This window comes from Aulonocara stuartgranti (genome assembly GCF_965226115.1).
Source record: "Aulonocara stuartgranti genome assembly, chromosome: 22".
Classification (NCBI taxonomy): Eukaryota; Metazoa; Chordata; class Actinopteri; order Cichliformes; family Cichlidae; genus Aulonocara; species Aulonocara stuartgranti.
Genome location: NC_138957.1, coordinates 20,603,805 through 21,126,443, shown reverse-complemented (window position 1 = coordinate 21,126,443; position 522,639 = coordinate 20,603,805). Strand labels below are relative to the sequence as shown.

The 522,639-nt window shown below is 42.3% G+C and overlaps 11 protein-coding genes and 1 long non-coding RNA gene across 24 annotated transcripts; 4 read left to right on the top strand and 8 right to left on the bottom strand.

Moving 5' to 3' along the window:
• Positions 1-3,775: 3,775 nt before the first annotated feature.
• Positions 3,776-12,248, bottom strand: mtdha (metadherin a). 2 transcript variants are annotated; one of them, XM_082522713.1, is made up of 12 exons: positions 11,660-12,248; positions 10,841-10,939; positions 10,476-10,587; positions 10,088-10,249; positions 9,767-9,829; positions 9,368-9,541; positions 8,397-8,474; positions 7,940-8,011; positions 7,718-7,845; positions 7,510-7,620; positions 7,326-7,425; positions 3,776-6,434 (listed from the first exon to the last, which is right to left on the bottom strand). In XM_082522713.1, the coding sequence occupies exons 1-12, from the start codon at positions 12,032-12,034 to the stop codon at positions 6,367-6,369; spliced, it is 1,542 nt and encodes a 513-aa protein (XP_082378839.1). In that variant the 5' UTR covers positions 12,035-12,248; the 3' UTR covers positions 3,776-6,366. The 2 variants fall into 2 exon arrangements, with proteins under 2 accessions (XP_082378839.1, XP_082378838.1); XM_082522712.1 differs by having other exon boundaries at positions 8,397-8,480; positions 11,660-12,246.
• Positions 12,249-12,654: 406 nt separating this feature from the next.
• On the bottom strand, positions 12,655-18,861 carry rrm2b (ribonucleotide reductase M2 b). The gene is made up of 9 exons (XM_082522470.1): positions 18,714-18,861; positions 17,995-18,159; positions 17,690-17,806; positions 17,257-17,390; positions 16,079-16,173; positions 15,823-15,956; positions 14,757-14,861; positions 14,215-14,328; positions 12,655-14,116 (listed from the first exon to the last, which is right to left on the bottom strand). Exons 1-9 carry the CDS (start codon positions 18,744-18,746, stop codon positions 13,964-13,966), a joined length of 1,050 nt encoding a protein of 349 aa, XP_082378596.1. The 5' UTR covers positions 18,747-18,861; the 3' UTR covers positions 12,655-13,963.
• A 206-nt stretch (positions 18,862-19,067) lies between these two features.
• LOC309699374 (nuclear transport factor 2-like) lies at positions 19,068-22,126 on the bottom strand. Its single transcript, XM_082522376.1, has 5 exons — positions 22,000-22,126; positions 20,553-20,673; positions 20,390-20,461; positions 20,122-20,220; positions 19,068-19,343 (listed from the first exon to the last, which is right to left on the bottom strand). The coding sequence occupies exons 2-5, from the start codon at positions 20,655-20,657 to the stop codon at positions 19,227-19,229; spliced, it is 393 nt and encodes a 130-aa protein (XP_082378502.1). The 5' UTR covers positions 20,658-20,673; positions 22,000-22,126; the 3' UTR covers positions 19,068-19,226.
• A 116-nt stretch (positions 22,127-22,242) lies between these two features.
• bloc1s4 (biogenesis of lysosomal organelles complex-1, subunit 4, cappuccino) lies at positions 22,243-28,181 on the bottom strand. Its single transcript, XM_082522375.1, has 5 exons — positions 27,791-28,181; positions 26,062-26,133; positions 25,864-25,965; positions 24,216-24,350; positions 22,243-23,273 (listed from the first exon to the last, which is right to left on the bottom strand). Exons 1-5 carry the CDS (start codon positions 28,121-28,123, stop codon positions 23,175-23,177), a joined length of 741 nt encoding a protein of 246 aa, XP_082378501.1. The 5' UTR covers positions 28,124-28,181; the 3' UTR covers positions 22,243-23,174.
• A 3,984-nt stretch (positions 28,182-32,165) lies between these two features.
• Positions 32,166-71,303, bottom strand: pard6gb (par-6 family cell polarity regulator gamma b). Of its 2 annotated transcripts, none has more exons than XM_082521986.1 (3): positions 71,149-71,303; positions 61,449-61,671; positions 32,166-33,749 (listed from the first exon to the last, which is right to left on the bottom strand). In XM_082521986.1, the coding sequence occupies exons 1-3, from the start codon at positions 71,287-71,289 to the stop codon at positions 32,686-32,688; spliced, it is 1,428 nt and encodes a 475-aa protein (XP_082378112.1). In that variant the 5' UTR covers positions 71,290-71,303; the 3' UTR covers positions 32,166-32,685. The 2 variants fall into 2 exon arrangements, with proteins under 2 accessions (XP_082378112.1, XP_082378113.1); XM_082521987.1 differs by lacking the exon at positions 71,149-71,303 and adding an exon at positions 68,136-68,527.
• A 105,222-nt stretch (positions 71,304-176,525) lies between these two features.
• jarid2b (jumonji and AT-rich interaction domain containing 2b) lies at positions 176,526-286,118 on the top strand. Of its 7 annotated transcripts, none has more exons than XM_082522711.1 (18): positions 176,526-176,664; positions 227,704-227,830; positions 235,651-235,777; positions 250,186-250,409; positions 262,014-262,226; positions 265,147-265,391; positions 270,371-271,823; positions 273,930-274,534; positions 276,556-276,648; positions 276,942-277,060; positions 277,221-277,291; positions 277,444-277,558; positions 277,719-277,824; positions 277,940-278,122; positions 278,756-278,886; positions 279,252-279,438; positions 283,096-283,203; positions 283,466-286,118. In XM_082522711.1, exons 2-18 carry the CDS (start codon positions 227,743-227,745, stop codon positions 283,697-283,699), a joined length of 4,302 nt encoding a protein of 1,433 aa, XP_082378837.1. In that variant the 5' UTR covers positions 176,526-176,664; positions 227,704-227,742; the 3' UTR covers positions 283,700-286,118. The 7 variants fall into 7 exon arrangements, with proteins under 7 accessions (XP_082378837.1, XP_082378834.1, XP_082378836.1 ...); XM_082522708.1 differs by having other exon boundaries at positions 176,526-177,278; XM_082522710.1 differs by having other exon boundaries at positions 176,528-177,278; positions 273,930-274,471.
• Positions 286,119-287,261: 1,143 nt separating this feature from the next.
• On the bottom strand, positions 287,262-350,762 carry dtnbp1b (dystrobrevin binding protein 1b). 4 transcript variants are annotated; one of them, XM_082521410.1, is made up of 4 exons: positions 350,616-350,762; positions 293,508-293,675; positions 290,876-291,019; positions 287,262-289,402 (listed from the first exon to the last, which is right to left on the bottom strand). In XM_082521410.1, the coding sequence occupies exons 1-4, from the start codon at positions 350,677-350,679 to the stop codon at positions 289,062-289,064; spliced, it is 717 nt and encodes a 238-aa protein (XP_082377536.1). In that variant the 5' UTR covers positions 350,680-350,762; the 3' UTR covers positions 287,262-289,061. The 4 variants fall into 4 exon arrangements, with proteins under 4 accessions (XP_082377536.1, XP_082377535.1, XP_082377534.1 ...); XM_082521409.1 differs by lacking the exon at positions 350,616-350,762 and adding an exon at positions 313,567-314,014 and having other exon boundaries at positions 290,876-291,010; XM_082521408.1 differs by lacking the exon at positions 350,616-350,762 and adding an exon at positions 313,567-314,010.
• A 90-nt stretch (positions 350,763-350,852) lies between these two features.
• On the top strand, positions 350,853-365,051 carry mylipa (myosin regulatory light chain interacting protein a). Its single transcript, XM_082521403.1, has 7 exons — positions 350,853-351,083; positions 352,236-352,426; positions 360,235-360,420; positions 361,246-361,443; positions 361,550-361,714; positions 362,503-362,926; positions 363,510-365,051. Exons 1-7 carry the CDS (start codon positions 350,997-350,999, stop codon positions 363,702-363,704), a joined length of 1,446 nt encoding a protein of 481 aa, XP_082377529.1. The 5' UTR covers positions 350,853-350,996; the 3' UTR covers positions 363,705-365,051.
• An 8,935-nt stretch (positions 365,052-373,986) lies between these two features.
• Positions 373,987-383,025, top strand: gmpr (guanosine monophosphate reductase). Its single transcript, XM_082521065.1, has 9 exons — positions 373,987-375,537; positions 378,270-378,389; positions 378,606-378,689; positions 378,895-379,068; positions 379,154-379,235; positions 380,341-380,447; positions 380,946-380,988; positions 381,381-381,540; positions 381,903-383,025. The coding sequence occupies exons 1-9, from the start codon at positions 375,451-375,453 to the stop codon at positions 382,081-382,083; spliced, it is 1,038 nt and encodes a 345-aa protein (XP_082377191.1). The 5' UTR covers positions 373,987-375,450; the 3' UTR covers positions 382,084-383,025.
• A 1,158-nt stretch (positions 383,026-384,183) lies between these two features.
• Positions 384,184-499,002, bottom strand: atxn1a (ataxin 1a). 2 transcript variants are annotated; one of them, XM_082520936.1, is made up of 5 exons: positions 498,800-499,002; positions 463,509-463,695; positions 417,152-417,267; positions 396,041-398,388; positions 384,184-391,276 (listed from the first exon to the last, which is right to left on the bottom strand). In XM_082520936.1, exons 4-5 carry the CDS (start codon positions 397,877-397,879, stop codon positions 390,680-390,682), a joined length of 2,436 nt encoding a protein of 811 aa, XP_082377062.1. In that variant the 5' UTR covers positions 397,880-398,388; positions 417,152-417,267; positions 463,509-463,695; positions 498,800-499,002; the 3' UTR covers positions 384,184-390,679. The 2 variants fall into 2 exon arrangements, with proteins under 2 accessions (XP_082377062.1, XP_082377063.1); XM_082520937.1 differs by lacking the exons at positions 417,152-417,267; positions 463,509-463,695; positions 498,800-499,002 and adding an exon at positions 406,222-406,567.
• LOC309699399 lies at positions 441,868-443,788 on the bottom strand. The gene is made up of 3 exons (XR_014274321.1): positions 443,478-443,788; positions 443,188-443,275; positions 441,868-442,488 (listed from the first exon to the last, which is right to left on the bottom strand). It is a non-coding gene; the product is annotated as an uncharacterized lncRNA (long non-coding RNA).
• On the top strand, positions 472,534-474,958 carry LOC309698312 (E3 SUMO-protein ligase ZBED1-like; the record flags this gene model as incomplete). The annotated part of the gene is made up of 2 exons (XM_082520641.1): positions 472,534-473,377; positions 473,928-474,958. The coding sequence occupies 2 exons, from the start codon at positions 472,534-472,536 to the stop codon at positions 474,956-474,958; spliced, it is 1,875 nt and encodes a 624-aa protein (XP_082376767.1).
• Positions 499,003-522,639: the final 23,637 nt, after the last annotated feature.

Sequence of the window (522,639 nt, the reverse complement as noted above, 5' to 3'; positions counted from 1 at the left end):
CAAAACAATTCAACAGTTCAACGACCTTAAAAGTCAATATTTAGAACAGCCACCTATATTCTTCAACACAGCCATGAACTCTCTTAGGTAAACCTTCTTTTCATGTCTTTAAGTAGTCTTTAGTAATAGTTCTCCAGGCTTCCTGAAGGCCTTTTAAAGCTCTTCTACCTTTTCTTACCTTTTGTTACCTTTTTTTGTCCCACACTGCTTCAATAATGTTGAGCTTTGGGAAGGCCAATCCATGACTGATTTAAATCAGATATTTCAAATATGGATTCACCACAGGATCTGTGATTGCAGATTTTTTTTTTTTTGGCATACCTCAGCCATTTGTCCCCGTTTCCCTTCACTATTAAATGTCAAACTGAGTTGTTTTTTTATTGATGATAAATGATGTTTTTTACGAAAGACTGCTAGTATTACAGTAATACTGCTAGTATGCTAGTAAGAGAGTACAATCAACAGATACAATTCAAATTTATTTCTTTGGTAAGATGTTATGTGTAGACAGCTCAGGTTCATCCCTTGAGTTATGCGCCTTTTTGTGTTTAAATGATTCATAGGTCAGTGTTAAGTAAATTAACAAACAAAGAACATTCCTCTGAACATGGTCAGGTACAAGGAATGGACTTAAAGAGAAAATGCACCCAATGTCCAAATAAAAACTTTGAAAAACCATCAGAAAGCCTATTGCTCACGACCATTTTAAAAAAAAAGTTAAAAAAAAAAAAGTGTGGCTATGCCAAAAACATTACTGATTCATCACTGATTTGTTTTTTTTTGTTGTTTTTTTTAATATTTTTTCATTATTTCAGTTTTCAATATATAAATTTCTAACTAACTCTGTTTAATCAAAAAAGCATTGTGTTCAGAAAAAGGAACAACAGGTCAAGAGAGACCGTCACGGCCCTCTTTTTTGACACCATATGCTTAACACTGAAACCAAAAGAGATAATTTCATTGCACCATTTTTTTCTTGCTTAAACAAAAGCCTCAAAAACCTATAGATTGATGTGCTTTTTGTAATGTTAAGAGCATGAAACTCCAGTTAATCTTGTGCCATTTTGTCTCTGTCTGTGCAAACATCACAGACCAAGCCTGACAGATGGGCCAGTGACCACAGCTCTGCTAAGCTCCAGTGGGTGGACAGCATCATCGGCACATTAGGGGATTTTCCTCTTCTGCTGCCATGACTTAACACCGATCAGACATGCTGGAATAAGACAAAATCTCAAAGTCATGGTCCCATTTTCCAGGCTGAATAGATTTTCCATATTAATTGTGAGTGTGTCGGAAGTTTTATTATACAAAGGAACGGTCCAACTGTCTATTCTTTTTTAGAATAGATGAGCAAGTTGCTATGTTCTTGTTTCAGTTTGTAGCTGAATCAGACCTCTGCATTTCAGACACAGGGATAGATTTTTTTTAAAGCAGCATTAGCAAATGCTTTTCATAGCAAGGCTTTTAGCAACCACAGTACCATCCATTACAGAGTGACCTTCTCTATTAATACATCTGCCTCTCATACACACACACAAAAAAGAAGAAAAAACCCCACAACAATCCCCCCAAAAAAGGGAAGAATGGGGAAAAACCATGATGGTCCACTGAAGTGAATGCGAATGGACAGTGAGCCAGAGATTGTGAGAGATTAAAAGCCAGCAAATCCTAAATGAACTGAGAGATAAAGGATGGAGAGAGATGAAGCGAAGGAGGTCAGGCTCTGTGAGCGTGCCACGCGACTGCCTAACCACATTGACGGATGCAGTGTTTTGGCCGCAAGAAGGTCACTGTAGCCAGGGTCTGACAGAGTCCTGACTAGTGACACAGATTTGTACTGTAGCAAGCAGTGAGTCCTCACTTTAATCATGCCAGAATTGGGATTACTTTGACAGCAAACAAACTACATTAGAAAGAAAATACGAACAACAGGGAACTGTTAACAACTGTTAACAACAGTAAACAGAGTAATGGTACCATTGAACATTAATTATTGATTTAGCCATTCCATACTTGATGGTTAACATGGCACTATTAGTAATACTATTTCTATGTTTCAGTGTCACTGACTACCGTCTGTATAGGCTACATATAGCAGTATATAAACTATTAACTGCTAATATGAAATATGACATTTCTCAAAGTCTGCACTTGGATAAAAGTTTAGCTCTCTGGCAGAGTGAGTGCTTTTTAAAGGCAGTTTTTATAAAAGAAAGCTTGCGGTGTTCCACAAGGCAGTAGTTAAGGGCTACTTTTATTTTCAATTTTTTGAAAAGTATTTTGAAGATAATGTCAAAAAAGTATGCATGTTGATGATGCAACATATGCATCACCTAAATTAGTAGTAAGGAAAATTTATGTGTTGGACTTGCAAGGCATTACTAAAAGGCTGCAAATTAATAATACTATATAGTTCATATATATATATCAGATCTGGAGCATGCTACTGGCTGATCATCTGGTCAAGTGCTTTTTAAAAAACATCTTAAAACCCCCTCCAAAATAAAACCCTGAAATTGCATTGAACAGAGCAGCCAGCTCTTCATTATTCTTGCTGTACAAATGTTTACAAGAAGCATAAACAGCTATCCTGGCTAAATGTGGAAGATAAATTTAAGGCAAGCCTCCTGGTAACCATGCAAACTGTTTTATGGAATCATACAATAGACTTCTTTCATGATGCCATACACTCACTGGTCACTTCAATAGGTGCACCTTGGTAGTCCTGGGTGCGACCCTCTTTTGTCTCCTGTACAGTCTTAATTCTTTATTGCATAGATTCAACAAGGTGCTGGAAACATTGCACAGATATTTTGCTCCCTATTGACATGATAGCAGTGGCTGCAGATTTTGTGGCTGCACATCCATGATGTGACTCCATCTTTCCACTATGCCTCAAAGGTGCTCTCTATATGTTTGAGATAAGGACTCAACATGGTCAGCAACAATACTCAGGTAATTGTGGCATTTAAATTATGCTCAGTTGGTACTAAAGCGCCCAAAGTATACCAAGAAAACATATCCCACACCACTACACCATCACCAGCTCAACAATTGATACAAGGCAGGATGGATCCATTATTTCATGTTGTTTACATGAAATTCTGACACCACTATCTGAAAGCCGTAGCAGAAATTGAGACTTATTAAATCAGGCAGTGTTTTTTGGTTCAATTTTGGTGACCCTGGTTATTTTGGTTAGCTGACTGGAGTGGCACCTCGCATGGTCTTCTGCTGCTGTAGCTCATCTGCTGTGAGATTTGAGGCGAAGCTCTTCTGCATACCTTGGTCATAATGTGGTTATTTGAGCCTGTCTTTCTCTGGCCTGCTAACTGAATATTTTCTCTTTTTTTGAACCATCTTCTGTAAACCCTAGAATAGTTGGTTGGCACCACCAACCATGTCACGTTCAAAGTCACCTTTCTTCCCCATTCTGATACTCATTTTGAACTTTGACATCTCATCTTGACCATTCCAACATGTGTAAATGAGTTACCGCCATGTGACTAGTTGATCAGATAGTGTTAATGAGGAGTTAAACAGGTGTACCTAATAAAGTGGCCAGGGATGGTATGTTTTCGCATTTGGTTAATTTTTACATATTAAAGAAAAGTGGCAAAGCAGCTGTTTAAGGCACAGGTAATCGATCAAATCAACAATACACTTCACATGAGAATCTCATGTTAGGAGAATCTTTTTAAAAGAGTTAATAACACCAAAAACCTTCTTCACGATATGAAGGGAAGGGAAAAAAAACATTTCCATGACAATGTGATACAAGCACTTCTCATTTAATTTTCATCTTTACCAAACAAACATAGAAATTTCATTTTTATCTCCTCATTAAACAAAACCCTTCACAAAAAAACATTTCCTAGAGACAAGTATATAAATACGTTGATTGAGTCATCATCATATTCATCAGTAAAAATTTAACAAAAGGGCACCTGAAACCACAGTGACATATCACTTTATCCTCTGCAATCTACCAGGTCTACCAACAACTACCACCATCAGCTGATCGACGCCTTGATGCACTACATCTCACAAAAACGTGGTAATGTCCCCTTAAACTGGATGCCCACATGAAAGCTGCAATTTGTCTCCATACAGAAAGCTATTACAGTATAGATACTGAGTGGTACTATGAGTGGACCAAGTACTAACATTTAAAGCAAAAGTTTGATCACTTTATCTCATTCTATTATCAAAGTCATGCAAAATTAAATCAATTCTGACACCAAAACTTGCAACTGGATGGAAACTATAAAAAGGACTCCAACGCACTTTCTATACAACTACAAGTTAAGGCAATGGAATTAAATTCCTTTTATATATGTCTGTAATTCTGTGAGTGTATGTATGTGTGTGTGTGTCTTGTTTAAAATCAAATAGATGTGGAGTTAAAGCTGCTCCACGTCATATCTCTAAGTATATCCTCATTCTCAGTTTAGGTCAAAAACATTTAGCCCATCACACATCTTGGAACAAAGGTCCAAACTAAAAAGATTAAAATAGTTCACAATATGCAAAAGATGATAAAAACATTTCTTCAAAATCAAAAGGAACCAAATACAGCCTTTTGCACAGTGCAATTACAGAACTGGAAAAAGCCCTTACAATCTGTACATATGGCATGGCTTTTTCTAGCACAAAAGTGGAAGAAATGTTTAAAAAAAAATCACAAGAGTTCAGAAGTGATCATTAGGTATGGAAAAAAATCTAAATACAATCCAGTCAGATAAAAGACAGACATACTCAGGGCGATATTGTTTATAAAAGTACAGGGATTACACATTTGTAGTCCTACTGCAGTATAGTTTAATCCCACTAGTAACTTCACAATACAGTGCCTCCCGGTGGTTCATATCAGTTACTGCAGCCTAGATGTACAGTTAAGTCTCCAATGGGGATCCAGAATCAGTTGTTTAATATCAAAAATCCAATCTGTCATTCAAAAAGACTATATATCATATCATTTACTAACTTTCAGCCTCCCAACATTTCCCTTCTGACACCCTGAAGCTCAGACAGAAGTGTTTTCATTTATTTGTAGCAAAGCTGGGTTTTGTGCATACAGTTAGACAGGTGTACAGTTAGGAGTTGGACAGTAATGGCTGTGCTTCTATGGCTAAGATGCCTTTCACACCAGTGTAACTGACATTGACCACAGCTGCCACTCATTCAGTCATTAAAAGCACAAACTACACACCCTACAGCAGAGTGTTTTCACTCAAATGACAGAAATATTAGACAAAAGAATACACAAACCTATCTCAAAACAATACTCACATGCCATATGTATGCTGACAGAGCCGTGAGTTGTGGTTCAGTCACGCAAGAGTAAAAAAACAGGACAGCAGCCTCTTTTTAGGGTTGCCTGGTGATTGGATTTATTTAATATTTATGTTGGTAACGACTGCAAGTAGTTGTGGTGACCAACTGGTCGCCCAGAAGTTGAGCATGGAACACCCTCAGCCTCTGGGCGACCACTTTCATTCGCAAATGTGTCTTCAAACAAACATCATTATTCTCAGACAGATTGCTGAAGGTTTTAGAATGATGTTGCAATTAATCCAAGTCAGTCTGCACTGATGGCGATGACACAACTCTTTCCAGTATAGGACTTGACTAGGCTGGTTTTCACCTGGTTGTATTCCTATATAAAAGCAAAGTTGCCAAGTGCCTATATCATTTTGCAGCTACATCACTGTCCTGTAGCACCCATCAGTACCAATCAATGTGTCTAATGGTAGTAGTCACCTGAACACCCTTACAGCTCTTAATGACGGATGTCACATCAAACCCAGTATAAAGAGCAGGAGTATCTTAATCTGTCAGTGTACATATGGGCATGTGAGTGAGATAGGTATATTTCTCTGCTCCATAACCTTTCAATAACTCATAGGGGGCTGCTGCACAGAAATCAAAACAAAGTGCAACACTGTGTGGAACCAAAAAGTGTGGTGTTCTGGTAAAAAACAGAAAAAAAAAAAAATCACAAAAGAAATAAAAATTTAAAACCCGTTTTATTTTTTGGGGTTAACAATTACATACACTCTCAGAGGGGGCAAATAAAGTCTCAAAACAAAACACCTTTGCTGTCATTAAATATGTACCTCCACTAAAAGCCCACCTCACCCCAAACTCCACTCTGTTTGCAGTATAGCAAATAGTGCAAATTAGTTAAGTTTTCAGTCCATAGGACTACATTTCATCTCTGAATTTCGCCAAGCAGGTGATACCTTCCACCTGTTTACTTTTTTGTTTGTGAAACTGATCTCTGAACTGTGTACCTGGTAATTATTGCATGTGACACGTTTAACAATCATTTGCATATGCTTTGTCTGGACCTGTGAGGTGAATTCATGTCTCCCTTCGGACCTTTTTCTTCTGGGAGAACTTCGGAGGCTCCGCAATCTGCTCTGACCTCTCTGCACAGAGATGAAAGAAAAAAAAAAAGTTTTTCAATTGAAATTTAAGGGCATCCAGTTACAGAACATTTCCTCAAACAAAAGTAAATTCAACAGTGTTTCAACAATGTGTATTATTCGGTTTTCACACGTGCTCTGAATAAATGATCTGATTGACTGAACAGCATCATGTGGGATGACTAACAATACACTCAGCTGGTCTGCATGTTTCCTGTGTGAGTACATTCATTAATGTAGAGACAAAGGAAAAGGCTGCACAGGCTGCTAAAATAACCCTACCGTAATTACAAGAAGAGCTGGACAGAGTAAAACAGAAACGGTCTTAGATTTTTTTCTTCAAAAAAAGTCAACCAAAGTTAAATCTTACATTTTCTTAACTTGGGACTTTTACAGTGTTGGGCCAGAAAAATTTCAGTATTATTAATTTGTCACATTAACGACGTGTCATTATAGTAAAGTTGACCAAGTGTCTTTCCAATGTAAGCTAAATCTCTCCTAAAGTTTAAATGAGCTGCCACTGTCAGTCTGGGTTGCTGTGGGAAAGCAGGGTTGGCCTGTAAGGCAGGGTTAGGAGAGGTGTGTTGACAAGTTGGTGCCGCCCTTCTGGCAGCTGTAAAGAAGTACTGATTAGTGCATCCGATAGAACAGCAACTCTCTGGGATTTTAGCTAAGTGAAACTGAAAGATGTTCAATGGATGGCTGGAAGGCAAAGGACCGCAGTACTGCTTTTGCCCGCCAGGTGGGCGTGTCACGTGATAACTATGAAATAATGACCTTGGGTATATACCCACAGATAGTGACTTGTGTTTAAATGAAACCTAAACAAGCTGCTCTTAGAAATGATTACAACACAGTGAACACAGATTTGGAGTCAGAGATGTTGAAACCTACTCTGAGTGGAGGTTATGCTGGCATTCTGCCTTTTGGAGGGCAGTGCAGGAAGCTCTTGGGGTTTGGGTATTGTGTTGACTACGTGCGCCGTGCTCACCGTCTACAACCCAAGAAATGATTATATTACAACAGGTTAAATATTCACTTGAAGACCTGATTTTATCAGCTTGGTTTGGTTTATTACCTGAGCGTCAGATGCAGCCTCCTCTTCTGTTTTCTTCTTCTTTTTCCTCTTCTTTTTCGATTTGGCTTCTCCGCCGGACGGATCCTCTGTGTCCCTCTCATCCTCCAACACCTGACGCAACAATAAGACATACAGATCAATTTATGTGAAGCCTATAATAGAAACAATACAGTAAGAAGCCAGAATTAAAACAAAACAAAACAAAAACCTTATTGGGGACAGGCTGTTCTTTCTGCACAGGAGCTGGTGTCACCAACACGGGGGGCTCTTCATAGTTTCCCCAATGCTCCACTGGGGCATTCCAGTCAGAGCTGGGATCTGCTGCTGCCATCCCATCTAAAAAAACAAATCACACAATACAGATGGAAGATAGTTAGATGGTAAAAACCTGAAGAATCTTTTTAGGAGGATTTGATGCATAGCTACTTACTGAATCCTGACCATTCATCATTAACCTTAGGGCGGCTTGCCCACTGCAGATCCACTGAATTTGAAATTGGATCTGTATGAGACAGAAGGTTATTTGTTAATTTATTTATTTTAATGAGGGACGTAGACTCATTAATCTAGCCATGACAATTATCAATCAATCAATAAGCATCCACACTGGAAGCGATTAATCGCCTTGAAGCTGATGGCTGGTTGCTTGCAGACATTTCTGTATCTAGTTGCCTTGGTAACCCTGTAATGTATTTACTGCCAGGTCACATGCCAATCAACGGCATCACGAGCTTTCATTGTTAGTCACTTCAGTTCCGTCATTTGCAAGCCTTATCCTGGGTCCCGCCCACTCTGTGCTGGCAGCAGCACTTATTTTCCCGAGTGTCACCGACTCGCTTCCAGTGTGGACACAGCTGAAAGGTCTGGTGTGTGACTGGGTGACAAACCTGTGGTGTTTAGTCCCAGCATGGAGAAGGACACTGGGCTGAGGTCAGGCTTTATCCGGCCATCAATGCCACTCCACGCTGTTGCTGACAGCACACAGAAAGACAGGTTATGCTGGTGGAATGCAAACAAACTGCAGCGGAGATTAAACGTTAACAGCATGGTTTCTAATATGAGGCTGGAGTAACACCTCACAGCATGAAATCCAGTCTCCTGGAGATAAAATAACTAAATAAATCAAAATCACATTATACACAAAGAAAGGTCTACTCTAGTTTTACCAAACATCCTGCTCAGTTTCATGATAAATGCACTGTGTTTACCTTGGCAGGCTTACAGTGAGCTTGACATCCACAAGGTTTGTCTGACAATAATCCATCAGGACAAGCCGGGTTATTACTTGGGCTGCCCTTGTTGAGGCAGCAGTTAACTCAAGTTTAAATTTTCAAAGATTTAACCTGCTGTCATAGCTGCTTACTAAATGTTAGCTCAGGTTATAATTTCATTAACAGACTGTCTTTATTTTCACTACACCCTGACCTTATGTCAGTGGTGCCAGTGCTGTGACAAAGCCAGTTCTGTCTCAGTGTCTTCTGAGAACTAGCCCACACTTGGAAAGCATTAAGAAATGATCTTTACATAGAATTTAGAGGATTTGTGGGCTACATCTGCCAATTATTGATGAGTTTCTTGCAGTAGGGTCTCTCACAGCCACTGAGTTTAAACTGCTATGCCTGCGCCAGCTTTTCGACCTGGTTTTATTCTCTCTTCTGCTGAAACTGATGCTAGATTGACCACCAGAATCTGCACTAGTGGAAAAGGGGCAAAGGTCATTTCATTTCATTATCAGCTCTAATGTTTCGTGTAGAGAGAAATCTCCTCCAGTATGTTCAGTCTAGAATCTCTTATGTCATACAAACTATTAATATCTACATTTGTGGTGTAAAAAGGTTTACTCAGATCTAGATGGTACCTTGTGACTCCTGAGCCCACGGCTGGGGTTCTGGCTGGCCCCTGTAATGTGTAGCTGCTGAGATAGCACTCCACTTGTTTCCCTCCATAGTGCTCATCTGACCTGGGATCTTCAAGGACATATCATTCCAGCCTCCACCATTGACCGAAGGTTCCTTCCTCCAGCTGGAGGAAACTGAGGGAACATGCAAACAGGAAAGACCATCAGAGTCCCTCAGTAACAGTTTTGTTCAAAATATGTCACAGGAGGGGAGTTCAGACCAGTTCACTGACAAGAAAACAACACTTACGAGCAATATTGAAATTTCACTGGACTGAGCAGCTTGAAAATCACCTCTGTGATACCTTAAAACTCTGAATAAGTTCACGTTTAAGAGAGCCTCATAAAAAAATGGTTTACCTTTGTCTTTAACGGCTTCACTGGCTGTATCTCCCTTTCCAGTGGTTCTTGAATGAAAAGACTCTGAAACAGGGTTGGAAACAGGGTTATTACCACATAATACTGTGTGATAATGTGGGTAGACTATATATCAAAATTGCATACTGAATATGCTACCTTCTTCTGTCATTTTAGAATAAAATACATTTGCCTTAATGCACTTAGTTGCTGCAATGTGACTGGCTCATTAGATACTTGTGTTAATGAGCACCTCAACAGGTGTAGCTAAAAGAGTGGGTGGTGACTATATTTAAACATAGTGAATTCCTTCTACATGAATACCATGGTTTCCTCTGTTCCTCTTGTTAACTGCTGCTGGTACAGTTGCCTCCACGTGCGTTTTTGATGCTTCCACACTTCCTGAACCGCCAGAGTCCTCAGGACCCTTTTCCTTCCTGCGCTGCTGCCTCTTTTCTCGGTTACTGACTTTTGTCTCCCACACACCTGGATGACACACACATACATGCACCCCAAAAATAACACGACATTCTAAGGGAATGTGGTATATATCGGACTATGAAGGATATTTGCTCATTACTATATTTTAAAGAGTCTGGCTGCAATCAGAATGACAGGACATGCATGGGAAGCACATTCTGCATAATATTAAAATGTCCTTTTGAAAATGAGAAGCTATTGTGACATTTCCGCCTCAACGGTTGAGCTGTACCGTCATCAGGTTCCTTCCCATCGTTTGAAGACAAAAGCTGAACTGGTTTCACATCTGTCTTGTTCTTCTTCTTGTTCTTCTTCACCTGCACCGGGGCTTGCACCTCCGGTTTCTGTGGACAGAAATAAAAGAACAATCAAGTTACCTCATAATAACAACTTTACTGCACTTAATGTCTTTTATTATTTATCATCCCAACAGTAGTCTCCAAATGTATTTTTTCACTGCACAGAAGTGGAGTTTTAGCAGTATGTCACCAGTAATAAAACTATCTTGCAAAACATCAACAAAACTGAGCAATTCAGGGAAATGCTGCGCCTACTCTGCCCACCACTGGTTTCACATTTCCTTAATTTTGATCATACCTTCTCAGTTTTGATCTGTGCTGGCAGCTTAGAAACTGCCTCAGCCACTTTAACTTCCTCTTGAGCCACAGTCACTGGCTGCCCATTGGACTGAGACTTCTGGAGGGGTGAAAAGACACAGATAAGAAACATACAGCATGACAACCCAGAAAAACAGGGAGTGCTAAAGAAAATATCAACTTACTTAAAATAAAAACGACAGTTTTTGCGTCAACACTAAATTATTAAGCCTTATATGACTGGTTAATAACACACTTATTGTCTGTTAGCTTGTCTTAAAAGTTATATTTAACAGGTTAAACAGATTATCGCTTTCTAAATACGAGCTTCAAAGAAGCGCGCCTGGGTTGCGGACGTCTTTAAAACCATTTTCACTCATCAAAGCGAAAGTTGAAGCTTCAGGTGGCTAACGATGACGTATAAACTAGCTAGCTAAACAGGAGTATCAGGTGGTTGCAAACACCGATAACACCTTCCCTTTCTTAATAAAATACCCTACCTTCATCCATATGCAGTTAGATTACGGGTTTATTTTTGTCACTTGTAAGTGGGTCGTGGAATTGTCCCTAGATGGCCTAATTTGTGCTGTGTAAACAAAGTATACGACGAGCTATACGACCGTCAATTCATACATGCCAGGTAGCTAGCTGGCTAGCTAACGCCAAACTTAACCGCTTTTGTTAATAAAATAATAAAATAAGTGTCTAACTGAACTGTTTTGCAGAGGGAGCACTTAGGTTAAGGAGTTAAATGAACACCCGCGCGTGTTGTGACTGACTCGCTGTGATTAGACGGCTCGGTAAAGGCTGCCTGCGGTACCTTTTCTACCGTTTTCTTTTTGTTCTTCTTCTTCTGCTCTTCTGGTTTGGCAGTTTTAGCGAAACCGGCCTTGAGGGGCTCACCGCCGCCGCCGCCGCTGCTGCTCCTGCTGCTGCCGTGTGTGACCGGGGATCCTCGCTTTTTCCCGGCGAGCAGCCCGCCGCAAACAGCGGCCCACGACAGACTGATCAGCAGCAGAAGACCCGCCGCGGCCGTGGACAGGATGACCCACGTCGGGTACAGCTCGGGCTTCAGACCCAAGTCAACCCCGAATCGAGCCCGAACATATCCCTGTCCCGAAGACAGCAGCTCCTTCAAGTGGCTGGAAAGCAGCTCGGCTTTCTCCAGCGCAAGACCTCGCAAGTCTCCAGCCATCTTTCAAAATTGCGCATACACTAGCTGTAGCTATCATTTCCAGCGCCCGTGCTAACGGAGGAGTGGCTAATCTAATCTGACTGTTAACATCAAGGCTACAAACAGCAGCATATCAATACTACATCTGCTCAGTATTAAAAAGCTCACACTCACAGGTTTGTCCAGGACAGCATCATGCACTTACACGAGCCGCTCTGTAAGAACAGGAGCTTTTCTGTCTTACCCATGAATTTGAAAATTACCCATGCACAAAATAGTAAAACACATATGCTATATAAATGACACCTGTCCTGAGGTTAAATGTACACGTAGTTGTTGAAAAAGTGGTTCCAAACAATTATTTAAAAATACAAAATAACAACTTAAAAATATAACAACTAAAATCAGTTACAACCCACTTTTTCTGCTTTGTGTTGATAGACTCTTGTAATTGTTAAGCCTTAAAAGAAAGAGATAAAACAGTGAGACGAAAAAGAAGTGACACAATCCAGTCAGGTGTTAACTCCAAAAACACTAAATCTTTGACAAATTTTGTGTTTATCCGATCTTTATGTCTAGATTGTGTCACTCTAACCAGTTTAACCCACATTACAAAAAGACAACAAATTAATTTTTTGAAATTTCTTTCTTTTATTTCATTTAACTGCATTTACCCTTCACTTTCATGCGTTATTACATTACACAGCTCACGTTTTATTTCTGAGAGAACACTAATATTAGCACTGATTTGCAACCCAGCTGCTCGAAATCCCGTGAGTGCACATATAAAACATTACTGTACAAACATGTTAACAACATACCGAATATTATTAAACAATACACCCGTGGTCCTGAGTATTTTGTTTGAGTTAGATTTATGTCATAATCTGTGAATTAAAAAAAAATCCATTCATCCATGTTATCTTGTGCAACACTGTTACTCTAATATTAACCCTGGTGCTTTATAATTTGAATAAAATAACCATAAATGTTTTTCTTAGCTCACAAGGGAGTAATCTATTGCCTTTGTAGCATAGTTTCAATTATTTTCTGAAAAGTGTACAAAAAAATGTATTCAACAAACACTCAAAGATAAATACTAAAATTACAAAAAAAGGTAGGTTCTGAAAGTTGTTTAAATGAATGAAACTGTATGAATATTTAGTATGACGGTGATTATCTTTAATTTAAAGGTTAATAATTTCTAAAACAATATTTATAAAGTCCACTTTTTCATGTCACAGCATACAGCAACCAAAGTATTGCATAAAAAGTGTAGCTTTGATGCCTGAGCTGAAATAATTTTTTTGGATGGTTTATTATTTGTTCTTCTTACATGCATAAAAGAAATTTAGAAAATAGAGTCCTTTTTGAATTTTTGAAGCCCACATTGTCCACCAATCATAAAATGACCCACATCACATTTATTTCTTGTCACCTACATTTGAGAATAAGGCTGTTGTTGGTTCTCAGCTGTACAAACATTTACCTCTTGCATTCATTTACAACACCTACACATATTTGGCAAAACATTTTTTATTGTATTTTAAAAGTTAGAAAATATTAAAGCAATTTGCCATAGAAACAAGCAACACGAAGCAGAAAAGTAAAAATATATTCTGTGTTTTTATTATCCACAATGCTCAGTGAGGAAAGAAATACTATTTATGTCACCTCCCTCATTATTTTATCATGATGGCAAAATGTTGATGCTCACCCATTCTACTTATAAACTGTACTGGTTGCTAAATAATTCTCCATCTCTAATACAAAACAAAAAAAACATCCCAAAAAACAATAACAACAAAAAAAGAGTACAGCCTTCACTTCGTAGCACTGTATCAGTATTACAGTAAGACTTGAAAACCTCTGTTGTATAATAACTGTATGAAAATAAATAAATAGGTTGACCGAATGTAACAAATTTACAGTAACATGCCATGTCAGTTTTTAGAAGTCTGCGTCTAGTGTGAATTCACCGTCCATCATGCTCGACATGACTCCGAATCTTTGATACTCTGCCACCCGTTTCTCAAAGAAGTTGGTTTTCCCCTCGAGTGAGATAGACTCCATGAAGTCAAATGGATTTTCAGCTTGGTAAACCTTGGATTAAAAAAAAATGAGGAAAAAAGACAAAAATAGGTTTAATTTCACCCATTCCGGTGTGCAGAGGGTTTTGAACGAATGATTATTAGCATTACCTTGGTCAGTCCGAGATCAGTGAGAAGCCGGTCAGCCACAAACTCGATGTACTGCTTCATGAGGCAACTGTTGATTCCTATGAGATCTACTGGCAGGGCCTCTGTGAGAAACTCCTGTATATGAATAATAACGATTAGTGACTTATAGCACTGGTACGACCTATTAAGATTTTATTGCTTCAGAATGTCATGCTGTAAAGCAGCGGTGGGAAACTCCAGGCCTCAAGGGCCGGTGTCCTGCAGGTTTTAGATATCACCCTGGATCAACACACCTGAATCAAATGATTAGCTCATTACCAGGCCTCCTGAGAACTGCAAGACATGCTAAGAAGGTAATTTAGCCATTTAAATCAGCTGTGTTGGACACATTTAAAACCTACAGGACACCGGCCCTTGAGGCCTGGAGTTCCCCCACCCCTGCTGTAAAGCTACAACTGATCCACTGCAATGTGAGTTAGTGCAGACAAAATGAACAGGAATATGAAGTGAATAGCATTTAATAAGCAAGCATATAATGTATGTAATGTGTAGCATTAGCTGACCTGTTCGATGCTAACAGCTTTGGTGATGATGTCTCTGACTCTCTCCTCTGATGGCTTTTTCACCAGGTAGCTATACAGCAGGCAGGCAAAGTTGCAATGCAGACCCTAGCAAAGAACAAAAAAACATGTCAGAACAGCTGATCTGAAAAAATGTGTATTCATGGTGTACTTAGTCCCAGGTTTATTTTAGGAGACTTGTGTTTACACAACAGCATTTATTACATCAGCTTGATCTCAAGGAAGAACAATGATGGTCATGGTTGATACAGCACCCCCTGGTGAATTGTAAGAGAACTGCATGTCCAACAACTACTATTTTGTAATTGTTAATTAATAGGGTGATGATTAGTTTCAACACAGTGAATGCTGAGTGAAAGAAAACCGGGTGTCAGCAAGATGTAAAAGCAGTGTTTTCAGAGTCTGCCACCATACAGTCAGCATAAATGACCAAAAACTTGTTATATTAACTAGTTAGTTGATATGAGGCTCTTGATTTTTTATAACAATAAGATATTTTGAAAATCTGACTCTCAAAACAGCCAGTGCAGAGCTGCTGTTGTACAGTGTTTGCTATAACAGGGAAATATCTGTCTGAGGGCATTTTCCAAAGAGCGAGGTGAATGTGCAGTCATGACTCTGCTGCCAGCTTTGACAGTATATTGGTGTTTATGATTGCTGTTTAATCTTTCATGTTTATTCTTATCATTTGACTTATTTTTAAAGACCAATGTTGTCTTTACAGCATATATGAATTATACAGCTCTTATGAATTTGGCCGCTGAGGCTGCTGCACAAAGTTAAGGAGTCATACCAGTTATAAGCATGACAATGCAGGTAAGGGCAGACATACTGTTTCTATTTCTGAAGGTTTTCCACAGCAGACAAAGCTAGATGGAAAACACTCTGTGCTACGCTGTCATTTGGAAAGGAATAATTACATAGATGCCACACCTCCATTTTAAATATGAGCTGCTTCTCTTACCCACAAGTATGTCTGATTCGCTCACAACTCAGGGATACTTTCAACACATCAGAACACATATTTTTGTGCGTGAATTAGTCTCACCTCGTCCCTGCTAATGAGCTCGTTGGAGTAGCTAAGGCCAGGCATTAACCCCCTCTTCTTCAGCCAGTAGATAGCAGCAAATGAACCAGAGAAGAAGATGCCTTCCACAGCTGCAAAAGCCACAATCCGCTCCCCTGGGGCACAAACGTCAAAAATGACTGTTAAGTGATCAAACACGAGGTTCCTTCTAGGACAGTTTGATGTTATATTTAGTTTTCAGTTGTCGTGTTTTTGTCAAGTTTTGTTTCTCCCTTACCAAATGTGGATTTGCTGTCGTTTATCCACTGGAGGGCCCAGTCTGCCTTCCGTTTCACACAAGGCATGGTCTGAATGGCATTAAACAAATAGTCCCTAAAACACACAAACATGAAAACACATGAACTAAAGACTTTTTAATGTGTAATTATACTGTAGTAACAATATGTAGGGAATAGTTTATTTTGTTTGTCTTTAATCAAAGACACTCAGGAACAGGGTAAAAATAATGCAACAAGACTCATGGAGTTTGCTGAGTGTTTAGACTTAAAAGCATCTGTAAACAGTCTGTTGATGAGTGACGTTTGTTGTTGGAAGGCACATCAAAGTTGCTGCAGCTGGGAAAACAACGGCAGTTACCGCAGAACGGTCTCGACTTAACCTGTGACAAACAGGTGCAGGAGTCTGTTCCAGAAACCAGGCTCAGTGAAAACTCTGAACACCTAATAAAGGTAACTTAAACAGTGGATCAGTCACCAGGTAGTTGCCTTTCTCTGACCCTTTCCCTCCTGCTGGGCCTGACACAGCTGTCTGACAAACTATTTAGTTTCCTCATTCAAAGCACAAACTGGAGAGCACTCATTTGCTTACGTTTACGTCTTTAGACTCTCTGAACATGCAGTGAACTATTTATCAGCTTTTAATCTGTCAGTGAGACAAGGCTGCAGTCTGAATATATTCTGGAAGCATTTCCTGTTGAACTGCTTACATGTCTTGAAATATAATAAATAAATGCTGCCAAACAAGACTTTTTAAAACAGATGTAAAACATTCTTACTAGGTGAGACTGACTTTACAATCAAAGATTAATTACAAGGCATCTTTAATGCATGCTTTCATGGTGCTTCAAGTTTTATCATCCATTATGAAAAAATAAAGCTGGGTAAATGATGATTTGCTGGACTTTGCTGAATAAAATCTGACAGGCTGTGTATTAACTTCCTCAACTTCCTCTTTTTGTTCTGTAAACAACACACTCTGCGTTGAAATTTTAGGTCTACTGTATTTAAACCCCAGGTGCTACAGTTTGTTGTAAATCTCCAGAAAGTTTACAAAAGCAACTCATACAGAAGCGGGTTAAGGATTCATACTTTCATTACAACATAAACACGACACAAAAACTATTTTCCGACTTGCTAAAATAAAAAATAAATAAAACAGCCACCACGAGTAACTGACCTCTCCTTCAGGTCCCTAATGTAAGTGTTGATGAGCATACTGTACATCTCTGAGTGGACAGTCTCTATGAGGATCTGAAAGCTGTAGAAGGATCGCGCTTCAGGGACCTGCACCTCCTGGCTGAACCTCTGCACCTGTTGTGTAGATTAAAAACATTTGCGATGAAGCGTGCAAGTCCCACAAAACACTTGAACCACACCAAGTAAAAAAAAAAAAAATTTAGAGTGCCATCTGCATTTATGTTAACGCATCAAGTACGGTTATCTTTTGATAGCCATTCTTGATGTGTGACTTCATTTTTGAGGGCTTCTAGTAATATCAGTTTCATTAATTTTGCAGTTCAGCTGCCAATGCATCAAATGAGCTTGTTCTCAATCTACATGCAAAATATATATTCTTGAAATTTCTTTAGAGGCCTGCAAACTAGTCTCACCAGGTTCTCATTGACGATACCGTCGCTGGCAGCAAAGAAGGCTAAGATGTGGGAGATGAAGTGTTTTTCCTCTGCCTTCAAACGGTCCCAGTGTGCCAAGTCTTTGGATAGATCGACCTAAAAAGAAAAAAAACCCATCAAAAGCACACCTGTTTCAGTTCCTTCATTTCATGTGTGGATATCAATATGTGCACAGTGGAAAGTAGCAGCAGCAGCAACTGTCAAAACCTGATGGTTAGACATTGTTGCATTCAATATTTTCTTCCTAAGATCACTCAGTAAACCACTCAAAGTACAGTACCCACCTCCTCCACGGTCCAGAAAGAGGCCTGGGCCTGTTTGTACATCTTCCAGATGTCTCGGTACTGGATGGGAAAAATGACAAACCGCCTGGGGTTCTCTCGGAGCAGAGGTTCTTCCTCCGTCTCCAAGCCATTCTGGCAGGCTGTATCATCTTCTCTGAAGCCGTTCTGCAAACAATCCTTTACATTTAGTTTGGTGTCTGTCTCGTTTTTGTTGCATTTTTGACTCCTAGTCGCTGTTTCTCTCGCTCCACACAACTCGTTTTACGGATTGTCCCTTTACTTACAACACGGAGCACTGCGCTTGCGCGTTAACTCATTACAAAACAAAGGACATAACATTAACGTGTCCACTTGAAAAACATAAATGAATAAAGCAAGATATTTTTGGTCGCCTTCCATACACATTTTAAACGCTTTAGTTGATTTATTTATTTATAGTCGTTATTTCCTTAACCTCAAACACCGTGACTGACAGCTAACACGAGCAGGAAAGCACTTTCACAGCTAAAACTTGCCGTAAACCCTATTATTTGTCACATTTAGCTAAAAATATGCTTTTCCGAAGCTACAAAGGCTTTAGCTCCCCATGTTTCAATAAAGGGTAAGGTTACTACACAGCTACAAACCTACAGTTACACAACCGACGTCCTCGATACACACAGTAACAATAAACGTTTAAGCTAGCTGTGCTTCAGGCCGATAGTAATGAGCTCCAGTACCTGAGAAGATGACTTTCTCACCGTCGGAGTCATTCTGAGGACTGGATTTGGGTTTTTTATTTAGCTAGCTTGTACTCGGTGCCATAACCCTGCGGACGTAGTTGTAGCTCTGTTGATTTGACACTTTAAATCCCCACATACGGGTGTATAGCGCCCCTAGCGGAAATACTAAGACGTTCACCTTTAAAACAACACGTGGTACGGGTAGCACGATAAAACTTCCGAAAATGACTAATACCGTGATTTTTACCTACTCATCTCACTTGCACTATTAGACATCAAGCAACACCTATGAGTAAAGAGATTAAACTAAAAAAAAGCTATTTGTTACAGGAAGGCAAGACAAAACTGTAGTTTAGAGTAATAAATTCTTTATTTGAATAGAAATGTTATTAATACATGCATTGTAAACACCAAAAAAATGTGGAATATCTTTCTAGAAGTGGCAGCATGACACCGCAGTGTGAATTCAGAACTGGATACAAGTGAATGTGAACCTACTAATCCAAATCACTACACTGGTATGTTGTGTATCCCCAGTCGAAACACATCATTCGTGCATGCCCACGCACAGTTTTGGGATTTCAGCATAAACACTTGATGGAAGGCCATCGGTGGATCATCATCTACCTGTTGGAAATAATTAACAGCAAAATCGTGAAAAACTAAAACTGTAATGTTGGCAGGAATATAAACTTAAATCACATCAGCATAACTCATTAGGACTCTAAAAACACTGCAGTAATGATAATAAAGCACATTGTATTGTAATGTAGAAGCCATACATGTTGTTCAGAGTTAACATACAGAGTAAAAACAGCAGACCCACACACACTGGTAAGAAGTTCTCTATCAAACACTTAATGAACTGCAACACATCATTTATCTACATGCTCTTCAGAAAGTGAAACAGTCATTTGTACTGGGAAAGTGCAGCCTGCCACAGCCAGACTATCATGAAAATAAACATAAAACTTCCCTGCCACCCTGCATTTCAGTGGATTTAAAAATGTAACTCTTCCAACCACAAGGGGGCAATCTACAAAAGCTGCTTTCTCAGAGAGAGTAGTATTGGATCCCAACACTCAAAACAATGACTCCTGCAGGTCTGAATGATGATTTTAGAATAAAATGTAAATGTTATTTTTTTTTTTGTTTTTTGGGGTGAACAAGGTCACATGATATACACAATGCCACTGATATTTGTTCCTCCTCATCATTTCTGACTGAGCACAAATTGGGTAAAAAGACCCATTAGTGAGAACATTTTGTGTACATTTGAATAAATTCTGACCAAAACTGTAGTCGGAGAAGTGATTTTACTGCAGATGCCTTGACATGGTGTAAGCTCATCAGTAAGCCAGATGAATAAAAAACATAAAATAAAATGTGAAGAATCATAGAATACCTGTAGCTGTCCAAACACCATGATGAGGATACAGCTGTCTACTGTGGGCTGGAAGTCCTGTTCTGTGATGATGTGCTTAATGCGCTTGAAAGGCAAGTTCTGTGAATTGTGAACAATATTATTGTTTAGACTGATGTGCTGATGAAAGGAGAGGCGTAAAAATATTATTAATAAATTCACAGACACAACATAACCTGGATTAGAAGCAGCATTTATGGAGTTTCTTTGTGCATGCCGGACCAACAACCTGCTAAAACAAGATACTTACTACTAGTTTGCCAGTTATAGCTTCTCTCCCCTGAAAAGGTGATCCTTCCCACGTCAGACAGGCATCAGGAGACTGCAGAAACATTTTTTCTTTCATAACTATAGGCTCAAAATATTTTTAACATCCAGCGTGATGGAACTGAATAGACATCTGGAAAGCTTACATAAAGGTTACCCAGTCCCATCCTATTGGTATTGTCAAACTGGTTGTAATACTCCTGGACAAAGCCCTCTCCAATCTTTTGCCAAATTTCTTTCTCACAGGCCATGTTTGCAGCTTTGGATCTGTAAAAGAAGACAAGCTAAGTAAAATAAGTCAAGAAATGAGAAGAAACTTGTGTTTATTATTTACACTTAAATAAGACTTTTCTGGTGTCTAATGTGCCTTAAACAAAATATGTATGTAAAAATGAAGGGCCAGTTAAATGACTATCTTAATGGACAGCCTTTTGAAATTGCCAATAAAGGTACTGTCTAATTTAACCCTGCATTTAATGTATTTATATTATTACAGACAGGATTACTTCAGATGTTTGTCACTGTATTTTACAACCTCAATCGCAAAAAACTTATACATAAAAGGAACACAATAAAACATATTTAATGTTTAAACTCAGAAAAAAAGTGCCATTGTTAAGAAAAGGGTACATAAAATTGCAATTGTGAATAAAATACAGCCTTATGCGGTTTGGAAATCACTGTTTGCATTTTGTTTGTGTTCACATTTTACACAGTGTCCCAACATTTCCAGAATAGGACTCATATTTTATTGATTTACACACAATTTCTTATGCCATTTTGTTACGTGTGTTGTGTTTAACCTAAGTTTAAGCTGCTGTAACAAAGCAACTTCCCGACTTTGGAGATTTAAAAAAAGAAAGAAAATATTATCATCTTAAATAAACTTTATTTTCAACCACTGCGAAGGACTGCAGGCAGGATGTAGATGAGTGTCAGGGGTGACTTGTGACATAAACATAGAAGAAAAAGTGAAAGGGAAGGTTTACAAGATGATAGTGAGACCTGCTGACAGAAAGACAGGAGTCTGAGCGGAAGATGTTAAGATTTTCAGTGGGAGTGAGCAGGATTACAGATGAGTACATCAGAAGGACAGCTTAAAAGAGGCATGCTTTTACAAAAAAGAAAAAAGAAAAGAGCCCCACTCATATTTTAAATGAAAAAACAATGGGTTGCCTCTCGTGCTGAAGGATACAGATGTGACTGCACAGCTGGGGGGAAAATGAGGCCTGCTTCTTTAAGTGGTGTGGTTTCTTCGTGCTAAAGTTTCAACCAGCTGCAGCGACTATAGCAAGAGAAGCAGATTCAAGTCTATTGGGAGTTAACCAAGTTGCTGTCCAGGTATTTTCAGACTAGTTGAGATTAGTTAACGCAGTCGGGATTAAGCAGAATATAAATCGGAGCTGTCGCAATCCTGCCGTTTGTTAACCAGAAACCCAAGCTGCGGTCTCAAAGTTTTGGCTAGCCTCTGCTGCCTTTACCGAGAACTGTTTTTAAAACCTTTGTCTCCACATTAACCTCATTAAACTCGTGTCAACAAATCCTCAGTAACCCGTCATCTTCATTAGACACTTGACTCAAAAAGTACTTTACCTTGTCCGCTATTTTTGCTTGCTTTTTTTTTCTCCAGCAGCAGACGTTTCGGCGTGGGGAAACGAGTCAAAACGAGGCGACCGGAGTTCCCGCTTCCTCCGACTTGTGACTAACGCGTGACGTCAGCACAAGCCGCCCAATGAGAGAGCCTCGCAGTTCTCCGTCAGGAGCTTTTCCTGCTCACCGAGTCCCACCCTCTAAAACACTAAAACTCAGGATCGCATACATGAAACAGAAACGAGCTTGTCTCAAATATTTTTTAATGATTATCTCAAAATCGTAAACCAAATACATACATGTAAAATTAAACATTTTTAATATCTAATTTGGCAAGTAATCAAAGAACCAGAGCTGAAGCTGTGACCATTATTGGCTAAACTTTGCAAGAAAGGGGCCGCACTGCATTAATCTGTTAGGTACTGTTGCTCCCCTCTCCATGATGAGGTCCAAAGTTCCTCTTCTTCCTATTTAGACTGCAGCTTCATCACTGGCACAAAACATAATCAGCAAGTGACAACTAATCTATAATGTGCTTTTTTTCCTAAAAGGTGCAATCAAAGACGTAGCCTCGTGTCAGAGAGAGGCAGTAAGATAAGGCTCGAAATAAAGTGAATACTTTGAAATGGAAGACGTTAAATGCTTAACAGGATAAGATCAGTATTGCTCGGCGGGTGGGGGTGTAGAAGAGACAAAGAAATACAGCTCAGTTCATAACAGCGTGCAGGTCTTTACAAACACTATCAACAGGAATGTAAGTCATAAAAACAAAGCTGGGTTATTTCTCTGTGTATTATTTGAAGATCTTATTGTACCTTCTATACAGTGCTCTACAGGCGAGTGGGACGACTTTGTCCTCCTGACTTGCCACAAATTTAACATCTTACATTTTCTTCACCATTAGTGAAAACAAAACCAAAGACCCATTCAGGCACTTTAAAAATAATTTTGCTACAGTTCAGTGTTTGTTGCTGCCAGGGAAAGGACTTTCAGGAGCACAGATTGTCTGCACCCACTTGACTTCCAGTGACTTGTTCAGAAAGGCTGCTATTGCTTTGTTGAAGCCACTGCACCAATAGATCCTCCTTGCAATAGGTGGCAGTAAAAGTCATCTGTGCAGTTTGGCCCAACAGGCCTCTGAGGTTAGAACCGAGTTATGTTTTGAACGTTCAAGCGCGTCACTGTTCCGGCTGTGACGTGAAATAATCATCTGTCCGAAACACGCTGGGGACTTCTTGACGCTGATGTGGTGCTGGTCGTCTTGGACTGGCTGGTTTCTGAAAGCAAAGAGACAAAAGTTAAAAACCTAATAAATGAAGTGTGGTTACAACTGCTGGGGGAAACCTTAAAAAGAACACTGACTCCGCAGGCATGATGCTGTTCTTGAACACCATCAATCTTAATCAGACATATAAATAAAAACACTGTGGGTGTTTTTGTTTTTATGAAATCTGAACCTTTACTCATAATGATCTCAATGAAGTCTGGATAGTGACTACAAATGACCTGGGTGGCCTTGATCCCAATCTCTGGACAAACAACAAACGTTGAGCAAATCAAATTCTGTGTGGATGCAACTGAGGTCACTAACGGCAGATCGCCAGTTTCCTCCATGATCGTGGTGGAGGCAGTCAATTTTTTTCTTTTTCAGAGGCAATAAATGGCTCAGCAGATATTTCACTGTCTAAAAGGAGAGCACCTAATATTTCCCCAAATCTATTTCATTCTATCCCATTTAGACCCAATGTGGAGAAAGTGGGCAGGGCATGTGGTTTTAGCCATCAGCAGCATTTGGGATCCTGGCTAAATGCATCAAATGCATCTCGGGATAGATGCATTTGATGCACAGCTATGGGTCTTTTGGGAGATTTTTTTTTTTAATCCATAAGCATTTTTCGACTTCTCCTTCTTCTTTGTAACAGAAAAGCTATGAAGACAAACCTCACTCCCTTTGCTTCATTCCAGTGGAAAAGTACAACCAAATAAAGTATGATATTAATTTAAACATTGTGAAAAGTGCTGGTTGTTACAAGTAGCAGCAAAAGCTCTGGACTGCAACCGATTATTACAGTACATTGCTACAGTAAGAGTGGGCAGCCCACAGCTGAACTAGTTTGGGAACCTTCTAAATAATACGTTTTTGTTTAATCCTGCAAACACCAAACTCAGTGGATAGTGGAGAAAATTTATAATTCACAAGTGCAGAAATTGGCTCTTACGTTTAAGAAGCCTGGGACAGTCATTGTGCGGAGGATCTTCTTGAAAGCACCCGGTAGTGTTCCTAGCTCTCCCTCTGCCTGTGTGACCTGCTCCTCCATTGCGCTGACATTGGCTCCCACCATCTTTACAAAGGCCTGCAGACACAACAGCATATTTAAGATTCACTACAAAAGTTACAATATTCAATTTACCTGTGGTTGGCAGACAGAAAAGACAGCTGACACAGCTACGCTTTGTCCCCAGTCAAAAATGACTGTGCTGTTACACCAATGATGGACTGTTACGTTATGAAGCAGACATGCAGATGCCGACCTTGGCTCCACAAATAATTGTAGTCCAGTCTGACTCTTTATTACAAATCAGGAAATATTAATCATATTTTGCAATGAAAAACAAAAACAAATGTGTCTTTAATTTTAACTATAGATTGTGATAGATAATTTTTTAATATAAAAAGGTTTATGCAGTTAATATACAGTCATGTGAAAAAGGAAGTTTACACAGCACTCTATCCACTTCTATGAAAAACTTACAAACTTAAACTTGGCGTGCACCACCTGAGATAAGGGCTGAACAATGAGCATAAGAACACCGTTATCGCTTCAATAGGAATTATGAGCCCAAGTAGCTGTCAGGTGATAAAATGCACTTGATTAACTGATCATCAGCAAGTGTGAGCACCTCTGTAAAAGCAGTTTGGCAGTTTGCTGGACTGTAACACCGAAGTGTGAGTCAACACAACCTTCTCAGGAGTGGACGTCCCTGAAAGTTCACCTTAGGTTTGCAAAGTTGGATATTCGAAAGTACTCTAGAGTCAAATGTGAGGCCACCTGTTTGACAGCTAAAGCTTGGCTGAAACTGGGTCATGCAACAATGATCAATGATCCCAAGCACAGCAGCAAATCTACAACAGAAAGGCTGAAAAAGAAAAGAATTAAGGTGCTGCAATGGCCCAAACAAAGTCTAGACATCAAACCGATTGAAATGCTGTGACGGGACCTTAGAGAGCTGTGCATAAATGAATGGCTGCAAACTGATAAAGTCATACAGAAAATTATTACTTCAAGTTATTTCTGCTAAAGGTGGTTCTACAAGTTGCTGAATTATGGGATGCACCTAGTTTTTCACAGAACTGCATAAGTTCCTCTGAAAAATTTCACATGACTGTTTATCATGAAGTAAATTTTATTTTTGTCTCATCACAAGTTACCTGATGAAGACATTTAATGACATTCAGCTGAAGAAATCGTGAGTATGAACTCAAATAAACATAGTTTTTTCAAATAAGGTCCCCTTTGCTGGTAGATTACCAGACATTTGAATGCATGGTAAGCTTTTACATGAGGAACAGGAACTAATACTTCTACCTTTTCGGTACACGAATGAATAAATAGAGGAAATAGAAAAACAAACAAGTGGCTCAGGGTCTCCATTTGTGAGGATGATACTTTCTGTATTTAATTATGAATAAAAACACTGCACACAAATCAATATACATCAACTCACAATCACGCATTTCATATTAGAGTTGTTAATGTTGCTTGCAGTTTGGCAGGATGCCTCTCTGAGGAATCCGTGTGCATTATAAAAGCGGCAAATGAATATTTTATACAAAATAAAATGAACCGTATGAAACAGTCGCTTTACCTCCAGCTTATCAATTCTTCTGTATATCTGTCTCATTTCATCAGACTTCTGCTGGATTTGAGGTAGGTTTTCATTCACTATCTGCGAGGTATCGTTACGGATCTGTAGACAAAACAAGACAGAATATCAGAAGCAAATTATCCGCGTAATCTAAAACATGAGATGTAAGACACACTTTTATATTCTGACTGAGCTTACCATATCCAGCATTCCAACAAACTCATCCACTCTTGTCAGCATCTCTTCCAAGCTTTTCTCCAAGCACAGGATCTATATAAGACAATGATTTTAAAGTAAGGGTCCCAGAGTGTGTGAAATATGTCATAGGTATGCTGCCCACACACAAGCTTCAATACGTTTAGACTGCATGGCCAAAACACAGCAGCCTTTGTGCTCCTTCTTCAGCTTCTCTGTAACATGCCTTGTATCACGCATATCCACTTAAGACTCAAGTCACATGGCTTGGGCTTGAATCAGTTCTCAGGCCATTCTTCTAATGACTTTTGAAGTGACATGAAAAATCCCACAACCCAGTTTTGACCTTAACAGCAGTTACTCGCACCTTCACCCAGATTCAAGCCCCTCGAGTTAGAATTAAAAGCTTGTAAATATATGACTTTTCAGAAACTTTTCCTGCCATCAGATGCTCTAGCAATCATTCTGGCAGCAGCGAATCATCTTTGTGGTTTTCCTCCTGCCTGGCACCTCCATATTCAGCATCCTTTGTCCAATATATCCTCTATCCCATCTCTACACATCTCAAACTCTAGCCCTTCAAACTTTACTACTAAATTCCTCAACCTGCGCTGTCCCTCTGAAACACTTGTCCATTCTGCTCAATCCCAGTGAAAATCTGAACATCTTCAACTCTGTCATCTGTCTTTTTTTTGGGGTCAGAGGCAAACTGAACAAACCATAAATCATAGCAGCACCTCGCAAATCTTCTTTTACTTTTGCTGCTATCCTCTTGACACTTGTCTCTATCTACTTCCCCCATACTCTCTTCCTCACCTCACTTGTGCCCTGTCCATCGCTTTGGATGGTTGACTCCAGATATTTAAACTCATCCACCTTCACTATCTCTGCTCCTTGCAGCTTCACATTTACACTTTCTCTCTCATTCACACACATGTATTCTGTCTTGATTTCATTGACTTTCATCCCCTTTCTCCCCAGAGCATACTTCCTGTTGGTTAATGGTGAGGCATAAGTCATGTGAAGGCCAGATTCGACGTTAATGCAATTTAAAAAGTAAGCTTCAATGTTTGCGAAGGTCTACTTATACTGGTGTTTCCCCTTTTTCTATCAAAGTTCATCAGGGGCTAAATTGTTACTCCAGCTGCTGTTCTGACAGCCTATAATTTTTTGGTTTGAGTAGAGTCCGTGCAGGTACATGTCTTTTTGGGGCTGCATATTTCTTGTGAGACTCATTAAACCCAGTAAAATGTGGGCCACTGTCTTAGTATGTGGTGCTGGTGGACCGCACTACGCCAGTGCACTCGTAGAGCATTTAAAACACAATTCTTTCTACTTTGTACCTGTTTTTGAAATTAGTTGGCCTAATTTGGGACTTCCGACATAAACCTCTGCAATACATCTTTACAGGCCAGCTGATGTAAGAGGAAAGCCAATCCTATCACTACTTTCGTGTCGCCTAGCAACTGTCATTGCCAACACCGTCCTAGTTACTGACAAAAGCAACGTGAAACTTTCTTGTACCGTAACGTTCTTGTTGTATAAGAAAATGCTAGGTAGAATAAGACATATAGTCCTTAATGGAGACGATGTAAACCAATTTATTTGGTACTCATAATGAAAGTGGAACACTTCGTTTACAGGAAGACTGTGTAGGGCTGCTGCGGTACTGACAGTCAAATCATAAACAAAGAGCTAAACATAGCTTAGCTGCTGATATAACAGCACGCACCTCGTCTCCTGCTGTCGCCCTGATGTAGGAGGAGTAGCTGAGCGCGGTGTGCCTCAGCACCTCGTCGTCCTGCTCTGGGTCGTGCTTGTCGGTTGTCCCGGGCTCTGCAGCTTCATCGAGGCTCGGGCTTTGAGAAATAACGTTAGCTGCTCCTGCTACTCCTGCCCCCGCCGCTGCTCCAAAGCTGGGGCTCTGCGACACCGTCCCGCTGCTGAGGATTTCGCTCACCATCGACAAACTGCTCGCACTCTGAGAGACGATTCCGCTGTCTGTGCTGATCTCAGCGCTGGACTCCTCCAGGGGAGACAGCAGGCCCACCCGTTGATGGTCCATGTCGCTTGTCTTTCTGATCTACTGCCGTGTTTTGCCTTGTCAAATGACTAGATCACGTGTGTCGCACAATGGACGGAAGCTCGTAAGGGACAAAGGTGTTTTTAGTGCAGCAGAAAACGGAAAATGTAAATAAAGAAAAGTACAGTATAAATAAATAGAATATAATGGAATACATTCTCAATGCTGGATACAAGCGCCATTTATTTGCATGTCTGCCCCCTTTGGATTCATGCATCAAAATGAATAAATTCCATTAGCCACTTGAGTTTTAAAAATGTCAAAGTTTTTCAGTTTATTTCCCATCATTTTCATCTTAGGACACGGCAGTTTTACAACAGAATTCCAACCACTGGATCAATTTTAGAGGTTTTACTCTTAAATTTTAGTGCTTTTAACTATAAGGCAAACTTACAACTTGAACACTTCAAGTAAAAAGAGATAACTGCAATGAGATTTGTTATAGTGCAATGAAAAAGTATTTGCCCCTTTCCTGATTTCTTAGTTGTTGTTGTTGGGTTTTTTGTTATTGCATATTTGTCACCCTTAAACATTTCAGATTATCAAATAAATGTTAATATTAGAAAAAGATATCCAAAGTGAATAAAATAAGGGAGTTTTAAAATTATGATTACATTTATTAAGGAAAAAAAGCTACCTGACCCTGTGTGAAAAAGGAATCTCCCCTAAACCTAATAACTGGTTGTGCTATTCTTGGCAGCAAGAACTGCAATCAAGCCTTAGTGCTAAGTGGCAGCGAGTCTTACACATCTCTGTGAAAGTATTTTGGCCCACTCTTATTAAGGTCATACCATAGCATCAAAATCTGATTTAAGTCCAGACTTTGATTTGGCCACTCCAAAAGCTTAATTTTGTTTTGTTTTTTTGGTTTTCTTTGTAAGCCATTCAGAGGGGGGCTTGCTGGTGTGTTTTGGATCATTGTCCTGCTGCCAGATTTGAGATGAGGGCATTAAGCTTTTTCACCTTTTTCTGGTAGAGTGCAAAATTCATACTTTTACTCTTAGAGTATTTTCTGTAGGTCGCCAAGTTGGTTTGGGTAGCCTAATCTAAACTGCCTAAACTGGACATAACATTAAAATTGGGTGAAAAGCTGGGTACAGGCTAACACAGAAAGGCAGATAACCATTTATCATCACACCAACAGCCAATTAGAATCCCCAATTAACCTGACGGGGTCTTTGGACAGGTTTAAACCTGTGTGCTGATGCACCACTGTGGTGCTCCGCTATCAAGTTAGTAAGATTAATCACACAATACTGAACCCTAAGTTGAATTTCACAGCAGTGATCACAACTATCTACTAATCCACTGTGAGAACTTATAATTTTGTCTTACCATCCAAGTCTTCTCCCCTCTACATAAACATACACTGGAAGCTGCACATCCACAGACACATCTTTAACTCTTTCATACACATGCAAACTCATATGGTATGTATGTATTTATCTTTCCCAAGGACACTTTAACATACGGATGCAGGAGCTGGGGATCGGACCACCGACCTCCTGTATGTGCCACCATTTTTGGGAGGGGCATCGGTGGCAGTTGGGTAGCCAGTGAGAAGCATAAGCATAATCAGATGTGGCACCCCTGTTAGCAAATAATTTCTAAAATCGATTTCTACATGGATGAACTTGTATGATTTGACACCGAGAGCATTGAAAAGAGGCAAGTGTAGTTTACTTTTGGGAAAAGATTAAATATTTATGTTGTGGAAAGTGCTGTAGGTTTTTTTTCCAACAAGCACTAAGGACTCTTGCAATAGAAAAAAAAAAAAAGATTGTCTGGTCTGATAAAATACAACAGTAACTTTTAACATTTCAGTACGTGTTATTCCAGTGTCGACCAGCATGTGGCAGAGTGAAATACGGCATGGGGACTTGGGGGAGTTCAGATGTCTGACGCAGGTCAACATGTTTTGTATGCAGAAAAAAAAACCTGCCTATGATCAAAGGGGTTTAACACGTTTTAGCATACAAAGTATCCAATGAAAAGGATTACCTGTCAAATCCGTCAGGCTTGTGCAGACGTTTCCAATAATTCCCTCTGAACCTCAGATCTTCAGTTGGACGTGTTCATGTCCAAGAAAGCATTAAGGCGGCCACGTCTGTTTATTTTGAGTTTGTCGGCTTTAATCTGTGTGCGCTTGAATCCTATATTCTATCAGCTGAACATCTGTATCACATGTGGGGAACATAACATAACTGTTTCTAACTGTAACTGCCCTTCCTCGGCTGACTCTGATAAAAGGACACAGATAGTGAAGACTGATTGCGTGACAGTTAGGATTTCAGGTCTCCGGCTAAACCCACAGTCTGCTGACTGACAGTGCTGACTAGTTGGGTGTGAAGGATCTATTAGATGTATGAGCAGTGTGGCACCCTGAACAAACACAGGAGGAAAATATTCATTAGCAGAGAAGTGAAAGATGTTTGCTGCCGGAGGGCCTCTGACATGCATTCCAGTTGCATATCTAGGTTGGAAGCAGAGGCTGTAGCCAAAAGCAAAATGATGATAAAGCTGTACCCGACTCAAGGAATTCAACCTTCAGATAGTCTACATCTTGACTTTGTGATGTCTAAAGTGAATTATTTTGTGAAACAAGACCTTAATTTCTTATCTTCTCCTTCAGCCTGACTACTGCTTTCTAAAAGCCTAGGATTTGTGGCTTTCACTGTAGCTTTTAATGACTTGAATGAGGTGCAGATGACATCACTACAGACTCATCACCTTTAAATAGCCACAAGTCTTTGTGGTTTTACACGAGTCAAGATTACTTTTACTTAAGCTTCAGAAATGGTGCTCCAGAAATTCACACCACTTACGCCACACTGTGTGGTTATGAGTTCCTAGTTACTCTGAACTGGAATGTCAGCCTCTTTGCTTCACCATCAGCTTTGAGTTGAATGAAAATCTTCTGGCCTTTAGTTTGAAACCAAAACTTATTTTTCCATTTTGTTTAGTACAATTCATGCAGTCATCTGTGCTTAACAGCATCTTGTGTCTGTTCAGTACAAAAATACATTTTAAAGTAAATACACTCACTGGCCACTTCATTAGGTACACCTGTACTATTGCTCATTAGCGCAAATATCTATATAAATTGTATATAACATAACTCATATCCATTTTTGCATGTAGATGTGGTCAGTAAACCAGCTGAAGTTCATGCAGAGCATCAGGATGTAGAAGAAAGTTGATTTAAGTAACTTTTAAGTGGCATAGCTGAAATACTTAGATGGGCTGGTCTAAGTATTTCAGAAACTGCTGATATGTTGGGATTTTCCCCAGACAGCCATCTCTAGAGTTTACAGAGAAAACACCCCCCAAAAATAAATAAAACAATCCAGTGAGTGGCAGTTCTCTGGGTGAAAATGAGTTGTTGTCAGAGGTCAGAGGAGAATGGTCACACTGCTCTAAGTTGCAGTAACAAATCACTTGTTAGAACCACGGTGTGTAGATGATGTTGTTTTCAGAGATGCTCAAGCTGGTGATGTAGCTGTGTGGGGTATATTTTCCTGGCATGCTCTGGGGTCTTTAGTGCAGAGCGACACACAGCCAAAGTGTTGTTGCCAACCATCTCCATCCCTTTATGACCACACTGTACCCACGGCTGCTTCCTGCAGGATAACACACCATGTCAGAATTCAAATCAAACCTCAAACTGGTTTCTTGACCATGACAGTGAGTTCACTGTACTCAAATGGCCTCTATTGTCATCAGCTCTCAATTCTTAAGAATGTGGTGGAATGGGATAATGACATTAGTCGAGAAATCTGTAGCTATGATGTGATGCTATCGGGTCATATTGACCAAAATATCAGAGGAATGAGCACCTCTGTGAATCAGTGCCATGAATAAGGAGTTAAAACAACAATAAGGTGTGCCTAATGAAGTGACCAGTTGTAGTTTGAAAGCTCTAACAAGCTAAAAAGATAATTATATAAATGCAGAAATGATTGTCTCAATTTAGAAGCCATTAAGTGCATAAGTAGTGGAGCAAACATCACATTTATAGTTTGCATAATTGTGAGACAGAATAATTTATTGAAACAGATACACGGATTTGATCATAAAGCATAAAAGACCTATTAAAAAACAAAAACACTCTACACAGCATTCATCAGAATATAAGAAATATAGATTTACTCTTTAAAACATCCACATAAACAAACCCCAGTTGGTCCCAGTAAGAAGAATGAAAAGGGTCTTAATAAAAAGTGGTCACTAAGTAAAGACACGAGGCTGTAGGTACATTCAGAACTACGATAGTGGACTCGCCTAAAAACAGTTATTTGTTCTGATGCTTATTACAAAACATACAAATTTTCTCATGTATGATAAAGATGACTTTAAAAAAAACAAACACAAGAAATATGTACACAATGCTCTTTCCTGTTTGCAACTTCCTAACATCAAAGGTTTTGTAAAACCAGACAGAAGTTACAGTTAGTATCTGACAAAACACGCACATGCTCATTATTTAGCTGTTCCAGTTTAGTCTCTGAGCAGTCGGGATGTTTGTGTGTCTGTGTTTGTAAGTATTATAGGGTAATGACAGTGCCGTCCTCCTCCACCCCTCCTCTGGGAAGTGCGAGACTGTTTCGTGGGTCAGTTTTCAGTGAGCTGAGGATTTTGTGCAGGCTGCCGTTGCTGTGGCGGAGGGCTGGGTTGCTGGTATGATGAAGCTGCGCGTGGGGTTGATGGCTGTGAAGGGACTGCTGGTGTGGGTTATGCTGAAGGTTAAGGTCTTTGTGGAACTGGTAGCTAAGACTGCTGTGTTGGTGGTGGTGGGACCCTCCATTTAGACTCTGCTGGGAGTGGAATGAAGCAGTGGAGACCACCGATAGTGGTCGTGTGGGAGGGCTCGGAGGGGCCGCCGAGCCTGAGGTGGTGGTCGGATTCTGGTGTTGTGTGCGGGACGCACTGGATGCCAGCGAAGCATTGGACCTCTGAGATGGCCTCTTGATGTTTTTCTCTATGACGACGTCATTATCCTCGTCACTCTCCAGGTCATCCTGATAACCATGCGCCCCAGAAGGTGGCATCCCCCCTATGTTTACATACATGTGACCGGTTGAGCCGTTGCTATCGGACGACTGGCCCGAGCTGCCGGAGATCCTGCTGCTGCGGACAACGTTGTTGCGCTGATTCACTGGTTTGACGGTAACAATCAGGTTGTGGCTGTTGGCGATCATCATATCTGTTACCTGATCCAAGGATTTCCCCGTCACTTCAATGCCGTTCACTTCCAGCACCTCGTCATTAACCGCCAGCAGCCCGGTGCTCTCCGCCAAACCTCCAGGCACCAGCCGAGATATGAAGATGCCAGGTACTTTCTCCAGTCCGTGAGAAGTCACGCGCACGCTGACTCCATCTCGAATGTAAAAGCCCAAAGGTTTGTCTGAACCGTGGCGATACAGGCGGACACGGCGGTGAGATTCAGGCAAGATGTCCACATCAATGATTGAGGAAACGGGTCGGAAGTCCTGTGGCATGCCGATGCGGATGTGAGGACGCTTGCGGTTGACGTCGTTGCGCAGCGCGACCACAGGCTTCTTCTTACGTGTTATGGTGTTGGAGGCAAAGTTGGTATAGTCTATCTCTTCTGCAAAGAAAGAGACGAGACAGAGAAAGAAAAAGATTTAGTGACAAGAAAACCATTTCAAAATGTTTATCTTCCATGTGTTAAACCAAGGCCCCATAGAAAAATAACTATTTCCAAGTATGAATCATGGAAAACTAGTCAAAGAACAAAAATATAAATCTGGAACGGAACAAGATAAAAAGGACTATCAAAACCTCTGTTACAAACCTTTGTGCAAATGATGCACAGATGTAGCTGACCCGAACTGTCCTGGGAAACACCTGCTAATCATTTACACAACTTTTATTCCAGATTTGACACAATATTTTAATTAGAGGAAAGTTATAAACAACACCGGAGTGCTCAGAGGTTTACTCACAAGGTTTCTATGCAAAAGTGCAACTTGAACAGGTCAACTAGATTCAGATGCTGAGAAGCTGTGTGTGTGTGTGTGTGTGTGTGTGTGTGTGTGTGTGTGTGTGTGTGTGTGTGTGTGTGTGTGTGTGTGTGTGTGTGTGTGTGTGTGTGTGTGTGTGTGTGTAAACTGCTGAGTTTGCTGAGCATTCCAGTGCAGAAAGCTGTGACCCACCCCTCTGCTACCAGGCTGCAGCTACATGGATAACAGGGTTGCATTTCTGCACGCAGATACAAAGTCACATGAGGTACATGTACCATAACCCATACAACTCAGTATCAAATGTTAAAAAAACAAAAACAAAACCCCTCATTGTGCTCTTTATAGCTAATTAGAAAGTGAACCATCTTCCACGACCTCAGTTCACAAGTGACCTCAAAGGACAATGAGACAACACGATGTGGAAAGAATGAGCTGAGGGAAGATTTGTTTGCTAATCTCAGTTAATGCTCGATGTTTCCAACCACAGATTCAGAGCCATCGATGAAACAATGGAGGCCTTCATGGTGGACTTGATTAGTGCTCCCTAGCCTTTTTATAATCTGACAAACCCCACAGGAACAACATCATCCCCCCAACTCTGAAGCAATTCCAATCAACTGTTATTTAACTCTTAATTGTTTATAATGTTAATCATTTGTCATCATGTCAAACTGTCAGAGAGTTTATCAGATATGTTAAAGCTTTGAGCAGTTACAGTTTTAACTACACAAAGTCTCTAGGAATTACTTTTAGCCATTTCAGTCATTATTGAACTTTGATCAATTTTCATTTGTAATTTAATAACTGCTCTGAACATCATTTTAAATAGCAATTTTACCCAGTCACCCCTTACCTTTTGTTCTGTCTGCATTTATTAATTACTTTTAATTAACTTCTCAGGCCAAATTTGTTCAGGTTCACTCATCTTTTCAATTAAAATTGTGCTACAGAAAAAACACCTCCTCTGGTACTTTTTCCCTGGTTGGAAATCAGTGGCTTGGATCACCCTGTCAGTGAATGACTGACATTTAAAAAAAAAGAAAAAAAAAAAAAGTAATCACTGCTGAGCATTAAACAAACAACAGCAACAAACCTTTTTTTTTTTTTTTTTTTTTTTTTTTAAAAAAGGGATGAATGTGTATTTACAGTTTCACATTGACTCACATATGATTACACATATGTTCACTGAGTTGTATTTCTGACAAAGATGCAAATAAGAGGAGGAGAGGAAAAAAAAATAGCTCTCTAATCTTCTCTTCTCAGGCAGGCAGGAAATCTGGACACAGTAAACCGTGATGTGACAGGAAGCGAAGGTCCCCAGACAGGAGAATCAGCTCCAGCACTTCCATTACTATGACTCATGTTTGCCCGACTGTTAGGGACACTTTAAGAAGAAAAAAAAAAAATGAAATTGTGTGTTTGACTGTGCACTGATGGTTCAGCACACAGTATTTGTTGGGCCTTTATTCAAACACTGAAATAAATTTCAATTCTGAGCCAGCTCCAGCCTCAGGACCTTTGCCATACACCTCCATATGGAGTGCCGACTCATCATCATTGTATGTTCTCCCTCTACAACTTCTGTGTGCAGACTGATGACTAAGCAATATATTCAATTTTTTCCAAAATCCATCCTCTTGGCATGCATCTTGGCAACGAATCTGGGAAGTTTTCCAGGCGGGTTAAGTCATGTTTTGAATACACTTACCTACAGCCCAACCTTAACAACAAAATACCTGCCAGCTCTGTGGTGGCAGCTAAGTCGCGAACCTCGACTGTGTGCATGCATCAGTTTTGATTGGCTCTGTGGGGTCAGAGGGTGGGACAACTGCAATTTTTTGTTTTTAGAGAATTAATTTTTTTGGGAGAATTAACTTTAAAGTTAAACATCGGCAGGTTAACATAGCTCTACAATTTCTATTCAGAATACTTTGAGTGTCATATCTCTTTCTGATAATGTCTGTATGATGGACATGAAAAGTAGAGAAAAGAATATAATTGTTGTGAAACGCAACGTGTGCTCAGGGTCTTAATGCTGTCAGGTGAACAGAAGCAGCTCCCATGAAATCGGCAGTGCTGTCGACCGTAGAAATCATGGGGAAACACAATGAAAACAAGGCAAAAATAGAAATGATAAATGTGCAAACTATAAGACTGACATCTCCTGGCTCAGCATGAAATAATGTTGTCAAGTCCTCAAAGACTCAAGCCAAGCTGCTGTGCCAGAAGTGCCCGATAAGGAAGAATAAATTGCTTTGTAAAAATGCATTTTTTAGCAGAGACAGTCTGAACATAATCAAACTTGGTGCTTGGTATTCTAAAATGTATTGTGCATGTTGCAGCAGAAGCTGATTTGATTGAAACCAGACGAGGCATTCGCTGTAGCGCGGGAATTTCTACCACAAGTGAAAGTCTGTCTGATGGGAACCATGTTGGGTGGGATTGCAGCTAGAATGTCATTACAGGTTTTCGGAGCAACACCCTCCTTCCACACCCTCACCTCAGTCTGAAGCAATGCCGCGCCACATCATCGCGGTATATGGGGCAACAGATGATTTCCCCCCCCCCCCCCAACTGAAAAGTCTGTAGTTTGTATGCAATGGCTCACAGCTGTTCTGCAAAACCCCAAAGAAGCATATATTTCTGTAATTTGCTTTAAGGGACTTGCATATTTACAACAGACTACAGTGGTGTGCTGATATACCCAAAGGGGAAGAGCTGAAGAGGAAAGACTAGTTAAGCTGTTTGGGGTTGTGTTTGCATTTAAGGGGGAAAAAAAAAAAAAAAAAAAAGGGGTCACTGTATAAAATCTGCCCCAAATTATCTTCTTTATTTCCAATACTATGATTTCCCTCCATCTTATTTATAAAAACAAAACCAAGACAACAACGATGACAACAACAAAAACGACTTGTGACACAATCAAAATGTATGCAGACGGCTGTATACCTCTCTAAAAAGAAAGCCTCAAACTCCATACACCTCAGCAGGCAAGTACCAAACACTAAGTAATACCACATAGTTTGATGAAAGAATGAGAGCCAAGAGAGCCACGACAAAAGGTATTAAATAACAATGACAAACAGCCAGAGGCAACGCTGTGAGTTGCAACACACTTCACGGGAAAGCCTGAAGTCATATTATATTTAGGAAAACAAAAAAAAAGTCCTTATAAAAACCTGTTTCTCAAGAAAATAATCAGTAGATAAACTGATGATGGATCATATCTAGCTAGTTAGGTGATATGTAGCCAATCAAATTGAGATGTTGAGTAGAAGAAGAAAACAACAGTGGCCACAAAACTTAGTTCATGTCTGTCTGCTGGACTGGGGTAATATATTAATCAAATTAAAAAGCACCTTTCCACTGCAAAAGCTCAACACCTAGTGTCTGCTGCCTGTTGAAAACCCCTCTACATAAGCACAGACACTGTATGCCTTCTTGGTAAACTCACATGTGTTTCTTTAGGGTTTAATAAAGCAGGAAAACTCTCTCTTACTTGAACGTTTGCATGAAAAAGAAGATGTTTCTAAACTACATCTTATTAAAAAGGTCAACTACTTGGAAAAGAACCGAGTAAGGATGAACCATCAGTGTCATAGCCCTGCCAAGTGTGGGAGACGCAGACAAACCCAAAGTGAGCATGTTCCAGCTGATAACACGATGGTTAACATAACAACTCCTGACAAACCTAATCCCTGCAGCACGATGAAGCATGATGGGTAAGCTGATGTGAACCCGCTGATCAAAGAATGCCGGGTCAATGCTGAGTGTTTGCAGGTTCGCCCTAATAATTAAAAGCCCGTGAGAAGACTAAATGTTGATCACAGTATGGAATAGAAAATGAGTCAAATTTAGGAACACTTATATGCATGCACACTCGCTAGTAACAGCTGTTTGTACTGTTACTTTGCCCAGAAATACTAGAGAACTCAAGCCAAGCCAAACCAGAGGAGTGAGGTTGAATGCTGACAGATGGAAAAAAAACAAATGAAAACAAAAACAAAAATAACGTTTAACAGTTGAGGTGTGAAGTATCAGCAAAGGTAATACGGGAGCTCTGATTCCTTTGAGAGGAATTCAGTGTTGCAATGCTTAAATCAACATGTGAAAGGGAGTTTTATTTAGCAATACTGGCTCCAAATGCACCACGATGCCAGAACACCACCTTATGTGGCTCCGACTGCTTTGAGGTCAGAGGTGAAAAGGAGTCTACATTCTGCTCTCTGTTGATGTGTGTGCCTGCCACTCCAAGAATGTGGTGGTTAGTCGGCGATATCTCCGATCAGGTTGAACTCCTGCATTACGTCAAGACAAGACACAGCAAGTGCCTATTTTAAACCTGACTATCATTTTTTTTGGCTAATGAGCGCCTTTGCTGACATATATATTTTTCTGTTTGTTTTACCCACAGTTTTTAATGAATCCTTGAAAGGCTGGTTAGCAAATGAGTTTCTGCCTGGTTCTCAGCTGCTATTAAATGCCCCATACTGTTCACACCTTACAAAGCCAAAGGGGGAAAAACTGGAAAAATAGCCTCTGATCCACTCAAGCCCACCTCTAGTTAACCAAAACTGTGAAAAGAAGGCGTTTTCAAGTCCTACTGCTTTTCCAGCCTTTCCCATAAAAAGCAGGAATCTAAAAAGTTTTACGACCCAGCCATTAGGACCTCACTGCACACTTGTTCCTGGCAGGTCTTCTGACATTCCCACTGACTCAAAACAACTTCAGAGGGGCAAAGTAGATGGAAATGAAACACAGCAAGAGTGCACTTCCATTTTGAGGCTGTGCTTTAAGCCCTCTCTGTCAGCTTTGGTAATTTCATGTTTGATACAACATGGCTAACACGCATGATTTAACGGAGGGAAATAAAATCGCAGGGAATTGGACCTGGGTGTGTTTGCTTGTATAAGCTACTCTGTCTAACATCATCAGTCCAGCACACTGTCACATACAAAGTGTTAGGGGTCACCTTCAAGATGTGTGAGCAGTATGTTAAAAGCTTTGCTTGCACCTGTGCAGGAAAAGAGTGCAACCACAGAGAAAAACAAAGTACCTGCTGGAACCAGAGCCTGAACTGATAAGGTCAGTTATTAGTGCGTCTTGTACCATCATGTGAGTGTACATAGGAGTTAAACACTGCTGCAAATACGGTGTAAGACACTAATCAAACAGTGTTAGTTCAGGTATGCCAAAGGGCAACCCCAGAAGATAAGCTAATGTCAATGCCAGATGATACCAGGCATTTGACTGGCTAATCTCACGTGCATGCTAGTCTTGATTGAGCTTCATTTCCTCACCATTTAAAAGCTGTTTTTTGGAAGAATTAAATGCAATCAGTGATATTAAGCTTTATGGTTTTATCACTGCAAAAAGAGTTGTCATAATGTGGGAGTGGGTCGAGGCATCTGCACACACAGCTGGTTAACAGCTTTAGCAGTGGTCTCCACAGTGGTGTGAGCCCAGATACAACCAAGACACAAACAGCCAAGCTGAGGAACTTCAAAAACAACCACGAGGCCAATCTAAACAAAAAGCACTAGTTTGCAGTTTTGGTACTTAAGTAAAGCACTCGTTTTCTCTTCGCCATCATATCCAACACCTCCCAGGCTACTGCTATTGGTAAATAAATAAATAAAAATTTTAAAAATGTCAACCTAAAAGGGTAATTAATAGTTGAACTTTGTGTTTCTGCAGTTATTGCAGGTATAAACGGACCACGCCAAAACGTCCTTGCGTCCAAAACGTAAAACTTTATCTCATAATTTCAGCATTATCTCATAATGCTGAAAAGTTCCGACTTCCCAGCTCATTTAAAAAAAAAAAGAAAAAAAAGTGTTGGATATGGAGAATTTTCACAGGACATGGCATTTTATCAGCTCACTGCAGCAGCAGCCTATAAGCATCAGTCTGCTGGTCTATCCGGCTACAGTACAGCTATGCATGTGACATTCCTGTGCCCCAACAACCCTTCCAGGCCCCACCAGGGTCTTCGTCCAAGCGTGACAAAGTGCTTAGTGACAGCAGAGACTAATCACTGGAGAGGGAGAGACGAGGCATATAGAGAGAACAGTGAATAGGGCTTGACCCTGCTGCCTTTTGCATTAGGTCACTGGATGCTGTGGCAGTGGGCTCCATTCCTGAGCCCCACAGACAGACACACACAGACATACAGCTGGGAGCTCCTCACTTTCACAACCACCAGGAACATGGCATGATGCAGGAAAGGATGAAACCTCACATGACAGAGCAGAGCCTCGCAGGACAAAACCAGACAGCTCAGTACAATGCAGGACAGTGAAGCCTATGCGTCCTACTGAAAACATTTCCCCACTTTACCCGCATTTACATTTTTTTTGTCCCGTTTGCATTAGAAAAGACGAGATTTAATGAAATGCAGAGCATTCTGTGTTGCTTTCTCCTTGTGCGTGGGATTGCAAATAGCTGGTTTTCATGACTATCCGTTGTGGTTTCACACAACGCTTCCAAATACAGCAGAATGAGCTGAGCAGCAAATTTCTACGTCTCTTTCCCATGTCAAAAAAAGGAAAAAAAAAAAAAAAAAGGCAAGAAAAACTCAGAATGCAGCGTGCAGTATCTTTTAAATGAGAGGTTAGGTTTTCATCTTTGTCTCAGTATCAAATGGAGGAACCAAAACAATCCGTCTTCTTGGACGTGTCCGGGCCTCCCTTTTGGAGATGGCTGAGAAGTCCCTCTTTGTGTTTAGGAGCAGACTACTGCCAAGATTTTTCCAACTAACACTAACATGGAAAAGGAATCCAGACTGAATAAAGACATTTTTAAACATGCAAACATATTTCACATTCTTGCAGGGGTGGATGAGGCAGAGCCCGAGTGGAAATTTGGAGAAGCTCGATAAATGTGCGTGGTTATAACAGACAGCTGCACTGAGGGTTAGGGTAGGAGCTAACTGGAAGTTTCAGTGATTTTGTGAATGCACAGACCATATTAAGGTTTACCGTATTTCCATGACATTCAGTGTTTCCAACAGAATGTGATTATATTTACGGCAGTAAAGGGGAGGAGATCTATAAGTGGACTCACACTGTAACATTTGTATATTAGAGCAATAAGCAGCTAAATCAGAGTTATCACTGAGCCTTGAGGTTCGACCAGCTCCACCGTCTTGGATGGCAGTTAGCAACAGTGGTACTACATTCTCCCACATGAACCAGTTCTTCACCTGCTGCAGATTCTGGTTTAATGACACCTTCAGATGTCCACAGCAGAATGAAGACTACAGTCACCAAATGCAATCCAAGACAGTGGCATCAAAGTCGGTCATGGCAAGTGGTAAAGAAACATGAGACAGGAAGGCCAAAAAAGGTAGCTGGTTGTCAGCTAGGGAAACTTTCAAAATAAGAGTGTGGAGATAGAAAACAAATGGCATTGTTGCAACTGATAAAAGGCGGGGGAAAGAAGCTAGAGCATGAATGGGTGTCTTTATGTTGTCCCTGTGACAGAAGTGACGTGTCCAAGGTGTCTCTTGCCCTATGACATCTGGGAAAAGCTCCAGCCCCACTGTGACTAGGGATGGGTACCGGTTCTGACATAAACAGTAGTAACCAGACCGAAAAGCAGCGCAGATTTCAGTGCTTTATTTCGGTGCTTTTTTTTTTCTTCTTGAGCTGTCATACAGTTTGGATTGTAGCCAATCATTTTACCTTTCCAAGGATAGTAGGCAGGCCCAGGTACATACGTTCTTTTAGAGCAGAGCTACAGATTAAAAACGCACACGGCGAAGCGGTCAAAAGTCTGGCTGTACTTCACAGAAAAAGATGCAAACTCAGCAGCCTGCAACAAGTGCTTTAAGGTGATACTGTGCAAAGGAGGTAACACCTCGAATCTGATGAAACACCTGGCGACGCATAGCGTTTTTTTCAAAAGCCGAGAAATGCACCGTATTTGATAGCTTGCTGCAAGACCTCACACCGAGCACATCTACTGCGGGTGTGTTATCGAACCCGGAGTTAGCAACATCCCCCCCCAAAGAACCCGAAGAGTAGAGTCCTGGCCCCTAGCCCTGCCAGTGTAGCAGAAATGATGACGGATGATGATGATGATGATGGCAGCAGCAGCCATTCTTCTCTGAGTGAGTAGCTTAATGTTGTTCGTGTGTAATTTACGTTGAGTAGGCTAACCACATTATTAAATTAATGCACATAAGGAGGTGAACTAGCAAACACCATCGTAGTTACATGCGGCTGTCTTCTTGTTTGATAGAGTGATACCATATATGCCCTATAGCTGCAAAAAAAAACAAAAAACAAAAAACAAAAAAAAAAAAAAAAACACAACAGCAGCTAAACATGAGAGGTTGTAGGACAAAGTTTGTGTTTTCCATTGTTTAAGCACTGGTTCCAACCAAAGGAGGTATGTTGTATCAACAGAAAAGGCTAACTTTGTTATCATTTTGCAGAAAAAAAAAGACTTCTAAAAATAAAAACGTAAGAGGTTTTTGGACAAAGTGTTCTCCATTCTTTAAGCACCGGCACCATTTCAAAAGTACCGGTTTGGCACTTGTATTGCATAAAACCTAAACGATATCCATCCCTAACTGTGACCCCAAAATGGATCAGCAGAAGAAAATGGATTACAGGATCGGTGGAATTTAATACATCAAAGCTAACTGCAGTTGCAACTAGTCACTTAATTATTAGTTAAACTGTTTAACATTGTAAAATCTCACTGTGCTTTTTATGCACATACAGGCAATTCGACAGTGAAGCATTTCTTAATTTTTGCAGTCCTACTTTCACTCAAACAAGTTCATCCACAAGTGACAGAGAGGATACGGATATATCCAAACATAAATACACTTCAATGTGAACTCCTTCAACCTGCTAATTCCACAAAGATGGTAGCAAACCACAGCTTAGAGCCACGACTATCATGGAGATTGCTTAACACTTCAAAGACCTACAATCCTTTGTTTAGTCTGCATTCATATTCTCTGCATGCTTCAGGTAGATAATAAAAAAAATAAAAATAAAAATTATGGGATAACATAAAAACAAGGGACAGTCAGTTTAGAAATATAAACCGTTAGCTTCAGGGAAACAGCAGTCTTAGCTTGTGCCAAATACAGATTTTGGGTGCACACTCTGCACGCACCGCGTTCACACCGGCTTCACTCATTCAGCTAACAGTTTCTGCAGCACACAGAGGCCGGGCTGCACATCTGGGACAAGTTAAATGGAGCTGCTTTGTCTGCTCCACTCTGGCTTGGCTCGTCTGCGTGGTGGGGTGTGGAGAGAGTCACAGGTTTGAGATTCGCTGCAGGTATCGCCCACCCCCATCACGCCCCCTCTGACCTCACAAACCACCAGAAACTTTACGTATGTGGGTGTCGGGCCAAGTCAGAAGGGAAGATGCAAGTTAAGGGAAAATAGGAGTGCATTTAATGGAAAAGGGAGTGTGTGCACGCGTACTTTAAGAGATTAATCTGTGTTTATGTGTAGGAGGGGGGGGTGGTGGCTGACAAGGCACAGAGGAGGGGAGAGTGAAACATCAAAGAGGGAGGAGTGTGGCGAAGTAGACAGGTCCTGCATTCCTTCAACTTTTCAAAAAGGAACAATGTACACTCCATCAAGTGTTCCCACTTACAAAATGCCTTCGGGGGTGGGTGGTGGGGTGGGGGTGGGATTCATCAAGTTTCCTTCCCTTCATCTTTCTCTTGAACATAACCAACTACTGCTTCTGCTTTTAATCCTGCTGCCTCTCTGCTGACCATATGCATGCTTCCAACCCCAAAAAACACATGCTGTTGATTTAAGCTCCCAAAAGCCTCCGCTGCCATATGGCCGCAGGTAAACGCTCTACTTTCACTGCTTACTGACCACATGAAGATATAAACACCCTTATACATCACCAAAGTTCATGTACATCTTACACTCTTTACATCACAGAGATGCACTGAGACAAAATCCAGGTACAGACTGCTTTTATTTAAAAAGACAACGAGACGACACTCAGCGCCGGCGCATGATCGCTCGCACGTCTCATAACCATACAACAAGTAATATATTTTACAGGCATTCTGGCAAAGAACGGATGCGGGGAAATAGATTCTGGCAGCGTCCGGGTCACAGCAGCAGACCTGGACTTGAGTACATGCCATCTGTCTGGACTTCTGTTAGTATGAGACATGCGAGTGATTAAGTGGGTGTGTTTGGAAGGACGGGAAAGACTTAAGAGGAATGCCTCCAAAAGCTTTCAAATATGAGGAAACAGAAGATATTGTTTCTTAATAGAGCCATCTTTGTGCGTCTCTTCAAGACAATACAAAAAGACATTCTTAAGGAATACTCGGAAGACATAGGGCGAAGAAAATAGCTGCAGTCTAACCTTTTGATTCCACTCCCACCCTCGAACACGAGCTTATCGGCCTCTTCAACCATCAAATAATATTTAATGAGCCCCAGGCTGAAAAGATTGGGACTCTGGATTAGCTTCACATTGTTTAATGGAGAGAACAATGTTTACGAGTCCTGTGCGCATATTATTCACGTGCGCTCATTTCAGGAGTGAGAAAAAGGGAACACGGTCCATTTGCAGCAGCTTGTTGAGATGGTTTTATGCTTTATGCTGAAAGCATTGATCATGAAGTTTAATAGGAGCAAACAAGTCGAATGAATTGCCAGAGGGGGGGGGGAAAAAAAAAAAAAAAAAAAAAAAAAAGGTTTTAGATTAATAAAAACTAAAAACGCGTAAACGGAAAACAGTGGCTGCTGTTCAGTTGGATGCATCATTCTCTATACTGAACAAACACGGGAACATTACACTGTGCCCTTCAACCATGTATCAGTACTACTGATCAGAGATCATCCCTGGTCCAAAATGGTAGGCCTGATCTAAAGATGGAATTGGAATCCAAATAAGTAAATCCATGATAGCAGAAATGTAGCACTTGGTAGCAGTAGTACTGACATAAGCAGATATTGATGATGGCAGAATGTTTATTCAAATGTTAACATTAGTATGGCTTCAAGTAGCCTACCAATCACCCCACAAGCTATAATGCTAGTTGCATTATATTAGCTCAAGCATTTATTCTTGTTTACCAGCTGCAAACATTTTAGCCTATGGAAAAAAAAAATGTGGCTTTTCCAGCAATTTCAAACAAAATCATATTATTTTGGAATAACATGAGGATGAAAACAGTTTGGATGGTGATAGAATGAATGATCTGGATGATGGTCTTTTATGTGGTTTGCAAAAACTGGAGGTATTTACTCCCTTGGTCTGAAAAGTATGATGGCACCTTTTGTAATTGAGGACGTTGAATTAATCGTCATTGTGATTAGAGGTCATACTGCCCTACGCCGCACTAGTTGCTTGTAGTTTTTCCCTGTGCTTTTTCCATGAACAGAGGCTGCTTAGCGCTTTGTGCATGGCTTCTTTAGCCACAGCAGTGACAGCACAGATTAGAAGTTTCACTATTTTTTTTACCCATTACACTCACTGCTGCCATCTTGGATGTTAATTCTGAGTTGGTAAGACTGCTCAGATTCTCCGAGTTGGAAATCTGAGTTGAAGGAGCATTTCAGTTTCAAAATCTGACTTAATCTCCAACGTACCAGTACACTGGCTAATGTACCAAAACAGAACAAGTACTACTGCGCTGTCAGAATTTTGGCATCAAGTATCAACACACATAGACTTCCTGTCCCTTTAACTGTATTCTTATTTCCCCTCAACTTGCACCGCTGCTTGCGACTTAGCACGATACCAACATGGTTTGTTTAATTGTATCCAAATAATCAACCTATAAGCAAAATAATAAACATAAATTCCAAGCTATAACCCTTTCAGTTTAACAGAACTCTTTTACAGAGGCTACTTCATGATACAATCTGTGTGATCTCAAACACCACGAATGAACTCTTGAAGACCTCTTCTGCCGTTTTCATGACCTTCTGCTTCATCCTTCCCAACCTTTTAAACCTAATCTTTTATCAGCTGCAGGTGACAGACGACAGGCAGACTAGGAGGATTATGGTCTCTCTGGAGCTCACATGCAGATACACAAACATTCTGCAGACAGGCCAGGACACACCGGAGGTTGTGACAATCAAGGCGGGCAGGTAAGGAAGTAAGTGCACAAACAGGCATGTGAAAAATTTAGAACAGCTCTTGTGTAAACAGCTGAGGACAAGTCGTCGTATTGCCTGCGCACCAGTTTTGTTTCTGTAAACGGACGGCTCAGGGGAAACACACAAAGAGAAACCGAGGAAGGGCGATTCTGCCTCTCTTCAAATAAGACTTCGTGCTGAGAGGGTCTTACATCAACTCACAGGAAAAGGGAGCCTTTGTTTTGAAGTTGCCTCTGGAGACGTTCATCTCCCGTACTTCATGGTAGAAAAAAAAAAATTTTTTTTAAAAAGGGAAAGAAAGAAAGAAGGCCAAAGAAAATATTGCGTTGGACAGCAAATGAGATCTTTTCATTCTTATCCAAGCAGACGAGTATGCAGCAATCACGTTCAGTCAACTGTGCTTATTTTGTCTAAAATTAAGCGATAGCTGAAGCAGAACTTTGACTACTTGTCCACATTCGATGTAGCCGGACGGCTTCAGTCTTAAGCCTCAGCGTGAGATTTGCACTGCTACGTACTCAACCATTCCCTTAATGTGAGCAAACACATTGAGCTCTAGTGAGTCATGAAAAAGGGGTCAGTCAGCCTCCAAGTGAGTGCCCCACCACCACCACAATTGCTATGGAGTGCGATTGGGAAAATGCTCTGCAAGCTTGGACAGGCCCCCTTCTTCCATCTTCTTGAAAGATAGCACCTGAAACATCAACTCTTACACAACCACACAGCATAACAGAAAACTTCCTGTGCACAGTGACACATATCCTTGGTTTTTCCTGCCCCTGCTTTGCTCCACTGATTTCATTTGCAGTTTACTTCATCTCGCAGCTAGCTACAGCTAAAACAGTCAGTACTCTCCTCTGCTCTCTTCCCTCTCTCTCACACACCATGTCAAAACTGTCTGTGGGAGTATTTCCACATGAGCTGTCAGTAACCATTGTTTCAGGGAGTCTCTAGGACACAACTCGTACCAGGACAAGAGTCAGGGCTCATTCCTCCCCTCCTCCATTCTTTTCCTTCCTCTCCCGTCCTGAACTGCTGAGTTGGCCTGATTCAACCACCGACTCGTGGCCCACATGTTTAGAGAACGGGGGATGGTGGTTGGGAGAAGTGGGCAGCGTCTTCTCACGGTGTGTGTTTTTGTTCTGCTCATAAGATCAAATGAAGAGGAGGGCTTTTTCCTAAAACCTTTGTGGGAATTTATTGGTGTTTGGGTGCTGACTGCATCCCCAAATGGGCTCAAAAAGTAAACCACGTTTATGAGACTTCAAGTTTGTCCTTTGTAAGATTATATTAAAAGATGCACAAGTGCCATTTGAGAACCTCTCACATCCTGTGTGACAAATACACAGCTGCTAAAAAAAAAAAAGTGTTGCATCCACTATAACTTAAATATTGCTAAAGCTCCCTCTGTTAAATCATGGACAGGCCTTAGCTAAGACACCTTGATTAGAGGTTAATTGGGGTTTACTTTGATGCACGTTGCAGGGGCCACTGTCAGGCTCTGGTGATTTGTGATGGCCAATCATAAAAGGCTTCAAGCACAATTGTAGCCAATCAAATCGTGACTTTGAATGTTATGGCTGAATAACAGCCAGAGTCGCATGGGCATGACAGCTTGTCTCGTTGTTATAGCCTCATGACCTATATAAGACAATGTACTGTATTTTAACTACCTAAAAATCGCACACACGCTCACATACCCCTTTAACAACCAGATGTGAGTAAAATATAAGTAATATATGATATAAGATAGAAATAAATTATACAAAAAAAAATATCAATTATAGAATCTGTTGGGGCTAAACAACAAACAAGAGTGTTTTCCCTCACCAGGGACAACAAAAAAGGTTCAAACTCAGAAATCCAGCCCCCCCTTTTCCACTTAAAGCAAACAACGAAATGGCCTCTTAATTCATCAGTGTGGCGTGGCCACATGGGAATACAAGAAAAGTACACAACCCTAAAGAAACACTGCACTCCCTCTCAGCGGAACCAGCTCCAACCACTGTAAGCGTAGAGAGGAAAAACAAAACTACACAACACATGAAATGTGCTGTGACACAAAAATGACTACAGGCGTGATCTTTACAGTGTGCATAAGACACACTGGTGACTGTGTGCATGTTAAGTAGGGTTGCCAACTCCCTGAAAAATAAATAAGGGACACCTCGTGGCCAGGGCCGGGCAACCCAGTTGTCTTCACCCTTCCCAGTGTGGTAGCTCTTTTTTTGTGTGTGAAATTATTTAACCATTTGACTTGAACTTGATTTAAGCAGATGCATATTCTTTGTGATATGACCATATGGGAAACAAATGATCATTTAGCCATTTATTTTTAGCTCACAATGACAACATTAACACAGTAAAACAGGTCTCTTTCTTAAACAGAAGCCTGTCATGCTTAACTTTTGAGAATATAAGTAAATCTTTCTTTAAAAGAACTCTGTCCTACTTAACTTAAAATTATATAAATTAATAGAAAGCAATAGAACGAAAAATATTCTTGTAACAGTGCACATTTAGTGCATTTAGTACAGTTGGCTTCAGTTGAGGTATTATTTCAGCTTTTCTAAAGCTAATCAGCTGCTCCTGTTTGTAAACCCACTTGTTCCCATGATTACGCATCTTAACTCATCATCATTATTCATCTATGTATTACTTTTATGTATTAGTCATCTATTTGTTGTAATCATCTATCCTTGCATTTGTTTATTACACAAAATAAGTTATATTATCACACTTCTGGCCACATAGCCCTGATATTCACTGCACATGCCCATATTAACCTTAACCAGAGGGTTTAAAAAAAACAAACCAGTGTTTACATACCATATCTGCTTCTGCCGTGGCCTGGCGGACAAAAAATTGGTAAAGGGTTCCCCGAGCTTTCACGCCCCTCATGTTCTTCATGTGCCCACCAATAGAAGCATGCCTATGGAAAAAGTGCGCCGGCACACAGTGCAGTGCGCTTTATAGTGCACTTTTCCAGCCAGGTGTTTTCCTTTTCCCATTCCTCCCTGTACTTTTGCAGCCTTTTTTTTTTTTCTTTCTCTGGGCGAACAAACATTGCTGCTCTAATGCTGGGCTCACACTGTGCGATTTTTGGCCCATTTTGAGCCGATTTTTGAGTCGTGCGACCGATTTGGTGATCAGCCCGATTTTGGCCTTCATCGTGCATCGTGTAGTATACGTGGGGTAACGAGAAGCGATTAACACCTCACGACCAGCTCCCGATCATCAATCGCTCGTGAGGGTGTCACCGCAGCTGCTCACGCGCAAACACGTAAACGTCGGTGAAAAAGACGGAGCAGCACAGCTGTGCAGCGTGTGATCTGGACACAAGCGATGGAGGCACAACTTGTAGAACTTTGGAAAGCTCATCCGAGCCTTTTCGATGTGGCATCACAAAATTATCACGACCACAACAACCGTGAAAATAGTTGGATTTACACTGTTGCTCAATCACAGCTGCCTGATCAATGTTTTTCATTAGCAATTTAGCAAAGTTGATGTGGTGGTGTGTCTGTGTGAGTGAAAGACAGAGAGAGCGAGCGACAGATTTTCTGTTATAACCTTCATTTTATGGACGCACAGTGTGCCGTCCGAGACTTGCACCGCAGTGTCGGCGTTTGTTTCCCTGTTGGCCATGCTTGTTGTTGTGGTCATCGGTTGTCTTCCGGTATTTTCTCCGTAAGCGACCTTTCCTCAACCAATGAGATGAGCGGTAATCTGACTTGTCATACTCGAATTGTCATAAGTGTGCTGTCAGCTCATTGGTCACAAAGCAGGAGAGGGGCTGGGAATTGTGTTTTCAAACAAAGTGTTAATTCCATTAAAAGTTATAGACTACTTTTGATTCTCACTGTATTACGGGACAAAGTGCGTCCCTTATTAGCTCAATACGGGACGTGTACTTTTGTTTCTAAATACGGGACGATTCCGTTTTTTAAGGGACGGTTGGCAACCCTAATGTTAAGTGTGTGCATGCTCTGTTAGCTTCACATTTACTGACACCACTGTTAGTGAGGTTCAATAACCAAACACCAGAAACTTACAAAAATAATAAACAGGGACCCCTCAGTCCTCCCATATGTTTGGTGGTTTTAGCGCTGTATGATTTTGGCCTCGGGGACCTCACCAGGGTCATCAAATTAGGAAAATAAAGTTACTTTGCTCCACAGTTGGATCTGAAAGACGAGTCTACATGTTTAGTGCATCTGCAAGATACCTATAAATTTTATAGCGAGGTGTTAAGTGCAGTCTACTTGTTTATCACATTCATGTTAGCCATGCTACTACTGGTCACCACAGAACCGTTTCTGTAGCCAGGACACAGCTAACTTGGAGTTAGCTGAGCGACTCTGCCCGTGGGGAGTGTGTTTCTGTGGCTGAGCTCTCGAGAAGCATAGTCAGTCCCTCCCTTTGTAATTATGGACTCCCAAAATAACTCTTTGCAGAGGCTAAACTAGGTTGATGTTGTGCTAGCTAGCAAACACTTCTTATAGCTCAAGATGTCACGAAGCCTTGAAATGCGCAGTAGCTTTAACTTTAATGTTCAAATTTGAAATGAATCCAAAAGCTTTTCACCAGGTGCAGAAAACAGAACAAATATAAACTACACTGAAGCCACGTCCAGGGTTTTGAGCTGATAATTGCACCGCAGACTGCCGCATACACTTAGAGCCATCTTGCACGCTTTGATGATGGGATTTCCTCAAAAAGGACAAATCCTTTGCTCAAGCTTGCAGCTGTGTTCATAACATTCACATGTGTGAATGAGTGTGCGTTTTCCACTGCTGCACACATACACAGCAGCACTCTCAGAGCATGCCTGGCCTTGTCCTTCAGTAGAGCTGTAATTAAGGAGGAACTGCAGCGAGCTGTCTCTGCACCAAACCAGCGACTCCTCCCTTGAAAACCCACTAACACCCACCCAGCGGCCATATTCCCCGCTCTCTCTAACCCCAAATCTTCACCCTCTTCCCTCACGGTTCGGTCCAAACTTTGCCTGGGAATTTTCCACTGCATTCTTGTACTTGACCACTCTCGGTCTGTCTCTGTCCTGGCTGAAGGAACTCATCATCATCATCATCATCCATCATTTAGGTCTGATCCACTGCTGGAGATAAGGCTGATGGATGTAACTGTTATAGAGGGACTAGTTTGACATTTTGGAGACTACAGATGTTTGCCATCCTGCTCAGAGATCAAACTCAAACCCACATATACTATCTGTCTGTATGGCACACCTGAACCTCCCTTCAACCAGGTGTAGCCGTCAGGAATGGAGGGGAAAAAAGGAAACAAACGAGTATGTGCATGTGTAGGGAAACACAAGTTAAAGCTACTTTGCCAACTGTGACAGACATGTTGACAACTGTAAACCGGTCATGAATGTTTCCCAAACACACACTTCCTTTGCTCCTAATTTGTTGGTATTAAATGTGAAATTTGCCATCACTCACCTCTGTCCGCTTCGTCAACGCCAAACACATCATTAGGTTGGGTACTGAAAGCAGCACGTTTAGGGTACCGACTGAATTACGTTGGCATTTCTGAATACAGAGTCCCACAAAAATCAATCTGTGCTAAATTTAGGTATCAGAGCCAAACCATGCATAGTCACTTCTGTAAGGTGTTGAATGAAAACAAATGCACAGGGCAACTGGCAGCAGCGGGGAGCAGAAAATAAAATAAAATGTAGTACTTTTACTCATTCGAGTGTAGTATCATAGTGTATTTTTCCATATGCTCCCCTCCCCCCCCCCAAAAAAGACCAAGATACTATCTGTTCGGTTGGCATGAGTCACAATTGCCTGAAAGAATTTGTATAAGAGTCAGGCTGAAAGCACAAAAACAAAGCTGTTGAAATGATTCTTAAAACAGCTCCCAAACAAACACAAACGGAGAACAGAAACCCACATACAGTTGGGATATTCAAAGTCACACATGTGACAGGATCTCATTCCACTTCCCGGCCATAAACCAGGGGAAAGGACAAGCTCGTTTATGCTCTTTGAAGGTTCATGCTGCTGGTAGTGACTTGGGAAGTTGTTTGTTTGTCTCCGAAGGACCGGCTATGTTCATGACATTCATCACATTTCCAGAGCCCGGCTCTCTAGAGCTTTAAGTGCATGCAGGATGAATTCAATTTCAGAGGCCCTGAGTTTTTCTTAAAAAACAAAAAAAACTGAGTAGACATAACAGACACTCTGTTGAGGTGTGATGGGATTTTTAAATTGAGACCAGCTGTGTATGGAGTTCATTTTCACCCATATGAAGAACTGCAAATCAGCTGTGTCCTCGAGGAAATGTGCCTGTCAGAGAGAGTAAAACATCTGATCGATTTTCCTTTTCAGACAAGTTGACAAAAAGAGCAATGCTGACTGCAGACTTTTCAAAGGCAAAATAAAAAAATCAATTAAAATGCCCGTCGTAAGTGGCAAGCAGATGTTCGGGATGGGTGCCCTGACACAGACGCTCTCCCACAATGTCTGGAAACTTCATCGCGGGAGAGCGGAGGTGCAGTTCAAAGTGAGGTCGTAAACCAAAATGAAAACAGAGACTTAGCAAACACAAACACGAATACAGCTTTGACAAATGCAACAACCCTTGAACGTTTCATTAAAAAAACCAGGACTTTCCCTCCCAGGTCTTGAGAACACAGCGAAGCGCTGCGTGGTGACTGTCGATCACGTAGGAAAGTATGCATTCGACAATAAGAAGTGCTTTTGTTACAGGTCAAGCGCAAGCCCGGCCTCTGGTGCAGTCATCATAAAATGATGCACTTCCTGACTGGCTGCATGGTTAACATTGTTGTGCTGTCGCTTTAGTGCATTCTCACATGCACATCCATCTCTTTTTTCCTGCCAGCTGAGACGATTTACAGCCTCATGCAAGCTGGTTTGCCGTGGCTCTGTTGTCCACCCATCAGTAATGGCTATTGCCGCTCTGTCCTGATCCTGGCAGGAAGCGGGGATCTTAATCACACTTTAACTATAGCTAGCATTGTCTGAAGACACAGAAAAAGGCCACACACAGGTTTTCTTGTGACGCCCACACATACACAAGAACTACACACGGTTTTATGGCACAGACACCCCCCCCCAGTAGAGGCAAGGCTTCATATTTCTGACAGTGACTGATCCATGAAACCTTTTCCCATACTGCTGCCCTCTGAATGTCACACAGATGTGACATCAAAGTATCTGTTTAAAGCTTTCAAAAAGCACTAATAAAAAGTCTTTTTGTCCAGTACCGTTGTTAAAATTAAAGCTAAAAAGCTTTTAATCTTTTTCACATTTTCCTAAAAATTGCTAATTTCTGTTGGTTCAGATTGGAAGAAGAGGACAAGTGCCAGACCACAGGATAGAGGTGGACTCGACCTGCCCGGCTGTCTCTCCTTCCTTCCCCCTTTCCTGCATGTTTGTCTGTCTTACTGTCAGGGCGACTCCCCACTGTCTGCTGTGGTTTTCTCCCCTCTTTGCCCTTGACGACTGAGTCATGTTTAAGCGCCAACATGAAAAGAATGAGGACTGGCTGGAGCTACCTTAAGTAAAATACTTGAACACATACCAAGATGATCAGATACTATAGTTTTGCTGCCATACGTGCAGAAACTGCACTTTTACATCTGTTCTGAGGACAAGAGCAAGCAAAAGAGAGGAGAATTGTAACAAAGAACAAGACAAGGGCAGAAAGAAAAAAACAGATTAAATGACAACCACTCTTTCCTCTTTAGAGCCATATGCAGTGTGTCGGGTTGTTATTTCACAGCAGCCCCTTTCACTGAACCTTCATCGCAGAGCCAGAGGCTGCTCTGTGGTGCCAAACACAAAGGGACGAGGTACTTAAGGTTCCAGCACAATAGACGATACTGAAAGTCATTCTTAATGACACCACAAATGGAGTCACAAAAGCACACTAAAGGCCGAGCAATGAGGCAGTGCCTTTGCATGACCAAAATAGATGTGCTGGAATGAGGAAAAAGATGGTTTCGGGCCATCGAGGGAGTTCACTGGAATGAGAGTTATTAATCCACCGAGCGGCATCTGAACTGCAACTGAGCACAGAAGATGAAACTGAAAAAAAGAAAAGAAAGAAAAGCTGCACTGGCAGGAATAAATGCTGAATTATCTACACTAATCAAAACATCCACTCTAATCTGGTGTCTTTAGGGCTAAATCAGCTTAAAGAGGCATCCTGGAAAACACAGCCAACGCCAATTACTGAGGGGACTCTCTCCCTCTCTTGCCCACATGGATCAAAGGCTGTGAACGGGGACATGTGGACAAAAGTACACACGTGCATGCACGTGTTCTCAGAAGCCCTTTGGCCATGGTGTGAGAGTGGCCAGATGTGCTGACAGGATCTCTGCAGTTGACCAAAACAGCAGCACAGAGCCTGTAAGGATCACTGCACAGGCAGTGGCTCTAAAAATGTAGAAAAGCTACTATAAAGACCCGCATTGAGGAATCTTTACAGTAACTGGTTTGGAACAAGTTTACTTTTGGGATGCAATTGAGAACCTCATTTCAGAAAATATACGCAGATGAGGCCCAACATATAGACCTTTTTTTTTTTTTTTAAATGCAATGTTCTGCTGGGAAAATGTACCAAACTGGTGCTACAGACCAAGCACGCCATGCTACAGAAAGACTAGCCTTCCCAGAAGGACAATGCCTCATGCAAACTGCAAAAACGTCTCAACAAATACAAGAACGAGACCAAAGTGATGACTCAATGGCCAAACTCCACCAATTGCAGCGAAATAAGCGCACTCCACAGTTCCATCATGTCCCTGGCACCACACAGGACCAGGATAATCCCAGTGCCAGACACCACAGCAGGACCCGCAATGACCTGCGTCTATGCCTCAATGAGGTAGAGCAGTTTTGGCTCAATGAGGGGATCCCACACAAGACTAGGCAGGTGGTTTACGAAAGAAGAAAAGGCTATCAAGGTGATTACTGTATTTACTTTGTTCTTCTATTGTCGTAATCCTGTACTGCTGTACTTGTGTGAAGCACTTTGATGTACCTTGGTCTTTTTAAATGTGCTACAGAAATAAAATTGAAACTGATGTAATGTTCGGTAATAATAAATGAGACTTGAGACAAAAATCACGATAAGAAATTCGTCTCCATGGTAATATTTAAGCATTTATGTCATCAACACGAAGGCATAAACCACCTTTTAGCACAACAACATTTTTTCCTTCTTACGGTAAATTCTGCCTAATATCTTCTCTTTGATAAGTGTTTCTGTAATTTCACAACGGAAATTTAATAATTTTCTATCACATGAAAAACTGAGGCAGGGTAAGTGAGGAGGGGACGTGTATGCGGGTTGCTGAGTGTGGTTTTAGTTTGAGCAGAGCTCCTGCTCTTTGTCACAGTGACTCCAGAGTGGGAAAGGTCAGGGCTTGTTTGGTTAAGGTCAAACCTGTGGGCCTCACCCATATCACCAACATCCCCATGATTCCCACACTCAGGCTTACTTTGGCTGCAAGTATATGTAGAGGCAATAACAAAATCATCCCTGATTTACTAGGGGGGAATCCCTTCAGTCTTGTTTGGAAAGATCATTTCCTTCTAACTAACTCACCCTGGACCTTTCCATCACATGTTTTCCACTGCTTGGCTTGGCTGGCCTGGTTGCCGTTGTGATGGTCCTCAATATCATTTAGCCACTCCTCCAAAGACGATCTCATCCTGGTGGACGCTCACCCAAACTGTCGTGACAGGTGGACTCGAATGTAGTCTGTTTGTTCTGCAGACTGAAAAAGCAGCCGAATAGCTCGCCCAGTTATTCATTAAGTACTTCACAATTAAAATATCTGCAGAACATGTGTGCCTCTTTTACGTGTGCAACCCTATCTGCCTCAAATAGAAGTGAAATTAGTAGCAAACACTGCATGGTGTGTGCACCAGATACCACAAAACACATTGTTGTGACAAAGACTCCTCCTTTGATTCATTTCAAAAGTCTTATTCTGGGATGAAAGAAAGTCGATTTTTCAACCTCCCATATGTTCCTCCCCCATCCTCACAATTTGGATGTCAACAGTTTGCAATGAACAGAAGCACCTGATTAAAGTGACTCTTATGCTAAAACAATTAATAACCCTTCCACTCAAGCAATTTCAGCAGGCGGCATTGGTTCTTCCTGTTACTATGTAACTTTACTGCATGACAGCTCTGTAGTTGTGTTAGGAGAAAAAAGTAAATAAAAGGTCATCTGCGGGAAATCTGCAAAGTGGAGACATTCAGAAATATATATTTTCCTTTTTTCTTTGATCTCCAAGCAACTGTGCAGTCCAAGCTGTTGTGTAACAGCCTCGGTCTGGATGTCTGCACAGCTCAGCTGAAACTGGCACAGCTGCTGATACAGTCCACCGCTTTTTCTATTTGTGCTGTGGTGCCACATCTTTCTTTAGTTTGGCCGATATTGGTATCTGATCGCAGTTTTCACAGGTGGGGAGAGCAGCTGGGTTGCCGGAGCTGTAAACGCCCAGCACGCTCAGACACAACCTTGGATCTATTTATTTAAACTTTCAGCCCTTTGCCAAAAAGGGGTCTCTTGTCACTGTTGAAAGTTTAGTCTGTGTGCAGGCCACTGGCATAGTCTACAAAAACAACTGCAGCCCCCCCCCGCCACCACCACCCTCCCCAAAAAACAGCCCTTTAAAAACAGGAATGTGCTTTGCTTGGATAGACGCAGATTGTGTCTGCCATGGTGTAAGTGCAGGTACAGTTTCAATATAATTCAACATGCATGTCCTCGTTTGAGCCCCGCTTGTAATCCAGTGTACACAAATCATTAAAGACCTTCATCACGATTATTAGAGTCATTACTGTAGTGTGGGAAATTAGTAGCTGTGCACCACTACCTGCAAGACGGCGCTGAAGCCTGTCAGCTCTCAAAGCTTTTCAGCACATTAAAAGCCTTCATGTGCAGTTCCTGTTATACTCCAGAGACAGCTTGGATAGATTCAGTCCAATGTTGTGTCGACCAACAGGGGTCAGTTAATATTTCTGTTAATTTATGGGGAACTTATTACACTCATTTTCAACTCCACATTTTACATTCTTAGACTCTGTTAGAGTAATTTTGTGTGATTCATAGCGCACTGCTCTTCGGCGCAGCCCAGGCGGTTTTAGCTCCTTTGTCTTCTTTTAGAGCAGAGGTGTCAAACTTGAGGCCCAGGGGCCAGAATTGGCCCAACAAAGACCCCAAAGCTTTGGAAAATGTGAAGGAGGGCATAACTTTTGAACGATTACTTGCATTTTCAGGAGTTTTACATCATTTCCTACTGATAAGGACTTCTCACGTTGCCTTTCATACATGACCAAATAAACCGTTAAATGACAGAAAAGTTCCAGTTTTTTTTCCCCCCACCATCTACTAAAGATTTCTTAAAAACATAAAAAAAGGTCATTTTCTGCTAACTAACAAAAATTGCCCAATCTGGGCAAAGAGTTGTGCTTCTAGATTTCTTTCATTTACTACCAGCAACAGATGGTTACAACACACTGTTGTAAAAGCAGTTCTTTTTCTTATATAAGATGTGTCTGGGATTAAATGTGCAGTTAAACTTCTAAACAGTGACAGAACAGGGAGGTTTCACTGGCTCACTTAAGAATAAAGTGGGCTGTATGTAGCCCACAATGTAAAACGAGTTTGGCTGACCACAAATGGAACACTGAAGGAAGACAGAGCTGTGTGCTGAGATGATCATAGCAGGACGACCTCCTTTCTTTTGCATTTGGAGCAGTCTGAAGCCTGAGCTTGGGAACTATATGCCAAGATTATTTGAAACTTTTGCTATATTGCAACCATACAACTAATGACAAAGAATAGTGAAAAGCATATGAATAGATCCACTTTAATAGAAGAAAAATAAATAGAAGCTGGTGAAATGCTGACATCAGTGTAAGGAGTGTTCCCCTCTTAGGCTTATCTATATCTTAATTTGCATTGTTTTGAGACAGAATATGAATGGGCAGTTAGTACTTCTGCAGTTTCCCTAGATAAGCGCACCATAAACATCTGACAATACGTCAGACGTGCTGGAACACTGTAGGAGTTACTGACGTATTAAACTGGAAAGCAAAAGCTGAGAAAACAAGAGGGTACAGGAGTCACTGTATGCATTGCCCCCAAAATGAGATCCCAATTTAGAGTCATTAGTTGGCAACACAACAAACTGCTCACACACTGGAGAGAAGCAGAACAACTCCACATACAGAACTCCTCCAACTCTTATCTTCTCATGTGTCCTATTCTCTCCCCCCCCCCCCCCCCCCACTTGTTTGCCTCTATTCTTTGCGCATGGCAAGTATTTAAGAGTCTACCCTGCCAGACAACGACAGCAATCAAAATCACCTTCTGTAAACTCAAAAACGGACATCAAAGATATCTCAGTTCACTCCACAATGTTAACAATTATCTTCTCTTTGCTATGATTAAGCACCCTGTAATGAGAGGCTACTTGGACAAAAACCACAAAGTGTAACCCTGTACTCTGCAGGTGAAGTTTTACCACTTTAAAAAAAAAAAAATAAATTAAAAAAAAAGCTGCCATCAGCACCTACGGGCGGTAACTGGTACCATCAGCATCACCACAAAACTGTGGCACGTGCTGAAGCAGTTTTACCAACAATGGAAATGTAAGCCTGGCAGGGGAGTATCAGGTAGATGAAAGAGACATGGGCACATTCAAAATACCCACTGTTAAATGGAGCAACACTGAAAAGGTACATGCCCATACACAAGCACAGACAGATGACCAGTCACGTGTTGGAAGGGAGGGTCTGTCTGAGCAATGAAGTACAAAGATTGAGTTATTAATCATAAACCCTTTAGACCAAAACAACATTGGTATGTCAGGGCACCATTTAATGTTTTTCCCCTCCCTAAAGCTTTCAAAGTTTTTCATTATAAACTGCATCTATGAAACAGCTACACATACCATCCAGTGCTGTAACTTTTTTAATTCTATAATTAAGATTTTATTTTCATGTCTAGATCAATATGAAAGCCACGGCTGGTTGAGGTTAAACACAATCCCCCTGCTGTGACTGGATGGTGAGTCACACTGTTTTAATGAGTGTGTGAAGCCTTTCCTTTCATCTGAGCAGACAGAGAAGTAATGTGGCGACACCACTGATGACCCGCACTAACAGGCTGGTACTGACTGATACAGTCCACACACACTTTCCCATGCCACTACACTGGTCACAGGGGCATCTTCTCTCAGGCACAAGGTACTCACACTATCATAAACACACAACTCTTTGTCCAGCACTTAACAATAGACTATACAAAGACCAGTGTTACAATTTCATTTGTGAAAAGTCGAGTGATGTAAATTTCAACATCAGACACTGAATGCGGGGAAGGCTCTGTGCAAAGGTAGAGGTATGTTCTAGTCTGGTATGAGCACAAATGCACTTCTTCATAGGAGACTCCAGGTAGTTTAGAAAGTAGAACAACTACATGGTCATGACATCCACATCGCCAAGAGAATCCCAGCGACGGGGCCCATTTACACTTTCCATTCTCCTGCGTGTGAACGGCAACGGATGACAAAAGTGACATCATACCCGTTGGCACGAGTTGCTCTTTGCCGTTTTTTCGCCCAGTTGTGCATCTCTAAATTTTTCCAACAGATGAGCTTAAGCCAAGACTGTCAGCATGTCCACCTGTGCAGGTATTTCTATTACACAGGCACTCCCAGATTCCCCATGGAGGGAGATTTCTGCAACTTTGAGACAAAAGCGCCTTAAAAGCAAGTATAAATGGATGAAGCGTCATCACTGGTGTCCAAAGCAACCACTGCAGCGAGCATAAATGAGCCATAAGGATGCTCTGACTGTTTCAACATCAGTCACAACAATGCAAATTCCTCTAAACCACATCAGCAGTTCACCACCACAATAGCACTAAATACGCCCCCTCCCACAATAAGAGCAGCCAAATCTCTATCAGCAAAGACTCCTCTGTCCTTCTGGTGTTTGAGGGAATTTCCCCTTTGTATTAAATGCTCTGGAAGAAGCCAGCAAGGGGGAATATTCATGAGAATCAAATGCATCACCAGAGGAATATAGACACTGAGATAAGCAGCAGGACAGTGAGAAGTAATGCACGACGTGTCAGCTAAACCACAAGGACAAGTTATGGCTTTCAGGTGTTACACTTACGCGACCTGACTGGTCGAATCAGCCTTTATTTTTAAGTCAAACATTACTGCAGGATGACTTATGAGCCAACTTACAGTTAGTTGGTTTTGGTCTGGCCATTTAATCTCTCGAGGCGGTGACTCACACTCCGATTGGGCCTCTCAAATATCTCAACCTGGTTTCTTGCTGGAAATCTGTGGATATCTTTTTGTTTTTTGAACCACTGGTTGACAATTAAAACAAAACCCTGGAGTGAACCCGTTCATTACACAACCGAGCGAGGGACATTCCAAGGAGGATTGTGGGTATGAATAGTGAATGGTAATAGATTCATTTGTATGCTCGATGACTGGCTGGCAGCAGTCGAGACCCTCTCCAAAGTTGGGATCAGCGAGAGAGTGCGCGAGAGAGACTAGGAGTTGGTTCCCATTCAGAGTGCCGTGGTGTTGTGTTTGAACAAATACATCAGCACATGCACACACACAAACTGAGAGAGCCCGGTAAGGAGTCTCTCTTTTCATGCAGATCTTTTGTCTCTCAGTAATGTCTGGTATGCCGGGATACAGGCCTTTGCTCAATGACCTGATTTCTATGGGACTGCCGAGACACTGGTCTGTGTGCGTGTGTGTATTTTTCGTGTGCGCGCGAGTGTGTTTTCATATGCCTGCGAGGGCTTCCTCTGGATCAGGCACAGGACTTACCAAGGCAGACAGAGGCAGACTGAAACTTATCCAGCCAATAAGAGAGCCGGAAACACAAAAGCACATATACAGACACACACAGAAGGCCTGGCATGAAGTAAACAAAAAGCCCTCATAATTGGACCAGGAAATATTCAGGGGGGGAAACTTGATTCTAGTCAGCACCATAATTGCAGCCCAAGACACAGTTAATGCAACAGTTGATAGTTTGGTAGGTTTACCAGTTGGAAGACATTTGGAAAGAAATATTTAAACTAGTATTAAAGACGTAATCTGCGGGGGATAAAGAGGCGAAGGAAATCGCACCGTGTAGATCAGCTTACCTTGTCTCTGTATGAAGATCCTGAGGAGCGGGTGAGCGGTTGACACCGCCTTGACGAAGTTGTCGTCGTTGTTGATCGGGAGCAGGTCGCCGTGAACGTCGGCGTAACCAATCATCACCTCCATGTTGGCGATGCGGTGGATATGCAGGATGAGTTTGTAGAACTCCTCAAACTTGCCGGGCTTGACCCGATCCACCGAGAACCGGCGAAACTCTGCCCCATACTGAAAAGAAAAAAAAAAAAAAAAAAAAGGAATAATCAAAAGAGGAGCTGTGAGAGGGACAACCAAACAGGATGAGGAAACTGGGATTCTGACTGTTCCACATAAAAGTCACAGGGTGGAAGTTCACCGAGCATGTGGTTGTGACCTTAAGTAACATAAAGCACCAAGAAAGGAAGGTTTTTTTTTCCTGAAGCAGTAAACAAACTGAACAGCTGTGATTCTCTGCAACTTTAAATACCGCAAGAGGAGCGTAACTTTCCAAACAACTGGATTACACAACATGAAACCTTCAGGAAATATAGAACAAAAATACTTTCAGTAGGAGTTAGCTGACGACTGATATCTCTGTGCTAAAGCTACAACTAAAACTGCTTACATCAGCAATCTGAAGGTGTGAAAATCCCTCTACAGTCACCTGTAAATCTCAGCCCGAGTCTTGTTTATATAACATGTACAAAAAGCTAATAAAGCTCTCCCTGTTCCCCTTTTCTCCGGGTTTTATGCTAAGCTATGGTGTCTGCAGCTTTGTATGAAACTGACAAATCTCAAAGTTTTGTTATCAAGCTTCTGGCAAAGAAATGAATGAGTGCATTTGCCAGAATGCATAAACAATCCAGTGATTAATAACTCAGATACTTAAAACTTCTTAATCATGAGAATAAGGTTACTTTCAGCTTCTCTCTTATTAACCAGGGGTCACCATAGCAGGCAGCTGTGCAACTTTGATTTATCTTTTTAATATCAGAGGCCTGTCTTGTAAATAGTAGATTAACTGGTTCCTGTCTTTTCTATGCTTTTTCTACCCAAGTGCTTTCTAACATACATAAGTGCCTTGAGGGAATGTATAAATAACACCAAATTGAATTAACACACATTGACACTCCGCTGCATGTGTTGGGGTTCGGTATCTTGCCCAATGATATTTTGTTATGGATTGAACCCTCACAGTGATGATTCATTGGTCGGTGAATTACTCTTTGAAAGAATATCAAAACTTAACAACTGTTTTCTTCAAAGATCCAATGTTGATGGGTTTATTGTAACTTTTTTCATTGGTGCAGATGCTTTTAAACTGTTGTCATTTGTGTTGCCTTTTGTAATTGATTTCACTCTTTAGGCTTAAACAACTACACTTCAAGGATAATGTCCTAGGAATCACTCCTAAGACCTCTGAATAAAGCAATATTCATTCTGTGTCTCTAAATTTGCAGTACTTTGAGCGCATTACAACATGAAGACTCCAGATAATCTCAAAGGACTCAGATGATGTAGCCAACAGAAAAATAAATACAAAAGCTGCAAACTTCTAACTCTCAGTGGTCCCCATCTTGCATACATAGTGGATTGGAAGAGAAGAACCAATTTTTGTCACTAAGAGAAAGTTCCAGGGGAAAGATGCACTCCTCAGAAGGAATTATGCATAATTTCCAAAACAAACTAGGAAAAAAGGAGAAAAGTCAGCACCAGACTTCACACTGAATTTGGATGAAATGAATTTGATTAAAATAAATCACCAAACAGCAGCATTGGTATAAAAAAATAAAAAAAATAAAAAAAATCCATCCCATTCACCTTATTTGTACCGTTTTAATGACTATTCTATGCCTTGTATATAAAACTAAACTACACTCCGGAGAGTCAACATTCACAGAGGTCTAGATACTTACCCTAAAACATTTGCAGGACCTAGCTCAAGTAGCTTTTCAGATTTGAAAACAAGACAAAAGTAAACCCACCTCAACTTCATCAAAATACTTGGAGGGAAAAAAAAAGAGAAGAAGAAGAAGAAGAAGAAACTAACAACATTAGGGTCATGAAAGTTTGCACAATTGCTATAAGAGGTCTTTCTTTTCCCCAGAATATTTTCAGCCACATCTGAGATGGTCAGCTGTGAAGCATCTGAAGCGCCAACATGGAAGGACCCACAAGTACATTTGCAGCCCCTCACTTCACGCGTGTTGATGTTCACAATTCTGAGACATCATCTCAGTCTTTATACAAAGCCAGGCTGACATTTACTAGATGGCCTTCATATACTGAGCACACCAGTCTTCTAGTTTACTTATCTGCAAGAAGCTGAATGAGCACATTCCCTAAAACCCAGTCCCTTTACATCTGTGCCTGCTGTTGGGATCTTCCTACACTGGCTAAAATTATAACCGGATAAGATGCATCGGGGTCTGGGTGGTTCTCCATCTCAGCTAAATCATTTCCTGGGGGAAACGCTGTAGCTTTACGTGCGACTCTGCACATCAAGATCGTATCACCGAGAAAACAAATTTCAGCCGCGCACTGCCTGAAAACACCAGGAAATGGAAAGCAGGTCCCTATACAATAGCAGAATTCAGGTAGCTATGCATGACAGTAGCAGGCAGCCACTCCTCCCACCCACTATTTATACACAAAAGCACAGACTTGAACAACTGGGCTTCAGCTTTTCCTGGGTAGGCCACTGTATCGCCAACGAGAGCGTGCCTGAGGGTCACGACAAGGTCATCATGTGACTGAGACAAGCACACAAAGGCGCGACTGAGGCGCTGAAGCACGGTACAATAATCTACAACAACAGACAGCAGCAGTGGCAGCACCGGGGTCTGAATCAGAGTACCGGTAGTAATTTGTAGACTAAGGCGCTGTTTGTTACTGTAATCATCAGCTCACAGCTGAGGGAAGCTGACAGCAGAGGAGAAGAGTGGGGAGATGATCAGGGAGCAGGAGGAGGAGGGAGAAGAGGAAAACTGCTGACATAGGAGAGCAGCAGAATACTGACTGGAAAGAAGAAGAGGAGCTGGGGGGATACATTAACCAGCTCTGTAATTAGAAGATGACACATAAATTTAAGCGGCGGTGTGTGAGGAGACTTAGGGGGATACCGGGTGTAATTTGTTGCCAGGCTGACTCAAGGCAGCGGGAAAGGCAAATGTGTGAGGCTGCATTTTGAAAACCTGCCACCCACCTTCAGCTCATAAACCTCAGCCCGTATTACAATGACACAACAAGCAGACAAGCAGGTTCGTCAGAGTGAAGTAGGTGCTGTTAGCGTCGAGGAAAGTGAATCCGAGGCGCGCATATACTGTAATCAACTCTGAAAGACATCATACGCTACGCTCCACATCATAATTATACTTGTGCGTATCACTATCCTCTGAACGCGACTGCTCTCTTAGTGCAGCACGTGATCAGTCTGAAAAAAGAAATCTGTTTGAACCAGCAGAACCCGGCCCTCAGGTATGAGCAAGTCTGAACATGGCGCGATTAATCACGGGCCTCAGTGCTAAACCTCGACTCTTAGAGCACACCACTACAAACATGACATCACTTGCTCCGCTGGCCTACTGCTGCAGAGTGACGTCCGACAGGCTGAAACATGTCTGGAGCGTTTTAACTGACACACTGAAGAAAATGGAAGATAACCGACTTCTTGTCTCTGGCCAACGCTGGCTCTTTTCTTACCTAATATTCGGTAAGTCGGGGAAACTCACCTCAGAAACTGCCTACAGGCTCCCAGGATTTTAAAAGACGACTAAGTATTTAATAAAGGAGAACCACAGGACCCCACTCCACTCAACCCCCTACATCTCCTAAAACACTCTGATAAGAGCTTGATGTGAGTGAAACCAGCAAATCCTGGCTGAGGCCTCAGTGACAGGCAGCCAGACACCTCCAGTGTTAGCCCTGATAAGCTTATCACAGAAACAGATTCCTCTCGAAGGAAAAAACAAAACAAAACAAAACAAAAAAAAACACATGAAACAGTAAGAACCAGTCACACAACAGCAATCAATCACATATGTAACACTCTTGACACTTCTGGAAATCTGAATGTACCTCAGCATTTCTGCAGCGTCTTCATAACAGACATTTTTCTCTAGAGCCTTATTTGGCATACGATTATTAAAAAGGGAGTGCACCTAAAGGCCATGTTTGCTTCTGCTTAACAAATTAATTATTTAGACTTTTTTTGGTTTAAAGAAAGTAATCGCATAACAAAAATGAATGCGCAAATGTTCAACTGCACCCAAAGACACTCAAAAGCTACTTTTGGGGGCTTCCTTATTCACAAAAAGGTCACCACAGCGACCAGTTGCACGTGTTTGACTTGGGAGATTTTGTGTCCCTCGGTTGCAACCAAAGAAGCGTCTCCTTCTGCAATCGAAGCGGCATCTTTCTCCTATCAGAGTTTGTTTCAAGTCACACAAAAACCACGTTCTGAGAGAGAACTCCATGTTTAATAAAGCGGCTGTAGGAACCAACAGTAACTGTTACAACTTTACATTAACTACGCAGAAGGAATGAAAACCTGTTTGTCACGGCACAAGTTTGCACAACTATATAAAAACAAAACAAAAGTGAATACGAGGATGATTCGAGTCGGTAAATAAGCCGTTTGGCTTTGGATATTACTATGAACCATAGTTGTTGTTATGGAAACATCTGTATCTAATGAGAAGGTAGGAAGTCCGTATACATTTTATTGTGTATTTTTTTGTTTTGTTCGCGTATACATAAGAAGGTAAGTCTTGATGAGTGTTACACAATTTATGAGTCCCAAACCTCATCGATGGGTCTTGTTTATTTCTGTGTATTTCTTAAAAATGTAACAATTTTTACTCATTAAAGTAAAGTATTAGGTTACATTTACAGCACGCTTTTAGTGCCAGTGTTGGCAGTCTGGAAAATCTCATTTTACAGGAAAAAAAACAAAAACAAGATAAAATGGTAAATGGGCTGCATTTACGATAACTTTATCTTATTGGATAAAACAAACACTGACAAAGTTTAACTTTGAGGACATAATCTGCAGTTTGAAAATGGTGATAGATTGCATTACATATTACTGCAAAACTTTAAAACTGTAATAATATTGTAATGTGCCCTTAGTATTGTGAGGATATCATATTATTTACTACTAAATGATGAACTGAATTACGTGTAGCTGATCCTGCTCCTCTGTGCCTTCAGAGGCCCAGACTGTGGCAGAGCTATGTAACAGATAAGATTTCCCTTTACAGGTATTCAAATGTCCTCAACTGTCAGTGTGCTATTTCTCTCCAAATAATCAGCTTTTGTTTCATTAACACGCTTGATTTCTTCACTGAGGGAGATGAGGGAACATGAGGGACGGGGGTTAGAGCTCCCAACACACCCCAAACGGATCAAAACAAAACAAAACCTGACGAAGTAGAACAAAATGTGAAACCACTTAAAGTGACGTGACGGAGAGGGATGAGTCACATCTGATCCAAAAGTGGAAACGTGTGACGTGGTGGCATGACGGTGTGCCGTGGTGACGCCGGTGGACCTGTCTGTTCTAGCCACAGAGCTCCTGGCGTGCCAGTCCCACCCACAAACAATCTGCGGCAGCCACGGAGTGACCACTCCTGTCTCTGTGGAACAAACCCTGCAGCAAAAGAAATGGCAAAACAACAAAAAGAACAAAAAACCCACCTACACACACAAACACTACTCGCCTTTTTGGCCGTTTTTGTGTGAGTACATGCGCACCCACCTGTCACCATCAGAGCATCTGTGCTCCATCTGTCCACCACCCCACTGAAACTGGGCGGCCAAAAGGTGGAAACAACTCAGGAGTGAATGAGTCACCTTCTGCACCACTTGCCCATCTCTCAATCTAACCCTCAGGTGTGAACACATGCGAATACTGCATTATCTCACAAATAAATCAGAAACACTGGATTAGAATGCAGGTCACCAGCAATCATTGTGGGGTTCACAAGTGATGAGTGTCAGCTGGTAGTTCTTCACAGAGCCCACACAAACAGTCACTTGTGTATCGAAAAAACAAAACAAAAATAAAACTCTTCCTCTGCAGTATAAACTAAAATAAGAGCCGCATAACTCATGTGGATGTATTGTGTACGTGTTGAGATGAAAAGCTTCATAAATCAGGGCACTCCATTGAGACATAACACTTGAAATCTTGGCAATCCACTTGATGTTTGTGTGTCCATTAGTCTGTCAGCGTTTAAAAAAATGATCCAAAACAAAGAGCTAGGCTGATACTGTGTAGCAAGAACACAAAAACTCAGTGCAACTAATGCAACGTCTGACTTTAACAGGTGGAAACTTTGTTGCTGTAGGAAATCTGGAGAGCTAGGTGCTTCAAAAACAACCCCATTACCCACCTACCCAGCCCCCCTCCATCAACCACCCACAGCAGCATCGGGAAAGAAAGAGTCAAATAAGCAAAATCTGGATAGGAAGTAAGAAGCAAACAATCACTGCAAATGAGAGAAACATCCAGAACCTGCAACTTTCCCCGCACAACTCACGGGGGAAAAGCGGAAATAGTTATGTGGCGTAGGCTGCACACCGTCCGACCAGCTCCGGCTCCGTGACGGGACAGCCATGTGAACATTTATCATGATTATTATTATTTTAATCCCCCCAAAATCCTATCCACCCACACCACCACCAAGCAGGGCTTTCAAGTTTCCACTCACCTTGCTTTTCACTTCCACAGCGTTGCAGTTAGGATTTCGCAGAGGTTGCGACTTATTAAAGCTCCGATTCATTTTTTTCCCGTTTGAAGGAAAAAAAAAAAGAAAAAAAAGTTCAGTCGCCTTTGCCCACAGAGAGAGGGGCTCTGGTCCCGGGCTTTCTGCTCTAAAAAATTCTCCCTGTTCGCTTCTTCCACAGAACTTCGTGTTTCTTTCACCTCCCCGACTTCTTTTTTCTTTTCTCAGTGCGCTCCGACAGACATGAGGGAGGACTTCACGAGAGAGCAGGAGGTGTGCGACTCGCCGCGTTGACTTGAGGAGTGTGAGTTAAGTTTTGAAAATGACATCAGCCCTCTTTAAAAAAAACGGGATTCTGGGATGCATTCACGTACCGCACGAAATCCCCAACTCCCTCAGTCGGGATCTATTTGTATCCTTGCTGTAGTCAGTAAAGGCTGAGTAAATAACAGCTACTACTGATAATGGATTAAGGTTTAAAAATGTATGCTATCGCAAAACAAACAAACAAAACACACACACAAATATTTATAACAATAACAACTTGATATGTATTATGTCCTGTTAATAAAAATATCATATTAAATCAGCCGTGTTTAGTCGTCTTTTGATGCATATGAAGAAAAAAAATAATGAAACCAAAATATATATATATTTAAAAGTAAGCATTTAAAAATATAGATGTAAAAAGTAACCCCGCCTTCTCCAATTTATAGCCTAATATATTCAGGGTAAAAAAAAGTGGTCTTTCCGGTTAGTTCGTGCATTTCCAGAATCTGTGAAGGCAGCACTGAGCACGCTGGACCTCCGAGACACCAGAGGACGCGATTTTCTAAACATTTTTTTAAAAGGTCTGTAGCTAAATGATTGAATTCATTGATCCAAACAAGGTGGTGTAAGCCCACAAACCCTGTGGTGTGGAACAAGTATCTTTTAATATAACCCCCCCAGTTCAGTTTGCAATCATTACCTCTGTAAGTGAAGGTGAAGTGTGAGCCACTGGGAACTCAAACACATAAAAACACCATAGTGTGAAGAAAACAGCCACATATCTTTATATTTAACCATCTGCTGTAGCCTGCTCAACTTTTCAGATACATAACAGGTGAAGATTTACTTGCATTTTTACATTGTCCTCATAATATGGAGTTAAATATGGCCTATGATGCCTTTAAGTCTTATTTTTGTGATCTTTTACAGACCACAAAACCATCTTTTTATCCAGGTTACACGGGATTTGTAATAAAACCTGCCACCCAACTTGGGTGGTCAAGAGGAAGCTATTCTTCTGTCAGCAGAGAGCTTCAAAGTGCACCAGGTAAACATCTCTAATTGCCCCTGGAACGTGATAATCTCACACCCCCTCCTTTGTGAGGTATAGGCATCCTGAGCCATTCAACCTGAACAAAAAACCTCACAGCGTAAGAACCAGCTGATCGGGAATATTCATTTTCAGCTGGGTTAATTAGCATCCATGACCGCAATCCTGCTTGACAGCATTCCTGGGCCCCTGAAGCTGGCTGTGCACAACAGCTGCAGGCTGCTACCCTCTCAGTAGCTCAAAGTGCTGCTGGTTTACTCTCTTCAGGAATGTGTTGACTGCTTACAAACAGAGCCCAAACCCAGGTTTCACTGCGATCCTGCAGCACAGACTCTGCAATGCTCCCTATGTGACTGCATGCAGGGATAGTTACGCTGTAGTAGATTTAGTGAGTAAATGTTTATCAACTGTAGTCAGAACTACATCTGATGGGTGCCCACAATCAAGTTAGGACTATGGTTACATTGACATTTGGTTATTAGCAGAAGAGACAGTGATTTTTGATGTGTTTCTACAACATCTGATGCTGTCATATTTGCTGTTAGTTAATAATTAATGAAATATTGTGAGGTAAATGTGGTGGTGCTCTATATAACTAGCTTTATGAAAACGAGTAGTCAAGCGTATTGCGCCCACTAACGGCCGATGTGTGGTATTGTTTTAATGACTTTAACAGTGCAACAGTTACAGGGTCTGCATATGTTTTAACTGAATTATGGTGGAAAAATACAGACCTTCCTCTACATAAAGTTAAATCTTTTGCAGTTGTAACCATCTGGGCCTGAATCATCACAGGTGATTGTCATAAACCTACCATAAGGAAAGATGGATATATGTTTTTGTTGTGTGTCAATCAGAAGAATTAATTTCCCTGTTCCCTGGTTGCCAAAACTTGGAAGAACATCCATTCATTTCCTTAATTAGCATCTGAATCAGAATACTTTAATAATCTCAGAGGAAATTATGTGGTCACAGTTGATCCAATAAGAACTAACTAACTAAACTAAATAGAATACAATATATTACAAAGTTACAAAATATAACAAAATCGCTGTAATAAATACAAATAGCTCTAATCATAAATATCCCTGTATATTACACTAAATTACATATATATGGGTGACACTGAGGTGCCCCCTTTGTTATATTACAGTTTTTTCTGATTGCTTAAGCACATTTTTTGTAACTATTGGCTAATTTTGCAAAACTCTTCACACAAATAAGAAAACCTGTCACCCAATCATCAAAACATTTTAGTTCTCTTGCAAAAGCGAACACAGCTAGATTAACTCTTCACACCTTTGTAAAAATGGTGTTTCCGTATCAAACAGTACACACAAGCCATCATCTACTAAGCACACAATTCACCAACTACACACTGATGGTATGAATGAAAAACACATCTGGCTTTTGCTTTCTCTGTGCACAAGGTAGGCCATGTCAGTTTGAGCTCATACTTCTGTTATAGATCCATCCAGTGCTACAAATCTTAGTGCAAAGTGACTGTACTTACCGATTCTCATTTCGAAATGTCCTAATGATGCTTGCCACAGTGTAGCGGCTCAGTTTAGGCTGAACACGTTGGCCAGCTTCCCTCAGGGTCATCCCATGGTTGATGACATGGTCCACTATTGTAGCTCTGGTGTCATCAGTTATTCTGTTTCTTACTCTTCTTACCCTTCCTCTTTCCTCTCCTCGTCCTCTTCTTGCTCCTCCACGTCCTCTTCCTCCAACTTCTTCACCTCCACGTCCTCTCCCTCGGCCTCCTCTGATTCTCACTCTTCTCACTCTTACTGCTCCTTCCATTGTACTCCACATAGACAGCTTACCTGTGGCCTGTTCATAGTGCTTAGGCTGATTGCAAAGTGGACTAATTATCTAAAACAGTTTTGACATGTGAAAGTGTGCCAGACAGTTGGCAAATTAGTGTTAATGATAGCCATACATGTGTATACTTTTGCTAGGAGTGTGTTGGAAATTTGGTAATTGAGTGTTGTGCAGTGAATTGTGCCTACAGTTTTGCAAAGTGTGTGTTACAAAATTGCAAACTGAGTGCAAAGCAGTTTTTGTGCTTTTAGTTTTGCAAACTCAGTGAGTGGTTTTGCTATAAGTCTGAATAGTTTTAGAAATTGTGCTACAGGAATCACAGTTAGGGTTTAAGCATTCAGAAAAAACTGTAATTGGAACTTTTCTTTGTAGACGATGTGATTTTAAGTGCGTGCAACTATTGCAGTGTGTACTTGTGTAGATGGAGGAGTTATACATAGTGATGGCCATAGGAAGAAATGACTTCCTGTGTCATTCAGTGGTGCATTTGGGCAACGCGCTCCTGTCTGACCAACAAACCATGGACTCGATGAGAGTTTATTGTCCAGTATTGTCTCTATCTTGGACAACAACCACCTTGAGTCCAGCTCCATCCCTACAACGCTACTGGTCTTGTCTGTTGTCATCCACGACACTCAACCTGCTGCTCCAGCATGCAACCACTGGTGTCCTAGGGAAAAAAGCAGAGCACATCTTGGTCAGGTTGCTGATCTGCTGCAGGCCGCTTGGAAGAACAATCTAACACAAGTAAAAATGACACGGTCTGAAGGTTTAGGGATGTTGTCTTGCCACGAACTATTGTGGATGCTGTCAGTGAAGGTATGCTTTCAATCTTTCTGTTTGTCATCAACATTACACAAAAAGTAAATGTCATGAAACTTCATTGAGCAGTAGTGGAGCATGTGCAAAGGAAGATCTCACTAAATTTTAGTGTTGGCCCACATTGCCTCTTTAAAACTGCAGTATAGTGTATTGACGTTGGCAGGGGGAAACCGTTTTAGTTTTCTGTGCAACTAAAGTATCTTGGCTTAAAGATATTTATTTTCTTCTTGTCTCAAAAGCCAGGCAATCAATTAGGAGAGAAAGAGACAAAGGGGGATGTACATTTACTTTAATCAGCTATCTTGCAGCAAAGCCATTTACATGATTTTGCTTTTTCTGCAAATGGTGGGACAACATCCAGACTTTCTTTTAAATATAAAACTTTATGCAACATCAAACAGAATGAGTTTTTTTTAAAACATAGATTTTCATCTCACATATTTGATGATTTAAAAAGAATTCTGTATGTGTCATCAAGGAAACAAAACAAAGCCATAACTCATAAAGAAGCTTCAATCACTAGTATGTTCTTTGAAATGGAAGTTACAAGGCTTTCATGATCAATGAGGATTGCAAGGCAAACATATAAATTTACTCTGGACGTGAATAAAAATACAATGAAACCACATCAAAGGTGCTGACTACACACAAGTAATCGATCAGCTCGATACAGACAAAACCAACTAGGATGTTGGCTAGTTGCCATCCAATACTCTATTCAGAATGAGTCTAAATCTATTAAAGTTATCTCAAAACACGACAAAGGGGTCTGCTACTGCTTTGGGGCTGATCGGCAGTGAGATGAGTCTATATACCAACAAACAGCAGTGTGCAGAGGCCCCAAGCCATCCCTTATTTCTTTATATTTTGATGGGAAAATAGGAAATGTGTGCAGTGATTTATTTAAACTCGTGTAAATGGAAATATAGTGTATAAGTGGAAAACCGAGTTTGCATTCTAACAAGCTTGAAAGTCAGCCTGAACTTTTTTTGACAGGCTTTCTAGTAATTTCTTTAATAAAGCTCCAGGAATAGTTATCCAGGCTTCTTGAAGGACATTCAAAGTTCTTCTTTGGATTTTGGGTGTCATCTGTTATGTTTCTTGTCAAGATGATCCCACACTGCTTCAATAATGTTGAGCTCTGGGGAGGCCAATTCATGGTTGGTAGTGTTATATTGTGTGCTTGTCTGTCCAGTTGTGCTTTTATGGCATTGGCAGTGTGTTTTGGATCATTGTCATGCTGAAAAATGAAGCCCTTACCAACCAGACACTTGCCAGATGGGTTGCATCGCAGATTAAAATCTCACTGGACTTTTCTGTGTTCATAATCCCCCCCCCAAAAAAGATCTCCAACACCACTGGCTGAAATGCAGCACCAAATGATGACAGAGCCTCCACCATGTTTTAGAGATGGTTGCAGACCTCTCTCCTGACATCCTTAATATATAATGACAATGATTTGAACCAAAAATATAAAATTTGGATTAATTAGTCCATAAAACCTGTTGCCACTGATGAACACAACGCAGTTCATCCCACTGATTCATGTCAGTGATAAGTGGCTTGGAATATTTTGGAAGAAAAATGGCTCAAGGCTTTTGTAAGGTCCTGTATGTTAACCAGATTTTTGATACAATAAGCAAGTGGCTGTAATGGTGACAGTGAAATATTGAATCTTCATTGTGTTTATGGTTGATTTAATTGCATATTCTTCTTTTTAGTGAACAGAACAACATGGATTACTATATATGACAGCACGTGGATTTCCAATGGAATGTTGGGATATTGATTTTTTTTACTCTGAGATAGTTCCCCATATGGCCACCAGAGGGCAGACCACACCCACATAAGATACATACAGCAAGCACTTGGGGGATGGGATCAGTTACATAGAGAGCTGACACAACAGTTACAACGCATGTTATTCGCCCCCCAAACAAATTATATGGTTGTTTGATATAGGCAAAATGCGGTTTTACTTCAGATACTTGCTGTAAGAGTGACCAAAGCCAAATATTATAATCTTAAGAGTGGCTTACGATTTACAACCTTTCTTACCGTATGTATTAATGGTTCTGCTGCTTATTTGCTTTGAACTGTCAGGGGATATATATGAGGAAATCAATAAAGGGAAAAAAATAACAAAAGATAATATAGAAAGAAAGAAGGTGTGGAAAGGTGTGCAAGTAATACATAAACAAATTACAGGTACTAAAGAATAAAAGATTGAGGAACAAGAAGAAAACAGTAGAAGAGGAATAACAGGTAAAGATGAAGAAGGCTGGATGCATCATTGCTTGTCTCCATAATGAGGAGACAGTCATTTTACACTCAGAGCTCATAGCAGTTTGTGGTTTTTATCCAGCTAACTATGTCTGAATTTAGGTGGTCCTTTGTTGGTAATGTGAGATGAGATGATTACAGTGAGATGAAGAGATACACACATTAATCCATCCTTTGTTTAGAGACAGGAAAACATCCGGAGCTGGTTATAGTAGGGTAGGAATGCCAGCCAGACCAACAGAAAGGCTCCTCAACTCAGCCCACCACGCTGTTCTGCTTCACTCACTCTCTGATTAAAGAGAAAAGAGGACCCACACACGCACGTACGCACACGCACACGCACACACACACACACACACACACACACACACACACACACACACACACACACACACACACACACACACACACAGAGCCAGATCTAAAGATTCAGGTCATACTGAACAGACATCGTGGTTGAGTTTTCTCATAAGCAGAGCTGTCTCTGGAATCACACTGCGTCATGACACACCACCAGCCTCTCCAGCCATATCCTTTGACTTAAATGGCAAAATTAAATGCGGTCCAAGTTGACAAATGGAAAATTAATCTCTCCGTCTCTGCCTCTTTTTTTCCTGCAGCGTGATTCTCTTGGAGTATATGTCTGTGCATAAGACAGAAAAGAAGGAGGAGAAGCAAAAAGTATCAAGAGAGTGAAGTAACACATGCAGCGATGCTGGGAGAAGCTCTTTGGAAGGTTTTCACTGTTACAGAGGCGACTTGGTAAGTAGTGCTGATTACACATCTGCTGCCATTTGATTAAAAACACATATTTGTACACTTCAGGCTGGTGAGATTTCCACTCAGGTACTATCACTAACCCATAGCTTAGTGCTGAGCTGTTTTCAGGACTTCATCTTGGGATTTCATCCATAGAATTACACATTTTCATTAATTTTTTTTGTTTATCTACCAGTTCTGAGATTATCTGCCATTGACTTTTCTCTACTAATAAAAAATATTTTTACTACATCATCCTATGTCCTTTTTCTTTTTTGCACCAGTAACCATGTGACTGTTATGGTGTCCCTCAAGGCCCTGTTGCGGATCCTCTAGTTTTTCTACTAGTACTCCCCCCGTCCCTTCAACCTTTGTTGAATAATATATACTTTTTTTTATACAGATGGCTTAAACTGGTCTTGATTAAATAAATACTTAAAGTAGAAGAATTTGGGTCTCCCAGCTATTTCCATTGTAATATCCATTGTATGATGTCATCTAAACCTTTAGGTCCTATTTCACTAATTCGCTTTGATGCTGAAATAAGAATGGTGCTCTTTGCATATAAAAATATTTAAAATGAGATATCCTTATAATCTTATGTTAGTACGGAGGAATATTATTTCCAATGTAAAACCATCTTTTTCTTAGTTTTCTGAACTGTGTAGATCAGCAGCAATGGGTATCTTTGTTTATCATTCTATCTTAGCCAATTCTACAAAATGCTTCCTTTAAAATACTGCCAAATTTTAGTATTTACTGATTTGTGAAGTAATAATATGTTATATTTGAGAGAGAGCTGGATATTTTGAAGCTTAAATAGACCAATAAATTAGCACTGAATGTTTTGGTACATGCCGTAAGGGGAATGAGGCATGTTACATTTTTAGCATGCGATGCAGCTCTGGTTGACTGCCTGTAGTTGCTGCTTGCAAGCTTCATTCCATTTGTGAACTTCTGACCAGTTCTAAGGCCCTTTTACAAAGTTCCCCTGAGTGCTTCTATAAATCCTGGAGCCTTTACGCTCAGCACGTCACTGCTTGGACAACCCCTCAACATTTTCTCCAAGCAGGTCTTTCAATATAGTCTCTAAAGTGTGGTGGTTGGTCTCTTTTTTGGGATGCAGTTTATTTGTCTTCAACTGAAATATTTGCTCTGATTAAGTCTCCAAATATCTCATATCATATCCCCAATAAACCATGGGACTGTCATGTGTGTTTACACACACACGTAAACACACAAGACAGAGGATTAAGGCAGAGAGCATGAGGTGGAAAGAAAGGCAGGAACTGACAGGTCAGTATGGCTACAACAGGGGGGCCATGCCATCCTCCTCACCTCAAGCCTCACCTCCTGAACTGAAATCAGGCCTATAATTCACAAAAATGTGCAAAATTATGAAAATGTATTCCCGATATTGTAACAATTACTTATTGTCAGCAGATTAGACATGTAACCCTCCCACCTCCAGACAGCTGACAATGAGTCAACTAAACAACAACAGCTGGTTATAAACTAATGTTGTGCCAACTAAGTTATTGGGCTTGAGCGTCCTAAAAATCTCACTTTCCATCTGATAAATAGTTTGATTGGATTCCCACTCTTCTATTAGAGTTCCTTGGAGTTTATTCAAGTTTATTCAAGTGTCCAAGTCCGACTTCAAAGAAAGTTTCACTTATACTGATTAACAGTAGCTAACAGAGACTAAGTTGTAAAGTCATTCTATTGACCTGGACACTTCTCACCCGGCATTGACAACTGAGGTGAAACGTGGACTGACAGCCTACCCATATATTGAAACACTCTGGAGCGAATCCAGTCTGGTAAACATCCATCAAAGCAAAACTTTGACTCACATACACACACATTCTGGAAAACTATCTAGGACCACTCACTATTGTTTAACAAAAAATAAAATATTTAATTGGTACCTGCTATTTAATTCAATATTTTTGCCAAGTATTTAAATATAAATACATAAATAAATAAAGCGTATGCATGTTCTGTCTACTTTACTGACACCTATTGGTGAGATTTTATGTACTGTACCTTTAAGGGTCAATAAAATGTTCACAAACTTTACACCCTAACAACTTGTCGCTGTACACTAATGACGGGTAATTATTTTTCGTTAAACATGTTTGTTTGTTTTTATTTGAATTTTATGAAGTTTGGTTCATGATTATCTTTGTTTCTGTCACTATTCTCGTATGAGAGAAGGATTTTTTGTCGGTTTCTATTTAATGGGAGTCATAACTACTTGGTCACAGGATGCTTGTCGAAACATTGTACATGTTGAATGACTTCTATAAATAAAGTTTATCAATCGTGAGCACGCAAACATGGAGATAACTCCATCACGGTCCTGCCACCACCTGAGGGTGCCATTGCCTTACCATTAACCATGCATGAACATGCGCTCAGGCACGTACACAGGCCTGCTTTCAGTCATTGTCTCGGTCGCTTTTTAACACCACATACGCACACACGTGTGCACACGCAGACACACACACACACACACACACACACACACACACACACACACACTTTCTTTTCTTTTAAACAATGAAACCTCTCACTCATTGACGCCTGCTTACTCTCAGCCTTGTGCAAATGCTGCCTCTTGTCCAAACCGAGTGATTTGTGGAGTCTTTTGATGTGTAAAGTGGCAAAGACCTGGAGCTGGATCTGGACTTCGTCACAGTGCTGGGAGTCAGAGACACTTTACTCCAAACTCAGGCCTGTTTCACACCAAACTTTGAACAGTTGAACCATAAAAGGAAGAGAATATTTTGAACACTTTTATCTCACAGGTATAATTTGATGTTATAAAGTGTGGCCTTAGAAAAATCTTCCCAAACGATATGCAACTAGAGGAGCAGTCTCAGCAGCAGCTCTCTCTGATTCCTCCTGGTGACAAACCAACACCTCCATCATTCTTGTGACGCTGTAAAATGTGGAGCCACTCCTGGTTCATTTCTTCTCCCTCCAGAATGAAAACATCAGCCATCTGGTCTAGAGGTGAAAGGTCAAATCTCAGGCTGTTAATGAGGATGGCGTTGCTAGGTGGATGTAGGATGTGTGAGTGTGTGTACGCGTACATACGTGTGTGCCAGGGAGCCTCTCTCATGAGCGTGTCTGCTTCCTGAGTGAGCATTAAACATTAACGACTCAGCTCTATGAGTCTAGAGGGAGGACAGGAGACGTGAGTAGAGAAAGAGAGAGAGACAGTGTGGACGAAGTCACTTCAGAGAGGGAGAGAGAGGAAAGAAATGTGCAGGTGACACATGAATGCATGCACTCAACACACACCCACCCACGCACGCATGCGTACAAATGCATCCTGGATCCTCTCTTCCTTTCAGGCACTCTCGCTTCAAAAAGCTTTTCCTCTTGTTTATTGACTCAGCCTTCCAACATTCAGTACGTCAATAGCTGTGGTCGATGAGAAAGAAAAAGGCGCAGGGGATACTGCTGCGACGAAGGCGTGTGCGCATCTCTATATGCGTGTGTGTTTGTGTGCGCGTTCACCAACCTTTTCTTTCACCTGAGCCATTTCATCCAACACGTCCCACAATCCGTTCCAGTTATTTTCCACCATGACTGTAATAATTTCCCCTGCATTTCAGCTGGCAGTATCTATAACATGCAGGTCTATAAAAAGGTAAGCTGTTAGATAATAGTAACAGGTCTCATTTGGCCTTTGCAGCGGTGCTGCCTAATTGGCTGGAAAAAACAATGGCGAGACTCAGCAGTGCAGTCAAGTACAGAGAGCTCACAAGTAAACTGAGTTATACCCCCCTTTTATACTCTTTAGAGACTATTATGTGTGTCTGTGCATGTGCCCATGTGTGTGTGTGTTAGTTGCCATGGAGATCCAAAAGATGTTGGGAATAATGGAATATTTAGAGTCCTTAGGAGTAGACTACCACCTCTTTGACTAACCGGTAACCTTTAAAGGTGTTGTAGTCTGTCCCCAACCTGCAGAGCAGCAGGCTATTCCTATAATCATCACATGTGAATGCAAATAGTCCATTTGTCCATCCTCTTGCTTCTGCTTCAGGGGCCCAGAGCCCATCCTAGCTGTCAATGGGCGAAAGGCAGGGTACATGTTGAAGAGAAGCAGACAACCATTCACGCTCACATTGACGCATTAGGACACTATAATCACTAGTGGACCTGACATGCATGTGTTTGGACTGTGGGAGGAAGCTTAAGTACATCGGGAGGACTTGAAAACCACACATAGAAAGGCCTCAGCCAGCTTGTGGTTCAAACCTAGGACCTTCTTGCTTTGATGCAACAGTATAAAAATGAACTGCAGCTATTTGTTGATGTGCATGGATATTTAACGGTCAAATGTGGTCTTGTCTTCAACTAAAAGAACGTGGCTTTGGTAGATGAATTAGAATAATCTGTGCAGAATCATTCTTCATCTCATGAATAGAGACTACACAGTGAAATCCATATCAGAGACACAAACTGCCCTCAAAAAATCCACTAACTCTGCTCATGAAAAGCAAAGATCACACTCGATTTAAGTTTACCTGAGGTCGTCTCCTGCAGCACCTCTGAAAACTTTTGCACATGCCCATCTTCAACTTCTTAATCGTCCTGAAAGCAGACCTCAGCTTCTGTGTAACACAACGAGATCTCGGTGTGGCTTCTTTGTCGACCAGACGGCAGTGTGACCGGGAGCTTGCTCACATTTGCTCTTATGCTCTCCCTTTATTACCACTTTTCCATCAATTCCCAGCAGATTATGGCAGATTGCTTCTCCTTCCTGAGCTTGGTTCTCCCTGGTTTCTTCCTGTTAAGAGGGAGTTTTTCTTCCCCACTGTTGCTTAGCTGACCCCCCGTTGACCCTACTTTAGGGTCTCTACCTTACAGCATAAATGCCATCAGTCAACAGTTGTAATCCGGCGCTATAAAAAATGAATTGAAGTGAATCGTCTCGAAGTGATGACTAGTTTAGAGAAACAGTGAGGAGCAATATTAAAATCATAGATTATGTATTTACACAGAGAGGTTTTCTCGAAGCCAGAATCTATTTGTCACAACAGGAACACTCAGATTTACTCGCACTTTCAGCTGTGATTGCTGCCTGATAGAAAACAACTACTGGCTTCTCATTTACACAGTCAAATGTGTCGCACATAACATTGTGTGATTTTTTTTTTTGTCTTTCTCTATTAAGATTCTCTGAGAAAATATCTCCTGTTGAAATTCAGGTCATAGATTTATAGAAGCTCTCTGCCCACAGGAGTTGAAACAGTTTGTCTCCTGAACAGCGGCGTGTCAGCGCACCATACAGAGAGAGCTCAACTAACAAATGTTTAATATTTTTCCCCTCTTTGGTATTTTCTGGAATAAAATATCTGAAGGGAGAGTTGCTTGGCCGAGTCATTAGTGTGTGTGTGTGCGTGTGTGTGGTGTATGACGCATCGATTACTTATATTTTAAAAATGTGAGCATGAATCTTTTGCTTGTGGGGAAAAGCTGAGGACAGTTTTGAGATTCTCCCTTGCCTTGACAGCTGGATAGGTGTAGTTTGTCTTAGATTGCAAATACTTGGGGCAGCAGGGGAAATTGAAGACGTAATTCAGAATCCATTCAACATCTGCAGGTGAAGTCTGCAGTGGGTAAATAAAACATACTTTTCTGATAGGCCTTTGGGCATTTTATAACCTCACTTTTTATTTCTTACTCTGTATAAGCCTTAAGGCAGAGACGTCAAACTCATTTTATGTCGTGGACCGCATGCAGGCCACTTTGATCTTAAATTGGCTGGACCAGTAAAAACTACATGATAAAGGTGTAAAATTACAGAAACAGTTCGGGAACTTCATTTTTCAGACTGTAATTATAAAATATATAATCATTAATTCACAGAAAATATCCTTTTTTCCTGTGAACCAACTATAAAACAAAAGACATCTTGTCTTAAATCTCAATTAATGGAGTGGTGGTGGGTGGTGTGTGTGTGTGTTTGTGTGTGTGTGTGTGTATGGGGGTGAGGGGTTATCAATAGGAAAATACACTTAAAACATCAGAATTTATGCACTCCTCTACATTTTCCAAAGCTGCCTAGTCGCCGAGACTGGAGTCATTGCCGGGTTGATTATGCCCCCTGGGCCTTATGTTTCATACTTGTGCCTTAAGGAGATAGACCGGCCATTAGAGAAACTTCTAGTCCTTTCTAGTTGTGAGTACATTACAACTAGAAAGGTGTGGCTGAGAGTGTGTATACTGCTCTAAATCTATTTGCAAAGTCACATAAGGACACATCTTCCTTATCTGTAAACATAAACCTCACGATCTAAGAGCTGATTAAAGTTTAAGTAAGCATTCAGGAAATGAATCTGAGTCAGTGTCCGTGTGTGCATGTGTGTGTGTCTGCGTGTGTGTAGTATATTATTCAAAAAAACAATCAGAGATCCAAAAAAAAAGTGTTTTTCTGTAACAAATGAAAGGATAAACCTTGCTAACACATGTGCACTTTTGTAATAGGTCACCAGAGATGAGTGTTAATAGGTGAACTCAGTGTAAGAGGATATCAATCAGACATGAGGCTGTGATACAGATGACTACAGGATGAGTAATGAAGGCTTATTAGGGTGAAAAATAGTCATTGTGTAGGACTTTAACCTCGAAACGCTATTTCCTTTACACAGAACAGAAGAAAAAACCCCAAAACAACATGCTAATGACGTGTTAGCAAGAAGCAAAAACTGTGAGAGCACAAGAATAACGTTGGTACAACTGAGAAATCGGGATGGGGTGAAAAAACGTTTAGTCAATGTGCACATGGATGCATTTTAAGGAAAAAACCTGCCAATATGGCATCCCGCGTCAGCATCAGGACCCCCTGAGAAATATGTCGGTTGTCCTAAAGCTGTGTTGGGTTTATGAAAAGTTCCCATCAATCTGTGAGACCGACGGAGACACACGGGGACAGAGACAGGCGGATGCAGAGACAGGCGGATGCAGACACAGCGTCTCGGCCTGTCCTCCTCCCTACAAGAGCAGTAAAGAGTGTTTATGCGTGCAGTCTGCAGCATGAGAGCGTCCCACACGGCTCCTTGATTGAAAGAAAACAACATCAATCTAGCACAGGCCCCGAGGCCTTTAAATAACCAGCAGGCTGTTTAGAGCAAAGATCCCATTCCTTCCCTGCTGCTGCTGCTGCTGACTTAGGACACACACAGTGACACTCGCGCGCACACACACACACACACACACAAAAACAACACTCACACACTTTTTGCCCTCTATATCTATGTCCATAGATAGATAGATCTTTGCTCCTTCACCATTTGAGCCTCTCTGCTCTCTTATGATCGTCTCCCTCGTCTCCCTCCTCCCTTTCGACGTTTATTGTGGTCATTTTCATTCATCGCCCCCATGATGCTAAAATGTCAAGGTTAGAGAGTGCCAGTTTCTCTCTCTGTCTCTCTCTGTCTCATACACACACACACACACACACTCCCTCATGGTCAGAGGAGAGGGAGGGGAAGGCACTACCGACTCTGAATACAAGGATTAGTCAAGCGTGTATTTTCCTTTTTCTCTATTTCTTTGCCTCTCGCGCTCCTCTGCTGCTTTGTTGGGAAGAGGCCTTTGGTGTGTGTGTGTGTGTGTGTGTGTGTGTGTGTGTGTGTGTGTGTGTGTGTGTGTGTGTGTGTGTGTGTGAGAGAAAGAGTTTAAGGGGTGAGGAGGCTTGTCGAAGGTGTTTGCCAGAGTTAAACTGATTTTGTCTGTGTGGAGCTAAATAACAAACAGGCAGCTCATTTTGGCACTGTCTAGTCACGTATCGTTCCCTTAACCGTGAGATTGTTTGAAATCCACGCTGTTTTGAGAACACGATTTATCAAAATGATAAAAAGTCAGGCCATGAAAAAACACTTTGTAGAGCTGAATTCTTAATTACTCATTTACCTCTCCCTTCTTTGAATGTAAGAGAAATACCCTGAATGTAAAGCTGCGAGGAGAGGAGGCAGCTCGTGCTCAAATCTTCATTTCTGCTCGGCTGCCACGAATGACTTGTAGTTTCTTGGGTCCACATGTGTGGCAGTAACACCGCGTGAACTGTGTCTAGGTGCGAATGTCGTGTGAAGAGTTTAACAGTTTACAAAAAGGGAGTCGAACGTGCGATAATCTGAGTGTTCGAGGGTGAGCGTTTGTTCCTCATATTTTACTGGACCTTCTGACAAATGAAAACAAGTCTCGCTGAAAAGAAGGGAAGGAGGTCTACAGCACCTTGGCCTCCCCCAAGTATAAATCTTTATATCCCCCCTCTCCCTTTCTCCTAAAGTACTCCCCACAGCACTCCACCCCCCATTCCCTTTTAGAAAGAACCACCCTTTCCCCCTGGTGAAGCCAGCCCCCTCCTCCGACCCTAAAGCAGTGCCCCAAGAGAAGTGAGGTAAACATGGCCCCCCTCCGTTCTCCTCACCCCCACTCCTCGCCCTCCTCCTCCTCCTCTTCCCTTTCTCAGTTTGTTTGCCGACGGGCTGCTTTTTGGACTTTTTTGTTTGCCGTTACGGCCTTAAACTCAGGCCACACTTTGAAGATGCTGTAGAAAAAAGAAAAAGAGGTGGCAATGATACAGATCAATTTCTGAGACTATGAGGGAGCATCTGCACATGCTTCTTATGTATTTACAACCCGAAATCATTTAGTTGATGAAAAAAACCCCTGTGCAGACAAAGCTGTGTAATCAGTTGCTATACCATTCACAATGTATACATTTAATGCAAAAATGCGGTTAACCCTTAATGCCTGATGCATTATATTTTATACATACAGCTTTTATGAGTTTTTGAGCATTATCAGTGTGATTTCCCCCCTCTCTGAAAAATCTAAATACATTGTGCAATACATTTTAAGCAATAAATTGCAAAAAAGTAAATAAAAATCAGAACGTTCATAAACAAGGTTCATAAACACTTTATTTTTCAAAAAACTGTCTGGCAATTATTTCACGGCTTTAAGGCTTTAAGGGTTTTTTTTTTTTAAAACATCACCCTAATCTAATTTTTTTGAAACAATATCTGGCATTAGATCATTTTTGTTTTTCTCACTGCTGTTGTCAGAATATGTCAGCGATTTAAAAAAAAAGAAAGGAAGAAAAAGAAAAAGAGCCTGACAGGTTTACTGTACAGTCACGGGGTGTTAGAGTAGAGACTGTGTAGGAGTGAAAGATAAGCGTGGGAGAGACCAGCAAAGAGGAAGGAAAACTGCTGTTGGGGGGGGGGGTAAAGAGTATGTGCTGTTTTTATCCTTCAGTGAAATTAATCCTCAGTTCAAGAAAGGAGACAAATAAAAGAGCTCGTTTAATGAGTTGTACTACAATATAAGAAAAAAAGATAAAGCGGGGAACTTTCGTCTATGAGCGGCACATTTACATATTCGGTAGCTTTGCGAGGTGCCACATATGGAGAAACAGGGAGCTGCTGTAGTCACGTGTGCTGCTACTTCTGTGAGAGAAAAGAAAAATACTCTGTGCACGAGCTTCACACCAATTTGCATCCAATCCATCTACGATGCCCCCCACTCCATCCTCTCTGCAGATGTGGAGATGGATGAGCCTTTGCCATGCATCTCTGTCACCCAGTAATGCAGTCCACTGGGTCACCTGGTAAAACAGCCCATATGGTGGGAGGTTTTGACAACATGTGCCCCCCCCCCACCACACACACACACACACACACACACACACACACACACACACACACACACACACACACACAGACTCTGCAGGAAAGTCTATCCACTTTTTTTCTAAACTGGAACATGATGCAGACCAGTCCCCACCTCCTCCTACACACACTTCTCCATTACAAGGTGTTGCTGGTTGAAGACAGACGAGGCAGTGCTGGTTAGGATTAGCTCACTACAACCCTATAGCCCTGCCCCTGCAGTCTAGACTTGGCTTTCTTTGCTTTAGTATCTTTCTTCCCCACCTGTTCCTGCCCTGATTTGTGCAGTAGCCCTCTCAATACTCAGCTAATACATTTCCTTTGAAAGCTAATTTTTATTTCATGTGTGGACCTTTTTGTAGCCGCAGACACACACAGTGGGGGGACTCGGGAACATTAGAATTTAAAACTTATCTACTGCTGAGAAGTTACAGCTACTACCATGCGCCCTCCAAAGGTCCCCACAGGCTGGATTTATTTGCTTCAGAGCCTTCAGGAAACAGTCTTCATTGTTCTAAAGGTGTGACCCCCCCCTCAACCCCACCCCTGAATGCCTCTGGGGGTACGCTACCTCATAAAAGAGACTGTTAATGTACTCTGACCTGGGGTGGGATTATTATTTTGGCGGTCTCTTGGCACGAGGGGAGGGTTCGGCTCAGTCTGCCTGGCTGGATCATTCAGAGCAGGCTGGACAAGGTGCCATCGAAACACAGATGTGGGAACAGCTATCAGAAACAAAAAGCTAACTAGGTGTTTTGGCTCGACTTGTGACACACACCACATGGGCGAGATGTAGCAGAGGAAATATGTACAAAGACAGCCTTATGCCTTTGCAGATGCAAAGCTATATACAGAATGTATACATGCTCACAACCACGAAGACAAGCAGCTCTCAGGTCTTCTGCGACTGATATCACTTTTGTTTTGAACGTGCTTGTAGGAGGCAGTGGCTGAAGTTCAGGGAGGGTGGGGGGGTCTTAGCACACACATAATGTAAGCTTTGGAGGTTTTGCCAATGCACCAAAGCCTAATGTGAAGTGTGAAACTGATTCTAGTGATGAGCCTAGAGAAAATTAAACACCCTCTACAAATAATCACATAGTGTAAGTATCTGGCCTGCAGCTTTACTGCAGTACTTCACCATTATCAAACACAGCATTGCTCTGTTTTCAGCAGATATGCAAAAAGCCACAGTTTTGCACTAAATGCATGACAGACAGAGTGAGGAAATAACTGGTGGATTTCCAGGAGCAGCTAAAAACCGAGATATTTCCCCAAGGACTGTGTAGAAACCAAAACGGGCTAAAAATGAGCAGATACAAAACTTTGATCCATCATGCGGACGGAAACATGACTCCAAATAAAAAAAAAAAGTCTCTGTTTAACTGCTGGGTGTGTTAATAAGCAACTGTCTACAAGCAAGTTTGCCGATGTCATTTGAGTTTAACCAGTCAATAGTGTATGTGTGTGTGGGTGTCATGGGAGCTGTGGCAGATTTAAAGTTACAAAAGGGATTGAAATAGAAAAAAAAGTGTTAATCTCGATAAAACTGAGTTGGGGGGAGGGGGGGGGGGGGGTGTTGCATTAAAGAAGACATGCCTCTTTAAACAAAGTTAGGTCATTTTTTCTGCTGTTTCATGTGCTCCTATTGGGGTGGCTGTGGCTCAGGAGGTCACGCAGAACCAGCTCATTTACTATTAAAATTAACAACATAGCTTAAAAGGATGTGTTGCATTTCAGTATAAATAAATATCACATATTTTGCTCTACATACGAGTATTTGAGCATTTTAAAGCTTCCATATGAGTCTTCTTGTCAGTTGTAACATTCTTTAAAAGGGACATCTAAGAAAAGCCTCCCTCTCTAAAAGCCCACAAAGTCTATGTATAATAATAATCATAATTCTAAAATATACAGATCCGTCAACAGACTATATTTAGACTCTTTCATTTATGCTATATGCACGCTTGTGCGCTTCTTTGTGTCTTTGAGCCTGAAAGTCTGCAGCACCTTCTCACATGTACCTGACCTCACACAGTTCTGTGTAGCTTCTGTTGCACCTCGCCGCATATACATTTATACGCGCATATGTGCGAGCTGCCCCTCGAGGAAGTGGTTACCTTTTAGGCTTTCTGGTTTCACATATCTTGTTTCGTCCGGTGCTGCGAGAGTGTGTGCATGATGGGGATTAAGAGAGGCCCAGCTCAAGGCAAAGACAGACGTGGCCACTCTTTCCTTTGTCTTTTGGTCGTTCCGTCTCTCTCTCTCTTCCCTTTCCAGTCTTTTCCTCTCTCCTTTCTCCCTCTCTTCCCCAGTGGCACGGTGATGGATGGCAGACTGCAGGGGTGAAGGTGGCGGAGTGTGTGATCAACAGCCAGGCCTTTGTGTGTTTCTGTGTGTGTGTACTTGTATATGTGTGTGTGTGTGTGAAGTTCTCTCTAGGAACGGTTGTGTTGAGAATAAGCAGTGTGTGGTATGAAACCTGTAATGATGAAATGAGTCACTAATCACAGTGATTAGCAGGTTGATGAGGGGGAGGCAGCGACTGGCACTGGGATGGTGCTGCTTTCAAACTAAAGCAGACTCGCACAAAAAGAAGAAGAAGAAGAAGAAAAAGAGGCACCTACATGAACAAAAGCACACGGGCAAAAGCACACGTGTAGCAAGGCAGCGCTTTTTGCACACATATGCACAGACAAACACTCAAAAGAGTCAACCATTTAGAAACACACACATCTGCTAACACACACACACACACACACACACACACACACACACACACACACACACACACACACACACACACACACGTGTTGGCATTAAAATTAATTCATTGAGCTCATTTAATGGTCTGTGCGTTTATGCTCTCACGTGTCACTATCGCTTATAATGGAAATAAAATCTGGGCACATTACACTTCAATTAGCCGTTTAAATACGTCCCATTAAAAGACTCCTATTTCACCCGCTGTATGATAACAGTTTGAAAAGTGATATAGAATTTTATAGGCTGTCTTCAGTAAATCTATACGGTAAGCGGGGGGCTGTGGTGGCTGCACTGCATGCGGTAAAAATGAGCAATGGCGCAGCTCTTGTGAAGCGCCACAGATTGCATGTTGAACAAGTAAAGTGTTTTTGGAACTCGCCTCATGAAAACTGTGAGGCACCTCAACAGACTGGTGAAAGAGTTTCAGTTTAAGGTCAGGTTTTACCGCAATATCCCAAGGACATCTTTTGAAAAAATTAAAAGCTGGGGGAAAGAACAAGGATAAGCACTACTTGTCTTTTGCTGGTCTTAAATGTGTAAGAATTTCTCAAGAGGACAAAGGTTGACTGTCTGCAACACACACACACACACACACACACACACACACACACACACACACACACACACACACACACACACACACACACAAACAAACATGCCTTATTTAATAGTTTCCACTTCCTGCTTTTTACTCAGTGATGCCATAGGTTACTTTTTAGTTAACCTGTAGAGTCGTGCTAAAAACAAAGCGTGCCCTCTGTCACTTCTAAAGGTTAAAGGTCATTTTCTGTATGACTTTATCACTCTCTCACAATGGCTCGCTCTTCTTTACAGTGTTGCTTCAGTTCATTGACGTTTGCAGGTATTCGTTTATTCACAGCATTTCGTTCACGTTGAGGTCTGGACCTTGACTTTTTCACTCATTCTGTTGTAGATTTGCTGCTGTTGCTTTGACCCTGTTTGTGCTTTCAGACAGCTGTCCTCACATTTGACTCTATAATATTTTGGTATACAGAGGAGTTCATGGTCGACTCAATGAGCGCAAGGTGCCCAAATCATCCCCCTTCCGCCACCATGCTTGACTGTAAGTATGAGTTATTATATGTTGATATTAGAGGTGGGAATCACCATACACCCCACGATACGATATTATCACAATACTTAACTCACAATACTGTGGTGGACCACTAGAGGGCTCCACTCACACCCAGTGTATAGGAAGTGTGTTCCTGTGTTTTGTGGCGCGATATGCGCAGTTGATGTTGGAGACGAATAAAGAAGGAGTGAGAACTGAGAGCTCTGTGTCGTTGATGCTTACATCCACATTGGTGACCCCTGACTCGAGCATGTAACGGGCCGCAGATAACGCAGACTTCGCTATGGATGCATCAGCGGCCGCTGGACCTCCGCCTCCTGTTGCAGCTACGTTCACTGTGGCGATGAAACTGCCGGACTTTTGGCTCCATGACCCCCCGTCATGGTTTGTACACGTGGAGGCTCAGTTTGCCCTTCGCGGCATCTCGGCTGACGACACGAAGTATCACCATGTGGTGGCCTCGCTCGACCCGCTGGCCACCCGTCGCGCGATGGCGCTCCTCTGTGACCCACCCGCCCAAGGGAAATACGCCGCACTCAAAGAGCTGCTTCTATGCCCTCTCCGACGCTGAACGAGCTGAAAAGCTCCTCAATCTGTCAGGCTTGGGTGGCGGTACCGCCCTCGAGCTCATGGAGAACATGCTATCGTTGCTCGGGCCGGATGACGGTGGTTTCCTCTTCGCCCACCTCTTCCTCCGCCAACTACCGGCCGCCGTGAGAGCTGTCCTCGCAAACTCTCCGCTTCTGCCTGCGAAGGATTATCGCTCCCTGGCTGAAGAAGCGGATCGCATTCTCCTGGCTAGCCGCACTTTCGACGTTCACGCCCTGGCTACAGAATCATTGGCGGCACCTTCCACGCCTCCACCTGCCTCCCCCGGAGCATCCGCCCCCTTGCTGACGGCAGGGATTGCTACACGCCGGCACCGCGGAAAGAGCATCTGTTTCTACCATCAGCGTTTTGGCGACAGAGCGCGTCGCTGCCTGCCGTCTTGCGCTTTCACGGCCCGGGGAAACGGACCCGCCAGCGCGCCGTAGCAGCCGCGACCACTGGTAATACAGAAAGGCTGCTCTTCATAGAGAACTCGCGCTCCGGGAGACGTTTTCTCGTGGACTCCGGCTCCCAGAAGAGCCTCCTTCCCTCTACCGCTGCCGACGGACTAGCAGCGAACTGTGGGCCGCAGCTCATTGCAGCTAACGGCTCTCCCATCAAAACGTTTGGGGAAAGGTTGGTGACTGTTTGTTTTCATGGCCGGGATTTCCAGTGGAACTTTGTTGTTGCCGCTAGCTCTGTACCTATTTTGGGTGCTGATTTCCTGTGTGCTCATGGACTGCTTGTCGATGTTGCTAACAGACGTTTAATCGAAGCTCTCTCGTTTTCTTCGCTATCCTGTTTTACTCGGGCCGCCGAGCCCCTGATTCGGGCTAATGTAGTGACCTCCGGGGATGCTTTTCAGCGTTTGCTTTTAGAATTTCCATCGCTGTCTGTCCCTAATTTCTCTAGCATGGTAACGAAGCATGGGGTTGAGCATTATATTCCCACAGTCGGGCCCCCGGTGTTCGCGCGCGCGCCGCCTCGACCCCGCGAAACTGTCCGTCGCTCGGGAAGAGTTTGCAGCCATGGAGCGCCTTGGCATTGTACAGCGTTCGAACAGTGCATGGGCCTCTCCGCTTCACATGGTGCCCAAATCGGACGGTCGGTGGCGGCCATGCGGAGATTTCCGCCGTTTGAATAATGCCACGGAGAATGACCGTTACCCCATCCCCCACATTCAGGATTTTTCTGCCAATCTCGCCGGAACGTCGATTTTTTCTAAAATTGACTTGGTGCGGGGGTATCACCAGGTTCCTGTACGCGCCGAAGAAAACCGCTGTCATTACCCCCTTCGGCTTGTTCGAGTTTTTGCGCATGCCGTTTGGCCTGAAAGGTGCCGCCCAGACCTTTCAGCGGCTGATGGACTCCGTTTTGCATGGGCTGCCGTTCGTTTTTGTTTATCTGGATGATTTATTGGTGGCCAGCTGCTCAGCGAGCCAGCACGAGTCCCATCTGCGCCAGGTTTTCCAGCGTTTGGCAGCGCACGGCCTGATCATCAACCCTTCCAAGTGCCAGTTTGGATTTCCTCGGGCACCGCATTTCCGCTGAAGGTGTGGTTCCATTGCCCGACAGAGTCCAGGCCGTTTCGGCTTTTCCGCGTCCCACGTCGGTTAAAGCGTTGCAGGAGTTCTTGGGGATGATACATTTTTACAACCGCTTTCTCCCCAGAGCTGCCCACCTGCTACAGCTCTATGCTGCCTTAAAAGGTAAAACAGCCAAAGATCCGGTTGACTGGCTGCCGGAACGCGCCCGTGCATTTTCCGCAGCCAAGTCTGCGCTGGCTGACGCCGCCCTGCTGGCCCGCCCATCGGTGGAGATCGCGTTGACCACCGACGCGTCTGACGTGGCGGGGGGGGGGTGTTGGAACAGCGGGTTTCAGGTCTCTGGCAACCGCTCGCCTTTTTCAGTCGTACGCTCCAGGATGCTGAACGCAAGTACAGTGTTTTTGACAGGGAGTTGCTGGCCCTGCACTTCGCGACGCGACATTTTCGTTTTTTCCTCGAGGGTCGCAACTTTACTGCGTACGTTGACCACAAACCTTTGACGTTTGCGATGTCCAAGGTCTCTGACCCATGGAGCGCACGTCAGCAACGCCAGTTGCCGGCCATTTCAGAGTTTACCACAGACATTCAGCATGTGGCTGGTAAGTCCAATCACGTCGCTGACTGTCTCTCACGTGTGTTGGTTTCTCCGGTGTATGTCGGCATCGACTACGCTGCCATGGCCGCCGAGCAACGTGCTGACCCGGACGTCCTTGCCCTTCAGTCAACAAAAACGGGCCTCGTGCTGGAGGACACCCCGGTGTGGGACGGCGGTCCGCACCTTCTTTGCGACGTTTCCACCGGCCGTGTTTTTGACTCAGTGCATGCCCTCTCTCATCCCGGCGTCCGGGCCTCGGTCAAGCTGGTCAGCGCCAGATTTGTTTGGCCGGGCTTTCGCAAGACGGTGGAAGAATGGGCGGCGGTTTGTATCCCATGCCAAGGCTTGAAAATCCACCGGCGCACACACAGGCACCCCTCGAACCTTTCCGTGTCCCGGGTAGGCGTTTCGATCACGTTCATGTGGACCTGGTTGGTCCCTTGCCGCAGTCACAGGGTTTCACGCACCTTTTGACTGTGGTGGACCGCACAACCAGGTGGCCGGAGGCGGTACCCCTGGCGTCCACGACAGCGGCGACGGTGGCCAGGGCGTTTTTGTCAACGTGGGTTTCGGCCCCCCTGCTGACATTACCTCGGACAGGGGCCCCCAGTTTGTTTCTGAGCTTTGGTCTGCTATGGCTGACGGCCTGGGAGTCAAGGTCCACCGCACCACAGCATACCACCCGCAAGCTAATGGGATGTGCGAACGGTTTCACCGGTCACTTAAGGCCGCGCTCCGGGCTTCCTTAACAAGTGGCGACTGGGTCGACCGTCTTACGTGGGTTTTTCCTGGGATTGCGTAGCGCAGTTAAAGAAGACCTCGGGGTTTCCCCGGCTGAACTGGTCCTCGGCCAGCCTCTCCGGGTCCCCGGGGAATTCTTACCTGAGAGCCCTCCCCCATGTTTCGATACCTTTTTGTTGCCTTTTCGCCCCCCAAGAGACTCATTTCCTGTTCTTGGTCCTGTGCACCACTGCCTGCCTGACACTTTTGTTCCGAGTTCGTTGGACTTTGGCGGTCGGCAGGAAGTTGTCTCTGTTGACAGACTTAAGCCTGTACATGTTATGCAAGAGGATCAGGTGGTCCTGGCCCAGGCCCCTCGCCGCGGCCGCCCACCTGCCACCAGGCTGATGGATTCTGTTTTTTCCCCCAGGAGCGACCCAAAATCAACGGAGTCCGAGTCGTCTGCAGCTTTTTCTGACCGCCAGTGCCAGCCTCGCTCCCAGGCTGGGTTGCCTTCTGTTAGTTCCCCACCCCCCCAGTTCAGCCGTTCCAGCTGTTTGCTTAAGCCCCGGGTCCTGGACTAGTTCTGCTGGGTGTTCGGGGGGGGGGGCATGTGTGGTGGACCACTAGAGGGCTCCACTCACACCCAGTGTATAGGAAGTGTGTTCCTGTGTTTTGTGGCGCGATATGCGCAGTTGATGTTGGAGACGAATAAAGAAGGAGTGAGAACTGAGAGCTCTGTGTCGTTGATGCTTACCTCCACAATACGATATTATTGCGATTTTTTTTTTATATATTTTTGCAATATTCTGGGTATTTTAATACGATATTTTGTGACTTATCACATATTTTTTCTACTGCAGATTTTGTCCTTAAAGGTAAACTTTATCAATATTCATTTTATCTAATAATAAAGTCTCACACTCAGTCTTTCTCTCATGTCAGTCAGTTTTATTGCTGACAAAGTGAACGGTTTGTATAACAGTCTAGTAACCAACTTAACTGAACGTAACTATCTGGTACAATTATAGCTTAAAACAAAATATAATTTTACGTTAAATAAAAAAGTTTTAAATTTAAATAAAATAAAACATTTCTTAAATTAAAATAGCATAGCATAGCATAGCATCTTTATTTATAACGCACTTTACATCCAACAATGTTGACCAAAGTGCTACAAATATAAAACAGAGAGGAAACAGTTTAAATTACATATAAAATATCTTAAAATTAAAAATAATATAATTAATAAGAAACGTATTAAGAGACATAAACAAGTCCTGCTGTGCTAAAAGCCAAGGTAAATAAATATAAATAAGTAAACTGTCCTGTTTGTTGCTGCCCTAAAAAGTTAAACACATTTGGACAGTGAAGCAATGTCAGCATTCTTGCTCAGAAAAAGGAGCTGATCAACATGCTCTGAAGTCAGAGTGCTCCGTTTTGCTGTGACGATGTCTCCAGCGGTTGAGAAGACTCTTTCAGCCGAGACACTAGTACCTGAGATACAAAGGTATCTTTTTGCCAGCGTGGCCAGGAAAGGATAGACTTCCTCATGGGATTTCCACCAGCTTAGTGGGTCTTCTGTGAGTGCCAGTGTCGTGACCTCCTGGTATCTTTTCACCTCCTCCTCAGCTGTGGCAGATAATGATTTTGGTGGGGCTCCAACATCACCATAAGTCTGACCAAGCAAGTCTGTTAACCCACAAGACTTCCTCATCTTGGCTGGTATGAGAGGGGGTCTGGGATTTTGTTCAGTCTCGTCAGGTTTCTCATGATGTTCATGGGCTTCTGGCTCACAGATGGGCTGCTGCCTCTTTTCTTCCTGTAGAAAACCCACACACATACAGAGAGAGGGAGAAAATAAATATTTCATATCTTTTAGTATGCAGTAATATGTTAGCAAATTATAATTAATGTATTTAATTGTTAAATAGAATATTACCAATATGACAAAAATATCACCGATCGACTAATATTGTAAGTAAGTTATTTAAATTATAACACCAGAATGTTTGCTTACCTGAAGGGTTATAGCCTCAGCAACCACTCTGGCATAGGTTTCCTGTCTTTCCTCCAGTGACAGGAACGGCAGGGTTTTAAAGCGTGGGTCGAGAGCTGATGCTGTGTAGAGGGTGTTCCTCTCAACTGTGCTGGCATATCTCTTCTTAAGATCTTGACTGATACTTTGCTTGATGTTTCTGACCAGCGCTGTGTCACCAATGTTGTCTTGGGTGTCGTGCAACAGCTGTGCTAGCAGCGGTGCTACGAGGGACAGAGTAGGATTCTTTTCCTCAGACATCACAGTAGTCGCGACTTGCATTGACTTCAAGGCCCGGACAATTTCTTCAGTGTTCCCAATATTCGTCTCGTTTAGAGTAAAGATATCTGTGCTACTCTTTCTGACTTCGGGAGACAGCAGCGCTGCACAAATCGCAGGTTGTTGTTCAAGGAAACGCTGGAGCATGTCATAAGCACTGTTCCATCTCGTGCAGACGTCCGCGTTGAGCTTGTGAGTCGGGAGCTGTAACATTTTTTGTTTTTGCTCCAGAGCGTGGTTTGCCACTGTGCTTCTATTGAAAAACCCAGTTATGCGCCGCACTCTCCCCAAGACCCTGGCTACTGCAGGCAGGTTTAAGGCTCGTTGTGATGCCAGATTGAACGTATGGGCGAAACACTTCACATGCAGGTATCCCGCTAGCTGAGTGGCAATTGTCATATTAGAAGCATTGTCGGTGACAACCACCAGATTTTTGTCGGCAATCCCCCATTCCTGTGCTGCATTTTGCAGGAGATTTGCAATGTTCGCTCCGGTGTGACTTTCATGTAATGTTCGAGTTTGGAGAACGTAAGACAGCAGTTGCCAGTCCGCTGTGAGATAATGAGCTGTTATAGTCACATATGAATCCACAGCCCGCGAGGTCCATGCGTCGCAAGTTAATGCAACCCTTTCTGCTGTGCTCAAACTTTCCTCAACTTTACGCTTCACATCTATGTAGAGATTGGGTACGGCTGTTTGATCAATTTTCCCATGTGCTGACCTAACCTCTGCTGACCTCACTAGAGAAAAAGCTCAACCACACCATCTGGTGGACTGGAAGTTTTTGGAACAAAATATCGATGTCTGCTGTCCCTGTATCGATACATTATTAGCAAACAAAATATCGCAATACTACGCAGTATCGATTTTTTCCCCCACCCCTAGTTGATATACTGTTTGGTTTTCTCTAGATGTGGTGCCAGACTTCTCCACTTTGGCCTCCTCTGTCCAAAGGATATCGCTCCAGAAGTCTTGTACTTTGTCCAGATGCAATTTTGCAAACCTAAACTGTGCTGCCATATCCATTAGAGAGGAGAGGCTTTCTCCTGGCAATCCTTCCACGCAAGTCATACTTGTTCAGCCTTTTAATAATTGTACAGTCACGAACTTTAACATGTCACATTCTGCGAGGCCTGTAGAGTCTGAGATGAAGCTCTCGGATTTTTTGCATTCTGTCTTGAGTAGTGCATGGTCTGACTTCAGGCTGAATTTGCTGGGATGTCCCCTCCTGGGATGACTGTCTGAAATCTTTTGTGCATCTGTGCAAAATGTTTCTCACTGTAGAACTGTAGAGCGTTAAAGTGCTTTGGAAAATGGCCATATAACCCTTAATAGGCTGAAGAGCAGGAACAATTGCTTCTCTAAGATCCTGCTGATCTTTCCTCCTTGGCATTGTGTTAACACACCTGAACACTCCAGACTAGCAAACTGCCAAAACTTCAGCTTTTACAGAGGTGCTGATTATCGGTTAAGTGTATTTGATTAGCAACACCCAGCAGCTACTTACCCGCTTAATTCCTATAGAAGCAGTAAGAGTGTACTTAACTTTTCACACGCTGACTTAATTTTTGTTACATAAAGAATGACACAATGTAACTTGTAATGTTTTATTCTTCATCTAAGGTTGCGTTTTCCTAGGGTGTAGTGTCTTTTTCCCATGGCTGCATGTAAAGACACACTATGCCCGTGTGATAACTATGACAAAACATGATCCTCACTTCCCACGCTTATATAGAAATTACATAATGTCAGCTCACAGGATATTTTGACTCTGTTGCTTGAAAACTGGTGCAAAGCCTTTTGCAGAATTACCTAATTTCCACACTGTAGACTATCTGAACTGTATATGCAAATCGTGTCACGTTGAATTTCTCTTCTGTGTTTCTGTTTCTGTTTTATCTCTATGTTTAATGCATACATGTTATTCTTGAACACGGTTTCCTTTTGAAAAAGAGATCTTAATCTCGAATGTGAGAGTCTGTGTCAGCCAGAGTACCTCTGGATCTTCGTTAATAGCAACTGTAAAACTGCAGCTGCGTGAAAAAAAAGAAAAAAAAGAGTGTATTTATCGCCTTTGCACACCCACTCCACAGTGACCTGGGTGCAAGTATGGAAGTTTCGCTTTGTTCACACAATGTATACCTCTCTGAACTGTGTGACAGTGATGTGTTACAAATGCTGGGAACGTCTCAGACATGTTTTTAAGCCAGCTTTATAATATGCATGTAAACACCTTCATCTCACACAGGCTGCACCTTGCTTCCTGTGTATGTGTGTTTGTGTGTGCGATCACCCAGGAGAATATATGTCAAACCGCTGCGGTGTCTCACCCACAACTTAAACACACACAGTGATCGTGCAGCCATGTAAGCAGCATGCAAAACAAGCCTCACTACCAGCAGCACCACGATGAGGCCTCAGCGTTCAGCGACGTGCAAACACAGAAAATGAGTGGCTCTCCTTTAAGCCAAAACACCGACTCTGGTTTGTTCCCCGCTCGCTGTGCTGATCTTAGAAGCCAAAACAAACGAGAACCATGTTTAGGAAAAGAGAAGGGAAAAAAAACTGCATTACTAAAACGATGATCAGTGTAATTCTTCATGCCTATCTGTCTGAAAACCAGAATCCACTGCAATTCATCATTCTCAGGGTGAGTGAAGATGTGGGCTTGTGTGCTGGCGCTTTATTGTACATTTGTGCATGTCTGTGCTGGTGATTATTCATGCACATACAAGCCTTCATGTAGATCTGTGCGCACTCTGTGTGTATCTGTGACACACCAGGCAAAACAGCAGTAAGGAAATTGTGATCAATCGATGCTTGCCCGCAGGCTGTGTTTATTAACATCTCCATCGTAGGTTAATGAAATGCTCTAACGCATATTCTGAAGCACATGCACGGAGGAGAGCGGGACTTGGAGTACAAGTGTCGGGCTGCGAGAGAGGAAAGAAAATAGGCTGATTATTCCACCAGGTCAAACTGCTGCATAATCACTGCATATTCTGTGGAGTGTGTAAATCAGCTCGGTGGTTTGGGCTACTGATCGTCTCAGCACTTTACACACACTGTGTCACTCTTGCTCCTTCCACTAAATTATGTTCCTATCAGTACATTAATTTAGATTAGTGTGACAATAGTACACTTTGGTGCTTTAGCTCTTCAAAATATTTAATGTAAATGAGCCAGGGTGGTTGTTTTCAGAGTAAAAAGGAGATCTAAACACACAATTATCAAAGCGTCTAATCTGAGCATCTTGTTTTCCTCTATATTACCGCTTTACTCACGCAGGCAGCATACAAATCTTTCCTTCTCTCACACTCGCAGAAGGAATTCACCACCAGAGGCAAACCTGCCCGCTGTCCCATGCTTGAACAGCATCAGATGGATTATAAGTGTTCCCCAGACATACCTGCAGGTAGCAAAAGGAATCCACTTTGGAGCAAACTGTCAAGCGTAAAAGTTTTATTTTCGCTCATCAACAAATCGCTAACGCATCCATCTTGGCTTCCCTCGCAGGGGCTACAAGCAAATAGCTTCAGAAGTGATAGCTATCTGCAGAGGCTGAACTAAGCAATTCGGCACTCGTACAACCCCCACCCCGTAGAAAACGAGATAAAAACAAGGCCTCGTGGAAGCCGATGCAGGGAGCAGCACGGGGATGGCGTGGACCTGACGTTTTGTTCGTTGCAGTTGGGCGGAAATACCACGGTGGATGCATGGAAAACAGGCTCAGGTCATAATAACAAACATAAGTGAGGTGTCACAAATTTGCCGAAAACAAGGGAATTGTGAGTCACGCAAAACCACCTGCTAGCACCCCGGGGAACAGTTTTCAAGTTAGAAACATGTCTTTTCCACCACAGGAGAAAAAGCACATCCTCCTTACTAATACTAATAGTACTCTGACCTTTGTGTAGTCCCCCCACCTCCACCCCTCTCTACTTACCTTAAAATGATGCAGTTTCATACCATCTGCTCTTTGAAATATTTCCAAAGAGCAGAGCTTGCTGGGACATTGCGTAATATGAAATAGTACGTCTTTGTTTCTACATCAGTCCTTTTACATGTAGTTTGTTTAGGCAAGCATCAAATTTATTTGCAAATCATATCAGCCTAATCAAAACAAAGACTTTCTCTTTGTTTTTCCTGGATTGTGATATTAAAAGTTAATTATTACAAAGCTGAAAAACTTTAATACTTTTATAAAAATGATAGTAGAGACATATGAGAAGATAAAATATTTAAACAGTGAAGTTCTAGCACACAGATGCAACTTATCATCGCTGTGCTAGAACCATATGCTTCTAGTGAATTAAGAGAGTAGAAGCATACGTATACAGAGCTAGGATGCTGGCGTGCGTTATTGACTATGTGGAGCAGCGACTGACAAAGATAAAGCCCCGTCAACATAGGGGGGAAAAAAGTGTTTCATTGAAAAATCCACGAAGGGTTTTTTTTTTAAGAATCTGCTCCGTAAACGTTCAGAGAAGAAAAGAGATGAATTAGCAGGAAGAGTTTCTGGTGAGTAAGTACTGAGTTCAGTCAGAAGCCGAACAGAAACGCAAAGGCAGACTCCCACTCTCAGTTTCAACAGCTAGCTTCATGGCTGTAAGAGCTGCGTAGTCTTTTTTGGGGGGGTGAAACAAGTGATGATCCAGCTGTGAAATTCATACAAACAAAGAGAAGTGAAAACTCACTTAGCTTTCTGTCTGAAAAAAAAAAAAGGAGTATAAAGCGGACACCAGAAATCCACTTCTTACCAATGCACTGTGAGCTGATTTTGAATTGATTTCTCGGGCACCACTTGGCCTTCACTGACCGTCAGGCAGCTCTCAGCTCACTGACATCCTTCTAACAATAAATATTTGCCTCCAGATTTACGCCCCGTCAATGCCGGACATAAAAAAGTTTAAAATGATGGGTCCGGACACAGATTACCTATGCTGCACTTGTCAAATATGATCTCACTGTCCTGTATGTGTTGATGAAAGGCCAAAGCTGGCAGAGGGAAGTAAATCTAATTCCCGCTCAAATTGAGGAGACTGTCAGAGCAAAGCAGAGCTGACACAGTTGCAGGAAAAACCCATCAGATTCACTTCCAGGCGCAGAGAGAGAGAGCACAGCGGATATGTCCGTCCATTTAACAGAGCTGACAGAGACACACGGAGCAACAAGCAAACAGAAAGCTGCGTGACCTTGTATGTATTAGGAAATGTATAAAAGCACATTTAAAGCTACAACATCAGCCTTCAGCATTACACACTTTGATGGATGTATACAGGATTTTTTTTGTGCGTCGTTATAGATATCTCAATAAAGTTGTTTTAAATTTAATGATGCACAGAAGGTGGCATTGAAGGCACTCACGCACAAACGCACGCACATACACACACTGTCAATTACATGAAAATATTACATGCCCTGATGGCACATGCTCCGTGCAATTATTCAATTTGCCTGGTCTGCAGATGACTGGAGAGCACAGCTGAATCTGAATCTGCCACTTCTCTGTCCTTGAGAGAGAGAGCGATGGAAATAAAGAGAAGGAGAGAGGAGCGAGCGAGTGGAGGGTGGTGTTTGAAGGAGGGTGAAGGATGGAGACACCAGTGACATCAACACTGTGATTTGTGTGTGTGCAGCCAGTATAAAATATATCAATCAATCTGTTATTGAAGGGTCTTTACCTTACCTTTACCTGTGAGGCGACTGTTGTTGTGATTTGGCGCTATATAAATAAAATTGAATTGAATGCATTCATACAAAAATCTATTCCATGCTATTGTTGTATATCTGGACTAGATAGCAGTTAATCTTGTTCTATTGCACAATGGCTTTAATAATAAAGGGGAAAAAATAGATCCACTCATCTTCTCAGTCCCTGTGGTTTTATTTTTTATATATATTAATATCTGTAGTCTTAAAACACTGCAAGTCCTGCACATCCTCAGCAGTGAATACATTTAAGTGTTACTTCTCTTTAAACTGGTGAGTTCCCTTTTTCCAGAGGGTAAAATTAGCAAAAGAGACTAAAACTATTTTTGCAGCAGGATGTAACAGTGGATATTTCTGCTTTAAATTTAGTCATTTTAACATATGAGTGTGTGGAGAATGAATATAAAGTCACCTATTGGTTTCTGAAGTCTCATTTTGAAGCTTCCAATTAACATTTTCATTTTGGCTTCTTGGTTTTAAACAAACAGATGCGGTGAGGAGGTGCAGGTCTGACTGTGTCACTGCTTGCTCATTGAGCCATCTGCTAATCAGCAAACTAATAATAATGCTCTCTCCCTCTCAATCTCTCCCTCTCTCTGGCTGTATATATATATATATATATATATATATATATATATATATATACACACACACATATATACACACATATATACACACATATATACATATACTGCAGTGAAAGACAGTGTAAACTAACAAAACGTTCCACTGTATCGCTGCACCAGCTTACGATGGTTAAGAAATCACATGTATTTACAGAGTGCATGATGAAAACAAAGGCGTGAGCGTGCTCTGAAATGAAAGGCGTGTGGTAGAAGGAGTGACTTTTTGGCTGAGCGGTATAATCTAGCGGTACAATATGAAAAATTGCCTGACATTTTTTTTTTTACATTTCCAAACCTCAACTCAACAGAGCACATTCATGGTTTCAGTGTTGTATCAAGTTGCTTCTTTTTTCCGCTCTAGTTTTTCTTTGGCTTTTGAGTTTCATATTCCCAGTCAACCAGTAAAACATATGTCATTTGTAAAGTCATGTGACACTGTAAGTGAGCTCACAAGCACTGATGTGGTCCAGTCACACTAAACCAAAATGACACTACTGTAATTTAGCCAGCGATCACGAATAATAAAGGGAAAAATTCGACCAAAATGATCTTTGATCATATCTACGAGTCATTAGTCTGCTTTTCTTTAGGCCAGTCTTCTCCAATCAAACAAATCCCTTAATGTTTTTGCTGAAAATGTGCATTATGATATTAACTGCACATAAAGAATTACAGAAACAAACCGGTTCATTATGCGACTGATGATATTCTTTGCTCTCTGGTCATTGCTGCAGTGCTTTTGCATGCTGTGGCTGCACCGGGGCGGAGCAGTTAGCACTGTCGCCTCACAGCAAGACGGTTTGTGGTTCGAGCCCCGGCTGAGGCCTTTCTCTGCGGAGTTTGCATGTGTCCCTGTGCCTGTGTGGGTTTCCTCCCGCAGTCCATAGACGTGCATGTTTGTGTAACTGCACATCTAAATTGGCCATGGTTGTGAGGCAGCTAAAGTCCTGTATGGTTAAAATGTGACTTGTAGTCTGAAGTGGCAAGTAAACTAGAAAAGCCCTGTATAAATGTGAGTACTTAAAAGAGTTTTTTTTAACAGTCTTTATTTATAGTGTGTTCTAAAATTTTCCAAATGACCAAAATAAAGCCAGAGTTCTATTTTCCAGACAGCTAATCTAAGAATAAAGAGCAGCCACATTTATAACAATGTAACTTTTAATAACTTAATTTTTCCTCATGCATGTCTCTCATCTGCCTCATTGTAACCTCACCTGTGAGCACCTTGCAAATCACATTTGTGCCATCTGCGCACCTTTCCGGTGTCATTTCTTTAACACGGTGTCACCTTTGTCACCCAGGTGCATCGTCCGACTGTCACCCAAGTGCTCCCTCAAAAGACACCTTTGTAGCACCTGTTAGTCTGACACGTCTGAGGCACAGCTTGGTGTCTTGTGTTATGGTGGAAGGAGGGAAGACGAGATAGAAAACTCCAACCTGCTTCTCTTTGTTTTCGCTGTGCCTCGCTAGACTCCGTCCTCCCCCCCAACTGTGTCCATCTGTTCATCTCTCAGCAGAGCAGGGTGAGGAGGAGGTGAGACATAGATACACAGGCACACAAACACTTACATGGGCTGTAAACATGTACTCTCCACTGACACACACACACACACACACACACACACACACACACACACACACACACACACACACACACACACACACACACACACAAGGAGGACGCAATCAGCATTCCCCTCCTGCTATTAAATGACAATCTAGCCTCCTCCCCCTAAAACTCAACAGGTCTTTAATCCAATTGTTTCCTTCAACAAAGACTGACAGGAAGGGATTGCTTTTTGTACTTTCTGGAGCCCAACAAATATGTTTACCTAGCGGATATTTCTGCCTATATTGGCTCTTTACTGATATATTGCCTGATATTGGCTATTTGCCGAAATAGCCCCCAATATTGACTATTTGTCAGTTTATCGGCCGATATTGCGTCTTTGCCAATATATGTTAGTCGATACTGGATCTTTGCAGATATGTTGGCTGATATTAGCTCTTTACTGATATGTCAGCCGATACTGGCTCTTTACTGATATATTGGTTGATATTGGCAAATTGCTAAAATAGAGCCCAATATTGGCTATTTGTCAATATATCTGTGTAGAGATTTATGATGGTCGATAAATGAAATTTTTAAAAGTAAAGAAGACACAGGAGTGTTAATGTTGTGTTAATGTTGTTAATGTTGTATAGTTTATACAACATTAACCAGGGTGGTTACCTTCTGGTGGATATAGTTTATCCACCAGAAGGTAACCACCCTGGTTGCAACACAAGTGTTTGGAATGCAACTACCAGCTGATACGAGCAGAGTTGGACAGAGGATAAATGAGTCATTCTTGTTGTGACAATAAAATGAAATTATTTTTAACTCGCATTGTCATGTTGTCATAATAAGAACTCATAAATAACGACATGTAGGAAATGATAAGGAAATCGGTTTATGTTTTGTGTGTCTGAAAGAAAAAAATGTCAGCTGATATATTAAATTGGTAAATATTAGTATCGGTATTAAGAAATCCTGTATCAGTTGGTCTCTAGTACTTTTATTCATAACCGATAATGCCATGAGATGATTGCAGGATCTGTTTCCCATTTTTTTATTCGCTTACATAATCGAAACTCAGTGACAGTTGGTACTCGCAAATATCTGAACTCACTAAACTCCTGTTGGATTCAGATCAAAGTCTTTCTCATTTAAGCTTCTCAGTCTGTTTACACACAAGTTAAATATTACTTGGCTGTTTGATCAATAATTAACAACCACGAAATGCCGCTTGTAAACGCTTCATTCAGTTTTTTAGAATCACACAGCAAAAAAGATCAAACAACCAGTTAAACATCAACAAGAAACAACCTGTTATTACAAAAAAGTGAGATAGGCAGTTGAAAGATGAAGGGCAGAAATTCAGCAGTCTAAATGCATTTAGCTCGGCCCGTCTAACTTTACAAGTGATTTCGTAACCTCACACTGGTGAGAATGTTCCCCCTGAGAACGACACTAGCACCGTGATAGGGCCATGCCCTTTGCACTCCGACCCCTGCCCTTTGCGACTCTTTAGGGGGCATGTGCCATCAGTGCTGAAAAAAGGACCCCCTCCCACCCCGACTTCATGAAAATGGATGCTACAGAATGCACATGTTTATGTTTCGAATGCATGTGTCTGCATGTGCACTCTCTCCAGCGTTAGAATGAACACACATGAAACACAAATGTAGGAAATAAAAAGGGAGAAAGAGAAAGGAGGGGGAAAAGGGAAGGAAAATGTAAATATTTGATCAATTGACAGCTGCTTTAATCTAAGCCAGCAGCCTGGCAGCAGAGGAACACTCCCTTTGTACAATCGCATTCACATTTCCTTTGCACGCAGTTGGTTTTCCTCCTGGTGTGCTCTCGGGCTCGGTGTCACACAAACTCTGTTGCTCCACTTATAGCACTGTTCCTAAAAAGCCGCATGTTGAGGATTAATCTTAAACTCTGGCTTATAAGTGATTTGACAGAGTTAATAAGGATGCTGTCATCTGTCATAGATTCAGCAATAAATAGAAAGTTGGGAGTTCGTCCTTTTATTCCTTCAATATTAAATCACGGAGTATCATTAAACAATTTCAGCCTGTGTAAGTTTTTATTAAGCCTAAGAATCAAACTACATAAATGATGCATAATTACAAAGTAAAAAAACCCAAATATATACAAGAAAGACTTTCTGAGCCTCCATTAAACCTTTCAGAATAGAAATCCTTTTAATCTGACTACGCTATAGAGAAACAACAGATTATATACGAGATGGTTCATCTTATTTAAATTTGATTTTAATCCTAATGCTGTGCCCATTTGTTTTCTAAGGATTATCGTGCAGACAAGGAGCCTTTTTAATACTGCAGGGTCTTTACTTTATAAAATAAATCGCCTTGGGGTGACTGTTGTGCTGAATTAGTGCCATATAAATAAAACTGAACTGAATTTAAAATGAAAGTGTCACTTCAAATTTAGACATGTTTATACTGAACCTGTGCTGTCCCTATTTCACTTAGTGCATGTCAATATTTTTATTATTATTTTTATCTCACAATTTTCACCAGAATTCATGAAAGTTCACACACTGCTTTAGTATTTGATTAACCCGGAACGACTTGATAAAATTACACATCAAAAGCAAACACAAGCAATAACAAACAGCCAGAAGGGAAAACAAAGGCTTTGTTACATTTTCCTCACTGGGAAACTAATTGATGCTTTTCTCTCACACTCTCTCTTTTTTTTTGTTCTTGTTTGATTTAGTTTTTAGTCATTAGGCCGTTTTGTTTTTCACTTCCAGTTTGTATTTACAGTCCCCCGGTGTCTCCTCCGTCTCATCCTTGTATGTCTCCTCGTTTGTCAGGTTCATTCATGTTTGCGCGGTTCCCTGTTTCAGTTATGGTTTGTTACTTTCTGTTTTATTTTGGTAGTAATTTATCTTCTGTGTCTTGCATTTCATTTTAACCCCCACCAACCCTATTAGTATTGTACTAGAATAAATAAACCTGTGATTTTACACATTTCAGTTGGATTTTTACTTCAAATCACTGCTCAAAGTTTATTTAGGGAGTTTTTTTTTTTCGAGTGTACCCTCCTGCATTGTTGTTTCGGTCATACGTGTATAAATAGTCCTGCCCTAACCCCTTTCCTCTGTCTGTTTGGCTTCAGGTTGCTGTTTTTTTGTGTATCTTTAAATTTTTGAACAAAATAAACACCTCACCTTTTATTTATCACCGTAGCTCCTACACGATCCTCACACTCCACATTATACGACTTATCTTCCTGTTTCTTTCGAATCACTGATTAGCTCCTAACCCGGATTGTTATCCTGGGCCAAATATGTTTTGGAGGTCAGATTGTAGGGCTTCAAAATATAGCTGAACACGGATCTGCTCCGGTATTCAAACAAAAGAGAGATGGTTGCAGCTGCTGAACCATTGTTCCCACACGTTTCCTTTTCTAGCACCTAACTCGAGGAGATGAAGAGTAAGACAGGGCTGCTCTCTCGTGCAGCTTTACCACGGAGATAAAGCAACACTGCATGTTACGGGAGCAAAATATTTTTCGTAACAACAGCCTGGACTCCAGCTGTATAATTTAGCCTTCTTTTGTTTGTTTACCTTTTTTGGTAGTTTGTGTAAGGATAACAGACTTTGAACACTGATTTACAGGAGAAAAAAAACACTGATTATGCGTGTTTGTATACGTTTCTTTGTGCATCTAATTGTAAACAATCGCAAGCTGCTCCTAATTTTGTTGTCAAACACACACGCTCGGAGAAATAGGGCCTGCCTGGGTGCACAATGAGCACTCATCACTGGGCCGCTCCGGCTCTGGCACTAGCTGGGAGTGTGTGTATATAATAAGTGTGAAAAATCTCATTAATGCAGCGCGGCTGCTGGGCTGCGGCTGCTGCTAAGTCCCTTGTATTGTCACTTTTCTCCAGGGCCCCTGAGTGCTACCTAGCTAACTAGCATCATCGCCATGGAGACCCCAGCAGCTATGCCTCCCCACTCATCCTCAGCACTCTCACCCTTACACTGAGCACACACACACACACACAGTGGCACGGTAGGGAGGGAGGTACACACTCCTTCACTCTCTTCCTCTGTCGCTGCCTCGCTCTCCCTTTTTGTCCTCTGACAAAGCTTGACAAACCACATGTGACTTGGAGGGCTTAGCACCGGGGAGTTGTCCCCCTCTCTCACCAATTCACACGCAGTTCAAACTCTAAATAAGCAGCCATATTGATTTTTAATGATCCAAGCCAGTGGTAGACCCTCTCTCTGCTGAGGAGGATGAAGGGTGAGCTGGATGGAAAGAAAAAGAGATCGGGGTGGATGAGCTGAGTCACTTTTCTTTCACTGGTGCTTGTTGAAATTATTTTTTTAATAACTGCTTTTAAATAGGTTTAGTTTTCAGAGGGGTGTAGTTATTCTCTTGAACTTTGTCCTTTATGAAGGGCCGATATTACCTGACATATTCATGTTATCTGGGGAAGCGTGGCAGCAGCTGGGAGTTCAGTCTATTCTGTCTTAAATGCAAAGCTTAGAGACCGGCTCCTGTGATGCTTTTGGACAAATACTCAAAAATAAAGTGACCTGAACGTTTTTTGCTTTGAAGAGTCATCGACTCCTTTTAAATTTATCTTGTTAAAAACTGCCTGGTCAAAAAAACAAAGGAATACTCTAATATTTCCTTGGCAGTACACCTTCACCTTGGCACATTTTCACAGTGATTAAGTAATGTCACAGCATTTTTTTCCATCCTGAGTTGTATTAATTTTTGGACCACTGCATGAAGTCACATCCCAAAGATTCTAACTGGAGTTAAAGTTAACTGGACTCTGTAGTGCTTAATCCTTGCTCCCTGAACCACTCGTTCACAGTTTGAACCCACTGAATCCTGACACTGTCAACTTAAAAATGCCAGTGAAAAAAAATCTGACAGAGCGAAGCAACACAAGACCACTTAGACGTGAAGTGGGCCGGACCAGTGAAATTAAACGATAAAGCGTTAAATAAAAGGTTCTGGTAGATCATACAAATGAAATAAACTTTTCATTAATTTATAGAAAATGTCCAAATTATTTGGTGTAGTGTGGATGGCAATGGGCTGTGTGGGTCTTTATCAATAGAAAGGGCTGTAAAATTTAAAAAAAAAAGGACAGCTGGATATCTTAAAAGCTAGAAAAAGCTTCTAAAGCCATCAAGCGGGCCAGATTGGAGTCTTTGTTGGGCCGATTCTGGCCCCCTGGGCCTTATGTTTGACATCCCTGGTTTAAACGATTATCTTTTCAGTTTACTTGATTTTGCACGGCTAAAGCACTTTGAAACTAAAGTTTTAAAAAGATCTCTGTGAAATCTATAAAATCAGGATTAGTATCACAAGTAGCAAGTCTCTTTTATTTTGCCAAAGTTAGTTTACTCAGAAAGAAATCTCTTAAAAATCACTGTCAGCTGAATCCACTTAAATACACATTAGAGTGGTGTAACGGTATGCAAAATATCTTTAGATTTATTGTTTACCATCTGTCATTATGCTGGGTCATGACAGTTTGGGAGACTCATAATGAACCGCATACAACCTCCTGCCTACATATGCGGGCCACCTCGGTGCTAAATACATAGCTGGCTACACATATGGAGGTGATTTCATAGATCAAAGTGTCGCCACAGCTAATTAATCTATATCAGTTTTAATTAATCAACTTAACCTCAGGCTTTACAGACCACCCTCTAATCACTGTGCTTATATGTGTGTGTGTGTGTGAGACAGAGAGAGAGAGAAAGAGCGAAAGAGAGAAATGGCTCTTAATGTGTGTGTGTGTGTGTGTGTGTGTGTGTGTGTGTGTGCGTGTGTGTGTGCATGCAATAGTGTAAGAAATCAAACAAGGTCACCTGGTTTGACTTTTAAACGCAAATAGATGTAATTTAAGCGAGAGAGGACGTGAGAGGGGATTAAATAAAAGGAACAATGAAAATTAAAACAGGAGCTGAATCATGATGTATAGAAATGTGCTGAGACAAAAGCCTATAAGCACAGGAAAGAGAGAGAAAACACTTTCCTGGGGAAAAAAAAAGAAGAGAGCGAAGTGAGGAAATGATTAACCTCTGAGACATTTACCTAATTAATTCTATCCATGCTTTAAATGAAGTGAGCAACCTTGGAGCAGTAGCCGGTCAGTGGAACTCATGTAAAATGTATGTCACCCTATATTACTGTGCACAGAACAAGGGCTGCCGCTGCTTAATATAATGACACATGTAATCTTTATTCAACTTGCACCCTTGAGGCGTACCGACAAGGAAACAGCTAACCCTTTAGCCCACAGCTAAAGCTAAATAAACTGACACGCTATTGACACAGGTGGGAGCCCATAAAAACATGTTTGCATGTCATTATGAGCGCGTATGTTGGTATTAATGATGCACTAACATGGAAGTTGGGGGTAAATCGTGTTTCCTGCTTTTCATGTATGTGTGTGTGAACTGTGTAAAGTGATTTCAAACTGCACAAGGTTTTCCTGCATGACATATCATTTGCTGCTGCAGCTACATTTATCTTTATTAGTAGGCAAATAAACTACACAGTGCCAAACACAGTATAGTTTTTCTGTAAGCGTGAAAGAGTTATTGACAGCAGAAGATGATTTTTAAAGCAAATCTCAGGGTTGCCCTTACAGTATGAGAGAAGAAATATAGGCAGCGCTTCACAGGGAATAAAGATTTTATTAAAGGTTTTATTAATCAGTTTGTTGGTAAAATTAGTTGCTGAATCTCTGAATGGTTACTGAAGTTGTCACTGCTTCATTAATGATAAATGGATTTTGGACCATTTCTTGGAGGAAAAAAAAACACACAAAAGAGAAATGAATAACAAAAAGAAACACAAGATAGTATAAAAAAAACAATAAAGTACGATTAAAGACGTACAGAGTCCGATGAAAAGTACACAGTGAGACTACTCCCTCACTGCTTTCATAGGCAGCCAGGTGCTGCAAATCAAATGGACTTGAATAATTGATCAAGTGTAAGTGTGAGCAAATCTACAGAAGCAGAAGTTTTGTAAGTCAGGTGTGTATTAACACAATGCTAAAATGTTCCCAGGAGTAGAAGAGCAAATAAGGGGCACATTGTGCAATGCTCAGATAAACTGAAAAAATCCCAAGAACTACACGCCAGACTCAGATTAGCATGTCAAATGTTGAAGTTCATAACAGTATAACTGGAAAAAGACTGCCTGGCAGGAGAATTCCTTCTGTCGTTCTAAAAATGTGCAAAGATACATTTGAACGAGTTACAAAACTTGAAAACAGCGTTTATTGGACAGAAAAAGAGACCAAAGTAAAAATATTTAGTGAAAACCAAACACAGGACATCAGCACAAACACCTCATACCAACTGTCAAGAGTGGTGGTGGAAGGGTGATAATTTGGGCTTGCCCTGCACCCACAGGATCTGAGGTCCTCTGTATGCCAAAGTATAACTGAGTCAGATGTGAAGCTTGGCACACATTGGGTTATACAGCTGCACCAAATCTCCAACAGAATGGCGGAAAAATAAAAATAAATGAAGGTGTTGCAAGATCTCAGTCAAAGTTCAGACCTCAAACTGTGCAATGAGGAAGCTGTGTTTAAACAAATGCCGGCAAACCTCAATGAACTGAAGCAACAGTGTAAAGAAGAGTGTGCTGCAGCAATCTGAGAGACTGATAAGGTCTTACAGAAAATGATTACTTCAGGGTATTTCTGCTAAAGGTGGTTCTAAAAGCTAGTTAATCATGGGGTGTACTTAGTTTTTCAACTTCAGTTTCGAATAATAAACTGCCCTAAAATAGATAAAGTGCAGGAAGGTGCAAAGCAGACACTAAAATTACTTAGCAAGAGGGAAAAAAGTGAAGAGAAAATCTCCAGCGTCAAAATAGAGAGCATTTTCCACTGTTTTCTGTTCATGCACACGCATGCACTCATACACAGACAGTAGTTCAGGGATGAAGAGCTGCCACAGAATGCAGATGAGAGCTTCCTCCGCAGAGACGAGCGCCTGGTGAAACTGTCAAGTGCAGCAAAGCATCTGCCTGAGCATTCCTGCGGTTTAACACGACGCTTTGAAAATAAGGAGCCAGGCCAAGTCCCCAGAAACATCCCCCCGCCCTGATCCATCCTACACCACACCACACCCCTGTATGCAAAGCAAACATCATAGGCAAAACCACAGAAAGGACTAAGCCCCATCATGCACAATCCCGTGTGGAGAGGAAGCGCACAGCATACACTGAAATGTGTACACCAAAGATTGTTTTTTTAGGTACAAGCATTCACGTCCTGGACTGAACGATTTTCACGTTTCATGTTGAGCTGTACCGCCGTAGTAGTTTCAGCGGGGTGTGTATTCTCATTAACAGAACAATGTCACAAAGTCAAACATGCATTAAAAGTAATTTACAGCATCTCACTCTCTCACACGCGAGTACACACGAGGACACTGTAGTGACACCTCAGCTGACTGCCAGCTGTGTGACCAGCCGGCATAGACGAAAGATCTGACAGCTGCGGAGCAATGAAGCCCACACAATAGTAAATAAATCAAATGCAGCCTTAAAATGAGTTTTTCACTGGTGCGGTAAAATAAAATCCATGTGCTCAATCGTAAGATGATCAGAAAATAAACTGTGTGATGGAGAACTGGAATTATTCACAGGGCTGACAAATGAAGAAAACTTTTTTTGCTTTCACATCACAATAGCAGGCGTTATTCTAACTGAAACTGGCGGCCGCTGTCCACCAGATTAGGAGGGCAGTTCAGATCCATGTTTGTGTTTCTGATGCATCTGTTGAAACTGAGAGCAACATTTGTCCCAGCTGCACGTTGGCGGTTTCTAAAGATGCTTTGATGTGAATTTTTTAATCTGTCAAATTTCTCTCAATGATATTCAACTTGGCAGCACCATTAACGCCCATCTGCTCTACACAGGGGAAAAAAATCAGCACCGAAAAAAGATGCACAAGACACGAGTATTTGTGAATGTGCCTCTTTGCGCGCGCAGAAGTGTGTGCTGCGTGCGGCTTTATGAGCATACGTGTGTGTGTCAGCGTGTGAGGGCCTTGCTTGTGTGTGAATGGGCATTTGGGGTCAGGCGACCATTTAACCACAAAAGGCCTCCAGTGGAACGGAGAGCGCGAGCACATGACCGGCCCTGAAGAATTTTATGAGTTTATATGTGCACGGTGTGTGTGTGTGTTTGTGTGCGTGCGTGCGTGTGTAACTCGTGCAAAACTTTTCTGTGACACTATTCAGTCTTTGAAACCAACCAACAAAGAAGAAACATGTTTGTGATGTTCAAATCACGAGGCAAATTCAGTTGATTTGAATTGACTCAACACATGTGGCTGCAAGATGTGTAAGACCAAATCAGTGGAAGCTCAAATAAAGAACACTTGTGAATTATTTCAGTAGCTGACAGGATGTGACATTTTTTGCAAAGTATTTGTTATTAATAAGATCCATAATTGCAGACGATAGACTTCTTTACTGCAAACTGTGCTACACTGTGTGTGCTATTTCGGTATCAGCACACACAGTGCTGTGCAAAAAGCTTTGAATTTTGTTACATTTCTTTATATTTTGCTAGAAAAATAATGGATAATAGGTTTATTAGAAATGTGCAAAGATACATAGAAATACAGCATATAAGACAAAAACAGAGTTTGTACAATTCACACTAGCTTGACCACTATTATTATTTTCATGCTGAAAAATGAAGCTGTTGCCAATCAGATGCTTTCCAGATTGTATTGCATGGTGGATCAAAATATGATGTGCTTGTCTGTGTCCATAATTCCCAAAATTTTGGCAAGATTCCCAACAACACAGGTTGAAAATCAAATACAAACCATAAACCAAGTTTTCAGCTAATAGCTAGTTGTGGCAACAAATTATGTGTTTCTGTGACAAGCTGCTTGTAACAAAGTGCCTAAAAAAAGAATGTCCAAAGAAAATTTTTTAAAGACCTTTGAAAGAAAGCCTGAAAATCTAATGCTCAAACACACTTAATCAAAACAAATCTGGCTCCTTGGAAACAACCGATAATGAAATGAGGGGTGGCTCAAGACTTTTGCACAGTGCTATATAGCATGAAAAGCATTCATTTATTGAGAAGCAAGAATTAATTGTGCACTCATTTCCACCTCCATATTTTCATCCTTGAAGCTCATCTCCTTTAAGGCCGCGCTTTAAGACAGGTTTCTTATTATTGGCTGTCCCAGCCAACAGAACAGCAGGTGGATGTGGCTTCTACACTCACAGCCTGACCAGTTATAAAGATCCAAGAGTAGAAAGAAAGCATTTTTAACTTGGCAAATTTAGTAGCACATATGTGCTTCTTTCTGCTGACCTCAGCCACGGTCTCATGGAAAAAACACGCTGAGAGATATAACGTCTAAAGCTGATCACAGTTTAGTCTGGAAGAAACCTGAGTGATGTGCCGCTTCTGTCACTGAATGCAGTGATTTCTCTGTGTAAATCCTTTTCTCTCCTCTATGTCTACGACACAATCTCAAAAACACACACATAAAAGCTGATGCCGGGTATTAAAACCCAATCCGGGCCAACTGTGCCACTCAGAACCAGACAGCCTCCATCAAAGGCAGCATGCCCACGCCGCTGAGAAGCCACTGTATTGCCTGCCGCAGGGGTTGGCATGGAGGTTGAAATGTCACATACAAGTCCTTCTCTGCCAAAGCCAGTGACAAAAATGGGTTTAGCCTGACAAAAGAGGTGTGATATCCTCTGTGCTGCTCTGCTGCCAATCTAACAGTAAGAGAATAATTGACTGAAAAATGGAAATGTTCGCTGGAACAATCTGCTGGATAAATTTGGTGCAAATTAATCTGCTTTCCTCTCAGCGCGCTTGTTGAATTATCTTCCAATGTTAGGTGCACGCCGGCTTCTGTTCTGGTCAGACACTGGTATTCTAATTTGATTTAACGGTATTACATATTTAGGAGCTGCTGCATGCCTGCTTTAGGAGATTTCAAGCTTGCTTGCACCTTTGGATTAGCGGCATTATATTTACATTACAGAGACGTTAGATTTCCTTATATGACTTTCAGGAGCAGCGATAAAAAGCCGTTTCAGAAAATGCACGCTGCTATCCTGAAATCAATCGGCTGATTTCCATTTTTGGGTCGGGTACGCAGCCTGTCCAATATTTATTCAGGTCAGGCCATTGTCTTTTCTTGCGTGCCGCAAAATCATTTGAAGTTGAAATGTGCTTTCACAGTATAGCCAACAAAGCTCAGGTGTGTTGTGTTTTCTCTCCGTCTGCTCAGCCGTTACACAAACACGCCGTCATGGCATTGTTTAAAAGTTTTAGGCTGGCTAATTGTTGTGTTTGGCCAGCTTCTGCGGTTACGAACAGGCAGTTGACAGGTTCTGTTTTAATTTTCTGCAAAATCTAAACAACATAAAGTGTCGGAGACAAATAACTTCCCCCTGAGCCGGCAAAGCACAAAAGCTGCATTGGAGAAAAGAGGAGAGGAGGGGGAGAATAGCCAGCACTTGTGTGTGCGTACGTTTGGGTCCTGAGTCTAATCCTCTGCCCGATCCTGGGCTACATAATGGAGGTGTTTGGTCTCCCAAGGCCAGAGGCAACGTCCACCTTAATCAGAGGTTGTTGAGTGCAGAGCTGAGGTCAAAGGTCGTCATCTGGATAGTTTTAGTTTTTGGGAATGTCCCCTACAGCGCTGATTGAGGTCATGAAGTGTGGCCTCAAAAACCTGTGACCCCTAATCCCGTCTGCAGCTTTCTGACGGATGGCGTAGAGTTTCCACGCACAGACGAAAAGACTTGACAAGCGGCCAGCTCACAATGAAAACCTGTGTGCATGACCTGCTTTTCTTTTGCGTTAATGAATAAAGATGCTCCGCGGCATTTGTTTTAGCTGTCCTAATTAAGAAAAGATCTCCGAGTGTTTGCGAACGCACTCTGAATGACAAAGTTTGACAATACGTGTTTCCTACACAGGAGTTTAAAACAATAACTGACCATTGCTGGCCTGAATCCTCTGTTTGCACGAGTCAGTGACTGATTGAGCCTCGGTGTCCCTTTATCCAATATAATTTTATGTGCTCCCACTGTGTTAATAACATGAAGTTTATGGACTGTGCTCTGTAATTAAATAATACAGGATGACTTTGAGGGGAACACAGTGGATTTTCTTTTTTCATGCGCTCTGCACCGCAGCCCTCTCGTGGCTCTAATGGGATACAGATGGCGGCCAGAGGTTGGCCGACAGGCGGTCGGCACCACAGACTGAGACCAGCGGGGAGTGTCTTGAAACTTGTTCACCACATTGCTGTGCCCCACATGTCATGGCTGTGGCCATTGAGCGTGTGTGTTCGGGACAAAGAGACAAGAAAAGGGACCTCTCTGTTAAACACCTGAATAAAAAACACGTGTTTCATTACCCACCTGATCTCTTAGCTTTCTTTGGTTTTGCAGATTTGTAATGGGTTAAACTCTGTTTTTCTATCCATATAATGACTGTTTTCTCTTAATAAATGTAACTCTAGTCTTCACCAGGCTCTCCAATTTCACTCAACCTCCGTGGCCTGAGGCAAGGCTAGACCATTAAAATTTATTGCCACAGAGGAATCTGTTGGGTGGAAGGCATTAAATACAAAACAACTTGACAGTAAAAGAGCCAATTTATCTTGAATCCAGACTGTCTTCAGCAGCAGAACATTCCCTAATTGTTAACCTATAACTCAGACGTTATTCTGAGATTAGCCAGACTGTGAACACTGCGGTAACATTTTGGCGAATGCCAAATAAGCAACACATGCCAGAATGTGCCACACTGAGCCTGCTCACAAGTTTTACATTTTTAACATAATTTTTGTTAGTACGATTTATCCAGATTTTGGGTGATTTCAGGAAAGCAGCAGGATCGCTATCAGCTTGAAATGCTGAAGCACTCTGTGGTACAGTGAAAGGCATAAACAGGACATAAAATAATATGGTTTGCTGTAATATGACACCCAGGGGTTAAAGTGGGTGAGGTAACCTTGGATCAGGTGTAGTAGTGCAGTGTGGGGAAATGAATAATTTCTATTGTGAGCTCTAGCACATTTTTCTTTGTGTGCAGGCTGTGATCAGCTGACATGTGGTTCTGTTACTTCAATATGCGCTGCTCTTTGTGGATGCAGCCAGCTGTATTCAAAAAGATATAAGCAGATGTTGCATGAGCTGTATGATTTCCAACCCCTATGCACTATGAAACTAGCTTAAAAGATGATGAAGAGTCAAACAAGCATCATCACCTGAAATATAAATTTATGTTTTCTGGCCTTGATGTAACCTAACGCTGACCACAAACACCGCAGCCCACTCTGCATAATACATCACTAGAAACGTCACCCTGATGCTGCAAACGGACGAGTGAAGCCTTCACTAAATCTTGACTGAACTGCCTGATGTTTTCACTGAGACTTCGAATAACACAAAACTAGTATTGTTCAGTTTGTTTAGCTTTTTTCTTTGCCCATCTCTCAGAAACAGTTTGTGTTTTTCTTCATATTCACTGGCCTGTTCGTAAAGTGTCACCCGGAAAAGCTTTACTCCTCTTCTGTAGTGCTGACTAGACGCCGAAGCAGCGCAGCCGTAACGTTATTGACATTTGCAACATGAACGCGTTACAGGGATGAGATGAAAAACGGGATATGTTGAAGGTGTAAGCAGGTTCATGAGACGCCATTATTTTCTTATTACCGAGCAAGTACCTCCATGCTGTTACCGGGAGCAACGCCAGGCTGCAACACACGTAAAATTAACTCATTCGACAGTAATTTGGATTAGATTGAATTGCTCATTAATTAAAGGTGCCGGAACGCCGTTCCAGATCGTTCCAGCCCAATCTAACCTCTGATTGGATCATTTAAAACAAGGGTTTGTGTGGAACCGACATTATTGGCTGTCTTTCCTCTAATTTGATCTCTTTCTTTTCAAAATCAGGAATATCAAATTAGTGCCCAGATAAGCCAATAAGTGTTATGTCGTAAAGTTAATTCCCCTTGCTGACTTGACTGTGTGTTGTGAAGGGCTCACGGTAGGATAGCAATGAGTTTGGATCAGTGGGAGGGGGGAAAAGCCTTTTGATTTATCATACAAATCCTCCTCCGAATGCTCCAGAGAACTGATGGGATGTGACGTTTCAAAAGATCTGTGGGTCACAGAGCCTTTGAACTTTGACCCTTGAACTGTGGTTCTTCACAAAGGCTGAAAGACAAAGGGAGCGAGTGAAAGTTGCATGTTTTCCACAGCAGAGTGTGAAAATAACGACATGCAAGAAATCTGATATTTTGGGAACGAAGGAAAAAAGCTTCAAGTCGGACTCACACTTTGACGACATTAAAGTGTCACACAAAATATATGCATTAAAAGAAAGGATCCCATTAAGAAAATGGCACGCACGTCAATTATGCTGGTTCGGTCTTCTGAATATATAAACAGGAGAAAATGAGAGCGTGCAGGACAACTTGAGAAATCCATTGAGAGTTGTCAGCCCTCCTGTTTGATTAGCCATTAGCCTGTGGTGATGGAAGTCACAGTCAGAGAGTCACTCCCTTTGATTACAGCAGAGAACATGGGGAAAAATACATCTCCCGAGCCAATACATGTCACTTCAGGGGGCTGATTTGGCTTGTTCCTTTACTCGCTCCCGTCCATGATGTAATCAGCGATGCAGACATTGTCTAAAACAAATAAAACAAAAAGAAAAAACCCAAACAAAACAGCGCCACATAATTATGACAGAGTCAAAACTTTCGAGGAAAAGGGGTTGGGAAGTGTTGGCCACCACAGCTGCTTTTCAAAGATTATCTGGGGAGCTGAAACTGACTGATAGGTTTACACACCGCGAGTAATTTCCATGCACAGAACACAACCAACATAAATCAAAAGCCACGAGCGTGAGAAAGGCGGACACGACCAAACAATGAAGTAGATGAGTTTTTTAAGACCCACCTCTTCTAAAAGCAGAATGGCGATAACATTTTTATGACACCAAGCACTTTGTGTTGGCTCCATAAACTGTCCTGTCAAGTAAGCGCAACCCTTGCCAGCATAATGCTGCGTGCTTTCGATGTATTACTTGAGGCGACTTTTGAGGAACACAATACTTGCTCCAAAGGCTCCAGCTTCAGTCGGCAGCGACAGCGTGCCCCTAGCCTGCTCGCGTGTCCTTGAACATGACAACAACTCCCAGCAAGCTCCGGGGTTGCTTCTCCGGGCTCTCTGCTTCCTGGATTCGAGCTCAGATCTCCAATTTTTCTGCGGGGCATTAGTATCAATGAAGTGAATGTCACAGAAAAACACCTTGTAGGGGAATTTGTGTTAATTTGATCAACGCATGCAAATAAGAAAATAGTCAGAGGCCTGTTAATGACGCATCAGATCTGACTTCACCTGAAGCCAGAACTGGGCTTCTCCTGTCCGAGATGGATGTTTTGAGATTTTTTTACTCCATGAATTCAGCGCTGAACACAACAGCTGTCGGTTCATGCCCCCTGCTATTTTCTCTCCCACACACCCTTAATTTCTTTTTGGCGCCCCCTCCCCTTCTTTCATGCTTGACTTGCAGCAGCTTTTGTCCAGTGGCAGAGGAGCTCATCAGTGAAGGGGGAGTTGGTGTTGTTGGGGCCCTGTGGCTGGTCTGTGTCGGGGCATTTCTGTGCTGGAAGAGGTTTCCTGCAGCCTACACCTCCTTCAGATGTTCACTCAACACTTGAGCAACATGTCCTTTTCATTAAAAAAAAAAAGAAAAGAAAAGAAAAAACGGGGGCTGCCAGTTGCAACATCTGTTAATGAACCAATGTGGCATTTTCCTTCCTCCCTTGGGCTTTACTTGCTCCTCATCTAACTCCCTCTCTCTCTTGTTTATGTACGAGTATTCACTTCCTGAGCGGCTCTCGCGCACAGTTAGAGACCAACAATGGATGCTGAACCATTGGTTTGATTCTGGCCCATTCACCTTTAATGGTTCCTAAAAGTAACCTGGTTTTGGATGCCACTAAGTTCACTTCTTCCAGGTTTAATTCTGCAAAAACTGCTACACTTCACTCTGAAGGCTTTTAAATATCTGAAAACTTTTGTTTCCAGAAACAAAATATCATTGTAAAAGAAATCCACCCGTTCTGGATTTATTTTTTAAAATAGAAAGTATCATTACATTAAGAAATAAATAACAGCATCCTAAATGGACATCGGGTGACTTAGAGATAAATTTAAACCATTTATACAGTTTGTCACTTTATGCATTTACAGCAGATCTGATAGAGATCTCAACAAAGCAAAGGGAACGCAATCAAGAAGCGTTTCAGATGGACTGAAATCTAAATGCAGATCTCACTGCCAGTGTTGCTTTGAGACAGACACAACTAATTTGTTTTTTAAAGGCACAAGGTCTCGTGCCTTTTACACACATACACTGCAGCCCTTATCTGTTCTCAGCATCATCTAACTAATGTGCATGCGAGAGCACAAACTTCCAGACAAATTAGCTATTATTGAACCTCACAGCTCCTGAATATTAAGCCCATGTGATGTGTGACTGGCTGAGCTCACTGGTCCCTTGCTTAAATCACACACAGAGACCACTTTGGAGCTGAGATATTGCTCGATGGACGCTACACGTCAGACAGAATAGCTGTGGAAAATGTGCCAACCTGGATCTCCTGTAACGGATCCAAAGCTGATGTGCGAAAATGACCTTATTCTCCAGAATGGGTCAAGTTTTAGAAACTTTAGAAAGCACAACTCAGCTGTTTCTTTCATCAGACTCTCCATGGTCCCCATGTAATTCTAGCTTTCGCATAAAGCCACTCCTAAAATTCGTAAAGGAGTAAAAGCCTTAAAAATCACTGGCCGAGAAGAATTCCCTGTAACTGAGTAAAGTGAAATAGAAAAACATCTAAAAGAAAAAAAAGAATAGATGTCTTTGAATACATTTGAATAGAGAAGCTGTTGAAAGGAAATAAATAGAAAGAAATTGTTAAGTGCAAATTGGATAGAGGGAGGGCCCAGACAAAGGAAATAGCTGGGGGGCGGGTTGCGTTTGTTGGCCTGCTTGTATTGGGGAGTGTAAGAGTCAAATGAGATTGTAAAAATGCCAGTCTTAACAGGCAGCAGCAGGATGTGCTATTAAATGAGAGCAGCCAGGTACACACATGCAAAGCAGCGCGTGCACAGATGTATTAGTGCGCACTGGAAACGCAGATTGCATGCAAATGGGTCGAGATATCATCCTTGCTAATCAGACTTCTCTCTCCCCAAATCCCACAACAGGCCGGCCACGTGCTTCGGCCCCACAGCATTGTGGCTAATTCTGCCATTGACAGCCGGTGCTGCGCATTAATCCATTACTAGATGCTGGAAATTGATTAGTGTGCAGAAGACTCTCCCATTGGTAATGAAGTCAAAGCCTAATCAGCTAATTTTAAAGCATATGACATACTGTCTGGGAGTGTAAGTATATCGGTATTGGCTTTCACAAATAAACAGGAGGATAGCTGTTTATTTGTGTGTGACATGGAGGCGGTTAAAAAAAATCAGTTTTTTCTTTCCTCTCTTCTTTTATTTCCCTCCAACACAGACCTGTCTGTCCATCTCCAGCATTTTAAGCCAATCAGCCATTCGCTCCACACATGCTTAATGAGCTCACGGGGGACGTGACATGACTGCGGCGACAAGCGCCCACCGCTCTCACCCCCCCCCAAAAATCAGCATCCAGCTGCTAGCGTCTAATTGTCAAGTAAGTGGCAAATCATTGTAATATGGCAGACAGTGGGGAATCTGGAATTTTACAGGGAAACACACACACACACACACACACACACACACAAACACACAAACAGTCACAGTCTCTATAAATGAAATCAGCTCTTAAAAAAAAAAGTAGCGGCAGAAAAAACATTAGCCTCTGTTACCTTGATGGGTTTCGTCTTTTCCCCTTCAAATAAAGGTATGAGATGATTTTTTGTTAACAAAAACCCCAAAACAAACTCTGAACGCCGTCCCGCTTCCACATAAAAAAACACACAATAAAAATAGTTTATTCATTTTTTTGACCCAACTCGAGAGCTTAGCTGACTTTACACCACTGCACTAGTTTCATTGGCCGCCTTTTATTAAAGCACTATCGTTTGGCTGAATGCAGGCTACTGGTTGCCATAGCGACACAGTCATAATTTATCATAACCAAGTGGCTAATATGCCTATAAGCACCCTGTGATCTTTGACCCCACACTCACTGGCTGAAATGCTTAATATTCCTATTTCATTGTCTGGTAATTCTTCTCCCCCCCCCCCCCCCCCCCCCCCCCCCCCCCCCACCCCTTCACTCACTCTCACTCACCAGCTCTCGTTAAACGCATGTAATTGCCTAATTCAACATGCATTAGAAATGTAGTGTTTAAGTAATCATCGCAGATAAGATTGGGATAACATTTCAATTACCTTGCCGGTGCGTTATCTTTCCAGCAGTGTACATAACAATTAAATAATCAGAGCAGCTTGACAGCCACAGCTGGTATGTATACAATGAATGTAATTGCTTTTAATAAAACTTATATGGTGTGCAGTGGCTTTTTTGTAAAGTGAGTGGAGCTTGAACTGTGCATGAGAATCCTGCTGCAATCAGAGGTGCAAATGCAAGGAAGGGGAAAAAGCACGCTGATAGGTGGTTTGCATGCTTGTGTGAAATTGCTGACAAGTACCAGACACTCAAAAGTTAAAACAGAGGAAAGAAAAAACAAAAAAATCGTACTTAAACAAAGCAAGTCAATCCGTTTGGCTGACATTTATAGAAAGAAACACTTTGCGCTGCTGGAGATGACTTTTCCAAAACTTCACAGAACTGAACGGAACTTCGCACGCAGCCGAAGCTGCACAGATGATGTGCAGAAACGGCTCCAGATGTTTTCTGTTAGAGAATGGGGAGCCCTTAAATAAGCTCGGATAGCCACTTCAACACTTTCCCTTCCCCAGCTACATGGTTTTATCAAAATACATGTGAGGAATGTTGGTTAATAACTTCCTTACCAGCTCTTGTGGCTTTTTAGGTGAACGGCATCATGTATGTGCGTGCTGCTATAATAACCCCACATCTAATGGACCAGGTGCAAGTTTCTTCGTGCACAGAAAGGCGAGCCGTCGACAGCTGCGCTGAAACTGTATTGCTACAAGGCAACGATTGCCCCTTTAACCCTTATGTTCATACGCAGAGTGAGATTTTGAATGTTTTCTCCCTATGTGACTTAGGTAGAAAGGTCACACAAGACAGAAGAACTATTACGGGAAGATTTAAAAAAAAAAAAGGGGGGGGGGGGGTGATCAAATGATAAACCCCATGTTCATGCCAATATGATAAAGCCTGCACATGGTCTAAAATACTTATGTTTGTCTGGCATGTGGGCTCCGACAGTTAAAGCCGGATATCCACTTTTACTTCAAAACTTGTTTTTCTGTGCCTGAGGCAGATAGCAATCTGAAACTGTTCAGATGCAACTTTGAAGTCGCGGGGTTTGTGTGAGATTTGCGACGTTTCTGAAAAGTTCAGTCAAGTTGTCCTGTAGCGCGGCAGGCTCCATCATCGTGGTCTGAAGAGAGAGAGAGAGAGAAAAAAGAAGAAATCTTCAAGAAAACAATGCTGAAAATAGACGCGCACACAAACTGAAATGGCAGGGGTGCAGACGAGGGGAAACACTAGTTTTACTGTTGCAGAATGTTGCAGGCCGATGAGGCCTTTCTACAAACGGGTAAAAAGCCAGCAAGCAGGGAAGTTGTGCTTCTTCCCTGTTCTATTTTTGGCTGTTGGAGAGAAAGCAAAACACACACACAAACACATATACATGCACATGACCACATATTCACAATTATACTCCAACACTTGTTCAGCATCTTATTTCCATGTTTATGGAAAAATACTAGGATTTCTCCCAAGTGGCAAGAGCACTGACAGAACATCAGCCAAAAACTTCATTAGCTGTTGTTTACAGGGAACAACAACAACAACAAAAGTCTTCATGAGGAGGGGGATCATTTAATGAACAAAACATACAAATGATGTTAAATAAGCCCATACAGAAAAGAAATAGTAAAAACTTATATGTGATTACTCATGAAAGTGGCCACTTTCATGAGTAAATCATATAAGGCTTACATGATTTACTCATGAAAGTGGCCACTTTCTCATTACTTTCATACATTGTTTTAGTAAGTATCCAAAACATACAAGTTTCATTATATAATTTTTCAAGGGATCTTATATCTGTTTTCACACTTATATGCTTTTCATACAAGTTTCACACAAGACAGATACAAACTTTATAAGATTTATATATATCTTTTCCATATGGGAGGAATCAGAGAAATGTAATGTAAATGTCTCTGGCCTCACTAGGAGTCATCTCAGTCCTGTTTTGCTACATTTTAATTTTAATGTTGTTGCATGGCTACATATAACTTTTACAAACAAGTCTTTACTTATACATTGATTATTATAGTGCAGCATAAATTTGCCAGAGTTACTTCATCATAAGTGAAAATAGACAGAGAGGCAGGTAGGAAAAACAGCCTGACTAAATTTTATTGGTTTATAATTAAATGCAGTGTTTTCGATAGTTTGTGTGTGGTCCAAAAACAAAAACCAAAAAAAAAAAAAACTTTATAGAGGCACACAGCAGTTAGTGGGTTCGACCACATGCTTATATTTAGATCAGGGAAACCACAATACCTTGTTTCTCAACCGTCTTCTTTTCTTACATGCAGCATGGAAAAAAGTGCTCTCCGATCCACCTCACAGCTCTTCATCGTTCTCTGCCTCAGTCCCCACGTCTCTCTTTTTCCTTCTCACATATTCCATCTCTTTTATTCGCTCACCTTAATGCACTCTCACCTGAGTTTCTTTGTTCTGCGTCTTACATCTGTCTTATTTTTGCCTCTAACTCACTTGGTTTTCAATTGTTTCTCTCATCTGTTTTTTCTTACTTCCTTCACAAGCTGTCTTCACCCCCCCCAGGTCCTCATACTCGCTCCATCTTGCTGGGCTTTGCCCGACCAATATTGCTCCTCTTCATCTGCAGCTGTGTCTGAATTGAACTGAGCACATCTGCCTCCGGAGAAGCTTTAAAAAAGGAGAGAAAAAAAAGAAAAAGGACAAAGTACAATACTCAGGAGTCCCTGCCCCTGAGGGTCCATCACAAACTAGACAGCAAGCACGAAGGGCCTTCGCCTTGCAACCCATTGTTCTCGATCCTGTTGGGGGGGAAGTGTGTGAGGAGAGCAGGGCAGCCATGCAACCTAAAGCTGAGGGTGACTGAACACAAAGCCTTATAAAGGAATGCCTTTAAAAAAAGACGGGCAAATTTGGCTTGTTTTACATGTGTGAGGGTGACCAAACCGTGTTAGCCTGAAAAAAGCTCCACAAACAACTTTTCGTTCTTCTCGCTAACTTGTTTTTAGCAGTCAATTTGTCCTTGGCAATCTACGCCCACAGTGTATGCCTGAATGCAAATGAGCAATAAATACACCGCTCTTCTACACGATGACTTGGAAAAAAAAAAAAAAAGGAGACGAGAGATGGAGCGAGGGAGGCCGGGATGGGGGAGGGAGGGAGGAATGCACATCCAGTGATCCCATGATTTGCTCGCAGACAAGCCTTCTATAGCTCTTTTCAATGCGGGCACAATGAGCACTCTATCGAGGAGCTAACCAGCCATGTCAAGCCATTGCTCGTTTGATTAAAGGGCAAGAAAGAGGGGCTTTATCTGTTAATGACTAGGGGGAGAACAAAACTTATTCTGTTTTCGATTGGTATGGCTGGGAAGAGGACTTTGTTGTGCAGATTTTTCTAGTCATGCATAGGAAGAAAATATCAATGTTTGACCCAGTGTTTGGACGGATGGAGACTTTGGCTTATCCAGGCAAAGGTCAGTGAGCCTCACAAACAGTCAATATCAGATAGCAAGATGCATACAGGCATTCAGGCTTAAAGAAACAAGCTAGGCCAGACACAATACTATAAACATATACACAAATATGCATACACAGCCACCCACTCCCTCTTTAAGATATTTAACCATCAGTAATAAAAATGTGGACACCCTTGATGATGCTATCAAATGGTACTCCAGACATGATTCTGATCACCATTCCTCCTCATCTCCTGTTTACGTGGCAGTGCTTTGCCCATGTCCAAGTCTGTGGCCATTTAAAAAACCCCATCTGCTCTAAAAGTAGACTACACCGCCACCACCTCTGGATGGCAACAGATCAGCTAGATGTTACCAAATCCTTCAAATTAGTTCAGCCAAATCGTTTAGCTGCAGTCATTTCATTTTGGACACTTTATCAAGAGGAGACCAAGTAAGTGTAATAGTCATATTTCCTTTAATTTGCTTAATTTGCATCAACAGTGAGTTGAAGGTAAGAAAACAAACAAACAATCCTTAAAGACATTTTGAATCTTGACCTTGGTGCACATTAACATAACCTGCTTTCCTTAACAAATAGCTTATTCCTGTTGGGAAGAACTGAGAAGGATAAGACTGCTGGGACAAAAAGCCCAGCATACATGGATTCTAAATGTGAGGAAAAGAGAAGTCAAATTGAATGATTGTCCACATTAAATGATTAACTAATATATTTGTGCTGCTGAATCAGTTGTTCCTCTATCTGACCATTATATAATCTCTTTGCTGTTCTTAAAGCGATGTGCAGGTGAAGAAGCCCAGAAGAAGTTCAGTGAGCACACGAACAGAAAAGTTAGGACTGCATTTTCTCCCCAAGAAAAAAAGTGTGTTCTCCCAGCCTGAAATTCATGCTTGACTACAGACCTGATGTTAAATAAACTGCAGTCATCTTTCTCATGTTTGCACGCGCTGTCAGGACAAGCTGGGACTGGGCGAAACAGCAAGATATACAATCCTGCACTGTCATGCTGCATAATGAATTCATGCATGATATACAGAGACTGAGAGGCCAGCAGCTGTAAGAGTCATGTTGCACTTAACCACATGTAAAATGCAACATGTAAGAGATGTTTTGATGTACATAAATTTACGTGACTTAAATAAAAAAAACAGACTTCAGTAAAACTAGGGTGTGTACGTGGAGAAGACGTTGTGTGACAGTGGTCACAACATTTGGTAATCAAATAAGATACCAGTGAAGTGTGGGTTAAAAAACAAAGACGTGTCTTTAATTCTTTCACTGCAGTGATGTGTTTGAAATAGTCTGACCACACTTCTATTCCACGTGGAAACAGCATCACTATCCATCATCTCAGGTTCAGTGTTGCTCGGATGTTACAGGTAGCTGGCTGTTGGTACATCTTTGTTTGGACTCTTACATGATGTGTCAACATTGAACATGTCTCATGTTAGCCCAATCATTCTGTTGTCCATCTTCTGAAAGCCAACCACTCTCTCTCTCTCTCTCTCTGTGCTTTAAATCTCATAGCTGTTATTGTGCCTTTTAGAATCTCATTTGTCCAGCCCATCTCCATCCCATCTCTGCCTCATCCTGGCCAGATAGAGATCCTCATCCACATCTCCACCTGCTTCGTCCCTGCCACCATTGACATCTAGGTTCCAGGGGTCCTGTAATACTTCCTACCACTGTTGGACTCATAGCTCTGCTATGCAGCCTCATCAGTCTAATCGCCTTTTTTAACTAATAAATCATGTTCAATTCCTTTAAATGAACTCTCTTTATTGAAACAACCTTTCCACTAAGATATGATTAGGCAGGAAAGCACAGGTTAGGTAGGTAAGTTAGCCAACCAGATGTAACTACACTGCATGAGTTTCTATCCAACCACTTTCTTATAAGCAGTTAAGAAACTGGTTGGATGGACATTCATGCAGGATGTCCGGAATTCCCAGGGCAGCCTATCCCTGCTGACATGGCTTAATCAAGCATGAAACTGCTGATGTTTATTTCCTAGCACTAAAGAAAATACTTCTAAATGTTGTTTAGCGGACTCTTTTGGTCAAGCCTCAACTACACAGACCTAGAGGCAGGTTGGCGACCATCTGGTAACAGCCACAAGAGAAAATGTGTAGTCGCCAAAAAGTGAGTGGCTGATGGAGGTTGCTGTCAGGCGGTGAAAATGGTCACGAAGGGGTATACGACCCAGTGGCAAAAAACCTCCTTATGATTGCCTTAGTTGCTTGTAGATTACTAGCTAGTAGCACACACTATTGACCCTTAAAGTACAAGCTGGACCTCACCGCTACAATGTGTTTTAAAATCACAACTTTTGCTTTGAAGGTGAAAGATTTCCATCTATGGTTTGCGTTGCACTTTTCACTGTTTTGCTATCACTCGGAGAGTACTTAGCAAATGTTTGCGTACAAGTCAGCACCTTCCATGCAAACTGTGTGTGAGTGTGGCAATCTGTAATCAATCAAAACAATTATCAGCTCAGTACAATATACTTGTTTGCAATCAATTTAACCTGGTGACTTCAGTTTGTGAATACATATTTTTCCTTAACAACATGCTTGACTGGGGCTTTAGCAATTGATTTCACAGTGACTGCAATCAACCTTCATTTATTTGGCAACCAATCAGACAATACACATTTTTACCTCGCAGCTGGTTGTCTCCAGATGGTCTTTGACTGGTCTCTAGGCCTGTGTGACAGGGTACTAGCAAGCTAACTTTAGCTAATCTTGCTAACTGCTATCACTGTAGAGCCAAAGAGAGGCAGTGATGTGGGGTACTCAGAAAAGACCGTAAATGTAACATCCTATGGATTTTGCTGCCAAATTTCATATGTGTCCTTATAAATCAGTCCACATGCTGGTGAAGGGAGACTAGTAAGTATGGTACTCTTTTTTTTTGTTAGTTATGGTATGATCAGTTAACACATTGTCAATTAAAAAAGAAGGGTTACATAGCACTTTTAAAGAAGTAGCATTTAACTTAAATACCTGTGTTTAAGCATTTACGCATTCGATTAACCTCGAGGAGTGGTTTACATATTAATCACAATCCCCATGGCAGATAAAAAAAGTCGGGTCATTTCAGCCATTTTTTATGTTTTTTTTTTTAATGATTTCTCCAGCAGTGACAGTTCATGTAAGACCTAGTTTCTAAATTGCTCACATGGTTCTGCTTCTGTTTTATATAATTGTTAGATGACATTTTGCCTCCCACTTTCCGTGCGGAGTGCCTCCATTTTCCACCAGAGACCTGAATCGTTATCTGTATTTGTATCTGTATTTAAGGAGTTATTAATTGCAAGCTCTCTGATCCTAACGGGAGTCTTAATTAGAGGCTCATTAAAGACAGGTGCACTTTAAAGGTCAAACACTTAGATGGTTGACATGAGTTGTTAGACAAATACCCACTATGTAGCCTGCTGCAGGTATCTAATTGGAGGGATCAAGCTCTTGGCCATTGCTAATTAAATCCATGTCAGTTTGATTAAAATAATGTTTCACAAACATTTGTTCTTTATACCTTTCCCTCCTTTCTTCTACTATGCGTGGGTAAGGTGTTTACAGTAAGCAGACTGCATGCCTGGATCCAGACATATGAATCCAGGTAATCAGAGTAAGCGGGCTGCATTGTTTGGACAACTTACAGTGTGAACAAACTCCTGACAAAGATGGTTTTAATATTGATTACATACACATAGATTTTTCAAAAACAAACCTGAAGAGCTCTGAGATTTAAGTGTGTTGCTGACTTATCTGTATGCTGCATTTTAAAAAAAGCACTCATAAAACGCAGAGCCCTTTGCTCTGCAGTAAGATGGCAGAGCCAGTCCCCTTCTTCATTTGTCATTTAATAAAATGCCATCTCCTCAGTGCACAACTCACCAGTCGCTGACCTTCAGCCCTCAGACTACTCTTCCAGACAATTCACTGTGCCTCTGCATAAATCTCCCCAAATAGTAAAAACATTTCTTTAATCTGTGTATGGCATATCAGACTTTTATATTTATATATCAGTGCACCAGGATGATGGCAGCAGATCCTTTGGGTCTTGCGGGTTCCTTGATGGGACCTCCTCAGTGATGCTCGATGAATGATTTGGAGGCAGGTCATCGCATTGAACTCTTGGTTCTGTAAGTTGAGCTGTTTTTGTGCAGTTTATGCATACTACTGAGGAGCACTGACCTGAGGGTATTTAAAAGTAGAATGGGAGGCAGAACCTTCAGCTTTTGAGCCTCTCTTCTGTGAAACAAATTCCCATTTTGGATTTACAAGACAGACACCTTGTTTACTTTTAAAATTGGGCTTAAAACTTTCTTTTTTGATAAAGCTTATAGTTGTGGCTGGATCAGGTGACCCTGAGTATACCTTTAGTTATGCTGGAATAGATTTAGGCTTCCGATGATGCACTGGGTGTTTCTTCTTCACTCACCTCTTTTCACTCTCTATGTGTTTATACACCACTCTGGATTTAATCATTAGTTATTATTAATCTCTGGCCCTCTTCCACAGTGTGTCTTTTTTTTCCTGTCTCCCTCTCCTCAGCCCCAACCAATCAGGGCAGGTTGCTGCTCTCTCTTCTTGTTAAAAGGGAGTTTTTCCTTCCCACTGTTGCCAAGTGCTTGCTCGTAGGGAGTCATCTAAAAGATGGGGTTTTCTCTGTATTATTGTAGGGTCTTTACCTAAAGCACCTTGAGGCAACTGTTATTGTGATTTGACATTAAATGAATATAATTTGACTGAACTAAGTGTTTAGGCTGCTGCTGGCATAAAATGTGTATCCTTGAATGGGTCCATGCACACCCATACAAAGAGATTATTGCATTGCAATAAGATGTTCTTTATTATTTATTTTTTAAGGTTAACAGTGTAGAAAGTTTGAGGGCAGCAAAAAATTTGCTCATAGGGCTGAACACACAGTCCATTTTCTGTAAGGCTAATGCAAAGGCCAGAATTTGAATCTGCCTTGAGGCAATTTACTAAATGTCTCCCCACTGGTCTTTTCCCCAGCTTTCCTGTCTTCTCTCCACTTTGATATCAAAATAAAGGTCCATAAGATAAATATATTTTTAAAAAGTAAAAGTTCTCGTTAGATTATCACATGATATCATGCCATGATATCACTGACAGGATGCATCAAACAAAAGGTATTTGTTCAGTGCATGCTCACAAAGCCATCTTTGTGCATGTTAACGGCATCAAAGTCACGCTTAGGATAACAGTTTCCTTTAGTTTATGTATCGGTGAGTGGCATGTCGAGGGAGTCTTAAAAACAAAAGCAGTTTCCAAAAAAGGCTGCTGGCAATCAGGCTGCTGTGATAGCCATAGCAGATGTATAAACACTCCTCGGGCGTCCTACTGAGTGCTAAATGTTACGAAGAAGTTGCACTGGTGGGTGAGTAACGATACAAGATCTGAACATACAAAGCATGCAGTTAAAGTCATGTTTGCAAGCTTGGGAAGTGAGGAATATATTAGATGATCATTAGGGAAACTGCGATTTTTCTCTGAACGGTAATTAAAACACGGTCCTGATTTCAATGCAAGCAACCAAAACAAGTTTGAATGGAAATGCTTTAAATCACACAATGAAAAATAGCACATTAGCTAAGGGAGAAGTACTGCAACTGAGATTATGTATCTTCTTGAATTGCTAATTATTTTTCATGATTATGTAGTTTGTTGCCCACTTATTATGAAAATAAAGTGCTGTTGCTTAAATCCGTAATGATCTCCAATCTCTCATTATTAATCAAACATGTGCTGCAGTCAACATCTCCTAAATTATCAGGAGGTGTTTAAAATCCTGCCAGCACTTACTCTTTGCCAGGAGATGATACATTATAGCTATTTGCATTGCACTGACTCCCATTAGGTATTAAACGATTAGTTACTTTTTTCACTCATCACTTTACTACTTTTTGTTTTTTAACTACTTCATTTCACCCACTTCAGTTTTTGTTCATAGTTGTTTCGACTTTTATCCCCCCAGATACCAACGCTTACAGGTGTTCAAAAAAAATCATTTTTTAAAAATTCCCAGCAAAGAGAGTTTAATTTTTTGTCTTTAAAAACATTTCATGAATCTCAATTGCTCACCTAATAGGCTTCAGTGTATTCACTCTTGGTATAGCTGAAAAAGAGCTTACTTTTCTCTATGTTATGGCTGAGTGGTTTCAGAGGGCCATGTGGTTCTGCAGCCCCTGGTTAGTGGGTGTATCTCTTTGAATGAAGCCACAGGGTGCTATATTTTACAAGCTGTGCCACTGGAGAAAGTTTTTTGTGAGGAACAGGGCAAGCCATTTGCATCTGAAACAGCCTTGCCCTGCCCCTTTCTCTGCCTCTCTCCCTGCCTCCATAGCCTTGGGCTAATGCTCTCTTTTCCGTCAGGAGGAGGCCTCTGCACCTGTGGATTATACACACGCACATATGCGCACACATGCACACACAGTCGTGCACACGCACAGTCGTGCACACACTCCTGGGTCCAGCTGTGGGCTGGAGTGGACTGCACTGATTTAGCTAAGCTAGCAGCCGAGGCTTCATAGGCCTAATGATGCGCGACAGGCCATCTGTGAGCCTCTGCCTCTGTAGAGAGGACATAGAGGAAAGCAACTTCTATCCCACCTCATGTAAGGTAGCCTTGCTAATGAGGGCATCAAAATGTAGTGGTTACAGACCTATCTTTGCTAAATTAATTTTATTGCTATCTTGTCAGAATTTTGACCCAGCGTAGACTGGCTTATATTTACACTACTCTGCAAAAGTCTTAAACTAATCTTCTTTATATTTTGCTTCCAAGGTGCCAGGCTTTCTTGTGGGTTTTTCTAATATAATATAAGCAATAGTTCTTCAGGCTTTCTGAAGATCTTTCAAGGTTTTCCTTTGGACATTGGTGGCTTTTTCATTCCTTGTACCCGACCATTTTTAGAGGAATGTTTTGTTGTCTGTGTTAACAGGAGCTAACATTGACCTATGAATGATTTAAGCATAAAAAAGGCACCTCATTCAAGGGATGAACCAGTCTACACATAACAGACAACTTGGCAAAGAACCAATAATAAATTGTATATTTGGTCTAAATTGTCATCAGCATGTATTGAGGAGGTCAAAAAGGCTTTAAGTTAGTGGTGTTGGCTATCTTGTCAAAATTGATGGAATTATGAAGACAGAAAAGTGACATCAGATTTTGATCCACCATCTGGAAAGCATCTGATTGTAAACAACCTCATTTTTCAGCATGACAGTGATCCCAAACACTCAGTGCCGTAATAGCAGACTTGAACAGAAAAACAGACAGTGGAACACCAGTCATGTATTGTCCTCCCCAGAGCCCAGACCTCAACATTATTGAAACAGTGTGGGATCATCAACATAAGGCAGAACAAAAGGTAGCAAACATCTAAAGAAGAGCTTTAGATATTGGTTCTGTTTTTGCCTTATACACTGTATTCATATCTGTGTAAATATATATGTCAATAAATGATGTACCTGTTTCTCATTTTCTTAAGGAAATACAAAGAAATGAGGCCTTGCTCAAGACTTTTGCATGGTACCTTTTCCTGTCATTGTTAGCTCCCATTGTTGGCATGTAGAGAATTTAAATAGACACCTGTCTCCTCTGCTACACATGGAGTTGTCACTACCTTCCCTCCACCTGTCAGTGAGTAACTTCACATGCGAGGTAAAAAGCCTGAAGGACGCTCAGTTTCCAGTCTGCCTGGTATGGATGTCTGAACAACTCTGTAAGTCGGTCGCTCAGGAGCTCTACTTTCCTCTTTACTGCATTTGCTGTACTGAAAATGTATTTCCTACATCTAAATGTGTCTATATGACACTATAGTGAATAAATTTAATACACTGGTGACTCAAACTGAAGCTGTTGTTATTAGTTTTTGTGTTTGCCACTGTCACTGTGCTGTGGCATAAACTCAGAAAGACAATAATAATGTACAAACTGAGAAGACATTTATTAAACTACCTCAGACTGTATTTTCCCACCATTTTTCAGCCTTTTCTTCCCCCTTCTGACATTTCCTCCTCTAAGGGTTATTCTATACTGACTGAAGAAATAAGAGAGTATAATAAAAAGAACCACAGTTTGTTAATTTTAAATCACATCAAAGTAGGTTTCAAAACAGCTGCAACACAATTTGATATAATTTTCTCATTAGACTCTTCCTTTCACTACCATTACCTCATAAACTGGTGATAAAACAGTGATATGAATATAAATTTCAGAGCTATATTTGATTAGTAGTTAAAAAAAACATATATTCTCCCTTTTTGTTGACATTTTGGGAAACCTAACTCTGGCACAGTAGGCCCTGCCCAGATTTATGAGGATCACTATAACACAAGCTCTCCCGTGTATTCTGTCAAAAAGAAAGCATTAATTTAAATGAAAAGCGTTCGTCCTATTTCTCACTGACAGTAATGTAATTCGGGGAGGGGGGGGGGGGCACCTCAGTGAGCCAGTTGTCCCAGTGCCAGGCAGCATGGCACTTGGGGCACTTAACCATTTAGGGCATTGGCATGGCACTTGGACAAGGCCTCTCATCTATACATCTTGGCATTTGCTACAGATGGTTGAAGCCAAAACATAGAAGCAGGCTTCTGAAGATGGTGCTTCTACTCCAAACCATTTAAGGAGATTTTTCAGAGCTTTCCTCCACAAAAGTGGCAACAGAAACTCCATCTTTGGTCTCCAAATGAAACCCTGAAGTTTTGGGTTTTTATTTTTTTTGCTTATATGCAAATTAAATTAAAGTCATTAAAAATGTACTCTTTCATTTGTTTCCCCCTAAGAATTGGTGCCTTTTATTCTGGTCTATTAAATTTCATATGAAGTCAGTTCTTTTTTAACAAATCTGTCTCTCTTTTACTCTGTCTCCCTTTATCCACTGCTGACTGTTGAAAATCGATGTCTTTATAGCTGGCTGTTGAAGGAAAGCTCGGCCAGATGTGAAATAATTTACAAGAGTCAATGTAGCCTTTGATGTAGAGTCAAAGAAGGTCAATTGGCTTCCATGTATGGCATGATCATTGACTCGTGTTTTCCTGTGACGTGCCTCCATGAAACATGCACCATTCACAGGCTGATAAAAAATACAGTCCATGCTGTGTCAGGATAATGACTGTGGGCTGGGGAATATCTCATGAGCTTTGACACACACACACACACCGCATCTACTTCATCTTTGCTCTGTCATTCTGCTGGCAGAACCAAGTGTTTCTACATTTCAGTCGGTCGATATTTGAGTGCTTACACATTCTATAGCAACAGACCAGGCCTGGATTGATGAATGCTGTTTAAGTGAAAGAGGTCCACCCATATAGGGAGAATACCTTCTAAGCACAAGTAGTGTCCACCGTAGGGGGTAAGTAAGAAAACTGCTGAGGGGGAGTTTGTGTGTCTGCGTGTGTCCGATTCTCTCTCAATGAGAGGGCTAGAGCCAGGCTGATACTTACACCCTAGACAGGTCCGTCACAGGGGCTAACACAGACAGACACCACACACACTCACATCCACACCTAGAATCACCTAAGTTGTATGTTTTACAGTGGGGAAAAAAAGTATTTAGTCAGCCACTGATTGTGCAAGTTCCCCCACTTAAAATGATGACAGAGGTCAGTAATTTGCACCAGAGGTACACTTCAACTGTGAGAGACAGAATGTGAAAAAAAATATCCATGAATCCACATGGTAGGATTTGTAAAGAATTTATTCGTAAATTAGGGTGGAAAATAAGTATTTGGTCACCTCAAACAAGGAAAATCTCTGGCTCTCACAGACCTGTAACGTCTTCTGTAAGAAGCTTTTCTGTCCCCCACTCGTTACCTGTATGAATGGCACCTGTTTGAACTCATCATCTGTATAAAAGACACCTGTCCACAGCCTCAAACAGTCAGACTCCAAACTCCGCCATGGCCAAGACCAAAGAGCTTTCGAAGGACACCAGGAAAAGTATTGTAGACCTGCACCAGACTGGGAAGAGTGAATCTACAATAGGCAAGCAGCTTGGTGTGAAAAAATCAACTGTGGGAGCAATCATCAGAAAATGGAAGACATACAAGACCACTGATAATCTCCCTCGATCTGGGGCTCCACGCAAGATCTCATCCCGTGGGGTCAAAATGATCATGAGAACGGTGAGCAAAGATCCCAGAACCACACGGGGGGACCTGGTGAATGACCTGCAGAGAGCTGGGACCAAAGTAACAAAGGTCACCATCAGTAACACACTACAACGGCAGGGAATCAAATCCCGCAGTGCCAGACGTGTTCCGCTGCTGAAGCCAGTGCATGTCCAGGCCCGTCTGAAGTTTGCCAGAGAGCACATGGATGATACAGCAGAGGATTGGGAGAAAGTCATGTGGTCAGATGAAACCAAAGTAGAACTTTTTGGTATAAACTCAACTCGTCGTGTTTGGAGGAAGAAGAATACTGAGTTGCATCCCAAGAACACCAAACCTACTGTGAAGCATGGGGGTGGAAACATCATGCTATGGGGCTGTTTTTCTGCCAAGGGGACAGGACGACTGATCCGTGTTAAGGACAGAATGAATGGGGCCATGTATCGTGAGATTTTGAGCCAAAACCTCCTTCCATCAGTGAGAACTTTGAAGATGAAACGAGGCTGGGTCTTCCAACATGACAATGATCCAAAACACACCGCCCGGGCAACAAAGGAGTGGCTCCGTAAGAAGCATTTGAAAGTCCTGGAGTGGCCTAGCCAGTCTCCAGACCTCAACCCCATAGAAAATCTGTGGCGGGAGTTGAAAGTCCGTGTTGCTCGGCGACAGCCCCAAAACATCACTGCTCTCGAGAAGATCTGCATGGAGGAATGGGCCAAAATACCAGCTACTGTGTGTGCAAACCTGGTAAAGACCTATAGTAAACGTTTGACCTCTGTTATTGCCAACAAAGGTTATGTTACAAAGTATTGAGTTGTATTTTTGTTATTGACCAAATACTTATTTTCCACCCTAATTTACGAATAAATTCTTTACAAATCCTACCATGTGGATTCATGGATTTTTTTTTATTTTTTTTTTTCACATTCTGTCTCTCACAGTTGAAGTGTACCTCTGGTGCAAATTACTGACCTCTGTCATCATTTTAGGTGGGGGAACTTGCACAATCGGTGGCTGACTAAATACTTTTTTGCCCCACTGTAGGTCTGTGGAAACCAGGGCGCCTGGAGGCAACCTACACAGGCGAGAAGCCCCAGCACACCAGGAGCTACTGTCTCTTGCTGTGAAGCAATAGTGTTAACCACTGGATCGCTGTGCCACTCTCTACTAAGCTAACCCTATACGTATTGTCCTCATTTAGTCCAAGTATGAATAAATTGCATCTTTTGATAATAGGATGTGGGGATAAGGAAGTGGATTGCTTTCTACAGCGCTTTTCAAAGCCAGAGCTGCATATCTGGATAATCCTCTGGGTAGTTCTTGGAAGCTGCTTTTATCCATATACCGTATATACGAGATGGATGAAGGATGGTTGGATGTTCTTTGAATTCTCAGTTTGAGGTCTCAGAATCACGTTTATTGGCCAAGTATATGCGATTCTGATTCTGAGAATGAGTTCAGCTAAAACTTAGTTCTGTTTAGTTTAGAAGTGACTGTACTTGGATGAGAGAGTGAGGTATTGAGTTAGGCCCCAGTCACACAGACCTAGAGACTGGTCAGAGACTATCTGACCAACAGTCCAAAGCAAAAATGTTTATTCTGGACAGTTTGTGGATGGTTGCTTGAGACTAGGTGTGGTAGGTATATGGTGCTGTGCTGAAAACCCCCTTGTGAATGCTTTGGTTGTTAGCAGATTGCCATGGTTACCCTTAGTTGCATGGAAAATGCCAACTAGGCTGTAAATACTCGTCAACTACTTTCCAAGCAGCAGTGAGACTGTGAAAAGAAACTTCAAAGTAAAGGTTATACCTTTCGAAGCATGTTATTGCCTCAATAAGCGATAACTTTTACTTTTAAGACAAACGTTTGCTTCCAGACGACATCACACTTTTCAAATTTTCCCACCGCTCTGGTAGTAGTTGGTGAGTGTTTGCAGACAAGTCACTATCTCCCATACAAACTACAAGCAACCGCGGCAATCTGCTAGCAACTAAAGCAGTCACAAAGGGGGAATTTGTGCAGCTCCCTCTTTGCAACTAATATTTCCCCCTGTGAAAACCAGCAACCTCCAGCACCCACTTGCCAACTGGTCTAATAACATGCATGTTTCCCTAGCAACCGCACAATTAGGTGAGGTGAACCAGTGCAGATGTAGCTGCTTGTTTTGGCATCTACCTGTTTGTGAACGTGGCCAAGCACCTAAAAGAAAAAAAAAAAAGCCTTAATACAATGTAAAAAGTAAGATAGGTTAAAATTTTGACTCTAAAAGAGATAAAACTCAACGACAAAAGTCAAGTTGTCAAGCCCACTGCTACAACTGCTTCCTTCATCTTTTTTCTTGCTTCATTTCACTGGTATCATTATGGGGCGCTTATTCTGAGGAGCTGGGGGTGTAATGGCTCTATAGTTTAAGCTGCCATCCATCAACAGGTCTTAATCTGTTGAGTCCCGCTCAATACTCCTCCGGGAGAGAGAAACTATTAGATTTCACTGATTTGAGCTCTTGTTGTAACAAAAATACCAGCCGGCCAACTGGGATTTCCAAGAGAAAAAAAAACAAAACTACACTCTCTCCTAATAACACATTAGAGCTGAGAAGTCTTTTACATTGCCAGACACAGGCACATGCAGTTACACACCTGTACTTGTTCACACATTCGTGCGTTGGTGCAAAGTTGGCGTGAACGCAGACCAAAGAGCAAATGTACGCCTGAACAGCTGTACTGAAGTGATGGATTTTTACAAGTGTTTTTCAGGATCAAGTCTCACACTCGAGGATTACTCCCGCTTTAATGATCTAGCCGGCGTGGCCTTACCAAGTGTATATGAAGTGTAGAGTTCTTATTGCCGTCATGCATGAGAAATTGCTGCTTCAGATCTAAATGAGGGCCTGATGTGTATCGGCTTACATTTCCTGCCTTCAGCCTAGCGGTCATCCAACCCCACCCCATCCCTCCACCCCGACCCCAACCTAATCCCAAACCCAAGAAAAGCTCTCCCACTCCCTTCTCAAGGGAAGGTCGCAGGTCAGAAATCATTCATGCAAGACACAAACACGAACAGTTTGCTTCACTCAAATTTTTGCTTAAAAACACCTTCAGGACATAAGGGAATATTTTTGTGAACAGCAAACAGGAACTTGCAAACAGCAGCTACAAAGTATGGCAGAGCAAAGGCGATGAATAATCAAAATGGAAATAAGCAGAGCCCCCCTCTTCTGAATGCTCTGTCTCATTTGCATCTCCCCACCATTGGGCCTGTCACGAAGACCAATGAAACTGAATGCGAGCGCGTCAGCAGGACAATGCAAGCTGGAGTCCATTTATCTCCATACGTCAACGGGGCTGGTAGAAGGGAGGCTTTCAGCCGGCTACGCACTGGTCAGTTTAAAGAGTCTGCTTCCCCCAGACATGAGTTAATGGACCACTGATGGACATTCAAAGGCAGGTGCTGTTTTTGTTGGCCAGAGCTGTGGACAATAAAGCTAAAGGCTTCTCCGTGACTTAAAGTACAAAGCAGCATGTAGAAGTGTCAAGTAACACAGTTTACTAAGAAAAAAATCAGTTTCAGGCTTTTTGAACTAACAAAAACTGTCATCACAGCTGTCTATAACATCTCCATATGTCTCTAATACATTTATAATTTCCTATAAAGAAAAAACCTGCTGCTCAAATGACTTTGCATGCCATGGGAGCAAATCCCCAAATTCTCTGATTGCACATCACAATCACCGCAGTCAATCACACAGTCGAGGCTGTAACACTCGATCCGAGATGAAACGAGGAAACCGCCAAGACAATTTGCTAACAAAGACCTGGGGAGACTAAGAGACACTGATTTACAACAGAGAGAACAATTAGCGTTGAAAAGCCTCCAATTAAAATGACTCCTTTTGATCTGCAGAGGGAACAGAGTTTCACCGCGCACGCCATCTGCGATAGCACAGTCAGATCAATCTGAAATGAAATAATTATGGCAAATTAATGGGTGTAAAAGTCACCAATTGATACGCCAAGGATGATTTCATATGTCTAATTGGGAGAGGGAGGAGGATATGCCAGAAGAGAGACGAGGGAAAGATGTTTTACAGGATTAAGGATATAGAGAGGGATAGACTTGGGGACAGAGTGAGAGGAGACAAAAGAAATGAAAGAGAAATCTGATGTGAAATATAATCGAGAAAGGCATCTGTGTCACTCTTCTCGGCAGCATATGACTGTAGACAGATTATTAAAGCAACCAAATTCTTTCCGTAAAAGGTGCAATAAATTCATTATGGATTCAGGAGAAGCTGAAATGCTTTCAAATCATTCCCAATATGGGCGCGATCAAAACCAACACCGGCAAATCCAATTTGGACCAAATAACTGTCAGGTGGGTTAGATTAATGAACACAATACAAGTCCTTTGACGGGAAACGATACAGTGCGAGAGTTAACGGTGCAAAATATGCATTCGTATCCAGTTTGGAGGGGAAAAAAAGAAAACAAAAGAAAAAATACGGCAGCTGCCAAGGACTGTTATTGGGTTGTATATTTCTGCTTCTGCGCTCACCTGAAAGCTGTGTGACAGCCCTGGTCGATATTCAAATGTAGACACTCAAGCATTCTGCGATGGGAGAAAAAACAGAATAACTGAATAGCTAATGTACCTGACAACAGCGCTGACTTGTTTTGTTGCCTCATTTAGACGAAGAGGAAAAAAATATATAAATAGAAGTTAAAAATAATAATAGCGAGAGGCTGAATTTAAGGCCCAAATCAAAGTGATCAGAGTGTGCGAAACCCAGCAAATTAAGCCACACTTGTGCATGTGTGTGTATTTGCATTTAACGCATTCCCAACATTTCTGCTCAAATCACTCCAGTCTCACATTCCAGCGGGTCCTGTTTCTGGAATTTTCTCCCCTCCCCCCCTTTTTAATTTTTTTTTTCCATCTCAGCAGAGATGACTTGAACACCTGCCGACTGAACAGGTGTGACGATCTTCCAGGAGAGAGTGAGAGAAAAAAAGAAGCAGACTCCCTCTGAGGACAACCCGAGTAACTGAGGTGTTAATTAATAAGAAAAGGGAGAAGGCAAACACCGTGAGCAAACGCGCGCTCCCCCTCAAGTTCAAGCTCGGCTTGGCAGACGGCTGAGCTGGGACGGGGAGGTTCATGATAATTGTTGTGGCCTTTCATTTTCGGGTAAGGCACGTCAGAATCCTCAGCGGAGGCTAATTTGTAAGTTTTCCTCTGAGTACCTTCAGTCTGTTAAGGTTTACTTTTTTCCTCCCTGACATGTCAAATATGCCCCCCGCCTCGCTTCCTCCTCGGTTCCCAGCAAATAGCCAAAAGCTAGCCTTGATCTATGATGTTTACTAAAGAAAACGGAAGCTCTTATGAGATGCAACCTTTAAAAGTAATGTTTTTGAGTGAAGTTTTTAAGTAATAAAACCCGCATTTCCCCCATAGGTATATCATCTTGATGAATCACCTCAGCGCATGCTTTTCAAGCCAAAGAAAGAACAAAAATGCAGCGTATGCATACGCAGCTGTGGCTAGAATGAGTTGTTTGGATCAAGAAAGTGCTCCAGTATATGCAGCTGTCACATAATTTATCATGTTAAAAGGAAAAAAAGCTTTTTTTTTCTTCCTTTTTTTTTCTTGGCAAGGTGTGAAATGAGGCATGAGAGCATGTGGAGGGGTGTTTTTTAAGGACCAGTCTGCCCACGATCACATTTTTCCTACTGACATTGCCAACGTTGCCTGAATCAGAAGGAGTCATGAGGGCAGAGAGGCCACCACGTTTCTCACCTACTGTCATCACTTCCTATTTCCCACTCTCTTTTCCTGAATTTCATTGATTCTGAGACTCGCTGACTGGATTACCACACAACAGTCACACACGCGCGCACGCATTTTCTCTAATAAAAGAGCTCTAATCACTAACGTGGGACGGTGATGCAGAGGTTGTAACCACGAGCTGAATCATCATCACACACAGTCACATGTAGGCAGCCTACACACACACACACACACACACACACAGACAAAAGAACAAAGAGCACACAATTACTGTGAAGTTGGTAATTGTTAAATTGTAGCCATCCCCACCCCTTGTCTGTCTCCTGTTTACTTTGAGCTTATGTTTCCCTTTGCAGCCGGTCCTGACTCGTTTTGATCCCAGGGAGGTCCGCTGCAGTCACAGCATCACTATTCTGCCCCAGGAGCAAGTCTGTGTTGTGGCCTACCATTCACATATATGTTTGCATGGAAGAACACAGTGTTTTAAACACTGTCTCAAATGATTATTTTTTCAGTGCTCTGAAGTATGTTAATTTCACTGTTACTTGGACGGAGAGTCACTGGGCAAGAATGTCATTCGATCTTCATGTTTATTCTTAATGGACGTGACTGTATTGGACAAGCGAGGCTGAACTAAACACATTTGGTCAGTCATTGTTTTTTTCAAAGCGTTTCACTTTGCAAGCAGTCAAAACGCGTCCAACTTGCATGCTTGAAGCACAAGCAGATTTGTATTTTTCCCGTCCACCAACACCTGACCTCTGCTTGATAAATTACACAGCTTTTGGTGGTTTTCAAATATGTGTTAAACTGTGACTAATTGGAGAATTTTTCAAGATGTGTGTCAATTTACTTCTTAGTTCAGATTTCCTCTATGACAAAAATGCCAAAAAGTATGCATTACTTTCCTGAATCTGGTCATTACATATAAATCTGTTTCGGCAGAGCAAAAGTTGAGCATAGCATTAGTTTTGGCAGACCATGAAGTCAAGGTTCATTCCTGATGGTTGATTTGCAACCCACTGTTCACCATTGTTTATGCGATGAGTGCCATGTCTATTGTCATGGATTCTTACTCTGTTAAGTACTGGCTTTCCATGTACTGTGAAAAAACTTTTTACTGAAAATCTTTAAAAATCACTCATTTCTTGATATTTTCTCAGAACATGGGAAACTGGTGTAGCAATTCTTTTTGAAACATGACCAAATATGAAATAAAGTATTTAAGGAAAATAGAGTGTACAATTCAAACAAGCTTGAAAGTTAATATTTGGTATGGTCACCTTTATTCTTTAACACAGCCTGAACTCTCTTAGGCAAGCTTTCATGTAATTTCTTTAAGTAGTCTTCAGGAATAGTTCTCCAGGCTTCTTGAAGGACATTCAAAGATGTTGGCTGTCTTTCTGTTCTTGGTTATCTCACACTGCTTCAGTATTGTTGAGGTACAGTTCTGGCAAGGCCAATTTCTATCCAGAAAACCTTCTACCATACTGGCATCGGTTTTGCATCCTGGCTCAAAACCCAATGGCACTTTTCTGTGTTCATCAGTTTTGATAGATAAACGCCAAGGCACCACTGTGTTTTATAGATGGCTGCAGACACTCACTGTTGTAGCTCTCTCCTGACCTCATGTATTATATTGACAATAATATGAACCAAACATTTCAAATTTGGATTCATCACTCCGCATGAGTTATTGCAGCTGATTTTCAGTCCAGTTCTTGTGTAATTTGGCAAACCTCAGCCTTTTCCTCTTGTTTCCTTTCCAGTAGATGGATCAAATTAAGGTGCATCTCTGGGGTCCTGTGTAAGGCCTTTGCTCCTAGTCCTTAAGAACATTATTTTCAGATACTGTTCGTTTGCTGTAGATATTTTATTTCAGAAAGTCTTGAGCACTAGTGCTCAAGACAACTTTCAAAAAAATTACAGGAAAGTCTGGCTTCTTGGAAGCAAAATATAAAGTCATGAAGGTCAAAGAAATAATCAATAAAGACGAATATAAATGATTTCAGATGGAATAATCATTTTCTTTTGATGACTGAAAAGAGTTTTTCTTCACTGAGCATTAAGCATGTGCATGTCCTGGTCTTCTAAAGCCTTTCAGGATAAACAACATGTCTCGTTTGGCTTTTGCGAGTGCTCTACCCATGCGGAATAGAAACAGGTGTTACGTGTTGTCAATAATTACTGTGTATATATCTTCTTCTCCCGTTTGTGTGTATGTGTGTGTGTGGTCCCATATGGTTTTGATGGGTATTTGGACAGGTGACAACATGTCAAAAACCTGAAAAGAAAACAACAGGCTTGTCAAATTCCCTCACAGGCTGCTTTTGTGAGAAGATCTTCCATCTAGGCCACAATGTGCAAGGACAAACTCATGCATTTGTATTTTCAATGCTGTTATACCTTTACATATAGTAAAATAAGTTGTAAAGAAGTTCCCACTTCCTAGTAGCCTGGAAGCAAATTACAGTTTTTGTCACCACATCAAAACTTAAACGCTGGTTTCCATGCAAGGAATACAGCATCACATCAAAGGTAGTACAGTGTAGCCAGGCCTTTGAAAATTTCCTTTAACAACTTAACATCTGAATAAAAGCCAGTAATTCAGCCCGAAGGTTTAAAAAAAGCTACTTTCTCTTTAGCCACACTACTCCACAAGCACCTCAAAATGACACCGAGCTCTGAATGCTGAGCTTTGAACTGACCAACCTTTTTTCTTTTTTTATGCTTTGCATTGCATTGTGCCTCAGTGTTCAGACATCCTGTAGTAGTCTTTCCAAAACAAAGGCAACAATGCTTTGCCGGTACAGTCCCACCTCCGCCTTCAACGTGTAACAAATACTTCCCCAGCGGTCTCTCCCCCTGGTGAACACAATCAAATAAACAATATGGCTTCTTTTACTGAAAACCAGAGTGCCTATTAGAGAGAGCAAACGACCTGATTGTTGATTGTGTTAGCATGTCTGAGTGCCTCACTAAATTGCCCACAAGGGTTGAGCGCAGGAGAGAGGAGGGGAGGGAGGAAAGAAGGAGAGGAAGGGGGGAAGGAGGAAAAAAAAACTAAACTCTTGACTTCTAGATGAGAGGGAATAAAATGAGAGCTCGTTTCGAGACACGGGAATAGATTAGCAGGAGTTCTGGGGTAGGAGTGTGATTACAGAGCTATTGTTGTTGGAGTATATCATATCGCAGCGTCTCCTGCAGCCTTGGCTAAATAAATCTGTCGTAATCCCCCTGGTGAGCCCCGGCGGCTTCGTGAGCCCCTACTTAACCGGGCTAATTAAAACTCTTCCATGTCTTGCTTTCCCCAAATTTACATGCCGGCTTCTGTGTCTGAGGTTGCAGAGGCGCCATTGTTCGAGATGTATTTTTTCAAGTAAAAGTCCGCACTTCCCGTCGCTCTTCTTCTAGAGCACATAGAGAGTAAACGGTGTAGGGCAGGACAGAAACAGCAATGTGAAAACTTGCCAAGATCTATGCATAGAAATGTATGCATGTGCAATGTGGGGTGTTTTACTGATGACCCACTTTATCAGGAGGCATAAGGGAAAGAATGTGGAAGAGCTGGGTTACGTGATTTTACCAAGCATGCACACACACACACAGAGCACTCGGTTTTATCAGTTCAACAATTATTGTCACCAGCCTAATTATGAAAGGCAATTAGTACTGCTTACATGGCAGGGGAAAGGAAGATGGTGAGAGGGAGACAGCATGTTTTTTTCCTTGTCTTTTCTTTTTCATAGCGCAACATTTCAAGATTTGCATCCTGAAAATTGGATGGGAGGGGAAGTGCTGGGGTTTCCTGGGAAATAAAACGGGCTCACGTGGGAGTGCTTGTCACTTAATCATCTGGATTTGTTCAAGGTGACATGGTGATGCACTTGGGAACCCACGGTCCAATTCCTCCTTTGGAGTGTGGGGACTTAATGAATGGATGTGTCCTCGGGCAACCTGCAAATTCCGCACTTCGTGGCACAAAAGATGGATGAGGAATTTTCTGGCATTTTTTTTTTACTCATTACATCGCGAACAGTGAAGAGAGGGACGAGGATGTTGGGAGATAAAGAGGAAGACGCGTGGTCAAGGTTTGAATGTGGAACACTGGGAGAAAACATTTTTTTCTTTCTGGGCAATTATTAACTTTATGACAAGAGTAAGTGTCATCAAAACAGCTGACAGCTGTTTGATCAATCATTTTAATGTCAACTGATAGGGATTTGCTGTCATGTTTCAAGGATCCCAAAGAAAGGTGGATGTTTTGGAATTAACAGATTTTGACACGTCCAAAGACTCAAATTTCTATGAAAACAAAAAAGTTTTTTAAAAAAGTTTAAAAAACAAAAACGTTTTCACTGTTTTGTTTTTTAAAACAGTTGAATAAGGTATGTTAACCTTAACTGCAAGCTGCTGTACAGTCTCATGGTAAAAGACAGGAATGTCAAACTCATTTACATCATGAGCCACATGCAGCCAACTTTGATCTTAAGTGAGCCGGGCCCCTGACACTTCCCTTTCTATCATTTTAAGGTTTAAGTAACTGTACTAATACTATATGTATTTATTATTCATTTTACTTATTTTTGATACCCCCAGTAAAAAATATCAGATCTTACAGACCTCATATTATCCCAATAGAGCACATCGCTTTTAGCCTGCAGGCTTACTTTTGCCTCCAAAAATAGAACTGAAGGCCGAGCCTCGAGCTATCAGAAGTCCTCTGCTGTGGACCCAGCTCCCAGATTGGGTTCAGGAGACAGACATTCATGTGTTAACAGACCTCTCTGCATTGAATCATCACTTGTTATCAATCTCTGGCTCTCTTCCATAGCATGTCTTTTGTCCTGTCACGGCAGATGGCCGTCCCTCCCTGAGCCTGGTTCTGCTGGAGGTTTCTTCCTGTTAAAAGGGAGTTTTTCCTTCCCACTGTCACCACATGCAAAGTGGATTATCTGATTGTTGGGGTTTTCCCTCTTACACTGCTGGGTCTTGTAATATGAAGCTCCTTCACGTGATCATGGCTGTGATTTGGTTCTATACAAATAAAACTGAATGAAATTATTACAGTATTTTTGGTTAAGTCTGTTGCTTAAATTGAAAAATGATACCGCATCAAGTCCCAGTACCTCATCTGGCACCCAGCCAGTGTAAAGAAATTAAAAGGTAAGTGCAGGAGAGGACATGGCTAATGGGAATGTTAATGTTTAAGTGCGATGGTTACTTTAGTCGCTTGCTGTGCGATTAGATATAGATCTTCTGTATTTTAAAACATTTTAAAATCAACCAAGCAGCACAGAAAGCACTATAATCTGCAATGTAGATTACATTGGTACACTGTCAGTTTGGTGTTGACTGCTACTAATGCTTTACTGCAACATAACAGAGATTTTTTATAGTTTATATAAGCACGATTTAATCAAAGATCCATATGATTTTTTAAAAGCCCAGATCTCGAGTCGTCTGAGTAAGAAAAGAGATAATAGAAAGTCCTTACATGACGCTGCTACGATGATTCATGCTGACAATGCTACCCACTGACAACAAAATTAAAGCAAGATATCACTGAAAACAGCTTTAAATGTGTGTTCAGCTTCCAAAGAAAACAAAATAATTATGATTACAGACTGTCTCTAGCAGCAGACTGAAGCTTTAACCTGCTGTGGAGTATCAAGCTACGACAGTCACAATAATAATATAACCATTCGAGCGAATATGCATGTTGTCAGTGTGCGCTAATCATTTGTTTGCCAACTGAAGAAGGAACGACAACTGAGATTTTACAGCTTCGCAACCATTTTGGAAAATGTGAAAACGCTCGCTTACATGAAGCGTAACATCGGTCTACATCTATTACTAAAGTAGCTGCGCACAGACACACGTTTAAAGCTGTGTAAACGGAGTTATTGGAAAAAACTGATAATTCCCTCAGATTTCCTGTTACAGCCACAGACGTGCTGCGCATATGTCAATGATTGCTCTGTGTGTCAAGTATTAGGTCTGAGCAGTGGTGCAGCTTTTATTCCTCTCTTGCTGTGTTGAGTTGAGGCAATCTCAGCTGTTAATCTCTGACTATCTTCTATAGGACTGTGCATTTCCAGAACAGTAGCAGACAGCCTTCCTGCAGTGAATGACAAGCACGGTCTAAACATAGCACTGCTGACTAATAGATCATGACGATGTGTGGAGATGGAGCTTAGTTGTTTTTTTTGCAAGGATTTCAGCAAGTGCAACTTAAAAGACGAAGAGTTAGGCAACGAGATGTTGCCTGGAATGTGTGTTGACTTTGGAGCCGTAGCTGTCGAGTGGGAAAGTGGGATTTTCCTCAGGTAAAACCAGAGGCAGCTGAACCACAGGCTGCAGACTCAGCAGGGTTTGTGCCGATGGTGGGACGGGGGCCCTCCAACTCATCATCTGCTATAGAGGAATGCGAGGCTGTGTTGCTGGGACAGGGTATTCCCTTTCACACGCGGGCAAAGAGAAGGCCATGAGAGTAGGGAAGGGATGGGTGGAGTTGGAACGCGCGAGGACTGGATGTCGTGTTCCAGTGACCTATTTTCAGCTCTTACAAACCCCAGACACACTCAGCATTCTCAAGGTAAAAAATCGCTAATAAACAAGCTCCCGGCTAATGCCACGACAGCCCGATGCACTTGTATACCAGATATAGTGCTCAGTGCACACCCTTGTCAGAGTCATACCTGATTGATCATATCTCATCCGAACACTCAAACCCAGACAGCTAAAATGTAGTCAGCTACGATCAAATCAAAACTCTCGCAATCGATCTTGAATAAGATTGAGAATTGAACTGCACTTATATGTAGAGTAAAGATAACCAAATAATACATTACTTTCATTCAACCATATGAAACCCCGGTTTGGTTAAGTCTTCAGACAAAGTTTAACTATCAGTAACACATAACATTCAGCACCTCGGTGGCTTCGGTTTCTCTAAAACATACTCGCTGTTTTCACAGCCACAGCTGCTGCTGCTGCTGTGGGACAGTGAAAGTGGAGCTGAAGATTCAGAAAGATGTCCCGCAGATGGAAGCACGTGTGTTTTTTGAGGGATGTGTAAGTATTGACAGCGAAGGACGAGCTCCAAATGTGGAATGCCATTAAGAAGACCAATGGCTTCCTCTCTGAAAATGCTGTGTTTTTATGTTTTATGGTTAGAAGTTGGAAGATGGACGGGGTGTTCTCAACTTGAATGCTAGGTTGGGGTTGGGTTCATCTGCGGCTCATTTAACTCGAGGCTTCCTCCTGTGCGAGCAGCTTGGCGTGACTCTTGCAGGTGTGAGTGTGTAAGTCTGTATAGGTTTGGCTCATAAGCCTCCATTTCTCAATATGCCCGCTGTTTTTATATCCTTCATGTCACTCACGCATTTCTATTTTTTTAATTTGCTCTTCGACTCCTTTCCGATCCAATCTCCTTATTCCATTGTATTTCTTCAGTTACATCGTTTTGGGAAGAATTTGGAAAAAAGAAAAAACTAAACAAAACAGATCCACTCTGATTGGAAGCTCGCTCTTACCACCTTTGCCCCCAGCATCTGTCACCAGCATCAAATAGAAAGCTTAAGAAAAAAAAAAGTAGACCCGAGTTGTATTTATTTTGGTGTAATCATTAGGATTAAGCCAGTGCAGAAACACATTAATTCCTAATCCTTCCCATGTCCCCTCTCCCTATCCCATCCTCTGCCTTGTCTCCCTCCACCTCTCTTTTCTCCTCCTCTTTCTTCCCTCCCTCTCACCCCCGTGCTTTACAGCACCAAACGCTTTTAATTTGTTAGGGAAGGGTGGGGGAGTGCAGGCGGGGGGTTAGTTAGAGGCACTCGTACGGAGCAGCTTTGAGCCTCTGCCAAGCCCTCGTTCGCATTGTGCTGCTTACAGCTGGCCTTGTCCTCCTTCCCTGCTCTCTTTCTCCACTCGGTTCTTCATCTCCTGTTCTTTTTTCTCCTTTTTTTGTGTGTGTGCAGCACTGTCTGCTTTTCTTGATGGTTTCTGCCACGGGGAGTTTAGGAGGAGAAGGGGGTCACTTGTCAGGGGGCCAACTTTCAGGGTTTTCCCTTGTGCATGGATTCGCATGCTCACACACACACACACACACACACACACAAAGGAACTATAGTGCACGTGCACAGGCACACAAATACACACCAGTGGCAATAAACACCAGGGAAGCAAAAAAAAAAAGTGGGAGGAGGGATAAGGCTCGAAGGGAGAGACAGAAGGGGAGAAGAGGGAGGTGAAGGGGGCAACATGGCACACTCTTTCGAGGCAACCTCACAGTTCTGCTTTCACTTTGTCTCCCCTTTTTTCTCTTTTCCCTTTCTGTTCTCTTTCTCATTTCTGTTTTGGAGAAGTAGAAATTAGAGTAGAGCCCACAAAACATGACTGAGAAATTGCAGATCCCAAAAGTCAGAAACAAACTAAGACACAGTCCACAAAAGACAAATGGATCAAACGGATCAAATAGAGTGAGAGAAGAAATAAAAGAAGCTGTTTCAGAGATAGTAAGCACAAGCCCTGCAGAAGAAAAGACAGAGATAGAGAGAAAAGAGGGAGGCAGATGAAATGACAGAGATAAAGAGGAGCAAAACGAGGCAGGGAGGTAGCAGAGAAACTCCAATAAAGGCACAGATCAGATAAGGGAGTCTCTGAGGACTTCCAAATGTCCTTTTATCTAGGCAAGAAATGCTGATATTAAAACCCAGACAGAGATAGCGTACCATCATTTGCTGCCTTTACCAAGTGGTGAGTTATTACTGTAAATTGGATCAGAAAATACTCATCGAGGCTCATCTCCGATAGACACGGTGACTAAAGTTTCCTCTTCCGACGTCCCATTATGTCGTCCTGACAGCATATTGTAGCTGCTGAAAAGCCTCAGAGAGGAGAAGAGTGACACATTCGTCGGGTTAAAACAACTAGAAAAGAACTGTACGATTTAGTCAGAGGTGACTCATCTTGTGGGTTGGTTTGCTTGCGATCCCACAGTATCAGGTGTGAGCCTATTCTGGATGCCAGATGTCGCCTACAGACGTGGAAGATGAATTTAGTTCTGTGTGAATGGAGAAGAAAAGGGGAAAATTCATTATGTCAGAATGGCAATTATGTCTGGTTCAGAGCTCGGTTTATTGTCAAGTCCCTTTGTTTTCTTGTAGTAAAAGGTGAGTAATGTCTCATTCAGCGCTTTTGGTTTATTGAAACTTTCTCGTAGCATATTAGAGTCAATAAATTAACCTGTTGACATGTACTTTTTCTCTTTAATTAAAGATAAATGCTGAGCTAAATGCAGTTGCTCAAATACTTAGTGCTTTTATAGCTACACTATCCCATTATATTCTAGCTGTCTAATGCAAACCCCTTCATTTAGATTATTATTGGTCATTTTGGAGCCACTTGAATCAGACATAAAATTGAAATCAAGCCTCTGTGAGACTGGGAGTTTGTGCTGACTTGGTCCACTGGCAGGTCACCTTTCTTAAAGGTTATCATTTGCACTGAGTGGTCCCTATCAGTTGTTATCACTGCCGCATACATCAAGAGTCCTCCTGCAACTACTAGTAGTCTCAGTAAGCAGTTATCATCATTTCTTATCAGAGTTGATCAGAAAGTCACACATATTGTAGAGCAGGCTTCTAGCGGCTGTTGGAAGCTGTGTTTCTTCACCTCAACTAAGAAAAGTGAACTTCAAAACATTCGGTTAGCTTTGTTTTTAAAGTAGTGAAAGACAAAGAGTGTTTTTAACACTCAAACTATTAGTTTTTCCTAACCCTCGCCAAGTAGTTCATGCCCAAGCCTGAGAGCATAAACGGAAACTGTGATTAAAGACAAAAGTAAACAGAAGAAAATGAACCCCTAAAAGATGGATCTCAAACTCACATCTCATAGCCCAAAGCTATTTAAAAAATTCTTTTAGTGCATTTTTTAAAGTGGAAACACTCTTCAATAACTTCTGTTCAGCACGCTGTATGACTGGGGGTTAAAGTGGTGGTGATTGGGGGCTTGAGCCATTTCCAACTCACAGAAAGTATAATGTAAGTAGCAATTTTAATGCAAGCGCTCGGCGACAGTGGGAAGGAAAAACTCCCCTTTAACAGGAAGAAACCTCCAGCAGAACCAGGCTCATGGAAGGGCAGCCATCTACCGTAACCAGTTAGGGGTGAGACACATGTTTTGCATTTGAAATTACCTGGCACGTTTTAATCTGCCCATGTGCTATGGCACCAGCTAGATGCTTTATTTACATTTGCACCATGAACGCATCACTTATTCAACAGTAATGTGCATAAATCTCCCAATCAGATTTAGATGTTCGTTAACTGAAGGTGCCAGAATGCCAGTCTGGCCCACTTTAAGCCCTGTGTAGGCACAATAGTCGTTGGAGGCTACCTACTGGCAATATTTATGAGAGCAACAGCACTGAAATGAGTGAGTGTATGAAGCTGAGTTTATAATCACTGGATTGGTCATGGTGCCCACCAGCTGTGTAGTCATCATATTCCTGTAACCACTGGTGCTTAAGGGGCACCAGACTTACTGCAGTCTTCTCGTGGACAAGCTTTAGTGCCAGGATATGAATAGACAAGGTCTAAAAAGGAGATTTTTTTCTCAATTTTCTCCAGAAAGCCGTATCTTTTCAAGATGTTGTTGTACCTCCCTGCTTGTAATCTGAACTAAAAAGAACAAACACTTTGTGTTTGTGTTTATGTTTTCAACCTGGCTGAAAAGAGTGCAGAGCATTTACTTTTGGCATGAGGCGCCATTTGCAAGGGCGACAGCAACAAGCACAAACTAAATGACACAGAGAAGACTTATTTCCTTTATGCCACACCACAGTTTCATTTCCATACTACTAAATCCCTCTGCCCGGAGTGTTTGGGTGCAGTATGTCTGGCTGCGTAATGCTCAAAGATATGTTCATAATTCTGAATAAATGAGGCATCGCATTTATGAACTGCATCCTTCTTCCCAGGAGATGGTTGAGGTGAAGGCTGGGTGCATGACTATTGTGACACCTCTGCCACTGTTATGTAGGTGGTCTTGACCTGCTCTCACTGACAATTGGCTGACATGAAAGGGTCATTAGCGAGGGTCATCACCTGGGTCTTCCAGCTTATATAAACTGGCCTACATGTCACAGGCTCTCTTGACATTTGCTTTCTTTGTCTTTTTTTTAGTAAATATTTGGCATGGACTCCTTCTTTAAGCCTGTGTGTGTGACTGGATTTCAATCCAGTGGTTGGATATCTGCAACAAATGTGCTAAATAGAGAAGAAATATGGTTTCAGTTAAATGAACATATTGTTTTTCGACTTGCAGTGGACATTTGCTAGATTAAACCAAATCTAATCTTTACCCTAACTCAATAATGTGACTTGAGCACCTCAGTGCTACAGGATCAGTTTTATTTCTGTTGGAACAATATAAATTCCTGCAAGGAAAAGTCACACCGATACATTCAATATCAACATTTTTGGTATTTGCTAAATATATGTCAGCAGTGATTTGAGTTGGTTCAGTAAAGGTTACATCACCATGACAACATGATGAGATGCAAAAGCATGTATAATCCTCCATCCTCAGTAAAGCTGGACATTTACTCCTGCAGGTCATCCCCATTATTTCCAAGCAGGTATAACACATTTGCTGCTATAGATTCTTTAATGATGCATACAGGAAATAACTCATGTGACATGATGCCAACTTGCACACAACAGCTATGCAACACACTCACACACTGAGAAACCCACGGAGGGAGATAAGTGAAACAATGTGGCCCTGATGATTTCATCAGCACAGACATATTTAAGTTTTGGCTCAGCACAGCTCAGAGCAGTTTGGCCTTCATCAGCTTATTTCTTTCAGCCCCTTTAAAGAGCAGGAGGAAACACGACCGTGGCCTGACTCCCTCAGGCTTACACTTCACTCTAATCGCCTGGGAAAACAGGAAATTGTGGTCTTGGAAAATTAAATGTTTATAGTAAGGTCAAATTTACACAAGAACCCCTCCACTACCTCGACCTTCCTTTTGTTAATTGGTTTTCATCTCCTTTCTAATATTCTCTTTTGATTCTTTTAGTGTTTTTTTCTTTTTTTTTACAAAACCCACTTTAGAAAAAATCAACTTTTGATGCAAGGGGAAAAGTCAAAATCCAATTATCTCCACTATCTGTGTCTCTAAATAGACTACAAGTTGGTTATCTACACTTTGAGATGTAAAAATATCAAACTTTCATGCAAACGTCAGCAAAAGATAAAACCAGTGCTCAGCTTTGCCGTCCTGTTTAGCATCCGTTCAAGTTTTATGCCTCCGTGAGAAGCTTCAGTTACCACGGCCACAGATGGGTCTCATCCAGTCATGTGCTTCCTCTGTTTCTGTCACTCCACCCTTCACTCTTCACTTCAGTTCTCACCAGCGTCTGCCTGCAAACTCCATAAACTGCTTGATATTCTACTCTCATTTCCCCTTTCTCCACCGCGTGAGCGTCTCTTTTTGTTTCCCTCTGTGTCATTTAATAAACTCATTGTACGCCGCAGCCGTATCTCCGCCCACATCCCCGCGGTTACCTGTAACACTAACTGCATAACTTCCTGATCTCTCTCATCAATCATGCCACTCCCTTCCTCTCCACAGCCATCACTCTGGCCTCAAGCCCTTACTCCTCATTTCATGGATCATGGACCTCCTGCACGCTCTGTTATGTGTGTGCTGTGTTTTTGCGTGAGTGATGAGGAACAGAGAGAGAGAAGTGTAACTTGATCTTTGGACATGTTGACTGCCTTCACTCTGCTCTGTTCTACCTGAAGGGATGTAAATGGCAGATGGGTGAGCACACCTGGAGCCCTGGGGCATTGTGTGCAAACAAACACACGTATTCTTCATTCCCAAACATGGACTAATGCCTCTTTTTTAGAAAGCCCAGAGTTAAGGGCAAGCCTCTCTGGTGTCTTTTTCAGAGGGCTGTGAAGCGTTGACAGCCATACATTATGAAGACAAATCGAGACGCTGAGTTTGGAGCTTTTTCAGAACACGTAACTATAGTAAATGTTTTAAAACACTCTCCGGATAATCCAGCTGGAATCTCCTCTCTGTGTAGTTTTGGTTCACAGCACACTCCAATGACAGACGAGCAGGCCCTCGTTCACACGGTCCTAGAGCCTGGTCAATAACTCCCTGGTAACCACATGTCGCTAGGGAAAAGTATGTATTCCCACAATGAAGTTGCTGGGTGAAATCAGCTGCATAGAGGCGTGCGGTGCTGAAACACTCCTTGGGATTGCTTTGCTCGCTAGCAGCAGTGTTAATTTTAGAATAGAGTAGAACAGACGTTTATTGTCATTGTACATGTACGAGGAAATTGCAGATTTTTGACTTAGTTGGATTTAGTTTTAGTCTCTTAACTAAAATTATCTTTAGTTTCAGTTTGTCTTAGTTTGGGCATCTGAATTCTTAGTTATAGGCTTTAGTTGACTAAATATTACAAGCTTCTGATTTTCCTTGACATCAAATGTCTGCTCTTCTCTTCCAAGGACATTTTGTTGTGTTTTCATTTCTTCTAATTGGATCTCAATTAGAATATTTCCATCTCATTTTTATTTGTTGACAAAAGTGTCAGTATATTTCATCCTAATTTTTGTCCTAGTGCATTAGCATTTATCTAGTTATTGTCTTCTTCTCATCAGGGGAAAAAAGGAAACTATGATGAAAATTGTTGGTCAGTGAAATTAACTTGCCGTCACGCTAAAGGATCTGCAAACATGAACTACTCCCCAGTTGTAGCGAAACAGTAAAACGTTTGATACAACTGAAAACAGAGAATACTTGCCTTCAAGCATGGCGGCTGCAGCAGTAAGCCACAGCTTTTACTTTGGAAGCAAACGATCTCTGTTTCCTGTTAGACTTACAGCTTAGACTGACAGCAGTCCCTCTGAGAGAGATTGGCACATCGTTGCTGAGTATTTTAGTCTAGTAAGTGCAACTCGTCTATGTCACTGTGCAAAAGGACTTGACTCACTTGGCAACTGGTTGTATTCTGACTATATTTCCTATATAAACCCAAGGTTGGCTATTTTAGCACAGAAGATGGAATCTTAGAAGTTAATTTCAGTGAAGGCTGCTGCTTGCACGAGTGTTTTGGATACACGATAATCTGGTGGTCCTTAGATTTGCATTCAAATACAGAGAAACTTTTGTCGCTGGTTGCGGGGAGGTCAGATGAAGGTTAAGCGGTGGCATCGAGTTAGGTTACCCACCAAGTCTCGATTTAGTCTGCGGTGAAGAGAAACACTGTAATTAGCAACTCCTTAGGCTCACCGCTGCTGTGCAGTGTTAATATACCAGGCCTGTTTCAGTCTGCTGGAGAAGAGCGACTCAGAAAGAGTTTGTTTGAACTTCTTATAATTCCCACTAGTAAACTCTGTGTGGGGTCTTTGACATGTTACACCATTTATCTGCATTTTGGATTTCTCGAGCAACTATGAAGATGTAATTATGTGTCTTAATCTTTCACTTTCTGTTATTGATACTTTTCTCTTAGAGAGTCATGAAAGAAATTACCTGCTTACTGCAAACGCAGAGCAATCATATTACCACATCTTTATTAAACTAAAGCAAACTAACTCTGGAGTGGAAGGGTGATTTGTATTTTTACATTTATGTTGGGCTTCTGTGTTCCTTTGAAGAGCTTTGAGCTTTGTATTAATATGATGTCGAGTTGGTTGCAGTTATGATGTATTTTAAAATTGAATTTTCCTTTTAATCTTAAAATGGAAGCATAATGAATAAATATGTAGGGCTAGTGGTATCTCAACAGTATAAAAATCAAACGTTTTTAATTGTGTTGTTGGTATTTACATTTTTAACACTCTTTTTAAAAGTTTTATCACTACTTAAAGATGTAAGGAACATTACTATCTTTTATTTTTGTACTCTGAAACTGTGATTTTATTATTTGTGAATGTGAGGCATGTTTCTTTAATGATCCTTAACATAGTATGGATTTTTATGATATTTATTTAGCTTAAGAATAAGGAATGATGGCCTGTTTCCCATAAATATAACTTAAATTTTTTCATACAAAACAAAGTAAAGGCAGATTTCCTGTCCACATTTCTTAAAAGGGTGAAAACGAATAAAAAGGTGCTGATAAAATAGCTAAATACTTTCGACAAATAGAGAGCTAATCATGATTAAATTCACAGATTTGATGCATAGTGACATTTAAAATCTAGCTTAACAAAAGTATTTTCAAAAGTCTTTCATTTATATTTATCATTTTGTTATTTTATTGCTCAGAAATGCAGGATTGAAACATTGTATTTAGGCCTCTAATCCTGTGACGTGATTCTATAATCCAGTAACTATCTTCAAACTTTATCAGTCACAGTATTAATCTTTAACATGCATCCCGATCCCGTGATCTTGGATTGAGAAATTTTACACTGCTACATTACTCAGAAGGCCGATCTGAGCCACGTAACAAAACACATTGCTTGTTTTCACAAACACTGAATTCACGCTCACGTGACTTTAAAGAATAAAGAGGAAAGGTAGACTTCCTCTATTACGAATACATTTTAAACAGTGCAGCAGTGTATTACTTCATAAAAAGTGAAGCTATTTACAAGCCAATTAAAGCACTGCATTTATAGTATCAACACACACATAAACATCACTGTGTGAGTGTGTGTGTGAGTGTGTGTGTGCGCGTGTGTGTGTGTGTGTGTGTGTGTGTGTGTGTGTGTGTGTGTGTGTGTGTGTGTGCGATGCTGAAGGAAATGGAAGTGAAGTAGTGAGCTGTTTCCTGCCCTTTAGCACCTCTCCGCTTTTGTCTTGTATTTTAAGAGGGGTTCAACCTCATTGTCGACAATAAACACTACAAAGTGCCTCACCACGGCCCTCCCATGTAACGCGCACACACTTTCACAATCACACACAGACACACACACACCAACACACACACCCTCGTGCTGAACCTCAAATGGCGTAATTTGAATTTAAATGGAAGTGTACAGTATTGTGCTCTGGTGAGTAAAGAGCATCATCCATTAGTGAGGACATCCTTAGGTCTCCTTTAAATAACCCTTTGCTCTGCCTTCCCCGTTCTCTCTCCCTTTCAGGCTTTGTAAGTAGATGACAGATCAACAATAAGAAAATGATGAAAGTGCCTATGAGGGTTTTTTTTCCTCCTCTTTTCTCACTTAATATTAGATTGTATAAAAATAATTAACCTGCACTGGCAGAATAATCTCTTTGGGAACCAGCGAGGTTTTGAACACAAGGCTCAAGCTTTGACAATTAAAGAGCCATACTAATGATTTTAAATGGCTCGGTCCATTATGACGAGGGGGCGAAAAAATAATAATAGTTCGTGAGTGATAATGTCCGAGCATCACAGTCAGAAGACGAGCAAAGAAACAAACAGGAAGATTCTGGAAAGCACACTCGAGATTTAATCAGTTTCTTGTGTTTTTCTAGCACGCACCTGTGAGTCTTTGTATGCTGGAGCTTGAATAGAGGCTGAAACCACACAGTGATAAAGTACAGTACAGGATTCAGCAGCTAACTTCACAAACATCCTTTTTCAACCTAAATGACAATGCTGCTATTAAATAAGCAAAGTAAATATGAAGCTATAAACAACAATTGTGCATTTTTTCAGTGTTGGGGGGGCAGTTACTTTGATGCTTCTGTCTAAAGAGTTGAATGAGAGCTACAGTGTTAAGTTGTACTACATTACAACCTCATTCATGGCTCAGACAAATGCCATGCTTATTTAGGGTTACAGACACAGCCTGAAAAAAACAGTAATTATGCACTATGTAGTAGCATTACTACTTTACTACTACTTTATTACTACTTTACTACTTTACATTATGTACTATGTATGCATAGTAAAAACTGAAATGAAACATAACAGCTTAATCTGTTTCGCCTTTTGGTTTTGATTGGCTGTTGGAGGCAGACGTGAGATAACGACTGTCTTTCCTATAGATTTACATTCAAGATTCTTTTGGCACCACATTTTTATTACAATAAAACCAGCAGAGTTAGATTAGCTTAGGCCTCAGATCAGTATGTTCACCAGCTGGTTGGTGAGTGGTTGTCAGCTCTCGCTAGATAAAATCCGTCTCAGAGAGGATGCTTCACCAAAAACCTCCTTGTAATTGCTTTGATCGTTAACAGATTGCATAGAAGACATCAACTTGTCTGTTAACACCCTCCAACTATCCGCCAAACGTTAGTGAATGTGGAAAAGTTGAACACTAACCAGAAATTGAGACAGTTTGACTTTAGAGTAAAGGTTGCGCCTTACTGCTCTACTACAGCACATTTCAAAAGGTGTAACTTTTACTTTGAAGCCAACTTCAAAGTAAAACTCTTTGCAGCAGCAACCAGTTGGTGGATATTTGCAGACAAGTCAGCATCTTCTGTGCAAACTACGTGCAACCACATTCATTTTTGCTAGCAACCAAAGCAATCACAGGGAGGTTTTCAGAAACCTCCAACAACCACTCACATATACATATACTAATTTTTCCCAAGCAACTGGTGGTTGTCAGGCCTTAGCAAAATAGATGGAACCAAGGTAAAACAGTCAGGCTGGCTTCTGTTTAAAGTAACAAACTACATCTACTTCTAATGCTCTCTGAATAATCATAACATATTTAATCCATATAAACCTTCATCTCTCTACGATAGAGAGAAGTTAACGTAGAGATATCGAGGTCACAGATCCAAAAACACCAGTTTAATGCTTTGTGTGGGTAAAAATCTCAGGGTTTTCTTAGAAAATCAGACGCTTTAAGCATTATAATCCCACTGAGTTATTTTCTTGAAGAGATGTTTCCTCTCTTTTCTGTTCACACATGCAGCGGATCAAGGGCAAACGTTCATCACAACAGAGCGCACCGCAGCCTTTGACTACAAATGAAATAGACCAGCTTCAGTTTTTATCCTCTGGCCAACAACCTGAAACAGATTTACTGTACATGGCTCTTTTGTTTGAAGCGAACAGTTGCAGTGAATCACACCAACACTCGGAGAATGCGCTCCAGATCCCGATCATTTGTCCAAAAAAGCGTGGAACATATGTTGAGACGTCTACCTAATTCTCCTCTGTACCAGTAACCCGTCTCTTCTACACGCTGATGTCCTGTGGCTAAAACAATGTCAGCGACAGGAAAAAGCTGTTGGGTTATCTTGTCGTAGCACAGGGGCCACGCAACAATGGCAAAACGCGTCCGCTGCCAGAGGAAGCGCTTTATACGTAAACTGGGAATTGATGACATATATTTGATGGCCGGCAACGGTTTTGAACTACGAGCCTGACACTTCAAAGAGATCAGGTTTCCTCATGAGCCTATTTCCTCCCTGCATCGAGTTTTTAGGGGTGTGAGCTTGACAAAGGAAAGGGAGAGAGAGAAGGAGGACTTCGTACACACAAACACACTGTGCTCGTGCACAGGGACGGACAGATGTATGCAGGCTTGCTCATGCACACACATAAACACACACACACATACGTGCACACAAGTATTAGAGCTCAGGCAGAGTGCTTGCACTTCAAACAAATGGGACTTCATCAGTGTACATCAGTAATGGTTCCAGGCTGCCCCAACAGCCTTAATCATTTCCAGACGTGGGGAGACAGTGCATGCTAGACGGATAGTTCTTTTGCTCAAGCCTTGCTTGCAGGAGTTCCTGAGTAAATTAAACATTTAAATACATATAATAATATGTCCAGCTTGCTAACCGAGATATATATATATTTATATATATTTTTTTTTTTTAAAGAAGAGCTTTAACTGATGGCATAGCCTTACTCATTCAGTAAATCTTAAAAAATTAACACTGCATTTTCTCCCTTTTGCATAATTTTGCATTGTCAACCTGCACAGGAAGGAAAGTATAAGCATAATCCTCCCAATAATCACAGGTTAACCACATAGTAAGTCCGGTAAGTCCTGCAAACAGAGATCAAGAGAGGTTAGATTCAAGAAACCGCAGAAGGACCCCACTGTTGCGAATAGCTGGCTGTGTTTGATTTGGAACAAAGCGTTGCCTTGAATGGTGATATTTTATCTGGAGTGATCGTTGAAGGTCAAGATGGCCTTTACTTTATGTCCAAAACAAACAGCGCATTTGTCGTTCCTTGGAAAGTTAATGTAGTGTGACTATCCAGAGCAGAATTGCTGTATTTAGAATCAAGTGAAGCTGAAAATGGCTAGGTGCTCCAGATACAAATAAGAAGTCATCAGTCAGGTCACTGTGGGCTACAACAAAGAATGTGATGATGTTTGTGCACCTGTGGAAAATCTTTTGTACAAAGTGCAGTGTGTGTTTTTAATTCCAAGCAAAAGGAAAGAGGGGAGTCCTTTCACTTTTATCTTCTTAAAAAAAAGCACCCTTTGACTCTTGGAAAGCAGAGAAGAAGGCGCAGGAGAGTTCTGCAGGATTTAACGCCATCAGGGGAGTGAAAGCAGTGGTCTGAATCACTTAAATGTCCAAGCACAGAGTGTGTTCTTAGCATTGTGCACAAACAAAACATGAACGTACAAGAGGGAGAAAATAAGCTGGTTCCTATTTAAGTCTTCATTCCAGCTGGGGGAAAGGCAAATCAAAAAGCAGAGGTTTTGTTTTCCCTGTTTTTAAAATAATAATAATAATAATAATAAAAGGATAAATGGCAGGATTGTTACTCAGACTAAAATGGACAGATTTGAGAGTGAGAGAGACCATGTGTGGTGACAGTTGGTCCCATCATGTGACGTCCCCTTGGCAGACCAGTTGGATCTGGAAGTGGTGGTTGGCTGGTTGTCATTTCCAGGTCACGCCTGATTGGACAGTGGTCAACACCACAGCCACACCCCTCTGTGGGGAAGCTAATCTCTAGGTAGCAGGTCCATAAGAGTGAAGACGTATGTGTTTCTGTGTGTGTGTGTGTGTGTGTGTGTGTGTGTGTTATAGAGTGACAGAGATGAGATGATTGTCCTGGACTAACAACAGCAGTAGTTTGTAGTGGAAACTTCCCTATCTGTATACACAGAGGCACAAAAACAAAATCTTCCACAACTTTCGTGTTGTCTCACACAATGTCTTCCTCCTCTCTCACTTGGCTGTTTGTGCACGTATGCACACACACACATAGTGAGCAGCAAAGCAGCACCAAAACCAAAGGGAAAAAGCCTGAGATTCCTAATCATCATTTGGGTTCTTTTCCAGTGATCTTACACCACAAATATCCGACAAACGACACGCTTCCTTAATTTAATAAGAATACAGTTTACGAGCCATTACCGGGCCTGACATCTGCACGATGTTCCAGCTGACGCACAATTTGTGGTTACAGCTTCATCTCCTCAACAGTTAAAGCATATAACTATGTTTGACAGTAAATTATTGCTTACCTCGGCGTGTGGAAATGTTGGATTTAGAACAGACGAACACTTCATCACGCTCTGTGACTGACGAGGGCAAGCGATGGCTCTATCTAAAGCACCTTTCTATTAGGAAATACACACAGAGCATCCGATGTCTGAACCTCAGTCGAGCTCATCCATCACTCTCTGACGCCTTTCTTTAATTCCTTTAATTGCAGTTTGGTCTTCTGTGCAGAAAAAAATTGCCTCCTTCTTATGATTTTCATTTGCTTTTCTCCACATAAATGACAAATTTAGTTATGTTACAGCTGTTTGCTGTGAGTATGAGGTTTAATTAAGAATTCAGAGATGCGGCTCATGAAAAGCAAAACCTCATTTTAATTTATTTTTCAGATTAGGACGGTCCCGCTTTTAGAGCTTGAATGTTTACATTACAATGTGTACACTGGCCACAATCAGGACTTCTACTGAAATGTTCAGAGGCATCTAGGGGGAAATAATTACCCTAAAAAGTTACCAGTGCCACTCGCAGCGCATTGAAAGCACAGGAGTACAAGGAAACTGTTGCACCACATGCCCTGCTCTCCAAATTTGGCTTCGGGGGACTTTAGTCCTCTTCTCCAGAATGAAATTCAAGTTGAAGGATCGCTGTTTGGATGTGATGCACACCAGTGTGCACATACAGGGGGTCAGAATGGGACTTCCAGGGAGGAATCCAAACACTGGAAAACCAGAGGTACGTCAACCTGAAGGGACATGGGAGCTGCACATGTGCAGTTGCACATAATGGACTCCTTGAACTGAAGGTTCAGCATAAAGTACATCACAATTAAAATAAATCATCATCTCTGTGTGCAAGTAATGTTTTATAACCCTAGGATAAAAGATTTTAGATAGTGCTATATAAGTAACACCAAAAACCATGACCAGCAGGCACATCACTGAAGAACTATACTATACCAACAGACATTATTAAGCTGATCTTTTACAGTGAACAACACCCACATGTAGTCACGGTTTATGCTGCAGGGAGTAATGACAGCTCATTAACATGGAAAAACAAGCCAGCGCTAATGTAAATTGGCTTGAGAAGAGAATGTAACTAACCTCTAATACGATAAAGTGGCTGGTTGTGTTTCTTAGGTTTGTTACTCTGAATGTCTTGGTTGAATATTAGGAAAGTGTTAATTCCATAAACTCGCATCCACAAAGCTTTGAGAAGCTTTGGTGACAACAGCATACAGAGGTATCACTCGCTGCCTTTCAAAATCGAATGTGGTTTCGTTAGACAGCCGTCACTACCCAACTTCGAAACGACTTCCTCGTGACATTGAGAAACTGTCCACTCTTCCTCTTTCTCGCCACTTTCTTTATCTCTCTTACTGTCTTTGCCTCCCACCCATTGCATGAGAACTGCGTGTCAGGCTTGTCACACACTAACGCTGACATGCTCAGAATGGCTTCTTATCTGGCTTACTTGTGAAATTGGCCTACGACGCTCCTATGATATGGTCAGACAAGCTAGCTATACAAAAGACAGGCAGAGGCAGGAGGAGACACCCAAAGAGTCAGACAGTCGAAGCCCATTTCCTGAGAGCAATATTGATCTGATCATCTCCTCTTTCCCTCTTCCAGCTCCAGCTCCTTCCCTCAGACAGCCTTCGGAGAAAGAGGTTGAGTGACAAAGACAGGGGAGAGGATAGAGGCTGAAAGAGACAGATAAGGGGATGACGGCACTGCATCTGTATTCTTTCTACCGGGCACCACAGTTCAGTACTGTACAGAAATTGTGAAGGGAACAGATTAATAATATAGCCACACAACCTCTCAAGTGGTGTGGCTCCCAAGCACTCCATTAAAACCACAAGTGCACAAGCTGCAGTAAAGCACTTTAGTCAGCAAGCCCTCAAAATGCTCTATCTGTCCATCTGAAATGCACACCCCTCGCGCTCAAGTTCATTGCTATCAATCAGAAGCTATTAGGCCCGAGGAAAAAAAGCCACAACTGATAAAACCTTCACCGAAGTACATCTTAATTGATGCTTCCATATTCATCCTCCGTATCCCTGTGGTGCAACGCTGACGTGATCTACAAGCTCATCAGAAGGATATTAACCAACTCAGTTTCGTCCAGTGAGACCAACCAAATAAATCTGGACCATCTGAGCACTCACATTACAGCACCCAGCCCATTTCCTCATATTCTCTTCTTCAGTCCTTTGGGCATTCGGAAGGTGAACATTTTAGTGCTGCAGCAATAGAAAGTAGTCATAAGTCTCCTTACGCTAGTAGCCATTCCTTAGGTTTTACTAAGTTTTTCACAATGAAATGAATGGTTTTTTTTAAAGAGTGTGCTTCATTATTCATTATTAAGAATTATATATCCACTGGCATATTATCTGGGACTGACTTGAGTCATGAAACATAAATGTCTAATGTTATGCAAATCTCCAACTTTTGTATAATTGAAGAAAAGCATTGCAGTGAGTACGCAGAAGCTACCAATATGTGGCTGATTGTTTAAATATCACCCAAAAATGAAGCTCTGGTCATCATCATCATCATCATGTTCAACACGTGCACACAATCGGGGGAAACTCAAGGTTCGGTGTCTTGCCCGTATGCAGGCTACAGGAGCTCGGGATCGAATCATTGACCTGTAGACCACCCGCTCTACCTCCTAAGCCACAGCCGCCAAACTTTCTGCTTCTCTTACACATAAATTATACTTCTGCGTCAGATCTACACCATAACCGAAACCCCATTTTTAACCCCTAGCATCGGTGGCAGGGTTCATTATTCACACTGTCACTGAAGATAGGTTCTAATAATTGGGGCTTCCCAGCTCAAAGTCCACATGAAACCGGATCGTGCTGACGTGGTAACGGCATAGCTAATATCTCAGTGCATTTTAGTGAGTGTCGCATGTGTGGCTTTTGCACATTCTCTCCAAGCAGGGTCCTCGAGTGTAACAGCATGGAGTCTTTTCAAAAGCGACAGCACGTCTGAAGCAGACGATCTGTTGCTGTGTTGCTACAGATGAGGAAAGGAGAACTGTGAAAAGTATCCCAGCCAGATTCCCCTGAAACTGTCGGAAGTTCATGTGTGAAAACTGTGTGAATGTTTTCTCTGCATCTTCCTTTCTTTATGTGAAGATTTCATATCTCTCCTTGTAGAGATGTTATTTTAAAGTTCCCTGCCTTCTTTGTCTCCTGTGTTTGTTGACCTCCTCATTTTTGAATGTTTCTACCTGTGCCTCCGATTTAGTCCTTATATGTCTAATCCTGCATCTTTGCATGTTTCTTCTAAGTTTATCCACTTGATCTCTTTTCTCTCTGTGTATTTCTCGGTGTGATTCTGCGTGGTTTCATCTTCCACTATGTGGTTGACCTGTTGGATTTTTATCTGGCTTGCTTCACTGGACCTTATGTTGTTGGACTTAACCTTTGTTGGAGTGTGTCGGAGAGTTGCTATCAACGTTTGTTTTTCTACAATTTACCTGTTTTCATCCAGCATTCTTTTCTACTATGCTGCTTTTGGGTCTTTATCCCACTTTTAATTTTAATTTTTATGTTTATTTAAGCGTTATCTGACAGTATGTTTGCACTAAGTACCGCAGCAATTTCCTAAGCGTCGTAAACCTGCTCAACATTTGGCAATAAAACCCTTTCTGATTCTGATTCTAAACTATGGGCTTAAACTTACCATTGCACCTGATAACAATATGACAGTTTGCCTCTCGTTTTCAGCTTTTAGTTATCTGCCCCAGGCAAACAAGTTGGTTAAACTGAAGCTTGGCTTAAAACACCTAAAGCTCGGGCTTGTGTGTCAGATAAACACACCATGCTTATTTGTGCATCTATTGAAAAATTATTTGCCACAATAAAAAAAAAAGTGGCAAACCAAACTAATCAGTCCCTAGCAGATTATGAGCATATCTGTGAGGGCCAGTCCTCTCACCCACTGCAGCCTTCCTGCAAACCTGAGCCTGTCCCCCTGCTGCTACTGGCATGCGTGCTGCTAACCTGTAAACAATTCATGAGGGCTCTCTCCATATTTCATGGGGCGAAAATGGATGCTTCATGTCAGGAGTGAGCAAGAGTGGAAAGGGAGAGCGACAAAGCAAACAGACTGAGCGAGAGACCGATGACAAGAAGTATGACAAAGAAATGAGATGGGAGAGAAGAATAAAATAGGATGAGGGAGGGGAAAGGACAGAGAGAAAGGGAATTGAATCTGCACAATCTGTGCAGCGGATTCCCTCAGAGCTCATCTCATATCTCTCTACAATTAACATCCATTTCACCTCATTCATTCACCGGGCTACTCTTGACTGTACGTGCGGCTTCCTTTGCTCGCCGACGCTAGCCAAGCGCAGGTGATAGGGCAGGGGATAACAGGATGAAACAAAGGCCAAGAAAGGAGGAAGAAAGAGAAGAAGAAAGGCAGATGGAGAAGGAGAGAGACAAACGCACATTCACTCGGCTCGGCTAATGAATGCGGCGGGTGGCGGCTCCTCCGCAGGGAGCTGCCCTCATAACTGACAGGGCCTGGCTGGGTGTAGTAATTGAAAGTAATGATAATTAATATCATCGGCATAATCACCATTCGTTATTACAGGGAGGATGTTTATGACTTCCTCTGAACGGGAGAAATAAAGCATAGTGTGTTCAAAAGAAGGGAATCTCATTAACCTTTTAGCAATCCTAATCTTGTTTAATATCAAAACGGGAAAAGTGATAACTGTTTTGCAGGAGAGGCACGGTTATTAAAGATTTTTTTTAAAATGAAGAGAAGCAATAAAACATATTCATATTCTGCTACTTTTCCTCTCCATCGAACTGGGAATTGATGTTAAATCTGGATAAATTGGATTTGATGTCATGGATAACAAGCTGGGATTAACAAACACACACACACATACAAGACTGCTCCTGCATCAATGGGATCAGCATTTTCAGTTATAGGCACCCACAACAATCAAAGAGAAGTGCAGTTGAGAGGGAAATTATGGTAGTCAAATGTAGGAGATAAGCAGAGGACTATGACCAGGAACAAAGTCGGTCTTTAGTTTATGGCGGTTTCAAGTTGGTGACGTATCAGGAGGTGAAAGGAGAATGTCATAATAAACGAATGCGAATCACGAACATTACTCTACTTGTTTGAGTACGACGTGCGATGTATCACCAAGTGAAACATACTGGAAGATTAGTAATATCATGAGTGAAATATGATTGTGCTCAAATTGAGCAATCAGGCCAGCTCCACTCCGACGCGCTGCATTTTTCACAGAACACGAGGAAAGAAACTGAATTATGAAGGAGAAGATGTCACTCAGAGGGGACAAGCTTCAACCAAGCATGCAAGGGGAAAAAATCCTTTTCTCCCTCATGCACCCTATTAAAAAACAACACCCTATAGTTATTCAGTTAGTTCAAGTACAATTACATGCCTTTCAATTGCAAATCAGAGCAGAGCTGTGAATCCAAATAGACAATCAAGTAAGGTCGCTTCCAAAAACACAGGCCGACGTTAAGCCAACTGCAGCCTATTAGGGAAGGGACATATGTAGGTAAATTACAGCGTGCACCCAGGGGATATGCAAATCTGCAGGACCTCCCGCATGACTTACCTTCTTTCTTTCTTTTTTTTATCATGCAAGCCATGTCGGTGTGATAAGCCTCGTAAGAGAAAGCACAGGGAGTGTGGGCCAGTGAATGCCTCCCTTTTGTGATGAGGTTATCAAATGCTTTCCTAATAGCCAACAGCCCAACTTTGCCCGTGTGAAAGGATTAAGGAGAATTGTTCTGATAACAGCAGCTGAATTTTTACAACTTTAACACAGCCGCTGTGAACGTTAGGAAGAAGGCGAAGAGCCGTTTCACTGTGTGTCTTTTTTAGAGACCAGACCTCTCGACGTTTTCCATCTTTGCCCGTTAACAGTTTGGTAGCTTTTTCTGCACTCCTCTCTTGCACTTTTGAGTGAAACCTCTGCCTCTAATAGCAGCCGCTGGTGCAAAGGGTGCTTTGAGTAATTAGATATGGATTCGTATTGATTTGCCATGATTGGTGGGATAAAGGGAAAACTCACAAGTAGCAGCTTTCCACACTCCTGTTTTCTTTTTGTTTGGTCTTCTTTGTGTTTTTCCTGCACTACCTCTCCTTAATGGCCTCGATTTTCAACATCTCTGTCCTCGCCCAAACCCCTCTCCGTCTCTTTCTATCTCTCTGTCTTTCATTCTCACCCAAGCTCTCACAATCTCTTTCTCGCTCCCTCCTGGACCACCCAGAAAGCTGTCTATGTGTGCTCCAGCTGTTCCCCTGCTGTGGCTTGAGTTTGTGTTACTTTGTTTCCGCGTGGTTACGATTGAGGAACCCCCCCCCCACTCACGCACGCACACCCTGCTCCCTCCACACCTCAACCCATCTAACCCCCCCTGTACTGTTCTGCCCCACATCTTTTCCCCTTTCCCTGCTCATGCCCTAAAAGAATCGGAGAAGGATGGCTTTTGTATCAAGTGCAGGTGTCCTGGGTGGGTGAAAAGGGCCGCCGAGGCTATGGCTGCCTACCGTCAGGGGGTGAGTTTATTCAGCCTGGGATCCCCCACCTGTGGCAGGTCTTGACCCACATGAGTCAGCCAGTTATTCACTGCAAAAAAAAAACCTTTGTGGCTGAATGCTATTATTAAAGCCATTATTCTCTGTGTCGCCACATACACACAAGAGACCTGGCAATGCTGCAGAGCTGCTTGTTCCTCATGAGCGATTCATGGTTAGCTACTCATCCACGCTGCACACCAGTCTAGACTGGTTTGAGGTGAGAAAAAGGGAACAAAACTGTTGAATGATCGTAAAGAGAATGAGGAAACTGGACTGACAGTAGACTACACCATTTACAATTGTGTGAAAAAGAGGTTTTTGTTATTTTTAAACAGGACTCTGTGCAAGTGCTCTCTATGATTCTTTCATGATTCGTTCAAAATAATTTGAAGCAATCGTTTTCTGTTTAAGTTTTTCAGTTTCTTACATCATCATTTACAGTGTTGCTTCATTTCAATGAGGTTTTGCATTCATTTATGCACTGCTCTCTAAAGTTCTTGCCACAGCATGAGGCCTGGCCTATTCCTGTTGCATTGCAGCACCTTGATTTTTCTCTTTTCTGGCCATTTGTTGCAGATTTGATGCTGTGCCCAGAATCATTGCCCTGTTGCATGACCCCATTTTAGCCAGGCTTTGGCTGTTAGACAGATGGCCTCATACCTGACTCTAGAATACTTTGGAATACAGCGGAGCTCATGGTCGACTCAACAACTGCAAGTTGTCCAGGTCCTGGGGCTGCAAACCAAGAACTATCAAGCTGGGTGGGTTAACTGCTTTAATCTGGATGAATATCATAAAGTTCCAAATGATTCTTATGAAACTGGTTTGAAATGAGCAAAATCTAGCAGGTTCTGTGATGTTGGAGTAAATCACAAGAATCTTGTCCATGTCCTGTTGGACTCTTCCTTTATTTTCAGGTTTGGTCAGGTTTAGAAAAAGATTGAGGCAAGTTATTTACATTTCATGAATAAATACCAAGGTAAAATAAATGATAAGACTCCTGATGATTAGTAGGCACTATTATTTTGTCAGTTAATAATTTGACAGTTACATAACTCTTTGCGTAGTTTTGTTAATAATGTAATATTTGATCTAACCACCATAGGAAATTTCCAGGCAAAAAGGTTTTTAAAAAAGACCCCGTTGACATCTATTTTTTCTTAATGCCTGCAGTTTAAACAGTGAGACTTATCTTGGATTGCAGTTGCCAGGTGAGCTTGGGAAGATTTGCCTCATTAGTAAAACACAACAGCAGCCTTGGGGGCAGAAATAGGGGCAGGTCATCCCTTGGCTCTGATCTTCACACAGTTTTGCATTTAGCTTCCAGATGGGTCAATGCAGGGCACAGTGAAGAGCGTGCTGATTTTAGTTACATGCCCCCAGGACAACTCCACCATGGAGCCTGAGGGCGTGGATCTTCGTCCTGTTGATCCTGCCATATACCACACTAAAGCTCAGGAAGTGAGATGTTCAGTGTGTGCATCGCATCAGAAAGAACCACTGCCAAAGGGGGTTTTGTGTACCTTTCACATCTAGATTGTAGCTAAAGTTCAGTCAAGTCTGTGTCTTCCTCTGTCTCATCCTCACCATTGTGCTCATATTTGACAAACCTGATATGAGTCTACACAATTTGTCAGTGCATGTTTTGTTCCAGCAAGGGATTTCTCATGCTGAAGGTGTCCAATTATCCACGGTAGTAGAGTGGGGACTGTCAAGTCCCTTCAGAAGGGGCGATGTGTGTTGGAGGGGTGGTTGAAAAAAAATAGTTTGTGATCCCAAGGAGTCCCTTAACAGCGGAGAGGGAGTGGTAAGAGGTGGCTATGGAGAAGGTTAACCTCAATTTAATGAGTGTGCTTGTAAGATTCAAATTTCGGCACGAGTAATTTGAAGATTGCACAACCCTCCTCTCTGTCTGTTGTATCACTGGACCTTGAAAAAGAAGAAAACTTAAAAAATAAATAAATAAATCTGCCATTAAGCACAAACAAATTTTCCTGAATACTGAACAATAATCTAAGAAAATACTGAATTTAACACTGACTTTTAAAGATTGACGTCTTTAGCCATATCCGGGTCCAAATTCTCCTTGGATTCCCAAACATCAAGAAAACACCAAGGCACCATCGAGAGCTGAAATTATTTCAGCTCCAATCAAACAATCAGTCTGTCTGTTCTCACGTTTTACTATCAAGTTTATCATTGAAAAAGAGGACTTAGAAGGGTTAGCAGCAACAGATGTTAGCAGGAAGTTAGCAAGCTAGTTTCCACCTAAAGATCATGAACCATGTTCTGACTGCAGTGTTTCTAAAACGCATACAGCTCTGCTATAACTTTGGACTTAAACAAAGACATAAAACTAAATAGCACTGATGTTTGGAGGGCTAGAGAAGTGGAGTTATTTGGGAATATAGTCTGGTGGCTAGCTATAGAGCAAAAGTTAAGCTACATTAGCATAGGAAAGATGCAGGACAAGGGTTAAATTGTTCTCAGTATAAGTTTGTGTTGAGAGTAACTGATTTGGCAGAGACAAATGTATGGAAGCTTGTTTCTGCGACTGAAAAGAAGTCAAAATTTCAAGTTAATATCTGAAATCAACACGTTATACATCTCAAAACTTTTAAGTATCTTTAAATTTTGAGTTATAGCTGAATAATTCAAAATTTTGACATCGTTTACACAAAATGATGAATTAGTACGTTAAAATTCTGAGACACTAACCTGAAATTTTGACTTACAGATGGAAAAATAAGTTTTCTTCAGTGGCAGAAACAAGTTTCAATACAAACGTCATCACCTGGCAAAAGGAAGACTTTGAAAATGGACCAAACTTCAGCTGAGAGAACGTCTGAGATGATATTTCCATAACACGAGGTTAGTCATTAATATGTGGTTTCATGGTTTCGATTATTTGCTATGAAAAAGCTTAATGTTCACAGAGAAATATTAGCTGCCCTGAGAGTCGTTCTTTTCTGAAGCATTCGAATATCTTATTTAAATAAAACAAAACACAAAACATTACAACTCATCAAAAAAGCAACAGCCTCAGCACGGTAGACGCCTGGACTGGAAACGGGGCCAATAATGTCATCACTTAACAAGCACTTGTTCAGCTTCACATTTCCAATGAAATGCAAGTTTAATTCAAGGTCAAGGTCTCAAAGATTTTATTTTGAGCTTAAATTAAAGATCTAAATTAAGGAAAAAGTTCTCACGTTTATTCCTGACTAGAAACACGAATACTGGGTTGAGAACATGTAGTTCCTGTGTTTTTCTAATAAAAATTAGCCTTTCTCTACCAGCACAACAGCCATTCACATCATCCTTTGTTAACTCAGAAAAACTCTAGAAACCAATTTTGTATTGGAAACAGGCTTCAATAAACTTACAGCGCCGGCAGAATTTGTTCCACTTGTTAAGATCTTATTGACTCCTGCTCCTGTTTATGATTATCAGACACACTGACAAACAGGCCTCCTGTATCCTGTTTAAAAAATATTACCGGTAACAAAAAGAATTCAGATGTCTTGCCATTAGTCGTAAATACTTATATATTATCATATGAAATCTTTTTGTTGTCTCCTTTCTCCTTATTCCTTATTCTTCTCTTCCTCTTTTTCTTTTACATGCGCTATTCAATATCCCCGGTGCTCGTATTACTTAGAGATTCAATACCCTGTGTGAAAAGCAGAGGACCGTATAAGCCATCCATGAGTTTACTGCTTCCTCAGACACCCTGCCAGCCCTGACACTTGCTTGTAGCTGCCCCACGCTATCACACACAGCTAGATAACTCCGGCCCTCCTTACATACATATCTCCTCCTTTTCAACTTCCAGGAACTTTTGACCATAAGATTAAAATCTAGCTCCATTTGAGATGTTTTAGCCATTCTGGCAAGCCCACTAATATCTACTTAAAGACAGAGATAGATTAACGAGGATTTGAGCCGCTTGATCCGGCGCCAGAACGAAACTATTGCTTTTAAAGATTAAGCAAGTTCAGAGGAACCGAGGAGAGATGAAAACATCAAGATGTCGTCAAACTGATCCCAAAGGGATCTTCGAGCTATTTTAGCGCTGAACAAAACAAAAGGTGACATGGCTCTTTCTTTTTTTCCCATTTCAGTACATCTCCCTTTATTTTTCAGCAGATGTGATTACAAGGATTTTTTTTTCCTCTCTTTTATTTGAAAGGAAACTCCTTTGGGTTTATTTCCATAGTGTGCGATATTTAACCATTCAATCTTTCAACATTCATTTGGGATTTGTTGCCCCCACGCCACCCTCCCTCCCTGCATCTCACACACACACGCACACACACAAACACACCCAGACTCCCCCTCTTCTTGGCTATCGGACATCAATCTAGCCAGCACCGTCTGCTAAGCCTCACTGGGCAATTAACCACATTGAGAGTGAAAGCTCTAATCAATCCCTGGCCTTCTCTATCACACACGTATACACAAGTAAACACACACAAAACATATACAAATGTCTTTGCCATATATATTTTTGGGGGTGTTTTTTTTAAATAGTTTTTACACATTTGATTTTGTTCTGCTTTGTTTTGTGATGTGATTCAGGATTTTTTTTTTATTGGCTGCAAAACAGGAACTTGGTGTAAACCTGTTTTTAACTGACTCATGTGAGTTTAAATCTTTAAAGTCTCTGTGCAATTAAGAGAACACGCAAACTGATAATGCTATCCCTGGTACCTTTTTTGCATTTAGTTTTAAAAACAGATTCTTCAGCTAAGTCTGGCTAGAAGAAGCTTCACAGATGAGTTATTTATAACATACCATGATAACATATCATCTCACAAAGCTGGGGGTAAGGGATAGGATAAGTATAAGCCATAAGGCTTCAGCCTATTCCTTTTTCGGTTTCTGTTTTAGTACTTTTATGTAAAATTATAATCTGTTGTTGTTGTTGTTGACTGAAATAAATTTCAATTCAATTCAATTCAAAGCTCAGACTGGTCTCTTGAACATAGATTACAGAGCACCTCTTGGTGTATGACGTTACCACATCAATATAGACCAAAATCTCTGAGCATTGTTTCTGGCACCTTGATGAATCTGTGCCATTAGGAATTAAAGCAGTTCTGAAGGCAAAAGAGCGAAAGTGTCCATATAGTTCAGTTAGTTTTTATTTTGTCTTAATTTCTATGAAATAGTTCAAATGTTTTACATCTAGTTTTAGTTTTAAAGTTTCATTTTTGTTAACTATAGCAACAATTGTGCTGCAGATGCTTTCATGCACTCAGACCACTAGTGTTTAACATATCTGTGCTATGAGCACACCCACGACACATTTTACCGAACTTCCCAGTTATGATATATAAATATATACATTTGAAATATTGTGCAAACAAGAAGATTTGAAAACCGCATATTACAGGTCTGCACATAGGGGAAAAAAAGCAGGCTAAAAATGTCTAGAGAAGAGCCTGCAACCCTTCTGCCCGTGGGCTAAATGTGAACTGTGAGGTCGACCGCTGCGAAATTCAGGCATCCTTCCTCAGCTTGTCTTATTGATTCATGTGGGCCTAAATGTCAGCACCAGCAGGGCAGAAGACCCCGATAACCCCCCCTCCGGAGAGTGCAGGTGACGGGGGGGGGGGGCTAAAGGCAGCTTACATAGTCTTGTCTCAAAATAGCATTCATGTCCATGACGCTGTAGACATGATTGATTAGACAAAACGTGATTTTAAACGCATATAAAATAAAAGTGCACATGATCAGCAGCTACTATTATCCCTTCTATCCACATATTCCTATCAGCAGAACTGGAATAGGGGTCGAGACTGAAAGGTGGGGGGAATACATAAATATCATGTCATCTACAAACCATGCTTAGAATTATTGATCCGTGGACTATTGATTTGGCGTCTTTGTTCGTGCATTTGAGGGTAAGTTCGGCGCTTTGATCATTTGGTGCGTTACGCTGAATCTACATCAAACAGAGGACAGGAATCAATAGCTCCTCCCCATTACATGAATGATAATGAAATCAGCATGATCATTTGGATGCTGGTGATTGTTTATACTTCAGCTTTTACGTGATTTGGGGACATGCTGAATCTTCTTTTAGGATTTCTTACTTGTACGCGTACGTGCAAACACCAGGGCAAAGAGTTGGAAAGTAAAAACATGCCTGTAGTTGTGAATGTAAGTCTAAATGTGTGTGCCACTGTTAACTCTTTGAGTTGTTGTATATCTAACCAACCAAACCCAGTAACGCATACAGTATGTGTACTGGGATGGACCTGGGTCTAATTCTGGAGGCGAGCTTGAGGAGAACAGGCATTCAAAGACTAATAAATAATCACCCGCAGATGAAAGGGCTCACATCTCAATACATTAACTTGCATGTGCTGTCTGCTTTGATAATGCTGAACTATGAGGTTAATTGCTAGGTTTAACTAAAGCAACACTTTCTGCTGACATTTGCCTGCATGTTCAAACCCCACCCAGTTTACTATCTGACTTGTGCCAGAGAGCCCACGCAGATATGTCCTAATACGTAATTTGGGTGCAGGCAAATAAGATAGATATCACCAACTGTAACTTTCACAAGTGGTAGAGGTGGCTCCCATACTAGTAGCTCAGTTAGAGAATCAGACTCAATTGTACTTTGAGTCAGTGCCAACTTGTTACTCAAGCTGCAGCAGTGGCTTATGGGAAACACTAAAGACTGTATATAAAAGATGGACATAGCCACCGGGACTTTGCCATACCTCTTTTTGACGCTTCAGTGGTGTAGCTGTTGCCATGTGGTTCTCTGAAGCCAGAAGTTACCATATTTGGATCAGAAGTGTTAGCGCATGGTTGCTAACTTGCAACAAACCTGGATCTGTAAAATGGATCAGTAAAACATACAAGCATGGCGTGCATAGACTCACCAGCCACTTCATTAACAAGTGCTTGTTAATGCAAATATCTAATGAGGCAATCACATGGCAGCAACTCAGTGCATCTGAGCATGTAGACATGGTCAACATGACTTGTTGATTTAAGTGATTTTGAACGTGGCATGGCTGTTGAAGCCAGATGGGGTGGTCTGACTAACTCAGAAAACGCTGATCTGCTCGGATTTTCCCATGCAACCATCTCTAGGGTTTAAAGAGAATGGTCCCAAGAAGAGAAAAAAAGCAGACGGAGTACAGCAGCAAAGGACCACAGTGGGTGCCATTCCTCTGAGCTAAGAATAGGAAACTGAGGCAAAAATTCACACAGGGCACGAAAACTGAGTCTCGATTTCTGCCTCAACATTTGAGGTAGGGTCAAGAATGCTGTATACAACATGAAAGCATGGATCCACCGCCTCATATTTCAGGATTTTGTTAGTGGTGGTGTAATAATGGTATAATGGAGACTACTTAGCACCAACTGAGTATCATTTAAACCCACTGATGATGTCCATCCCTTTATGACCACAGTGTACCCATCTTCAGTTGGCTGCTACCAGCAGGTTACCGCATTGTGAGACAAAACTTAAATGATTTCAAACAGGTTTCTTGAACAGGACAATGATTCGCTTTACTCAAGTGGCTGCCACAGTCCCCTTATTGCAGTCCAATAGAGTATCTTTGGAATGTGGTGAACTGGGAGATTCCCATCATGAATGTGCACCTGTGTGATCCTCTCATCTCAGTATGGACCACAATCTCAGAGGAATGTTTCCAGCACCTTATTGAATCTGTGGCACGAAGAGTTAAGGTACTTCTGAAGGTAAAAGGGGCTCCACCAATGTACTAGCAAGGTGTACCTAATGAAGTGGCCAGTGAGAATCTATCAGCATTCAGCTGATAGATTGGTCTTAACTTTAACATGATTTTTTAAGAAAATGCAACATTTTCTTTGTGCCAGGCTGTAACTATGTTTTTTTCTGCTTTAAAACTGACCAATCTAGCATGGTTGTTTATTGGGACCAGCTCTTTTTGTAGTTTTTACCCAAGGTTTCTGCTTGGGTAAAAACAAATTTATTGCAGTTCTTCCACAGAGAGAAATGAATATATGTAGCAAATCTGATTGTAATCCACCCAGTACTTCTTAAGCAGATCACCCCTATGTGCACTTTGAAATACCACCAGCTCATTGTTTATATGTTGACATATTTCAGAGAAAATGTTCATCTGCTGGTTATATAAAAAGGCAAATATGAATTAAAAAAGTCTGAAGGATTCATCCTCCAGACCCGGTGGAGCTCTGTAGCAAATTTCAAGGCCATCTATCAATAAGCTTTATGGACAATGCAGTGAATCTCTTGGAGAAAATAAAAAACTGTAGTGGAAATATTTCTTCCATTCTGGTGGCCTAAACACACTTTTCAGTGAACCAGCACTGCTCAGTAACAACTAGTTTAAAAAAGCAGCATCATTATACAGTTAGAGTTCTCTTCGGGTATACCATGGAGACAAAGCTGCATATTCATCTTAATATCCCCTCCCCCTCTACACACACACACACACACACACTACTTTTAACTACCTCTACCTCTGTGGTTCAAACGGAGCAACCATCCCACTCAGTACATTAGAGTAATACCACAGCAAGCCCACTGATACTGAGGGGGATGAGGACATCCAGTCAGCTAACAGTCACTACACAGTGCTTTAAAAAGAATCCAAGAAAGCATATCTGAAAATATATACACATGCATGCATGTGTATATGTAGTTTTAAAAATATGAAGCTGCTTAATGCATTCAGATCACATCATGCTTTTATTCTTGCTGGTCTGCAAAGTCGCTCTGTGGAACTGCACCAGTGACATCATTACACTGGGCGTGAAACTCTCTTCTCTATAACAATAAGTTTTTCTCAGTTGAAAAGTTCCTAAAAGTATAGCATCTCCCACCATTCAGGTCGAGCTTTAATGTTTAACCACGTGCTCTGAGGTTGTGTGGTTGTGGTGTGGGAGTGGAGGGGGGCAGTCATTCGCATTCAAATTCGCGTTAGGGAACCCTCACTTTTTCTTTTTGTCCCCTAACAACTTCTTAGTGGAAATGTTAAATCCCATTAAAACTGCAGCATAAAACTAACTGTCTTAACATCAAAACCAAGACACAAGAGTAATTTTTTTTTTTAAAAAGAAGAAGATAAACTTTATTGTGACCACTGGTGTTTCCTCGAAATGACCTTAGCAAGCTATTGCTGCATAGGACTTTAAACGCGCCATGTAGTGCAGGATTACTAGAAAAAAAATGCTTGTTACGATTACCACAAACACACCATAAATCCGTAAAAGAACACGGTATAGGCTTATCTAGCAGGGCTACGTGCTCGGGGTTGTCTCTCGAGAATTTTTTAAAGTTGCCGCTGATGGTGGCGGTGTTGTGCGAGGAGGCGGAGGCAGTGAAAGAAAGGAGCTGCTCTCGGTAAGCACAGCAGTGCCGCTGGATCTGTCGACGACCTCAGGCTCCAGCCCCCCTCCAAAAGAAAGGGAAAAAAAGGAAAGCGACGTGACACCTAACGTTTTATTTTGTAATTTTATTTATTTCTCGATGTCTCGTCGCCTCAAACAAGATGTAACTTTTCTGACATCACCGCAGCTACATTCATGCATTTGAAAGGAGCCGGGAGCGAGTGCGCAGAGACGAGAAGCCGAGCTGTCGGAGCGAATGGAACTTATTGTTGTGCATTTGTTTTGACTATGTTATCCCCAAGTGAGTTTGGCTTCAGTCCGTCTCTGTTCGTCGTCGACTCTTGAATATATATATTTATATATATACATCTGTATATATAGATATATATATTTCCGGGGGATTTAATCCGAATTCTTCAAACGGGGAAACACCGAAGGAGGATTCTGCAAAGCCAGCAAGCTTTTCCTTACAGAGCCGGGGATTTAAATCGTCCTTTGGAGCTCCGGGAGAAGCGATAGTCAAAGAAAGAAATTCATGTGGCCATTCTCTCTATAGCCAAACATTTTTTGGGGGATTGCATAATGAGCAAGGAACGACCTAAGAGGAATATCATCCAAAAGAAATATGTAAGTGAACGCTGGTATTTTTATTATTATTATTATTATTGCCAGAAATGCTCACTGATATCGGCTCTATTCAAGTTTGCCTTTGCTCGCCTTGATGAAAACGCATAAACTTTCCATCACGGGCTGGTGAAGGTTACCATCATGCAGCCTGGGCTCCATTTGGGTCAAATATCCTCCAAAATGTAACGCCTTTAAGTTGCCTCGACGTGTTAACAATAACATGTCTTCTTCTTTCCTTTTTTAATTTAAAGAGACAGCAATGTTTATTCAACGTCTGCTGCAGCGTTTCTTCGACACCGACCATGTTTTAGGCTATTTGAACATCGGGTGCTTTAGTGGTGCTGGTTGTAGCAGTGAAGGGGGATTGCTTCGCTTATTTTGGCCGGTTTAAACCCGTGATTTTGTGCATAGCATGCTTCGGCTGTGCTACAAGGCCCCTAAAAGGTTTTAAATTAAAAGACTTGGCAAACAGTTTCCCAGAATACGCTTTTGTTCGCTAGCCGTTTCTTGCTACTCAGAGTCGTGAAGACGAGCCTGTCGGCCATGGCTCGGCTATTGCGACTTCATTTCGTCCCATGCTGAGCATTTCGGAATATATGGCTTACTATAACCCGTCCTCATGCTCGAGTCTATGGGTGGCTAAGTGTTACAGTCCTGGCGCAGGGTGTATATATATATCTCTGTGTGTGTGTGTGTGTTTTTGGCGTGGGGCTGACAAACCGACATGTTTCGCGGACTGTTGTGGCTCTTTAATTTTCTCCGTGCAGCAGGAAAAAGGGGGTCATGCGATTAGGCATTTTCATTCAATTTCCACCTCTCGAAACGCTGCGGGCACACTCCTGGGTTTGTTTGTTTGCTACACGCCTGCCCTCGGCTTTTACCGCCGTTGTACAAGTCAAGTCCAGCGCCGGTGTCGACGATTTTGGCAGGTCTTCGTGTGACCTCTGAGAAGGAGCAGATATTGCAGCAGCTCGCTGAGGGGATAACTCCATTTCTCTCTCTCTCTCTCTCTCTCTCTCTCTCTCTCTCTCTCTCTCTCTCTCTCTCTCTCTCTCTCCTTTGCTATACTACGGGAGGTGTTGGGAGAGGCGATAGCTAACTAGCCTTTAGGTCCTCCTCGGCTGCTTAATTCGGTTTAACGCTACACTACTTGGTGGACATGTTTGAGACAAGTGTTTCTAAGCGGTTCCATCTTTTTAAAGAGACTGTGTTCAGTCGCATTGCAGAGGTTCATGTATGAAGCGACCATTTTCTCCCTCTCTCTCTCTGTGTGTGTCCCTGCAAGTAACACTGGTGAATTTTGTAGAGGAGGAAGGGGCTGTGAAACCAGGAGCTAGTCCAGCTCGGCCCTGGCTTTAATTACAGTCTCGCTATAGCGGTCCATCTGCGTGACCTAAACAAAGACTTTAATCTCGCAGTGTGCTTGTACTTTAGCCACCATCATTTGTTTATTTATAAATTATGACTGCCCCCCCCCAAAAAAAATATATATACTTTATTTTTTTGCACTTCGTTGATGTATAGATTGTTGCTGTGCGCCCACCGGACACATTGTTGCCTTTATTTGCACGAGGCACGAGGCATCTCACGTGCGCTAATGCTCGACTGACTGAAGTCAGCAGAGCTAAACACACCCCCCTCCCTCCAAAACCCATCCTCACTTAAACGCCATGTGGACTACACCTATAAAAGTGTGCACTTCTTCTATAATTTATTGTTATTTATTTATTTTTTGGAGCAGGGTGCGTTCAAAATCATAGTCTCAAAAAGTGTTGCAAAGGGCCAAACCGAGCAACAGGTCTGTGTGAACAATTGGGGGGTCTGCGTCCGTGCATTTGCTCGTGAGCTTTTTGTTTGCCCCGCAACAAGTGCAGAGAATTATTAAGGACACTTTGGTTGCTTGGTTTTTGTTTATTTTTTATTTTTTTAGGGTATCCCCTTGTGTCCTATGAATAAGTGTTGGAAAAGTAGGGCATTACGTCACTGACCCATCACTGATAAATTATTGTTGCTGGCATCAACATTGCTGGAAAGCAACATAAAGGAGAGTCATCTTTAGCAAAGACTCAATAAGTGTCGGTTATTCATTGCAGCTCAGGCTTTTTTTTTCTTTTTTTTTTGGAACTTCACTACTACGTGAATATTACAGAAATAAAGTGCTCTTTGTCCCCATGGTGAAAATATTATTATTATTATATCAATTATGTTCAGCCACGATGGTGATCTTTCTGACACAATCTTCCTCTGAGCGTGACCGGATAGTTTCAGTTACATTGATGTTAACTGACCATAAATTCTGCTGTGCGCGTGTGTGCACGTTTGTGCTGTAATAGTGGGATGAGTGTTGCAAAGATGACACGTTTTTGATCGGATCCGCTTATGTGTAAGCTTCTCCCTGAACTGAGGAAACAGGATGTGCTGTAGAAATTATGACTAACTGATATAAAAGTCCCCGTCTAAAATTGAGGCATTGCATTGTGGCCAGCCAGTTTCAGGCTTTCTAAAACTGGAAGGGTTTTAAAATAAATAAATAAATAAATTTAGCCTTTTAATAACTCGTTGTAGTATTAGCTCTGGTGACAAAGCATCTGGACTTTGGGATGGGGGCTGCTTGACTGCAGGATGCACATCCCAGTGCTATGTGTGTTTTTGTGTGCATGTGTCTCACATCTGTCATGTGTTTTCTGCAGCTGCAGTCAATGCATAATGTTTGGCCCGAACCAAACTAGGCCCCCAAACGCATTTACAAAAACCTGGAGGAGTCCAGCTCGTCAAGGCCCAGCTCCCCCCCCAATGCTTTGAGACAGGACTCTTGGCCCCTTAGTGAGCCACCCCTCCCCCGGTAATTAGCGTAAGACAATTATACATGCTTGGCTTAACCATTTCCCCCTGAAACATGAGTGCGGGTTGCCACCCTTGCCTTCTGCACCCGATGAACGCCCGCTGTCTGCGAATGACACTGAAGATTCAACGGTCACAAACGATTTCAAAATAGTGAAGTGAGCGAGTTCTTTTGGGAAAAAAAGCAAAACGAAACAATGCAGGGCGATCATCATTTCCCACAGGGATTGCAAACGCCAGTGTGGAGAGAACAAATCCAGAGGACAAGCTCACCTGTCTCCTGCTTTCATGTCAGCGAAGAAAAATCTATTTTTGTAGGTTTATTTTCTTATTTGTTGGCGCCTTCTTGAGCCAGGGGTCAGCTCTGTGTAATGGCTGAGGTATCACTAATGTGTGGCAGACTTGTCCTGTCTAACGAAACATGACACACTGTGTTGGTGTGTGTGTGAGTGTTGTAAGCGAGAGTAGCTGCTCAGTGCAGTCAGGCCATTTTGTGCAGAGTCTGCTCTTCCTGTAGGCCCCAGCAGGGGCTAGGCCTCTGATTCAAAGTGTGTGTGTGTGTGTGTGTGTGTGTGTGTGTGTGTGTGTGGGACAAGCACAGCTGCTGCAGGGGCCTTTACAAATGTAAAGAGGCTGTCAGTGTTTGTTTCATCAGGCGCACAACTGATGAGGGCCAAGTTGAAAATCCATTGCACTGTGAGTGTGTGCGTCGAGCACGCACAAAAAGAGGAAACAAAAATAGAGAGCATGGCAAGAATGGGGGAGTGCAAAGGCACAGACTCTCCCTCCTCCTTCCTCTCTTTATCCCCCCCCAGTCTTTCGGCCTCGCTCTCTCTCTCTCTCTCGTTCTTGAGCTGTCCAAATGAAATGTGGGCCTCATGTAGGACCATGAAGAGAGGGTCACAGGGTTGTTTTTTCACCGTGCCTGAGCCTCAGTGCGGTTCATTTAACCTTATGTTTCAATGCAAATTCTCCTTTCATGAGCTCTCTTCTCCTCACGTGTGCAACATGGCAGGGTTCACTTTCCAACCTCTCTGTCACTATGACTACGGGGGCAAAAGCAAAGTGTACCGTGGCAAGAGCGACATTTTACTGCCTGTTTATTTTACTGTTTACTACAGTAGAGTTCCACGCAACCGCTTCTGTGAAGGTGCTTCCCATATATTTTCCACGAACGTGAGGACGGGGGGGTAAGGTGAGGATTGAAATGGCAGCATTTTGGGTGGGATCGAATGAAAAGCAATGGAGGGGGGTTCTTTTAATCTGAAACTATCATTACTCTCCTTTATTGTATTGTTTTGTTTTTACATTCACCGATAGGGGGGCAAAATAAAACCTGGACCTGCTTTTATTGCATTGCCAGGTTGTAACAGCATGGCATAAAAGCAACTGCCAGCAAAATATAAAAGTCCTCATGGAGATTACTGGCAGTTTGCACACAGTGCAAAATGAAGGAAACAAAATCGCGATTTTATGTGCTGCTTGCACTGCGCAGAGAAATCAAAGCCTAAAAAAAAAACAAACATACAAAACACAGCCATATGTATCAAGAGCTGAAGTTGGCAGGTATGTGAACATCACCAGGCGTTAGTTAATGTGTCCCCATGCGAACAGTTGTGTGTTGAAGCAGAAGAGAAGAAGCAGCCTTCCCACACTGCAGGCCCAGCCTCACATCCCTTTGGCCTCAGCAGGCCCTGTGAGAGGAAGGATAACTTGACAAGCGCTGCCAGAAAGATCTCTGGGAGTGAAGTTGGCTAGCCCAGCCTAATTTTAATCCAATCTTCTTCGTTCCTTTTAGATTTTTTTTTTTTTTTTTTAAATGTACGTATTTATTAGGTTTGCACTTTAAATGAGAAGGCAGTGTGGCTTTTATGCTTAAATGAAGTCTGCCAGTGGAGAGTTTACGGCATCATTATAAAGCGTTCTGTGAGTTGCCGGCTTCAATTTGGATCGGCGAAAGGTGTTCAGCGGCCTTCTAATGCCAAGGTAGCTCGGCTACTTCCTCTAACATAAACCCCTTCGTACCCATTACCTCCCTCTGCCTTCGCTCCCCTTCTTCCCTGCATCCCTTTCCTACTCCATTATGTCACAGGCGCGCAAAGCACAAACTCCTGTTATGCAACACGACCTTTTCTCTTATCAGCTGTTGGCACCGAGCACAATCTCCGGCTCTTTGCTGGCACTGATGCACGCACTCACAGACACGCACAGGCAAAGGTCTTTAGGTGTACACCTGCAGTCAGTAGGTGAGATAAACTGGTTTTAAAACCAACCTCGACGCGTTTCGTGGGTATCAGCGGCTCGAGCTATTTGCAAGAGCAGTGAAATAAAACTGGGTGTGACGCTCCTTGTTATACGTGTGTGTGTGTGTGTATTTTGGTCAGGTGTAGTGCGCATAAGCCTGCGTAGGTGTGTCTTTTAGGAGGAAACAGTCCAGTAGTTGGACACACTGCAGTAGTGGAGAGCTCATACAGATAGAGGTGTGTGTGTGTGTGACGTACACTACTTGCGTTCCCTCTGTGTGCATCTTCATTTGAGTGATTTATTTCCTCCTGCCCCTCTAGGTTTGGATGGAGATTTTGGGGAGGGGAGTGTGAGACAGCTGGTCAGCCCCCGAGTGGGGGGTGGGTGTGTGTGTGTGTGTGTGTGTGTGTTTGCCACAGCTTATCTGTTCAGGATCCCCGTGAAGCTGAATCAACACTTTAGCTTTGTCTTTGGTTTGGCCTTGGCCATAAGAAGGCCAGCGAAGGACATTCATCCACAGGAGGATGTAAATTATTATCGGTCATGATATCATCATCCGAGCTCTGTCAGGTGCCTTCTTTTCACATTACCTACGGTTGCTTTTGTTTCCAGCGCAGCCTTTTTAATCTATGCTCTCTGGAATCACCGAGCCGCTGTCGCTCGCACCGGCATTAGCTTTTAATGACCATCGTGCGCGCCTCTTGACCGATCTGCGCTCACCTTCTCCCCGCTTTTCATCTCGACCGCATCAGTTTAATAAACACTCCTCACATTTTCATCCCGTGGTCAATCCCATCTGATCCCCTATTGTGACTCCCGTCGCCTTTTTAAACATCCAGTGAATTACGCCTCAGGGGAGGATGAAGCAACAAGAGCAGAGGCTCAGTCACTATCGATCCTCCGTTCCTCCCCTTAGCTTTCTGCCTGGAATATCACCGTTTCTCTCGTCGCCCGCACGGCCGCGCGCACGACTTCACGAAATATCTCGGCCGAGCCGGTTCAGATGAGGAAATCCCTGGGCTTCCTTTTTGAATGCAGACGTATCGTGTTTTCTGTAAAGATAGCTGGTTGCACAGTGTCATCAGATACCGCTCCGGGAATCCTGTTCACGCTTACCATGAAGTGTACATTCATAGCTGTTCTTGTTATGCGTTTACAGTCTCGCAAGCTTTCTGCTAAGCACAGTAATCTATGAATCACTCTTTTATGATAGATAGAGCAGCTTGTCTCTTTCTGCTAACAAGCCACTGGTCACACTATTTAGACCCCTCTTTGGCACGGTGCTCACTTGGCTTACACATTGCTCTCTCATTAAATCTTTTTTCCCCTCACTCCAGTGTTTTGTTTTTTGTTTTGTTTTTTGTTTTTAATTTTATTTTTTTTTTAAAGTTACATTTATCCCTTTTATTCCCATTGTAGCCATTTGTAGCTCTCAAACGTGCATGGGTCGGTGACCTTCCCTCAGTTAAAGAGCACTCAAATATAACCCATTTATTTATTTATTTTAAATAACCAAGCATTTGGCCTCTCATGAGGGGGAGGCCTTAATTCAGGATGGCAGATCCCTCCCCTCCTAGTCATGTGGCGTAATGAGCCATTGGAGCAGAGTGGCTGGGTGGCCAGTGTTGCTGCTTAATCTCTATTTTTAAGCTCTTGCAGAATTTTTTTTTTTAACGGGGGTTTACTGGGGTGTGGGGGGGAAATATGTAGAGACAGAACAGCGAGTCTAAATCTTGACTTGATCTTTAGAGCAAAATGTCTGCTCACAGAAGAGGTGTTAACTGCATCTGGCCCTCTTCTTGCAACAGTTCAAACAGTATGTAGAGGAGTGGAGCCGAACATGTTTCTGTGCTGAAACGCAGTCTTTGGGGAGGGGAGGGGTCCGTGTTGTGGCTCCTGCTCCTGAGCTGTCGGATGTGCCCGGTTCCCTTGTCAGCGCGGATGTGCGAGAACAGGAGGGATGAGGAAGGTAGCGGCAGGATAAACTTGATTTGCAGGTGAAATGCTCATTCCTCCTCAGTGCGTCCTTCCTGCACCCACATTCTCTTACAAAAAAACATCACATTATCCCGGCTCCCATCATGTCTTATAATGGAATACAGAGTGGAATTTTTGAATCTGTTCCACTTCGATCTCTCACCCTCCTCCCTCTCAGCTCATTTGCTCGATTACTCAGCACAGCTTTGGAGATAGAGAGGCATCGGGGAGTTTTCTGTTAAGACACCGAGGACAAGGAGAATAAGGAAGGGGACCCTTTCTTTTTTTTTTTCTTTTCTCCACGCCTAGCTGTGAAATTGCAGAGGAGCTGCAGAGGAGGAGCCCGTGCATTGTTGGAATCTGTTTCCTTGTCTTCTGTGTGTGTGTGTGTGTGTGTGTTGCATATGAGAATAATTTGTTAGAAAGGCCAGACTGCTCAGCGACACGTTTAGGTTGTTGGTAGTTTCGGAGCTCTTCCTCTTACATCTTGCATTCCTCCATCTGCTTTGTTTTGATTTGCACTGCCAAAGAAAACTTCGCAGTCTTCTTACAGTTTGATACGACACATCTGTGTGAGCGCCCAGCCCCACACAAACGCAGCGCTCAAACATACACGCACGAGGGCATGTAGTCCGAGTCTCCGGGGGTTGTGATGCCACAGTTGGTAAATCTTTCACATTTTTTTTTATTAAATAGTCACATGAATCTTTTTTTTTTTCTTTCTATTCCCACAAATGGAAAACATGTTTAAGAAGGGTATGAATAGATAAGTTGGTGAAGTAATATCGACTTTCCTTTCCTTTCTTTTGCCCATTGATTTTTTTTTTTTTTTTTCTTCTCTCTAAGGTGCTTTTTAAGGCTTTCCACAGAGGGAAGCAGAATGTGAGTCAAAGGCATTGTTCCCCCTGTTTTAACCTCTGCTCAATAGATGAGGGCTTTTACAATTCTCGTAGCTGCATGATTTCCTCCAGGCCGCGCAGCAGGGAGCTATAGTGCATGGTACACTGAGGAGAGGGCGCCAGACTCTGGGCTGAATGTCTGGCCGGCCTCCCCCTGGCCCCGGATCAAACGTTACAAGGCCCGGGGGAGGGAGGGAGGGAGGGAGGGAGAGAAGTGAGAGAAGTGGGCTCTGGAATGTGCAACCTGTGATCGTCAGAGAGAAGAAATCCAGGAGGATAACAATAATCAAATTAGGCACCATTTCAAGTAGAATATCCATGGTGATCTTGGTTAAAGGCAAGGCCTGCTCCTTCAGACTGAAGCTCTTTGCTGATGTAAACCTCTATGTTTGTTCTGTGTGTGTGTGTGTGTGTGTGTGTGTGTGTGTGTGTGTGTGTGTCTATTTAAAAGATGTAATTGTTTGAGGATGTGGAAAGGAAATGAGGTAACTGAGCCAGATTGTCACAGATGCAGAATGACGACTTTCACACACTGTAATGAGTAATGTAGAAACAAATTCTGGATAAACATTAATGACAAGCCAAAGAGCAAGAGGTTACCCCCCCCTCCCCCTTGGCTATGCGTGTGATGTGTAGCTTTACGTGCACGAAAGGTGGGGACTTGAACCTCCCACCCCCGGCTTATAGAAAGTGACACGCAGACACTATTTCTGAGCAAACGACTTCTTGTTTTTTTTTTCTCTTTAGGTTGTTGTTAAAGCATCAGGATCGCGGCTGCATTCTGGGGAAGTTACTCTTGCAGTGATATGAGTAATCAATTTTTTGTGAAACTGAGAACATGTAGTTGAGAAGGGAAAACTTTTTTTAAAATTTTTGTTTCAACACAAGTCAGTAGAATAGTTTTAAAAATAGAAATTTTAAAATTGAGACTAAAGACTCTGCTGCAGATGAAATTGTGAGACTATGGAGGAAAACAGAGAAAGTAGCGCAGCACTAACCAACTCTTTCTTTAGAATAGAAAATGTACTTTTCGCTGTTCTGTTGTTTACTCATCCTTTTTCTTGTATTACACAGATCTTATGATTATATTCCGTAAGCTGCGATAGTCATAGGAAACGGTTAGGCTTTCGCAATTTCTGACAATGCCTTATTTCTTGACCGTAAGCCCTTTCTTTGCTTTAAACATTATTGACAGACACTTTCACTTTGAGCAAGCACCCCGTCATTCAGTCACAGAAATCAAGAGTGGAATTTCATGTTAGTCATAGCGCTCGGTCACTTATGATGATTGTTATTTCGTTTGCTTTAAAAAATTCCTGTCTGGAGACCCAAGTGGTGGAGAACTGCTGCCTTATTACATAATTTCACCGTTAATCAATAGAGTAGATCTACTCTCTGCAGAATAGTTTCATTTTCCAGGAGATGGTTTCATTCTTCTTCTTTTTTTTTCCTTGCTTTTCTCACTTCTTGAGATTTGTATGTGTGCAGTGTTGTAGCTGTATTTAAATTTGCAGCTGTCACTCCTGTCTTTATGTGTCAAAGTTGAGTCAGATTTCATGCATGGGCACCAAAACCCAACTGTATGCCACCAAAAATAATATTGTGAGTTGTGTGTGAAATTTAAGATTAGCCCATGTTTGCTATTAGTTTGATCACCTGTAACCTGTATTTTTGATTGATTTATATTTTTGATGTTTTGGTTGATTGGAGCCCATTCATGCCATTTATAAAGCCACAGTTTGAGCCTGTATGTTAGAGAGAAATTGTTGACTTTTGTCTTTAAGATGATCTAATAATAAACGTATAGGCTGGAAAAATTCGCTCACAAACAAAATGGAAATCTTGGAGGAAAAAAGATGCAACCGGCACCATTAAGCATCGCCCACAAGTGATGACACGTCTGATGGTGATCTACATTTTGAGGTTCAATGCGCTGCGCGATCAACCGCTGATAACAGATTTTACAGCACTGCTGTAATGTACGTGAGAAGCTAGCTCTTGATCTGGATCCGTTTGGGTTTTTCTTTTTTAAATACTGAGAAATTCAGTGATGGATTTATTTGAAAGGCTGACTCAGACAAGTGCAGCCAGTAACGCAGTTACCTAATTTATACACAAGTACCACCCTGCCGGGTGACTCGGGATCAAACCAGCAGCTGGTTGGAGAGCAAAATATCAAAAACATCGATAATAAGTGTCTCTCTTTTTAATTTCTTTTACTGGTTTACCTTTACGCTCCCTCCTCTCTGCTCAGCCTTAGATTAATTTTTCACTTCCTATTCTGACTGCAGTTTGAGATCAACTGCTCGATGGAGTGTGATGTAAGCATGTGAGCGCGTCGCTCTCCTGTAGGGCGCTAGCTCAGCTGACGCCATCTAATAGCCCCTCATGCATCACCTTCGCTCTTCGTTCCCATTGTACCGATGCCATTATTCACCTCTTTCTGAAACCCCTTCTCCCTCCACGCGGTTTGTCCCCTACGCCGTCTGTTCTTTCACGTTAACACACATCTTTCTAACCTCCTCTCAGCATTTATACTGCAGTGTCCCTCACCTCCCCACCCCTCGCTACCACATCCCTTTCTCTGGGCCCCTTAGGCCCCCGAATTTGCCTTTGTGTTCGACAGTGTAGCTAGTTGAGCAAGACTGTGTGTGTGTGCGTTTGAGGGAGGTGAGTTGCAAGGGTTTTGTCCCAAACTGAGTTGAAAATCATTCCTTAATTGCCTCTTGTTGTTTTCTTTCCCCCCTCTCCCCTGTACTCCTGAAGCCTACGCCGCAGGTCCGAAAGCAGCGGGACTCCCTCGCCTAAGCCCTGATTTTGTTTCGTAACGTTCTCTGGCTACGCTGTAATCTGCAGTCATACAACTGCAGCAACAACAACAGACACACACACACACACACAGCGGCTTTAAAAGGGCTTAAGATGTTGGACACCGCAGAATACAAAGAAAATGGGCTTTGATTTCGCACTTTGAGGTGTAGGTGAGATGTAAATGAGCTGTTGTTTTCAGTGTGAGAGCTGTTAGTTTAGCCGTCGGTATCTTTGTTTTCTGAGTTTTGACATTCTTGATTTTTTTTTTTTTTTTTTTTTTGTAAAAAGTTTTGAGGCAACGTCACTTTTGTTTTTGTACTTTAACGGTCACGTGCTTTGTATGTTATTCCCTGCGGGAGTAATAGATTTGGAAATGCACATTAGGAATTAAGGAGATGTGCATTATGACCCACAGCTGTCCCGTCTCCAAACTCTGAAGGCCTACTTTATTTTATTTATTTGTTATAATCAGTTATGGCAAAGTGATTTCTCTTTTCTGTGTGAAAGCACTGCCCGGCTCTAGAGTCTGACCTTTTTAACCCTGTGATTGTGAAGGTGTAAGGGTAGGTTAGTTTGTGTGCGTGTTTTCCCTAAAGGCTAAAAGTGTCTTGAAAGATTGTTTGCTTTAGCTGAAGACCATCTTCTTTCTATCTGAACGTTTTTCAAACTTTAAATGGGAGCGTGATGTGGCCCCTGATTAATGTGCCCGGCCCATTTCACTTGTTTGGAGGTGCTTTTTGAGAAATCTGGGCCCTGCAGATCAGCTTGATGTGCAGCAGCGTGCATGAGTTTAATGTAGATAAAGCAGAAGATCTACATTTACTGTGGCGACAGGCTTGAACCTGTGACACTGGTGTGAAGGAGCATTTGTGTTGGTGGTTAGGCCCTGCTTTTCCTGTTAACCTTCAGAGAAGCGCTATGGTGGCTTCCATTAACGATCAGCTGGCAGTCTTATCTCCCTGCTAATCTGCTGATTTACTTTCTAAATGTATTTATTAGCCCCCCCCCCCCCCCCCCCCAAAAAAAAAAATCTTAAAATGGGGCAAGGGTGCTGAATGATGACAGGAAATGTTGACATTTGGGGTTTGAACTTTTTGGTGTGTGGAAAGGCCCAAATCGAGTTTGACTGACATGTCGGGCTCTTTACAGGATGAGTCTGTCGTAGTTGTTTGGACACAGGATTTTCTTTCCTCCCCATACCTCAACGAACTTAAAATGAGAGGACATGAAGCGCTGTCGTGGCTTCAGTCTGCACCACAATTACAGACGAACAGCCAAAACGTGCTCGCAGCCCCTGATGATCTCCCTAAAACCATGCCTCCCCCCCCCTCCCCGTCCTCCCGTCTGTCTGCCTCGCTCCCACTCCCCTTTAATTTTTACTCCGCCGCAATATCCTACCTAGACCGTGATTGTTGTTTTCTGAGAGCTGGGGCGGTGTTGTTGTAACATAATCATTTAGTCTCCCTCCCGTGGTTCTGGCAAGCTGCACGCTGAAATCCATCCACTGCTCATTTTTATGGGGAGCAAATTTGTTGTAGCTACTGTGACTGCTGCTGGCTCTCCTTCGCACTGTATTTACCGCAGTAGATGGATATCTCCCCCCGCAAAACATTTGAGAGATGACACATGTTGTATATACACATTTAATATACCCCAGAGGTCATGCCTGTGAATTTGATTAGTGCGGCTGAAATATGATGGTTGTGATATCGAGTGACTTGGCCTATATTGAATTTTTAATCTCCCGTGTCGACTCCGGCTTACGTGACGTACTCTTCGTTCCGATCAGTGGCGTTGGAGCCGGAGCGTTTGCTGGGTGTCCCGTAGCGCCGAATCAGCGTAGTGAAACATGACACCTTGGGAATTTTTTTTTTTTTTTTTTTTTTTTCTTAAGTTTAACTCGAAATTGTTTGTATTTTTATGGGAAAATGCACAAAAGTTGAGGCTGTTACAAGGATTCCACAGAATGACAGTTTATAGCAGAGCCCCTTTGAAATACCGTGTGGCATCATGGGAAAACTCCTGTATTCTTAGCACTTCTGTAAAGCAAGAAACTAATCTTACCTGCTCACTCTCCTCCTATACAAATAGTTAAATTAAAACGCATCACTCATTTAGTTACTCGAGTTATTATCGCATCTGCGGCGCAGACCAAATCCCCCTGAATACTCCCTTTTTGTGTGTGTCACAGATGGGGGCACCTAAAGGGGGAAACCCTGATCGATTCGTGGGGCCCAGAGCTGCACAGGGGGGCCCTGTAACATGACAGGGATTAGATATTTATTGTTTCAAGTGCAGAGCGAGTTGTTGACGTGAGGCCCCCCTCTGAGTTCCTAGCTGCGCTTGTGGTTGCAAAATCGCGAGAGGTTCAAACAGCGAGAGGTTATCGTCTCTCTCCTCTCGACGGTGGAATAAATCCCATAAACAATCCATCTACAGTGCGGTTTAAAAACCCGAAACGACCGTGAGTCTGGAGGATTAAACAACTCCGGCCCTCGCGGACGTGTCCACTGCTTTGACAGCGAGCTTGCATGCGATTTCCATAAATGAAGGCGTTGATGTATGAATAACTTGTCAGATGGATTGATTTGCGAAGGCGTCTGTCACTCACAGACGCAGTTTATTGTGATTCAGGTCCAACCTGACCCATCAGAAGTTAACAGACATATTGAACGACTTGCCGATTCTAAATTGCTGTAGTTCACTTTTTTTTTTTTTTTTTTTTTTTTGGAAACGGTTATTTTGTTTGCCTCTTCTCATGAGAGAGTACAAAGTAAAGTTAGGCTGACACCAGACTTTACTTTCCTTCTGGGACGAATGTTCTGCATGACAAGGAGGTGAATGCGTATCCATTTGGAGTCTGCAGTCTCCTTTCTTCTGCTTTCTCTTTGTCCCCTTTTCTGTTCTTTCGCCCTCTCCTTTAGTATCTCTCAGGCTGGTAGGTGTTTTCAATGCAGCTATTGTCACTTCTCAAAGAGCAGGGGGGGGGGCTCGTGAGACCCCCGTCCCCCTCCCAACAATGGGCACATGCTTCCCCCTCTGTGGGATTCCCGTGTGTGTGTGTGTGCGTGTTTTCCCTAAAGGCTAAAAGTGTCTTGAAAGATTGTTTGCTTTAGCTGAAGACCATCTTCTTTCTATCTGAACGTTTTTCAAACTTTAAATGGGAGCGTGATGTGGCCCCTGATTAATGTGCCCGGCCCATTTCACTTGTTTGGAGGTGCTTTTTGAGAAATCTGGGCCCTGCAGATCAGCTTGATGTGCAGCAGCGTGCATGAGTTTAATGTAGATAAAGCAGAAGATCTACATTTACTGTGGCGACAGGCTTGAACCTGTGACACTGGTGTGAAGGAGCATTTGTGTTGGTGGTTAGGCCCTGCTTTTCCTGTTAACCTTCAGAGAAGCGCTATGGTGGCTTCCATTAACGATCAGCTGGCAGTCTTATCTCCCTGCTAATCTGCTGATTTACTTTCTAAATGTATTTATTAGCCCCCCCCCCCCCCCCCCAAAAAAAAAAATCTTAAAATGGGGCAAGGGTGCTGAATGATGACAGGAAATGTTGACATTTGGGGTTTGAACTTTTTGGTGTGTGGAAAGGCCCAAATCGAGTTTGACTGACATGTCGGGCTCTTTACAGGATGAGTCTGTCGTAGTTGTTTGGACACAGGATTTTCTTTCCTCCCCATACCTCAACGAACTTAAAATGAGAGGACATGAAGCGCTGTCGTGGCTTCAGTCTGCACCACAATTACAGACGAACAGCCAAAACGTGCTCGCAGCCCCTGATGATCTCCCTAAAACCATGCCTCCCCCCCCCCCTCCCCGTCCTCCCGTCTGTCTGCCTCGCTCCCACTCCCCTTTAATTTTTACTCCGCCGCAATATCCTACCTAGACCGTGATTGTTGTTTTCTGAGAGCTGGGGCGGTGTTGTTGTAACATAATCATTTAGTCTCCCTCCCGTGGTTCTGGCAAGCTGCACGCTGAAATCCATCCACTGCTCATTTTTATGGGGAGCAAATTTGTTGTAGCTACTGTGACTGCTGCTGGCTCTCCTTCGCACTGTATTTACCGCAGTAGATGGATATCTCCCCCCGCAAAACATTTGAGAGATGACACATGTTGTATATACACATTTAATATACCCCAGAGGTCATGCCTGTGAATTTGATTAGTGCGGCTGAAATATGATGGTTGTGATATCGAGTGACTTGGCCTATATTGAATTTTTAATCTCCCGTGTCGACTCCGGCTTACGTGACGTACTCTTCGTTCCGATCAGTGGCGTTGGAGCCGGAGCGTTTGCTGGGTGTCCCGTAGCGCCGAATCAGCGTAGTGAAACATGACACCTTGGGAATTTTTTTTTTTTTTTTTTTTTTTCTTAAGTTTAACTCGAAATTGTTTGTATTTTTATGGGAAAATGCACAAAAGTTGAGGCTGTTACAAGGATTCCACAGAATGACAGTTTATAGCAGAGCCCCTTTGAAATACCGTGTGGCATCATGGGAAAACTCCTGTATTCTTAGCACTTCTGTAAAGCAAGAAACTAATCTTACCTGCTCACTCTCCTCCTATACAAATAGTTAAATTAAAACGCATCACTCATTTAGTTACTCGAGTTATTATCGCATCTGCGGCGCAGACCAAATCCCCCTGAATACTCCCTTTTTGTGTGTGTCACAGATGGGGGCACCTAAAGGGGGAAACCCTGATCGATTCGTGGGGCCCAGAGCTGCACAGGGGGGCCCTGTAACATGACAGGGATTAGATATTTATTGTTTCAAGTGCAGAGCGAGTTGTTGACGTGAGGCCCCCCTCTGAGTTCCTAGCTGCGCTTGTGGTTGCAAAATCGCGAGAGGTTCAAACAGCGAGAGGTTATCGTCTCTCTCCTCTCGACGGTGGAATAAATCCCATAAACAATCCATCTACAGTGCGGTTTAAAAACCCGAAACGACCGTGAGTCTGGAGGATTAAACAACTCCGGCCCTCGCGGACGTGTCCACTGCTTTGACAGCGAGCTTGCATGCGATTTCCATAAATGAAGGCGTTGATGTATGAATAACTTGTCAGATGGATTGATTTGCGAAGGCGTCTGTCACTCACAGACGCAGTTTATTGTGATTCAGGTCCAACCTGACCCATCAGAAGTTAACAGACATATTGAACGACTTGCCGATTCTAAATTGCTGTAGTTCACTTTTTTTTTTTTTTTTTTTTTTTGGAAACGGTTATTTTGTTTGCCTCTTCTCATGAGAGAGTACAAAGTAAAGTTAGGCTGACACCAGACTTTACTTTCCTTCTGGGACGAATGTTCTGCATGACAAGGAGGTGAATGCGTATCCATTTGGAGTCTGCAGTCTCCTTTCTTCTGCTTTCTCTTTGTCCCCTTTTCTGTTCTTTCGCCCTCTCCTTTAGTATCTCTCAGGCTGGTAGGTGTTTTCAATGCAGCTATTGTCACTTCTCAAAGAGCAGGGGGGGGGGCTCGTGAGACCCCCGTCCCCCTCCCAACAATGGGCACATGCTTCCCCCTCTGTGGGATTCCCGTGTGTGTGTGTGTGTGTGTGTGTGTGTGTGTGTGTGATGGTTGGAGGTGTGTGATGAGGGCTTTGTGGGACTGGGAAGCACCTCTCATCCCTCTGTCATGTTCACCTGTTTTAGCTGCAGGTGTTATGGCAAACTGAAGATCAACCATGACCGTGGATAACCGCAACGCCGTTAAATAAAAATACACACAGCTGTGGGGTAATTTTACACTTGTGTGATTTTTAGACAGATTTCATGTATATCGAATTTTATCTGGAAACTACCTGAAACTATTTTTTTTTTTTTTAAAGCTTTTTATTAAGAATCTCTTTTAGCACGAGCGGCTTGCCTTTTTTCAGCTGTAGCGCAAACCTTCTAACCTCTTATCATTTTGCTCTTTTTCATAAATATGAATGGCAGAACTGCTTTTGTTAAGGCATGCAAGAGACCTTTACTCTGTATTCACAGGCTGTAATCCATGAATCGACTATTAGGCTGATTGACTGAGTTGTGGTCAAACTATCTGCAGAAAACCCTTTATGCTATGAGAATTAGTTACATTTTCAGGTGTAATAACATGTAACCAACAAAAGGATCCCAACAGAAGCCAGGAGGAGTTTTATTAGTGCTTGAAGTGGTGCGTGTGCTCTCATACGCCGTGTAAAAAGATGGATCTAACGGCACTTCTGATGTTTTCTCTGTCAGTTCTGGATGAATATTCGGTGCAGAAAACGCATCAAGGCCATTAAATTTTTTGGGGGGGGGGTTGAAAATTCTCTGAATGGAGATGCCTTGTGGGACATCCAAAGCTGCAGTGATGAAGAGGGGAAAAAATCTGTCCCTGTCGTTTGAGGATCAAGGCACAGGATTAGAAAATGTGATCTCTAAATACAAAACCTGAAAGCTGTAACAGTGGAGGCCTTAAAACTTAAAAGGTGCATTTTGCGGCGGTGATGAGAAATCTTTCTCTCTCTCTTTAAAAAAAAAAAAAAAAAAAAAACCTTTCTATTCTCCTCACGTACACAAACAGACAAGATGGCTGCTTGAGGCTGGAGCTGGCTGTTACACCTCCAGCCGACATAGGGGGCACCTTTTTTTTTTTTTTTTTTTTCTTTTCTTTTTACCATCTCTTAACCACAAGAAAAAGAAGTAGGGGGATTGAAACATTGGGTTAGGAGCTGCTTCTATTCCTGAGCATTCACACGAACAGCAGATTTTTTTAAATTTATTTATTTTTTTGGTCCTGCTGTCTTTCTGCGGAGTTTATGTTGAGCCTGCCCAGTGTTTCCCTCTGTGCGACGGTAAAGAAGTAGGTCAGAGAAGAGATCCCATTCGGCTTGAGCTTAGCTGTTAGTGCTAGTGCATGTGCAACTGCATACATGTGTGGGCACACGGTGTGTAATTTGTTTCCTTCCGCCAGGAATCAGCCTGACCTCCTCCGGCTTCAGTGTGTGTGTGTGTGTGTGTGTGTGTGTGTGTGTGTGTGTGTGTGTGTGTGGCAGCGAAGCCACGGCAGAGCTCTGCTCAGCATCGCTACAAGCAACAGAGTCAGCAGTCATATGCAGACTGATAGCTGAGGCAGTGATGAGAGGAGGCGGAGACTGGACAGGGAAAGCACTTTTTTTTTTTTTTTTTTTTTTTTGCTCTTTCAAAGATGGGGTGTTTGTTTGAGGAATGCCGAGAGAGGGTAAAAACGGGCACTGGCACGAAAGGCAGGCAAAGAAATGTAGAGGAAGAGGTAAAACTGGAAGGGTAAATTATGTCTCTCATACTCGCTCATTTCACAGCGCACTGCTGTTGTTAGGGGATGGCTGAGCTGCTCCACCCCTTCCCCCCCACAAGAGCCAATCCACTATCATATTCCTCCCCATCCTGCCATCTGATTGGTGGGCTCTCTGAGCCAGAGGAATAAAATGGGATTGATGGGGTAATCTGGGGCCGGGGCTCAGGGCAGCAGTAAGGTAAGCCTAACCTGGGAATCAGGACAATTGTACAGGACAAGAATGTGGCTGTGGTCGCACAACTGAGAGGAAACACATGAACGGCTCAGATTTAAGAGTTTAAGTCTTTATTTTTAAAGAACACACGCCACTCATCCTTTTAGCTCTAGTGTTTAAAGCATATGTGCAAGTAATGCTTAATTCTGAATGTTCATGATAATGGCAGCATCTGTCATCAGTTTCCAAACGTGACCTCTCAAATCCTAATGTGCCCCTGGAGTTGTGAAGGTGGGTGGTTGACTGCTACCTCATACAAATTTCACTTTAAAGTATCAAAAGATAGACTAGGTAGCGTAAATAACTTTTAAAAAAATATATAAATATATATATTGTATTGCACAACATGGCACTGCTGAGCTACAGAGGGCTAAACGACTGACTGATGTGAGGGCCTTGGCAGAGGAAAAGCCACGGCTGCACCTTCTCCCCCCTGGGTATTGTCATGGCTCTGAATGGCTAATGGGAAGTGAAACCAGAGCTGGAGATTGCTCTGTAATGGCTTCTGAGCTATGTCCTTGGGTATGTTGTACACTGTACAAGAGCTGAGTTTTCTTAAGCTTTGTTTGCAGCAGGAGAAATGCTTAAAAAAAATGCATTTGTTACACATCTTTCTACTTCCATAGGCTGGGAGGCGATTTTTGAGGTAGCTTCTTCCTTTTATTCTAGCGATTTGTGAGCGCACGCAGTAAAAGTATGTGCTAATGACATTCAAAGCGCACAGATCTCTCTTGTGTGTTCTTCTTTGCTTCAGTCTCCCTAAGACACCCAAGTTGTCCAGGTGAATGTAGATGAGGGGAGAGATCAGGGCGTGCTCTAATCAATGACCTGCCAAATACAATAAAAACCACTGCTTGCCTCTGGCCAGTCAATAAGTCATTGATTCGGAAGTGCAGGTGTTTGGGTGAGAGACTTCAGGTCCGGAAAACTTGTGTTGTATTTTTCCCTAACTTTTCATGAATGAAAGTCACACTGATGATTATAACGTTTAAACAATTTACCAAAAAATAAATAAAAGCTGGTCATTTTGTAGTATTTGGAAGAAAGATGACAAACTCAGATTCCTGCTAATTGTGACTCTTCTTCTAACTCTAAGGTTTTCCATTGCTGTCACCTCTGTTCATACACCATTCTCATCATATCTGCGATATGCTGTTTACCCCCCGAAAGAGTGTCAAAGGCACGTCCACATTGAGCAAAAATCCCCGTCTTTTGGGTTACTGGGAACTGATCAGAGAAGCTGTGTATCAGCCTTTTTTGTTTTCTTTCTGAAATGACAGTCACCACAAACCACACACTTTCACACCTTGAGGAGGAGAAAGTTTGTGTGTGGCGTGCCTAAGCCGTCCCATAAGGCCCACTCCCTTCTCCCTATATATACATATATTTATCTATATTTTAAAGCTAAAACCTGGTGGAATTAAAGAGGGTGACTCAACGGTCCAGCACCTCTGAATGAGCCCAGACGATGAACAGGCCTCAAGTTAATTATTCAAACCAGCAGGAGAGTTGCCTGGCATGCAAGCATGCACAGGGTTTCCCCAGGGATAGAGCAGGGGCCGCCTCCTCGGCCCTCCTGTTGCAGCTTCGACACGCAAACTGCTTTGAAAGAGTGAAAAATGGTTGTCTTTTAACTTGCGTCAGGTGTTGTGAATCTCACGAAGAGTACAAGTTTTTCTTTTTATTTATTAAAATGTGAATTTGTGAATCTGTGTGCGCCGCCATTAAATGTTTACGGAGCTACTTGTATCTCTGGTTTCAGTCTTGCATGCATGTATGAAACATTACTTTCAGATAATATTTTATTCTTAGTCATCCGTATACTTTCCCCTGCACCGCCACCATTGCCGCCTCCTCCTCTTCCTCCTCAGCTGTATTGACAGGAAGACTACCTGATTTCAAATGAGTTTCATTATTACACAGCTGGCAAGAAAAGCCTCCATCACCAATAAACATCAAGAGCTCAGAGAAGGGGAAAATCTGATTATGTCACCACTGGTTTTCCAAAAAATAGTCACATCCACAATCTATTACGTTTGGGCCACTCACTTCTCCAACACTACACTTGATTGCCAGGAAATAAGATCCCACGTAGCTTTCTTTTTTCTCCCCCCTCAAATGATGCCGAGTCCTTATGCAGGTGAATTTACCACAGAGAGCTGTACGCAGACACACTGCTAGTAACACATGCTGACATTTGCCCCTTCTGTCTTTTGATCCCACTTATCCGTGGATTACAAAAGAAAAACGGCACCATGCTGTGTGTCTATACGCCGAGCCACATCATTACATCTTTTAGATGGTAATTTCTGAGAGCTCGTGTTTGTGTATGCAAGGCAGAGTGAGCGACGGTGTGTGTGTGTGTGTAGGTGTGCACAAGCTGATGGGGGTGTCTGTATGAAACGACGGGACGCGATGGCTCTCGGCGAACAGGTCTTCCATCGGCTGCTCAATTTACCTGGCGGGGTGGGGAGTGGCAGGTGCGACCTCTTCGGTGAGTGGAGGCGTGGAAAACGAGTACAGTGCAGTTATTACAAACGTAAGCGCCTTGACACGTACTCCTCCATTGTGATGAGCAAAGCCGAGATGATGCAAAGCCACGCACTCTCACATACTCCTCCATTGTGATGAGCTGTGCAGATAGGATGCAGAAAGCCCAGAGTCAAGCGAGTGTGTTTGTGTGAATGCATTCATGTGGTAAAGTGCATGTTTACAGTTGGATCACACCACCCAAATGCTACAGCTAAAAAAGTGTGAGATCTGAGTTTGTTGGTGGTTCTACAAAAGCTTTATTTTCTGGGGGCATTTTGGCCCCAAGTACCTACGGAAATTGTACGCGGCAGATTTTGAGCTTAAAGTGGCAAACTTGGGTATTCTAGTTATCATAAAGGTGCTTTTCTTTTGTTTTTTTTCTTTAAAAGATAGAGTAACAGTGCCATGCACAGAGGAAATGGAAAAGCTCAGAGCTGGAAAATAACCCTTAAAACCATGAACAATGGAGAAATGGCTTGAAACATCTTGACAAGGGAAAAGAAAATCTGAAAGAGTGGAAAATCATGTCATTTTCTCCTTTATTAGTAGTCTTGTTTCTAAACTCTCACACTAATTGCCCGTACAGCCTACAGAATAGTTCACCTTGTTTTAGCATGTACAGCGGAGTCGTTCAGACGCTGCTATCTGTTAGCCTAGCACCACGTGTGGGTGGCTGGCTGGATCACAAAGGCTTCAGTGTGCCGGCCTCTCTTCCTACTGAGTCTTCGCACAGAGCAGTTTTGAATCTTTCTGACAGGATGCCATCCTCCCCCGCGCTCTGAAGCTTTAGTGGGAATGGGAACCCGGATACTGGTGATTGCAAACTTGGGGGAAGCTTAAAATTTTTTTTTAAAATTCCCGCATCACGCATTAGTTGGTTTTATGGCTAGAAAAGATGACCTCCTGAGGTTTGTATCGGTCTGCACAAGCGCAAAGGGATTGAAAGTGTGGGAAAAAATCTTGGGAAATTGAGGGGAGGCGGGTTTTGGGGGGGTTTACCCAAAGGCCTTCCTTTTCTTTTCTTTTTTCTTTTTTTCTTTTTCATGTGCATGTGGTTTGCGTGGCTATCAGTCACCACAAACTCACCACTTACACTAGAAATGGAGGAGGGGAGGGAAGGTTTAAAAACCTTTGATTTCAGCGACGATTGTTTATTGGAGTAATGGTCCAGCTGTGACTGACATAGCTTGTCCAAAAAAAATAAAGAGAGAGGGAGAGGACACAGGTATGGTGTGATAGAGGCGAGGCGAAGTTGTAGGCAAAAAGGAAGAGGAGAAAAGATGGGGAGCAGGTGTGGAGGGAGAGCGAATGGGAGACAAGTGGGGGAAGAACAGGGATCAATGGCTGTTCCCTAAATGTTTGGGGCAGCAGCACTTTGGCCTGTCTTCCGCTGCGAGCAGACACTGCACAGAAGCATTTATCTGTGCAGGCTCACACACACACACACACACACACACACACACACACTCACACTCACTCCCCTGTGGCCTTTCCTGTGCTAATTCTGCTTCTTTTCCCAGTTATTTTGGTTAGAGACTCTGTTAGCTCCAGACTCCCAGACTACCCCATAGCCAATAAATTGCCAGTGCCTCCTGGGAATTGTGGTTTTTAAAGGGTCATAGTCACAATGTCCCACCCACCCCCAACCCACTTACCTCCCATCTCCAAGGGTGTGTAGAGTTCACCCCGAGCCTAACAACATTACACTAAGCTCGATGTTACAATGCAGATGCCAGTTTGGCAAGGAACACATGCATTCATTTGTTTCTCATATTTTTAAATGTTTTCGTCGGGGTTTCTTCTCTCTGTTGTCAGGTTCCTCTGGTAAGACCGAAATGCTTAACCTCAGGAATCTAAGGAATGTCCTCGCAGACCTCAGCATCTGCGCATAAACACACTTAATGCCACGTCATTCTCACTACATCGCATTTTTCTTGTATTGCTTCAGGTTTCCTTCCGTTCCCTTTTTGTCAGTGTGAGATGAATGGGGCTCGATAGATTAATACTGATTATTTATGCACGGGCCAGCGCGAAGGCGCTTCTCCATGCTGACCTGTGAGGACCTCGCTTTCAGTGACCTTTTGCTTTGGGCCAAAAACGGACAAAATGAGCTTGTACGCAGAGTGCACAAGTGTTTTAAGCTTTTTATAGCAGGATAAACGCTTTGCAAATCATTTTGAACTTGTTCTTCCTGCTCAGTTGAGATGAGAACACACACACACACACACACTGAAATGCACAGGAGCACACATTTGATTGTCTTTCTGCGCTCTTGGCTCTGAAGTCGTGGCTTGATGGAAAGTGTAGTTTGAGTGGTAGATCTCTTTAAGTTGTTGCCGTTGTCTGAAGCCCTAAACGTGTTCTACTTCGGCGAAACGTGCTCCTCAGGTCTCAGCCTCTGGCACTTTTCCAGCTTCCGTGCGTGGGTGTGTTTTTGATGGACGGAAAGGAGAGGGGAAAAACGGTTTTGATTACAACCAGGAACGAGAAACCAGCGTTTCCTCCTCTGGAAAGGAAGATGACAATCAAGAGGAAAAGGGGTCATTGCCAGGTTAAATCAAGGAATTTATGCCTCCTTTTTTTTTTTTTTTTTTTCTTAATGTTAGCGGGGAGATAAATTTTGACATGACACTCTGATTTTTTTTAAAAATAAAAAAATTCTGGGTCTCTGGATGCTCTCATAGTTTATTAGGACATCTGCTGCTGTTCACGCCAGCTTTAAAAATCTGGCAGCAGCACACATGACCAGTGGAACTTTTTTTGTCTTTTTTTCTCACAGAAACCTGTCAGCTCAGTTTTTCAAAGCTTGACGACAGCATGCCCACACAGTCGACATAAAAAAAATAAAAATAAAAATTACAAACTTTTTTTCCCCTCCCTCGGCTCACTCGTTCCTAACCCCGTTCTGCTGGATGTTTCCTCATGAGAAATCTTTCTGGTTTTCATTAAATAATGAAGCCGACATGAAAAGAACGATTCAGGGGATTCTGACTCAGACCTGGATTTGCCTCCAACGACCAACTCTCCCTCTGCTTTTCTTTTCCCCCTTCCCCCCCCCCCCCCCCCCCCCCCCCCCCCGGCTTTGCATCATCCCCCTCCTTTCATAATCATAGTGTTTCATTGCACCGTAACCAGGGGGACCGATTTGAGTCAGCTCAATGATCAGGAAGGCTTTGTTGTGGTTGCTGCAGTAGCATCATTTTTCTGAGACAAACACAAGTCACGCTTTGGAGGTATTTCCTAAACTCGGGGCACGGGTTGATGACGAAGTGGGAACTCCTGTGTTGTCACTTCCTCCCCCCACGTCAGATTCTGTTGGAGATAAACACGAAACCCTGGCATCGGTTTAAAACGTGTTTTCTGTTTTCGTTATTATTAGCGCCGTGGTTTGACATTGTGGTTTGACCATCCTCTTGAGTATCCGATTTCCCCGCTAAAGAAAGACAGTAATTGTGGCAAGAGGAAAAAGTCAATCATCTGGGTGGGGCAGATGAAACGGGCCGAAATTGCACCGAACAGACGAAATGAAACGCAGCGCAGGATTTATTTTTATTTTTGGGGATATTAAACAGATTGTTGCAGCTCGGTCTGTGGTGAATATCAAAATCTCATTTGTGGTTCAGGTTGCTTCTGTCTCTTGTAGCTTGTCTGAGTCACAGCAACCCTCTTTCTTTTTCCTTTTTTTGGGTTGTTGTCAGACTTTAAAGACGGAGACACCACCACCTATTATTCACTCATGGAAAGATTTCAGATGTTTAACTTGACAAATCTGGGTTTTGTTTTGGTTTTTTTCCTTCCTTATGCAGTGATGCAAGACGCCGGGGGGAAAAAAAGAGGGGATTTGGAAGCAAACTTGGACCGCATGCTGTGGTCTAAACCGACATATTAAACTAAGCATTTGTAGACCTTTAACCAGACTGCTCATTCGTCTATTGACATGAACCTGACCTCAATCCCTGGCTGGTGTTTCTCTCAACCTTATCAAAGCACGGGCTCTTTTTACTCACCAGTGATATTGTATATACATTGCATAGGGCTCTCCCATTGAGTTTCTGTGTTTCATTAACAGTCCATTTGGCTGGAATCATTTAGAGACCCTATAAAGTGGCTTGTAAGTCAAGAGCTAGGGGGAGTTTTAATGTGGTCGGGACGCCATATCCCTCACCTGACCGTGCTCCTCTGGTTATTTAGGTTTTCCTTTGATCCTGCCGAGTAAACCCTTCCCCACCCCTCGCACGTGGTCGATGATTAAGCAGACGGCTCCAGAGTTTAGACAGTTGTCTGTGGGTGTATATGTGTGCAAGATCCTAACCCTAACTTGTGCCAGCTTGCATTTGAACGAGGAGTTTCAGGTATCTAATGGTAGATTTTGGTAAATCCATTTGATGGAGTGCAGATAAATGTGCGTGCCCTTCTCAATAGGTTATTGCGACCCTCATCCATCCATGAAAGAAAAGCTCGAGATCGTGATTCCATAGTGGCAAGTAAATGGAGATGGATGGCCGGGGCCGGAGCCAGAGTGTCTTGTCCGTGTTTTTTAGTGAGGGGACACCGAGGGCAGCGGTGGAATGCAGTTTACGCTACAATGCGGAAACGCTGATGCTCTTATATGGATTTACAGCACGCAGCAGAGCTTTGAGTGAAGTGAGGGAGGATTACACCGAAGCTTTTTGTGAGCCACGGAATGCAGAAGCGCTCAGGGTTGCAGGGGAGTGTGGGATCTTGCTGTTGAAAGATGGTAAACCGGGTCGTCATTGGAAATAATTTAGTATATAGGAAGAGGCATGTGGAGGGGGGAGGCAGCGAAACAGATACGTTTGGCTTGTATTGAATAGTACCCCCATGCAGCTGCTCCCCAATTTCCAGCTGTCTGTACCGCATGACACGAAGCTTTTTCTAGGGTTGCCAAAATGTCTCGTTGAGGCTGAAAAAGTCTTTCTTCATGCGTTTGTGTGTTTTCATGTGGCTCATGTGTACTCGTGAAGAGATGATCAGATGTCTCAGCTGCACTACGCCGAGGTGTACGAGCACAAGCAGTTATAGTTCAGACCTTGTGCTCCTGCCCGTCTGTGTGTGTTTCAGTGAACGTATCCGTCTGACAAGTTGCGTACTTCCTGAGCTCTGTTGCGACGAAGCCACATTTTGCTGGCTGCACATCAAGATCACTTCTCCCTCGCTCGGGTCTGATTCCTCTCTGAGCGACTGCTCATCATCTAGTCAGCCTGACTCACACAGGTCTCCGGCACAGATGCCTTGGCCCATTTTTGCATGTGTGCGAGTGTTTGTGTGAATAAGTGTGTGCGTGAGCGCACCTCCTGCTAGCCCTCAGCAGGACTGCCAGTCAGTTTGCGACTACACTCCCACGCATCTCCGTCTCTTCTGCTTTCTCACCATTCCTCCTCCTCCCCCCCCCCTTCTCCTCCTCCTCCTCTGCTTGCTTCCTTTTCTCTGGCTGTCCTTTCGCCGCCTCTAAAATCCTAATCAAATCAACCAAGTTCCACGCAGGAAAATGAGGGCATAATTACAGCCGTCTCCGTCGCGCCGTTCATTAGTGAGACTTCACGTTAATCCGCGAGGGTTTGCTACTTACGCCGAAATGGAAGGATGGGAATTTGGGATTTGGACGAGTGCCGGATGCGAACGTGAGAATCTATCTCACATCGTTCTCAGGCCACGCCTCATGATGTAATGTCTACCAAGAGAGGCAACCCGCTGACTAAAGCTGAAAGGCTCTGTGTGCATGTGTGTGTGTATCAAAATTTCTTCTACCCTCTTTGCAAATGCAGTTGGTGTTTCGGGGGAAGTAGATATAAAAGCTGTTGTGAAGACACTGGATGGAGCGTAGCTTTCCTATTCATTCAGCCTCCTCCTGTCAAACTCCTGCATACTGACTCAGGCGGGTGTCGACTCCCAGTGGAGATGGTGCCTCTGCTGCGGCGTACAAATAGACAGACAGGACCTTGTACACACAGCAGCTCTCTCTCTGTCTCTCTTTCTCTCTGTAATGCACTATCGACCTCCTCTACTTTGCAGACCTTGGGCTCTCCAGTGGCCCCAACCTGTTAAGTGCGCACACACACATGCACTGTGACCATGCTGACCTTTTTAGCTCACAGAACGAGACTTGATTTCCAATACGGCTTTGTCTTACAGCACTCTGCCCCCCCCCCCCCCATCCTTCCTGCAGTCAGTGTTAATGTGATTAAGCTTGTGTGCCTGCTTCTGGCATCCTGTTTTCTTTTGTCTGTGTCCACCTCTCTTGTTTTCTGTCCTTCCTCTGTTTGCTGTCGTAGCTGAGGTAACGGCACGCCGGGGATCCTTCCTGTGCACCGCCACAACTGTGTGCTGAATCACTAATTGATTTTTATCAATCGCTTTCACTTTCACGGTATTGTGGAAAACATTCTGACTGTTCGAAGTCTAGTTTTGCTGACTCCTTTTTTTTCTTTCCCCCTCACCCCCAGGGTCCCTCCCTCTTTCTATCTCATAAACACTTCCCGCCCCGCTTCGGTAATGCTAACACAACACAATGTCATTTCCTGTCTAAATTGGTAAAAAAGGGCCTAGGGAATCGCGGTACGCTTAATGAAGCATAGAAACCGCTTTACCTGCTAGAGGACCCGGGCTCTTTGACTTGGCGATTATGTAAGCGCAAGGTTGTATTAGTGCACCACAAGCTCTTTATTAACCTTGTTGCTTGTTTTTCTATACAATGAATCGGCCTGAGTTTTAAATTGCGGACAGCTCCGTGCAAAGACGGCGGCTTTTGTTGTGCCAGAATAACATCGGACAGCACCGCGGAACCGCGTCACCAGGTTTCATAAGCGCGTGCTGTTCGGCCGTGCAGTTGACGTGACCTTTAAAAAGCAATAGCTCGCTCGCGAGAAGGTTAATTTCTAAATTTGCTGAATATTTCTTTTTCCGCCACACAGGAAATACCACCGGCGGCTGCTCGACACTTCATTTATCAAGAACCCAAAGCAAAAATTTTCAAAAGCCAGAGAAGTTTATTTGGCTTCACAGCTCATTCGTCCCCTCCAGCGTTCCCCAAATCTCATTAAGGAGCAGAACCCATATGGGTGGTGGTAGTAGTTGCATAGATACCCTGAGCATGTATGTATAGTTGATCTCATCTAGATGCGCTGAGTGATAATGGATCTATTGGAAGGCATTAAAGTGAAGGCGCGGCTGTCTCAGATATGGATAGAAATGACAGCCATGGGAAAAAGATGACCTCACTTAGGAGCCCTTTGCGGCGGCGCCTTCTGGATGTCGTGTCTGTCTGTCTCTCCTTTTCCTTCGCTGCTTCTCTTCTACCTCTGGCAGCAGGCGCCAGGCTGTCAGGCTTTAAGTGTGTCTATCTGTGTAAGTGTGAGTCTGCACATGGGTTTGGACCATTTATGCTTAGGGCAGGGAGTTGTGGGCAGCTGAAGCATACGGTGTCTCCTGAAGCAAGGGGGGCAGTGGCATTGGAAAGAGCTCTTCAAGACTTTTGATGCACCAATGCAACTTTGTTTTTATCTAAATTGACATCATTACGACTAAGAAAAGAAATGCATTTGACTGACTTTGTGCAGCCAATAACACCTTTTTGCACTTCCTCACACATGTTGGTCAGAACGCCCACAGGGGATGTGGCATGCTTTACACGGATAGCATTCCTTCTGACATGTACCATATAAGCTCATTCATTTCTTTCTTAGTTCTTTGGCTGATCTAAAAGAAAAGATTCTCCTCTGTGCCATCTGTGTTAAGTTCACATGTGTTTTAATCTAAATGAAAGTAGAACTCTGTACAGTTGCACTGTGATTGACCCTCCGAGGCCCATAATGGCTCCGGGTGCCCAGCAAGTTTGTAGTACTGTCTACTGTTTGAATAATATCACCACTTAGCCTGTTTTTTTTATTCCTGATTTATTGCTATCAACATCTTTACTGTACTGTAGTGGCGGCTCTCAGCTCACCGTTTACCTCAGATGTCAAAATACCCAGTGTGGCACGATGAGGCTGTACAACTTTGTGAAAGGCTCACTTGAGTGAAGCTCACTGATGTCCATTAACAGTGATGCCGAGGGAGACAGGTGGGCAGATAGAACCAAATATCCACGGCTGGTATTGGATCGATGCTAGTGCGATAGTATCGAAGCTTTGTTTCTATCCTGTGTTCAGTATGTAGCCGTGACTTCTCGTAAATAAATGTCTTTTTTTGTTTTTTGTTAGGAAATGAAAACATATTTCGAACATGCACTATGAAAAATGTCTGAGCCTTTCTGTTGTATTTATAGCCTATGGCACATATAAACAACCCAAAATGCTTTAGAGACGGGCACATTTACGTTCCAGATCTCCAGAAAAACAGTTTCAAGATAGATGAAAATCTGTATTTTGTATTGGATTGATTGATTAATTAATTGTTGTGGAAAGTGAAACTGAGTGATTTAGTGGTCTTTAAAATGTGTTCGGAATTTGCAAACTGACGATTAAGCTCATAAACCATCACTGCTCGCTCTCTCTCCTACATAAGCTGTCTTCAGAAGTTAAGTATTGGTATCTGCATTACTGGCCTTGTATTTACTTAATATCCTGATATGCTGAGCTTTGCTATTTAAGCCTGATGATTTTTGCCACAGTGATCCAGCGTTGCAGAAACTTTGTAACATTTTTGGACTCTTATATGATGTAAGAGTGGAATCAAACCATTTATCAGAGGGGAAAGTGAGACTTTTGAGCTTAACTTTAGCTGGCATGATGTTGGTTTATAACCAGCTGCTGCTGTTCTAGCCGACTTGCTGTCAGCTGGAGGATTGCAAGTCTAACTGGTCAAATAAATGATTTAAAAGGGTAGTTGCGATGTAATGCGTTGACCCTGTCTGTCTGGACTGTGTTTTTGTTTTCTACCATGGCAGTATGCTGGTGAGAGACACAAAACTGAGTGTCTGGCAGGCTGGGGAAGGGCATGTTTTGGGGTTTGGAAACAACCAAACTTTGTAAAGGCCAGTGGCCTATTTGGCCCGAGAGCCTCAGGCTTCTCCCCAGCCAGCCCCGCCTGCCTCCAGCAATATTTACGACCATTTTTTGGCAGGTGAGAGCATCTGAACGAGCATTCGTGATTTGGCTCACATGTCTCCAACTGCCTTGTCTGGGCCGAGCAGAACGCCTCGCATGCTGTAGTTTTTAACACTCTGCTAATTGAGTCCCATTGAAGCAGAAGTTGGTTTGCCTTACAAAGCGACGCTCCCATACATATGGATTTTAAATTCTTTTTTTTTTTTTAGGTATACTCTCAGCAGTTTCCTCCGTTTAGAAAGCTTTATATCAGGAGAGAGGAAGTGAAATGTCTGCATCACTGTGAGTTTTGGACTTTGCTGAATAGAAAATTTGGGCCTGAAACTGAAACTGGCAGAACTGCAGAAACAAGCTCCACAAGTTTCCCTGAAACTGCTGAGAAATGGTGTCGGTTCAGACTCCTCAGGTCTGCACTGTACCTGAATTATTTCCAGCGTTCGTGTAATTTTAGTTAACAAATGTAACTGAAGGACAAGTCAGGACAAAGGCTTCTACTTTCTTTTTCCACTCACACATATTTAGCCTCGAGCCAGCAAATGAAAACGTGCGACAAATGTTCTACTTTTGTTTTAGCCGCTTCGCCTCGTCTCTGCTTCAGTCTTACTTTAATGTAAGTTGACAGTTGCTCTAAAAAGAGAAAGGGGAAGGACAGGCTGGTAGAGGTGGTGAGAATCTGAGAGGTGGTGAAACAGCATCTTGAGCTGATTCCATATTTCTGATGTCTTTAGCGTGTGTTTTTTTTTTTGTTCTTCTTCTATTTGAAAACAGCACAAAAAGCAGAGTTCAAATTGATTGCAAGTGGCGTGCAATTACGCCCTTGTATTTCGTCTGCTTCTCTGTACCGCTCTCCCCCCCCTCCCCTCCCTCCTCTTTTTCCAATCCCTCGGTTATAAACGGCGGAGAAGAAATAAAACTGGCAAAAGGTTTCTCGCTGAGCAGCTACAGGAAAACGATTGTGAGCATTTGCTAACAGATCATCAGCTTAAATTAAATGGTACATTTTATGAGAGCTCTGTAAATCACGCAGCCCTGCTCAGGACGTTTTAAAAACACAAGCTTTGCTTTAAATGGTACGTTGGGTACAATTTAAGGTACTTACGCTTACAGCAGCTTATTTCTTGGAAGTGCTAAAAGGCGGGTGGAAAAACCACTGAGCCAGAAGTAATTTTTGACTGGAGGAGACTGGACCCTCATGATATAAATGTGTGTATCTGCTGTTGTCACTGTCAACAGACCGTTATATCGCACATCTGTGTGCGTGCGACAGAGATGTTAATCTGGCCAGAAAGCAACAGCTGACCAGCACTTTTCACATGCATCAGCTTCAACTTTCTATTCTCTCCCTCAGATACACACACCTGTGCTGTTCGTCTCCTGTGCATGTGTTTGTCTTGGTAGCTGCAGCACAGGACCTTAAAAGCCCCGTGTTGTTCTCACTCTGTCGGCTGATTTTATGTGACAGGTGCAGTCCTCCAGGCGGGACAGAGCTTGAGCTTTTTTCTAAAAAATTTTTATTAAAGCACATGAATCAAGAGGTGCGGCGCTCGCAGCGGACACGCGTGCACGCTCTTCATCGCTGCATGTAGAACCCTCAGCAGGAAAAGAGCTGATGTCAATATGAGCAGAGCAGGACTGGCTGGTATCAAGACGGGGCGTGTCGCGAGCAGCTGGGTGGGTGTCGGTTTCTAGGCTGGAGCGATAAGGCGAGGCGGTTTGGTCGATACTGTGGGTCCGCGTCACAAATGCAGTTTGGCAAGAAGGGCAGGCGACACAGGAATGGCTCATTTCTGCATAAAACTCGTATCTTTTCAGAAGTGGCGATGAGTCATTCACATTCAAATAACCGTCTTGAGCCGATGCTGAGAAAAAGGCTTTATCAGTGCTTGGAGAAGTTACTACAAAGCGGGCCGCTTAATGCGGTTGTGAAGTTCCGATGGAAACATGCTGGCAAAATAAACCCCAGCTGAGTGCTGCGTGCCTGTTCGTTCCCATCGTTTTCACCCGTTTCAGACCTCTTTGTTGTTCCGTAACTGCAAAGTCAGGCTTCAGCTGTAACGTGGAGGGTTTCTCCCGTGTTTGTATGTGGACACAATTTAAGTGTCAGTTTGAAATTTCTCCCCGCTTGGAGGGAAAGCATTTTAAGTGAAGAAGTGAAATATTCCAAATAAATGTACCTAATTCACGTTGCTTGTACATTAACAGGTCACAGCAAGCAGAGCACACACACACACACACACACACACACACACACACACACACACACACACACACACACACACACACCAACCAACCCTTTCCCCCCTTCTCCTTCCTCCCCCCGGCATGCCGAGAGTCTGTGGCAGGTTAATAAAATAAACATACATCTACCAGTGGCAGGCATGTCAGGCTCCCTTAGCTGTCATCAGCTGTGTGTGTTTGTGTGTTTTGATGTGTGTGTTTGTGTGAGGTTCTCCCCCCCCCCCCCCCCCCCCTTGCACAGGCTGTCACTTTTAGCTGGGATGTCAAAGCTCTCTCTCTCTCTTTCTATGTGTACCCCTTCCCAAAGCACATTGCAGCCCATATGGGGTCGAGCATTAGCTTAGCACACTGTGTACCAGAGCAGCTAATGGCTGCTCATCACTGAGGGGATATTGTCCAGTTCTACTCTCTGGTTAAATGGTACTTGTTCCTGTGGGAAAGCGATGTCCTTGATAGTAGTGAATGGCCAGAATACATCTATAGACCAGTATCAATTGCTTGTTCGTTTGTGTGCGTCTGTGTGTTTTCACGTTCATGTTTTAATGCTGTTTATACTTGTACATTTGACACGTCAATATATTCTTGGTTTAATGACCATTAGAGATTCTGGGGTTTTCCAAGGGTTAGTTAGCTACACATGTGACAGATGTGCAACATCTTTTTGTGAATATGGCCAAACATGCATTTTATGGCCTTCTAATAGTCTAAATATCTTCACCTTTCTCAAAGAGATCGACACTTATGACACCAAAACTGAGGAAGACTTTAAGATTTTTCTCTATTTGTTTCCTTGACATGAAACAACTTATTGAGTACTAAAGAAATAAAGTAATATTTAATTAATTAAATCATAAATGGAATGCAGACCTGAAACGCAGGTCTGTGCCAGATCTGTGGCGAATTGGTCCAGGTTTACTACGCCTAGTTATTCATTTTCTTCAAAGATTAACTAGTGCTGAAGTGTGTGTGTGTGTGTGTGTGTGTGTGTGTGTGTGTGTGTGTGTGTGTGTGTGTGTGTGTGTGTGTGTGTGTGTGTCCTCTAAAGGCTTTGTGGTGTAGGCCAAGCACAACACAGCTGCCCGCCCACCCACCCACCCAATCTCTCTTGCTCTCTCTCTTTTTCTCTCGCTCTTTGAAGTTTGTCCCAGTCCAGTAGAGTGGTACAGGGTCAGGATGGAGAGGAGGATTAACGAGGCCCCTGGTATAGACGGATGAAAGGATGGTGGGATGAATGGTCTTTATGAAGTGTTAGATGAGAGGAGGGAAGGCCAGGTGACGATGGCCAGTAGACTCTGGGTCTGAAGCAGACGCTGTGATTGAGAGCCCAGATCTAAGGTTTAGATTAAAGACAGGATCAGTCCCTGGCAGCACTGATATCAGCACACCCGACGCCCCTCTCGGTGGCCTGTATTTACAGTAGTGTTTAATGTTTCTTTTTCACCGCCGGCTGCCGGGGGAAGGACGCACCAGAGACGCGTCGGTAGTTCGGAGTCAAATTAGAATGTAACTCATGCCTGCTCTCTCAGAGGTGATGGGCGCTGAGCGAGAGGATGATTGTGCCTCCTTTCGCTGGGAAGTTTTGACTTGTGTGGCGCCGGCCTCGTATTGGCCACACACGGCGAGGTTTTCTCTGATTTCTGGATCAGGCTTGTTATCCACAAAAGAAATTCTCTGCTTTAGCATGCCACCCACCCCTACGGATTGTGTTCTCGCTACCGACGCTAGAAGCGCGCGCGCGCTGAGCTGATGTGTGTTAGCGAGCGCACACGTGCCGCTACGCTGAAGAGTCCCCACCTTGCAGAGCCGTGCAGCATTAAACAGACAGTGATGGATGTACAGTATGATTGTTTATTTTGCCTCGCTGTCGGTGATGGATGAAGATTTGTGCGGATTTGAAAGTGTGGGTGAAATATGGTGAGGAGTAGGAGGAGGAGGGGGGAGCTGTTTTTAAAAATCAACTTCCCCAGGGAGAGAAACGCCAGCAGGGCCTATAGGACAACCTTCCATCATACCCTCACCTTGTCTGAAATTAAATGCCCCCTCCCCCTTCCAGCAGTGCAGCAATAATTCAGCAATCACAATTTTATCACTGCCCTGTGGGACTGTCAACAATTATCTCCCCCCTCCTGTGGTGCATATTGTTTATATCAAAGAAACCAGCTGATTGTGCATATCGAGGAAAAGCCTTTTAATATTGGTCAGCCTGGTTTTTAAAGATGAACAAACGCCACTAAACAGGCCTCATCTTTTTGCTTTATCATCCAACGCTCGCAGAGGCGTACGATCCACCCGGAAAGGCGTGCCACGTCTCCTTGAAATCGTAAAAGATATCCACATTATATTTATCAGCTCTGAATTCCTTCATCCTTACAGGCCACCGCGTACAAAACTTCCTCTGTCTGCTGATGACAGCATCTGAGCAGCAAAACATTTCTAACACCCTCTTCAGTTACCGTCTCCCCCAAGAGGCCAAAAAGGAACCAGGGTGAATGAATAGAAAGGGAAACTCGAGACACAATGCCTACCTGTCCTCGCTCCCTCCTTTTTCTGCTACCAACTCCCCTGTGGCATCGCTTCATTTCCTCTTTTTTTTTTCTCTCTTCTTTTTGCTGGCAGAAACTGTCTGACTCTTACGATTGCTTTCACACGGGCAGATGGCTCGAACGGGAGATTCTCCAGCTCAGACTAAAAACAAAACTGAACCCCAAACCCCCCCGATCTTCTCTGTGCTAATACATTTCTTTGTTTTGCTTTTTTCCCCTCCTTTAAAAATTTTTTTTTTTTTTACTCATAACAACAGACGCTTTGTTAGTCAGCCAGTTTTTGCAAACCAGGCTTTCCCTTTTTCCTTTTCTCTCATCTTCTTCCTCCCTTTCCTCCTCTCACGCCACGTGGCCAGGACGGCTCACCGATTCCAGCACGCATTTGAAGACAAAAGATGACAATTTGCTGCGTCTCTCTTGCTTTTAAGCACCGGGAGTTTGAGCACGTTGCACATCATTAATGAGGCAGAGGTTCGGTGCCAGGTGAAAGTTTGCAGCTGCGATCTAAAATTGTGCCAAGAGTGCTGCGGTAGCCACAGTGTTCACATTCAGAGCATGACTTGAAAATATTGATTATTATGCTGTGACCAGCTGGAACCTGAAGAGATTAATAAAGATTACACTTTAAGCTTTACTCAATGCATTTTTAGAAAGTTCAGATCTGTGGTTTGAACGACTGTAATATAAAGTTGCTTAATATGAACGATTGGAAAGGAATCCAGGAGTCCCAATTTCACCTTGCGTTTGGAATTAAGAACCATGTGATCAAAACCCCCTTGCAGGCAGAGGATTTGCTCCCCCATCAGCAACTGAAAGGGACCTCTTTCTTTTCTCTGCCTGCTCTTCCACAGCACTTTGTCATGTAAAGAGGCCCTTATCTGCCTCTGGTTGGGGGTAAAGGGGCCAGAGAGGAATAGCTGGCCGGATCCCTGGGGCCACCAGAAATCGACGCATGTTAAATGAGTGACTGTGATTGACGGGTCCTTTTGAACAGAGTGACTGAGACCCACCCACTGACGTGACTGCCGAGAGGTCAACCTTAACCCCCACCTCTCTGGCCACCTGCTTGCCCTCGACCCTTGACCTTTTTAGCTGGACTTTTTTTTTTTTTTTTTTTTTTTTGTGGGATATGAAATCAGTGTGGCGCTTAAACCACACGTGGTCTTTGATTGATTGGAAATTAGTTGCTTATTTCTGCAAATAATCTTTTGTTAATATTATAGCTTTAATTTTCTTTCGGCATATTGACCATATGTTTACATTTTGTGGTTTCTGCTTAACCTTATGGTACCAATTTAAAAAAAAAAAAAAAAAAAAAAAATGCATATAACTAAATGTTCCAGAAAATAAATTCTCACTTAGCCCAGGTACTCCACCTCTCACCCACCTAGGCGGGTCGCAGGGGGTGTGCTGTGCTGTCTGGTGCTGTGCTCGCCTCCTTGAGCACTGCATTTGTTTAACCACGTCTCGTAAAAGGATGGCCAACAATGACAATTTAATGGATGAAACGAGGGCAGGGAAGTGAAGCGATTTCACAAGGTCTGATTTAATTTGCCTCATTCGGACTAAATTGGGGCATGGTGTTTGGGTAAATAAACAAGATGCATCTGGACTGCAATAAATAGTCAAGTGGCGAGAGGTCGTGTGAGTAGGAGGTTGCGTAGATTTTTCCATTCCCCTGTGAATGGCTCCAGATTGGTCACAGAGTGCTTTTGTAGCACTTTGCCATATTTATTTACGGCTTGCTCTCACCATTTCACTGCGTTTTATTTACTCTCCTTACTGTGTTAGATGTTTCAAAGTTTGTCGGGATTGAAGTATGAGATTCTCACTCTGGTGCACTTCAGCCTACTTGCTGGATATCGCCGCTAATTAAGAATTTTCCAGGATAGTCACGGCTGCCTATTCTGAAAGTTTCATGATTGAGTTGGTTTTTAATGTCAAATTCTGCAAAAATGTAATTGGTGTATAGCGTATATCCTTTTTTTAATATGTGACTATATGTGGTTAATGCCTGAAGTACTTGCAAGTGTACGTCCAGTGCAAATCCCCCGTGTGTGTGTGTGTGTGTGTGTGTGTGTGTGTGTACATGAGTTACTTGAGAAGCTAACAGACAGCGTTTCAACACATGCTTCCTCCCATTCCAAGTTTGTCTTTGATTACCTCACTAATGAGAAGAGGCAACAAACTAAAAGCAGGCCTTAACTATTGACTCATCAGAGCCTATGCATGTTTTTTCTCTGAATTGCTCAGCTGATGTCAGCCCCTCCCCCAATGCAATGCAAGCCTATGTGTGCACACAACATGCTCATTTCCATAAGGAAAATAGTTCGGTAGACTGGTTCAGAGCCAGAGGGTGATTATTTGTTTTGTTAAATTGGGTAATTAACTTGCCACCGAGCTGGTATTTGTAGCTCATTCAAAATAGTTTGATTCATTTTTTTTTATTTAGCAGTATAACACTGCGAAAATAATAGTTGTTTATGAAATAATAGAGAAATTATTGGCGAGTCGTCAAAAATGCCACTAACTACACAAGGCTTGAATAAACATGTTGCATGTAATCTGAATTGGATTTCTGCTAGCAGACGTTCAGGTTTCTTGGCGGATGGGTACAGGATAGGATTTAATGTATTCCTCTTTGTAGGTGACAAGGCGTGTGCTCTTGACTTGTATAGATTCTTTGAGTCATCTGTAAGCTATATTTGAATACATATGATTACCTACAGACAATTTTCTTTATGTGACTTTTATATATAGCTTTTAGGCCTACTTCTACTTCTTTTTGTTCCCCAGCTGTCCAGTTTCCTCAAATCCTTTTTAAGCACACACTGCACAACCATCCTGAAATATACTTGGAGCTTGAAATTCCCAGAAGTCTGTGTTAAGTTGCTTAATAAACACAAATATGATCAGGTAAGAGTACTGTCTCAAGAAAAATGCTGAAAGACCTTCAGAAAGCCTGCAGAACTATTGTTCAAGACCACCTTTAAAAAAATAAAGTACAGTAAGAAAGTCCTGGAGCAAAATATAAATAAATGAGGGGTGGTTTAAGAGTTTTTCACAGCGCTGTAGCTGATAGGATAAAGGGATGGATGCGCACCTTGTGGCCTTGACTGTGTGTGTGTGTGTGTGTGTGTGTGTGTGTGTGTGTGTGTGTGTGTGTGTACACACATAGCAGGACACAGTTTGTCTGTAATGATCGAGACAAGCTCTTTTATAATGTGAGCCTTTAAGTCCTTCAGAGATGATCTGTGTGTGTGTACAGTGTCAAAAGAGCTGTGTTGCAATGGGCTTGTTAGCGAGATTGTCAGCCAGAGAGAGACTTGACCTTACATGGTCTGTACAAGCTATTCTGTTGTTGCTGTTATCAGCCCCACTCACGCTAGTGGAAAATGGGTCTCTTTACTTTGAAAAGCAGTCCTAGCATAGAGACTTTCTTTCTTCTCAGCTTTACGTTCAGCGGCATGTGATATCAGGCTAAAAAACGATCGGTGTCAGGTTGTTTTTCCCAAAACAAGCTTACTTTGCGTAGAGGTGAATTGCTAAATTGCTACAGTCTTCGTTGTTGTTTGTTGTTTAAAAAAAGACTGTTTTTATTTATGTGTTGTTGTTTTGTTTTTATACTTTAAAGGAATCTTGTTAATGGTAGTGGTATTGTTGAGTACACCAGTGGGAAGTTGTATCTGCCAATCTTAGGAATTTGCACGTCCCTGTGAGAGAGTAAACAAGACCCCCATCAGACGTCAAACCCAAAAGAAGAAAACCTCTGAGAGAAGCTCGCCCGAGCTTTTTATGACTTAGTATGTTCCATGTAGGCCTGCAGTGTTTTTTGTTTTGTTTTTTTTTAAATGGGACTTTGGATCTTTAGCCAATATTTTGTCATGTTCTCATCCCATCTCAGCTTGGTTTGTTTATGGTCTGGATCCTCACGCCACCTACCACTACAAGCAGCTACATGCAGGCTCCCGTAGCCACACACCACACCCAGAGCATGTCTGTGAAGTTGGATACACAAAGTCAGACTAACCCTCAAGTGACTTACCCACAAGTGTGCAAACGCATCAGGGCCAACAGAGGGCAACTCAGGACACACACTCACCCCACCTCCTGTCTGGCTTGCTCCTTTGCCCGCGCGGCCCCACCAGCCGTCTGCCAACAGGCGGGTTAATATTGCTACCAGCTGCAGAGGGGGTGATGCCAACCAATGCCACCCGGCACCAGGCCCAGAGTGGCCACACAAGAGCCTCTCCTCTCCTCTCGCACAGATCCAGGCCATTTCAGGACTGCCATCCATCCTAATAAATGACACTGGGCAGTGTATTACCTAGCATTGCGGCATGCAGTAACGGAGGGGGGGGGGGGTGCATGACAGACTAGCAAAGAAAAGCAGGCCTTCCATCACTCCTTTGCTTGCTCACTTGTCTCCTACACCTTTCCTAGCAACGCATCTCTGAGTCTGGCAAGTTGCTTTTGTTTTTTGTTTTTTTTCCCCCTCTTCTTGTTAGTTTGTGTCATCAAAACTGCTGCAAAAAACTCGACTTATCCTTGTATGACTATAGAGGTTTGCATAAGGATGCTGAGCAAGGGTTTCAAGGTAAACATCGCTAAGGTTGTAGAGGGACCACTGTACACACACTCACAGTTTGGCACAGTATGTGATGCCTGTGCTGACTGAAACCGTTCTCGCACATGAACTTGAGGAAACTGAGAAGCTTCCTGACTAGCGCAAGAAAGCAGGACACAATATGACCTCTCACAGACTATTAATACAGACTGTTGCTTGCTGTGCAGAGCACAGGACAGTCAGGCCTCGCGCAGACTTCGTACCAGGGAGTTGTCAGGTTTAAGATCCATGTGACTGCGTCGAACGTTTTCATTCTTGCGAGCCGTTTTTCACACATGCGCTGCAGTGTGAAAAACGGCTCGAGTCAAAAAGGATGTAGCGCAGAGGGCGAGCCAAAAATCACGGTGTTACATCATCGCTGGACGGTTTCCACTGTCTAAAAGTAATAACAGTAATTTTGTTTGTGGAACAGTTTTGTTTTCGAATACAGCAATTTCAAACGCATTAGGTGATTTCTGAGTGTCGACCAATGGCCCTTGATTTCACTGACGAGGCTCACTTAATCTTCAGCGGATGCAAAATACTATCTCTCAAAAAGATCTCTGAAAAGTAGGCAAGTTTCTAAACCCATTTTATTTTAACCCACAGGACTGCTTTTTTTCCTTTTTTCTTTTTTAAATTTCAGAACAAATTGTCACAATACCTAAAAATGGTTTGTGTAGAGTGGCGAGTGTGAAAGCACATGAGCATTGAAGGTGTGAAAAGGGATATTTTAAGTCACTTTTGTAGCTACAATGACCGCATCCGACTTCATTGACCAGCCTGGGCCAAGGCTACCACTGTAGTGCATCAGCACACACAAACACAAGCTTTTTAAAGCCTGAATCGACTCACTTCACAACAAAAGGCGCTACCTTTTGAGCATATTAGACGCTGGTTATTTTGGTTGGAAGAGATGCAAGAAGGGGCCTTAAAGATGAGCAAAGCAGGGTCAGAGATCATCCACATTTGTTGAATTTGAAGAGATGCAAGCAGAATTCAGATAATAAAAACTTTTTTTAAATGTAGTTGTCTCTGTGGTCAGCAAGAGGTTCTTTTTCTTCTTCTACTTCTTTTTTGGTATCGGTCTCATACCAAGTAAATACAGTACCAGTATTGCTGATACCAATATTGATGCTTTTAACCTATAAAGGCCGCTTATGCAGTATGATGTATAGACTTGTTAATTTGTGAATTCTGAAAATGTTTTAATAACCACTAAATCGCTGTAATCTTTCATTTTCACAATAATTAGCTAAGGCAAGTAAACACACACCACAAAACTGTTATTTTGGAGACCTGGAATGTAAAAACGCCTCTCTTAAAGGCACTTTGTGTGAGTTTCTGATGTTTTACTGTGCTATAGGCTATAAATAAAAGTGATGTGACATTTCCCCGAGTGCATCTTTGCAGCATTATTTATTTTTTAATTTCCAAAAGAATTTTATTAAACACAGTTCAGTGAACAACCTACTGAACTTGGAGGATGGAAAGAGAGTATTGATCCTATCGCACTAGTATCAATCACAATACCGATACCAGCGTTGGTATCGATACTTTCGATATCTGAGTCGTCATCCCCCCCCCCCCGCCGACCTCCAGTATTCATCCGGGTTGATCTGACCCCTCTCTGGCAATGCACACATCATGTAACTTTTCCTTTATGTGGGCAAGTCGTGCTCTCTTTCACACGCTCAATATCCTTTCAGTGCCATAGCTGTGGAAAGGTGGTGGTGGTGAGAGATTAATGTGTCTTTTCTAGTAAAAGCAGCTCACCGTGCCTGTGCAGAATAAGACCAAATGAGGTTCGTGCCTCGGGGTATGAGTTGTTGTTTTTGTTGTTTTTAAAGTAGACCCAGTTTTTGATGGCACTTGTGTGCTTCTTCCTGTCTGATTGTTTACAGCTTTACCGAACTGGATTCCAGATGTAATCCTGTGGTGCTCTCTCAGAGCGTGGCTATGTAAGGCTAACACGGAGAAAACAAAACAAAAAGTCTCCCTGAGGTGTTGCCCTCACAGCAACTTGGTTTCCTACAAAAGACGTCTTCCCCCAGTAGCAGACGGGTGCTGCATAAACTGACCAAAGGCTGGTGGTTTTCTGTGTATTCGTACGAGGCCTGTGAGCCTGCAGGCTGTTCCTGTCAGACGAGGCATGAGGCTAATGAGGTTACTCTGTTTCCTGTTTCTGCCTTCCTGTCCCCTCCTTGTTTGTAGGAGGGGGGGGACTTCAACTCTGGCACGATATGTCTATACAGTCTAATGTAGGCCTACAGTTTCTTCATGCATATTAGGCATGTGAATTTGTGTGCACGGGACATGCACATCAGACCGCAGCAAGCATTTAGCACTATTTGTCTCTAGCAGTATCATAAGAGCTCTTAACAGCGCTAGAATCTGTCAAATTAAAGCTGGCGGCTAGTAAAAGCTATGGGCTGCATCACTGCAGTTAAACGAATAAACCGAGGGAGTCGTGTTTCTGTCTGTCTGCTGTTTTTTCAGTTTGTTTTGGTTACTCATCTTTGGCGACTTGTTCATGATCATCATCATGCCTAGTTAGTTTTTGACCCTAGAGAGCATTAAATCATTCGAAAAACCAATTATGAGAAACCAAATTTAGCACAAGCTTCTATATGATCAATCTTACAAAACAAAGTGTCGTGGTAGCTGGCAAGCAGCTGCGCGACGAGGCTAACGCACACCTGTGGAAATGATCCCACTTTGCATTTTCCCTCTGGCATTTACATCGATTATCTAACTAAGATTCCACTCATCATTTCATAGGATTACTTTGGCCTGGAAGGTTTTTCTGTTCTCATTTAAAGTCTGTCTGTAAAATCTTACAATAATTTTCAAGAACTGTTCTGACTGCCTGATACCTTACCCATCCATCTGCTTTGCGGCCTCATACAATCTTACATCTTACGACACTTTCTTACCATATTTTCAATGATAAATGCACACGATGGCTGTCATAATCACGCACTCGGCAACTAGTGCCGAACATTCTGATCGGAACCTTAGAGCACATTTCCTTAGTTAATGAAGTAAGCTGTTGCCATTGATAAGAAGCCGTACCTAATGTCTGTGTGTTTGAAATGGAGCTCTGTTGGATGCGATCAGCAGCAGATTCTTCAGGGATCCTGGCGGAACAGCAGGGCGACGTAGCAGCCGCCGTGATGAATGGCAGCGTGTTGGGTAGTGCCGTTGATCAGAGCTTACTGCACGTGACCACAGTTGGAGAGCGTGCGTGTGTGTTTGTGCACGCGTGGTGTACAGAAATGAGTTAAACCTCTGGTCAGCGGCGTGCAGCCAAAGTGAAACTGATATTGTGACAGAGTTGGAGAGTAAATGTGTTGAATGAGGCTGTTATTATTAAACGAGAGCCATTTGTTGTGCAGTCTGTCAGATCAAAGAGGGAAAGTCTGCACACTGGTGTGTACATACACACGCGCACAGTGTTTTGTTTTTTTTGTTTTTCTTTTAATATTATATCTTAATGCACAATTCCTATCATGAGGCGTTTTGATGTGTTTTGGCCTATTGTAAGGCCAGACGTGGCTCAGCGTGGCTCAGCCTACCAAATGTAACTTCACAGTATGAAGAATGTTCCTCATCTGAGCCCTAAAAGCCATGGCAACAAGGCTGTGAAGCCACTGCAAAGTTGATACCACGCCACTCCTTGAACATTTCACTTTATGAGAGACACTTAAAATTCCCTCAGCAGCAGTTCTGCTGTCCTGTCTCAGCTTGGCGACAGTCAAAGCTTTGAGTGCAGGTTTTTTCTTTTTTCGGCTAATGCTCCTCCAGTGTGGTGTGGTATGACGCGCACAGAGTAGAAAACCTACAACTCCTTCCACATGCTGTTAGGAAGCTTGAGTCGGTGTTCCAGGATATAGAAGAATTAGGCTAACGGCCCAGAATTCAGAAGAGGCTTCACCTGCTCATGTAGCTGGTGCTGCTGGAATTTATGTAATATTATGTGCTGTTTCTTCTTCTCTGCTTTTTCATGGTTGTTTGAGGGTCATTGGCACATGCCTTGTAGGAGTACCAGTCCTTTTTTTTGGCATGTTAATGTGGACTGAAGTAGATGCAGAAACGAGGTAAATTGCCCTCCATCCACGAGAAGCAACATTTTTATTTAGCGGGCTTAATGGAGATGCACACAGACACACATACAGGCTCTTCAAAGCTCTGTGACATTTATTTCTTTCAGTCAAATTAAGCTCTGTGTGTGTGTGTGTGTGTGTGTGTGTGTGTGTGTGTGTGTTTAAAAGCTCCCACCCTCATTCCATCTCTCTCTGTCTCACTCTCCGTGCTCCACTTTTACCAGCCTGATAGCATTTAATGCTCGACAGGGCTGAATAGCTCTGGCAGTCTGTCACTTACGTGCGCTCAGATTCAGACGGTGCGTGCGTGCGTGAATGTGGAAATGCAGACAGCTGATATGATTGACAGCGGGGAGACGCAGGAGGTTGGCGCGCGTCTCATACCGAGCCCGGCTCAGCACGAGCGGCCGTCGTGACCAGACGGAAGGCATTTTGTTCTCGTGGAGAAACGTTGATCTGCTGAATGTCGACAAAGTGACGTTCAACAGCATTTCTGCCCACGGGAAGATCTCGATTTTTAAAGTCTTCACGTTATCACAGGAGGCATCTTGTAGTCTTTGTGCATTTGTTTCCTCTCTCTTCTTCTGCAGATGGAAATACTCTGAAAGTGCTAGGGCTATCCCAGCATGACTAGTTTAAAGGGAAGAGGGAAGGCCCCTTTGGCTGTACAGATGTGCGTGTGTGTGCACACAGACACACATTCCATTGCAGTGAGCTTGTGGTATAATGAGGCGATTATATAGGGCCCCTTGTCCCAGGCAACCCCCGAAACCTTGTTCCGTTCGGCTATTCTCTGAGGTCCAAGCTGAGCTAAGCATCCGGTGTACTTGAAGCTGTAAGGGAAGTGGGGACCAGGATGTAGTTAGGATCGGAATGTAAATTTTCAACGCAAACACATGCTTCATGCTTAAGGAAGCTGGCCTGGTTTTAGTTGATCTTGCTGATGTAGGATGAGGACAAGTGGGATTTTTAGGGAACAGCTGCCACTGTTTACACTCGACGTTGGAAATAAGCTTCAGAAAGTTTTTCTTTATTTTCTTTTTAAGTGAATCACTGCACTGCTTAGATACTGCATATGTATCCGTCACTCACAAGGAGTCCCAGCAGTGCTCAGTCGGACATAATTTGAACCTTTTGCAGCCTCATCAGTACTCCCATTGCCACTCTGTCGCTGGTTTTTGTCTTTTTAATGGGTTAAATGTTTCAGATCCAGAAACGCTTGGTCATGAATGCGAGAGAGGCCCCAGTCATGTATTTGGGAATTAAATAATTGTTATCAACGTCATCTGCACTGCTTGTGAACCCTCAGCAGTCGAGTCCTTGCAGTCATCTGGGGACCATGTGTTAGTGGTAAGAAAGCTCAACATGTGCAGAAAGGAAAAGAGATGGGTAGTAGTGGTGTAGGGACCGTCCCCGACTACTAGAAAACAAAATCCCAGGCTCTGCTAAAATAGCATTTCTCCTCCATCTATCTGTCCTGCTATTGCTCTGTCCGTGCTCCAACAGGAAATGTGTTAGAATAACAGATTTTTTTGGGCCAGTTTTGTAGAGTGGATCGCAGCTTGCGCATGGCCCACATTCCTCTGCTGTGACATCCGCACAGTTGGCAGCAGCACAAAGCTATTTATAGAACCGCTAGCTTGTACACACGCACGCACACCCACACTTGCACAGAAATGTATGCACACGCAAGTGTGCGGATTTATACGTGCGGTAGACTGAAATGCTAACGAGTTGTGTTCATTCAGTAGTGGTGTCGCTTACATGTAGCTCTCTTGTGTTTTTAGTTATTCATGAGTTGTATATCATCTTGATGATAAAAAGAGAAAGCACGTATTGGGTTTAATCATCTCTTCTGTAGCAGCACCAGGGATAAACAGTGAGTCTCTGTGTTAAAGGCAGCTTCTGTGTGTGCGTATTTTGCTTCATGTTGTAATAAGTAATTTCTCTCTCTCTCTCACTCACTCACTCACTCACTCACTCACTCACTCACTCACTCACACACACACACACACACACACACACACACACACACACACTTCTAAAAAAAGTACTTAACAAAACACTGGCAAAGTACAGCTTTGAGTTTTTGGCACTGGGGTATTTTTATACTGGTAATGAAATCAGACTGGGCTGGTGTTCAACATGCTTTTGTTGTGCAAAATGAATCCATTGTTTGCGTGTGATATTTTAATATGGGAGTTAAATATGGTCTCTGAGGAGATCTGTATTGTCACCGTTTATTCCCACTGAATGCTCAAGTAAAAAATTTTTTTTTTCAACTTTTTGAGTGGATGCCCAGAAGATTCAGAACCCCATCCTCCTCTCCAACTCTCTGCCCCTACCCTGGTGTCTTACACCACATTTAGAACATGTGTTCAGTCTCCATTCTGGGTTATTGGATTTGCCTGCTTTGCAGAGAGGAGCATTTGAACGGGGGCTTGACTCATGAAGTGGAACCGGCGCCACTTTTTATCCAGCTAATGAGCTGGTGCTGATGCAGCGATGGATGTAATCCTGCGCAGACTCTTGAGGGCTTATGCCTGGCACAGTGCAAGACTGCTTTTAAACATTTGCGCAGTTCTGTTTATACACCTGTGTTGACCGGGATTATTCGGTTGTTGGCAAAACTCTAGTTTTGCCTGGCTACTGCTGCCCACCTTTAAGATGGGCTCCAGTTATACTTTGAGCCGTTTAAGCCAGCTCCAGGATAATGTCAGGAAATGGAGCAGAAAAAGTATTTTAAGAAGCCCAGTGGTTAAGCTGTTTTTTTCTTTCCTTTTAGAGCTATACTTCATACTTAAATTGAGAGCAACATCACAGGACATAAGAGATGTAATGATCTTATATGACACACTTTTTCATGCGCATTATCCCTATGGATGCTTTAAACCTATCCGCCTGCATTTATGTGTATCTGTGTGTGTTTTGTAGGATGGCTTACCTGTGTATTACAAAAGAGTTGGGGGTGGGGTTGCTCGGTGACAGTAAGCGCACAATTATCCTGAGGCATCACTTGGTTATACATACGCACTGTGTGCACCGAAAAGGTCCCCGCGCTCATTAGTGGAATTCCACTAGCCTGGTGGGAGCTAGTTGTAGGGTAGATGTGTGTGTCAGTGCCAGGTAGCTCTGTGTAAAAGCGGTCTCTGAAGAGTTCTGGCAATGCCTCACAAGCGCAGGCGCACACATACGTGCACACGCACGGTGTGCTGTGTTTGTCAGGGAAAGTGAGGTGCAGCTCGTTTTGGTTGTTTGAGTAGATGTTTCTCTTCTTGTCTCATGCTAAGCTTGTCCTCTGGTAACACGATGTATATGGTTATGGAGGGTTTCTGTAATGCTGACCAACATTTTGTCAAACACGCACACATGCAGGCAGGTTCTTGTGATCAGAAGGCCCATTTTTGTCTTGGGTCAGAAATGGCTGTGGAAACGTGTTTAATTGATCTCGTGCAGCTATGAGCAAGTATTGGGAAGTTTTAGGTTAGAGCAGTTGCAGCGGAGCACAGCTTTAACCGTCACTTTTTTTCTTTTCGTTTCTCCCCTCGGTAAAAAGTCGGTCAGCATTTCTTCCCTGCATTTTTTTTTTTTTTCCCCCAGTCTCGCATGTGTACACAGTGCAGGAAATATCTGTGGCAATCTGCCAACTACTGTGAGGAAACCACAGCGAAACAGAGAGGAAAAGAAATACAGATGAACTTTAAGGTCATTTTTTTTTCTCCCAATGCAGCTGTGTCTGGTGTTTTTGTGTGTGTGTCGAGCCATAGAATCTGTATATGAGAGCATTTGTAACCCTGAGATATACTGTCAGTGCTGTGTGTGTGTGTGTGTGTGTGTGTGTGTGTGTGTGTGTGTGTGTGTGTGTGTGTGTGTGTGTGTGTACATTTGGCCTTCTGCCACACCATGGAGGGAAAGAGTGCTAGTGAGCTGTCTAGGTAATTGGTGCTTACCTGGCAGGCTTTTGCACACATGCACACACAGACACACTCGCATGCACACACAGTGAATGGATTAGATGACATTAACTACAGGAGAAAATGGCATAATTGAATACTTCCCACTATCTGTCTCTCTAGTGTGTGTGTGTGTGTGTGTGTGTGTGTGTGCGCGCGCGCGACAGTGTAATGAGTGACTGCACGTTACGCCCCCAAAAAATACCCGATCACCCTCTGTCAGAGGCTGCGAAGCATCAGTGCACTGGGAGGTCTGCTTGCATGTGTGTGTGCACATGCAAGTGTGTGTGTGTGTGTGTGTGCACATGCAAGCGTGTGTGCGTGTGTGTGTGTGTGTGCACACATGCGAGCATGTGTGTGTGTGTGTGTGCACGTGCGAGTGTGTGTCTTGTATAAAGGCAGACATGGCTGTCACCCACCAGCTCCATCATGTGCAGACACTCAGGTTTTAATATTTGCCCACCTTTCCCCTCACCAGCTCTTGAGGCCTTTCCCCGAAGGGTCCCCGGGCAGACCTCAGAAATCAAAACAAAGGCAGGAGCTTATTTTTATCCACCGAAGAGACGGAAACAACAAAGAGAATCTTCAGTTTTGTCAGTGTTACAGTCGTATCAACAGAAAACACTCAAGATATCTCTGCGACCTTTTAATAAGATTTAAATTAGACACCATATCGCTGAAGTTGGCATCTGGCCTGTAATCCAAAATTTGTACTGTGCTGGCTTATTTCTTTTTCCTTTTTAAATAAAGTTGTGTAAAGGCAACCCACCACTTTCACACTATTTTCTGCTCCTTCCTATCATATCTCAGTTGCATGTTTGATTGTGTGTAGAGAACATTTCCGACCCCAGGAGTCGGAAACAACGGGCTTATTCACTCGCCTGTGGGAGAATCCATACCAGTAGGATAAGATTACATCGCTCTCTATCTTCCACGCACACAGAAGTACAGTTTGTGTTCCCACAGCTCGTCATCTTTACTCCCCTGCTTCTGTTTTTTCTTTCCTTTTTTGGACTTTTTATTTATTTATCTTTTAGAATTTGTTTTAATACTATCGTTGTTATCTTGCAGCAGTAAAACAGTTTGATATGAGTGTTATTATAATTTTTTTTTCTCGATGTGGAATTTTAAATATTTATTTTTAAAATAATGCACCCAATAATGCAGTGTCCGCCAGCCACTTAGCAGGGCCAGCTCCAGTGGTCTGAGTCAACTGGATGAACACACAGTGTGCTCCCACACAAGTCTGCCTCTTTACATTTGACTCAGACAGAAGGAAATGTGCTTGCTGAGATGGGTCGACAGGACTAGAAATGTGCTTTTAATTCAGATAATTAGCATACATTACGGTTTTTTTTGGTTACATAAAAGCAGCAAATGTTTTCTTTTCTGATACTTAACAGCTGAAAACCACTCGCCCCATGACTCGAGTAGAGAAAAGCTATTTCCAGCTTCCATTATTTATTAATACCTCTTTGTTGTTGCGCATGTCCTAATCTCATTTCCTTTAGTCATTAGCGTTGTTCGACATCAAACAGCTGTCAGAGCAATGAGTGTAAGCAGCAAGGGAGGAAAGAAGTATGGTGATTGCTGTTGGACACTCACTAAAGACCCTTTTAAGAATGCTCTTTGCGCTGGAATATTTTTTTTTCCAATAAGCCGTTAAAACTCTCAGTGCCAGCAATGAGTGTTTCCAATAACTTTCCCTCCATGTGCTGCAAATTCAACCATCTTGTGTTTGTTGCCCAGACCGAGTTGAATGGGTCATGTCTCGGAGAAGGATGTGTTGTGCGTGTGTGTGTGTGCGTGCATGTGTGACTCCTGGTGACCTCTTTTGACAATAACAACTTTTGTCTCGTTCTCACAGGGAGAGATTAGCAACGCATAAACTCGCAGTCCCATGATGCCTTTTTCATTTGCTTCCTACCTATTCATCGCTTTAATGCTCTCCGATCACGGCGTTGTGGGGAAAATGCGACCCCTTAATGTATTGTTATGCAAATGTGTTGCCCCGTGTGTAAGCTAATGCTATGTTATGCTAATAGTGTGTCATGCTAATGTCACTATGTAGTGAGAGATGTTGGGGAAGGATGCAATAAGAACAATATGGAAGGGAGTCCCCATTGTACTCGGATCTTTTTATTTGTTTTTTCTCCTCTCTTTACTAAATCTATCATAACTCCTCACACATTAGCACAGCCGTCACCCAAAACTCGGATTATTTATCTGATGTTCTTCTTGATTTAGCTATATTTAGTTTGTATTGTAAGCTAACAGCTTTAACTGTTTCTCCACTCTGTTAGGTCATTGTTACATTGCTAACGCCATATTTTTAGCTAAATAATTTAAAAGTTTCATAATTTTATCTAATATTATTACAAATATCCACTGTGTCTTGCTAATACATTCGTTTGTTTATCCACAGTGTTAGCTAAAAATTTCAACTTTTACAAGTACTTTAATCAAACTAGCCGTTTTGTTCTGTTTTGACCATCTGTTTAAAAAAATTGCATTCCTTATTTCTGCGTTAACTATTCATAAAATAATTTAAAATTAGTTTTCAGTTTTCATTGTCTAATTGTAATAGCTTGTTCATAGTTTAGCTAAAAAAAACAACTTTTTTCCCCCCCTTAAGTAATTCCTTAATTCTTGGTCATTTTTGGAGTTTTTATGCTACACTGAATGTGCTGAGTAATTATGTGGTTATCTCCTCATAAAAATGTGAAAATGTACAGACTTTGTTGACGTTAGTTTTAGCTTTCTTTTGTTTTGAGACAAATCTAAGCCTGGCTGCCCTGTGAGCATTTCCTGACCTTGACCTAACGCCACACTACTTTGGAAGTTCTGTTGCCCTGCAAAAAGAAACAAAGGAAATGGCCCGCCATAAACAGCTGTCCAACTTACAAATACTGTCTTTTATTATGTGCTTTTCATGTTCTTGTCTGCCAAGTTTTTTTTTTTTTTCTTTCCAAAACATGATGTGAACAGAAACAGAGTTAATGGTTAGAGAAAATGGGGAAATGCACATTGCTTGTGGTTTTTCTCTGCGATGAGGGCTTATACTAATCCATTTTCACCCTCTTGATATCTTCACAGGATGACAGTGATGGGATCCCGTGGTCGGAGGAGCGGGTTATGCGAAAGGTGCTTTACCTCTCCCTAAAGGAGTTTAGGACTGCACAAAAACGGCAGCTGGATGGGGATGGAACCACAAACTCTAATGGTGGGTTTAAGTCCACCTCCTTAATGCTCTCCTTAGAGCATTAAGGAGGTAAATGCAATACTGCATAGCTCATCTTTGCACTAACATTTTCTTTTGTTACTGTCTCTGGGTTGGGTGCTACAAAAGAGCAGATTGAGTAGATGTGTAGGTGTATACTGTACAGCAGTAATACTTTGCTGAATTAATCAGTGTTAAAGTGTGAAATAAGGTAAACTGGCCTATTTGTTCACATCAGCAGCATTCAGTAAGTGATTATACATATGCAAGTTTGCTGTATACTACAGATTAACCCTTAAGCACACAGGACTGGCTGTTTTGTTAATGGAATTGAGAACTCTTGGAGAACTGATTATCTTTCTCTGTAGGTTAAAACCTTTTGCAGGGACTTGTTGTGTTTCTACTGCGGGGACAAGGGTCTAAATAAAGGTCCAGAGAAATGACTTAGATCCTCAAAATAACCCATCTGAAAATTTGCTGAAACTGCTCCGCTCCAGTCCATTAGGTGGTAGTCATGCAAAAACGGTGGTAATAGGATAGAAAGTGAGGCACAGGTGACACTTCTACACCACCTCCAAAGATCCCCAAACCTTTAAAAGGTACGAGTGCGAGAGCAGGGATGTTTTTAGTAGAAACACACAAAGTTCCTCCAAGGGTCCTACTCAAGGATAATGGTTCCTCTAGTGGAAAAGTCCCGTTTGTGCTCTTTATGTAGCTGATGACTTTGCAAAGAGAGAAAAACAAATGAAACCAATTAGTGTGCTGTTAACAGCTTGCCACAGTAAAAAGAAACTGTGCAGAAGGTGTGCGAAGCTGAAAACTGTCACGCTGTTGTGACAGAATCAGAGGCAAAGAATGGCTGCAGTCATGTTTTGAGGGGGGGAAATGTCACAGTTGCTAGTTTTTTGTTTTTTTTTTCATTCATTATCCTTTTTGTTTCTGGTCACTGGGCCGTCTTTCGGGACAGTGTCACATCCTCAAAGCTGAAAGCATTTCCCTCTTGTTTATAAAAAAGTTGTTTGTGCATCAAACACAGGGACACAGATGAGGTCTCCAGCAGTGCCACACACAACAAAACACGTGTATAGGTGTTGTTAATTCCACCTCCACTCAATAGCTTTACACATTTACACCCATCCTGGGGTCAGGGCTCATTAAAACACGAGCCTATCAGAAGCCTTAACTTGAGTTAATACCCGAAATTACTTACTAAAGACATAAATCCAATCCCATGGTCGAAGCCTGCTCCAGAAACAGTTGAGGGAATTTGTGTGTTTTTTTTTTTAAAAAAAAGAGAGGCTGAAACGACATGAGAAGAGTGAGTGCACAGGGGGGATGAACAGCTTGTTTTGAACCAAGCTGCCACCATGTCTTTGTTTGACACTGGTGTTCCTACACACACATACACTCACACACACACACACAAAAGCCCTTAGCCAGCCAACAGCGGTGATTTGAACTTCACACGTGCCTCAGAAGCTATTCTCAGTTGACATTAACACAACCCAGACGTGGAAAGAAAGAAACCAGGAGGGAAAAAAGAGCCTCTGAAAGCTCACGCCCAGTCTTCCAGCTCGGCAGAAAGAGAGACGGGCATAAACGGGGAGGTGGGAACCTCTTTTGAAATGTAGCTTATTCCTTTTCCTCGTTTCTTATTTTTGCCATTTTTTCTTTATTAAACGCAAAGATTAAAAAAAAAAAAAAAAAAAATCCTTTAGTGTTTCTGTCCATAGTGGTTCTGAGTGCCACCCCCTCCCTCCCCTCCTTGTGTGCCAGTACTTCTCCGTGCGTCTGTCTGGCATCTCATAGCTGCCACTCCAGAGCTCCTCAGGGCCTTTTAAGCCGCCGCGGGTAGCTGACCTTATCGCCTGAATAAAAATGACTCATTAGAAAGCGTTGGCAGCCTGTCGCACCGGGGGTAACGACAGCAGCCCGCACTGACACAAAAGGGAGTCGGGCTGAATAGACGGGACCTGCTGTTTTAGAGCACCGTGGGTTAGCGAGGATTTGGAGGCAGTGCGAGCGGCACAGTTTCCTCTCTCGCACAGACATTGTGGTGAAACTGTCAGCCATTTTGGAGGATCACACTCAGCATGCACTACATCCTGAATGGGCAGCCCCTGCTGTTTTAGAGGACTGCGGGTTAGAGAGACTGGGCATATTTTGGGGCCAGACATGTGCCGCACTTTTCAGCCTCATGCAGGCGTCGTCGTCTGTGTGGAAGTATCAGCCATTTTGGATAGGACATTGATGAAATGATGCAAGGCAGGAAATTCCTTGCTTATTTACTTAATTGACAAAAAAATTTAAAGAGCGAAATTTGTAAAACTGATTATTTAAACTGAAAATGACACACAGTCCATTTTCTTGGACTGGCATTTTCTTTTTAATCCCAATGACAGAACGCTGAAAAAATCAAGCTTTTCAGAGTGTTTTTGTCAATGGACGATTGAATTCATGTTATTTCAGATCTGATTGAAAGCGTGGCATCTGGTCGTCATCAAACCAAGCTTCTAAAGCAGCTTTTTGCCCCTACTTTGGGCATCTCTCCATCCCCTCTCCCTTTCCTCTCTCCTCCCTCCTCCGTCACTGTGTGGCAGCAGCAGCTATCTATTTTAGAGGGAGGTGTGGAGGCCTGTCAATCAGCCGCACGTGCCGGTCTATCTCCCGCCCACCCCAGCCTTCTCCCTGTCCATAACCAGTAATCATGCCATCTCCCCAGCCACTTTACCTTTTGCTAGCTGGCAGCCGTCCGTCTGTGTCCATCACACTTCCTGCCTCTCGTGCCTCCTTCCCTGCATTATTTATCAAATAGCATTATGCCCTTCTGCATCCCAGCTTCTGCTCATTAATCCACGCATCGCAGCCACATTCTTTCTCTTTTTTCCTTCCTACTTTTCCCTATCTCCCTCCATCCATTTGTCCTTCCGTTTGTCCCCCCCACCCCCCTCCTCCAACGCAGGGTTTCCATTACACATCAGTAGGACTCTGGTTACTGCCTTCTCCGCAAGCTCCTGTCTCCTCTCTCCCGCCTGCTGCTCAATCTCCTCGATTATGTATCTCCACGCCCACAGTCCCCCTTTTTTCTCCCACAGCTCCTTTCATCTGTCTCCGTCTTTCTCGCCATCTACCTCCCGTTTCCATTTTGTCCTTCCTGTACTCTGCCCCTTCTGTCCCAAGTATCTACGCTACCTGTCACCCTAACCCTCTCACCCTTTTCCCCTTCCCCGCCCCGTTCTTCCGCCATTTGCCACCCTTCAGTCTCCTCTTCTTCTGACTCGTCAAAGCTATCTCTCTGTAGCCACATCCCTACCTCGCTATCTCGCTTACACCCACCCTTTCCTTTCCTCTCTCTCCATTTCCCTGAGTGCTATTGATGGAGGAACTGGCTGCTGGCCAAATTCCAGGAGGCGCTGAAGAGAGGGCTCCCTGTTTGCCCATTTCTCCGACTGTCCCCCCTCTCTCTCGCTCTCTATTTTCTTTTTTTCCCCTTTCTCGTCTGGCTGCCAGTCTCACGACTTGTTGTTCCTACCCGTTTTAATGCACATCATGGCCTTTCCCTCAGCTCTCAGTTTGCTGTCTCTCTGCTGTCTGTCTGCATTTCCCGTGCTGCCACCCGCTTGCACGTCCAGAGTGGCAGCCCGTGGCAGCTTGAAGCACTGTGTGGGACCTCTATTCTCTCTCTGGTGATAAGATGCCGGACAGAGGACGACAGATGAAGGTATACCAGCACAGACAGGGAGGTGGTGATAAAAGAAAATCACGGTAGCTGGAAGAAGGCGAGTTTGGATTTCAAGCGAGGCTGAGAGATTGTGTCTACTCGGCCCTCTCGCGCTTTCCCACAACAGTTCGAGCCATGATAGTGTCCATTCTTTACCTTTGATGCTTCAGTTATAGCCTTGAACAGCACAAAAGCAGATGCCGTGTTACAGAAATGCACATAGTTGCGAGCTTTTTGTTCTGGTTTGTGGTCATAGCTGCACTATGAGGTCTAATTTTAGAAGGAAGAGCACTATATTTGGGGCTATTTCAAATCCCATTGCCAGGCAGTAAGTTTTGGTATGTGCTTCTACTCTCAAAAAAAGAGTCTGGGAATGGATAATACAAGGAGTTTTCCTGCAATAAAGCTGCCCATCTTTTTTGTTTTACTTTATCCCACACTTTAATTGTATACAGGCACGGAGGGCTACTTGAATAAATAGCATAATATGGAATTTTAGGAAGTCACCAGACAAATTACTCCCATACGTCTGCTAACCCATTTGTTTTTCTTTTCATAGCTGTATTTAAGGTCTTTATTGGATTCTCTGTCTGATACCATATCTTTGATTTTGCACATGCAGTTCTTGTTCATGTATTCTTTGTTGTAAGGACACATTCTGCCCCTGATTGTCTCCATCTTTTTTCTTTTTTTTTTTTACTTTGTGTGATTTTTCCCATGGCATGAATGTAGTTATAGCTCTACTTAGTACTGCAGCTTGCGCTCTCTTCTCAGCCCCATCATTCGCTTCCTCCCATCCTCTCGAGACGTCGAGGTGAGCACCACGCGGCGGATCCGATGGGCTTAGTTAAGCATGCCTAAAATCTGATTAGACCCCACCTATTTCCCAATAGGACCAGCCATTGGAATGCCCCACTGGCCTGGTCCTCAGGAGCTCCAGGGGCTTGAGTTTAGGACCCTCCCCTCTTTCTGCCACGCTTGCCCATCCCCGGCCCTCTTTTCTTTTTTCTTTTTTTTCCCCCAAGATGCTCCGTTCTGCCCCTCAGATGGGCACTCATGTGCAACCAGCATATGTTGAACAACTCTTTGGAGGAATGGGGTATGGCAGCGGCAAGGTAGGGGGAAAGCGATGGAAAGCTGGAGGGGCGGTGGGGCTGGTGAAATGTGCCTCTGCCTATTTGTTTGCGTTCTGTGGGGACATCACGCGTCAGTCATTTTCAGAGCACAATTAAAGTTAATGAGCTATTTCTGTGTTTGCTCTGGTGTGAGTTCCCCTGTCCAGAAGTTCTAATGAGTCTCTTGCCCATTTTCATATCGGTTTATATGACCCCCCCCCCCCTCAAAAATCTAATTACCATTTTTCATGCCAACATATTAAGCTCTGAAAGATGTTTTAATTTAATTGAATATTTAGAATATATTCCAATATTTGATTGAATGAACATGTTTTAACCCCCGTTTTATAAAATAGTACTTTTATGAAGGGGACTTCAAAGGAGTTGATTCATTAAAAGAGTACGAATGTAAGCCTTTCGTGCCAGCCAAGACATTGTGAGGCAGTGATTCACCCCAGGCCTATAGACTTAGAGGCTCTCCAGCACCAACATATAAAGCGTTGCCAGCAGTGCGATGGCCTTACTCATCGCGGCGGTCTTTGTTAACTTTATGAGCGCAAAGATACATCTGATGACTGTATCTCCGCAGTCAGGTGCTGACCTGCCTTGCGTGTGTGAGCAAACCCCAACAGCCCGGTTGTTTATGCAGTAATGAGAAAGTGTGTGTGTGTGTGTGTGTGTGTGTCTGTCTGTGTGTGTGTGTTCATTCAGCCCAGAGCACTTTTATAAATCTCAGTTAAATCATATGTTTGAAAACCTGCTTTTTTTTTAACCTGCTCTACAATCACTCAACTTCATTCTGTCTCCTCCGTTATCATTTGATCTCGCCACCCCGCTTCCCGTCCGATCGTTCTCAGATGACACGACGCCCGGGCTTGTTCGGCAGCAGTTGTCTTTGCTAGCAGGATATCATTCAAGTTGCCACTTATTCTAACCCGTGCTCCTCTGCGCTAATCGTAATAATTTGTTTTCCTTTTTGACACCCACTATTAGGAGTTTGTGAAGCAGGGTTTTCAGAAGCATCAGTCAAAAAGGAATTTGGCTGGGTGTCACGAGAAAACTACGAGTTAGTCAGAGAAAAGAGAGAGGGTGATAGACCAGTGGGGAGGTGTTCTTTCAGTGAATAAAAGGGTTTATGATGGCTTATGAAGTTTCTTGTTAAACAAACCCCTGTGAGATGTGAGTGTTTAGTGAGTCACTGTTGCTCTTTTCAAAATGAATGTGAATAATTCAGCAGCCTGCCATACCAAAAGTCCAGCCAGGCAGAAATGCTTGTCAAAACAGGTCAAAAGAGGTAAAAAATCGGATGAATTATCCCCTGTGTCAAATGTTTGCAGTGTTGTTTTACTCACTGATATAAATCTTCAACTTTCCGCTCAGCAAAGTGACACTTGAGTTGGCAAGGGAAGTACATTTTTAAACGTGTTACTGCCCCTCTGTCTCCAGTCGATTGGTCTCCTTGGCAGCGCTGTCCTGTTTTGTAATGACCCCAAAAAGCTTTAAACTTGTCCAATTGCCTCCCTGATAAGCAAGCCCACTCACGCTCTGTTGTTAAATCGGGCAAGCCCCTGCGTACACCTTCCAACAACTACAGGAGCCGCGTACGCTGAAACCAAATCTTGTTGATATCTTTTTTTTTTATTTGGTTGTCTGCCTCAATTACCGTTGACTTCGACTCCTACATTTGACCTAATTAGAATTCTCGGTGCCTGTTGTTGCTTTTGATTTAAGAATCTGTCTGGGGGGCTTATTTTGTTTTGTGCGAGTTGCTTGCTAAATATTTAATTAGGGCTCTGTCAATTGGGCTCAGGGAGAACGTCAAGCCCAGCAGTAGCCATTTCTGCGAATGGCTTTAGGTTGTTCATAAAAATTCTTTGTCAGAGGGCAAGCGTCACATATTGTAAGTCAAAGACAACAACAGCTGCTTGTAGGGAAATGTCAGTATGAAGGAGATTCAGTACCTTTCTATCCTAAGCTGGCCAGGGGGCAGATACTGGTGGCTCTATAGCAGTTCAGAGATTTCTATTTTTTTTTTTGTCTTTTTATGGTTTTATGATCTGTTCTTTATTAATCACGTTATATTTCGCATAGGATTTTTCTTTTTCCTGTATCATCTAAAAGTTTTCTTTCAGTTCAGATCTTTTGAATTTGGGGCAAAACTCAAACACCACCACGCAGTTCTACTTTCTCCAGCTTATGGCTATATAAGGTACCACCCCAAATTTCCCACTGGTTTCTCCCTATTGCCAGGGGCAACGGTTGACTCCAAACCACATGATCAGCCCAACCCAGTTGCTGCCTCAGTAGCAGATGTGTATGTGGATATGTGTGACACATTCAAATTCAAATTCAAATTTTATTTGTCACGTACACAGTCATACACAGTACGATATGTAGTGAAACATTCCTTGTCTGTAATATGTTGCGTGATGACCCTGATGAAGGACCATCACGCAACATACAAGTCGGGCAAGCAGTAAAGTTGTTCTTTATACTACAAGTGTCATAGGGTTTAACTTCTTCGGATCCTCTTCAAAACTACCCCATGATGCTGCAAAAAGCTGTGGCATTATGAGGTGTGAAGGCCCGTATGTAAGTATATGCAAAAAAAAAAAAAAAAAAAATGTTGCAACAACCTCTACAGGTGAATACAGGTATGTCTGGCTCAGGTGTACTTGTGCATTTGAGATGTTTAACTAATTTGTGCTCTCTTTGTGTTCGTCACTCTTTCGCCATTTCTTTTTCTGTGCCCTACACTCTCAGATGAAGCAGAACTACCGTAATTAATGATGACATCAAAAAAGGATGTTTTAACACTGTCATATATAAACTTTTGTTTATTCCCCAGAGGCTCAAGATGTATCTAGATATTCAGCATTGATTCTCTGGTCTAATGTTTTATTGACAAAGAAGCGTTTTGTATGAATGGCGGCAGAAAGCTGGAAACGTATGCTGGCCAGGCTGTAACCATTTTCCTTTTTTTCCAGGTTCCCTCGCCAATGGGCAGCTCAACGGCTCGGGGTCAAAGGGCAGCCACAAAGAAGACGGGTCGTTGCGCCGTCAGGGCCTGAAAGGAAGCAGCGAGTACTGCGAGGACAGTCCTGCAAAAAAGAGGTGTGTGTGTGTGTGAGATGTTTCTGTGTCGCTGAGTTATAAAGAAGTTTTCAGAATGTTTGGGTGTTAAATAATGCATGCAGAAAGAATACTGTGAGAAGTTGAGAGCATGCTGTGCACACTTGGTATAAATTGTAAGTGCAGCAGAACTGCGCTGACTTTTCTGAGCTCGGAGGTTTCATAGGTTGCCACATGACACCAGCTGCTTTTGGGTTCTCTTCATTGTTTTTGAGACACATGCCTCGTCTTCCCCTTTCTCTCATCTGCTCTTTCTTTCCATAATTTATTCAATCTGTCCCCCCCCCCCCCCCCCCCCCGTAATACCCCGTTACAACATCCCCGGTAAAAATCAGTTCCAAAATGTTTCACTGCAACATTGCACTGATTTATGAACTTGCTGCACATACACACTTTGTCATGTTTTTTTTTTTTCTCCCCTCTGACTTGACTTCTCCCCTCTTCTCTCCCAAATGTTTGTGGTGAAATGTGGAGCAAGTTGCCTCTGAGTTCTGCGACAGTTGCGTAAATAGTATGAGCCTTTAAATAGCGCTTAGGTCTCTTAATGAGCCCCCTCCCCCCCCTTTAAATCTCCTAATGCAAACACAGTTTCAGTCACTTATAATTAGCCACTTGAAACAATGTTCCCATGCATTTCCGAATGAATCGGTTAAAAATTGGAATTGAGCACAGCATTATTTTTTTATGAAGGCGTTTATGTAATGCGTGAATTATTGAAAATGATTAAGTCTGTGAAACAACAGTCATTTTCAGAGAGATGTTCTTGAGCGGGGGTTGGGGGGGGGGGTGATATAATGATGTTTAAATGCGATGCTTTTAATGTGTTCAGCATGAAAAGGAAAAAAAAAAGGCTTGAAATCTTCAGCTGAAATAAGATTACAATGAAGTAAACGATACAGAGTTTTAAGCAGATTTCTCATTATCTGTTATGTGTGTACCTCAGCAACGCATCCACACAGAGATAACATCATGCATTCCTCCTTACATTTCTGTGTCCAAAAGCAGCAGCCATAAACCTTTTTTTTTTTTTTTTCTTTTTAAATTTATACTTTCATTCTCAAGCTGACAGCCACTGTCGGTAGCAGGTGTGAATGTGAGTAAGAGCACATGCCTCCTCCTGTTGTGCAAGCGTGTGTGTGTGTGTGTGTGTGGTTTTGTTCTGCCTCTGGTCTCTCACACGCATTGACACGATATCCAAGCGTCAGTGTAAAGCTGGAGGCGGAGTCTGGGGGCCGGACAGCAGCAGATGTCCTTCTGTAATGAGCAGCCCATACAGGCTCCATTCACCGCGCATCAAGCACCTGCCCAAGTCCTCCTAGCTGTCATTCGATACTGTAACCTCAAAATCTCACTTTGGTTATTACGAGCTTTCATCTACCTTGATTTGAAGCAGGTGGCCCCTGGGCCAACTTATACAAGATAAAAGTATAAAAGAAAGAAGGGAATGTTCCCCCCCTTTTCTTTCTCACTTCATCAGTTCAGTGATTCTTTTTGTTTGGACATTTTACCAGAAATGAGGCTTGGCTGGGAACTGAGTAGCGTTTGGAGACGATCCAGATCTATTATTGGGTATATGTTTTTGGAAGGTTTTGCAAGATAGGGAAAATGTTTCTTTTGGAAATATGAAAAAATTGAGACTCTGTTTTGATATCCTCAAGAAAAGATCATCCTAATGTGGATCCATATATTCTTCTGGATCCAAGGACTGCATACACGTTCACAGGCTCTGAAGGGAGTTTTCAGCCTCGGTGAAGTTCTGCGGTTTCTGACTGCTTGTACAGTCGATCTTAAAGTCAGACACAGCAACTTTGTTTATTTGTACAGTCACAATTGCAGTGTGGGCTGCCTGACCAGGCAATAACCAAAGGATCATGTGGCTTAAATAGATGGTAAAGCATAAATGCTCATCTCTGTAAGGAAGAAAAGCGCTGAAGGAGTAAATTATAATAAAGATGAGCTCACATTTTCATTTTCTCTTGCTCTGGTGGCCTCTAGTGCTCTGTGTTGAGTGGAGTTCAGTTAGAGGCCAGCCTGCTCTGTGGTTTTCATTAGTTCACCACACACACATACTCACAGTGGGGCTGAATGAAGAAAGACTCTCTATCTGATGCTAATGAAACACAAGCCTAGCCAGTACTTGGCAATGCCTAATGCCCTCTTAAAAAGCTTATTTTGTGTGTGCGCTTTATGCTTGAAGGATGACTCCGGTGCCCTGGCAGTGGGCGCCCCTGCACTGTTCCTAAACGGGCCTAACTGTGACGATGCCAGGAGCTTTTTACACCTGGCACTGGCCAAAACAGAAGGGAGGAGCGATGGCGTAGCGCCTTCCAATTCTGCGTGAAGGAAAAGTTTGTGGATCGAGGATGAAGGGATCGAGTGTAGACGAAGAGAGGCTGGGTGGAGCCGCGAAGAGAGAGCGATAGGAAGAGGGGCAGAGACAGAAGGACAGGTGCGAGTAATTTTTGGCAGGAAGCGGCGCTCTTTAGAAGTCTTTGAGATCAGCTCTGTGTTTGCCTTCCCATGCTCCTGAGATTGGTGGGTAGACTGGCAGGACATCCCGTCAAACATGCCAGCTTATTGTAGCCCTGTCTTACAAGCTTGACCATATTCTCCAAATGGGGCTCCCTTGCCAAGTTTGAGTCGAGGCGCGCACACACTCTCTTAGATTCACGACCCTATGCAGTCTCTTTAATGCCACGGTTTACTGACCTAGTTGTTTTCCTGCTCTTCTGTTCCTCTCCCATATTTGGTTGATTAATAAAACGGCCTGACGTGTGTTTACCTGTCAATAACAAAGAGGTTGTAGTTTCATATTAAGATTGTGTGTGTGTTTGTTTTACAGGAGCGTCCCCTCAAATAATTACCACAGTTAGTCATCATCCGATGAATCTGGTTCAGTCCTAAGTGAAATGAGTAAATCATTCACAAGTCTTCTGTTTGAATTTTGTGCTGCCGCTCTCATGGTTCAGTCAAAACCGGATTCCAGTGTGGTTTACTTTTAAATGACGTGAAGATTTTTGGTTTTGTATACAGAGGCGCGTGTGGGTAGGAAATCCATTGCTGAATTTTGATAAACATTAACCTGGTTTTATTTGGGCAAGCTGTAAATGTTTAAAACTTTCCAGCATATTTGATCACATCATTCAAGATTTATTGAAGCCGGTTTACTTTGTTTAATCTGACTTTTAGCAAGTAGTTCAGCTGTGTGTGAAAGCAAATGCAAACTTTTGAGGCAAAAGTTCGGGCGCTGTGTGTTTGTGGGCAGAAGTATCTATGTTAGACCAACATCTAAGCTTAATTTTAGTGTTCTCTCACTCTTTTTTTTTTTTTTTTTCTCCTTTTTCTTTTTTCGCCCTTCTTTTTTTACTGAACCCCACTTTTGGCTCTCTTTGAATCTGTTCTCTCTGTTGTCTCAGCCAAGACACACACTCAGCTGCTGCTGCTTGTTTTGTTTCGACTTAATGAATGCCAAGTGTGTACACACGGAGAGACACACACACACTTGTCTTGTCTAGCATAACCAATGCCTCTTGTCAGTAACGCATAATCACCGTTTCCATTTATGAGGGATTACATGCATGTGCGCACAGGCCTGCACACACGTGCACACTAATACGCACGCACACAGTGAGTGCGTTTTAATAGAGGGCCATAATGTGCTTATTAATTTGCTTTAGATGGTATCGTGTAGCGACCTATATGCACCGCAGCACCTAGCTGTTCCACCAGCGCCTAATGGATGAATAACAATGTTCACGCTGTATTTTGCAATTCTGCTGCTTTTACCTGCTGCTGCAAAAATACAGCAGATTCAGATATAGTTACAGCACGTGAGGCCACGCTGGACAGTCGTTCCGTTGCAGTTTAAATGATCTCTTCTGGTTTTTCTGTCAGTGACTCACCAAAATCTCCTCTAAACTCTCCTCTCGTTGTCGCTGCTTTGCCGCGGCTTTATGAAAGCCTTCCTTGCCACTGAAATAAATGGCAGGGTGAAGGAGTATTAACCATCCGCCACAGTGCATAATGTCACTCAGTACACAAACTGGCTCCCGTAATCACTGTCAAATGCTAGTGTAATTGTAGCACAGATTGAGCATGTGAAAACTGGTTTGCGTGGCGCTCCTTATGGCATCATACAACAAAGTCTAAACGCTTCTTGGGATTTACTGTTACGCAGTCGTAAAGTACTAATTTGATCTTTTGTAAGCCAAAATGTTGAGATGTGTCAGACTGTTGTAGTGAGCATAAGTACCTTTTTTCTGTCATTATATTCAAATCAATGTATGATTTGATAAGAATATCTAAATTTAGATAACACTTTCAGGAGGGGGAAAAAAGCATGACCTCGTATGCAAGCCATCCCTTTTGTTGTAATATTAATACCAGAGCTCAGTTGAAAGGTGTGCATGAAAAGGCGAGGAGGGGAAAAGTTTCAGTGTGTTGACAGAGATGATCTGCAGCAGAGAGCGGTGAACCATTGACTGGGTCGGTTTTTCATCTCAACCTGGGAATCTTCTGCAAATTGGAAACACAAGTGGGAGATGGATCATTTAGGAGCAATCAATGTGTGTGCGTGTACTGTAAGGTTATTTGTTTTTGTTCTGGTAGTTACATGACAGAACACAGTACTTCTGCTCTTCATGTAGCAGAAAATGCATGCACTCAAATGTTTGTTTTATGGTTGATCTCCCTAGTCTTTATTTTATTACTCTATCGATGTTCCTACCTACTTATCAGTCATTGGCAGTAACTTAAGGTCACTGAAGGTCTACATATTGCATGCCATATTGAATTTGGGTAACTGGACTAACGCCGTGCCTGCACACCACTCCCATGAGAAATTTAAGGTGGACTAGGTCAGAAGTCAAATGGTTTGAATTGAGCAGTGTGTCTTGTTAAGGGTTAAAAAGGCCTAGAGACTGGTTAGCAACCATCCTGCAACCACCAGTTGCAAGAATGAAATATATATTCCTACAATATGTCACGGAGGTTGTAACCAAATTCACCCAGCAACTACTAGCAAAGATGCATACAGCACTGTCCCTAAAACCACTCGAGGTTAGAGGCGCTTTCCAAATCATTGCGCCCAATGGACTGTGCCTGCCAGCAAAGGTAACATTTAAGTACGAGGTTTCGTGTTTATCTCGTAGTGCCACGAGGATAAAAAAGGAATCAAAGCGGGAAATACGTTTTTATTTAATCTTCTCTGCTATATGATCACTCTCAACAACCTTTGAACCCACTGGTGTTTTGTCAACGTGGTTATTTCAGTGGCGTTTAGCCCAAGTGTAACACAACTCATTCATTTGTGACAAAGGGGACAAAAGGTGACTTCCATCTGACCTAATATAGCATTTATATATTCACAGAGATGGCTTGGCTTTCTCTTCACATTTGCCTGTCACACCATCTTCCCTCTCGTCACCCCCGCTCCAAAAAAAAGAGGGTGGGGGCAAGGTTATATTTAAATGTGCACACAGGCTCTGCTATATATTTAATCTCAAATGAAAATCAGTCTTACTGTGACTGTTTGAAGCATGAAACCACCGAAGCTCCTTTTGTGACAAACTCGCACACAGTCACACACACTCACATCTTGGTAACACTCATCTTTATTTATCCTGATGTTGTCACAGAGCGGTTAAGCATTGCAAACTGTATGCTGGTGTAAGCATCACTACTGCGGTTAGTAACAGCCTGTTTTAGTGAACTACTCTTTGTTTAAGAGCGAGACAATAGGAGGTAGACTTTCCGTGTGCATATTTGTCTTCATGACAGTTAATGATTGTGTTTATTTTTGTTTGTTGTGCACATGCTCATTGTATATGTGATTGGGAGTCTATGGGTGGGCTGTTTGTTTACACAAAGGTCACAGGGTTGACCCGGTCAGATCACTGCAGTGCCATCCCTCCTCTAAATGGATGGAAACAGAAAAGCAATAAACACAGGAAGTTAAATGAGCGTTCGCTTAAAACTGCTCATAATGAGCGCTCGTCATCAACTTTAGGGTTTGTGAATCTGGGCACTTATACACAACTTGGTTATTCCGCTTTGAGGCTAAAACGGCATCGCTAAAGGCAAATTTATTTCTGCATTTTAAAAAAACAAAACTGTACTTTTTAAAGTGTGAACGATAACACAAGGTAAAGTTGAAATCGAGGCGCTCATCACTACGATTTTACTGTAGAAGCATGAACATGCAGAAATGAAGGCGACAGTGCTGCAAGCCTGAATGCTTGTCACTGAGCGCTGCTGGGCAGAGCTGCTTGTCTAGCTTTGTGTTAGCATGCTGTTCACATCCTTGCAAAGATCCGATGTCGTCAGCAGTGTTTTTACTCTCCCGGACGCAGGCATGTTTGATGTACCCACAGTTATAAAAGTGCAAAAATACCTTACATCGCAGAGACAAACATCAGAGACCTTTTTTCCAGGGTGCAGAAGTGGTTCGGTGAACTCGCCACACGCTAGGACGGCTGTCTGTGAGGATCAATATCCTTAATGGATTTCCAATTGTTTTGCAATTTTTTGAGTAGGGTCATGCTTAAAAAAACAAGCTGCACGAGCACGATCTGCTCAGTCATGCAGAAGCATTAAACTACTGTGTACTGAATAACCAGGCAAACTGCAGGACCCTGTATGGGTGTTTACGTTTTCATTACCAAATTGTATAAGTTAGTGTAACTTTTAGTTGAAGTATATCAGTAAAATTCAGCTGGGGGAGGACACAGTGACCCCCAACACCCCTGTCTGTATCTGCAACAGAATATAACTGAGGTGTACTGTAATGTCATCACTTAATCACTGAAAAGTGTAATGTGATCGCAGTAACGTGTTATTTATAACTTTGTAGCGTGCTACATCTTGTGCTGTTTAATACAACGTTCTGGTTTGGTATCAAACATAGTAGCTTAAGGTTTTTCTGTCATACAGTCTTTCACACTGTTGTTTGCACATACAGTCTAACAGTTACAGCGTCATCACTGTTTTCGTTGCATTTTCATGAGTGAAAGTCTTATGGGCTTAAGAAATTCTTCATATAATTTCTGTGTACAACAACTGCTAAAACTGCCGTACAACACATGCTCTCACCGATGATCTAAATCAGGCAGAAGAGCAGATTAAAAACATAGAAAGGCTTTATCGCTGCATATAAACATTAACGGAGTGATTTTAAGTGGACAGAAACCACTCGGACTCAACACGCGCACACAAACGCACACTCTCACACTCAGCTGCAGTGAGGTGGTATTTTATCAGGACCATGTGGACCATCTGGAGCCAATTAATACATCCCCTAAGGTGCAGACTCTGGATCAGTTCTCATTAGGGCTGGGTATCGTCACTGATTTCTAGAATCGATTCAATTCCGATTCACAAGGTCCCGAATCGATTCGATCCACGATTCGATTTGATTCGATTCGATTCGATTTAAATCTGGGAAATTTTGACAGTCAGAGATATAATTCAGATCAGGACATTTACATATTTTTGTATCTATAAAAAGGAAGCTGACACTCTCAAGACTTTATCCAAGGTGTGAGCATCACAGCAGATGCCTTTGTGTCAAAGTAGCTGAAGATAAAACACAGAAAAACATGTAGGTGATTTTCCTGGCCTGGGATTTTATAAAAATATTCTGCAGTACATCAAAAACGAAAGAAAACCATTAATTAATCAACATTACCTCTGACGTTACAGCGGTTTTATTAGAGACACGGCTAAGCATTTTGCATTTTGAATAATTTTAAAAAGTTTCAATTTGTTCAGTATTGAACAGCAGAAATGAGGTTTTCTTTTCGGAAGAATGTAAAAGGGGAAAAAACAGCGGCCGACAGCGCTGTAAGCAACAGTAGACTTGTGTAACAAGCAAGCGAATAATGAAGAAAGCGAAACTGTTCGAGAGAGAGGGGGGGGGGAGAGAGGGGGAGGGAGAGAGGGAGAGAGAGAGAGCTGCGCATCGCAATGGAAGCAAAACAGTAAAAGAGTGAATTCATGACAATGTTTATGTGAAGCGTTTGGATCTTCTTTAGCTGCTGGTTCGGTCAATATTGTTTGGAGAGAGATCAAACTAACAGCTTTAGAATCAGCGCATAAAGGGCGTGAACACAAAGCGCGGACCCGGATCAGCGAGCTGTCGGCTTTCAGCCCCGACTGTGAGAAAGGCGACATCTAACTGATTCTGATCCGCGGGTCGCGCTGTGTGTTTAAGTCTATGTGCAGAATCCCTGTACCTGCTCTCATTTACTGTTTGGTGGTTCTTGAAATTTTGTGAGATGTCACCAGAGATTCTGGCATTTCGGACAAAATAAATTTATATTAAAAAATCGATTCAGGATTTTAATGAATCAATTTTACGTTATCCAAGCCAGAATCGATTTTAATCGATGAATCGATTATAAAAACCCACCCCTAGTTCTCATCTCCTCAAACTATAACCTTTTATCATGGGAGTGAACGCCAAGTCTGAGTGCAGCCCAGCCACAGATGCTGCAGACAAAGTGTCTCTCCAGATGTGCTCGTATTCATGTCGAAGACGATAAAAAATTAGCACCCAGATTTTCATTGTCTAAGATGGTTTTAGTTTATTTTCTCCTTCTCTCAGATTGTGGTGGTTACGATGCAAAGTTAGTTTAGAAGTAATTGTCTATTTTATTTTATTTTATTTTATTTATTTATTTATTTGTATTAAGAGTAGACCGTGCGCAAATCAACACACAGGCTGCTAGCTCGTGTTTCCCTCGCCAGCCTCATCTAAATATCTGGTTGCAGTGGTGCAACAAATATCTGAAAACAAACCAGACAGCCAGAGCTCCACTGTGGCGACTCCACGCATTTGACCTCAAGTCCACAGACACAAGTTTCATTAAAGGTCTTCTTACATGAAAAACATTGAAGTTGCACAGGTTTCTATTAAAATTGCAAAGGCACCCAGGATTGTTTCGAACTTCTATTTTTTATTTATGGGCGATCGTGGCTCAAGAGTTGGGAGTTCGCCTTGTAATCGGAAGGTTGCCGGTTCGAGCCCCGGCTTGGACAGTCTCGTCGTTGTGTCCTTGGACAAGACACTTCACCCGTTGCCTACTGGTGGTGGTCAGAGGGCCCGGTGGCGCCAGTGTCCGGCAGCCTCGCCTCTGTCAGTGCGCCCCAGGGTGGCTGTGGCTACAATGTAGCTTGCCATCACCAGTGTGTTAATGGGTGGATGACTGGGTGTGTAAAGCGCTTTGGAGTCCTTAGGGACTAGTAAAGTGCTATACAAATACAGGCCATTTTTATTTTTCTAATGCTAAAATTAAATAATGCTTTCATGAAGCTTCATCAATATGGAAAGATGCCAAAGCTACAGCATATTCAGTCACTAAAACGTGCTAGTGTAGCAGTCCTGCTTAATCAGCGTTTAACTTATTTTCTTTTGCATCCATTCTCAGTCTTTTTATGCAACAAATGGGTTGATATGAGGTTTAATGATTCTCCTGGTTTCAGCTCCATTAAAAACAAACAGGCACATTTGCTTAGTCATCTTTTCCCCCTCCCCTCTCCCGCTGCACTCTGCACCCTGCTGATGTGCTGAAGCTGACTTAAGGAGCCAGTTTAGACCGGAGGTTTGTGTTTGCGATAACGCTCTGCTGTGCTGCGGGTTATTGAGTTATTGACCGAGTCTGCAGAAGAAACTCAGTTGTTGCTGGCCTTCCTCCAGTGGCACGGGTCAAAGATGAGGGTCAGTTACTGAAGCTTGTAGACAGCGTGTTTCTCTGTGCCATTTCAGCAGGCGGGGAAGCTTGCCAGCACCCTCGTAAGTCTGACCACACAGAGAAGCCCGGCCATCTTAGAAACTCCCACGGAAATGGCTGTCACTGGGAGGATGTTGATAAGATGGAGACGGAAGACGAGAGCTTGAAGTTGCTCCGCGTTTGACTGACAGGGTCCATGTGCTTGTGATGATCTATGTCAACTGTCCGCAGCTGTACTGCTTAAACAGAGTGGAATTCTTCTAAGTGAAGCACACTGAACTAGCTGTGTCTCATCTTTCTCTCTCTTCCCTCATCATCACCCCCACCCACCCACTTCATTATATATGTTAGTGAGATGGTGCTTTATTCTATTCTTTCTTCTTCTGCCTTTTTTCCTTCCGTTTGCCAGGATCTCTGGCTGACAGGGTCGTCAGATTTTCTCACTCTACCTCTCTCAGTGATAATCAATGCTCTCGTGCCTCTTGTGGCTTGTGTAATATTAGACATTAGAGCAGCCCTTTGAAGGGGGGGTGCAGCAGGAAGGAATGAAGGGAGGAAAGGATGGATGATAGGTGGATTAGAAAGGGATGAATGAGGACATCCTGCTGTAATCTCTTTGCTTTTTCTGCCGCTATTGGAGCCCAGTTTCCTCTTTTTTCTTTTCCCTACCCGCGTCTCTCCGGCTCGCCTCTCGCTCTCCGTCAGTCAGGGCAATCAGTTTAATTTTAACTTGCGTAAGCCTCACTCTCTTCCTATGGCACCATACCAGCCAGTATTCTATACCTCAACACGCTTGGGAACGTGATGTACCCTGATTTCTGCACACACACACACACACACACACACACACACACACACACACACACACACACACACACACAGACACACACCACTGGGCAGACGGAGGGCTAAATCAGGGGTTCATATTACCACTCGGCTCTTAGTGCAGTGGGAGCAGGCATGAAGTAAAACAGTAAAGTCACTACAAATTGTTCCTCCTCTGCTGATTTCTAAACGTTACCATCCTCCCGTCTCTTGGATGCATTGCTTCGCCCGTGTCTGCTGTGCTCATGCACGTTTGATCGTCCATGACTGCTAGAAAGACATGATTCCAGTGGCAAAACTGGTTGGACAATTGGCTGAACTCGTTGCTGTAAATGTTTTTCATGCTCTTAAGTTCCTGGCACCTTCGTAATGATGATGACACTAATCCTGTTAGGCTGTTTTCGAGGGAGAGAGCTGCTTTTTTGTTTTGTTTTGTTAAATAATAACCTGCTAGCTGAAATGTAGTCCTTGCAATATAAGTGCTGTGGTTTAATTTATCTGCTTTTATGTTCTCTTCGTAACCCTGCATTATCACATCATCGGCAAAGCAGATCTGTTTTTATTACCTTTTTTAATTTTTTTTTTTTATTAGCCATATCTCTGCTGTTGGAATACCAATTTTTTTTTTTTTTTTTTTTTTTTTTTTTTAAGAAAAGAAGAAATGAGGAAATTAGAACTGGCACTGCACAATTTAGCCCAATTAGTGAACTTCTACTTGTGCATGTTTCCACTAATATTTCGGTGGTAGCACGAAGTGTCTTTGATGTCAGTTTAAAGGTAACAGCGGATTGGCCGGCTGTGGTTGATGGTCTAGACGGGATGTAGTAAACACATCACTTTATTAGCTCATCTGTCTCCATCCGTATCCTTTTGCTTGTCATAATCCCAGGTGTGTGTGTGTGTGTGTGTGTGTGTGTGTGTGTCTCTCTCTCTCTCTCTCTCTCTCTCTCCCCCTCCCCCCCCCGTTAAATATGTAAGGCTGCAGCAATAAAACTTTGCAGGGTTCAGCTTACCTAAGAGGCTTTTATGGAGAGCTCAATCTTCCCTCTGCTTACTGTTTAGAAAGTGTTCATGGCTCGCTATCAATTATAGCGAATGCTGTAATCACATCAAGACGGACTGCTTGCGATATAAAACGAGAGATGGAAACAGTTTGTTGGCTTTGGCGAGTTTGAAATTTGGACTTTGGGTTAACGGTTTACAGCAAACAGGCTCTTCGTCTATATGTCGAAGTGCTCAAGTTTGATGTTTCTGGGTAATGTTACTATGATCGATTCACCTCTTTTCATACACACACACTCTCTCCTCTATATGTCACGTCATTTCCTGTTCTTGCTTTCACACAAATGTGGCTTCAGCTTAATTTTATTGTTAACGGTGCCAGTTTTGATTACATTTGTAAGTGTTGTGCTTGCCTCAGCTCTTTCTCTCCATTTTTCTCTGTGGTTTCTTCACTGGTTTTCAATAGTTGGAAGACCCGCAGAGTCTGCCTAGAGTGACTCGGGTGTGCAGAAGCTTCACTTTCATGTGTTTTGACCCAACTGTCAAACTCATTTCTACTGTCCAGAAAATATGACCCAAGGCATTGATCAGCTTGGAGCATTACGATTTTGAAGAATCAGTTTCCAGTTCTACTTTTTCTTCTAAAAGTCCTCTATGGTCTTGATAATATGTTGATTTTTCTTTCATTCATTCACTACATCTTGCTTCTGTGTGAGTGCAGGGCTATTCTTGCCCCATGTCTTCTCCTCGTCCCCCTCCTACTACCACTCATTCTAACCTGTTTGACTGGTTGGAAAAACTTGGCTTTCTGCATTTTGTGCACTTCATTTACTCCATGTCTGTTTTTTTTAATTATTATTATTATTATTATCCCCTTCGTATTTATTTTATCTTTTGCAAGTAGATCACAGCCTTGTGTGAACTGACACCCGCCCTCATTTTGCGGTTTCTGCTTGTTGAATAGTCACGTTCCCTTTTTAACACCTCGGTGCCGGCGACAGCCCACGCTCTAGGCGTTGCTTTTTCGGGGTTACCTCTCCGTACATCTGTCCACGCCTTTCTACTGAACATCTTGGGGGAATTTCTTTAAATTTAGGAGAAACATGCACTTGGACTGAACAGTTTGGTTTTGTTTTTTTTTGGGGGGGGGGGGGGGTTGATCAGACAACATGGGGACAGAATTCACTTGTTAGTTATGCGAAATTTCCCATAAATTTCCGATGGGGGTAAAATGGATATCTTATACCTAAAAGGTGGAGGCCCAGGAGGAGGCACAGTGGCGTATTTGATAGTCGTCGTCTTTGCGTAACAGTATTATTGGCACCTCCTGTATGAAAATGGCTTTTCATACCACATTTATTCTAAAACTTTAGTTTAAATTAGGATCTCGTGTGTTAATAAATTTTCTTTATGAAAATCCAGACTGATGAGAGTTCAGTGTTCACTGCTTGTTGGTAAACAAACTGCAATTTTTCCTCAAACCTTGCCACCAAATGTAGGGCTTTGTGTGAGCAATCATCTCTCAATTTCTCACATATTGAGCTTAGGCCAGGAAATTGACACGTTTTGACTCGGCTCTGTTCTCTGATTGGAGTGTAATCGGAGCGCTGCACCTTTCAGTGGCTACGCCAAATGCATTGTGGGTGTTCTCCAGACATGATCCTATCTATCCTTACCTCAGTCAGGTCCGCAGCAAATTGACAAATAATACCAGGATATCGCATTGCTTCTATCACTACTCCACAACACTTACAGCATAGCTTCCCCCCGCCACACACACACACACACACTCACTCTCTCTCTCTCACTTCAGCGCTAATCGATTGAGGCCACTTGATGGTTCACACGGCCCCTGACACTCTGCGACTTTTATACTCCATGCGTGTATAAGCACGCGCCTACTTTTTAAGTGCGCGTGGAGAGGGAGGGTCTGCATCCATGTGCCTGCACGTGCGTGTATCAAGGAGAGGTGGTGTGTGACAAGCGAGTCCGTTGCTTTCTGAGACATCTACCTCTTTAATATTCTGCTCTTACCATCGCCTCCTCTGGCACACACTGTGAAATAAAGACAGAAAAGAGACAAGGAGAGAGAAAAATGAGAGCGACGTCTCAAAGGCTTTGTGCATCACAGAGGAAAGCGCGTACAATGTAGCAACAGAAGTGAGGGAAGGAGGAGTGAGGAGGAGACGAGGGTGGAAAAAAAAATTATGAGACAGAAAGATGGGGAGATGAAGAAAGTTGTTGCCGGTTAGCATGTGATTGTTTTGGCACACTGTCCTTGTGTAGTTGGTTTTTATCAGCTGCCACTGACAGCAGAGGCTCTGCCTTATAGGCGCTTTTCTTTTCTTATTCAATAGCGCTTAACAGGAATGAAAAAGAGGAACTACAACTACATGTGTAAAAACATCGTCAGCTCATGTAAATGCACACATTTAAATACACCCACACTGTCGGTGAGAATGGGCAAGTCGGCCACTGAATGTGCGCTTGTTGCATATCAAAGCGATCATGATGGATTCGCTCCCGTTCACTGAACAAATACACACACACGCACAGAGTAATCAATTCTTCGCTAGAGGGTAATTGTTTCAACGAAACCTCCCTACAGTGAGACAATGGCCAGTGGGCCACAGTAGTAAAAATGATAGAGTGGGTTTGCAGGTATGCAAAAGAGTCACATTCTGTTTTATTTTTAGTCAGCTGCAGACGGAGCTGCATTGGGGTTAAATGTTGTACTTCTTCCAACACACTGGCTTATGTTACTTGTAAATTCTGTGTTTATGTGCAAAGGATCCAAGGGTCTAACTTGTTGTTTTTCTTTCCCCTCCCAACAAGGCCTCGGCTCCAGGCCCAGAGGAAGTTTGCCCAGTCGCAGCCCAACTCGCCCAGCACTACGCCCATCAAAGTGGCTGACTCGGGCGGCCTGAACGCCGGCCTTTCCACGGTGCCATCCACGTCCCTCTCGTCCCTCTCCGCTTCATCCCCGTCCTCCTCCATCCAGGACCTCTCCAGGCGCAAGCCCAAGACGGAGGACTTTCTCACCTTCCTCTGCCTCAGAGGTAAGATGCAGCAGAGTGGAGCAGATGGAGACATAATTACATGCGTGCCTACAACCAGCGGCAGAGCGGGAAAGCATATTGTTTAACAAGAACGCTGCAGATATGATATTAAAGAGGTTTTTATTCAAGGGACCGGGGCTGAGGTCTAACGCTAGAAAGGGGATGTTGCATATTAATTATCCTAACACCAGGATATGCTTCCCTATTGTTTGGCTCTATGCACGTAAAGATGCGTGCATAAGCAACTCCAGGGAGCTTAGAATAAGTTTTGTTAAGTCAGGTTTTGATCACCCTCCACCCACTCATAACACACACAGACAAAACCCTTCACACATGCTGCATCTAACTGCATACTTGCCCATGGCTAAGATTATCCTGCATTTCATCAGCTTACACATCTCCCCCTCCCACCGTTCAACAACTGTCTGTCTCTTTAACACCCTGCCTATCACCCTCTACTACAGCAGCTGTTTCGAACATGGAGTACTCACACAGCCTGCACTACAAACTCTGCACAGGTTCATTGACACTGTGTAGCACTTTTGATGTCAAATGAAGTGGAAAAGCCACAGCAGAGCAATTAGCAGTCAAATGAGTTACGCGTGTGTGCGCTTGCTCCTCTTTGTCTCATACAGCAGCATTGTTTGTCTATTTGGGTTAAAAATTCAAAAGGATACCTGATAAACTGAGCGCAGTCACTCAAAGGAGCGCAGATATCCTCGACACTCAAGGTTGCTAAACAACTCTTGTTCTTTTTTTCCCTCTTGAGTTAATGAAGGGCTCATGTTACTTATGATCTATGCTCCGCTGGCCGGGATACAGAGGGGGTTAGTCCTCTGCCAGGACACTGCAAAAAGTTTTTTTTTCTTGTTGCGCTAAAAGTATGAAGTGCTACTTATTTTATTACCTTAAAACATTTCCAAGGCCAAGGTTAAAAGACCCAGGACTATAAATTCTCTTTAAAAATCTGCAATCTTAGCTCGCAAAAACCTCTGTAGAATATGCAAGAGTTTCAGGATTCAAGGCCGATACGATCTTGAATCGGTGAGAGACAATCATGGCTCAGTATAGAGACGGCTTGACAGTTTCTAGGTTTATCTGATGCATGTGCACTCTTTAATTTGCTGTTCCTGTTTACACTGTAAGGTATATGTTGAAACAGCTACGTCTACTACATGTCTTGTCTGAATGTGTTGTGATGTAACGATAACCCCCTTGCTCTCAATCATCCCTTCTTAAGAAAAATGAGAGGAGAGGGAGTGACACGTTCATCCCAAGGTCCAAACATTACATAGGACCGTTTATCTCAAACAACCTTGGTTGTGACTTCTATCCTTCGTGGAATATCTCACCCACCCTTTTTTCTTTAAAATGTCCTCGCAACCGAAGTTAATTCCTGTGAAAGACAGAAACACCTTGCTCTATAGATTAATTTGCCGTTATCGTTATTAACCTCTGCCCCTCCCACAAAAGTCCGCTCCACACTCGGGAGGGGGGAAAATTTAGATTAAAGTCTGTCGGGCGTAATGGCTATATGTTCCTGTTCTGAGGAGAATACTCCTATTATGGGATGTCATTTTAACCTTACAGGGCTCATTCAGAAACGTGTAATTGGAAGTTGCTAAAATGGACTCGAGCCTTCCGTGTGATGAGCCTTGATTTACATATATAGGCCATGATGTTACATAGGCTAATGATACAATGTCCCATATACTTTGTGGCTGAAATTAGACTAATCACTTGGTGCTAAGCTAACGCCGTGCCTTACACACGAGCAGTTGCAGGCTAATGAAGCGTGGGTGACTTGTTCTGACTCAGTTTTGCTGTTGTCTCTCTTTATAATTAAGGGCTGAATTAGTGTTTTGCGAGCAGATTTCAAGCGAGTGTTTAGCTGCACTCTGCTGCACTTTAATGCTAATTTTAGAGCTAGGCTGCTAAGCTAACAATTGAACAGTTTTCCACAGCCCCCCCAGTGCTGCCGCTCCCTGTTCTACCACTGTATTTATAGACACCAGTTTGGCTCTCTGTGCGTGTGTGCTCCATCCATGCTGTGAGGATGACATTTTCCTTTGCAGGGCTTCTTCTGCTCAGTTTTCCCCTTGGCCTCTCATGTGACCCATATGCAGGGACCCTTACCAAGAGAGGGACATGGGAGAATGTCAGCAGAGCCCTTGAGGTGGTGTGTGTGTGTGTGTGTGTGTGTGTGTGTGTGTGTGCAAATCCACACCAACCACTGATGTGTCCTGTCCTGCTTATCTCCTGTGTGCCCTCATACCATTTTCTGCGTGTGTGGGTGGGGGGTTATGTCTATGCGCCAACTACCTGCACAAAGCATGCAGGGTATATAGGGAGACGCAGCCCATGAGGACATCTGTGTTAGCCTGGTTAATCTTTTCAAAGAGACTCCAGTCTTTGATATCTGAAAGCTCCAATCCCCTTTAAGATTCTGATACATGTCTCTGGTGATCTGACCACCACACACATTAGGCTCCTTCATGTCAGCTACCAAAAATGTCTCTGACAGAATCTCCAGCTGTGTAATCATAGCCCTGATTTCCCTTTCATTTTGATCAGATTTTTAGCTTTTTTTCTTTTTCTGTAAGCATTAAGTGACATTTCTGCCCAGAATATCTCATCAGTGGTGATTTCTGGGGTGTGACCCAGGTCAAACGTTCAAGGTGTAAGCATAAATTTGTATTCTCCCCCCCCCCCCCCCCCTTCTCCTCCTCCCCCTCCGTGTATCCACTGCAGTGTTGTTTGCTTATCTTATCTGGAAAACATTAAGCATCCACCCAATGGGTTCTATCCATCACTCATTCAGACAGCCACATAAAAGCAGTTAAAACATGAAAGATTTGAAGCGATAAAGTGAGCGACCCAAAAAAAAGAAAAAGAAATGTTGTGAAAGAAGCAGGACTCGTGTGTCAGTCTGTGTTGAGAAATTGCAGTTAACATGTTGTTGGTGCACCTTTTCATCCGATCCCAGCTTGTTTATTGACGCCATTTTGCTCTTGTGGGATTTGTTTTCCCTATGATAATGAATTGGCTGACTGCTGTGTGGTGGTGGTGTTGTTGTTGTTGTTGTTGTATCTGAGGAAAAGCTATTTTTAATTCCTCCATGGTGGAGCAGGGGGTGCTGGATTATTCTGATGCAACGTGGGAGTAACTGGACAGAAAAGTAACAAGAAACAAAAAAACAGCAACAGAGATTTCTATCTACTATATAGAAGGATGCACATCATGTATGCTCACCACCCACACTGTCTTGGGTCTGTGTTCAATGTGTGTTTATCCCACTGTTCAGCTTTTTCTCCTGCACACAAACACACAGACACACACCGTAGCAAACCAGCCAGAGTGCGCAGTCCTTGCCTGTGTTCTCAAAATGGTGTTTATGTGTGGTCCAGGCCTGTACTTGGGCTGTTTATATCCATGGAGAAAGCCATTTGGGTGGTAGCCAGACAGTCTGCCTCTGGCCTTGTCTGCCTGTTGTAACAGTGTAGTACTGCTGCATACAGGGTGGGGGCAATACTGATGAGAGCAGAGTGAAGGTGTTCATTTCAAATTGAGATGCTCAGTATTTAAGTTACCCCCACAGTCAAAGTCAAAATGATTTGACATGGTTTCGATTGCTTTTGTTTTCTAAAAAATCAACTGAGTAATGTTTGACTTGGTATCAGTGTATTCACCGTAATTGTTGGCACACACTGCATCATTTATAACCCAAGTGTTCCCCAGTCTTTACAATACACACAAAAGAAAAATGCACCCGAAACTGCACAAACACAAAATCCTCAATAACTGCAGACACTTGAAAATCAATTTTTAATCTTAATCCTGATTTTTGGCCTCCCACAGTTAAATGAACGCGATCGACCGATATTGGAAATGCGTGCTCCGACAAAAGAACACAAAGCAAACGTAAATCACCGCCTGACAGCACGGCCGCATGTGCCAATCACAGCTGTTCCCTGCACCGCGCAGCTTGAAGTTTCCTGGGCTAGTCCGGACCAGTAACACTACATTAACAGGCAGATATACAACCGATAACAGGCTGTCAAAACAAAAATCTAATGTCGCCAGTTGTTTGGAAATACTTGGGATTTAGGGCAAGAGATGTTAACTGTGAATAAATCACATGGAAAGAGTGCGGCTGAGTGAGTTGTGCGTGCGCCACAGAGCAACACAACTAACTTATTCAATTTCTCAAAACACACCACAAATGGCAGTAAAATGAATGCATGAAGGCCAAGAGAAACACACAGTGGTTGCTAGCGTGATTTGTCAAACGTCATCTTAGTCGTCCGTAGTCGTGCAGCGTATTCACGCCACTCACAAAGACACACTTATTCACCAACACAATCGCATTTGGTCAAAGAAAAGAGCCCATTAAATGAGGGGAGCGTCGAAGGCTCTGTGGCAATGGTCAACATGGTGGACAAAAGAGACGTTATCTCTGTGCACAGTTATTTTTCCAAAACTTGCGCTGTATGCAAAACATTACAGTGGAAAAAGGGAGCGATCTCACAGCTGTCAAGTACTCTGCTTCAGGTTTTAGTCAAATCCATCGAGCAGGTACAAAGAAAGAATTATTTTGCTTCTGGGAGAGGCAGTCAGGCAAGGTAAACAAACACCTTATTTGTCAGCAGAGATGTTCTAATTAACAGGAGAATGTAGAAAAATGTGATGGCGTTCTGTTGATTTTAATTTGTGTTCAAGTTTTGAAATGTATGTTTTTCCTGTAACAGACACCCTGATTTAAGTAAAAAGGGGGTTTCTAATTTTATTGTGCAGCATTTGTACATTAGCAAGAATGTTACTGAAAGCAGCGTTATAATTGTGATTTCAATATAGATCAAAATAACAATGACTATCATTTTGGCCATAATGGTGCTTTTGCTGCCATGCTCACCTTTTTAATGTCCTTCTCTTGCCTTTATCTTGCCTTTGAAACCTATTTAACCTTTTGCCCAGTAATCTTTAAATTTTAACCTATAACCAAGCTTATAGAAGCCCTGGAGGCCAGTTTTCTTAATGTTGAGTGTATGACATGCACCCTGCTGATGGGCTATAAATGATATAACTGCTGTTTGAGTAGTTTCACCTTTATGTGATTCATTTGGGGAAGATGTCATTTACTTTATTTGCTTCAGTGAGGAACAAACACACAGTAATGCACACACAGAGTACACACAGTACCGAAGATGAGCTTAACGATTAGGGAGTAAATTAATAACTGTGTGCACACACTATTGCAAATGAGTCTCTTATGCAAGACTCCTGTTTTTTGTAATTTCCTGTGCCTGTGTGCGCGTGTGAACGCTACAACAGCGCTTAGCTCTTTGCCCTGTGGGCTTTCTCCTCTGCCTGCCAGCCCCAGTGTGGTGCCTCTCCTCAGGTTCAGTGAGGCCAATCCATCCACTCTGCTTACATAACCTCCCAGCTCTGACCTAGTGAACCAAAGACCTCAGAATCCCCATTTGTGATTACACATGTGAACCAAAACCAACCGAGGAGTTGTTCACATCTGTTTTTTAAAAAAACAACAAAAAACAGCTAGTTCTAATAAAGGCACTTTATTGGATTTAAAGGATCTTTATCTTTGTGGCTAGATTGTTAGAATTAATAATGTCTGTGTGTGTGTTGGTTTTTTTGTATTTTATTGCCAGAAATTGTTTGCCAAACTAGAAACACATTTTCACTGCTTTCACTCGTCCGACTGCTTTGAAAGAAAAAGATTCAAGTCTGACAGCTACTCGTGTGTTTCTTAAGTGCATTGCTGCTGTGACAGCTGTGTTTCCTTCAGGGATAATGCACTTTTCTCTCCTCCAAATGTATGATTGCTGTTTTGATTTAAGGCCTGGAACGATATGTGTGTGCATACATTTGTGATTTTCTTTTCAGTAATGACTCTGTGGAGGAGTTCCTCATGCAACACTCACGGAGTCTGCTTTTCTCTTCTAAAAGCAGAGCCGCTGTTTGTGGAGTTAATGGTTTAGCTGACATAAAGGAATGTCAATTGGAAATGTAATCCCTAATCCCTTTTCCCCTCTAAGAGAACGATGAAGAGTTTTGGCACAGCTCAGCTGTTGTAACTTCTCCTCACCGGAGGACCCGTGTTTACCTCCTCTTCCTACCTTCCCTTCAAAACAGCGTTCATACTTCCTGAACACACATGGAGCACTTACAACTAAGTCAGCACAACCACATGTCCCCATGGCAGCTAAACCCTCCTGATTGACTATTTAAATTGTCCTCATTGTTTCAATTCCAGTTGAGGGGACAAAAGAAGGGTAGCCAGAGAATGGAGGGTTTATAATTATGCCCCCCACCCAAGAGCCCCGTTAAAAATGACAATCCTAATAGACTCTTTCAGACCTAATTATGATTTGTCTGCGGCCGGAATGAGGTGGATGAAAAACTGGTGTAATTGTGGGATTGGGCACATGCCCTGTTGGAGATCTTGGGGAAAGAATGAGCTGTGTTTTCTCCACCTTGTGTGCATGGGTGAGTGTGTCTGTACAGTTTTAAGGCACTGATAGATGAGGCCTGTAAATGTCTGGTATCTGCTCCAGAAGTATTGTTGCCACTGCTGTGGTCATGCCAGTGGTCAGTATTGGATCACTAAATATGTTTGGCAGGCTCAGTCTGTGTAATTGTCCCTCCCTCTGCTGCTCTCCAAAATCCCAGACAGTGTTATTGTGGGGATCTTGAATATACTGGGCCCTCATTCACGCAGGCCTAGAGATCTGTCATTGACCATCTCTCAACCACCAGTCGGTGGGCAAGAAATGTGCATTCCCCAACCGGTTGCAAGCGGTTGCTGGTGGGTTGCTGGCAGGCGATTGCGTGAATCGGTGAAATGTGTTGGTTGCAGTGGTGAAGCGCAACTTTAAATTTGAAGACAAATGTTCTGTTTCCAGTTTGTTTCACTAAAGCTTGCATGCATCTTCCATGGAAACTATAGGCAACTACTGCAGATCTGCTTGTGACAAAAACAACTGTTAAGAGATTTGGTGCAAAATCATCATTTCAACAGATTTCATCGAGCGACGGCTAACAGCCCCTAGCAACCACACCCACCAACTAGGACTAGAATACGGATTTTTCTCTAGTGACCAGAGGCTGCCAAAATTACTGACGGGTCTCTAGGCCCATGTGCTGTTGTGACATCCCCTTGCTTGTCTGAACCTTGCCTTCAGTCACTATTTTATCATTTGTGGCATTTCTCTTCTTTCCCAGCACATCACCACAGCAAATTACAAAACAAATTTTTAGCCTTTGTTTCATTAAAAATATAAAGACTAAATGATTTGTGTTGAACTCTTAGGCTCTTTCACAATTAAACACGCACAGGAAAACAAGCAGCTCGCAACTGTTCAGTTGTACCAATCTGACATTATTTTATTTTTGTTTTGTTTTTTAATATACAAGCTAAATAGCTAGTCCTAACAATTATCTTACCGTAACCCCATTAAATCGGTTCACATAAAGATAAAAGTGTTTGTACATGTTCACCGGTTCATCTCCATTTGCCTGGAATCCAAAAACAAGCGCCCACCCCCATCTTTGCCCTTAGGTGCCCCTGTGGTCTGTTGCCGTTGGCCTGCTGACCCCTGCTTAGGGCAGTAAATTACAGCCATTTAGCTAATGAAGCAAGTCATTAGAAGCTGATTGGGCCGGTGTGCGTACCGCCTTAGTGTTTGTTTGGTCTACGAGACGAGCGTTTGCTCTGTCGCCAAGATAAACGAGGTGTGCATGCTCTGTGTTTGTTGGCGTGTGTGTTTATGGGGGGGCACTAGGGACAATTGTTGGTGCTTTTTGGATCTTGTTGGTTTGTGCATGCGGAGGTCAGATCCACGGTTACAAGCCAGAAAACGTGTAGCAGGAAAAAGTGCCACTTTCCCATAATTGTCTGCATTCTGCTTCACATGCTCAAAACCACAACATAAACACTCACTGAACGTGTGTTGTCTTAGCTTCTTATGTTAGTTCTTTTGGAGTGTGTGAGCTGATGTTGAAATGCAGCATTACTTTATGGCTGAATGCAAAGACTGTATTAAACTATGTAGAACAGTTACTTCTGTCAGACCTCTGTACGAAGTTAAACAGAGCAGATGAAACAGCAATTTTCAGGGAATCTGCTGCCACTACACACTTTTTTCCCTCCCTCCCTCTCTCTCTCCCCCCTCTCTCCCTCTCTCTCCCTCTCTCTTTCGCTCTCTAAGGGGATAATTAGAAACTGGCAGAGAGTGTAAAAAGTACGATCCAAAGCACAACAAGATTTATTATTACCAGGCTTTAGTTTGTGTTTGGAAAGCTTTGATATGTGTGTGCTATTTAAACCGAGTTTTCAAAATAAATGTAACGTGACATGTGCTAACCACATGTCCTCTCGCCAGCCAATAATAGTCACTGCACTTTAAAACGAAAATTAATCTATGTTTAAAGATGTAGTACACGCTTCAGAAAAGGAAGTCGGCAAATTAGGATAATGATTTCAGCGAGTCTGCTTCTTTTTGTTCTCCAAAGCGAAAAGGAAGCCATCAAATCCGTGCCAGTGTAAGTTGTTGGTTTACAGCAATCTTCCTAAGGATTCTTTTTCTAAAGCATGCCGTTTACTCTGAGGTGATGGTTACATAAAGTTGAGTTCTTCAGGATGTAACAGTTATTAGAAAAGCCTAGCCTTAGTCAGGATATCATTTAAAGGGTGACTGTAATCTCACCTACACACACAAATGTTGAATGTATCCAGGCAGCTGTGAAGTAAATGCACTTTGTGGAACACTTTTCACAGATCAGATGAGAAGTATTTTATTAATCTCAAAAGCTGGGAAGTTCTTATGTTAGAGCAGCCAAAGCATGAAGAAGTACCTACAATAATATAAAAAGGTAAAAATACAATGTCAAAGGACAAAATAGCACAGAAATGTAACAAAAATTGCACCAGAAACTGAGTTCGATTGAGCAGAAACAGAAACAGAAAAAAAATTGATACAGTGCTGTCCAAAACTCGGACGGCTTAACAAAGAACCAATTATCATTCAGCTCTTTGTTACTAGCAGCCTGTCGCAAAAACACACCATTTGCTCCAATTTTCTGTACTTGAATCTACAAAAAACCCTCAGTTTGACGAGCATCAAATAGTGCTTTTGCACCTGCAAGGTGACTCCTTAAGAGCTCTTAAGGCTGAAAACCTGGCAAGTGGAGAACAAAAGAAAAACTGTCTACAGCAGATGAACAGTTTCTGAAAGTAACGTCCTTAAGAAATTGGGTGAACTTGAGAAATCGGATGCATCTCTCAGGTCCTGTGTCAGGTCTTTGCTGGGTATTCCCCCCCACACACACAGAAAAGTGTCATCAGATTTTGATCCACCATGCAATACCATCTGCAAAGCGTTTGATTGGTAACGGCTTCATTTATCATTTATCCACTATGTAAATTTAAGTAGGCCCACAGTTTAAGGCAGGCTATTTGAATTCATCCTATTTTTCAGAGGATTAAGATTATTTTAATTGGTGTATAATCACACATTACTGTTCATTAATTGCCCGTTACACATTGAAACCCCTGAAAAGGGTAATAGACCCACAGTGGTCGCTCATGCTATGTAATCGATTTAGTCATAAACGACCAACAACTTTGTACAAATCCACGGTTTCCTGATCGCAGCCAGATTTAATTAAAGCTGTGAGAATGTGGCATGATCACACATTTCCGTTAAGCACAAATCGACAATCGTAACCATGTAGTTTTAGAATTACATTATTATTACATTATTAAACTAATTGTACAAGTTAAAAAGTTAAAAATGTTAAGTGTGCCCAAGGTCACTCATGCATGTTGCATACGCAAGCGTTTTGCACACGGGAGCGGTCGGTTTCCTTCACTTAGTTCTCAGGGGTTTATTACAATAAACAATGGGCTGTTCATTGTCTGCTCTGGGATCCAGAGTTGTACTTGATCTGTAGTATTGGTGAGTACCGATTTTTACAGTCCATGCAGTGAGAGTCCTCGGGAGAAAATCATTTGTTTCTTGCAAAAACCCAACCTCCCAGCGAAAGCCGATAAGATGCTTTGGCATTCAGTTTCTTTAGCTCGATTTCTCACCTCTGCCACCATGTCCTCGTGTTGTTGTTCTTAAACTCAATCCCATCTTCAGAACGAAAATGTAAGTGCACCAAGTGATGTGGTGATATGCTGGGACGACAGACGAACTGAGTACAGACTCACCCAAACATGCCTGCCGAGAGTACCTGCAGCGATAGGTGGAAAACTCATAATCTATTACTCATTTTTAGATTTTTGTATTTGTATTTGTGGTTTTTTGTTTTCTTTTTCTGGAATCAGTTCGAGGCATTGAGCGATTTCCTACTGCGCCTCTGTATTCGTAGACATCACTGCCGTTGCGCTCTGCATGCTTCCCTTCCCGTTCTTTATTCCTGCATGTGCATGACCGGCCCAGCTGTTTTTGCACGCTGATTTACGAGTACAACATTATGAGATTTAACAACATAGCTTTGGGCTTTATGACCTTTTTGTGAGAGCGATTGTATGTCTGCGTCGAGCTAACGGAGGTAATGTTATAGGCAACCCACTGCCAAACACCGTACCGAGTTAGATTTCTCAGATGTCAATGAAAGTGATTGAGTGTGACAGGAAAAGTAAAAAGAGAAAGTTGGTTTTCTTCTCCAGTAGAGTTGGAGATTGACAGTAATCCTGTTTGGAAGAGTGAACGCGACAGATTTGGGATTAGTTCAGCAGCTAGAGAGAGAGCGAGGGAGCAGCGCTTTGTGGAAGAGTTACTTTAGAAACCAGAGTTAGATATGTACATTATATATTTCTCAATAAAACTGTCACCATCAAGAGCCTCTGTGGAAAGACGGCTTGTTGCGTACTTGCAGCGCTTCCAGCTATCTATAAAATAGTTGCTAGTCATCTCTCTCCCTCTCCCTTAGCACCGCGTGACAGTGCATTGCATTGCTACTGCATTGCTACTGATATTGCTAGAACCACAGCGGCTGTTGTCAAACTCTTTGGCCCAGTGAGAAGTTTACAAGACAATGGTCAGCTAACCCACTGACAATGACAGTTCTATAAATGAAGCTGATGGTACAATATCTAATGAACTATTGGGAACGTACTGGGGGGAGCGGGGTATATATGATATATGCATATATCCTGTCGTTCTGTCATCATTCTGACATTGTGCTATACATTTCCTTAATTGTGTTTGTGCATTTCTCCACTTGACTGTCGGCAACAATGGCACTGCTGTGTGCAGAGCAGTTTACAAAGCATCAATAAGCCACCAACTGGGATAATAACAGATGAAAAGCCCCATTATTCTTAAACCCCTGAGCGACTTCTATTTTTGCTATAATATTTCACCACTTACGTGCTGATGTTGATTCCCTTTATGACGTCTGAGATTAAAATGCACTTGGGGCTCCCTAATGCGTATTGTGGTGAAGTAGGACAGCAGACTGGCAATAGACTAAACTTCCAGTTGAGAGGTGTTCTTTTTTTTTTTTTTAATTATTTTTAAGTTGTAATTATTTCCTTGCTCCTCCCCCTACTAACCACCTCCCCTCTGCACTCAGGTTCTTCTGCCTTGCCCAGCAATATGGCCTACTTCGGAAGCTCCCAGGAGGAGGAGGACCTGGAGGAAGACGACGAAGAGGAGGAGGAGCAGGTGAGGAATGGAGGTGGCGTACTCTCTGCGGGAAGCAGCAGCCAAGCCTCGGCTTCTTCCTCCTGCCACTCGACACCCCGCAAGGGCAAGCTTCCCGCCAGGCAGCCGCTTAATGGGCACGGTAAGGACGGCGTCAGAGTTCGGAACGAAGCACGTCGTGTATTTTTTTTTTTTTTTTTCTATTACCAAAAGCGCATCTCCCGTCTTCACACGCTGAACGAAGGGGGAATGTTTTCTGTCGGTGTAACGTGCCTCGGAGACCCCGGTGAGAGGAGTTAATGGAGGAGAGAACGCAGAAAAATAAAAGTGGTGCTACGAGATGTAACTGAGGGAAGAGGAGGAAAAGATGGGGCACTCCAGGGATGGGTTTAATATGTACGGAGAAATGGAAACCATGGAAAAGCATCGAGTTAATGTAGGAGCACAGAATGAGTCGCGCGACAAAGAGCCTGATTTTTACAGTTCATGTCAGAGTATGTTTGTGTGCGTCCCTCTGCCCATGTGCCCATGTGCACATGTGAGCGATTTCCTAAGCACTGCTGTTTTGAACTGCAGAGGAGGAGGAGGGGGAGGCACAGTCACATGGGGATAGTGGAGCGGCGCATCAACTCTTTCCACCCCAATTAACACTTAGCTTACTAAGCCCTAACAAGGTGTTTATGCACACACTGCAACAGCTGGCCAGGGCCCTTGATACACATACGCAGCACAGTTACAGCATGCCCCTTGGGGCAAATAGACATTTGGATGAATACACATACAGAGTTGTGCAAAACGCTGCAGAAATGTTACATAGAAATCTGCAAATTAACAAGTGGCTTTCTTATATGTTTTTTCCAATAGGAGTTAAATTTGGGTTTTAGCAAACTGAAACGAAGCATGACACAATTTCAGCAGTCTGGTTATAAATAGACTTGCAGCACAGCAGAGCAGATTTAAAAGAATCCAGAATATTTCTACTGTCCCTGTTACTTTATTTATTTGGTTTGTAACGTATGTTCTGACCCCCATTCTTTTTCACATCAATCTCGTCCTTTTATTTATTTTATTTTTCCCCTACAAACCATTAGTCTCATATAGTTTTCAGATATAAAATCCCCCCATAAAGGGCTTTGTATCTAGTTTCACATTTCCTCCATCCCTGACTTTCACTCCCTTCTAAGTCTGTAAAATTACCGCCAGAAAGGATTTGAAAGGTGAACACTTTGCTCATCCCCCCCCCTCCCAACCCGGTCATCCTCTCAAGTGGAATGTGAAAGAGGAGAGAGACTACGGGAGACACTGGTAGGATTAAAAGAAAGCGGGAGGGAGAGGTTCGTTGATTTGCTAAACGTTCAACTCTCGCTGCCTTTATGTCACTTGCTCCCGAGCAGTGCCGGCCCCTGGCGTTCTCCTATCTACGCGTACTTCCCCCTCATCCTTTTAAAAACCATCTGTAGCTGCAGTTTTAAACATAAAATATAGTGTGTATGCTACGCATGTGTATAAGTAGCACGCACGGTGGGGTAGTGTAACCTGTTTGAACAAACCCAGGCTTGTTCTGTGCAGGAGGACAGCTTATTCTTATCTCATATACAAACACTGTTTGCAAAGCACCTCGGCGCCTTCACTGTGATATGCTAAATAAATAGATAAGGGGTAAATCGGTAGATATACTTTGCAAGGGGACGCTCTAGATGAGGGGGGAGAGGGGGGTTAAAGACACTGCAACGGGCATTTAGTGTACACAAGTAGGTGTGAGCACGCAGTCAACGACGACCTGGTCGCTGCTTTGGTTAAGAGTGTTTAAGCTCGTGGAGGAAAAAAACACACGCTCACACCTCGGTACATTTTGTGGTATTAAGATTTGTGTCAAACGTGACACTTTAATATGCAGCTTGGGCCAATCTCCAGCAGGAGGACAGTTATATGGGCTCAATGGGAGGCGGGGGTGAGGGAAATGGGAAAATAGAAATGGCGACGCAGAGAGAGGTTTTATTCTGGGAGGTAGAGACAGGAAAGGCCTGAGATTGTAGGCCATTCATCAGGGCGCCATCCCTTCATTTCTGTCTCCTCTCTCTCTGGGCCATGTGCCATGTTGACATAGCTAAATTAAACAGCTTTTATTGGGCTCCGTTTCTTGCTTAGCTCACTTCTCAAAATGTCAGAATTTCTCCCATTTTTCATCGAACCACACGTTCAATGCAGCAAGCATTCACACGCTTGCACACATCAACACGCACTGCTGCTAAAATAAACAAAAAAACATGACATCCACCTACCAACTAACAATGACGCACCTTTCAGAATAAACGCATACTGTGCTGTGTGCGTGTTCGCGCTGCAGCTGATTTTAAGACTCTGTAAAACTTTAAAATTGAGCCTCATAAAAGCTGAAGAGAGAGCCATTCAATGTATGTTAATTGCCGCTCTCCTGTTGGGCTCGCTTAGCATCATCTCGGGGGTGGTTTATGTAGTCGAAGTCTATTTTGAACAGATTCATTGACACGTAGCACAAAGACGTTTTCATGCCCACCTTAAATCATGCATATTTCACTGATTGGGGCGTATATGTTTGCCAAAAGCCTGTCACCTCAAATGTTTGTGTAGAGTTTTCTATGTGGTCGTTGTGGTTTAGTCCCAAATGGGTAAAACCCATTCTGCTTTTTGGCACAGGCAGATGCTAGGCTGAAAAGCATACTATATGTCCTATACATATATATATATATATATATATATATATATATATATATATATATATATATATATATATATATATATATGAAGTATGTACTTTTGGAACTTTCCAGTCTCTGCAGTAGCTTAATTATTTAATTTGTTTGTTTGCTTTTGGCTTCCGCAGACTAGAAACTTCTACTCCAGAATCTGGAAAGCACAGAACTGTTTCTTCTCTCCTCTCTCGCTCTGATTTTCTTTGAGGCATACGAAAACATAGATGTTGGCAGGCAGCAATTTTTTTTTTTAATTTATTTTTTTTATTATTAAGAATTGCAAAAGCAAAACACCTGATCCTCGTGTTTCATCTTTGCCCCTTCTTCCAGTTTTTCACAGCCACAGTAAAGCGGGGACCAGGGAGAGTCCGAGGCCCAAGGGCGGCGCTCACGGCAGGGATGCGCCTGCCCCGCCGCTGCCACCCCCTCCACCTCCACCTCCGCCCCTCCTGAGAGAACGCAGCGAGCGGGCAGAGGCGCGGGAGCACGCAAGGGAGCTGCAGGCCATGGCCAACAGTAGAGGTTCAGCCAACGGGCTGCCACTGAGGAGAACTTCAGAGGACCTGCGCAAGCAGGTAGTGTGTGGCCAGAAGTGCCCAGCGCTGGTCTCTCAGTATCGTGTCAGAGCTGTGATAGGCTGAAAGGAGATGGAGTGAAAACAGTTCCAGAGATTCCCATTTTTATTTACCCATCTTCCATCTTTTTTAAATCTTCCTCTCTGTGGTTTCTCCTAACTGCTCCTGTGTCGTGCTTGCCTACCTTCTGATGTATTGTGGTGTATTTGCAGTGCTTTCTTTACATTACCTCCTTCCTACTTTGCTCTTTTCTTACAGATCTTATTATTTTTAACACTTTTAATTCCTCCTCTGCTCCTCTCTTCTTCTCTCTTTGCCTCCCTTCTCCTCCATCCATTGTGTCTGGGAGAGTAATGATTGTGTTTTGGCCTGCTGCGACTGCAGCTATATTTAGTAGTGCTGGCTAGGGGCTGTGAAATCCTGCCTGCCTCTCCATGGCACTTAGCAGGTTTCAAGGAACCCCACAAAGTGAAAGAGGGAAAAACAGGAAAAGGGGAGGCTGGAGATGTCTTCAGCTTGATAAGTGTCATTCCTCTGGCCACGCTGGCTAATTAAAGGCAGGTGACTGCTGAGGCTCCGCATTCAATCGGCTTTCCTTTTTCGCTCCTGCTTCGTCTTTAACCCGCCATATTTGAAATGCCAGCCTTTATTTCGCGGTGGTGTTTTCTCGTTGTTCCACCGCACTGCTGCTGGTGTAAACACAGACATGTGCTTCAGGTTTTTAAAGTGGCTGGAATTGTCCAGCAAACCCAACAAGGAATTTCAATTAGAGTGACTGCCTGCCAAGACAAACTTCAGCCTCACTTACCCACCGGCCTTTGTTCTGCTGTTCTTCCTCTACTCTCTCCCTCGCTCCGTTTCGCACACTGCTGGCACCCAGTGTTATTCTTTTGCTTCTATCGCACGGTGTGTTTTGGTTTTCCTCATGTTCTCTCATTCAGCAATCCTCACTGTCTTCTTTTTTCTTTCTTTCTTTTTTTTTTACCAATTTTCATGCTTCACTCTCTCTCTTCTCCTGTGTCAGACAGACTGATTTTGCCCTTGACAACATGGCTCCAATCATTTGGAAGGATTAGTTTTGTTTTTTCTTTTTCGCTCTCCCTCCAATTATCATGAACAAGTTGTGTGTTAACCATGTGTGTTCAAAAGACACACAAATTTAGACACATTACCAACGGTGACAGTTCAGGCTAAGCCATAGAAAAGGTCAAGTGATTTTTGTAGCAGTAAAACAAACTCTTTGGTTGTGTGTATTTAATCTAAAAAAAAAAGGGGTAAAACATGATCATAATTCAATTCATGGTCATTCTCACTAATTTAATAGCAGCTTGTATACACAGTTTAAAAAAAACAACATGATTTGATCCATTTTAATAAAAAAAAAAAAAAGCAGCAGGACTGACTCCATTGTTTGGAAGAAGAGTTTCTCCGCAGTCTTCAATTAACCTCCCTGAAGGCACCAACTACTGCAAGCCACACTGTGCAGCATGGATAATAAACTTGGGTAGGGCATAGAGTTTGATGAATGCAATTTGCAATTCTGAATACTGAATATGGTCATTCCTCCACTATTTATTCAAATGCCCGTGTTGCATTAATCCGGGCATCCTTTCAAGCAAGCTCCTATGAGCCGGTTAGTAAACTGTGTACGTTGTTGGTGCTGGGCTATTGTGACCTTTCTTCAACTGCTTAAAAATCAGCCTGACCTGCCTGGATTGCGTTGCTTTGCAAGTGACAGGAAATTGAAGACTTAAATCAGATTCATGCCTCACTTTTAAGGTGTTCTGGTGGTTGCATCATAAATCACTCCAGCAAAGGAGACCGTTTAGAGTTCAGAATAGGATTTAACCCACCAGTTGTCATTGCATCACAGGAACATTTGATGGATACGTTTGTACGCTGCGTATCAGACATTCAGCACTGTCTTTATTTTGAGCAGCCATAAACATCAGAAAACACACAAGATGACCAAATCTCTGTATGATCAAAATGCACACACACACATTTTTATGGACTTACTAGAACACACCAATTTACAAAAAAGTAAGTAAATAATTCTGTGCCTGTCAAACACAATAATCTTGCATGTAGGGCCGGATTTTCTGCCTTCCCCTGCGTCTCTTTCTTTTCCTTTCTTTTGTGAGTCAGCAAAGCTTTGAAAGGGTTAAACTTTCTGCTGTCTTATTCTATCCTCTGGCTGGCCTCCTCTCGCTGTCTATCTCCCACCCCACCCCCGCCTTCTCAGGGCCTGCTCCTGCAGATATTGTGTGTTAAAAATCTTCCTGGCAGGCCTCAGCTGGGCTATAGCAACACATGATGTCATCTAGACCCACCTCCTTTCCCCCTCCCTCTCCTTCCCGCTCACGTGCAAATGAACAGTCTCCGGCTGCCTGCCTCCTGCCTCTGTGTGCTCTATTTTTTTTCCTTTTGGCTCTTTATTGTCTCTCTTATTCTGTTCGTCGTTCTTTTCATTTCTCGCTGCCAGTCGCTATTAGAAGTGAACCTTTCTTTCTTTCATATTCTACCTCATCATCACTCTTGCCTTCCTCCTTTTCCACCACACCAAATAAAAAGTGAGGGAGACCTGCTGAGAGCCCCCCCCCCACCCTTTTTAAGCGAGGCGGTCCTCTGAGCCCTCTTGTGGCAGGAAGGTGTCATGACAGTTTTGTTGTCTCTCACATTGTCAGCAAAAGTTGCTGATTAGATATGACAAATACTTCCCATATTTATCCTGCAGCTTTATGACAGACAGCTGTTTAGACATCGTTGTTGCCCTAAATAACCTGTTGCCTGAAACTTTTCTTATCTGTGGATATATTCTTTTTAGTAGTCAAGTTTTGGAGTCGTAGGAGTTTTTTTTTTTTTTTTTTTGTCACTGTTTATCTCATGAAAACAGCGTTTTAGCCGGCAGACTTACTTTATCTGCTCCTATTTCTACTCAATCTGCATTTACTCCTCCCTCTGCCTTGTCCCCCTGTTTTATTTTTGGCGTTCTTTTCCCTCCATTGTGAGAAGAAGCGTTTGTGTATGTAGGGAGACGGGGGGAGTGATTGACGGAGGCAGGGTTAGGTTTCAGTTCCCCCTTATCTTTTAATGGCCTGGTCTTTGTGTCGGCCCCCCACCACCTGAGGCAAACACAATACAATCCACACACACACACACACACACACACACACACACGTGACACGAGAGCCCTTCAAAGGCGAACCTGTCAATGGACCGGCTGTCACCTCCCTCCTGTGGCGCCCTGGCTGTGATTGATAACTCCATCCTCTCCCATCCTCCCTCCCGCCTTGTTCATGTGGTCCACCTCCAGCTAGTCCAAACAGACAGACGCAGCAGAATGACAGCAATAAAATACAGACGCATTTTGTTTTTCATGTTTTCTAATGAAAAGCAGGGCTCTCATGTGTTGTGTACAAATCTGCCTAGCCGTGCTTTGAATGCATGACTTTGAAACATGAGAAAAAAGACATACAATAAAATCATGTTGGCTTGTATTTGAAGGAGCTTTCACTGGTATAACTACAGAGCCGTGATCCCCACTTTACCATTTCATACAAGCAAACAGGGATCTTTAACTCTTAAGATCTTAAGATTTCTTATCATTCTCATGTGTAGGCTAACCAAAAAGAAGGTAAAAGTAGAGCCCTGACAGATATTAGCTTTTTGCCAATAGATATTGGTATTGGTACTAAAATAAAGTGTTTATACTTTGGCCTAGAGTGCAAGGGATGTTTTACTCCACAGACACCTCTAGCAGCTTTTAAGGTGGGATGAGAGGGGATAATGTTCTGAAATATGTATAGAGATGAAATACCTTTGGGGGGAGGGGAAAAAGAGACAGGCAGGAAATAAAGCTATGAAGAGAAATGTGAGTGAAAGCTGGACAAATAATGGGCACATCAGAAAGAGCCACGCTCTAATGGGAAAATAGACAAAAAAAACAACACAGTTTAACGTGTGCTGAGGCAGCTGTAGAGCTCTTTGAACTGAGGGAGAGGGTGGCCATGTTTCTTCCCACAGCTGCATCCCAGTATGCTAGCGGTGGAACTAGACACCACTGTACCAAACCTCAGATCTACAGCTGGTGGTTTAAAGACTTAAACACACATGGGCTCAATATACACTCACTTGCTTCTCCATACTTCTCCATCATGTCCATTAAAACACCTTTTTACCCCAAAAAATGAAGTCTGGCATTTTTAAAAAAGCGATAGCCAAATAAAAGGCTATTTTTATACGTCCTGATGGGATTTTATTCCATCCCAGTGACCCCACCTTCTACCTCATACTGTCCAGCCATCTGCTAGCAGAAATCAAGGAGCCATCCCTGCTTTCCATTTCATGTCTGCCATCTCTCTCTCTCTCTCTCGCTCTCTACTCGCTCTAAACTGTTGTTTATCTCAGGATGTAGTGGCTTTGGTTTTGGTTTGCACATATCCTTTGCTGAATCTCAGTCGTTGTGCTGAGAGCAGTCTACAAAAGTGCAGCAGATTTTAAAAGTATAGTAATCTAGACAGTTGATTGGCTCCCTAATGAATAGCGACGGTTTCCGCAAATAGCTTTGGTCTGACCAGCCAAATGTTTTACTGCACAGCTAGCATCTGAATGTTTGGCCTCTTCATAGCATGGAGTGTGGGTGCGCCCACGCCCCTGCATGTGTTGGCTTGTACATTCTGATAATTTTATTTTCTCTCTCTCTCTCTCTCTCTGTGTGTGCGTGTGTGTGCGTTTTGGGAAAATCATTTATACTATGTTAGCTGTAATAGTGTTTTTAACAATGAAAGGAATCTGACCTGACAACAGCAGTTCTGTTCTGTTTAAACTCGGTCAGCATGCCACCCACTGTTGTTTCTTACAATGAGTCCTTTTTCTAAAACAGACGTACTGTAGTCACATGATTGTTGTAAGATTGGTCACTCTATGACATCTAACATGTCTCAATTGTCTCTCCCTGCTTCTTCTGTGCATCTCAGGTTTCTAAAGTAAACGGGCTGACACGGGCGGGCTCGGCACAAGCCGTCAATGGTGCCAAAAAGAGCCGCGACTTCCGACTGCCCTCCAAAACTGTGAAGAAGTACACAGCCACCGTGTCCAAGGGCCACGTCACCTACACCAAAGCCAAACAGAAAGAACTGGGCAAGAAAACCAAACTCAGCAGCAGCAACAAACACAACAGCGCCGCCTCGGCACCATCGTCAGCGAACAATCACAATCAGCACAGCCAGCCAGCAGCCAGCAATGGGCTGGCCAACTCAGGAAAAGCAGCGGCACCAGCCCACCACAGCAATGCAAAAACCCGCAAACAGGTGCTACTATCCAATGGGCTGCACAATGTGGCTGCCGGCGGCCGTCCCAACGGCAGGCTAAATGGGCAGCGGCACAACACCCTGGCCAAGGAGGATGCACAGAAACTGTGCCAGCAGGGCCAGGGGGAGTGCCATGGTCGAGAAGGACTGCGGAACTCCAAGCGGCGTCTGGAGGTGCTGCTCAACTCGGTGGGGACGGGGGTGGTTGAGCACAAAGCCAAAACGCATGGCACTGAGGCCAAGAAGGCCAAGCTCCAATCCACTCCTTTGGAGACCCGCAGCAGCAGCAAGAAGGTGGCCAATCAAGAGAAAGCTACCACGCAAAACACCTCGTCTACCACTCCAATTTCTAATGGACACGAATCAGAAACACCCCCTTCTCCTAAACAAACTCAACCTGTTACCCCACCTCCATCTTCTACTCTCCCTCCTCAACAAACCCTGCCTCCTTCTACACCAGCAGCCAACGCGGAGCCGGTGAACCAGCGACCTAAGCGGGCATCGGCTGGCAAGCTGATGTTGATACGACAAGCACAGCAGCAGCAGAGCAGGTCCCATGGTCGGAGTGCCTCCTCCCCCTCATTAGGCCAGAATCACTCACCGAACCCCAGTCACGTCAGCACTACCTCAGACCCCCAACAAACCTCTGTGTCCTCCTCCACCTCTTCTCCTCTTACTTCCACCAACAGCCCTGGACAGCTCAAACCGGCAGCATTGCGGGCTGTTGACCGTGACAAGGAGTGGGAGCGTGAGAAAGAGCTGACGCGTCAGAAGGAACGCGAGCAAGAGAAGGAGTGGGAGCGCCACCGGAGTAAGCCGGAGGGCTGGGCAGCCCTGGGTGAAGTCCCCATTTTCCGGCCGGCTCCAAGGGAGTTTCAGGACCCCCTGGTGTACTTGGATGCGGTGAGGGAACAGGCTGAAGTGGCTGGCATGTGCCGTGTGGCGCCACCACCAGACTGGCGACCAGAGTGTAAGCTGAGCGAGGAGATGCGTTTTGTTACACAGGTGCAGAGAGTCCACATGCTGGGCCGGCGCTGGGGCCCCAATGTGCAGCGGCTGGCTTGCATCCGCAAGCACCTTAAATCTCAGGGCATTACCATGGATGAGCCACCTGTCATTGGTAAGTGAACACGCACATGTGTATGTGAATGTACAGTAGCAGTACTGTATGCTAGGGTGTTAAGTGTAAGATGCTGTGTTGTTTGTTTGGAGTTGACTTTTTTTTTCTTTAGGGATGTTAAAGCTCTGCAAAATTGCAAGCTGCACCTGAACAGTCTAAAATGCTTAGTTGGCTGACCGGGCTTTTTTTTTATTTTTATTTTTAAACCCTTGTTTGCAACACATTTGCAAAAATGCCAGCTTAGCATGCCCACAAACAAGGAGCAGCTGCCTCAAAAAGTCTTGACCATGATGATGCCACATGTGTTTTTTATTTATTTATTTTTTCTGGCACAACTGAACATAAAAGTCAGAAGAGCTGAAGATCCAGTGAATTGTTGTTGTTTCTGGTCACACAGTGCTCTCATATTGCTGAAGGGGGAACTCAGAATTGCTGATTCTTTGTGTAAGCATGAAAAATAAATGGTGTGATGTGGTGCAATGACATAGTTTGTGCCATTTAGAATCATACGCTGATTTCTGTTGCTGCATTACTGAATTCAAGCACTGTTCATTCATTTCATTGTCTGATTGCCTGCCGACCAATAAGAACGGACTTGATTTTTCAGAAGGCCGTTAAAGAAACATGAGATATGTTTCAGAGGGAGAAATGAGTGCAACAGCAATGTTATAGCATGAGAGAATATGATGTGATTTAGTTTTTATTTTTTCTATATGAAAGAATGTAAAGCTGTTCTATCATACTCCCGAATGTATTTATGAAACTGTAAATGAGCATACTGAGCATGTAAAGTATGTGCAGAGTTTGAGTGATGAGTGATAGGCCACAGGTTTCTTCCTGCACACTGTCACGTAGAACCAGAGCTTACTTTCTAAGAGTGATTATTAGCAAACAAGTAAACAGACATAAACACAAGCACACTCAACCCAGTCAAAACATGTTTATTGAGGGATGTGGATAGCCAATTTCTTTATAGGAAAAAATGTGCAAATACAGGTTACAAAATAGCAACATTTGCTCAGTACTTTATCGACGCACACACAGAGTATGGTTTGTCACAGACTCCTAATTTAATTTCTCCTGGATCCTGGTCTTTCACATGTTGCTGTTTATGGTGATAAGTACAACAAAGAAGATGATTTACAATCACAAAAACCTTTGTATTCTGCAGTTTAACTGTGGTTTGGCCTCCTTTGCTCTATAAAACTGTTTACTGTGACACTTATGCACTACTTATTGTTTCCGTTGATATCACTGGTTCTCCGAGAGCTTCAGCAGTATTCGACCTGATTTGTATCTCGCCGTTTTATAGATGACAGCAACAATGTGGAACATATCAGAAAGGAGCCTGGCGGCCAATGAAAACAATATTTCTCTCAGATTGCTCAGTCACCTTCTATTTCTCATGATGACATAAGCGTTTTATGAGCATTTAAACAGCCTCGGGTCGGGACGGAAATCCAATGTGTGAGCTTTGTGCATGTGCAAATTCTCATGTGTGCAAACAAGTGGCTGTTTAGTTTTGCCCTGGTTGAGTTTGTGCAGTCTCTTGTGCTGTGTGTAGCTTTTATATACAGCTGAATACAGATTAGAGCCAGGGCTAGAGTGAGGGCTGTTGGCCAGAGAAACCTGGCAGCCAACGGTCCACAGCGCAGCCAGCCAGGGTACCCTGGTTTCAAATGACTTCTTTTACTGTCCCCAGCAGATCAGTTCTACATTAACAGTAATTTGTGTCTGTGTTTGGCACAATGAAGGTTCAGATCCGTTTTGAAAGGTGGATTGGCTGTTTCAAATAAAATGAACTGGGCAGGAGGGAACGGCATGTTTAGCCAAAGGAGCAGATGACCCAAGATGGCATTCTTTTAGATTAGCTTGATTTCTGCGACTTTTTAAAAAGCGGAGTTTATATTAGTGAAAACTGAAAACTTCTTTATGTACACGACATTATTTTACGAGTCAAAATTGTTATTTTATGTCACTTTTTCATGTTAGCCTATGAAACAAATGTTCTGTTGAACGCACTCCAAAACCACCACTTGCCGCTGGTTTTTGTAAGTGCTGCTCATGTTCTCCTCTTACTGAACCTTCCTTTTCTGCTCCATGCAGGTGGCTGCGAAGTGGACCTGTCTCGTTTTTTCCAGCTCATCAATGACATGGGCGGCATGCAGCAGGTGATGGACCTGAAGAAGTGGACCAAGCTCGCCGACCTCCTGCGCATCCCCAAGTCTGCACAGGATCGGCTGGCCAAGCTGCAGGAGGCTTACCTGCAGTACATCTTGTCCTACGACTCACTCGGTGCTGAGGAGCGCTTGAGACTGCAGACTGATGTGCTGCAGGAGAAAAAGGACCTGGAGTCTCGCCGCGGCCCTCTGGAGGGCCTCGCAGATTCTTCAGCGCCTGGCGCTTTCTCTCTGCCGCGCTACGAGCCCAAAAACGGGCTCGTTGGCGGGATAGTGGGAGGGGCAACAGGAAACCACCGCACCAATGGAGTGTATCACCATCTGAAGGAACTGGAGGCTCAGGTCAAAGCAGGCCGGCGCCGGCTCTTCGCTCAGGAAAAACAAGGCAAAGAGGACAGGCAGCATGCGGAAGAGCAGGAGGTGGAGGACAGGGGTGTTCTCAGTGACCAGCACAAATGTATTTACAAGGTGAGGATGAAGACGACACTTGCTGTTTATGGCACACATTTGAAGCATACAGACAAGAGGCACGTAAGTTTACCTTTTGTTATTGCTTATGCATACGTTTCTGCTCTCTGCACTTTTCTTGTGATAAGTCATTACATGCTGTTAACACCTTTTGTCTCTTATTGACCTGCTGTTTAAAGATCAGCTCCAAGGCATGGAAACAAGTGACGTCTACCTTATTTCCTTATGTTATGGTCGCCCTTAGTATTATTTTCATACCACTTTGGCAGGCATTGTTGGGTTTCTTTTACTCCTTTGGTCCAACCTGATGTACATTGTCTTGTTTATATGGTAAATGTGCGGTTGGAGCGATCTTTTCTGGCCTGTCGTCAGTGCCAGAGCACCTTTTTAGAGAGACTTCAGTGAATCGAGATATATATCGCTCATGAGGTGTAAACATTCAACACTTAATTTGACTGTTTCCTCTGTCACATCTTAAGCGACCAAATGTACACCCTGTTTGCTTGTGCTATATACTGTTTTCAACAAAGTGGATTTCACTCGGAGACATTGTTGGGATGTTGTTAACCACACAGATGTGAGTGCCTATTGAATTTTCTTACTGTGCTCTTGGTAACAATATCGTGCTGTTAACTGCCACAGTTCGTGGTTTGTTTAAGCAAACCTCAGAAGTATGCACACCTGCTTTTACACAGAAATAGTTGGGCCATTGAAGTGAGGGGCCGGCAGTTTTATTTTCTTGTGGTTTTGTTTTAATATTTCTGTGCAGCTGTGTTTGGTAAGGTGGTCTGTAGAGTTGCTCATGTGTGTATTTGTGGACCACATAAGATGCATTTCCCCAGCCCGCTTGCAGGCCTGCTGATTATGGCTGGCTGAAAATGTAGGTCAGAGAAATGGCAGCCCCCAAAACAGCGCGTACCCATCCCCCCCACACTTCCAAAGCCCCGCCTCCACAAGCTTTCATAACCCTTCAGCTCCTTGCGTCCAGCCCTCTCCTCATGGCTTCTCTCCTTCAGCCCATGTCCTTGCTCTCAGCTATTTTCCCAAATATCCAGTCCTCTCCACAGCCCCCCACCCCCACCCAGTTTCTCTCACTCTTGCCAAATTCTCTGCGTACCTATTCGACCCCCAGTAGTTTGTGCGCATGTGGAAATTTGAAATTGTTCACTCTGTGTGCACAAAAATGGGCCATGTGACTGTTTGTGTACATTTATTTTGAAGCAGCATCTTGGGTCGAAACTGTAATTAAACTTTCTGTGTTCACTCACTGCACAATACCCCACCCATCTCCAATCTGGATCTCATTTGATTTTTTTTTTCTGTCCTTTCCTTTTGGTAACCAAATCCCTCTGTATGTACACCCCCCACCCCCCAACAAACGTGACCCTGTAGTTATACAAGTACTGCTCAGTGCACAGTGACATGTGAATGGCTGTCACTGTCCTGACTTGGAAGTCCTGTCAAAACGTGACTCATCACTTTTTTGCAGAGCTCAGATTTGTGGCTATTATTCATCACAAGTGCCCCCCAAGAGGAGCTTATGTTTCACTTTTTCGATCGAGAGGACAAAGTGCAGGTCAAGGGTGTAATTAACTGTAATTACACTGGGAAAAAGCTCGAAAAAGCGCCGCTACTGAATGACAAAAAGTCTTGTCAGTGCACCAGACTGTAATTTAACTGCATTGTTTCACAACCCTGAAGCTAGTGCAATCATAAAAAGAACTAAGTCAGATAGTACTTGCAAACACATAAGAGGGAAAAAGAAGAAAAAAACAAAATGTCACTGTGAACATTAGGAATCCACAAGGTCAAACTTCAGCCTGGTCTGCACATCTTCAGGCTCAGAGTTGGCAGATTTATGGTCACCTTCAAAGATTCTGTGTAGCAGGGTGTCAGTGGGAGAGGGTCAAGTCCAGGGGAATTGTGTCTCACACTAACAAAGGGAGTAGAGATCCTTATAGAAACACACACAGTCAGATATGCAATGTTTTATCCTTATCGCCCTCCATTTGACTTCTTGACTCATGCATCATGGGAAAAATAGATTCCACTGATGATTAATCTTAAATTCATGTGATTTGCAGGGGAAATCGGTGTCTTTGACCAACTTCTTCAGGATAGCGCGGAACACCATGACCATGTGCTTTAACAAGGAACCGTCTGCTGCTGAGGTTGAGGTTAGCATCCTGTCATCTTTATCAAACATCATCTTCATTATCTAAAGTAGCTTTCAGTGTTAAATCTTTGTTGTAATTACTTTTTTTTAAATGAGAAAACATTTAGCCCTATCAAATAATACATCTGTTAATGAAATCAAGCAGACCGTAACTTTAAGATCATTTTTAAAAGGTGAGTTGGTTTCTTCTCGATGTCAGCTACCAGCATGACTGACCATGAGGCACACCTGAATCCTGTACTCAGTTTCATGCATACTTTCTCTTACTAGTTTTCTGTTTTTGTCCTCTTGCAGCAAGAGTACTGGAGGATTGTGGAACAGAGAGATTGCCATGTGGCAGTGCATTGTGGGAAGGTGGACACCAGTACACATGGCAGTGGTTTCCCCACAGGAAAGTCAGAGCCATTTTCAAAGTAAGTGTTTCTCATCCATCTTGTGAGGTTGGGTACATTTTTCTACCTGCAGCAAAGTCTTTACCTGATCACCGGTCAGATAAAACTTTTTAACAGTCAAACTATCTGCTTCCTCAAAAGTCATTCTTATAAAAACGTCTTCTTTTCCTTCTTTCCTCAGACATGGATGGAACCTCAATGTCCTCCCAAATAACTCTGGATCCATACTGAGGCATCTGGGTGCTGTGCCTGGTGAGAATTATTTTCATAGCACAGTCTGTACGTTGCTCTACAAATGTAGATGGTCTGTGTTATCTTGATCACTCCAGATGTTTGAGCCGTTTCTGTTGTTTAGCCTGCAGATATTAATGTTTCTGTCTCACTTAACCTTCCTGTCTCTACAGGGGTGACCATTCCCTGGCTAAACATTGGCATGGTCTTTTCTACCTCATGCTGGTCTCGAGACCAAAATCGCCTTCCATATATTGATTACTTACACACTGGTGCTGATTGCATTTGGTAAGTATGCACAGAGGCGTTGTCTCAGTGTAAGTGTGTGCACCAAAAACTTGTTAATATGGTAAAAATGTGTAAAATTAGACGAGAGAACTAATAGACTTGAATAAAGGAAAACTAAGTGAAAAGTTTGAAACTGATGTCTGTGTGTGTGCTCGGACAGGTATTCTATCCCTGCTGAGGAGAAGGCTAAGCTGAACAAGGTGGTCCATACACTGCTTCAGGCCAATGGCACGCCAGGACTAGAGATGCTGGAGAAGAATATCATGGTAAGTCTATAAAAATCCATTCACATATATTTTAACTGGAAGGAAGCGATGCTTTTGATCCTAAAACTTTGCAGAGTCACTTGGAAATGTAACGCCGTTTATTTCACTCTTCCAGATATCTCCAGAGGTGCTGTGCCGTGAAGGCATCAAGGTTTATCGTACTGTCCAGCGGAGTGGCCAGTTTGTGGTCTGCTTCCCCGGTGCCTTTGTCTCTAAAGTGTGCTGTGGCTACAGCGTGTCAGAGACGGTGCACTTTGCCACACCACACTGGATGAACCTGGGTTACCAAGCCGCAAAGGTCAGCATATAAATCAGGGCCGACAAAGCTGAACCAAAGGCCATTTCGATGAATAAAGACACATTTTACATCACTGTTTGTTTTTATTTCGCAACAGTGCTGTGGACTGCAGCTGTTAAAGATTCAATTTGGGTAGAGGTGATTAACACTGAAATGAACTTAATTCAGCCGGTGTTTTGACCTTTGAGTTCTGTTTCATGTTTGTGAGCGTGAGAGAGCTCCCGAGTAAACCTTTGGCTCGTTGGACTTCATTATAGCTGCAATAGAGGAGAAGAAAATGTTCCCCATTGTCATTATGGGCATAACAGTGATGGAAGTACATCTACCTTCAGCAATGCTATCATACCCACAGCCACATTAAGATTACCCTTCAGGGTAATGTGACATTCATAAAATGTGCTGCACTGTGGAGCACTGCCTGAAACACGCTCTTGCAAATTACAAACATTTTTAGTGAGGAATCATAGGAGAGGATGAGAAACATTGATCTTGGTTACACTACAAATATTCTCTTTGTTATACATTGTCAGCATTCTTGGAGTATATTAGTCCACACCTTTATATTTTGGCTGAAAGCTGGACAAAAATAGATATTAAATGGCTGATTTTTTGTTTTGTTTTTTCCACTCACAGGACCTGAAATGTCGTTGTATAGCCAAACCATTCTCAATGGAGAAGCTACTGTATCAGATCGCCACAGCTGAGTCCAAGAGGGACAACGGCCTACTCCTCACCACCATCTCCACCCTTCTCAAAGACCTCAGGTATGATGCAACAACTCATACAAACGACAAACACGGAAAAGCTACAAATCCAGTTTTATTAGATTTCTAAAGATCGCCACATCAAACACTGCCTATTATGTATCAAACTTCTGGGTTTTGTTTGAGTCAGCTTATGTTCATAAGATAGGTGTGGTCTAATTCACCTTATAATGACTAAATGTACTGTTGTTGTAAAGGAAGAGGAATAAATTGTGATTGAAGTTGGCTATAATACAATTATATCCATTGTGTTACTGTACTGAGATCTGAGTAAGTGCCATTCTCTGTAAGCTCCACTCTGATAGTTTCCCCTTGATAGCAGCAAACTTACTTCCGCTCTCACTCAGAGTGTTTTTGTCCATCAGGAACATAGAGATGCGCCAACGTCAGGAACTTTACAAGGCAGGTTTGCTCTCCTCTGCCCGTTATGGCACACACGATGGCAGCCTGGGACCCATCGAGGGACGTAAGAAGCCTCGCGGCAAATGGCTGACACTGGAGTCCTCAGAGAGGCGCTGCCAGATCTGTCAACATCTCTGCTACCTGTCCATGGTGAGAGCACAACGCCCAGGGGTTTAACATGACAGTGTGTCAAATGTTAAATGGTTTGGGTTCAGTTTACCTGCAAAGGACTTCCTTCCTTCCTTCCTTCAAGTCAACATATTCATCCTAAATATTTATAAATGAAATCCTACATCTGGTTAGTGTGGCTGTAATTGTAGGTCTCTTACTACTCGACCTGCTTTAGTGATAATGTTTCGTATAATAATAGTACCTTTTTTGTTGTGCTGGAGGCCAGGCTTGGTGAATTGGAGGCATGGCTCCACACCGTTGAAAGTAAACCTGCAGCTGTAATGGCTAGCCAGGCCCAAAGTAGTTTAGCTGTCACCCAAATGCACTGCCGGGAAGAAAGGCCGGCTGCTGCTGGAAGGAAGCGCAGTCCGAAAGAGAAGCCCTTGGTACACAACTAGCACGTTCAAAATTCTAACCATGTGTTTTTTTCCACTCAGCGACACCTGCAGAGAAAAAAACTCTGGTCATTGGCAGCTTCATACTTAGAAACGTGAACCTGCAGACTCCAACAGCAGAGCATTTGTTTGAACTAAAGATAAACGTAGATTTACTTAGACTGTAATTCAGATTGAAAGTAATGGCATCCAGTTGTTTTAATCACAAGTCACTAAAACTAACATTGAGTTAGTGTGTGACTTTACTAACAGCGTCTTCTCCCCAGTCTGACCTGGGTTGACATGCATAGCTGGATGTTGTCTTTTAGCTGCAGGCTGTCTGGGAGGTGTCCAGCAAACAATATGGGCTTCGTGGGTAACTGGAAAACTTTCTGTGGAAAACATGGTCTTTTTTAGAGAGACTCCAACCATCCTACTATGGGTGGTGCAGCTCTCATCTCTATGAATGTTGCTGAATTTATTAAAAAACAAAAATCATGTGTTTGATTCTGGATGATCTATGAAGAGTCAAGCACAGGAAGCAGAGCTGCATTTGTAAGCTGTGTACACACTGGAAGGGTTTTGCAGCAACAGCAGAGATCACAGAAACAATATCTGAACACTATTTGGCACAAAAACTGCTGACGACACAAAGTGGGAGGGATCTGCAATAGATTGTATTCAACTTCAAAGCGACCAGTTGAATAGACTATTAGTGAGAGTGAAGAATACAGTTGGTTGACGTATGACCTGGAAGTCAATACATTAGAGGGTCACCTAGGCAACCGGAGCCTGAAAAGTCTGCATGCGACCAACGATCAGCTTCAAAGCGATGCACGATGAGTCTGAATCTGAATCAAATCTTTATTTCAAACATATTATTTAAAAAAAATGTTAATAAACAAAAAATAATTTTTTTTGTTTATTAACAAAATGGTCTGTATTTTTTCCATCACTTAGAAAAAATACTGACCTTTTTCCATTCAAAGGGGAGTAGGAGGAAGTAAATGCTTACAAATTTCAACCCCTATTAGCAAATCGCTTCCAGTATGTATGCAACTTTACACGTCTCTCAGCAGCTTCCCTCCCCCTCCAAACTCACAGAGACCATCTGCTCCCAGAAATATATGAAAACTATTTCAATAGAGCAAAACAATTGAATATTGATTTATTTTTTATATTAGGACTCTCTCAAAGTCCCTGTTAGTAAATGATGTAATAATCGATCAACATGTTGATTTATTTTCTGTTACACTTTAAGTTTAAATGAAGGCAGTGATCTCTCACTCTAGTTTATTAATCCCGCAAAGACTCAGACAGCTGTAATTATCCTTAGCCTTAAACAGTTGAACTGTAAAAGACAAAAAGTTTCTGTTGGCAGATTTATGCTTGTAGATGATGAAAACAACAACTTCAACACTGTGTTTAATTCATTACTACCCTCAACTCAATATTTTGATCACATTCTTGACCTTGTCCCGACATATTGCATAGGAACTGAGCATTTAATGTATTTCTCAAAAAACCTCTTTTGTTTAAAATATGAACTACAGCGCTCTGGAAAACATTTCTATACAGTAGATGTCTATACAGAGGATACGATAGAGGATCTCTTAATCTTAATGTGTGACTCCCTGGTACAGTTCACACAGATGGTGGAAATTAGGGATCCGCTAATTTAGAAGACTGTCATCTGGCCTGGAAAAATAGCTTGATTCCTTATGAAAAACAAGTCCTCAGTAAAGCTAGGCCATCATCCTGTTTGTCACTGATAAGACAAAAACAGGAACAACCCCATGTTTCTTCTCAGCACTAGTCAGGCTAATCAGTTTTTCAGTTCTGTTAGCTATCAGTAATAATGACTTCACGAATTTCCTTTCAAATACAATTTTTACCATTATTGAAAAATGTCAGATGTATGATATTTAGAGTGCTTCTTGCCAATTGATCTCACTGAAGTAATTACTTCAAGTAAACATCAACATGTCTGTTAGACCCAATCGATCTATTGAATCATATTTGATGGATCCCAATTTGTGCATGTACATGGGGAGTTTTCGTCGTACACTGAAGTTATTCATGGAGTTCCACAAGGTTCTGTCCTGGGCCCAATACTTTAAATTTTTTTAAATGTTTTTGTTTTTTACGTTATATGTGGTTCCCTTAGGTTGTATTATTAGAAAACACTGCATACATTTTTGTTGTTATGCAGATGATACCAAGTCATATCCATCTATAAAGCCAGATGATTCAAAAAGATTTGGTAATTTCTTAATTTCTACTTAAGAAAAAACTGAGGTTATTGTATTTGACCTTAAAATCTCTTATAGCCATGAAGTTACTTTAGATGGCATTACCTTGGCTTCCAAAAACACAGAAGAATCTTGGACTAATTTTTTTTTAAACTGGGATATATCGTTTAATTCGCACATTAAACACACATCTATTATTGGACTTTTCTAGAAGCTCCCTTAAAAGCCTTTAGGTGATTCTAAATGCCACAGCAAAGCTACTCACAGGGACTGGAAAGAGAGAGTGTATTTCTCCAATCCTGGCTTCTCTTCATTGGTGCCCCTCTAAATCCAGAGTTTAAGTTCGACTCTACCTGTGGTTCATAAAGTGTCCAGTATCAGATTGGATGATCCTGAAGCATCACTTAGTTATGCTGCTAAAAGCTGCTGAGGGACCATAATGCACTTGTTTTCCAGTGACCTCTTTTTCAATCCTGATGAATTTGTTTGCCAATTTTGCATATTAATTAACCTTTGTCTACTCTCTCCCGTAGCTTGTGCATTTTCCATGGCCTCTCTGTGCTCTCCTTTCTCTTCTTTCCCCTAACCCCCAACCGGTCGCGGTAGGTGGCTGCCCCTCCTTGAGCCTGGTTGCGCCAGAGGTCTCTTCCTGTTAAAAGGGAGTTGTTCCTTCCCACCGTCGCCAAGTGCTGCTCAAACGGGATCATCTGATTGTTGGGGTTTTCTCTATAGTATTGTGGGGTCCAGCACGAAGCGCCTTGAGGCAACTGTTGTTGTGAATTGGCGCTAGGAGTTGTTGTTTTTGTTTTGTTTGTTTTTTTCAGTTTGTACATATTATTCCTGCAGTATGCTCTGTAAGTTAAAGGTAACTTACTAAACATACTTAATACTACTGAGATAACAGTATAAGCATGATGAGTATGAGACATTATAGAGATTTATCAATATTTCCACTTTTCACTAAGAAAATAAATTCTTTGTTTTACTAAAAGCCTTTTTTTCCCGTTTAGGTGGTTCGGGAGAGTGACAATGTGGTCTTTTGTCTGGAGTGTGCCCTGCGCTATGTGGAGAAGCACAAATCCTGCAGAGGCCTTAAGATGATGTATCGATATGATGAGGTAAGCTACCATTGTGTGGGTCTGCTATGCTTCCATTCTCCCTCTGTCCAGATGGGGGAGACATCAGCTAGCTTTTCACACCGCTACTGAAAATGTTTATACTGAGTTGTACCTGTGGTGTAATCAGACTTTCAAATTTTTATTTATGTTTTTTTAACAGTAGACACACCTGTACTTTGCCATATTCCATTTTACCTTCTGCTCTTGATTTGTGTGCATTTGCTTCATTACCACCTTTTTTCTGCTTCCTTTTGCCACACAGGAGCAAATCAACAGTTTGGTGAGCCAGGTGTGCGGACGAGCCATGTTGAAGAACGGAGGAAGCATCGACGCTGGAGGAGTCATTGTTAGTGGCGGAGGAGGGGACCCCTGCCACGGCTTAAGCCCTGCCAAAGCATCGCCAGCCAAGCGAGGACCCCGAAAACGCGCCACCGTAGAGGTGTCTCTGGCCCGCCTGTCGTCCAGCCACATGCCCAAGGCCGCTGCCGTGTCCTGAGGCGGGACGCCTCAACATTGCCACCCATGTGTGCTGTGCCCACATCCCACCACACCCCCTCCACTTCTCTGAATCCCTGTGTTTTTGTTTTTCCACAGTAAGCAGGATCACTATCAAACCGCTCCTTCTTCACCGCCCGATGTTAGAGATTGTTTTTGAGCTTTGAAGACCCCCCTTGCCTGACCTCAGTCTCCATCTCTTTAATAAGCAAGAGATTCTCCTCTCCTTTAGTAATGACAGGCTTGTTATAAGGAAAAGGAACTAAAAAGAGAAAAGCAAGATGTCTTTTTTGCACTAGTGTGAAAGAAGAATTTGTTTTTATTTTGGATGATTTTAGAACACACACACCTCTCTCTCTCCGAGTCAATATTGAAAGCATTAAGTATAATGTTCACAGACTTGACAGGCCTCATTTTACCCTTTAGCTCCACCTCCACCCTTCCTCAGCTGATAGGAGGTTACAATAATTACCTTTTTCTTGCATCACTCTTTCCTGCCTTCCTCTCACCCATGATACTGATACATCACATGTCCCTCAACTGTGAACACAGGAGGAATGAAAAGGCGGCCTTCCCCCCACTCACCACCGCTCCCTCCCTCCCATGATTTTGTGAAATGAAAATGACATCAAGTAGTTGCCCAAAGTTTCTCTCTGTCCTTTATTTGAGGAAGAGGAATCACTTTTAATGTATTCTTGATGCAGTTCCTGCCTATTTTTTCTTTCTTTTTAATGAAATGTGGGTTGGAGATGCAAGGTAAAAAAAACTTGAAAGACAGATGATGTTGGTTTACTGTTGGTTGGCTACAATTTGTTTTTGTTTTTTTCCCCAAGTTCAGTTTATGAATCTTAGCTTTCTTTTTTCGATAGTTTTGTTTTGTCGTGAGAAATTTTCTGTGTATATTTTTTATTTTTGTCATCATTGTGGACGTTTTCTTTTTTGTTTTCTGTTCGTCGGCGGACGTGAGAGGGGCAGAGCTGCAGCTGCTTGACCTGTGAAAAGGTCACCTCACTTCCTTGTAGTATGGAGGGATCCCTTCTTCACTAGCAAGTGGAAATGGTGCCTGATACTTAGCAAGGAGATCCATTTTATTGGTGCTGTTGGTTATAATTACTGTATAACAACACAAAATTCTTTTTAAAGGAGGAAAAAAAAAATCTGGGGGTTGGCGCCTGCTATTGGTTCACTCTGCTAGCTCACGCGCCCCCCGACCCCCACAGGGCAGAAAGGCTCGTCGGGCTTTTCTGGTTCTAGATGTGCAATCGTGTTAACATTCCATTCTTCCAGTCCTCTTGTTTCATCTGTACCAGTAAACATTAATATTATATTATATTATTATTATTATTATTTGGGGTTTTTTTAAGCTTTGTTGATCTAATGTGTTATCTCAAGTAGAGCCACTAGTCAAAGAGTGTAAAATGTGAAATATCAAATCCAAGTTTTTCTTTCTTCTACTGTCTTTTTTTATTTTTTTTTTATTTTTTCCCCTTTCCAGATATATTAGTGATTTTTTTTTTTCTTTTTTTAAGAGCGGAGAAAAAGCCCAACGCAAACAAACATCAACTTTTTTTTTGTACATAATCCTGTAAATTTCTTTAAATACTTGAGCCTTTTTTTCTGGGGTTGAGTAAGAAAGAAAGGAAGGACCAGAGAAAGAGAGAAAGTGTTCCAGAGGAGAGTGGTCGATGAAGAAAAAGCCTTACGTTTTTCCCTTTCTTCATCCATGTGAGTTTGACGCTTACAGGGTTGCTCTGGTAAATGTGTATAAAAATTTTAAGTGCTGCTTATATCGCTAAGAAAGAAGATATCGAGTAGCCAACGACTGCCCCCCCCCCCCCCCCCCCCCCTTTACCTGCCCCGCCTCCTCCCTGGCCTCCTGATCTAGTTTTGTTTGTTTAGCTTTACTTTTTTAAAGAAAAGGGAAAAAAATGATATGTTCACACAAAAAAATGGGTTTTTACATTTTCATTACTGAAAATTCAACAAAAATGTAGTAGCTACTCATGTTGCACTGAGCTTGCCAGTGGTGACTGTCAAGGAAAAAAAATCCTATAATCCAGTTTGTTGGTTGTTGTCCCTTGCAGAAGACTGAACTGTTTTAGGACTATTTAATGACATACCAAGTCGGGTGTTTTCAACATTTAAAAAAAAAAAAGTGGTTGTCAAGTTTTTATGGCCTTACAATATATTTTATTCAGATGGGATTTTCTTTGTTTGTCCTTCAGTTATTTTTTTCTTTGTTTTTTTCCTTCCTTTTCTACAGTATAAACTACTTTGCTCACAGTGGGGTCTTTGGTGACTTAATTTATTTGGTAACTCGGCCTTTCCCTTCATTCGGAAAGAGAGTCTCATGTTGGTTAAATTGACTGTTTTTTACTTTTGCAGTTTGTACTTAAGGTTTAATAAAAACTTACTGACAATTCACTGTCATTTCTTTCCAACCTGCTCGTGTGTCTCTTGGTGTGCTGATTTCCGACTGGATGGCGAGGAGAAACTCTCCAAACTGCGTCATAATTCACAGTTCAGAGATTTGTAACATTAGATGGATATTTTAGGGATGTGGAGACTCATTAGCCCTGCGACGGACTGGCAGTCAGTCCAGCGTATATTCCACCTCGAACCCCATTACAACAGGGATGGGCTCCAACCTCCCCATGACCCTGGGATGGACGATGGCATTTTGAAATAACCTCAGTCTTTTCTCACTTACCTCTGGGAGTATCTACCCAGGAGCGTGACCTAAAACTTATTCAGTTATTGGTAATTGACAGAAAATCAATTAGATTTTAATATTTTTAAATCATCTTAATTTTTTCAGGTTTTTGGTTCAGTAAGTTAAACTGAACTTTATGTGCAGTGTTTGTTTTAAATTCTGAGGGAAAAAAATAATTTATGGAAACTTGTTTTCGCCACTTAAATTTTTTTTAGTTTCAGTCTTTACTCTGTATGATGGTCATATGGTCATCTCAACACCCCCGTCCAGACTTTGTTTGTGTCATGCAGCCAATCAGATAAAGCTAGTTTCAGGCACATGATGGGGCCCTGTATGAGACAAAGGAGGATTATTCTGAACTGTGAATCATATTGCAAGCTTTCCCAGCAGAATCCTGCTCCTCTCATCTACTCCCTTTTGGTCACCACAGCGCACCAACTGCCTCCACCTCACCCTATCACTAGCATCCTCTGTCACATGGACGCTCTGCATGGGGCTCAAAATGAGCATCACAGTTACCTGTTAAAGCGCACTGTTGTGTATCGACACAGACTCTTTACTGTTCACAATAAACCAAGGCATTCATTTTTAGCCTCAAAGTCATTTTGAGCTCTTGTATTGCTTTCCCCTAATTTCCAGTTACCCTTTTTTTTTTTTTTAAACAATGAATATACACAGAAATTCAACTCACACAAAATAAAATATTTAATTATCCTTTCTCCCCTTATTAATAACGCTCTGTCTATTCTCTTACTGTGTTAGCTTTCCATTGTTAAATGGTAGGACTATAAAACAAGACTTCTTACTTTTCTTTTCTTACTGCTGTAACTCGGATGAAAATTAAACAACGCCGGGAGACAAATGTTTATTAGCAACAAGTCAGAAATTTTAGGCAAATGTCAACAACTGCAGACACAGAGGTCTGGATGCAGTTCAGTCTTCTGGACATTGTCCGGTGCATAGCACACTGTCCACAGCAGGGATTTGGTCCTCGTTCAACAGAAGTAGTTCACCCAGAGATCACATATCAAAGGAATGGCAAAGGTTAACTGTCGTGTGTGTGTGTGTGTGTGTGGTAAGTCATTGTTATCATTGTACCCGATCTCCACCCACATGTCTGCTATACAATGTGTTTCAGAAACCACTGTCAGGTGCCTGCCTGCTATTAAGCTTTGTTTCTACTGGGTAATGGCACAAAACCATTTTGAACTAGTTTACATCCGACGTGATCTAGAAGACTTTAAAAACAGTGAAAGAAATGCTTTTGGCTTTTTAGTTTCAGAAAGTGATAAAATATTCATCCTTTTTCTTCAGAAAAAAGCGATCAATAAGTACACTGCTCAAAGAAAACATTAAGGGAACGCTCGAGCATCATAGTCGGTTGAACTTCAGTGATATAAGTCTGTCCAGCTAGGAAGCAGAAAGCATTGTGAATCCATTTCAGCTGCTTTGGTGCAAATCATAGTGATAACTGGTTTACCAGAGGCAACAACAAGACTACCACCACAAAAATCCTCTCTCCTTATCCCTCCTAATCCTCTAGTTTGTCTTTTTACTCCTTATCACAGCTGCTAGCATGAGGATCGTACCTCCAGCCTGTTCAGGTTGCACAAGCAGTCCGGCTCCTCCAGGATGGCAGATCTCAGGCGGATATACTTGAGCTGCACGGTGCCGGGCTCTGCACTGAAGCACATCGGGCCCTCGTGGAGTTTGTTTCTGACAGTTTGGTGAGAAACATGCACGAGTAGCTCAGCTGGAGGTCATTTTGCAGTCCTAGAGGAGCTGGACTGGAGAAAAACTCACTTGCAGCATTGCTTCAAATGAAAGGAAAGACTGATATGCTGAGGTTTAAATGACTTTGTGTCATACCAAGTGATGATCGAGTGTTCCCTTCATTTCTTTGAGTAGTGCATCTTTGCATTTGTTGCACTAAAATGAATTGTGGAAGAGAAATTGCACAATTGAAAGTCTCATTTCAGAGCTTTAACCCCTAGAACAGTTTCATAGAGCACATACATGAGAAAACCTGTGCAAACAGAACCAAAGCTATCCCCGTGGTTTTACACACGTGGATTTTATAAAGTATAAAATCTTTGGCGGGTGAATTTGCATGGCAACATTTCTTTTACAGATTAAAAACTGACTTCACATTTCTGACCTGCAGTTAGATTTTAAAAGCTAGCTTCTTTATTTTGGCCAAATGGGGTACTTTAGGCTCCACGCTTAATCTCCAACACAAGCAATAATGGGAAACACATGACCGCTGCAGTCTATAAGCGCAGTGAAGGATGGAGCATAGCAGAAGGGTCGTGTGGGTGATTTTTGGTGTGTTTCTATGTCCTCATTACTCAGTCGTTAATCAGTAACAGGCCTCGACATACAGCAGGAGAAACAAAGAAACAGGAGAATCGCTCAGCCGTTAGATGACGTTATGCTGAAAAGGAAAAATAAAACAAACAGTTTTATAAGATCAATTAGAATTGAAAACTGGCGTCTCTCAAGGTAAGGTCATGTGGCAGTTAGTGCACTGAGGTTGCACTTTCTATCATATGTTTCTCTGACATATGAGAGGAATATTAAGAACAAAGCCAATATGGTTCTGAGTTTGATTTGGCAGCTGTTGGGTGCTTGTGTCTCACTCCGCCTCTCCTCAAACCTCTGGCCTGCTTTCCTCACAGTCTTTGCTGGTCTGATCTTCGCGCTCCGCCCTGTCCACCAGCACCGTGTCAGGGTGCACCTCTTCTTCATCCAGGGTCACTACCACAGGGGGTCTTCTCCTCCTTCCTCCTCCTCCTGATCCCCCAACGCCCCCCCCTCCTCCTCCTTGCTCACTCTCCTCCTCCTCTTCCTCCTCGTCCTCCTCCCCGGCCTCTGTGTCCTGGCTGGCGGAGTCAGTGCAGGTGGATGATAATGAAGAGAGCTTGTGTCGTAGCTCAGCCTGGGTGGGAACTTGGAGGCTGATCTCTGTGGTGAAGGACTCGACGTCTGGACCTGAAAGACAGGAGGGGGGAAGTGGGTAACTTCACACTTTGAACTAAAAAAATTGTTCTTAATTTTTTGAACTTCTTAGTTTAAATAACAGTTAAATAAACAGAAATTAAATAGTTGACTTTGATAGGGTCTCAGGAGGACAGACAATAACTATGTCTCTGAGTCTGTGCGTAACTGGACCCACTTCCCTTAAATAACCCAAATAATTCTATTATTTATGGTTATTTATTATTTACTTGCTGTCTCAGGCCGAGGGCTGCTGCAGATAAAATGAGGCAACTGCTCTCGTTTCTTTGGAATGACTTCACAGCTTTAGTTCAAACTTGCAACGGACTGATCGACTGTAAACAGAAAGTGTAGCATCAGACGAAGAGGAACTCAGATGCTGAAGATTACTGACTGCAACAATATGTTTCCTCAGCAGATCTGGACAGATGCTGATGGTGCATCGTGTGTTACATCATGTGGTGTGCTTGTCAGATTTCTGCTTCAGTGAATTTGTTATGAATCACAGGCTGGCGACCTGTTCAGGGTGTACCCTGCCTCTTGCCCTACAATAGCTGGGATGAGCGGAAGTGAATGGATGGACGATCGGTGGGAAATTGCACTCACCTTGCACCTGACAAAGGGTTGGACCCCCTTTTACTTTCAGAAATGCTTTAAATTCTTCGTAGCACAGATTCAACAAGGCGCTGGAGACATTCCTCTGAGATTTTGGTCCATATTGACATGACAGCATCACACAGGTGCTGCAGATTTGTTGGCTGCAAATCCATGATGCCAGTTTCCCCTGAGATGTGATTTAAGTTACTTTGGTTGTTGGTGCCAGATGGGCTGGTCTGAGTGTTTCACAAACTGCTGATCTACTGGGATTTTCTGAAATAACCATCTCTAGGGTTTAGAGGATTGTCTGAAAAATAGGAAATATCCAGTGAGCAGCAGTTCTCTGGGTGAAAATATGTTGTTGATCTACTTTGGTGATGGCAGAGGTCAGGATTATTTCAAGCTGATAGGAAGGAAACAGTAATTCAAATAATAATAAACTTGAAGATGGGCTACGGTATCAGAAGACAACACCAGAAATGTTTCCAGGACCTTGCTGAATCTGTGCAGCGGAGAGTCAAGGCAGCTCTGAAGGCAAACGGGGTCCAACCCATTACCAGCAGGTGTACCTAATAAATCTTCAAGTGAGTGTATATCTCATGTCCTTTTAGGGTAAAACAACTGACAGTTGAACATCTGGACTGTGCTTTTATGACGGAACATATATCTGACATCAGTCCACGTAGTCTCAAATACAAATGCAGATATGTGATTTGTTGTAGATGAACCCGGGTGGTACTTTAATGCACAGTTTGAGAACGCTATCGCTAAGATTAAGTGAGTTTTATGCACTGAATCAAAAGCCAGTATAACAATAACCAGTCTGTTTACTTCAGGCTACAGCCATTCTTTGTGTGCACGGCTTCCGACCTGCAACAGGCGAGGCAGCGCTGTTGTCCTCTCCTCCAGAGTGCAAAAACACATCCAGAGCCTCGTGGTCAGACATGTCCATCAAATCCATCTGCTCCAGCATGTCCACATTCACCTCCATGGATGACATGCTGCCTATTGGTTCTGTACACAGCAAAGGGTAAATGAGGTATTAGCGAACACTGCAGCAGAACGCGGCAGCACGGGCTGAGTCCAGCAACAGTGGGATTGTTTTTTTCTTGCAGAAGCAAATGGGCATGTTCAAGCTGGATGGCATTCAAAGTGGATAAGCTTGTATATAATGCATACAAACCATATTTGGTTTACCTTAACATCAAAAGCATGCCTACAGGAAATACCTGGAAATTCAGCATATTGAATTTGCAGGTATCGTTAACTGAAGTAACAACATTCTTCCCGTGAAGGCTAAGAGTACTTCTGAAATGCCTGAATATTGCTTTAAAGTTAAAAATAGACATCGTGATTTAAAGCATGTGAAAGAGATTTAAAGAGATAGCTGACAAACTTGAGAAATCTGATTTCCTGAGGCGCTTCTTTCAGATTGCTGACGTTCTTATTATATATGAAAGCACAAATGTGTGGTTGTTGACAGCAAGGCAGCACATCAGAATGTTTAATGGGTCTAATGTTTTAATAGTCCACCAATACATAGATTGATTGGAAACTCCTGTTACACTACAGCTAAGCCTGGATTCACCGCCTTGCACAGGTGGGGAGGGTGGAGGGGGTTCTCCACCCTCCCCACCCACCACATCGTGATGTGCCACATGCGTCGTAAACAGCCAGTTGGTACACTAAGAGGATGAGGGGACGGGGTTGTGAGAGCATGAGGAAGAAGCAGCATGACTGGTTGTTGCAGAGCAGTGAGATAAGACGCCATTGGCTACCGTACCTCAAAGAAATGAGGAGAGCAGAAGAAGGGCGGCACAGGGAGGGAGAGCAGAATAAAAAAAGAGTAAAGAAAGAGGAAAAAAACAGAAGGGGAATGTTATTTCCCATGGAGACTGCCCCAAGGTCTCCTTGCCCTTTAAATAGTAACACAAAACACAAAAAGATCCCACACAGACACAGGAGAGCGCCGTCTTTTCAGATGCCTCAACTTGGGTAACTCGCCTGAATGTCCGCACGCGCACATTAAGTTTATATACACAGTGACTGTTGATGCGTACGCACAGAAAGTGAATAAATGAAACAAACACGTTTATCTCCTCTGCTCAGTGAGGACAGCAGTGGTGCTTTCTGTGACACGTTTCAGGCTCTGATTCTGCCTAAAGACTGCTCAGTGGGCCTCGGTGGACAGGTGCTTCCATATCTGCTTTGTCAGCCACGCAGTCGCCTCCATAGTAGCTCTTCGGCCTCGTAAAGCATAGCATGAAGGATGTTTTGTTTCACTTTTAAAGCTCCGTTTCCTCCATGTAATAAATAGGCAAACAAACGGGAAGACACACACATGGATACACAACTAACAGCTGTGGTTATGTTATGTGAAAGTCTAGGTCCAGGAAGCACCACGTTGAGAGCATCGTTTCCATGTGACTGCCTCTAACATGCTCTTCTTTTAGCACCACCGTGACCTTGCCTAAAAGGTTCTCCTGCTGGGAAGGACTGTCTCTGCCTGCAGTGAGATTGCAGAGTGAGTGAGTGAGTGAGTGAGTGAGTGAGTGTGTGAGTGTGTGTGTGTGTGTGTGTGTGTGTAAGACCCTTGGGACTAGCTTTTGATGGCTCAGCGGCTTATGACATCTGCAGCCTCCCTTTCGCTCTCGGAGTCTCCAGCTGTATCTTTGCTCTTCAGTAGCGCCGCCCTGCTGTAGGGATTTACAGCTATATTAAGGGTTATGAGTTGTGTGTTCATTGGTCATGGAGAGGTGTTGGTTTCAGGTGATTTTTATTTTATTTTTTTAACCACTTTAAATATAAACATGTCCAGTCTTTTTGTACCACTAATATAAAAGAGCCAATACAGTGCTACGCTTCTTCGGATAATGAGCTGTGACTATTCCGCTCACTGCACTGATAAAAAAGCCTTTTGAGTTTCAGTGAACGCTCCTTAAATCTCTTTCCTTTTGCTCCATCTCTCCCTCCGTCCTTACTTCTCCACAAGCTTCTCTAAGCCATTTCCAGGGTGATGTGGGGAGGAGGGCAGATGAGGGAAAGAAGAAGAAAAATCACATTACAAACACTGGCCAGTGGAGTCTGTAACATCTCTCAGTGCGGGGAGCTGTTTCTGCACATGCTTTGGGTATTTCAGTAGACGTTTGGCAGCAAATACATGGAGGCGCAGCGGGATTCTGTTACAATCCCAGAGTACGTTTATATATCATGGTGGCATCATTTAAAATGTAATGACTCTACTCGTGTGTTAAGTGACAGGCTCTCCTCGCTACGTAAAGCCATTATGACTCAATCTCATGGTATGCGGTTAAAGTGTGAAGGTCTCAGCTGATAGTAAAGAAATTTATTCACGCCTTTGCATTCACCTTTAAAGAATTAGCACACAATACTACCGAAACCTGAAACCCTCAACATCTTCCTTTTGCGCTAAAGGCGACGGAGCGCTAGGAAACTAAACTAATATCAGAAAACGTCTGACCTTACCGCTCCTCCTCCTCACCTCGCCTCTCAGCAATCTGCAGGTAGCCGGTAGACAGGTACTGCTCCATGTCCTGCTGAAAGGCCTCCTCAAAGAACTTCTGCCTCTCTTTCACCTTCACCTGGGGTGGCAGGCCCCCTCCTTGCTCCGCCCCGGGGACTCTCTGTGCGTGCTCTGCATCCAGCTCCACTAGAAACACATGAAGTGAGACAATGTAAGTACTACCAATCCACTGTGAACCAAAAGTGGATTTACATTTGCAGTGTAGCTATAGTCAGCTTTATATGGCGCAATATGACTTGAAGTTTAAATCTAACAGTCTCTGTAAGCTCATCCGTCCATTTTCTGGATGTCTTTGGCTCAAGGCCTACTTGCTGTGCGCTTCATTTTCTGTTCCAAAATGTTTTACTGTTAATGACTCATCACACAGGAGAAAGGAGGATGCCAACTCACGCTCATCAGTCTTTATGGGAGGCTAATGATGAGAACCCTGGTATTACCGAAAATGCCCATCTTTCTGAGGTCTACCCTCCTCTTTACCTCCAAACTCTGTCTCCTTTCGGTTTCACAGGATGGCACACACTCAGTGGAGTGCACATGAGGGTAAACCTGCCGACTGTATCCTGAGCGGTACTGTAGCATCAAAGGCGAGGCTCAGAGCTCTGAATCTGACACAAATTAGGGTTTAGATGAAAAGGGCCTGTCATATACTGAATGTTTGACTTTCTGACTTTTCAGACTGGCTGTGATTGGCCTGAGCAGCCCGCTTGGCCATCTCCCGGAAGCTGAAAATGTCTCACGGTGGAGGAGGAGGATAATTCACGTTTTGGAAGTTGGAATCACAATTTTCAGCTGCAACGCCCCCTCAGGTCAGATTTCACACTTGGAAAGCCAGTGAAGCCACACCAATCTCAACTTTGAAGTTAAAGACTGTAAGAAGTAAGCGTAAAAAGCAGCAAATGTGTAAAACGTGTGCTCTGTACTACCCCCGTTATGTATTTGTGATTCAGTAAATAAGCCATACACAGAGCACGGACCAGACTCTAATGTGCTGCAGCTGTGTTTTTACTTCTTTTTTTTAAATGAGGAATAAGAGCTACTGCGTTGTACTCCAGGCATTCATAGTGATGGATGAATGGCTCCACCTTGCTAGGAAGCAGAATAGAGCCTGTTTTTCCGACTGCTGCTACTGGAACACGGTCAACTCTGGAGTACAGGGCGATATTCGACATCCAGCTTCCAATGTCTATCAATGTCCTTGTTAAGGTAATAGGTATTAAACCCCTTTCACACTCTCAATAAGTGTAAAATAACCCCAATAAGATTTTGTGTAGACTCTCCATCATCCAGGTTGTGGTAATCTAAGGAGCTTGGAAAGAAAAGCCACTGAGAAGCTTCTTCAGTCACATTTCTTTTCAAGCTCTTTAGATTAACATGATAAGGTATTGTAAGCTCTTTGGATTCAGTAGCTTAAAAAAGTGTGATTAACTACTAATAACTATATAGCACATGCATATGCTAATCTAAACAAAAATACTAAAAGTTCCATTAAAAAATAGCATGAAATGGTGAAATGAGGAACAACTTCTTACACACTTTAAGTGCGTATGATTGTCTCAAAATATGACATTTCATATGATGTGTTAGTGACGGTGTTAATGAAACATATGTTTTAACTAATAGGACATTTTTATATCTGAAAACCTGATTAAACTAATGCTTATTACAATGACTTCAATGTAAAGTTTTACAAATGTTAGTATCTAGACTTGTTTTAAGGTCGGATGCTGGATAAGACCAGGTTAAGGATTAGTTTTAGGGTTTGCAGTAATAAGTACGTCTCCAGGAAGCAAATTTAAGCTAATTTAATGTCTAGTGATGCAGTGGAAACATGATGCTGTGTGCGTGGGCACTGTGGCAGCCTGGGGTCTCCAACTGGCTGTCTCTTTAGTTCTCTGTTCTCCTGCTGATAAATGACAGCATTATATAAGCCCCCCCCCAAGTAACTATGGCAAGATGCCAACGCATGTACAATGGGTGACATATATCTTTGATCCTGGTTTAACATAGACAAAAAACATCAAATTGAATCAATGAAGGCTTAAAAAATGAATTTAATATCAAAAATCAGTGAAGAAATTTGACACTGATGCTCACAGTAAACCTACAAAGACTAACATCTGCTACACTGTCCATCACGAGTGCATTTGCAGGATTTCGTGTGTTTCCTAAACACAAGTGCATATATTTGCACATGCGTCCTTCTGCTCGAGCACCAGACCTCAGTCCTGATAAAACACACTGTGGCTTGCAGCAGATGGACACGGACACACACACAAGGACAAAAAAGAACAATGAGATCCCACCAGAGCTCTCACACACAGCAACAACCCTGGGAGAGTTGGAAAAGAATAGCTCTCTCTCTTTCTCTGTCGTTCCTCACTCAGTGTCTAATTTATCTCATTTATCTGACAACTTGTCTTTGTCCCATTACTCCCTCATCTTTCCCCCTCAACTCGCTGCTGGCTGCGATGCATATGTGTGTGTCTCTGTGTGTGTGTCTTGTAGAGACTGCTCTATTAGATAAGGGGCCTCAGGGAAGCTTTGTTAAGATTGTCAAGCATTGTGTGGGGTTAGTAGCAGGAGACCGAGCAGGAGTAAGGGAGAAGCAGGGCAATGCATTTAGGTATAATTAGGACATGTGGACAGAAGGCATTACCAATAGAGCAGGATCCCGTTTTTTTAATCACTCCGTCTCTAATCTAATTCTCGATCCATTATTAGCTTCCCCTGACTATTTATTTGCATCATCTATGTACCTGCTGACTGAATGCATCCATCTGTTTGTCTGCCTGCCTACCGGTGGAAGCTTATTATTCCTTTCCCCGTCAGATCCGCAGACAAAGATTTTTGAGAACTGCCATGAAAGTCATGATTCCCGAAAGGTTCAAATATAAATCAGAACATAAATATACTCCAATATGGCGTACACTGTGATGGTTTATACCAGTACTCCCACCTCAAAACACTTAAATGAAAACCACTCTACTTTTAATGAAGACCTCTTTTGTCATCTTTCTAGTTCTTCATCCCTCCATTCACCCCCACCGGTCTTCTTCCATCACTGCTATATACCAGACAACCGTATCCTGCTACGCATGGCACTGTAGCTGCAGGGACTATTTTTAGCTCTCGCTCATTTAGCCTGCAGGATTAAGTTTGTGCTGATGAGTTTAGTAGAAGAGCACAAGTCATTAAGTCCCAACAAATTTCTGAAGCCGTGCCGCACATACGGACATAGTATACAAATGTGCAGATGATTCACGCGTGCAAAGGTGAGCTCGTGGGGATGATTCATGGGAGCTGAGCCAACAGCATTATGTTAGTCATAGCATATGATGTCGAGTAATATAACGATTTTATTTAAAGAAATGGATTCTGTGGCACTTGCGTCACTGCAATCTAAAACGACACAATCTCCAAACATCTTAATCAATCATTTTCCTGCAGCAGATTATGACATGAACATGAAGTGCAACATCGACTTTACTACCTGACGGCGCATCGGTTTCCACAATCATCGTTCAAAAACAAAAAAAGGGCCAAGAAAAGTGTAACCATCCCCTCACACGCTTTCTCTTTCTCAGCTGCACAGGAGGAAACAGCGCACTTTAAATCACGTGCTCCAAAAAGTTTGCTCTCTTTCTCGGTTCTCCGGTGTGCAAAGCAAATCCACAGAGACTCAGTCTTCTTGTTCAGATTCAATACGATGTGTGAATTTCAAATCATCTGCTTTCAGAGCTACAGAAACATCTGTTCGTGCTCTACAAAATGCAGGAAGCAGAACCCACAGGAAAAGGGGCTGGTGTGTCAGGGTGTGTGTGGCTGCACGCATGTGTGTGTGTGGATGCTTGTGTGGGCGACTGTGCGTGTGAGTCTCTATGTGTGTGGTTTTAATGTACCTACTCCTTATTGACAATAAACTCCACTACTGTGATAAAAACACAGTCTGCACTTTATTTGCATTATGTTTACAAGTGTGCGGTATTCTTTTATATGGCATGTAAACGTGCACCCAAATATGGAAGTGCACTATTTTTGTCCCCCTTTTTTTTTTTTAGCAGCTATACTGTTAGAAGCAGCTAAGAAGTGTCTGCAGGTGAAAACTAAAGAGGCCGACGTGCCACCGAGGGCAATTACAGTCTTTAGGATTGAAATCAAGCTCTAGATGTGACCAAACATTCATTTTCTCACACCCTATTTCGAGAAAGCAAGTCATGCAGACTTGGTTAGCTCGATCTGTTTTGAGGCTCAGTGCTAAACTGGGCTCACATTTTTAAAATAGGGTTTTTTAATCAGAGAGCTTTCAGAATTCTCTTTGGTGAGACTCCTTAGGTAAAAAGAGCATTCAGACGGAGCACAAACACAGTAGCAGCGATGATAAGCAACTCTTAAAGAAACCTTTTCAAATGGAAATATGTCTTTTTGTAAATCATCAGCAGCCAATTCAAGTCCCGGCTGAGGCACTCATTCACACTTTGGTGTGCGCTTCACACATCAGGTGCTGCCTTTGGGCTTTGCCAGTGAAGAGGGGGTTAGGTTTGAAGCCTAAAACGGACAGATGAACGGGTAAACGGATGAAGGCGTCAGTGGACTTGCTAGCCAGCTTGCCTGTGAGGCCTGCCTGGGACTGGAGCCATCGTTTATGCACCGGTCCTCGGAGGCTTCTATATATGCGTTTGCATGAATGTGAGGCGCTAGAAAAGCAGAGTGATACACAGGAGGACATGAAGAGAATGCAGGAGTGGCAGCGAGATGCAGAACGTGTGGGTGGGAAACGTTTTCATCCTTGTGTTCCAGCTTTTCTTGGAGAGAGATGACAGGAGAACAGGGGCATGGCTACAGGGCACGACCTTAACGGCAGTGCTGGAGATGCCACATAATGTAAAACTGAAGTGCAGTATTCCTATTTGATGTCAAAGTCTGTGTTACCTTTATGAAAATAACTGTTTCATCTACTCCGAGACGCTACAGATATTTTAAAAAAGCTGCATTTTAGTTCGTCATAACAAAGCACTGGTGACATTTTTCAGCCATGAATAAAACTCAAAGCACAAATGATCCCCCCCCTCCTCTGTTATTTTGATTAGAGCTCAAAGAATCCATCCACGATCTCATTATGGCCGTTTCGCACACTTTACATCACACCGACTCGCTAAACAGATCAAACATTCAATATATCTGATGTAAAACCCTCCCTGTTTCATCTGTCACGTTAAATTAGCCGTCTGGTCTCACATGGATTTGTTTCCGTTTGCTTATAAAGGCCTAATATTTCATTCTGAGACAGCAACACACAGCCTGAACACCAAGAGGCAGGGCTGACAGTAGAGACAGCCACTGCTTCTTATTCTTCTTCTTAAGCCCTGCTCCCTCAGCCGTGGTATTTTTAGATTCTGTGCGCCTCGCTATATCTCTCAAGTGTTCAGGTTTCCGCCAAAGGCAGCCCCCGTGATGTAAATAAAACACATATAATGACTACCCTCTCTCTCTATGTGGCTCAAGTGTGACCTCACCATGACTGGATGATTTGTTTGTATTCTGATGCTGACTGCTGGCTTCTAATAATCTAAGTTGCATTGTTGGTTGATTTACACATGTGCATGCACTCTGCAGGCTTCGCTGTTACTTCCTTTATCTTTAAACAGCTCAAGCTCACTGTTACCACCCTTACTACTCCCACATGTACACAGGCATGCAACTCTCTACGGGTCTCGTTTGTAATTTACTTCTTCTTTCGTGTCTAAAACGCGACTGTGGCGGCTTCATGAAGTTCCTCTCAGTCAAGTGCTAACAGCTTTGAAGCAGTTTCATCTTATCTGCTGTTTACAGTACATAACATACATGACAATAAATAAATAAAACGTGTCATCTGATTAGGATATAGCAGAGTTCAAAAACGACAAAACTGTGTGCATGTGTTAGGTGTCTTGCATATCCACAGCACGTTTTAAATGTAATTTTCAGCCTCCTACAGCCTTTAATCATAGCGGTGCTTTTGCAGTGTAAAAGTGTTTTATTGAGAACTTTTGGCTTCAGGACACGAGATTCAGATTGCAACTGCAGCTCTTTCACCGTCTCTGATATTTTGAAGAACAAGCCTATTTATCTTCCTGCAATATTACATTTTTTTCCCCTCCAAAAACGCTCCACGTTTGCTGCTGGCCCTAATTTACACAGAAACCTAACTGAACCGTGGAAAACTGATGAATATGGTTATAAAGTGTGTGTGGCCCATTCTATTACCAACCAGGGAAATTCATTTGGAAAATGATATTGAATCATTGTGCGGCTTTTGTGACACATTAACGTTTGGAGCATTTTGCTACTGCTCCTGAAATGTTTTCGCGAGAGGGCCGCGTTGCCGTGTGGGCTACACTGTGGAGTACACGCTGCGTGGGGGAGTTTACCACGTTATTTTCATGCTTTCATAATCTTACAGTGGGCAATTGATTTCTTTGTGGTTTTTTGTTTACTTTCAACTGAAAAAAACCTTTAGATTCAGGATTTTGAAATGTTACTGTGCACAGAATAAATATGAGGTGGAACAGAAAAAAATGGAGTACATGTATGGAGAAAGTGTGTGTGACTAAAATGGACTGGAATGCTATACTTAAAAGCATCTTGGATGGGGATGCTGTATGGAAACAAAATTAAATCCTCTTCTACAGAACCTGTTACATCTGCACTGCCCAAATTTTGGATCAAGTTTCGGGCAGATGTCTCATTCCCAGCTCTTTTCCCTCCCCATAAATAACAAGTCTCCGTCACAGATTCAAAATATTTACAGTCAATTTGTCTCTGCTAATATGCCAATGTACTGGCATACAAACACAACTGTTACTTTACTCACTAGGCATTCACAGCTGGCGAGCACGCAGAAACTAGTTTTCACTGGTTTGTAATCAAATAAGTGTTCGCAATGATGCAGCAGCCTCAGTCGCTGATGGGTATCTAATGAGGGGCCTCTCAGACAAAATGAAAACAATAAAACACTGTGTATGAGGCAGGAACGTGTTGTGCTGTAGATTTTTTTCACTGACTTCTCCTGGGCTATTTAACATATTATTGAGTCTTGAGCTACGCTCATTTCTTTATATTTTACTTCCAAGGACTCAGACTTTGTCATTTTTTAATATAATCTTGAGCAACAGTTCTTCAGGCTTTCCAAGGGTCTTTTACAGTTGTTTTTTTCTCACTGGATGCTTTTTCTCTCATTTTCAGTCTAATCTCATTCTTTTGGTCATTCCCCAAAGCTCATGGCCAAGTCAGGATAAGAACATAGACTCTCCGCTAAATCGATAGCCTTGCTTTCACGCTGAGCTCTCTCTTCACCACAACAGACTGATACAGGTTCTGCTTCACTGCTGCATCCATCTGTCAATCTCCTGAGATTCTCTAGCTCTTACACTTGGGGAAGCAATTTCTCCCTCTGGTTCTCAACTTTAACTGGGAAAGGGCCTGACTTACTGCCACCATTGTTCTTGGCCATCCAGTTCCTGTACAGGAACTGGATGGCCAAGAACAATGGGCCAGTCATCCATACTCCCAGAGAACCCCCACAGGATGCCCTAAGGAACACAGTCGAATGCCTTCTTCACATCCTCAAAACACATATAGGTTAGGCGGGCAAACTCCTGTGCGCTCTTAGACAACCTCAAGGGTATAAAGAGAGGATCCAGTGTTCAACAACCAGAGCAAAAAAAACCAAACCCTTTGTTCTTCTTGGGGCCCAAAGTTCAACTAACGGGCAGACTCGCCTCTACAGCACCCTAGTGCAGACCTTCCCAGAGAGCAGGAGTGCAATGCTCCTGAACTTGGAGCACCCTTTCCAGTCCCCTTCTTAAACCGTCATCCCAGTCTGACAATCCAGAGGCTTGATTTCACGTGATGCTGCAGAGGCGTATCAACCACGACAGCCCAACAACATCCAGACCCTTGAGGAACTCAGGGGAAATCACATCCACCCCAGGGCCTAGGCCACCGGAGAGCTTTTTGGCTACTTCATTGTCCACAGTGATGGGCGACCCCTCGTCCCCAGACTTCACTAAAGTAAGCATGTCAGCGGGATCAAGGAGATCCTGGAAGTATTCTTTCCACCACCTTACTATATCCACCGTTGAGGTCATCAACACTCTTTTCCCACTGTATATAGCATGAGGAGGAAACCGCTTCCCTCTCCTCCCTGAGTAGCCGAGAATAGATCCCCAGCCTTGAAATTAAATGGTTGCGTTGTCCACATGAATTAAGATGGCACACATTAATGCTCTTGTCAGTGTTTCTGTCAGTAACCAGTAGAATATTGAATCAAGTGAGAGTATCAACAAACATTTAATCAGTTTTCCTAGCTACACATGTAACCAGGCAACTGCACACCAACATGTAAGGCAAAGCTCTGTAGGAGGGCTTTTTGCCTCCTGCTTAGTCATTCACAGTCTAAACTCTACCAGAAAACAGGACATTTTTCATTCCAAAAATGGCTTAACGTTCCAGAGACCCCACGTAGACTGTAATGGTGTAGTAAACGGCCCTAATTGATGTGAATAATTCTTTTTGACTGATTCCACATTGAAACACATCCTTAACTAATGTGACAAAACAGCGAGCTGCCATTATTATTTACCTGCTTTACTGTTTTCTGTCAATTAGTCACATAAAAGGAACAAGAGACAAATTGCTTAGACAGGCAGGAATGTGTGCAGATACCCACATGAATACGCACACACTCTTTAATAGAGCGTATGGGTCACGACTAGGCCTGGCAGCAAATCAGAGGTGTCAGCTACTGTAGCAGCCCAACGATTCACAGCAGAAGGCTGCACGCTGGAATTAGGAATGTACCAATCACAAGTGAGAGGGGTGAAGGTTACATCTGTAAATGTGAGTCTAACCTTGCAGAATGTGTTCGGATAAGGCTGAACATGCACTGAGCTTTTGTTAAAATGTCCTTTAGGTGTCAACTTTGTGCGACTGTGTTCTCTGAAAAGCCACCTGTTACAAAAATAAGACAATTTTTCAAATTACTAGAATTAGTTACAAGTTATCAACTCAACTCAAACTGTCCTCCCCAGCTTTAAGGTTTGTGATGGTTAAATATTGGAAAAACGACACTATATACACTGCAGGAGATCTTGCAAAGACTCAACCCTTTAAAGCATGAACCATTAAATTAGATTGTTTTGGAAATGGAGTGTTTACTGAACCTACTGATACCTTTGTAAATATTGAACAAATGTAAGATTGTATATGAGTCTTCATTTGTATCATATTTGCAACAGCTGGCAATTTTTTTGCACTCTGAACATGTATTGTGCAATTTATTTAGAATTTTCAGGAGGATAACTAAAATCACACTGATGTAGAAATCTCAAAATCTCTAGGTTTTAAGGGGTAAAGCCAGAGCTGTCAGAACCTAGATGGCTAATAAAGTACTATCTTTGAAATAACTGAAGCACCAGCAGTATCAACTGTTAATGATTTGAGGGACTGAAAATAGCTACAGTCCAGGTAAAAAAAGAAAAACAGTCCAAAGCATAACCAGAGTATTAAATGCTTAAATAAAAGTATCTACGTACGTATGAGCACAGACCGTTTGTTGAAAGCTGAAAGACAAAGACGTACATCCCAAAGCAAACGCAGAAACACACATTACCACCCACAGATGCAATTATATAACATGACACATGAAAGGATGCGTTTACTATTTCACTTTTAATCTGACTTGGCACAATAGTGAAGAAAGACAACATGCATTAGGCTTTATCTGCATAATTATCTGACAAACTCCATGTTCATCATGTGGTATTCAGCTGACTCTTTGTGTACAAAACTGTCTTGTTGCTGCACAGATACAGAGAGCTTCAGCTCTGGGAGGTCCTTTTTGTTTTCTTCTGCGACTATGAAGTTAAATATTTCAAAAATCTAAATGTTATCATCTAAAGAGCCCGAAGCAGCATGTATGAGTATGCACAAATGCACTGTATGCACAGAATATGAAAAAATATTAATATATTTTAGCTGACAGCTGACATTTTCAAATGCGTTCCTACTGCTGTAAGGCATCTGGCCTCTTTAAATGCGTACATTCAATACTACATGAAGTCATGCAACAGGCATGCTTAAAAGGACCAAGTTTACACCAGCAGGGCAACGAAATAGGGTCAACCACAGAGAATTAAAAAGCATATGGGACATATCCAGCATTTGTCCAGCATATAATAAGTCATTTTCTACACAGTCTATTGTCAAATTCTAACAATCTGTACTTGCCTTTCTTCAAACTGCAGCTTTGTGACCCACAGTTACATAAGACCACTATATATAGTTTACATGGCCTTGAAACATTCCTCATATCTGGTGAAAGAGAAATGCAATGAGAGGGAGAAAGAGTTGTTTCATCTGACAACACCTGACAGCTCTTCTAGCTCCTCACAAGCATGTCAAACTACCCGCCTCACACAATCTGTTAAAAAATAACATTCTCGTTTGCCTACAAAATGCACTGCCCACACGAGCACTCATCACGCTCTCTGATGCAGATTTTGCTGACTGCATCGAGCCTGTCTTTTATACCAAACGCCCAGTGTGATATAATGCTCCCGACAGGTCTGAGAAATGACGCTTCCTAGTAAGTGGATATTGAATTCTCGGGCTAATCAGGATTTGGCAGTTCCAGTCTTGCTTCGTTTGCAATTTTAAATGCTGCTAAACACATATTTTCAAATGGAGATTAACTGTGTCTTAATGAGTAATAAAAAATTACATTTCCCATACTCTTCTCTGTGCACAGAGATAAATATGGGACAAAGAGACTTCCTGCTCTGCCAAATAAATCATTTATCAGCCAGTCGGCTCTTAGCAATTAACAACGAGGAGCTGAACTACGGTGGACACAAATGACACCTCGACAAAGGCTTAGCACATCTGCTCACGTAGTATGGCTATGTCATGCTGTACTGTTCGAAACAGATAAAAAAAATTTTTACCCGTCTCCCCGGGAGACAATTAAAAAGGCTTACATCACAGAAACCTCTGAACTCTTAACAGAGGCCAAAAGAGCGGGTGAAAAGAGGAGGAAAGAAACGGAGGATGAGGAGCGTTTTCTAGTGCGTTAATTGCTTGCCTTGAAGGGAGCTTTTATCACACCAATAAGAGTGATGTCTTTTTTAATGATGGGTAAAGTGGTAATGACTGGGTGTAAATTGGGAAACCTAGCCAACCTGACCCTTGCAATTATAAAAAGGCAGTTAAAATCTCTGGAAGACTGCACTGACTAAAATACACAGCAAAATCACTGACCACATGCCCTGCAGCATTTTTTTTTAATGCTGATATTGTGAACATGCAAAAGCTAGAATATTACAGTTGGACTGTAGTTTGGTTAAATCAACTACAGTGCTTGTAGATTATTTGGGATTCGTGAAAATAAATAGATGCATGTTGCTCATATATTTAGAATCTGTACACAAGCTGAGTTTGTTTTGGACCATAAAATATGCGAATATTTTACATTTCATGCAGGCTTTGATGCATTATGCAAGGGTGCCCTCTTTTTTCTATGCAATTACAGTCTTACTTCAGCAAAACACAACCGCAAGTGTTCAGTGAAGACGCCACTCCAGAATGACCTATTGACCCTTTCCATGATTATTCCCTATTTTACAAAGCTGATGAAAGGGAGGAGACGCGTATAGGTGAAAGAGATTTTGGGATGACATGCATCTGAGCCTTTCAGCCAATTTTGCAGAAACTCTGCCCCACTGCTGCACAAGTAGACTTAAAGGGTATACCATACGTGATGAATAACACCTTCTAAAACACATGTCATTTTGCCAGTATCCCCAATAAGAGTACAGACTTGCCCGCTACAAACAGCTGCATGTGCTATAACATAGCAATCAAGTGAGAGACAGTGTGGAGTTATACATGCATAACAAGTACAGCATCAAACACAGAACCAGTGAAGCATAAGCACAATGTGGGATGACTTGAGCATAAAAATGTAAAAATCGTCTTACAAATAGATGTGCAAAGTTTCAAGTGGAGCCAGTGCATGCTTCAGTTTAAACCCCTGACACGACTGTCTCTTTTTAAAACTGTCTAGAGCTTATATTATAACATAAGGGGCGTGAAAAATCTGCAGTGCGCTGACTTTTGGGCCTGTGTTATGTGTGTCTATACATAACAGAGTTGCCACACCATGCAGAAAAGGCTCACACACATGTTCTCTTTGATGAATTTTTCATCAGAACTCATGTCAGTGCAAGAGCGGGAGCGAGTGTACTGCAGGTCTTTTCATTTAGAGATGTTGATAAATGATAGATTAGCTTAAAGACAAACAGTCGTGCTCAACCAGAGCAGGTGTTCTGACACATACGCAACATGGTCTTTTTATTATTTAAAGTTTGCATATTTTTCTGTCGTCACCTGAATTGAGAGACAAGTGCTTTTGATGAGAGGTGGAAGCGAGAATGCAATACATTTTTACAGTAAGGTAAATATAAACTGCATTTGAGATTTATCTATGTATGTTTCGGTTAAAGTCTTTATGTCCAAGAAGAACACAAACTGAAGGTCGTGTGAGACCATAATGTGTTATTTTGTGTAATTTTCAGTTGATGAATTTCCTTTTTATGGATTGAGAAGCTTTCTTTCATGCTTTCTTTGTAGGAGCCCATGCTAACGCAAACACAAAGGTCTATGAATAACCGTGGTAGAAATGTGTGCATATAAACCTGGGTCGAGAGGCAGCCACGTGGGATAATGCAACTATTATATAAATATATACAAAAGCGACTCCTTTATATCTCAAGAGCTGCTCTGCTGTCATCTTGTGATGACAGAGTAAACGAAAGGCAGACTGAGATAATCTGTCTGTATATATGAGTGTGTGTTCCAGATAAGATTCATGTTGTGGGAATCTGTTTGTGTTTACACAGTGACATCATGGACCCATGCATCTTCTCAACGGGGACGAAAAGCAAGTCCCCATTAATTTATTTATTCAGTTTTAAAGGGCAAGACTTGTTTTAATTTGAGGATCAAGTCAGATTTAATTTATAAAATTAGGCAAGTAGTATTTATGGTTAAGGATGAAATGGAAGTCAATGTTTGTGTGTATTCGTATTACTGTTACATGCGGGGGCTTGAACCTGACCACTCACCAAGTTATGGGAACAAAACTGAAGTCACTGTGCGTCGAGGCTGGTTTTTGAGCGTTAGGCTGGAATTTTAAGCATGAACTGATCACACCGAAAGCGACGTGGATGAGGATGTCAAAAAAACCTGACAGTTGTTTGTTTTCCCGCTTGAACTGAGGTCGAGGCAAAGCGCTCACCTCGTCCTGCATTGTAGAATAATGTAGACATAGCAGCTTCTGCATAATTCACTGCAATTTCCATTTCAATGACATTTTGATGTCACTGCAAACTTGCAGTGTGAGCAGGTCCATAAGCAGAAATGAAAGGCTTTGTTCCTAAACAAAACAGTTGCATTTCAGCCTGTAGGGCTGATGTTATTGACACAGTTACGATGCACTGCTCTACATATTGACACTGAGGTGTCATAATAATGATGTGAAACGCAAAAGGTATTTTACGAACACTGTCGTGCCAGTTCTTTCTCTTTTTTTCAGTTCCCTGGGTTAACTGCTGAGCAGAGAGCTCATGTCTTCATCTGTGCTGAAGTCTTACACTAAAAAGTTCAAGGGTGTTTTTCTCACACTGACAGAGATATCAGAAGCTATCAGCAACATCTCTTTGTTTTTGCTAAGCTCCAGTTCCTCTCTGTCACTGCTTATTTTTCAAGTATTCTCTTCATCCCTCTTTTGTTGCTCTTGTCTGTCGTTCACATCCTCATTTATTTGCAGTCGTGGTGTGCAGCATGAATTGTAAAAGCCTAATCTTGGCCACAGTATTTGCACAATGATGACATAAAACTGCACATATAAAGCCCCTCTGGCATTTATTACCCCAAACTGTACTTCGTTGTTTGATTATCTTTTCTTTTTTCCCAGTGTTTCACTTTCTTTTGCCCGTGGCCTGGTGCAGTACCATCTATTTAGTACTGTATGTCCCGCGGCTGTTAAGAGTGCATCATGATCACGTGGTTCAATTCTGCTGTTCAAAAATGTATACCTTGTAGCCTCAAGTCAAACACATTCATATTTGAATAACTTCACAGTTTGTCAGCACATAATATTTTAAGCTAACCTTCAATGAAGCAGTGTACCAACTACCACCAACTACTGTAGTCTTTAAGAAATCTGCAAACAGACCTTATTAATGTAGATGGATGCAATGGGTATCCCTCTCTTGCCAACACATGTGTGATCACATAGATCTGCAGCAAATACAAGTGTTACTATTATTGCCTGTCTCGTATCTGTCGCTAGCCTTTTCTGTCTGGACCAGCTGTGTAGAGATGAGGAGATGCAGAAATTGTCAGAATGTTGCATAAAACTGGGTTTTATATCCTCTGTGCTGATGACATTGCTTCCTTCTCAAGCACGTGCAGCACATAAATGATCACTCACGTCCCACACCCAGGGCCAACCCAGCTATCTTCCTGAAAGTAAAAATCTAAAAGTCTTTAGATTTTTATCTAAAGACATTTACACTTATTGTGACACATAGACCTGTTTTAATTATTAATTACGTTTTTCTTTTTTTTTTCTGTTATACAGTTTTGACGATTGACAAATATTACTGCAGAAGCTCAGTATTTATATTAGCATATTTAGACAATACCTTTAGCAGCAATAGGTTTTAGCAACAGCATCAGCTGCTAAGTTTGAAACGCTTGCTTATTCGTTTAGTGACTGTGCTGTTTTGTCAATTTATCTGTCGTTTTGGTGTTACAGCAGGAGTGTCACATTGGTCCCACCCCCACAAACGCGCACACATGCACACATAAATGAGTATCCACAGCATGCTGATGCATATTCAGCGACACAGATGTGCACATGGCCTAATATTTCTTTTCTGCTAAGAAAATCCACAAAAACATAAAAACAAAGAGGGAAAACGGGAAGTGGAGGAACTTGTCTTTACAGTATGTACAGAAAAGAAATACAGAAGCACAAAGTAAAACAGGAAGTAAACTGTGACAGATTCTCCTTGGTAGGCGCCTACAAATACTAATTGTTCAACCATGGATCTAATTAGAGCTTCTCTATAGCTGTCTGACCACACCATTACTTTTCTCTTGATCCTCTTTCTGCCCATTTCCCAGAGGGGTGGGAGGAGAGAAGAGGAAAAAAGTGATAACCCACCTGCTGAGGTACCTCACACAGTGATGGAAAATGCAATTTCTAAACCATCTGTGACCAGGTTTTGAAACAAAAACACCCATTACACGTGCTTCTTTTCTGTGCAATGAGAAAAGAGATTTCACATTTGGATAGATGCTCTATGCATGAGAATGCACGGTGTTTTTTAATCTCTTCAATGTGTGTGTGTGTGAGCAGCTTGTCATTTTCGTCCCTGAGTTTTACATCACCGCCAGGCACATTTGCGAGGGTGTTTGAAATCACCTGACAGCTTAAATTCAGATTCATCCCTCTCGCACTTCCTTAGTGTGTAAAATTATATATCAGTCACTATTGTCCCTTTAATTACAGTCATTACGCTTTGTGTGGATCTAAGTATTTATTCCTTTGTCATGTCACGCAGCTCAAAGTATAATTTCTCAGCATGATAAGCAACAGGAGCTTATTTGTAGCTGTGATACTAAAAAAGGGTAACGGAAAGATTATACAACTCCATTACAATCTACATTAACTCACACATGGCCTGACGAGAGTGCATGCGATCCTCTTTTTGTACATTCTGAACCAAACAACCGATATCTTCTTAATGTGCTGAGATGTTTCAACAATTCAAACGGCTGAGCAGAAATCCTAGCATGCCAAATTAAAAACAAGCACATATGACAGCACATATAAAAGGGCTTGAAGAGCTTCTGGTATTATGTAATAATATTACATGTGTTAAATGCTCTGTAGGTTAATCACTTAAACCACAGTGCATTAAGCCAAAACCTCTGAAAATATGTCACAACTACAGTAATGATAGGACATCGTGTGTGACAAGATGGTTCTCTCACTTTTATCTGTCGGTATTTGTAAATTAATGAAAGATCCTGTCATGGCTGTAGAGGAGGAGTGCTGGGTTCCTCTATTTCACCACCACAGCCAGCACCAATTAGTAGACTTCCAGACATTGTGTCTGTCTTGCTCTAAAACATCAATATTCTGTTTCTTTACTGTATTACCCGATTTGATTTAGTCTTTAAAGGCCTGTTCTACTATTAATCTCTTCTTATTTTTCTCGAGTCACTAATTGCATGTCTCATCATCCACTCTCCTTCACCCTCCACCTGTTTTCAATCCTATCCCTTTTCCTTTTCGCTGCTCTCTCCTTTCTTTAGTGTCATTTGTTTGCTCTATCATTTCATTGTTCATGTCATTTTGTTTTTGTACTCGTCTTCCTTTTACTCCCCATTAATGTTGTCTCGCTTTTTTTATTGTCTCCCTCGTCCCTTTGTCCATCCGTGCCTAATTAAATTGAACATGTTATACAAAAGCATAACAAAGTAACAAATGAAAACATTAAAAATCGCCAATTTACAATTTATGCAACAGATACAAACTGTAAGCGGTCTCTCTAGTACAGATGAGTAAACTTATGAGTGTTACTAGAGGAGACATATTGTTAACGGTTTGCCAGCAACACCTGTTAAGCCAGGTGGACATGACTTGGAAAGAAGGAAGGTGGAAACGAGTCATGGAAAGAGGGAGGGAGGGAGGAAGAGGGGGACAAAAGGATAATAAACAAACCTGGAGCACACAGAGAGATGTCATAAATATTGCATATCCGTGGCTGACATGTGTGTGACTCAACAACAAGTGGGTAAATTAACAAAAACACCCCCCCGACTATTAAATGTGCAAATATGAGCCTATTTGCTTAATGACTAGCAGTGAAAACAATGAAAAAGGTCTAAAAATAATCAATTTTTTTTTGTCATTTAGCAAAAACAAAGCAACAAGAAGAGGAGTCAGTTGAAGTGAATATTGATCTCTTCTAATCTCAAAGGCCATCTTTGACAATGATCAGACAAATTAAACACACGTCAGCGTGCACAGACTCTGTGTTTATAAGCTCTGTGATTAATGTTTGAATATGCTAATAATTCACAAGCTAACTGCTTTTAGTTTAACTAAAGCAACTGAGGAGGAGAAATGTATGCAAAAATAAAAGCATACAGTTACAGTGTCTTACTCACTGGAGACATTTTCGTTTCAGTGCCAGATTCAAACAACAATCGTGTCATTTAGAGAGCTTTAACTTTTTAGCACGAGCAAATAATTGGTTCAGCATGAAAAATTCCCACCTTCTGTGCTGCTGCCTGCTCGCTGTCACATTTCCAACATTCCCGTTCTGCTGAAAGTAGACACCAATATTTTAAAATCCAATATTTCTGACACATAGTCCCAATACTGATACCTTTAATGAGCATTTACCTATCAAATATTGTTTGGTGAACATAAACAGATTTTTATGCAGGGACAAGGAAGATCAACCCTACACTAGTAAGGACAACCAAAAAACACCAGGAATACATTTTTTTTAAGTTACTAAAAACCTTCACTTCAAAAGTTCACGTCACTTCCTTCAGCATTAAAACTTGAGTTTGCCCTGTGGCTTTAGCTATCTGAGATAGTGCAGGAGTCTGCTACTCTACCATATTTCAATAGTGCAGACTCTCCTTATTAAAGCAGCACAAAAGACTAATTATATCTGGAGCGCTTTGATTTACATGCAATTAAAGTTTCATGTGAACCTAGATAAAGTGGGCGATGGGGGGGAGGGGGGCAGAGGAGAGGAGATTAAGGACACCAGTGGTGAAGAGAGCAGATGTGTACAGTAACCGTGCACAAAGAGAAAGAAAGGTGGGGATGGGTAAGAGAGGTGAGTAGATGGGGAAAATAGCGGAGAGGAACAGAGAGGTGAGGTAAGCCATCATTTGGCTGAGGAAGTGATGACACAGCACATCCATCTCAGTGGCAGGTGCCTGCTGTTGCTCCTTTACAGAGGACACAAACTAACGAGGATAGAAGAGATCTGCACCATCATTACACTTTGATAATATCACACTGAGTCAAGATGACAGGATGCAGATAAAAATACTGCCACTTTAGAAAAAAAGACGCTCTGAAAAACACAAGTCCATAAATAGTTCATAAGTATCCTCTCTCTTCGTATCATCTCTGATGATTTGCTTTCAGGGTTTAATCAATAAATTCAGTGCAGTGAGCACTAAATTTGTATTTCATGATCACAAGCACGCTGGCTGCTTTATTTATACTACCTTAGATATGAGATCTTTTCCTTTTCGCTTGTTCAATCTGTGGTTTTCTTCTCCTAAAAGCTATTCTTTAGGTTACACTGTGTCCTCAGATGCTGCTTTTGGTTATGTAACATTATGGTTAGTAAATCAGTAATCATAGCCTGCAGTCACTTGATATTTCTTTCTGAAAGCACGGCTCTGTGATAAGGTAATGTGATGGATGCGCCTTGACAAGGAGCAAACTGGTCAAATTCAACACAAAGCAACCAAGAACTAGACATGAAAGAGCGGAACGGAGGCTTCAGTATTACTCAGCCAAATAAAAGAACATACAACAGTGTAATTATACAAAAAAAGCCCTCAGTCGCAAACACACAATTGATACCTACTGTGGGTGGGTGTGTCATTGTGTGATCATTAATGCATCACCCAGACACACAGAAGGTTTCCAGGCAAGTTATGAAAGGTTGAACAGTAAATAACATCCTGAAAATAACAGAGGAGAAGGGGAATGAAAGGAGGAAGAGGGGGATGGTGCAATAATAATGAAAGCAATAAGAGAAGGCCCATTTTCCCAGCTGTGATCTGTGCCTCAGTCAAGACAGTCAATGTATTCCTGTGTGTGTGTGTGTGTGTGTGTGTCTGTATGTTCCCACTGAGCTTTCAAATGAGTCAAAATGACTCACTTCGTATTATCAATTACCCACTTACAGTACAGCAATCCTTTGTGTGTGTGTGTGTGTGTGTGTGTGTGTGTGTGTGTGTGTGTGTGTGTGTGTGTGTGTGTGTGTGTGTGTTACTTGAAGCCAGAATGAAGTCAAACATTAAAACTCACAAAAACGCACATGAGTCCCACACACTTTCACCCACTGAATACACGGTATAGCCATATTCTTGTTTCCACAACCTAGCACTGCCCTGCACAGCTAAAGCTATCGATACAGTACAAACACATTTACAAAAGGAAACTAATGCGACAATTTACGCTATGAAAATGACATCGTATGAGTTTTTAAGCTTATTCTAAAAAAACAAAACACAAAAACACAAGAAAATAAATAAGTTTTAACAGCAACTACACCGAACACAGGTGTTAAAATGAAATACTTGATAGTTCGACGGTAACGAATGACATCAGCATCTTGTCTTTTCCTGAGAAAAAACAGCTGTCTTGGTTGTCAGTCGACGAACGGCACTTTCCCGATACGTTGACAGCTGGAGAAGCTCCAGGATGTGTGGAAACACACTCGCACGCACACGCACGGACTCCCACATTACACACCCCTCTGAGCGCTGCATCATGTAAACATGTAGCAGTCTGTACACGTTGGACTACTTCACTTTTACTAATTTACATATCATTTTCTTAATTACATACAGTACAGTGTCACACAAGCCAAATCTCACACATCAGCAGACATTACATTCCTACTGTCAGTAAAAAGTGCAGTCTTTGTTTCCCTAGCGATGCATTAACGGTAAAATACATTTACTTAAATTATGTCCTGTTTTTGTCTTGACCAGGCCTCCCTTCAAAATAACATCCGTTATTTGAATGGGAAAAGGAAGGTTCTTTCGCATAAAATCAGCACCAATCAGATATTTGACGTCCTGGAAAAACACAGAGATCACTACCCTCGAATAGAAAAGATGAAATAAAGTCACTTACAAGAGTTCCTTTGGCTCCCATCATTTGCACCAGGCGAGGTGGACATCCCAGCAGGATGCTTTTTGTCCTCACAGGATAACCAAAATCGGAGGAGAAGGGGGAAGGCAGACAACACAACGATAGTACACCAAAAACTCCACCGATCACGACAACACCTGCCAACCATGCATCCTCACACTGTCTCTCGGCCAGCACACATGCTCCTCGGCACAAAAAGATGCTTCAGAAAAACATTCTCATGCACACTTGTACACACTTCGGTGCTGAGCGTTGTTTTTTTTAAGAACCTGCCACTCACAAATCATGCACGTGCATGTGGGGGGATCAGTGCTGCACCAGTGTCTCGCTGTGGTGTGGAGACTGCTGAGGCTGACAGTGCAGAGAGAGAGAGAGAGAAGGGAGAAGAGCGAAGACGATTGGAGCATACCACTAGCTGCTGCTGAGCGAGGGAGGAGGGGGACCTGAGTAGAAAAGAGAAGGCAAAGAGGGGGTGGGAGAGAGGGTGTGTATGCAAGGAGGATAGAAAATAGGGAGCATAGATGCTTATGAGTTTGTAGGTTTGTGTGTGAAGCTGAGCAATTTTAGAAATCGTAACTCGTGAACACATTTGGCTCTGACCTTTAAACACACATGGATGCCTCTTAACCCAGTCTGCAGACTTTATATATCTGGAGGAGTAAGCTATTTTAATGAATAGGGATTATGAACACCTATTAAAGTGGATACAGAGCAAAGATGTCAAGGTAGCTAAACAGAACCATTTCTGAAAGGTTAGGCTTGCTGCTTTTGTCATGTACCACACACACACACACATGAACAGCCTTACACACAAATCCCAGCATCAAAAGTGAAACACACTTGTGCCCACACTGTGCCTCCACAGCCTGAGGGGGGGGGGACATAATAATCCTCCTCATTAGCATGATGCTGTGAAGAGCATCACAAATCCACCTAGCTCTGTCGCCTCCTCTCATGTCCTTCACTAACTCCTCCCGATTTCTTTTCTTTCATATTGCCCACCTCTTTTCCAATGCATGCTGAGCTCAAGTGATGGGACACACACACACACACACACACACACACACACACACACACACACACACACACACACACACACACACACTAAAGCTAACCTTGTCAACCTTACCCTTCATCTTCAGGATCCTTCAAAGCTCTCAGCGCCTGTAGGGCCGTTCTGCTCGAAAACAAGCTACAAACACCAGCAGCCACAATCGATAGCTTTTGGACACAGCTGCACAAATAAAGCTGCAGGCAACTCAACGGAAATATTATAAGCCCCTTAATTAGCTACGGGTGATTATAACTGCAGCAGAGAATGAGCTGTGGGAGGGGTAAAAAGTGCACCGGCTGGAATTGAGGATGGACTCTTTGAGTATGAAATCATGCAATACAAAAAGCGAGTTATTAAACAGATAACTGCCCTGATTCACACTCACAACCCAAGAAATAAACATGGAAAAACATGACTAAATATAACAGCTAATTTGTGAATAACTAATCAACAGCGCTACATACATATTTTTAATTTTTACTGCAGCGGTGTGCAGCTGTTGTTTTGACTTAGCTTTTTCATGTAGTGAAATGAGCTGCCTTGAGAGATATTTAAAACTCTTTCTTTCACCAGTGGTAAAGTACAGATATTAATGGATAGCCTGGTTAATAGCACTGTGGCTGGACAACATATCAATACAGAAAAAGGGGATTAAAGAAACCTTTCAAGGCTTTAGCAGGAATTTCTTATATAACTTTCAGAAGCCCAGCGACTTCTGACTGTGACAATTTCCAGGTTTGCTGTGAGCTTCTTGTCATAAATGTGAGTGAAGCTGCTACACTCCTTTCAAGACTTCCCTTTTTTACTGGTAGACCCAGACGTATGATTTTCTATCAGACACAGTAAACATAAACAGTTCCCTGACATTTGTTATGCGAGTCTTTTTTAAGATAATGTAACAATGCCGTTCACAAACAATCTTGTTTTACTATTACAACAATTTGTGGATTTCCTCTTTACACTCTAATTCAGCTGTGCTCAGAACAGCTGCTTGGTGAGCTGCCAACAGGGATGTTGCCCTCTGGTGTACAAATTATGCAACAGCAACACTCATTACATGATCGAAGGGTGTTTCTCCTGTCTCGTCTTTACTTTCAATTCCTATTCATCCGTTGTTATAAAAACCGATACTAATACATCACCAGCCGAACAAGATGGCGGCGCACACAGACGCAGCGGCTTACTTCTTTTCACGTTCGGTGCTTTGTTTTTTAAATATTTTTTATATGTATACGTGTGGATGTATGTGTTTTTTCCTACTGTATGTCGAGCAGAAGTTACTTACAGTCGTCAGGAACTTCTGAACAGACTCAAGGACAGCTTTGACAGCAGGGCAACAGCCTTAATCAGTGCTAACATTGATTGGCTACCTCCCTCGGGGAAGCTACCTCCAGCTTTTTGGGGGGCAATAATAATATGTGCAGTAATCATTTGATTAATCCTTTATTTATTCATTAAGTCATTCGTTTTTTGCTTGCACATTTCTTACACTTTTTAAAAAAAATCCACTTTAAAGTCTACTGTGTTTTGTTCTATTTGTACTAGGTATGACTGTGCAATCGGTGGGATCGATATATCAGTCCAGCTCTATACCCAAACCCATCTCAGGACTCTCACCTACTTACCAATGATCATCAGTCAATGGTTATGCCTTGAGAAAAGTATCAACAATATTAAAAACTGCATAAGATCGTCACCCAGCAAGAAGGAATGTGGGAGATATATGATTCATCAAACATGGGATGATACCTCAAAGCACTTTCTTGAACAGAAGCAGAAAAAGAATTTCAACAGCTATAAAAGAACAAATTAAGACTTTTCTTTTAGACGAGTCGAGACTCGACAGTTTTGAATGTGTCTGATTTCCAAGCAGAGTTACCTTTTATATTTAGTATCCAAGTATGTTCAAATTTGGCAGTAACGTCCTATAACATATCTCACTGGTGCAATGCAGCTAAAAATAGGATCCTTGGGGCAAGCCATTGGAATATGTGTGCTCAGGCTTTACTAATATACACAGTACTTTTTTAATAAACCTGTAAATCAAGTTGTTCGAATACTTCTAAAAGTATAAACATTCTTCATGTATTCATTTTGTCCCAGTTTCATTTGAGAGAGGAAAAAAAGGCTGAATTTAATGTTTAGAACGAGACAAAGCAGCTTGTGGTGTGAAAATGTGTGGGCGGGCCACAGAGAATATGAACTTCACTGCACTGTAAACTGGAAAATATAACTAAACCGTCCATACAGTGCAAATAGTATGAATGTTAAAATCACTACACAGCCATCTGTCTCTAAAGTAATGTGAATATACTACCACCCTGTATCAGAAGATCACACTTACATCATCAGTCAGTGGATACTTTGGGGTAAGTGTGTAAGTCTCAGTTAAAAGCCTTTTAATTCACACATTGACATTTGCAGGTAAATGTTTACGCAGCACTATTTGGGAGCATAATGAGATTCTCCTGGAGCCTGTTTACAACTCACATCGTCTAGACGCAAAAAACAAGATGAACACATATCTAAACATTACAGTAATAAATGTTATCAAACATTTTCATTTAATCCAACAGTCTTTTGCATTCATACAAAAACTCTTTGCTGCTTGAACTCCTTCTCCTTCCCCATCATCTCTCTGTAAAGTCGCAGCTTGTTAAACACACTTTCCCATGTGAAACTTAACCCACCATTACTAAAGCTTAGAAACCCACAGAGGCATCAGCTGATGATGAAAACTAAGTGCACTCAGAGAAATGACATGAGAATGAAAGAAAAGACACACATACAAAAAATAATAATAATAATAAAAAAAATACAGTTGCCTTGGAAACTGACATTCTGCCTACCAGTTTTATGTAATCTGTGTAGAGAAATGCCAAATTCTCCAGGCCATCCATAAACTTTTCAACTCTTTAGTCCAGAAGCCCAGCGAAAACTGGAGAAAGAGCAGCGCTGCTCTTTTTGCCATATTACTGTTAACATAATTAACGGGGGAGTTGGCCTAACCTGCTTCATCTTCCCTAAATGCTAATATCTTAGCAAGCATAGAAAATCTGTGTTTTTATAGGATTCATACACACTCTTTCATTCCAGTCTAAATTCATCTTTATTCCTTGTTTACGCCCGCCCGTCATCTTTGCAAAGAAGCTGAAGTTACCGCAAGTTCTTTGAAATGGTCCTAAATTTTTGATCGCAGCTCCCTGCCTGAGTGGAGGCGTGGGTTTGACCCTGTTTGCCCGATATGTACCTGTGCCACAAATTTCACAATTAAATGATGAGCAAGTGTTTATTTTATTAATGTAGCTGAGGTAACTATCAGTTCAGTGACACTTTGAAAATCCCCTTTTTGGTTTGAGTGGCTCTGACAGGCTCGGATATTTTAAGCTCTTTGGCACTGATGCTGTGTTAGGATCTTGAAACAGGACAGGAAAACTTCCAACAGACTATATCATAAATAGATAGTCCCAAAGAAACACCACTTCAATAAGTAGCCTAAATTAGCCATTTTTTGCAATTTACATATCCTTATTTGTCAACAGTTGAGAGGAGAGAATCAAACTACATATCCCAGTAAATTAACATCATTTTAACTGCTTTAAGTGTTGATTTGTGACTTACACGTAGCTTTTGCAGTATTAATAAATGTCGGAGAGTTCCCTAGCACTCCTGCTACTCCATATGCCAGAGGTTGGATGTGGTGCAAGAGCAAAAGACACTGACACTGTTCACTTACAGTGGGTGCAGTGTTGCTGACATTGTAACAAGCTAACAAAAGAGAAGCTGAAAGAGTTTCAGGAGGACTTTTGCGCTTTGCCACAATGAGAAAAGAAGCTCGATGTGGTTCAGTCGCCTGGTGACCCCCCAAGGTGCTTCCTTTTCAGAGTGTTCTTGACTAAACTGGAAGAGATCCTGGAGCACAGCCGGAGGGATTACACCTCCCAGCTGGCATGTGAACGCCAGAAGGAGCAGGGGGACGTCAATGTGGGAAAGTACATCTAGACTGCTCAGCTTGATTCATTACTGCCATGACCATAACTTGGATATGTGACTTGAAATCGGATGGATAGGTTAATACAATTCTTGCAGGTTGGCACTAACAATTGATTTATGAGTGCAACAAATACAGTTTACCAACACAGCAGTCTAAAATATATGGTCCCTATTGCAGGCTTCTGGGCACATTATTTTTCATCAGACATATGATCAGGCAGGGGCAATCTGTGATATGCAAGTCAGATTAAATACATTTCCCATTAAGCTGCCTTGTGCCATACTTGTTGAGTGCTATTAAGCAGATTAAATAGGTAATGCAAAAGTTACTGCCAAAGATGTGAAGAAGAACACAGGTCAGACACATTTCAGAAAACTCTCATTTAAATTGATCGAGCATAAATCTGTCATGTGAAAAAGGAAGCACACCCTGTGTTAATTCTAAGGTTTTATGTATCAGGACATAAAAACAATAATTTAATTTTTAGCAGGTCTTAAAATTAGCCGAGTACAACCTCAAAAATATGACATCATGTTATTTATTTAAGAAAGACTGAGCCAAAATACAGAAGCAGCATGGGGAAAACTAAGCACACCTTTACTGCTTCCTTATGAATGAATAGTTTAAGCTTCTAATAAAATGCATTTGATAACTGATCATCAACAGGTGTGAGCACCTCTATAAAAGCGAATGTGTGGCAGACATCAGCAATGAAGCCCATCAATCTGTGAAGGACCATGACATCATTCTACAGTGAGAATAACTCCAGGAGTGGACCTTGTGATAAATTCACAACAAGGTCAGCATGTATTGCTCACAGAAAGTGCAAAGAAACCCAAGAATTACATCTCAGACTCTACGGGCTTTTAAACAGTATAATTAGAAAAAGACTGAAAAAGTAAGGCTAGCTTGGAAGGGTTGCAAGAGAAAGCTTCTTTTCTGGAACAGAAGTGCTTTGGAGAGATGAGTTCAAAGGGCCATAATGCATCACATCAAGTTTGATGAAAACCAAACCAAGCAGCCACCTCATAACAACTATCAATCAGTGGTGGAGGTGTGATGTGTGGTGTGATTTGGGCTTGTTTCGCAGCCATATGACCGGGGCATCTTGCAGTCATTTAGTCCAAAATGAACTCCTCTGCATACCAAAGCATTCTAGAGTCGAATATGACATCATCTGTGTTAGAGCTAAAGATGGGGCAAGAAGATCAGAAGATGAGAAAAGGACAGCTGCAAATCTATAACAGAAAAGGGTGATGCATCAACCCAGCCAAAATTCACACCTCAGCTTCATTGAAATGTCATGTGGATTAAAACTGTTCTCTGCATATTCACTTTTTACGCAGATCAAAATTAGCTCGGCACATTAGCGGCTCACAGGCACATAATTCTGACAAACTAATAACAGAATATGAAAAATGATATTGCCATCCATCCTAATATGTTAGGACATAATGAGTCACTCACGGATAAAAATCACACCCAGGTGTTTGTCAAAGCAATCCTGTTTACATGTCCTTTATAACATATTTTCCCTAATATTTTCCAGCAGTTCATTAATTTTTGTTTTTTGTTTTTTCAGCAGCTCTCCACGTGGGCGGTGTAGTACCAACCTGTAAAATGGGTCATAATTAGAGGAGGAATGCATCATACTTTTTTTTTTTTTTTGCCAGCAACTACAGGCTTGTACCATCTACATGTGCTGAAAAATACAGCTAATAATGTGCTAAGATGCTCCAAATAATAACAATATAACCTATTACCAATGCAGTGCAAGGGATAATTGCCCGCAGGCTTTTTGTTGAAGTGGACACCACGTTAAGACCACATGCTATGTTTTTTTCCACCCAATACAATGGAAAAATAAGCATGATAAAAGTAGAATAATATTAAACATACTGAAACAGCAATTTGTATCATTTCATATACAATCTGCCACTTTTCTCAAAGCAGACAAGAAGAGGAAGTAGACTGCCACAGTATCAGTAATATTCTAGGATATTTTACACTGGCTGAACTGCTTTTACACACGTGAAACATATAAAAATTTAATGGAATAAAAATATTTTCACTTGACTGTCTTAGACTGAAAGCCCTGATTTCTACTCTCCCAGCAAACTACAAAAAATCATTAAAGAGTTACTATCTGTCATTTGGCCCACTCTGATTTGAATGGTTGCTTATTTGTTCCCCATGAGGAGATAGCAGCAGATGGCACAATCAATGTGTCTGACAACTATGACCGAGAATCAAACGATCAATAATTCCCAATCAGTTGGGCAACAAGAATGACCGATGACCTCCAAATCCTCATTACCATCCTATGGACCTTCTCAGAACCTGAGCGTCCAGGACTAACGGCACAATCGTAAATTTACAACTACATAAAGTCCTAATTTTCCCCTGGCTAATGCTAGAGTCACCATAGGGAAAACAGCACTTGTCCTCTTTGTTGTGCCAAGATGGTGATAAAACAGCAATAATAAACAGCAGCACAGACCGAATCAGATTGATTGCAACATCTGTTTCATTTACAAATTAGATGGCAATTGCAAAACGTTATCCATCTGTCTGAGAGTGCCTGCAGTCAGTTTGAGTCAGACCGCAACGGTTTTGGAGACAGCTTGCGTCCCACCAGGCGATCTGCGATCAGATTGAAAGTGTTCGCCCAGAGCATGGCGGTGTTTCACGCTAAATCTCAGGGCAACCAGCTGATCACTGCAACTACTTGCAATCTGTCACCAAAAGTGATCAAATTCAGTGCCATCGCCAGGCAACTGCTGATCTTTTCTAGTTACGAGGAGGCTGCCGTCCTATTTTTAGTCCAGTGTGACTGAAATGAAATGTCTCATCCATTAGAAACAGAGTTTGGATGCATGATGCCTGGACATCCCCTACGCCAGGGCCACCCTGAAGGGAGAAAGAGGGTAACCTCAACTATCTAGGACAGTCATGGTGGGAAAAACAATCGTGGGTATTTTACAAGGCGTTGAGCCCCTAGGAAAGCACTTTATGGCTGGCTATAGAGTGTATGTTGTCACATGCTGAGGCATCTTGCACCAACCTATAGGAATAGCAGGCCGTTAGAGAAGACCCTTCAGGAGATTTCCCATGTCTCTTAAAATGAAGAAAACCTCTCCTTAGGACAAAAGGACAAGAAGTTGGAGAATAATTAAGAAAATGCTTTAGATATATCTATCACAGTGAAAGTCACATTATTGTTAAACTATATGACACTATGGAAAAGCCAAATACACCTAGTACAAATAGCATCTGCACTAGAGTTGGATCTGTCACAAAAGAGGCTATTTGCCGTTGGCTAACAACATGAGGCCTCAGGGTAGTGGAAGCCTATCACCAAAATCTGACATGGTGAACCTTTCTGTGAGGCTGTGCTGACGGGTGCAAAGATGCACGCCTTTCCATTTATGTTTAAGAAAGAATTCACTATGAAAAAAATCATAACAGCAAATAGTTTTTATTTCTTTGTTTTTATCATTGCCACTTAAGCTCGCTCAGTTACTGCGGCTTGCTCCCAGCCGCTGTGTCTTGGCTGTTAAACCTGGCCTGCGTGTCCAAGGTTGAATGGTGCATTTACAAAAGAATGGCAATTCTGACTTGACTCAAAGCCTCCTCTTTGCAAAGGGCACCCAATCAAAAGAAAGCTGGAGCTAAAGTAGTTTGGTTCAGGTACTGGATGAACTGAGAGGCTGCACAAAGTCTGAATATAAGACAAGTAATGACTGTTTTTGAACTGTGAATCTCGTGAAGCTATGCTATGACATTGCCCACAGCAAAGAATGGAGTTATGTCAACGACTCGATAGCTGCTACAGAAGCCAGTGGGTGCTTTCTTGAGAACAGTTGAGCTTCTGTCAGCATCTTCTGCTGCAACTCTTGAGTCAACATGTTTCACATCCTGGTGGTGTTTGAGGAACTAGAGGCTCAAATGAGCATTTTGCACAGCACCTGTAACTGTTTCTGCCAATCCCCATGCCCACAGCTATGGAAGCCCGTTTCCGCCACTAAAAAAAAAAAAAAAGCTAGTATCCATAACTCGAAATTTCGAGTTATTATCTCGAAATTTCGAGTTATTATCTCGAAATTTCGAGTTATTATCTCGAAATTTCGAGAAATATAACTCGAAATTTCGAGTTACTTTTCTCAAAATTTCGAGTTAGCTCTGCCAATCAAAAATATACGTGAATGAGGTCGCTTTCTTGTTACACGGAAGCATATGGCGCAGGACCGCGCACTCAAAAACGGATCCCAACAAATTAAAGTATGTTTGCTGATAGTAACACCATGTGATTCAGCTAATAACACAGGGATTTCATCATTTGTGAAGCCAGGCTGAAAACACTCAGCAATCTGTGCATTCACGACTGGATGTAATACCGGTAGCTTAGCTGTAGCATTTGTAGCTGAGGGCTTCAGCTTCCGGGTAACATGGAAATGACGTCATTCACGTAGATTACTGATTGGCAGCGCTAACTCGAAATTTCGAGTTGCTTTTCTCAAAATTTTGAGTTAATATGTCGAAATTTCGAGATAATAACTTGAAATTTCGAGAAAATAACTAGAAATTTTGAGTTATGGATCCTTTTTTTTTTTTTTTGTGGCGGAAACGGGCTTCCATACACAGCTGACAGACTGTGTACAAACAGAGGAAGTCATGTGGTCCTTTAACCTTTTCATCTAAAATGTCCATGATACCTCCACAACCCGTGACAATAGATGCAGGCATACAAAAGACAAAAAAAAAAACAAAACAAAAACCCAACAACCCCAAACCCACTTCGAACAAAAACGCAGCGTTGTCTTATTCTTATGTAACCACGCTGTCTCACTAAATCTACTTTCTTATTTAGAGCAATGGCCCACAGGATGCAAATGTTGGGAAAGCACATTTGTGAGCACATTTATACACACGCAAATGTTCAGACACAAAATGACTCATAGGCACACTTTTCAAAGTTGTCACAGGCACAGTGAGTGTCTCTGGATTTTACCCATGGGGCCATCTGTTCTTGCATTAGTCAATTCGAGGAGACACATACTCAGGAATCATTAAGGATGCAATATGGCTCCCATGTTAATCACCAGCCTTCGTCATTTCCATTGAAAATTAGCCACTGGGCGACAGGGACGTGGGGACGGTTCGTTATTCACAATCTGTTCAAGAAAAACATGTTTTATGGGCCATTTTCAGAACAGGCAGAGAAAACTGCAAAGACTATGATATGAGGGAGTTTTTACAGGTTTTGCAGGAGAAATTATAATTAATTCTCTCTTCTAATGCACAGTATTCCTAAAGGTCCTAATATTACGGGTTTTCTGTTAGGGATTTGGAGAGTACCTGCCGATAAAAATCAGCATTAATCAGTATTAAAGGTTGAATGCTTGTTATTTTAGGTAACACTTTTAAAGATGTGAACACATTTTTATTTGATGTCTCACATTTTATGCACTCGATGTTGTCTAAAAGCTGGGAAGGTGACCTGCAGCTCATTCTGTTATATATAAGCCTTGTATATGGTATATAGAAGCTCAGGTTGAGCAGATTGGAGACCAAGTTGAAGAGGCAAGGCTGAGATGGTTTGGGCACGTGTAGATGAGGGATAGTGGCTATACTGGACAAAAGACGCTGAATGTAGAGGCAGGAGTGAAGTAGTGATGGAGGGGGTGCATGGTGTGACAGAGGAGGATGCTTGAGATAAGGTGAGACAGAGGGAGATGAGCCAATGTGGCGACGTTAAAGAAGAAGACGACGGCTCGTGTTTTTAAAACACAGAGATTTGCAATCTTCTGATCCTGCTGCGTAACACAGCCGCCACAAGCAATGACCTGACCTGTGTCACTACCCTTGTTAGCACTTTGAATTTTCCTCATTTCATGCCAGAGGGAGCCTTCTTGATCCTGACCTTTTCCAAAAGCTGACCTTTTATTACAGACTTTGGCCCTCATGTTGCATCCCTTTGAAACTAGTTCCTCTCCTTAAGACTTTTCTGTTTTGGTGAGAATAATGTTATAAGACATAGTACTGCTACCACTGGGCTAATAATGTAAATATCTACAGTGGTTAGAGGCAACAATATATTACATATCAAGAAAACAGCCTTGTTTGGCATGCTTAAAAAGGTGACTTTGAAAACTGAGCTCAACTAAGCCTCACTCCCTTATCTAAAAGTGATTTATGTAATGCATATCAACAACACAGAGTGCTCTTATCTATAGTCTGCCCCAAATTTACTTAAAACACGCACAAAGAAATGCGACTCTGTAATGTGAGAGAACGATAATAGCTCATGATGTACGAGCTGTGTTTCAGTCTGTTCTTCATTCAATCTGCTGATAAAACCTGAATAAACAAACAAATCAACGCAAACATCTAAACGCAAACACTGCCGCGTGGCATCGTGGAGTTTAATCCAAAATAAGCCGTTTTAGCTGCAGGACCCTAATGATGAGTTAACTCTGGCAGAGATGAAGATGCACAGGGAAAAATAATGTTTCTTAAAATAACATCATTGGGCAAAGGATGTTGAAGGAGTTAAGGAGGAAGCCCATAGAGGAGGTTAATGCATGTCGTGAAGAAGGCCGTGAAGAGGGTTGATGTGACAGAGGAGGATGGCAGATATGAGATGGAGGCAGTGGGACGGCTGTGGCGACCCATAAAGCGAACAGCAAAAAGAAGATGACAGTGTAATTATTTATATATTTATGCATGCTATATTACATTCTTGTAATATAGAAAGATAATAAATAGTAGTTGTAATAATAATAAAATTATGACATGCCCTAAATATTTGCTGAAAATGCACACAGAAAAAAAAATGTCACAAAAGCATCAGTGAATCAAAAACTCGACTTAAACATTGTACTTGAATTCTTATGTCAATGTTTCCGGCCGATCAAAAGTGCTAGTTTGTTCTGGGATAAATAAACGAGTGACCCTGACGCGGTGAGAACAGAATATCACTTGACAGAAAACGCCAACAGCAAGAGAGACCTTTGTGCGAAGACGAGGCCTGAATACAAAATAGAGCAGATGATTGGCTTTCCCTGCTGCTGTCCCGAAACACGGCATTGTCATTCAGCCAGTGGCTCCGTCAAAGAAGATTAGATAATGACTGGCGTTCTGGCCCAGAGCAACTTTTCTGTGTTGTGGATACACAGCTGTTCCTCTTTTACCAATATTTTTACATCCATTCAGTGTTTAGTCCAGCTACGCTATTCAGAGCTACGCAGTGCATGTATGCATGGCTGGAATAACAGAGCACATATCTACAGGGAAGTTTAGATTCTCTCCTGACAAGATTCACTCTCATCTAACTACTTCACACGTAGCGTAGCTGAGGAGGTCCATTTAATCTGAAGCGCATAGTTTCTGTTAGAAAATTGAATTTAAAGCTCTGATCCAATCATCAATGTGCATAGATACCAACTCGCCGTATGGTCAGTACTATGGAGACGGTGCATGATTTAACTTTTTGGCAATCTGTCTCTGTTTCCACTTCTGAGCAACCAGTTGGTCACAGCAACTACTGAAAATCTTAAGCAACCACAGATTGTTTTTCCTCAGTTGTAAGTAGGTTAGCATCCGATTTTTGCTCTAGAGCGAGTGAACCATCAGACGCCTCATGGAAGATGATCTTCTGTAGTTCCCTTAATTTGCAAGCTCCATAAAAAGCCCAGCAAATCTCTGTCATATTGTTAAAAAAAAACAAATATTAAATCTAACTGTTTAAACTTCTTAAATCGTTTAATGAGGATAACAGGATGAATGCAGATGGCAAAAGGTGCAGAACGAAAGAAAAAAAAATGCCAGATGCATGGAGCCAGGTCTTTAGATTAACATCTTCGGCTTATTGAGGCATTATATCCACAGGCAGCATATTCTTCCACTCACTCAGCCTATTGCTGTCGAGAGCTTATACGGAAGTCAGCTCTTTCCTGTTACCATCCCCACATACTGTGCTCATGCGAGGCTATATTGAGATTCATTCAGTCAAATGGGATAAAGTCAGCATTCAAAGCAGACGAGATTATGAAAAGGATTTTGTGCGTGTGTGCACGTGTGCGTGTGTGTGTGTATTTCATGCTCTGATATTTGGAAACAATGAGCTGTTCAGCACAACGAGTGTGTAATATGACAAAGCAAAAAAACAACATTGGGAAAAAAATAAGTGAGGGGGGGGGGAAAAAAAATAGTCCCGCAGGCTTTCCGCGCACGCAGACTCCATCTTTTCTTCATTCACTGAGAGTATGTCAGTGTGTTCCACCGAGACTGCCCTGCCACAATCAAAAGCCCAGCATGACTGATCCCCAGGGTATTGCACACGGTGCACTGCACACACAGACACACACACACACACAACCACGGGTGGCATGATTCTTTTCAATCTTTACTGTGATGTACGGATCAGAAAGGGTTATGGTAATACTTTTCTCTCTGCCCAATCATTTAAATATTTCCCCCCATTCATTTTTAGCAGTGCCATTAGACATGCTCCATCTATACATAGGGAGATTTTGACAAATGCATCTTGAGCTGGGGACGAGAGCTAATTCAAACCATAATTTACCCAACACTCGTGAAATATGTTCTAATCCAACATTTTTACTGGCATAATGCAATATCAGTGCTGCCCCAAATGACAGAAAATCACAGTCTTGCAGCAACGTCACTTGGCTATACTTCTATATTTTAATTTTGTGTAATATCCTCTGATATCAAGCTGGAGACTTTACTCATTTTCTTAATTAAGATATTAAATTTCCCTATCCTCATTAAACTAAATAAATAATATTTAGACTGTAATTCTGTCTGAACTCAAAATGCTTAAGGAAGCTCCACACAATGTTTCAGCTTTAGATCACATTAGGACTGCATTTAATTTAGAAAGGAATTCATTTGATGGATTTCAGCTTTAACTGCAGATAAGTGGTATAAAAACAAACCACTTATGTGAACTTTATTTGTTCCTAAGTTCCCTCGGCTTTAATCTTTAGACCCCACCAGCTGTAATCTGGTCTGCCTGGTTCACTTCACAATGTGAGTGAGGCCCACAGTGCACTGAGAAAAGAAACTGTTTGGGTGAAGAATTTAAATAGATCGACATCTCCATCTAGTGGTTTGATTTTGCAGGTTTTTTGTTTGGGTTTATTTTTTTTTAAAGCAGCACAGATACAGTGACAAATTAATCCAGTAACAATATTACTCTTTTCAGGCACAGGGTTCATCAGCTGGTCATGCTGGTCTTTAGTGGAGGAGCTTCATCAATAACCTGTCTCTTTGTTTCTAGCAGCCTGGGCCAAAACTAATATTTTTTTTCTAATTTCCTTACACGAATCTCCAAAAAACAGTTTGACAGATATAAAATAATATTATTCCACCAGTGAGATTCGCAAACAGCTATTAGCTTAAAAACTTGGCATATCTCAGCATGGTGTGCAGTATGTCTTGGGGGGGAAAAAAACAGACAAGTGGAGGACAAAAGAAGAAGTGTCAGGCCATCAGCAGATGATCAGTATCTGAAAGGCTTTTCCTTAAGAAACAAGGAAGCAAATCCAGCAAAGACCTGAAACGGGGCCTGAGAGACGTAACTGGACCTTCAGCTGATCCATCTACTGTTCACTGAAGCCTCATCTGGTGGAAGGGTGGCTGTCAAGAAGCCATTTTTAAACAAGGGAAAATATAGAGGAGAATCAACACTTTTGCACAGTAATGTACTTCAGTGTGGCTTTGAAGGTGTCTCTTCTGCAGAAGTGAAGTTTCTCTCAGTCTGAAACCTCACAGTCTTTCCTGTTAAGGGTTCCAGTCATCATCTTCTCTGAGACTACAATTTGAGATATAGTCAAGTCATTCACTGGTGTCTCTGGAATTGTTCTGAGGTCTTTACTCACGTCTGTCACCACTTTCCACAGACTTTGAAATCTTTTACTTCCAACCTCTGCCAGGCTTGTTCTGTACTGTGTGGCCCTCTTTGAATGTCTTGATGAAACCTCTCACTCCAGTTCTTGACACTCAGAAACAGTCAATCTCCTGCTTTGTGATCACTAACGATTCGTTTTCTCAAGTCTAAACTGACTTTTTCTTTTTGGCACGATGCAAATTAAAAGGTAACCCTCAGTTTTAACTTGATTTTATAAGATTACAAAGTTAAAGCACATCAATTGTGCCAAGGCCCAATAAAAAAAAACGTCTGTTTTTCATGAGTCGTTTTTGTTTGTTGTGAAATAATTCTGTCATTGTGTGCAAATAGAAGTCATTTATGCTTTCTAAAGAAAGTCTGTTAAGAAATGCCATTTTGAAAATCCCTTGCTATGTTATAAAAGCACTTTTTGACAAAAATAAATCAATAAATCAATAAATCATAGGAGGCTAATAATTTTGTCCTCATCTGTAATTCCATTAATTACCTTTAGATGTAGTCAAATGTAAAAAAAAATAAAATTACAGCACATGTAGCAGTGATGTAATATTAAATCAACTCCACTAATCAGCTACTGTACCTTACTCCATATTTCTCACACCACCTTTGAGAATTCACCTATTCCCTGTTGAGGGCAGTATAGATTAGGTAATGTTTGTCTCTTCAGTGACACCAACAGCAAAGCTACTCTTTCATCTCCGTCACTTTCTTTTACACTGCAGCATATTTTCAGAGTAATCACAGCTCTTTTGTGTCAGCTGTTAAAATACAACAACTGGTTTGCTGTGGCAAAATTTGGATATTTTTGACATTTAAAATATTGACTAAATCCAGCCTTTTTTATAGACACCTAAATTAACTGACTCAGATTAACTTCACAGTGGTTATCTACCAGGCTTTGTCATTTCGTTAAACAGAAAGTGAGCTCACCTGCAGCATCTAAGTCCAGAAAAATACTTCTCTCTACAGGTCATGCATTTTTAAAGATGGGAAGTTTTTAAACAACAGAGTTTCCTCACTTTAACGGTCACTCCCTGGTTAAAAGTTGAGTTCACTCTGACTTTCTAATTTATATAATTAAACATTTACCAGTGACATGTTGGTTTAGCCGTGAAAATAAAAACACGAGCAAGTTTGCTCGAGCGAGCTGACAGTTCATGTAGCTAAATAAAGCGTAAACTGACCCTCTCCATCGCTGAGAGAAGAGTAAAAAATTACAGCACATCTGAAATGCATACAAGTGCTTGTCTGTTTCACTGACCTAGAAATATCCTCCCGACTCAGTGAACTCAGATCTAAAGTGAAGCTTACTCCATATGTGTCAGAAGGGACTTGTGTTTGCTGTTCATTCCGGGTAATATGGGGCGGTTGTGCATACTCAACTGCATTACTCAGCTTTTGAAAACACTTCCAGTTACAGATGCCAGTGGAAAGGTCATGCAGACTGGGGCAGCTAGTTTATACTGTATACTGAGCAAGAAGTGGCATGATGAGTCGCTGCCTTAAATTGTCTCAGAGCCATTTTTAATGGTAAAAACGAATAAGTAATAAAGATACTTTTCAGAAGAAAAAGTTTAATTACCAGGAAATCAGCATTTATTTATAAAATCTGATCATTTCTCACAAAACACTACTTGGTGCGACCAGCTCAGGCTTCACAGGACCATAGAAAATGATTTACAGAACTGCATGGAGCTGGAAGTTGTACAAGAATTTCTACCTGACAAGATCTGGCTGATCATCCATCCACAATAAGATAAATTATCCACAAAAGGGAGGAAAACCAGACGACTGAAACATTCTTCAGGAGTCGTCACCCTGTAAATATCACAACAAGACCACAACATGCAATCCTGAAAGAAATCAACACAACTTTCATCAATGATATGTCAGGGACAACTGTGTGGCAGGCAAAGGAGGACCCAAACGCAGGACTCCAAAAACACAAATGTAAAAATCAATAGCCGCTTTCTAAGGATGACAAAATAACTCAGGCTAGGCAGAAACTAGGAACATGCCAAAGAGCAGAAAGAAACTGAGAACTTGAATACACACCAGGTAATTAGGGAGATGGGAAACACTGTGTGAGACAGCTACAACAAAATCGAGGGAAGTTAAAGTCAATACAAAGCACACAAGACACAAAACTATCAAAATAAAACAGGAACAAACACACTTACATAGCGAGACTCAGAGTAACACATGCAAACTTGGCACTGGGACAGAAGATAAACAAACATGGAGACAAGATAGAGGGAACAGGGAGCGAGCACGCAAGCTAATTAAATATTACATAACCAAGAAGATGAACTAGACTATAAACAGCAAGTATAATAAATGTCGAAGGAAGCAATGAGTTTGTGACACGCATGTTAATTTTTCCTCTATAGGGACAAAGAAAGCACCCCAGTCTAATAATAATTTAAATGTATCCTGCTGGTTATGCAGTCAGTCTTCACAACATCTCAAGGACACACAACCGTTGATTTCTAGTCGACTGGAAAACTCAAAGTTATGTGTGAATGCAAACAACTGAAGGCATTCACCCACATGTTGTTTGGCATTCAGCTCACTGTGACAAATTATGCAAGATTTTATATTACGTGTTGTAAAAGTTTGATGTGAATACAAACATAAAAATGACCGGTTGCTTTGGATGGTCTGCTGCTGCCGCCGCCACCACCCGCTTACCATTGTTGAGATGCTAATTTATGTATTTGATGTCAAAGTTGAGCAAACAAGGAAACTTTGCAAATCTGCGATCACTGCCGCCGAATTTCTCCATGCTGGGTAGAAATGGTGTTCATAAAACGCTATGTCAGTATTCAAACTGGTGCCGAGCTGCAGGTTAAAGAAAAAAAATAAAGTTTTTACAGAATATTAAATGACAAGATAATGTTGTCATTAAATGAACTACAGGATAGGCCGACATATTAAGATGTTTCTGTAGTAGTAGTAACATTTAGGGACAGGCTGACTGTTCTAGTGACTCTAAGATGGATCACTTTCTACAGACTGTGGGGAAGCATGAGATAAATGCTTCACCGTGCAGATGTAGTATCATGCATACAGTGCAAGATTTTCTATCTAATCAGACTGACAAGAAAATGCAATTATAGTATGCGGACACCATACTGTATATTCAGCAGCTTATAAAACTATAGCTGCTGTTGAATTCTGTCCTGTGGTGTCTCACAGATCACTAATCTTTTCTCAGGATGTCAGGGAAGACTAATAAAAACATTTCACCGGTCAGAAATATCTGGAGTTTGCATTAAAATGACTTCCTTTGTGCTTTAATTGCCAACGAATTAGCAAAGCCTCACACTTTCATTTGTAGCTGTGTTCTGCCAAAACAATAGTGGGCCGTGAGGGAGATGTGCTTTGGGACTTTAACACAATGTGAAAAGATTGATATATGGCCTTATGCTTTGTTGAGGTCCACACTCTATGCCACATCCCCTTATGGGCACCATTGTTGGCAGCTGTCACAGTCATCAGGCAGTGTGCCAGTTTGGACCTGAGCCTGCCCGACACGTCACACAGGCACAGTCCCATCTCCCAAACACGAAGTGATTGAGTTGTGGCATATATACAGCCCAGCCTGGATACATCTGCTGGGACACATATGGAATACCCATCCATCTTCTTAACCACTTATATGTGTAACAAATTGCATCAGTACTCATTAATACTCATTATTCAAAGGTTTTAAAGACATTTTACTGGCGTGCACAGGGCCTACACTACAGGGAATGCACTGCCGCTATAGCCCCTTTCTAATTCCTGCTCCATTTCTCCTTGATGCTCATCCAGTCATGAATATTTCTCCCCCTCTGTCACTCTCCCCCTCTGTTTCAATGCCCTAAGGCAAGGAGATGTAGAAAGCACTGAATAAGCTTTAATGTGTATCCAGACACAGCTTGTCAGCTTTGAACTGTACTTGTCTGACCATCTTTTCAATGCCTTTCCACCAGCGCTAGAGAACTCTTATCCTAAATTGATTCTGTGCACCGGAGATCTATGAAAAATGCTGTACAGAACAAAGCGTGGACTGACAGAAGAATTCAGAAGCACTAAGGGCATGTGAAAAGAGGCTAGAGAAGCAGAGAAGGGTGATATATTAAATGGGTGAGATATGACAGTGATGTCTTGTTTAGCTGCGGGGCAGAGGTTCACATCATAGGTTTTCCAATGTGTCATTGCACCTTAACCAGTCTTAAGGCGGTGTTGATGCTGATGCGTCTCCATCTTCTGAGTTTGTTGTGGAAAAGGAAGCGACGACTTGCCCTGGTGCGACTGAAAGCGCTCAGGTTTAATCGAGATATCGCCTAATGTGATCTGACAAGGTCTTTGGGCAACACACTGACCTGTTACCTGCTCAAACACTCGACCAGCAGTGTTGGCTAAATTGTTAAAAATGTAACCTTGATATTTGAACTTTTCAATCTCTATAATATTATGAATGACTACATACAGGGTGGACAGGGTGGTGTCGTTTTTATAGTCCCTGTATTTGCTTGATAAACAGTAGCAGTAATGATTCGTAACAGTTAGTGATAAACAGTATCAGGTAATAATTGATTGATGTGTTCAGCATTCGATCATGTGTTTCTCTGGATTTCTGTTCATTGTCTAGAGAAGGACTGGGACGACACCGCAGTAAAATACCTGCAGAATAAAAAGCACCCCTTGCTCTCTTAAGGTAAAACTGCTGACTGGTGAGCTGCATGGATTATAGAACATAATTAGTTAGATATTAACTTACTTCAGGCAGTATTGCAGCTGTTGCTTACTGAATGCCGGAGTAGAATTAAAATATTTAGTTACACCTTGCTCATACTAGACCCACTCGTTTCTTCAAAATGTCCTTAATTCTTTGTTGTACAGAATCAACAAAGTGCTGAAAGCATTCGTCTGAGATTTTGTTCCATGTTGACATGATAGCATCACACAGTAGCTGCGGATTTGTTGGCTGCTTATCCCGATCCACCACATCCTAAAGGTGCTCTGGTGGATTGAGATATGGTGACTATGGAGGCCACTGGAGTACAATGAACTCACTCTCATGTTCAAGAAACCAGTTTGAGATGATTTGAGTTTTGCGACGTGGTGTGTTATCCTGCTGGAAACACAACATTGAAGCAGATGGATACACTGTGGGAATGGACATTTGTTGGGAACAACACTCAGGTAGGCTGTGGTGTTTAAACAATGCTCAGCTGGCACTGAGGGATTTTAAGTCACCCTTACATCAGCAGGGCCTGAATCACTGACACAAAGCAGGATGGATCCATGTTTTCATGCTGACCGAAGCATCAGAATGTTACAGCAAAAGTTGAGGCTCATAAGAGCAGGGAACATGTCTTTTGTTGTCCAGTTTTGGTTAACCCATGAGAATTGTAGCCTCAGTTTCCTGTTCTTGGCTAACAGGAGCGGCACCCGTAGCCCATCTGCTTCAATGTTCAGGTATGTTGTATGTCCAGAGATGCTCTTGTCCATACCTTGGTAGTAATGAGTGGTTACTTGAGTTACTTAGTTAAGCGACTGTTGCCTTCCTACTGGCTTCTCTTCACCAGAGGATTGCTGCTCACTGGATATTTTGTCTTTTTGGACTACTCTCTATAAAACCCGGAAATGGTTGTTTGTGAAAATCCCAGCAAACTAGCCCATCTGGCACAAACCTCCACGTTCAAATTCTCTTAAATCCCCTTCTTTCTCCATTCTGGTGCTCGATTTGAACTTCACAAGCTCGTCTTGACCATGTCAACATGGCAGCAACTCAGTGCATTTAGGTACGTGATTGATATTTGCATTAACAAGCAGTTAAACATTTATACCTAGCAAAGATATCTGAGTCTACATGATAATTACAGTAAATTACATACCCTATGTTTCTTAATTGCTGTAATGAGTCCCAGGTCTTATGCAAATTTTAAAGGAGCCGGAATGTAAACCCATTACTCATTAACATGACTTTTAGCAAGCTCTAACACTTAGCAGTGACTTTGTCTTCACCCTAGATGTTGTTACTCAATACGGTGATGACATGAAAGTTACCAGTGTTTCACTGATAGCGTGTCATCTGTCCAAGTTAAGTGCACATGAACTATAAGTGCGTGCTGGACTGTCTATCAGTTTCCAAGCACACTGGCTATATGAGCCACCGTTTTGTACTGTTACATTTGAACAAAAACACCGAGATATGGACGAGCACATTGGAGCAGGTACAGCACAGGAAAAAATGAGCTGTCACACAGGCGTGACAACACTGTGGGGTAAAGAAGCAATTAACAAGGAAAATGATTAGTGTGATTGAAGCAGGAGAGAGGCAGAGGGAACGGGCACGTCAGAGATAGGAGGAGGAATACTTCTGACAATGACTTTGTGACACAGACTTTGCATGCACTGATTTCCCCCAGAGCCTTCGGGCCTACACCATAGCTGCCTTCAGAGATAAACCACTGCACTATCACATAGAGATTCACTTTCTTATAAGTTCTGTATAATATTTTTTTGACGTCAGCATTCCTAATGCGAGCCTTACCTCACGTACTCATTTCAATAAATCTTTGTAGTTCACAGAGTTCATCCTTACCATCTGTAATACTAATTTTATGCTTTCGAAAAGTTGCAGCCAAGACTATACAAAAGTAAGTATGGAAAAAACATGCAATATGGATTGATTTAGTTCCCACCCGTATTTCTCAGCCTTGCACTATGCTGCGAAGATGACAGTATCCAAGCTGGTATGGTGACAGCCCATTTATTCTGGGTGCACATAGCTATTTTTCAGATAGTGAATGTACAGAACATTTTCCATATATGCCACGGTGAGGGAAGGGAACATATCCTAATACACTGTATCAGCAAGAAAGTGATTGTGCCGAGTGTGTGTGTGTGTGTGTGTGTGTGTGTGTGTGTGTGTGTGTGTGTGTGTGTGTGTGTGTGTGTGTGTAACCTAATGCTACTAAGAGGAGTGATGTAACTAAAAATGGGAGATATCAAGTTTACATATTTGGACACATTATTAATTTCAAATTAAGCGATCATGATCATAAATAAATTTGGGATGTTAGGCTTTGATTTAGTGATAATTATTATTTTTTAAAAATTGTTACTGATTATCACTTCATCACCATTTTTTGTCTTTTTTTGGGCAATAAGACTTATAAGACTCACCAACTTAAAATAATTTTTGCTAAAAGGTCAGTGAGCCCTTCTGATGTGTTCATATCCGCCCATGATCCTGATGCACCAATAAATATTAGAAGATGTGAGTGTGGTATTCAGTACCTGCCACTGAAGCGTTTCATCCACTCAGTCCACGCAGACTTTGACCTTCATTCCACACCTCAGTCCTCAGGACCTGATGTGTTTTGGCAGCTCTTAAGGGGCTTTTTGACAAACTGTATAAAGCATGCTGACTGATATCAGAAGGTTAACACTGAAGAAATTTATATTAAAAGTTGTTGTCAAGGTCCCTCTGTCCTCCTGGGTGGCCCTGCCGCCCTTGCTCTCTCTCTGGCTCGTTGTTTATCTGTCTCTGATGTGGTTCGTTGGCACATCCTGTCTTCGCCTTTATCAGACACACCTGACAGCAGATCTTCAATTGGCTCACCTGTGATTAATCACTCAGGTTTCTCCACGTGTTCTTAAGGCTGTGGAAATCCTTCAGTCGTGCCAGTTTGTTGCACGATCTCTGGTGATGTATCATCAGGCCACCATTTGTCCATTGTGCACATTTCTGTGACTGAAGCTGCTGTCCCTCCTCCTACAGCACATCTTATTCTGTGGACTAAACTTTGGGTCATCTCTGAAGATCTGCCTGCCCAGTCGCTGGAACATCCCTAGCTACAAGTTTTCCTGTGTGTTCTTTGAATTATAAACTTGTGAAATTATCTTCCAGTATCCAGCGCTTAGCTCTTGTTCTCTGCTGCCTGTGACAGTTATTAAGTGTATTTCTGTTCAGCCAGTAAAGCTGAATTAGAGGAACACAAAAGCCAAAAAAGCTTTAAAAAAAAAAAAAAAAAAAAAAAAAAGGAGGCTGCTGAAATTTTGAATCCTTTTCACACACACATCTTCAACAAAGCAGTAGACAACGAATGAAGTAGCTCTTTTCAAATAGAAAAATAGACTGACAGTTCTGCTTACTCTGTCTGCTGCAGTTTTTTTTTCTATATAATGCTCTCTGGGGCTTCTTCACAAAAGGCCTAGAAGCACCAGGACATGTGGATAAACTGAACTGAATTATGGTGTAGCCTAACAGAAAAGACAAAAAAATAATAATTTCAGAACTTTATGATGTCACAGTGAAGTTGACCTTTCACCTTTTGTCATTAATTCATCATTTTAGATACTTTGAGAACCTTTGGAATCGGTTGCTTTATAATTCTCAAGTCGTGTCCAAAAATAGTGTTTTGTAACATCAGTGAGAGCTCGACTTTTAACGACCTAAATCTAACCAGGTCATCCTCGAGTCCAAGTAAACATCTGCATCAAATGTGAAGAAATCCTTCCCACCGTACGCAGCTACAAACCAGCTTTCCTGGTCCTGTCTCTGCCTGCGTTTGTCACGTTCTTGAAGATGACAACCCGTGAAATGAGACAGATCAAGTGTGCCAGGTTATTTGGTCCCATCTGGTCTCTCTCCTCTTTTCACTTGAGGACATCCACATGTTCCATCACTGCAGCCCTGCTGTGCCATTTGATCCATGATGAGAAAGAACGCACATTACACTGAGTCTGACAAAAAATAATATCCACTCACTCCTGTACAATTTCTACCTGATAGCCATGTTTCTTCTTACATAAATAGGTAAGAAAATGTGTTTTAATACTAGTAGACAATAATTATCGCATAAAGTGGTGCTAAGAAGAAATTCTGATGCATATTTGAGTAAGAATTTGTTCTATGTGGATCCATGCTTATATTTATACTAAATATAAGGATACATGGATCCAATAAATTACAACATTTCATTAAAGGTACGGTTTGTGTGACGGTAAGACAGTGTAGTGAGCTAAACATGGCTGACACAACTTATTGCGTGGGTTACTATTGCAGCAATTTTTCACTTCCTGTGCTATTCTGTCTAAGTCAATTAAATCCAACATGAAAACAAGGTACTTATGAATTATACAAACTTCTTTAATAATGAGAATAACAGCACTTTAATATTATCTTTGGCAGCACAGTGGTGTGGTGATTGGAAATGCCGCTTCACAGCAAGAGGCGTTCAAATCCACCGGCCACCGTAAGCTTTTCAACGTGCATATTTTACCCCTGCCTGCATGGGTTCCCTTCAGGTACTCAAACTACCTCCCACAGCCCAAACACATGCATGCATGTTGGGTTAACTGATGATAATGGCTGGCTGTAGTTGTCCATGTCAATAGATATCTGTCACTCTGTGTTGGCCCAAAGTGTATCCAGCTTCTCACCCTATGACTGCTGGGACAGGCTCCAGCCTGAGTTTAATGGATAGCGCTGATAGAAGGTCCAGTATACAGTAAAATACACATTTAAAGGTTCACTAATCCTTGGCAAAATACAGTGTATCTCTTTTAATATGTGAAATATTGCAATGCAACCATGCATGATTTTTTTAACCAGTGGAAACCTGAAAAAGAAACTAAAGATATCCCTCAATGTAACTTCTGTTGAGCTACAAACCAGAATCAGTTAACATATCACTTAAACAACAAAAAGGAAAACATTTCCTGAGGTGATGTTCTGACCTTTGAAATAAATAGATCATTTGTTTAGCTCTTCTGTGGCACTATAACTGTTAAGAATACTGTGAGTATTTCCCATTAATAGCCAGAGTCATGAAATATTCCATTAGTATACTCAATATATTTACATATGCAGCTTGCCATGAAGTGGGAGATGCTTTTGCTTAAACATAGACTACAACCAGTAAGTGAGCTAATTCAGTTTAAACAGCCTAGCTTGAAAGAGTCAGTGAAAAAGAGCTTAGCTCCAGTCATGTGAAAACAGAGTTTCATCTTTAGCAGTAATACCTCAAAGCAATTGTTTTCTGTGTGACTTTATCAGTCTCTCACATGGTTGTGGAGGAAACCTGCCCCAATCTTCTTCATGGTGTTGCTTCAGATCATTGAGATTTGCAGGCATTCGTTTATGCACAGCTTTCTTCAGGTCCTGCTGCAAGCATTTGATTTTGATTGGGCCACGGCATCAGCGCGATTCTTTTCTTTTTCGCCATTTTGTTGTAGATTTGCTGCTGTGCTTATGATCCTTTTGCCCAAGTATACAGAGAAGCTTAGAAGGGTGTGCTACAAAGAAAGATTAATAGGTTAGTGAACTATGTCAAGTTTAAATTCAGTTTTCTGTGTCACAAAAATTGCTTCTTTTATTTCTTGTATAAATCACTGTGGTAACAAGTGCTGAATACATATCCTTGTCAACAGTAGGTTATGTTTTTATACCGCAGAGATACTGATTCACTGCTGTAGGAATACGTTTTATAAATGTAACCTTTTCAGCCCTACCTTACTAAACCCATCAAATGAAGCCCCACTGTAAAGTTAAAGAAGTGCATACTGTGTGTTGCATTATTACTGGAATTTGCATGTATTTAGTTGCAGAAATTTATAAATGTTTTATACTTGGTTCTAATCTTTTAAGTCTTTTTTCTCTGTGCTGAACTTCCTTCCTAGTACACCCTTCAGGTCCTGTGGCTGCAAAACAAGCCAAATTCCCCCCTTTCCCCATTACTGTGCCTACAGCTGGTATGAGTATGTGTTTGTGCTGATATGTTGTGTTTGGTTGTCTCCAAACGTGACACTGTACATTTTGTTCCAACATCTTCACTTTGGTCTCATCTGTCCAAATCGAATTGTTCCAGAAGTCTGGTGGTTTCTTCAGATGGAGCTTTGCAAACCTAAACTTTGCTGCCACGTTATTTGTAGAGAGAAGAGGCTTCCTCCTGGCCATCTTGCTTCCAAACAAGAACAAGTTCAGTCTTTTTCTAATTGCACTGTTGTGGACTTTAACCTTATAAGCCTCAGTTAGCACATTAAGAGTCTGAAATGTAGACTGTGAACCTGCAGGGACGTCCACCACCTGGAAGATTCATTGCGTTAACACACATCTGAACGCTCCAGACTTGAAAACTACAAAAATGTCTGCTCTTTGAGAGGCGCTCACACTTAGAAAAATTACAATTAGGTAATTGCTTAGATTGTAGGGTAAAGCCACAGCATGAACTTATAGGATTATTCTATGCAGTAGACCAGCGGTCCCCAACCCCCAGGCCTCGGACCGGTCCGTGAGTCGTTTGGTACCGGGCCGCGAGAGTTGAGGCTCAGGTGTGAAATGTATAGTTTTCAGGGTTTTTAATCGGTTTTCAGCGTTATTTTGTTATCGTTTTTATCGTTTACTCGGTTTTTCTGGGTCTTTTCACGTGTGTTATGAATAAATTTTATTTTTTTCGGTACCGGAACTAGTTTTATTTTGTTGTATTTATCCGCGACACCTTAAAGGCTGGTCCGTGAAAATATTGTCGGGCATACACCGGTCCGTGGCGCAAAAAAGGTTGGGGACCGCTGCAGTAGACAATACAGTTTCATAAAAATATCATTATATGTAGTATGTTGTTCCCATAACCCACCTGTGTATACTTGAGAGAGAAATAGCCACTGATTGATGTAGAGCTTGGGTCACACCTTTTATGATGGAAAATGTCAATTCAATAAAACATATTTGCATTTAAATAGCATGTTTCGTTGCTTTTGCAGAGAGTAACTGGATGATAAGATGATATAACTAAAAAAAAAAAAAAAAGTAAAAAGGTTATGGAAATTAAAGCGTAAAAGCAAGCAATCATAAAAGCAGTCAAAACACCACCACTCAGAGTGCTATACGAGTTCTGATGCAGAAATGATAAAGAGTCTTATATCAGAAGGGTAATTTCTTACTACACAGCAAACCTAGCTGCTTCAGGCTTAATCTTAACCCAGAAAATCGAGTGAGGAAGAGTGATATTAATGGGAATTATTCGCAGAAATCCGTCACGCCCATCCCACTCTCAGCAGGAATGTCCAGTATTGCTTTGAGGCACAAAATCCTCAGCTTAAGTTTTCCTTTCCTGACAACTTGAGGGTTAAAGTTCTGGTGATTACTGCAGCCGGCTAAAATTAACCGCTCAGCTATGTGAAAAGCAGCAGAATACCCACTTCACCACCAACAGTGCCTGTGTGCAGTCTCCTCTGCTAGAATAGTGTCGTAGGAGAGAATATGTATGTGTGCCGGTGACAGCAGGAGGCATTACTGAGGAGTCTCTTGACTTGATAGTGATCTATCACATAATCAACCAGCCTGATGCTGCAGCAAAATGGCAAATACACACACACGCACACACACGCCTCAGCACGCAGCAGACTATGAACCCACAAGGACAAACACTTCGCATAAGAATCCCAAACAGCAACAGCCAAGGATGTCACCAGAGTACTTCAGGCCATCTGCAAAGCCTGTTGGTGAAAGCATGCAGGTGTGTGTATGTGCATGTGTGCTTGTGTCCATGGCTGACTCATCTCTGCCACCACCACAAATGTCCTGCTGGAATCATCCATCACTCTCCTTTGTCCTCCACAGACAGACCACAAATGTAAACACACACAACATCAATTCATCATCCCAAAACACGTGCTCATTTCACCAAGTTTTTCATGCCCCTCTATGACACTTTTGGCATTACTGCACGTCAGTAAGCTAGGGCATGTTTTTAAATGCATGAATAAGGTCTGGCTGTCTGGAATTAACAATACAGATTATAAACAGGTCAGTCGGAAAAGTTGCAATTTTAATTTCATGTAATCTTTTACATTACACCAGTGCCCAACTGTTTTGTATTGTATTGCTCATAAGAGGTTTCACATTAGATGTTGGCCCAGCAAAGACCTTGAACAGCATGAGCTGCTCGTTGCTTACTGTTCTCAATAATATAGTTAGAAAATGACATAAAACATAACGAGCTTGTGGACTTTGTGGCAAATGAAAACTGTTGTGGAAAAAAATTTGTCGCATATCTGTTGTTTTTGTTTCCTCTCTGGCCTCACTTGAGGATTTGTGATAAAATCTCGTCATACGTTCTCTGATCTCCAGTTCAGAAACAATATTAGCTGAAAACAGAGTTTTCATGACATCTGTTAGTTAGTATTTTACTAGTATAAATACTGAAATGGAAAATCCATGAAGAAGCAAGCACACTTTTGAGTCTGACTGACAGATCCTTTGTACAACTCATGTATGCGTACGTGCGCAAATAATAAGATACATCTATAATACATAAGAGGCAGCTCAGTGTGCCAGAATGAAGAGAATTAACCTCGCTTTACCTCAGTTAAAAATTTATACAAAGGTGCAAATGGGGAATTATCTGCCGACTCTGTACCTGACAGAATCTATACAAATTAACCTGCAGAATACACCCACTCATGGGACAGCAGGCATATATAGTACGCAAGAGAAGACTTATATATGCACGAACATACTCTTTTCCTGTGATTCAAAACAATCTATATTCTCTCGAGATGCACGAGTTAACTTTTCTATTCCTCCCTCTCTTCCATGTTTTCTGCACAGTGTGAAAAAAATTGAGATGTAGAAATGAACCTAATAATGACCATTTGACGGGGGTATGGCAACTTTGCACATCTGTTAACAAAAACAGTAACTCTTGACATTACCACTAGCAGTCTTACTCCTATTTTATTTCTGCTGAGCGATAATAACTGCCACCATCATGCCTTCACTCCATCTGACTTGCATGGCTGGTTGGAAACCAGAGCAGACCTTAAAAGCAATACCAAGATGTTAAGAGGCAGGAAATTCAACTTGCGGCCTCATGCTGTGAGGTGACAGCGCCGGCTGCTGAGTCACAACCAAGTCTCCTAAAGTACTCTTGGGTGGGGGTTGCCTCTGGGGGCGTAAGTCATCTTTATTCACTTTACAGTTCTACAGAAGTTGGAATTTCACCAAGAGTCCCAGACAAGTATTCAAAGTTTGGAAGAAAGTTTAGTTTTCACATTGATGTGCTTTTTCCAGTTAAGATTTTGCTAATCTAATGATCTACAACAGTCTTAGTCTGGCAAAGCAGCAGCGGGATCACATTTGAGAGTATGGTATAATGGGTTCTCTAAAATGCTTTAAATCTAATAGAATATAACTAAAAGGCTCAGGAGATGAAGCAATTGCTGTCTGGCTGGCCTCCTAGGACCTCAAAATTCCATGAAGTCACATTTGTCCTTTGGCCACTGGAACATGTGTCCTCTGCTAGGATTTGCAGTCTATCACCATGTTATGCAACTATCTCTGGGGACTGTTCCTTCAAGCACAGTTTACAAACACACTTGTACACCGTCGTCAGAAAATGGACCGGGGCACTCTGTGTTCTGCATTTCATCTCTTCTCAACAGAAGATGAGAAAATCTTCTCTTTTTCAGTCGCACTCTGTCATTACAACCTCGAACACCTCCTGCCAGGAGATGTCAGGTGGCTGATTGTTCCTGGAATAGCCAGCCAAAGAGATAAAGTGTCCTGCCGAGCAATAGCTGGTGAATTATGGCATAAGAAAACAGCACGGTCTGCTTACTGACAGATATGTCTAACTGTAAACCAACCACGTCTTAAAAGGTAATATCACTGATTTGAAGTGTTTGAGCATTACTTGTACTTGTTTCATTCTTTAGTGTCATTTACTTTATTGTAAAAAGAAACCATCCAGACATATTGTTTGACTGTGAATGACGTCATATGAATATAACAACTGATGTGATTATTTCAACTTGTTGGATTTGAAGGGAATCCAGAGTATGGATCATGTTTTCTTGCTAAATGTTTAAAAATACAAATGGCTTTCTCCACAGTGGCAAAAAGCACTTAAATTTAATAATGCACTGGAAAAGAGGCACTCTGTACAGCTAATTACTTAGAAACACTGACTGTGGGAAAACAAAACTACGAAAAACACACTCACACACACACACAAATAGGGTATAGCTACTTATAAATCCTCAATTTGGTTTTACTGTGTTATTAAACTGTGCCATTTTCAGCAGTACATGTATCATTTGCCTAATGAGCAGTCATGATGGGCTGTCACTTGTTTGGCTTCATTTTTTTCCTTTGTGTTTAACATAATTGCACACTGTGCTAAAACATTTCAGCAATTTGCATATATCTAAGTCTGGCTAACGCCTACATAAATGCATCTTTCGACATCTGTACACCACACACATGTGGCTCTGAGCAGCAAAGAAAAGTCACACACTAAGTAGAACATATACTACCAGTCAAAAGTGTGGAACAACCTTCTCATTTAATGGTTTTTCTTTATTTTCATGACTACTTACATTCAAGAGTCTCACAGAAGGCATCAAGAACTATGAAAGAATAATTAAGGAACTATGTAGTAGTCAAAAAGTGTGAAATAACTCAAAACATTTATGTTTTAGCTTCTTTAAAATAGCCACCCTTTGCTTTGATGACTGCTTTGCACACTCTTGGCATTCTCTCGATGAGCTTCATGAGGTCGTCACCTGAAATGGTTTTCCAACAGTCAGTCCGACAGGAGTTCCCAGAGATGCTGAGCACTTGTTGGCCCTTGCCTTCACTCTGCAGTCCATCTCATCCCAAACCATCTTGACTGGACTCTTCAGACCAAAGCACAGATTTCCACTGGTCTAATGCCCATTACTTAGGTTTCTTGGACCAAACAAATCTCTTCTGCTTGCTGCTTTTCCTCAGTAGTGGTTTCTTAGCAGCTATTTGACCATAAAGGTCTGATTCGCACAGTCTCCTCTGAACAGTTGATGTAGAGATGTGTCTGCTACTGGAGCTCTGTGTGTCATTTATCTGGGCTCTAATCTGAGGTGCTGTTAATATCTGCAGCTGGTGACTAGGATGAATTTACCCTCAGCAGCAGAGGTGACGCTTGGTCTTAATTTCCTGGGGCGGTAACCAGTTTCATAGTAGTGCTTGATTGTTTTTGCGACTGCACTTAGGGACACATTCAAAGTTTCAGCAATTTTTCAGACTGACTGACCTTCAGTTCTTAAAGTAATGATGAACTGAGTATGAATTCTTGCATTTGTCAAATAGGTTGGTCCACAGCTGACAGCCCTGACTTCTGCACAACACAACTGATGGTCCCAACAAGAAATTCCACAAATGAACCCTGACAAGGCACACCTGTGAAGCGAAAACCATTTTAGGGGACGGCATTGTGAAGCCCATTGAGAGAAGACCAAGGGTTTGCAGTGTTGTCAACAAAGCAAAGGGTGGCTACTTTCAGGAATCTAAAATATAGGACAAATTTAGAGTTATTTATCTTTTTTTTTTTTCTTTGCTACATAATTCATATGTTTGATGCCTGCAGTTTGTATCTACAATGTAGAAAGTATTAAAAATATAGAGACAAACCATTAAATGATAAGGTGTATCCAAAATGTTGACTGGTAGTGTATGTAACACACCCACATCACAAGTCATAGTGTTTCAAGTCCCTGGTACAAGATACTAAGAATACACTCACTGGTCAACATGTGAGGTACACCTGTCATACTGCTTGTGAACTCAGATATCAAATGACCCAATCACACGGCAGTGACTCAGTGCATTTAGCCATCTAGACACCATCAAGATGACCTCGTGAAGTTCAAACAGAGCATGAGAATGGGGACGAACGGTGACCGGGCTTGTCTGAGTATTTCAGAAACTGCTGATCTACAAGGATTTTCCCATAGAGCCAGAAAATGGGAATCAGCAGTGATGAACATGTCAGAGGTTGGAAGAGAATAGCCTGATTGATTTGATCTGAAAGGAAAACAACTGTAACTCAAACAACCACATCATATACACGTATCCAGCCAAAGAGTCTGCAGCAACTGTGTGATTCTGTCATGTTGATATGAACCAAAATCTCTGAGGAATGTTTCCAGCACCTTGTTGTGCCATGAAGAGTTAAGGCAGCTGTAAAGGCAAAGGGGTGTCCAACCCAGCACTAGCAAAGTGCCTCTAATAAAGAGGTCAGTGAGCGGACACAAAATGATATGCTTGACTCCTTGCTTGGATTCACCCAGTATTCCTCCCTAATGTGATCTTTGTAACTGGTAGTACAATACAGTACAAATCACAACAAATCTAAGTGGGATTACTATAACCTGCAGGCACAGAATGTCCATTAGAATTGGTTTTGGGTTTACATTGTAGTAGTTTTGCACAATAATTTCACTTTTTTCATCTAAACTTTTCATTTATTCTATGCATTTATTTTCAAATTTCAGCATGGTATGACCGTCTGTGGTTTTACTATTCTCTCACTACTCATAAAAACAAACTCCAGGTTGCAAAAAAGGCTTTTATTCATAAACACATGATATATTGGATTAAATCTCCCTTTCCTCCCACACATGGAACCAGCCATGTGTATAATATTTTCTCAGACACCCAGAAAGGCAAAAAAATAAACACTGACACTAACTGTGCAGTGCTGCGTTTCTGAAAATAGCATTTCTAATTAGTTAGCCACAGTGACTGCATTTGAATCAGCACAGTCTATATCAGCAGGCGGTGGTTTACACAGTCTTCATGCAAAAACAATCTCACTGATTATTCACCGAAATCTGGGCCATTTCTAATCAGCAGTCAGACTAACTAAGATTTGAATATAATTAACCTACATGGTGCATGGTATGAAGTCCACCACATCAAAGACAACCAAACCTCTGATTTAGGAGGTCAATCTATTAGCTGTTAGGCTTCGAGAGAGCCATACTCCCTCTGCCAGTTCCTTAGTTCTCTCTGATAACTTCCATTCTGCCCGGTAGCGTAAATCATCCCTCTCTTCTCCTGAATCAACAAGCTCAATCCTCAGGAACATTTCTTTCTCCAACATCATCGAAGCCAGCACAGAGTCTGCAGCTTGTCTGCTTCTTGGTAATCTGGGAGAGGACCGAGACACCCCTCGACGAGTGGGCGGGCCACTTTTAACCCCTCTGCTTCTGACGTCGTCTTCCTTTTGCTTCACCGAAGACACATCTCTGCCATCTGAGGTAGATGTACTAGAAGAACTCTCATTGGTTGATTCTGAGGTGACAGATGACTGCGTGTCCTCCAATTGGTCAAGATCCACTTGGTAGGCTAATTTCTTATTACTTTGTCTGCTGATGGAGAGACAAGGGGGCCACCGGAGGGAGAGACATTTTGTCACCGCCAGCCATAATTCTTGAGGCCTGAATAAACCTGACCTTGGCTGATCGGTGTCACAAAAACTGTTTCTTTCCTCCATTTCTGCATGTTCTCCTTCAGAATCCGACTCCACCACCTCTCTGACGGAAACTCTGTTAGAGTTCTTTGGTGACGGTTCTGCTTCTTCACCTTTGTTTTTTGACGCTGCCTCCTGATCCTCCCCAAAGCTGAAAGAACTGCTGAACCTCTGGCTCCTCTTCATTGCTCTTTCTGCCTCCACATCAGACTCCGACGATGAATCTCCCTCTGACGAGCGTCCACACGGTGACGACCGATCCTTTGACTTTTTCGACCATGGCCGATGATTCTCTTCAGACTCAGAGGAGCTGCTGGCCCTCTGGCCTCTCCTCATACTTTGGTAAACAATTCCTCTCCTCCAGCTGCCCAGTACTACTCTTCCTTTGGCTTAACAGCGACAGATTGACAGAAAAAGAAGCGAAGTAGTAATAGCTATCACAACAACAGCAGCCGCAGCAGCTCTGCTAGCATGGCACATTCTGACATAATATCTGCTTCAACAGGCACAGCTATGCCAGTGGAGCTGGGCAGTGATGACGTTGTGATGTCATGTGCCCACATGCACACATACACACACTCTTGCACAAATCCCCTGCGTGGCTCTGTGTTCATGCTTCAGTCGAGTGAGATGTGACTTGCCTCAAAGGGAAGTGATGTCACATTGCATGATGTCATACCTAGCCTCGAACCAGGAGTCTACAAATGGTCTGTGTTTGTGCAAGAGCGCAGATGGTACAAGAAAAAAAAATAGATGCCCTACCCTTGAAATTGACCTAGATGTGCAACATGGTAGTCGTGAGAACGATTTTCCTTTCTATGCTTTATTCTTTGTGCTACAGTTGCGATGATATGCATCAAAAATAGTTTGTCTATTTTTGTCACAGGCTACCAAAATATACATTAAGTATTTTATGTTTTATTTACCCAATTAATTAAAGTGAAAAATAAAAGAATCATTAAAATCACTATGAGTTGCTCCAGATGTTTTTGTGTTTGCCATAAATATTGGTTCATTTGTCCAATTGTGTGTGCATGTGTTTACTTTATTTTGGGGTGCTGTAGGACAAAGAGAGAATTTTTGAAAGCTTAAACCAATAACAGCAACAGCAGCTGTGCTCCTGTTGGAGCTCTTTGTGTTGTAGTAGTAGAGTACGTGTTTGTACGTGTGTGTTTGTGGTCTTATGAGGGCAGTCTGCTCAGTGAGTCCCAGACTAACAGCGAATGTTAGGTCACTGGCTATATGCTTGCTTTTCCATTTATGGTCCTGGTGGCTGCTCAGACGTCACGTCTCTCTGCTCATTCACTGCACACTTTCTTGCATCACCTCGGGGCAAAAGGACATTGCCTACTCCAAGCTGGCTGACATTCTCACACACAGAAAGACACACATACATGTTACATCAGATAAAATCTGTTGAGTCGACGTTTGAATATAGGCAGCGATGTGTCGTTGAAGGGAAGAGAAATTGATAATGACTGAAATGAGAATAATAACATTTCTCATACTGGTTTTATCTGATGTGATCAACAATAAAAACCTAGTAGTTCTAGTCTGGACTACTGTGATTCATTATTATTGGATCGTTCTAAAAGCTTCCTGAAAAGCCTTCAGTTGATCCACAATCCGGCAGCTAGAGTACTGACAGGGATTAGGAAAAACAGCATATATTTCTTCCATATTGGCTTCTTCTGATAAATCCCTGTTATATTTAAAATTCAATTTAATATCTTTCTCCCAAAATCTTGAATAATCAGGCCATGTCATATCTTAAAGACCTCTTAGTACCTATCCTAACAGAGCACTTTGTTATCAGACTGCTGGATTACTTGTGTTTCCTAGGGTATTTAAAAGTAGAATGGGACCCAGAGTTCAGCGTTCAGGCCCCTTTTCTGTGGAACCATCTCCCAGTTTGGATTTCGGAAAGAAACACACCCTCTATTTTTAAGATTAAACTTTTAAAAAACTTTATTTTTTGATAAAGTTTATAGTCAGGGCTGAATCAGGTGACCCATGAATCCTCTCTATAAGTTATACTGCGAAAAGTCTAGGTTAAAGGGGTCTTTCCATGATGCACTGAGTGTTTCTTCTTCACTCACCTCTTTTCACTCTATGTGTTTACACACCTCTGTGCATTTAATCATTAAATGGTAAATGGCCTGTATTTATATAGCGCTTTACTAGTCCCTAAGGACCCCAAAGCGCTTTACACAACCAGTCATCCACCCATTCACACACTGGTGATGGCAAGCTACATTGTAGCCACAGCCACCCTGGGGCGCACTGACAGAGGCGAGGCTGCCGGACACTGGCGCCACCGGGCAACGGGTGAAGTGTCTTGCCCAAGGACACAACTACCGAGACTGTCCAAGCCGGGGCTCGAACCGGTAACCTTCCGATTACAAGGCCTTGTAATTGAGCCACGATCGCCATTAGTTGCTATTAATCTGTGACCCGCTTCCATAGTGTGTCTTTTGTCCCATCATCCTCTCCTTACCCCCTGTCGCAACAGATGGTTGCCATTCGCTGACCCTGGCTCTGCCTGAGGTTTCTCCTTGTTAAAAGGGAGTTTTTCCTTCCCACTGTCACAGAGTGCTTGCTCATAGAGTGCTGCGTGGTTGTTGGGGTTTTCTTTCTAATTTTGTAGCGTCTTTCCGTACACTCTAAAGCACCTGAAGGCAACTGTTGTTTAGTAAACTGAAATATGAATACAACTAAATTTAAGTGAATTCAATATGACATGAACATCACATTCTACAGATTCCACGTCAATCAGTTTTTTAAAAGATAAACATGACGTGACCAATTGTAGCCACCTTTAATACGATAAACTCGCCTGTTTACTCTGTTTGTGTTTATGGAGCCCTGATAAAAATTTATGGTGCTACCCAGATTGGCAAAATCTATCCGGAACCCAAGTTTGGGTGAAATCACTTTACTCGTCTCACAAGGATTTTCATGGCATAAATAAATGAAACCTGGATCCTCAGGTAAGATTTAAATGTGATAAATTGGAAGCTAGCACAGACAAAAATACAGCTGCCAGGAAATTACTTCATTTGAAGAAAAGTGTCAGTGCTTTTTGGCATTCAAAAAGTGATCCAAATAAAAGGGCCACAGAACACATTATACATCTTTAAATGTGCAGTATGTAAAGCTGAACCTTATTTTCACATCCCTTCCAAGTAAGTGCTTTAATACAATATCTAGATGATGAAGTGAGTGTTTTTAGGACTTGGCGAGGCAGTAATGCAGTGGCTGGGGAGTAGAAAAATATAGAGAAGCACACTGCATCTACTCTAAAATGTCCGCTGGCAGGAAAACTCAGAGCTTGGCTGAATACTATGCCTCCATAGTTTAAGTGTGGCTGCAGCTTTCTGCAGTGTCTTATCTGGCATCACTGCAGACTGATGCTGAATAATATATCATGAAATAGCAAGATGTGAAGAAATGATGAGGTAGAGCAGGGTGAATTATTAAGTCTCTCTTAGTCGTTTTATCTTGACCTTTTCCCCCACCTTGACACACTATAACCAAACAGTTTCACGTTCTCCGACACTCAAACGGAGCAGCGTTATGGAAAAGTTGAAGTTGCTAATGTATATAAAAAAAAATCACAAAAAGCTTTGGATGGAAAACAGCAAGCCAGCGAAGCTGAATGCGCTCCAGTTATGGGAGTTATTTCTGGACTGCTTCCACATACATTATTCACACGAAACGAAGGGTAGACGGCACACAAGCCATTAAACTCACCCCGAGATCCGCGCGAGCTCGCTGAAACATCACAGCCACGAGGACAAGGTGAGTTCAGGTGCATGCAACAGGCGAGCCAAGTGAGGGCGCAGTGGACTCCTCACAGTTCAAGGCACGAGAGGCGAGATCGAGCCCGAGCGGCGTGCGGATGATACGCCACTTCTCATTGGCTCAGGATGTCAAATAGGCGGTGCTGTGCGCGGCGTTTCATTGATATACCCTACAGCTGGTGGCTGCGGACACCAAACGGAGTGAAAGGGCTAAGAAAGTGATGACGGCTTGATGTAGAGGGGTTGTGGGGGTTTTTTAAGCGAAGGCTCGAGAGTTGGTAGTGTTTTAAAGAGTGGCACACCAAAGATTTTCAGAAACAAAACAGTCAAAATGCTCTGCCACGTTACTCGTCCGGATTCGGTGGTGATGGAAGTGGAAGTTGATGCGAAGGCGAACGGTGAAGATTGCCTCAACAAGGTAAAGACGGGCTGCACGTTTTATTCTTCTTTGTGTCTTAATGTGAAAATAACGTCGCCGTATGTCCGTCGGTGAGCCAGCACGGCTCGGGTCGTCCGAAAAATATTTTCTTATGTTTCAGTCAACTTCACCTCTAATGTGTCGCGCTCATTTATGAGTCGACTATATGTGGCGAATAAGACTGAAGAGCCGAGTTTCTGCACGATTAGAAGATTTTATTTGTTTTTATTTCTTGAATTAATTAATTCGCCACAGCTTCATTGAGCTTCAGCTTTAAGCTACAACAAAACTGTCACCTGCTTTGTTGCTTGTAGCAAACTAGGACTGAGGAAACAATGTTCTGAGCGCCAAGTGCAGAAAAAAGGTCAACTCTTTCTTCTTTCGTGTCCTTTTCTTCTTCTTCTTCTTTCGTTATTCTTTTATTTTAATAATACAAACCCTCTAAAGTGTCACTTCTGTCAAAAAGACACGGAGCTGAAACACGTAGAGAAAAGTTTTGTTAGGTTGCTGGGAAGCTGCCGACTGCCACTTCAGGCTCCTTCGCTTAGTCAGAGGCAGATGGCTTTGTGCAGGTTACTCCAGGTCATCCTGCCGCCTCCCAAGATGAAACTTAGCTTTTCACATCTCTACCCACCACCACCCCCAACTCAACATGGACACAGTAGTAACTGTTATTTCCTTTGATTGCCATTTCCCCTCCTCATTATGATGTTAATCTATTTAATATGCACAGAACGAGTTTTATCTCAGCCTCCTGGCTCCCTGTGCAGACTTTCAGCAGCAGTTATGTAATAAACCCATGGCTGCTGCCGCCGGAGGAGCGTGGGATTGCGGGCTTGATGAGCCCCTGTACCCCGGGAGGGGCTCCAAGTTCACTTCGTGAGCTTCAGAATATTGATGGGGGTTTGTGTGTTGGCGTATCTGCAGTAACAGCAGTACTGGTGAATTTCCTTGTAAAAAAAAAAAAAAAGTCCAGTGGTACTTTACTCAGTTGGTTCTCGTCACTTTCCACATGACAAGAAAAGTTATCGATTGCCTCTTTAAAGGAGCTCTTCACCATCTGTCACTGTCCTGTGGTGAAAAGCTTCACGCCTCACTTCGTCTGTTTTTTGTGACCCCCCCCCCCCCCCCCCCTGTTTTGCCTTTCTTCAGGTTTGCAGAAAGTTGGGCATAATCGAAGTAGACTACTTTGGGCTGCAGTTCACAGGCAGCAAAGGAGAAAACCTGTGGCTGAATCTGAGGAACCGCATCAGCCAGCAGATGGATAATTTGACACCCTGTCGGCTCAGGCTGCGGGTCAAGTTCTTCGTGGAGCCCCATCTGATTCTGCAGGAGCAGACGAGGTACTTTTGAAAGTTTGCACGCTGTAAAGACACCGTGTGCAAGGAAATTTGCTCATAGGCCTTAGAACAGCTATAACTCTGAACTACTTTCTCTTATTGTTTTGAGTGTGTAAATGTGTTCGTCGTCATCTCTAAAACGGGTCGAAGAAATGACATCAATTTTCTTTTTCATGACTTTAATGAGGAGCACGTGTTTGGGGAAACAAAACAAAGCCACCATTGGCGAGTTCCCAGAGCATAATCTGATCACTGTTTCCAACAAAGTGAAAATGCCCTATAGTAACCTCTTCCCCAGTCCTTCCGGGGTTACTATAGGTCATTTTGGTGAAGCGCCAGGCAGGAAATATGATCCAGCAGCTCTGGTGCTGTGTGCTGCTCTGAGCCTACCCCCAGGGACCCTCTGTGTGACAGCCAGGACCTCTCGTCACTGCTCCCATTCAACTCGAAATATCTTTTTGTTTCAATTGGCCGTGGCTGTTTTTCGTGTGAACAAAAGCCCTCCCGTTTTCTGCTTTTTCTGCAGATGCGGTTTGGGGAAAAGCTTGTGTGAGGGGTGCTTACCCTTGCGAGAATATGCCGTCAATTAGAATAACAGTTGCAGCTGAAGTTCTGGATAACTCTTGTTCACTTTCTGTGCTTTATTGGTCATTAGGCGATGGCAAGCAAAACTGCTGCTACAGTGAGTTGACATGTAGTTTTAACATGTGCCCTTCTCTGGTAGACTAGTTTAAAAAAACAAGTAACAATCCCAGGCTTGTCTGACTCGGTAGTCCCCTGCCCACAGACTGTAAAGTTATAAATGGAAAGTGAATTTTCAGCCTTTGAAACGAGTCCCAAAAACTTGTTTTGATGGAGTCGATGTTATGTTCACCCCGGGCGATGTGGTGAGTGTTTGATACCATGGATATGAATCAAGGAAGCACTTGAACTGCAGCATTCCACTAGAACTATTTATCAAGCTAAACTGTCCCTGTTGTTCTCCGGTTCACCTACTGCTCCGACTCTCTTCCTTCTCCCTTCACTGTGCTCTATCAAATGTAAAAAGAGGGGATTTCTACTGTTTCTTCATGTGCTGCAGTTGGGCGATTAAACTGTGCCCACTCCTATTTCCTCTCTTTCTGGCTCTTCTCCCTCCATCTTCCTATTCCACTCCACTGTAGCCCATATTTGGCAACCTTTTGAAGAAGAAAGTGAAAGGACAGTCAGGGGGGCTAAGGGCACGGAGGACACTTGGCTGCCTGTGCGCTGACCTCCAGTAGATTAGCAGGAGTTATCAGCAGATGGCTGGTGTTTGGTCAAGACGTGGGGGGTGGGCGGTGAAAAGAAGTGAGATAAAGATTTTAAATTGCAGGTAAGGTCAGGTGGGTCGCTGCTAATAAATACTCGCACATGTCACACTTCACCACGCTGTGAGGTTAGGTGTTTAATTTTGGCTCAGCCTTCATGCCGTCCGTCTGCTCAGATGTGATATAATATGAGGGGTGAGCCTGCAAACACTGGCATCAGTTTTTAGAGAGAAGGCCAAGCTGTTGATGTTACAGCAGCAGCATTTTGAGGACAATCGCACGTGGCTCAGAAAATCCTTTTAGTGCATTTAGAGTGGTGGCATTTCTATGAAAGACTCGCATCTTTTTTTTTTTCTTGATTTTTATCTCGTGTGTGTGCATTTAACATCATCTTTGCTAGTGAACGGTCTACAAAAGAGTGGCATGCAAGGACCTTCTACACCAATTGATTAATTTTTTGTACTTGTAAAGAAAGGCAAAAGGACCAGTTTTAGCTTATTGTGTAGCTACAATGCATGGATGATTAATGCATCGTTTTCCTGAAAGATGGGTTTTGGAGGTTTTTTTGTTTGTTTGGTTGGTTTTTTGTTGTTGTTTTTTTTGCTTTGTAGAAAATAAATTCAAAATTTAAGCAAATGGTGCTTAGACAGACTAGCTTCCCTTTTCTTGTTCTGTCACCTTTGACCTAGTTAAGCTACAAGACTTCCTGAAAGTTGCTCTGAATGCACACATGCTGTCATGACACGCCTCATGACACAAAGCCATCTTCTACAGTCCACTTTTAAAAAAAACAAAACAAAAAAACCTTTTTTATTAGTCACACCCCTACACCTTCCACTGCAGCAGAACATCCAATAATTATTTTGAGGGCATTTGTGTACCCATCTGAGTATCTTCTGCTGCTTTTTTTTTTTTTTTTTATCTATTTTTTTCCCCCTCTTGTGTTCAGTTGAGCAATAAGTAGCAAGTGTGTGCGAACTTTAGTAAATATTCCATGCAGAGCTTGGAGGATAGCCTTGCCACCGTCACTGTCCCCTTATGGGCCTTTATAGCCCTTACATAACCTGATGAACCTGCAGAGCTGCTTTATATAAGCTGCTGCGCACTTTGCTGCTGCTTTAAGCCTAGCAGGTCACAAGTGTTAACCCTGCATGTGAGCATTAAAAGAAGCCTTAATGCTCAGATGCAGCAGACTGTTTGGGCACATTCTGCCAATTCATTTTAATCTTTGGTAGATAAACGTGACATTCAGACTCTAAACCTGAATTCATAGTATTTAAGAGGGTATGCAGTGTGACTGTATTGCGGGGCTTAAATTCAGCTTGCATCTGCGATAAAAGTGTCCCAGATCATGCTTCTAAAACCTCATTTACTTTTTTATCTGTTTGCTTTTCTTTTGCAGACTTGTTTAATATAGCTTGTCTAGAACAGTTTATGCTATTGTGTATAAAATTGACTTGGGGTGGCTTCTTTCCATCTCTCTATCAGCTTGTTTGTTTTTATGTATTTTTCTTCTGTTCGTAAAAGTTCTTCGTTCCATAAGTTCTATAAAACATCCAGCATCAACTGACCTGTTACTGGAATAATGCTGCTTTTATTGGTTAAAGGATGCTGACAGAAGGGCCTCAACAGTCTCTGTTATCTGCATCATTAAACGCTACTTGCTAAAGGGCATTTATAGTTTAAATATGTGAATGTTTTCCCCTTCATTAGCACTCCTGTTTAGCATTCTGGTCAGGCAGTAAAAAAACAAAAAACTAGATGGCCCCAGAAGGCACAGCTATTAGCACAGGCTGTATCAGAGGTCCTGGTTGTTAACCCGTGTGCCTCCTCTGGTTTAAGCCTTTGTTTAACATCAATCCAAATCAAACTCAAAGTGAGTTTTATTTAAAGGAGAATTATTTTAATTGATTATGGCTTTTGAATAAAATGTTTATTTGAATCACTGTTGTTCAGGATGGTGACACAAGTAGAAAAGACACAGACAAACCCTAAACAGTTTTGCCTAAACGGTCTCGTGTGTGTGTGTGTGTGTGTGTGTGTGTGTGTGTGTGTGTGTGTGTGTGGAAAAAGCTCAATTTGACTGCTTTTTTTTTTTTTTTTTTTTTTTTTTTTTTTTTGTATTCTCAGCAGATCAGTTTTGTTTCTATAACGCACAATTGCAGATAAGGACTATGAAGAACGAGCCGTGTTTGACAAAGTTCATACATGGCCTCTTAGAGTGAATGTTCTACAAAAACAATTTATGCAGGTCACACTCGATTATCGTTTTCAGGTCGTTGTGACATGCTACACAGACTATTAAGCCAAAGATCACATGATGCCTGTGGGTCTTCGAGTGTTGTTTTATCTGCAAGCTCTACAATCAGTAATTCTTCTCCTCCAGCTTCTGTATAAATTTCTTACCGTCTGTTTGTTGTGCACTTGAGTAACCTTGCCGTGGGTCTTTTGAAGCCACAACATGACAGTTTTTATATTTTTATGGTGCCTGAACTTGATGCTGGGCAGTAATGGCAATATTTTACCAGCCAGTTGCTTGAAACCCAAGAAGTGTTGCAGACAAGCAGCGGCTTTGTTTTAATACAGTGTCGGCTTTCAGTCCAACTTGTCAGTTCAAAAGCAAGTTTTATTTAGCGCTTGGCATTAATGCTGCGCAACTGTGCATCAAACTATGCGATCAAACCGCCCACAGCTTCAGAGAGGATGAGCAGAGGTAACTATAGTTCACTGACTGCTAGTAACCTCACGACACATTGCTTCTGGCAGGGTGTTATTTGACTAACTTACAAACCGCATTGTTGAGAGTCCAACCGATGAGGTCGGAAACTCTAGTAGTGATTGGCTGAAAGAAGTGCAGGCGGAGGTGTTAGGTTTCAGTTTGCGGGGATGTTTTGTACTCCTGTGAAATGAACCGGTTGACATTCAGCTTGGTGGTTGGTCACGGCACAAAAAAAAGATGAAATGGTTTTTATAGATGGGTGGAACATACTGGAAAGTTTAGTTGACTTTGAAAAGTTCTGTTTTCTTCTTCAGAGCAAATGTATTTAGAAAAAAATAATAATTAAAGGTTCTCACTGAGTTGCTGGAGGGGGGGACAATTCCTTTAGGGATATTTCAGTGTTTTCAAATGGTTCAAAGACGGAGCAGAATAAATCGGCTGAAAAATATATCTTCATCCCTCTTAGCTCTGCTCTTTGGCCGGTGACCTATTTTGAAATATTCGTTCTCAGGGCCCAGGCCTGCTTTAATTGAATTATTCCAGTTAGGCAATCAAGTATTGAAACTCTTGCACAGCCCTTCACACAACGATCTCCACAACATCCACAAGCTCTGTTTTCAGGAGATTTCATTTCACCTGTGCTCTCTTGGCGCTGACGAGTGTTATGACTGTAAATGAGTAACCCTTTTAAGCCTTTGTTTATGGGTTTTCTCCATTAAAAGACAAAGCAATGGGGTGTATACAAAGTAATACAGTAGAAGTAGGCCACGAGACTTTGTGCACATTTCCTGGCATTCAGTCTGCATGTGTGCACGCTAGTTGGATCAGCCTAGAGAACAAAACAAATGCTGAGATGATGGCTGCAGCTCTAAAAGTACTTTCTTCAGTAATGATGCATGTGCAAATGTATCTGGATAGTATCATGCATTGCTCCTTGACACTGTGACTCAGAGCTGTCTAGCTGCTGATAAATGGCTCTCCGGTCACTCAAAGGGGGGTCACGGTGACTAGATTCTTTATCATCTGCTTGGAAACCAATTTGCTTGGGCCTGAGGGGGTTTATTTGTCCATTTCTGTTGTTTTTTGTTGCCGTTATAAAAGACGCGTAACCCTGAAGGATTTGTAAAAGACTTAACACTTTTTTTTTTTTTTATGCGTCCAGACATACTGAGTCACAAATCCTTCCTTCCTTTCTCAGTGTTTCCAAAAGGAAGCTGCACAGTAAATTTAAGGAAGTCTGCCTGAATTGGATCAAGACCACATCAGCAAATCAAGCTCAACTCCCATGTTGGGTTATATTGTGAATTTATGGGCTCTTGCTTGTCTAATAGGAAGGATCTTGACAGGTGCTGAGACTGCCCGATCCTAGCACAGCTGTCTGAAAAGCTCTTTATTCAACAAATAGGTCAGGAAGTCCTTGCCTTGTAACTAACAGGGACAAAAGTGATAAAACTTGCTTTTACCAGGTTAAATTTGTGACTGTGTGGTGTTGCTGTTCAAATCCAGTGTTTAAAAGCACAACAGCAGGACGCGTGCACATGAAGCAGTTGTGTGCCGAGTTGTTTTTGTGGTGTTCAGTGGAGTGCATATTTGTTACCTCAGGCTCGTCAGACAGGAACGACTAGCAGTGATCTCTAGTTACCTCTTCAAGATTTTTCTTCCTAATAGTTATTTTAGCCTGAGCTCAGCAAAGCACGCACACCTGTTTACACATATCTGGCTTCCCACAACACTGGAGTAACACAAGTTTGGTGTCTTACCCTGCAGCCAAAGGGAAGGGCCCAAAAGTGCATCTCATGGCACACTGACACAAGTCGAGCAATGTTGAGGTAAAAGTTTTGGGTACGTCTCCTCTTTGTCTTGTCTTATCTTATCGGCGCTGCGATAGCCAACAGGTCCGCACTTGTGCTGAAGGGCGCTTTTGAAATTTTAATTGCCGTTCATGGCAGCAATGTACATCTTGGCAGTCCCCACTTAAACTAGAGTAACCTCTGCGGCTTGCCCTATGGTAACCCTTTACGGCAACCTGTAGTAACCTCTCCGTCAAGTCGGTCCTATTGTTTGCGTCAGGCAGGTAGCTAACGAGCAGCTCGCCGTCACATGACGCCTGCTGGGCTTGACACAATAGATTGCAGTGTTTGTGTGTGCGCGTGCTTGAGGGAATGGGATGTTTAACACCATATCAAAGCAGTGTTTGTTATGCCTGAGGCTAGTCAGCTGCGGGGTTTCGTTGTTACAGTCTGGCTTTATCTGGGATGGTGTAGACTTGACTGTTTGTGTGCCCCACAGCTGCTTTTTGCTGCTGGAAACACTGCGAATGTGTGTTGGAGGAGGTGTCTGTTTTGTTTTTGGGTTTTTTTTGCATTGCAAAGCTGATGCACTGCATGTGCATATTCTGTGTGGGCTCCTCCTGCTCCCCTGAGATGACAGAGGAAACGCCACATCCATGTCTTCTGTAGTTCCCATAGGGGTTCTCAAGTACCGGTAGATGCGTTTTCCACATAATCAAAACAAAGGCTTTGTACACACATAATGAAGAGTGTGGTGAGTGCTTCTTCTCCACTCGACTCATAAATGTCCTTGTAAAGCTTCTCAAATATCCCGAAGTCACGGTATGACCTGATTTGCACAAATGAAAATGTCTCTCTTGGCATCATGCTTCAAAGGGAACTTTGGCCCAAGGGAGGTTTTGCTTTAGTCGAAATAGCGAGCAATTTGAGGCACAATATGCTTTAAGTCTACATCAGGAATATGGAGCTCCCAAAAAAATGCTGAGAAGAGAGAAAAGTGCATTTTAAGTTTTATTTGTAGAGCACTGGAGGACTAAAGATGACAATCAGGATGTTTGTCCGGTGGAAGCTGCAGAGCAGGTTTATAGACAGTTACTTTGTTATAGGTCGAATCGAGGAAGGATCGTTTGGGTTACTTGCGTTCAGTGTTTTCATGATGTAAGAACTGAGTCACTTAGGGTGTTCCTGTTGACGTATTGTCTCCTGCTGCTAGAAGGAAGAAAAGTCCTTACATCTTTTGGTCAAAACAATAGCAAGACATGTCAAGACTTGTGTTTTTGGAGTATGGAGATATTTTCCTTGACCACGCCAGAACTGTGTGTTCCCTGTTAAAACATTAACTCAAAACAATAACAGTTCTTGCCCACTGTAAAACTTCCACATTTCGGAGCAGAAATGGTTTGGTTTAGGCACAAGCATGAGTAACGACGTAATTAGGGTTTAAATGGCTATATCACATTTTTGGCAAGAAGCCCAAGAGATGGACATGGATTACACACAGAGCCTGGCCGGCAGTCACGTAATCGAGCCCCAAGCAGTGCATGTTCAGTTTCCCATCGAGCTGCAAAGTCTAAATGCGCATGACATTAGAGAGCTGTTGTTTGCATCTTTAACTTTGTTTCTCAACTTCTACTTTTAGGGTTTCCAGTGAAATTACACTTAAAGGAAGTTAGTGGTGTATGTTTTTGAGGAAGTTGTAGAAACGGAGAGAGTGGTTGTAACCGCTGAGTACGAGCCAAGTGGTTTTTCCTTCTGCTGCACACACAGTTGCAGTCTGTGATGGGATTTTTTGCAATGACCACCTGCTCTGACATGTCTGGGTGACTTGAGTATAACACATGGAAGTTGGTTCTGCATGACTATGTCAAAAGTAATAAATGAATCCCTGTTTATTTTTTTTAAGCCAATGGTTATTTAGGTAAAGTTTTTTTTTTAAATAAACAAAATAAAATCTCCACTAGTGCTGAGTTTAGTGTGAAAAATTCTTATTTCTCCTCTTTTTCTGCCATGTAGACACATTTTCTTTACGCACGTGAAGGAGGACCTCCATAACGGTCACCTGCGTATGGGCTCGGAACAAGCCGAGGAGCTGAGTGCACTCCTGGCACAGGCGGAGTTTGGCGACTACAACCAAAACACAGCCCAGTACTGGTATTCAGAGCTGTGTGGAGAAGAGCCCAGCCCCGCCACCATCGACAGGTACAGCACTTGCCAAACATGAAAATAAAATGTCTTTGTGAATATGCGACATTTGCACATGAAAGATGTACTAAGTTATAAATTATGCTGCAGCCTAACATTACCTCTAGTGAAGTTTTCTTAGTTTATGAGACAACTGTAGTTTTTATAGCCCACAAACATGCTTTCTAAGACACTCTGTACCACTGGAAAGTCACTGAAGCCACCGTGCTATTTTTGAGGGGGGTAGGAGTCCAGCCGAGGAGGCATGATGAAAAGTAAATAATGGAGCATGGCAACGAGCCAAAGGTGGCATAATGTGGCAGCTAATGGTCATCAATATTAAAATAATTTAAGAAATAAACAGAACTGTCTTTTAAACTAGACTGCACTTTTCCCCTACATTGCAGCAGTTTTTTTTTTTTTGTTTTTGTTTTTTTTTCTTTTCCAAGTGAAAGACTTAAAGACTCAGATAAGAACACATCACGCACAGCCACATGGTTGGTGTATGCTGTGAGCTAATGCACAGACTGATAAGCAAACAGAAGCTGACAGGAGATCAGAAAGCATGTGCTCGCAGGGTTTCACTAACAGAACCTCCCACTTTCTCGTTAAATATAACAAGGACGACGGTTTTACTGCGTTTTTAACGTATGAGAACATGGATCGCGTTCTGTTACGAAATGTCACGTGTAGATGGGAAAGTGTAAACACAGCTTCCCCTTCTCTTCCTACATGTTGTGCAAATGGCCCGGTCTCTCTATATATTTTATAGCTCTCAGTATGGTAATACATATACTCTTGTGCTTTTTTGCAACTGACTAAAAACATTTTTTGCCCCTGCAGTATCATTTCCAGACACAAAACTCTAGAAGGTCTGAGCCAGGGCTCAGTGGAGTATCAGGCCCTGCAGCTGGTCTCCTCTCTGGAGCATTACGGCGTGGAGTGGCACTGGGCTCGCGACGCAGACGGTCAGAGGATGGCAATAGGAGTTGGTCCTGAAGGCATCGCTATTTGCAAGGAGGATTTCAGCTTGGTCAACAGGTACAACGACTGACATCTATAGTAATAACCTTGTTTCTAATATAACTGCATGTTTGATAATACAGGACGCGGCAGCATTTAACAATTTCCTGTTAACTTATTTTAGGATAAGCTATCCAATCATCCAGATCGCCACCCAGTCGGGGAAAAGTGTCTACCTGACAGTTACCAAGGACACGAATGACAGCGTTGTGCTTCTGTTTAAGCTGATCAGTAACCGGGCAGCCAGCGGCCTGTACCGAGCCATCACAGAGACGCATGCTTTCTACAGGTGAGGGTTAGAGCCATATTTAATCCCAGATCAGCGACTCGTGTATATAGTACACAAAGCCTATGTACTGCAGCTATGTGGCTGCATTTAAGAGAAGTGGTTCAAAGCTTTAAACCATAACTGTAAGTTATTGCACCTCAAATGTTAGAAATCACAGGACAAAGTCTGCAGCTCACCTAATGTCATGAGCCCAGATGAGTTTAAATATTGAAATAAGTTTTTATGCATTGCTGCACAGCTGTGTGTGTATCATTATGCACGTGTGTGTGTCTCTGTGTGTGTGTGTCAGCAGTCTTTGTTGTTAGTCATTCACCAGTCTGTTTATTGTGGACTATCCTTCACTTAACACTAGTGAATTATTAGAGAGGTGCAGTAAAACATAACCTAAAATGTGCTCTGTAAAAACTTTGTTCTCTTTAGGAGAGCATAAAGTGTCCCTGCCTGACCTGCTTAAGTAAATATGAAAGTGAAAAGTGTGTGTGTGTGTGTGTGTGTGTGTGTGTCCCCAAAACTCTCTTTGCAGTGAGCAGGGACAGTTTAGATGGCTGAGCTATGAAATTGTTCTCAATCACAATGATACAAAGACAGACCTGTCCTTTAGCTGCCAGGATAGTTGTTTTTTTTTTTTTTTTTTTTTAACTCTGCAGACAAATCATGTATTTTAGTAGTAAATGGAACAGGATGGTTGCAAGTCACAATTTGCATTGATTATCTTAAACTGAAATCAAAGCTCAAATTCGTTGGCAGTAGTATTAATGCTTTTTTTTTATTATTATTATTATTTTCAGGTGTGACACAGTTACCAATGCAGTGATGATGCAGTACAGCAGAGACTTCAAGGGCCACCTCGCCTCACTCTTCCTCAACGAAAACATCAACCTGGGCAAAAAGTACGTTTTTGACATCCGACGTACCGCCAAGGAAGTGTACGACCACGCTCGGCGAGCGCTCTACAACTCTGGCGTGGTGGACCTGATTTCCCGCTCTGAAAGCAGGGATCGCTACTCCCCTTCACGCTCCCCAAGCAGGGACGGCGAGCAGGACAAGGGGCTGGACTGTGGCAGCTGCCAGCAAAGCCGCGCCCTGCAGGAACGTCTGCAGAAGCTCAGAGAGGCTCTGCTGTGCATGCTCTGCTGCGAGGAGGAGATAGATGCTGCATTCTGCCCCTGCGGCCATATGGTGTGCTGCCAGACCTGCGCAAATCAGCTTCAGGTGAGGATTTCTCCACAGTCACATGTGCTGACAAATGACTCCTTAAAAGTGACTTTTGCTTGAAAATCAAACAGTTTCTGCTCCTACGTTGAGTTTTCAGTTTCACCAAAAGCCTTTTAAAATTATTTTAGCTCCAGATTCTTATCTTCTTTTTTTTTTTTATGGTCTTTTAAACAACATCCAAAGCCTTGCTTTACACTCTGCTGACCTGATTGTCCCCCACACTTAATCAGCTAAATGTGGCCCATCTTGTGGAAGCAGATGGTGTGTGAGAGTGTGCCCTTATGAAGGGATTATGTCAGCCAGGCAAATCTCTCTTCTATTAATTCAAATGGGGAAACGTGACCCAACTAATAGATGTGTGAATCACTCCGAAACTTTAAGGCAAAAGGAAACGTTTACTTCTTTGGAAAGAATCACAGTTTAGTTTTGTGGTTAAGTTTGTGTTGCCCTCACTGCAGCACGATCAAAGTTGAACATTGAAATCACGAGGCCTACGTGTTTGTGAAAGTGGTGCAGTTTTCCTGTTTCCCCTCTTAAACAGATGTATTTTAAATGCTTTTCTTCCTCTATTTCCCCCCAGTTGTGTCCCGTGTGTCGATCGGAGGTGGAGCACGTGCAGCACGTCTACCTGCCCACTTGCACCAGCCTCCTGAACCTGACGTTGACGGACAACCACCAGCACCGCAGCAATATTCCCGCGCCCATCCACAGAGACACGGCCTCTCCTCACACCTGCTCCACCACAGAGTATGAACACAAGCTCTACCACACATAAAGACGGCACCACCAAGAACTCCACCGTGAACACTTTGAAGTTATAACAGACAGATTTCATACAAAAGAAGGAACATTTGCTTTTTCATCAGCTTTTTTCCCTTTTTCTGTCCCTGACTGAACTTCAGAAATGACCAAAAATAGAAACTCCTGAGCATATTTAAAGATCTCCGCACTTAAACTACACTGATTCTTTGTTTTTGATGATGTTCAGTTTGTCACTGGTTCATTAGTATTTTTTTTCCTTCCTTTTTGCTCTTTGTGTGTCATTCTGTCCAAACATTGTCTATTTTATTTTTTTAAATATCATTATGCCCTGCCACAGTATAATTTTTATTAAGATTAGGCTCTTATTGTGAATTAAATTATTGCATCAGTTGACCTGATACACAATTATGCTTTTGAACTTGTATTTTGGTTGAATGCTCCATCGTGAGTAGCTCCTAGACTGGCTAAAAACGGTATTTAATTGAGGGTGTTTTTGTTTTTTTAATAATTATTTTTGAAGCTTTGACATTTTAGAACTTTTATGTAATGGCTTGAAATGCAGTTATTTTTTCTTAATGTACATTTTTTGTTTTTTAATGCCAATGAGGAGGTATTTAGAGGTTTTGCAGCATACTGCTCCTGAGTTTGGCACGCATCGCACAAACTGCAGAAAGACTACCACAGTCTTCGTCTTGTTTTGATCAGAACTGAATCTTACTGACACTCCACTCGGTTTCTTTCATAGACCGCTCAATCTTCACGAGTTTCTCTCGTCTGGACAGAGATAAAATTAAAAACACTAAAGACACAGACACAGAACGGTTGTATCCAAAAAGAATTGGCATTTGTTGAACAGCAGCTGCTTCCTCTGAAAACCTCACCTATAAACTTCCTCTCTCGGATGTGCTAGTGAGTTTCGGTATTTTAGGGTACTGGGACATCGGTATGTGCAATACTTGCTTGCCAAGCTTTTCATTTTCAGTTTTATTTAATTTCAAAGAATATTAAAAAGATGAGGAAAAACCCATATACACCATTGTCACTTTACCAAGGAAGGTTTCCTCAAATATGCCTGGGCTTTGGCCTTAATGTAGCAGCAATGTGATTATTATTATTATTATTATTATTATTATTATTATTATTATTATTATTATTATTATTATTATTATAATGCCAGCTTTCCAGAGTTTCTGCTAGGAAGATGAATCTTTTTGTCTACGCTGACCCAGCTAAGCTCAGTCACTGAAGGAGAAGGACTTTTATTTTTCACATTGTACAAGTAGTGATTTGTTTCTGTTTTCTGAAGCAAATGCCACTATGCTCTGTTAAACGACTTGGAATTAAACCCTTTTTTTTTATATATTGTGCTTTAACAGAAAGTATTAATAAAGTTGGTTTTTTTTAAAAAAACAAAACTGAATTGTCTGTAAATTTGTGGCACAACCATCACTGTTTCTGGCTTTTACACTTGACTGTCGACCAAGCTTAAGTATACCTGTTGTGTAATGTGCTGACTGACATTAAGAACAAGGAACTAAGCTGTAGAAACCAGCAGGCTCGGTGTTTTCCCATCTAAAGGCTGATACTTCCTAAAATGTTCCCATGTGCATAATAAGACAAACCACAAGGAAAACTGCATGAAAAGCTTTGTTCATTGTTACTTTGATCCTCTGCCTTCTGGTAAATTCACCCGGTGTTTTCGTCCTTAAAGTGATGACACCCCACGGGTGCAGTTCCTCAAGTGGTCACTTGAGTTTGTTCCAAAAGTGAGCCGAATCCCCTGTAGAAGCCAGTCACTCCTTGTTTGGTGCTAATCCCAAACCAGGTCAAGTAAGGTGATAAGTTTTTTTTTTTTTTTTTTTTTTTTTTGGGAAGATTCTCTAAGAAGTAACCAACCCTCAAAACTCAGGAGCTACTTTCAGAGAAATATAGTCATCAGATTGTCTGACTGTATTTTATATTTTGCATAATAAAGCAATGTGGATGTCCTTTAAATCCAACCAAAGTTAATGTCTGTCATGACTGAAGAACTGCAGGACCATGACTGTTCCTGAATACTTGAGCCTGCTGTGTATATTGTACAGCGAAAGATCAACCCATCATTTTCCATGTTAAGGCAGGGAGAGAGGTGAATAAAGCCGAGAGGCTTTACACTAATTAGAAATGACAGTTACCACTGGACTGCCATTAGTCTGGGAGTAAGAGTTTAAGTAGAGGAGATATTGATTAGCCTTCCTCTTCCCTCTAACGCCTCTGTCTTTCTCTGACCTTCTCGATAAAAACAGTGCTCTCTTACCCACACACACCCTCCTTCATTGCCATTAAATACCTCCAAGGACATGATGACAGCTGGGAGAAGGAGCGCGGTGATTCCAACTCGGTGATCCGTGCAGAATTTGTCTTAATGCCGGTTTAAAAGCAAAACGGGTACCAGCAAATGAAACGCGACCTGAGAGTAAAGACAAAATTAAAAATCCTCTCCAGACGTGGAAAAACAGTACTGCTTTCAACCATTTCAAAAAGCGCGTTCACCTCCCTGGATAGAAGTTCTTCACAAATTATTCTCACAACTAAACTTTAACCAAAAAGAAATGAGCCTTTAGTCTCAAACTGAGCAGTGACCTGTCACTGTATACACTGAGCCTTGAATAACCTCCATGTAGGGTGAGGCTTCAAAACACGGATGCTTGAGATCAATAGCTTCTTTTTTTCCCTTGGCACACATTCTCAGTGTTCTCACGTTGCCACAAACTGGTTATGTAGCATCTGCAGCAGTAATGCTTTACTCTGACCTACAGATTTGTAGTTAAAAAAAACAGCAGTTCAGTTTAATTGCAGTAAACTGAACACTCAATTGTATTAGGTACACATTGCTGTTGAAACCCCCCCCCCCCCCCTTTTTTTCTTAATTGTTTGTGGCATAGATTCAACAAGGCACTCTACCGTGTTTGAGATCCGTATTGAGATGGAAGCAGACATAAGAAAATGGTCCATGCACTTTATGTGGTCATAAACGGCATGGATGTGGTCAATACACAGGCAGGCTGTGGCTTTTTGATGGTGATGGTATGAGAGAATACAGCATTACATCATCAACATAAGAACAGGCATTGTTTTTCCGGTCTTCTGTTGTTCCAGGTTTGGTAGCCTCAGCTTCCTGTTTTTACCTGTTGGGCGTGGCACCAGGTGTGGCCTTTTTCTTCAACGTTCAATATGTTGCGTGTTCAGAGTTGCTCTTCTGCATATCATGGTTAAGATGAGTGCATGGGGAGAATATGCAAACTCCACACAGGATGAGTTGAATCAGTACATTCAAACCACGGTGGTTAGCACCTTTGCCGCCGCCATGCTGCCCCTTTTCGGTCAGTTCTCTGTAAACCCCAGAGATGGCTCAGCAGTTTCCAAAACACTCACACCAACAGCCACATTCAGCATCACTTACATCACCTTTCTTCCACATATTGATGCTCTGTTTGAACTTGAGTGGAACATCTTAGTCATGTTTACATGCCTAATGTAACTGGCTGATTTATGTTAAAAAGAGGTTGAAAAAAGCACCCGATGAGTTTATTAGCAATAGCAGGGGCAAGGTGCACAGGTCTTTGTAAGCCTGACACTGTGCTAAAAAATTAATTGCAGAAAAAAACAGCCAATACCTCGAGTCATAAGCTCTTTGCAAGGTGAAACTTTTGTCACATTAAGCTAAAATATTTCTGATTCCACACAGAGGTGCATGAATTGCTTGTCGAGAAATTTCCATCAAAAAATTCAGAAGAATGGAAAGAAAACAGTTTAGTTATTCATTGAAGACTGGGAATTTCTTTGGACGAGCCTAATCTGCTGCATATTTTTGCTCAGTCACGTTTCAATAAAACACGTGTGTCTGAGCCGAGAGCCTACAAAACTTTGATGATTCTAAAACATGAAAGTTGGTTGTTTTTAAAAAGCTCACCATTAGAACCAAAGAGCAAGTCAGTGAGATATAATGTGTAAGTGATGCTGCCTGTTGTTTTAGTCTGACTGTACTATACAGGGAGCTCATTTATATTGTGATGGTGGCCTATAAAGAGCTGCAGCAGGACTCAGAGTATGTCAAAGCAAAACTACAGCTAAGGTTGTGGATATGAATCATAATGTGCACAGACTGTGGTTGTGGGAATATAGAGGCGCAAAAAAACACCACAGGTTAACAAGAACTCGACTGGGTGTCAAACCATTGTCTCTGGGGAATGACGCACTTTCTGAACTTTGTTCTTCTTCTTAAACTTCTGTTTGTGTGTAAAAAAACCAAACAAACAAAAAAAGCAGAGCCTGCTGAGAAAAGACGTTATGCAGCATGTTGTTTGCGGTTCATGACAAATTTTACAGAGCTGTGCATCTTCCCTGATGGAGAAAAAATAATAAAATCTCCTTCATCCTCATCACCTTAGCTCGTCAAATAGAAAACAAATAGAATCTTTAAATTCTCATCATTTCAACTCGTGCCAGGAAAAGAACATCAAAGTTCTTCTCCAACTTCACCCTCCCTCTGCCATGTGGTCTTCACATCTGCTTGGCCCAGTGACACACTGCCGGGGGAAACACACTACTTCTGAACGTGCCGGAGATCTGGTTCCTTGGAAGCATCAGCTGGTAACCTAATACAGGGAGATACAGTCCAGTCTGAGTGTGTGTGTGCAAGTGCATGCCTCTGTGTTCTCTCAGAAGTTGTAAAGGGGACCAAACACCATCGCTGTGCCAAGATACACAACATTCTCCACCCAGAGGATTTAAACTTCATCATTTGCAAGCCGACTTCAGTGTGTTATAATGAAGTCTGCTGCTAACATGTGTCTTTGTGCGTATAACTGTGGCGCTTTGATGAATCATTTTAAAATCACACTGTGGAATAGGGTGCCTTGCTCTTCCTGTTATTTCCAAGTTTGCAGCTGGGCAAATAAAAATTTAAAAACTCAAAAAATGTTGGTGAGATAAAATTATCTGAGGGGAATGAATATGTTTGTTGTCACTGCCTGCCAAGAGGCTCGAATGGCTAAAAATATGCATTTCACATGATAAGAAAATAAAGAACCAGATTGTTTTAATAAGCTGACCTGTTGGGTTGTTATAGGGAAACATGGTTATATACAATACAGGCATTATATACGAGTTCCACGAACAACGAGAGCTCATACAAGCATTTACATAGTGTGTGTATACCCTTGTATCTACCTGCTTCCCTTTCACCTACTTCCTACAAAAGCTCACAGCTCAAACACAGGTCGCAGCCTCCAGTTACGACTCGTGATAAGCTGATAAACGAAGAACACAGTTAAGAAAAAGCTGTTCCTTTCTTATCAGTTTTATTGCCGCGAAAGGTTTTAAAGGGCCAACACTGCTCTGCTTGTTTATCCGTACAGTACAGTGCGACGTGCACCACGGGGCTTAAAGATCAGTGGCCTTAGTATTCTCTGTAGCATTATCTCATGTAGATTACGTTGATGTTATCAGTCACAGAGCGATAAAGCGTCGGGTCAGACTTCTGTGTATCCAGCCTCGGTCTTTTCCAAGCTCAGTAGTTTGAATGATTTTAAACTGTCGTTTCAAGATCCTTTTAGTTCAGTCTGTTTGTTGCACGTCGAGTCAAATTGATGTTACGTAACACGATCCCACGATCCGTTCAGTCAAATGAGAATGTAGAGTGCAGTAGTTTTAGGGCTGATTTGCAAAAAGTCAGCTCATTTCAATATAGAGCACAAAAAAACAAAGACATGACTTTTTCATCGCAAAAAGTAAACTGTGTGTCGCAAACATTAGTCTGATCAGTTTGCCCGCTTGACTTAAATATTCTCCTTCTAAGCAACAGGATCAGAAGCAAATATCTCGTTCCAACCTCTTCCACGGTTGTGTGAAACTGTAAAGTGTGAGTGTTTATTAATGAGAGTTTGTGTAGCAAATAAATGTGAAAGAGGCTGATGGGAGTGAAGAGAGCGTGGAAAATAAAGGGGTTTTTTTTTACCACAGAGAAGAGCTTTGGTTTCAGTGGTTAAAATGGTTTTAAGGTAACGGGATCAATTATAGACATTTAAAATAAGTTTAAAATAAACACACTTCTAACTGTCATATGAAAAATTGTAAAGTGCTGAGAGCCCGTTCTTTATGGGCGGGGCCTATTCTTTATGGACCTTTCTTGTGTGCGGAGCCTGCTTCCAACAAAGAGAATCAGGTCATTATGTCACATGAAATCCTATATAAAAACGTCTTGCTGCGTGTCTAAAACTGCAGTTAAAGAATATGTAGGGTTCTTAAAATACCTTCACAACTCTGTCAAGTGTGATTAATCGATGTATCAGTGTTGTTCATTTGAAGAAAAAAGTTTCCAGTACATATTAACGCTGATCCACTGATTAATGAAATGTTCTGAGACGTGAGCGGAGGGTAAAATGCGAATCTTTAGTAAACTGAACTAATCCGGGTTTACAGTGTGGTTCAGCCACACAAAAAACATCCGTAGCACAAATGTCCATGGAAACAGCATCTATAGGTCCATTACTTGATCCCAAGTCACTCACTGAAAAATGAGTTATAGCAGGCCTACTCCACAGGACCAGAAACAGAAGGAAACAAACTTGGGCTGGCTGTCTCAGCCACACCAGACTTATTTGGACTAGTTCTCTAGACTGAGACATTTCTGTCCCTTTATTCATATCAACACAGTCAAAATGTTCATGTGAGGCTCTGGCTAGTCTGAAGTCATTTTCTTGGCAACATTATTCCTGTTCTTTGAAAGATAACAGGTCCACGTCTGAAATTGTAGTAGGGTTCAAGTAGATCATAAACATAATCCCACAGAGAACAGCCGGGAAATTCACTTCAGTTGAACATCTTTGAGAAGGCCCAGCTGAACCACGTCCTGAACCTCGTCAGAAGGTGGTTCAGAGACAGGAGTCTCAAGTCACTCAGGGTCAGTAGGATTTCTTCTACTTTTACTTCATTTCATTATTAAATGCTGCATTTCTTCCTTTTGGCACAGAAGATTTTCCAAACATTTCTTGAGATTTGTGTTCTTTGTCTTTTTCTTTTTCTCTCACTTTTAAACTTGGACAGCAGAGCAACAATGTTGCTGTTCTGCTCAAGGAGAAACTCTTGCTTGTTCTCAAGCACAATCAGGTCATTCTGAATTGTTTTGATCTGCAGTTCTATCTTCAGGGATACCTGCTGTGTCTCTCTTTCCTGAATATTCTGGGGCTCCATCCGCTGGGCTATTCCTCTCTCCGCTGACTCAGGAGGTCTGTGTGATTCCTCTCTCCTGTCTCTGTCAGACACCGAATTGTTTAACATGTATTCATGTTGCGACATTTAAAAGTTTAATGCAAACAAACAAACAAAAAACTGACCAAAGACACTGACTGACTCAGTCATTTGTCTTTTCCTTCACATGGTTCACCAGACTTCCCTTCCCTGCTTTTCTTTCTTTTTACTTTGCTGTCTAATGAAGGTGACTCCCCCTTCTTACTGCTTTCAGAAATACTGAAAGTAGTAAGAAGGGTGGGGAACAAGTCCACTGGACTTGATCTGTTTCAGCGAGGGAGTGGTCTTTATCACATGATCGGTCTGTCACATTATTGTGGAGGAATTTTGATCCACTCTTCTACACTCCACAATGTTGCTTCAGTTCATCAAAGGCCTTTACAGTTAGATGTCTGGATGAATTTGCTGGGAAGGCCACCCCTGAGAGGTGTAGCATTCTGCTAACACACCTGAGTGCTCTATGCTGATGCTCAGTTGTTTATCAGTATATCAGGCCCAGGGTCAAAAAAATATTTGTTTCCCCTTTAAATAATATTTTCTCCTAAGGAAATATTAATCAAGTGAATCTGAGAAAATAAACAGACCTCACATACATTTATAAAAACAATATACAAATATTTAAACTTTAACCTTAAACAGTGACATTTCTAAACATATTTGCAAACATGCTCTTTACACCAATGTAACATTTTATTATTTAGAGATCCATTATAATATCTTTCAAAAAAGCATCTCTTCACAGCCCTCCAAAATCTGTTTCATGCATTAACGTTACTCTGGAGCTAACAGTGCTGATGAGACTTTATCTCTGCATTAGGCTGAGTAATATGAGACTGGATCTGTGAAAAAGGTCTGACTCCTTGATCCTACACAAACCTGTGCTCTAGATTTAAAAACGATGGTATCGCATGACTCAGTCTCTTTCTAAGCTCCACGACCTGCAGCAACAACATGCTGCATACATACTATTAATAACACTGATATAACATTAATAACATATAATACTCTAACATACTATTATATGTTATATGATTTTAACTCTCAAGCAACTAAGCACTAAAGTACTGAAGCATTTGTTTCAGTAGTTCAAATGTTTTTGTTCCATATACCTGTTTCTGTTGGTAGTATTTTTGCTAATCTTATTGCATGAAATTGTTGTAACAGCTACTCTTACTTCTATTATTAATAGAAGCTTATTACTTATTATTACTTTTTAATTATATTCTTATTATTACTTCTATTTAACTATTTTCCAGACTCAAATCATCTGCACAAAATACTTAAAATCTTACATACAATATAGTTTTCATACATAATGTACGCTCACTGGAGTATACATTATGTATGTATATTAGAAAACTTTATTAGATACACCTTGCTAGTACCTGGTTAGACCTCCTTTGTAACATAGATTTAACAAGGTGTTGGAAACATTCCTGGAGATTTTGAGCCATATTGCCATGATAGCATCACACAGTTGCTGCAGATATGCTGGCTGAACATGCATGATATGAATCTCCCATTACACTAAAATGTGCTCTGTTGTTGAGATGTGTTGACTGTGGAGGTCATTTGAGTACAGTTGCCGTGTTCCAGGAACCAGTTTGAGATTATTTGAACTCTGCGACATGGTGTCTTATTATGCTGGAAGCAGCTGTATGATGATGGGTACACTGTGATGGGATGGACGTGGTCAGCAACAATACTCCGGTAGACTTTGTTTAAACAATGCTCAGTTGGTACTAAGGGGCCCAAAGAAAATATTCCCCACACCTCTGCATCACCAGCAGCCTGACACAAGGAAGGATGAATCCGTGCTTTCATGTTGTTTACATCAAATTCTGACCCTACCCTCTACATGAACTGAAATCGAGGCTCATCAAAGCAAGCAACATTTCTCCAATTTTGGTGAGCATGTACAAACTGCTGGCTCACATTTCTGCTCTTAGCTGACACGAGTGACCCCCGATGTGGTCTTGTGCTGCGGATGCCCATCTGCTCTGCATTCAAAGATGCTCTTCTGCAGTTGTTCCTCTCAGTTAGAAGCAGTCTGAATTCTGCTCTGACCTCTGAGGTCAACAAGGCATTTAAATCACTCAATGGATATTTTCTCTTTTTCAGACCACTCTGTAAAATACTCAGACCAGCCTATCTGGCACCACCAACCGCGTCACATTCAAAGTCACTTTCTCACCCATTTCAATGCTCAATTTGACCTAAATGCACTGAGTTGCTGCCATGTGATTGGCTGATTAGAAATTTGCATTAACACTCAGTTGATCGGGTGTACCTAATCTTTTTTTTTTTTAATAGAGTTATACCGTAGTTAAAATTAACCTCACCTTTATCAGCTGCGATGTGAAGAGATATTTTTACTAATGCATCACTAAAAACAATTACAATTCAATTATATATTTTGCACTGGTATTATCACAAAATAAATAAAAGCTGAGAGATGATAGAAGAATGCCTCTGCATGTGAACATCAGGAAGGGACATCCTGTTCCCAGGAAAAACTTAAACAAGTGTTGTGTTGACGCTCCTCTTCTGACGTTCATATAGTATCTGTTTTCTGAAACTCTGCTGACATCTGCTGGTTTGACCGGAAACTGTAACGGGGCTCTTTATTTCCTCAGCTGCTATTTAAAAGATGCTACTGGGTTTAGTATGAATACACTGACTAATAATAATAAATATCATTAATAACATAAATATAATAAATGTAATTGATTCAGAGCGTAAGGTTGCAGGGTAAGAAATCATTATAATACATTTTTAGCGTGTTGCTTATGAAAGATGATTTATTTTTATGAGACAAAATGGTTTAGGTGTAATTAGAAATTTCTAGTCAAACACAGAAACGTTGGTACTGGGTCTGTGACTCAGGGTTTTGTGTTTATTGGTTAATTTATATTCTTGGATTATTGTCATTCTTGGTTTTCTGCTTGTGTTTATTCTTAGTTCCCAGGATTTAATTTTCTGTTACTTTGCCTTCCCCGTGTTCCTCGTCTAATCACTCGTCTTCATGTTCCCTCTGTCTCCCCAGTCAGTTATGTCTCTATGTCTCAGTGTCAAGTCCACGTGTTTGTTAATGTCTCTTGTCTCCTGTTTTATTTTGATAGTCCCTGTCCTGTGTGCGGTGCATTCTGCTTTGCTTCCTTTGTCTCTTTATGTCTAATTAGTCCTAGCTGTGTTTCCCTCCTGTTTCTCACTCCCTCATTACTGCCTCTGTATTTAAGCACCGTGTTTTCCTTTGTTGCTAGTCTGTCAGCGCTTCTTCCCCTGAGTCAGCTCCTTGATGTTTTGTGTCTCTTGCCCCTCTCTCTTGGTTGTAAGATCTTTGTAACATTTTCCTAATCTCCTCATGTACTCTAATTGCCTTCCTTTTTCTTTTTTTTCTTTCTTTTTTTTTTGAGGGGGGGTGGGTCCACTTATTCCCTTATTTTCTTATCCAGTTTGCTCAAATTTGTAAGGACACAATTCAAACCATGCTGAGTTTTCAGCTAATAGCTCTCTAAGAATCCCCTTGTTGTTGCTACAACTCCATGTAATGCCTGTCTGATTGTGTTAGCTTTAGCATCTTTTCTAGATTCAATTAAAGAATAAACGATGTGTTTTGTGACAGGCTGCAAGTACCAAAGTGTCTAAAGATAGAAAGATTTAAAACTGGTTCTTTGCTAACCTGTCGAGTTGTTGTTGTTCTTGTTGTTGGCTAGTCACAACACAGGCTTAAATAATTCATATAGGGTTAACAAAAAAAAGATATTCCTCTGAAAATGTTCACGTACAAGCACTGTCCAAATGTTGACAGAAACACTTGAAACACCTTCAGAAAGGCCTTGGTAGCTATTGCTGAAGACAACTTGACAACAAGAAAGTCTGGCTCCTTGAAAGCAAAATATAAAGAAATAAGAGGTGGCTCAAGACTTTTGCACACTACCGCACATGTGTGCATATGAATCTACGTGACTGATTTAGTTTTTAGTTTTAGCTTTTGTTTGTTAGCTTGTCCTCACACTGTCTTGCCCATCGACAGCAAAGGGAGCAATGCCCCAGCTGGACACCAGGTGTGCTCTTTAGCACTGCAGCACGCGAGCCACTGCAGTGCTGCCATGTGTGTGTGTGTGTGTGTGTGTGTGTGTGCAGATGGACAGACCTGCTTGCCAGCTCAGCCACTGCTGCTCCTGCCATTCAGCTGAAGAGCGGCGAAGGGGGGAGGCACGCGAGGCTGGAGCGAGAAAAAAGACAGAAAGAGGGGGGAGAGAGAGTCCAGGCCCAAATAAAGACATGGGGGCCAGGACTGGGCTGGGTCCCGCTTTGCTATAAAAACGCTGGCCTCCTTGAGACTCGGGTTTGGTGGTTGGGGCTTGGGACCAGCGACCACCACAGCTGCTGCAGTCTTCCTCGGGGGAGCTACGTCTGCATACTCACCATCATCGTCCTGGTCATCATTTCTGGGGGCATTCAAGATGCCTCGAGTGGACGCAGACCTCAAGCTGGACTTTAAAGATGTCCTTTTCAGACCCAAGAGGAGCAGCCTGAAGAGCCGCTCAGAGGTCGGTCCTGTTAATTACGTCTGCTCATTACGCATAACTCACGCATTACATGTATAGTGTAATCAACCATCAGAACAGCTCTTTGGGTTAGACAGGTGTATTCTCCTGCGCATTGTGCCGCAATATCGTGTTAACTGTTTGTACATGAGGGCAGATTGATGAGGGTGGCGTCCTGGAGCTGTCTAGTTCTGATCAAATGCGAAAAATACTTTACATTTACTCCTAAATCAACAAAGATACCTCGTTGAAGGAGTAAAATGCGTCCTTGTCTTGTTTAATGTTGAGCTATCAGGTGTACACTGCCTCTGTGCTGGGCTGAAATAGTGTAACAGCGGAGTGACCTTCTTAAAGGTGACAGGAAACAGGCTGGACACAGGCATAAAAGAACATTTTGATCAGTTTGGCCTTGATCTAGTTACCTGTCATTATTATCTAAAGCAGACTAAGCAGGCCACATTGTGTCCAACATCACCATACTTGTGGTGGCACTAGATCTAAAGCAAAGAGTTTGAGCCCTCTGAGGGAGCAAGCAACATGAGACACAGGAGACTTCTCAGAAAAGTTGTTTAAAAATAGGACGGAGCGTGTTGCAGCCAACCAGAGCACATTCCACATGCCACAGAGATATCAGTATAACAGCAGCTTTAATCACATCGATTCAGGTCTCAGACACATGTGTGGCACCTGATGAATGCGGTTTGGTTATTTTGATATTTCAGATCGTAATGTGGGCAGCGGGCCGCGACTGAGACCACTGGATGATTTATTTTAAGTACATATTTTGCAGTGATGTGGTTTATTTTCAGCTTGATGGTGTTGGTGGCGGGGGTTAGTCTTTATTATGACAGGACAGACTGAGAGTAGACAGGAAGAGAAAGACAGCAGGGGGAAGACACACAGCGAATGGCCCTGCAATAGCCTTGCTGCACATGGGTCTTCTGCTCAACCTGGTGAGCTACACCAGCATCATTACTTTCTCATTATTAATGGTGAATAGAAAGGAAGTAAACTGAAAGTCCTGAGTCAGTGTGCAGCATCTGCTGATGTGCTGGAGCGAATCAATATAGACTATAGAATATCTCCCTCGTCCATGTCTTCCACCTCTTTCCTTCCTCTCACTATTATGAGGCATGACCTCATTATATGCCCACATTAAAAGTTATGGTGCATTGCGTACGGTAAGTCTGTAGCTTAAGTAGCTTTGCATAATAAATGTCTTGGTTCTAGTCAACAAAAGCATTCAGCACTAAGAGGGAGCCATTTAGAAAACTTGTTTTTAACTGTTGGCAAGGCAACTCACCGTTATGTCCCACTTTTTGACAACTATGCCGACCATCTTTACCTTCTTTTTTTCTAGGTTGAAAATTTACCAGTTAGACACATTTCTACATTTTCTACATATTAATACTGATAGTTGGTGATTAAAACCCCCAATATTCTGATATTTTGGCATTTGTTGAGCCTAATTTTTTTTTTTTTTTTTTTTTTTGGCATTTATAGCCCTTTTCCACTGGCAGCTACTCGGCATGGTTCAACTAGACTCGGTTTTTAGGGTTTTCCATTAGGTGGTAGAATCTGTGCCAAGGAGGAGAAATGGCTACACAAAAAACAACAATGTGGTCGCTGAGTCTGACTAGAAGCCATGCACGGAACAGCAGGTATACCATCGCCTTAACGTCCTCCACTGTTGTGTTGTGTTCAAATTATGTCACAGGACTGTGTAACAACCCCACACACATGGAACTCGATTGTAATGGAAAAACATCCAAAACCGAGATGAGTCGTGTAAGTACTAGTAGAAAAAGGCTATCACAGTTATTTACAAGTGAGAAGTTTCAGAGTGCCCTCTGGTGGACAAACTATGCAATATCACTCACACCATGGTGAAGGGCGTTTTTGCTGTCTCTTCTTTAGTTTTTAAAATTTTTATTATTGGCCGTTAAATGCAGATACTGAAAGATTGGCAAATAACTATTATCAGCCAATAATATTAGCCTCAGTAAACACATTTAGATTGCTTACATTAGCTAACATTAGTAAGCTATACCAGACCAAGTAATGCTACAGTAGTAAAGCCACCAAGACTGTTGAACGATGGTTCTGGGAGAAGATTCTTGAGTAGTAACAAAGTTCAGCGTTTAGATCGTTAACTGGAAAAAAGGTTTATTTTAATGATTTAATTTGAAAGAAATAATTTCTGCAAGTGACTCAAACACTTTCCTGAAAATGGTGCAGCTTGTGTGTCACATTGAGCTCAGCTCAGCACAGGCATATCCATTAGAAGCTGTCCATTAGATCTAAAACAGCGGTCCCAAACTTTTTTTGCGCCACGGACCGGTTTATGCCCGACAATATTTTCACGGACCGGCCTTTAAGGTGTCGCGGATAAATACAACAAAATAAAACTAGTACCAGTACCGAAAAAAAGATTTATTCATAACACACGTGAAAAGACCCAGGAAAAGCGAGTTAACGATAAAAACGATAACAAAATAACGCTGAAAACTGATAAAAACCCTGAAAACCGTACATTTCACACCTGAGCCTCAACTCTCGCGTACCAAACGACTCACGGACCGGTCCGAGGCCCGGGGGTTGGGGACCACTGATCTAAATGATTCAGTGCACCCATGCACACTCAGGAGACGAGTATTAGCCTTCTCATATTTCCAAGAAAAATGACAAGGATAAAAAAATACTAATAAATTTTAAAAAATTCCTTCCGTCCTCAGGTGGATCTTCAGAGGACCTTTACATTCCGCAACTCTAAGCAGACCTACACAGGTATCCCCATCATTGCAGCCAACATGGACACCACAGGAACATTTGAGATGGCACAAGTTCTCAGTAAAGTGAGTGAAGACAATAGTTATAAAAAAATAAATAAATTAAAAATACATTTGTTTTATTTTGTATGGTTGTGGATTCATCAGCAGGTTACTTCTGTTCAAGTTGAAGGACAATGATGGATGATAGAGAGAATGTCAGTGGCCCAGAGTATCTAAGGTATTTCTGAATCTCTCATTTTCTTCCTGTCTTCCTTTCTGTCTGACTGCTTCTTTCTTTAGCACACCCTCTTCACAGCCATTCATAAACACTACTCTGTAGAAGACTGGAAAAACTTTGCTGCTAGTCACCCAGAGTGCTTAGAGGTAAGACTTCCAGTCTTTGCTTTAACGTAGTCTGTGTGTGTGGATTCTCAGTCATCCAGGTCATCGCCTTAAGAGCTGGAAAAGAAGGAACTGGAACTTAGAGAAGTCCAGTTGCCTTCTTTTAAGCTCTTAAGACTTTTTACATGTATGTTGTCTCTCATAAGAAACTAGAAAATCTAAATAAAACACATTTTCATTCCCATAGCACGTAGCTGCTAGCTCAGGGAGCGGCAGTGCAGATCTGGAGAAGCTGTGTGCCATCCTGGAAGCCGTCCCTGCCCTCAAGTACATTTGCCTGGACGTGGCCAATGGCTACTCTGAGTACTTTGTGGAGTTTGTCAAGAAAGTCAGAGAAAAGTTCCCCAAACACACCATCATGGTAGGAAAGACAGTGCCTCACGTTGGCTGGCAGTTTGTCTCCTGGTGGATTATGGGATATTTAAGACTGTGTGCTGGTTTTGCAGGCTGGCAACGTGGTAACAGGAGAGATGGTGGAGGAACTCATCCTGTCTGGGGCTGACATCATCAAAGTGGGCATCGGGCCAGGTGAGTGGGTACAAAGGTCTCTTAACACAAAGCTGCACGGTCCTCAAACACAGAGACCAGCAGTGAGGCATGCAAACACAGATGAGACATAAGACAGAGACGTACAGCATTTTAAACCAAGTATAGCGGTCATGTTACACGCCATTAAGTTACTGACTCATTGCATGACTAATGTAGCCACTCTAACGTTGCTGTGGAGACATGAAAAATGTGGTTTTACTGGTACGATTACAGCAGACTAATGTTTGGGATCATTGTCATGCTGACAAATTAAGCCGTCGCCAATCGGACACTTTCCAGATGGTATTGCATGGTTTGTTTGTTTAATCAGGATTCCCATTCCCAGCCTCAGACTTATCTGTCCTTCCTGGGTTTACTTGCAAACTCAGTCCAACAACAACACGACATAAAAATGAAAGAAGCTGTTTTTTTTTTCCTAACACAGATAGCACTGAGTTTCATAGAGCGAATATAAAAATGGCAAAAATAATAAGATGAAGCTGCTTGTTTTCTAACGGGTGCGCCTATGAATCACAATCATTACTAAGCAGCTGAATACTAAAGAAAATTCCATCAATTTTGGAGATTCCCAACGGCAGTGGCTGAAACACAGCCCCAAACCAAGACGCTGTGTGTAAAAATGGCACTACTGTTGTGTTTGTTTGTTTTTTGCACTGCACACCATGCCAACATTTGGCAAATTTTTAGCTATTAACTCCTTGCGAATCACCTTGATGGTGCAAAACTCCTATTTTATGCTTGTCAAAATGTGTTGTTACCAAAAATGGTGCCTTTTTTGTGACAGCCTGCTAGTAAAAATGTGCCTTAAGATACAATTTTATGTGCAGACACAACACTTGACATGGGTGCCTTTATTGTGCTTTTATGGTTCACAGGTCAGTGTCACATGATGTAACAAACAAAAACACTCCTTAAAAAGTCAGGTGCATGATTGGACTAAAAGCCAATCATGCACCTGAGTAGTCACCTGACTTGAACAGATTAAAAAAGACGGCAGGTTCCTGTAGTTACAACAGCAGCAATCAGCACAGACGGAGAGAGAGATAAAGATGTGGTTCTCTAATGTGTGCTCTGACTGTTGCAGGTTCTGTGTGCACAACAAGGATCAAGACAGGAGTGGGTTACCCACAGCTCAGTGCTGTTATAGAGTGTGCAGACTCCGCTCATGGACTCAAAGGTCACATTATCTCTGTAAGTCCACAATATAATTTTTTTTTAATAAAAATAATGAAGTCAAACAGTAATTAAAGTAAATATTGGCAATTTCTGCAACAGTAGGAAAGCTGTCTGCAGAATATGCTGCAAATATGCAAGAGGCTGAAATGAAAATGATACAAAGCAGAGTGCAATGATGTGGTTTTCATGTAGATACTGAAAATGCATCAAAGAGATTTCCATTTTAAATTGTGTTGTACTTGGAGGACAGGGTGGCAAACAGTGAGCAACAGAAGAGCATTTATTGCTTGAAAGACCAGGTTTTTTCTCGTCAGTTCAGCAGGTGTAACACACTGTAAACATGTGCAAAAACCAAAAAACATGTGCGATTATGCATCACTAGATTTGTTCATGCATGTTACTGAAGGTTTCCAGCCAATAGGGGGAGCAGTTTAGTCCTAAAATTAAACATTAAACCTGCTTCTCTGACCTAATGTGAACCAGTAAACTGACATGTGTTTAACTTCTGTTAAGGATGGTGGCTGCAGTTGCCCTGGAGATGTAGCTAAGGCCTTTGGTGAGTAACCAACCCCACGCTGTAAGAAATGCCCCAGTTAAATTACAGTGAAGTAGTGGCAAATCTATTTCCCAGATTACTTTTGTATGTATATACAGCTTACCTGCTGTAATCTACAAAAAACATATCTTGAGGTAAAAACATTTACATAATGGTGTCACATACAATTGTGATTATACTGTTTTTTTTAGTCTTTTACGATATAATCTCCATGACTTCATGCCCTTGTCCAAATTCCCTGACTTCAGCTTCGTGTGCTTCCCCATTCTTCACACTGCATGGCTACGGGAATGCTGTGGTCAACAGTGCGCTGTGTTTGTCTCTTCAAACTTGCTGTGTTGTTCTATACATCTTACCTCTGTGCCTACTCTGGCTGTGCCTCTGCTCCTCAGGTGCCGGTGCTGACTTTGTAATGATGGGAGGAATGCTCGCAGGCCACGACCAGTGCTCCGGGGAGGTCATTGAGAAAAATGGCAAGAAGTACAAACTATTTTACGGCATGAGCTCCGACACAGCCATGAAGAAATACACTGGGGGAGTTGCCGAGTATAGGTGAGATAGTGATACCCTGAGACTCGCAGCAACACCTGTGAGTCATTCATTTTGGCTTCATCTGTGTTGCTATGGGAATTCCTTTTTTTTTTGATTGCTTACAGTAACAGTGTATTATTATAGACACACTTTAATCACTCAGGTGTTTGCAACATTTTTTTTCTTATTGAATCCATTTCATACTTTGATGATTCATAACACAGACAAAAGAATTCTAGAACTCCAAAAGTTGCCTTTATAAAAAAAAGATGAGCCCATTTTAAACTTTCATGCTCTGGTCTTGTACTAGAATAGATGAGCAGATATTTTACCAAAGAAAGGTTTCTAAAGTCCACCTTCTCACCTCTTTCCTTGGCTCCCAGGGCATCAGAGGGGAGGACGGTCGAGGTTCCCTACAAAGGAGATGTGGAAAATACCATCCGGGATGTGCTGGGGGGCCTGCGCTCCACCTGCACCTATGTGGGTGCCGCCAAACTCAAAGAGCTGAGCCGCAGAACCACCTTTATCCGTGTCACACAGCAGTCTAGCTATATGTTCACTTAAGGGGGTGGTACTACTTTCTCCCAGTAGCAGCAGGACCACATACAGACCTACACCTCACTTCACCACGCACCTGTTTCTCTCAGGATATCTGCTGTCCGAAAGCTTTCAACTCCTTCGGGCTGCAATTAAACCAACTCAAAAATTTGACTTGAATTACCCAGATGGATAACAACACTCTACTCTCTTTAATCTCACAGTGAGTGTGTTTCTATGCTTGCAGAAACCAATAAAGTACTGTTGTAATTTATGCAGACATTGTTTTTGAATGGGAATGTGCAAATACGCTTCACCTGCTACCTTTCAGTTTTGGGAAACGGCAGTGAAACTACTACAGTAGAGATTTTTCAGAAACTTGTATATAAAGTTGTTACTGGAGGATATTTCAACATTAACAACATATCAAGAGCAAGCAAGAATATGAGATTTGTAAAACACACTCAGCAGGAACGTGTTGGTATTAGTGGGAAGATCAATGATTTTGCTGAAGTGTATCCTAAAATGAATGTGCAAGTTGATATGCGAGATTAAGAGACTCCGGCCTTTAATTGTCAAGGCAGAAATTGTGTTGCAATAAACTGCATGGAGAACCTTGTGCTGGTTTCCTCAGTGGTGTTGGTCTTTCAGTTTGAACTGAGTTGGGACGCTTTCATAATGAGAATGAAGTCTTCACAGTTTGTGCATTTCAAGTATTTGGTATATTTACTTAAAAATGTGTCCCTCATTTTAAATCATGCAAGTCTAGAGATTTGTGCCTTTTACTGCATTGTAAAGTAACGTAACGATGCCATTAAACGCAGGAAATGAAAACCTACACTATGTAATGCATACTGTGATAACTAACAGTATTACATTATTTATTGCAGTCAAGACAGAAAATGGAAGTCATTAATCAGTGAATGATTAACATAATTCCTCTTTCTGGACAATAAACTGTAACTAGAAGCTTTTGAGATTTCGGTTTCTTTTTCTGATTTAAAAGTTTCAACAAAAAAAAAGAAGAAGTGGTAAACCAACTACCAAGATGTCTGGCTTGGAGTTGAGACCATTTAGATTCATGTTGCATTACAACGAAACTTCTTTCATCACTTACTGCTCACATATTTCTAATATTTCTTTGTTGCTGGTGTTGCCACTTCCTGTGAAAACAAAGCTGCATGGAGTAGCTGCTATAAGATCAGGAGGAGAGTACTACAACTGAAGGTGGAATGAAACAGTCGTTTCTTTTGTGCTGCTGGTCACATGTTGGGTCCTTGAAAACTTGTTTCTAATGTATATTTAGGTCCTTAAGTGTTTATAATTTTGCTTGTGTACACCACCACAGTGGATTTTAAATCAATCAAGAAGCCTCTGACAGGTTCATTTATTATTTTTCCCAGATAGACTCCCTCACATGTCTTTGCACTTCCTATTCAGAGTGAACAGCTACCAAATACAAGGTCAGCAGATTGAATCAACTCCAGAGTTTTATCTGCTTAATTTGTCATGAAATAATGGGGGAACAGGCCTCAACAGGTTCAAAAAATGCTTCCCTGCCAGTCGTCCAATTACGTTCAAGCCTTGGGACTATGATTTGACTATGTTTTAAATATGGCTGTAATTCCTAAACAGTTAATGCAAAACCTTTGTGAAGCCCTTTGAGTTAAAGCCGAACGTTTGCAATTAAATCACATCTTTTTTATTCAATTTATAATCCACTGTGATTGTACAGAGACACAATGTCAGTGTCCAAATAGGACCAAACTGTAATAGTTAGCTAAGCCCACACAGTGAGCTCTGTGCAAGGAGGCAAAAATCATAACCTTCAGGGGCTACAAATATTAATCTGTTTGAGTACCATGTTTCATTTTGTATTCTTCTATACCAGCTTTTTGGTTGCAGTGTGGCTTTTAGACAGAGCAAGCACTTCCATAACTCCAAAGCTTCAGAAAGGCTCAAAACTGTAGGGCAGGTGTTATGTAGCCCACTAAACACTAGAGGGAGATATTATAAAAGGTACCAATTTCAGCACTGGGTGAAATCACAGTAGCTGCGTTCTGTACAGATATCCAGATCTTTTGTTCACGTATGCATTGCTACTCAAAGAAAAACACAAATTGCCCATTTGTTCCAGATATGTCAAGGTTTCATTTTGTTTTTCCAAAGAGGTGCGTTTGTACAGATGTCAAATACATACACCAACAGGGTTTCTCCATTGCTATAGAGGAAATGGGGTGGTGAGACACAGGGACTTGGTGAGTACAATATAGTACAAACAAGTTGGCTGGGAACTGCTGTGGCCCCCCCTGTAGGCCAGACTGTCCATGCAGGTCTGCGCTGATGTCCAGTTCTCCGCCACCGTCTCACAGGCCAGTAAGTCTCACTTTAGTACGTGGTGACGCAGGTTAACTGAGAAACATCTTGACAGACAGGTTGCTAGCCTCAGGGCTGAGTGTTCAGATCACAGGAAGGACACAGCTGACAGATCAACTCCACCCTCTCCCTGGCAGTGGGCAGGGTCAGAGGTCAAGAACCACACAGCCTGTCCTGAAGTGTTTTTATCGCCTTCCACAGAGAGGCCGCCCAGAGATGATCAGTACACTAAAGAGTAATCCAAGCCATCTCCAGCATAATACACATAATATCATAATAATTTATAGTTAATTTCCAATAAGAACATTTGTTAATCAAATCAATTCAAATATCAAATTATAGGTAATAAATTTACATATCTTATAACCCATATCAAAAAGCCCACTATGCAAATTGACTGGTGTGAAACTAACTGTTAAGTGGGCCTCTACACTTTTTTTTTTTCTTCTTTCTGCCTGAGTTGGTTATCCAGCGCTATGGACATCGACAAGACATCATACAAAAAAAAAGAAAAGAAAAATAAATTCATGAAAAAAGTGGAATCCTGATCGAATTCTGTTCACTTTTAAAACACAACAAAAGTGCCAAAAAACACATTTTTGTTTACGCAAAATGAAAGTACAAACATTAAGAAACAAAGAGCACACATGCCTTTTTTCTGATCAAAAAAAGTCAAAGCTCACTCACCAACATTCATTTTATTTGTCAAGTTGTGCAAGAAGCCAATTAAAAAAAAAAAAAAAAAATGACATTAGCACTGTTCCTCCAGTGAGGACGCTTGTCTTGAAAAACTCAACAATGACACATTCTCTACATAGTTTTAAGTCCCCTGACATTATACTGAGTGCTACAAGGAGACCAAAAACAAAACAACAACAACAAAAAGCTCCTGCACCAAAGATAATGCAAACAAAGCAAAGGTTTGCACGCGCTCTTTCCGCACCGCACAACCGAACCAAGCCGTGAACATCAAGAAACCGAATTTATCCGTTCAGGCAGGTTGGCGGTGTGCGCTGGAAAAGATGAACGCAACGAAAGAGGGGACGCTTTCCATGAGAAAGGGGTTTTCCTAGTAGAAAAGAACCAAGGAATCACCTAACACCTCGGCCCGTTGGACCCAAGAACGCGCCGGGCGCCAAGCGAGATGGAGCACAGACAGATAAAACACAAGGTTACGGCAAGGTGATGTGCAAACTTGAGCCATCTCTCCCCCTCTCTCTTTTTATTCATCAATAGTCACCCCGTTTAGTTTTTGTTTGTTTGTTTTCTCATTCTCTCTGTCTGTTTTGAATGAATGTTACCCCTGGGACAGGCGTCGGCCTGAAAGAGAGGGGTTAGACCGAGCCCCGTCCCAGGATTAGAAAGTGCTGAAACATTATCAAGTCTTTTTACATCTACATACATGTGCATCTCTTTCGGTTGGTTTAGAATCTTTTTTTTTTCCTTTTTCTTTTTTTTTCTCTTTTTTTTCTACAAAAAAAAAAAGTGGTCCCCACTAGCGATGAGGTTTCTTTTTCCTGTGGGTCTCACCGTGAACCGTCGAGGGTCAGGGTTTATGATCTCACAGACTATTAGAGGAGAAAACACTCCCCCCCCCACACACACACACACACACACACAAACACTCACACACATTTGAACACCAGGTGTACATAAGCATACATCCTACACGCACGACGACACACGGTGCAGACTCACAACTGAGGAAGGCCGCGAGGACGAAAGGGAAGGAGAGGAAAGAGAGGAAAAAAAGGAAAAACGCTTTGCTGTTTCTCCTCACAAACATCCTGACTCAGATGTGACACACACGTCAACAGATATTTAAAAGAAATACACGAGCCTTTAACGAGGATCAGACACTGGAGTCGAACTTTTGCTACATACACTTGGCACAGTAAAGAGGGGGAAAACAAAATCAAAGTATTGCACATTGTGGTACATTTCAATGGGATTTAAGAAAGACTTGGGAAATGATAACTACACTAGACCCTCGGAAAAAAAAAAAAAAAAACCTTGCTGATTGATTTATGTTATCATCTATAGTAAAATATAAACTCAGTGGCCTTTTTAAGCTGACTGTGAACAGGAGACCGAATATGAAAAGATGATGTAATTGGGAGGGCAGACCTCCTATATCCGCATCAGGCCACACTGAAAGGTAGCGAACGGTTGTCGTTAAGGGTTAAACAGATTGCTTTGCCTCAGAAGGAGGTGCTCGTGAGGCTGGCTGGCTATGATTGGGTACCTGAAACAAAGTTAAAGAGGTCACTACGGGAGTCGTGGCAAAGAGGCAGAGCTTGGCGGAGTCAAAAAAACGAAGAGGAAAAAAAGAAGTCTGCTGGTTGGCTTCGTGCCACACCGAGTCGGTTCGCCTTCAGCGTTGACAGTGTAACAGCAGTGTTTGTGACTGACCAGCAGGGACAGAGGAGGTTTCAGGGGTTGTGTTGGGTTACTGCATATATGAGAAACTTCCCTGAAAGATCAGCAACTGGTGTTGCAACTGCAATTTCTGAGGATTCAAATGAGTTTCATGAGGAGGGGAACTGCGGTACCTGGAGTGAGCTGGGTTCAGGTGTGTTAACGTCTGCAAACCTTTTGCAGTATGAGACGAAAATTGTACTTCTTCTCTGGGCAAAAAGAACTGTTTTTGGTTGTCGTGCTGGAGGATTGTTATTAAAATGTTTATTGCAGAGATTTTGAGTGGAATGACTCGCCGAGCGCGCGCTCCACTCGCATACAAGGAGACTGCCTGAATACTTTTTAACTATTGCTTTCTAAAGTAACCAAAGCAACCACAGCGTCGCTTGGCTTTGGATTATTATTATTATTATTATTAATAATAATCTACCTGATCAACAGTAAGAGTCTGAATGGTTTGAGTGGCTGACGGTTTTGTTCAGATGTCTATTTTTCCTTTTGTTGGTAAGGGGGTTGGAGAAACATGTAGAAAAAAGACATACATTTATAAACCACTGCCACACACACACACACACACACACACACACACACACACACACACACACACACACACACACACACACAGCGGTTCCAAACCATGCGCACACACATATAACTACTGCTATTTCTACCAGATGTTTCAATAGGAACAGGACCAAATGAAAATGCGCTGCTGTGTGGGTGTCGATCTGAGAACCCTGTTCTATTATAAAAAATAAAGCATTTTCAAATCTCATTCGGGGCTCTTCTTACTCACTCGCCTTCACTATCAGTCTGTCTGCTCATTCGACCACCAATCCACCCATTCCTCATCCATCTGAATACACATCCATCCTGCCATCACCCTGGTAAACTCCCACCACCTGAAACATTGTCGCCTCTATTTTTTCTTTTTCTAAAGGCAAGCAGCAACAGCCATAAAACATAAATACAGGCTGAGCAGGAACAGATATGCTCAACAGACATGCCTGCAGGAAGCCGCTGCCTCCCTAACAACAGCATTGTGCCAGCAACATGTCAAAGCTAATCTCACAAAACCTGAGATATGTTTACATGTTGTATGGCACCTCTATGTTACATGGTATAGATTTAAAAAAAAACAACTAACCGGCCAATTGTTTTTTTATTTTTATTTTTGTTTTGGGGTTTTTTAAGAAGAAGAAGAATCAGCCAAATGATCAAGGATGGCCAATTACACCGAAGGCTCGTGCTTTCATATTAGAGAAAAAACCCAAACTCCGTGAGGACGATCGACCGACTGACCACGCAAGCACATCTGTTGAGGTAACTGCTATCTAAGGGATAAATGAGTTTTGGCTGGCTGAGCACAGGCCGTGTTCAAAAGCGAACCCTAGCCCCCCTTTACACTCTGGGCACCCCGGTTTAATCAGCAGGGGCAGATATTCTCCTTAAGCAACCCGAGAAATGGTCGGCTTTTAATTCAGTTTAGTAGGCAGGCACATGTTTGCCATAACTGTTGATCAGAAACGTTTCCTCTACAGTGTGGCAAGTGCCTGTTTAGGAACAAAAACCCTGATCTCCTCCAGTGTGTCATGTGGCTCTAGGGCTAGTTTTGGGACAGGGCCTTAAAAAAATGAAATAAAATAAAATAAAACAAAAAATAAAAATCGCGTCTCGACTGAACTCCCTCCTCCTGATGTGCAAATTGCAGGATTCTCTTAATTAAAGACTCCAAGTAGAAACACTGGACATTTAGCGTTGTCTTTATATCATTTTCCTATACACAGTGCACACACACTCTTATACAAACTCCCACCCATACACAAACACAGCTCAGAGCACTTTTTTCTGCACAGCTGCACTGTAGCAGTGCCGCGTGCATTAATCCAACGTCAGTCCACTAGTGTCTTTGCAGTAGGGACAATATGCACCAAAATAAACGCTTGCCTCTGCAGCTGTCTAAATATGGATTGCCAAGTACAGTACGTATTGAGTTTTAGAGACTATTTTGTGTCTGTGTGAGCACGTGCGTGTGTGTGAGCAAACACACCAGCATCATACACACACATATTACAAACATATGATGACCTTCACAAGTCTGTGGGTGTGAGCTTCTGATTGTTGCTCTCAGTCTAAAACAGATCTTGAGCAGGATATTTCAAAGACTTGTTTCTTTTTTCCCGTCTTAATCGAACTTTCCAGACACGTTCCGATACTTTCCTGCCGCGCACATGCCGAAAACCGCGATACCTCCCGCTTCATCTCACTTCCTCTACCCTAACCTACTAACTGAAACTCCTCTCGCTCTCACATTTGTCCCTTGCTCTGTGATTTAATGGCACATCTGCTCCCACGTTACTTAACAACCTCTTTACCTTTCACAAAGTGCTTCTGCTACTTTCTGCCTTTGTCTTTAAAAAAAGAAAGAAAAAAATCTAAGAGCATACAGTACTTTGTAAATAAACACACAACATCATCATTTTTTTGTTGTTTTTTTTTGTTGGCTGTATGATGAGAGTGACAGGTGTGTTAAGTGCTTTGAAACATCCGGACCCTCTCAGAGCTAACGTGGAGATTCTCTCGCTTCCCCTCACGCGACCTTTCAGGATTTGTAAAGAAAAATTAAAGTGATTCATTAAATAAAACTCAAACAAAACCGCTAGGATCGTATGCGAAGACTCCGTTCGAGTGCAAACACGCTGGGTTCACCAACCCAGTGTGTTTGCATTTGCTTAAGGGCATTGCATATTGATACATGAACATTGACCCACCTAGGCGCGATCGATTGATTATTAAAAAGGACCCCTGATTAAGGTTTTAAAAAAATCTTGAAAAAAAATGTAAAACCTATGTGGTGAGATGGGAGATGAGGGGTTAAAGAAGAAAAAAAGTCAAATGAAAAACACTAACATGAAATGAAAGCAAAGACTCCACTGTCTACAAACTGAGCAGAGTAAGTGTTGTTCCCTCACAACTGTGTGCAGCACACGGGCATCGACACGATGACCTCAGGTTCCGGTCAACCACAGGCCCGGATGACACAGTGACAATCAGATCATATTAACTTCTGGTCTGATTTAGCAAGTGAAAATTTTTAATGATTTACCCGCAAATCCTTCATTATTACCAGAGGCGAATCCAGGCAGCCTTACTGCCCGAGTACACAGGTAACATCACTGTCACAGAGTGCGACTGTGAACCACCCATATGGAAAAGAAATAGTAAAAACTTATATGTGATTACTCATGAAAGTGGCCACTTTCTCATTACTTTCATACATTGTTTTAGTAAGTATCCAAAACATACAAGTTTCATTATATAATTTTTCAAGGGATCTTATATCCGTTTTCACTCTTATATGCTTTTCATACAAGTTTCACACAAGACAGATACAAACTTTATAAGATTTATATATATCTTTTCCATATGGGCAATCAGGGTGGAAATTTCAGCGTAATGTGTCGCCGGCCAAGCAGAGCCATCGAATGTCGCGACCGTGTGCCACAGAGCAACCGATAAACATTCAACGCACAGGTCAGAAATCCCTCACCAGAAATCTTCTCATGAAAATCACCAAAACTGCACAGATTGCTCATGTGATAATTAATCAATCTATTAAAAAAAAAACATAAAGGTGTTAAACTACATGGACTTAATGTAAGGTGTAGGGTAAGGTTACCGCTACAGTACAGGATGTGAACTAAAAAGAAACAAAAAAACAAAACCACGACGAATGAACCTTCACCGTGGACATTTATGGGGTTTTTGTAGAATCTTTTTAGCTGTGTTTATTTTTTATTTCATGGGTTGTTAACAGTCCTGCTAGCCTTCACTTGCCAATATTTGACCTTCCTTCAATGCTGATTTTCACCTCATGAGGGATGAAGGAAGGTTTGGGAAGGGTCAAAGGTGGTTCCTCCTCTGATTTTTCTACTTTTCGACCCTCGGGCGCAGACCATCTGCGCTTCCTGCTTCCCGATGGCTTAGTAGAGCCAGCTTCTGTACTGCCGACAACCTGACCTTTGGAAACTCTTTCCCCAAACACGAGATCCCCGTTTTCCACACCGGAGATCCCTCTACCTCCATTTCCACTCTCCCCACTCCCTCGCTGGCTGATGCCATTCTCCCGCTCTCTGTGCCTGGGACCTCCTCCACTGCAGCTCTGAGGAGCGTCCGACACAGCTCTAGGGGGTTTGAGGTGTCCGTGGCTGGAGGGGACAGAGGCGTGGGCGGCCGGCTCCAGGGGTTGAGTCTTCTTCAGAGATCCGTTCCTCAGGTTCTTGAGCGTGAGTGAAATACAAACATCGCCTACAGAAAGCTTGGTACAAGGCAGCTCCAGAAGCTGGGTGGTCCGGTCCGGGCAGCATGAAGACCAGCCTTGGCCAAAGACGAAGAAGGGGTATTCCAACAAGACCTCCACGCTCACCTAAAGAGAATTGGGGACAAACGAATGAATACCTTATTTACATTATATACTGTTGTTTCACAAAAAAATCCACTTTGATCTTTTGATTTTGTTAAACTAAACAATCTCACGTAGAGCCGAAAGCTGTAATGTTTAAAGCTCCTTCAGGAAATTAGATTGGAATATGGGGAATTTTTTCTTTGTGAATCTCAGGTCCAAAAATCAAGGCATGAACTAAACCATGGTTTTAACATGTTAATTATGAAAGTTCATGACTTTAACATTATTTTCCACTCAGTTTTGGAGCTTCGATAAGAACGCAGTGTCTAAAAAAGGATAACGAGAAAAAAGAAGAAAGAAGAAGAAATACAGGAAATTGAATGTAACCCAGTTCCCAGACTAGCCCAGCAGCACGACAGCAGCCAGTGTCCTGAATTTTATTTGAGAAAAGCTTTAAAGGAAAACCTGCCATGCCTCTGTTTGGCCATTTTCTAAACTGAAATCTGAAATTCTGCGGCCTCCTGTTGACACCATGTCCTATAACACTGACCCTGTTAAGTACACATTATTAAAAAAACATGGAGAAAATCTGCTGCATATTACTTTACTGTTTGTGAACCTTTTTGTCATGACGAATACTGAAAACACTACACTGCTATACTACTAATACTGGTGTCAGCTTGAGACCTGAAACTCTCATCTGAAAAAGGACGTTTTCACAGAACTCTGAGGTCCACACCAGGATTCAGTAGCTTGTAGAAACACTTTTAGCAGCAATAACTTGTTCTCTGTACAACTTTCAGAGTCTCTCACATTATTGTGAGAAACTTCCAAAACTTCTACTTTCATAGAGGTGCTCACACTTGCTGATCATCAGTTAATCAAGAGTGTTTGATTAGCAGCACATGGCTGCTATTCAATGCTCTTAGTAAGGCAGTAAGAAGCAGTAAGGGTATCCAGCTGCTCCTGTCTTCTAAGACTTTAAGTTAGAAAGAAATACAAACGTTTTCTGTTAGTGTTCTGCAAAGTCAAAAAGATATTTATGCAATAATTGTGATTTTTCTTTCACTTCTGATTTAAACTGTGGACTTAAAGCCCTGACTGGGTCTGTATTAGTGTTTGAATGTATAAAAAGAATGAATGGATGACAAAAAGAGATCGGCTGCAGGCTCAGGAGAAGGAAAATAAACATCAGAAACATCCGAAAGAAGGCAAAGCCAGGGATAGGATACCGTAAAAGAGCGAGATGATGGAAGTGGAGGAAGCTTCTAAGATGGGGATGAAAAGACAAGTTTAAAAAGAGAGAGTAGGTTGGACAAGAAGAAGAGGGAGGAAATGAAAAGAGAGCTATGTCAAGAAGGATACAAGCGAAAGACGTGACAAGTACCAAATCTCAAATCTTACGTCAGGCAACACTTTCCCCTCCTGTATTATATAACTTTTGACTTCTTGGAGTAAGTTCTCTGAGTGTGGACTCAAAGCTATAACCGCCGCTCAGGAAAAAAGTAAGAGGAACCATTAGAGCTGGGCGATAGAACGATAACGATATGTATCGCGATATAACTTTTACTCGATAGAGAAATTAAGCTATCGCGATAGACCTCGCCGCTCTTGTCCTCAAAAAAAAAAAAAAAAAAAAAAAAGGTCAGCCAATCCAAATTAAGTAGCGCAGAGCCGAACCAATCACAGCCGCAGCGTCACGTCGCGTGACTTGTTACGTACAGCACAAGTGCCAAGCCACACGTGTGTTTGTTTGGGAAGCAGCCAGCGGGTAATGGAGCCAGCGCATGGAGGAAATGAGTGTGCCGACAAGAAAAATCAACCGAGCGTGACCGAAGAGAAAACAGATGATGGTTCCAATGCCGGAGAGATTGTCAAACGGAAGAGCCATAGAAGTTCCGTAGTGTGAAGGTATTTCGGCTATTTCAAGTCTGACAAAAAACAGAGTAGCGTGCACTGTAAATTGTGCCGAAAGCAAGTCTGGAAATACAATAAACTGGTGCATGCGTCACACTGTGCGCCACGTTATTGTTTCGGTGAAATGAATTTCTACAATACTGTTACTGTTAATTCTACTCTCTGCAGTGTTTAAATGCTTACATATACACACAGTTACTGTCCCTCCACACATACGACTCGGTTCTGCTTCTATGCCCCAGCTTTGTTTACTTTTTCCCACCGAGGCTTCTAGACTTCTGATTGGCCAACATTTAGGCACGGTTAGGAATCTAGCGCAACCTGCTGCTTTGGCATGTTCATAGCAGCGTTTTCCTTCATTTCTGCCTTTATGTGTGGACGGGATTATTTTTTAAAACGAAAATGGAAAATCTCCGTTTTCAAAAATACCCGTGTACGTGTGGACGTAGCCTCAGTCTCTGACTGGAAGCGCTAATTCGTCATTCGGCTTTTGTCAGACTAAAGTAACTGTTAAAACTGTTTGAAAAGCTCAGCTATACAACAAGGAGAGATTGAGAATTTCCTTTTAGTTCTCAGTTTATTTGATATTGACAAAAGTTAGTCAGTTTTGTCTGTTCTTCTGTAAAACAAACTAAGATTTATTTTTAGAATTAATATTTTGTTTCTAAGTGGAATTGACAATTTAGTCTGTTTCGTTTGTCCTATTTTGAAACTTAAACGCTTTAGCGGCTGCCTTTTGTGTAGTTTGCAATATTTGCCTTTATCTATCTGAAAAAGTCTCATGTTCCTTAAGTACATCTACCCTGTTGAACTTATTATGGGAAATAAATATTTAACATTTCACTACATATCGTACTGTGTATGACTGTGTATGTGACAAATAAAAAAAAAATTTGAATTTGAATTTTAAATAAAAACAAGCTGCTGATTATTTCACATTTTACTTGTGAGCAACGGCACATTTAAATCTTACAAATATAGTTATTTGGCTTATATCGTGATAGATATCGTTATCGCCTGAAATGAAAAAAAACATATCGTGATATGAAAAAATCTCATATCGCCCAGCTCTAGGAACCATTGAAGGAGCACAAGAGAGAAAGAGAAGTCTTTGAAAGATGGTCAGCTTTTGTGGGGTACGACATCAAAGAGCAGCTGGGGGCGAGAGAGATGGTTAGAGATGTGCTGTGTGGGTGGACGAGTCGCAGCATGGACAGATGAAAAAGATTAACTGGCTTCAACGCACATCCTCAAAGACAGGGCGAAGGCTGCATGAGTGTACGTGAGCGCAAGTGTTCCTATAAAAACCCGAAAGATAAACTGTGGCATAATATCGGATATTAAGAGATTGCTGCAATTCACATTTAAATGTAAATGTATTTATACAGCTTCAAATCGCAACAAGGGTTGCCTCAAGGCACATATTATACTATAAGGTAAAGACTCTACAATAATATAGAGGAAACCCCAACAATCAATAATCAATGTTAATGAGAGATTCAAGTATGTTTGTATTTAACTGTGGCAGAGTAGAAAAGAAAAGAAGTAAACAAATGTCCCAAAAAAGGACAATTTAACCACTAAAAAAATGTAAAAAATAAAAAAAGACCACCAACATGTCATCTCGGGGTCTGCAGGTAACTATTAGCGTCAAATTGCACATGACTGATCGGAAAGAGATAAAAGAAAAAAGAGAACTTTAGTGGAAGGGGAAAAACATCAGAGCCAAACATCTGCCTATTAATGAATGAAGATATGAAGATAACATAAAGTCACCTTTACCAAAGTTCAAGTTAACCCACAGTTGAATATTTCTGCACAGGATAACGATCTAATGCACAGGAGCAAATCTACCAAGCACTGGTGGCAAAAGAAGAAATGAAGGCTTAAGGAAAGGCTTCGTCAAAGCCCAGACATCAATCCGACTGAAATGAGGTGGAAGGCTTTAAAATAGACAGTACATAAAGAAAACCTACAAACACCTAGCAACTGAAGGATACTAGATTAGTCACATACTAGATTTAGGTGTGCTGGTACCTCGGTCCCACCTGGAAAATGCCAAAGGACCGAGTAACTTTTCATTTACATGTTTGTGTGCATGAATGAGATAAATCAAACTTTGACAACCTCATGCAAACAGAGCTCTGTAAAGATCGTGAAACCACATGTGAACATTTTGAGAAATTATTAAATCACATTATTACAAACATTAAAACAATGTATGCAAAGGGGAAACAAATATCCTAGCTGTGTGAGAAGGTAAACACAAATAAACTTTAATCAGCACATTAAATTTAAGACCATAAATGGACTGCTACTTACTACCACTACTCGCACTTTTCTGCTGCTAAAGAGCGAACACTCAAAGTGATTTTAAACTGTAAGTCGCATTTACTCATTCGCACACATTCACACAGCAGTGTAATTTTTTATTCCTTCGAGCACTTTTTACCTCTCAAGCACCCACTCGCACATCAGTAAACACATCAGGGTCAGTGTCTTGGGAAAGACTGAAGGAACGGGGAACCTTTCGATTAGCAAATGACCTGCTCTACCTCTATCTTGTTTGTTTAATTCCTTTGCAAAAAAAGGCGAACACATCACAGTTTCATGGTGAGGTTACGTGCTAGAGCAGTGAATTTTAAGAATCTTGTTGTTAGTCAGAGGAGACTTCATGCTAAGCTAACCAGCAGCTAAAGTTTGTAAGATAAGACGATGCTATTGCTTAGCAAGAAAGCAAATAAGCTAGTTTCTCAAAATTGTAAAAACACCCCTGTACGTGATAAACTGATTAAGGAAACGTGTGATTGCGATACTGGACTCCTGAATCTGCGATGTCTGTTAAATGTTTCAGATTTTTTCCCTCACCTGTGTACGGTGTTCACCAACGGAGAACTGAACCACAGCAAAGTTGGGCGAGGTGTGGCTCCCCTCAATGCGCTCCACTGTGGACGAGTCTATCTTCAACTCGCTGCTGATCTCAGCACTCTGGATGAAGTCCTCTGTCTTCAGATCCTCCACACGTTTCAGCTCGCCATCAGCCAACTGGATGATGGAACCTTTGATGAAATATGGGGGGAGCGAGGGAGGCAGCACCGTACTAGAGGGGGGATGTGCGGCGGAGGTCGCCACCAGCCCTGGTGGAGCAGGAACAATGGGGAGATGAAGCTGGGCTTGGACCACTGCACCTGGGGCATCCTGGTGAAATGAGCCAGTGTGGGTCTCCAGAGTTTCTCCTTTGGGGGCGGTGGCGGCAATGTACGTATGTGGGAGTGTAGTAGGAAAAGGTGCAGCTTGGGTAGATGATGTAACATGGGAGGTTACAGGCTCCAATGTTGTGACTCCACCTCCACTGACAGGGATGATGACCGGTTGGGGGCCTGGAATGAGTAAGTGTTGCTGTAGGCTGGTGTGGTAGCTGCTACCACTGCCTCCTGCAATATAGCCGATAATAGGTTGCTGAGGGTAGATACTGGTGGAAGAGAGCCCCATTGAGAGTGGCTCTGTGGCGTTGTGGGTGGTCTGGATGACGGTCTGGGGTGGCAGTGTGCTGACAGCAGCTTTCAGGCTGTCTACACTTAGTGGGGGTGGAAATGTGAAAGAGGAGGTGGTGCTGGATAAGGATGGAGCACGACTGACAGGCTTGCCCATGATGTTGCCACTTTTCTCCAGGTGTGCAGGGGCTGAAGTTGTCACCTTCTCAGGGCTGGCTCTGGGTGGTACCAGCTGGTGGTCCCCATGGCTGTTGGGCATTAACATGACAGAGGTTCTCAGCCCTGATGGATCATGCGGAGAGTAGTCTGTTGGCAGAACCATCTGTCGAGCCTCATAGGAAGACAAAGAGGATGTGGCATCCCGTGATTTGCTCCCTGACTTGGAGATGTTAGACTCGAGTGGCGCGGCATACCGCCGGCCCCTTTCCAGCTCTCCATTGTGGAGCTCTCTGGGTCTCTGAGAGCCACCTTGCTCTTTTCTGGTGGGTCCATCCGTATACTGCACCACCACCTGAGACATGCTGTGTCCCAAAGTATGGTGAGGGTACATTGAGTGGGGCGAAAGGTGAGTGCCTCCTTGGTGATGGGATGATGGCACAGTCCGTGGGGATGTTGATATTTGAACATGGTGAGGGACAGGGTCTGTAGAAGGAGGAGGCATGGAGGTACGTCCTGTGGATGCTCGCTGCTGGTCCTGCTTGGAGGCCTGTGAAGGAGCAGAGGCCGTCTCTGTGTGTGAGGGTCTCTGTGCAGCCGAGGAAGAGGAGGACAGGGGGGGAGGAGGTGGAGGAGGAAGCAATTGAGAGGGGATGTAACTGTATGGGGCAGTGTAAGGTGAGGCTATAAACTGCATATTGTGAGGCAGATGGGTGTAATGGACAGCTCCTCCAACTGTGGTCTGTGGCAGGTGGGATGTGTACACTGTAGGAAGAGATGAGACCACCCTCAGTGAGGAGGCAGAGGTCAAAGAGTCTGATATGGAGGAGGGAGATTTATACTGCGATCCGTCAGAGTGACTGGAGCTACGGTGCGCACCCACACTGCTCTCGTTCCCACCAGCCACACTGGCGAGCCAGGTCATGTTTTCTGAGCGCTGGCTCTCAGTGGCAGGTGGCATGATAGGTGAGCGATTTTCAGATGGTAGCGTGCTAGAGAGGATTTCCCTCTTCTTTGGGGGCAGACATTCATTACTGCGCTCCTGGTTGGACTTCATGCTGATTTCACCTCACGCCCCTCAACTATACTTGCGTTATCCTTCCTCGAGTTTTGGACTACAGCTTTCTTTTTTTCCCTTGTTTTGCTTCCTCGTTCTTTCACTTTCGTTGTCGCTTTTGTTCGCTTTCTCACTTTTTGATGTCCGGTCCTTTATTTCACATTAATTAGCCACAAAATGAAACTTCCCCAATCTTGTCTCTTTTCCCTCTCTATCCACTTCACCCAAGGCCTTTTCTTGACAAAAAAAATCCAGGCCCTAACAAGCAGGTGAGGAAGGATTAAAGATGGGGATGACGATATGGAGGGTTGGTTAAAAGGGGAGGGGGAAGGGCGGTCCGTTCCGTCCGGGGATCTTTAGCGACTGATGGGTGAGCTCAGCGTGGAGGTGGAGAGCGTCACAACGTCAAACCTGCCGCTGTCGCAGAGGACGATGGGGGGCCGAGTGCGTCGCACTTCATGAGGAATCATCTCCTTGTGAAAGAAAGTCTGCCCGCACGCAGCACAATCCTGTGGAAGAGAGAGGAAAAAATAGATGGTTAGAGAAGGTGTGGCTCGTTAACTGATGAATAGGAGAATACTTTATAATTCTTATTCTGTGCTTTTTTTTCAGCAAGACTGCAACTATAATGACAGAGCCATTTTCAAAATCCCTTCTAGTGAATGCAGCGCATCTACAGACCTATAAAGACAGACAGGTTAATAATGTGTCTGAGCAAAACAACTTCTGCAACAACAAATTTAACAATGGAACAACACTTTAGCACCAACAAATCCATAAAAGGACAACGTTTTGAACTACGAAGAATAAGCCAGCAGGACATTCGGGAGGTCAAGTAACAGCTCTAAAAAGGTGACAAAGATGAGAATTAGGAGGCTAACAAATACAAAAAGCCCACTGCAACAAGCGTGACCTGTAGATTGTGTAGATATGGAGGTGTTTTATGTAACAATGTGAATAACAGCAACACAGGTCAGTCATGGGTAACTGCAATTTCAAGAAAAGAGACCCTGCTAATATAAAAATGACCACTCCAAGCAACAATAACCAGGCACTTTCAGTAAATGACTAATAATAAGAGTTTGATTACAAGCCTGTGTGTATACCATAAATGAGTGTACCACATGTGTGTGCCTGTGCCTGTGTGTGCCATCTGTTTGCGAGCATCCCCTACTGTGAAAGATGGGAAGCTCAGTGTGAAACTCATAAATAATGTAGAGGAATTTCAAGCACATACATCCCCAACACACACACACACACACACACACACACACACACACACACACACACAACCGAGCATGAACCGCTTGCTTACTCAAACACTGACACCTGTGTATATTCAATTATGCTGACACGTGTTTTTTTTCTTGAAGCACAGCACAACTTCACATACAGACACACACACAGACACGCACACGCACAGGTAGCTCACATATCGTTCACTAACACACTGCTGCACGGCTCACCAATTTATTTGTTCTTTGTAGAGTCAGTGAGTTTGTACCGTCCCTGGTTTCTGTGACCGCCTGCACAGTTACACATTTAGAAAACCGTCCATTTCTGCAGTAAAACAGCAAATTATATCAACGCCTAAGTGATGCTACAGACTGAAAAAAGCCTTGTGATGGACTGAGAGTCTGTCCGGAGCGTAGCCTGTCTTTGGCCCTATGACAGTTGGGACAGGTTGTGGCACCAAACAATCCCCTAACTGGAAATGCAGTTAAGAAAATGGATGGACTTGACAAAATAAAAGTAAAGGTTTTCACTATTTTTGCCCAATAAGGAACCAGATGATTAACATCTGAAAATACTTTTCTTTTTCTAAAAGCGTCTTTAATGAAGAAGATGGATGGAAGATGTGGACCATCCATCCATTCACTAAAACGTGTCAAACGGGACTGAGGAAACTGATTAAAAACAGGTTACAGCCGCATTTATTTAGCTGGTTTGGCAATATCATCAAATAAAATACAATACTGCATTAAATTTTAACAGTTAGTGGTTCTCAATTTGAGTCCTACTCTAAAGTTGCTAAAAAAAACCCAAAAATGTAGTTTTTCAACCAAACTTTGGAGGCTTCCACTGCCTTCTTAGCTAATTCCCCCACACACAGTATGTGTGTAAATGTGTGTTCTCTAGAGCGAGGGACATCATGCAGCTCAAGCAGATTCCTGTAATTTAAGACGTGTTGTAATGCTACTACAACACAGCTGCAGAAACAGGCGTAGGAGTAAACACACATGCATATTCACATTCGCACGGAGCACACAGCAGCCTTTGTTTCATGGTACACAGCGCACACTCGCTTATTCAAGTATATACTTTATCTGTTTAATCGAGCCGGCATGATTCAGATGTGTGCTGAGAGGGAATGTTGATCGCTGAGCTTTTAGCCCTGAGATGCACTCTCTGTATCTCCCTCTTTGTCTCCTCTCTGTCACTCCACCTCCACTTGACTCTCTTGCCTCAGCCTGTCCACCTCTCCTACTACATAACCATTCTCAATTATCATTCTTCCATTTAATGGTTTTATGCTCCCTATTTTCTACATTAGTATTCACTTGTACACTCTTGGAATCCTTTTGCAACAAATCTTTGACATGTCTCTTCAGCAAACCTAACCTCAGTCACGCTGTTTAGTCACAAAATACAAAAACAGAGACAATAATGCACATCAATCCAATAGCTGACCTCACCTCAGTCTTAAAGAGTTTGTATACACCGTGCAATACTATTTTTATTTATCTTATTTTACTGTTCATGTGTAATAGTCAGTTGCCCTATAATCTTAACCTCATTCTGTCTTTATTGTGATGTTTTTGGTGGTTTTTCTTCCCTTCTGTACTCATAACTTCATTCAGCAATGCATCTGTGATGTACTGACTGACTGACAATAAAGGAATCCGAATCTACTACGTAAAAACAACTCAACAAGCTCTTGCTCAACTTAAGACTCTAAGGTAAAGGGAACGTTATATGCCTGAGTGTTCAAAGATGAGAGACATTTCATATCAGCTGTCACCTCAAACACGGACAATGTCGGTACATGCAGCTCAGATCTGCTCATGCTGCTGTCTGTGGCAGCATCAATTTGTCACAACTGATTCAGACACATGAAAATGGTTGTACTCCAAGAGAAATCTTATATGTGCAACATAAAATAATAGTTAACCTTAGACAAAAATCAGGTAAACAAGTCATGACAACAATAGCATAGCAGCTACTGAACAACTTCTGCTGGAAAAGTGTACTATCATGTCACATTAAAGGTAATGTGGGAAATTATAAAGCATTTAAATATACAAATATAACTAGAAATCACAGCTGTGCTGCGGGAGCAGAGACACCAATGCTAACTTCATAATCCTCCCGGTTGCTTCCATTTTATCCTGCAGTGTTACTAAGAGCCAGAAAGAAGTGTTCATAGTGGAAAAGAGAAAGAAAAAGAACTCAAAGTAGAACAAAAGAGTAATTCCCACTGTAAATCCCCTTCTCGCATCCACTGTGGGAAACTTTGGTATCTTAAAGAAAGAAAAAAGAAAACAGCATGGCTACAACAACAGTTAATGAGGGAAGAGACCGAGGAAGGTCGAGAAAGGGATAAACAGAGGCAGGGAGGTGAGAAAGACTGGAGAGCAGAGGGTATGAGAGTGAGGAAAAGCTTAAGATGCATGGGAGACGTGGAGAGGGATCGAGAGAGCAGGCTCAGCTGACCTACATTGCACAAAGAGAGGACTGCTTCACTGAAAGTGACACTCAAACACACATTCGCTGAAAAGCTAAGTCACCTGAATCTTGCTGAGCTTGCAGTGTGTACGTGCAGGACTGTGCGCTGTGGTGTGGGTGTGTGTAGATATCAGATGACCTGTAACCCAAGCTGCCTGTCCTCCATGTGCTTGAGCCTTTTTTTTCTCTATACACACACTCACAAACACGCTTCTCCACCTTACCAAAACCTGTGTGCAGGTCAGCAAATACTGGCATTTTTCACTCACTGCAGGTTCATATATGCCACCTTTCTCTCACAGTTGCTACTTCAGAGGACACAGTACTCATGAACATTAATCTCCTGGAGACTTACCCTCACCTTAAAAGGCAATCTATAATTTATAAACACTTTATGTTTTACTCTCACAGTAATGGAGTGCATTGTGGTTATGGCGCCACAACAGAAGTCATAAGGCCACCCACAACTATGACTGTTTAATACAACAATTACAAAATATTTACTTAAACACTGGACTGGACTGTCATACTGTCTCTCTAACAAATCGATATCCTTCCAAACTATCGCTGAAAAACTGGCATATTAAATACAAAAAAAGTCTCTTTTTAGCATTAAAGTTGAGCTGTTGTCTTTAACTTAGTGGCATATATAGTACCGGTACACTGAAAAAGCTGCCAATTTTCATCTACACATACTACATTGCTTCACTGTGGGTGGATGCCCAAACTAGAAAATCTGACATATGCTTTATGACTTCCATTTCCCCCCTTTTTGTTGCTTACTTGGATTTTTCCACCACACATGTATGTCAAAGACCCCAAAATGCAGGGCTTTAAGAACTCTGAAAGGTTCTAGTTCCTGCAATGCAGACATCAACAGAGATGACTTATTTTTAAGAGTTATAACAGCTATGAAAAAGTTCCAGTGGCCAGAATCCACCTAAAAAAAAAGAGAAAGAAAAATCTGCAGCTACAAAAAGAACAAGGAGTCCTGTGACAGACTGCATGGTCCCCACAGAGCACTGATCTCAGCATTACAAAGTCAGTCCTGGATTACACAAAGAGATGGGAAAACAATGAAACAACTCAAATTCATAGAAGAACTTCTGGAGAGTCTCTCAGTTGTTTTGGAGGACCTAACCCTACAATGACAAATTATATGCAAAACTATGTACAAACTGATGAGGAAGTTCTTTAAAAATCTACAAATAGAGTGAATGATAATTTTAAAAGCTGCTCACTCAAATCTTTGCATGCATCTGTCAAACAGGCCTCTATAATATACTAAATATGTTGAATGCTGATGTTATCTTTCCAATACATCCATTATTACAGTTTCTAGTTGTAGTTGTCACTTTCGATCTGTAACTGCTTTCAAGTTGGGAAAATTCCCATGTTTGTTGAGTTCTAAAACCACTGGATCCCTTATCAAACATTTACATTCTCTATTTGGTGAGTTATATCAAACATCTGCAGAATGCAGTTCGCTAATGACCCAAATATATGATCTTGTTAAATAACAGTGACTTGTAGTGACTACAGAATAAACACAATCCAATTAAACTCCCATCAAAGCAAGAAAAACCCATTATACTTTGCATCTCTACCCAGGAGCACTGTAATAAGCATATTGGCTTATTAAGTCAACATACAGCAGACACGTTGTGGACATCTAGACACAGAAATTCTGGTGAGGCTCCACGATCAGTGTTTGCTACAGTGCATCTGTTTGCATTACAATTTTTGAAAACATTCCAATTTATAGTTAAATTTCAGAATATGATGTATGACATACAAAAAAATGAAACTTTGTGTCGATCTGGAAACAAGTCAATATGCAAAGGAATAAAAACAAATATATCAGTAGTGTATAAACTGAGCATTGGTAAACAAGCAAAACTAAACTACAAATGATCTTCCAAAAAAGTTGAGATGCTGTTTAAATAATGAATTTGAAGCCAGAAGCAAGTTTGAAAAGGGTTAGTGGAGGAGTAAAAAGACAAAAATATTAAAAAGCACCTAGAGCTATGGAAACAGGTCAATTACATAAAACATCCAGAGAACCTGACATTCAGAGTTAAAGATGGGGGAGGTGTTTACCCACTCTGGAAAGGTGTCAAATATTTCAGCAATTTAAAAAAATTATGTCTTTTAATTTGACAATCATCCCTGAGAAATCTTTGCATGCAAGGGATGAGGCCAAAAGCACAAGATTCTGTAGTGGTATTTCCTGTCAGTTGTGAACCAGTCCTAGTCGACACATTTCATCGTCGTATCCACAAATGCCAGCTCAAGCTCTACCATAAAAAGAAAAAAATATTTATATAAACAAGATCCAGAAATGCGGCTGCACTTTCTGAGCAGCTGCGGTTTAGATGGTACAGCGGGCTGGCCACTAATCATACGCTCCTGCACAAGCCCAAGTGTCTTGGACAAGACACTGAGTCCCAAGATGCTGAAAATGGCAGGCCAGCATGGCATCTCTGCTTCTACAGAGTGAGTGAAATACAACGTATAGAACGATTAAAAGGTGACGAGATTTGCAGGATAAGGAGCCTAATGCAGTCTCAGGAGGCAGATTCATTTAAACAGAAAATGCACCTTTTATTAGGCGGTTAGAAAGTCCATGCAAAAATCCAACCGATGACCAAAAACTTGCAGACGGCACACAAGATAGGTAATAGACACTGTGACAAAGGACAACGGGAAGACATGATTATTTATACACACAGAGACACACTAAGGAGTAATCGGGGAAACAGGAAATGCCTGGGTAGCAAGACACAGCAGAAAACAATCAAGACAACAAGACAAGCAATGTCAAACTACACAAAACACAGAAGACATACAGCTATCTACAAAATGTAAAACAGGACAAAGGAGACTAACATACTAAAGTTTGACGTGGAAAGACATATGAGAGAAAGCTGGGACAACAACCTAAATAAAGAACTTTACAACTTTAACATCTTTTGGAAACTATAAGGAAAATGACCTCAGAGAAGAGGGGTGATCTGACTTGTTATCAGCACACAGTTCAAATAGGGAAGCATGGCAGGGGCCATTTGTGAAGAACCACTAATACTGAGAAATATTTGAGATTTCAAAGCAACACAGACTGCCATCCAGATGAAATCTTTTTCAGGAAGATAATGCCAAACCACATTTTGCACATATACCAACATACTGGCTCTATGGTAAGAGTGCTGCTTCTAAACAACTCCCTTTGGTTCACCCTTATGAAAGGAAATAGACAAAAGAGTAAACTGCTGCGCAGCTGAAATCCTATAAAGAATGGGTAAATATTACAGCAACTGGTTGCTAAACACTTATAGTATTGTTAAAAAAGGGTGATGCAACACAGTGGTGAATGTGACATTATCCTAACTTTTTCAAAATGTTCTTCAGACATCAAATGTTAAATGAGCAAGTGTTTTTCTAATAAACACATTTCTCATTTCAAGATATTTTTATGAAATAACGGTTTAAATGAATGCAAATCATCTCACTCGGGTTTTGTTTACATTTTACATGCTATTGCAACTTTTTTTATGCAAATGCTGCTGCACATAATGTATATGCCTTTCAGTGTGTGTGTGGGTGCATGATTGCCCAGTCATAATCATAATCATGATCAAAGGGATAAGTCCAACGTGATGTGTTATCTCACAGCTAAATATAGTTCAACTAGAAAGTAGAGTGTTGCTACAGGCTTATACTTCACTGTCTGTCTCTCCTTCTCTTATTTCTTGATCTAAGCTTCTCTGCAGCTTTTTGTTGACGTAGTTTTGCATTCATCTGTGTGAGTGTGTGTTTGCAAGCACGGCGCTGCCTATGTGTGTGCGTGTGCGTGTGCACATTAGAAGAACCCTTGCCAGACTGGGAACTTTGACAAGGCTGCCACTTTATTCACTGTCATCCTCCGCTCGTAATTGCACACAAACAACAACAAACAACACACATATAGGAGTACGGACAGATAGTGAGAGAGTGATGGAGGATCTGCCAATGACAGATGGGCACAGAGTTAGAGAAGCTCAAGGGGGGCCGAGAAAGAGAGTAGCAAGGCGGAGAGAAACTGAGAAAGAGGGAGAGTGGTTAAGAGTTACACAAACAAAGGGAGATAGAGATGGAGAGAAATAAATGACTGTGAGAAAGAGAGAGAGTCTTGTTCAGAAAACAAACACTTAGGCAGTGTTGCATGACTTGCACTTTCTCACCCCTCGGCAGCCCTGAGCTTGGTTGGATGGTTGGGTGGATGGAGGCTGGGGTAGGGAGGAGGGAGAGGGGGCAGACACACAGACGGGCAGGCAGGGAGAGCCAATGGAAGGAGAAGAATGAGAAAAATGTGAGAAGAGAAGAGAAGAGAAGAGAAGAGAAGAGAAGAGAAGAGAAGAGAAGAGAAGAGAAGAGAAGAGAAGAGAAGAGCTTCAGGAGAACGGACGAATGCAAGAAACAAGCAACGACGTTTGTAGGATAAACTAGGGCAGTACGCATTTACAAAAGGCATACTGTGAGACAACACCACAAGCATTTGAGACACACACAGGCTGACTCTGCTGCTCCCATACACACTTCATTCAGAGCGAGCGCAAAACTGTGTGAAGTGTACTTACCAGGGTAGCAGGAGTAGCCCACTTCTGCAGCATGCTTTCTCTCCCCCTCTCATTCCTTTGCTCCCTTAACTGCTCCCTTCTCCTGCTCTGCTGTGTCCCTTGTAAAGCACCCCGAGTCTCTCTCTCCCTCTCTCACGCTCTCTCTCTCAGGCGGTAAATCCCAAGCAGTGTACTTGTGCTACAAACTGCTATCTGCCTTTCTCCCCCCCTCCCCCCAAACAGACACCACAGACACACACACACAGAGCCAGCAACCTTCTACTAAATCTGGCAGGCAGGAAGCTCCCTCACTACCACTGAAATACAGCACTCAGGTGATCTCTCTCACACACACACACACACACACACACACTCGCACAAACGTACACACAAAACTGGTAGCACACACTAGCACACGCCCACAGGGAGGGAGTCCCGCATGCAGAGCTCCAACGTGTATTATGCAAGGGGCTGAATGCGAGCCAGAGCTCTCACACTGTCTGCCCCACACACACACACACACACACACACACACACACACACACACGCAAGCACACACAGGGCCCCTCCCACAGTTCGCTCGTCCAACTTCATCAGGTATTCATTCAAAAAACACACACATGCCAGCTGGCTGCACGCCCAGAGACCGCTTACAAGCAGAGAAAGAGAACGAAAGGGAGGGAGAGGGAGAGAGAGAGGCTGGGTGGGAGGGTGTTACAGTGAGAAGGGCAGAGAGGGGACTGTGGGAGAGATAAAGGCGGAGGGAGGGAGAAAGTGAGTAGTAGAGATTAGAGAGAGGGAGGCAGACAGAAACAGAGTGAGCGCATGAAAGAGTGACACATGGAAAACTCGTCGAGACACACCGATAGACTTGCATATAAGGCTGATCTGATCTGATCACGGTGACGCCAGACATATTTGATATATGCTGGAGAGGAACCGAGGAAAGGTGTCTTGTTTATAAAGGTGTAAGGGTTTGTGAATTAAATCAAGGAGGCAAAAGGAAAATCAGAACCTCTTTTCGTCCCCCTTTTCAGATATAGTTGGTTTCATGCTCGGATTCGACAAGCCTGCATTTCCCAGTTTTGACCACTAGATGGTATGACTGATTACAATTGTAGAGGAGTCTATTTCCGTTAGTTAGCTGACCTAGTTAAAAGACCATTTGGAAGTAAATATAGATGAAATGTGCTCTTCAATGCTAAGAGATGTAGCACGCACAGAAGAGAAATGAGCACTCTCTTATAGGATGTTAACACACACACAAACACACGTGCGCACACATGCAATGACTAACTAACTTACAGAAAAATGATTCCCGAAAGATTTAGTTGGTCTAAACATGCACTAAAAAGACATCCTGTTTGTTTTAGTTGGCCTTCCTGTCAGCTTGATATCATTCCAGGATTCCAATGTTCAACACTGGGTATTCATAGTTTCTGGCAGCAGGAGACATTTCAATATTTGCAATGAATGTGGTAACATATAAAACACAGAGTAAAATGCTCAATGTGAAGAGTTTTAAAAAGCAGGAATGTCACAGTTTATTTGTAGTCTTTTTATTTTATTTTTCATAGGGCATTCTTACCGATAAGCGATCATCTAGTACGGTTGGGCTTTCGTTCATGTTGACAACACAGTTCGTGATTTGCTATGGCACTGAAAGTTGCGAAATTTCCTTCCTGTTTCAAAAATATTCCACCCATTTCTAAAGAAATTGAATATTGTGCATTTCTTTAGAAATGTTAAGATCGGGGAATTTGAAGGCAGTTTTGGAAATGTAACCAACACCACTGCATTTTATCATGATCCTTCATGATGCACTGCATATGCGCTATAAAATCGTAATATTACGTTGTTAACGAAGAGTCTTTTAACATCAAAATGAAGCTCAAAAGAATTAACTCAAAATATCTGATTGAGGAGGAAAAGCAAAGCAAAAAACTGCACAACTATGACTATTTTGTCCATTAAACATCCTGCCCTAACCCAAGAAATACAATATGATTAGTAAGCCTGTAGCCTTCTAACATAGAGATATTTCTCAGCAAGCTTGAATCATAATTCACTGTATGAAGAGTTCACTAGAAGAACAAGTCATTAGTTTTTCCATTTAAATCAAATACAATGCAAACTATGATAAAGTCTCAGTACATTAAAGTACATTTTAGTATTTTAACACGCTTTGCCGATCCGATCAGCTGTTCGTAACACTTCCCACATTGAAACAGACGTCAACGCGAACTGTCGCATGTCCACCATTTCCTGTCCAAAACCGGAAGTGACGTCATTTTCGCAGAAAATGTAGTTTTTTACTTGTAGGCCTTAAAAGCCTATACTGGTGTTTTTATAAGTCATGTTTGACTCTATACTTTTCTGAATAGTTGCTGGGATGCTTAGAACTCGAATTGCACTGCTGGAAATAGTTTGTTTTGATGCACCTGCTGTTTTCTTTGCAAATTTGCATCATAGGATTGTTCTTTGTTTTTCCTGCAGTATATAAAAATTGCTGTATCTCCAAAATAAAACTATGAAGACACTCAAAATAAATTTCCTGTTGTTGTAAACTATTTTTTTGCAACTTTTTTGTATTTAAAGTTTTGAGGGATAAGCCCCTTAAATTTCCCCAAGTAGAAATATATGTAAAAAAAACAAACAAAAACGATTTTCAATTTTTTTGTAGTTTATTGCACTTTTTTGCAATTAATGTACTTACTATGGACTTAATGCATACATATTATTAAAATATGGGCTATAACAGTTGTATTGATGTATAGCAACTTGAAATGCTCCCAAAAATGCCACTACAACATGTAAAAAAATATATATAAGCTCTGGCGGATTTGGTTCTATGGTAGGTCTTAAAGGGTTAAATAAATATCGTCAAATAATCGAGAGCTCAATTTCAGTGAAAATAATCGTGATTATCATTTTTGCCATAATCGAGCAGCCCTATTTGTGTGGGTTTGTTTACAAGTGAAAGCAGGATAAGACAAAGAGAGCGAGACAAAGTGGGAGTAGAGAATGAGCAGAAAGAAATTAGAAATTTTAGTTTCTTGCTTGGCGATCCGAAGTCTAGCCCTGCACGCCTCCCTCCTTTGATCAGGTGGACCGTCTCGCCTGAAGCCTTGGTGAAACTTTTCGCCAACTGCTGAATCTAAAGATAAATGATACCTGTTGTTTCAAATGTAGCCTGAAGCCCAACCAAGACAACTGATTCAGTTGGGTTTGACTGAAAATTGGAAACCAATACGCTTCCAAAACATCACTATTGCTCAATCTTGGCACGACTTGCCTTCCTCAAAACCCATTTCTCATTGTCCTTTAGCATAAAAGTGTCCTGTTGAATCCCTACAAATGTACATAACTGCTTCATGGTGAATGTGCTGTATGTGTATAACACGACATCATAATCATCGCACATCTCCAGCTTTAGAAAAACACACATTTTTTCTTTGATTGACAATAATTTGACATAATCTTTCCACTTTAAACAACAAGAAGCACTTTAATGCAGACCTGACTGACAAGCCACACTCCTTAGTGAGTTTGATTAGAAATGGCCAGAATGAAGGTTGAATCAAAACACACGCATTGAGCTTTTCAACAAGACTCACTCATAACATGACACCTCAGTCAATGATCTCCTCTCATCAAGAATCAATGAATTGTTAAGTGCACTGAAAAATTCACTGCAAAACCTGCCTTATTCTGTCTCAGCCTTCTGCCTTTCTGCAGAGCACAGTCTCAGTCACAGCCAGTCACTAAGGAAACTGATGAAAAGCTTCTATATATACACACACACCCATATACATATCACACACTGCTCTGCTCTCTCTCCCTGTCACACACACACTGAATCTCTGTGCCGCTCTCTCTCAGTCGCCCACGCAAACTTCACACACGCTGTGGTTATGACAACAGCAACCCCCGCCATCCTACGCTCTCTTTACCCATCTATCCCCTCCCGTCTCCGTCGGCAAAAGTCTCAGCTCCCTTGTTTATCCATGTCTTTCCATCTGTCTCTGGGCCTATGTGTGACTATGTGTGTGTATGTGTGCGCAAGCTGGTGAGAGAGCACGTGTAGAGCCATCTAATGGTCACACACTCATACACACAAACTGTGTCTGCCAGACAGACTTTATGAACTAATGTTCTGTCAGTAATCTATTATTCAGAACCTTTTGTAATCATTTCATAATTATGCTAATAGTGCCCTCTGAACTTTGGGGCATTTACACGGTCTGCAAATATCTTTCATTTTTCCCCTCGCTCACAAACCCTCTGCCAGACTGTTAACTTGCTGGCAGTGTAGTGCGCTACTTCGGCCCAAGCCACATCCCATTCACAAACCTACTAATCCACACACACTATTAGATCCCTGCTAGTCACACACACAAAGAAGTATGCATGTGTGTGTTTGCAGGATTAGGGAGGGACTGGAATGGATGGGCAAATCACTGCTAAGCTCCTCTATTGCTGCATAATCCTACTGAGTACACACACACACACACACAGGCACACATACACTCACGCAAACAATAGTAGTCATCGTTGACATTCAGACACACAAATATGCAGGCAAAAGTCCAACACACTTATTCAATAACAAATGCAGACATAAACACTCAGATATCTTTTCAAAGACAATATATAATCCTGTTCGGAGTATGTGTGTTGCAGTACAAAAGGGAGTAAAAGAGAAATGTGGGATGGGAGGTAGCTGGAGACAGAAAACATGAGTTGGGTTTTTTTCATCTTCTGTTAAAAAAAAAAAAAAAAAGACCCCAACGAAGAGAGAAAAATGGAGATAAAAGTAAAAGACAGAAAAGAGGCGTAAAAAAGAGAGATAAATGTAATCCAAACACCATTATGCAATCTATTCATTCACTCTGCCCACACAACTAGAACCCTTTTGTCCATTCAACCACCTTCCCCAACCCTTAAAGAAATGCAATACATACAATTAGTAATCCTGTTTTAAATTCTAAATATGACTCAATTAGTGTTTAAGAACATCGAAATATTTCTCCACAAGCTTGAATCATAATTTATTGTGTAATGTAAAAGGGTTCACAAGAAGAACCAGTTATCCAGTGACTGTAGTTAATAAACAAAGAAGAAGAAAAAACAACAACCAGTAAGGTCACTGTAAATTACATACGCTGACCCCATGTGGTCCTATGGAGTTAGTGCAAGCATACAGCCCATTTGTATCTTAAGTCGGCCAAAGGAGTAAAAAAAGAAATACTGTACCCCTTACTTTACTTTACTTAGAGGTTTATATATTTAATCCCTGAGATGTCTGAATAAAAATATTGAATGAACATATCTATACATATCTATATATACATACATACATACATACATACATACATACATACAAACATACATACATATATATATATAAATATGTAGTATTTGTAGTTTTGTAGTAAAACTAATGAAAATACAGTAAAAAAATCTAAGCCATCTAGTGGGCCAGATTGGACCTTTGGGCAGGCCAATTTTAGCTCATGGGTCAGATGTTTGGCACCCCTGCACTAAGCTAATGAAGCAACAAAAATTGTAAAAAACAAAAAACGTTTTCATATTCACATAATGAAGAAATGGTTTACTGAATCTGTGTGTTTGGGGGTTTTTTTGTTTGTTTTTTAAAGGTTTTTAAAGTTTACTCATGGTTGCTTCATTACTTTCCTTCACTACTTTTTGTTTTAGGCATTTTAAAAATGTTTGTCTTGCTGACTCATCTGACAAATCTTACTATAATACACATAATGAGTTTGTTTGCCCGTGAACTCCCGCTTCACAATCAGGAGTTGAACAACCAAAACATGCACCCAGGTTGAGTACCCAATGGGCATGCAGATTGCTAAAATGTACCTTCCTGACTTATGTGATATAGATAAGAACCAGGTTCTTATCTATATCACATAAGGCTAAAAGGCTTTTTAGCATTTATTCATCCAAAGCGCCTTATAAAGCATAGAATCATTTTAATTTCATAACAAAAACATAAAATTTATTATCACAAAACTTTAAATGAGCATGGTATTATGATGACAGTATTTTGCCTAGAAACCACCTAACAACACATCATGCACTAAGTACCATAGGCCTGTACTAGTACTTCTACTGGTATCAAACTCAAGATGAAAAGAATAAAAAATTTCCCATATTAAAATTTTCAGTCAGAACCACTATAGTTAAAGCTGATGCAGTAATTTGCCAATATGGCACTGTTTAGGGGGCATTCCCTCCCTTCTGTCCGCACACATTCAAATCATTAGGTGGGGAGAGCAACAGCAAATCAGTGGCAGGCGTGTTTTAGTCAGATACATCAGGTAAGCTTTGTACTTTGTAGAGCTGAAGTGGAGGTGGGTTGAGAAGTAGCTTGCAGGTGAACAGCACCTATAAAGAATTTTAGTAGCTCACCCTAAATAAGATTTTCCAATTGGATGGGAAGAAAGTTATGCTCTATAATTCTTTTATTATCTCCTACAATGTAACATATGTAGAGTGTGACTGACAGAGTTTTTCTTATTAAACCGATTTCCTTCCTTCCATCCCATTTTTTCATACAAAAAGTCAATTTGCGATGCCCATGTTTATCTGATGATTTGTTCATATAAGTGGGAGAAATGCGAAAAAGAAAAGAAAAAGAAAAAAAAAATCAGACTCCGCTGACATGAGTAAGAGCTTTCAAAATCTGATGTCAGGCTGAGAACTATGCTGACAGGTGCATGTGCGCGAGTCTGAGGTGCTGCAGAGATCACAGCACTAAACAGAATGGCTGAGCAGACAAATATTAATACATAATGTGGCTGGAGTTGTTTGTCAGTGCACATACACTTTATTTTTTTCCCTCCTTGACAGAAAAAAAAAAGAAGAATTCACTCAGATTTTAGGATGGTCGCTGCATGTGTCGACATCTAGGACAGAGAACCATACTGCTGTGTTCGCTGAAGGTGAACTGCCCGCTGTAATGGACACAGACAGGCAGACTGGCACTAATTGGCATGAATGGGCATGGCAGCAGGCCTTTTGTGGATGAAGGAGAGGTGAGCGGCTGCTCAGCATGTGTCCTTGTCTATGAATAATGCGTTCCACCTTTTCAAAGGCACACGGACAAAAATGTCAGAGCGGCAGCGCCACTGCTTGAGCACACATTCATCAAAGTCCTCTGCTCTACACAAACACACATCCAACACTCCTGAGACTCAACAGGACACACGTGCAGCGCACACCAGAGCCAGTACAGTACTCAGCAATCATCCAAACAAACAAATTCCACAGGCAGACTCTCACAAACACAAAGGCTCCACGCTCCACAGGTGTCTGCATGCTGCCCAGCAGCATCCCTGCTTGTGAGGCTAAAATTTGTGTGATGAAAAGAATAGAGTTTAACGTAGCATACAAATCCATACATCCCTCCATTCATGTTACCCTGCACACTATGGAAAATAGCTGTGCTCTGTCCTCTCGGTCTCCCAGAAGGGAATACGGTTTTCTGTGCTGGTAACAAAGGGATAATATTTTATTTTCCAAATCTGTGATCAACTGAAAATACTGCAACAGAAAATAAAGCTGCATTTTAAATGTTATATGTGCGTAGACAAATAAAGATGGAAACTTTCTCACTAAGACAGAAAGCATGCAGTTAGTGGGTAACTGTATTTCTACATTTTCCAAAGAAAAGACCTCACAGGACTGATTGATTTCATCACTGGACACACATAACAAAGAAGTGGAAGTCTTTACATGTGTAAACTCTAAAGGCTGCTTCAATTTCTGCCTATTTGTTGATAAGGAACTACGGCATTTCAAGATTTCTTAAATGCGACTGTGTGTTTAGGCAACACTTTCCACCAGCATCTTCAAAACACCACTACACTGAAGTTGTTCTGACGGGCTGTAGTGACCTTAAGCACCATGCCAACGTACTTTATGTGGTTTTTCTGGCCTTCAATTTGTTCCCCAGCTATATATGCAACGTCTTGGCTGATAATACGAGCCAAAGAATTACTTTGACTTTCTAGCTTACACTAGAAATACCATAACTGAAGTTTATGTTAGTGCTTCAATCTCATTTTTCCAACTTCGCCTGACCTGACAAAGCAATTTATATTTAGAGATTGTGGTAAAGAAAAAAGCTTCAAGTATGCACAAACAGTGAGTTGGATTTGGTTCACTCCAACATTCCCACTGCTTCAGACTTTGAAGCTAGAATGACAAAAAGGAAACAGACAGACTGACCACACAGGCTTGTCACTGCTCGCTTCACTTTCCCAACTAATCTGTCACTTTCTTTTAACATCATTATTCTCGGTTTGTTTTTATTCACACACACAAACACACACAAACTGAAAGACCAGCAAATTGTGTGCAGTTAGCAAAACAAGCTTATTTCTGTGCAATATGCTTCCGTATGCATGCAGCTGTCTCGTGTTTTAGAAAGACACACACCCTTGTTTTACTATCTTTATTGGGACTCCCCCTAACCCCAGTCTCACACGCACACTCAAACACTCACAAATTGCCTTCAGGATGGTCGTACGTGTCCTCCTGAGACACAACACCCTCTGACCATGACCCCATTTCAACACCAAACCCAATCTCTGCCTGGAACACCAGAGGGTTTGACTGCAGTTATGTAAGCCTTTGCAGTGGTAGAGAAACAGAGGGAAGGACAGAGAGAAGAGGGTAAAAAAAAAAGAAAAAAGAAAAAAAAAAGAGGGCAGGAGAGATGGACACCGGGACCAGGAGTGGGGGAGCGGGATTAAAGTACAAGTAAATGATGGCGAAGCAGAAAGAAGATAAGAGAGACGGTGAACGAGACAGTGATGTCACCTTGTACTTGCGCTGCAGTGAGACGGACAAAGAGAGCGAGTAACAGAGGTAGAGAGAAAGGGATGTTGAGAGATCTATTAGCTGATAGAAGCCATGCAGACAGCCTCCCACTCCTTAGGCAATTGATTCGAAGGATATTGTGCTGAATGCTGTCTGCGTGTGTGCGCAACTGAGTGACAGTGAAACTAGCTTTGAGCCTCGGGGCATAAAGTACTAGTACTAGAAAGCTACTGGCGTGTTTCTACAACTGAAATGTAAACCATCACATTTTAGGGTAAATTCTTAATGTTTCGTGAATGTAACGATTTGGATTTAGCACATAGTGATTATGGTTAAAATCTCCTTTGAGTAAGTTTTGGTGAATGCGACGTCCTTTTAAGTGGCAAAAACAAGTTTGCATGTCTGTGTGTGTTTCAAGAGGACAACATAATGGAATGCCTCGATTCGAGACTTGCCAAGAGCCCTTTTCCCATACGCCAGGGAGCCAAGACTTCCCCAACCAGCCAAGAATAGCACCGACACTCTCTCTCTCTGTCTCTCTGCTTTACTCTCTCTCACCCACACTCACGAGCACTCACACATTTTTACTGTTTGGATTTGACAAGAAGGGTGATAGTGTGAAGGAGGAAATAACAGCCGTGTGCACTTCAACACCGTTACAGAAAAAGAAGAAGAAGAGGGACATTTTCTAAATTCATATTTGTACTCTTCAACAAGCAGTGCAGTGAGACGTTTTTTAGGACACAATATGTTTTGATCAATATGACGCTAATAAATCTTCATTTATTTGAGTTTCAATTAACTCAAGGAAGGAGGGGGGGGGGGGTTAGGGAGGCAGGAAGACAGAGACATACAAAAGCATAGAGAGGCAGTGAAACTGCCGTGCTGGCTGCTCCCTGTGGGGTAAATGGGTTTGTTGTTCTCTCTGTGGATGTGTACTTACAGTATATGTGATTTTTTTTTTCTTTCTTATTTTTTTGAGGCAGCAGTAAACGTGGATAGAGATGTGGACCACAGTGCATTCCCTTACTGCCACTGCATCACAACAACAGGCAGGAACATGTTTTCTACTCCAAAAAAAGAAAAAGAAAAAGCAATGACATACTGTATAAGAACCAGCCTTACTGACAGTACAGCTCACTTTTTTTGTCTTCAAACCAGTGTTTAAGCATCTCTACTAGATGTGATTACCAAAGCTGGGCTTAAAAGGAGTTAAAATATTCTACTTTAAAACTTGTTTCTCTCCTTGTGACTCACTGGGAAAACAGCTTATAGTGAGCTGAGAGGCTATCCATCAAACAGAAGACCCGAGTTCAAATCCTTGACCTCACTGAAATGTCTGTGAGTGAGATAATCGGCAGCAGCTCCAAAGGTGCTATTCTGTAGCTGACCCTGCCATCTTACTTCCCTGCGGTAAAGGTAGGAAGCGAAACAGAATTTCCCCTTTGGGGATCGATATTACCACAAAAAGACAGCACTTTCGCAGTGAGTAATTCAGAGAAAATCAAAGCAGTTGTAGTCTATGCTTTTCAAGAAATGTGAAGAACAGCAGCTCTATTTGTAGAGAAATATTAGATAGCAGATACTGAAAGAAAAACATTAGAAATACATATGCAATGCAAACAAAGCTGTAAACCAAACAATTCCTTCTCAAGCCGTACATTTACCTCACATATGAAAGGTGGTTTTTGGTGTGTTGTTTTTTACATGTAGAAGTCGCTGATTTGAACCTTGCTAAACACGCATCTGTGCAGCAGTTGGAATGTCAGGTTTATTGCAAAACTGGACTCTTAGTCAAAGAGAAAACACTGATCTGGAAAAGTCCTTGATGCCAGAACTAATAACATCAAATTAACCATGGCAGACTAACAGCTTTTAGGTTGAAATAACAATGTGATAGCAGTTTGTCAGTTGTGATTCAGCAGTAATGAGCCAACTACTGTGTCCTAGGTTGTCAAGCACAACCTGAGTTCTAGCAACTTAAAAACACGATACGCAGCGGGTCGCCGTGCACAGACGAAACTAGATTACATAGCAAAGAACAGAAGATGCTTTTTAAAAAATAATTTTCACCATGGTATCAATGCAAAGACAATTTTACCTCATTCAACACAACCCCTCCAGAGCCCCCAGGTGTGTCAGCAGGTGGTACAGCCCATGGAGAGGGTTCCAGACTATCCCAGAATGCAGTGTGTTGACTCAGGGACACAGCACTCCCTGGTGAATGAAAACAACAAACAAAGTTACTCAAAATTTATAGGGAAATATAGGGGGAAAGCGCATATGTTTATATAAATTCACATATATTCATATACGCTGTGTCAGCAATAGCAAGAATGGATCTGGACACACAGCTGAGGACAGACTGCATTGTTCCGTCAATAAAAATAATCACTGCTCTTCTTTGATTCAAGAAGAAAAACCGTGGTTCTGATTATTTTGCTACAAACAAGTAAATAAAAGTCCTACAATAAGACAAAAAACCCCCACTTCTGTCATGATTATGTGGATGTTGATGAATTATGTGTGAATAGGTGGATTTTATGCTGCGATTGTTGCTGTGCATGAACATAAGTTAAAAATGATTTGTGATATTTGTTAGAGAAAAGGTGGGGGACATCTAGCACTTCCATATCTATGAGAAGCTTCAAGTGCTTCGCTGTTTTAAAAACTGCAGGTCATCATTATACACAGTGCATGTCATACTCGGGGAAGAAACTCCAGAGTATCTTTAAAGACATCAAATGTGCAACAAGCTGACTCGAGCAGACGCCCACGCACCAACATAAGAGACAGACTAGCTGATTGTCGACAGTGTGTACACACTCTGTGGGACTAATTAGGCAGGTTGTGCTGGAGTGACGGCTATGTTATGGGGATACAAGACACATGTTCCCTGCTGTTAGTCAGCGGCAGTATGTGTGTGTCTATGAATGTTTATGGGGTATATGTGGGATGCCAAACATCCTACTGACCTAGTTCTTATATGTCTGACAACAAGAAAAGAGGTGGGGAGGTGTGGGAGGGAAGTTTGTATGCAGCTGTCTTAGCTGTGGGAAAGTGTTTCATTGCAGCTCATAAGAAACCGAGATGGGATTACAGCATTTGGCTGGTTTTGTGATAGTAAAATATGTCATTCCATTCACACTTTTTAAGTTATGCATGATCACTCTGTGGGACGGAGAGAGGAAGAGAGAAAATAAATATCTGGTTAAAACTGATAGTGCGCAACAGAATCAGGCTTAAACATTTACACATGCGTTAAAGTGTCTGCACAAAGAAAGCAAGAGGGGTTCTGTGTATTACAGAGACTTGTAATGGGTTTATGTAAGGAGGAGAAAGAGGAAAAAATAGATGAGCACTGAGGCCATGGATTAGCAAACACTAACTGGCAAAGGAATTGATCACATGGTATAAAAAATACAAGGGAGAAAAGGGGGATGCAGGGAAGAAGCATTACACACAGAGAAAGAAAACCCAGCACCAGAGAGCCAAAAAATATGTTGAGAGACCAAAGAAAAAGTAGAGTACAGACAATCCAGAGGTGATGAAAAATAAAGACAGATGGAGAGAAAAGAGGGGACAGAGAGGTAAAGCAAGCAGGGAGGAAGAGGGAGACAACAGAGAGGCAGAGGAGAGAAACAGATGGTGGCAGAGAAGAGGCAGACAGAAACTCAATGGGATGACAACACTGGCATAGCCAGCGAGGCACAGCAGGGAGTATGAAAAGCTGAAAAATGTCAGCAGAAAGGGAGGAGGATGATAAGAAGTGAGGGCAAAGCAGGACAGACAGCGAGGGTTTTCATCTAACGCTGCACCAACTTTCAGGGAAAACAAAACAGACCTTCTCATCTTATCAACACAATTTATCAGCTTATAAGCTTCTCTTATTAAAAAACAAAAAACAAACCAACTAACTAACAATGCTTTATTTGCTCATTTCTCATATCTGTAAATTAGAATTATTGCGATAAAATAGACTTGTTACAATTCAAAAAAGCTAATCATATAACTGATATCTAAATCACCCTTCACATGATGCTCTAATTACTTCAGACTGTGCCTGTAATCTGAATCAGCTGTCTATTTAATCCTTCAACTACCTGGGGTCTCTTAAACAGAGACACCTGCTCCTTTCTCCTCACACACAAGCTGAGATAAATCTCTGTTCTAGATTGTGAAGGGTAAAAAAACAAAAGTAACATGATTTCTACAGCTTCATGAGCAGAACCAATACTGTCAGACCTTATTTATTAGTCATTATAAAATAAAGTACTTAATAATGTCTTTTTAATATCCACACACAGAAAATATAAGAAATCTACGGTGTAAGAGTTTTACCTCATTAACCTCCTAATCACGCTTATTGTAAGTGATTGTAAGAGTTGTTGCACTTGAATTGCTTTGCTCAATACGGCTTTTAAGGTGGAAGTACCGCAACAGCAGTCCATCTCCCTTAACAGTGCTTAATACATGTGGTCTAATCTTTTGACTGAATATTTTCTCTATTTCAAAGCAACATCTTGTTCATGGTAGTTTGATACTTTTGAATCCGCACATCTTCAGAATAATAACAAATACACCAGAAATGTCTGTCAGCTGAAAATTATTCAGCAAGTCCAGGTAGTAGATTCGTTCAAAGGCTTTAAGAAATGAAAAAAAAGAGCTTAATGGATATCTGAACTCTGAGTTCATTAATCAACAGTTTGTCTTGTTCTGACTTTGGTCTTTTACCAATAATGGGAGTAGAGCCTGTGCATCTTAATAGCTTTGTTAAAGTTGTTGTCCATGACTTAATCACGCGTGCAAAGTAATGAATTTAATAAGTCTGAATATGAGCAATAAGGAATAGGAGATCTCTCTGGCTGTTTGGGTTGGTACCATTTTACTATGAAACAGGAAATCTCTGTCTGTGAGTTTGTTTCTTTGACTGCCAACTCTTCCTAGACCGTAATGAGTTGAGCAGCCAAGCTTGGCACATAGGTACATCTTAGGCTCCTAGAGGCTCTTATCTACAGGGTGGGCCATTTATATGGATACACTGTAATAACATGGGAATGGTTGGTGATACTAAAGTCCTGTTTGTGGCACATTAGTATATGTGAGGGGGCAAACTCCTCCAGATGGGTGGTGACCATTTAGAAGCCATCTTGGATACAACTTTTGTTTTTCCAATAGGAAGAGGACCATGTGACACATCAAATTTATTGGTAATGTCACAAGAAAAACAATGGTGTGCTTGGTTTCAACGTAACTTTATTATTTCATGGGTTATTTACAAGTTTCTCTTTGTTCACAGCCATTGACATGTCAAAGAGGTTAACACGTGAGGAGCGGATCGAAATTGTGTTGATATCTGGTGAAACGCAGTAACCGGGTCATTGCAGCAGATTTCAATGCAAGACACCCTACGAGTCCACCCATCTCCCATGCTACAGTCAGCAAACTGCTTGCTAAGTTTCGTGAAACTGGTTCAGTGTTGGATTTGCCAAAATGTGGACGCAAGAAAACTGTCACTAATGAAGAAACATCAGTGGCTGTCCTAGCTTCATTCAGCAAGAGCCCACAGCGTAGCACTCGCCGCATGTCACTGGAGAGTAGCATTAGTCGAACATCCCTTCGGCGGATATTAGCTACTCACAAATGGCACCCTTACAAACTCCAGGATGACCCAGATCGGTGCACAGAATTTGCAGAATGGGCAAAACAAAAATTGGAACAGGACCCTCAGTTCACGCAGAAGATTTTGTTCAGTGATGAGGCAAACTTTTATGTGAATGGTGAAGTTAACAAACAAAACCACCGCTATTGGTCTGACACTAACCCAACAAAACAAAAGTGATGGTTTGGTGTGGTATATGGGGTACAACGATAGTGGGTCCATTCTTCATCAATGGAAACTTCAAGGCCACTGGATATTTGAAATTGCTACATGATGATGTGTTTCCCTCTTTATGCACTGAAGCTGGCACGTTCCCTGAGTTTTTCCAGCAAGATGGTGCACCACCACATTATGGGTGCCAGGTCCGAGCATTCCTAGATGAACAGTTTCCTGGAAAGTGGATTGGTCGTCGTGGGCCAGTTGAATGGCCCCCAAGGTCTCCCGATCTGACCCCCTTAGACTTTTATCTTTGGGGTCATCTGAAGGCAATTGTCTATGGTGTGAAGATACGAGATGTGCAGCACCTGAAACTACGGATACTGGATGCCTGTGCTGGCATTTCTCCTGCGGTGTTGCTATCAGTGTGTGAAGAGTGGGAGAAGAGGGTTGCATTGACAATCCAACACAATGGGCAGCACATTGAACACATTTTATAAGTGGTCAGAAACTTGTAAATAACTCATGAAAGAATAAAGTTACGTTGAAACCAAGCACACCATTGTTTTTCTTGTGACATTACCAATAAGTTTGATGTGTCACATGACCCTCTTCCTATTGGAAAAACAAAAGTTGTATCCAAGATGGCCGACTTCTAAATGGCCACCATGGTCACCACCCATCTGGAGGAGTTTGCCCCCTCACATATGCTAATGTGCCACAAACAGGACTTTAATATCACCAACCATTCCCATGTTATTACAGTGTATCCATATAAATGGCCCACCCTGTATATCAGACGTTATGATGTCATCATGTTGCCCAGCAACCATCCAAAAACAGGCTAAAATGACCTGTTTGGGGGATTTTTGGACTTATAAGACTTTATAAAAGCAACTTTTTTTATTTCATGACTGTAACCTCTAATTAATATCCAAGAAAATTATTAGCAACAACCTGAAATGACCTTTTATTTTTGCCTTTAATTTCATGACAATAACATCTCATTTATATCCACAAAGGCTCAGTTGCACATAATATATTATATCATCATCATGTTGCCTAGCAACCACTTGCTAAAATGATCCTTTTTTTCCATTTATGCAGCTACAACACCTTATACAAGCATAGTACCATTTCAATTTCACTGCTCAAACAGGCTAACAATACAGGTGGGATGGGCATGAACCAGTAATAGCAATAAAAATGAATGTTTGGGATGAATCCAGAAGACTAAATAACTCACAAGCTCATTAAAATAAATAACAAAACTTTAATTTAACTTTAAATACACAAAATCTATCAGTAAAATACTGTAAATATAGTGTGACACAACTTTATCAGTCCTAATCTTGGTTTTGTTGTTCCATTTCATTTTTCATAAAGAGAAGAAAATCACTTGAAATTTTAAATGAAATTGTGATAAATACGATATAATTATTTCTTACCCCACCCCTACCGAAGCTTTTTCCATACTCCACATTGTACGCTGTCTATTTTACACATATAAACACTGTATTAATCCATCACATCCATAAATTAGGGAGGCTAAATTAGTCAGGAGTGGTTCAGTTTAAACCACATTAAATAAATAGCTGATCTAATTCTAAACCGCAGTGGAGTAGCCAGCTCCTGTGTGTATTTATGAGAGGTTGTTTTATTGTGTGTACTGAAAATGAATGTGCCTTAAGGTTTTCCATTATATTGTACCAGAATTATACAGCATTAAATTTATTTGTCAAAAGTGACTTGCATTATGTGCATTCAACCTCCAAACCAACAAAGACCACATTCAGTGCTACTGTGCAAACGCTCATATGATCAAAATGCCTCCAGTATTCATCTATTTGCTGCTAATCTACCTCAGTCTCAACAACAGACCCTGTACAACAGCAGTCGGTGAAAGACGTTTTATGTATGCTGATTCACTGTCATCAAGACAAACTTGTGATCATACAGTACAAAAGTTTGGTATATTGCCCAGAGCCTTTTCCCAGAGCAGCTACTTTAAGTGTTGGAGCCAGTAAACAAATGACCAAACACCAAAGCTGCAGTCTTTTGTGTGACTTTGCTGCTGTTCTGTGCCCTCACTTTGGGTAAGCGGGTTCACAATGATGCATGTAACAGTGCGTGGCTCTCTCTTTCAAAGGCGATGATATTCAACACGCCTAACAAATGTTCTCTGTGTGAATGTTTCGCTGTACTTGACTGCATGCTGGCGTGATTACGGCATGAATGCTTTTGTCCACTCAACCATCACTTCATCTGTTTAAGTGCTTGCATTTTTCGCCAAGTGTATCAAATAAAACATCCACCCACTTCTACCATGACTGCAGCCAAATCCTATGCCTACTGCACAAGTTTGGTCGAACATGTATGGTGCATTTTTTCCCTTTCCTTTCTTTTTTTGCTGTAGACTGTAGAAACCACAAATGCTGGGTTCAAGAGCCGAGCTCAACCAGACCTTAATTTAACAATGTTTTGCAGAATTGTGCAGAATGTTAGTAAATAGTAGATAAATTCAAGGTTAAAAAGCCTTCAAAGTCTAGATTTTTGCACTTTATCTTCCTGTAAATACTGAGGGATAGTAAGACCATTTCAAAGCCTCAAGAATCCAGTTTCTCTTTTCACTTACTTACCAATTACCTTTGCTGTAGTACAGCACACAATTCGTCATTATAAGTATGGCAGACGATCACAATCACAAGAACACATAGACGGAATACTTCAGGAGCTGACGTAGTGTCTGACAGCTGTTTGGTTGCTTGAGGCAGAAGAATGCAGTGTGTGTGTGTGTGTGTGTGTGTGTGTGTGTGTGTGTGTGTGTGTGTGTGTGTGTGTGTGTGTGTGTGTGTGTGTGTGTGTGTGTGTAGACTGAGTGACTGACCATCATTGTAATTTAAGGGAAATGCCTTCCTCAACCACAATCCTATTTCCCTAGACTCCAACAATCTTGTCATACCACAAGTGAAGAATCAGCCCTCTGCACGTTTAAGGTGCTGAGAACAGGAATGTTATCATAGGCGCACATGTGTTTGGAAAGAGCCGTGTCCTTCAGTAATCATCACTATCCTTTACTTAATGTTTGCCGTGTTACTGGAAGTGTGTACGTGGCAGCTGTGTTAGAATCTGTGCCAAAAACAAATCATTCCTGTTACAGGCCTGGACTATTTTTAGCATACAACCTTAAAATGTGTTTTTGAAAAGTAGGAAGATGAACAAATAACAATCACATGCACATGCGCACATGAAAAAATAAGAACAATCTCAGAGGAATGTCTAGTTCACCCAATAGCATTTCCTTCTTAGTCGTTTCAAAGCCTAAAGTAACAACAATGCCATTATAAGGCTGAGAGTATAGAACAGTTTAACTGATGGAGGTCATAGTTTTCAAACACACTGGTAAATGAGAATTGATCTCATGTAGGATATTTTTTGTGTGTGATTGTATTAAAAGAACAAAGAATCAATATGTAATTGAGTGCTAAGCTACAGTATGGATAAGAGTTGGAACACCAATACTGCTGCTGTGATCACAGGCCTAATTAACCTGACACAAATCCGTGCAAAACTCTGGAACCACCTCTCATTTCTTTATATGCATGTAAGGCCAAAACAGAGTTTGTACAATTACAACAAACGTGTAAGCCAATATTTGGTATGACCACCTTTATTCTTCAACACCTGAGCCTAAACTCTCTTGAACATGTTTCCTTGTAATTTCTTTCAGTAGTCGTCAGTATTTCACGAGGATTCTTGAAGGAGTTCTTCTTTGAAAGTTGGCTGCCTTTTGTTCAGTCCTCTGTCACTCAATAAGACTTGTTTCGCTGCTGTTTGTACTACACTTCTTGTGTATTTTGGCATACCTCACTCTTTTGTTGACATTCAACCTTCCAACCATTTCTGATGAGACCAGACAGAGTTACTGTGTCTGCTCTTTGCTGGATTTTTTTTCTATTTCTTGCTTGTAAAGCCACTTAACTCGTTGCTTTGAAAAAGGTTCGGTACAAGGACTGGACTGTAAACCAGAAAGCCTGGAGAACTATTGCTCAAGAACACTTGACCATATGAAAGCCTGGCTCCGTAGAACCAAAATATAAAGAAAAGACAGGTGACTCACGACCTTTGCGCAGCACTATATGTTAGTGTCACTGTCCAGTTAAAACTGCTTACCACCACATTTAGTGGTCAGTAATTACGCTGATAGATTAAGTACTATACAGTTCAGGAAAGTTCTGAAATATGTTAGCTAACACATTAAAACCCAATTAAATGCTCTGAAACGTGGGAACACGACAGCTGATGTTCAGTGTTCCGTGACAGTAAAATATCATATAAATAAACAAAATAGTGACTCGATCAATCAAAAGCCTTCACTGTAATTTAATAAGAGGAGCATTCCACACTTGCAAAAAAAGGCAAAATAGAACATCTTTTTAACAAGTTGGAAAATGTTGCTTCACGTTACTTAATCAGTCACAATCAGCTGGGGAAGGAACGAGGTTGCAATCATCACTTTGTACCACTAGCTGTCAATAAAATCTAGGAAAGCAACTAACTTAATATTTCCCCACTGATTAAGACCCTAATGCCAGATCAGTTGAGTGAAGGTTGACAGCCCTTCTACTTTTTGTTTTTACTTATCCCACACAAATTCACAGGCAGGGTATTGTCCTGCCTTAGCATTACTTTGTAAAACTACACTTGTGTGTTTGTCTCACACACACACACACACACACACACACACACACACACACACACACACACACACACACACACACACACACACACAGAGCCGTGGGATTGTCTTACCCCATTGTCTTTATTTAGGGCAAATGAATGCCTGTCCTTTCTCGCTCTGTGTGTGTGTGTGTGTGTGTGTGTGTGTGTGTGTGTGTGTGTGTGTGTGTGTGTTGTGTGTGTGTTTAAGCTTCTGCGTTAAGAGGGCATGCTGAGAGAATAGGAAGCGTGCTTTCTTTGCCAACCCTCTCCTTGGCAGTAAAACAAGGACACACACACACACGCACGGACACGCACACACACACACACACACACACACACACAGCGTTGAGCATTTTTAATTGGCCCCTGATTTGCCAGTAAGTGTTCTTGCCACTTTCTTCACCTCACTGTGCTGGCCCCCTGCCTCAGAGCCTGGCAGAGGCACAACTGGACTTAGAAGATCTGTGCATGTGTCAGTGTAAGTATACATACATGTGTCATCCTCAAGAATAACACATGTCTTAAATTGGTTTCTTGGTCACGACAATGAGTTCAGTGTATCCAAATGGCCTCCATAGTCACCAGATCTGAATCCAAGAGAGCACCTTTGGGATTTGGTGGAACAGGAGATTCACACCATGGATGTGCAGCCAACTAATTTGCAGCATCTGTGTGATGTTCTCAAGTCAACCGAAATTGACCAAAATCTGAGGAATGTTTCCAGCACCTTGTTCAATCTGCGCCATTAAGAAATTAAGGCAGCTCTAACGGTAAAATGGGGTTCACACTGGTACTAGCAAAGTTTAGCCAGCCAAATTAGCCAGTGTATATTTCCAGGTTGAATCCATGCATGCAGTGTATACAATTAAATTAAATGTCTGATTCTATGTAACCACATGAGTGTGCTGCAGAGCATTTCAGAGAAAAGAAGAAACTAAACACACACATGCACATACACACACTCAGACAACCTTGACTTCAGTTGCAATTGAAAAGCATTTGTAATGGTCTGTCTGGGACTGTGTGTGCGTGCGCGCCCGCATGTGCGTGTGTGTGTCTGTGCGTGCATTTGTAATATACTTGATGTGTGCAAGATTTATGTACCTGATATCAGAAACAGATTGCATCCTCGCCTGCTATCTTTGCAAAGCAGTGACAAAAAACCTCATTCCTTTTGCACTCTGCACACACTGAGACAACCGCAGGCACACACATCTACCAGCAACTCAAGGTCAAAACAAAGAGGATGAGATAAGTGTGTGTTGAGTGGTCTATACGTGTGCACGTGTTTGTGTGAGTGTGATGACATCATTACTACAGCCGAGCACTCTATCGTTGATTGATGGAGAAAGGGTTGTTATGGTCGACTGCTGCGAGCTCAGTGCCCGCCAGCTAGGCAGCTGGACCTTACCACTCTGTGTGTCTGCGCGTGTGTGCGTGCATGTGTGTGTGTGTCATGCAGCTCGTGTAAAATGATAAATAGGAAGGATACATTAGCCATTTGTTGAAAAGGCAAGTTTGTAACGTAATTGCCTGCTGTCACAACAATTATTATTTATTAATAACTGAGTAAGCAATAGCAGTAATTGATAAAATGGAAACTATCCATAAATCCACATATCCATATATATAAGATGTAAAAATATAGGTACAGACACACACAAACACTACAGGACTGTTTTCAATCCTAATTTATGGACAATGAAGAACAGCAGATATCTGTGTCTATATTTTTATTGAAACATGCTCTGGAGCGGCTTCATTTACATAATTACAGAATTACATCTTTAGTCTGTTTTGGTAATTATATACTCATAATCTCATCAGATACAGTTTATTCTCTATGAACCTTTTCTAGGTAGCACTTGTAAGCAGATAGTCCATTCAACCTCACTCCCTGCCCTATCAGGTTATCAATCACACACACACACACACACACACACACACACACACACACACACACACACACACACACACACACACACGTACTCATGCTACTCAGATGACCTCCCATTGAGAAGCAGAAGAAGGAGACACAATATTAGCATCACGTCACAAAAAAACCCAAAAACACACAAAACAATCGTGGCTCAACCATCTCTGATGTCGCCTGTGCAACCAGAGCTCTTCAGCAGACTTCAAACACCACGAGGAGCCTGAAAATCTTACAGGAATAATTAAAAACAAGCTCATAGGAGCAAATAAACAAAACCGCAATATTTTCAAGCTATGGGGGGGGGGACAGAAAGTGCCTCCAGAAAGTCCCCTCTATCACAGCTCTAAACATTAACTGTAGACACCTGTAAGCATCTGAGGAAATTTGCATTATATCAGAGTGTAGAGGGTGTGATTTAAGATGAGCAACACTGTATTGCAACCAAGAGTGGCAAACTGTATATAAAGGATGGAAGTAGCAACTATGACATTGCCTACTGGTTTGTGAACTCCAGTTTTGAAGCTTGAGTTCTTGAGTATTTGAGACTGCTGACATCTTGCTCTGTTTGCAATGTTCTGCCATCAGCTAATATCACAAAAACACAGAAGAGGTCCAAGTGAGCAACTCAAATTAAAATAAGTGTAACCTTACAGACAACTCGTGGCTCGCAGCACCTACTTGTCTAAGCAGAATTATAATAATATGAATGGGTACAAAAACAATAAAAATCATATTCATCTATAGTAGTCAAATGAGGGAAATCTGCTTATTACTGGTGTCTATAAAAGCTCTTTTTGAAGTTACCCCAAGTGGCCAACTCGAGGAACTGCAGTTTTTAGCACTTCTATGTTGGCTTAATCCAGGGGTCTCCAACTCCAGTGTTCAAGTGCTACTGTCCTGGAGATTTTAGATGGATCCTTGTTCCAACACACTTAAATCAAATGTTGTTACCAGGCCTTTGCCAAATTTGATGGCATGGTGAAGAGGTAATTCAACCATTTGATTCAGCTGTGCCGGACAGTAGCTGTCGTTGATTGGAGTTGGAGACCTCTGGCTTAATCACAGCTGAACCCATACTGGCTGTATATACAAGCAAAACTGCAAAAAACATTACACATTCAGTTTGGTAGATTTCCATTTAGATTACAGTGAAAATCCTGTTTATTTTTCTTACCTCATGTCTTTGACTTAATGACTATTTATTGTGGCTAAATTATACATGTGAAGTGTGTTACACTGCACAATATATGTGTATGGTATGCCTCAGGTGCTCACTGAGTCAATCACCTGACTAGCAGAGTGCTCCTGCTGAGGTCACATGTTACAAAATGAAAAATTAAGCAGATTAGGGCAGCAGTGCGGACTCATCTGACCATCTCATAAAGAAAGGTCACAAGTTAATGTAAGAGTAATTCGCCTCTTATTGAATGAGAAATCATTCCCTATTTCTTTTCTTTCAAAAGAAATGCATCAGCCTAAATGCGCTGTGGATTAAGTTACTGCTTATGCGGTGGGTCACATTTTATCAATGAATGTTTAATAACGTGGACGGCAACCTAAACTCGATTTATGTCTGCAACTGAAGTAAAAACCGAGTCTCAAACGCACTGCACTGCTGCAGAATGAAAACAGAGCGTCTTTGACTGTGAAGCAGATAAAATAAAGACAGGAGGGGGAGAAAAAAAATGCTCCGACAGATAGGGGTGGGGTGATAACAGAGGGAGTGAATAGAAGACAGAGACGAAACACAAACGAAGAAATAAAGAAACCGAGTTGTGGCAGAATATGATAAAAGAACGAGGACCTCGTCTGAGTCTCTCTCTCTCTCCCGCCCTCTCACTCTCTTTTATTCTAAGATCTTCAAAGACTAATGCAGCACTCCCGAGAGACTGCTACCAATACTGGCGGGACACACACACACACACACTCAGCTGGGAGACAAGCTCTGCACAAGCCTTCTCTGAACCAAAGTAATGATACACAGAAATATCAGACAGACAGATGAAGGGAAAGAAAAGTGGCTGAGTCAGGCAGAGAAGAACCTTTGACATAAAAGGAAAGAGGAAGAAATTAGATACACCGTCTTCAAGCGAACAACTGGAAGTCTAGGTATTTTTGCAAAAATCAGTTAACAATTTTGTCATATGTAAATTTAGCAAAGGAAAAAGCGAAACAGGTAAAGAGTTCCAAACTCAAACTGTGACAGAATTTCACCAAACGTAATGCAGTGTCACACAAAGCATGGGCTGTGTGTACTGTGTAGTAATATCCTCGTGGGTCTCCAGTAAATGCCCCCTTTTCTCGTTGTTTTTTAACACTGTTTTCTCATTAAACACCAGTGTGCACACCACAGCGTCTTTATGCCGAGTGCTTGACATCTATTTTTTCACTTGTCAAATATTTTCTCTTATCTTTGACTGAAACGCGACAAAAAATAAAGACAACACAATGAAGACACATGCCTCCTCCTGCTCCTTCATTTTTGCCCTGGGAGAAAATTCTAATCTAGCATCGCTGTATTCCTTCTCGCAGCTTTGCACAGAAGATGAGTCTCGCAGCAGCAGCATAAAAATGTGCGCTGCTGTACACGTAAGGCTTTATCACTTATCTGCACGGCTGATAAAGTTGGACTCATTATTTGCCGTGGTTGTTAATGCGGCTGCTTGGTCTGGGGAAATAATATTCTTGCATGCCTTGTTAACTCTGTTTCTCTTCAGTCCTTCCACCCGCCCGCAATTTCTCTTTGTCTGGCTCTTTTTTTTCTCTTTCTTTTTCTTTTCACAAACCGCCTCCTTGTCTCTCATCCTCCCACCTCGCTTTATTTTTATTGTTGTCATTCGAAATCTGTCACTCGTCTCTCACGCTGGCTGTCGGCTCTACGCATCCTCTCCTTATTTGACCTACCCACTTTCGTCTATCTGCCATCGCCCACCATTCACAAGCCGCGCTTGCAAATTCCACAACGTAACATGTATGGCCTGTGAACACTTGTCAAAGGAGCACTTGAGGGATGTTTGACACAAATGACAAGGCCTTACCATTCACACTACGTAACGTACAGCATGTTGACGGTGACAGTGCAGCGCACGCTTTAAGTAACTGAACAAATCACCTAAAGGAGCCAAAGATTTTCCCGCTGCACCCTCTGAGCTGTCACATATTTAAAACTTAACTAGGTTTTAACAGGACTTCAAGAAGGATTTTAATACATGTTGATGTTAGCACCTGCAAGGGCATAAAAGAATAAGCAAATAAAAAGAACTATTAAAAAGACACAAAATAAATCAATATAAACTAGACGGGAAAAACAGAGAAGGGCAATGAAGCCTGAAAAGCCGAGACAATAAAAAAGATAAATATGAGAACAAGCCAGAAAGCAGGCTGTTGCTTTGTTACTGTGGTCTAAGAACACAAAGTTAGTACCAGACTCACTACCGGCATTTAAAACTGAATGTAGCTGAACAAAGCCACGTTAATGAGTGTGTGTGTGTGTGTGTGTGTGTGTGTGTGTGTGTGTGTGTGTGTGTGTGTGTGAAATCTATTAATAACCCAGCTGTTTTTGAGTACTCTGTTATATTTACATTGGAGAATGTATGCACACAGGCGCACACACCGCTGTACATTCTCACTGACGCATTTGTATTTGGCCGCTCACACTTCCTGACACTGCTCGTGGGACTGTCACTTAACCTCCTTGATTTGGCAGTAAAGGTATGACGCTGCTCGACCATCAGCCCAGTCACACATCACATGTTCACAGGTGGCCGTGTGGTCTGGATGTGTTTCAGAGGTACTTGTTTTAATCAGAGACAACATAAAAAGTGAAACTAGCTACCAGGTCGGAGAAGTGAAGTAAACGTGGAGGTGCTTTAAACCTGCATTCTTTTTAATGGGCAGCAGGGGGCGATACTTGAGGCTGCGGGGAAACTTTTGGTCCTGACGAGCTTATGGGCACAGTCGTTCATTTCACTGATTAAACTATTCTGGAAATTGATCTTGTTATTTGCCATCTAACGAAAATGATACGATGCTTTTTACGAAGTGTTCTCTCCATGAATGCAAAAAAAGTGCTAATTAGCATGTTGCTATGTGTCTGCTAGAAAACGTGAGGACGTTATAAAATATCTTGTGTAATTCAGATTTAGTGGATATAGATGAAATGTAATTCTTATTAAATTAAAATGGCAGGATGCTTTCATGTGGTGTTATAATTGCAAAAAAGGCAAGTAACTTTTGACTGCTGGACGGTTTCCAGGCAACCTGATGGCATCATAATTAAACCTGCATTACCAAAATTTTGTGGATATAATCGTCATGTAATAAAAAAGATACGATGCTTTTATAAGGCATTATATGTGCATGAAAGCCTAAAGTAGGTTATTTCAGCATGATGTTAGGTGATGACATGATGATAATGACAAGAACATTCAGGGGCTTAAGATGCACTGGTGTCCCAAGCTTGCTTGTTCAACTGATCTTGTGGGAGGAGCCAGTGGGCAAAGAAACAAACCCATACAAACACAGACACAGAGTATAATACATGAAATCTCTATCAACAGTAAGTGTCATAAAGGAGGATTACTCAGGGTATCCTCACGGGGCATGCTGCCCATTGCTTGTTACATTCAGTAAGAGTGATATCTAAAAGGCTAATCAAACCAATACTGACATCATTTTTTCTGCTATACTAAGTACATCATTGCTGCTCTGTGATTAGAAATAAAATAACCAAAATAATTTACATATATGATAGTAGTGAGTTTATTTACCCAACACAAATACCTTGTATTTATGCTGTGATATCCAGCTCTCTTTTACCTCTCCTGTCTCTCCTTTATCTCTCCAATTCACGATGCTATACGACGTTCGTTAGCGACCATTAGTTGAAGACGACTTTACTAAACAAGGTTTTGTGAAATATGAGTGCAAAAGGAGTGCAACAGGTGTTTTTATTCACTTTACCATCCGGGTGTTCTCTATATGGCAGCGCCAGCGTGCATAATACCAGGACCCTGGAAATGAGGCAGCTAAATTCAGCTGTTCACTTGATACTCCATCTTTACACAAATGTAGAAAGGCGACCAGATATACATGTTCTCTCGATTTTCTCATTGTGTGTTACCTTTTTAAAGTAATACAAAAATATATTGCATAATGCTCCAGCACTGTCCTACAGTGGAAACAGATGCCTCTCATGCTAACTGATGGCTCTAAAAAAGGTGTGAATGTGAGCGTGAACTGTCTCGCAATGTTAGCACTGCGCTGTCAGCAGGAACCATCTCACAGTATATAAAAGAAGTCAAACCAAATGGTTCCCATGTATGCCTGACTGATACAAGCACTAACTAAATTTAAAGAGAGTGAAAGACTGACTCAAGAGGATAGCAGAGTGCTCTTACACAGTGGCCGATAATAAAACCACACATCCTTTTAAGATGCACTGTTTACAACACTTGATCAGAGCACATTTACAGTCGTTATCCTATTAAAGCCCTACACATGAAAGGCTCTACTGTGAAATGCACAGATGTGTCCACCTGCAGCTCCTTCTTATATAAATATGTGATGCTATAAATAGTGTCCGTGTGTGTGTCCGTGTGAGAGGGACAGAGAGGATGATATCATTATCATGACTGGGCGCTGGCTGATGGCAGGTCATCATGGCTTCCTGCCACTCGCTCTTAGTTTATGGGCCTCTGAGAGTGTGAACACCACTGTGCATGAGTGGGTGCATTCTGTCCTCTTCGCTGGGACAGTGGGGATATTTTATTGAGTTCATAAACATAATGTACACCCACACAGGCTCACTCTATGTGAAATCCCCTCCTTTTATATGCAAAGATCTCTCAATTTGTTCACTTCTTTTGATCCATCTCCTCTCAATATCATACTACATACAAAATAACCAAATCCAGGGGGCGCTAGCGAGCCAGCAATGGAGTAGGACGTGTTTCTGAAGGCTCCCGCTAACAGAGTTTCAGAAATAGTTTTTTTTCAACCTACAAAGTCTCATTTTATGTCACAGGGGAAGCTAACAGTTTTATATACTATATTAAAGCTTCACTCGAGACAAAATGGCATCGAACCTAAGGAAATACAAGTACACCGGAGGAACTGCGGCTAGGCCCGGCGCATCCTCGGACGAGAATACCAATGGTGGCCCAAGGGCGGCGCCCGGCTCAGCGACCACTGAGGAACGGGCTCAGCAGAGCGATGGGCGCTTTGTGGACACTGATGCCCTGAAATTAGAGCTTCTTCAATCCATTAAAGATGATATCAGCGTGGTGTTAAAAGAAGAACTCAGGAATGCACTGAAAGAAGATTTTGATAACATTAGGGCTGACGTGCAAGAAGTGAGAAATGAGATTGCTAACAATACGGCGGCAGCGCGCGCTGAAATGGATGGAGTTAAGGCCACGGTGAAAGAAGTAGAGGACGGGCTGTCAATGTGGAGCGATGAGGTGGTCACCTTGCAATCTACGGTGAAGACTTTGAGGAAGGAGCTATCTGACCTGAAAGATAAATGTGATGACATGGAAGGCAGGATGCGGAGATCCAATATCCGTATCATGGGGGTCCCGGAGGGCCCGGATTCGAGCTCCACCACGGCCATATCCGTGCTACTATGTGAAGCGCTGGGTATGGATAAAGATGTTATTGTCGACCGCTCACACAGGAGTCTGGCCCCGAGAAGGCCGGGTGGTAACCCGCGGGCCATCATAGCCAAGCTTCATTACTACCAGGACTGTGTGGAAATTCTACGCCGTGCCAGGACCCAAGCTCCGCTGAGGTTCAATGGACAACCGATTGCAATATTCCCGGATTTTACGACCTCGGTGGCCCGAGCTCGGGCTGCTTTTACAGAAGTCCGGAAACTTCTCCGTGAGCAGGAAGGTATCCGTTTTGGGATCAGGTTCCCAGCGCGACTTTGTATCACGCACAACGGGGAGGAGAAAGAATTTCTGGATGCGGCGAAGGCAATGGAATATGTTAAAGAACATATTATCAACGTTTGAGGAGGCTGCGCCTGTTGCTCTATGTGGGAGCGCCAGTGCTACGGTTGGTTGTCTCAGTTACGGCTGAGTGTACATGACTGTTTGTTGTAGCGTTCGCACGGTGATGAAAAGCTTGAAGAGACACTTCTTGTTCAGACATTTAAACTTATTTCATAAACACATTTTGGTTCATTTTATTTCATGGCAATACCATTGGGTTTAGAAAAGTTCTATACTTTGTTTGGATGTCGATATATGTATGTGTATATATATATATTTTTTCTTTTTCTTTTCCTATTTTATTGACTATTTTTCTTTGTAGGATATGCTATGTCAAGCGGCCAGCGGGAGCCTAAGAGTCTGGCTTATAGTAACCCAAACAAGCACTAGGCTATATGTGTGGATCTGTTTGCAGGGGGTTTGGCAGTCACCATGTTCGATCTGGTGTAATTGCTCATTGTGTTCTTGGTTTGGGCTTCAGCCAGATATGTTTATTTTACTTATCAATGTGTTTTTTGTTTTTCCCTTTTTTTTTTTTTTTCCTTCTTCTTCCTCCCCTCTCTTTCCTCTTCTCCTATGCCTGTTGTGCATCTGGAGCTTTCATATTTTACTATTTGAGCAGGGATGAGCACAGCGCGATCATTTAGTGATCGGGTGGTAAATTTTGTAAGCTGGAATGTAAAATCACTCAACCATCCAGTCAAGCGGAAAAAGGTTATTACTCATTTACAACGACTTAGAACGGATATAGCATTTCTCCAGGAAACGCATCTGCGTACCTCTGATCATCTTCGAATCAAGTCTGGATGGGTAGGCCAGATATATCACTCTAAATTTAATTCTAAAGCTCGGGGGACAGCAATATTGATAAGCAAAACTTTACCATTTATAGCCACAACTGTAGATGAAGACCCTGCAGGCCGTTTTGTTGTAGTTGTAGGACATTTATATGGTTTCCCCTTGATTTTAGCGAATGTCTATGCCCCTAACTGGGACGATCATAGTTTTTTCACTAATGTCTTTGCACGGCTTCCCAACATGGCAACGCATAATATTATTCTTGGTGGGGACCTAAATTGCTCATTATCTGCTATGGACCGCAGCTCGCACAAATGCACGCCTATTTCAAAATCAGCACGTGTTATACAGCGTTTTCTTCATAACTACGGGTTAGCTGATGTATGGAGATTTCGTAACCCAACTTCAAGTCAATATTCTTTTTTTTCTAATGTCCATAAAACATATACTCGTATAGATTATTTCTTTCTGGACAAAAAACTCCTCCCTTTGGTGACAGACTGTGATTACAAGGCCATGGTGATTTCAGATCATTCACCTGTTGTTCTTTCACTGCGTATTCCCAATGCCTACTCCAATTATCGGCCATGGAGGTTCAACCCAGTATTGTTAGCAGACGAAGAGTTTGTTAATTATATTAGGTCTCAAATAGATTTCTTTCTTGCCATCAATCAAACTCCAGAGATGTCACCATCAACTGTTTGGGAATCTCTAAAAGCATATCTGAGAGGCCAGATAATCTCATTCTGTGCGAACAAAAGGAAGAGGGATACTGAGCAACTCTCTCTATTGGCTGACGAAATTACTAAACTAGACGCTGTATATAGCCATTCCCCTGACCCGGTATTATATAAACGTAGGCTGAAATTACAAACTGAATATAATCTTCTATCTACAAAACAGGCTGAGTATCTAATTTCGAAGTTGCGTAGCTACTCGTATGAGCATGGAGAAAAAACAGGCAAGCTGCTAGCTCATCAGCTACGACAAAGAACAGCTAATCAAGCTATCCCTGAGATCCGGAATGACCAGGGAATAAGATGCACGGATAACCAAGGTATAAATAATAGTTTTTTTTAGATACTATCAGACTTTATACAGCTCCCCCCCGGCTAAGGATGACCTGGCTCTAGAAAATTTCTTTGAGAAACTTGATATCCCTTCCTTAGGGGAAGATGCGGCCACCAGTTTGGAGGAGCCCATTTCTGATGCTGAAATTGAAATGGCCATACGGAGTATGCAGTCTGGAAAATCACCTGGCCCCGACGGGTATCCTTCCGATTTTTTTAAGAAGTTTTCTAACCAATTGAATCCATTGTTAAAATCGACTTTTGAAGAATCTTTCCTCTCACAATCCTTGCCTCCAACAATGCGTCAGGCAGTGATCTCCCTAATTCTAAAAAAGGATAAGGATCATTTAGATTGTGGCTCATACCGTCCAATATCTCTGCTGAACACCGACACCAAAATCCTTGCTAAAGTGTTGGCCCGCCGTTTAGAGAAACATCTGCCCTCCATTATCTCACCTGATCAGACAGGCTTTATCAAAAACAGGTACTCGTTTTTTAATATTAGACGTTTATTAAATATAATCTATAGCCATGTCAAAGGTACTGTATTGGAAACTGTTATTTCACTTGATGCTGAGAAAGCGTTTGATCGGGTGAGATGGGACTTTCTTTTCCATACGCTTGAAAAATTTGGCCTCGGGAGTAATTTTGTATCCTGGATAAAAGTATTGTACTGTGACCCTGTAGCGGCCATTCGGACCAACAATAGTCTGTCCCCCTTTTTTCAGCTTCAGCGTGGCACACGACAGGGGTGCCCTTTGTCACCTCTCCTTTTTGCCATCGCAATTGAACCGCTAGCTATTGCTCTAAGACACTGTGTTGAGGTTGAGGGAATACGTCGTGGGGATATCGAGCATAAAGTCTCTCTTTATGCCGACGACATGCTCTTGTTTATTTCCAACCCTTCAAATAGCCTCCCTAAACTTTTAGATGTACTTAAGGAATTCGGGACAATTTCCGGATATAAGGTGAATTTCGGGAAAAGTGAGGCAATGCCTTTAGGTACAATAACCGGGGAACTTTCGTCTATTTTAGCACCTTTCAAGCTCAGCTATAACAAGTTCAAATACTTGGGCATTTGGATTACGCAGAATCATAGAGACTTGTATAAAACTAATTATCTTCCTTTATTGTCTAAACTAAAGGAGGATTTTGGAAAGTGGGAGTCCTTGCCTCTTTCGCTGGGTGGTAGATTAAATATCATTAAGATGACTATATTCCCTAAATTTCTATATCTTTTTCAGTGTCTTCCAATTTTTTTAACCAAGTCTTTTTTTAATAATCTAAATAGTCAAATCTCCTCCTTCATTTGGAACAAAAAACCACCTAGGCTGAAACAGAGTGTATTACAAAGACCGCGGAGCGCAGGAGGCTTGGCACTCCCAAATTTTCTGTTTTATTACTGGGCAGCTAATATAAGAGCATTATTGTACTGGATGAAAGACCATGATAATTTATCATCATCATGGGTAACACTGGAGCGGCTGTCGGTGAGTCAATCCTCCCTGGTGTCTTTGCTGTGTGCCAGATTACCTCTGGCGAGACCGATCTCCAGCTTCACCACGAATCCTCTTGTTGTCCACTCACTGAAGTTATGGTATCAGCTCAGACGGCACTTTAAACAGACTGAACTTAATGCACCACCGCATAGACATTGCATGTTCTCCCCATCCTTGACGGACGAGGCATTTAACATATGGACAAAGCTGGGAATAACGTCAATGGCTGCTCTTTTCACGGACAAAATCTTTTCCTCATTTGAACAGCTGGTGAACAAGTTCAAGATCCCTCAGTCACACTTTTTCAGGTATCTACAACTCAGGAATTTTGTTGCTTCTAATACTGACTGCTTTCCGTCCTGTCCACCACCATCCCTTTTGGATGATATTTTTGATTTTAAGCCAAATGCTAAGCGGGTTATAAGTGATGTTTATGAGCTGTTGAGTAATTTTAGGCTGTCCACATTGCAATCACTTAGGGAACGATGGGGAAGTGATCTTGGCCAACGGATTACAGATGAGACTTGGCACAAGATAATCAATAGCATTTCTTCATCATCTATTTGCCTTAAACATGTGGTGATTCAGTTCAAAGTTGTTCACCGTCTCCATTGGTCTAAAACTAGACTGAGCAAAATCAAGGATGGGTTTGACCCCACATGTGACCGGTGCAAACGAGAGCCTGCTTCCCTATTTCACATGTTCTGGGCGTGTCCAAAACTGGGTAGCTTTTGGAAAAGCATATTTGAAACCATATCCAACATATTTGGTGTTCCAATTGCACCCTGCCCGTTTATAGCTATTTTTGGAGTGACGCCTTGTGATGCCAGTCTTTCCAAATCACACTCTGATCTTCTGGCCTTCTGCACTCTTTTGGCCCGTAGAATGATATTATTGAAATGGAAAGAGCCACTTCCACCTGTATATGGGCAATGGGTTAAGGATGTCATGTACTATACTCAGCTGGAAAAGATCCGCTACACTGTAAAAGGTTCGGTTCGGCGGTTCTATGACACATGGCAACCTTTTCTTACTTACTTTGAAAGATTAAGTCCGGATACTATTGCTTAATGTGCGTGTGAGTGGGGTTTTTTTTTTTTTTCTCTTGCTGTTGTTCATTTATTTTATTATTTACTTTGTATCTGTAACTTTATTTTATTTTATGTTATTTTGTCTCTCCTTTCCTCTCTGGCTGGGTTTTAGTTACACTGTTCTGGGGGGGTGGGGGCACAACTGTTTGTTAATTTTGCCATAATTGTTGTTGGAAGCAATTCTTTGTTCAATAAAAAGACCTTGATCAAAAAAAATAACCAAATCCAGAGTTAACACTATTGCATGTAATTATGCCTCATTTACCTAGTAAATCTATGATTCTTGTCAGAACGAGACAGCGCATAGTCATCTTCTCATTTCTTAGCTCTTTTACTCTCTCTCTTTATCTCCTCCAACCGACTTCTTGTCTAAATGTTTCCTTTCTTATCTCACTCTGAGTATAAATATCTCCCTTCCTTCCCTTCTCCCCGTGGTTGTCCCTCATTCCACTTTCTTTTCCGCCCGACCCCTTCTTTTTTTTTTTTTTTTTGAACGCACTCTCAATTCCTCCCACCTTTCTGTATCAGCCCAGCGCACCTTCCACCGAGGGCGACTTTCTTCACCGTCTGCCTTTGAGTCGTTAGGTGAGGTAATCCCAGTTATAGTCATAAACTCTCCCAACACGCTCGTACACACACCCTTTGAGCACAAACAGGGCGATCATAAAGCTGACAATGCTGTCATTCAGACTTATGGTGCTGGGCAGAAAAACACCCAGAGACAGAGCAAAGAGTGAATGCAAGAGAGTTTCCACTGTGTGTGTGTGTGTGTGTGTGTGTGTGTGTGTGTGTGTGTGTGTGTGTGTGTGTGTGTGTGTGTGTGTATGGGCTGAAGGCGAGAGCACAGAGGGGAGCCACTACAACAATTTACTGCAGGAAACTCAATGAAGGAAAAACTCAAGTGTTTGACTGGAGGGACTTTTCTATATGCTCCATTCACTTTTAGTTCAACAACTTCAGTATATGTGCATACATGTGTGTGTGTGTGTGTGCGTGTGTGCATGCCTGTGCGCGCATGTGTGTGTGTTTTTGTGTGTTTAGGGGATTCCACTGTTTGCTCTGCTCAGTATCTCGTTACATCATCACATGGTGCTTTGGGCTTGCTAGCATTAAAAAAAAAGAAACACACACACAAGCTGGTATACACACAGGCACAAATACAGACAGAGATAAAAATGTGTTTTAACTGCAGCTGTGCAGCAAGTGTTCATGTGTGTCAGTGTGAATAAACTGTAATGAAGTCATAAGATTGCAAGGGCACACTGGTTGACTCTCAAAGAGCCTTTATAATACCTTTTCAATATGACCCTCTTAATGCACTTAGAGAGAGAGAGAGAGAAGCACCAGCCGGTGGAGTGGAGAGACACAGAAAACAGGCCAAGTGAATCAGGTTAGGAGACGAGGAGGGACAGTAGGAGAAGTGAGGTGGAAGGGAAAAAATAAGCCTGTGAGAAGTATTTCAGCATTGCTTTAAATATCAAATTTAATAAAAGTAAAACAGCTATGTTCGAAAACTTTTTCTGAACTAAATTTCAGCTGCACACTCGTATGTAGTTGCAGTTTGAGTCATATGTTTTACATATAAACCCGAGTCTGCAGTGCAACAAGTGACTGTAGTTGTAAAGCTGGAAAAAGGTAGCAGAAGTACTAAAAGGTATAAGATATAAGAAAAAAAACTAAATTCTTGCTCTTTTCCCCTCACAACTCTCTAGTTTAAGTACCTAAAAAGTGTTCAGTGACATTAAGATTAAAGATGGCATCAGACTAATACACGCTAGTCGCTCACAATAAGAAAAATCGTCAGCACGGATCAGGGCTGTGAAACGTGCAGAGCCGAATCAGCAGCGTGCCACGAAAGAATGGAATGTGCTTGACAAAAGGTCAAGACACACACACTTAGGCGTGTACGCACACACAGACACACACACGCGCAACCACCCACACACACCTGTTCAATGTCTACATGAGGAAGCTGGGTGAAAAGGTTACATTCCTCAGTATCTATTACTGAGTAGATATGGACAGACTGGTGTAAGACATGAAAGGAAGAAAGAAAAGATGGACAGACGAGGTGAGTGGTGGCGTCTTCCACCATCACAGACGTAAAGTAAACAAAGTGATGCTGAGACAAAACAGAGAAGCTGCTTGTGCGAAGACTAAAATACAGATAGAAAGGACAACAGAACAGAATAATAGAAACAAAATCAGTGCTTACTCCATGTCTCTTGCATGCGTCTAGATCAGGGGTCGGCAACCTGCGGCTCCGCGTGGTTTGGGAAAATAAATTAGAAGTATTTAGCTGAAGTGTATTTTATTTATGTTAGTTATTTTTTAACTTGTAGTTCTAAATTGGAAGATTATTGTGATATTGAAATATAAAAATAAAATTATATTCTATTATTTTTTCATCGCTCAAAATAAGCGTCACATTCGCGGAAGCCGGTGTACCCGCCAAAACGCCGTGCATTTATCGAGACTTTCAACCCCAGGTAGGCCAATTATGGATCTTCGGATCCACATTATGTCAGCAGCCATTCTCCACTGTGAACTATGTTAAAAACAAACAGCGCTCACGCCTCACAGATGACAGCTTACAGTCCCGCGCAAAGATGAAAGTGACCTCGCACAGCCCCGATCCGCAGACGCCGCGCGCAGTGGCCCAGGAGCAGAAGTCCCACTGTAAACACATCACGGCAGACCCGACGATGTCCGCATGAACACGCTTTTCAGCATGTCTTTATTGACCACCTTTCACACACAGCCGGCTGCAGCCTTGCAGCCCACAGCCCGACACACGCCAACACAACAGCACAGACAGCACAGACACAGAGGCGGAGCCAGACATTTGAAACACCCGGGGCTTAGCCCAAATGGTATGCATGTGGGATTTTTTTTTTTTTTTTTTTTGGGGGGGGGGGTGTAGAAATGACTGAAAGATTAATAGGCTCTGTTCAAAAAAGAATGACTTCATATAGGGAAAAATATATATCACATGTGCAGGACACCTTAAACTAGTTTTTTAATTAAGCAGCAAGGCAGAACAAGGTCAGGGCTGTATCAAGACACGAGGACTAAACCCCAATTCAACCAGACCCAGAACTGATCCAGAATTAAAACAGGACTACAACAGTTCAAAATCAGGACTACTGAGGACTTAACCAAGACAGAACCAGAATCAGAACTAGATGATAGCACTAAAAATCATCATAGACCTGCACTACACTTATTTTTTAATTCTACCAAAGTCCACTATTTAGATTGAGAAAAGTTTATATAATTATTTAGCCTTGTTGTGCAAACAAGCCTGCAGAACTTAATGAATACAGAATTTGAAAAATAACAAACCTAAAAAGAAACACTAGGTACGAGATACATGAGTACCTATGATACGGTGATACTTTTGGTAAACAACCATTTGACTAACATGTGTGTCTCACCTGCTCTTGTTCATCTGTTCTGTCCTCGTTCTCCTCTCTCTCCCTCTCTGTTCCTCTCTCTCCCTCTTTGTGCTGACAATCATCAAATATACAGTTGAAACCAGATATTTACTCTTCAGATAAAAACACTTTTTTAATTGTAACATCAAATCAGACTAAATGTTTATTTTTTTAGATTGATAAATATAAAAAACATATTTGTTAACTTTAAGAGTAAAGAGAGAAACTATCTGTATTTCTTAATTGCAAATGGCACCAAATTGTATTCAAACTTGAGCCACATTTATGGAGCTCCACAATTCTTTTCCTGGTGTTTTGGTTGATATCTCTTGATTTTCCCATGTCACAGAAACAGGCTCTGTGTTTTGCCTTATATGCATCCACAGCTGTGCCACCAGTTTACTCACATGGACTCTACTAACCTATCAGAAGCTTCTTCAGCTCAGAATGGAATCGTCTGGAGTTTTCTTATTAATTAACAATAAATTTAGTGTACATGTACTCCTAAATTTGATGAAAGTGATAAAAATAGCTCTGTCTCTCTTTATTCTGAAATTTAACTAATTCAAAATATATTTCAATATTTATCTAAAACAAAAGTTTACTCTAAATTGATGTTGTACAGTAAAAATGTTTTATGTTTTCTCCCTAAAGTGTATGTAAATATCTGGTTACAAATGTGAATATCCTGCTGTGTACTGAAATCCCTCTTGATTTGCATAGAAATATACTGAACAACATACAAAGCATAATATATAAAATAACATTTACCTGAGTTTTTTCTTTGAAAGAAGCCTCTAATGTCCATTCTTATATTTCAGTACATAACTGAAACCGATTTAGTCGGGGAGGGTAAGAACTGAAAATATGAAATAAACACACGTAAGCTAAGACTCTCTAAAAAAAAATAGCATTTGTTCGGCTTTTCATTTTGCCATTTGTTGATTCACTTGAAGAGCAAGTAACATAATATTGGTCAAGTGATCAGTTTGATATCAATCTTTCGTGATGCACCGTCATATTTACATTATTTGTACGGTACGAATGATTTGCTTTGGTACCTGGTCAAACTTAAGCTCTCCTTAGTATGGCTGGCTCCGTCTCTCCAACAGCGCACTCACGGGCAGCAGCTGCCCCGCCCCCTCGCTCAGTCGCTTAGTGCCTGAGCTTGGATCATACCAATATCAGGGGGGGATTCATGCACAGTCGTAAATTCCCACAGTGTGCACTATGTGCTTCGAATATTGTGTGTACTTTTTGTTTTATACAGTTGTCAGCCAGGCATCTAACTATGAAAAAATTACACTCCAAAATACCCCGGGCTTCTGACAAAACAACCCGGGCTTAAGCCCCGTAAGCCACCCCCCCGCTCCGCCCCTGCACAGACATAAGGCGGCGAGGCGTGATTGCGGGTCCCACTCAGGTGCGTCCGCCCCCCCTGCAGTGGCGCCGCAGACCACGCCCCGCCACACACATTAACCAGGTAAAATACATATTTAGGCAGAATTTTGCAAATATCTATTTTTCATCTTTCAGCAGCATAGTGCTTTTTTTCCAATTATTTTTTAAAAGTCAGGTCAAGGCTCCAAAAGCCCAAAGGCGACATAAGGGTGGCGGCTCACAACAGTTTTTGTTTGCTGGATCATTTTAGTTCAGCTGGGTGTCTTTCCTTTTGTTATATTTCTTTAAGAGTTCAAAATGTGTTAATTACATAAATAAAATGTAATTTTCTCTGTAGCACTTCATGGATTTAAGCAACACGCCTTAGTTGTTCACACAAAGCATAAAGGTAAAAAACGATATATACAGTGTTATCTTCATTTTAGATGTCAAAAAGTATTTGCGGCTCCCAGTGTTTTCTTTTGCGTGGAAACCAGGTCCAAATGGCTCTTTGGGTGTTAAAGGTTGCTGACCCCTGGTCTAGATGGTTCTGTGCCAAGCAGCAGTCTGAATCTAGAGCACCGTTAACAAGGCCACGTGTTTACTGTTCTGTATCAGCAATCCTGTGTTAACAATCTGAAATTACTTGTACTCTTGGTTCATGTAATTTGCTGTCAGTTGTGATCTAAAATGCATCAGAAGTCTAATTATCTGTAGAAAGTAAGCCTCCAAACATAAAAAGCCATTTAAATAACTTACTCTAACTTAATGCATGCGAGCACATCCCACTGTTCACTGGCTAAAACGTGTCTGGCTGATTGACTGCACAGCTGGTTGAATGGCTGACAGCCTGGTCAACAGAACAGCTGTGTGACTCTGTGCACAGCTGTACGACTGGCTAACAGACACATTTATTAACTGTCTCACTGGATGGCTATCTGGCCAGCTGTCTTGCGGACTGATCAAGGTATCTAAGTAGCTTGCTGGGATCCTGCGACTGAATCGCAGGCACTAATGCATCTAAAATAGCATGTGCTATAAAAAAAAATAGTCTCCAAGCACAACAACAACAACAACAACAAAAAAAGTCCCATGTTTCCATGTAAACAAGTGCATGTCTGTGTGGATTCTATGTGTTTACTGCCTGTATGTGCACAGGGACGTACGTGTTTGTGTGTCTCCATGTGTGTTTGTGTGTGTTGTTTCAGGGAGGGGGCCTGTTGCTCTGTGCTGTTATACAATGCATATTGTATAACAACTGGCAGTGTGTGGGCGGCTCCCGCCATCTGGAGAGATGCAACCCCATATTGTGCCTGACGCTACACACTGTATGTGTGCGTGTGTCTGTGCACACCCTTTTCTATGTGTTTGTGTCCGCCCTGGAGCTACAAATAGATACAGCATCATCTACAGTAGTTAGTTTCCTGGGTGCACGTACATGACTGATTAAAGGAAGGTAACTGAGTGCAGTCCTGTACATAGTGCTTATAGAGCAGGTTTTGCAAAGCGAGACTGATTAAGATTCATACTTTGTTCATTCTCATTAATACTACAAATGTGTTATTGCAGAAATAGGAGTATAAATAATTGTACACAGACTGTGTGGTGATGTCCTCTAGGGGTTCACAGCCGACAAGAGACAGCGAGGACTTCATTATCGGGCTTAGCAGGAGACAAAGTCTCACTGTTTTACTCCTAGTTCTGGGTTTCCACAGTGATGGAGTCAACCAAACAAACAACGTCTTGGAACGCTTCATCCGCAAATAAACAAGAGACACACTCACAGGAAGACATACAGCGCACTCACATGCAAACACAAATGCACACAGTTTGAATATGGTGCTGAGAGAGCCCACTCCATCAACTGCGAGCCAGTGCTCAACTGTTGCTATGGAGAGCAAAAGCATGGCTTTCTAGTCTATTTTAAGGTGACTGGTGTTACTTTTTTCCCCCCCCCTGCATATATCAGAGTTACACATGTGATAGCAAAGCATTGTCCCTACAGGGTATAGCAGGTGTGAGATGCTTATAAAAATTACCAGCCACTAAAATTACCAGTTACCAACTTGCCCTCTATGCTCCTCAGGAGCTGCAGCTGATCAGCTGACCAAATTCTACAATAAAGCCAGCAATCCCAGACAATCATACATCCAGATAGGCAGGAGAACTGAACTGAACGCCTCTATTCACATTCAAAAGAAATCCCAAGTCGTTGAACTACAGTGCTATTTGTTTGACTTGTCACACCGTTCAACTTTTAGTTTGTTTTGTGTACATGAAGTGATCATTGTTGACATCTTGTGTATGTGAAAGTGTGCAGACGGGTGTGGGTGTTCCTCTATTTTGTCTCAAGGTGAATGTGTAAGATCCACACAGCAAGTGAGGTGTTACATTGCCTCTGTTTTTAGCACATGACTTGACACCTCTAAAGGAAATCAGTGGCGCTCACATCCTGCCTTCTGCAGTGAACCCAGTCTTTCGACTGAAAACCTAATTCACTGCAAGTAATTATGTACTGAACATAAAACTTGATGTGATGCTCATACAACTTTATGTTAGCATTAGAAAAACAGTGAAAAGATTAAGAGGTAGTTCCTGTTTTTTAATGTTAAACTTCAAATATTCACAAAATTCAAGGATGTGGGTTATTTTGCTACATGACTACAGTCGTTCTGAAACGTGCAGCGGCTTCACAGTTGGTTGGTTGACAGCCAGCCGCATGAGCAAAAATCAAATCCAGTTCATTTATGTATTCAGATAAGCAGCAAGCCCAGTTTGCAACTAGACTCAGAAGAAGGGAAATCTAAGGCGTAGTTATGCCCTACAAACTACTGACCCTGCATGTACTTTTTATCTGAATGTGAATAATTGTGCCTACATTTGCTGTGTGCCGCTTAAATTTATCTGCAGTTTGTGAGTCATACAACTATTTCCTGTTTGTTTGCCCCAGGATTACCAACCGCACCACGCTAATGGCAGCTCTACGACTGCAATGACCATGGAAGACTAAAATCAGGGTAACACCCTGGTTCTAGTAGAGTACACAGGAAGACCACCGCTGTTGTTACGTCATATTTCATCCTCACTACTTCCCTTCGCTCCCTAACCCCAAACAGGAAATATCTCCTACATAAATCCCTCGGGATCGTGTAATGAGGCTTGAACAGTACAACTGTATCTGTGTGCTCACGCAAGTGGGTGTATGTGTGAGGCTTACATGCCTTTCAATCTGTCTCTTATTTAAGACTTCTGTGCAGAATTGCACACACAATTCTGAAAAGGTTATGGGAAAGAGCCTTTGGCCGCAATTTCAATAGAGAGGGAAAGAAAATAAAAAGAACTAGAGAGTCAAAAACACAACATACTTATGTGCATGTAAATGCATCGTATCAGCTGAAAGAGCTTTTTTTGGACTCTGTTGCGGTGTGACAGCAGAGAATATCTTGGTGCTCTGGGTTCTATTTGAATTTTACAGTAAAACCTAAGCCAATGAAAAAACAGCAGGGAGGGATTTTGGAAATAACTGGACCAGTGATAGCTGGTATCAATACTGAAGAACAGAAAAAACAGAGGAATCAATGATGTGAAAAAGACACAAAGACAGGGAGGGAGAGAAGAAAAAGCAGATCCTGCCCAATAACTGCAAACTGATGTACTCAGGTAAGTTCTTTTAAATGGCAAATTTCATTGAAAAAAATAATTAAATCTGCTGATTGCTTGATTAATTCATTGATTGTTTGGATGTATAAAGTTTTTATGTGATTATTTTTGAACACCTCCTTTAGTCAAATTTGTAACATCCAAATTAATTAACTTGTGCTAAAATCGATATCCACTTATTCAAATTAAAAATATTTAAAAAGCAACAAACCTCGACATTAGGCTTTTATTTGTGTATTTTCTTGAATTTTGCATGCATCGATACAACCATCTCATTGCCGATGCTTAACTGCATTATCTACCTAACATACTTCTATATGATGCATGTCACATGACACCAAATCTGTGGAGACAAACATGCACACTTGCTGTCCAGGCTCACAAACATCCCAAGTCAGGATCTTTTATCTGGAAGTTTGTGTGACAGCCAGAGAGAGAATGAGAGGCCACAGCCATTAGAAAAGATAAGCTCAGTAGGACAGTAGCGGTGTACCTGGTTATCTGGTTAGCATGATGGCGCTTGTTGTCACTTTTTATGTATTAAATTCCCAGAGTTGTTTCTTTGTTGTAAATAGCATTTGTCACACAGGCCTGCAACGCTAATCGAGTTTTAATCTCGATCATGATTTTGGCCTGCCACAATTAAATGAGCACGACCGAGCAGTATTTGAAAAGCAAGCCAAGCCATGCTATTTAAAACACAAAGGAAATCAAGCGCTCTCTAAATTGGCACTTGACCACATGTCTGAATGTGCCAATCACAGCTGTTCCCAGCAAAGGACTACTCCGATAACACCAAATCACAGGTGTCAAACACAAGCCCCAGGGGCCAGAATCAGTCTAGCAACTTCTTCTATTGATAAAGACCTCCCCCATGTCCAATCATCCTACACCAAAGTAATTACGTAATATATAAGCTTTTAAAATGACAGAAAACTTCCTGTTTGTTAACAATCTACTATAGGATTTTCTTTTACAATAAGTCTAGGGTAAAATAAATCAAGAAAAGGGTTTTTGTGAATTAACAGAAACTTTCTCTTTTTCTTTTTCTGTAATTTTACATATTTATTCTTACAATTTAAGTCCAAAGAGTTCTGCTGCCACATTTCTTTCATTTACTACATCAGCATTTCTTTATCAAGTAGAAAAACCCAGCATGTATAATGAGTTTGACATTGCTGCACTAAATTAAAAGACAAAAAAAATAACCGTCTTCCTGGCACAACAGAAGACAGAGAGCTCATCCCTCGAAGTTGGTCATCATCCATTGTTTGGAAATACATGTGTTTGTACCACAAAGCAACACAAATCAAACTACCTGGAAACACACGACAAACTGCATAATTTATTCCTGCCCTGTCCACTCTGCTGCCATAACAACATGAAATTTCCAACTATGGGACTAATAAAGGCTATCTTATCTTACCTTAATGTATAATGAATGCATGAAGGCAACACAAACAATGCAGTGGTTGCTAACATGAATCTTCTGAGCAACAAAGGCTTCAGGAAAACGGTCAAAATCTGTGCTGTATGCAAAACGTTGCAGGGGAATAAAAGAGGGACCTCACAGCTGTAGAATACTCTGCTGTGAGTTTTAGTCACATCCATCATGCAGGTATAACAAATGGTGTGAGAGACTTTATATCATTTGTCTGCAACGATTAATTTATAAAATTTAATTAGCACAATGTAAAAATGAAAGCAAGGCCTTGCTGATTGACTTTTATCTCAAGTTTTGGAACTTCTTTTTTCTTATCAAACGTGTGGAGCGACCTGCTGTGGCGACCCCTCGTGAATAAATGAGCGGCCAAAAGTAGCTGTTCTTCTTTAAAGAGCTGCACTCAAACCATGTGAATGAGGAGTGCCAATTTAAATTTGATGCAGAGAGGTGAAGAAGCAGCCGCTAATAAAAATAATAATAAAAAATGAGTAATTGTGCAAATAACTGCTCAACAATACTGAACAGCCCCAGCGTATGCGTGTAAATGGATTTTGTCGTAGGCCGTCCTACTGTGGCTCTGTGTGCGTGCAATTGCAGAGCAGGGTGGAGCTGTATAATAAAAATGCTAGTGAGAGAGTTGGGACGAAGAACGGCAGTAAATAATGACTGTCTCAATGCACAGGAGATTTCTGACACTGTAATAGCGGGCTGTAATATGGGCCAAATCTGTCCCCAAGGACAACATCGGATTAACCAACATCCCTCCAACCACACAAGTGCACACACACACACACAAAAACAGAACTACTGCTTCACAAATCAATCTGATCCTCCCTCCTGCTTATTTAATAGAAGAGAATCGAAGAGAGGGACTGAAAAAAAAGAAGGAAGGACAGCGGAACATAGGAGTGTATGTGAGAAAAAGGAACGCAGAGCTATAAAAGATCTAAAGAAGGAAAGGGGAGAGAGAGATGGAGAAGGAAGAAAAGAGGACAAGTGTTTCAATAATTCACAAACTCCTGCGTCATTTAGAATAAAATCTGTGCCTAAACTGGACCCGTGTGTCCTCCACACATGACACGTCATCTGCAGCAGCCTCGCCTTGCATGCACAGTATGTGTTGTGCATGTGCGTCTGAGCCTGCAAAACGATGTATAAACATGGTGCTATTTTGTGCACATGAGCGTCTGAGTGGAGTTTTGCTGGCTAGCAGACACGGATTTCTATTAAAGGAGTAATGTAGGTTCATTAGCAGAGCTGCTGCAGTGAGAGGGAAGAACAGGAAAGGCTTAGCAACAGACAGCTTTATATTTGTACACTATATAACACTTTTTTTTTAATAACGATTCCCTTGCATTTGTGTGAGCGTATGTACTCTCCCCTTTCCTAGCGTATTGTGCAGACAACTAATCTGAGCAAGTAATCTTATTCAGCAATAACACTAAGCAGTCTGAAACCACTGCATGTCTTACACCTCCATTTTTCTAATAGCCAGCAGGGGGCAACTCCCATTGTAGGAACAGAAGTTTGGTTATATAGGAAAAATAACCTTATTGCTTATGTGATTTATAACTTCAGCAAACATTTCCCAGATGAGTTTATAGTGTCATTGCTATTGCTAGTTTTCAGTTTGCAAATAATGGGCCCAAAGCAGAGTTACATGAACCAGTTTGTGGCGAAGAACAGCATCCTAAGATATACTAAACTGGCAGCTCAGGAGCGGCCAATCAGAACGCTCCATGCTGGCACGTAGGAGACTGCTGGTGGTTAGTGTGCAAAAGTAGAGGAAAAAATGTGCTCCTGATGGACTGTGAATCATTACTTGGAGTTTGTGTTTGCATGCTTTTTTTGTCAGGCATGTGTGCGTGCAGCTAACCACTGAGTAAGTACAGGAACTGTTGTTAAGTTACCTCATTGTTTATAGTGCGTTTGTTACAAGGTAACCTTGTCTAACCTTGTCATCAGATGGTTTAATTACGGCTTATAACCTTGTAAATGCTGACATTTACTGAGCGACTTGAACAACTGCTACTTGAACAGCTTAGGCAATGTTTCTCTTAGCTTTTACTTTCTATAGATGTATAGAGGGCAAGAACTATATATTAGAGCTATATATCAGTGAGATCTCATTAGCGCTCCTGTGTACTAACTTCATAGCTATGGTTTAATTCATTTAATTTCATATCCTTATGCTTGCTTGTGTTGGGCATCAAGTTTAAACATTTAGCTGGTAACATGTTACATTGTATATGACAACCTGAATTTATTATGCCATTTATTTCCTTGTTACAGAACTATACACAGCCAGACAAGACTAGAGGTGTAATTTACTCTGAATTTCAATAAACATTTGCGATGCCTCCCTGGTGACCACATTTATTAATCAACTGGCAGAATTACACTCTCAGTAAATCCATTACAGCTTAGACTGTGCTTTAGGGCGTGGTTATCCTGTGAGTGTGCAGTGCCCTTCTGTGTCTCTAAAAATAAAAATGGCGATGTTGACCTCAACAGGACAAACCAATGGGTTATGCAACAGTGGGTACCTCCATCTTTAATATACAGTCGGTGCTGGGATGACATAAATATGTTATGCTGAGGTAGTTTGTTATGTTTTTAAATGCCTGGTAAAGACGAACAATTACTTTTAAAAGCCACAAGTGCATTTAGCTTTTGACGACACACATTACATCAAATATTGTTTTAATTTGAAGTGTTTTCTCTTAACAACCCTTTGCAGAATGCCAGTGAGAGCTATACTTATAGTTTTTTGCTATTTAGATATTTCTTTTGTGATACATATATTTGGGGGTTTTCCACTTGTAATCATAACCTTCACCCTTCAGTTCACTGTACCATTGCCAACTTGATTAAGCTACAATAGCTATCATAGCTATTTAGTGGCTTCTAGCTAGTGAAAAATCTTTGGAGCACACTAGATACAGGAGGGTATTATTAAATGTTTAATGTGGTTCACTACTGAATCTCAAGAGCCGAAAAGTGGTATTTGTTACAGCCTTTAAGTTAGCCAAGAGCTAAAAACAAAAGAACTGTAATTTATTTTGGTTTTTAAGTGTGTAGCAATAGAAGCTATGTTTATAACAAAAGACAAAGTGTTCACTGTGTTTGTGAGTATCTGAGCATGTGTACATTTTGTAGGCGCTTGATCTTTCCTGCATGCTTGGTCATGCACTTATACGTAATGTGATTTTTTTTTTTTTTTTTTGCATGCTCCGTTGCACCCTAAACACCTTCCAGGAACTCAGCCGTTTCAATCTAAAGTGCAACAAAGACACTAAAGTGGGAGGGAAATAAATGTAGTTCCCTAGAAGTGATTACTCAAAATGTCAACCTGCTGAGGATAACAAGCAGAAAAGTCTTACTCCTTACTGGGAAAAAATTTCATCACACTCTTTCAGATAATCTGGCAGCTGATCACACAGACCACATGGAGATACACTAGCCTTCGTGCTCTTTGTCACGTATGTGCGTGTGTGTGTGTGTGTGTGTGTGTGTGTGTGTGTGTGTGTGTGTGTGTGTGTAGGAATTTGTAATGATTTACATCTCTGAGTGTCATTCTGTTCATGTTGTTCACGGCGACCTGCACCAGCAGGCACTGCGCTTATGTAATCCTTACTGTCAATCCCATTCACACACACCTCCGTAGAAACACATGTCCTGCGCACGCACACACACACACACGCACACACACACTACTGTCTTCCAACAGAGCTGAGGTTATTCTCCAGTTGTGGTGAGAGAGCCCTGCATGGTATCGTCAGCACAACCGAGAAGGAAGCAATTTCTCCCTAGAAGGTAAAAAATTAACTGCTGTAAATAATATTTCAAGTCTGATGCCTGCTGTGCTCTCATCACCACTTATACTAACAGTTAAATTATTTTAGCAATCCCAATAATCTACAGAAGGCTATGCAGAACAGAAATGTGCTTCATCCCCCCCCCACCCCAGTTTCCACATATTTTTGAATATGACAGTATGACAGTTCGCTTTATGTTCATGTTGCTTCCCACACACTAATCAGCATAACCTACAGTTATGTACAGTGGCAGCCGGAAGGCTTCATGCTGATGTGTGATGTGGACTTCCATGTTTTTATTGCAAGGCCGGATGAAGTCCCTGAATGGATTCATAATAAATTTGGGGGGTTTCAACATAACCAACAGATTTTATTTAAAGGAGAAATTCTGATGATATGTAAAGGACCTTAAATACTTTTTATACCTTAAGAGGCCAACTAATTTTACACAATAATAAAATAAAAGGCAAAGATCATATGATGATGAAGTGGTTAGCCCCACAGCAAGAAGGTCCTTCCTCAGGCAATCCACACATACATAACTGGTGATTCAAAACCGTCCATAAGCATAAACAGTTGTCGCATGAGTAGGTGGCATGATCTCTTTGAGTGATGCAGAGAAAGTATGTTGAGAATTTTCTAGGTCTGAAAAGTCCCAGGAGGAGGTGACTCTGCCGGTTGACTATAAAGACATCTTAAAGAAAACGTCCTTACATCTCATGTCATTTATGACCCCAGGAAACATTTTCCTAAGGGGTGTAAATGATGGTCTCATTTAGAATATAACAGACAATTAAGCATGGATATGCATGGCTACCTACAAGAAGATATTATGTAAAAGATTCAGAATTCTGTAATGATGAGTGTAATTTATCTTCTCTTGGCATATCCAAAAAAAAGAAAGTAGCAAACTGTTTTTATCTAATGGTAAATGAATGATCTTTTTGATTGGCTATATTATATTATAGCGCTGCGATGGACTGGTAACCTGTACCCCGCCTCTCACTCTGTGACAGCTGAGTGACCCTGCAACCCTGAATTGAAAAAGATTGGATGGATATTTATAAAAAGGACATTCTTGGGGGGGAACAAAAGACCCACAAAAAGGTCCAAACTGAATGACAGTAGTTTTTTTTTCTAGGGGTGCAAAGTCTGAGCATGTCTCAGATGGCCGTGTTGAATAATGTCTGCTGGCTATCACCCTCCACTGTTCCATTAAAATTCCTCAGCCAAGGCCCATCTGCCATTGTTATACAATTCAGGAGACCACAGGGCCCCGAGTTCACTACATTCCCCCCCAAGTGAAGGAAAACCAGTTTAGCTCAATGGGCTACTAGCCTCCACCTCTCCACACATAAAAGGATGGAGTACAGCGGCATAACTGTGGAGTATTAGCGATATTGGTAAGTGGCAATCCATCAGCCCTGCCACACACACTGTACACACTATTTCATGAAGGCTTGGTATAAACAGCACTCTTGAGAACAAGAATAATGGTGACTTTTTTCCTCTCAAATACGGTCAGTAGCATTCCCACAGGAAAACATTTGTTTTCAAGAAAATATTTTGGTTTCCTGTGCTCTTCCTGTGTGCTCAGAAGATCTTTTAGAAAAGGTAAGTCAGCTCACGTGAAGAACTAGATTGATCCCGTTACTAGTGCAGATGCAAAGGTTAGGAATGGATATTATATAGCAGCATTAAAATAAAAGCACAACCAAAGAGAGACAAGGTGAAGAAAGGGAGACAAAGTCAACAACGAGAGAAGCTGAAAGGGAAGTCAGGACACTTGGAAAGATGAAAGGGAGAAAAATGATGGGAAAGTTGACAAGGAGGTAAAAGGGGAAAAAAAGAAGGCGATAACAAAGGGAACAAAACTCAGAGGTGCAGTAACAGAGAGACAGTGAGGTATGTGGGGGGATAGTGAGTGGGAGAGTGTGGGTGGCGACAAAGATGGCACTTTATCATACAGCCTAGTTGTAAAAGCAATAAACTCTCTATAGGTCTCAGCATAAAGACTTCCCAGGCACCACAAAGGCCATGCTCATTCATCTCACTAAAAGCTGAAGTTGCTGAATTGAGCTCAGCTCCTCCTGGAGAGAAGTGTTTGTCATTGTGAACTTCTGACCATTTCAGAACATCCAGGCATAAAAGCAGATAAGAAGTGTGCCTGCATGTTTTCAGTTGCCTTTGAACTTATTCAGTTCGCCTGCATTTTGTCCCGCTGAATGCCAAACTATAAGTTTGGTTTTGGGGTTGAACTGTGCTAGCTATTAGCAGTGGCTGGAACTATTTTGTACTCTATTTGATTCCTTTTTCTTTGCTGCTTGAATGCGATCTTGCAGACACACAAAAAAGTGCATAAAAACATCACACAGGCAACAGGAAATTAATCGTACAGATGGCATTTGTTCCAAGAAAGTACAGACCTACCGTGACTGACAGGGAAACCTGTCAATTATCTAATTTGCATGACTTCTGATTCCTTTCTGCAGGTAATTATCATCCTATGATGTGATCACTCTTGCCAGTTTGCCACCCACCTGTGCCTTCCCTTTTTCCCTCGTCGCTCCTCTCGATTCTCTCCATCTCTCACAGCACACTTATACAGGAGGTGTGATTGCATTAAGCTGCAGAGAGGAGAGAGCGAGAGGGCATCCCAGGGGCTACACTAATGTACAGAACAGAATGTACAGAGCAGCAACTGTGAAGGTGAGCAAGAGAGAGGTTGGAGTGGGAGGGGGTGGGCGTCCATTACTATAATCATTTTACTTCACTTGAAAAGGTGGCTCTTAAAGCAGGTTCTGTGGAGGAGACAAGAACGGGAGAATACGTGGAGAGAGGCGAAGAGAGATGAGCGGCTCTTATGGCTGTTAGTAAATCTAAAGCACAACTTCATTTTTCAACTTTTATTGCTTTCTCGCACGAGCACCCAGAGCATCCGCACAATAACCAAAGACATTTCAGCGGTATATTAGCATCCCCGTAGTGCGTTTGTAATATCCTTGAGGTGTCCTGAGACGTGCATTCTAGATGATAGCAATTAACGAGACGAGTCAGGGCTCGACAGCAATCACCGCTTTTAAAATTATTCATGTTTCGGGTTAAAACACACAAACCATAAATCAAACGTACTAATTCACATCCGATGCAGTTTGTTTCACCCTGCTATGAATACAATAAAGCCAAAACCCTAACGCCGCACAAAAGTAATATGTTGCTCCATGCAAACAATGAGGGATATCGTTCAAAGCAGGCACGGAAGACAGGGAATGCCCTGAAGGAATAACATCTAATGCAATCAGATTGCTCTGGCCAATTAGTCAGACTAGCCTAGCCAGAGATGATGTCAGCCGTCATTACTCACTGCTTAATGCTATAAAGCAGAAGGGAATCAAGAGAAAACAAAGAAAAGAGCAACAAAAGTGGGTTTAAGCTGAGAAGAGCCCACTTAATCACACCAAACAGAGACTAGTACACTTATGTGAATAATGGCACCCACGCTGAATAAAAATCTCTCTCACACACAGTTCATCCACCCTTACATACACATTTAAGAGTAAATGCTTAGATATATTAAGCCATGCTCACAATGACACAGTACACAGCAAAGATGAAGATGCAGGCATCCACCCTCAGCACGCTGAATGTTCCAGCATGTGTATGGCTCATTAGTAATGACCTACAGCGGCATGTTTTTCCACACCGATTACAGTCAATACCCCACAGCTCCAAATGACATTTTCACATTTCACTTTAATGTACAGTCAGGATGTTATAGGGTGATCTCGCTCAAATACACTGTCGTACTGTACAGCAGGGTTTCTGTCCAGCGGCCCACTGGATCCGAGTTGACCCCGAATAGGCCCAAGCGTCAGGATTTTTTTCTTTTCCCCACATGCATTCCTCAGATGCTTTCCGGAGGTACAACCAAACCAAATAAAACTGGATCATTTATCTCAGTAGATTATGTTTCCTGTTAGCCGTTTATACACATCTAAAAAATGCTGGAAGTAGCTGCTATAACTAGTATTTTAACCTAATAGCACCCACCCATTTTAGTTGAATACATATCTTGATACCATTTACATAGCATGTAACCCATTCTTCTGGCAGCTGCAGGTGAAAGTATAATACAATACTGTGTAAAGGTCTTTGAGGTTTAGCGATTCAGTGTTCAATTGTGAAAGCTTGAAAGTCAATATTTGGTGTGACCACCTTTATTCTTAAACACAGCCTGAACTCTATTAGGCAGCTTTCATTTCTCCAAGCATTCTTTAGGAATAGTTCTCCAGTTTTCTTGAAGGACATTCACAGATGTTGGATGTTTCTGCCTTTTGTTCTGTTCTCTGTCACCATGATCCCACACTGCTTCGATAATGTCGAGGTCCAGGCTCCGGGGAGGCCAATCCATGACTGATAGTGCTCCATTGTGTGTTTTTCTATCCAACTGTGCTTTTACTGCATTGGCAGTGTAGAGTGGATTAAAATTTGACCGCACTTCAATTCAATTCAATTTTTTTTATATAGTGCCAAATCACAACAAAAGTTGCCTCAAGGTGTTTTATATTGTACAGTAGATACAGAGAAAAACCCAACAATCATATGACACCCTATGAGCAATCACTTTGGCGACAGTGGGAAGGAAAAACTCCCTTTTAACAGGAAGACACCTCCAGCAGAACCAGGGTCAGGGAGGGGCTGCTGCGACCAGTTGGGGTCTGCGTTTACAGTTTGACCAGCAGCAGCACTGGCTGAAATCTAGCCCCAAACCATGACAGAGCCTTCACCGTGTTTTACAGACAGCTGTAGACGCTCCCTACACATTTACAACATTTTGAAACAAAATTTTCAAATTTATATCAGTCACTCCATCCAACCTGTTGCCACTGATTTTCGGTTCAGTGTAACTGGGAATACCTCCATGGCCTTCCACTTCTGTTGAAGCTTCAGTGAAGGGTGGATGAATCAACTGAGGGGCCAGTGAAATGAGTGTGTCAGAAAAAAATGGAGCAAAGGCTGATTTTCGACTCTAAAATGGTCCAGTACAAGGACTGAGCTGAAATTCATGAAATTAGTGAAAATGCAGCGAAGAAAAACAGACCTTCAGAGACATATTGTTCAAGAAAGTCTGACTCCTTGGAGGTGAAATATAAAGAAATGAGGGCCGGCTCAATGCTTTTACACAACCTCAGTATGTAAAAAAGAGACAAACAAAATAAACATGCACATAAACATCCATAAAAATAGGTAATTATACTGACCTCATTAACTAATAGGTGGATTGATTATTAAGCCAGACTTCAACATCTTTACAGCTACTGTATAAAAACTAGCAAGTTCTAGGGGAGTAAAGTAAGAATCAGACAAAGCTGCATTTCTCATGAAACTCTCTTCTACCAAATCAACTGTGCTTCTGTTACATGGAGCACTACCTTCATGCAACATAGGTTTATACGCAAATGATCTGAAATGTACTTACAAATGTTTCTTTACCAAATTTTGAGGCTTTTTACTTGGAAAAGAACAAACCTGGATGAAACATTCAAATAAGTTTGGTTCCTTTTTCTTTGCTCTCTTGCGTATACAAATCAGGTCGCTCCTCCAATTGTGAATGCCTCTCTTTATATCGATTCATTCACACACACTTCACTTCTTTTTTCTGCCTCCTCTGCTCTCTACCTTTATCCTCTCTTCTCAGTAATTCAGTCTGGATGAACCCAACAACACTGAGCAAGGTAATTAACTAACTGTTTAGTGTGCAGAGGCAGTTCAAGTGTGTGTGTGTGCGTCAGTGTTTTTGTGGAGAGCGGCAGCATGACGAGTAAAGACAGCGAGACAAAAGACATATAGAGCAGAAAGAGCAGAAGTACAGAGAAAGATATGATTTTACTTATTAGCTAATTGTTCTATCAACATCAAAAGGGATGCAAAGATACCACCATAATATCTGGTCACTCTAAAAACTCTACCTTAATTTCCCGCTGTCCCTCTTCTCGTTTGCTCTCTGTCACTGTAATTCGTGACAGCTGTTGTTGCAGTTGGCACTCTCAGGTGTGTGTGTGTGTGTGTGTGTGTGTGTGTGTGTGTGTGTGTGTGTGTGTGTGTGTGTGTTTCCCCTGCTCTCCGAACCCAATTCAATTCTACTATGAGAGTCGGGCCCAGATCAAATAAAGCAGAGCGTAGCGATTGCAAGAAAACAGAGAAGGGGAAATCCATGCTCCCTCTCACGCACACACAAACACACACATAGAAGGGATGACCTCTCTATATACTTGTGTACATACTCATGGCAGCACTGTGCCCCAGATCTACTAGATTTCTTACTTTAGAGGAGTTGATGTTAATTACATTCTCGTATTGTACAAGTGACACGTAATTGGCAATAAACTTTTTAGCCTGTGACCAACAAAAGGGACTGGGTCGGCTTATTTTATATATTGAGCATTTGTTCAAGCACTCACAGCCCCTGGCATTGCTGGATATCCAGAGGCTCCCGTGAAACTGTATTACAGAAAGCATCACTGGATTAATTAGTCATTTGACATCTCAGAGATTACTGTGAGCTGTTGCTGTAGGCAGCATTGAGTTTAACCATGAACAAGAGTGAGAGTGGGTATGAGTAATTCCAGTCTCAAATAAAAAAAATTTATCAATCTGTAAAAAATTGATTGAATCCACATAAAGCTGTCAGACTTCCCCCTGCAAGACATAAATAAGTTTAACCCTTCCGTGCAATAACGTAATGAAAGCCAAGCGCATTTTGCAAACAGGCCCCGAAAAGAAAATGAATGAGCAGATATATGATGATGATATGATGCACACCATTGTTTTTCTTGTGACATTACCAATAAGTTTGATGTGTCACATGATCCTCTTCCTATTGAAAAAAACAAAAGTTGTATCCAAGATGGCCGACTTCTAAATGGCCACCATGGTCACCACCCATCTTGAGGAGTTTGCCCCCTCACATATACTAAAGTGCCACAAACAGGACTTTAATATCACCACCCATTCCCATGTTATTACGGTGTATCCATATAAATGGCCCGCCCTGTAATATATATTTATATATATATATCGTGGAGACACGACCAAGACAACCTACAAACTTCCAACTGAGCGTCACTATGGGGACAAAAGGTAATTTAAGTGACTTTGCACGTGGCGTGGTGAAAGATGGGCTGATATGAGTATTTCAGAAACTGCCAGTCAGCTGGGATTTTCCCCATACAGCCATCTCTGGAGTTCACAGAGAACGGTCTAAAAAATGCCTTCCTAATGCCAGAGGTCAGAAGAGAATAACCAGGCTGCTTCATGCTGATTGGAAGGCAACAGTAACTCAAATAACGCTCTAGACATGCAGAAGAGAATCTCTGAAAGCACCTTGAAGTGGATGGGCTACAGCAGTCCCATTTATGTGAGTTGAGAACAGGAAACCGAAGCTACGATTTACAAAGGCTCATCAAAATGATAAACAGAAGACTGCAAAAATGTTGTCTGGTCTGATGAGTTTCGATTTCTGTTCCAAGATTCAGATATTAAGGTCAGAATTCAGGCACAGATGTCTGGCTTCCTCCCACAGTGCAAAGACGTGAGAATGTGTGTGTGAATGGATGTCTGTCTCGGTGTTAGCCCTGCGGCAGACTGGCGACCTGTCCAGGGTGTGCCTCGCCTCCCACTCTATGGTAGCTGTGTAAGGTAGCAGTGTATCCATCTCCTGATGACTACTTCCTGCAGGATACCACGTTACAAAGCTCAGATCATCCCAAACTGTTTTTTGAACATGACAGTGAGTTCACTGCACTCTAACATCCTCCACCGTTACCAGATCTCAATCGGGTGGAACATGGAACAACGGGAGATTTGCGTCATGGATGTGCAGCCGACAAATCTGCAGCAACTGTGTGACGCTACAAAATCTCTGAGGAATGTTTCCAGCACTTTGTTAAATGTATGTTATAAAGGATTAAAGCAGTTCTAAATGCAAAACAGGGTCCAACCCAGTAATAGCAAGGCGTACCTAATGAAGTGACAGGTGAGGTGAACATGTCACTAATCAGCTGGGTACCTCTTTGTTAGCTGCGTTGTAACATAAGCTTATTCTCCTCTTAGACTCACTGTAAGTCACACAGGATACAACATAAGCCACGTGTCAAATGTCAATTTTAGTTGATTTATGTCATGCGTTCTCATTCTGATTCTACATCTTTAGCTTCTTTATAGCTGGCAGTCTCTATATGCTACACCGACAGCCACGGCGACTTGCCGCCCAGTGTCATTGTTTGAGCTTTTAGGCTGTCACCCCTCCATCTGCTCATTTCTGAGACTTTGTGTTCAGAGAAAGGCAACTGTCAACAGTGAATTTACAATGGAGAGAGAGAGAGCAGAAAGCAGCGGGGAGTGAAATGTGTAATTTCCAGTCAGCGAGAATGACGGCTGAAGAAAGAGGAAGAGAAGAGGACAAGGGGAGCAGGGAGCGACTGAATTTTAGAGAAAAGAAAAATCCAAAAAGGCTACTTTATGTTCACTTCTTTCCCCAATTATCAACCTTGTTTCTTCTTTATCTTACCTTTTGATTTATTATACTTACACTCCCCCACTCCCATCCACAAAACTAGTCCTCTATAAATTGGTACAATGTTAATTTAATAAGCTAATTAGTCTGTACTTCAAAACATATTTGTAGAGGTATGAAGCAAGTCCCTGAAGTAGCTCACAGCAAAAATAAAATGATGCTGTTGGTGAGTCGAGTATAACCGTACGCTGAGGGGGCGATAAACAAAAACTTATTTTGCAGCAGCCGGTGGCACGCTGCAACTGGGACGAGAACCAAAAATCATGTTTGGGTTTTATGATATATTTTTTAAAATAACTGGTACAAAAAAAATCCTCTCTTTCTATATTGTCTGTGTCTACAACTATCCCATGATAACAACAGCCCCTCTCACAGAGCAGGCAGAATGAGCAGCAGGAGAAAGCGGTGACGGTATTGGTCACAGAAGAGTTTAGGACAGGGAGAGGGGAGAGAGGAAGACCGTAAAAGATGTTCAGTGAGACAAAAAGCAGGGATTGGCTTTCTCGCTCTTTCCCTCAGTAAGCCCTTCTATTCATCCTGCTATCCCTCATAGGAGAGAATGGAGCTTCAACATGCAGCTGGCGAGACGGTGATAAAGGGCTGGCGGAGAAGCTTCAATACAAGCGGCCGAGGATTCAGTAAGAGGGAAAAGAGCAGAAAGCTTCTTCAGCTAGAGGATGGGTAGTGAAACTGAGAGCGAGAGAGAAAGGGAATATTGATGAGAGAAGGAGTTGAGGGACGTCACAATGGGCCGTTGAAAGTGAAGAGTGAAAACGAAAACGAGAAAATCAAAAGTCAAAAAGCATGAAGGAGGGCGGCGAGAAGGACAGGAGCTCAGTTCCATTCAAAGAAGTTTATCCTCTGAGTCACAGAAACGCACATACACCCAAAGCACACCTAAGTACCTCAGATCTTATGAAAACTGCTATTAAAAGAAGAAAAGAAAAAGGACAGGCCCGACCCATCTGGTCTCATACCTGCAGCTCGACTCGTTTGGTTCAGACTCACGTAGGTTGCACAGTGAACCAACAACATATAACTGATTCTTGATATACTTGGAGAAGAGATGCGTCAGTGTACCATGACCGCACCCCTCTGAACTGGACTAAAGCCTGCTACGTATGGTCGTGTCAGAGAATAGCTTGGCTCATGCAGCTAGCTCGCCTAGCGCAGCGCTCTCGGATCGTTTGTTGGTTTTTCGCAGCGTAAGGTCTCTAGCGTGGGTTTTCAAGAACACACTAAGTGTTGAAAACTACAACACAAGAAAACCTGTACTAGAACTACATTTCATATTGTAATATTACTTTTCCTGCTTATAACTGCATGTATGAGATGTCACTGTACTGACTGCCAGGGAGAATGACTGGCTCTAATCCGTAATATCATAAACCCAGCACATGCTTGTTGATGTTTGAGGCACTGTACGATTGGTTATTTTATTTTTTCTACTCTACTCATACCCTATTTAAAATGTTATCTATAATAAGCAATACGAGGGAAGTAATTAAATTGTCCTACATAGTCCAAGTGTTGCTGGAGCTTCAACTTCCTCATATTGTCATCTCATGAAGCAAAAGTTACTGTGGTCACTGTAGTTACTGTGTGGTGACTGTGTTTAACTGGTCAATAATCACAATCCTTCATGCTATAAACCATAAGCGATGCTTATATGTTACCGTGCATGGTTCCATGGTTACCGCTGATCTGGCATAAAAATACATGCCTCCTCTACAAACAATCCCTCGACAGCTTGAATACAGCAGATGGATTTAACCCATTAAAACTTAACGCATGTATATCCATAGACTGTGCGGGCACCACGGGTCTTACTGGATTTAGCAGCTTAGCTTGTGTACTCATAACGGTTATCATAACAGATCAACTGGACCAGAATCTGCCTGATAATAAAGCGCAGACATACATGTTAAAAGTCTCTTCAATTCAATCCAATTTATTCAATTAAATTCTCTTTATATGGTGCCCAATCACAACAACATGCCCTTTATATTGTAAGGTAAGAAAAAAAATACAAATACAGAGAAAAATCACAACAATCAGACAACCCATATGAAGAAGCATTTGGAGCGACAGTGGGAAGGAAAAACTCCCTTTTCACAGGAAGAAAGCTCAGTGAGGGACAGCCATCTGCTGTGACCGGATAGGTGTGAGGGGAGGAGACAACTGACTCCCTGACTCCATCCTCTTTGAATCCTACCTGAGAATAGGAGGCAGAGCTACTTTGGCCGAGTAGGTGGAGCCTTCTGCTCAGCTGAGAGCTGACAACGGATTGCAGTCGTAGTTCCTGATGTGAAGCCTTGATCTCTCCACCAGCAGAAAGGAAGGGAGAAGAAGTGTGCGCCGTCTATTCACGTCTGTATGTCGGCAGTTGTGGTCACAATTCCCTGCAGATAAACAGAGACAGAGAGGCTTTTATTTCTCTCTTCAATATTGCATCCTATGAGATTACTTAGGTCTGGGTTATTGCTTACTTTAGCTCAATTATCATAGCATAATAACCACATCCAGTGCTCTGCAAGTACAATAATCAGCTTAATCATTCAGTATTCTTTTCCTCTTAATTATTTCAGTTTTGTGCAGAAACACTGCTACTCTTGGAACATTAAGCTCTCATAGAGAAGCAATATCCATTAAATTGTAATATTGTAGCCTTAGTAGCCCCCCTGTTCACGAGGGGCAGCCATTCAGAAGAAAGTTAGCTTGGAGGGAGGGTGTCCTTCAAGCGAGAGCAGCTCAAACATTTTGTTTCAGACATTGGATGAACTTGAGTCAAGGCAAGTCTCATACAGTCCAGGAATAAAAATATGAAGCAGGAAAGGAGCAAAACAGGTCGACGTTAACAATGAGCTTGATAGCAAAGCGATCTTTGTTCATAAAAGTTCAAGAAATAACAAAGAGAAGCTACATAAATAACTATTAGTGAGGTGCAGGGTGATGCTGCTATTACAAGAAAACTCCACTTGCCTTCTGTGTTAAGAAATGGGTTTGCAAATTTGACGAGGAAAATTGTAGATATGTTGTTGTTTATGACAGAGTGATTGCTACCACTGCCTTTCTTGACAAAGCTGACACACACACACACACACACACACACACACACACACACACACACACACACACACACACACACACACACACACACTGCCTGTAGTACTTGCTAAATCCCAGTCCTTGTTTAAATAGAAGTCTTTAAACCATGTGCATTTGTAAATGTCTGCACTTGTGATTCTTCCTCTGCTTTTCCCTTTTTCTGTTGTGCTCTCTCCCTCTCTGAAGACTATTCAGAACAAACACCCATGCTATTTATACACTGACGCCGAATCAGCATGGTAACCACGCTTTGTTTACCCACATGAGACACACGGTTTGAGGCTCGTGTCCTCTTTTTTTCCCTCTCTAAACAAAAATCACAACTACTTAGTTCTTGCGCATTAACTTAGCTCAGTTTCCAGTAAGGACAGCGTTTCTCTTTCTCTGACCAAATGTCTCTAGTAAACTGAGAGCAGACCCTCATAATGAAGGTAGTATTTCTGTGAAAACCACATCTCATAACCTGGAAATGTTAAAAAATTTTACACTACAATTCGTTTTCTCAGAAAGCTCTGATCGAGAGTCACTATGTCTAAAGCAATACCGAAAGAATCGCACTTCTCCTTTCCTACTCTGCATGCATACCATTCAGGGAAATAAGTTCCATTTTCAAGCTCCCTGCATCAAACGCTCAGGCAACCAATACACTTGATTTTGCACCTTCTGTGCAAAGTACTTAATTCCCAACTACTGTAGTGGCACTCCACCATAACCTAAAGCAGGGCGCTGTTGCATCATTTATCGCCCAGGTGTGAATCCAACTTTATGGCTTTGTTGCAGGATGTTCATTAAAAAGAAGTGAGTTAATGTTCCCCGGGCAAATAAAATGTGGTACAGTGCCTAATTTGATGCACAAGCACATCGAGAAACACTTAGTGCTCCCATCCAGTGTGCTCCCTTATTTTAAGTAACCCCGAGGCTGTTACCACAGTGACAAAGACATGTCCCAAGGTCACAGGGCCGAGTCGAGCGTTAACTTGAACCCCGAAACAACACGTTGACTCAGCAACGCAAAATCAGGTCAGCCGATCATGTGACAACCAAGAGTACCCCCTACCCCGGGGACAGAAAGTGATACTAAAGCATGCATGTTTTTGTTTGTACTAACTTAACACAAAATTCAAGCACATACACACAAGCACCCAGGCATACGAAAGAAGCAAAACACATCCAGCTCGTAGAGTCACGTATACACACAGAAACCCACACAGCCGTGGGAAAAGGTACACAAAAAACAGCAACAGCATACACAGAGGCCAGGACAACAACTTTACCAAAGATGACTTGATGTGAGGGTCTTTCAAAGAGGAAATACGTGCTTATTAGTGGTTGAAATGCACAAATCATGAGCTCATCATCTGCCTCAGAGCCCCAGATTCATGGCTGTCATGCTCTTTGCTCCCATATGCACTTCCTATAGATGAATAAAGTCACTTTTATCCCCAGTTAAAGCAGACAAAGCCTTGAAAGTGGTTATTTTCAACAACCGCACATGCATTGTAATAAAGTATGAAGCTATTATATGGTTGGACATCAGCTGTGCAAGTCCTTTTCCCAGTATTGGATGTTGTAAAAAATACTATGAGAAGAAAGAGTGACACGTACATGTAGGCATGAAAAGTATGGCAGTACTAGTCTGCCTACAATACAAAAATCTGATTCAAAGCTTTATTAGCAGAGCAAACATACAAAACACATCCTCAGAAAATGGTCTCAAAACATGTCCATGTCAACAATCCAAAATAAATAAACAGACATTTTTTGTCATTAATTTACATCTTTCAGTCCCATTTTTAAAAGTTTTTATATCAGGATATAAGGATGTTTAAATGTCTCCATTCACTAAATCATCAGATGTTCCTCTTTGTTCAATGTGGGGGGGGTTTCACTTGGATTCACCTTGCCTGTGTGCTTCTTGGAAATGGGGGGTGTTCTAAATATTGTGAAAAGTTTACACATAAGCACAGGTTTGTAAATGCTCACACTTACGACTGCAAGATTTTCCTCCAACTCAGCAGCCTCGGATTCAGTTCTCCATCTGTTGCAAAGGGCACTCAATAATACTGGCAGCCCCAATGTGTGTGTCTGTGCCTTTGTGTGTGTCTCCATGTGCACCTGTGAAACTGTGCACTGCCCCTTTCAGCCTGTTTTTTTATTGGTCTCCTGCCTGGCGTCCCTCTGTCACACAGAGGCTGTGCGCGTACGTGTGAGAGGGAGAAATTTTAGTGATATCTTTGCGAGCACCGATATGAGCTTCAACCTGAGCACCAGATTAAAAGAAGCAGCAGGTTAAAGACCCGGTGTGTCCGAACCAGGTGCGTTGGACATTTGCCTTTTCGCGTGTACCTCGGTCGGGTAATGTTTCGAAAAGTTCAGCGCTGTGGTGCATATCTGAGAACAGCTCAAGGTTAAAGGTCTAGGTGACACGGTTTAGATTAGGACTGTGGGTTAAGGTCAGATTGTAATCTGGCTGTGACGGTTAAGGTCAGGATGAGAGGCATAATAAAAAAAGCAGTGCACTGTGCATTGATGAGTGCCCTCACAATGACACAAGTAAATATATATGTATAAAGAGCACAACAGTACTGCTGCTGCTAAAGCAAGAGGACGCAAGAAAGCAGACGCTCTACGTACTTTATAACATTCTTTCCCATAAAAGCTCTAAGCTTGCACATTTCTGTTACATGTCACGTCAATTTAACTCTGGTATTCTCACATGATGTGTTCCTCCCACCCTCACCCTAATACAATATATGATAAATGTAATAAATCTCTCCTAAGAGGCTAGCAGGGAACTCCATGTGTCCTTGATTTCCTGCCTAAGCCATCTTCATTTGTGTTGTCTTTGTACTTGATCTGAACTTTTTGCAAATGAAGAAAGTTCACAAACTCTGGATCCAAAGGCATTATAAGGCAGATGGCCTTGGAAGTGAACTCTGCTGAAAATGAGTAGTACTTGGCTATTCTGCAGAACATACACTCCTATAAACAAGCTGTTTTTCTAGTTTGAAATGTGCCAAAAGAGTAAGATTCCAAGGACTGAGGAAAGTGCAGCTTTGCAAAGGTGTTGGATTGCAGGCCGGTTCACTGGCTCCGCACAACAAAACAGCAATAAGCTGGTTGTTTGACCACAGCATGTCCTGCATCCGACTGGCTGCACGTGAGAGGTGGAATTATGACCAAATGGCTTAAGTCCTGCAAAAGTACCGGTAACGTTCCTGTGAAATATATCCCCTAATAAATTTCACTCATTTGAATTAAATTGAAACTTTTATATTCTTACATGCAAAACGATGACAGATTTTTGCTTTTCCAATTCTATTCGTTAAGTATTATGCAAGTAGAGCTGGGCGATAGAACGATAACGATATGTATCGCGATATAAGTTTTACTCGATAGAGAAATTAAGCTATCGCGATAGACCTCGCCGCTCTTGTCCTCTTAAAATAAAAAAAATAAATAAAAATTAAAAAAAGAACAGCCAATCCAAACTAAGTAGCGCAGAGCCGAATCAATCACAGCCGCAGCGTCACGTCGCATGACTTGTTACGTACAGCACAAGTGCCAAGCCGCACGTGTGTTTGTTTGGGAAGCAGCCAGCGGGTAATGGAGGAAATGAGTGTGCCGACTAGAAAAATCAACCGAGCGTGACCGAAGAGAAAACAGATGATGGTTCCAATGCCGGAGAGATTGTCGAACGGAAGAGCCATAGAAGTTCCGTAGTGTGAAGGTATTTCGGCTATTTCAAGTCTGACAAAAAACAGAGTAGCGTGCACTATAAATTGTGCCGAAAGCACGTCTGGAAATACAATAAACTGGTGCATGCGTCACACTGTGCGCCACGTTATTGTTTCGGTGAAATGAATTTCTACAATACTGTTACTGTTAATTCTACTCTCTGCAGTGTTTAAATGCTTACATATACACACAGTTACTGTCCCTCCACACATACGACTCGGTTCTGCTTCTATGCCCCAGCTTTGTTTACTTTTTCCCACCGAGGCTTCTAGACTTCTGATTGGCCAACATTTCTGCACGGTTAGGAATCTAGCGCCACCTGCTGCTTTGGCATGTTCATAGCAGCGTTTTCCTTCATTTCTGCCTTTATGTGTGGACGGGATTATTTTTTAAAATGAAAACGGAAAATCTCCGTTTTCAAAAATACCCGTGTACGTGTGGACGTAGCCTCAGTCTCTGACTGGAAGCGCTAATTCGTCATTCGGCTTTTGTCAGACTAAAGTAACTGTTAAAACTGTTTGAAAAGCTAAGCTATACAACAAGGAGAGATTTAGAATTTCCTTTTAGTTCTCAGTTTATTTGATATTGACAAAAGTTAGTCAATTTTGAGTCCTGCAAAACAAACTAAGATTTATTTTTAGAATTAATATTTTGTTTCTAAGTGGAATTGACAATTTAGTCTGTTTTGTTTGTTCTATTTTGAAACTTAAACGCTTTAGCGGCTGCCTTTTGTGTAGTTTGCAATATTTGCCTTTATTTATCTGAAAAAGTCTCATGTTCCTTAAGTACATCTACCCTGTTGAACTTATTATGGGAAATAAATATTTAAATAAAAACAAGTTGCTGATTATTTCACATTTTACTTGTGAGCAACGGCACATTTAAATCTTACAAATATAGTTATTTGGCTTATATCGTGATAGATATCGTTATCACCTGAAATGAAAAAAACATATCGTGATATGAAAAAATCTCATATCGCCCAGCTCTATATGCAAGTAAAACTATCCATCCATCCATCCATCTTCATCCGCTTTGTCCGGGGCCGGGTCGCGGGGGCAGCAGCCTAAGCAAAGAGGCCCAGACCTCCCTCTCCCCAGCCACCTCCTCCAGCTTATCCGGGGGAATACCAAGGCGTTCCCAGGCCAGCCGAGAGATATAATCTCTCCAGCGTGTCCTGGGTCTGCCCCGGGGCCTCCTCCCGGTGGGACATGCCTGGAACACCTCACCCAGGAGGCGCCCAGGGGGCATCCTTGTCAGATGCCCGAACCACCTCAGCTGGCTCCTTTTGATGTGGAGCAGCAGCTGCTCTACTCTGAGCCCCTCCCGGATGGCCGAACTTCTCACCCTATCTCTAAGGGAGAGGCCAGCCACCCTTCGGAGGAAGCTCATTTCTGCCGCTTGTATCCGCGATCTCGTTCTTTCGGTCACTACCCACAGCTCGTGGCCATAGGTGAGGGTAGGGACGTAGATCGACCGGTAAATTGAGAGCTTCGCTTTTACACTCAGCTCCCTCTTCACCACGACGGACCGGTGCAGCGTCCGCATTACTGCAGCTGCAGCCCCAATCCGTCTGTCGATCTCCGGCTCCCTTCTCCCATCACTCGCGAACAAGACCCCGAGATACTTGAACTCCTCCACTTGGGGCAGGAACTCATCCCCGACCCGGAGTGGGCACTCCACCCTTTTCCGGCTGAGAACCATGGCCTCAGATTTGGAGGTGCTGATCCTCATTCCCGCTGCTTCACACTCGGCTGCGAACCGTTCCAGTGCGAGCTGGAGGCCCTCACCCGATGAAGCCAACAGAACCACATCATCTGCAAAAATCAGAGATGAGATTCTGAGGCCACCAAAGCGAAAGCCCTCCGCCACTTGGCTGCGCCTAGAAATCCTGTCCATAAAAATTATGAACAGAACCGGAGACAAAGGGCAGCCCTGGCGGAGCCCATCACCCACCAGGAACGAGTCCGACTTATTGCCGGCAATGCGAACCAAGCTCTTGCAACGGTTGTATAGGGATCGAATGGCCCGTAGCAATGGGCCAGACACCCCATATTCCCGCAACACCTCCCACAGGACACCCCGAGGGACACGGTCGAATGCCTTCTCCAAGTCCACAAAACACATGTAGACTGGTTGGGCAAACTCCCATGAACCCTCAAGTATCCTGGAGAGGATAAAGAGCTGGTCCAGTGTTCCGCGACCAGGACGAAAACCGCATTGTTCCTCCTGTATCCGAGGTTCGACTAACGGACGAACACTCCTTTCCAGCACCCTGGCATAGACTTTCCCAGGGAGGCTGAGGAGTGTGATCCCCCTGTAGTTGGAACACACCCTCCGGTCCCCTTTCTTAAAGATGGGGACCACCACCCCGGTCTGCCAGTCCACAGGTACTGCCCCTGATCTCCACGCAACATTGCAGAGGCGTGTCAACCAGGACAGCCCTACAACGTCCAGAGCCTTCAGGAACTCGGGGCAGACCTCATCAACACCAGGGGCTCTGCCACCAAGGAGTTGTTTAACTGCCTCAGTGACCTCGCCCCCGGAAATTGGCGGGCCATTCCCCTCATCCCCAGACTCTGCTTCCTCCTCGGAAGACGTGTCAGTGGGATTAAGGAGGTCCTCGAAGTATTCCTTCCACCGCCTGACAATTTTCTCAGTCGACGTCAGCAGCGCTCCGCCAGCACTATACACAGTGCAGGTAGAGCACCGCTTTCCCCTCCTGAGACGTCTGACGGTTTGCCAGAATCTCTTCGAGGCAGTCCGAAAGTCTTTTTCCATGGCCTCTCCGAACTCCTCCCACACCCGAGTTTTTGCTTCAGCCACTGCCCAAGCCGCATTCCGCTTGGCCTGTCGATACCTGTCGGCTGCCTCCGGAGTCCCACAGGCTAACCAAGCCCGATAGGACTCCTTCTTCAGCCTGGTGGCTCCCTTCACCTCTGGTGTCCACCATTTGGTTCGGGGATTACCACCACGGCAGGCACCAACCACCTTGCGGCCGCAGCTCAATGCAGCAGCTTCGGCAATGGAGACGCTGAACATGGTCCATTCGGACTCAATGTCCCCAGTCTCCCTCGGAATGCTGTTGAAGCTCTGCCGGAGGTGTGCGTTGAAGATCTCGCGGACTGGGGCCTCTGCTAGACGTTCCCAGCACACCCTCACTACGCGTTTAGGTGCACCAGGTCTGTCCAGCGTCTTCCCCCGCCACCTGATCCAACTCACCACCAGGTGGTGATCAGTTGACAGCTCAGCCCCTCTCTTTACCCGAGTGTCCAGAACATATGGTCGCAGATCTGCTGATACGATTACAAAATCGATCATCGACCTACGGCCTAGAGCGTCCTGGTGCCACGTGCACTTATGGACACTCTTCTGTTCGAACAGGGTGTTCGTTATGGCCAAACTGTGATTAGCACAGAAGTCCAATAACAGAGCACCGCTCGGGTTCAGATCAGGGAGGCCGTTCCTCCCAATCACGCCCCTCCAGGTCTCGCTGTCGTTACCCACGTGAGCATTGAAGTCTCCCAGCAGGACAACAGAGTCTCCAGGTGGAGCACCCTCCAGCACCCCCCCCCCCCCCCCAGGGACTCTAAGAAGGCTGGGTACTCTGAACTGCCACTCGGCGCATAAGCGCAGATGACAGTCAGGACCCGTTCCCCGACCCTAAGGCGCAGGGAACAAACCCTCTCGTCCACCGGGAAAAACCCCAACGTACCGGCAGCAAGCCGAGGGGATATTAGGATACCCACCCCAGCCCGCCGCCTCTCACCAGGGGCAACTCCAGACTGAGACAGAGTCCAGCCCCTCTCCAGGAGACTGGTTCCAGAGCCCAAGCCATATGTAGAGGTGAGCCCGACTATATCTAGCCGGTACCTCTCAACCTCACGCACTAACTCAGGCTCCTTCCCCACCAGAGAGGTGACGTCCCTATTGCCAGTCTTGGCAGCCGGGGGTCAGTCCTCCAGGGCCTCCGCTCCTGGCCGCCACCCGGCACACAATGCACCCGACCCCTATGGCGCCTCCTGCGGGTGGTGGGCCTGCGGGAGGATGGGCCCATGTCTCCTCTTCGGGCTGTGCCCGGCCGGGCCCCATGGACTAAGGCCCGGCCACCAGACGCTCGCCCTCGGGCACCCTCCCCGGGCCTGGCTCCAGGGCGGGGCCCCGGTAACTAGTGCTGGGCGATATATCGATTTTTTTAAAAATATCGATATATTTTTATACAAGACATAAGCTGTGACAATATCATTTATATCGATATAGTCTATGTTGCGTTATAATTACACTTGTGGAGCCGCTATTTTGCCTCTCTCTCGTCTGGGTTTGTTTGCCCCGCCTCTCACCCTCACTGAACACAAACCCCCTCCCCCATCGCTAAACCTCCAGTTGGCAACAAGATGGACACAGGAGCTAGCGAAGAGGAGCTCGTCGGAAAAAAGAAAACCAATGGCTCAATTATTTGGAGATGGTTCGGGTTCAAAGTGTCAGATGAGCAGCAGAATAATGTATTCTGTAGAGAATGTCGAAAAAGCGTCGCAACGAAAGGTTCGAGCACCACTAATCTTTACCACCATTTACAACTGCGCCATAAAGTGCAGTATGAAGAGTGTGTGAAATTGCGTGCTGTAGCCCAGACCGCAAAGTCTTCCGAGGTTCCTGCCGTGAAACAGACCACCTTACAACACTCATATACTCGTGCTGTGCCATATGATACAAAAAGTGAGAAGTGGGGGGAAATTACTAAAGCAGTGGCCTATCATATTGCTAAAGACATGGTCCCCATCTCAACTGTGGAACAAGAGGGCTTTATACAGCTGCTAAAAACTCTTGACCGAAGATACCAGTTACCTAGCCGGAAATACTTCACCAGAGAAGCACTGCCAAAAATGTATACTGATGTTAGACAGAGTCTCGCTGCCCAGCTCACCAAAGTGTCTCACTTCGCACTGACAACCGACATGTGGTCCAGCAGGACATGCGAGCCATATATGAGTGTGACTATACATTTCATGGAAGACTGGGAACTGAAAACTGCCTGTCTCCAGACCAGCTACTTTCCTCAAGACCACACCGGAGAGCATATAGCTGAAGCCCTGCAGGATGTGCTCAAAACCTGGAAGCTCAACCCGACGGGACTGGTTGCTATAACAACTGACAACGGGGCTAATATTGTCAAGGCGGTTCAACTGAACAAGTGGTCGAGGATCCAGTGTTTTGGTCACAGGCTTCATCTGGCCATTGGTAAGTGCAATACTGAATTTTTTGATTTGGAAAAAAAAACGCTAATAAATGAAAAGTGTATAGAGTCTCTTGTAGAGCTAAACATGCCTATGGACCACAAGACAAATATTTTTATAAGTCATAGCCAGCATATACATCTATCACTTAGAAATCGAAAGTTAGTTGAACAAATAAATAAACTATCCCTATTAAATCCAATAAACGTATTGGGGTGTATTTGTCTTTGTATTAGATTGAGTTGTGACACTAAATGAGGACCACAGCTGAGACAAGACAGGGATACATTTTTAAATACATAGTGAGATTAAAAGGTGTAAAAAAAACGAAAAAAAACATGTTCTAATCATTTGGTGATCTGGTGATTTTACCAAGATAGTTTAACTAGAACCATTTCTAGGTTATACAATACACGACACATTTTGCAAATATTGTTAAGTCTTATGCATCACATTCTATACAACTGAGATGGATGTTAATTTGCCTTTGAGTGATTTGCATCTTAACATAACAATTAAAGTGATTTTAAAAGTTTGTATTTTGTGTGTCACAGGACATGCTATGGATGATGCCCGCATTACCCGGGCTATTTCTCTGTGTAAGAAAGTCGTCAGCAGCTTCTCCTACAGCTGGAGGAAGAGAAGAGAGCTGGCTGAAGTGCAAATACAGCTGGGTCTTCCAAGTCACCAGCTACTCACAGAGGCAACAACTCGCTGGGGATCAAGGCTTCTCATGATAGAGAGAGTTCTGGAGCAGGAAAGAGCACTTTCTAAAGTCCTCTCTGTCGACATGAAAACCAGACCTCTAGTCCCTACTTGGCAGGACATAGAGGTCCTGGAAGCAGTTCAGAAAGCTCTCAAACCCTGTCAGGACTTCACTGATGCACTTTCAGGAGAGAAGTATGTGACCCTGTCCTATGTCAGACCTGTGCTACACCTGTTTAACACTAGTCTCCTGGCACCTGGAGAGGAGGATAGTGAGCTGTGTAAATCCATCAAGACCCGCATTGTGGATTACCTCAACAATAAATATGCAGATCCATCCACCAGTGACCTGTTGGACATGGCTTCTTTTGTGGATCCACGGTTCAGGGCGAAATACATCCCTAGTGAGAAGATTAATGCACTAAAACATAAACTCATCTTGGAGGCAGAGTCTCTGCTCAGCTATCAGGGTACGTGTTTGTCTGAGCTGACTGATCCAGCCGTGCCTGAGTCTGCAGACCAAGAAGAAGCAGCAGTAGGACACACAGCTAAAAAAAAGAGATCACTGGCAAGCTTCTTCCAGCACAGCACAGCCACCAACACTGGTTTCACAAAAAGGGAAGCAATCGAAAATGAATTTTCTAGCTACCTGTTGTCAGTTTGTGTAGAGAGTGATGCTGACCCTCTCAAATGGTGGAAGGAACATGAAGTTGCCTTTCCAGCACTGAGCCTCCTGGCCAAGAAATATCTTTGTGCGCCAGCTACCAGCTCCCCTTCTGAAAGGATTTTTAGTTGCAGTGGAAACATTGTAACCTGCCACAGGGCATCGTTGAAGCCTGATAATGTTGACAGATTAGTTTTCCTGGCACAAAATCTGTAAGCTGTACAGTTGTTGGCCTTGCTTGTTTGTGTTCTTTCTATATTGTTATTGTCATTGGAGATTTGCACAAAGACCCACTGACCAAAGAATGTAATTTTGTTAATTTCATTCAATCTGTTTACATGTTTGGTTTTTTGCACAAAGTACCAGATGATTGTTCAGCAATACACACAAAGAAGCACTTTAGAAAACTTTAATTCAGTGTAAGCACTTTTTAAAGAGCAAGATGCCTTTGTTATTTTAGATCTGCATCTTTTTAGTTTACATTTTACATTTAGTTTACAATTTTTAGCTTTTTGTTATGTATGAAAAGAAAAAAAATGGAGCATTATTATTTAATAAATGCTGACAATTTATTTTTGAAAATTTTTTCGTGTACATCTACAGTTGTATCTTAATAAAAGTTACATGTGTGACATCTGGGACAAGTACCTTTGACCAAGAACTCTCTTTTTGTTCTTACTTTATGGGATTAAAAAAATATTGAGATATATATCTTATATCGCCATCCAGCTAAAAAATATCGAGATATGAATTTTGGTCCATATCGCCCAGCTCTACCGGTAACCCTATCCCGGGCAGGGTAAACTGTTCCCTCGGTGTCCTTTTCATAAGGGTCTTATGAATCGCTCTTTGTCTGGTCCCTCACAACTAAATTAACTAAAAATGAAAAGAAACAAGTGACAGTGAAAGAAAGTAAGAGCCCCATACACACAATGAGGCTGTAACAGGAACATGAACTCTTGGTTATGCAACTCACTTAGCAACCCTCAGCACTACAACTGCGGGTCAAAGTGTAGCACTCTAAAAAGTGTCCCAAATGTGCTTCTGTGTACCTGATGATCGGGCTTTTTCCTGCTGACAAACACAGATATGTCTTCACTGCCATTCATGCAGTATTCATACATGCACCACATATATCTCAGTAATTGGTGCTTCTGACATGTCAGATGTCAGAAGCACTATTATTAAAATATTCTGAGATTAGAATATTTAATTTGAGTGTTTCACTAAATAAACTGTTTCCACTCAGTTACAGATAGTTTGTTTAAAGAGGAGGGGTATGTATGAGTTATTTATGTTTTTTAGCTGCCTGGAAACACGAATATTAATTTAACTCTACGCTATAGTCAGAGAGTCAGAGTAGTGTTGACAAACAGCAGCTTTCAAAACTTATTTCTGCCTGCAGCATTTTATCCCACACAATACTGAAATCTACCTCTGCCTCAAACGGTTAGTTTGGTTGGGTATTTGTGTAACTTTTGTCACTTAAAGGGTTAATCTAGATTAAAATGAACGTGTTAAAACAACAAAGGCACATAGCAGTACAGCAACAGCTCCATGTCTGTGACATCAAATTACTGTTTTCATCAAGAGAGTCTTGCAGCTTTGAGGACAGTAATTTCTTTCTTTGTGTGCTGTTTTCACAAACAAACTTTGTCACATGTCGACACAAAATCAATTTCATAATTTTACAAAAAAGTAATTTCGAGGCATTCAGTGTTTTAAGGTCGAGACTAGAATGTCGCTGGCAAGTGAAACCCAATGACGTGACCAACACTTGTGAGCCAGCGCTTGGCGACGGTGGCGAGGAAGGCAGATACCTCTAACAGAACCAGGCTCAGGGAGGCCCGGGGATGTTCCACAAATAGTGAGGGGTGTGAGGTCTAGGAAAGGCAGGGAAATACACATCAAACTGTTCTGAGATTATATTTGCTGGACTGACAGTTTGTGTCCCTCTATGGTCTAAGAGAACCAGAGACACGAGGGGGAAGAGTGAAAACTTTCATGCTCAGTTTATGGACTCAAGCACTGATTTTGGGCTATACCAAATAAAAATAAGAAATCAAATTTGTAAATCTTGGTCAGGCCACACAAGTCACACTCAGACCCGCCCATTGTTTGCAAACAAGGCGGTGCCGTCAGAAAAGCTCGACATTCCAAAACAGAACTTCTTACATTATTTATGGTGCTACCTCGTTTAAAAATATAACATAATACACTGTGACAGCAGCAAACCTAGATGGCAATCAAACAATGCTCTAACACTCTGTTCATAAAGTAGATTACCAACAGAGGTAAATTCAGATGAAAACACACGTGCACATATTTTGTCAGCACTCAGCATTGAGGCACCAACAGAAACTGGCTGTGTTGGGGAAATGCTTCAGAGGTTTACGTTGAAAGCACTTACTCACTGTCTAACGCCTCTGCACTAGGCCTTTGCAGGAGGGGCCATTAATTGTCACCTGATGTTGTTACACCACTTATGAAATAATAACAACTAATTAAAGCCATGAGATGATAATATTAACAAAGAACTTTACTAGAAGGTCAGTCATTGAGGTTGTGTTTAGTATTTTACAAAAGGCTTTAAAAAGAAAGCTATAAGCAAGTAGAAGCACACTTTGTATATCAGTCAGTTCCTTGGTAAGATTACTATGTGGTGCCGTGTCCTTGAACCAGAAAATTAAAAGTAAACTAACAAAGGTTTAATCAAATCCAACATAATCCGTTTCTTACTTCCTGTCCGTCACCTTGTCTTTTTTCCCCACTAAGATCTTCCTCTTTTTCTTCCTTCCTTCTTCTTTTTTTGTTTTTATATACTCTCTTCCTGTCTACTGATGCAAGTATTCTCCAGGGTAACACATCACAACATAACAACATCACTATGACACAAGACAGAGATGTGAGCTGAAGGGTGGGGGGGAAGTAAAATTCAGAGCAGACACACAGTCCAAAGTGCATCTGCATAGAAGAAAACTGAATGAAAGAGTGAAAAAAGAGAGGAAAAAGTGAACAAACGGTCTTCTCTACATGGCACGCTGGTACAGCAGAGCTAACATGTGCAAGTGAAGCCGACAGAGTTCACTAGCGTTGAACACTGGAGCGCAAGTTGCCACCTCAGGGAATTGCTCAGCATTGCTCAGTCGAGCCACGTTAGCACAGAGAGCCTGGAGACGCTGGAGTCGCAGGGAGCCCGGCTTTGATCGCCTCCCTAAGATCCGAATACGAGGATAAGGGGAATATGCTGGGAGGAGGACCTACAGGGAACACACATGCACCGAGAAAAACCACTTCAAGGTGTACACATGGGCACACACACACTGCACTACTTCAATTGCAATTTTTCCAAACATTTAAAAGACATACTGTACAGTAAGAACTACCCACGCATGCATAGTAATAATCTTCTGCCACTGATTCCCTGCAAAGGTTTTCTCTCCCACTCCCAACCACAAGCAAGCACATGTGTTCTGGAAACGTGTAGAACGCTCGATGCACCCAGACATAGGAGACGCCGATATGAACGAGAGCTCAAAACCAGCAAACCCACCACTGAAAATTAAGTCCGAAGCTGAGTTAAATATGAACGGGGACAGCAAACAGCATTAATGCTACAGGCGCGCTCTCGAGCAGTAATCTGACAGTCAGGCAGACAACACGTATAATGGCCGGATTACGGACTTTCTACCACAGGAGAGCAAAGCGGATCCAAACTGTTGCTGCTCGAGCAGGTTTCAAGAGACCTCATTCAACACCTTGACACAAGCGTTTAGTCTCACTCGCCCCCACACTTTCATTCCTGTCAGAATGTGCTGAATGACGCGTCAACCTCTACTCTTTTTCTTGTCTGTCATGCTTTTAGCCGTGCCAAGAGAGTCGTTTCTTCTTGAAGTTATAATTGCTTGTACAAGCCAAAGTTAAAGTTCACTGGTTGAGGACAGAAACTACGCTACGATCGGACCAAATGTTGGGGTGGCATCTTCCAGAAAAGTGAAAAGCGCCGTGAAAAAAAGGTGAATCCACTCAAACATTTAGAGCTAAACCTCAAATCTCTCTTCATCTATCAGCTTTAAAGGCTATTTTTATTTTTTACTAATACTTTTTTTTTTTAATATGTACTGAAGGAAGCATCCTTTCCCCAGCAGGAGACCAATGAAGGTCACATGAGGTAGTAACAGGGCTTTCACCCAGAAGCCTAAGGTCCAATGCCTGCATTTTCTCTTATTTGAGGAAATATCTTTCAAATAGAGTTCATCTGAGGAAATAAGCACAAATTATGCGTTTTTGCAATAGGGTGCTAATAACAAGGGCCTGAAGATGCAATTTGAAATTGGTTCAGTGCTGAATTATACCTACCTGCATACCTGGATCGGTTCAACTCTTGGGTCAGGTGCCTTTTTTAATGCTTCATATCATCATTCATAGGTCAGTGTTAAGTGGCATAACCTTCTGAAAGCCTCAAGTCCACTTAAAAAAAAAATATAAAAGTGGGCTCCTTGGAAACAAAATATAAAGAAATTAGGGGTGTCTCATTGTACAGGAACTGAATTTATAAAAGACAAAGCTGCAGAAAATGATAAGGAAAATTAGTCTGGCGTAAGGCATCTTATGTAATTGCTCCATCTAAAGAAAAAAAACATGTACCATGGGATACTAGTGCAATACAACATTACATACACTTTATTTGCATGTTTGCTTGAGAGTTGAATAGAAGTGGGTCAAACACAGCTGCTGACAAGAACAGCTATTGGCTGAGAGATAAAGTTTGAGGAGAAAAACATACATATCTTATTATGAAGGCCTGCAGGCAGTATTAAATCTTTTAATTTAACAACTGCTTTGTTCTTGTTTGAAACTATTTTGTATGCTGACTAAGTTTAAGTTGTTTTTGAAAAAAGAAAAAAAAAAGATTCATCCTTACAAATGACTGAAAATCTCACTTTTGAACATAAGGCAGACCTGACGTGCACACCAGAAGTGTGTGCATGTGGCCTGCCCTCAGGGTAGTGTTTAACCAAAGAAAACACATCAAAAATAATTGTGCACATATTAGGCATTATCTGTCCTGCACCAAATACTTTACCATCCCTCTTTTGACACTGTGCTCAACTTTAAGAAGATAATAGTTATTATGGGGTTCACAGCGTGACCTTAGGAAGTCACCAGCATACGTCAGGAAGCACTACGCCCGTGGCAGGTTCCTGCTGGCAGCACAGGTGCTCATACGCTCACTTAACACACACTGAACACACACACACATACACACATACACACATGCTGATGCACAGACATTTGGCCGGGACACTGCAGATACATCCTCCTAGCCACACTGATAAGCCTAACCACACACAAAAAGATGCACACACATAAAAAGTACAGGTGCTCACACTGCCCCACCAGCTGTCCCTGACCAAGTGACCAAGACAGAGAGGACAAAGGAACAGAGAGACTACAAGAAAGAGAACTGAGCAGATGCCAACACTGACAGGTGTGTGTACTATATGTGTGTGTGAGAGATGTGTGAGTGAGCGCGTGCATGCGTGCGGGACAGATCATGGCTCGCTTCCAACATGCTGCACTGCCCTTAACCCAAATAAGGTCCAGTTATCTTTGTTTAACCTTGACTGCAAGTGACGTGTGTATTTTTAGCTTGCATTATGTGCGTCCACACCTGCAAACTCATCAAAAACACAGGCCCGGGGAAAAGCCATAAAAAAACACACTCCCTCCTTTAGGAGCTTAAATATGGAGCTCGACATCAACAGTAATGTGACATTTCAAGTCAGCGCAGTTGCTTCTTGAGGCTTTATGTCACTGTTGAGTTATGTTTGTCTTGTGACACATCATAAAAGACTGCTCCCGCTCACTCCTACAACAGAGCGACAGTCAATTATATAACCAAGGTCAAAGGGTCAGAGTACCTAACCCTGTGTTGGCCACACCCTGCTGCCTCTTAGCAAGCCATAGTGAGACAAGGTGTCAATACTTGGATGTCCAGTGCTGCTCTCCAGGCTCCAGGGGCTTAGCTCAAACATGCCTTAGTGTGAAATCTCCTCAGCCCTGCAGTTACACACTGTTGAAAACTCTAATAGTATCAATTAATCAAATTAAAATACATGAATTGTTTTGTTTTCTTTAGTTTTCTTAATCCCATGGAGAGCACCTTCAAGGACGAAGGTGGACAAACGTTTGGTTTAAAGTCCAACATGTTCTTGTAAATTAACTGCATACTGCCAGGTCCTTAATTCCTCTTTCACTGTGCGCACTTTTCTGGAACAGGAACTTATGGATCAAATACTTCCACAGAGTGAGGACTAAATACGGCACTATTTTTTAAAAGAGGTCAGCTATTAAAATGGTGTATGGCCTTTTGCTATCAATGTATATATCACAAATACTTCACAGGCAAGAGAGGCATGTAGGAGCTTGTAGTCCAGCTACAGACAGCATTATATTGTGGTCTTGTAAAGTATAACAGTACAGTTGCTTGTGGCAGCTTGTTACACTGGGCGTTAGTCACAGGGATGGGCACCATGGGGCTACAAACTGCTACAAGGTCATGCTGAGATTACATAGTTGGAGGGGCCAAAAATTTAATGTGCACTCACTCAAACGCACACACCCCTTAGGGATTTGTATTTAGCTGTTAATGGCCCCAGTTAAATAAGTAAGGAAGCGCTTTAGATAATATATAAATGGTGAATTTTCTTATCACATCTGTTTGGCAAGGTTTTTTGTTTTTAAGTACGAAGGCGTAGGCTTGCTAGGACATCCTTAACATTTACATTATTTCTGTAGCTACTGTATTTAGCTGTATTCTGTCAGTACTTTTACAGTGCATTAACATCTCACAAAATAAAACAGTGAATCACTGCCAGCACTGCACTCGAAAGTTTAAATGAGGGCAGGTTTTAGTAGTGACTGCTTCTGCCTTTCTGTGCAGAAAAAAAATGCATGCATTAGAAAAAATAAACACACACACACACACACACACACACACACACACACAGGGTTGTCTGAGGTCAGGGAATTCTAAGTGCATTCCCCCCTTGACACATACTGTACGTCTCTTTCATACACACACACACACACACACACACACACGCGCACACCACGAGTGCTGTACAAACACAGAGACAGACACACACACACTTACTCAGAGGAGCGCCCCGAGTGTCTATACATGATTAAAAGACTGAAAGTGGGGCAGGCGCACAGTTCTTCTTCTCTGTGAAATTACTGCAGTTCCTTTTAGCCCACCTCAGCACACACACACACACACACAGCCACTCAAATGCACACATACTTAGATCTAGCCCTGTGTCCATTATATGTGCATAAATACAGCACAAGATAACAGGTCCATAAGTTGGCTTAATAATTGGGTGATACCTGCCATGAAGGAGAGTACAGGAGCCAACCACTTACTCGTGCTGGCAGAACAAAAAATGACTGAAATGCTGTTTACTTGGTGCTTTGCATAATTATGCTATAACAGCACATCCAGAACACCCCAAATATTAAAAATAAAGCGCCCTATTGCTTCAGTGGGTGTCCACTAACTGTTGAAAGATACATTCACACAGATGAGACATGAGGGTGATATGTGATATATGTCAGCTTTTAATGTAAACTAGCTGATTATGAATTCAAACTGCTTTTGCCATGTAGTACTGCATATTTTAAGAACAGCTTACCCTGAGCTTTTTACGCGAGCACAAATTAAAGGATCAATTTAAAGGATTAAGAATATCCAGGGGGGATTGAAAGGCATCATTAAAAGTATCCATTATTTATTATTATTATTACAATAAATTCTGCAGTCATAATGCTCGCCTTGCTATAGAATTGCAAAATGCTTCTATCTGAGATATTACTTCGAAAATAGCACAGTATTTATTTATTTTTTTGCTTCTTTTTTTGTTTTGCTTGGGGTTTTTTTCTTTCTTGCTTCTATCACTATGCTATTCTGTGCAAGACCAGGATTTCTTAAACCTTTCACTGCACCTCCAGTGTTAAAAGATGATCTGGTCCATTGATTTGTGATCTTGGAACTTTTCACAGAAAAGTTGCAGATCTGCAAATACTGGAACCACTAAAAATAGCTCTCAGGGAATTCAGATGCCAGTTACCTCTTGCAGGACTTTGAACAGCAAACACATCTGTTCAAAGGACAGATGTTTTACAGATTACATTATTACAGAAATGCTTAATTTTCTGTATTTCATGTTATATAAATATATGTTTGCTTTACATGTTTGTTTTTTTGTTAAACAATCGATTCCAAATGTCAGTTATTACAATTACCATTCATTTGTTTTGGAGCAGCACGATTCATTTACCTTCAGCCTTTGCGCAGCACCTAAAACAAACCTTTGCAATCCTTAATTAAACTTCAGGTAGTCAGACACAGACGTGCGCTATTTTTGGCAGATCCACCTCATTCTGAGTCACGCACAAATGTTGGAAATCTGTCATGAATCATTCTACTTTGGAACAAAAAAAACTAAAATGGCTTTCAGTTACATGTCTGTACAAGAGGTGCCAATGACATACTGTGGTACCCTGAATTTAAAATTCAAATTTGCATGATTTTCCAAATGCTAAGTTCCACATTAGAGACTAATAAGAATAAAAGAAATCATGAGAAACGCATCAGGGTTTCTTGTTTATCAGCTTTACAGAGAAAAATGCTTTAGAGACGCATCATACTTCACAGTTTATCCCAAAATGATGTATTGAACATATGCTTTCAGGTATGAAGCAATTGATCTGGGCTATGCTTGGTAGAGGTATAATGCCAGTTACAAATCTCTCAACATGTGCACACCGTGCACAAAATACACAAACTGATCCGAGGCTTTTTCCATCTTGCGGGGCTTACAAACAGAAACCCATTTAAATGAGTGCAGGACACAAGCTTACTACTTTTACGAGGCATTATGAAACTGTGCCTCAGTTTTAGAAGATTAGAAGTAAACAACAACAATAAAACCCTACAAATCTCTTTTCCAAAGCTGGAGCATACGGGACCGAGTAGTATTACTATTGGTCCACTCCGATCATGTGCTGCACTTGGCAAACGCACTTAGGGCCGAGAAAGACCTGTGCAAAAAGTTCAAACAGAAACCTGCAAATCCAGCAGCTTCTTAGCAGCCTTGTGCAATTTTCCTGAGAATTAGATCATAGGCTGGGAGAGGGGACTGGATTTTTCTGTGTTGTGATTTTGGGAAATGAAAGTACACGTTTGAAACTTGAACCTTTTGAAGTTGTGGATGTGTCCAGTTTTACATTGATCACTCAGGAACTGTTGATGCAACATCACTTCCAAGAGAAACTGATAAAATACAGATAGCTTTTGGGTCATACTGATAAGGCCTGGACTTGCAGGTCAGCAGATAGGAAGTCAAACATACTCATACTGGCACTTTGTGTTAAAACACACATTCAAGCACACATGCTGCACAGTTAGAAGGATTGATAATGCTCACATTGTGCAGAATAGCATGCAAATAACATGGAAAAGCTGCATTAAATTTTCTAAATAAGATACTGGCACAGAGCAGGATATTGAAAGTACTTCAGCCTTTTCTTAAGTATCCCTAACGTGTATTTCCCTAACTATCAATATATTAACATTACCAAGACAACACACTATAAACAAGCCACGAGCACTAGCAACCATGGTGCAAGACAGCTGACTCATATTTTAACCTCCTCGAATCTTAAATATAGAGCTCAGCTCCTCAAAACAAACACCCACCTTGACATTTTCTCACATCTTGCAATTTAAAACAATACTGATGAATAAGTGCCACATCATACAATGTGTGTAATACAAACTAAATGCGGTGCAAAGAGGAGAGAACCTATTAGCAAACTGAATCATGGGAAGATGAAACATGCACTTACAGCCCTGTTTATAGTATCTCATAAGAATCATGATAAGCACTGACAAGCTTAAACCCGACCATTGCTGTTCTAATTTGTTTTACAGGAACTCAAGCAACAAGGTATCTGCAGATGTTAGCTGCTGTGAATAGTTGTGATTCAGGGTCGCCCTGTTCAAGAGCAAATATCACAGAGCTCGGGTCTATCTGAGTGAATAAACTTAGCAGTGTGTGCATCAATGTTGCTGTTGGGTTTCCATCAGGAGGCCAGGAAACCTCTTCCCTACTTTGTTTCATATCCACAATAAGAGACCTTGTGAAGTTTCCAGTTGGTTTTATCTCTGTTTTTCAAGTTCAAGAAATAGAAAAGCTTTGGACATCTACATAAAGTATCCTCAAATGGCTCTCCCGCTCTCTTGTGCATGTTTACGTTAAAACTACCACACCAAAGCACATTAAACAAAATAGCCTCCAATTTATTTATTACAGCCAGGGTGGTTCAGTTAAGTCGCAAACTGAGTAATATTGTCATTAACCTGTTACTTTCTGTTCAGCACCTTTACACATTCAACTGGCTAATCTCATATGGTTGTGTAACATTTATGCTGCTTTAGCGTGACACCATGTGTTGCGCACTGCAAGCCGCTTTACAACCCAACTCCACTCCAGCTTCTCCTTTCATGCTGTTTGTGATTTACTTGCTCAACCTTGCTGTAGCCATTCAAACAACACAGCTAATAGGAATTTGTCTCAGTGTGCTCACATATAACTACAAGACACACCCAACAACACACAATACAACACAACACAATACAAATACAAAAAGTACATCTAATTGATCGAGCCTATCCCTGTTGGGAGAAGACTGAGCAGGTGATGTGTTAGGTGGAAGGGGTCAGAAACAATCCTGCTAGCCATTGTGATGGCATAGTATGAAGCTATGGAAGGTAGATCGCAACCAATGATCTCAGAGGCTCTACATGCAATGTTTATAAGCTGTTGTTTGGCTTGAGCTACGATAGCAAATCGGGCTGGGCTGAAAGTAAGCATGCTTACTCTGTAAGCATTTGTCATAGTACAGAATCACATAGCCATTTCTCAAAATCTATCACTAAACTTACATTTTTTTCACACACATGTTGTTTACACTACGGATGTACCGACTGCTTATGTGAATCACATATTGTTCTGATCCCAGCTGGAAAAGATCTAAAGCGAATTCATTTCGGTTCTATGTTGTTTACTACACCACGCACTTGCAGTGTTTAAGTACTGTGCATTTCACCACACAGTGTAGTTAACATACCAGTCGTGTCCACGCAGTTATCTGCTGTGATGAACCAGTCTGTCTGTTTCTGCGCTATGACGGCATCTCTTTCATATTTGTCTGCATTTACATTCACGCACTGAGGTGCTTTACCTCACTTACCTTTCACAACATCTTATCTCTAAAGCATGCCATTGTTGTCTCTATTTTATCATAATGAAAGCTGAAAAGACTGAACAGCAACTCGAGACGATGATGTCTGCAACAGTTACGCCCTTTCCTGAAATAGCTGTTATGACAGGTGTAGTTTGTTCAAGTTCAATGTCCTGAAACAACATGTTTTTTGCATGCTTTAACTCCACCCTTGACCCAAATGGACACATGGATTCTCCTCCCTCTCTCTCCACACCATTTCTCTTGCTTTAGGTAAGAATGTAAATGGTAGCCATAAAATGCCTCTTAAAGGTGTACGCTACCTCAGTGCTCTCAACCTCCACCCTTTCAACAGTTAGGTAGCGTGCCCTGTCAGGTTGCAAATGCACTCAGCTTCATCTCAAGCAGCCCTGCTAGAGATGCTGTGGGGGCAAATAGCTAGGAGAGCTAATGGCACATCATGTAGCATTAAACCGAGCTGACTAGGCGCTGGTATCCAAAACCAAAGCACTGGAGAGGAGGGGGAGAGAGAGCATCTTTTTCCCCTCGAAAAGGCTGTTCCTGAATTTTGAGGCTAAATGAAGGGGAAAGGTCTGACGGGAGAAGAGAAGTGAAGTTACACAGTTACGTTAGTGGTGAATGTTGACATCTGACAGGCAGGCATAGTAAGCACCCATATACAAACTACCAAATCTTCAGTCAGAAATATTATTTCTGAATTTTGAAAAACACACAGTAAAACTAATACAGTTCTCTAACAAATTGTTTTAACAGTGCTGCCCTGCTGTGGCCTTAACGGGCCATGCTATCAGAGGAAAATAGCAGAGAGCACAGAAGCAGTGTCAACAGCAGACAATGAAAGCTAAGCCCAGTCAATTTATTTCCAAGGCTCTTAATTACTGTTATGATCTTATAGCTCTTCACAACGCCTACATTACTAAATGGAAACAATATCACAGCTTAGACCTATGACTGAAACAAGTTAACATTTGCAGAAAAGCCTCAACATGAAGAAGCCCTCGACCTAGATACTTTTAAAGGGATCCACCTGCCAGACTTCAGTTGAAGCCATTTGAACTGTGGTTTAGTTTCTCTAATAGACTGTCAGACCGTTAAACAACAGGCCAGGGCCGGAAAATCATATCTGGAGCAACACACCACTTAAGTGGGGATTCCACCTTAAATGGTTCCCAAAGAGAAGGGAAGTGTTTATGGGGGATGGGGGATCAGGCCAGGTTCTAGGCGTCTATGTTAGGGTGTGCAGCTAGAAATAACATGTGGGTCAGAGACGAAGACTGAAGGTTAGAGCAGGCAATAGTAACTCGCAGGTTCCTAGTCTGCAGTCTCACAGAGAAAGGGAGAGAGAGCGTGCCAGGTGTCGTCCAGATTGGATGTCAGTCCATCTCTGCAGTGTTTCTGACCGGTCGTTCTGCACCGATGGAAGCACTGAGCTGAACATTAACTGCTCTCTGTAACTGTGTGCTGAAACCTCCAGCACTAGATTTTCCCGAATCAATTAAATTACGCGCAATACCTGCAACATTATGCTGAAATTCAAGCCCTGTAGACATACTGCAAACAGTACACGGGTATTTTTAAATACTGCACATGTATGCATGCATTACCAGATGTAAGAGAGTTCCCGTAAGAGGGAAGTTACAAAGTTCCCTTAAGAGCAGTCAAAGTTAGGGAATGTACAAAAACAGAAAAGTTTTTGGTGCTTAGTAATTTCCCATTAGGGAACTTTCTTTTTCTACCACAGGTAATTCCCTTGGGCAAGTCCCTGTGGATAGGTGTGTACGCTGGCTATAGCACAGTATCCGTGCACATATTTTCAAATATATGCTGATACTGAGCTGCATGTAAGGTTGTTAATGTCTGATCTCAATAAGAGTTAGATTATTCATGGCCATCCCGTACGTGTTGTTTCTTACTCTGTGTTCATGACGGCCTTACTGCATGTTAGTATGAGTGTCTACAAGAACGGCTCACTTTAAACAATATCTATACCCATAGCAGGTATGAGACTGGGCCCCGTTAGTCTGAGCTCTCTGGCAGCTAATATTAGATGATAGTGTCAGAGAATTGGACCTGGTCTGGCCACAGTGAAACCTTACATTGACCTCATTTATCTGTGTCATAGCTCATCAGCTGGCCTGCCACACAGTCACCCACTGTTGAACACACTCACGAAAACATGACTGAGCTGCAGCATCCACAAAAACTAACACACAAATGCCTGAATAAATGCACACAAATATACAGCTATAAAACTGAAGACACAAAAATAATAGAAAGCAGAGTTGAGGAGCAGGCATTTTTTAGGCCACATTATACTAAATTACAACTTTCTGATTATTCTTTTGTCTTATTTTGACATTTTTTGTTCCTGCATTTTGATTTATTGTGACCACAAGATGCAATTTATTCCCATTTCTGTTTCCCCATTTTGGTTAAGTTGTGCACACACAATAATAAGAGCTGTCGGACAGCCCAGGCAGTCTCCCTTTTACTTTGTTGGAATGATATTCACAAATTTAAGCTTTCCAAATCAATAACTCATGAGCAAATTGTTGGTAAAACACGGGCGGCTCCTCTTTGTAGCCACAGCACGGCGAATAACAAGCTGCAACTTCATTTTCAACAAGAGAAGGCGTCTCTCCACGTGCACCCAACCGACCCTCTACAACACCGATACTACAAATACTACAAAAATTATAAATAACTTCACTCCTTCACAGTCGTGTCAGAAAAATCACTTCACACATGAACGGTCTCCTGTTTTACCAGCTATGTCTTTCCTCCATATGGCAGCTCCCAGGCTCCGTACACATCTACACATAATATATACAGTTTTTGTTTTTCTCAACTCAGGGAATTATTTCTAAACTTGAGAACAAAGATCGCATTATCTTGCAAAACACCATTCCAATCAAATCAATAATAGAAGCGTGACGCTATTAAAAAAGCATAGAAGAGAAAACTGTTATAGACGGTAAAACAGCAGGAAGAAAATGAATTCTCTTTATTGTACAGAAATGAATTCCTATAATTGTCTTGCACCATACTTGTGTCAACTCACTCAAAGCAGGAGTGATGCTACCACCGTACAAGTCAGCTCTCATCACCCAGTAATGCATACAATACAGTGACTTTCATCAAACAAGAACTGCGGGCCACTGGTTTACAGTGCCAACCAAATTTATTAGACCACCACCCAATGTAATCTTTATACCACAGCTGCACTAAATTACTGATCATTATCAAAATATTTTATCACATTTCTTTTATTAAAATGATATTTTTAATGGCAAAACTATAAAGATTTTCCAATTTACTGTTATACAAACAACAAAAAATCTGAAAAAATCTTTTTAATTAAGATGCCAAATTACAGTTATTTACTTGCATTCCTCAATAGAGGGTGGCTGTAGCTCAGCACATAGAGCACATAGATTGTCTACTGATTGGAACGGTGGTAGTTCGATTCCCACAAGTGTCTGTGCGACAGATTTATTTGAGTGTGAATTCATGTTAGTTAGTTTGGATGTTCTACTTCTCGGTCCAGTGTGCCGGCTCGAATGTGGGTACGAAAATGTGATTTATTCTTTTAAATTTGCGTTTTCTTGTTTTTATGACAGGTGGTGTAATAAATTTGTCAAGTGCTGTAACTTTGTGAAAATATTTTCTAGTCTAATGCCGATGGAAGAGAATAACAAACTAAAAAGAAAAGACACTTTCTCCAAAGAGGTCCTGAAACTGTAATTGGGAATGGACTCCTGGGGATCGCGGCCAGGCAAGTATCATCCTGGATCGCTCCGAAGGAGTGTTTTAGCACACCTCCCTGACTGTCACAGCCAAATGACCCTGTTCCAATGTCATGAGCTTACTACATAGCTAAAGGAAAGGCCAGAAATAATAGCCAGCGAGTCAGTCAGTCAGACATGTACCCTGAAAGCTTGTCAGAAAGCTAGCCTGCAGCCAAGTATCAAGCCAAATGTCCAGCCAGATGAGGCTGACCCAAAGCCAGCCATCCAGTATAAAGGTGAACTAGCCAAGCCGCAGCTACCAGCCAGACATGGAGCCAGCTGGACTGACATACAGATAGACAGAGAAATGCAGCACTGCACCCAGCTCTATTCAAACCACACCACAGATTTGTCAGAGGAAATAGTTTCAGTGTTGCAGACACTGTTTTAAATACTGCTTGTGGTTTAGTTGCACAGACTTGTCTCGACCTGTTATCAAGTGTTTGCCCATGTATGGCCCAGGCCATATGCTTAACCATGATTTTTTGTTACTACATATCGGTGCAATGTCAAAAAAAGGATAGAGAGAGCATCTAGCCCTTATTTGAATTCTCGTCTTTACTCCACATGCCACGTCATGGACCATCAATGAAATGACAGGCAGCATAGTTTTCTGGTGCATTGCACTGACCCTGGCCTTACAAGGAGTAAACAGTAGTAATGGAAAGCAATGTTTTGCCAAGAATAACACTGGTGAAGGGTGGGTTTTGGTATTCCAGGGATTGTTTCTATCACTGGCCATTTTCCTGTTATTGAATTCCTCTCACTCAATGCATATCCTTCTGGCTCAGACTTAAGTCATTGTTGATACCCACACACCCACTTTGCAACTGGGGACATGGGGCTTTTGCTACCCACTGAGGTAAATCCAGCAAAAATAGAGGTGCACTTAGAGTCACTTTAACTGGAATTCACAATTCAAACAAGTTAGCGTGATGTAATGGACTCTCTGCATGTCCAGACACCTTCATTTCCAGCTCGGTCTACAGTTTGTTAAACTTTAAGGTTTAATTTGCAAATGGGAAATTACAAAACGACTGCCTCATACTAGACTGGTTTACATGACATAACTGAATGCATGAATACAAAAAGCGACTTGCAAGAACGGGTATAATGTTCTTTGTAATTGAAAAGATGAAAGGAAGAATTTGAATGGCATGGTCCAATTCGGTTTATCCAGCTGTCTGGGATGACTAATAAAGCTAACCATGACCTGATGTAATCAATTATAGCACAAGTAACAGTGTATTTTGATTAATTAACGTAGTACTGCCCCATAAATCAGCTCCAATAAAGTCAGAATGAGCACAAGAATTCATTAGTTGTTAACCTTGTGCCATAACCTTCACCCAAACAGTATTTGTGAATGTAATGTAGAACTCATTACATTTGTGCTCCAATGAATGTACATTACCCCAATTCCTAACATTCTCTCTATCTATCTGGCTGTGTCCCAGGTTGTCAGCTTATCCCTGTCCCGAGCCTGAAGCTCTGCTGGGGAAAAGAAGAGTCTGCAGGAGCTGTCTGCCTGCCAGTCAGCGTCAACTCCCCTCTGTAATCCTCTACTGCCTTTGATAAGGAAGAGAAGAGAAGAGAAGAGAAGAGAAGAGAAGAGAAGAGAAGAGAAGAGAAGAGAAGAGAAGAGAAGAGAAGAGAAGGATTTTGTAGTTTGGAGATAAGTAGGAATATTTTTTTGAAATAAGCAAATTAACAATTTTAGCAACAAAACCAGATTTCAATGATCCCACCAAATGTTTTGTGGCTCTTTCAAGCCTCATCTTAAAGAGACACTCCTCTGTTACGCCCTATATAAAACCAATAACACATACACATTCCCTACTAATAGCTGAGCCGTTACCTGTTTGGTTCTCCTTCATTTATTTTAGCATTCAAAAGGCCCACGACTAAAACTTTTCGTTCCTTATTGGAAAAGAGATAACAAGCGGGAGCATGGTGAATGAACTACTGCATGTTCACCTGCCTTTCATTTATAGTTCAGGGGATCTTACTGGCTTACAGATTCAAATTCGTAGCCTGCGTGCTCGTCATTTACCTATTATTCTGTTTTTATTTATACACCCTGGAGTTTAGACTATTTCAGCCTTTTACACCGTTTTCCTGGAAAACAGACGACCCTATATCATGTCAGCTCCACTGGCAGCCATTACAGAGCGAAAAGCCAAAGTAAGTCCCAAAGCCAGCTTCCCTGTTTCACATGGTTATTGAGCCATACAGCAGCTTATCGACCCGACAGCGTAACACAAGTTTGTAGGATGGCTTTAGTCCTCTCTCCCTCTATTTATCTTCCTCTGTCTGTCTCGTTCGCTCATTCGGGCACTGGGACTATCTTGGTCATTCAGAAGATTGGTATTGATTAGCCACTTCAAAATAAAGACGGTAAGCATAGAAACAGGGTCACAAAGGCTCTAATGTCTGAGCACACACACACAAGGATTCAACATTATGCACTCCACACTGTATATAAATGCCACTTGTTTTGCACATATTCAACTCTGTATATTTTATATATTTTATTATTATTATTATTATTATTATTTTACTATTTAATTTGTAAAAATGTGTATACACACACACACACACACACACACACACACGTAGGAAAATATTTAGTATACACATCCAGAAATGCATACACTATTATATATTGTACATATATTTATTAGTTTCAGGTTGGCCATTCTTGTATTTTGCTCGTTTGTGTTGTTGTGTTTGCACATCTCTGTTGCTTGTGGGGCTCGCACACAAGAATTTCACTCGCATGTGCTGTGCCAGTGTGCCTGCACATGTGATGTGACAATAAAAAGTGATTTGATTTGATTTGATTTGAATGCTGCAAAGTGGCAAACAAGAGCAATCCTTTCTTAGGTCCTCTAATGTCGTGATAGCTGTACACTAATAAACTAAACTATGATCGGGACAAATACTGGCAAATAGCGCAAGCAAACAGTGGCATGTTTTTCACTCTTCCTGCAGATTCAAGGGCACAAACGACAGATTAAGGAACACAGGACTGTACACTAGTCAATAAAAAAAACATGATAACACATGGTGAAGTGTTCTGGCACAAGGAAACGTTCATTGATCCCCTTAATAGCAGCATACTGTACGTGAATGTGTCCTTTATCTCGAGTGCGTGCATGTGTACTCGCCGCACTCGTGAATAGAGGAGGATAAAAGGAAAAGCTGAAAAGGTCTGAGCACACCGCACAGTTCAACAAGACAGCTCGATCGCTTGATCTGCCCCCATCCCCACCCACTGCTCTCTACCTTTTTAAAACCATTTTTCCTCACACACTTTATTTTGTTGGTCCCTCATAGCTCACCTCACTGGCTTTTTGTCATTCTTTTCGGGCTCACCTCATTCGATCCCACACTTCTGAGCTTTTTTTTTTATTATACCCCTGCATTTCTGACCAACACTGTTTCCTTTCTGTCAATTTCTCGGGTAACTTTTAGCAGAAAAGGAGAAAACCACAGATTAACTCGCAACTGCGGTCTGGTGTGAATGCGGCATCGTTTTCATTATCCCACAGCAAATAACATTTTTTTGTGTTACAGCAACAGACATAAAGGTGTTTAGTGACTATTCTGAACATTGTGGCTTGGTAAGGCAGTTCTGGCACCTGATTTGGATGCTTGATGATGGAGAACTACCAGAAAGCCAAGTGGGAAAGGTCAGCGTAGGACCCACTGGAGAGATTAAGCTCAACTTTGACACGGGAGTAGCTGAGGATCCCCAGGGACAAACTGGAGAAAGTTGCAGGAACAGCACTGCCCGGAAGCCGTTCGCGCAATAGTCACAACAGTTTATTAACTGACTTGTCTTCATGGGCGCAAACTGTAGCGGTAAACAACAAAACCACACTAGGAGGCACGCAGCGGCACCACAAGTCACAAGACTTTCGGCAAAATGAGACTGAAGTTGGAATACCACACATTAGTTTCGCTTTTAGATATTCTACTGTGAGATTTTAAACTCAACTTTCATTTTCACTCACTGCTTCTTTAGGTTGAGGCACCAAACTACACGGGTAGATCTAAGCGCCCGATAAGGATTTTGGTTCAGGTTGAAACACTTTTCCCACGTGAAGGCATGAAACGTATTTCAAATCGAAACTCAAGAGTCATGCCACAATTTTTAAAAAATTTGCAAATTTCTTTTTTTTGTAGCCTCAAGTAGTCTCAAAAATCACATGTAATTTATATGATAATTTTATTGTCTTTTTTAGGCATAAAAATACTGCCAATTAGAATTTACAATACATTTCTATGACAAATCCCACTTTATTTATGGCATTTTTGCACTACAAGTGGATCAGTGCAACTTGTCAAATTTTCTGTGCAACCCAATGTAAAGAGTAAGCATTTTGTTCCACATAATGGCTCAATAGAGACACACAGAAACACGCAGACACCTGTTTCGCACATTTGTCGATCTATTTGATCCTCCCACCCATCATTCACTCAGAGTATTAAACCATTTCTGTCACTTATTCATTCAGGCGTGAAATCTCCACCCAATCATTACCTGGAAATGATCTCTCTTTATGTCATTCTCACAAACACACACAAACACACTGACACAAAATCTCCCGCTCATTTCCACACACGCGCACACACACACACAGCGCAAGTTCCAAAGACGACACTCTAGCGTGATCTAGCAGATGTGTGTATTCATGTGTGTTTGACGGTGTGAGTCCGTGCACACATATGGCAAATGAGCCAAGCTCAGTTAAATGACTTGTGATTAGGACATTGGCTTCTAATTGCCACTCATTACCATTTGAAAGTGAGTGGCGGCTCAAATCAAAGGCTATAGCAGCAGTGGTAAAGTGTGCGCATGTGTGCGTGCGTGCGGCGGGAGAGCGGCTGAAGCAGCATGCCTGATTCACAGCCGCACGACTTGTACAACAGTTTGGACTTTTGCTTCATACTTTTCCTTACAAGTAAGGCAACGCTTTTTGGAGAAATGTGGGTAAAAAATATTCTGAAACTCAAACAAACTCAATCTAAAACTCTTTGAAATTCAAACTGTAACTAGCACAACAAAATCTAAGTTTACTTTTCAGCATCTCATGGTAACAGTCTTGGATTAGCACTGGGCAAATCGCTGCCACTCTACCTAAATCACTACAACACCCTCTGCTTACCTCCCTTCTAAAAATCTGCCCGTCTTCCCTTTATATTAACACCTCCCTTCTGCTCAAGCATTCACAATGCATCTATCTTCCAGCCATAAGCTGTTTTCACACCGGAACACCAGAGTCTGGAGAATCAGGTGAGCACACTGGCGGAAGTTGCTCATTTTCACAGGTAGCACACAGCAGGAGACAGACCCGTCCATAAGCATTCTTACCACCAGAAACATTCTGAGCGGTTCAGGCAAAGCTGCTGCCTGTGGAAGGTGCAGGGGACGGGACAAAAGGCAACCAGTTGCTCGCGCTGCACGCTGTCAGCCATCATACAGCGGTGGATATTTGCGTGCTAAAAATGCACCGCAGTGGATTAACATCTATAAAGCTTCAGTCGTGAACAGTTCCTGGACGCCTCTAGTTAACCTCGCTAGCAGAGAAATTTATTTCAATTAAAAAGACCTTTCCATGGCATCCCACAGGGACTAACACCGGATCCCACTCACTTCATTATCCACATCCTTCCCATCATTATACATGAATCCATCCCTTGTTAAAGATTTGAAGCTGAGCTGTGTATTTCCCGAGTACCTCTTGGATGCGACCCCTTCCTCTCTTCTCCAACCTGCTGTATTTAATACCAGTCACACATAAAAAATACATAATAGTTTCAGTATGGTTAATAAAGACTTAATGGCCATGTTGTTAAGTGCAAATACAACAGCCAATCACATGCCACCAACTCAATGCATTGATCTGCGTGTTCGAAAGGGTCTGACCGAATACCAGTACCTAAAAAATGGCTGGCCAGTGTCGATTATGTATTTTTTTTACAGAAAAGAGACAAAAGTCAAACTAGTGTGCATTATTTTTTCTTCACACTTTTTTCTGCTGTCTTTCTGAATAAATAAGCAATCCAAATTATTTAATATTAAACAATAAAAGTAATTATAAAGTAGGGCTGCCACAAACGATTATTTTGATAGTCGACTAGTCACCGATTATTTATGCGATTAGTCGACTAATCAGATCATCATCCACTGGACGTAAAACTACAGCTTATTGCACCAGCAGCATCTGCTCTTCTATAACTATCATTAGCTTACAGCTTTAAGCTTTTAAGGTGCTAACTAAAAATAAAGACAAGATGATAGTTTATTCAATTTTAATGAAATTTGCAGATTGTTTCGGTAAAGTTGAATAAACTCCTTGCTATCTAAAATATAACAGGACACCGGAGTATATTCTCCAGCATCTCACACTTCTGATAATCAGCTGTCTGCTTGACGTTTATTCAGCTGTGTAAAAACTATAACTTTAATCTCAGCCAAACCGATTTACTCAGGAACAAATAAAATACTAAAAAAAAAAAAAAAAAAAAAAAGCCAAACAACAACATTTTTAATTTATCTAAGTGACTCATATATATTTAACCTGAGTCACGAAAGACGGCGGTGGGTTTGAAAACAATTTGCCGGGAGTCCGGTGTTCTCACGGCGCTAGTGACCTAGCCCCCGGATAGCTATCGAGCTAGTGGGTAACAGACATCTCCGAAAACGTCGGAGCGCTTTTGAAAATATGTGGTGTCCTGATAAACTGAGCCGATATTTGAGGTTTACACAGCTACATTCTCGCCTGAAAATATGTTAAACGTTTATTTTGTGACCCAGAAAGAATAATAAGAGTAATATTAAAACTAACTAGCTGCCGCCATTGTTGGAAACTAAGCTGGGCCGCGCTATGAATTCTGGGACACAGCTGCTTCTTCTTCTTCGGGGTTTAACGGCAGCTGGCATCCTTGTACATGCAGTGCTGCCATCTTCTGTTTCAGTCCGTTATTACACTCTTAAATCCTGCTATTATTCCTGCGTCTTTTGCGATCTTACAAAGCTTCAAACGACACGTCGACTATTAAATCAGTCGTCGACGATTTTGATAGTCGACGTAATCGTGACTAGTCGACAAATCGTGGCAGCCCTATTATAAAGTAACTTCACACTGATCTATGAATATTTTTCCACACCATGTACCACATGAAGGTGTTTCTAAATGTGTGTTTCACTGCACTGACACAAATGTTGGAAGCTTGTATATGGGATTTATGGCAACCACGAGATCACATTTCTTTCAGTACTTGGACAACAACAATCACAGGCAGTGCAGATAAAATCTGAAACATGTGTTTACAGGCATGAGTCAAAGCAAGCAAGGAATTTAATTAATGGGTCACTCGTACGTTTGTGCTCGCATCCTCCACGGAGGACAGAAGTTCTTGAACTAGCGACAGCACTAACAGAAATGTCCAACACCATAAAACAGGTAAGTAATAACACCGGAGCCGACGGGCTGCACTGACTCTATAGGTTCACTCTGCAAGTGTTTGCTAACACACAGTGGCTGCAAGTGAGTGAATTACAAGAACCATGGAATAAAACAGAAAGTGTGTTTTTACTGAAAGCTGCAGATTCAAATTTGTTGGTGTTGCAATATTTTCTATTTCTTTCAGTAACACGTTTAAAAAGTAGCAAAAACAAGCCTTTTAGATAGAAAGCAAGTTTAACCACGATCACAGCTGTCTGCTGAGATATCTCTGTGTTGAAAGCGCTCTATGGGGTGTCCAGTCATTCATTGCTTAAGGCTACAGGACAGGCTTCAAAGATGAAAATGACATAATCAACAAGTAATGCAAACCCACTTCTGTTTTTTCGTGTTTTTCCTATAAATTGCACAGATATCATCAGAAAAGAGGAAGACTTAAGCATGCAGCTGGTGGAAAGAAGCGCAGCTTTTTTCTTTCTTTTTCTTTTTTTAATCTTGAGCATTCACTTTGTCAATCAGTCTGCTGCCATTAGGAATGCTCGTTAAAAAACTATAGTGTGAGTGAAAGCATTGGCTACCACTTGGGACGCATAGCCTACCCTGCTCTGAGGTGTAAACAGAGTAAAAATAGCTTGCTATCACAGGCTTCCCTACAGTCCCGTTATATAATGGTCCATGCTAGGATGAATGACATCACGGGTAGTCCTGCAATCACAAACCGTATGTCCTTTACAACCAGCTGGCAACGTAAAACATTGTGTAGTATTACGTGCGCAACAATAAATGCTTCCTAAGAATCGAAACATGCAAAACACCTGCGGTTACGCTTTTTTTTTAATCTAGAAATCATGTGGACTGTGGTTAGTAGTTCGCCTCCTTTCGTGTGGAGAAAACACTTCCGCGATAGTGAAACGTAGATTTAAAAAAAATGTAACGCTTTCCCCTGACAGTCCCTGTCAATAAGAAAAGAGTTCAGAAGAAGACCTATGTGGCCCGAAGCGACATTATTCGGACATGTCCGACAAAGAAATAGTCTGCAAAGAGGAAATGTTTTGAGCCGAGGTCGAGTGGCGCAGTTACTGGAAGTACAGCGCCTGCCCGACTCCCAACTCACCCGGCGGACGCGCTCCTCGCTCGGTCAGAATCCAGCCGAACCTCCGCCCCTCTTTCGTCCCATTTAAACAACACTTTGCGTTGTTTAAATGGGACGTTTCCAAATGACAAGTATACCCACCCACAGCCCTCGTGGCCGCGTACTGTGTGGTCACTTAAAAATAGGTCAGAGTGCGAAGTAAACATTTTCTAAGGCTTTGAAGTAAACCAGAGCTTCAGCGCCACCCTTCCCAGTTCTTCCAGCCATTTTTTTAAATTTAGCCAGCTCCAAAAGAGAAGAGTGACAACGTCAAAACGGTGACAGGTTGGCGAAACCGGCTCTGTGGAAATAGTTTTGTGCGACTTACTGCGGGGTGTAGCGGGCTGTTGAGTTTGTGTCTCTCCTTGTTGCCAGGGCTCCCCTGCTCTGCTCCGGCGCTGACGGTGGAAAGCGTCTCCCCTCCTAATGATGTCTGCAGCGCTCAGCTAATAGCTCTCTGCCCCCACCTTCAGAGAGAGAGAGAGAGAGCGGGGGAGGGAGGGCGAGAGAGAAGTTCAAATCTGGAGCAGTTTGTAAACTACTCATGCAAAAATATGAGAGCTCGGAGCACAGAAAGCAGTCACAGAGCTACAAGAGAGGTTCACTGACATTGCCAGAGTGTGGGAATACACAGTATTCCTTTATTGGTAAGATTGTTTTACTCACAGTGGAGATTGGGCTGCGTTTTCAGGAGCAAATGCAAAAGCGCGCTGTGTGAAAGGAAGAATGGTTAATATTAGTATTATTATTTCTGTTTAACTCAGCCTCACTCAAAAAGTGGCTTCTCAGCAGTGTAAACACTTTATCTGCAATACAACCCCGCACAGCTCAACATTGAGTTTATATTACAAAAGTAAAATTCTGAGGCATTTATACTTAAGGCTTAAAAAGGGGGGATCTATTAATCAATATTTCTGTGTCAAAATGATCCCACACTGCTTCAATAATGTTGAGGTCCGGGCTCTGAGGGCCAAATCCATGACTGATCATGCTCCATTGTTTGTTTTTTCTAACCAGGTATGTATTTATTGCATTGGCAGTGTGTTTGGGGATCACTGTCATGATGAGAAATGAAGCTGTTGCCAACCAGCTGGTTTTCAAATGGTATTGCTTGGTGGATTAAAATCTGATGGCACTTTCCCTTCTCTCAGAATGACTCCTTGACAGCCTCCCGTCCACAGAGACCATTTCTGATGAGGCTTTAGTGAACAGTAAATGGATCAGCTGAAGGGCCCATTCCTTAAGGACAGACTGTTCATCTGCTGTAGATTGTTTTTAGGCCTGACACTTCTTCTTTTGTCCTCCACCTGTCCAGTTTCCTCAGATTTTTTTTCAAGGATGCAGTGCACACCATTTCAAGACATGCCAGATTTTCAGCAAATAGCTCTTCGAGATGTAAAAATACTGTTTCCTGTCTGTCACACTTTGTTAGCTTAGGTGTTTTTCATAGATTCAACAAAAGAAATGGGAACAAATTATGTGTTTTTCCAGCAGCCTGCTAGTAACAAAGTGCCTACAGACAGAAATTAACATTTAATTCATAGGTCAGTGTTAAGTGCGTACAAGGACTGAAAATGAGTAAAAGCAAAAAAGCAGCCAATATCTAATGTGGCTCATAACTTTTGTACAGCACCAGCCAAAAACATTTTTACAAAGTCGTAGTGGCCTTGACCTTTTCCCACCTAAAGCTAATCCTTTCATCCCTCAGTGCATGTGAACTTCTGTGCCAGACGTGCAGAGACACCGCCTTCACATAGAGAGGATGGACAGATCGACAGCCAGAAAACAGAATGCCTCGTAGCATAGCTGTCACCAGCAGGGAGGCATAACGAGTCATAAAGTAGATCCACCTCCACTGGCTAAAATATCAAAAGGCTGCAGGTCACTGCTTCAACCATTTAAATCTAATAATATCATATGTATTATGTAAAACATATGTAATAATAATGCAACACACTGTGTACTTTTCCTTTTCTTTTGGTTAGTATATTGGTACATCTGTGTATTATATAATCTAGTGTTACTAATTTGAATAGATGATATTTTTTATTAGCCCATGCAGGAGAACAAAAGTGTCACAGCAGCAAAACAAAGTCCATAAAGTGTGATAAATGAAGAAGACAACATAAAAGTTAATGAATATTATCTGAACACAAGCCACAAAGCATATTAGGAGTCTGAATGAATAAATATAACACGCAGCAGGCCTGTGGATCCTGGATGCAATTTAGCAAAAACTCAAGATTCACTTCAGATATTTGTTCTTATTGTTTATGCTACGAGGTCCGTCCTGTTTTCAGCTTGAATTGCTGCAAAAAAACATGTCATCCTTGGATTTGACTGCACCGGGAAACTTCTGCTTTTTCTCAGAAGAGAAGAAGGTCATGGTATGTTTGTTTTTTTTTTAAAGCCAGAGAGTTCAGGATCTGTTCGGCTGAAGGCAGTCACTGACAGTCAGCTGACAGTGACATGATGGAATATCTCAGCTGCCGACAGCGACTGTTTTCACATACACACGCATAGCTACAAACATAAACACAACGATGGAGTGATGCTAGAAAACATGCTTATGAAAGATGTTTATGCACTCGTGTCCTGATTAACTCTAATTCACTTTAAGGGGGCTAAATTCAATTCGCTCTAGTTAATTATTATCAGTTATAATCATGCGTAAAGCATGTGTCAAATAAGCACAAAAACTAAGCTGTGCCACTGAAATAAGCTATCAAGATGAAAGAAATAAACACCCGCTTAACCCCTTCTCCTCTTTTTTGTGTTTTTATGATCTTGACCTCCGTGACCTCTCCCAGATTTCCAATGTGACAACAAGTGCCTTTGCCTCTTCGTCAGAGGAGAATGCAACCTGACACTGCTCGAGAGCCGAAGGGTGCACGAGGCTGCAGAGTGACAGACGATCAGGGATCTGTCCCACTCCCTGCGAGTCACTCAATAAGTGGCCTATTGTCCAGCACTCTATTGTGCTCTTGTCACATGCATCCCAAACAAAGAGACAGAGAGGTAGGTTGCCCTGTGTGCTAGAGGGCTAGCATTACATTCATGAAGAGATGCGGTGTACAAGCAAGTGTACGCAGAGAATGAAGAGCTTCATTTAAATAAAAAACAACAACAAACATTTAATATCCAGACCACATGTGTGCCATTTGATCCTGGAAGCCCTTGTAGTCCAAGTAGTAAAGGAAATAGTGCACTAACATGCAGAAGGCCATCAAAACTGTGGAAGTGATCTGCAACTTTGAGACATAAAGGAGCTTTAAATACGTTGAGATTTGACTGATTGTTGTCATTACTACATCAGCCAGATGTCTGCGTACTTTTGTGCTAACCTACCACCCATAATGCACCTCGTAGTTTCAGTTTCACGCCGTGTTGCTAAAATAGAACTTCCTATAATAACAAATGTGTAAGGCCAGAGTCAAGCGGAAGCAGTAAGTTGACCACACGTTTTAAAATAAATCACCAGTTTAATAAAAATACTTCCTCAGTGTCTCTCGAGCTCACGGGCCTGCACATACGCAAGCATGTACTTGCACCTTCTTGTTCTCTGCATGCACTCACAGGTTCACACCTACTCACTCTTACAACGCGCCGATCTAATCTTTACATATAGGATGCTAAACGTCTTCTGCAGACAGTTCAGCAGCCCTCTGTTTGATATTGACATTGGTTTGCACCGTTCGGAGCACAACGTGACTCCATAGCAGTGTGTGTGTAGTGCAGGGCCATAGCGTGCTTGAAGAATAAAACAGAAACTACTCCCATGGGAGGAGCAGATTCTTCGAGGGTTGGGTTCCTCCCTAGAGATGTACCTGTGTTTTTTGTAGGAGGTATGAACAGTATACACTCGGGTACAATGAAGTGTGCCAGGTGGGGCGTGTATGGAAACAGACCTTGAACATGGAGAGTGACAGAGAAGCAGCGTGTCTGAAGTGCATGCTACTCTACACACTACAATCACCTATTATGGGCTGGAGCTCTCCAGGAATCGTGGCATTGCATTTTCTTCATTTGTATATGTGGACCTCTGCATCATCGTGTCAGCTCATCACATTCTCTGCAACAAACCAATACAGACTTTTTTTTTTAGCAGAACAGCAGCGCTCCTCCTGTATGCTCTGAAAGCAGCTGTCACTTCAGATTTCAAGGCTGCGCTCTGTCCAAGTCCCCTCTCTGTGCGCAGAGGGGAGGTGGTGTGTTTCATAGCTACTCACAGCTCCCCCCATTGTTCAAATGTGGAAGTGGTTATTGGTTTACAGCGTTTCCCTACATGCTATCATGTCACATACTGCAGCATACAGTTGCATAAATGCAGAATTATCCACAGCTTTGCTTGTAATTACACAAAATAAACACCTTTTAAACAAATCCAGAAAAAACACATGACATAAATGTTTTGTCATTGAGTGAAAAAAGTATTTGATCCACTATAACACTGCCAGATTTCTGGCTCCCACAGACTGACTATCAGTCAATTACAGATACTCCATATCTAAACTCATTACATGTATAAAGCAGGCTTGTCCACATTATGGATTCCTTCCACTCCAACCTCTCCACCACCATGGAGAGGACCAAAGAGCTGTTAAAGGACATTAAGGAGAAGATATTACAGTACATCTACACAAAGCTTGACCGGGCTAAAAGACCATCAGCAAGAAGCTTGTTGACAATGTGACAACTTTTGGTGCGATTATTCAGAGCTCCATGCAAGATCTCACCTCATGGGTAAAGATGGTCATGTAGGCGTATTTAGGCATGTAGACATGAGCAAGACAAAATGTTCCAGGTCAAACTGAGCATCAGAATGAGGCTAGAGGGTGATTATTGGGTGAAAATCTCTTGTTGTTGTTGGCACAGGTCAGTGGAGAGTGGGCTGACTTCTTTGAGTTGAGAGGAAGGCAGCAGCAACTCACACAACCACTTGTTACAACCGAGGTATGCAGAAGAGCGTCTCTAAATTCACACACGTGGAAACTGAGGCGGTAGTGTGCACCAAAATTGGACACCAGAAGATTGGTCTGGTCTGCCTGGTCTGATGAGTCTCAGTTTCTGCCGTGACATTCAGACGGTGAGGTCAGAACAGCATGAAGTGAACAACATGAAAGCATGGATCCATCCAGCTCAGACTGCTGCTTGTGGTGTAACGATGCAGAGGATATTTTTATGGTGCACTTTTGGCCCTTTAGTGTCATTAACCAGATTTGATCTGGACTCAAATGCAGACATTAAAATTAAAAGCTCAGATTTATTTTGTTCACTGATGTTTCTCAGTCAATCAAGACTAAAATGTCATAATCTAAGCAGGGAGCAAAGGGGCAGGCAGGCGAATAAACAGAGCCTGTTCCAAAATCATTTTCCTTCAACGGTTTCTTTCTCCCCGCAGGTTTGCTGTCTTCCACAGTTTTCCCTTTTCCACACTGGTGTTTCCCCACAAATCCACAAGCATCTTCTCCAAAGAGACATAGGTAAGTCCAAATCAAAGACAGCTTTTTCTTTTTTTTAAACTGACTGAGGAGCCAGAGCACACTGCCACAGTAGATACAACCACAGACACACACACAGGAGAGAAAGTGAAAGTAACAGGCACAGGAGGACAAGGACATAACACTTAGTAAGATCATAGCCTATCAGAGTAATGCTGCTCATCCTGCTGCCTCAAATCTCAAACTGGTTTCTTGACCATTCACATAACATTTGAGAACCCACTGTGCTCAAATGTCCTCCACAATCACCAGTTCCCAGTCAAATAGAGAACCTTTGGGAATTAGTGCAACAGGAGATTCCCATCATGCATGTGCTTCCCACATATCGGCAGCAACTGTGTGATGCTATCATGTTAATATAGACCAAAATCTCCAGTTCCTTGTTGATTCTGTGCCGTGAAGAATTAAGGAAGCTCTGAAGGCAAAAGGTGAACTAAAAAATACACATGCATCAATATATTTAGCTGCTTCGGCATTTCTCCCGCTTTGTTGTTCTACAGCAACACCATTTATGCATCTTATGATATCTTCACTAAATTCAGAATCTGAGGAAACTGAAATCATGATTCGGCGTCATCTAAATCGGTGCGTAACCTTTCAAATCTCGCTAAAGTGCCGTCATTTTCTCACCACCTCCCCAGCAACCAAATTACACAGACTTAAAGTCGCCCTTGCAAGTGTAATCCTACAGTGAAAGCCTGCTATCGGCTAACCTGCTCTCACTCACCTTCCCTATTCCGCAACAAGGGAGAAGGAAAGCAGGGAGGATTAGGATGCAAAGAGAGTTCCCTAATCTGTGTATTAACAGCAACCAACTGAGTCTGGCTGTCTCGGGGAGGCAGAATTTGGGAAGTAATCTAAAAGTGTCTCATTGTGATGTGTATAAAAACCCCGCAGTCTTAATTGGAAAGGAGAAACTCTGATACACCTAAATGTCTCATGCTCACACCGTGGCTGTCAGCATTGCACCAGATCAGCAGTAACGTTACACTTTGCCTTTGATAAAACATAAATAAAGCTTGAAAGAGAGGCGCAGAACAATGAGATCCGTGAGCGCGATGTGTGTGTGTGTGTGTGTGTGTGTCTTACAGCCAAGCTCCATCTGTATGAAAAAAATAATTGGCTCTTAGTTCTGGACCTAGAACTTATTATTAGACTGCTGCCTTTGTAGATGAAACTGCAAATTTAGAGGGGCACAGAATGTTTTTCTTATTATTACACAGATTCCGAGTTGCTGCTTCACCCTTTGAGCCCCTGGCTTTCTGCACACAATCATGTTGATTGTATTATTTAATTTCACTTTCACCTTTATTGTAATTTCTTCTTCTGTATAAGACCTTTTTTTCTAAAAAGATTCAACTTTCTGTCCCCAAAACAAACAAACAAAATACAAGCACTTTCTTTTTTTCTTTCTAATATGTCTGAGGCACTCTCCTCCTGCTCAGCAGTCGCTTTAATAATTGACCGGGCAAGGGATGCAATCACACAAAAGCACATACACACAGGTTCACACGTGCGCATGCACAGGTGAGTGATATGGGGACAGGTCCCTACAGTACATGGCCACTAACTCTGGGGTCAGAGTGGAGTCAGCTGGATAATGGATGAGCTTGAAAGAGGCAGCTGACAAATCTGTGGCACTCCCCTTACACCCTGTCTATCTGCCCGGGTGCATGATTTTTTGCTTTTGTGCGTGTTTGACAGTATGACTGTGTCGCAGGAACAGAGAGAAAAACTGACAGTGTGACGAGCCACGTTTGGCGACACAAGTGAGCGGGAGAAAGACTGGGAGGCGAAAAATAGAGCAGAATGTCCTTTTGATTTATTGTGATGGCGGCATCTGAGGGCGTCGAGAAATTCCTCTTAAACTTAGATGATTGCACATTAGACTTTGGCCCAGATTTTTTTTTAAAAAATTTTTTTTTAATACAGCAGCCTTGCTAAGAAGAGCGGCATTAACAGCATGATCAGTCGAGTGAAAAGAATGCATGGGAGATACGCTTACTGGACACTTTCTTTAGTTAGACCCTGCTAATACTCTTTCAATTCTTCAAGGCCAAATTCTGAAAAGAAACTGAGACTCAATTTTCTTCCAACTTCTGGTGTCTAATTTTGGTGAGCCTGTGCGAATCTTAGCCTCAGTTTACTATTCTTATCTGAATGGAGGGACACCCGGTGTGTCATGTTTCGGCCGTGTGGCAGGCAGGATGAGGACCCAAATTGCAAACTCACACACACGGGGGATAAACTCAAAATGCAGCTTTATTGCTGATAAGTGATAAACAATAACGATGATACAAAAAGCAATACAAAACTACACTAAACTGGGAAAAGCTAAAGTAACATATACTGGAAGACACGGGGAGAACCACACACGGCATGAGGGAGAACGCGACGCCGAACAGAGGAAGACGCAGACAGAAATACACAGAGGGTTAACGAGGAAAGTGGGAACACACGGGGAACACAGGTGACACAGATAACCATAACGAGACAGGGCGGAGTGAACATAACACTGACGGGTACAGGCACAGAGGTTCAGACAGGAGGAGAGAGAGCACGGGGAAAACACAGACATAAAGGGCAGGGGAAACATGGAATAAAACATAAGGAGAGACGAGGGCTCACAGATACACAGAGGGGCACACAGGGGGTAAAAGCCATGAAGGGAAAACACTTAGGGAACAACACAACAGGGCAACTCAGAAAACACGGTCTAAATAAGGAACGAAATACAAAAATACATGGAAACTAAGAATACTGGGCCCACATGGCCCAGGACCATGACATCACCCCCCCCTAAAGGGCTGGCTCCCGACAGCCCAAACCCGAGAAACAAAAACAAAAACAGAAAACAACCCACCCAGGGCGGGAGGCGGGGGACCAGGACGGAGGGACCAGAACGGGAAACAAAACAAACAACAGAAAACACAGGAGCACATGACCATAGTCAAAATAAAGTTCAGGGGGCCGACCCAGAGCCCACAGGCACAAGAGTTCACGGGTCACACGGTCGGGGGGCCGACCAGGCGGGTAGCACAGGTGGCAGAGCTGGTCCGGAGGCCGGCCGCGCGGAAGGCAGCGGCGGCGGCGAAGGAGACGACGGAGCAGTTCAGGGGGCCGGCCGCGCGGAAGGCAGCGGCGGCGGCGAAGGAGACGACGGAGCAGTTCAGGGGGCCGGCCGCGCGGAAGGCAGCGGCGGCGGCGGAGGAGACGACGGAGCAGTTCAGGGGGCCGGCCGCGCGGAAGGCAGCGGCGGCGGCGGAGGAGACGACGGAGCAGTTCAGGGGGCCGGCCGCGCGGAAGGCAGCGGCGGCGGCGGAGGAGACGACGGAGCAGTTCAGGGGGCCGGCCGCGCGGAAGGCAGCGGCGGCGGCTCTCCAGTGTCAGGCGTGCTGGCCATGGCCCGGTGGGCACAGGACCAGACGAAGCACAGGCTGAAGGCTCTGAGGCTGCTGCAGCTGACGAAGGCTCTGAGGCTGCTGCAGCTGACGAAGGCTCTGAGGCTGCTGCAGCTGACGAAGGCTCTGAGGCTGCTGCAGCTGACGAAGGCTCTGAGGCTGCTGCAGCTGACGAAGGCTCTGAGGCTGCTGCAGCTGACGAAGGCTCTGAGGCTGCTGCAGCTGACGAAGGCGGCTCTGAGGCTGGGCCAGACGAGGACGAAGGCTCTGAGGCTGCTGCAGCTGACGAAGGCGGCTCTGAGGCTGGGCCAGACGAGGACGAAGGCTCTGAGGCTGCTGCAGCTGACGAAGGCGGCTCTGAGGCTGGGCCAGACGAGGACGAAGGCTCTGAGGCTGGGCCAGACGAGGACGAAGGCTCTGAGGCTGGGCCAGACGAGGACGAAGGCTCTGAGGCTGGGCCAGACGAGGACGAAGGCTCTGAGGCTGGGCCAGACGAGGACGAAGGCTCTGAGGCTGGGCCAGACGAGGACGAAGGCTCTGAGGCTGGGCCAGACGAGGACGAAGGCTCTGAGGCTGGGCCAGACGAGGACGAAGGCTCTGAGGCTGGGCCAGACGAGGACGAAGGCTCTGAGGCTGGGCCAGACGAGGACGAAGGCTCTGAGGCTGGGCCAGACGAGGACGAAGGCTCTGAGGCTGGGCCAGACGAGGACGAAGGCTCTGAGGCTGGGCCAGACGAGGACGAAGGCTCTGAGGCTGGGCCAGACGAGGACGAAGGCTCTGAGGCTGGGCCAGACGAGGACGAAGGCTCTGAGGCTGGGCCAGACGAGGACGAAGGCTCTGAGGCTGGGCCAGACGAGGACGAAGGCTCTGAGGCTGGGCCAGACGAGGACGAAGGCTCTGAGGCTGGGCCAGACGAGGACGAAGGCTCTGAGGCTGGGCCAGACGAGGACGAAGGCTCTGAGGCTGGGCCAGACGAGGACGAAGGCTCTGAGGCTGGGCCAGACGAGGACGAAGGCTCTGAGGCTGGGCCAGACGAGGACGAAGGCTCTGAGGCTGGGCCAGACGAGGACGAAGGCTCTGAGGCTGGGCCAGACGAGGACGAAGGCTCTGAGGCTGGGCCAGACGAGGACGAAGGCTCTGAGGCTGGGCCAGACGAGGACGAAGGCTCTGAGGCTGGGCCAGACGAGGACGAAGGCTCTGAGGCTGGGCCAGACGAGGACGAAGGCTCTGAGGCTGGGCCAGACGAGGACGAAGGCTCTGAGGCTGGGCCAGACGAGGACGAAGGCTCTGAGGCTGGGCCAGACGAGGACGAAGGCTCTGAGGCTGGGCCAGACGAGGACGAAGGCTCTGAGGCTGGGCCAGACGAGGACGAAGGCTCTGAGGCTGGGCCAGACGAGGACGAAGGCTCTGAGGCTGGGCCAGACGAGGACGAAGGCTCTGAGGCTGGGCCAGACGAGGACGAAGGCTCTGAGGCTGGGCCAGACGAGGACGAAGGCTCTGAGGCTGGGCCAGACGAGGACGAAGGCTCTGAGGCTGGGCCAGACGAGGACGAAGGCTCTGAGGCTGGGCCAGACGAGGACGAAGGCTCTGAGGCTGGGCCAGACGAGGACGAAGGCTCTGAGGCTGGGCCAGACGAGGACGAAGGCTCTGAGGCTGGGCCAGACGAGGACGAAGGCTCTGAGGCTGGGCCAGACGAGGACGAAGGCTCTGAGGCTGGGCCAGACGAGGACGAAGGCTCTGAGGCTGGGCCAGACGAGGGCGAAGGCTCGGAGGCTGGGCCAGACGAGGACGAAGACTCTGAGGCTGGGCCAGACGAGGGCGAAGGCTCGGAGGCTGGGCCAGACGAGGACGAAGACTCTGAGGCTGGGCCAGACGAGGGCGAAGGCTCGGAGGCTGCTGCAGCTGGCGAAGGCTCGGAGGCTGCTGCAGCTGGCGAAGGCTCGGAGGCTGCTGCAGCTGGCGAAGGCTCGGAGGCTGCTGCAGCTGGCGAAGGCTCGGAGGCTGCTGCAGCTGGCGAAGGCTCGGAGGCTGCTGCAGCTGGCGAAGGCTCGGAGGCTGCTGCAGCTGGCGAAGGCTCGGAGGCTGCTGCAGCTGGCGAAGGCTCGGAGGCTGCTGCAGCTGGCGAAGGCTCGGAGGCTGCTGCAGCGGGCGAAGGCTCGGAGGCTGCAGTGGGCGAAGGCTCGGAGGCTGCAGCGGGCGAAGGCTCTGAGGCTGCAGCTGGCGAAGGCTCTGAGGCTGCAGCTGGCGAAGGCTCTGAGGCTGCAGCTGGCGAAGCACAGGCTGGACCAGGCGTAGCAGAAGGTGGCTGGATGGGCTCCTCGGGCCCTCCAGCTGATGTGGCATGGTGCTGGACGGGCCCCTCGGGCCCTCCAGCGGAGACAGGAGGCTGAACGGGCCCCTCGGACCCTCCAGCTGACGTGGCATGAGGCTGGTGCGGTTCTCCCGAACCCCCAGCTGACGAGGAAGGTTGCTGAACGGGCCCCTCGGACCCTCCAGCTGACGAGGTAGATGGCGGCGTGGGAGCCGCGGAGTCCTGCGTGAGCTCATCCGAGCTCCCAGCAGGAGCTGATGCAGAGCCAGAGAGATTTGAGACCCCTGGCTGAATGTGAAGCTGACCAGCGGACCATACTGCTATCGGGGACTGGGCTACAGGAGCTACTGGGGCCTGAGCTACAGGCGGCACTGGAGCTACTGGGGCCTGCGCTGGGGGCGGCACTGGAGCTACTGGAGACTGAACTGGGGGTGACACTGGAGCTACTGGAGACTGAACTGGGGGTGACACTGGAGACTGAACTGAGGGTGGCTGCGAGGGAGCTAACTGAACTGAGGGTGGCTGCGAGGGAGCTAACTGAACTGAGGGTGGCTGCGAGGGAGCTAACTGAACTGAGGGTGGCTGCGAGGGAGCTAACTGAACTGAGGGTGGCTGCGAGGGAGCTAACTGAACTGAGGGTGGCTGCGAGGGAGCTAACTGAACTGTGAAGGGCTGCGCTAACGGAAGCACAGGAATGTCAGCTACGGGCCGGGCTGCTAACAGAGCTAACGACCGAACTACTGACTGAAAGGCATGCAGTGGCGATGGCGGTGTGGGTTGTAGACTGAATTCTCCTGAGCCCTCAGTAGAAATAGGGACGGGTGTAGGCACATGCCGGACACTAGCCACTCCCACCCGAGGAGTAGGTACGGGTGCGGAGACGGGCTGTATCCTGGCTGACCTCACCCTGGGGACCGGAACAGGCACCGGCAACGGCTGGGCAACTGCCCTTCCCACCCGAGGAGCTGGTACGGGTGCAGAAAGGGACAGAGCCTCAGCCGGCCTGGAAACCAGAGCGGGGACCAACTGGGCCTCAGCCTCCCCCACCCGAGGAACTGGTACGGGTGCAGAGGTACGCTGGGCCCGAGCTGCCCCGGGAGGAGAAACACGAGCAGGAAAAGGAGCAGGCTCAGAAAAAACAGTCTTAGAAACAGCAGGCTCAGGGTCGACAAAAACAGATCTATCAAAAATGAACCCGCCGTCCACTTCATGTTTTGCAGTCTTAGTATTAGCAGTCCTTGTTTTAATAGTTTTTGAAATCCTTGGGTTGACAGTTGTAGAGTGAGCTGACTTGGGGATGACTGAACCGGACCTGACAAAACCCGAACAGACGGAACCGGAACTGAGTGTGTTTGACCTGGTAGAGTGGTTCACGGTTTTCCCTTTAACAGCATTTACAGCCTTTGGCGAGTGCTTATTGTTTGTGATTTCTCCCTGTTCAGAGGGAGCAAAATGAAAAAACTTCTCCCAGTCTATGTCATCATCCAAAAGGGAGACTCCAACCGTGTCTGGGGTGAATTTATTGTCCTTTTCAGTTACGGCTTCAGGTGGGATGTGTGAAAGGCAGTCATTATAACTCACCACCGGGAGTTGCTCAGCAAATGAAAAGTGACGGCGGCGTGAGCGTCGCCTCCTCTGAGGTGAGAAAGCTGACGGGGCATACAGCTGAGCCTCTGACGTGCGGGACGGCAATGCAGAGGCTGGAGCGTGAGCATCCGAAGAAAAACGGAGCACTCCCACCCGAAGCGGCCGAGGCTTGGGTGCGAGCGGGGCAACAGGCGGAGGATTTTGGCAACTTCGGGGACCTCCAAAAGCCAGCCGAGTTCCGCGGAATAAGTGCTCATAATCCGGAGCGCGCCACGGCTTCCAGCGGAGCTCCTCCTCCAGCTGGGCGAGGGCTGCCTCCTGGCGCTCATACAGCTGAGAGCGGTTTGCTGGGTCCATGTAATGGTCGCGTTCTTCTGTCATGTTTCGGCCGTGTGGCAGGCAGGATGAGGACCCAAATTGCAAACTCACACACACGGGGGATAAACTCAAAATGCAGCTTTATTGCTGATAAGTGATAAACAATAACGATGATACAAAAAGCAATACAAAACTACACTAAACTGGGAAAAGCTAAAGTAACATATACTGGAAGACACGGGGAGAACCACACACGGCATGAGGGAGAACGCGACGCCGAACAGAGGAAGACGCAGACAGAAATACACAGAGGGTTAACGAGGAAAGTGGGAACACACGGGGAACACAGGTGACACAGATAACCATAACGAGACAGGGCGGAGTGAACATAACACTGACGGGTACAGGCACAGAGGTTCAGACAGGAGGAGAGAGAGCACGGGGAAAACACAGACATAACAGGCTGGGGAAACATGAAACAACCACAAAGGGAGACGAGGGCTCATAAATATATAGAGGGCACACAGGGGGGAGAGAGCACGGGGAGAACTTAGACATAAAGGGCAGGGGAAACATGGAATAAAACATAAGGAGAGACGAGGGCTCACAGATACACAGAGGGGCACACAGGGGGTAAAAGCCATGAAGGGAAAACACTTAGGGAACAACACAACAGGGCAACTCAGAAAACACGGTCTAAATAAGGAACGAAATACAAAAATACATGGAAACTAAGAATACTGGGCCCACATGGCCCAGGACCATGACACGGTGTGGGCTTGTGCTGCTGTAGACCACCTGCTCCTCATGAATGCTCTTCTTCATAGCGCAATTGTGAGAAGAGGCTGGTTGTTACTTTCCTTTCCTATCAGCTTAAAGCATTTTGAGGCATTTTCACCCAGAGAACTGCTTCTCTCCTTTTCAGGCCATTCCCTGTAAACTCTAGAGGTGGATGTGCGAGAAAATCTCAGTAAATCAGCAGTTTCTGAAATAATCAAAATAACCAACAACCATGCTGCGTTCAGAGTCACTTAAATCAATGCTCTTCCCCATTCTGATGCTCAGTTTGAAGTTCACCAGATCATCTTGACCATGTGTGCGTGCTTAACTTCACTGACTTGCTGCCATGTGATTGGCTGATTGGATATTTTGTTCAACAAGTACCTAATAAAGTGGCCGGTGGGTGCATGTGTTTGTTCATTTTTTACTAGTAGATGAGAGGAAGATGCCATGCTCGGCACAGAGTGGGGAAATCAAGCATGAAGTCTGGAGGCAAGGAGAAACAGCCGACAAGTCTCCACCCATCAGTACCTATAAAGCTAGCTAGTTAATACCATTCTGATACAGAGTATCTTAAAATATAACACGCCGAGCTTTTCCAGTGTGTGGATTTGAATGCTTGAATGCTTCCTGATTTATAAATTCTTCAGATTGTAATTTGATGGTCAGACAAAACAACGAAACAAGCTATATTTTTCCCTCGAAAAAGACTTTTTTCCCTTCAAGTCATTACTGAAAGCAAATATCTAAAGATCAAGATCTGGATTTAGATTTTTCCAAATCTCGTTAGAGGACAAAGTGGAGCAGTAGGACAGGAGACATCTGTCAATGCACTGTCTCCCAACAGGCATTGATTACAGCGAGTCACGTTCATTGATCAATACTCCTTCTGTGCCTTCAGCCTCTGACCACAATCTTTAGCATGTGTATATTGAGGTTAGAGCTGCTTTTTCACACGTCTCTCAGACGCCTCGGAGCGCAGGCTTTTTCCATGTGTACACATTCAGTGTTATTTTCACCATCAGTCTGTTGATAGAAAAACACAGAGGTTTTAGGTTGTTTCATTGTCATGAGAAAAATAGTGTAGATGGCACATTTGGTGACATACATAAGCCCCACTTTGTATCCAGGACTGACATTATTACCACTGTGATACCAAAATCTTTTGTACGGGGAGGATTTTCTGAAGTATTTCTTCATCAAAAACAGAAGTTTACACTCTATATTTGTTTTTTTCCTTTAATTTTTTTGTATAGATTGAACAAGCAAGTTATAATGTAGTAATAAAGCATTAGCAGTGGTGAATTTTGTTAACAGAGTCAGGGTAATGAGAGGGGTGCTGATCTTCTCTTAGTCTCTCTGAAAGGGAATGAGCATGTTTTCCAAATGTTGTCTTCTTCCTATAATAAAAGTGTCATCCTGCATTGTACATACTAGGATTGGATTTCCCTGAAGTTTCCTTAATCGGTTCTTTCTAATTATACTCTCTCATGTGAACCACTTTGATTTCACTTGCAAGTGGAACAGGTTTAAAATTCTCAATGCGATCAAGAGAACAAGACGCTCACAGCGGTCGTCTAATTCAATAACGAGTGAGTAAATTTTTTACTGTGATGCAAACTTTTAAAAAAGAAAGCAGACCTCATCTCCTCTGTAATCTCTCTCGCCGTTTCATTTTTGCCTCCAAAGTTAACTGACTGCTCTGCTCTTACAGTGTAATTGAACATGAGCATCCACAAGGCCAGATCGTCTAGACGCTCGATTTCAAAGGCCTTTTAAAAACTTGAATCAATAAAGTTGCCGTCTTATCAACGCACTGCTTCCCTAGACGTCTGGCCACAAGAGGCCTCGTAACGTTGAGCTCGCACAAGCGCCAAAACCCTGTCGATTAATCGTTACCACCGTGCCTCTTTGCTTGTGCAGTCATCAAAATAAGTGAAGAAGAGCCTTCTCAGTGAGAAACTCTCATCATTTTAAGTGATTACGTTGCTTACACTTACTGAACAGTGTTGATTTATGTGCAGTCAATGTGGGTGGAATGTAAATAATTATTTTGAGTGGCAAAGATATTTCCCAGTGTTTTGAATGCTTCATTTGAATGTGACATCTCAAAGCCCAAAGTTTTATAGATTTAGCAAACAGTGAACTGGAGGCTTATCATCAAGAGGCTCAGCTGGTACGAGACAAGGTTGGGACACAAGCTTTGAAATACAATAAGCTGGTGTTTTTCACAGAAATGGCTGATCAAGCTCCAAAAGAGTCAAACAATGAAGTTCTGGGCAGGTAAAAGAGGTCAAACAAACAAAGGCCACTCGAGCCTAGCTATTAATTAATAATGGTTACATGGTTGATTGATCAATTTTGTCTGCGCCGAGTTGGTTTTATTCCCCTATTTGCCATCTTCATTACGTCTGTTTCCTCTTTTTTTCCCCTTTATATGTTTTTATAATGTTGGCATTATTCACTAAATTGTTTTGTTTTAGGTTATTTTCAAGATCTAGCCAGTGACTATGGATGAAAATTATCCAACCGCTAACTCTGGTGCATTTCCAGCAAAGTTTATTAATGATCATTAACCCTGTTAAAAAATAAAATAAATCAAATTAAGTAAATAAAAGACTTACAACTATCTAAGACAATATCTGTCAATGGCACAGAGACACACGGCAGAAACCAACACAACTTAACTAATACCACGAAAAAAACAAACAAACAAGTAGCCTAACAGTTACTTTAACTTAACACTGCCAAATAAACTACACAATATACTTAAGGTAACCGATTCCAGGTGGCCCCCATGATTTTCTACACTTGGTACAGTCCACTTGTCATGAGCTCAGAAACAAAATGGATATTTAAAAAAACAGAGAAAGAAATACAAGATGAAATAATGTAACAGCAATGGCTGGACAAAAGTGAACTGTTAATGCATGCCTCAAAGCACGCTAACGTATTTTTAATAAATATGTTTACATGAAGCTAATGATTGTGTGTAGAAGTGTAAAAGTGTAAATCAAAACTGCCTTGTTGTTTTGTCTGGTTACTAACTTTATAGTAGCAGCCCTGATAAAGCCTTGTACAGCTACCGTTTTCCCATACGTAATGTCATGTAACTTGTTTTCTTGTATGCGGCTGAGTGTCAACAATTTGCAACCACACCTTGCTTGAGTATTCGTCTTACTATCACATCTGTCATTTGGTGTGAATGTGTTAAGAAAAAGAAACTGTTTGCTCGGCATTTTCCTGACCACTCACTGTTCACATCAGCTTCTCTTTGTAGTGTCGTGTGAAAGAAAAGAAGATTTTCCCAGGACCGCATAGAATCCAGTGAAAAACTAAGTACACTCTATGGTTCAGAAGCTTGTAGAACCACCTTTAGCAGCAGTAACTTGTAAAGATTTTTCCTGCATGACTTTCTCTTGGCTCTGTCTCTCTTCTTTCCAGCATTGCTTTAGTTCATTGAGGTTTGCAGGTATTCTATTATCCACAGCCCTCTTAAGATCCGTGGACTTTGACTGGACCATTGCTACACCTTCGTTTTCACTCATTCTGTCGTAGATGTGCTGTTGTGTTGGGATCATTCTCCAGCTGCATGACTCAGTTTTAGCTCTCGTCCTCACTGTGGTATACAGAGGTGTTCACGGTTGAGTCAATGACTGCAAGGTGCTCAAGTCCCCTGACTGCAGAACAAGCCCAAAGACTGAGGCCTGCAAAGTCTGAGATGCAGCTCTTGGGTTTTCTGCAGTTTTTTTCTAAACAGTGGAGAGTCTGACCTTGGTGTGAATTTGCTGGGACGTCCATTCCTGGGAAGATTGTGACACAACACTGACCTCAGTTGTCTTCAGACCTGCAAACTGGCAAAAGTTGTAACTTAGATTTATTAGAAGAAGCCAAAAAATTCATGTAGCAGTTCAAATGGTTGTCAGCTTATTAGGAACGACGGTTACTCTTTAGCTGTAGCTCTCCTGCTCTTTATTTCATTGGATTTGTAGAATTTCATCTATGCACACTTGTTTGAATGTAAGACTTGGAATTTCATTATTAGATTACACATTTCTTGTCTGCTCATAAAATCCGCAGCACAGACTTTATTTAGATTAGATAGAACTTTATTAATCCCTCGGGTGGGTTCCTCTGGGAAATTCGATTTCCAAAAAAGCACAGCACCGACAGAAGTTACAGAGTTACAGAATATTATATATATATTAGGGGTGCAACGATACACAAAATTCACAGTTCGGTTCGGTTCGATACTTTGGTGTCACGGTTCGATATTTTTTCGATACAAAAAAAATGTTCATGCCTTTTTAATTTGTCATTTATTAAAATTATAAATATATATTTTAACTCAAAAGTACAGTTTTTAAATTTAACCCTAACCCTTGTGCGTGTTTTTTATTTTGACAGCGAATGCGCACCTGCGGACCACTTATGTGCAGCCCTGGTTATTTAGCTCGTCATATTGCAGCCACAGAAATTCTTTTGTCCATGAAACCATAAAGCTGCACTTTCTTTTTGCCTTATAGTCTGATTTGTCATAACTTCTCCGTTTTGTGGTAAGCTTTTCTTTGGCTGTCACTTCTTCACCCTGAGCTGTCTTATTTGGCTCAGCAGAACTAAAATATATATCTGTCTGTGAAGGTTCTCAGTCATCCAGGTCATCGTAGTCAAATATAAATCCTGCTGCTTTTACACACGTACTCACATAAGCTCAGCGATTCTCTGCGCGATCAACCTCTCACATGTGTAAGCTGCGGGAGATTTCACTTGTCATGTTTGCATAGTAAGCTAACGATTAATAAGACGATGTCAGAGGAATTGGTGCACAAATTATCATCACTCACAGATCAGTGCTGTCGCTCTCTATACACAGTTCGCGCGATTGCAAAGTGAAAGCAAAAAAACAAGCACAAATTTAAACGCGATTTCAATATGTCACATATTGACAGTGGCTCACCGATGCCAATTACATAATTACCCAGCTACATTTCTGAAAGAATGCAAAAGCATTGACATATATTTTTCCTTCCTACAATAGCCGGACGGGCAGGGCAGAGATAGATTTTGGTACCCCGACTGAAAAAATCACTAGCTCCGGGACGTCGGGCTAGCAATATTGCGAGCCCTGTATCTGATCGAGGAATCACTCATCTTTGGAAAAGAGAGTTTATTACAGAGAAATGGCTCTTTCCAAAATAAAAGCTATACTATCCGCTTCTTCTGGGCTATATTCTCAGCAGCATATTAAACAGCTGTCTAAATGACTCGGCTAAGGTTAGTAGCATGCTTGCTTGTTTTTTTTCTGCTTCCACTTGTCTTTGCACTAGGATGATGTCAGCGTAAATGTGCAGTCATATTCGTTGTGTTCCCACTAGTGCTTTCAGGTTAATCTCGTTGAAATGACCTTAACGCCACAACACGGCAAATCTCCGTTAACAAGCTACCGCCGATCGCCCGTGCATGGGGCTAGACGGCCAACACGTTAACAAGCTAACTGCGCTAACACACTAGTTCACACCAATGTAATTAAGCATTGCATGGCACATCCAACATACTGTTTTACTTTAGTCCATGACTGCTTACCTTCAGGGTCATACGTCACATGAAAACCAAAATAATTCCAAACGCCAGATCTGAATGAGAGTGGGGGAGGTCCATGTTGTAAGGAGAGCTTAACTTCTGTCTCGCTAGCTTGCCCTGCGCTCTTCCTTCTGACGATGCTGTCTGTGTTGAGCGCTCAGTGAATCTGCGTTCGACTACTCCGCCTAGGCTGCACTGTCGACCCTAGGCGGAGTAGTCAAACGCAGATTCACTGAGCGCTCAACACAGACAGCATAGTCAGAAGGAAAGTTGATAAAATAAATTACAAATTTTGTATTGTTCATACATATGCGTACCGAACCGAAAGCACTGTATCGAACGGTTCAATATCGATACGAATATCGTTGCACCCCTAATATATATATATATATATATATATATATATATATATATATATATATATATATATATATATATATATATATATATATATATATATATATTCACACACACACACAGTGGGGCAAAAAAGTATTTAGTCAGCCACCGATTGTGCAAGTTCCCCCACTTAAAATGATGACAGAGGTCAGTAATTTGCACCAGAGGTACACTTCAACTGTGAGAGACAGAATGTGAAAAAAAAAAAATCCATGAATCCACATGGTAGGATTTGTAAAGAATTTATTCGTAAATTAGGGTGGAAAATAAGTATTTGGTCAATAACAAAAATACAACTCAATACTTTGTAACATAACCTTTGTTGGCAATAACAGAGGTCAAACGTTTACTATAGGTCTTTACCAGGTTTGCACACACAGTAGCTGGTATTTTGGCCCATTCCTCCATGCAGATCTTCTCGAGAGCAGTGATGTTTTGGGGCTGTCGCCGAGCAACACGGACTTTCAACTCCCGCCACAGATTTTCTATGGGGTTGAGGTCTGGAGACTGGCTAGGCCACTCCAGGACTTTCAAATGCTTCTTACGGAGCCACTCCTTTGTTGCCCGGGCGGTGTGTTTTGGATCATTGTCATGTTGGAAGACCCAGCCTCGTTTCATCTTCAAAGTTCTCACTGATGGAAGGAGGTTTTGGCTCAAAATCTCACGATACATGGCCCCATTCATTCTGTCCTTAACACGGATCAGTCGTCCTGTCCCCTTGGCAGAAAAACAGCCCCATAGCATGATGTTTCCACCCCCATGCTTCACAGTAGGTATGGTGTTCTTGGGATGCAACTCAGTATTCTTCTTCCTCCAAACACGACGAGTTGAGTTTATACCAAAAAGTTCTACTTTGGTTTCATCTGACCACATGACATTCTCCCAATCCTCTGCTGTATCATCCATGTGCTCTCTGGCAAACTTCAGACGGGCCTGGACATGCACTGGCTTCAGCAGCGGAACACGTCTGGCACTGCGGGATTTGATTCCCTGCCGTTGTAGTGTGTTACTGATGGTGACCTTTGTTACTTTGGTCCCAGCTCTCTGCAGGTCATTCACCAGGTCCCCCCGTGTGGTTCTGGGATCTTTGCTCACCGTTCTCATGATCATTTTGACCCCACGGGATGAGATCTTGCGTGAAGCCCCAGATCGAGGGAGATTATCAGTGGTCTTGTATGTCTTCCATTTTCTGATGATTGCTCCCACAGTTGATTTTTTCACACCAAGCTGCTTGCCTATTGTAGATTCACTCTTCCCAGTCTGGTGCAGGTCTACAATACTTTTCCTGGTGTCCTTCGAAAGCTCTTTGGTCTTGGCCATGGCGGAGTTTGGAGTCTGACTGTTTGAGGCTGTGGACAGGTGTCTTTTATACAGATGATGAGTTCAAACAGGTGCCATTCATACAGGTAACGAGTGGGGGACAGAAAAGCTTCTTACAGGAGACGTTACAGGTCTGTGAGAGCCAGAGATTTTCCTTGTTTGAGGTGACCAAATACTTATTTTCCACCCTGATTTACGAATAAATTCTTTACAAATCCTACCATGTGGATTCATGGATTTTTTTTTCACATTCTGTCTCTCACAGTTGAAGTGTACCTCTGGTGCAAATTACTGACCTCTGTCATCATTTTAAGTGGGGGAACTTGCACAATCGGTGGCTGACTAAATACTTTTTTGCCCCACTGTATATATAAATACAGAGACAATATAAATAAAATATACGAAGGGGATAAATAGAATAAATAGGAATAAAAAATAAAAATACAAGTGAATTGCACATTTCAAGTATTGAGGTCTATTGCACTGTTGACTATTTACAAAAGTATTGCACAAAAGGTATTGCACAGTGAGGTGAAGAGGCACCGCAGCTTAGTTGTTCCCCCCTCCTTTGTCCTCCTGTTTCCCCTCCCTCTCCCCTCCAGAGAGGAGTTAAACAGTCTGATGGCGTGTGGGACAAAGGAGTTTTTAAGTCTGTTAGTTCTTGTCTTTGGGAGAAGCAACCTGTCACTGAACAGACTCTTCTGGTTGTTAATGGCCGTGTGCAGAGGATGCCTGGCATTGTCCATAATGTCCATCAGTTTCTTTAATGTCCTTTTCTCTGCCACTGTCACCAGAGTGTCCAGCTTCATGCCGACCACAGAGCCAGCCCTCCTGATCAGTTTCTCCAGCCTGGATGAGTCCCTCTTTGCTGTGCTGCTCCCCCAGCACACCACAGCATAGAAAAGTACTCCAGCAACCACCGACTGGTAAAACATCCTCAGGAGCTTCCTGCAGATGTTAAAAGACCTCAGCCTCCTGAGGAAGTACAGTCGGCTTTGGGCTTTTTTATACAGGTGCTCTGTGTTGCATGACCAGTCCAGTTTATTGTCCACCCACAGCCCGAGGTACTTGTACTTGTTGACCACCTCCACCTCCTCCCCCTCTATCTGAACCGGCAGTGGACCTGCTCTAGACCTCCCGAAGTCCACAACCAGTTCCTTAGTCTTTCCTTAGTCCTAGTATTTGATATAACGCTTAAAGTAGCAGCGTGTACTTTGCCTTATAAATGCCCCCACAACTCAACAAAAGTCTTTACTCACTGTTGTTCCAAACGGCACGTCTCTTTGAGTCATGTATCCCAGCTGATGGTTTCCCCCTTGTGTGTGTGAGTGCACGTGTGCGTGCACGCGCTGAGGCATATGATTCATTTACAGTGGAAAACACTGTGTTTTCCGAACATGGATAAATTATTTCACAACTGGGGCAGAGGCACATTTCACCACCGCCATGCTGTGCAAGATGTGTGTGCAAATTAAAAAGGACACAGTATTATGGATAATGGAGGATAGACAACCAATCCTATGGCCGGGCACCGGCAGCTAACGAAGAAGCATTTGGAGAGCAAGTCCTAGCCGCAAGCTCTGATAACAAGAGAGTCAATTTAGAAGGAAATGTTAACAATAGCTTCAGTGGCAGCTGATACCTTCAGCGCGCCCGTTTCTTGTTCTACCTGAACTGGATATTATTATTAAGTACTGCATGTAGTACTTAATGAACCCCAGCAGTTAAATAACACAGCAGAGTGTTGATTTGTGCAATATGTTGTGTCTGTTCTTCTTTGCACGTGTGCTAGCCTGCTGCTATTAATAGCAGACCTCAGCAGCCGACCTTGCATTAGCACATGTTGTCAGTCATCACGCCAGATTATGACCTATCAGACGCTGCCATCTGTGAGAGGAGGGTGGGGTTTTCAGCTAACTAACTTGGAGACTGGCAGCGATACATAACTTTTATTTGCATATCTGTACAAGGCTAACTTAATCTTTCCTAGTAACCTGTTCATTTATGCTTTGTGATTCTCTCCTGTGTCCTTTGGGCACCACTAAGCCACAGACAATCGCCTACATAAATGCCATCTGTTAACAGGCACACATCCACACATATTGGCATACGGTGCACCCACGCCAGGGGCCAACTTGAGGATAATTTTAAATCCGCTGGCATTTTGTGCATACCTCCACCAGAGGCAAGCTGGTGTTGGGTTTGTTGAGGCCCCACCAGATGCACTAATCCTGGTTTGTTGCTGACTGTGAGGACCTAGAAGCCCAAAACCAACGAGTCGGACATGCAATGCACCCTCACAGAGGTCACAGTCTCCAGGTTGAGTCTTCTGGAGGACTGCATGCAACATTAGTACAGCAATATTCATCTCTCACGCTGCAAGCCCTGAAATGCATGCCTAGACATAGACTGCTCTTCCAGACCCTGGATTTGAATATAAAGGCATTTTAAGCTGTGCGAGAGTGCAGTTGTTAGGAAATTATATTTACGTGTGCATGACTTCTTATGAAAAGGGAGAGTCGGAGAGGGTGTGGTGCATTTCTGCATATTAGGCAATAGAACAGCTGACAGTACGGGTTGTACACACACGCACAATGAGACTGCTGCTTTGTCATCGAGTGTTTACCACTTCCTCCTCCTCTCCACACGTCTCCTCCCCCCGTCTGTATATAGTATAGTACTACATGCTCCAGTTGACAGCTCATGCCGAGCCAGCACATTCCACATTATTACTACTTCAGATGTTTGTGGCCCAGAAGAGTGCTGATTGGCTGAGCTGCCTCCGACACTGACGCCACTGGAGAACCAATAGAGCTGGCTCTGGGAAGCAGACAGTTTAAAATGAACTCCCTCTGTTGGGCAGTGTAGAGAGAGGCTCAATTCATCTGTTTAGAATAAAAATGTTTTAATGAAATTAAAGGGTTTGAATTGGACATAATCCCACCAGCCATTATATTAATTTATCAGTTAT

Bases quoted from the DNA above. Each gene is read 5' to 3' on its own strand.
- jarid2b (XM_082522705.1), top strand. From the start codon at position 226,508: ATGATGCCTTTTTCATTTGCTTCCTACCTATTCATCGCTTTAATGCTC. The intron at 250,410-262,013 runs GTAAGATGCAGC...CTCTGCACTCAG, and splicing joins CACCTTCCTCTGCCTCAGAG to GTTCTTCTGCCTTGCCCAGC. The intron at 262,227-265,146 runs GTAAGGACGGCG...CCCTTCTTCCAG, and splicing joins GCAGCCGCTTAATGGGCACG to TTTTTCACAGCCACAGTAAA.
- rrm2b (XM_082522470.1), bottom strand. From the start codon at position 18,746: ATGACTCCGACGGTGAGAAAGTCATCTTCTCAG. The intron at 18,160-18,713 runs GTACTGGAGCTC...GATTGTTTGCAG, and splicing joins TGAGAAAGTCATCTTCTCAG to AACGGCTTCAGAGAAGATGA. The intron at 16,174-17,256 runs GTCAGTTACTCG...TGTGTGTTTTAG, and splicing joins ATTAGGGACCTGAAGGAGAG to GGACTATTTGTTTAATGCCA.
- atxn1a (XM_082520936.1), bottom strand. From the start codon at position 397,879: ATGAAGTCCAACCAGGAGCGCAGTAATGAATGTCTGCCCCCAAAGAAG. The intron at 391,277-396,040 runs GTGAGGGAAAAA...AATTCTCTTTAG, and splicing joins TTGGTGAACACCGTACACAG to GTGAGCGTGGAGGTCTTGTT.
- pard6gb (XM_082521986.1), bottom strand. From the start codon at position 71,289: ATGTGGAGTACAATGGAAGGAGCAGTAAGAGTGAGAAGAGTGAGAATC. The intron at 61,672-71,148 runs GTAAGAAGAGTA...TTTTCTTTTCAG, and splicing joins GAGGAGAGGAAAGAGGAAGG to TATGGGGCAGAGTTTCGCCG. The intron at 33,750-61,448 runs GTAAGCTGATCT...CTTTCTTTGCAG, and splicing joins GATCTTCATACAGAGACAAG to AAGAGATAGACTATACCAAC.
- LOC309699374 (XM_082522376.1), bottom strand. From the start codon at position 20,657: ATGGCCTGTGAGAAAGAAATTTGGCAAAAGATTGGAGAGGGCTTTGTC. The intron at 20,221-20,389 runs GTAAGTATCTTG...CACAATTCACAG, and splicing joins CTATAACTGGCAAACTAGTA to AACTTGCCTTTCAAGCGCAT. The intron at 19,344-20,121 runs GTATTCTATGAT...TATTTCCAACAG, and splicing joins TGGTGTTTGGACAGCTACAG to GTAGATGATGATCCACCGAT.
- gmpr (XM_082521065.1), top strand. From the start codon at position 375,451: ATGCCTCGAGTGGACGCAGACCTCAAGCTGGACTTTAAAGATGTCCTT. The intron at 379,069-379,153 runs GTAGGAAAGACA...CTGGTTTTGCAG, and splicing joins TCCCCAAACACACCATCATG to GCTGGCAACGTGGTAACAGG. The intron at 380,448-380,945 runs GTAAGTCCACAA...ACTTCTGTTAAG, and splicing joins TCAAAGGTCACATTATCTCT to GATGGTGGCTGCAGTTGCCC.
- dtnbp1b (XM_082521408.1), bottom strand. From the start codon at position 313,732: ATGGTTGGCAGGTGTTGTCGTGATCGGTGGAGTTTTTGGTGTACTATC. The intron at 293,676-313,566 runs GTAAGTGACTTT...ATGTGTTTCTAG, and splicing joins TGGGAGCCAAAGGAACTCTT to TGGAGCTGGATGCAGAGCAC. The intron at 291,020-293,507 runs GTGAGGAGGAGG...TGCTGTGTACAG, and splicing joins GCAGATTGCTGAGAGGCGAG to AACCAATAGGCAGCATGTCA.
- mtdha (XM_082522712.1), bottom strand. From the start codon at position 12,034: ATGGCTGGAGACTTGCGAGGTCTTGCGCTGGAGAAAGCCGAGCTGCTT. The intron at 10,940-11,659 runs GTACCGCAGGCA...TCACCCCTCCAG, and splicing joins AAAAGAAAACGGTAGAAAAG to AAGTCTCAGTCCAATGGGCA. The intron at 8,481-9,367 runs GTACCATCTAGA...GTGTGCTGTCAG, and splicing joins GTGGGCTCAGGAGTCACAAG to CAACAGCGTGGAGTGGCATT.
- bloc1s4 (XM_082522375.1), bottom strand. From the start codon at position 28,123: ATGGACCATCAACGGGTGGGCCTGCTGTCTCCCCTGGAGGAGTCCAGC. The intron at 24,351-25,863 runs GTAAAGCGACTG...TTGTGTCTGCAG, and splicing joins GAAGAATTGATAAGCTGGAG to GCCTTTGTAAAGATGGTGGG. The intron at 23,274-24,215 runs GTAAGAGCCAAT...CTTTGCTTTCAG, and splicing joins CTGTCCCAGGCTTCTTAAAC to AAACCAGCCAGTCCAAGACG.
- mylipa (XM_082521403.1), top strand. From the start codon at position 350,997: ATGCTCTGCCACGTTACTCGTCCGGATTCGGTGGTGATGGAAGTGGAA. The intron at 352,427-360,234 runs GTACTTTTGAAA...TCTGCCATGTAG, and splicing joins ATTCTGCAGGAGCAGACGAG to ACACATTTTCTTTACGCACG. The intron at 360,421-361,245 runs GTACAGCACTTG...TTGCCCCTGCAG, and splicing joins AGCCCCGCCACCATCGACAG to TATCATTTCCAGACACAAAA.